The sequence below is a fragment of the Siphateles boraxobius genome, unplaced genomic scaffold (genome assembly GCF_051911475.1).
Source record: "Siphateles boraxobius isolate OS27281-9 unplaced genomic scaffold, OSU_SipBor_1 87, whole genome shotgun sequence".
Taxonomy (NCBI): Eukaryota; Metazoa; Chordata; class Actinopteri; order Cypriniformes; family Leuciscidae; genus Siphateles; species Siphateles boraxobius.
In genome coordinates, this window is record NW_027509216.1 from 1440962 (window position 1) to 1980000 (window position 539039).

General features: G+C 38.9%; 237 non-coding genes across 237 annotated transcripts; 39 read left to right on the forward strand and 198 right to left on the reverse strand.

Annotated features, from left to right (window-relative positions):
* Positions 1–197808: 197808 nt before the first annotated feature.
* On the reverse strand, positions 197809–197881 carry trnar-acg (transfer RNA arginine (anticodon ACG)). The gene has a single exon. It is a non-coding gene; the product is annotated as a tRNA-Arg (tRNA).
* Positions 197882–200934: 3053 nt separating this feature from the next.
* trnae-cuc (transfer RNA glutamic acid (anticodon CUC)) lies at positions 200935–201006 on the forward strand. The gene has a single exon. It is a non-coding gene; the product is annotated as a tRNA-Glu (tRNA).
* Positions 201007–201471: 465 nt separating this feature from the next.
* Positions 201472–201543, reverse strand: trnae-uuc (transfer RNA glutamic acid (anticodon UUC)). Its single transcript has one exon. It is a non-coding gene; the product is annotated as a tRNA-Glu (tRNA).
* A 789-nt stretch (positions 201544–202332) lies between these two features.
* On the forward strand, positions 202333–202404 carry trnae-cuc (transfer RNA glutamic acid (anticodon CUC)). The gene has a single exon. It is a non-coding gene; the product is annotated as a tRNA-Glu (tRNA).
* Positions 202405–202869: 465 nt separating this feature from the next.
* On the reverse strand, positions 202870–202941 carry trnae-uuc (transfer RNA glutamic acid (anticodon UUC)). Its single transcript has one exon. It is a non-coding gene; the product is annotated as a tRNA-Glu (tRNA).
* A 401-nt stretch (positions 202942–203342) lies between these two features.
* On the reverse strand, positions 203343–203415 carry trnar-acg (transfer RNA arginine (anticodon ACG)). The gene has a single exon. It is a non-coding gene; the product is annotated as a tRNA-Arg (tRNA).
* Positions 203416–206243: 2828 nt separating this feature from the next.
* trnae-cuc (transfer RNA glutamic acid (anticodon CUC)) lies at positions 206244–206315 on the forward strand. Its single transcript has one exon. It is a non-coding gene; the product is annotated as a tRNA-Glu (tRNA).
* Positions 206316–206430: 115 nt separating this feature from the next.
* On the reverse strand, positions 206431–206517 carry trnay-gua (transfer RNA tyrosine (anticodon GUA)). The gene is given in 2 exon segments: positions 206431–206466; positions 206481–206517. It is a non-coding gene; the product is annotated as a tRNA-Tyr (tRNA).
* Positions 206518–206636: 119 nt separating this feature from the next.
* Positions 206637–206708, reverse strand: trnae-uuc (transfer RNA glutamic acid (anticodon UUC)). The gene has a single exon. It is a non-coding gene; the product is annotated as a tRNA-Glu (tRNA).
* A 401-nt stretch (positions 206709–207109) lies between these two features.
* trnar-acg (transfer RNA arginine (anticodon ACG)) lies at positions 207110–207182 on the reverse strand. The gene has a single exon. It is a non-coding gene; the product is annotated as a tRNA-Arg (tRNA).
* A 16500-nt stretch (positions 207183–223682) lies between these two features.
* trnae-cuc (transfer RNA glutamic acid (anticodon CUC)) lies at positions 223683–223754 on the forward strand. Its single transcript has one exon. It is a non-coding gene; the product is annotated as a tRNA-Glu (tRNA).
* A 6209-nt stretch (positions 223755–229963) lies between these two features.
* On the forward strand, positions 229964–230035 carry trnae-cuc (transfer RNA glutamic acid (anticodon CUC)). Its single transcript has one exon. It is a non-coding gene; the product is annotated as a tRNA-Glu (tRNA).
* A 465-nt stretch (positions 230036–230500) lies between these two features.
* On the reverse strand, positions 230501–230572 carry trnae-uuc (transfer RNA glutamic acid (anticodon UUC)). The gene has a single exon. It is a non-coding gene; the product is annotated as a tRNA-Glu (tRNA).
* Positions 230573–232067: 1495 nt separating this feature from the next.
* Positions 232068–232139, forward strand: trnae-cuc (transfer RNA glutamic acid (anticodon CUC)). The gene has a single exon. It is a non-coding gene; the product is annotated as a tRNA-Glu (tRNA).
* Positions 232140–232453: 314 nt separating this feature from the next.
* trnae-uuc (transfer RNA glutamic acid (anticodon UUC)) lies at positions 232454–232525 on the reverse strand. The gene has a single exon. It is a non-coding gene; the product is annotated as a tRNA-Glu (tRNA).
* Positions 232526–232929: 404 nt separating this feature from the next.
* On the reverse strand, positions 232930–233002 carry trnar-acg (transfer RNA arginine (anticodon ACG)). The gene has a single exon. It is a non-coding gene; the product is annotated as a tRNA-Arg (tRNA).
* Positions 233003–235830: 2828 nt separating this feature from the next.
* trnae-cuc (transfer RNA glutamic acid (anticodon CUC)) lies at positions 235831–235902 on the forward strand. Its single transcript has one exon. It is a non-coding gene; the product is annotated as a tRNA-Glu (tRNA).
* A 115-nt stretch (positions 235903–236017) lies between these two features.
* On the reverse strand, positions 236018–236104 carry trnay-gua (transfer RNA tyrosine (anticodon GUA)). Its single transcript is given in 2 exon segments — positions 236018–236053; positions 236068–236104. It is a non-coding gene; the product is annotated as a tRNA-Tyr (tRNA).
* A 119-nt stretch (positions 236105–236223) lies between these two features.
* trnae-uuc (transfer RNA glutamic acid (anticodon UUC)) lies at positions 236224–236295 on the reverse strand. The gene has a single exon. It is a non-coding gene; the product is annotated as a tRNA-Glu (tRNA).
* A 375-nt stretch (positions 236296–236670) lies between these two features.
* trnae-cuc (transfer RNA glutamic acid (anticodon CUC)) lies at positions 236671–236742 on the forward strand. Its single transcript has one exon. It is a non-coding gene; the product is annotated as a tRNA-Glu (tRNA).
* A 115-nt stretch (positions 236743–236857) lies between these two features.
* Positions 236858–236944, reverse strand: trnay-gua (transfer RNA tyrosine (anticodon GUA)). Its single transcript is given in 2 exon segments — positions 236858–236893; positions 236908–236944. It is a non-coding gene; the product is annotated as a tRNA-Tyr (tRNA).
* A 7706-nt stretch (positions 236945–244650) lies between these two features.
* Positions 244651–244722, forward strand: trnae-cuc (transfer RNA glutamic acid (anticodon CUC)). Its single transcript has one exon. It is a non-coding gene; the product is annotated as a tRNA-Glu (tRNA).
* A 115-nt stretch (positions 244723–244837) lies between these two features.
* Positions 244838–244924, reverse strand: trnay-gua (transfer RNA tyrosine (anticodon GUA)). Its single transcript is given in 2 exon segments — positions 244838–244873; positions 244888–244924. It is a non-coding gene; the product is annotated as a tRNA-Tyr (tRNA).
* Positions 244925–245043: 119 nt separating this feature from the next.
* On the reverse strand, positions 245044–245115 carry trnae-uuc (transfer RNA glutamic acid (anticodon UUC)). Its single transcript has one exon. It is a non-coding gene; the product is annotated as a tRNA-Glu (tRNA).
* Positions 245116–245509: 394 nt separating this feature from the next.
* Positions 245510–245582, reverse strand: trnar-acg (transfer RNA arginine (anticodon ACG)). The gene has a single exon. It is a non-coding gene; the product is annotated as a tRNA-Arg (tRNA).
* Positions 245583–260798: 15216 nt separating this feature from the next.
* On the forward strand, positions 260799–260870 carry trnae-cuc (transfer RNA glutamic acid (anticodon CUC)). Its single transcript has one exon. It is a non-coding gene; the product is annotated as a tRNA-Glu (tRNA).
* Positions 260871–263201: 2331 nt separating this feature from the next.
* trnae-cuc (transfer RNA glutamic acid (anticodon CUC)) lies at positions 263202–263273 on the forward strand. Its single transcript has one exon. It is a non-coding gene; the product is annotated as a tRNA-Glu (tRNA).
* Positions 263274–263388: 115 nt separating this feature from the next.
* trnay-gua (transfer RNA tyrosine (anticodon GUA)) lies at positions 263389–263475 on the reverse strand. The gene is given in 2 exon segments: positions 263389–263424; positions 263439–263475. It is a non-coding gene; the product is annotated as a tRNA-Tyr (tRNA).
* A 119-nt stretch (positions 263476–263594) lies between these two features.
* Positions 263595–263666, reverse strand: trnae-uuc (transfer RNA glutamic acid (anticodon UUC)). The gene has a single exon. It is a non-coding gene; the product is annotated as a tRNA-Glu (tRNA).
* Positions 263667–264067: 401 nt separating this feature from the next.
* trnar-acg (transfer RNA arginine (anticodon ACG)) lies at positions 264068–264140 on the reverse strand. The gene has a single exon. It is a non-coding gene; the product is annotated as a tRNA-Arg (tRNA).
* Positions 264141–266616: 2476 nt separating this feature from the next.
* On the forward strand, positions 266617–266688 carry trnae-cuc (transfer RNA glutamic acid (anticodon CUC)). Its single transcript has one exon. It is a non-coding gene; the product is annotated as a tRNA-Glu (tRNA).
* Positions 266689–266803: 115 nt separating this feature from the next.
* On the reverse strand, positions 266804–266890 carry trnay-gua (transfer RNA tyrosine (anticodon GUA)). The gene is given in 2 exon segments: positions 266804–266839; positions 266854–266890. It is a non-coding gene; the product is annotated as a tRNA-Tyr (tRNA).
* Positions 266891–267009: 119 nt separating this feature from the next.
* trnae-uuc (transfer RNA glutamic acid (anticodon UUC)) lies at positions 267010–267081 on the reverse strand. The gene has a single exon. It is a non-coding gene; the product is annotated as a tRNA-Glu (tRNA).
* Positions 267082–267482: 401 nt separating this feature from the next.
* Positions 267483–267555, reverse strand: trnac-aca (transfer RNA cysteine (anticodon ACA)). The gene has a single exon. It is a non-coding gene; the product is annotated as a tRNA-Cys (tRNA).
* Positions 267556–270374: 2819 nt separating this feature from the next.
* Positions 270375–270446, forward strand: trnae-cuc (transfer RNA glutamic acid (anticodon CUC)). The gene has a single exon. It is a non-coding gene; the product is annotated as a tRNA-Glu (tRNA).
* A 115-nt stretch (positions 270447–270561) lies between these two features.
* Positions 270562–270648, reverse strand: trnay-gua (transfer RNA tyrosine (anticodon GUA)). Its single transcript is given in 2 exon segments — positions 270562–270597; positions 270612–270648. It is a non-coding gene; the product is annotated as a tRNA-Tyr (tRNA).
* A 119-nt stretch (positions 270649–270767) lies between these two features.
* Positions 270768–270839, reverse strand: trnae-uuc (transfer RNA glutamic acid (anticodon UUC)). Its single transcript has one exon. It is a non-coding gene; the product is annotated as a tRNA-Glu (tRNA).
* A 401-nt stretch (positions 270840–271240) lies between these two features.
* On the reverse strand, positions 271241–271313 carry trnar-acg (transfer RNA arginine (anticodon ACG)). Its single transcript has one exon. It is a non-coding gene; the product is annotated as a tRNA-Arg (tRNA).
* Positions 271314–273103: 1790 nt separating this feature from the next.
* Positions 273104–273176, reverse strand: trnar-acg (transfer RNA arginine (anticodon ACG)). The gene has a single exon. It is a non-coding gene; the product is annotated as a tRNA-Arg (tRNA).
* A 1201-nt stretch (positions 273177–274377) lies between these two features.
* Positions 274378–274464, reverse strand: trnay-gua (transfer RNA tyrosine (anticodon GUA)). The gene is given in 2 exon segments: positions 274378–274413; positions 274428–274464. It is a non-coding gene; the product is annotated as a tRNA-Tyr (tRNA).
* Positions 274465–274583: 119 nt separating this feature from the next.
* trnae-uuc (transfer RNA glutamic acid (anticodon UUC)) lies at positions 274584–274655 on the reverse strand. The gene has a single exon. It is a non-coding gene; the product is annotated as a tRNA-Glu (tRNA).
* Positions 274656–275056: 401 nt separating this feature from the next.
* trnar-acg (transfer RNA arginine (anticodon ACG)) lies at positions 275057–275129 on the reverse strand. Its single transcript has one exon. It is a non-coding gene; the product is annotated as a tRNA-Arg (tRNA).
* Positions 275130–276920: 1791 nt separating this feature from the next.
* Positions 276921–276993, reverse strand: trnar-acg (transfer RNA arginine (anticodon ACG)). The gene has a single exon. It is a non-coding gene; the product is annotated as a tRNA-Arg (tRNA).
* A 1201-nt stretch (positions 276994–278194) lies between these two features.
* trnay-gua (transfer RNA tyrosine (anticodon GUA)) lies at positions 278195–278281 on the reverse strand. The gene is given in 2 exon segments: positions 278195–278230; positions 278245–278281. It is a non-coding gene; the product is annotated as a tRNA-Tyr (tRNA).
* A 119-nt stretch (positions 278282–278400) lies between these two features.
* On the reverse strand, positions 278401–278472 carry trnae-uuc (transfer RNA glutamic acid (anticodon UUC)). Its single transcript has one exon. It is a non-coding gene; the product is annotated as a tRNA-Glu (tRNA).
* Positions 278473–278873: 401 nt separating this feature from the next.
* trnar-acg (transfer RNA arginine (anticodon ACG)) lies at positions 278874–278946 on the reverse strand. The gene has a single exon. It is a non-coding gene; the product is annotated as a tRNA-Arg (tRNA).
* A 1790-nt stretch (positions 278947–280736) lies between these two features.
* trnar-acg (transfer RNA arginine (anticodon ACG)) lies at positions 280737–280809 on the reverse strand. Its single transcript has one exon. It is a non-coding gene; the product is annotated as a tRNA-Arg (tRNA).
* A 2819-nt stretch (positions 280810–283628) lies between these two features.
* Positions 283629–283700, forward strand: trnae-cuc (transfer RNA glutamic acid (anticodon CUC)). The gene has a single exon. It is a non-coding gene; the product is annotated as a tRNA-Glu (tRNA).
* Positions 283701–283815: 115 nt separating this feature from the next.
* trnay-gua (transfer RNA tyrosine (anticodon GUA)) lies at positions 283816–283902 on the reverse strand. The gene is given in 2 exon segments: positions 283816–283851; positions 283866–283902. It is a non-coding gene; the product is annotated as a tRNA-Tyr (tRNA).
* A 119-nt stretch (positions 283903–284021) lies between these two features.
* trnae-uuc (transfer RNA glutamic acid (anticodon UUC)) lies at positions 284022–284093 on the reverse strand. Its single transcript has one exon. It is a non-coding gene; the product is annotated as a tRNA-Glu (tRNA).
* A 400-nt stretch (positions 284094–284493) lies between these two features.
* Positions 284494–284566, reverse strand: trnar-acg (transfer RNA arginine (anticodon ACG)). Its single transcript has one exon. It is a non-coding gene; the product is annotated as a tRNA-Arg (tRNA).
* Positions 284567–287119: 2553 nt separating this feature from the next.
* trnae-cuc (transfer RNA glutamic acid (anticodon CUC)) lies at positions 287120–287191 on the forward strand. Its single transcript has one exon. It is a non-coding gene; the product is annotated as a tRNA-Glu (tRNA).
* A 115-nt stretch (positions 287192–287306) lies between these two features.
* trnay-gua (transfer RNA tyrosine (anticodon GUA)) lies at positions 287307–287393 on the reverse strand. The gene is given in 2 exon segments: positions 287307–287342; positions 287357–287393. It is a non-coding gene; the product is annotated as a tRNA-Tyr (tRNA).
* A 119-nt stretch (positions 287394–287512) lies between these two features.
* trnae-uuc (transfer RNA glutamic acid (anticodon UUC)) lies at positions 287513–287584 on the reverse strand. Its single transcript has one exon. It is a non-coding gene; the product is annotated as a tRNA-Glu (tRNA).
* Positions 287585–290582: 2998 nt separating this feature from the next.
* Positions 290583–290654, forward strand: trnae-cuc (transfer RNA glutamic acid (anticodon CUC)). The gene has a single exon. It is a non-coding gene; the product is annotated as a tRNA-Glu (tRNA).
* Positions 290655–290769: 115 nt separating this feature from the next.
* trnay-gua (transfer RNA tyrosine (anticodon GUA)) lies at positions 290770–290856 on the reverse strand. The gene is given in 2 exon segments: positions 290770–290805; positions 290820–290856. It is a non-coding gene; the product is annotated as a tRNA-Tyr (tRNA).
* Positions 290857–290975: 119 nt separating this feature from the next.
* Positions 290976–291047, reverse strand: trnae-uuc (transfer RNA glutamic acid (anticodon UUC)). The gene has a single exon. It is a non-coding gene; the product is annotated as a tRNA-Glu (tRNA).
* Positions 291048–294044: 2997 nt separating this feature from the next.
* On the forward strand, positions 294045–294116 carry trnae-cuc (transfer RNA glutamic acid (anticodon CUC)). Its single transcript has one exon. It is a non-coding gene; the product is annotated as a tRNA-Glu (tRNA).
* Positions 294117–294231: 115 nt separating this feature from the next.
* trnay-gua (transfer RNA tyrosine (anticodon GUA)) lies at positions 294232–294318 on the reverse strand. The gene is given in 2 exon segments: positions 294232–294267; positions 294282–294318. It is a non-coding gene; the product is annotated as a tRNA-Tyr (tRNA).
* Positions 294319–294437: 119 nt separating this feature from the next.
* On the reverse strand, positions 294438–294509 carry trnae-uuc (transfer RNA glutamic acid (anticodon UUC)). The gene has a single exon. It is a non-coding gene; the product is annotated as a tRNA-Glu (tRNA).
* Positions 294510–304207: 9698 nt separating this feature from the next.
* trnae-uuc (transfer RNA glutamic acid (anticodon UUC)) lies at positions 304208–304279 on the reverse strand. Its single transcript has one exon. It is a non-coding gene; the product is annotated as a tRNA-Glu (tRNA).
* A 3294-nt stretch (positions 304280–307573) lies between these two features.
* trnak-cuu (transfer RNA lysine (anticodon CUU)) lies at positions 307574–307645 on the forward strand. Its single transcript has one exon. It is a non-coding gene; the product is annotated as a tRNA-Lys (tRNA).
* Positions 307646–307767: 122 nt separating this feature from the next.
* trnay-gua (transfer RNA tyrosine (anticodon GUA)) lies at positions 307768–307854 on the reverse strand. Its single transcript is given in 2 exon segments — positions 307768–307803; positions 307818–307854. It is a non-coding gene; the product is annotated as a tRNA-Tyr (tRNA).
* A 119-nt stretch (positions 307855–307973) lies between these two features.
* Positions 307974–308045, reverse strand: trnae-uuc (transfer RNA glutamic acid (anticodon UUC)). Its single transcript has one exon. It is a non-coding gene; the product is annotated as a tRNA-Glu (tRNA).
* Positions 308046–308974: 929 nt separating this feature from the next.
* Positions 308975–309061, reverse strand: trnay-gua (transfer RNA tyrosine (anticodon GUA)). The gene is given in 2 exon segments: positions 308975–309010; positions 309025–309061. It is a non-coding gene; the product is annotated as a tRNA-Tyr (tRNA).
* Positions 309062–309180: 119 nt separating this feature from the next.
* Positions 309181–309252, reverse strand: trnae-uuc (transfer RNA glutamic acid (anticodon UUC)). Its single transcript has one exon. It is a non-coding gene; the product is annotated as a tRNA-Glu (tRNA).
* Positions 309253–309653: 401 nt separating this feature from the next.
* On the reverse strand, positions 309654–309726 carry trnar-acg (transfer RNA arginine (anticodon ACG)). The gene has a single exon. It is a non-coding gene; the product is annotated as a tRNA-Arg (tRNA).
* A 1548-nt stretch (positions 309727–311274) lies between these two features.
* On the reverse strand, positions 311275–311361 carry trnay-gua (transfer RNA tyrosine (anticodon GUA)). The gene is given in 2 exon segments: positions 311275–311310; positions 311325–311361. It is a non-coding gene; the product is annotated as a tRNA-Tyr (tRNA).
* A 119-nt stretch (positions 311362–311480) lies between these two features.
* trnae-uuc (transfer RNA glutamic acid (anticodon UUC)) lies at positions 311481–311552 on the reverse strand. The gene has a single exon. It is a non-coding gene; the product is annotated as a tRNA-Glu (tRNA).
* A 402-nt stretch (positions 311553–311954) lies between these two features.
* Positions 311955–312027, reverse strand: trnar-acg (transfer RNA arginine (anticodon ACG)). The gene has a single exon. It is a non-coding gene; the product is annotated as a tRNA-Arg (tRNA).
* Positions 312028–317585: 5558 nt separating this feature from the next.
* On the forward strand, positions 317586–317657 carry trnak-cuu (transfer RNA lysine (anticodon CUU)). Its single transcript has one exon. It is a non-coding gene; the product is annotated as a tRNA-Lys (tRNA).
* Positions 317658–317779: 122 nt separating this feature from the next.
* trnay-gua (transfer RNA tyrosine (anticodon GUA)) lies at positions 317780–317866 on the reverse strand. The gene is given in 2 exon segments: positions 317780–317815; positions 317830–317866. It is a non-coding gene; the product is annotated as a tRNA-Tyr (tRNA).
* A 119-nt stretch (positions 317867–317985) lies between these two features.
* trnae-uuc (transfer RNA glutamic acid (anticodon UUC)) lies at positions 317986–318057 on the reverse strand. Its single transcript has one exon. It is a non-coding gene; the product is annotated as a tRNA-Glu (tRNA).
* A 364-nt stretch (positions 318058–318421) lies between these two features.
* Positions 318422–318494, reverse strand: trnar-acg (transfer RNA arginine (anticodon ACG)). The gene has a single exon. It is a non-coding gene; the product is annotated as a tRNA-Arg (tRNA).
* Positions 318495–321323: 2829 nt separating this feature from the next.
* Positions 321324–321395, forward strand: trnae-cuc (transfer RNA glutamic acid (anticodon CUC)). Its single transcript has one exon. It is a non-coding gene; the product is annotated as a tRNA-Glu (tRNA).
* A 115-nt stretch (positions 321396–321510) lies between these two features.
* trnay-gua (transfer RNA tyrosine (anticodon GUA)) lies at positions 321511–321597 on the reverse strand. The gene is given in 2 exon segments: positions 321511–321546; positions 321561–321597. It is a non-coding gene; the product is annotated as a tRNA-Tyr (tRNA).
* Positions 321598–321701: 104 nt separating this feature from the next.
* Positions 321702–321773, reverse strand: trnae-uuc (transfer RNA glutamic acid (anticodon UUC)). Its single transcript has one exon. It is a non-coding gene; the product is annotated as a tRNA-Glu (tRNA).
* Positions 321774–327805: 6032 nt separating this feature from the next.
* On the forward strand, positions 327806–327877 carry trnae-cuc (transfer RNA glutamic acid (anticodon CUC)). Its single transcript has one exon. It is a non-coding gene; the product is annotated as a tRNA-Glu (tRNA).
* A 122-nt stretch (positions 327878–327999) lies between these two features.
* On the reverse strand, positions 328000–328086 carry trnay-gua (transfer RNA tyrosine (anticodon GUA)). Its single transcript is given in 2 exon segments — positions 328000–328035; positions 328050–328086. It is a non-coding gene; the product is annotated as a tRNA-Tyr (tRNA).
* A 119-nt stretch (positions 328087–328205) lies between these two features.
* On the reverse strand, positions 328206–328277 carry trnae-uuc (transfer RNA glutamic acid (anticodon UUC)). The gene has a single exon. It is a non-coding gene; the product is annotated as a tRNA-Glu (tRNA).
* A 364-nt stretch (positions 328278–328641) lies between these two features.
* On the reverse strand, positions 328642–328714 carry trnar-acg (transfer RNA arginine (anticodon ACG)). Its single transcript has one exon. It is a non-coding gene; the product is annotated as a tRNA-Arg (tRNA).
* A 2829-nt stretch (positions 328715–331543) lies between these two features.
* trnae-cuc (transfer RNA glutamic acid (anticodon CUC)) lies at positions 331544–331615 on the forward strand. Its single transcript has one exon. It is a non-coding gene; the product is annotated as a tRNA-Glu (tRNA).
* A 115-nt stretch (positions 331616–331730) lies between these two features.
* trnay-gua (transfer RNA tyrosine (anticodon GUA)) lies at positions 331731–331817 on the reverse strand. The gene is given in 2 exon segments: positions 331731–331766; positions 331781–331817. It is a non-coding gene; the product is annotated as a tRNA-Tyr (tRNA).
* A 104-nt stretch (positions 331818–331921) lies between these two features.
* trnae-uuc (transfer RNA glutamic acid (anticodon UUC)) lies at positions 331922–331993 on the reverse strand. Its single transcript has one exon. It is a non-coding gene; the product is annotated as a tRNA-Glu (tRNA).
* A 3293-nt stretch (positions 331994–335286) lies between these two features.
* Positions 335287–335358, forward strand: trnae-cuc (transfer RNA glutamic acid (anticodon CUC)). The gene has a single exon. It is a non-coding gene; the product is annotated as a tRNA-Glu (tRNA).
* A 115-nt stretch (positions 335359–335473) lies between these two features.
* Positions 335474–335560, reverse strand: trnay-gua (transfer RNA tyrosine (anticodon GUA)). The gene is given in 2 exon segments: positions 335474–335509; positions 335524–335560. It is a non-coding gene; the product is annotated as a tRNA-Tyr (tRNA).
* Positions 335561–335664: 104 nt separating this feature from the next.
* trnae-uuc (transfer RNA glutamic acid (anticodon UUC)) lies at positions 335665–335736 on the reverse strand. The gene has a single exon. It is a non-coding gene; the product is annotated as a tRNA-Glu (tRNA).
* Positions 335737–336137: 401 nt separating this feature from the next.
* On the reverse strand, positions 336138–336210 carry trnar-acg (transfer RNA arginine (anticodon ACG)). The gene has a single exon. It is a non-coding gene; the product is annotated as a tRNA-Arg (tRNA).
* Positions 336211–339029: 2819 nt separating this feature from the next.
* On the forward strand, positions 339030–339101 carry trnae-cuc (transfer RNA glutamic acid (anticodon CUC)). The gene has a single exon. It is a non-coding gene; the product is annotated as a tRNA-Glu (tRNA).
* A 115-nt stretch (positions 339102–339216) lies between these two features.
* trnay-gua (transfer RNA tyrosine (anticodon GUA)) lies at positions 339217–339303 on the reverse strand. Its single transcript is given in 2 exon segments — positions 339217–339252; positions 339267–339303. It is a non-coding gene; the product is annotated as a tRNA-Tyr (tRNA).
* Positions 339304–339407: 104 nt separating this feature from the next.
* trnae-uuc (transfer RNA glutamic acid (anticodon UUC)) lies at positions 339408–339479 on the reverse strand. The gene has a single exon. It is a non-coding gene; the product is annotated as a tRNA-Glu (tRNA).
* A 401-nt stretch (positions 339480–339880) lies between these two features.
* On the reverse strand, positions 339881–339953 carry trnar-acg (transfer RNA arginine (anticodon ACG)). The gene has a single exon. It is a non-coding gene; the product is annotated as a tRNA-Arg (tRNA).
* A 1071-nt stretch (positions 339954–341024) lies between these two features.
* On the forward strand, positions 341025–341096 carry trnae-cuc (transfer RNA glutamic acid (anticodon CUC)). The gene has a single exon. It is a non-coding gene; the product is annotated as a tRNA-Glu (tRNA).
* A 115-nt stretch (positions 341097–341211) lies between these two features.
* Positions 341212–341298, reverse strand: trnay-gua (transfer RNA tyrosine (anticodon GUA)). Its single transcript is given in 2 exon segments — positions 341212–341247; positions 341262–341298. It is a non-coding gene; the product is annotated as a tRNA-Tyr (tRNA).
* Positions 341299–341830: 532 nt separating this feature from the next.
* Positions 341831–341902, forward strand: trnae-cuc (transfer RNA glutamic acid (anticodon CUC)). The gene has a single exon. It is a non-coding gene; the product is annotated as a tRNA-Glu (tRNA).
* Positions 341903–342364: 462 nt separating this feature from the next.
* Positions 342365–342436, reverse strand: trnae-uuc (transfer RNA glutamic acid (anticodon UUC)). The gene has a single exon. It is a non-coding gene; the product is annotated as a tRNA-Glu (tRNA).
* Positions 342437–342840: 404 nt separating this feature from the next.
* Positions 342841–342913, reverse strand: trnar-acg (transfer RNA arginine (anticodon ACG)). The gene has a single exon. It is a non-coding gene; the product is annotated as a tRNA-Arg (tRNA).
* Positions 342914–358923: 16010 nt separating this feature from the next.
* trnae-cuc (transfer RNA glutamic acid (anticodon CUC)) lies at positions 358924–358995 on the forward strand. Its single transcript has one exon. It is a non-coding gene; the product is annotated as a tRNA-Glu (tRNA).
* A 115-nt stretch (positions 358996–359110) lies between these two features.
* Positions 359111–359197, reverse strand: trnay-gua (transfer RNA tyrosine (anticodon GUA)). Its single transcript is given in 2 exon segments — positions 359111–359146; positions 359161–359197. It is a non-coding gene; the product is annotated as a tRNA-Tyr (tRNA).
* A 119-nt stretch (positions 359198–359316) lies between these two features.
* Positions 359317–359388, reverse strand: trnae-uuc (transfer RNA glutamic acid (anticodon UUC)). The gene has a single exon. It is a non-coding gene; the product is annotated as a tRNA-Glu (tRNA).
* A 401-nt stretch (positions 359389–359789) lies between these two features.
* On the reverse strand, positions 359790–359862 carry trnar-acg (transfer RNA arginine (anticodon ACG)). The gene has a single exon. It is a non-coding gene; the product is annotated as a tRNA-Arg (tRNA).
* Positions 359863–361066: 1204 nt separating this feature from the next.
* trnay-gua (transfer RNA tyrosine (anticodon GUA)) lies at positions 361067–361153 on the reverse strand. The gene is given in 2 exon segments: positions 361067–361102; positions 361117–361153. It is a non-coding gene; the product is annotated as a tRNA-Tyr (tRNA).
* A 119-nt stretch (positions 361154–361272) lies between these two features.
* Positions 361273–361344, reverse strand: trnae-uuc (transfer RNA glutamic acid (anticodon UUC)). The gene has a single exon. It is a non-coding gene; the product is annotated as a tRNA-Glu (tRNA).
* A 376-nt stretch (positions 361345–361720) lies between these two features.
* trnar-acg (transfer RNA arginine (anticodon ACG)) lies at positions 361721–361793 on the reverse strand. The gene has a single exon. It is a non-coding gene; the product is annotated as a tRNA-Arg (tRNA).
* Positions 361794–364612: 2819 nt separating this feature from the next.
* Positions 364613–364684, forward strand: trnae-cuc (transfer RNA glutamic acid (anticodon CUC)). Its single transcript has one exon. It is a non-coding gene; the product is annotated as a tRNA-Glu (tRNA).
* Positions 364685–364799: 115 nt separating this feature from the next.
* On the reverse strand, positions 364800–364886 carry trnay-gua (transfer RNA tyrosine (anticodon GUA)). The gene is given in 2 exon segments: positions 364800–364835; positions 364850–364886. It is a non-coding gene; the product is annotated as a tRNA-Tyr (tRNA).
* A 119-nt stretch (positions 364887–365005) lies between these two features.
* On the reverse strand, positions 365006–365077 carry trnae-uuc (transfer RNA glutamic acid (anticodon UUC)). The gene has a single exon. It is a non-coding gene; the product is annotated as a tRNA-Glu (tRNA).
* Positions 365078–365478: 401 nt separating this feature from the next.
* trnar-acg (transfer RNA arginine (anticodon ACG)) lies at positions 365479–365551 on the reverse strand. Its single transcript has one exon. It is a non-coding gene; the product is annotated as a tRNA-Arg (tRNA).
* Positions 365552–372046: 6495 nt separating this feature from the next.
* trnae-cuc (transfer RNA glutamic acid (anticodon CUC)) lies at positions 372047–372118 on the forward strand. The gene has a single exon. It is a non-coding gene; the product is annotated as a tRNA-Glu (tRNA).
* A 115-nt stretch (positions 372119–372233) lies between these two features.
* trnay-gua (transfer RNA tyrosine (anticodon GUA)) lies at positions 372234–372320 on the reverse strand. Its single transcript is given in 2 exon segments — positions 372234–372269; positions 372284–372320. It is a non-coding gene; the product is annotated as a tRNA-Tyr (tRNA).
* Positions 372321–372439: 119 nt separating this feature from the next.
* Positions 372440–372511, reverse strand: trnae-uuc (transfer RNA glutamic acid (anticodon UUC)). The gene has a single exon. It is a non-coding gene; the product is annotated as a tRNA-Glu (tRNA).
* Positions 372512–372912: 401 nt separating this feature from the next.
* Positions 372913–372985, reverse strand: trnar-acg (transfer RNA arginine (anticodon ACG)). The gene has a single exon. It is a non-coding gene; the product is annotated as a tRNA-Arg (tRNA).
* Positions 372986–398219: 25234 nt separating this feature from the next.
* Positions 398220–398291, forward strand: trnae-cuc (transfer RNA glutamic acid (anticodon CUC)). The gene has a single exon. It is a non-coding gene; the product is annotated as a tRNA-Glu (tRNA).
* Positions 398292–398406: 115 nt separating this feature from the next.
* trnay-gua (transfer RNA tyrosine (anticodon GUA)) lies at positions 398407–398493 on the reverse strand. Its single transcript is given in 2 exon segments — positions 398407–398442; positions 398457–398493. It is a non-coding gene; the product is annotated as a tRNA-Tyr (tRNA).
* Positions 398494–398612: 119 nt separating this feature from the next.
* Positions 398613–398684, reverse strand: trnae-uuc (transfer RNA glutamic acid (anticodon UUC)). Its single transcript has one exon. It is a non-coding gene; the product is annotated as a tRNA-Glu (tRNA).
* Positions 398685–399085: 401 nt separating this feature from the next.
* trnar-acg (transfer RNA arginine (anticodon ACG)) lies at positions 399086–399158 on the reverse strand. Its single transcript has one exon. It is a non-coding gene; the product is annotated as a tRNA-Arg (tRNA).
* Positions 399159–400948: 1790 nt separating this feature from the next.
* trnar-acg (transfer RNA arginine (anticodon ACG)) lies at positions 400949–401021 on the reverse strand. Its single transcript has one exon. It is a non-coding gene; the product is annotated as a tRNA-Arg (tRNA).
* A 2820-nt stretch (positions 401022–403841) lies between these two features.
* On the forward strand, positions 403842–403913 carry trnae-cuc (transfer RNA glutamic acid (anticodon CUC)). Its single transcript has one exon. It is a non-coding gene; the product is annotated as a tRNA-Glu (tRNA).
* A 115-nt stretch (positions 403914–404028) lies between these two features.
* trnay-gua (transfer RNA tyrosine (anticodon GUA)) lies at positions 404029–404115 on the reverse strand. Its single transcript is given in 2 exon segments — positions 404029–404064; positions 404079–404115. It is a non-coding gene; the product is annotated as a tRNA-Tyr (tRNA).
* Positions 404116–406008: 1893 nt separating this feature from the next.
* On the forward strand, positions 406009–406080 carry trnae-cuc (transfer RNA glutamic acid (anticodon CUC)). Its single transcript has one exon. It is a non-coding gene; the product is annotated as a tRNA-Glu (tRNA).
* A 212-nt stretch (positions 406081–406292) lies between these two features.
* trnae-uuc (transfer RNA glutamic acid (anticodon UUC)) lies at positions 406293–406364 on the reverse strand. The gene has a single exon. It is a non-coding gene; the product is annotated as a tRNA-Glu (tRNA).
* Positions 406365–409659: 3295 nt separating this feature from the next.
* On the forward strand, positions 409660–409731 carry trnae-cuc (transfer RNA glutamic acid (anticodon CUC)). Its single transcript has one exon. It is a non-coding gene; the product is annotated as a tRNA-Glu (tRNA).
* A 116-nt stretch (positions 409732–409847) lies between these two features.
* On the reverse strand, positions 409848–409934 carry trnay-gua (transfer RNA tyrosine (anticodon GUA)). The gene is given in 2 exon segments: positions 409848–409883; positions 409898–409934. It is a non-coding gene; the product is annotated as a tRNA-Tyr (tRNA).
* Positions 409935–410038: 104 nt separating this feature from the next.
* On the reverse strand, positions 410039–410110 carry trnae-uuc (transfer RNA glutamic acid (anticodon UUC)). The gene has a single exon. It is a non-coding gene; the product is annotated as a tRNA-Glu (tRNA).
* Positions 410111–410511: 401 nt separating this feature from the next.
* Positions 410512–410584, reverse strand: trnar-acg (transfer RNA arginine (anticodon ACG)). Its single transcript has one exon. It is a non-coding gene; the product is annotated as a tRNA-Arg (tRNA).
* A 2477-nt stretch (positions 410585–413061) lies between these two features.
* Positions 413062–413133, forward strand: trnae-cuc (transfer RNA glutamic acid (anticodon CUC)). Its single transcript has one exon. It is a non-coding gene; the product is annotated as a tRNA-Glu (tRNA).
* A 115-nt stretch (positions 413134–413248) lies between these two features.
* trnay-gua (transfer RNA tyrosine (anticodon GUA)) lies at positions 413249–413335 on the reverse strand. Its single transcript is given in 2 exon segments — positions 413249–413284; positions 413299–413335. It is a non-coding gene; the product is annotated as a tRNA-Tyr (tRNA).
* A 119-nt stretch (positions 413336–413454) lies between these two features.
* Positions 413455–413526, reverse strand: trnae-uuc (transfer RNA glutamic acid (anticodon UUC)). The gene has a single exon. It is a non-coding gene; the product is annotated as a tRNA-Glu (tRNA).
* A 3344-nt stretch (positions 413527–416870) lies between these two features.
* trnay-gua (transfer RNA tyrosine (anticodon GUA)) lies at positions 416871–416957 on the reverse strand. The gene is given in 2 exon segments: positions 416871–416906; positions 416921–416957. It is a non-coding gene; the product is annotated as a tRNA-Tyr (tRNA).
* A 104-nt stretch (positions 416958–417061) lies between these two features.
* On the reverse strand, positions 417062–417133 carry trnae-uuc (transfer RNA glutamic acid (anticodon UUC)). Its single transcript has one exon. It is a non-coding gene; the product is annotated as a tRNA-Glu (tRNA).
* Positions 417134–417534: 401 nt separating this feature from the next.
* Positions 417535–417607, reverse strand: trnar-acg (transfer RNA arginine (anticodon ACG)). Its single transcript has one exon. It is a non-coding gene; the product is annotated as a tRNA-Arg (tRNA).
* A 1473-nt stretch (positions 417608–419080) lies between these two features.
* On the reverse strand, positions 419081–419167 carry trnay-gua (transfer RNA tyrosine (anticodon GUA)). The gene is given in 2 exon segments: positions 419081–419116; positions 419131–419167. It is a non-coding gene; the product is annotated as a tRNA-Tyr (tRNA).
* A 104-nt stretch (positions 419168–419271) lies between these two features.
* trnae-uuc (transfer RNA glutamic acid (anticodon UUC)) lies at positions 419272–419343 on the reverse strand. Its single transcript has one exon. It is a non-coding gene; the product is annotated as a tRNA-Glu (tRNA).
* A 401-nt stretch (positions 419344–419744) lies between these two features.
* Positions 419745–419817, reverse strand: trnar-acg (transfer RNA arginine (anticodon ACG)). Its single transcript has one exon. It is a non-coding gene; the product is annotated as a tRNA-Arg (tRNA).
* A 1392-nt stretch (positions 419818–421209) lies between these two features.
* trnae-cuc (transfer RNA glutamic acid (anticodon CUC)) lies at positions 421210–421281 on the forward strand. Its single transcript has one exon. It is a non-coding gene; the product is annotated as a tRNA-Glu (tRNA).
* Positions 421282–421396: 115 nt separating this feature from the next.
* Positions 421397–421483, reverse strand: trnay-gua (transfer RNA tyrosine (anticodon GUA)). Its single transcript is given in 2 exon segments — positions 421397–421432; positions 421447–421483. It is a non-coding gene; the product is annotated as a tRNA-Tyr (tRNA).
* A 104-nt stretch (positions 421484–421587) lies between these two features.
* On the reverse strand, positions 421588–421659 carry trnae-uuc (transfer RNA glutamic acid (anticodon UUC)). Its single transcript has one exon. It is a non-coding gene; the product is annotated as a tRNA-Glu (tRNA).
* Positions 421660–422060: 401 nt separating this feature from the next.
* On the reverse strand, positions 422061–422133 carry trnar-acg (transfer RNA arginine (anticodon ACG)). The gene has a single exon. It is a non-coding gene; the product is annotated as a tRNA-Arg (tRNA).
* A 2665-nt stretch (positions 422134–424798) lies between these two features.
* On the reverse strand, positions 424799–424885 carry trnay-gua (transfer RNA tyrosine (anticodon GUA)). Its single transcript is given in 2 exon segments — positions 424799–424834; positions 424849–424885. It is a non-coding gene; the product is annotated as a tRNA-Tyr (tRNA).
* A 104-nt stretch (positions 424886–424989) lies between these two features.
* Positions 424990–425061, reverse strand: trnae-uuc (transfer RNA glutamic acid (anticodon UUC)). Its single transcript has one exon. It is a non-coding gene; the product is annotated as a tRNA-Glu (tRNA).
* Positions 425062–425462: 401 nt separating this feature from the next.
* On the reverse strand, positions 425463–425535 carry trnar-acg (transfer RNA arginine (anticodon ACG)). The gene has a single exon. It is a non-coding gene; the product is annotated as a tRNA-Arg (tRNA).
* Positions 425536–428354: 2819 nt separating this feature from the next.
* trnae-cuc (transfer RNA glutamic acid (anticodon CUC)) lies at positions 428355–428426 on the forward strand. Its single transcript has one exon. It is a non-coding gene; the product is annotated as a tRNA-Glu (tRNA).
* Positions 428427–428541: 115 nt separating this feature from the next.
* On the reverse strand, positions 428542–428628 carry trnay-gua (transfer RNA tyrosine (anticodon GUA)). Its single transcript is given in 2 exon segments — positions 428542–428577; positions 428592–428628. It is a non-coding gene; the product is annotated as a tRNA-Tyr (tRNA).
* Positions 428629–428747: 119 nt separating this feature from the next.
* On the reverse strand, positions 428748–428819 carry trnae-uuc (transfer RNA glutamic acid (anticodon UUC)). Its single transcript has one exon. It is a non-coding gene; the product is annotated as a tRNA-Glu (tRNA).
* A 401-nt stretch (positions 428820–429220) lies between these two features.
* Positions 429221–429293, reverse strand: trnar-acg (transfer RNA arginine (anticodon ACG)). Its single transcript has one exon. It is a non-coding gene; the product is annotated as a tRNA-Arg (tRNA).
* A 6495-nt stretch (positions 429294–435788) lies between these two features.
* trnae-cuc (transfer RNA glutamic acid (anticodon CUC)) lies at positions 435789–435860 on the forward strand. The gene has a single exon. It is a non-coding gene; the product is annotated as a tRNA-Glu (tRNA).
* A 115-nt stretch (positions 435861–435975) lies between these two features.
* On the reverse strand, positions 435976–436062 carry trnay-gua (transfer RNA tyrosine (anticodon GUA)). Its single transcript is given in 2 exon segments — positions 435976–436011; positions 436026–436062. It is a non-coding gene; the product is annotated as a tRNA-Tyr (tRNA).
* A 119-nt stretch (positions 436063–436181) lies between these two features.
* On the reverse strand, positions 436182–436253 carry trnae-uuc (transfer RNA glutamic acid (anticodon UUC)). Its single transcript has one exon. It is a non-coding gene; the product is annotated as a tRNA-Glu (tRNA).
* Positions 436254–436654: 401 nt separating this feature from the next.
* On the reverse strand, positions 436655–436727 carry trnar-acg (transfer RNA arginine (anticodon ACG)). The gene has a single exon. It is a non-coding gene; the product is annotated as a tRNA-Arg (tRNA).
* An 18434-nt stretch (positions 436728–455161) lies between these two features.
* Positions 455162–455233, forward strand: trnae-cuc (transfer RNA glutamic acid (anticodon CUC)). Its single transcript has one exon. It is a non-coding gene; the product is annotated as a tRNA-Glu (tRNA).
* A 259-nt stretch (positions 455234–455492) lies between these two features.
* Positions 455493–455579, reverse strand: trnay-gua (transfer RNA tyrosine (anticodon GUA)). Its single transcript is given in 2 exon segments — positions 455493–455528; positions 455543–455579. It is a non-coding gene; the product is annotated as a tRNA-Tyr (tRNA).
* Positions 455580–455698: 119 nt separating this feature from the next.
* trnae-uuc (transfer RNA glutamic acid (anticodon UUC)) lies at positions 455699–455770 on the reverse strand. Its single transcript has one exon. It is a non-coding gene; the product is annotated as a tRNA-Glu (tRNA).
* Positions 455771–459640: 3870 nt separating this feature from the next.
* trnar-acg (transfer RNA arginine (anticodon ACG)) lies at positions 459641–459713 on the reverse strand. Its single transcript has one exon. It is a non-coding gene; the product is annotated as a tRNA-Arg (tRNA).
* Positions 459714–461246: 1533 nt separating this feature from the next.
* trnar-acg (transfer RNA arginine (anticodon ACG)) lies at positions 461247–461319 on the reverse strand. Its single transcript has one exon. It is a non-coding gene; the product is annotated as a tRNA-Arg (tRNA).
* Positions 461320–464125: 2806 nt separating this feature from the next.
* Positions 464126–464197, forward strand: trnae-cuc (transfer RNA glutamic acid (anticodon CUC)). Its single transcript has one exon. It is a non-coding gene; the product is annotated as a tRNA-Glu (tRNA).
* A 20546-nt stretch (positions 464198–484743) lies between these two features.
* On the reverse strand, positions 484744–484862 carry LOC143731721 (5S ribosomal RNA). The gene has a single exon (XR_013200989.1). It is a non-coding gene; the product is annotated as a 5S ribosomal RNA (ribosomal RNA).
* Positions 484863–485222: 360 nt separating this feature from the next.
* On the reverse strand, positions 485223–485341 carry LOC143731515 (5S ribosomal RNA). Its single transcript, XR_013200790.1, has one exon. It is a non-coding gene; the product is annotated as a 5S ribosomal RNA (ribosomal RNA).
* A 4527-nt stretch (positions 485342–489868) lies between these two features.
* On the reverse strand, positions 489869–489987 carry LOC143731709 (5S ribosomal RNA). The gene has a single exon (XR_013200978.1). It is a non-coding gene; the product is annotated as a 5S ribosomal RNA (ribosomal RNA).
* Positions 489988–490160: 173 nt separating this feature from the next.
* Positions 490161–490279, reverse strand: LOC143731526 (5S ribosomal RNA). Its single transcript, XR_013200801.1, has one exon. It is a non-coding gene; the product is annotated as a 5S ribosomal RNA (ribosomal RNA).
* Positions 490280–490650: 371 nt separating this feature from the next.
* Positions 490651–490769, reverse strand: LOC143731669 (5S ribosomal RNA). The gene has a single exon (XR_013200940.1). It is a non-coding gene; the product is annotated as a 5S ribosomal RNA (ribosomal RNA).
* Positions 490770–491140: 371 nt separating this feature from the next.
* LOC143731670 (5S ribosomal RNA) lies at positions 491141–491259 on the reverse strand. Its single transcript, XR_013200941.1, has one exon. It is a non-coding gene; the product is annotated as a 5S ribosomal RNA (ribosomal RNA).
* Positions 491260–497592: 6333 nt separating this feature from the next.
* Positions 497593–497711, reverse strand: LOC143731656 (5S ribosomal RNA). Its single transcript, XR_013200928.1, has one exon. It is a non-coding gene; the product is annotated as a 5S ribosomal RNA (ribosomal RNA).
* A 564-nt stretch (positions 497712–498275) lies between these two features.
* On the reverse strand, positions 498276–498394 carry LOC143731538 (5S ribosomal RNA). Its single transcript, XR_013200812.1, has one exon. It is a non-coding gene; the product is annotated as a 5S ribosomal RNA (ribosomal RNA).
* A 371-nt stretch (positions 498395–498765) lies between these two features.
* Positions 498766–498884, reverse strand: LOC143731549 (5S ribosomal RNA). The gene has a single exon (XR_013200823.1). It is a non-coding gene; the product is annotated as a 5S ribosomal RNA (ribosomal RNA).
* Positions 498885–499046: 162 nt separating this feature from the next.
* On the reverse strand, positions 499047–499165 carry LOC143731657 (5S ribosomal RNA). Its single transcript, XR_013200929.1, has one exon. It is a non-coding gene; the product is annotated as a 5S ribosomal RNA (ribosomal RNA).
* A 6261-nt stretch (positions 499166–505426) lies between these two features.
* Positions 505427–505545, reverse strand: LOC143731658 (5S ribosomal RNA). The gene has a single exon (XR_013200930.1). It is a non-coding gene; the product is annotated as a 5S ribosomal RNA (ribosomal RNA).
* A 364-nt stretch (positions 505546–505909) lies between these two features.
* Positions 505910–506028, reverse strand: LOC143731560 (5S ribosomal RNA). The gene has a single exon (XR_013200834.1). It is a non-coding gene; the product is annotated as a 5S ribosomal RNA (ribosomal RNA).
* A 162-nt stretch (positions 506029–506190) lies between these two features.
* Positions 506191–506309, reverse strand: LOC143731659 (5S ribosomal RNA). Its single transcript, XR_013200931.1, has one exon. It is a non-coding gene; the product is annotated as a 5S ribosomal RNA (ribosomal RNA).
* Positions 506310–506678: 369 nt separating this feature from the next.
* Positions 506679–506797, reverse strand: LOC143731654 (5S ribosomal RNA). The gene has a single exon (XR_013200926.1). It is a non-coding gene; the product is annotated as a 5S ribosomal RNA (ribosomal RNA).
* Positions 506798–507168: 371 nt separating this feature from the next.
* On the reverse strand, positions 507169–507287 carry LOC143731660 (5S ribosomal RNA). Its single transcript, XR_013200932.1, has one exon. It is a non-coding gene; the product is annotated as a 5S ribosomal RNA (ribosomal RNA).
* A 174-nt stretch (positions 507288–507461) lies between these two features.
* LOC143731667 (5S ribosomal RNA) lies at positions 507462–507580 on the reverse strand. Its single transcript, XR_013200938.1, has one exon. It is a non-coding gene; the product is annotated as a 5S ribosomal RNA (ribosomal RNA).
* Positions 507581–507753: 173 nt separating this feature from the next.
* Positions 507754–507872, reverse strand: LOC143731571 (5S ribosomal RNA). The gene has a single exon (XR_013200845.1). It is a non-coding gene; the product is annotated as a 5S ribosomal RNA (ribosomal RNA).
* Positions 507873–508046: 174 nt separating this feature from the next.
* LOC143731668 (5S ribosomal RNA) lies at positions 508047–508165 on the reverse strand. The gene has a single exon (XR_013200939.1). It is a non-coding gene; the product is annotated as a 5S ribosomal RNA (ribosomal RNA).
* A 173-nt stretch (positions 508166–508338) lies between these two features.
* On the reverse strand, positions 508339–508457 carry LOC143731582 (5S ribosomal RNA). Its single transcript, XR_013200856.1, has one exon. It is a non-coding gene; the product is annotated as a 5S ribosomal RNA (ribosomal RNA).
* A 173-nt stretch (positions 508458–508630) lies between these two features.
* LOC143731671 (5S ribosomal RNA) lies at positions 508631–508749 on the reverse strand. Its single transcript, XR_013200942.1, has one exon. It is a non-coding gene; the product is annotated as a 5S ribosomal RNA (ribosomal RNA).
* Positions 508750–509118: 369 nt separating this feature from the next.
* LOC143731655 (5S ribosomal RNA) lies at positions 509119–509237 on the reverse strand. Its single transcript, XR_013200927.1, has one exon. It is a non-coding gene; the product is annotated as a 5S ribosomal RNA (ribosomal RNA).
* A 1752-nt stretch (positions 509238–510989) lies between these two features.
* On the reverse strand, positions 510990–511108 carry LOC143731593 (5S ribosomal RNA). The gene has a single exon (XR_013200867.1). It is a non-coding gene; the product is annotated as a 5S ribosomal RNA (ribosomal RNA).
* A 363-nt stretch (positions 511109–511471) lies between these two features.
* On the reverse strand, positions 511472–511590 carry LOC143731604 (5S ribosomal RNA). The gene has a single exon (XR_013200878.1). It is a non-coding gene; the product is annotated as a 5S ribosomal RNA (ribosomal RNA).
* A 162-nt stretch (positions 511591–511752) lies between these two features.
* LOC143731615 (5S ribosomal RNA) lies at positions 511753–511871 on the reverse strand. Its single transcript, XR_013200889.1, has one exon. It is a non-coding gene; the product is annotated as a 5S ribosomal RNA (ribosomal RNA).
* A 373-nt stretch (positions 511872–512244) lies between these two features.
* Positions 512245–512363, reverse strand: LOC143731628 (5S ribosomal RNA). Its single transcript, XR_013200901.1, has one exon. It is a non-coding gene; the product is annotated as a 5S ribosomal RNA (ribosomal RNA).
* A 163-nt stretch (positions 512364–512526) lies between these two features.
* Positions 512527–512645, reverse strand: LOC143731640 (5S ribosomal RNA). The gene has a single exon (XR_013200912.1). It is a non-coding gene; the product is annotated as a 5S ribosomal RNA (ribosomal RNA).
* Positions 512646–513017: 372 nt separating this feature from the next.
* Positions 513018–513136, reverse strand: LOC143731651 (5S ribosomal RNA). The gene has a single exon (XR_013200923.1). It is a non-coding gene; the product is annotated as a 5S ribosomal RNA (ribosomal RNA).
* A 372-nt stretch (positions 513137–513508) lies between these two features.
* LOC143731663 (5S ribosomal RNA) lies at positions 513509–513627 on the reverse strand. Its single transcript, XR_013200934.1, has one exon. It is a non-coding gene; the product is annotated as a 5S ribosomal RNA (ribosomal RNA).
* A 162-nt stretch (positions 513628–513789) lies between these two features.
* On the reverse strand, positions 513790–513908 carry LOC143731674 (5S ribosomal RNA). Its single transcript, XR_013200945.1, has one exon. It is a non-coding gene; the product is annotated as a 5S ribosomal RNA (ribosomal RNA).
* A 162-nt stretch (positions 513909–514070) lies between these two features.
* LOC143731686 (5S ribosomal RNA) lies at positions 514071–514189 on the reverse strand. The gene has a single exon (XR_013200956.1). It is a non-coding gene; the product is annotated as a 5S ribosomal RNA (ribosomal RNA).
* Positions 514190–514351: 162 nt separating this feature from the next.
* Positions 514352–514470, reverse strand: LOC143731694 (5S ribosomal RNA). The gene has a single exon (XR_013200963.1). It is a non-coding gene; the product is annotated as a 5S ribosomal RNA (ribosomal RNA).
* Positions 514471–514642: 172 nt separating this feature from the next.
* LOC143731695 (5S ribosomal RNA) lies at positions 514643–514761 on the reverse strand. The gene has a single exon (XR_013200964.1). It is a non-coding gene; the product is annotated as a 5S ribosomal RNA (ribosomal RNA).
* Positions 514762–514923: 162 nt separating this feature from the next.
* On the reverse strand, positions 514924–515042 carry LOC143731696 (5S ribosomal RNA). Its single transcript, XR_013200965.1, has one exon. It is a non-coding gene; the product is annotated as a 5S ribosomal RNA (ribosomal RNA).
* Positions 515043–515414: 372 nt separating this feature from the next.
* LOC143731697 (5S ribosomal RNA) lies at positions 515415–515533 on the reverse strand. Its single transcript, XR_013200966.1, has one exon. It is a non-coding gene; the product is annotated as a 5S ribosomal RNA (ribosomal RNA).
* Positions 515534–515905: 372 nt separating this feature from the next.
* On the reverse strand, positions 515906–516024 carry LOC143731699 (5S ribosomal RNA). Its single transcript, XR_013200968.1, has one exon. It is a non-coding gene; the product is annotated as a 5S ribosomal RNA (ribosomal RNA).
* A 162-nt stretch (positions 516025–516186) lies between these two features.
* Positions 516187–516305, reverse strand: LOC143731700 (5S ribosomal RNA). Its single transcript, XR_013200969.1, has one exon. It is a non-coding gene; the product is annotated as a 5S ribosomal RNA (ribosomal RNA).
* A 172-nt stretch (positions 516306–516477) lies between these two features.
* On the reverse strand, positions 516478–516596 carry LOC143731701 (5S ribosomal RNA). The gene has a single exon (XR_013200970.1). It is a non-coding gene; the product is annotated as a 5S ribosomal RNA (ribosomal RNA).
* Positions 516597–516758: 162 nt separating this feature from the next.
* On the reverse strand, positions 516759–516877 carry LOC143731702 (5S ribosomal RNA). The gene has a single exon (XR_013200971.1). It is a non-coding gene; the product is annotated as a 5S ribosomal RNA (ribosomal RNA).
* A 372-nt stretch (positions 516878–517249) lies between these two features.
* On the reverse strand, positions 517250–517368 carry LOC143731703 (5S ribosomal RNA). The gene has a single exon (XR_013200972.1). It is a non-coding gene; the product is annotated as a 5S ribosomal RNA (ribosomal RNA).
* A 363-nt stretch (positions 517369–517731) lies between these two features.
* LOC143731704 (5S ribosomal RNA) lies at positions 517732–517850 on the reverse strand. The gene has a single exon (XR_013200973.1). It is a non-coding gene; the product is annotated as a 5S ribosomal RNA (ribosomal RNA).
* A 162-nt stretch (positions 517851–518012) lies between these two features.
* Positions 518013–518131, reverse strand: LOC143731705 (5S ribosomal RNA). Its single transcript, XR_013200974.1, has one exon. It is a non-coding gene; the product is annotated as a 5S ribosomal RNA (ribosomal RNA).
* Positions 518132–518293: 162 nt separating this feature from the next.
* On the reverse strand, positions 518294–518412 carry LOC143731672 (5S ribosomal RNA). Its single transcript, XR_013200943.1, has one exon. It is a non-coding gene; the product is annotated as a 5S ribosomal RNA (ribosomal RNA).
* Positions 518413–518574: 162 nt separating this feature from the next.
* Positions 518575–518693, reverse strand: LOC143731706 (5S ribosomal RNA). The gene has a single exon (XR_013200975.1). It is a non-coding gene; the product is annotated as a 5S ribosomal RNA (ribosomal RNA).
* Positions 518694–519065: 372 nt separating this feature from the next.
* Positions 519066–519184, reverse strand: LOC143731707 (5S ribosomal RNA). The gene has a single exon (XR_013200976.1). It is a non-coding gene; the product is annotated as a 5S ribosomal RNA (ribosomal RNA).
* Positions 519185–519547: 363 nt separating this feature from the next.
* On the reverse strand, positions 519548–519666 carry LOC143731708 (5S ribosomal RNA). The gene has a single exon (XR_013200977.1). It is a non-coding gene; the product is annotated as a 5S ribosomal RNA (ribosomal RNA).
* A 6381-nt stretch (positions 519667–526047) lies between these two features.
* LOC143731710 (5S ribosomal RNA) lies at positions 526048–526166 on the reverse strand. The gene has a single exon (XR_013200979.1). It is a non-coding gene; the product is annotated as a 5S ribosomal RNA (ribosomal RNA).
* A 162-nt stretch (positions 526167–526328) lies between these two features.
* LOC143731711 (5S ribosomal RNA) lies at positions 526329–526447 on the reverse strand. The gene has a single exon (XR_013200980.1). It is a non-coding gene; the product is annotated as a 5S ribosomal RNA (ribosomal RNA).
* Positions 526448–526609: 162 nt separating this feature from the next.
* Positions 526610–526728, reverse strand: LOC143731712 (5S ribosomal RNA). Its single transcript, XR_013200981.1, has one exon. It is a non-coding gene; the product is annotated as a 5S ribosomal RNA (ribosomal RNA).
* Positions 526729–526890: 162 nt separating this feature from the next.
* Positions 526891–527009, reverse strand: LOC143731713 (5S ribosomal RNA). The gene has a single exon (XR_013200982.1). It is a non-coding gene; the product is annotated as a 5S ribosomal RNA (ribosomal RNA).
* A 162-nt stretch (positions 527010–527171) lies between these two features.
* LOC143731673 (5S ribosomal RNA) lies at positions 527172–527290 on the reverse strand. Its single transcript, XR_013200944.1, has one exon. It is a non-coding gene; the product is annotated as a 5S ribosomal RNA (ribosomal RNA).
* Positions 527291–527452: 162 nt separating this feature from the next.
* On the reverse strand, positions 527453–527571 carry LOC143731714 (5S ribosomal RNA). Its single transcript, XR_013200983.1, has one exon. It is a non-coding gene; the product is annotated as a 5S ribosomal RNA (ribosomal RNA).
* Positions 527572–527934: 363 nt separating this feature from the next.
* On the reverse strand, positions 527935–528053 carry LOC143731715 (5S ribosomal RNA). The gene has a single exon (XR_013200984.1). It is a non-coding gene; the product is annotated as a 5S ribosomal RNA (ribosomal RNA).
* A 364-nt stretch (positions 528054–528417) lies between these two features.
* On the reverse strand, positions 528418–528536 carry LOC143731716 (5S ribosomal RNA). The gene has a single exon (XR_013200985.1). It is a non-coding gene; the product is annotated as a 5S ribosomal RNA (ribosomal RNA).
* A 162-nt stretch (positions 528537–528698) lies between these two features.
* Positions 528699–528817, reverse strand: LOC143731717 (5S ribosomal RNA). Its single transcript, XR_013200986.1, has one exon. It is a non-coding gene; the product is annotated as a 5S ribosomal RNA (ribosomal RNA).
* A 162-nt stretch (positions 528818–528979) lies between these two features.
* LOC143731675 (5S ribosomal RNA) lies at positions 528980–529098 on the reverse strand. Its single transcript, XR_013200946.1, has one exon. It is a non-coding gene; the product is annotated as a 5S ribosomal RNA (ribosomal RNA).
* Positions 529099–529260: 162 nt separating this feature from the next.
* Positions 529261–529379, reverse strand: LOC143731718 (5S ribosomal RNA). The gene has a single exon (XR_013200987.1). It is a non-coding gene; the product is annotated as a 5S ribosomal RNA (ribosomal RNA).
* A 363-nt stretch (positions 529380–529742) lies between these two features.
* LOC143731720 (5S ribosomal RNA) lies at positions 529743–529861 on the reverse strand. Its single transcript, XR_013200988.1, has one exon. It is a non-coding gene; the product is annotated as a 5S ribosomal RNA (ribosomal RNA).
* A 363-nt stretch (positions 529862–530224) lies between these two features.
* LOC143731722 (5S ribosomal RNA) lies at positions 530225–530343 on the reverse strand. The gene has a single exon (XR_013200990.1). It is a non-coding gene; the product is annotated as a 5S ribosomal RNA (ribosomal RNA).
* Positions 530344–530715: 372 nt separating this feature from the next.
* LOC143731723 (5S ribosomal RNA) lies at positions 530716–530834 on the reverse strand. Its single transcript, XR_013200991.1, has one exon. It is a non-coding gene; the product is annotated as a 5S ribosomal RNA (ribosomal RNA).
* Positions 530835–530996: 162 nt separating this feature from the next.
* Positions 530997–531115, reverse strand: LOC143731724 (5S ribosomal RNA). Its single transcript, XR_013200992.1, has one exon. It is a non-coding gene; the product is annotated as a 5S ribosomal RNA (ribosomal RNA).
* A 162-nt stretch (positions 531116–531277) lies between these two features.
* Positions 531278–531396, reverse strand: LOC143731725 (5S ribosomal RNA). The gene has a single exon (XR_013200993.1). It is a non-coding gene; the product is annotated as a 5S ribosomal RNA (ribosomal RNA).
* A 162-nt stretch (positions 531397–531558) lies between these two features.
* LOC143731726 (5S ribosomal RNA) lies at positions 531559–531677 on the reverse strand. Its single transcript, XR_013200994.1, has one exon. It is a non-coding gene; the product is annotated as a 5S ribosomal RNA (ribosomal RNA).
* A 162-nt stretch (positions 531678–531839) lies between these two features.
* Positions 531840–531958, reverse strand: LOC143731510 (5S ribosomal RNA). The gene has a single exon (XR_013200785.1). It is a non-coding gene; the product is annotated as a 5S ribosomal RNA (ribosomal RNA).
* Positions 531959–532120: 162 nt separating this feature from the next.
* LOC143731676 (5S ribosomal RNA) lies at positions 532121–532239 on the reverse strand. Its single transcript, XR_013200947.1, has one exon. It is a non-coding gene; the product is annotated as a 5S ribosomal RNA (ribosomal RNA).
* A 162-nt stretch (positions 532240–532401) lies between these two features.
* LOC143731511 (5S ribosomal RNA) lies at positions 532402–532520 on the reverse strand. Its single transcript, XR_013200786.1, has one exon. It is a non-coding gene; the product is annotated as a 5S ribosomal RNA (ribosomal RNA).
* Positions 532521–532883: 363 nt separating this feature from the next.
* Positions 532884–533002, reverse strand: LOC143731512 (5S ribosomal RNA). The gene has a single exon (XR_013200787.1). It is a non-coding gene; the product is annotated as a 5S ribosomal RNA (ribosomal RNA).
* Positions 533003–533366: 364 nt separating this feature from the next.
* LOC143731513 (5S ribosomal RNA) lies at positions 533367–533485 on the reverse strand. The gene has a single exon (XR_013200788.1). It is a non-coding gene; the product is annotated as a 5S ribosomal RNA (ribosomal RNA).
* Positions 533486–533647: 162 nt separating this feature from the next.
* LOC143731514 (5S ribosomal RNA) lies at positions 533648–533766 on the reverse strand. Its single transcript, XR_013200789.1, has one exon. It is a non-coding gene; the product is annotated as a 5S ribosomal RNA (ribosomal RNA).
* A 162-nt stretch (positions 533767–533928) lies between these two features.
* Positions 533929–534047, reverse strand: LOC143731678 (5S ribosomal RNA). The gene has a single exon (XR_013200948.1). It is a non-coding gene; the product is annotated as a 5S ribosomal RNA (ribosomal RNA).
* A 162-nt stretch (positions 534048–534209) lies between these two features.
* Positions 534210–534328, reverse strand: LOC143731516 (5S ribosomal RNA). Its single transcript, XR_013200791.1, has one exon. It is a non-coding gene; the product is annotated as a 5S ribosomal RNA (ribosomal RNA).
* Positions 534329–534691: 363 nt separating this feature from the next.
* Positions 534692–534810, reverse strand: LOC143731517 (5S ribosomal RNA). Its single transcript, XR_013200792.1, has one exon. It is a non-coding gene; the product is annotated as a 5S ribosomal RNA (ribosomal RNA).
* Positions 534811–535173: 363 nt separating this feature from the next.
* On the reverse strand, positions 535174–535292 carry LOC143731518 (5S ribosomal RNA). Its single transcript, XR_013200793.1, has one exon. It is a non-coding gene; the product is annotated as a 5S ribosomal RNA (ribosomal RNA).
* Positions 535293–535664: 372 nt separating this feature from the next.
* On the reverse strand, positions 535665–535783 carry LOC143731519 (5S ribosomal RNA). The gene has a single exon (XR_013200794.1). It is a non-coding gene; the product is annotated as a 5S ribosomal RNA (ribosomal RNA).
* A 162-nt stretch (positions 535784–535945) lies between these two features.
* LOC143731520 (5S ribosomal RNA) lies at positions 535946–536064 on the reverse strand. Its single transcript, XR_013200795.1, has one exon. It is a non-coding gene; the product is annotated as a 5S ribosomal RNA (ribosomal RNA).
* Positions 536065–536234: 170 nt separating this feature from the next.
* Positions 536235–536353, reverse strand: LOC143731521 (5S ribosomal RNA). Its single transcript, XR_013200796.1, has one exon. It is a non-coding gene; the product is annotated as a 5S ribosomal RNA (ribosomal RNA).
* A 371-nt stretch (positions 536354–536724) lies between these two features.
* LOC143731522 (5S ribosomal RNA) lies at positions 536725–536843 on the reverse strand. The gene has a single exon (XR_013200797.1). It is a non-coding gene; the product is annotated as a 5S ribosomal RNA (ribosomal RNA).
* Positions 536844–537216: 373 nt separating this feature from the next.
* On the reverse strand, positions 537217–537335 carry LOC143731523 (5S ribosomal RNA). Its single transcript, XR_013200798.1, has one exon. It is a non-coding gene; the product is annotated as a 5S ribosomal RNA (ribosomal RNA).
* A 162-nt stretch (positions 537336–537497) lies between these two features.
* Positions 537498–537616, reverse strand: LOC143731524 (5S ribosomal RNA). The gene has a single exon (XR_013200799.1). It is a non-coding gene; the product is annotated as a 5S ribosomal RNA (ribosomal RNA).
* A 162-nt stretch (positions 537617–537778) lies between these two features.
* Positions 537779–537897, reverse strand: LOC143731662 (5S ribosomal RNA). Its single transcript, XR_013200933.1, has one exon. It is a non-coding gene; the product is annotated as a 5S ribosomal RNA (ribosomal RNA).
* A 170-nt stretch (positions 537898–538067) lies between these two features.
* LOC143731525 (5S ribosomal RNA) lies at positions 538068–538186 on the reverse strand. The gene has a single exon (XR_013200800.1). It is a non-coding gene; the product is annotated as a 5S ribosomal RNA (ribosomal RNA).
* A 162-nt stretch (positions 538187–538348) lies between these two features.
* Positions 538349–538467, reverse strand: LOC143731527 (5S ribosomal RNA). The gene has a single exon (XR_013200802.1). It is a non-coding gene; the product is annotated as a 5S ribosomal RNA (ribosomal RNA).
* A 372-nt stretch (positions 538468–538839) lies between these two features.
* LOC143731528 (5S ribosomal RNA) lies at positions 538840–538958 on the reverse strand. The gene has a single exon (XR_013200803.1). It is a non-coding gene; the product is annotated as a 5S ribosomal RNA (ribosomal RNA).
* Positions 538959–539039: the final 81 nt, after the last annotated feature.

A 539039-nucleotide genomic window follows, 5' to 3' on the forward strand; every position in this document is an offset into this window, starting at 1 on the left:
AGTGCATATTTTTCGGCAACACTTGATTGATTAATTCTAATGCTTTCTCTTCTTTTCTTTATGTATTTATACAAATATATACACTTCGTCCTATTGTTAGTTTAACTGCTTATATTGCTCTTTTGATTTGCAAGTCGCTAATGATTAAATGTGACTCTTAAATTGGCTCAGTTGTAATCAGATGACTCTGAAATTCAGTTGTTCGAAACAAAATAACCCTTTATTTAAACTGACTCATTTGAACCAAATTACCAGTACATTGACTCGCTTGTAACCAAAAGACTCAAATATCCTTGTATGTAATCAAATGACTGTTAAATTGACTCGTTCGAAACAATATAACTGATCAAATGACTCGAAAGTGACTCGCTTTTAACCAAAAGACTCAAATGTCCTTGTTTGGAATCAAATGACTGCGTGCTGCATAGAGCATCACAGTCCCGCCCACAGCCGGTGCCGGAAGTAAGAATTCAATACAATTTCTCCATTGACAGTTGGGGGGTATAAGCCATAAAAACGTATATACACGGTAGACTGAAAACCAGCCACGGCTGTACTAGGCGATTGTATATGCTCATATAAACGCCAACAGTTGATGGGGCACTGCTCGTGTTTTGAGATAAATGCCTTTTATGCGCGATGTCTTGGATAAGTACTTCATTACCCACAATCCTGAACAATCCCATAGTGATGCATCTGATTGGTGGAAGTCGTGTAGCTGTCTGGTTAACGGATTTGCAGCTGCGTCAATTGAACATTCCAATGGCGCGGGCGCCTCTGACGTGCGACCAGTGAGCTAGCCCCACGTCAATGGGGCGTGGCTTTGGCGCACCGAAAGTGTTTGTGGGTTTTATAGCGTAATCAGCGACCACCACGAAGCAAGAAGAGACCATCATGGCGAGTCCAGCTAAAAAGGTGAAAACGAACGATGAAACTTGTGTCGAGGGGTACATTCATAATGTGAGTGTGGTAAAGGTAGGCGTGCGCAATGGCGGGAAGTATTTTAACGCCTTGCTGCAAGTTAGTAGAGAAGAATTTAGACATGTCGTCGTGTTCGCTGTGGAGAAGCGGACCATTTTCACTCTGGCAGAAAAAAATAAGAGTCCCGTGAAGCTCATGAAAATCAAGAAACGCGTCAGTAAGTATCCATTGCTGTGTACGTAAATAAGTAAATAGTTGTTGAGTTTGTGTACATATTAACTAAGTTTACGTTGTTAAGGTTATGATGGAGGAAAGTTCGATGTCCAGTGCGGCAAGGCAACGGAGCTAACGGTGGTGTCTGACGTCGGTTTCGGCTTCAGAGAGTCTCCACAGAGTGTCAAGAAAACAGTGGCTGAGGCTAAAGCCATGGCAGCACGACAGCAGGTAATTATAAAAGGGATATAAATGTATATAGTCGATTTAAATGCAAAAACTATTTGAAGCTTCGTCGTATGACGAATAAACGGCGGGGCGGGGCGTGCGATTCATTTTTGTTCAGTTTAAAGCATTAAAATATTAGTGCAATAAAGTTTTCTGTTATCTTTTAATTACATAATAATCACGCTGTTATTGACGTGAATGCTTTTAAAGTATTGAAGTGCGGCAAGATTACCGAGGACGCGCTGTTTGTGAATGCCGTGTCATGTTACACACGCAAGATGCGTCCAGTTCTCTTTTAAACCTGAACGAACCAACAGACTCCAATTGTTATGCTTGCTTCGCGAGTATGATAATTTTGGCAGTGTTAAATGAGTTGTGTTGATTCGTAATGTGTTAGCTGTTAGATAATGAGATGGAAGTGAGAGTGCGTCAGAGTCGCGGCAGAATTTAAAGAGACAGTAGTTGAATAAACTAGTCTCCGTGACGCTTGCCTTTAATGTAAATGAAAGAACGAAGGCAATGTGTGAAATTGCTGGTTTAATAAGGATCAGTCTATATGAAGTTTAACATTTTATGCTGTAAAGACTGCAAAGTGTTTGATAAGTTTATTGAATGTCAAAAAGTTTGATAAAGCAGTGGATAAATGTATGACTTCGTAATCTAAGGATTGTCATAAGTTCAGTTAAATGAACAGAAATTTTTTAAAGTTGAAATTGACATATCTTTCAATTATGTTGAATATCTATTTATAAATGGTCGTAAATTAATATTTTGTTCTGTTGTTAAATTGCATTGTTAGTAATATAAATAAAAGCGTAGTCTGGCTGTTCTGGGTAAGATGGCTTGAAAAATACAGAGAACCTATCAAAATGAAAATAATGGAAAGTATGTTTTTTTTTTTAGTCCAAGTTTATTTGTTTTGTTTGTTTTTTCAGCAAAAGCAGATAACACCAACAGTTGTGTTCGGCTAAAGCACACAAGTGCAAATCTCGGAATGAAATGCATTCTAGTAATTGCTGCAACAGCATTCAAAACAAAGTCAAATACGACGCGTGCACTCTGTAACAGATGGGTGCACACACCAGGTTTGCGTGGGTTTAAACTGTGTTGCACGGTTTGATTGGTGGCCGACCTCAAGCAATGCACGCCTCTTAGAAATATTGTTTGTCTTGAGACAGTCCCGACTTTACATGCTTGAGACGTATGCTTTCAAAGTAGTGTGAGGGCAATCAGAGAGCACTCGGCTGGGTCATTTTGTGCAGGTTCCCTGGAACGGCTGCGTGAGTTTTCACGGCGACACAGTTGTTGCATGATTGTTTAGGTTGAGTGCACGACAACGATGTCATGGGTGTGGGTATTTATTCTAGATACAGGACTGGTTTATTGAAGTGCTTTAGGTTCAGTGGCAGCAACAAACGTACACTTTTATTTTTATAGTAATAAAGGCTGTTTCATGTAACTGCGATTATTATACTATCACGTGTATCAGGATAGATCTGATGGGGAAAAAATATCGATCCCAGTTCAAGGGTATTGGCGTGAAGCCTGGATATATGCTTAGGATTAATGTGTGCGTGTGCTTTTCTTTTTTTTTATGTCGTGCGGTTTTCATGTAATATGATGTTTTAACTGTTTCTGTGTTTTTCTGTTAGGTTGGGAAAATGGAGGTGAAAGTTTGCCACGTTGATGTGGCTACAGAGATGGTGCAGATAATGAACGCAAATGTGGAAACTCAGGTTTGTTACGTCCAAGACTCATCCGGCCACATGAAACTCCAGTTGTGGGCTGGACAGATAGGGCTGGTGGCGAGGGGCCATTCCTATCTGATGCGCAATCTTAGCACGCGTTCATATCTGGGGTCCGTGTTCCTGACCACAACTCGGAATACGGAGATTGTTGAGATTCCGGAAGTGGCTGGCGCCAGTTCCTTTGCTCGGTTTGAAGGTGAGGAGGAGGAGGTGGTGACCACCGTGATGGGAAGCATAATTCGTGGTGAAATAGCGGTTTCTATGAAGTGCTCCAAATGCCAGGCCTGGCAGCCCGATTTCAACGCGGCGTTAAAGTTTCATCGATGCCAGCGATGCAAACTTCTCCAGAAAGCTGAATTGTACCAGTGTACTGCCAGTGGACGGGTCGCACTCTTGCAAGAGGGTAGGGAAATGGACCTGAGTGTGACCAACTCTGTCATCAAACGGTACCTGGAGAAGGAAGGCATCACGCATTTGCTGATTGAAGGCCAGAATGTGGAAGAGCATCTCCTGAGTGGCGATGCATGGCAAGTTGAAATCCAGCATGACGTTGTCGTTAGACTTGACAAAGTGGTGGAAACTGCTGAAAGTGGCGAGACGGAAGATGAAGAGCTTGCGGGAGCAATGGCCGCTTTGGAAGGGGAAACCGGTTTAATGGTGGTTCCAGAGCCAGTTGTGCCAGAAGGATTGTGAGGTTGTGATGCGTTCGCTCATCATATACGCGCTGTAGACGAAGTTTGTTTTTAATTTCTGCTGAGCAACAGATGCACACTAAGGGATGTTTATTCAAATGGCACTTGTTGTTTTATGGTATTTGTTTAAAAAAAAAAAAATGTATATATATCTTTTTTTTTGGTTGAACGTGCCAACATGTTAAACAGCCTTAAGGGCTGAGATTTTATTTTATGGTATTTTAATTTATTTATGTTTGGCGGAATTTTCTAGATCTGAAAGTGCAGACCGTTCAATTTTGGTGTCATATTTTTTCGATGGTGCATTTTGTTGTCTATATTGTCTTTATAATATTTTGTTTTTATTTTAATTATTTTATTTACCAGATGTGTCTATGCAAATATTGTTTTGTCATGTTGTATTTATCAGGTGTGGTGTAAATAAAGTGTGTTATAGTCATTTAAGACTCAAATGTATTTATTAATCTGGAAATGTTTGATGGCGTGATACCGCTATTTCTCAAAAAAACGTATTTAGTTTCCTACTCGAATAAGTGTATAATCAGTATTTACTGAAAGTTATCAATCTTTTATTGTTATGCTACTTGGGCTTTTGTTGAGCTTTGAGTTCAGCTGGGAATTTTAATACAGTTGTCATTGTGTACTTACAGCAGTGCATTATGTCTGTAGGCCAATTCATTTATTCAGTGGAGTTTGATTTTGGTTGAACATGCGCAGTTGTGTTACGTCAAATGCAACTGAATTACTCATTCAAATTAATGAATACATTTGTAACATTATATGACTCTTAAATTGACTGGTTTGAAACCGAATAAATCTTTTGTTGTATGTAATCAAATAGTGCATATTTTTCGGCAACACTTGATTGATTAATTCTAATGCTTTCTCTTCTTTTCTTTATGTATTTGGGTCATTCTACGGAAATGTCCATTTTTCTGTCCCTAGCCTTTACAGAAATATTACAGTTAAAAAAACACTTTAGAATTACAATTCCTTTACATTTTAAAATAAAACAATATGTTATTTGAACAATTACACCTTCTTGAGCCATCAAGTGGCAATATTTTATTTTTTATTAATTATATAGAATTCCAAACACCACAGAAGTGCTCGTCCCCACAGTCATGTACAGAGGGAAACTGCTTTATTTTGAGGTCAATAACAGGTTTTTACACCATTTAAAATACAATAATGTATACATAACTATCTAATATATTATGTAAATGACATAAAAAAACCAAATGCAGAATAAATATTTTAAAATTTATAATGAAAGTAGTGGTCCCTTGGAATTGCGTCACTGGTGTTACCATTAAACAAAAATCTCTTATTTTGAAATAAAAATCACACTGATGACATCACTTGACTTCCATCTTCCAATTTCCTGAATTTCTAAGAAGAAAAGCCCATAATAAATCCTCTGTCTCTTTTCAGTTATCAGAAATAATCTCATTTATCTCATGATTTTATATGAAGCTTTTAGTTGAAGTCACTGGTATGACCTAATTTATTGTTAGGTAATTGTAAAAAATGAGAATACAAATGGATTAAACTACTTAATTAAGTTAGTATACCATGATTGACAACATGTGGTTTGATACCTTGCATCAGCCATTTTGTAAAAATGAATTTTTCATGAAAATTGTCACTGGTGTTACTGTCACTGGTGTCACCTTTCTTATGGGTAACACCAGTGACTCCCATTTATAGATAAACTGTACTCAAAGCTATTCATTTAGATTATATGCCAAATGTAACAATTTAGTCTCATCTACTTAATTATAGTTGAAGAATAATGATATTTGGTCTTATGCATGTCATTGGTGATCCATTGTGTCACTGGTGTTACCGTCTTTTTTTCTGTCACATTAAATACAATGCCATATGTGACATGATAATAATTTTACATCCATTTAATTCTGCTACACTCAAAAGTTAAGATTTAAAGGATTGCATCATTGCTTGATTTTAACTGGTTTTCAAATATTTTCGTTGTTATAGCAAATACAAGGTTGCGCAAATGAACTAACCTCATTCAAGCACACATTTAACAAACCTGATTAAAATAAATAAAACATAATCTCCTTATTTGTTGCATTATTATTATTTTTTGGTAACTCTGACTACATGTGCTGAAAAAAATTGAAATAATATTTCATAAAACATTTAATATTGCCAAAGAAGTAAGGTAACACCAGTGACAAAATTTTTTTACATGCGATCTTTAAATAAATGCACAAAAAATATAAAAAATCATTAAGCTGTCATTTATGCATATTCATAAAGTCAAAGGGTAATCTAATAATGTGGTGTAAGTTTAAATGTTAGAAAAAGAAATACATTTTAAGACATCTTGCCATACCAAAAGTGGACGTTTCTGTAGAATGACCCATTTATACAAATATATACACTTCGACTTATTGTTAGTTTAACTGCTTCTATTGCTCTTTTGATGTGTAAGTCGCTTAATGATTAAATGTGACTCTTAAATTGGCTCAGTTGTAATCAGATGACTCTGAAATTCAGTTGTTCGAAACAAAATAACCCTTTATTTAAACTGACTCATTTGAACCAAATTACCAGTACATTGACCCGCTTGTAACCAAAAGACTCAAATATCCTTGTATGTAATCAAATGACTGTTAAATTGACTCGTTCGAAACAATATAACTGAGTGACTCGCTTTTAACCAAATGTCCTTGTTTGGAATCAAATGACTGCGTGGTATTGTCTTTCCGTTTTGACCGGAAGAGAAGACATTTTGTCTACTTTCTGCCAAGGTAAGACACGGTTGTGATGCTCTGTATGTAATCTCAATCATCTCTACCATATTTAGCCCTGTTTAAGTTGTTTTTTGTCTGTTTGAATTTTTTGTGGTTGTATTATGTGATTAATTGTATAAATGCACCGTTTAGTCACAGTACTAACGGATGCAGTGTGAAAACAGTGTGTCAGGCTACACAAATATTGATGTTGACATTGTTAGCCTCTTGTGTTTTTTATATGTTGTACACTGTACATTTAACATACATTTATTATAACTTAATTCCCAATTGGCGCGTTTTAACATCAGTGTGCAATGCGCGTGACGTTTACGTTCGTTAATAAATAAACTGCAAGTGTCTTGCGGAAGAACATTGTAGCCGGAGCTACTTCTCTCCGTTAATGTCTATGGCGAGTCACGCAGGCACTGGGCAACTCCGCAGCCGAGTCGAGCCCACGATAAAATAGTCAGAATATAAACACTTATTATAGGCGTACTGTAGTGATTCAGGATAAGTCAAAAACACGGTTTGAAAATGGATTCTTGATGTACATTTTGAACATACGGACTGCAGCAGCTGCTGATATAACGGCGTTCTGTTGCGCATGTGTGAATTTAACTGAGTAACGTTACATGACAATGCACTCGCACAAATGTGACCACATACAATTTTAACTCGCACATTCTCAAAAAATGGTCGCAGTCTGGAATCTTGAATATACTATTAGTGTACTGTAAACTAAAATTACTCGTATTGTGACATTTATTTTGGTAGTATTGAGTAGTGTTACTGTGGAGACAAATTAAGATATATAATTCAAATAGTGAACTACACTGTACACTGTGTGTGTGTGTGTGTGTGTGTGTGTGTGTGTGTGTGTGTGTGTGTGTGTGTGTGTGTGTGTGTGTGTGTTTTGTTTGAGCACCCATTGACTGAAGATGCATACATGTACATTATAGTTTAAAATAGCTTGAATTTGTTAATTGACGTGATATAAAACGGTGTGCTCTAAACTCTTTTTATTTGCATTGTGCAGCCTGCATGAGTGTGAAGTCTATATTTGAAATTTTTCTTAAATGTAATTGCTTTTGTTTTATAAAATGTTTTTTTACTCTTATGTTGCAGAAGACTCTGTTATCTGTTTTGAGGTAAGATGCTACTTTTTAATAATATATTGTGATGATATAGACAATAGTGTGTAATAAAACTGTATAATAAAACATTTGAGAAAGTTGTGAATGTGAGAGAATGTATTAAAAGGATAGTACACTTTAAAATGAAAATGTTGTCATATATTCACCCAAAAGGTGTTTCAAACCTATATGCATTTTTTTCATGCTGAACACAATGTAAGATATTTTGAAGAATGTCATTTTACTGTCTTTTGTGTTCAGCAGAAGAAATAAATGCATAGAGGTTTGAAACAACTTGAAGGTGAGTATATGAAGAGTTTAGTTGCAAAAGGAAATATATCCATTTTGAGAAATGTTGGTTATTTGACATTATTATTTAAGACATCAACAGTCAAGTTCATTCACAATTTTTTATACATTAACATGCTTCTGATGCACAGACGCCAATGACATGTCACTATGCTTATTGGCACATCCAGTCTTCATTGGCATATGCCAGTGGATAATGACATGTCACTAGGGGTGTAACGATATTTGAACCGAACCGAAAAACCGCGATACACCACCCACGATACGTATTGCGATATTCTCATGGCGTACTGAACACGCCCCGCGCCCTCCTGCCCCGCCCAGCCCTGGCTCATTGGACCTCATGTCTTATGTGTACACAACGAATACAGCTTTGTTGCCTAACTACATATAATCGCAATAAGCTCAGTGTTTTGTTAGTTTTTATAATAAGCGAGGTGTAATCATTCAAATTCTGTCTATTTGATCACGAAATTCGAACAATAAATGCCGTTTTGGTGCTCTTAGATGTGGTGTGACAGATCACCAGAGGTGGGAGTAAGTCACTAATGCAGGTCTCAAGTCAAGTCCAAGTCTTAACATTGCAAGTCAAAGTCAAGTCAAGTCAAGTCATTCTGTTGTAAGGGTCAAGTCAAGTCATACTCTTTGTCAAGTCGCAACTTAGTCATCAAGTCATACCAAGTCGCACACAGGCTAGTTTTACAATTTTTTTAACTGTGGAACTTTTATTACTCAGAGGGCTGATGGGTTACAAAAACAAATAAATTATAAATAAAATATCGTTAAGAAGCACTTTAAATGCTCTAAAATAAATTAAATGAACACAAGTAAACAAGAATTAAACAAGACTTTTCCCATCTTGTGCTAGCCCTACATATAATTATTTTGCTGTGATGTCCATTTAGTTTGTCATATTTTAGTCATCTGAATTGTTTTAGTTTTAATCTAGTTGTAGTCGACGAAATACAATAACATTTTAGTTGACTAAATCTACAGTAGATTTAGTCGACTAAAATCAAATGGGTTCAGTTAAATTGTAATGCGTTAATTTAGAATTTCTCTAAAATGTCCAAGCCCATTATATATTACCCTAAAAACATATATTAGCCTGTAAATATGAATAGAATATGAATGACATAAAGGAATATATCTTAAAATTAAATAAAAACACTTATCCTAAAGTAGAACAGTCTTTTTTTCTTCAATGGATGATTATGATTATTATAAGTCTTTAACTTATACATCATTCTTTATTCTTTCAAGCAGACATATTTATTTGTATAAATTAAATATTATTAAATCTATTAAAGAGCAGTGAATGCTTTTCACTTTTTATTTTGTTGTTTGATTAATATTAAGTGTACAGACGGCATTAGGTTTATTACGCACTGTCACTTTAAGACTGAGTGTGCAGATCCAATTGCACTGATGCACATCCCATATTCTCACAACTGTACGTTCTGTAAAAACATAACCGACTGTGTTTACGTGAATACTCTCCAAAGCGGACATTTAGACATGATGTTGTGTGTATTTGTCCATTCAGACTCGAAATAGAGCTCAATTCAGTCCTCGCGCGCTGTAATAGCTGTCTATAGGGCTGCACGCCTCGGGTCGAGTGTGTGTGTGTTTGCACAGAAAAACATACTGAATAAAGCTCTCTTTTGCGTCGTCACTCTTATTCAGATCTATCCATATGTCTGCTCTTCTTTTTCTCCCAGACGTTTACATTTTTTTTAACGATTTATGAGACATGCATCAAGCTCATGCCAACTCATGTCCTGCCGGTTGATCAGCACGTTTTTCAAAGCGGCTTCCTGATAGCGTCTAGCGGTTTACGCATCAGCATATAAAGAAGAGTAGCTTGGTTCGCCGCCTTATTGGAAAATATACAGTTCATTCTTAAATATATATGAAAAAATCACAATAATTGAAAAAAAAATCTTTTCCATAAGTCATTTCAAGTAAATAGGCACAAGTCTGAGTCAAGTCTAAAGTCAGAAGGAGCAAGTCTAAAGTCAAGTCGAGTCTTTTCAGAGATCTAGTCAAGTAAGTCTCAAGTCCAGAAAATCGAGTCATATGACTCGAGTCTCCGACCTCTGCAGATCACTGTACTAGGCTCCTCATTTAAAGCAGCAACGCGGAGCGCGAGTAAACGCGATCATCTCTTCTTTAGTTACAGAATAAACATGAATGGACACCCGAAGGTATGTTGAAAGATACAGTATACTTACTGAAAGGCATCATAACTCGTGTAATCACTCAATCAGCGTTTCAACAGCGGAAATGTGTCAGTAAAACGCTTAGTTTTTCACATAGCTTTATATCTACCTCAGGCACAGACTGATCTCATGAAATGGCGTATGTATGACACGCCAATTCGTATTTCCATTTTTGGCGTGCTATCAACACCATAATCGCTTTTCAGAGTGTTTATCAACGCGGTTGACTTAACGTTACATTACTGTATATATAAATATATGACCTACCCCAAACCCGTCCCTAAACCTACCCGTCACTGGGGTTAATACCATTTATGAGTCTTCTCCTACCATGCTAGGAAAAAAAAAATATTGCTCCACAGATGTAAATATACATTTTGCTTCGTTTCGCTGGGACATTTAACGGCGTACACATACACGCGGAATCACTCGGACATTTAACAGCGTAGACATAGACACAAAAGATGACGGTTCGTATCGGCGTGGACATACACGCGGATAGCTTAAAATGCGTATAGATAACACGCCACGCGTGTATGTTTACGCAAAGTCATCATGATGTCATGTTGTCAGGCAAGTCATTCAGTGTCCGCAGCTTGTTGGTTCGCTAACTCTTTCACTAAATAAATGCACTATATTAGCCTATATATTATATTTTACTTAAACTGTTAATGATATATTGATTATTTAATGTATGTTTAAAATATCTGTCATGAAAATAACAGCAACTGTGTAAATTATTATATTTAAATAACAAAATAGAATAAAAACCTTATGTGCAGTTTACATGTTTTCATACAATTTGTTATTTGAGTGTTGATTTTTTTTATATCTAAAAATAAATATCAACTGAATTTAGGCTAAAACTCTAGGCTCTGTTGTTAAGCTTTAATGTTAGTAATGTGCAAGTAAGGGCTCCTATATAATTTACAGAATTAGCAGATAATTTTTTTATCCTTGTGAAACGTTTACTTGTAATTGAATTAATTTAAAGACAAGGACACAATTTGTTCATTAAAGCACTGTTTAATAAAAAAATTTTTTGCTTTCTAAACCCCCCCCACCGCATTGAAATGAACCGACCCAAGACGTCAAAACCGTGGGATGTACCGAACCGTCAGGTTTGTGTATAGTTGCACCCCTACATGCCACTGACATTATCGCAGAACATTTCACTGGATGTTTGTGATATTTCCCGTCGCTATCCTCGGGCCGGGCCCTTGTTCTAGAGATGTGCACTTAAGACCCAACACAATAAAGATGCAGCACGGGACTAGATTTGATGGTGATAGCGTGGGTGGTAATGAAGTCATTCTGTGTGTGCGGGTTGAGGGAGAATAAAACAATTTGCTGGACTCCCGCAAAATAGTAATATCTATGAATAAAACATAAAAACAAATATATTGTTATTCATCTGTTGCAGAAAAATAACAAGAACCGTTAGAACAAAATAGAAATAGAGGCAAGAGTTTCTCAACATGTTTGCAGCGTTGAGATATGTCAGCAATCACAGACATGTGTTGATTTTTTTGATCACAATGGCCAAGCAGAAGCATTTAAGATAGACTCTCCTCACCGCTGAAAACAGACTTTTGTTCAGAAATGAATTATGCATGCTGGCAAATTATGCATGTTGGCAAATCCTCTGATTATAACAAACAACAGGTAGATATTATGAAAGATTCATTAAGCAGTCAGTCAGCTTATTTGACAGAGATGTGTGAGATTGATTAATTACATGTTATAGCCTATAGCTCAACAAGATGAAATGTTAGAATATGATATGCATGTTATTTTTTAATGTTGATCTAGCTTACTGGTAGTCTCATACAGACAAACTACAGCTTAGATCAGGCCCAAGAAATGAAGCCCAACCTTACCCAAGACCGTTGTGTCCGAGCCCAGCCCATCACATTGTAATTACGGCCTCAAATGTAATTATGAGCCTCATTTAAACTCAACCATTTTTTAATACGTGGGTCCTTATAACTGACGTTGTCATTTACTTTCTATGTTACTTTCTCCTGTCGCAAATACATTTTTTTGTGTGTGTCGTGTCACCACCATAGCCTATACATCAGCATAAATGCTCCAAATAAATAATTTGTTATTAAAGCATTAACATTCACAAACCAATGTTAATTTAACATAAAAGCAAGCAGGCTGCATGTATGGTTTGCCATGACTGAATGTGCGCAAAGTGCGCTCCCTTATAATTCCTAATTATTAAACTAACATCAGTTTTATGTACATTTTCTCACCTGTCTAATAAAGTACATTCAAGGCTGTGTATCCTTTCAAGTTGTAACTCATGAAGCTTTGTCAAGCATAATTATCTAAATATTAAATTTTCCCCAAATCATGCAGCCCTAGTGCAAATTATTCAAACTGTCAAATGCGAGTCGGCAATGAAATTTTGTTCTACTGATAACTTTTTTTATGAATAGTAGTGAGAATTAAGAAATTATCATAAAATTCATAACAGGTCTTAAGTAATTATATAAATATAGGCTATAGTCTGACGCGTTGCATTTTTGCTGTAACAAACTGTACTATATTTTCAATTTCTTGTAAATGCTAGTCTTGTTTGAGTTGCAAGTCTATTTGGGAATGCAACATTCGTTAATAGAATGTTTTATAAAACTGGTGTTTACAAAGAGGTGTTTCAGTGTCTTATGATTGTTTAGAAATCACTCTAAAATGGTGATATACTAGTTAAAAACATTTACGGTTTATCATTATCAATGTTAAAAAAATTGGAAACAATGATACCACTTAAAGGAGCACTTCACCCATTTCAACATTAATCTTTATTGAAAGTGGGTCATATATGTAGTCAAAATGTAAAAGAAATTTTGAATTTGGTGCCCTCTTGACCGAGAAATGACAGAAAATAACTTTAGGGCGCATTTGTGTGTAAGACCACAACTCCCAGAATGCACCACGTTGCACAGCTCCGCAAGCCACTCCCACTAATCCAGAACAGCGCAAAGTCGCAAACATCAGAGAAATCACTCTTCCGTCTACTCTACAGGGCTAACGTTAGCTGCCAACAGAGTTATAAATTCATTTCACACAAAATGTATAGTTAGTTGGCTGTGGCGAGCAGGACGAGGGACGTGAGAGCGGCGTGAGGCCGGTGGTGTGAGTGATAATGAACGACACCTGTGAGACGCACCGGTCTCTCTTGCGTCTCTCACCGAGGAGCGGACGCATAAAACGAGGAGCGACAGGGCAGATCGAGAGAGGAACAGGCCTGATTTTATGGTGTGTTTTGTTTCTGTTGTGTGTGGCCAGCAGTGAGGGGCTGCTGGCTTATACTTTTGTTTTGTATTTGTTTATTTTACTATTAAAATGTTTAAATGTTCGCCGATTCCCGTCTCATTCTTCCCACAACAACGAACCCCGTTACATTGGCAAACTCATTAGCGAATTAGCAGCTACTCCTCGTTTGTATTTCTTTCTATATGGTGAATTAATGCATGATACCTGGATGATAGTCAGAACATATGCGGTGCGACACTAGGATGGTTCACATCACAAACGTCCGTGTGCTCGTCTGATCTAGAGATTTCGTCCAGGAGAAATTGCGATTGTTGAAATTCTCTGCAGCAGACGGAGTCTGTGTCCGTAGTGCACAGCGAGAGCACACGCACCAGCAGTATGCCTCAGCGCGAGCCAGTCCGGGCTCCTCGTCCGTTCCAGTCCGCCTCAGCTCGAGCCAGTCCGGGCTCCTCGTCCGCCGCCTGCTCCTCCAGCCTCAGCTGCTCTTCACTATACTGCGGCTCGTAAAGATAGCCACGAACACCAAATTCGAGCAGCAGAATTTCAAAATCATCTTCCATATCATGTTTAGTTTCTCCCGTCATTGTTGTAACTTCCTATCTCCACAGCACTTGTTAGCTTAGCTTCCAAACAAGATGGCGGATATTGCTTTCAGTATCTGCAAGTGAAGTCCCACCCACTGATCTTTAATAGGTCTAGCGTGAGTGGGTCCCACACCCTGAATAAATGATGAGCTTGTGTTTGTAGTCTATACGCTTTTCAATGAAATGTGACTTCCTGCTTATTGTGACGCAAAATGACGATTTTTACGTCATAATAAGCAGGAAGTAAAACACTTAAATCCTTATTTCTCCCATCTCAGGGAAAAATAAAGGAAAAATCCACGATCATTATAATATATGACTGGGTTTCTAACAATACAAAGCTTAATGCAAATGGGTGAAGTGTCCCTTTAAACATCTGTGGTAATATTTTAAAAAATAGATCATATATATTTCTATTCATCATTCCTAAAGGGTAACTAAACCCTAAATCAACATTTGTTTAGTTAATGCTCTAAGACTGGGGCTTTATTAATGCTGATCAGTGATTCAAGTAATTTTTTTTACCTTTGGGTAAAAAGTGTTGTAATTCTACAATATATGGTGAAAAAACGTCTGAGTGCTGCCCTCTTCAGGTTGAACGGTGGCTACTGCAGTTGAATTTTCTTATTGGAAGTTTTGGTACCCTCTGACATCAGAGGGTACCAGCTAACCACAGCCTTGCCTACAGAGAGACATGTCTCAGATGCACGCCCCCTCCCCCTGCCCTCCCTCCACTGGGATCTGCCCACTTTTCCAATATTTTTCAAATATTTCCAGTGGGTGGAGTCAGGCTCTGAGTTACTTTTAAAGAAAATGGAGAGTGAAGAATATTAGAAAACTATATTGTATATTTATTGTTAAATAATTACTATGTACGTTAATGCTATAGTATTAATATTGTTTTGTTCGGGTATTATAATAAGTTAATTTGTTTTATGTAATTAGTTGACAGTAATTATTTTGTTATGTAATTTAAACACAAAAAACATTCAATAATACAATGCACGTAATGTTTGTATTTATTTAATCTGCCTATTTAAATATTGCAAGACACTGCAAAAGTCTTTATTAAATGAAAATTAACACTAAATTCTGTTTTTTCTTTTTGCTATATTGTGTTTGTTAATTACGATGCAGTAATGCGTCATTTAATTTGTCTCTTTGTTTTTTTATGTGTGTGTGTGTGTGTGTGTAGATGCCTCGTACAAAGCAGTTTCGGCGTTCCCAGGCAGCGAAGAAGAGGATGGCAGATCGGATGGATGCTGATCCTGAAGAGGCTCTGCCACCTCTTAAAAAATTGGCAGAATTAACTGAACGTTGTGTACATCACAACGGGTCTAAAAATGAGTCTGAACAAAAGTCTGAACAAAAGTCTGAACAAAAGTCTGAACAAAAGTCTGAACAAAAGTCTGAACAAAAGTCTGAACACAACTCTCTCAACTTCTCTCAAAGCAAGACTTCATTGTCTGAAATTCAACCTGAATCTCCCTCTACATCTTTACTTTCTACAAAAAATACTAACATGACCATGAAAGCTGTTTCGGATTTGTGTCCACAGAAATCGTACATCAGAGGCTCTTTCCATCAGGCAGCGATGTGTTTTGGCGTCAATAGTGGCAGGCAATGTGCAGCAAACAGTTTAACTGCAATCTTGATGTGTAAGGTTAAAAGTGTGTTGAGATGGACCCCGAGTCACCTGAATGATGTTCTGATGCTTGGAGATAAGCTGTACAGTACCATGAGAGATGCTGGGAAAATCCACGATCATAAGTACGGCTTCATACAAGTTGCTGAGCTGCCTGACACACACACACTGAATAATTGTTGTTTTTCAATAAACTATTCTTTGCCATTTACTGGGTTGTTTGGAATTAATCATTATGATGCTGCTCTGCAAGGTGTTGCCATGTCACTTGATGAAGCATTAAATCAAGCATTCCAGAGGTATGATGCGTGTTTGGTAAACATCAGTCAGACCATGTGTGCAGCTGTCCGACAAGGTTCGTGGTATGCAGTGATTGATCCACATGCACGACTCAGTGATGGAACAGTTTCCGGTCGTGGTAAGAGTGTAGTGGTTTACCATCCCAGCATAGACTCTTTGGTCATTCATTTCAGGAGACTGGGTGCGTCCTTGCAAGCATATAATTGTCCATTTGAGGTAACTGGGGTCCAGGCAAATATGATTGACAAACACATTCAGCATGATCGATTGGTGTGCCATCCAGTGAGACAGAATACTGATGTAGAAAGAGTGAATAAAGGTGTCAATTTAGAAATGGAAAGTTGTAGTCACTCTTTCACTGATTTCATAAGCACAGATCAAATATTTGTTAATGAACCATGTATACAAGAGAAAAATGGAAAGTCTTTTGAATGCCCAAGCAATGCAAATGCAGCTGATGTTGAATTTATTTCCCAAACTGACAGTGTTTCTTTGAATGACTTCATAAGCACAGATCAAATAAAGAAAACAGGACTGTTTTCTACCTGCCCTAATGAAAATGAAGTTGAGGTTGAATTTGTTTCTCAAACTGACAGTGTTTCTTTGAATGATTTCATAAGCACAGATCAAATGTATGTGAATGAAATATGTACACAAAACAAAACAGGAATGTCTTCTGTCTGCCCAAGAAATGAAGATGCAGCTGATATTGAATTTATTTCACAAACTGACAGTGTTTCTTTTCAGTTTAATCCATTGACAGTACAGCAACAAAAAAGTATTTGCTTGAAGCTGAACATTGTACACGTTGTAAAAGAACAGAATAATCCAAATGAGATTATTGAAATGGCTGAACCTTGTGAAACCAAAGATATAGTAGGTGATGGTAACTGCTTTTTCAGATCAATAGCTTATTCTGTAAGTGGAAGTGAACAAGAACACAGAAAACTGAGACGTGCTGTTGTAACACACATACTGCACAATGAAGGAAGGTACAATCAGTATCTCAGACAAGGACACACTTCTGTTGCAAACTACATTGACAGTTCAAGAATGAAGTATGTCGGAACTTGGGCAACAGAGATGGAAATTCAAGCAGTCAGTGATTTAATTGGTGTGGACATATTTACATTCAGTGAAGACAAATGGCTTAAATATTCAGCCTTAACTGTCTCATCAAATAGACATAGCTCTCAATTCAATGGGATTTACTTGAAACATGTAAATAGCTGTCACTATGAAGTTGTTGTATGTGTAAAAAGTACAGATGGTAGCTGTGTTTCCATTTGTAAATCATCATTTGCAGATTCAATGTTTCATGAATCGTTAAATGATAACTCAGACCCACGTACACTCTATAGAAAGAGACTGCTACACAGCAGTAATCACGACTTACAACAGAGGGAAAAAAGCAAGGTAAAAGAAAGATATCTTGATGATAAAGCTTACAAAGAGAAACTAATGACATTCAGCACTGAAAAGTACAAAAAAAACGAACAGCATCAACTAAAAGTAAAAAAATACAGTGTTGACAAGTACACTGACAATGCCTCCCACAGACAGGCTGTAAAAAAGTACAGTGTTGACAAGTACACTGACAATGCCTCCCACAGACAGGCTGTAAAAAAGTACAGTGTTGACAAGTAATGCAATGCAAACATGGACATACAGTTTGTTGTTGATGTTTACTCGTGTATAGTATATATCATTTCGTATATTTCCAAAGCTGAAAGAGAAATGGGATTGCTGCTGGCTAACGCTCAAAAAGAAGCACACAATCAGGGTAATATGGATGCAAAACAGGCTTTAACCTGTTAACCTTCAAGGCCACTTTTGAAAAATCCCCAGAAATGGCATACCCAAACTTAAACAGATACAGTTCATGAACCCTTTGCACTAAAAGCACAAGTATGATCTCATTTGAAAGCTGACACCTAGTAGTTTATTGTAAATGTAGAAATAATTATTGTCATAATGAAAAAAAAATGTTTAAATAGCTTCAAAGTTTTGTAAAGTTATTAGAAATTTACTTTTATGAAACATCTTCATAAAAATAAAATTGAAGTTGGCCCTGGAGGAATCTAGAAATGCACTGCAGCTAAAGCCATATGTGTGACCATTTTATATTTAAAATCTGAAAATGATAAGTCTAAAACTCTGTATTTAGTTAAATGTTTTTCAAGATCATGTCAAATTACTTTATTTTGATTAGACTCTAAAATGCAAACTGATGTTTAGTCATCTTCTGAGTCATCTAATCAGTCTATTGTCTCTATTATTTTGTGGTGCAAACGAGCCCCATTCAGTGTGAGTCTCTCCCTGCACACATTTACACCTCTCCAGACTGGTTATGCCTCTAAATATGCATTTCTTTTGTCTGCATAATAGCTACTAACGACTGGCTATTCACAGGCAATTCATAGGGTTTCAAACCCTAATTTCTTTTATCAAAGTTCTCACTAAATATTTGAAACTGGTATCAAATGCACTGAAACATTTCAGTAAGCATTCCTATTTAGAAAAAAATCATAAAACAATAACTGCTGGTGGCAGGTGCACCTGGGCTAGTGTAGAAGATTTTATTATTTAGAAAACAAGTAATTTTGCTATATATTTGGACACAATTATTTCTTCTGTCTGTGACTTTGGATTTCCTCTGTGTATGTGAAAGACCTTGAATGGAATGTTGTTTGCTGCAGAAAATTCTATTCTGAGAAGTCACATGGTAAAAGACCTTTACCCAAAACTATCTATAGGGTGTGTTACCTTCTTTGGAAGAAGAAGTATGTATATAACTCTGAACCAAAATGTACTCGGGAGCGCGCACTGGAAGGCCAGAGGGCCAGAGAGCGTTAGAGCGCCGTTCTATGGAACGGGACGGCGTTCGAAAATAAAGTCTAATTATTTCTGGCATCAAAGATCTCTGCGAAGTTATTTTTCAGAAAGATTGAAAACCACAACATTTGGCACCCCAGATGGGACATCCGTAGGGGCTGGTGACGAACCGTGGTGGGCTTTGCTGGACGAGCGACACAAACAAAAAGTGGCCACAAGGTAAGCAATTTTTGCTTATAGTTTGTGTGGTTCGCCCGGATATTTGCCCTTTACGGTGAGACACTTAAAAAAAAAGCTTCTCCAAAATTAAAGAACTACATATTTTAAACAGAGGTCTCTGATTTCGAAATAATTGCATGCAGTGTGATGTCCAATAAGAAGGCCTTGGGGATATAAGATAAATTGTAAAAACGGAACTCTCGTTTGCCAGTGTTTATATAATCTGATGCAGGTTGTATGAATATTGGTATCAATTTGGCGCTAAAGGTTTTATTATACGTACGTAAAAGATTAAGTATACTGGTAAAGGTTATCAGGTTTTTGTAAATTTGAATTAATGATAAGGGCTATCATTAGGTATACTGGTAAAGGTTATCAGGTTTTTGTACATTTGAATTAATGATAAGGGCTATCATTAAGAATACTGGTAAAGGTTACCATAGCTCTGTGTTACTTATTAAGAGGGCCTTGAGGATAATAAGTTAATTGCATGTGCACAGATTAAGTTTGGATTATTGTTACCGCCTTGTTATAGGTTAACAAGGGACTGGGTAAGTTTTATGTGGATTTCGCCAAGAGGGCCTGGAAGGATGGCGAATATTGCACAGATAAGTTTAGCTTTTGGTTACCGCCTTGTTATAGGTTAACAAGGGACTATACGGAAAAGCTATGTAGTATATGACTCTGTTGTGTCGGAGGAAGTGAATCGCAGAGGTCTGTGATAGTTTAAAGTTATTCAGTGAAGTATTGTTTGTAAAAACAGTGAGAAACACTGTGAGTATAATTTAGCTCTGTGTATTTGTATGTAGGATCCTGTCCTGTGTGTCTGCTTGATTGTGACTGTGGTTAAAAATAGGGGACAAGGAATGTGTGAATGTGCTTGAGGGACAAGTACTGTATAAATGAGTATTAAAAGTAAAGGAAATAGTAAAAGAAAACAATTGTTTCAAGATATTAGTCTTGCAGATTATTGTAGTATAAATAAGTTAAAGTATAAAATATATATTAATAAATGGACTGATATATATTAATGGATAAATAAATAAAAATGCACGTGCTTAATATATTATATCTTATATCTGAAGACGTCTAAAATTTGTATCTCATTATCCCTGAAGACAAAGTGAGAGAAAAATGATTCTATTGTAGAAAATTAAGTTTGTGCTAAGGAAAAAATAACTTTTGCAGTGTGCTAAAAGTGAACAAGATTGAGTGACAAAGTTTCAACAGTCATAAATAATTTACAGCAATCTTAGAATTGTAGTAAATGTGAATTGTTGGAAATGGGTGAGGAAAAGTTGATTCACCATGTTAGATTATTTTGAGCACAGCATGCAAATATAGGAGAAAGATTGAAGGCTGATTTTATGATAGGGAAATTATTTAATTGTATTATACTCAGAAAATCAAAAGTTAGATTATTGCTCATATTGCAATGAAGAAATAGCTTGCTTTTTCCATGCAACGAAGAACTTGCTTTACTAAAAACAGAATGGGAGAACTGCTGTTGTCAACCAGTGATTATTATATAGTATAAAAGAACTAGAAAAAGATGGTTAAAATTGGAATTTAGATAAAGAGCTAATATCTCAGGAACAAATATTTATAAAGACTAATTTGATCTATGCAGCTCTCTGAGTGTTCAAGTTTCAGATGGCTTCAGTGTCGAATGGAAGAGGTGAAAGGTCAAAGGCGACTGCAGAGAGAAGAAGAAGAGAGGGTGAGGGGCTTTCAGCTCCCCTTCTGAAGATGACCACTTTCTGGCATGGAGAAAGACTGATTTAATGCTGGAAAAGGTGAAACTTTCACTATTTCACTGGAGACTTTTTCCTGAGGACAAGAGGAAAATCCTGAGATGCAAAGCTGTGGCAAAATCTATCAAAGCCCAAACTGAGAAGGGGCAGAGAAACAACAGAGCCTATATTCCTGTTTACACCAAGCATTGAGTGACAGCTAGGCTGACGACACATGCAGAGCGACAGCCATGAAGCTTTAACAGACTGATAATCTAAAAACAGAAGAACCGACCGAAACCCTTCCCTTACGGGCAACACAGGTGTGGCAACTTCAATGATCACTCTAGAGACTGCTTCAAATTTAATTATTATATTAACTTAATTCATTCTGATTATTCACTGGTCTCATAAGCAATTCTTTATATTCTCTGCTAAACTAACCCTCTCTGCTTTTCCAGTAGGTCCAAGTCCAGCCATATAAAAAAGAAAGAGAATACACTGAAAGAGAGAAGTGGGTGCTCAACTCACCAAATAGTTCAACCTGAGGTTGGATTTGGTATAGTGAGGGCTATTATATGAAACAACTATAGGGCTAAAAGCATGAGAAAAATTTATCTGTAGAAAAGTAAAAGATAGACACAAAATGTCAAAGAATTATTATTATTGTTTGTAAAACAATGATACTGGTCACTCCATTTTGTTTTGGTAAGTTTTTAGAGATATAGATTGGAGAAAAAATTACTCCAAAGGTCCAAAATTATGAAATCGCAAAAAATGCTGTCAAAACTGGGATAATGAGATGGAAATGTTGTTGGCCATGGATCCAAGATTATGCAGAGATCTCCAATTTATTTCATAAAGCAGCTCATGAGCAAAAAACAAAAAAGAATAGGAAAAATCAGAAAAACAAATGACAAAATGCATTTGAAAAATTACAATTGGCAGGCTTATTATTCTAAAATAATTAGTCTATTAGAATTTGTAAAAAGAAAAAAAGGATTATAACAACGGTGTTAAACTAAACCTTATGATCATTGACACTTCTCAGTAGTGTTTCACATAGCTGTGTTGACCTGATCAACCCTTGGCTAAAATTATAGGATGCCACATTTAGAGCACAACCTGCAAGAATGTATGCTGGCCAGTGTGTGGGAGAGAGACACTGAGTGTGAATGAGTGAGAGATGATGTTTGAAGAAACACTAAGGCAAATCAATTATTTTGCCAATACAGCTGTATTTAAAATTTAACATGTGGGCCCACAGGGCAAATTCTGCCCAGTAAAATAATGACCATGGATGGATTTGGTTAAATTTCCTGGTCAGGAACTGAAGTAACAATATGAAAAATCAAAGAATGAAAAGAGAAAACTAAAAAAAGAAAAAACAGTGCCACATTTGCGCAGCGCATAACATATCTGACTTTCTTTGCAGCATAACACGTCTGCCTTTCTTTTCAGCATATCATGATGGAGCTGATCTTTGTCAAAAGTATGAAATATTGTCTTGTAACTTTTGTCAAAGTGGGTTGAGTATTGTCCAAGATGCCTAATAAATAGTGGGTTGATAGTGGAACTCAAGACAAAGAGATAACTGAGTTGAATTGACTAATTATAAGAGTACATTGAAATTTATTGTAAGAAAAATGCAAAAAGTTGCAAATAATGATGAAAAGTCAAATTTATGAAAAACAAATAGGAATATATGGATTAAAGTCCTGCTGTTAATGAAAGCAGAAAGAACACCACTCAGCCCACATGACCTTTCTACAGGTAACAGCGAGAAGTACAATGGGACAGATGAGCAGATGATTGAAATCACATGTTGTTTTCACTAACAAAAATAATTAAGCTTTAATTTACAGATAGCAGCAGCTCAATTCCAGGAAGGATTCTGGGACAAGTCTAACAAAAAGAACCAGTAACTATGCTTTGTAATTTCAGAAGAAGTGATCAACAGTGTGACATTTGAGTCCATGCCTCTCAACTTAAAATAAACCAACTGACTTCAGCAACCCTCCACAACTGAACTGAGGGATCAAGGACATGCTGACAATGAGAGAAAGAGTCCATTGCAACGGACGACTCACTGGAGACACCCTGGTGAAAGATTTAATGATTGATGACAAGGTTAACAGAATGATCAAATCATGAATGGAAGAAAAGACAAACTTGACCAGAAACACAGTAATGAGAGGAACTGTGCAAAGAAAAGAGAATCAACAGAGATGAGTACAAGCTCAAACAATACTCAACATCAACCAACTTTCCTATGATTGGATGTTCAGCCCTTGAATAGATTCAGTAGCAACTTAATAATAACCCCATCAAAACAAAAATGATTGAAAGTAAAAATATATTACGCAACATAGAAAACAATGATAATGACTAATTAAGAAAAGAAACTAAAATAATGTTAACAATTAATATAGCATAATGGGAATTAAGACAATTCATGAAGGAAAAAATTAGAACTAAAAATAACTTTAAAATACATTTTAAGGGGTACTCAGATGTAACTTGTCAATACAAGGGTATACTTAATTAGTTTAAGGCTACAGTTGAAATTAAAGCAAGTATTAACACTGGGTATTAACAAATATTCAATGTCAAAATTGAATTTATAAGATTTGATTCAATATGCAATTGACTAATATTAAGTAGTACTTATAGAAAGTTTATAGACTTACAAGAAGTTATTGAAATTCAGTAACAAACAGGCCCTTGTGAACAATCTAGTGGCACCAGAGGGGGGTCAAAAATAGATATTTAGCATTCACATGAAGGACAGATTGTTGAACCAATGAATACTTTTGAATATTCTCAGTCCAGATGCGCAATGGTTTTAAACCAGTGCGCAAAGGGGGGAGTAAGGAAAGGAATTAAAAATTAAAATGAAGTTAAAATTAAATGCATTTTTGCAAAGTTTTGTGAAATTTGTGCAAAAACAAAGTTAAGAAAAGAACAGCTACAAAAATAGGCCATATGTCAGTATACCAGAAGAACTATTAAAACACTTGGTAATGGATTATGTGGACATGATATAGATGGGTAAAAGCAAAGAAATCAGCAGAGGAGGGCAGGAACAGAAATTAAATCTCTGACAGAGAAGTAATCCTTAGATTGGAAGTCTATCAGAAATAAGATCAGATTATATGTCAACTAAACAGAAGTATTGAAGATTAAAAATAAATTGCATACGAATACAAGGAAGTTTTAATAATAATTAAGTTATAATGCTAATGGTTTAAAAGGTTGATAGAAAAACTTTTAGATTGTTAGATATAAAGAAAAAGAAATGTACATTTAAGGAATATGTAAGAGTGCAAAAAGTTATTTGCTAGAGTTATTTTTCTAATTGTCTAATGAGTTTATTGAATGACTTTTATGAGATAAATGTAACATTGCTCTGAAGCTTTCTTAGTTAGAGTGATTACATGAGACATAATTAGTTTATTCATGATAGTTTATTTAGAAATTAGTAGAAATGAAAAAAAAAAATGTATTCAGTTTAGTCTTGAACTGAGGAGCTACAATGAGAATGAGAAGCAACACGCGAGATTAAAAAGGTCAAAATGGAATTTATTGTTTAAATTTGGTAATAAAATAGAAAGTAAGCGAAATGTATTGCAATTTATTAGATAGGTGTAAAGTGTTCTGTTCACTAAAATTGACTGACTAAAAGATGGATTCTTCGAATTTAACAATTGATATTCTTTCATAAAAAGCGATAGAAATGATAGTTATGTTTACCCAGCCATATTTTGAATTAATAGTCATATGGAACAAGTAGAACAAAAATGCATAATAAATTAATTAAACTACTATAATAAGCAGAAGATTTATTATAATGCTTTGTCTGCATTAGGAGAAAAACAATTATATGAAAAAAGTAGAATGACTTATGTTTGGTGATCAGTGTTGCACTTTTACTAAATAATATTGTGCAGGGAGGAAAATTTAGCGATTGAGTCAAGAAAAACTTAAGAGCAGAAGTTAAGGAAAACTTAATGAAAAGTTTGGAAAATTAAGGTTTTCTCAATTAGAGATATTTTTGGAGATGCAATATTAAAAGTGGGTTATTATTCTGTTGTATACTTTGTATATTAAGATCACTAGTTGGAAAACCACGATTAAACGAATGGAAATGCGGAAAAAAGATAATGAAAACTAATTTGAGAGGGCAACCAAATTGATATTTACAAACCCTGGATGTTGATCCCATTAAATGAGGAATTGAGGATGAAGAAGATGATTGATGAGCCAGACCCTAGAGGATATCTACACCGCAAGAAAACTTTCAATACTATAAGAGACTTTTATGTTTGATATACTCTACATAACTGTGTCAATAACAGGCAATGCTGAACCAAATGTATACACACACTTATAACACTGTCTTATTCTTTGGTTTAATTTTGATTAGGGAGAATTCGAGTTTTTTACTTTTTCCATTAAACAAAAAAGAAAGAACAACTAAAAGAAATAAAATGTATGGAAGAAGATGTTTGGCTCGAGTGCTCCTCCGGAGTGTGGTGGCTTAATCTAGTAATTGGTAAGGAGAATGGGTGACTCAGTTGGGTCACTAGGTAGCATAACTGAGGGAGCTGGATTTTGAAACTACACTCTGGAAAAAAGATAGTGAATGTGAGGCTTAATAAGCCTCAGAGGAGGGAATGTAGAAGATTTTATTATTTAGAAAACAAGTAATTTTGCTATATATTTGGACACAATTATTTCTTCTGTCTGTGACTTTGGATTTCCTCTGTGTATGTGAAAGACCTTGAATGGAATGTTGTTTGCTGCAGAAAATTCTATTCTGAGAAGTCACATGGTAAAAGACCTTTACCCAAAACTATCTATAGGGTGTGTTACCTTCTTTGGAAGAAGAAGTATGTATATAACTCTGAACCAAAATGTACTCGGGAGCGCGCACTGGAAGGCCAGAGGGCCAGAGAGCGTTAGAGCGCCGTTCTATGGAACGGGACGGCGTTCGAAAATAAAGTCTAATTATTTCTGGCATCAAAGATCTCTGCGAAGTTATTTTTCAGAAAGATTGAAAACCACAACACTAGCTAGCATGTTAGCTTAGCACACCATCAATACACGACCATTTATGAGATTAAAACCATGTTTGTGCTCCAAACTTACTTTATAACGCAAGTCGAGTGTTTTAAATAATCTTCTGTGATCTAATTTGGCTTCAGATAAAAAAAAATCCGACAGAAAATGTATTATTTATAGTGTTCTGCACGATGATGAAATCTATATCGATTAGCATTACATTATAAATATAATCTATTATTATGAAATACCTGGCATGGCTTGAAGAACACAGGTAACTCAAATATCATTGCAATCATGTTTATTGTCTTCAAAACATCTTTATCTGCATGTTACAGCGATCTCTGTCAGCTACTTTCTGTATCAGTGACGTCCTGGAATGTCACATGACTATGGGTCTTCTTCGTGATCCATATATGGACTGTTATTGTGCATATAGCGCCCTCAGGCTATTGGTATGAATTGAAAACACAGCACATCTCAGTAAGAAGCGATCATAATGATTACATCGACGCATTTGGGTATAAATTCAACAAATATTATTCCTGTCTATAGAAATATGATGTGAATCTATGAGAATATATCAATATTTCTCCAAGTCTGCACATTTTTGAGCTAAAGCCCTGAGGGACGATGTTTTGCGAATCGCTGTCATGACGACAGCTTGGAGTGTTTTTTATGAATGGACCAGCTGACGCTCATAATTCATATTAAAGGTATCGACTCATTTTTCCATTTCATAACTCCTGACACAAATTAAGACATAACTGTCACTATAAGTTTCTCAGAATACAATAGTGGTCAAATACTGAATCTTGAGTATTATATCTTTTTAATGATGTATAGTTTGTCAAGGTATAACATTAAATCTGATAGTAAATTTGAACTAAATAAAAAAAAACCGCTTCAGTGCGCCGACGCTCTGGAAACGGTTAACAGGTTAAGAAAACTAGGAAGTGTGTTTTTACATAATCGAGAGGTCTCCGCTCAAGAGAGTGTGTATCGACTGACTAACATGAAACTAAAAGAAGGATCAAGGAAAGTGGTGTTTATTCCAACTACTAATCAAATAAGAATGAGTTTACCTTTAAACACCATTCATAAAAACGCTGCATGTGGAGAAGATGACAGTGATGGCATATGGATGAAAAGCATCTCAGACAGATACAGAGCCCGTCCACATACAACAGAATTCAGTAGAATGTGTTTAGCAACCTTTGCATCAGACTACAGAGTTTTGGGTGCTTCTGAAAAATGTTCAGACAAAGTAAGACTGGAAAATGACATGGGGTTTGTGAGAAAAAGAACTCGTACAGACTCTGCCATTGTGCGATATGCTCGTTTTTCACCCACTAAAAATTCAGAAAATTATCATCAAAGTATTTTAGAATTATTTTTGCCTCATTTTGTGCGAGATCAATTGAAACCAACAAATTTCACTACACATAAGGATTTTTATGACACTGGATTTGTAACAATTTTAAATGATGAGCTTGAGTCAGTGAAAATGATAGTGGACAATAACATGAGAAAATTTGAGAAAGAAGCAGACACAATACAAAGAGCTCAAGATGATTTAGAACAACATGGACCAATGGAAGATGCTTGGGCCCAAATCTGTCCAGAAGCAGAACTTGAACGTCTCGAATGTCTGGAGAGTAGGAAAGACCAAATACAAACAGAAGAAGGTGATGATATCATACCTGACCTATTACCAAATGTGGGTACTTCCAAGATAGAAAACAATCCATCTGCTATGAAAAAGCAAGATGCCATGGATTTACTGCGTTCTTTGAATGAAAAGCAGGCACAAATCTTTTACAAAGTGCGTCAATGGTGTTTAGCAAAAGTGCAAGGTGAAAACCCAGATCCATTTCATGTGTTCATATCTGGTCCAGGAGGTGTTGGAAAGTCAGTACTGATTAAAGCCATCTATTATGAAGCCTCTCGCATACTTTCAAAGTTAACAGAAAACCCAGATGAGACACATGTGCTGTTAAGTGCTCCCACGGGAGTCTCTGCCTACCTGATAAACGGGTCTACACTACATTCCAGTCTGTGCATCGGAATAAATGCTTCACTGCCATATCAGCCACTTGGAGATGAAAAAATTAATTCCTTAAGAGCCAAATTTGGAAAACTGCAAATATTAATAATTGATGAAATTTCAATGGTTGATCATAAACTTTTAGCATATGTTCATGGAAGATTGAGACAAATCAAACAAACAGGTGATTACTCTGCATTTGGAAAAGTCTCTGTCATAGCAGTTGGAGATTTTTATCAGCTTCCTCCTGTGAAAGGAAAACCACTTTACACCGAACCAGTGAACAGTGTGAATCTTTGGGAAACTAACTTCAGTTTTGTTGAACTTACAGAGATTATGCGCCAGAAGGACAAACAGTTTGCAGAATTATTAAATCGTTTAAGGCAACGTAAGAAAGATGAAGTAATGCTTGAAGAAGATATTGCTATGCTTAAAACATGTGAAACAGGTGATGGTGATGACAGTACAGATATACATATTTATGCAACTAATAGAGAGGTTGATGAACATAACCTAAAAATGGTGCACAAAATATGCTCTGACACGGTTACTGTGAACGCCCAAGATTTTGAGAGAAATGCTAAAACTGGCCGAATGGAAAAAAAGGATGGGTTTCATCTCAGAGTTCACAACAGTTCTTTGGAAAAATCCCTTGAATTAGCGATCGACGCTCGAGTAATGCTACTGAAAAATATCAATTTATCGGATGGTCTAGTGAACGGAATGTTTGGAACACTTAAACATTTCTGTTATGAAAATGATGAAATATTTCCATCCAAAATATACATTGAATTTGATGATGACCGAGCTGGTAAAGAAGCTAGAGGTAAAAATCCATGTTTAAAACCTGGATTGGAGAAAAGTACACCAATCGAGCCTGAAGAAGAGAAAGTGACCAGCTGTGGTGGTGTTAGAAGACAGTTTCCTTTGAAGCTAGCATGGGCTTCCACAGTTCACAAAGTACAAGGTCTGACAGTGAACAAAGCTGTTGTTTCATTGAAAAAGATATTTGCTCCAGGACAAGCATATGTAGCATTAAGTCGAGTGACGTCTCTTGATGGACTCATAATAGAAGATTTCAAAGAAAAAGCTATTTTTGCAAAAGACAACATTGAGGAAGCTCTACAGAGAATGCCCCCATTCATTGATCCATGTGAAACCATACATAATGTAAAATTTCAAATGATGCTACACAATGTCCAAGGGCTCATTCCACATATTTTAGATATTCGGAAAGATAACAGATATTATCAAGCAGATATGATTTGTGTAACAGAGACGTGGCTAAAACCAAACTATTTGGAGAACGATATCAGTCTTTCTGGTTACCATTTCCATGACAAACCACGAAGTGTTGCATATGACACAAGTGAAGAAGTTTTTGCTACACTTAAAGAAGAAATTCATGGTGGTGTTGGCATATATAACAGAGAGGAAGTAAAAGCTTCTTTAGTTCATTTACCATGCATTAACATTGAATGTATAATGTGCAATATACAAGACTTAAACACAACTGTGGCAGTTGTGTACAGACCATCATCATATAACATGCCGTTATTTAGAGAGAACTTGATTACCTTAATTCATCAAATTAACTGCTTATCAGGTGGCAAAATAATTCTAGGAGATTTCAATGAAAACATTTTCAATAAATCAACTATTCATGATGTCATGCAGTATTTTGGCTTCACACAAATAGTTGAAAATGCAACAACTGAAAATGGTACATTAATTGACCATGTATATATTAAAGATATTGACTTGGATAAAATAAAGATTGACATAATGCCCACGTACTTCAGCTACCATGACTGTGTTGTACTGAAGTGGCTGTTATAATGAAACGTCCATCTAGAAGGGGGGAGGGGGAGGGGGGTACAGAGGTGGATGCTTAACACTGGACGGCCTCTGTGGGATTTAATGCTGCCTTCACGTGCTATCGGAATTATTGTAAATCATTGTTTTTACTTGGAAATTTAACAATATTTACTAAAAATCTTCAACAACAGAATGTTGATCAATAAGATTTATGCAAGAATCACTATAGATGCTATCAAAAATAACAATTTTCTGTACAACAAAACACATGAACATGTGAAACCCATAATCATGGCAAAAGATGTCAGAAATAGGACATTTCCGATAGCACGTGAAGGCAGCATTAGTCATTGGGATTGTTAGTGAGTGTTAAGGCCACCTACAAATACATTTCCCAAATTTCTGTTGAATTATCATAATGAACTGTTAATATTTTATTATTTAAATATACATGTCAAAATATATATATTTTAAAATTCAATGGCCTTAACACCCACACAAACATTTAATTATTTTTATTTATTATTATTATTAATTTTTTTCATTCATTCATTCATTCATTTTATTTATTTATTTGATGCATTTTATTGATCCAAATTTCTGTGTAATGTCATTTTTCAATGAATTTATATGGAGACTTCAAAAAGTGGTGTACAAAAATTTATTTGCAGCAAAACAATAAATGGTAAGATATATAAAAACGAAAGAAAAGACAAACATGGACTTTAAGAAATATTACACTATCTTCGCTGTTTCATTGTCATCATATTCCAACACTTCAAGTATTGATAAACAGGTAAGACTATTTTTATCTTGTTGTAAAGTGTAAAAAAAAAATCCTACTCATTGTCTATAGGTACATCAAATTTCTTACGCTTTTTCTTCTTACATCATCCTCATTATTAGGACAATATTCAACTCCAGCTGAAATTACATTCTGCAAATCAAAGAAGCAGTTTGACTGCAGACAACAATGTCCAGATCATCACACCACCATCACCATTATGGACTGTTGACTAAAGGCAAGTCATGGATTCCAGCTCTCAGTATCAAATACGGATCCTACATCTGTGTGGATCAGTTCAGCATTCAGATTCATCACATCACCATCACCATTGTGGACTACATCTGTGTGGCTCAGTTCAGCATTCAAATCATCACACCATCATCACCATTGTGGACGGTTGACTCAATGCAAGTCATAGATTCCCTCCTGCTCTCACTATCAAATACGGACCCTACATCTGTGACGCTCAGTTCAGCAGTAATTCAGATTCATCACAGTATGAGGTAAATTTTTCTATTGTTGTCTATTTATTTTTGTGACTTTGAGTTCATTGCAGCTTTAACTTTCGGTTCTTGGCGCTCAAAAAAGGAAATCAATATAATCTAGTCATTTTACATTGCCATGTATTGAATTTTCAGAAATGCTTATCTCCAGTTTTTTCCTTTGACAGAAGCCAATCTTGTCTGTGATTGAAGGAATTATAGTGGTGTTTTCCTGCGAAGACTGAAGTCCCCTGTTGACTCAATGCAAGTCATGGATTCCCTCCTGCTCTCACTATGAAATACGGACCCTACATCTGTGACGCTCAGTTCAGCAGTAATCCAAATTCATCACAGTACGAGGTACATTTTTGTATTGTTGTCTGTTCATTTTTGTGACTTTGAGCTCATTGCAGCTTTAGCTTTCGGTCCTTGGCTCTCAAAAAAGGAAATCAACATAATCTAGTCATTTTACATTGCCATGTATTGAACTTTCTGAAATGCTTATCTCCATGTTTTTGTGTTTGACAGAAGCCAATGTTGTCTGTGATTGATGGAATTGTAGTGCTGTGGTCCTGCATTGACTGAAGCCCCGCCCACACTGTCATCACTGAGGATTGTCCTGAGCTGAGCGCCCACTGAATTATTTTCATGGGATGAAATGGATTATGTCACGTTAAAAGATCTTCAGTTTCCACTGTTTCAGCCAATTTACTAAGTGTCTTCATCTCTGCTGGTTCAGCCCAGTCATTAGATGTCTTTGTTGCCACTGCTTCAGTCCAGTTCCATGCCATCTTCATCACCACTGGTCCTACCCAGCTCCAAGTGTGTTTTGCTGCAGCTGATCACAGCTTTAAGTCTCCTTCATCACCATCTCTGCCTGGATCTACACTGTTCACAACTAGACCTATGTCAGTCTGGCTCCTGGTTCCACCCTGCCTCTTACCTCCATCATCTCCTCTAAGTCATCATTTGCCTCCTCCCTCCATCATCTCCATTACGTTGTTTCATTTAGCCTGATCATGGGTCTCAGTATTCTGTTTACTTTCATTATCATATTCAGTTTCAGTTTCCCTGTCACCAATTGCTCAAATTCTTGTTTGTTGTTATGTTTTTTATTACTTTCATTATTATATTCAGTTTCACTTTCCCTGTCACCACTTGCCCAAAATCTTGTTTATGTTCTTTTATTGTTATTAATATAGGCCTACACTACTTAACAACTATACTTTTTTATTGAATGTTATTTTTGCTTTTAAAATTTAGTTTTTCTTCTATGCATTCAAAATGAATAAATACTTTATTTATTGTTGTTGAGTTTTTTTTGTGTAATTTAATATTGTATGTGGACTTCTTTTTTTTACTATTTATTGCCTCTTCAATGTACTATTTAACTTTTAATTGAATGTTATTTTTGCTTTCAACATGTTTCCAATTCATTTAAAAGGAATGAATGAATGCTTTATTATTATTGTTGATATATTTAGTTTAATTTCTATATTTTATAATTTCACATATTACTTATAATTATTCTTATTTAATATGCAATATAGTTTTGAACATATATGTTAGAAATATCTTTCTCCTTCAGCATACAAAACAATAGTCTATGTATGATTTTTATACTAGGCAGCAAAACTGCCACGTCTGTACATTTTTCCTTTTGTGTTTAAGCTAAACATCTGGTATCCATTAAGAGAGGACTACTCAGCCCCTCCTTTCTCAATGTTCGTTCCTTTCTATACATTGTGTGTTTGAAAAGCTCCTAGGATCCTAAGGATCCTGTGGAAATCTAACAGGATACTGCCCATATTAAGAAGCTGTTATATAACGTCTATATGATATCTATGATGTAATGTTTGATTTTATTGGTTAGACTTGTATTCTTTTGTTTAAGACTTTCACTATATAAACCCTAGACAAAGGATATTGGGTTGAGCTTCTACTCCAACCAGCGCTGGTTTATTGTATTATCTGTTCATAATAAAGGACCAAGATTTGGGGCACTTTTCGTTTGGACCATTTCATTTCCATTTCTAAAAATTTGGGTTGCTCGTCCGGGATTTCTCCAGACAGGTAAGAATTACATTTTTTTTTACAAAAGAAAAGGTTGATTCTTCCTGTCTGCTGAGAAAATTTTACCTATAGTGCCGTGATTTTCACCATATTTGGTGAAATTTGTTTGTTTGTCCGTCGTATATGCGGGACGATTTGTCCGTCGTATATGCGGGACGTTTGTCCGTCGCATAAATAAATGCGGGACGTTTGTCCGTCGTATAAAAAATACGGGACGTTATATCCTCGTGTTTGTGATCGAACGCGGGAAGATCGGAAGGAAAACTGATCACTTTCCTCCGTTTGGAAATATAGATTTGACAAGAGATTTTCGCTTTTTCTCTTGCAAATTATATTTCGATTTACCTTTGGTCTTGGTTATGGATAGATAATACATACTTTAATTTTTAATTTTTTCTCTTTTTATTTTTATTTTTCTTTTTTCTTCTTTTCGTTTTTTTTTATATATATATTTCTTTTTCTCTTTATTGGCCAATTTACTAACACAATTAATTTTAAACTGCATGTTTTTCTTTGTTTTCTATTTGGCCATACTCTTATTTGTTTAAGTTGCATTACGGAGAAATTTTTGTGTTGATAATGGGGAATAAAATTAGTCCACCGTTAAAAGATGAATCTCCGAAAGACTTTATGATTAGAAATAATCAAGCATTTTTTACGGAGCGATATTTGTCAAATTTAGCTGGCTGGTCAACTGGCAAAACACAATTAGATCCGTTTCCCCGTGACGGCTCATTCAAAGACGCGGATTTACGCGCAGCAAAAGATATGATTTTTGGAAATTGGGGCGACCCCGATTGGGATTATTCTTACATGAAACAATCTTATAAAATCTGGAAGGACATGCAAAGTTATTGGAATAAGGGTCCGGAAAGAGTTGTGAACATTGGCAATAATTTGATTTCAAAATATGAAGAGGCTGGGAGAGAGACTGCAGTTTCTGCTGTCCTTTCTTCTCCGGCTGACAGAGACAGAAATTCTCTGCTAGGGGAGGGGCTCTCGCAGCCTATGGAGGAGAAAAAAAGGCTCTCACAGTCTGTGGAACAGCAAGTTGTCCCGCAGCCTGTTGTAGCAAAAACCCCCCTACCTCCAAAATACGAGTGTATTCCGACTCTTTCTGAACCAACAAAAAATAGATTGTACCCCGATCTGACGACTGCGACTTTGTGTCCTTTTGTTGAAACTTCAGAAGGATTCAAAGTTCATCCGTTGCAAATTTCTGAAGTGATGGCAATTTCTAAGGAATTGCCAGACCCAGCACGGTCGCCACATCAATTTGTTTCGATGCTTAAACGCTTAACGGCGTACAGCCAACTTACTGGTCGTGACTATCGTTTTATTTTGACTAAAACATTGCCTGCCGACATTACAGAGGAAGAATTAATTGCTGAGGTTGATTTGTTAGACCCAGTGAACGACTCACCACCCGTCCGGAGTATTGTGTTTAAAGATTCGGATCCTGTTGATTTGTCCGACCCCACAAGCGCATTTAGGATCGCTGATTACGGGGACTATAATCCCGACTGGATTTGGGCCAGTCCTGGTAAACTGAAACTATTTTTCAAACAACTGACTGCCTTTTTAGTGAAGTTGTCTTCTGCTAAACAGGACATTTCTCACGCAGCGAACACAAAGCAAAAGGTGGGAGAAAGTCCACTTGCATTTTTTAATCGATTTCGAAATGCTTGGATTCACGAATCTGCGATTCCTATTGATGAGGATAATTGTTTGTTGTTTGTGAACACGTTTTTGAATAACATGCACAACGAGACTGCACAAATGATTCGAATCACTACCACCAACATTAGTAACATTTCTGTTGATGAATTGGGAAGACGCTTGCGTGAACTTTCGTCTGCTGGGGCATTTGACCACTCCAGAAGAAAAGTTCCCGCAATGTTTCAAGTTAGTTCCGCTGTCCAAAATCGCCCGCCACCCAATGACAGAAGGGACATAAAGTGTTTTTTCTGTGGGTGTCGCGGACACACGCAACGCTTTTGTAAGAAAAGAGCTGAGAGATTTCAGCGAAATAATGATAAACAGATGTTCAGGCGCTCTGATGGCCCGATGCCAAAACCCCCTCCCTTCATTCCTCCCTCTGAAAGACAGAGACCTGTTTATCCAAACGCATGGCAAAAGCAATGACTGTGCCAAGAAAAGGTGCTGCATTTTTCTGATAACTTTTCACAGATTTCAATGAGTTATGCAAACAAGTCAAATGTTTTGCCCTTTATTGAATTGAATGTTGACCACAAGCCATATGTTTTTTTAATTGACAGCGGCGTCTCCATCTCATCGCTGTCTTCTACTGTGTATGAGGGACCAATTACAGGAAAAAAACTAAATTCTATAGGAATACACAATGTTCCTGTGGTTTGTAATTTGACACCAACTTTACCAGTTACCTCTAATGATGTACCATCATTATTCAAAATGCATGAGTTTGCAATAATTCCCGATTCTCCATTCTGCTTGTTAGGAAGAGATTTAATGCACAAGATGGGTGTTAAATTGGAATTTGACTCTGACTCTTTGCAACTCATGTTTCCAGCAGCCTTTTCTCTTACGACCGACACAGGAAGTGCTCCCTTCGAGGATGTGTCTGCAACTGAGCTCGGACAGGAAGTTGCTGGGGTAAACCCGAAACTGTGGGCGGCGCATAAGGATGACGTAGGCCTACTCGACATTCAACCTGATGTGGCCAATTTGACAACGAATAGGCCTGTGTTTCAAAAACAATACCCGCTTTCAAAGGAAAAAGAGGAGGGAATTCGACTTCTCATTGATCAGTTTCTGGCTCAAGGCATTCTGGTCCCCACTCATTCACCTTACAACACACCAATTAATCCAATCAGGAAAGCAAATGGTTCTTGGCGCTTAACGCAAGATTTGAGAAAAATTAATGAATTGATAAAACCACTTGCTCCTATTGTGCCAGATGTACAGACTATTATTAATTCTATTCCTTTGGAACATACATTTTTTTCTGTTATTGATTTATGCTCCGCCTTTTTCAGCATTTCTGTTGACCAACGAACACAGCCACTTTTTGCTTTCTGTTTTCAGAATTGCCAATACAGCTGGACTAGATTACCCCAGGGATTTAAGGACTCCCCGGCCGTTTTCTCCGCTGTAGTGCACGCAACGCTGAAGGATGTCAGACTCCCTCCTGACACCTGTCTGCTCCAATACGCTGATGACATTCTCGTCACTGGTGCTTCTGCGGACCTGTGTGCTGCTGCCACTACTATTGTCTGCAACGTTTTAGCAGAGGCTGGTTTCAAGGCATCTAAAGAGAAACTTCAGTGGGTGCAGAGGAAAGTCACTTACCTCGGCCATGAACTGTCACAAGGCCAAGTTCGCCTGTCGGCGGACAGAGTCAAAGCTATCGCTTCGTTCAAGCACCCATCAACACGAAAGCAAATGCAAAGCTTTCTGGGACTGGTCAATTACTGTCGATCATGGGTGCGGAACTGTTCCATGTATGACAAAATCCTGCGAGATGCTACGCTGGATGACAAAGAGGACATTACATGGACAAGTGAAATGGACCAAGCGTTCAGACATTTAAAGTCCTCCCTGTTAAGGCCTCCTGCCCTCGGCCTTCCGTCCTATACCGACGATTTTCACCTGTACGTGCACGAAGGTGGGGGCACGGCCGCGGAAATCCTGGCCCAAGAGCATGGGGGTACCTTTCGTCCAGTAGCTTATTTGTCTAAAACTCTTGATCCAGTGGCTCGGGGACTCCCGGCCTGTTTACGTGCAGTGGCTGCTGCAGCGATCATGGTACAGGATGCTGAAAGGGTTGTTTTATCACATCCACTCACAGTTCACACATCACACCAAGTGGGAACAATTATGCGAAATATTTCTACTCAACACATGTCTGCTCAACGCCGTTCTGGCTATGAGGCTATATTATTAGCAACTGATAATTTAACATTGAAAGTAACTTCTGTTATTCATGGCCCTACTGTACATCTGCACAGGTTGTTGACGGATGGTGAATTTGAGAGTGATGACCACGACTGCCTGACCAGACTCCAAACTTAGACTGCCTGCAGGCCAGATGTGTCTACATCTGTCCTGGAGGAGGGAGATAATTGGTATATAGACGGATCCTGTTTCAAGCCAAATGACAATTTATACTTGTGTGGATATGCTATTGTTGAATTACCTGATCGTGTAATTGAGGCATATTCGTTGCCATATAAATCAGCGCAAGTAGCAGAATTAATTGCTCTAACGAGAGCTTGTAAATTGGCAAAAGGTCAGTGCATCAATATATACACTGACTCCAAATATGCGTACGGCGTTGTCCATGATTTTGCTAAATTGTGGGAAGAAAGAAATTTCAAAACCTCCGACGGAAAACCAATTTCCCATCATAACATCGTGGCCGAGCTCATCAGTGCAGCACAGCAACCATCGAAACTTGCTGTTATTAAAGTACCTGGTCATAAAACAGGTGACTCAGATGAGGCTAAGGGAAACAGGTTTGCAGATGAAGTCGCGAAATGGGCTGCTAAAGAAGTAATACTTAGTCCATATGTAAATGAACAGAGCACCGAGGTGCCTATGATGAATTCGTCGCTAATCAATGATTTGGACATTAAAGTACTACAAGCTAACCCTACGCAGGCCGACCTGATTCATTGGGCCGCGAACGAAGTAAAACCAGATCAAGCTGGTATTTTAAGAGACAAGCAGGGTAGAATCGCTCTACCAGCATCCACCGTTGTAATGCTGTGCAGGCATTATCACGGGGTATCACACGTGTCAAAAGAAAAAGTGATCCAAAATTTGAATCAATCATACTGCATAGCAAATGTTCGAAAGAATACTTTGTTGATATTGGATGCTTGCTTGGTGTGTGCACAAACAAACAGACACAAGGCAAATCGCCATGACGCTTTACCGCATCCTGAGCTTCCTTTTCAATATTTACAGATCGATTTTACACATATGCCTCCATGTGGAAATAACAAATATTTGCTCGTGATTGTTGATCGATTTTCGAAGTGGCCAGAAGCTTTTCCGTGTGGTAAAGAAAACGCGCAGACGGTAGTAAAGGTTCTTGCAAAAGAAATTATACCGCGTTTCGGTATTCCAACCGTTATAGCAAGTGATAATGGAACTCCGTTTGCTTCAAAAGTCACACAATTATTAGCCAAAGAACTTAATATTAATTGGCACTTCCATATTCCCTATTCTCCGCAATCCTCAGGGAATGTGGAACGGACCAATAAGACGATAAAAGAACGTCTGAATAAGGCGTGTCTAGATACAGGCAGAAATTGGGTTGATTTGCTGCCTGCCGTATTGACGGAAATGAGAATGTCTCCATCGGCAACCACAAAAATGTCTCCATTTGAAATTCTAATGGGTAGACCTTTCCCGACCCCTTGGGTCAGAGGTCGCGCTGGCAATCTCTCCACAGGTGACACGGAGGTGATCATTGCAGATTACGTGGATTCCCTAGTTAGAACGTTGAATGGCATAAATGGTGATGTCTCTCTCTCTCTCCCTCTTCCTTCAGAAAAGCCGACTCACCCTTTTGTTCCAGGCCAGCAGGTGCTCATAAGGTGTTTGAAGCCCACGAAACTCGGTGAGCCGAACTACTTAGGACCATCCACTGTTATCGCTGTGACGAGGACAGGTGTTCTGACTGATCTCCAGCCCCAGTGGATCCATGCTAGCCGAGTGAAAGCAGCTCCATCCCAGGGGAACGCATGAGCCTATGCGGAAGTGGTGATCGAAAGGAGAACGAGGAAGAGAAGCAGACGAGTAACGAGATTGCTGATTGAAATTAGCAATAATTATCATTGAATCCATTAACTTGATAACCCGCACCGGCCCGTGGACGGGCCGTCGAGGGCGTGGCTATACTTTTATTACCCTTTTTAAGCTTTGTTTTATAACAAATATTCATCTGACTATCATAAACTATACATCATTTGAAAGCTAAAACACTCAAGAATCATGTTCTAAACTTGTTTTTGCAATCAATACACCAGAGAGGAAAGGGTTAAATTAAATGCAAAAGGACTGCTCATTTGAAAATGAGCAAAATGAACCGCTATACTCATCTTTCATCTCGTATGGTTCAGATCAGTTCGGAAGAATCCAAGAAACAACAGCATACATTTCAATGTAAGGGTCCACTCTTCAAAATGCATCCCACTTTTTAATCCAAAACAACGAAAAATAGGGAAAAAAATGAAATATCCTCCTTTGTTTACATGCGCGTTTTCGAGAAAGAGTTCGCATCATGTTCATTTTCAAAGAAATATCGATTCTAATCCATATTCCAACACTCAAAAGCCATCTCACCCCTGTAGTTTAGACTCTTCCGGATGAAATGAGTCATCCCCCTTCTCTCTCCTTCAATCACAGTCTCTGTAATCGATCAAAATGCCAAGGGACCGCCTGACAGGCTTAGAAACCTGTCAATCTTGCATCTCGGTTTTTGACTGGATAAAGTCTGGATATAGCCAGCCAATGTGTAATCGGCAATGTTTTGATGGATGTGAGTATTAACCAATTAAAACACGATTGCAGTGATTGACAGTTCTCAAGCAGATTTGTCAAATACAAGTGCGCAATGTTGTCGTTCGCTCGTCCGCTTCTGACATTTTACGCACAGAGCGCATAGGCTAGGTATTGGTTTGCAACACGGAGCTCGTATCAACTCATAGATTTACTCCAAAGTAATATTTGACAATCTCCATCATGGATCGTCCTCTACAGAAGGGTTTTTGTGGTGTTGAGAGTATTTTTGGAGGAAGTGATGAGAAGCAGCGACGAAGAGCAGCAGAAAGACGCAGAGAGATGCATCTCAGACAGAGAGAGCAGGGTGTCGAGCGTCGTCGATTCGGCAGAAGAGGAGATGTTTGTTCATGGACTCGATCCCGTTTTAGATCGGTAAGTTTCAACACATTTTCATTAATTGTTATGTTTATTATTGGCAGTTTTTCTGTTCATGTAATGTTTTTGATTATAAAATGACGATGGACATTAGCTACTAGCAAAGACAGAGGCTACACGAGCAGGTGATAGAGATGTATATTATAACGTTACATAAAGAGAAAATATTTATATCCCACACATTATATTTATGATGCATTAAATATAACAATAATGGAAGGAAAGGATTATAAGAAGTCAGGAGAAGATGTGTTGATTATAAAATAACAGTGGAGATGACTAGCAAGATATGAGATTACAGTGATACGTTTATATGAATGAATGGTGCATTGAATATAAATATAATGGAAGGAAAGGAGTACAAGATGTCAGGTGAAGATACAATAAATATATATATATATATATATATATATATAGAAAAAAAATAATAATTACTAAGCATTTTTAATATTGAGCATTATAATGATGATAAGGTATGTGACATTTGATATTGTAATAAGATGGAATATTGATGCTGCTAATAGATGAATGTGACTCAAACTGAAATCCTCTTTTGTGTGTTTGTGAGTGTGTTTTCCTGTGCTGTAAAATAGGCCTTCAACTGAATCAGATGAGGAATGGAATCCGGAGTCCAGTCATGAGCGACAAAGGAGACGCCGGCAGTCATCGTCATCTTCTGCATCTCCATCTGAATCTGCTTCAGCTACCAGAGGCAGAGGTACAGGTACAGGTACAGGTAAAGGTAAGGGGGAGGCACAGGTAAAGGTAAGGGGGAGGCACAGGTACAGGTAAAGGTAAGGGGAGAGGAAGAGGAAGCGGTTGCTTTTTGTTTTAGTAATTGGATATTCATTGTAATTGTTTATTGTAATTTATTTGAGTAAAAAACACTGTTGCAATTACAAATGTAATTTTTTTTTCTTTTTATATATTTTATTCATTAGTAAAACAATCACTTTTGGAATGTATAAATGAAGTGAGGTTTTTTTCCCCACTATTTTTGCTATTATAAATGTTCAAAATAAAGAGTATTTTGTTAAAATGTTAAAATGTTGTGCTGAAATCATTTTTTCTTGTGTAGTTTGATGGGCAGAATAGTTCTGAATGGATAAACATGTATGTATTATGTAGTGTTTACTCCTTGTGTCATTTGGTAACCAGGTGTCCATTTGGAGTCTCCAAGTGGCCTTTTGGATAGGACGCCTAGACTTTTCTTGAATAAAAGCTTACAGGAACTAAATTTTTGGGAGTATCATCCTCAAATTTGAATCAAAACATGGTCAGACATTCAGTTTTATATTTATGGTGTTTTCAGGCCCTTAACATAAAATTCTGATACATTTTCCCCTAAATGAAGTTTATTCAAAGAAATCGTGAGTCAATTTCATGTATATTTTACCTTGTTTTACTCTGTTCCTATGCTACTTTGAGTTATAATGACTCTTGGGTAACAAAGTTTCAAGTGTCTAGTTTAAAAAAATATCAGAGTTATGAAGGTGGACCATAGGGTTCAAGAGCTACAGAGATTTGTATTTGGGTATGTCGTTTTCAGAAAATTCTCAAAAATAGGGGCGCTGGTTAAGAGGTTAAGCCATGTCTGCAAAGTTGATAATATGCCTGATCGTGCTGACAAGCATGCTCATATATACACAAGCACTTATTGGCAGTGGCAATGAAACTTGGTTGAAACATGAAGACGAACCACATGCGTTTGCTTCCAATATGTGGTGGAGGTTAGCCAACTTCACTGCTAAGTCTACAGGAAAACAGGGTGACTGTTATGTTTGTACAAAAATGCCACAAAGTGCTTCTGGACCTCATGTAACTGTTCAATCGCCAACGACAGAAGAAGAACTGTTCTGTCCCTTATATCTTAGTAATATTGGTGCACTTGCTCCCCAAAATTCAACAGGAAATTGGACTTGTCCTGGTAATCGGGTACTGACAGTTGCAGTACAAGTACATGTTAAAGTGGCAACTGTAGGTCCTATTCCAGATTCGTTGTTCTGTATGGAAAGAAAAATAGGAGCCGCAACATTGGGTTCAATTCCTGAGAATAAATGTAATCAAATATATCGCCGTTGTGAAGTACGAAATATGCCCTGTTATTTGAGCTGTTTGACGGGAAAAGGAACATTTGACGTGGAAGAATGCTCAAAAAGATCTTCACTCCCTCTAACTACTCTGCATGCTTATGCAGGGGCAACTCCCGAAGAACAAGAATTATGTGATGAGTATTGTGGACTTTATTCGGGTAAAAATTGTAATAGGTATGTGCCATCTGTAAAAGGAACAAGAGCTTTGAAAGATTGGTTTTGGTTATGCGGGCACATGGTTTATACCTCGTTACCTTTTAACTGGAGTGGACGATGTGCCCTAGTAACTTTGGAAGAATATTCTATGGTTATTAGACAACAAAGAAATTATAGAGTAAACAATCAAAGGAACACACGTGCTCTCTCTGACCGCAGTTCAGTTAGTAGTTTGGGTAGAGATAATCCAGTACCAAAAGAACACCGATTATGGACTGGTACAGAAAAATTCTTTGAAGGTATTTTTCCAATGATAGGTGTAACCAGTCTGCAAATTGAAGTAGAAGTTACCAGATATGAATTGATTTCCTTTATTAAAACTACAAGGAACACTTTAGCTGGTGTAAAAGAAGAGCTTCGAGCACTTCGCTTAACTGCCTTACAGAATCGTTTAGTCTTGGACCAACTTACCGCTTCTAGAGGAGGAGTATGCGTGATTGTTGGAATTTCGTGTTGTACGTACATCCCTGACAATGATGCAGATGGTCACATTATAGCTGATGGAATAGATAATATGACAAGAATTGCTGACGAGCTACAGAGAAGAGAAGTGAGCGATAGAAGTGGTTTTCTAGATTGGATCACAAATTGGAAACAAATGCTTATATCTGCTTTAATCCCAATAGGAGTTATACTTTTAATCCTTGCATTTATTGTTTGTTGTATTATTCCATTTATTAGGATGTTGATTCATCTTGCGATGAATACGTTTGTATCCTCCCAATATGCTTTGATGAATAGAACTGTTAAGTATTAGTGATTTTGAAGGAAATGTTTGATTGAAGAATATCTCATGTATTATTGTACTAGAATGAGTATGCTGAAAAGTATGTGATACGATAATTCTATTATAATCATCTTATCAAAGTGGCCATTGTTAGAAATATCTTTCTCCTTCAGCATACAAAACAATAGTCTATGTATGATTTTTATACTAGGCAGCAAAACTGCCACGTCTGTACATTTTTCCTTTTGTGTTTAAGCTAAACATCTGGTATCCATTAAGAGAGGACTACTCAGCCCCTCCTTTCTCAATGTTCGTTCCTTTCTATACATTGTGTGTTTGAAAAGCTCCTAGGATCCTAAGGATCCTGTGGAAATCTAACAGGATACTGCCCATATTAAGAAGCTGTTATATAACGTCTATATGATATCTATGATGTAATGTTTGATTTTATTGGTTAGACTTGTATTCTTTTGTTTAAGACTTTCACTATATAAACCCTAGACAAAGGATATTGGGTTGAGCTTCTACTCCAACCAGCGCTGGTTTATTGTATTATCTGTTCATAATAAAGGACCAAGATTTGGGGCACTTTTCGTTTGGACCATTTCATTTCCATTTCTAACAATATATTAACACAAATACTTTTCTACTTTCATACATGCAAACAATTGAAATGAATGAAAGAATGAATATTATTTACAACTCTTACGTTTGGTTTAAAAAAATATTATTATTTAATTTATGCCTTTTTGGGTTACTATTTAACTTTTTCTTTATTTTGATATGTAGTATTTTAAATTTTACCACAGAGATATTCTTCAATATGCAAAAAAAAAATTTGAATGAATGCTTTATTTTTATTGTTGATATTTTTATTAAATTTTTACATTCTGTAATTTAACATATTACTTAAAAATTATTCTTATTTAATATGCAATATAGTTTTGAACATATATTAATGCAAATACTTTTCTTCTTTGATATGTGCAAAAAATTAAAATGAATGAAATGATACCACATAGACATTCTTCAATATCCAAACAATTGAACTTGAATAAATTAATTGATTGATTTTCTCTTACTATTTCATGTTACTTATTTTCATATCCATTGTTTTAAAAAAACATTGTATTATTCCGGCAATAAAATACAGTTTTATTTTCTATGACTTGGTTTGATTCCATGTATTTTTTAATGGCACATTTTTCATATTAACTCTAATAAAAATGCTTAAACACATTTTGTTATATTTATAGATATTTGAAATAAATGGTTGGTAAAAAAAAACTGCTTAAACACATTTTGTTATAGCTATAGATATTTGAAATAAATGGTAGGTAAAAAAAATGCTTATTACAGGTTGCCCATTTAAAACGCAATTTTTAGTTTTCATTTTAATCATATAATTTTATTGAAAAAAATGTCTCAAATTTTCATGTTTAGTCAATAATGCATGCTTACACACACACACACACACACACACACACACACACACACACACACACACACACACACACACACACATACACACACACACACACACACACACACACTTTTGGGATGTTATTGTGAAAATCTAATTTAGTTTACCATAAAACTTCAAATAATAGCCGAGTCGCAAATAGACGCCTGTCTCTTTTACACGCCTGGTGTGGCTGCAGGTTTGGGTAAATAAAGGCCGGTCTCAAATAGAAACTTTTAGTTTGTTTTTTAGTTTCGGGTTGTATTTAATCTTCTAAAACCCGTCAGATCGTCCACTTTTTGGCGGCCGCCAAAGCAAATTTGTGTCACGCCAAAGCCTTTTTTGATCGGTGAGTGATGTAGAATAGAATGACTGCTGCGCTTGACAGGGCGCATAACGAGCAGAGAGAGAGAGAGAGAGAGAGCACCCTGGCCACGTGCGCGCATCACGTCTTCAAACAACACGAATGCTGTCTTGCTCTCTCTCCCTCACGCATATTAATCAAAATCAATTGACACGATAGTAAAAGGTCGGAAGACCACAGTTTCACATGGAGCATTTGGAGATTTTTAGAGATTAGAGACTCTAGGAACAACATCTCAATGAACAACATCTCAACACTAAATTATAAAGGCCTGTCTCATATAGACGCCTGTCTCAAATACAAGCCGGTGCAGTTCGACGATTTGGGAAAATAAAAGCCCGGGCTATTATTTGAAGTTTTACGGTAATATAGTTGATAAAATCTAATTTGGTTTAGTTGAATATTTAGGTAATATAGTTTAATAATATTAAACTATATTACCAGTCCATCATAATAAAAAAAAATAGCTTTAAGAAGTAAAATGGCCAGCAGAGGGCAGTAGAAGACCACTTATTGGCTCACTTTCATTTTAAACTACTTGGTTTCACCAGTATTCTGCACTAAAGCAACCCATTTTTTTCATGTTAACTCCATAATGCATGCTTACACACACACACACACACACACACACACACACACACACACACACACACACACACACACACACACACACACACGGGATATGTTATTGTGAAAATCTCTTTTAATGGTGTAAGCATGCATTTCACATATTTCTTTGTGATGTAATCAGAGGTAGGTAGTAACGAAGTACATTTACTTCGTTACATTTACTTGAGTATTTTTTCGGAATTTTTTTACTTTTAAGAGTAGATTTAATTGTGGGTACTTTTACTTTAACTCGAGTACATTTCTAATGAAAAAACTGTACTTTCACTTTGTTACGTTGGGCGACGTACGTTCCTCTCGTTACTTTATTTTAATGCAATATGTTGTTAAAAGCGTAGTTTATTCTAAGTGCACGCTCTCTCTTTTTTTTTTTGGGCATGAGCGATGCTCAATTCACAAATGAATCACTCTTTTGAGTCGATTCTGTTCAAAGACTTCATCAAACATATTGGGCAGATCTGTCTAAATCGATTCGCGAATCAGTTTGAATGATCTGTTCAATTTCCTGCACGCACTGAATCGTCTCGGAGTCGTAACAGGAAGATTTAAGAACATTGAGAGCATTGTATGAAGTGGCGGTCCACAGTCTACAGTACAGTCTAGAAAGTAAATCTGCAAATGCATCATATTTTTTGCCAGCGATGAAGATCTTTATTAGTTGAACATCTTCGTATGTTACTTCGTAAGCTGTCTGTGAATGAATTATTCCACACGACGATACATTCGATTTCATTTCATTCAGGTAATACATTTTACAACCAAACAGATTATTACGCCATATATCACTACTACAAAGTATGGCATTACCCTTTTTTGGACATATACATTACTTTATACATTAAATAAGCTATCATCGTCCAGTTTATGAATGTGTGTACACACACAATGTGTGTGTATTGCGCAGTGGCGTGCGAACTCGACTTGAAAACGAATGCCTTTGCCTGCCTTATTAGACTCAGTTAAAAGATGCTTTCATAAATATAGCCTTCATTTAAATACATTTTGGAGAACAGACAGAAGAAGATCCGTGTATTTGATCGTTGTTTGTGTTGGTCATGACATGACTGCGAGCACATGTGAAGAGTTTTAACACTTTCTAATCTGTGTCAATGGTTCCCATCCCTTTACATATGAATGCAAAAGTCCATAGAGTCACTTTATTCCGCCATTGTCTAATAATCCAAATGTAGTTGTATAAGTTACTATACTATTATACAAACCAAAGGACAGGCAATGGTTTTCGGGCTACAGATATAATAAACAGATATACAGAAATAATGTTTGTCTCTTCTGTTTTTGTTGCAAAGGTAGCTTATCTAATTATGATGATAATAGTCATTTAAATGAAAAAAAATATCTAAATAATATCATGATATATATATATATATATATATATATATATATATATATAGGCCTATGTGATCCAAAGTAACTAGTAACTAACTACTTGAGTAGTTTTTTCATTGGATACTTTTTTACTCTTACTCAAGTAACTTTTAAGATTATTACTTTTACTTTTACTTTGAGTAAATATTTCTATAAGTACTTGTACTTTTACTTGAGTACAGTTTTTGGATACTCTACCCACCTCTGGATGTAATAATATAAAACTATATTAAACTAATAAAAAAGAGCCCCGCGATGATAGATTTGGATCAAGAACCCAGAGAGAACCTTACCATCAAAATTTGAGCGTGCAGCGACTTTCTGTTTTCGAGTTATGAGTGAATTTGTCCTTGGGGGGCGTGGCCCAACGTTATACTTTCGTTTTCAGCCTTCCCGTGACTCAATTGTAAATAGTAATAAATAAAATAAATAAATGCAGTCCCTAATACTTCAATAGATGAATTTGGACAAAATGTGATTGTAAATGTTGAAATAATGATTTTATAAATTCTAAATATGAATTATAAAACAATATTAGGGAGTAGTATGATGAAATGACAGCAGGGGGCAGTAAAATACCACTTATTGGCTGTTATAGCCATCCAAAATGTTACAGCCATCCAATTTACACTATTATAGCCATTCAAATGAAGAAATTATACCTTTTCTGATAATTATTGATCTAGAGAGTCCAGATAATTGTACTGCACTGGTTTTAAACATTAAGATTTCCATCATAGATGGAAAATACCATTTACAGCCAATACAGGCAATTTACCATAGGAAATGCATGGTTTTAAAGCTTTTCAACAGTTATAGCGCCACCTATTGTCCGATCTCCATGACACTTTGCATGCATCTTCACCATGGTATGTCACATATGCTCATCAATTTTTGTCAAGTTCTGAGTTTTTATTTATGATTTATAGGCTTTTGAGTGTATTTTGACACGCCCCTTTTCTAAATTACCCTATGATAGCCATACGAAAAATGCAAAAGTTCAACTTTTTTTCGATAATTATTGATCTAGAGAGTCCAGAGAATTGACCTAGACTGGTTTGGTTCCGATCGGGCGAAAAACCAGGGACTAGTTCGTAAAAGTAGGTTTTTAACATATTCGTGAATATTTAATGAACGATATGATTGACAGCAATGGTTCTAGAGGCAAAGTTGTTTAGCATGAGGAGATCTATCAAATGATATACATATTGTGGGGATGTGTGCAACACCACGTGATTACAGAGCCGTAAAACTTGTTAGCGCCAACTAGTGGCCGATTTCTTTCAAAACTCTTACAGACCTCTTGGGCCATGAGTCGAACATGCCCATCGAGTTTCGTTCCGATCGGCTTTCGTTAACCTCGTCTAATAGGTGCTCAAATTCATTGGCCAATGGCGGCCATGTTTTTTGAGTTACGACAATTTCCTCATACACATACATGGGGCCTTGGACCAAGACACTGCTTACCAATTTTCAAGTCAATCGGACTAACGGTCAGGTGGTCATAGCCCTTTTTTAGTTTTTTTAATGTTATAGCGCCACCTATTGTTAGATCGACGTGTTTTTTTACTGTGACCTCAGACTGTCCTCATACACATGTCCCTTGAGTTTGGTGAAAATATCTCATTTACTTTTCGAGTTATAGCCATTTTAGTAAAATAGGCTCCTCCCACAACAATCATTTTACTCCCCCTAGCGATCGTCAATAGAAAATTCAACTTTTTTTCAATAATTATTGATATTAAGACTCCAGAGAACATGTGTGCATTTGTTTGGTTTTGATCGGGCGAAAAACCAGGGACTAGTTCGCAAAATTAGGTTTTTGACAAAATTCAAAATGGCGGAAAAATTTGCATACCGGAAATGAAATCGGAGATATACGTTTTTTACTTCAGGCCTCCAGCTTTCCAAAAGCATCAAAAGACATTAAGTTTTATTTAGCATTAATTTAACCACTGACATAATAGATGGAAAAGACCATTTACAGCCAATACAGGCAATTTACCATAGGAAATATATGGTTTTAAAGCTTTTTAACAGTTATAGCGCCACCTATTGTCCGATGTCCATAAAATTTTGCATGCTTGTTAATGATGTTATGTCATATATGCTCATCAATTTTTGTGAAGTTCTGAGTTTTTATTTATGATTTATAGGCTTTTGAGTTAATTTTGCCACGCCCCTTTTCTAAATGACCCTGTTACAGCCACACAATTGCAAAATTTCAACTTTTTTTCGATAATTACTGATCTAGACAGTCCAGAGAATTGTCCTAGACTGGTCTGGTTCCGATCGGGCGAAAAACCAGGGACTAGTTCGCAAAAGTAGGTCTTTAACATATTCGTGAATATTTAATGAACGATTTGATTGACAGCAATGGTTCAAGAGGCAAAGTTGTTCAGCATGAGGAGGTCTATCTAATGATTTGCTTTTGTGGGGATGTGTGCTACACCACGTGATTACAGAGCCGTAAAACTCGTTAGCGCCAACTAGTGGCCGATTTCTTTCAAAACTCTTACAGACCTCTTGGGCCATGAGTTGAACATGCCCATCAAGTTTCGTTCTGATTGGCCTCCGTTAACCTTGTCTAATAGGTGCTCAAAGTCATTGGCCAATGGCGGCCATGTTTTTTGAGATACACCAATGTCCTCATAGACATACATGGCACCTTGGACCAGGACACTGCATACCAATTTTCAAGTCAATCGGACTAACGGTCAGGTGGCCACACCCCTTTTTATGTTTTTTTAATGTTATAGCGCCACCTAGTGTTAGATCGACGCGATTTTTTTACTGTAACCTCAGAATGAACTCATCCACATGTGTACCGAGTTTGGTGAAGCTATCTCATTTACTTCTGGAGTTATAGCCATTTTAGTAAAATAGGCTCCGCCCACAACATTCATTTTGCACCCCCTAGCGATCCTGAATCAAAAATTCAACTTTTTTTCGATAATTATTGATATTCAGACTCCAGAGAACATTTCTGCACTGGTTTGGTTCCGATCGGGCGAAAAAACCAGGGACTAGTTCACAAAAGTAGTTTTTTGACAAAATTCAAAATGGCGGAAAATCTATCATGGCGGAAATGAAATCGGAGATATACGTTTTGTTCGTCAGGCGTCCAGCTTTGATATAAGACACTTGAGTCTACGACATACGGTCTAGGAGTTATGAGCAGTTTCGCGCTTTTGGTTGCTATAGCGCCACCTATGGGCCAATCGGGCTCATAATTTGATTACCTCTCCTCGATTTTTGTACTACCATCTGACAAAGTTTCAACTCTCCAGCACTTACGGTTTGGGCTGCACGATGCGTTTTACAGGAGAATAATAGTAATAACAAGCAGCATTTAGCGGTGTTCAAGCAGTTAAGGCAGTTAAGCTCAAAAGCATCAAAAGACATTAAGTTTCATGTAGCAAGCATTTAACCACTGACATCATAGATGGAATGACCTTGTTTTAGCATGATTTACCATGATATACCAAATTTTTGTGTGATTTTTCATGATTTACCATGTTCCAGTATGATTTACCATGAATCTAGCATGATTTACCATAGTTTACCATGATATACCAAGTTCTAGTATGATTCACCATGATTTACCCTTCTCTAGCATGGTTTACCAGAATTGAACACATTCTAGTATGATTTAATATGATTCTAGCATGATTTATCATAGTTAACCATGATTTACCATGTTATAGAATGATTTACCATGATTTACCATGTTATAGAATGATTTACCATAATATACCACATTCTAGAATGATTTACCAGGATTGTAGCATGATTTACCATGATTCATCACATTGCTAGCATGATTTGCCATGATACTCCAAGTAATAGTATTATTTACTATGTTTTACCATGTTTCTATCGTGATTTACCATGATTTACCACATTGCTAGCATTGATGTGAAGTGTCAATAGCCATGAAGTGATAAACTGACAAAAAAATGATTGTCTTATAATAGTTAACATGGAAAAACAGGTTTGCTTTAGTGTAGAATAGTTTTTTTAAATGTCACATATGCTCACCAATTTTTGTGAAGTTCTGAGTTTTCGTATAGGATTTATAGGCTTTTGACTATATTTTGCCACGCCCATTTTATAAATGACCCTGTTATAGCCAACCAAATGCCAAATTTCAACTTTTTTTTGATAATTATTAATCTAGAGAGTCCAGAGAATTGTCCTAGACTGGTCTGGTTCCGATCGGGCGAAAAACCAGGGACTAGTTCGCAAAAGTAGGTTTTTAACATATTCGTGAATATTTAATGAACGGTTTGATTGACAGCAATGGTTCTAGAGGCAAAGTTGTTCATCATGAGGAGATCTATCAAATGATATGCATTTTGTGGGGATGTGTGCAACACCACGTGATTACAGAGCCGTAAAAGTCGTTAGCGCCAACTAGTGGCCGATTTCTTTCAAAACTCTTACAGACCTCTTGGGCCATGAGTCGAACATGCCCATTGAGTTTCGTTCCGATTGGCCTCCGTTAACCTCGTCTCACAGGTGCTCAAATTTATTGGCCGATGGCGGCCATGTTTTTTGAGATACGCCAATATCCTTTTACACATACATGGGGCCTTGGACCAAGACACTGCATACCAATTTTCAGGTCAATCGGACTAACGGTCAGGTGGCCACACCCCCTTTTATGTTTTTTTAATGTTATAGCGCCACCTAGTGTTAGATCGACGCGTTTTTTTTACTGTGACCTCAAAATCAACTCATTCACATGTGTACCGAGTTTGGTGAAGCTATCTTATTTACTTCTTGAGTTATAGCCATTTTAGTAAAATAGGCTCCGCCCACAACGTTCATTTTGTGCCCCCTAGCGAACGTGAATCAAAATTTCAACTTTTTTTTGATAATTATTGATATTCAGACTCCAGAGAACATTTTGGCACTGGTTTGGTTCCGATCGGGCGAAAAACCAGGGACTAGTTCGCAAAAGTAGTTTTTCGACAAAATTCAAAATGGCGGAAAATCTATCATGGCGGAAATGAAATCGGAGATATACGTTTTTTAAGTCAGGAGTCCAGCTTTCCAATGATATAAGACACTTGAGTCTACGACATACGGTCTAGGAGTTATGAGCAGTTTCGCGCAATTGATCGCTGTAGCGCCACCTATTGGCCAATCGGGGTCATAATCTCTGAACCTCTCCTCGATTTTTGTACTACCATCTGACAAAGTTTCAGAGCTCCAGCACTTACGGTTTGGTCTGCACGATGCGTTTTACGGCAGAAGAAAAATAATAATAATAATAATTAAAGCTGCAAGCAGCATTTAGCGGTGTTCAAGCAGTTAAGGCCTTTAAGGCCGTTAAGCACAAAAGCATCAAAAGACATTAAGTTTTATGTAGCAAGCATGATTTACCATGATATACTACATTTCAGTGTGATTTTTCATGATTTACCATGTTCCAGTATGATTTACCATGAATCTTACATGATTTTCCATAGTTTACCTTGATATACCATGTTATATGATGATTTACCATGATATAGCACATTCTAGAATAATTTACCAGGATTCTAGCATGACTTACCTTTTTTACTATGATTTACCATGTTTCTGGCATTATTTACCATGATTTACCACGTTGATAGCAATTATATGAAGCATAAGAACAATTGAAGTGATAAACTCTGACAAAATATGAATGTGTTATAATAGTAATTGTTATTTAAGTGATTTTATAGTGTCTATATACAAAAAAAAGACTATTAATAAGAAGAGTGGCCAGCAGAGGGCAGTAGAAGACCACTTATTGGCTCACTTTCATTTTCAACTACTTTGTTTCTCCAGTATTCTCCAGTGAAGCAAACCATTTTTTTCATGTTAACTCCATAATGCATGCTTACACACACACACACACACACACACACACACACACACACACACACACACACACATTTGGGATATGTTATTGTGAAAATCTGTTTTAATGGTATATGAGCATTTCACATATTTCTTTGCAATGTAATAATATAAAACTAATTAAAGAAAATGCTTTAAGCATTTGTTTCTTAGCCAATGCTGAAAGCTGATAAAAAAAGATTAAAAATGTCTAATGCTGCTACTCCATCTAGTGGACAACAGTGCTATTACAGCCTACTTATACAATAGGCCATGTTTTTCATATAATTTAATCTACACACGCTCATTCTGATGTAGATAGAGACATTTGGAACTTCAGGAGCCAATGTGACTCAATTGTCACTTCAATAGACGATTTTTGACTAAATGTTATTGTAAATGTTAAAATAGTGAATTTATAAAGTCTAAATATTAATTATAGTTGAGTAGTGTGACAAAATGACTTTTTTTAAACAGCAGGGGGCAGTAAAATACCACTTATTGGCTGTTAGCCTTTTTTCAAGCCGTTTTATCTGTTCTTGACCTTTTTTTAAGAAGCTATGAGCATTTATTGAAAAGATATTGGCTTTCGGTCAAGGCTACATAGTGAAGTGACCCTATTATAGTCATCCAAATGAAGAAGTTATACATTTTCCTTTAATTATTGTTGTAGAGAGTACAGAGCAATAGATGCATTTTGACAAAATGTGATTGTAAATGTTAAAATAATGATTTAATAAAGTCTAAATATCAATTATATATAAAAATATTAGAGAGTAGTATGATGAAATGACAGCAGGGGGCAGTAAAATACCACTTATTGGCTGTTATAGCCATCCAAGCTGTTATAGCTGTTATAGCCATCCGATTTACACTCTATTATAGCCATCCAAATGAAGTAATTATACCTTTTCTGATAATTATTGATCTAGAGAGTCCAGATAATTGTACTGCACTGGTTTTAAACATTAAGATATGAAAATTATACGATCATAGATGGAAAAGACCATTTACAGCCAATACAGGCAATTTACCATAGGAAATACATGGGTTTAAGGCTTTTCAACAGTTATAGCGCCACCTATTGTCCGATCTCCATGAAACGTTGCATGCTTCTTCACCATGGTATGACACATATGCTCATCAATTTTTGTGAAGTTCTGAGTTTTTATTTATGATTTATAGGCTTTTGGGTGCATTTTGTCACGCCCCTTTTCTAAATAACCCTTTAATACCATAAGAAAAATAAAAAAGTTCAACTTTTTTTCGATAATTATTGATCTAGAGAGTCCAGAGAATTGTCCTAGACTGGTCTGATTCCGATCGGGCAAAAAACCAGGGACTAGTTCGCAAAAGTAGGTTTTTAACATATTCGTGAATATTTAAAGAACGGTTTGATTGACAGCAATGGTTCTAGAGGCAAAGTTGTTCAGCATGAGGAGATCTATCAAATGATGTGCATATTGTGGGGATGTGTGCAACACCACGTGATTACAGAGCCGTAAAACTCGTTAGCGCCAACTAGTGGCCGATTTCTTTCAAAACTCTTACAGACCTCTTGGGCCATGAGTCGAACATGCCCATAGAGTTTCGTTCCGATTGGCCTCCGTTAACCTCGTCTCACAGGTGCTCAAATTTAATTGGCCGATGGCGGCCATGTTTTTTTAGATACGCCAATATCCTTTTACACATACATGGCACCTTGGACCAAGACACTGCATACCAATTTTCAAGTCAATCGGACTAACGGTCAGGTGGCCACACCCCCTTTTATGTTTTTTTAATGTTATAGCGCCACCTAGTGTTAGATCGACGCGGTTTTTTTACTGTGACCCCAGACTGTCCTCATACACATGTGTACCGAGTTTGGTGAAGCTATCTCATTTACTTCTCGAGTTATAGCCATTTTAGTAAAATAGGCTCCTCCCACAACGTCCATTTTGCGCCCCCTAGCAACCGGAAATCGAAAATTCAACTTTTTTTTGATAATTATTGATATTCAGACTCCAGAGAACATTTTGGCACTGGTTTGGTTCCGATCGGGCGAAAAACCAGGGACTAGTTCGCAAAAGTAGTTTTTCGACAAAATTCAAAATGGCGGAAAATCTATCATGGCGGAAATGAAATCGGAGATATACGTTTTGTTCGTCAGGAGTCCAGCTTTCCAATGATATAAGACACTTGAGTCTACGACATACGGTCTAGGAGTTATGAGCAGTTTCGCGCAATTGATTGCTGTAGCGCCACCTATAGGCCAATCGGGGTCATAATCTCTGAACCTCTCCTCGATTTTTGTACTACCATCTGACAAAGTTTCAGAGCTCCAGCACTTACGGTTTGGGCTGCACGATGCGTTTTACGGCAGAAGAAAAATAATAATAATAATAATAATAATAATTAAAGCTGCAAGCAGCATTTAGCGGTGTTCAAGCAGTTAAGGCATTTAAGATTTTTAACCACACAAGCATCAAAAGACATTAAGTTTTATGCAGCAAGCATTTAACCACTGACATAATAGATGGAATAGACCATGTTTTAGCATGATTTACCATGATATACCACATTTTAGTGTGGTTTTTCATGATTTACCATTTTCTAGTATGATTTACCATGAATATAGCATGATTTACCATAGTTTACCATGATATACCAAGTTCTAGTATGATTCACTATGATTTACCCTCTTCTAGCATGGTTTACCACAATATAACACATTGTTCTGCACTAAAGCAAACCAGTTTTTCCATTTTAACTCCTTTATGCAAGCTTACACACACACACACACACACACACACACACACAATCATAATGAAAATATATTTGAATGGTATTTCATACATGTCTTTGCAAACTATTAATCAGATTATTCAGAATTTATTCAGAAACATAGGACTACACACACATTCTGTTGTAGATACAGAGATTTGAACTATGTCTCATTCAGGATTCACATTTGTCAATGTGACAGAATTGTCAATAGTGATACTTCAATAGATGAAATTTGACTTAATGTGATTGTAAATGTTAATAGTAATTTTATAAAGTCTAAATAGTAATTTTGTCACACTAATCAAGTATAATTCATATTTTAAACAGCAGGGGGCAGTGAAATACTACTTATTGGCTTAATATGCCATTATTTTCATTTAATTTTCTCATTTTTAACTGTTATAGAGGCAAATTTAGTCCGATCTGTCTGAAATTTGTCATGATTGTTTGGAGTCATATGGCACATGTTCTGACTTGTTTTTAAGAAGATCTGAGCATTCATTGAAGAGATATAAGCTTTTGGGGACACTAGGTCATGGCTACATTGTGAAGTGACCCTATTATAGCCATCCAAATGAAGTTGTTCAACTTTTTCTGATAATTATTGATCTAGAGAGTCCAGAGAATTGTACTGCACTGGTTTTGAACATTATGATATGAACATTACATGATAATAAATGCAAAACACCATTTACAGCAAATACAGGCAATTTGCCATAGGAAATACATTGTTTCAAAGCTTTTTAACAGTTATAGCGCCACCTATGGTCCGATCTCCATAAAATTTGGCATGCTTTTTAAGGATGTTATGTCACATATGCTCACCAATTTTTGTGAAGTTCTGAGTTTTCGTATAGGATTTATAGGCTTTTGACTATATTTTGCCACGCCCATTTTATAAATGACCCTGTTATAGCCAACCAAATGCCAAATTTCAACTTTTTTTTGATAATTATTGATCTAGAGAGTCCAGAGAATTGTCCTAGACTGGTCTGGTTCCGATCGGGCAAAAAACCAGGGACTAGTTCGCAAAAGTAGGTTTTTAACATATTCGTGAATATTTAATGAACGGTTTGATTGACAGCAATGGTTCTAGAGGCAAAGTTGTTCATCATGAGGAGATCTATCAAATGATATGCATTTAGTGGGGATGTGTGCAACACCACGTGATTACAGAGCCGTAAAACTCGTTAGCGCCAACTAGTGGCCGATTTCTTTCAAAACTCTTACAGACCTCTTGGGCCATGAGTCGAACATGCCCATTGAGTTTCGTTCCGATTGGCCTCCGTTAACCTCGTCTCACAGGTGCTCAAACTTTATTGGCCGATGGCGGCCATGTTTTTTGAGATACGCCAATATCCTTTTACACATACATGGGGCCTTGGACCAAGACACTGCATACCAATTTTCAGGTCAATCGGACTAACGGTCAGGTGGCCACACCCCCTTTTATGTTTTTTTAATGTTATAGCGCCACCTAGTGTTAGATCGACGCGGTTTTTTTACTATGACCTCAAAATCAACTCATTCACATGTGTACCGAGTTTGGTGAAGCTATCTCATTTACTTCTTGAGTTATAGCCATTTTAGTAAAATAGGCTCCGCCCACAACATTCATTTTGCGCCCTCTAGCGACAGTTAATCAAAATTTCAAATTTTTTTTGATAATTATTGATATTCAGACTCCAGAGAACATTTTGGCACTGGTTTGGTTCCGATCGGGCAAAAAACCAGGGACTAGTTTGCAAAAGTAGTTTTTCGACAAAATTCAAAATGGCGGAAAATCTATCATGGCGGAAATGAAATCGGAGATATACGTTTTTTAAGTTAAGAGTCCAGCTTTCCAATGATATAAGACACTTGAGTCTACGCCTTACGGTTTAGGAGTTATGAGCAGTTACGCGCAATTGATTGCTGTAGCGCCACCTATAGGCCAATCGGGGTCATACTCTCTGAACCTCTCCTCGATTTTTGTACTACCATCTGACAAAGTTTCAGAGCTCCAGCACTTACGGTTTGGTCTGCACGATGCGTTTTAACGGAGAATAATAATAATAATAATAATAATAATAATAATAATAATAAAAATCAGTACAAATACAATAGGTTTTCAGCACTTCGTGCTTGAACACCTAATAATTAAAGCTGCAAGCAGCATTTAGCGGTGTTCAAGCAGTTAAGGCCTTTCAGGCCGTTAAGCACAAAAGCATCAAAAGACATTAAGTTTTATGTAGCAAGCATGATTTACCATGATATACTACATTTCAGTGTGATTTTTCATGATTTACCATGTTCCAGTATGATTTACCATGAATCTTACATGATTTTCCATAGTTTACCTTGATATACAATGTTATATGATGATTTACCATGATATAGCACATTCCAGAATAATTTACCAGGATTCTAGCATGATTTACCTTTTTTACTATGATTTACCATGTTTCTGGCGTTATTTACCATGATTTACCACGTTGATAGCAATTATATGAAGCATAAGAACAATTGAAGTGATAAACTCTGACAAAATATGAATGTGTTATAATAGTAATTGTTATTTAAGTGATTTTATAGTGTCTATATACAAAAAAAGACTATTAATAAGAAGAGTGGCCAGCAGAGGGCAGTAGAAGACCACTTATTGGCTCACTTTCATTTTCAACTACTTTGTTTCTCCAGTATTCTCCAGTGAAGCAAACCATTTTTTTCATGTTAACTCCATAATGCATGCTTACACACACACACACACACACACACACACACACACACACACACACACACACACACACACACATTTTTGGGATATGTTATTGTGAAAATCTGTTTTAATGGTATATGAGCATTTCACATATAACTTTGCAATGTAATAATATAAAACTAATTAAAGAAAATGCTTTAAGCATTTGTTTGTTAGCCAATGCTGAAAGCTGATAAAAAAAGATTAAAAATATCTAATGCTGCTGCTCCATCTAGTGGACAACAGTGCTATTACAGCCTACTTATACAATAGGCCATGTTTTTCATATCATTTAATCTACACACGCTCATTCTGATGTAGATAGAGACATTTGGAACTTCAGGAGCCAATGTGACTCAATTGTCACTTCAATAGACGATTTTTGACTAAATGTTATTGTAAATGTTAAAATAGTGAATTTATAAAGTCTAAATATTAATTATAGTTGAGTAGTGTGACAAAATGACTTTTTTTAAACAGCAGGGGGCAGTAAAATACCACTTATTGGCTGTTAGCCTTTTTCAAGCTGTTATAGCTTTTCTTGACCTTTTTTTAAGAAGCTATGAGCATTTATTGAAAAGATATTGGCTTTCGGTCAAGGCTACATATTGAATTGACCCTATTATAGTCATCCAAATGAAGAAGTTATACATTTTCCTATAATTATTGTTGTAGAGAGTACAGAGCAATAGATGCATTTTGACAAAATGTGATTGTAAATGTTAAAATAATGATTTAATAAAGTCTAAATATCAATTATATATAAAAATATTAGAGAGTAGTATGATGAAATGACAGCAGGGGGCAGTAAAATACCACTTATTGGCTGTTATAGCCATCCAAGCTGTTATAGCTGTTATAGCCATCCGATTTACACTCTATTGCACTGGTTTTAAACATTAAGATATGAAAATTATACGATCATAGATGGAAAAGACCATTTACAGCCAATACAGGCAATTTACCATAGGAAATGTATGGTTTTAAAGCTTTTCAACAGTTATAGCGCCACCTATTGTCCGATCTCCATGAAACTTTGCATGCTTCTTCAGCCTGTTATGACACATATGCTCATCCATTTTTGTGAAGTTCTGAGTTTTCCTTTAGGATTTATAGGCTTTTGGGTGCATTTTGTCACGCCCCTTTTCTAAATAACCCTTTAATACCATGCAAAAAATAAAAAAGTTCAACTTTTTTTCAATGATTATTGATCTAGAGAGTCCAGAGAATTGTCCTAGACTGGTCTGGTTCCGATCGGGCGAAAAACTAGGGACTAGTTCGCAAAAGTAGGTTTTTAACATATTCGTGAATATTTAATGAACGGTTTGATTGACAGCAATGGTTCTAGAGGCAAAGTTGTTCATCATGAGGAGATCTATCAAATGATATGCATTTTGTGGGGATGTGTGCAACACCACGTGATTACAGAGCCGTAAAACTCGTTAGCGCCAACAAGTGGCCGATTTCTTTCAAAACTCTTACAGACCTCTTGGGCCATGAGTCGAACATGCCCATTGAGTTTCGTTCCGATTGGCCTCCGTTAACCTCGTCTCACAGGTGCTCAAACTTTATTGGCCGATGGCGGCCATGTTTTTTTAGATACGCCAATATCCTTTTACACATACATGGGGCCTTGGACCAAGACACTGCATACCAATTTTCAGGTCAATCGGACTAACGGTCAGGTGGCCACACCCCCTTTTATGTTTTTTTAATGTTCTAGCGCCACCTAGTGTTAGATCGACGCGGTTTTTTTACTGTGACCCCAGACTGTCCTCATACACATGTGTGTCAAGTTTGGTGAAGATATCTCATTTACTTCTCGAGTTATAGCCATTATAGTAAAATAGGCTCCTCCCACAACGTTCATTTTGCGTCCCCTAGCAACCGGAAATCGAAAATTCAACTTTTTTTCAATGATTATTTATATTCAGACTCCAGAGAACATTTCTACACTGGTTTGGTTCCGATCGGGCAAAAAACCAGGGACTAGTTTGCAAAAGTCGTTTTTTAACAAAATTCAAAATGGCGGAAAATCTATCATGGCGGAAATGAAATCGGAGATATACGTTTTTTAAGTTAAGAGTCCAGCTTTCCAATGATATAAGACACTTGAGTCTACGCCTTACGGTTTAGGAGTTATGAGCAGTTACGCGCAATTGATTGCTGTAGCGCCACCTATAGGCCAATCGGGGTCATACTCTCTGAACCTCTCCTCGATTTTTGTACTACCATCTGACAAAGTTTCAGAGCTCCAGCACTTACGGTTTGGTCTGCACGATGCGTTTTAGGGGAAAATAATAATAATAATAATAATAATAATAATAATTAAAGCTGCAAGCAGCATTTAGCGGTGTTCAAGCAGTTAAGGCAGTTAAGGCAATTAAGCTCAAAAGCATCAAAAGACATTAAGTTTCATGTAGCAAGCATGAAACACTGACATCATAGATGGAATAGACCTTGTTTTAGCATGATTTACCATGATATACCAAATTTTAGCGTAATTTTTCATGATTTACCATGTTCCAGTATGATTTACCATGAATCTAGCATGATTTACCATAGTTTACCATGATATACCAAGTTCTAGTATGATTCACCATGATTTACCCTGCTCTAGCATGGTTTACCACAATTGAACACATTCTAGTAGGATTTAATATGATTCTAGCATGATTTATCATAGTTAACCATGATTTACCATGTTATAGAATGATTTACCATGATTTACCATGTTATAGAATGATTTACCATAATATACCACATTCTAGAATGATTTACCAGGATTGTAGCATGATTTACCATGATTCATCACATTGCTAGCATGATTTGCCATGATACTCCATGTAATAGTATTATTTACTATGATTTACCATGTTTCTATCGTGATTTACCATGATTTACCACATTGCTAGCATTGATGTGAAGTGTCAATAGCCATGAAGTGATAAACTGACAAAAAAATGATTGTCTTATAATAGTTAACATGGAAAAACAGGTTTGCTTTAGTGTAGAATAGTGATGAAAATCAAGTCTGTCAAAATGAAACTGAGCCAATAAGTGGTATTCTACTGCCCTCTGCTGGCCATTATACTTATTAATAAAGTGTTTTCACAGGTATCTTATTTAGACATATGCTTACACACATACACACACACACACACACACACACAAACACACACACACACACACACACACACACACACACACACACACACACACACACACACACACACACACACACACACACAAACACACAAAGACAAATGTTGTTGTTGATTTTTTCAATGCTATTGGGATGTGTCATTATGAAAATATACTTTAATGGTCTATAAGCATTTCACATAATGTCTTTGTAATCTATTAATCCGATTATTCAGCATTTATTCAGAAATATAGGACTACACACACACATTCTGTTGTAGATACAGACATTTGAACTATGTGATGGAAAAAAATGTTTACTGCAAGTCTCCTTCAGGATTCACATTTCTCAATGTGCCACAATAGTCAGTAGCAATACTTCAATAGATGAATTTTGACTAAATGTGAGTGTAAATGTTAAAATAGTGATTTTATAAAGTCTAAATAACAATTATAGAATTATATTAGTTAGTAGCATGACAAAATGACTATTTTAAACAGCAGGGGGCAGTAGAATACCACTTATTGGCTTAATATGCCATTATGTTATAACTTTAACGTTTTTAACTGTTATAGATGCATTATTTCTTATCTTATTTAGAGACACATGTTCTGACTTGTTTTTAAGAAGATCTGAGCATTCATTGAAGATATATAGGCTTTCCTGGTAAAGGCTTCATATTGAAGTGACCCTATTATAGCCATCCAAATGAAGAAGTTATAACTTTTCTGATAATTATTGATCTAGAGAGTCCAGAGAATTGTACTGCACTGGTTTTGAACATTATGATATGAACATTACATGATAATAAATGCAAAACACCATTTACAGCAAATACAGGCAATTTGCCATAGGAAATACATTGTTTCAAAGCTTTTTAACAGTTATAGCGCCACCTATGGTCCGATCTCCATAAAATTTGGCATGCTTTTTAAGGATGTTATGTCACATATGCTCACCAATTTTTGTGAAGTTCTGAGTTTTCGTATAGGATTTATAGGCTTTTGACTATATTTTGCCACGCCCATTTTATAAATGACCCTGTTATAGCCAACCAAATGCCAAATTTCAACTTTTTTTTGATAATTATTGATCTAGAGAGTCCAGAGAATTGTCCTAGACTGGTCTGGTTCCGATCGGGCGAAAAACCAGGGACTAGTTCGCAAAAGTAGGTTTTTAACATATTCGTGAATATTTAATAAACGGTTTGATTGACAGCAATGGTTCTAGAGGCAAAGTTGTTCATCATGAGGAGATCTATCAAATGATATGCATTTTGTGGGGATGTGTGCAACACCACGTGATTACAGAGCCGTAAAACTCGTTAGCGCCAACTAGTGGCCGATTTCTTTCAAAACTCTTACAGACCTCTTGGGCCATGAATCGAACATGCCCATTGAGTTTCGTTCCGATTGGCCTCCGTTAACCTCGTCTCACAGGTGCTCAAACTTCATTGGCCGATGGCGGCCATGTTTTTTGAGATATGCCAATATCCTTTTACACATACATGGGGCCTTGGACCAAGACACTGCATACCAATTTTCAGGTCAATCGGACTAACGGTCAGGTGGCCACACCCCCTTTTATGTTTTTTTAATGTTATAGCGCCACCTAGTGTTAGATCGACGCGGTTTTTTTACTGTGACCCCAGACTGTCCTCATACACATGTGTACCGAGTTTGGTGAAGCTATCTCATTTACTTCTCGAGTTATAGCCATTTTAGTAAAATAGGCTCCTCCCACAACGTCCATTTTGCGCCCCCTAGCAACCGGAAATCGAAAATTCAACTTTTTTTTAATAATTATTGATATTCAGACTCCAGAGAACATTTTGGCACTGGTTTGGTTCCGATCGGGCGAAAAACCAGGGACTAGTTTGCAAAAGTAGTTTTTCAACAAAATTCAAAATGGCGGAAAATCTATCATGGCGGAAATGAAATCGGAGATATACGTTTTGTTCGTCAGGAGTCCATCTTACCAATGATATAAGACACTTGAGTCTACGATATACGGTCTAGGAGTTATGAGCAGTTTCGCGCAATTGATTGCTGTAGCGCCACCTATAGGCCAATCGGGGTCATAATCTCTGAACCTCTCCTCGATTTTTGTACTACCATCTGACAAAGTTTCAGAGCTCCAGCACTTACGGTTTGGGCTGCACGATGCGTTTTACGGCAGAAGAAAAATAATAATAATAATAATAATAATAAAAATCAGTACAAATACAATATGTTTTCAGCACTTCGTGCTTGAACACCTAATAATAAAAATCAGTACAAATACAATAGGTTTTCAGCACTTCGTGCTTGAACACCTAATAATAAAAATCAGTACAATTACAATAGGTTTTCAGCACTTCGTGCTTGAACACCTAAAAATCAGTACAATTACAATAGGTTTTCAGCACTTCGTGCTTGAACACCTAAAAATCCTTACAATTACAATAGGTTTTCAGCACTTCGTGCTTGAACACCTAAAAATCAGTACAAATACAATAGGTTTTCAGCACTTCGTGCTTGAACACCTAATAATAATTAAAGCTGCAAGCAGCATTTAGCGGTGTTCAAGCAGTTAAGGCCTTTCAGGCCGTTAAGCACAAAAGCATCAAAAGACATTAAGTTTTATGTAGCAAGCATGATTTACCATGATATACTACATTTCAGTGTGATTTTTCATGATTTACCATGTTCCAGTATGATTTACCATGAATCTTACATGATTTTCCATAGTTTACCTTGATATACCATGTTATATGATGATTTACCATGATATAGCACATTCTAGAATAATTTACCAGGATTCTAGCATGATTTACCTTTTTTACTATGATTTACCATGTTTCTGCCGTTATTTACCATGATTTACCACGTTGATAGCAATTATATGAAGCATAAGAACAATTGAAGTGATAAACTCTGACAAAATATGAATGTGTTATAATAGTAATTGTTATTTAAGTGATTTTATAGTGTCTATATACAAAAAAAGACAATTAATACGAAGAGTGGCCAGCAGAGGGCAGTAGAAGACCACTTATTGGCTCACTTTCATTTTCAACTACTTTGTTTCTCCAGTATTCTCCAGTGAAGCAAACCATTTTTTTCATGTTAACTCCATAATGCATGCTTACACACACACACACACACACACACACACACACACACACACACACACACACACACACACACACACACACACACACACACACACACACACACACACACACACACACACGGGATATGTTATTGTGAAAATCTGTTTTAATGGTATATGAGCATTTCACATATTTCTTTGCAATGTAATAATATAAAACTAATTAAAGAAAATGCTTTAAGCATTTGTTTGTTAGCCAATGCTGAAAGCTGATAAAAAAAGATTAAAAATATCTAATGCTGCTGCTCCATCTAGTGGACAACAGTGCTATTACAGCCTACTTATACAATAGGCCATGTTTTTCATATCATTTAATCTACACACGCTCATTCTGATGTAGATAGAGACATTTGGAACTTCAGGAGCCAGTGTGACTCAATTGTCACTTCAATAGACGATTTTTGACTAAATGTTATTGTAAATGTTAAAATAGTGAGTTTATAAAGTCTAAATATTAATTATAGTTGAGTAGTGTGACAAAATGACTTTTTTTAAACAGCAGGGGGAAGTAAAATACTACTTATTGGCTTAATGTGCCATTATATTCATTTAAGTTTCTCATTTTTAACTGTTATAGAGACAAATTTTGTCCGATCTGTCTGAAATTTGTCATGATTGTTTGGAGTCATATGGCACATGTTCTGACTTGTTTTTAAGAAGATCTGAGCATTCATTGAAGAGATATAAGCTTTTGGGGACACTAGGTCATGGCTACATTGTGAAGTGACCCTATTATAGCCATCCAAATGAAGTTGTTCAACTTTTTCTGATAATTATTGATCTAGAGAGTCCAGAGAATTGTACTGCACTGGTTTTGAACATTATGATATGAACATTACATGATAATAAATGCAAAACACCATTTACAGCAAATACAGGCAATTTGCCATAGGAAATACATTGTTTCAAAGCTTTTTAACAGTTATAGCGCCACCTATGGTCCGATCTCCATAAAATTTGGCATGCTTTTTAAGGATGTTATGTCACATATGCTCACCAATTTTTGTGAAGTTCTGAGTTTTCGTATAGGATTTATAGGCTTTTGACTATATTTTGCCACGCCCATTTTATAAATGACCCTGTTATAGCCAACCAAATGCCAAATTTCAACTTTTTTTTGATAATTATTGATCTAGAGAGTCCAGAGAATTGTCCTAGACTGGTCTGGTTCCGATCGGGCGAAAAACCAGGGACTAGTTCGCAAAAGTAGGTTTTTAACATATTCGTGAATATTTAATGAACGGTTTGATTGACAGCAATGGTTCTAGAGGCAAAGTTGTTCATCATGAGGAGATCTATCAAATGATATGCATTTTGTGGGGATGTGTGCAACACCACGTGATTACAGAGCCGTAAAACTCGTTAGCGCCAACTAGTGGCCGATTTCTTTCAAAACTCTTACAGACCTCTTGGGCCATGAGTCGAACATGCCCATTGAGTTTCGTTCCGATTGGCCTCCGTTAACCTCGTCTCACAGGTGCTCAAACTTTATTGGCCGATGGCGGCCATGTTTTTTGAGATACCCCAATATCCTTTTACACATACATGGGGCCTTGGACCAAGACACTGCATACCAATTTTCAGGTCAATCGGACTAACGGTCAGGTGGCCACACCCCCTTTTATGTTTTTTTAATGTTATAGCGCCACCTAGTGTTAGATCGACGCAATTTTTTTACTGTGACCTCAAAATCAACTCATTCACATGTGTACCGAGTTTGGTGAAGCTATCTCATTTACTTCTTGAGTTATAGCCATTTTAGTAAAATAGGCTCCGCCCACAACATTCATTTTGGGCCCTCTAGCGACAGTTAATCAAAATTTCAACTTTTTTTTGATAATTATTGATATTCAGACTCCAGAGAACATTTTGGCACTGGTTTGGTTCCGATCGGGCAAAAAACCAGGGACTAGTTCGCAAAAGTAGTTTTTCGACAAAATTCAAAATGGCGGAAAATCTATCATAGCGGAAATGAAATCGGAGATATACGTTTTTTAAGTTAAGAGTCCAGCTTTCCAATGATATAAGACACTTGAGTCTACGCCTTACGGTTTAGGAGTTATGAGCAGTTACGCGCAATTGATTGCTGTAGCGCCACCTATAGGCCAATCGGGGTCATACTCTCTGAACCTCTCCTCGATTTTTGTACTACCATCTGACAAAGTTTCAGAGCTCCAGCACTTACGGTTTGGTCTGCACGATGCGTTTTAACGGAGAATAATAATAATAATTAAAGCTGCAAGCAGCATTTAGCGGTGTTCAAGCAGTTAAGGCCTTTCAGGCCGTTAAGCACAAAAGCATCAAAAGACATTAAGTTTTATGTAGCAAGCATGATTTACCATGATATACTACATTTCAGTGTGATTTTTCATGATTTACCATGTTCCAGTATGATTTACCATGAATCTTACATGATTTTCCATAGTTTACCTTGATATACCATGTTATATGATGATTTACCATGATATAGCACATTCTAGAATAATTTACCAGGATTCTAGCATGATTTACCTTTTTTACTATGATTTACCATGTTTCTGGCGTTATTTACCATGATTTACCATGTTGATAGCAATTATATGAAGCATAAGAACAATTGAAGTGATAAACTCTGACAAAATATGAATGTGTTATAATAGTAATTGTTATTTAAGTGATTTTATAGTGTCTATATACAAAAAAAGACAATTAATAAGAAGAGTGGCCAGCAGAGGGCAGTAGAAGACCACTTATTGGCTCACTTTCATTTTCAACTACTTTGTTTCTCCAGTATTCTCCAGTGAAGCAAACCATTTTTTTCATGTTAACTCCATAATGCATGCTTACACACACACACACACACACACACACACACACACACACACACACACACACACACACACACACACACACACACACACACACACACACACACACACGTGTGGGATATGTTATTTTTGAAATCTCTTTTAATGGTCTATAAGCATTTCACATATTTCTTTGTGATGTAATAATATACAACTAATTTAAAAAAATAGCTTTAAGCATTTGTTTGTAAGTAAATGCTGAAAGCTGATAAAAAGATTAAACATGTCTAATACAGCTGCTCCCTCTAGTGGACAACAGTGGTATTACAGCCTATATAGAGTTGAAATGAATTAATGGAAATTTGGTTTTTCACTTATATCTCGGGAACGAGAAAGTGAAAAAATCTGAAACTCAGAACTTAGATAGTGTCCGAGGAGTACTGTTGAACGAGACCATCCCGGTGTTGGTGGCCGATCGGAGCCGGGAGTTTTGCCCGTTCAAAGGCATATCTTTTGGGGCTTATATCTCGGAAATGCCCAGGCCAAATCGCACCAAACTCGAATCGAAGCTAGGTGAGGACGAGCCCTTTTCAACGAGCTATACCACAAGAATTTAGGTGGTCTAGGTCGGGAGTTACAGCCGTTCAAATTCGGGGGTCTCTCGAATTAGCGATCCGCGGGGGGGCGCTCCCGAGGCCCGCGACGATAGATTTCGATCAAGGCCCAATAGAGGACTTTACCATCCAAATTTGAGCGCGCAGGGAGTTTCCGTTTTCGAGTTATGAGTGAATTTGTACTGGGAGGGCGTGGCCTAACGTTATACTTTCGTTTTCAGCCTTCCTGTGACACAATTGTGAATAATACATGAATTTTAACAAAATGTGATTGTAAATGTTAAAATAATGATTTTATAAAGTCTAAATATGAATTATATATAACAATATTAGAGAGTAGTATGATGAAATGACAGCAGGGGGCAGTAAAATACCATTAATTAGCTGTTATAGTCATCAAAGCTGTTATAGCTGTTATAACCCTCCAACTTACACCCTATTTACATCCTATTATATAGCCATCCAAATGAAGAAGTTATACCTTTTCTGACAATTATTCATCTAGAGAGTCCAGAGAATTGTACTGCACTGGTTTTAAACAGGCAATTTACCATAGGAAATACATGGTTTTAAAGCTTTTTAACAGTTATAGCGCCACCTATGATCCGATCTCCATGAAACTTTGCATGCTTCTTCACCATGTTATGACACATATGCTCATCAATTTTTGTGAAGTTCTGATTTTTTATTTATGATTTATTGGCTTTTGAGTGTATTTTGACACGCCCCTTTTATAAATGACCCTGTTATAGTGAAACAAAGGGCAAAGTTCAACTTTTTTTTGATAATTATTGATCTAGAGAGTCCACAGATTTGTCCTAGACTGGTCTGGTTCCGATCGGGTGAAAAACCTAGGACTAGTTCGCAAAAGTAGGTTTTTAACATATTCGTGAATATTTAATGAACGATTTGATTGACAGCAATGGTTCAAGAGGCAAAGTTGTTCAGCATGAGGAGATCTATCAAATGATATGCATATTGTGGGGATGTGCGCAATACCACGTGATTACAGAGCCGTAAAACTCGTTAGCGCCAACTAGTGGCCGATTTCTTTCAAAACTCTTACAGACCTCTTGAGCCATGAGTTGAACATGCCCAACGAGTTTCATGCTGATCGACCTCCGTTAACCTTGTCTAATAGGTGCGCAAATTCATTGGCCGATGGCGGCCATGTTTTTTGAGATACGCCAATGTCCTTATATACATACATGGGGCTTTGGACCAAGACACTGCATACCAATTTTCAAGTCAATCGGACTAACGGTCAGGTGGACAGAGCTCTTTTTATGTTTTTTTCACATTATAGCGCCACCTAGTGTTTGATCGTCGCGATTTTTTTACTGTGACCTCAGAATCAACTCATTCACATGTGTACCGAGTTTGGTGAAGCTATCTCATTTACTTCTTGAGTTATAGCCATTTTAGTAAAATAGGCTCCGCCCACAACGTTCATTTTAGGCCCCCTAGCGACCGTGAATCAAAATTTCAACTTTTTTTTGATAATTATTGATATTCAGACTCCAGAGAACATTTTGGCACTGGTTTGGTTCCGATCGGGCGAAAAACCAGGGACTAGTTCGCAAAAGTAGTTTTTCGACAAAATTCAAAATGGCGGAAAATCTATCATGGCGGAAATGAAATCGGAGATATACATTTTGTTTGTCAGGAGTCCAGCTTTCCAATGATATAAGACACTTGAGTGTACGACATACGGTCTAGGAGTTATGAGCAGTTTCACGCAATTGATCGCTGTAGCGCCACCTATTGGCCAATCGGGGTCATATTCTCTGAACCTCTCCTCGATTTTTGTACTACCATCTGACAAAGTTTCAGCTCTCTAGCCCTTACAGTTTGGGCTGCACGATGCGTTTTACGGCAGAAGAATAATAATAATAATAATAATAATAATAATTAAAGCTGCAAGCAGCATTTAGCGGTGTTCAAGCAGTTAAGGCCTTTCAGGCCGTTAAGCACAAAAGCATCAAAAGACATTAAGTTTTATGTAGCAAGCATGATTTACCATGATATACTACATTTCAGTGTGATTTTTCATGATTTACCATGTTCCAGTATGATTTACCATGAATCTTACATGATTTTCCATAGTTTACCTTGATATACCATGTTATATGATGATTTACCATGATATAGCACATTCTAGAATAATTTACCAGGATTCTAGCATGATTTACCTTTTTTACTATGATTTACCATGTTTCTGGCGTTATTTACCATGATTTACCATGTTGATAGCAATTATATGAAGCATAAGAACAATTGAAGTGATAAACTCTGACAAAATATGAATGTGTTATAATAGTAATTGTTATTTAAGTGATTTTATAGTGTCTATATACAAAAAAAGACAATTAATAAGAAGAGTGGCCAGCAGAGGGCAGTAGAAGACCACTTATTGGCTCACTTTCATTTTCAACTACTTTTTGTTTCTCCAGTATTCTCCAGTGAAGCAAACCATTTTTTTCATGTTAACTCCATAATGCATGCTTACACACACACACACACACACACACACACACACACACACACACACACACACACACACACACACACACACACACACACACACACGTGTGGGATATGTTATTTTTGAAATCTCTTTTAATGGTCTATAAGCATTTCACATATTTCTTTGTGATGTAATAATATACAACTAATTTAAAAAAATAGCTTTAAGCATTTGTTTGTAAGTAAATGCTGAAAGCTGATAAAAAGATTAAACATGTCTAATACTGCTGCTCCCTCTAGTGGACAACAGTGGTATTACAGCCTATATAGAGTTGAAATGAATTAATGGAAATTTGGTTTTTCACTTATATCTCGGGAACGAGAAAGTGAAAAAATCTGAAACTCAGAACTTAGATAGTGTCCGAGGAGTACTGTTGAACGAGACCATCCCGGTGTTGGTGGCCGATCGGAGCCGGGAGTTTTGCCCGTTCAAAGGCATATCTTTTGGGGCTTATATCTCGGAAATGCCCAGGCCAAATCGCACCAAACTCGAATCGAAGCTAGGTGAGGACGAGCCCTTTTCAACGAGCTATACCACAAGAATTTAGGTGGTCTAGGTCGGGAGTTACAGCCGTTCAAATTCGGGGGTCTCTCGAATTAGCGATCCGCGGGGGGGCGCTCCCGAGGCCCGCGACGATAGATTTCGATCAAGGCCCAATAGAGGACTTTACCATCCAAATTTGAGCGCGCAGGGAGTTTCCGTTTTCGAGTTATGAGTGAATTTGTACTGGGAGGGCGTGGCCTAACGTTATACTTTCGTTTTCAGCCTTCCTGTGACACAATTGTGAATAATACATGAATTTTAACAAAATGTGATTGTAAATGTTAAAATAATGATTTTATAAAGTCTAAATATGAATTATATATAACAATATTAGAGAGTAGTATGATGAAATGACAGCAGGGGGCAGTAAAATACCATTAATTGGCTGTTATAGTCATCAAAGCTGTTATAGCTGTTATAACCATCCAACTTACACCCTATTTACATCCTATTATATAGCCATCCAAATGAAGAAGTTATACCTTTTCTGACAATTATTCATCTAGAGAGTCCAGAGAATTGTACTGCACTGGTTTTAAACAGGCAATTTACCATAGGAAATACATGGTTTTAAAGCTTTTTAACAGTTATAGCAACACCTATGATCCGATCTCCATGAAACTTTGCATGCTTCTTCACCATGTTATGACACATATGCTCATCAATTTTTGTGAAGTTCTGATTTTTTATTTATGATTTATAGGCTTTTGAGTGTATTTTGACACGCCCCTTTTATAAATGACCCTGTTATAGTGAAACAAAGGGCAAAGTTCAACTTTTTTTTGATAATTATTGATCTAGAGAGTCCACAGATTTGTCCTAGACTGGTCTGGTTCCGATCGGGTGAAAAACCTAGGACTAGTTCGCAAAAGTAGGTTTTTAACATATTCGTGAATATTTAATGAACGATTTGATTGACAGCAATGGTTCAAGAGGCAAAGTTGTTCAGCATGAGGAGATCTATCAAATGATATGCATATTGTGGGGATGTGCGCAATACCACGTGATTACAGAGCCGTAAAACTCGTTAGCGCCAACTAGTGGCCGATTTCTTTCAAAACTCTTACAGACCTCTTGAGCCATGAGTTGAACATGCCCAACGAGTTTCATGCTGATCGACCTCCGTTAACCTTGTCTAATAGGTGCGCAAATTCATTGGCCGATGGCGGCCATGTTTTTTGAGATACGCCAATGTCCTTATATACATACATGGGGCTTTGGACCAAGACACTGCATACCAATTTTCAAGTCAATCGGACTAACGGTCAGGTGGACAGAGCTCTTTTTATGTTTTTTTCACATTATAGCGCCACCTAGTGTTTGATCGTCGCGATTTTTTTACTGTGACCTCAGAATCAACTCATTCACATGTGTACCGAGTTTGGTGAAGCTATCTCATTTACTTCTTGAGTTATAGCCATTTTAGTAAAATAGGCTCCGCCCACAACGTTCATTTTGCGCCCCCTAGCGACCGTGAATCAAAATTTCAACTTTTTTTTGATAATTATTGATATTCAGACTCCAGAGAACATTTTGGCACTGGTTTGGTTCCGATCGGGCGAAAAACCAGGGACTAGTTCGCAAAAGTAGTTTTTCGACAAAATTCAAAATGGCGGAAAATCTATCATGGCGGAAATGAAATCGGAGATATACATTTTGTTTGTCAGGAGTCCAGCTTTCCAATGATATAAGACACTTGAGTGTACGACATACGGTCTAGGAGTTATGAGCAGTTTCACGCAATTGATCGCTGTAGCGCCACCTATTGGCCAATCGGGGTCATATTCTCTGAACCTCTCCTCGATTTTTGTACTACCATCTGACAAAGTTTCAGCTCTCTAGCCCTTACAGTTTGGGCTGCACGATGCGTTTTACGGCAGAAGAATAATAATAATAATAATAATAATAATAATAATAAAAATCAGTACAATTACAATAGGTTTTCAGCACTTCGTGCTTGAACACCTAATAATAAAAATCAGTACAATTACAATAGGTTTTCAGCACTTCGTGCTTGAACACCTAATAATAACAAGCAGCATTTAGCGGTGTTCAAGCAGTTAAGGCCTTTCAGGCCGTTAAGCACAAAAGCATCAAAAGACATTAAGTTTTATGTAGCAAGCATGATTTACCATGATATACTACATTTCAGTGTGATTTTTCATGATTTACCATGTTCCAGTATGATTTACCATGAATCTTACATGATTTTCCATAGTTTACCTTGATATACCATGTTATATGATGATTTACCATGATATAGCACATTCTAGAATAATTTACCAGGATTCTAGCATGATTTACCTTTTTTACTATGATTTACCATGTTTCTGGCGTTATTTACCATGATTTACCATGTTGATAGCAATTATATGAAGCATAAGAACAATTGAAGTGATAAACTCTGACAAAATATGAATGTGTTATAATAGTAATTGTTATTTAAGTGATTTTATAGTGTCTATATACAAAAAAAGACAATTAATAAGAAGAGTGGCCAGCAGAGGGCAGTAGAAGACCACTTATTGGCTCACTTTCATTTTCAACTACTTTGTTTCTCCAGTATTCTCCAGTGAAGCAAACCATTTTTTTCATGTTAACTCCATAATGCATGCTTACACACACACACACACACACACACACACACACACACACACACACACACACACACACACACACACACACACGTGTGGGATATGTTATTTTTGAAATCTCTTTTAATGGTCTATAAGCATTTCACATATTTCTTTGTGATGTAATAATATACAACTAATTTAAAAAAATAGCTTTAAGCATTTGTTTGTAAGTAAATGCTGAAAGCTGATAAAAAGATTAAACATGTCTAATACAGCTGCTCCCTCTAGTGGACAACAGTGGTATTACAGCCTATATAGAGTTGAAATGAATTAATGGAAATTTGGTTTTTCACTTATATCTCGGGAACGAGAAAGTGAAAAAATCTGAAACTCAGAACTTAGATAGTGTCCGAGGAGTACTGTTGAACGAGACCATCCTGGTGTTGGTGGCCGATCGGAGCCGGGAGTTTTGCCCGTTCAAAGGCATATCTTTTGGGGCTTATATCTCGGAAATGCCCAGGCCAAATCGCACCAAACTCGAATCGAAGCTAGGTGAGGACGAGCCCTTTTCAACGAGCTATACCACAAGAATTTAGGTGGTCTAGGTCGGGAGTTACAGCCGTTCAAATTCGGGGGTCTCTCGAATTAGCGATCCGCGGGGGGGCGCTCCCGAGGCCCGCGACGATAGATTTCGATCAAGGCCCAATAGAGGACTTTACCATCCAAATTTGAGCGCGCAGGGAGTTTCCGTTTTCGAGTTATGAGTGAATTTGTACTGGGAGGGCGTGGCCTAACGTTATACTTTCGTTTTCAGCCTTCCTGTGACACAATTGTGAATAATACATGAATTTTAACAAAATGTGATTGTAAATGTTAAAATAATGATTTTATAAAGTCTAAATATGAATTATATATAACAATATTAGAGAGTAGTATGATGAAATGACAGCAGGGGGCAGTAAAATACCATTAATTGGCTGTTATAGTCATCAAAGCTGTTATAGCTGTTATAACCATCCAACTTACACCCTATTTACATCCTATTATATAGCCATCCAAATGAAGAAGTTATACCTTTTCTGACAATTATTCATCTAGAGAGTCCAGAGAATTGTACTGCACTGGTTTTAAACAGGCAATTTACCATAGGAAATACATGGTTTTAAAGCTTTTTAACAGTTATAGCGCCACCTATGATCCGATCTCCATGAAACTTTGCATGCTTCTTCACCATGTTATGACACATATGCTCATCAATTTTTGTGAAGTTCTGATTTTTTATTTATGATTTATAGGCTTTTGAGTGTATTTTGACACGCCCCTTTTATAAATGACCCTGTTATAGTGAAACAAAGGGCAAAGTTCAACTTTTTTTTGATAATTATTGATCTAGAGAGTCCACAGATTTGTCCTAGACTGGTCTGGTTCCGATCGGGTGAAAAACCTAGGACTAGTTCGCAAAAGTAGGTTTTTAACATATTCGTGAATATTTAATGAACGATTTGATTGACAGCAATGGTTCAAGAGGCAAAGTTGTTCAGCATGAGGAGATCTATCAAATGATATGCATATTGTGGGGATGTGCGCAATACCACGTGATTACAGAGCCGTAAAACTCGTTAGCGCCAACTAGTGGCCGATTTCTTTCAAAACTCTTACAGACCTCTTGAGCCATGAGTTGAACATGCCCAACGAGTTTCATGCTGATCGACCTCCGTTAACCTTGTCTAATAGGTGCGCAAATTCATTGGCCGATGGCGGCCATGTTTTTTGAGATACGCCAATGTCCTTATATACATACATGGGGCTTTGGACCAAGACACTGCATACCAATTTTCAAGTCAATCGGACTAACGGTCAGGTGGACAGAGCTCTTTTTATGTTTTTTTCACATTATAGCGCCACCTAGTGTTTGATCGTCGCGATTTTTTTACTGTGACCTCAGAATCAACTCATTCACATGTGTACCGAGTTTGGTGAAGCTATCTCATTTACTTCTTGAGTTATAGCCATTTTAGTAAAATAGGCTCCGCCCACAACGTTCATTTTGCGCCCCCTAGCGACCGTGAATCAAAATTTCAACTTTTTTTTGATAATTATTGATATTCAGACTCCAGAGAACATTTTGGCACTGGTTTGGTTCCGATCGGGCGAAAAACCAGGGACTAGTTCGCAAAAGTAGTTTTTCGACAAAATTCAAAATGGCGGAAAATCTATCATGGCGGAAATGAAATCGGAGATATACATTTTGTTTGTCAGGAGTCCAGCTTTCCAATGATATAAGACACTTGAGTGTACGACATACGGTCTAGGAGTTATGAGCAGTTTCACGCAATTGATCGCTGTAGCGCCACCTATTGGCCAATCGGGGTCATATTCTCTGAACCTCTCCTCGATTTTTGTACTACCATCTGACAAAGTTTCAGCTCTCTAGCCCTTACAGTTTGGGCTGCACGATGCGTTTTACGGCAGAAGAATAATAATAATAATAATAATAATAATAATTAAAGCTGCAAGCAGCATTTAGCGGTGTTCAAGCAGTTAAGGCCTTTAAGGCCGTTAAGCACAAAAGCATCAAAAGACATTAAGTTTTATTTAGCATTAATTTAACCACTGACATAATAGATGGAAAAGACCATTTACAGCCAATACAGGCAATTTACCATAGGAAATATATGGTTTTAAAGCTTTTTAACAGTTATAGCGCCACCTATTGTCCGATCTCCATAACATTTTGCATGCTTGTTAATGATGTTATGTCACATATGCTCACCAATTTTTGTGAAGTTCTGAGTTTTTATTTATGATTTATAGGCTTTTGAGTGTATTTTGTCACGCCCATTTTCTAAATGACCCTGTTATAGCAAACCAAAGGACAAAGTTCAACTTTTTTTCAATGATTATTGATCTAGAGAGTCCAGAGAATTGTCCTAGACTGGTCTGGTTCCGATCGGGCGAAAAACCTAGGACTAGTTCGCAAAAGTAGGTTTTTAACAAAATTCAAAATGGCGGAAAATCTATCATGGCGGAAATGAAATCGGAGATATACGTTTTGTTCGTCAGGAGTCCAGCTTTCCAATGATATAAGACACTTGAGTCTACGACATAGGGTCTAGGAGTTATGATCACTTTCGCGTTTTTGTTACTATAGCGCCACCTATGGGCCAATCGGGCTCATACTCTCTCAACCTCTCCTCGATTTCTGTGCTACCTTAATCCCAAATATGAAGTCTCTAGCACTTACGGTTTGGTCTGCACGACGCGTTTTACGGCAGAATAATAATAATAACAAGCAGCATTTAGCGGTGTTCAAGCAGTTAAGGCATTTAAGGCCGTTAAGCACAAAAGCATCAAAAGACATTAAGTTTTATGTAGCAAGCATTTAACCACTGACATCATAGATGGAATAGACCATGTTTTAATATGATTTACCATGATATACCACATTTCAGTATGATTTTTCTTGATTTACCATGTTCCAGTATGATTTACCATGTTCCAGTATGATTTACCATAGTTTACCATGATATACCAAGTTCTAGTATGATTGACCATGATTTACCCTGTTCTAACATGGTTTACCAGAATTGAACACATTCTAGTATGATTTAATATGATTCTAACATGGTTTACCATAGTTTACCATGATTTATCTTAGTTTACCTTGATTTACCATGTTATAGGATGATTTACCATGATATAGCACATTCTAGAATGATTTACCAGGATTCTAGCATGATTTACCTTATTTACTATGATTTACCATGTTTCTGGCGTTATTTACCATGATTTACTACGTTGATAAACATTATGTGAAGCATCAGAACAATTGAAGTGATAAACTCTGACAAAATATTATTGTGTTATAATAGTAATTGTTATATAAGTGATTTATTATTGTCTATATATATATGAATGCAAAAGCACATGTGAAAAGACTATTAATAAGTAGAGAGGGCAGTAGAAGACCACTTACTGACTCACTTTCATTTTGAACACACTTGGTTTCACCAGTATTCTGCACTAAAACAAACCAGTTGTTAACTATATTATGCATGCTTACACACACACACACACACACGGGATATGTTATTGTGAAAATCTCTTTTAATGGTATATAAGCATTTTGACAGTTATAGCGCCACCTAACTTGATTCGTTTGACTTGATTCCAAGTCAAACGGTCTAGGAGTTATGAGCAATTTAGTACTTTTGGTTGCTGTAGCGCCACCTATGGGCCAATCGGGGTCATACTCTGATAGGTTCTCCCCAAACTGAGGCCCTACCATCTGGCCGAGTTTCAAGTCTCTAGGCCTTACGGTTTGGGCTGCACGATGCGTTTTAGGTTTTTTTTTTTTTTCAAATAGCAATTACAATAGGTTTTCAGCACTTCGTGCTTGAACACCTAATAATAGGGGACCTTTTTGCCCGTTATAGCGCCACCTATGGTCCGATCTCCATGAAACTTTGCATGCTTCTTCACCATGTTAGGACACATGTGCTCATCAATTTTTGTGAAGTTCTGAGTTTTTATTTATGATTTATAGGCTTTTGAGTGTATTTTGACACGCCCCCTTTTCTAAATGACCCTGTTACAGTGAACCAAAGGGCAAAGTTCAACTTTTTTTTGATAATTATTGATCTAGAGAGTCCAGAGAATTGTCCTAGACTGGTCTGGTTCCGATCAGGCAAAAAACCAGGGACTAGTTCGCAAAAGTAGGTTTTGGACAAAATTGGCCATAACAAATTTTTCTTCGCTCAAATCGACAATCCGAGATATACATCTTGTCCGTCTTGAGCCAAGGAACACAGTGGTGTGAAAACCTTGATTCTAGGTCAAACGGTCGAGGAGTTATGGGCAATTTAGTACTTTTGGTTGCTGTAGCGCCACCTATGGGCCAATCGGGGTCATACTCTGATAGGTTCTCCCCAAACTGAGGCCCTACCATCTGGCCGAGTTTCAAGTCTCTAGGCCTTACGGTTTGGGCTGCACGATGCGTTTTAGGTTTTTTTTTTTTTTCAAATAGCAATTACAATAGGTTTTCAGCACTTCGTGCTTGAACACCTAATAATAAAAATCAGTACAATTACAATAGGTTTTCAGCACTTCGTGCTTGAACACCTAATAATTAAAGCTGCAAGCAGCATTTAGCGGTGTTCAAGCAGTTAAGGCATTTAAGATTTTTAACCACACAAGCATCAAAAGACATTCAGTTTTAAGTAGCAAGCATTTAACCACTGACATCATAGATGGAATAGACCATGTTTTAGCATGATTTACCATGATATAGCACATTTTAGTGTGGATTTTCATGATTTACCATGTTCCAGTATGATTTACCATGAATATAGCATGATTTACCATAGTTTACCATGATATACCAAGTTCTAGTATGATTCACTATGATTTACCCTCTTCTAGCATGGTTTACCAAAATATAACACATTATTCTGCACTAAAGCAAACCAGTTTTTCCATTTTAACTCCTTTATGCAAGCTTACACACACACACACACACACACACACACACACACACACACACACACACACACACACTGATAAAATCATTATGAAAATATATTTGAATGTTATTTCATACATGTCTTTGCAAACTATTAATCAGATTATTCAGAATTTATTCAGAAACATAGGACTACACACACATTCTGTTGTAGATACAGAGATTTGAACTATGTCTCATTCAGGATTCACATTTGTCAATGTGACAGAATTGTCAATAGTGATACTTCAATAGATGAAATTTGACTTAATGTGATTGTAAATGTTAATAGTAATTTTATAAAGTCTAAATAGTAATTTTGTCACACTACTCAAGTATAATTCATATTTTAAACAGCAGGGGGCAGTAAAATACTACTTATTGGCTTAATATGCCATTATTTTCATTTAATTTTCTCATTTTTAACTGTTATAGAGGCAAATTTTGTCCGATCTGTCTGAAATTTGTCATGATTGTTTGGAGTCATATGGCACATGTTCTGACTTGTTTTTAAGAAGATCTGAGCATTCATTGAAGAGATATAAGCTTTTGGGGACACTAGGTCATGGCTACATTGTGAAGTGACCCTATTATAGCCATCCAAATGAAGTTGTTCAACTTTTTCTGATAATTATTGATCTAGAGAGTCCAGAGAATTGTACTGCACTGGTTTTGAACATTATGATATGAACATTACATGATAATAAATGCAAAACACCATTTACAGCAAATACAGGCAATTTGCCATAGGAAATACATTGTTTCAAAGCTTTTTAACAGTTATAGCGCCACCTATGGTCCGATCTCCATAAAATTTGGCATGCTTTTTCAGGATGTTATGTCACATATGCTCACCAATTTTTGTGAAGTTCTGAGTTTTCGTATAGGATTGATAGGCTTTTGACTATATTTTGCCACGCCCATTTTATAAATGACCCTGTTATAGCCAACCAAATGCCAAATTTCAACTTTTTTTTGATAATTATTGATCTAGAGAGTCCAGAGAATTGTCCTAGACTGGTCTGGTTCCGATCGGGCGAAAAACCAGGGACTAGTTCGCAAAAGTAGGTTTTTAACATATTCGTGAATATTTAATGAACGGTTTGATTGACAGCAATGGTTCTAGAGGCAAAGTTGTTCATCATGAGGAGATCTATCAAATGATATGCATTTTGTGGGGATGTGTGCAACACCACGTGATTACAGAGCCGTAAAACTCGTTAGCGCCAACTAGTGGCCGATTTCTTTCAAAACTCTTACAGACCTCTTGGGCCATGAGTCGAACATGCCCATTGAGTTTCGTTCCGATTGGCCTCCGTTAACCTCGTCTCACAGGTGCTCAAACTTTATTGGCCGATGGCGGCCATGTTTTTTGAGATACGCCAATATCCTTTTACACATACATGGGGCCTTGGACCAAGACACTGCATACCAATTTTCAGGTCAATCGGACTAACGGTCAGGTGGCCACACCCCCTTTTATGTTTTTTTAATGTTATAGCGCCACCTAGTGTTAGATCGACGCGGTTTTTTTACTGTGACCCCAGACTGTCCTCATACACAAGTGTGTCAAGTTTGGTGAAGCTATCTCATTTACTTCTTGAGTTATAGCCATTTTAGTAAAATAGGCTCCTCCCACAACGTTCATTTTGCGCCCCCTAGCAACCGGAAATCGAAAATTCGACTTTTTTTTGATAATTATTGATATTCAGACTCCAGAGAACATTTCTGCACTGGTTTGGTTCCGATCGGGCGAAAAACCAGGGACTAGTTCGCAAAAGTAGTTTTTTGACAAAATTCAAAATGGCGGAAAAATTTGCATACCGGAAATGAAATCGGAGATATACGTTTTTTAAGTCAAGAGTCCAGCTTTCCAATGATATAAGACACTTGAGTCTACGACATAGGGTCTAGGAGTTATGATCACTTTCGCGTTTTTGTTACTATAGCGCCACCTATGGGCCAATCGGGCTCATACTCTCTCAACCTCTCCTCGATTTCTGTGCTACCTTAATCCCAAATATGAAGTCTGTAGCACTTACGGTTTGGTCTGCACGACGCGTTTTACGGCAGAATAATAATAATAATAATAATAATTAAAGCTGCAAGCAGCATTTAGCGGTGTTCAAGCAGTTAAGGCCTTTAAGGCCGTTAAGCACAAAAGCATCAAAAGACATTAAGTTTTATGTAGCAAGCATGATTTACCATGATATACTACATTTCAGTGTGATTTTTCATGATTTACCATGTTCCAGTATGATTTACCATGAATCTTACATGATTTTCCATAGTTTACCTTGATAATACCATGTTATATGATGATTTACCATGATATAGCACATTCTAGAATAATTTACAAGGATTCTAGCATGATTTACCTTTTTTACTATGATTTACCATGTTTCTGGCGTTATTTACCATGATTTACCACGTTGATAGCAATTATATGAAGCATAAGAACAATTGAAGTGATAAACTCTGACAAAATATGAATGTGTTATAATAGTAATTGTTATTTAAGTGATTTTATAGTGTCTATATACAAAAAAAAGACTATTAATAAGAAGAGTGGCCAGCAGAGGGCAGTAGAAGACCACTTATTGGCTCACTTTCATTTTCAACTACTTTGTTTCTCCAGTATTCTCCAGTGAAGCAAACCATTTTTTTCATGTTAACTCCATAATGCATGCTTACACACACACACACACACACACACACACACACACACACACACACACACACACACACACACACACACACACACACACACACACACACACATTTTTGGGATATGTTATTGTGAAAATCTGTTTTAATGGTATATGAGCATTTCACATATTTCTTTGCAATGTAATAATATAAAACTAATTAAAGAAAATGCTTTAAGCATTTGTTTGTTAGCCAATGCTGAAAGCTGATAAAAAAAGATTAAAAATGTCTAATGCTGCTGCTCCATCTAGTGGACAACAGTGCTATTACAGCCTACTTATACAATAGGCCATGTTTTTCATATCATTTAATCTACACACGCTCATTCTGATGTAGATAGAGACATTTTGAACTTCAGGAGCCAGTGTGACTCAATTGTCACTTCAATAGACGATTTTTGACTAAATGTTATTGTAAATGTTAAAATAGTTAATTTATAAAGTCTAAATATTAATTATAGTTGAGTAGTGTGACAAAATGACTTTTTTTAAACCGCAGGGGGCAGTAAAATACCACTTATTGGCTGTTAGCCTTTTTCAAGCTGTTATAGCTGTTCTCGACCTTTTTTTAAGAAGCTATGAGCATTTATTGAAAAGATATTGGCTTTCGGGCAAGGCTACATATTGAAGTGACCCTATTATAGTCATCCAAATGAAGAAGTTATACATTTTCCTATAATTATTGTTGTAGAGAGTACAGAGCAATAGATGCATTTTGACAAAATGGGATTGTAAATGTTAAAATAATGATTTAATAAAGTCTAAATATCAATTATATATAAAAATATTAGAGAGTAGTATGATGAAATGACAGCAGGGGGCAGTAAAATACCACTTATTGGCTGTTATAGCCATCCAAGCTGTTATAGCCATCTGATTTACACTCTATTATAGCCATCCAAATGAAGTAATTATACCTTTTCTGATAATTATTGATCTAGAGAGTCCAGATAATTGTACTGCACTGGTTTTAAACATTAGGATATGAAAATTATACGATCATAGATGGAAAAGACCATTTACAGCCAATACAGGCAATTTACCATAGGAAATACATGGGTTTAAAGCTTTTCAACAGTTATAGCGCCACCTATTGTCCGATCTCCATGAAACGTTTCATGCTTCTTCACCATGGTATGACACATATGCTCATCAATTTTTGTGAAGTTCTGAGTTTTTATTTATGATTTATAGGCTTTTGGGTGCATTTTGTCACGCCCCTTTTCTAAATAACCCTTTAATACCATAAGAAAAATAAAAAAGTTCAACTTTTTTTCAATAATTATTGATCTAGAGAGTCCAGAGAATTGTCCTAGACTGGTCTGATTCCGATCGGGCAAAAAACCAGGGACTAGTTCGCAAAAGTAGGTTTTTAACATATCCGTGAATATTTATTGAACGGTTTGATTGACAGCAATGGTTCTAGAGGCAAAGTTGTTCAGCATAAGGAGATCTATCAAATGATGTGCATATTGTGGGGATGTGTGCAACACCACGTGATTACAGAGCCGTAAAACTCGTTAGCGCCAACTAGTGGCCGATTTCTTTCAAAACTCTTACAGACCTCTTGGGCCATGAGTCGAACATGCCCATAGAGTTTCGTTCCGATTGGCCTCCGTTAACCTCGTCTCACAGGTGCTCAAATTTAATTGGCCGATGGCGGCCATGTTTTTTTAGATACGCCAATATCCTTTTACACATACATGGCACCTTGGACCAAGACACTGCATACCAATTTTCAAGTCAATCGGACTAACGGTCAGGTGGCCACACCCCCTTTTATGTTTTTTCAATGTTATAGCGCCACCTAGGGTTAGATCGACGCGGTTTTTTTACTGTGACCTCAAATTGAACTCATTAATATGTGGACCAAGTTTGGTGAAGATATCTCATTTCCTTCTTGAGTTATAGCCATTTTAGTAAAATAGGCTCCTCCCACAACGTTCATTTTGCGCCCCCTAGCAACCGGAAATCGAAAATTCGACTTTTTTTTGATAATTATTGATAGTCAGACTCCAGAGAACATTTCTGCACTGGTTTGGTTCCGATCGGGCGAAAAACCAGGGACTAGTTCGCAAAAGTAGTTTTTTGACAAAATTCAAAATGGCGGAAAAATTTGCATACCGGAAATGAAATCGGAGATATACGTTTTTTAAGTCAAGAGTCCAGCTTTCCAATGATATAAGACACTTGAGTCTACGACATAGGGTCTAGGAGTTATGATCACTTTCGCGTTTTTGTTACTATAGCGCCACCTATGGGCCAATCGGGCTCATACTCTCTCAACCTCTCCTCGATTTCTGTGCTACCTTAATCCCAAATATGAAGTCTGTAGCACTTACGGTTTGGTCTGCACGACGCGTTTTACGGCAGAATAATAATAATAATAATAATAATAAAAATCAGTACAAATACAATAGGTTTTCAGCACTTCGTGCTTGAACACCTAAAAATCAGTACAAATACAATAGGTTTTCAGCACTTCGTGCTTGAACACCTAATTAAAGCTGCAAGCAGCATTTAGCGGTGTTCAAGCAGTTAAGGCATTTAAGATTTTTAACCACACAAGCATCAAAAGACATTAAGTTTTATGTAGCAAGCATTTAACCACTGACATCATAGATGGAATAGACCATGTTTTATCATGATTTACCATGACATACCACATTTCAGTGTGATTTTTCATGATTTACCATGTTCCAGTATGATTTACCATGAATCTAGCATGATTTACGATGATTTACCACGTTCTAGTATGATTTACTACGTTCTAGGATGATTTACCATAGAGCAGTGGTTCCCAAACCTGTCCTGAAGGACCCGGTTTCTCTGTCTCTCTAATCAATCACACCTGATTCAACTCATCAGCTCATTAACATATGTGATTATGAGCTGATGAGTTGAATCAGGTGTGTTTGATTAGGGTTCCCAACACTGCCATAGAGTACCGTGATTCTAGCATGATTTACCATAGTTTATCATGATTTACCACATTGCTAGCATTGATGTGAAGTGTCAGTACAAATGAAGTGATAAACTCTGACAAAATATGATTGTGTTATAATAGTAATTGTTATACAAGTGATTTTATAGTGTCTAAATATGAATGCACCTGTTAAAAGACTTCATTAATAAGTAGAATGAGCCAATAAGTGGTCTTCTACTGCCCTCTGCTGGCCACTTTCATTTTGACAGTTTTTCCATTTTAACTCCTTTATGCAAGCTTACACACACACACACACACACACACACACACACACTGACAAAATCATTATGAAAATATATTTGAATGTTATTTCATACATGTCTTTGCAAACTATTAATCAGATTATTCAGAATTTATTCAGAAACATAGGACTACACACACATTCTGTAGTAGATACAGAGATTTGAACTATGTCTCATTCAGGATTCACATTTGTCAATGTGACAGAATTGTCAATAGTGATACTTCAATAGATTAAATTTGACTTAATGTGATTGTAAATGTTAAAATAGTAATTTTATAAAGTCTAAATAGTAATTTTGTCACACTACTCAAGTATAATTCATATTTTAAACAGCAGGGGGCAGTAAAATACTACTTATTGGCTTAATGTGCCATTATATTCATTTAATTTTCTAATTTTTAACTGTTATAGAGGCAAATTTTGTCCGATCTGTCTGAAATTTGTCATGATTGTTTGGAGTCATATGGCACATGTTCTGACTTGTTTTTAAGAAGATCTGAGCATTCATTGAAGAGATATAAGCTTTTGGGGACACTAAGTCATGGCTACATTGTGAAGTGACCCTATTATAGCCATCCAAATGAAGTTGTTCAACTTTTTCTGATAATTATTGATCTAGAGAGTCCAGAGAATTGTACTGCAATGGTTTTGAACATTATGATATGAACATTACATGATAATAAATGCAAAACACCATTCACAGCAAATACAGGCAATTTGCCATAGGAAATACATTGTTTAAAAGCTTTTTAACAGTTATAGCGCCACCTATGGTCCGACCTCCATAAAATTTGGCATGGTTTTTAAGGATGTTATGTCACATATGCTCACCAATTTTTGTGAAGTTCTGAGTTTTCATATAGGATTTATAGGCTTTTGACTATATTTTGCCACGCCCATTTTATAAATGACCCTGTTATAGCCAACCAAATGCCAAATTTCAACTTTTTTTTGATATTTATTAATCTAGAGAGTCCAGAGAATTGTCCAAGACTGGTCTGGTTCCGATCGGGCGAAAAACCAGGGACTAGTTCGCAAAAGTAGGTTTTTAACATATTCGTGAATATTTAATGAACGGTTTGATTGACAGCAATGGTTCTAGAGGCAAAGTTGTTCATCATGAGGAGATCTATCAAATGATATGCATTTTAAGGGGATGTGTGCAACACCACGGGATTACAGAGCGGTAAAACTCGTTAGCGCCAACTAGTGGCTGATTTCTTTCAAAACTCTTGCAGACCTCTTGGGCCATGAGTCGAACATGCCCATTGAGTTTCGTTCCGATTGGCCTCCGTTAACCTCGTCTCACAGGTGCTCAAATTTATTGGCCGATGGCGGCCATGTTTTTTGAGATACGCCAATATCCTTTTACACATACATGGGGCCTTGGACCAAGACACTGCATACCAATTTTCAGGTCAATCGGACTAACGGTCAGGTGGCCACACCCCCTTTTATGTTTTTTTAATGTTATAGCGCCACCTAGTGTTAGATCGACGCGGTTTTTTTACTGTGACCTCATAATCAACTCATTCACATGTGTACCGAGTTTGGTGAAGCTATCTCATTTACTTCTTGAGTTATAGCCATTTTAGTAAAATAGGCTCCGCCCACAACGTTCATTTTGCGCCCTCTAGCGACAGTTAATCAAAATTTCAACTTTTTTTTGATAATTATTGATATTCAGACTCCAGAAAACATTTTGGCACTGGTTTGGTTCCGATCGGGCGAAAAACCAGGGACTAGTTCGCAAAATTAGTTTTTCGACAAAATTCAAAATGGCGGAAAATCTATCATGGCGGAAATGAAATCGGAGATATACGTTTTGTTCGTCAGGAGTCCAGCTTTCCAATGATATAAGACACTTGAGTCTACGACATACGGTCTAGGAGTTATGAGCAGTTTCGCGCAATTGATCGCTGTAGCGCCACCTATTGGCCAATCGGGGTCATAATCTCTGAACCTCTCCTCGATTTTTGTACTACCATCTGACAAAGTTTCAGCTCTCTAGCCCTTACGGTTTGGGCTGCACAATGCGTTTTACGGCAGAAGAAAAATAATAATAATAATAATTAAAGCTGCAAGCAGCATTTAGCGGTGTTCAAGCAGTTAAGGCAGTTAAGGCAGTTAAGCTCAAAAGCATCAAAAGACATTAAGTTTCATGTAGCAAGCATGAAACACTGACATCATAGATGGAATAGACCTTGCTTTAGCATGATTTACCATGATATACCAAATTTTAGCGTGATTTTTCATGATTTACCATGTTCCAGTATGATTTACCATGAATCTAGCATGATTTACCATAGTTTACCATGATATACCAAGTTCTAGTATGATTCACCATGATTTACCCTGCTCTAGCATGGTTTACCACAATTGAACACATTCTAGTAGGATTTAATATGATTCTAGCATGATTTATCATAGTTAACCATGATTTACCATGTTATAGAATGATTTACCATGATTTACCATGTTATAGAATGATTTACCATAATATACCACATTCTAGAATGATTTACCAGGATTGTAGCAAGATTTACCATGATTCATCACATTGCTAGCATGATTTGCCATGATACTCCATGTAATAGTATTATTTACTATGATTTACCATGTTTCTATCGTGATTTACCATGATTTACCACATTGCTAGCATTGATGTGAAGTGTCAATAGCCATGAAGTGATAGACTGACAAAAAAATGATTGTCTTATAATAGTTAACATGAAAAAACAGGTTTGCTTTAGTGTAGAATAGTGATGAAAATCAAGTCTGTCAAAATGAAACTGAGCCAATAAGTGGTCTTCTACTGCCCTCTGCTGGCCATTATACTTATTAATAAAGTGTTTTCACAGGTATCTTATTTAGACATATGCTTACACACACACACACACACACACACACACACACACACACACACACACACACACACACACACACACACACACAAACACACAGACAAATGTTGTTGTTGATTTTTTCAATGCTATTGGGATGTGTCATTATGAAAATATACTTTAATGGTCTATAAGCATTTCACATAATGTCTTTGTAATCTATTAATCCGATTATTCAGCATTTATTCAGAAATATAGGACTACACACACACATTCTGTTGTAGATACAGACATTTGAACTATGTGATGGAAAAAAATGTTTACTGCAAGTCTCCTTCAGGATTCACATTTCTCAATGTGCCACAATAGTCAGTAGCAATACTTCAATAGATGAATTTTGACTAAATGTGAGTGTAAATGTTAAAATAGTGATTTTATAAACTCTAAATAAGAATTATAGAATATTAGTAGTTAGTAGCTTGACAAAATGACTATTTTAAACAGCAGGGGGCAGTAGAATACCACTTATTGGCTTAATATGCCATTATGTTATAACTTTAACCTTTTTAACTGTTATAGATGCATTATTTCTTATCTTATTTAGAGTCACATGTTCTGACTTGTTTTTAAGAAGATCTGAGCATTCATTGAAGAGATATAGGCTTTCTTGGTAAAGGCTTCATATTGAAGTGACCCTATTATAGCCATCCAAATGAAGAAGTTATAACTTTTCTGATGATTATTTATCTAGAGAGTCCAGAGAATTGTACTGAACTGATTTTGAACATTGTGATATAAGTATTATATGATCATAGATGGAACACACCGTTTACAGCCAATACAGGCAATTTACCATAGGAAATACATGGTTTTAAACCTTTTCAACTGTTATAGCGCCACCTATTGTCCGATCTCCATAAAACTTTGCTTGCTTGTTAATGATGTTATGTCACATATGCTCACCAATTTTTGTGAAGTTCTGAGTTTTCGTATAGGATTTATAGGCTTTTGAGTGTGTTTTGACACGCCCCTTCTTCTAAATGACCCTGTTACAGTGAATCAAAGGGCAAAGTTCAACTTTTTTTCAATAATTATTGATCTACAGAGTCCAGAGAATTGTCCTAGACTAGTCTGGTTCCGATCGGGCGAAAAACCAGGGACTAGTTCGCAAAAGTAGGTTTTTAACATATTCGTGAATATTTAATGAACGGTTTGATTGACAACAATGGTTCTAGAGGCAAAGTTGTTCATCATGAGGAGATCTATCAAACGATATGCATTTTGTGGGGATATGTGCAACACCACGTGATTACAGAGCCATAAAACTCGTTAGCGCCAACTAGTGGCCGATTTCTTTCAAAACTCTTACAGACCTCTTGGGCCATGAGTCGAACATGCCCATTGAGTTTCGTTCCGATTGGCCTCCGTTAACCTCGTCTCACAGGTGCTCAAACTTTATTGGCCGATGGCGGCCATGTTTTTTGAGATACGCCAATATCCTTTTACACATACATGGGGCCTTGGACCAAGACACTGCATACCAATTTTCAGGTCAATCGGACTAACGGTCAGGTGGCCACACCCCCTTTTATGTTTTTTTAATGTTATAGCGCCACCTAGTGTTAGATCGACGCGGTTTTTTTACTGTGTCCCCAGACTGTCCTCATACACATGTGTGTCAAGTTTGGTGAAGATATCTCATTTACTTCTCGAGTTATAGCCATTTTAGTAAAATAGGCTCCTCCCACAACGTTCATTTTGCGCCCCCTAGCAACCGGAAATCGAAAATTCAACTTTTTTTCAATGATTATTGATATTCAGACTCCAGAGAACATTTCTACACTGGTTTGGTTCCGATCGGGTAAAAAACCAGGGACTAGTTCGCAAAAGTCATTTTTTAACAAAATTCAAAATGGCGGAAAATCTATCATGGCGGAAATGAAATCGGAGATATACGTTTTTTAAGTTAAAAGTCCAGCTTTCCAATGATATAAAACACTTGAGTCTACGCCTTACGGTTTAGGAGTTATGAGCAGTTACGCGCAATTGATTGCTGTAGCCCCACCTATAGGCCAATCGGGGTCATACTCTCTGAACCTCTCCTCGATTTTTGTACTACCATCTGACAAAGTTTCAGAGCTCCAGCACTTACGGTTTGGGCTGCACGATGCGTTTTAGGGGAAAATAATAATAATAATAATAATAATAATAATAATAATAATAAAAATCAGTACAATTACAATAGGTTTTCAGCACTTCGTGCTTGAACACCTAATAATTAAAGCTGCAAGCAGCATTTAGCGGTGTTCAAGCAGTTAAGGCAGTTAAGGCAGTTAAGCTCAAAAGCATCAAAAGACATTAAGTTTCATGTAGCAAGCATGAAACACTGACATCATAGATGGAATAGACCTTGTTTTAGCATGATTTACCATGATATACCAAATTTTAGCGTAATTTTTCATGATTTACCATGTTCCAGTATGATTTACCATGAATCTAGCATGATTTACCATAGTTTACCATGATATACCAAGTTCTAGTATGATTCACCATGATTTACCCTGCTCTAGCATGGTTTACCACAATTGAACACATTCTAGTAGGATTTAATATGATTCTAGCATGATTTATCATAGTTAACCATGATTTACCATGTTAGAGAATGATTTACCATGATTTACCATGTTATAGAATGATTTACCATGATATAGCACATTCTAGAATAATTTACAAGGATTCTAGCATGATTTACCTTTTTTACTATGATTTACCATGTTTCTGGCGTTATTTACCATGATTTACCATGTTGATAGCAATTATATGAAGCATAAGAACAATTGAAGTGATAAACTCTGACAAAATATGAATGTGTTATAATAGTAATTGTTATTTAAGTGATTTTATAGTGTCTATATACAAAAAAAGACAATTAATAAGAAGAGTGGCCAGCAGAGGGCAGCAGAAGACCACTTATTGGCTCACTTTCATTTTCAACTACTTTGTTTCTCCAGTATTCTCCAGTGAAGCAAACCATTTTTTTCATGTTAACTCCATAATGCATGCTTACACACACACACACACACACACACACACACACACACACACACACACACACACACACACACACACACACACACACACACACACACACACACACACACGTGTGGGATATGTTATTTTTGAAATCTCTTTTAATGGTCTATAAGCATTTCACATATTTCTTTGTGATGTAATAATATACAACTAATTTAAAAAAATAGCTTTAAGCATTTGTTTGTAAGTAAATGCTGAAAGCTGATAAAAAGATTAAACATGTCTAATACAGCTGCTCCCTCTAGTGGACAACAGTGGTATTACACACTATATAGAGTTGAAATGAATTAATGGAAATTTGGTTTTTCACTTATATCTCGGGAACGAGAAAGTGAAAAAATCTGAAACTCAGAACTTAGATAGTGTCCGAGGAGTACTGTTGAACGAGACCATCCCGGTGTTGGTGGCCGATCGGAGCCGGGAGTTTTGCCCGTTCAAAGGCATATCTTTTGGGGCTTATATCTCGGAAATGCCCAGGCCAAATCGCACCAAACTCGAATCGAAGCTAGGTGAGGACGAGCCCTTTTCAACGAGCTATACCACAAGAATTTAGGTGGTCTAGGTCGGGAGTTACAGCCGTTCAAATTCGGGGGTCTCTCGAATTAGCGATCCGCGGGGGGGCGCTCCCGAGGCCCGCGACGATAGATTTCGATCAAGGCCCAATAGAGGACTTTACCATCCAAATTTGAGCGCGCAGGGAGTTTCCGTTTTCGAGTTATGAGTGAATTTGTACTGGGAGGGCGTGGCCTAACGTTATACTTTCGTTTTCAGCCTTCCTGTGACACAATTGTGAATAATACATGAATTTTAACAAAATGTGATTGTAAATGTTAAAATAATGATTTTATAAAGTCTAAATATGAATTATATATAACAATATTAGAGAGTAGTATGATGAAATGACAGCAGGGGGCAGTAAAATACCATTAATTAGCTGTTATAGTCATCAAAGCTGTTATAGCTGTTATAACCATCCAACTTACACCCTATTTACATCCTATTATATAGCCATCCAAATGAAGAAGTTATACCTTTTCTGACAATTATTCATCTAGAGAGTCCAGAGAATTGTACTGCACTGGTTTTAAACAGGCAATTTACCATAGGAAATACATGGTTTTAAAGCTTTTTAACAGTTATAGCGCCACCTATGATCCGATCTCCATGAAACTTTGCATGCTTCTTCACCATGTTATGACACATATGCTCATCAATTTTTGTGAAGTTCTGATTTTTTATTTATGATTTATAGGCTTTTGAGTGTATTTTGACACGCCCCTTTTATAAATGACCCTGTTATAGTGAAACAAAGGGCAAAGTTCAACTTTTTTTTGATAATTATTGATCTAGAGAGTCCACAGATTTGTCCTAGACTGGTCTGGTTCCGATCGGGTGAAAAACCTAGGACTAGTTCGCAAAAGTAGGTTTTTAACATATTCGTGAATATTTAATGAACGATTTGATTGACAGCAATGGTTCAAGAGGCAAAGTTGTTCAGCATGAGGAGATCTATCAAATGATATGCATATTGTGGGGATGTGCGCAATACCACGTGATTACAGAGCCGTAAAACTCGTTAGCGCCAACTAGTGGCCGATTTCTTTCAAAACTCTTACAGACCTCTTGAGCCATGAGTTGAACATGCCCAACGAGTTTCATGCTGATCGACCTCCGTTAACCTTGTCTAATAGGTGCGCAAATTCATTGGCCGATGGCGGCCATGTTTTTTGAGATACGCCAATGTCCTTATATACATACATGGGGCTTTGGACCAAGACACTGCATACCAATTTTCAAGTCAATCGGACTAACGGTCAGGTGGACAGAGCTCTTTTTATGTTTTTTTCACATTATAGCGCCACCTAGTGTTTGATCGTCGCGATTTTTTTACTGTGACCTCAGAATCAACTCATTCACATGTGTACCGAGTTTGGTGAAGCTATCTCATTTACTTCTTGAGTTATAGCCATTTTAGTAAAATAGGCTCCGCCCACAACGTTCATTTTGCGCCCCCTAGCGACCGTGAATCAAAATTTCAACTTTTTTTTGATAATTATTGATATTCAGACTCCAGAGAACATTTTGGCACTGGTTTGGTTCCGATCGGGCGAAAAACCAGGGACTAGTTCGCAAAAGTAGTTTTTCGACAAAATTCAAAATGGCGGAAAATCTATCATGGCGGAAATGAAATCGGAGATATACATTTTGTTTGTCAGGAGTCCAGCTTTCCAATGATATAAGACACTTGAGTGTACGACATACGGTCTAGGAGTTATGAGCAGTTTCACGCAATTGATCGCTGTAGCGCCACCTATTGGCCAATCGGGGTCATATTCTCTGAACCTCTCCTCGATTTTTGTACTACCATCTGACAAAGTTTCAGCTCTCTAGCCCTTACAGTTTGGGCTGCACGATGCGTTTTACGGCAGAAGAATAATAATAATAATAATAATAATAATAATAATAATAACAAGCAGCATTTAGCGGTGTTCAAGCAGTTAAGGCCTTTAAGGCCGTTAAGCACAAAAGCATCAAAAGACATTAAGTTTTATTTAGCATTAATTTAACCACTGACATAATAGATGGAAAAGACCATTTACAGCCAATACAGGCAATTTACCATAGGAAATATATGGTTTTAAAGCTTTTTAACAGTTATAGCGCCACCTATTGTCCGATCTCCATAACATTTTGCATGCTTGTTAATGATGTTATGTCACATATGCTCACCAATTTTTGTGAAGTTCTGAGTTTTTATTTATGATTTATAGGCTTTTGAGTGTATTTTGTCACGCCCATTTTCTAAATGACCCTGTTATAGCAAACCAAAGGACAAAGTTCAACTTTTTTTCAATGATTATTGATCTAGAGAGTCCAGAGAATTGTCCTAGACTGGTCTGGTTCCGATCGGGCGAAAAACCTAGGACTAGTTCGCAAAAGTAGGTTTTTAACATATTCGTGAATATTTAATGAACGGTTAGATTGACAGCAATGGTTCTAGAGGCAAAGTTGTTCATCATGAGGAGATCTATCAAATGATATGCATTTTGTGGGGATGTGTGCAACACCGCGTGATTACAGAGCCGTAAAACTCATTAGCGCCAACAAGTGGCCGATTTCTTTCAAAACTCTTACAGACCTCTTGGGCCATGAGTCGAACATGCCCATTGAGTTTCGTTCCGATTGGCCTCCGTTAACCTCGTCTCACAGGTGCTCAAACTTCATTGGCCGATGGCGGCCATGTTTTTTGAGATACGCCAATATCCTTTTACACATACATGGGGCCTTGGACCAAGACACTGCATACCAATTTTCAGGTCAATCGGACTAACGGTCAGGTGGCCACACCCCCTTTTATGTTTTTTTAATGTTATAGCGCCACCTAGTGTTAGATCGACGCGGCTTTTTTACTGTCACCCCAGACTGTCCTCATACACATGTGTGTCAAGTTTGGTGAAGATATCTCATTTACTTCTCGAGTTATAGCCATTATAGTAAAATAGGCTCCTCCCACAACGTTCATTTTGCGCCCCCTAGCAACCGGAAATCGAAAATTCAACTTTTTTTCAATGATTATTGATATTCAGACTCCAGAGAACATTTCTACACTGGTTTGGTTCCGATCGGGCAAAAAACCAGGGACTAGTTCGCAAAAGTCGTTTTTTAACAAAATTCAAAATGGCGGAAAATCTATCATGGCGGAAATGAAATCGGAGATATACGTTTTTTAAGTTAAGAGTCCAGCTTTCCAATGATATAAGACACTTGAGTCTACGCCTTACGGTTTAGGAGTTATGAGCAGTTATGCGCAATTGATTGCTGTAGCGCCACCTATAGGCCAATCGGGGTCATACTCTCTGAACCTCTCCTCGATTTTTGTACTACCATCTGACAAAGTTTCAGAGCTCCAGCACTTACGGTTTGGGCTGCACGATGCGTTTTAGGGGAAAATAATAATAATAATAATAATAAAAATCAGTACAATTACAATAGGTTTTCAGCACTTCGTGCTTGAACACCTAATAATAATAATAAAAATCAGTACAATTACAATAGGTTTTCAGCACTTCGTGCTTGAACACCTAATTAAAGCTGCAAGCAGCATTTAGCGGTGTTCAAGCAGTTAAGGCCTTTAAGGCCGTTAAGCATAAAAGCATCAAAAGACATTAAGTTTTATTTAGCATTAATTTAACCACTGACATAATAGATGGAAAAGACCATTTACAGCCAATACAGGCAATTTACCATAGGACATATATGGTTTTAAAGCTTTTTAACAGTTATAGCGCCACCTATTGTCCGATCTCCATAACATTTTGCATGCTTGTTAATGATGTTATGTCACATATGCTCACCAATTTTTGTGAAGTTCTGAGTTTTTATTTATGATTTATAGGCTTTTGAGTGTATTTTGTCACGCCCATTTTCTAAATGACCCTGTTATAGCAAACCAAAGGACAAAGTTCAACTTTTTTTCAATGATTATTGATCTAGAGAGTCCAGAGAATTGTCCTAGACTGGTCTGGTTCCGATCGGGCGAAAAACCTAGGACTAGTTCGCAAAAGTAGGTTTTTAACATATTCGTGAATATTTAATAAACGGTTTGATTGACAGCAATGGTTCTAGAGGCAAAGTTGTTCATCATGAGGAGATCTATCAAATGATATGCATTTTGTGGGGATGTGTGCAACACCACGTGATTACAGAGCCGTAAAACTCGTTAGCGCCAACTAGTGGCCGATTTCTTTCAAAACTCTTACAGACCTCTTGGGCCATGAGTCGAACATGCCCATTGAGTTTCGTTCCGATTGGCCTCCGTTAACCTCGTCTCACAGGTGCTCAAACTTCATTGGCCGATGGCGGCCATGTTTTTTGAGATACGCCAATATCCTTTTACACATACATGGGGCCTTGGACCAAGACACAGCATACCAATTTTCAGGTCAATCGGACTAACGGTCAGGTGGCCACACCCCCTTTTATGTTTTTTTAATGTTATAGCGCCACCTAGTGTTAGATCGACGCGGTTTTTTTACTGTGACCCCAGACTGTCCTCATACACATGTGTGTCAAGTTTGGTGAATATATCTCATTTACTTCTCGAGTTATAGCCATTATAGTAAAATAGGCTCCTCCCATAACGTTCATTTTGCGCCCCCTAGCAACCGGAAATCGAAAATTCAACTTTTTTTCAATGATTATTGATATTCAGACTCCAGAGAACATTTCTACACTGGTTTGGTTCCGATCGGGCAAAAAACCAGGGACTAGTTCGCAAAAGTCGTTTTTTAACAAAATTCAAAATGGCGGAAAATCTATCATGGCGGAAATGAAATCGGAGATATACGTTTTTTAAGTTAAGAGTCCAGCTTTCCAATGATATAAGACACTTGAGTCTACGCCTTACGGTTTAGGAGTTATGAGCAGTTACGCGCAATTGATTGCTGTAGCGCCACCTATAGGCCAATCGGGGTCATACTCTCTGAACCTCTCCTCGATTTTTGTACTACCATCTAACAAAGTTTCAGAGCTCCAGCACTTACGGTTTGGTCTGCACGATGCGTTTTAGGGGAAAATAATAATAATAATAATAATTAAAGCTGCAAGCAGCATTTAGCGGTGTTCAAGCAGTTAAGGCCTTTCAGGCCGTTAAGCACAAAAGCATCAAAAGACATTAAGTTTTATGTAGCAAGCATGATTTACCATGATATACTACATTTCAGTGTGATTTTTCATGATTTACCATGTTCCAGTATGATTTACCATGAATCTTACATGATTTTCCATAGTTTACCTTGATATACCATGTTATATGATGATTTACCATGATATAGCACATTCTAGAATAATTTACCAGGATTCTAGCATGACTTACCTTTTTTACTATGATTTACCATGTTTCTGGCGTTATTTACCATGATTTACCACGTTGATAGCAATTATATGAAGCATAAGAACAATTGAAGTGATAAACTCTGACAAAATATGAATGTGTTATAATAGTAATTGTTATTTAAGTGATTTTATAGTGTCTATATACAAAAAAAGACAATTAATAAGAAGAGTGGCCAGCAGAGGGCAGTAGAAGACCACTTATTGGCTCACTTTCATTTTCAACTACTTTGTTTCTCCAGTATTCTCCAGTGAAGCAAACCATTTTTTTCAAGTTAACTCCATAATGCATGCTTACACACACACACACACACACACACACACACACACACACACACACACACACACACACACACACACACACACACACACACACACACACACACACACACACATTTTTGGGATATGTTATTGTGAAAATCTGTTTTAATGGTATATGAGCATTTCACATATTTCTTTGCAATGTAATAATATAAAACTAATTAAAGAAAATGCTTTAAGCATTTGTTTGTTAGCCAATGCTGAAAGCTGATAAAAAAAGATTAAAAATGTCTAATGCTGCTGCTCCATCTAGTGGACAACAGTGCTATTACAGCCTACTTATACAATTGGCCATGTTTTTCATATAATTTAATTTACACACGCTCATTCTGATGTAGATAGAGACATTTGGAACTTCAGGAGCCAATGTGACTCAATTGTCACTTCAATAGACGATTTTTGACTAAATGTTATTGTAAATGTTAAAATAGTGAATTTATAAAGTCTAAATATTAATTATAGTTGAGTAGTGTGACAAAATGACTTTTTTTAAACAGCAGGGGGCAGTAAAATACCACTTATTGGCTGTTAGCCTTTTTCAAGCTGTTATAGCTGTTCTTGACCTTTTTTTAAGAAGCTATGAGCATTTATTGAAAAGATATTGGCTTTCGGTCAAGGCTACATATTGAAGTGACCCTATTATAGTCATCCAAATGAAGAAGTTAGACATTTTCCTATAATTATTGTTGTAGAGAGTACAGAGCAATAGATGCATTTTGACAAAATGTGATTGTAAATGTTAAAATAATGATTTAATAAAGTCTAAATATCAATTATATATAAAAATATTAGAGAGTAGTATGATGAAATGACAGCAGGGGGCAGTAAAATACCACTTATTGGCTGTTATAGCCATCCAAGCTGTTATAGCCATCCGATTTACACTCTATTATAGCCATCCAACTGAAGTAATTATACCTTTTCTGATAATTATTGATCTAGAGAGTCCAGATAATTGTACTGCACTGGTTTTAAACATTAAGATATGAAAATTATACGATCATAGATGGAAAAGACCATTTACAGCCAATACAGGCAATTTACCATAGGAAATGTATGGTTTTAAAGCTTTTCAACAGTTATAGCGCCACCTATTGTCCGATCTCCATGAAACTTTGCATGCTTCTTCAGCCTGTTATGACACATATGCTCATCCATTTTTGTGAAGTTCTGAGTTTTCCTTTAGGATTTATAGGCTTTTGGGTGCATTTTGTCACGCCCCTTTTCTAAATAACCCTTTAATACCATGCAAAAAATAAAAAAGTTCAACTTTTTTTCAATAATTATTGATCTAGAGAGTCCAGAGAATTGTCCTAGACTGGTCTGGTTCCGATCGGGCGAAAAACCAGGGACTAGTTCGCAAAAGTAGGTTTTTAACATATTCGTGAATATTTAATGAACGATTTGATTGACAGCAATGGTTCTAGAGGCAAAGTTGTTCATCATGAGGAGATCTATCAAATGATATGCATTTTGTGGGGATATGTGCAACACCACGTGATTACAGAGCTGTAAAACTCGTTAGCGCCAACTAGTGGCCGATTTCTTTCAAAACTCTTACAGACCTCTTGGGCCATGAGTCGAACATGCCCATTGAGTTTCGTTCCGATTGTCCTCCGTTAACCTCGTCTCACAGGTGCTCAAATTTTATTGGCCGATGGCGGCCATGTTTTTTTAGATACGCCAATATCCTTTTACACATACATGGGGCCTTGGACCAAGACACTGCATACCAATTTTCAGGTCAATCGGACTAACGGTCAGGTGGCCACACCCCCTTTTATGTTTTTTTAATGTTATAGCGCCACCTAGTGTTAGATCGACGCGGTTTTTTTACTGTGACCCTGGACTGTCCTCATACACATGTGTGTCAAGTTTGGTGAAGATATCTCATTTACTTCTCGAGTTATAGCCATTTTAGTAAAATAGGCTCCTCCCACAACGTTCATTTTGCGCCCCCTAGCAACCGAAAATCGAAAATTCAACTTTTTTTCAATGATTATTGATATTCAGACTCCAGAGAACATTTCTACACTGGTTTGGTTCCGATCGGGCAAAAAACCAGGGACTAGTTCGCAAAAGTCGTTTTTTAACAAAATTCAAAATGGCGGAAAATCTATCATGGCGGAAATGAAATCGGAGATATACGTTTTTTAAGTTAAGAGTCCAGCTTTCTAATGATATAAGACACTTGAGTCTACGCCTTACGGTTTAGGAGTTATGAGCAGTTACGCGCAATTGATTGCTGTAGCGCCACCTATAGGCCAATCGGGGTCATACTCTCTGAACCTCTCCTCGATTTTTGTACTACCATCTGACAAAGTTTCAGAGCTCCAGCACTTACGGTTTGGGCTGCACGATGCGTTTTAGGGGAAAATAATAATAATAATAATAATAATTAAAGCTGCAAGCAGCATTTAGCGGTGTTCAAGCAGTTAAGGCAGTTAAGGCAGTTAAGCTCAAAAGCATCAAAAGACATTAAGTTTCATGTAGCAAGCATGAAACACTGACATAATAGATGGAATAGACCTTGTTTTAGCATGATTTACCATGATATACCAAATTTTAGTGTGATTTTTCATGATTTGCCATGTTCCAGTATGATTTACCATGAATCTAGCATTATTTACCATAGTTTACCATGATATACCAAGTTCTAGAATGATTCACCATGATTTACCCTGCTCTAGCATGGTTTACCACAATTGAACACATTCTAGTATGATTTAATATGATTCTAGCATGATTTATCATAGTTTACCATGATTTACCATGTTATAGAATGATTTACCATGATTTACCATGTTATAGAATGATTTACCATAATATACCACATTCTAGAATGATTTACCAGGATTGTAGCATGATTTACCATGATTCATCACATTGCTAGCATGATTTGCCATGATACTCCATGTAATAGTATTATTTAGTATGATTTACCATGTTTCTATCGTGATTTACCATGATTTACCACATTGCTTGGATTGATGTGAAGTGTCAATAGCCATGAAGTGATAAACTGACAAAAAAATGATTGTCTTATAATAGTTAACATGGAAAAACAGGTTTGCTTTAGTGTAGAATAGTGATGAAAATCAAGTCTGTCAAAATGAAACTGAGCCAATAAGTGGTCTTCTACTGCCCTCTGCTGGCCATTATACTTATTAATAAAGTGTTTTCACAGGTATCTTATTTAGACATATGCTTACACACACACACACACACACACACACACACACACACACACACACACACACACACACACACACACACACACACACACAAACACACAAAGACAAATGTTGTTGTTGATTTTTTCAATGCTATTCGGATGTGTCATTATGAAAATATACTTTAATGGTCTATAAGCATTTCACATAATGTCTTTGTAATCTATTAATCCGATTATTCAGCATTTATTCAGAAATATAGGACTACACACACACATTCTGTTGTAGATACAGACATTTGAACTATGTGATGGAAAAACAAACTGTTTACTGCAAGTCTCCTTCAGGATTCACATTTCTCAATGTGCTACAATAGTCAGCAGCAATACTTCAATAGATGAATTTTGACTAAATGTGAGTGTAAATGTTAAAATAGTGATTTTATAAAGTCTAAATAACAATTATAGAATATTAGTAGTTAGTAGCTTGACAAAATGACTATTTTAAACAGCAGGGGGCAGTAGAATACCACTTATTGGCTTAATATGCCATTATGTTATAACTTTAACCTTTTTAACTGTTATAGATGCATTATTTCTTATCTTATTTAGAGTCACATGTTCTGACTTGTTTTTAAGAAGATCTGAGCATTCATTGAAGAGATATAGGCTTTCTTGGTAAAGGCTTCATATTGAAGTGACCCTATTATAGCCATCCAAATGAAGAAGTTATAACTTTTCTGATGATTATTTATCTAGAGAGTCCAGAGAATTGTACTGAACATATTTTGAACATTGTGATATAAATATTATATGATCATAGATGGAACACACCATTTACAGCCAATACAGGCAATTTACCATAGGAAATACATGGTTTTAAACCTTTTCAACTGTTATAGCGCCACCTATTGTCCGATCACCATAAAACTTTGCATGCTTGTTAATGATGTTATGTCACATATGCTCACCAATTTTTGTGAAGTTCTGAGTTTTAATTTAGGATTTATAGGCTTTTGAGTGTGTTTTGACACACCCCTTCTTCTAAATGACCCTGTTACAGTGAATCAAAGGGCAAAGTTCAACTTTTTTTCAATAATTATTGATCTAGAGAGTCCAGAGAATTGTCCTAGACTGGTCTGGTTCCGATCGGGCGAAAAACCAGGGACTAGTTCGCAAAAGTAGGTTTTTAACATATTCGTGAATATTTAATGAACGGTTTGATTGACAGCAATGGTTCTAGAGGCAAAGTTGTTCATCATGAGGAGATCTATCAAATGATATGCATTTTGTGGGGATATGTGCAACACCACGTGATTACAGAGCCATAAAGCTCGTTAGCGCCAACTAGTGGCCGATTTCTTTCAAAACTCTTTTCAGACCTCTTGGGCCATGAGTCGAACATGCCCATTGAGTTTCGTTCCGATTGGCCTCCGTTAACCTCGTCTCACAGGTGCTCAAACTTTATTGGCCGATGACGGCCATGTTTTTTGAGATACGCCAATATCCTTTTACACATACATGGGGCCTTAGACCAAGACACTGCATACCAATTTTCAGGTCAATCGGACTAACGGTCAGGTGGCCACACCCCCTTTTATGTTTTTTTAATGTTATAGCGCCACCTAGTGTTAGATCGACGCGGTTTTTTTACTGTGTCCCCAGACTGTCCTCATACACATGTGTGTCAAGTTTGGTGAAGATATCTCATTTACTTCTCGAGTTATAGCCATTTTAGTAAAATAGGCTCCTCCCACAACGTTCATTTTGCGCCCCCTAGAAACCGGAAATCGAAAATTCAACTTTTTTTCAATGATTATTGATATTCAGACTCCAGAGAACATTTCTACACTGGTTTGGTTCCGATCGGGCAAAAAACCAGGGACTAGTTCGCAAAAGTCGTTTTTTAACAAAATTCAAAATGGCGGAAAATCTATCATGGCGGAAATGAAATCGGAGATATACGTTTTTTAAGTTAAGAGTCCAGCTTTGCAATGATATAAGACACTTGACTCTACGCCTTACAGTTTAGGAGTTATGAGCAGTTACGCGCAATTGATTGCTGTAGCGCCACCTATAGGCCAATCGGGGTCATACTCTCTGAACCTCTCCTCGATTTTTGTACTACCATCTGACAAAGTTTCAGAGCTCCAGCACTTATGGTTTGGGCTGCACGATGCGTTTTAGGGGAAAATAATAATAATAATAATAATAATAATAATTAAAGCTGCAAGCAGCATTTAGCGGTGTTCAAGCAGTTAAGGCCTTTCAGGCCGTTAAGCACAAAAGCATCAAAAGACATTAAGTTTTATGTAGCAAGCATGATTTACCATGATATACTACATTTCAGTGTGATTTTTCATGATTTACCATGTTCCAGTATGATTTACCATGAATCTTACATGATTTTCCATAGTTTACCTTGATATACCATGTTATATGATGATTTACCATGATATAGCACATTCTAGAATAATTTACCAGGATTCTAGCATGATTTACCTTTTTTACTATGATTTACCATGTTTCTGGCGTTATTTACCATGATTTACCACGTTGATAGCAATTATATGAAGCATAAGAACAATTGAAGTGATAAACTCTGACAAAATATGAATTTGTTATAATAGTAATTGTTATTTAAGTGATTTTATAGTGTCTATATACAAAAAAAGACAATTAATAAGAAGAGTGGCCAGCAGAGGGCAGTAGAAGACCACTTATTGGCTCACTTTCATTTTCAACTACTTTGTTTCTCCAGTATTCTCCAGTGAAGCAAACCATTTTTTTCATGTTAACTCCATAATGCATGCTTACACACACACACACACACACACACACACACACACACACACACACACACACACACACACACACACACACACACACACACACACACACACACACACACTTTTGGGATATGTTATTGTGAAAATCTGTTTTAATGGTATATGAGCATTTCACATTTTTCTTTGCAATGTAATAATATAAAACTAATTAAAGAAAATGCTTTAAGCATTTGTTTGTTAGCCAATGCTGAAAGCTGATAAAAAAAGATAAAAAAAAATGTCTAATGCTGCTGCTCCATCTAGTGGACAACAGTGCTATTACAGCCTACTTATACAATAGGCCATGTTTTTCATATCATTTAATCTACACACGCTCATTCTGATGTAGATAGAGACATTTGGAACTTCAGGAGCCAATGTGACTCAATTGTCACTTCAATAGACGATTTTTGACTAAATGTTATTGTAAATGTTAAAATAGTGAATTTATAAAGTCTAAATATTAATTATAGTTGAGTAGTGTGACAAAATGACTTTTTTTAAACAGCAGGGGCAGTGAAATACCACTTATTGGCTGTTAGCCTTTTTCAAGCTGTTATAGCTTTTCTTGACCTTTTTTTAAGAAGCTATGAGCATTTATTGAAAAGATATTGGCTTTCGGTCAAGGCTACATATTGAAGTGACCCTATTATAGTCATCCAAATGAAGAAGTTATACATTTTCCTATAATTATTCTTCTAGAGAGTACAAAGCAATAGATGAATTTTGACAAAATGTGATTGTAAATGTTAAAATAATGATTTAATAAAGTCTAAATATCAATTTTATATAAAAATATTAGAGAGTAGTATGATGAAATGACAGCAGGGGGCAGTAAAATACGACTTATTGGCTGTTATAGCCATCCAAGCTATTATAGCTGTTATAGCCATCCGATTTACACTCTATTATAGCCATCCAACTGAAGCAATTATACCTTTTCTGATAATTATTGATCTAGAGAGTCCAGATAATTGTACTGCACTGGTTTTAAACATTAAGATATGAAAATTATACGATCATAGATGGAAAAGACCATTTACAGCCAATACAGGCAATTTACCATAGGAAATGTATGGTTTTAAAGCTTTTCAACAGTTATAGCGCCAACTATTGTCCGATCTCCATGAAACTTTGCATGCTTCTTTACCATGGTATGACACATATTCTCATCGATTTTTGTGCAGTTCTGAGTTTTCGTATAGGATTTATAGGCTTTTGACTATATTTTGCCACGCCCATTTTATAAATGACCCTGTTATAGCCAACCAAATGCCAAATTTCAACTTTTTTTCAATAATTATTGTTCTAGAGAGTCCAGAGAATTGTCCTAGACTGGTCTGGTTCCGATCGGGCGAAAAACCAGGGACTAGTTTGCAAAAGTAGGTTTTTAACATATTCGTGAATATTTAATGAACGGATTGATTGACAGCAATGGTTCTAGAGGCAAAGTTGTTCATCATGAGGAGATCTATCAAATGATATGCATTTTGTGGGGATGTGTGCAACACCACGTGATTACAGAGCTGTAAAACTCGTTAGCGCCAACTAGTGGCCGATTTCTTTCAAAACTCTTACAGACCTCTTGGGCCATGAGTCGAACATGCCCATTGAGTTTCGTTCCGATTGGCCTCCGTTAACCTCGTCTCACAGGTGCTCAAACTTCATTGGCCGATGGCGGCCATGTTTTTTGAGATACGCCAATATCCTTTTACACATACATGGGGCCTTGGACCAAGACACTGCATACCAATTTTCAGGTCAATCGGACTAACGGTCAGGTGGCCACACCCCCTTTTATGTTTTTTTAATGTTATAGCGCCACCTAGTGTTAGATCGACGCGGTTTTTTTACTGTGACCTCGAATTGAGCTCATAAATATGTGGACCAAGTTTGGTGAAGATATCTCATTTACTTCTCGAGTTATATCCATTTTAGTAAAATAGGCTCCTCCCACAACGTTCATTTTGCGCCCCCTAGCAACCGAAAATCGAAAATTCAACTTTTTTTCAATGATTATTGATATTCAGACTCCAGAGAACATTTCTACACTGGTTTGGTTCCGATCGGGCAAAAAACCAGGGACTAGTTCGCAAAAGTCGTTTTTTAACAAAATTCAAAATGGCGGAAAATCTATCATGGCGGAAATGAAATCGGAGATATACGTTTTTTAAGTTAAGAGTCCAGCTTTCCAATGATATAAGACACTTGAGTCTACGCCTTACGGTTTAGGAGTTATGAGCAGTTACCCGCAATTGATTGCTGTAGCGCCACCTATAGGCCAATCGGGGTCATACTCTCTGAACCTCTCCTCGATTTTTGTACTACCATCTGACAAAGTTTCAGAGCTCCAGCACTTACGGTTTGGGCTGCACGATGCGTTTTAGGGGAAAATAATAATAATAATAATAATTAAAGCTGCAAGCAGCATTTAGCGGTGTTCAAGCAGTTAAGGCCTTTCAGGCCGTTAAGCACAAAAGCATCAAAAGACATTAAGTTTTATGTAGCAAGCATGATTTACCATGATATACTACATTTCAGTGTGATTTTTCATGATTTACCATGTTCCAGTATGATTTACCATGAATCTTACATGATTTTCCATAGTTTACCTTGATATACCATGTTATATGATGATTTACCATGATATAGCACATTCTAGAATAATTTACCAGGATTCTAGCTTGATTTACCTTTTTTACTATGATTTACCATGTTTCTGGCGTTATTTACCATGATTTACCACGTTGATAGCAATTATATGAAGCATAAGAACAATTGAAGTGATAAACTCTGACAAAATATGAATGTGTTATAATAGTAATTGTTATTTAAGTGATTTTATAGTGTCTATATACAAAAAAAGACTATTAATAAGAAGAGTGGCCAGCAGAGGGCAGTAGAAGACCACTTATTGGCTCACTTTCATTTTCAACTACTTTGTTTCTCCAGTATTCTCCACTGAAGAAAACCATTTTTTTCATGTTAACTCCATAATGCATGCTTACACACACACACACACACACACACACACACACACACACACACACACACACACACACACACACACACACACACACACACACACACACACACAATTTTGGGATATGTTATTGTGAAAATCTGTTTTAATGGTATATGAGCATTTCACATATTTCTTTGCAATGTAATAATATAAAACTAATTAAAGAAAATGCTTTAAGCATTTGTTTGTTAGCCAATGCTGAAAGCTGATAAAAAAAGATAAAAAATGTCTAATGCTGCTGCTCCATCTAGTGGACAACAGTGCTATTACAGCCTACTTATACAATAGGCCATGTTTTTCATATAATTTAATTTACACACGCTCATTCTGATGTAGATAGAGACATTTGGAACTTCAGGAGCCAATGTGACTCAATTGTCACTTCAATAGACGATTTTTGACTAAATGTTATTGTAAATGTTAAAATAGTGAATTTATAAAGTCTAAATATTAATTATAGTTGAGTAGTGTGACAAAATGACTTTTTTTAAACAGCAGGGGCAGTAAAATACCACTTATTGGCTGTTAGCCTTTTTCAAGCTGTTATAGCTGTTCTTGACCTTTTTTTAAGAAGCTATGAGCATTTATTGAAAAGATATTGGCTTTCGGTCAAGGCTACATATTGAAGTGACCCTATTATAGTCATCCAAATTAAGAAGTTATACATTTTCCTATAATTATTCTTCTAGAGAGTACAGAGCAATAGATGAATTTTGACAAAATGTGATTGTAAATGTTAAAATAATGATTTAATAAAGTCTAAATATCAATTATATATAAAAATATTAGAGAGTAGTATGATGAAATGACAGCAGGGGGCAGTAAAATACCACTTATTGGCTGTTATAGCCATCCAAGCTGTTATAGCTGTTATAGCCATCCGATTTACACTCTATTATAGCCATCCAAATGAAGTAATTATTCCTTTTCTGATAATTATTGATCTAGAGAGTCCAGATAATTGTACTGCACTGGTTTTAAACATTAAGATATGAAAATTATACGATCATAGATGGAAAAGACCATTTACAGCCAATACAGGCAATTTACCATAGGAAATACATGGGTTTAAAGCTTTTCAACAGTTATAGCGCCACCTATTGTCCGATCTCCATGAAACGTTGCATGCTTCTTCACCATGGTATGACACATAAGCTCATCAATTTTTGTGAAGTTCTGAGTTTTTATTTATGATTTATAGGCTTTTGGGTGCATTTTGTCACGCCCCTTTTCTAAATAACCCTTTAATACCATAAGAAAAATAAAAAAGTTCAACTTTTTTTCGATAATTATTGATCTAGAGAGTCCAGAGAATTGTCCTAGACTGGTCTGATTCCGATCGGGCAAAAAACCAGGGACTAGTTCGCAAAAGTAGGTTTTTAACATATTCGTGAATATTTAAAGAACGGTTTGATTGACAGCAATGGTTCTAGAGGCAAAGTTGTTCAGCATGAGGAGATCTATCAAATGATGTGCATATTGTGGGGATGTGTGCAACACCACGTGATTACAGAGCCGTAAAACTCGTTAGCGCCAACTAGTGGCCGATTTCTTTCAAAACTCTTACAGACCTCTTGGGCCATGAGTCGAACATGCCCATAGAGTTTCGTTCCGATTGGCCTCCGTTAACCTCGTCTCACAGGTGCTCAAATTTAATTGGCCGATGGCGGCCATGTTTTTTTAGATACGCCAATATCCTTTTACACATACATGGCACCTTGGACCAAGACACTGCATACCAATTTTCAAGTCAATCGGACTAACGGTCAGGTGGCCACACCCCCTTTTATGTTTTTTTAATGTTATAGCGCCACCTAGTGTTAGATCGACGCGGTTTTTTTACTGTGACCCCAGACTGTCCTCATACACATGTGTACCGAGTTTGGTGAAGCTATCTCATTTACTTCTCGAGTTATAGCCATTTTAGTAAAATAGGCTCCTCCCACAACGTCCATTTTGCGCCCCCTAGCAACCGGAAATCGAAAATTCAACTTTCTTTTGATAATTATTGATATTCAGACTCCAGAGAACATTTTGGCACTGGTTTGGTTCCGATCGGGCGAAAAACCAGGGACTAGTTTGCAAAAGTAGTTTTTCGACAAAATTCAAAATGGCGGAAAATCTATCATGGCGGAAATGAAATCGGAGATATACGTTTTGTTCGTCAGGAGTCCAGCTTTCCAATGATATAAGACACTTGAGTCTACGACATACGGTCTAGGAGTTATGAGCAGTTTCGCGCAATTGATTGCTGTAGCGCCACCTATAGGCCAATCGGGGTCATAATCTCTGAACCTCTCCTCGATTTTTGTACTACCATCTGACAAAGTTTCAGAGCTCCAGCACTTACGGTTTGGGCTGCACGATGCGTTTTACGGCAGAAGAAAAATAATAATAATAATAATAATAATAATTAAAGCTGCAAGCAGCATTTAGCGGTGTTCAAGCAGTTAAGGCAGTTAAGGCAATTAAGCTCAAAAGCATCAAAAGACATTAAGTTTCATGTAGCAAGCATGAAACACTGACATCATAGATGGAATAGACCTTGTTTTAGCATGATTTACCATGATATACCAAATTTTAGCGTAATTTTTCATGATTTACCATGTTCCAGTATGATTTACCATGAATCTAGCATGATTTACCATAGTTTACCATGATATACCAAGTTCTAGTATGATTCACCATGATTTACCCTGCTCTAGCATGGTTTACCACAATTGAACACATTCTAGTAGGATTTAATATGATTCTAGCATGATTTATCATAGTTAACCATGATTTACCATGTTATAGAATGATTTACCATGATTTACCATGTTATAGAATGATTTACCATAATATACCACATTCTAGAATGATTTACCAGGATTGTAGCATGATTTACCATGATTCATCACATTGCTAGCATGATTTGCCATGATACTCCATGTAATAGTATTATTTACTATGATTTACCATGTTTCTATCGTGATTTACCATGATTTACCACATTGCTAGCATTGATGTGAAGTGTCAATAGCCATGAAGTGATAAACTGACAAAAAAATGATTGTCTTATAATAGTTAACATGGAAAAACAGGTTTGCTTTAGTGTAGAATAGTGATGAAAATCAAGTCTGTCAAAATGAAACTGAGCCAATAAGTGGTCTTCTACTGCCCTCTGCTGGCCATTATACTTATTAATAAAGTGTTTTCACAGGTATCTTATTTAGACATATGCTTACACACACACACACACACACACACACACACACACACACAAACACACACACACAAACACAAACACACACACACACACACACACACACACACACACACACACACACACACACACACACACACAAACACACAAAGACAAATGTTGTTGTTGATTTTTTCAATGCTATTGGGATGTGTCATTATGAAAATATACTTTAATGGTCTATAAGCATTTCACATAATGTCTTTGTAATCTATTAATCCGATTATTCAGCATTTATTCAGAAATATAGGACTACACACACACATTCTGTTGTAGATACAGACATTTGAACTATGTGATGGAAAAAAATGTTTACTGCAAGTCTCCTTCAGGATTCACATTTCTCAATGTGCCACAATAGTCAGTAGCAATACTTCAATAGATGAATTTTGACTAAATGTGAGTGTAAATGTTAAAATAGTGATTTTATAAAGTCTAAATAACAATTATAGAATTATATTAGTTAGTAGCATGACAAAATGACTATTTTAAACAGCAGGGGGCAGTAGAATACCACTTATTGGCTTAATATGCCATTATGTTATAACTTTAACGTTTTTAACTGTTATAGATGCATTATTTCTTATCTTATTTAGAGTCACATGTTCTGACTTGTTTTTAAGAAGATCTGAGCATTCATTGAAGATATATAGGCTTTCTTGGTAAAGGCTTCATATTGAAGTGACCCTATTATAGCCATCCAAATGAAGAAGTTATAACTTTTCTGATAATTATTGATCTAGAGAGTCCAGAGAATTGTACTGCACTGGTTTTGAACATTATGACATGAACATTACATGATAATAAATGCAAAACACCATTTACAGCAAATACAGGCAATTTGCCATAGGAAATACATTGTTTCAAAGCTTTTTTACAGTTATAGCGCCACCTATGGTCCGATCTCCATAAAATTTGGCATGCTTTTTAAGGATATTATGTCACATATGCTCACCAATTTTTGTGAAGTTCTGAGTTTTCGTATAGGATTTATAGGCTTTTGACTATATTTTGCCACGCCCATTTTCTAAATGACCCTGTTATAGCCAACCAAATGCAAAATTTCAACTTTTTTTTTGATAATTCTTGATCTAGAGAGTCCAGAGAATTGTCCTAAACTTGTCTGGTTCCGATCGGGCGAAAAACCAGGGACTAGTTCGCAAAAGTAGGTTTTTAACATATTCGTGAATATTTAATGAACGGTTTGATTGACAGCAATGGTTCTAGAGGCAAAGTTGTTCAGCATGAGGAGATCTATCAAATGATATGCATTTTGTGGGGATATGTGCAACACCACGTGATTACAGAGCCGTAAAACTCGTTAGCGCCAACTAGTGGCCGATTTCTTTCAAAACTCTTACAGACCTCTTGGGCCATGAGTCAAACATGCCCATTGAGTTTCGTTCCGATTGGCCTCCGTTAACCTCGTCTCACAGGTGCTCAAATTTTATTGGCCGATGGCGGCCATGTTTTTTTAGATACGCCAATATCCTTTTACACATACATGGGGCCTTGGACCAAGACACTGCATACCAATTTTCAGGTCAATCGGACTAACGGTCAGGTGGCCACACCCCCTTTTATGTTTTTTTATTGTTATAGCGCCACCTAGTGTTAGATCGACGCGGTTTTTTTACTGTGACCCCAGACTTTCCTCGTACACATGTGTGTCAAGTTTGGTGAAGATATCTCATTTACTTCTCCAGTTATAGCCATTTTAGTAAAATAGGCTCCTCCCACAACGTTCATTTTGCGCCCCCTAGCAACCGGAAATCGAAAATTCAACTTTTTTTCGATAATTATTGATATTCAGACTCCAGAGAACATTTCTACACTGGTTTGGTTCCGATCGGGCAAAAAACCAGGGACTAGTTTGCAAAAGTCGTTTTTTAACAAAATTCAAAATGGCGGAAAATCTATCATGGCGGAAATGAAATCGGAGATATACGTTTTTTAAGTTAAGAGTCCAGCTTTCCAATGATATAAGACACTTGAGTCTACGCCTTACGGTTTAGGAGTTATGAGCAGTTACGCGCAATTGATTGCTATAGCGCCACCTATAGGCCAATCGGGGTCATACTCTCTGAACCTCTCCTCGATTTTTGTACTACCATCTGACAAAGTTTCAGAGCTCCAGCACTTACGGTTTGGGCTGCACGATGCGTTTTACGGCAGAAGAAAAATAATAATAATAATAATAATTAAAGCTGCAAGCAGCATTTAGCGGTGTTCAAGCAGTTAAGGCCTTTAAGGCCGTTAAGCACAAAAGCATCAAAAGACATTAAGTTTTATGTAGCAAGCATGATTTACCATGATATACTACATTTCAGTGTGATTTTTCATGATTTACCATGTTCCAGTATGATTTACCATGAATCTTACATGATTTTCCATAGTTTACCTTGATATACCATGTTATATGATGATTTACCATGATATAGCACATTCTAGAATAATTTACCAGGATTCTAGCATGATTTACCTTTTTTACTATGATTTACCATGTTTCTGGCGTTATTTACCATGATTTACCACGTTGATAGCAATTATATGAAGCATAAGAACAATTGAAGTGATAAACTCTGACAAAATATGAATGTGTTATAATAGTAATTGTTATTTAAGTGATTTTATAGTGTCTATATACAAAAAAAGACTATTAATAAGAAGAGTGGCCAGCAGAGGGCAGTAGAAGACCACTTATTGGCTCACTTTCATTTTCAACTACTTTGTTTCTCCAGTATTCTCCACTGAAGAAAACCATTTTTTTCATGTTAACTCCATAATGCATGCTTACACACACACACACACACACACACACACACACACACACACACACACACACACACACACACACACACACACACACACACACACACACACACACACACACACACACAATTTTGGGATATGTTATTGTGAAAATCTGTTTTAATGGTATTTGAGCATTTCACATATTTCTTTGCAATGTAATAATATAAAACTAATTAAAGAAAATGCTTTAAGCATTTGTTTGTTAGCCAATGCTGAAAGCTGATAAAAAAAGATTAAAAATGTCTAATGCTGCTACTCCATCTAGTGGACAACAGTGCTATTACAGCCTACTTATACAATAGGCCATGTTTTTCATATAATTTAATTTACACACGCTCATTCTGATGTAGATAGAGACATTTGGAACTTCAGGAGCCAATGTGACTCAATTGTCACTTCAATAGACGATTTTTGACTAAATGTTATTGTAAATGTTAAAATAGTGAATTTATAAAGTCTAAATATTAATTATAGTTGAGTAGTGTGACAAAATGACTGTTTTTAAACAGCAGGGGCAGTAAAATAGCACTTATTGGCTGTTAGCCTTTTTCAAGCTGTTATAGCTGTTCTTGACCTTTTTTTAAGAAGCTATGAGCATTTATTGAAAAGATATTGGCTTTCGGTCAAGGCAACATATTGAAGTGACCCTATTATAGTCATCCAAATTAAGAAGTTATACATTTTCCTATAATTATTCTTCTAGAGAGTACAGAGCAATAGATGAATTTTGACAAAATGTGATTGTAAATGTTAAAATAATGATTTAATAAAGTCTAAATATCAATTATATATAAAAATATTAGAGAGCAGTATGATGAAATGACAGCAGGGGGCAGTAAAATACCACTTATTGGCTGTTGTAGCCATCCAAGCTGTTATAGCTGTTATAGCCATCCAATTTACACTCTATTATAGCCATCCAAATTAAGTAATTATACCTTTTCTGATAATTATTGATCTAGAGAGTCCAGATAATTGTACTGCACTGGTTTTAAACATTAAGATTTGAAAATTATACGATCATAGATGGAAAAGACCATTTACAGCCAATACAGGCAATTTACCATAGGAAATGTATGGTTTTAAAGCTTTTCAACAGTTATAGCGCCACCTATTGTCTGATCTCCATGGAACTTTGCATGCTTCTTCACCATGGTATGACACATATGCTCATCAATTTTTGTGAAGTTCTGAGTTTTTGTATAGGATTTATAGGCTTTTGACTATATTTTGCCACGCCCATTTTATAAATGACCCTGTTATAGCCAACCAAATGCCAAATTTCAACTTTTTTTTGATAATTATTGATCTAGAGAGTCCAGAGAATTGTCCAAGACTGGTCTGGTTCCGATCGGGCGAAAAACCAGGGACTAGTTCGCAAAAGTAGGTTTTTAACATATTTGTGAATATTTAATGAACGGTTTGATTGACAGCAATGGTTCTAGAGGCAAAGTTGTTCATCATGAGGAGATCTATCAAATGATATGCATTTTGTGGGGATGTGTGCAACACCACGTGATTACAGAGCCGTAAAACTCGTTAGCGCCAACTAGTGGCCGATTTCTTTCAAAACTCTTACAGACCTCTTGGGCCATGGGTCGAACATGACCATTGAGTTTCGTACCGATTGGCCTCCGTTAACCTCGTCTCACAGGTGCTCAAACTTTATTGGCCGATGGCGGCCATGTTTTTTGAGATACGCCAATATCCTTTTACACATACATGGGGCCTTGGACCAAGACACTGCATACCAATTTTCAGGTCAATCGGACTAACGGTCAGGTGGCCACACCCCCTTTTATGTTTTTTTAATGTTATAGCGCCACCTAGTGTTAGATCGACGCGGTTTTTTTACTGTGACCTCAAAATCAACTCATTCACATGTGTACCGAGTTTGGTGAAGCTATCTCATTTACTTCTTGAGTTATAGCCATTTTAGTAAAATAGGCTCCGCCCACAACATTCATTTTGCGCCCTCTAGCGACAGTTAATCAAAATTTCGACTTTTTTTTGATAATTATTGATATTCAGACTCCAGAGAACATTTTGGCACTGGTTTGGTTCCGATCGGGCAAAAAACCAGGGACTAGTTCGCAAAAGTAGTTTTTCGACAAAATTCAAAATGGCGGAAAATCTATCATGGCGGAAATGAAATCGGAGATATACATTTTTTACTTCAGGTTTCCAGCTTTCCAGTGATATAAGACACTTGAGTCTACGACATACGGTCTAGGAGTTATGAGCAGTTTCGCGCAATTGGTTGCTATAGCGCCACCTATAGGCCAATCGGACTCATAATTTGATAACCTCTCCTCGATTTTTGTACTACCATCTGACAAAGTTTCAAGTCTCTAGCACTTACGGTTTGGTCTGCACGATGCGTTTTAGCGGAGAATAATAATAATAATAATAATAAAAATCCTTACAAATACAATAGGTTTTCAGCACTTCGTGCTTGAACACCTAATAATAATAAAAATCAGTACAAATACAATAGGTTTTCAGCACTTCGTGCTTGAACACCTAAAAATCAGTACAAATACAATAGGTTTTCAGCACTTCGTGCTTGAACACCTAATAACAAGCAGCATTTAGCGGTGTTCAAGCAGTTAAGGCCTTTAAGGCCGTAAAGCACAAAAGCACCAAAAGACATTAAGTTTTATTTAGCATACATTTAAACACTGACATAATAGATGGAAAATACCATTTACAGCCAATACAGGCAATTTTAGCATGATTTACCATGATATACCCCATTTCAGTGTGATTTTCATGATTTACCATGAATCTAGCATGATTTACCATAGTTTACCATGGTATACCAAGTTCTAGAATGATTCACCATGATTTACCCTGTTCTAGCATGATTTACCACAACTGAACACATTCTAGTATGATTTAATATGTTTATAGCATGATTTATCTTAGTTTACCTTGATTTACCATGTTATACATTTATAACATTTACCATGTTATAGGATGATTGACCATGATATACCACATTCTAGAATGATTTATCAGGATTGTAGCATGATTTACTATGATTCGTCACATTGCTAGCATGATTTACCATGATATACTGGTGAAAATCAAGTCTTTCAAAATGAGAGTGAGCCAATAAGTGGTCTTCTACTGCCCTTTGCTGGCCATTATACTTATTAATAAAGTGTTTTCACAGGTGCTTTTGTGACTCATATCTAGACACACACACAAGTCATTATGAAAATATATGAAATGCTTATAGACCATTAAAATATGTCTTTGCAAGCTATTAATCAGATTATTCAGGATTTATTCAGAAACATGGGACTACACACACACATTCTGTTGTAGATAAAGTGATCTGAACTGTGTCTCATTCAGGATTAACATTTGTCCGTGACACAGTGGTCAATAGTAATACTTCAATAGATGAATTTTGACAAAATGTGAGTGTAAATGTTAAAATAGTGATTTTATAAACTCTAAATAAGAATTATAGAATATTAGTAGTTAGTAGCTTGACAAAATGACTATTTTAAACAGCAGGGGGCAGTAGAATACCACTTATTGGCTTAATATGCCATTATGTTATAACTTTAACCTTTTTAACTGTTATAGATGCATTATTTCTTATCTTATTTAGAGTCACATGTTCTGACTTGTTTTTAAGAAGATCTGAGCATTCATTGAAGAGATATAGGCTTTCTTGGTAAAGGCTTCATATTGAAGTGACCCTATTATAGCCATCCAAATGAAGAAGTTATAACTTTTCTGATGATTATTTATCTAGAGAGTCCAGAGAATTGTACTGAACTAATTTTGAACATTGTGATATAAATATTATATGATCATAGATGGAACACACCATTTACAGCCAATACAGGCAATTTACCATAGGAAATACATGGTTTTAAACCTTTTCAACTGTTATAGTGCCATCTATTGTCCGATCTCCATAAAACTTTGCATGCTTGTTAATGATGTTATGTCACATATGCTCATTAATTTTTGTGAAGTTCTGAGTTTTTATTTAGGATTTATAGGCTTTTGAGTGTGTTTTGACACGCCCCTTCTTCTAAATGACCCTGTTACAGTGAATCAAAGGGCAAAGTTCAACTTTTTTTCAATGATTATTGATCTAGAGAGTCCAGAGAATTGTCCTAGACTGGTCTGGTTCCGATCGGGCGAAAAAACAGGGACTAGTTCGCAAAAGTAGGTTTTTAACATATTCGTGAATATTTAATGAACGATTTGATTGACAGCAATGGTTCTAGAGGCAAAGTTGTTCATCATGAGGAGATCTATCAAATGATATGCATTTTGTGGGGATGTGTGCAACACCACGTGATTACAGAGCCATAAAACTCGTTAGCGCCAACTAGTGGCCGATTTCTTTCAAAACTCTTACAGACCTCTTGGGCCATGAGTCGAACATGCCCATTGAGTTTCGTTCCGATTGGCCTCCGTTAACCTCGTCTCACAGGTGCTCAAACTTCATTGGCCGATGGCGGCCATATTTTTTTAGATACGCCAATATCCTTTTACACATACATGGGGCCTTGGACCAAGACACTGCATACCAATTTTCAGGTCAATCGGACTAACGGTCAGGTGGCCACATCCCCTTTTATGTTTTTTTAATGTTATAGCGCCACCTAGTGTTAGATCGACGCGGTTTTTTTACTGTGACCTCAAATTGAACTCCTAAATATGTGGACCAAGTTTGGTGAAGATATCTCGTTTACTTCTCGAGTTATATCCATTTTAGTAAAATAGGCTCCTCCCACAACGTTCATTTTGCGCCCCCTAGCAACCGAAAATCGAAAATTCAACTTTTTTTCAATGATTATTGATATTCAGACTCCAGAGAACATTTCTACACTGGTTTGGTTCCGATCGGGCAAAAAACCAGGGACTAGTTCGCAAAAGTCGTTTTTTAACAAAATTCAAAATGGCGGAAAATCTATCATGGCGGAAATGAAATCGGAGATATACGTTTTTTAAGTTAAGAGTCCAGCTTTCCAATGATATAAGACACTTGAGTCTACGCCTTACGGTTTAGGAGTTATGAGCAGTTACGCGCAATTGATTGCTGTAGCGCCACCTATAGGCCAATCGGGGTCATACTCTCTGAACCTCTCCTCGATTTTTGTACTACCATCTGACAAAGTTTCAGAGCTCCAGCACTTACGGTTTGGGCTGCACGATGCGTTTTAGGGGAAAATAATAATAATAATAATAATAATAATAATTAAAGCTGCAAGCAGCATTTAGCGGTGTTCAAGCAGTTAAGGCCTTTAAGGCCCCTAAGCACAAAAGCATCAAAAGACATTAAGTTTTATGTAGCAAGCATGATTTACCATGATATACTACATTTCAGTGTGATTTTTCATGATTTACCATGTTCCAGTATGATTTACCATGAATCTAACATGATTTTCCATAGTTTACCTTGATATACCATGTTATATGATGATTTACCATGATATAGCACATTCTAGAATAATTTACCAGGATTCTAGCATGACTTACCTTTTTTACTATGATTTACCATGTTTCTGGCATTATTTACCATGATTTACCACGTTGATAGCAATTATATGAAGCATAAGAACAATTGAAGTGATAAACTCTGACAAAATATGAATGTGTTATAATAGTAATTGTTATTTAAGTGATTTTATAGTGTCTATATACAAAAAAAAGACTATTAATAAGAAGAGTGGCCAGCAGAGGGCAGTAGAAGACCACTTATTGGCTCACTTTCATTTTCAACTACTTTGTTTCTCCAGTATTCTCCAGTGAAGCAAACCATTTTTTTCATGTTAACTCCATAATGCATGCTTACACACACACACACACACACACACACACACACACACACACACACACACACACACACACACACACACACACACACACATTTGGGATATGTTATTGTGAAAATCTGTTTTAATGGTATATGAGCATTTCACATATTTCTTTGCAATGTAATAATATAAAACTAATTAAAGAAAATGCTTTAAGCATTTGTTTGTTAGCCAATGCTGAAAGCTGATAAAAAAAGATTAAAAATGTCTAATGCTGCTACTCCATCTAGTGGACAACAGTGCTATTACAGCCTACTTATACAATAGGCCATGTTTTTCATATAATTTAATCTACACACGCTCATTCTGATGTAGATAGAGACATTTGGAACTTCAGGAGCCAATGTGACTCAATTGTCACTTCAATAGACGATTTTTGACTAAATGTTATTGTAAATGTTAAAATAGTGAATTTATAAAGTCTAAATATTAATTATAGTTGAGTAGTGTGACAAAATGACTTTTTTTAAACAGCAGGGGGCAGTAAAATACCACTTATTGGCTGTTAGCCTTTTTTCAAGCCGTTTTATCTGTTCTTGACCTTTTTTTAAGAAGCTATGAGCATTTATTGAAAAGATATTGGCTTTCGGTCAAGGCTACATAGTGAAGTGACCCTATTATAGTCATCCAAATGAAGAAGTTATACATTTTCCTATAATTATTGTTGTAGAGAGTACAGAGCAATAGATGCATTTTGACAAAATGTGATTGTAAATGTTAAAATAATGATTTAATAAAGTCTAAATATCAATTATATATAAAAATATTAGAGAGTAGTATGATGAAATGACAGCAGGGGGCAGTAAAATACCACTTATTGGCTGTTATAGCCATCCAAGCTGTTATAGCTGTTATAGCCATCCGATTTACACTCTATTATAGCCATCCAAATGAAGTAATTATACCTTTTCTGATAATTATTGATCTAGAGAGTCCAGATAATTGTACTGCACTGGTTTTAAACATTAAGATATGAAAATTATACGATCATAGATGGAAAAGACCATTTACAGCCAATACAGGCAATTTACCATAGGAAATACATGGGTTTAAAGCTTTTCAACAGTTATAGCGCCACCTATTGTCCGATCTCCATGAAACGTTGCATGCTTCTTCACCATGGTATGACACATATGCTCATCAGTTTTTGTGAAGTTCTGAGTTTTTATTTATGATTTATAGGCTTTTGGGTGCATTTTGTCACGCCCCTTTTCTAAATAACCCTTTAATACCATAAGAAAAATAAAAAAGTTCAACTTTTTTTGATAATTATTGATCTAGAGAGTCCAGAGAATTGTCCTACACTGGTCTGATTCCGATCGGGCAAAAAACCAGGGACTAGTTCGCAAAAGTAGGTTTTTAACATATTCGTGAATATTTAAAGAACGGTTTGATTGACAGCAATGGTTCTAGAGGCAAAGTTGTTCAGCATGAGGAGATCTATCAAATGATGTGCATTTTGTGGGGATATGTGCAACACCACGTGATTACAGAGCCGTAAAACTCGTTAGCGCCAACTAGTGGCCGATTTCTTTCAAAACTCTTACAGACCTCTTGGGCCATGAGTCGAACATGCCCATAGAGTTTCGTTCCGATTGGCCTCCGTTAACCTCGTCTCACAGGTGCTCAAATTTAATTGGCCGATGGCGGCCATGTTTTTTTAGATACGCCAATATCCTTTTACACATACATGGCACCTTGGACCAAGACACTGCATACCAATTTTCAAGTCAATCGGACTAACGGTCAGGTGGCCACACCCCCTTTTATGTTTTTATAATGTTATAGCGCCACCTAGTGTTAGATCGACGCGGTTTTTTTACTGTGACCCCAGACTGTCCTCATACACATGTGTACCGAGTTTGGTGAAGCTATCTCATATACTTCTCGAGTTATAGCCATTTTAGTAAAATAGGCTCCTCCCACAACGTCCATTTTGCGCCCCCTAGCAACCGGAAATCGAAAATTCAACTTTTTTTTGATAATTATTGATATTCAGACTCCAGAGAACATTTTGGCACTGGTTTGGTTCCGATCGGGCGAAAAACCAGGGACTAGTTCGCAAAAGTAGTTTTTCAACAAAATTCAAAATGGCGGAAAATCTATCATGGCGGAAATGAAATCGGAGATATACGTTTTGTTCGTCAGGAGTCCAGCTTTCCAATGATATAAGACACTTGAGTCTACGACATACGGTCTAGGAGTTATGAGCAGTTTCGCGCAATTGATTGCTGTAGCGCCACCTATAGGCCAATCGGGGTCATAATCTCTGAACCTCTCCTCGATTTTTGTACTACCATCTGACAAAGTTTCAGAGCTCCAGCACTTACGGTTTGGGCTGCACGATGCGTTTTACGGCAGAAGAAAAATAATAATAATAATAATAATTAAAGCTGCAAGCAGCATTTAGCGGTGTTCAAGCAGTTAAGGCAGTTAAGGCAGTTAAGCTCAAAAGCATCAAAAGACATTAAGTTTTATGTAGCAAGCATGAAACACTGACATCATAGATGGAATAGACCTTGTTTTAGCATGATTTACCATGATATACCAAATTTTAGCGTGATTTTTCATGATTTACCATGTTCCAGTATGATTTACCATGAATCTAGCATGATTTACCATAGTTTACCATCATATACCAAGTTCTAGTATGATTCACCATGATTTACCCTGCTCTAGCATGGTTTACCACAATTGAACACATTCTAGTATGATTTAATATGATTCTAGCATGATTTATCATAGTTAACCATGATTTACCATGTTATAGAATGATTTACCATGATTTACCATGTTATAGAATGATTTACCATAATATACCACATTCTAGAATGATTTACCAGGATTGTAGCATGATTTACCATGATTCATCACATTGCTAGCATGATTTGCCATGATACTCCATGTAATAGTATTATTTACTATGATTTACCATGTTTCTATCGTGATTTACCATGATTCACCACATTGCTAGCATTGATGTGAAGTGTCAATAGCCATGAAGTGATAAACTGACAAAAAAATGATTGTCTTATAATAGTTAACATGGAAAAACAGGTTTGCTTTAGTGTAGAATAGTGATGAAAATCAAGTCTGTCAAAATGAAACTGAGCCAATAAGTGGTCTTCTACTGCCCTCTGCTGGCCATTATACTTATTAATAAAGTGTTTTCACAGGTATCTTATTTAGACATATGCTTACACACACACACACACACACACACACACACACACACACACACACACACACACACACACACACACACACACACACACACACACTTTTGGGATATGTTATTGTGAAAATCTGTTTTAATGGTATATGAGCATTTCACATATTTCTTTGCAATGTAATAATATAAAACTAATTAAAGAAAATGCTTTAAGCATTTGTTTGTTAGCCAATGCTGAAAGCTGATAAAAAAAGATTAAAAATGTCTAATGCTGCTGCTCCATCTAGTGGACAACAGTGCTATTACAGCCTACTTATACAATAGGCCATGTTTTTCATATAATTTAATTTACACACGCTCATTCTGATGTAGATAGAGACATTTGGAACTTCAGGAGCCAATGTGACTCAATTGTCACTTCAATAGACGATTTTTGACTAAATGTTATTGTAAATGTTAAAATAGTGAATTTATAAAGTCTAAATATTAATTATAGTTGAGTAGTGTGACAAAATGACTTTTTTTAAACAGCAGGGGGCAGTAAAATACCACTTATTGGCTGTTAGCCTTTTTTCAAGCCGTTTTATCTGTTCTTGACCTTTTTTTAAAAAGCTATAAGCATTTATTGAAAAGATATTGGCTTTCAGTCAAGGCTACATATTGAAGTGACCCTATTATAGTCATCCAAATGAAGAAGTTATACATTTTCCTATAATTATTGTTGTAGAGAGTACAGAGCAATATATGCATTTTGACAAAATGTGATTGTAAATGTTAAAATAATGATTTAATAAAGTCTAAATATCAATTATATATAAAAATATTAGAGAGTAGTATGATGAAATGACAGCAGGGGGCAGTAAAATACCACTTATTGGCTGTTATAGCCATCCAAGCTGTTATAGCTGTTATAGCCATCCGATTTACACTCTATTATAGCCATCCAACTGAAGTAATTATACCTTTTCTGATAATTATTGATCTAGAGAGTCCAGATAATTGTACTGCACTGGTTTTAAACATTAAGATATGAAAATTATACGATCATAGATGGAAAAGACCATTTACAGCCAATACAGGCAATTTACCATAGGAAATGTATGGTTTTAAAGCTTTTCAACAGTTATAGCGCCACCTATTGTCCGATCTCCATGAAACTTTGCATGCTTCTTCAGTCTGTTATGACACATATGCTCATCCATTTTTGTGAAGTTCTGAGTTTTCCTTTAGGATTTATAGGCTTTTGGGTGCATTTTGTCACGCCCTTTTTCTAAATAACCCTTTAATACCATGCAAAAAATAAAAAAGTTCAACTTTTTTTCAATAATTATTGATCTAGAGAGTCCAGAGAATTGTCCTAGACTGGTCTGATTCCGATCGGGCAAAAAACCAGGGACTAGTTCGCAAAAGTAGGTTTTTAACATATCCGTGAATATTTAATGAACGGTTTGATTGACAGCAATGGTTCTAGAGGCAAAGTTGTTCAGCATAAGGAGATCTATCAAATGATGTGCATATTGTGGGGATGTGTGCAACACCACGTGATTACAGAGCCGTAAAACTCGTTAGCGCCAACTAGTGGCCGATTTCTTTCAAAACTCTTACAGACCTCTTGGGCCATGAGTCGAACATGCCCATAGAGTTTCGTTCCGATTGGCCTCCGTTAACCTTGTCTCACAGGTGCTCAAATTTAATTGGCCGATGGCGGCCATGTTTTTTTAGATACGCCAATATCCTTTTACACATACATGGCACCTTGGACCAAGACACTGCATACCAATTTTCAAGTCAATCGGACTAACGGTCAGGTGGCCACACCCCCTTTTATGTTTTTTCAATGTTATAGCGCCACCTAGTGTTAGATCGACGCGGTTTTTTTTACTGTGACCTCAAATTGAACTCATTAATATGTGGACCAAGTTTGGTGAAGATATCTCATTTCCTTCTTGAGTTATAGCTATTTTAGTAAAATAGGCTCCTCCCACAACGTTCATTTTGCGCCCCCTAGCAACCGGAAATCGAAAATTCGACTTTTTTTTGATAATTATTGATATTCAGACTCCAGAGAACATTTCTGCACTGGTTTGGTTCCGATCGGGCGAAAAACCAGGGACTAGTTCGCAAAAGTAGTTTTTTGACAAAATTCAAAATGGCGGAAAAATTTGCATACCGGAAATGAAATCGGAGATATACGTTTTTTAAGTCAAGAGTCCAGCTTTCCAATGATATAAGACACTTGAGTCTACGACATAGGGTCTAGGAGTTATGATCACTTTCGCGTTTTTGTTACTATAGCGCCACCTATGGGCCAATCGGGCTCATACTCTCTCAACCTCTCCTCGATTTCTGTGCTACCTTAATCCCAAATATGAAGTCTCTAGCACTTACGGTTTGGTCTGCACGACGCGTTTTACGGCAGAATAATAATAATAATAATAATAATAATAATAAAAATCAGTACAAATACAATAGGTTTTCAGCACTTCGTGCTTGAACACCTAATAATAATAATAAAAATCAGTACAAATACAATAGGTTTTCAGCACTTCGTGCTTGAACACCTAATAATAATAATAAAAATCAGTACAATTACAATAGGTTTTCAGCACTTCGTGCTTGAACACCTAATTAAAGCTGCAAGCAGCATTTAGCGGTGTTCAAGCAGTTAAGGCAGTTAAGGTAGTTAAGCTCAAAAGCATCAAAAGACATTAAGTTTCATGTAGCAAGCATGAAACACTGACATCATAGATGGAATAGACCTTGTTTTAGCATGATTTACCATGATATACCAAATTTTAGCGTGATTGTTCATGATTTACCATGTTCCAGTATGATTTACCATGAATCTAGCATGATTTACCATAGTTTACCATGATATACCAAGTTCTAGTATGATTCACCATGATTTACCCTGCTCTAGCATGGTTTACCACAATTGAACACATTCTAGTAGGATTTAATATGATTCTAGCATGATTTATCATAGTTAACCATGATTTACCATGTTATAGAATGATTTACCATGATTTACCATGTTATAGAATGATTTACCATAATATACCACATTCTAGAATGATTTACCAGGATTGTAGCATGATTTACCATGATTCATCACATTGCTAGCATGATTTGCCATGATACTCCATGTAATAGTATTATTTACTATGATTTACCATGTTTCTATCGTGATTTACCATGATTTACCACATTGCTAGCATTGATGTGAAGTGTCAATAGCCATGAAGTGATAAACTGACAAAAAAAATGATTGTCTTATAATAGTTAACATGGAAAAACAGGTTTGCTTTAGTGTAGAATAGTGATGAAAATCAAGTCTGTCAAAATGAAACTGAGCCAATAAGTGGTCTTCTACTGCCCTCTGCTGGCCATTATACTTATTAATAAAGTGTTTTCACAGGTATCTTATTTAGACATATGCTTACACACACACACACACACACACACACACTCACACACACTCACACACACACACACACACACACACACAAACACACAAAGACAAATGTTGTTGTTGATTTTTTCAATGCTATTGGGATGTGTCATTATGAAAATATACTTTAATGGTCTATAAGCATTTCACATAATGTCTTTGTAATCTATTAATCCGATTATTCAGCATTTATTCAGAAATATAGGACTACACACACACATTCTGTTGTAGATACAGACATTTGAACTATGTGATGGAAAAAAATGTTTACTGCAAGTCTCCTTCAGGATTCACATTTCTCAATGTGCCACAATAGTCAGTAGAAATACTTCAATAGATGAATTTTGACTAAATGTGAGTGTAAATGTTAAAATAGTGATTTTATAAAGTCTAAATAACAATTATAGAATTATATTAGTTAGTAGCATGACAAAATGACTATTTTAAACAGCAGGGGGCAGTAGAATACCACTTATTGGCTTAATATGCCATTATGTTATAACTTTAACATTTTTAACTGTTATAGATGCATTATTTCTTATCTTATTTAGAGTCACATGTTCTGACTTGTTTTTAAGAAGATCTGAGCATTCATTGAAGATATATAGGCTTTCTTGGTAAAGGCTTCATATTGAAGTGACCCTATTATAGGCATCCAAATGAAGAAGTTATAACTTTTCTGATAATTATTGATCTAGAGAGTCCAGAGAATTGTACTGCACTGGTTTTGAACATTATGATATGAACATTACATAATAATAAATGCAAAACACCATTTACAGCAAATACAGGCAATTTGCCATAGGAAATACATTGTTTCAAAGCTTTTTAACAGTTATAGCGCCACCTATGGTCCGATCTCCATAAAATTTGGCATGGTTTTTAAGGATGTTATGTCACATATGCTCACCAATTTTTGTGAAGTTCTGAGTTTTCATATAGGATTTATAGGCTTTTGACTATATTTTGCCACGCCCATTTTATAAATGACCCTGTTATAGCCAACCAAATGCCAAATTTCAACTTTTTTTTGATAATTATTAATCTAGAGAGTCCAGAGAATTGTCCAAGACTGGTCTGGTTCCGATCGGGCGAAAAACCAGGGACTAGTTCGCAAAAGTAGGTTTTTAACATATTCGTGAATATTTAATGAACGGTTTAATTGACAGCAATGGTTCTAGAGGCAAAGTTGTTCATCATGAGGAGATCTATCAAATGATATGCATTTTGTGGGGATGTGTGCAACACCACGTGATTACAGAGCCGTAAAACTCGTTAGCGCCAACTAGTGGCCGATTTCTTTCAAAACTCTTACAGATCTCTTGGGCCATGAGTCGAACATGCCCATTGAGTTTCGTATCGATTGGCCTCCGTTAACCTCGTCTCACAGGTGCTCAAACTTTATTGGCCGATGGCGGCCATGTTTTTTGAGATACGCCAATATCCTTTTACACATACATGGGGCCTTGGACCAAGACACTGCATACCAATTTTCAGGTCAATCGGACTAACGGTCAGGTGGCCACACCCCCTTTTATGTTTTTTTAATGTTATAGCGCCACCTAGTGTTAGATCGACGCGGTTTTTTTACTGTGACCTCAAAATCAACTCATTCACATGTGTACCGAGTTTGGTGAAGCTATCTCATTTACTTCTTGAGTTATACCCATTTTAGTAAAATAGGCTCCGCCCACAACATTCATTTTGCGCCCTCTAGCGACAGTTAATCAAAATTTCAACTTTTTTTTGATAATTATTGATATTCAGACTCCAGAGAACATTTCTGCACTGGTTTGGTTCCGATCGGGCGAAAAACCAGGGACTAGTTCGCAAAAGTAGTTTTTCGACAAAATTCAAAATGGCGGAAAATCTATCATAGCGGAAATGAAATCGGAGATATACATTTTTTACTTCAGGTTTCCAGCTTTCCAGTGATATAAGACACTTGAGTCTACGACATACGGTCTAGGAGTTATGAGCAGTTTCGCGCAATTGGTTGCTATAGCGCCACCTATAGGCCAATCGGGCTCATAATTTGATAACCTCTCCTCGATTTTTGTACTACCATCTGACAAAGTTTCAGCTCTCCAGCACTTACGGTTTGGGCTGCACGATGCGTTTTAGCGGTAAAGCTGCAAGCAGCATTTAGCGGTGTTCAAGCAGTTAAGGCCTTTAAGGCCGTTAAGCACAAAAGCATCAAAAGACATTAAATTTTATGTAGCAAGCATGATTTACCATGATATACTACATTTCAGTGTGATTTTTCATGATTTACCATGTTCCAGTATGATTTACCATGAATCTTACATGATTTTCCATAGTTTACCTTGATATACCATGTTATATGATGATTTACCATGATATAGCACATTCTAGAATAATTTACCAGGATTCTAGCGTGATTTACCTTTTTTACTATGATTTACCATGTTTCTGGCGTTATTTACCATGATTTACCACGTTGATAGCAATTATATGAAGCATAAGATCAATTGAAGTGATAAACTCTGACAAAATATGAATGTGTTATAATAGTAATTGTTATTTAAGTGATTTTATAGTGTCTATATACAAAAAAAGACTATTAATAAGAAGAGTGGCCAGCAGAGGGCAGCAGAAGACCACTTATTGGCTCACTTTCATTTTCAACTACTTTGTTTCTCCAGTATTCTCCACTGAAGCAAACCATTTTTTTCATGTTAACTCCATAATGCATGCTTACACACACACACACACACACACACACACACACACACACACACACACACACACACACACACACACACACACACACACACACACACACACACATTTTTGGGATATGTTATTGTGAAAATCTGTTTTAATGGTATATGAGCATTTCACATATTTCTTTGCAATGTAATAATATAAAACTAATTAAAGAAAATGCTTTAAGCATTTGTTTGTTAGCCAATGCTGAAAGCTGATAAAAAAAGATTAAAAATGTCTAATGCTGCTGCTCCATCTAGTGGACAACAGTGCTATTACAGCCTACTTATACAATAGGCCATGTTTTTCATATAATTTAATTTACACACGCTCATTCTGATGTAGATAGAGACATTTGGAACTTCAGGAGCCAATGTGACTCAATTGTCACTTCAATAGACGATTTTTGACTAAATGTTATTGTAAATGTTAAAATAGTGAATTTATAAAGTCTAAATATTAATTATAGTTGAGTAGTGTGACAAAATGACTTTTTTTAAACAGCAGGGGGCAGTAAAATACCACTTATTGGCTGTTAGCCTTTTTCAAGCTGTTATAGCTGTTCTTGACCTTTTTTTAAGAAGCTATGAGCATTTATTGAAAAGATATTGGCTTTCGGTCAAGGCTACATATTGAAGTGACCCTATTATAGTCATCCAAATGAAGAAGTTATACATTTTCCTATAATTATTGTTCTAGAGAGTACAGAGCAATAGATGGATTTTGACAAAATGTGATTGTAAATGTTAAAATAATGATTTAATAAAGTCTAAATATCAATTATATATAAAAAATATTAGAGAGTAGTATGATGAAATGACAGCAGGGGGCAGTAAAATACCACTTATTGGCTGTTATAGCCATCCAAGCTGTTATAGCTGTTATAGCCATCCGATTTACACTCTATTATAGCCATCCAACTGAAGTAATTATACCTTTTCTGATAATTATTGATCTAGAGAGTCCAGATAATTGTACTGCACTGGTTTTAAACATTAAGATATGAAAATTATACGATCATAGATGGAAAAGACCATTTACAGCCAATACAGGCAATTTACCATAGGAAATGTATGGTTTTAAAGCTTTTCAACAGTTATAGCGCCACCTATTGTCCGATCTCCATGAAACTTTGCATGCTTCTTCAGCCTGTTATGACACATATGCTCATCCATTTTTGTGAAGTTCTGAGTTTTCCTTTAGGATTTATAGGCTTTTGGGTGCATTTTGTCACGCCCCTTTTCTAAATAACCCTTTAATACCATGCAAAAAATAAAAAAGTTCAACTTTTTTTCAATAATTATTGATCTAGAGAGTCCAGAGAATTGTCCTAGACTAGTCTGGTTCCGATCGGGCGAAAAACCAGGGACTAGTTCGCAAAAGTAGGTTTTTAACATATTCGTGAATATTTAATGAACGGTTTGATTGACAGCAATGGTTCTAGAGGCAAAGTTGTTCATCATGAGGAGATCTATCAAATGATAGGCATTTTGTGGGGATGTGTGCAACACCACGTGATTACAGAGCCGTAAAACTCGTTAGCGCCAACTAGTGGCCGATTTCTTTCAAAACTCTTACAGACCTTTTGGGCCATGAGTCGAACATGCCCATTGAGTTTCGTTCCGATTGGCCTCCGTTAACCTCGTCTCACAGGTGCTCAAATTTATTGGCCGATGGCGGCCATGTTTTTTGAGATACGCCAATATCCTTTTACACATACATGGGGCCTTGGACCAAGACACTGCATACCAATTTTCAGGTCAATCGGACTAACGGTCAGGTGGCCACATCCCCTTTTATGTTTTTTTAATGTTATAGCGCCACCTAGTGTTAGATCGACGCGGTTTTTTTACTGTGACCTCAAAATCAACTCATTCACATGTGTACCGAGTTTGGTGAAGCTATCTCATTTACTTCTTGAGTTATAGCCATTTTAGTAAAATAGGCTCCGCCCACAACATTCATTTTGCGCCCTCTAGCGACAGTTAATCAAAATTTCAACTTTTTTTTGATAATTATTGATATTCAGACTCCAGAGAACATTTTGGCACTGGTTTGGTTCCGATCGGGCGAAAAACCAGGGACTAGTTTGCAAAAGTAGTTTTTCGACAAAATTCAAAATGGCGGAAAATCTATCATGGCGGAAATGAAATCGGAGATATACGTTTTCTTCGTCAGGAGTCCAGCTTTCCAATGATATAAGACACTTGAGTCTACGACATACGGTCTAGGAGTTATGAGCAGTTTCGCGCAATTGATCGCTGTAGCGCCACCTATTGGCCAATCGGGGTCATAATCTCTGAACCTCTCCTCGATTTTTGTACTACCATCTGACAAAGTTTCAGCTCTCTAGCCCTTACGGTTTGGGCTGCACAATGCGTTTTACGGCAGAAGAAAAATAATAATAATAATAATAATAATAATAATAAAAATCAGTACAAATACAATAGGTTTTCAGCACTTCGTGCTTGAACACCTAATTAAAGCTGCAAGCAGCATTTAGCGGTGTTCAAGCAGTTAAGGCCTTTAAGGCCCTTAAGCACAAAAGCATCAAAAGACATTAAGTTTTATGTAGCAAGCATTTAACCACTGACATCATAGATGGAAAAGACCATTTACAGCCAATACAGGCAATTTACCATAGGAAATATATGGTTTTAAAGCTTTTTAACAGTTATAGCGCCACCTATTGTCCGATCTCCATAACATTTTGCATGCTTGTTAATGATGTTATGTCACATATGCTCACCAATTTTTGTGAAGTTCTGAGTTTTTATTTATGATTTATAGGCTTTTGAGTGTATTTTGTCACGCCCATTTTCTAAATGACCCTGTTATAGCAAAACAAAGGACAAAGTTCAACTTTTTTTCAATGATTATTGATCTAGAGAGTCCAGAGAATTGTCCTAGACTGGTCTGGTTCCGATCGGGCGAAAAACCTAGGACTAGTTCGCAAAAGTAGGTTTTTAACATATTCGTGAATATTTCATGAACGGTTTGATTGACAGCAATGGTTCTAGAGGCAAAGTTGTTCATCATGAGGAGATCTATCAAATGATATGCATTTTGTGGGGATGTGTGCAACACCACGTGATTACAGAGCCGTAAAACTCGTTAGCGCCAACAAGTGGCCGATTTCTTTCAAAACTCTTACAGACCTCTTGGGCCATGAGTCGAACATGCCCATTGAGTTTCATTCCGATTGGCCTCCGTTAACCTCGTCTCACAGGTGCTCAAACTTCATTGGCCGATGGCGGCCATGTTTTTTGAGATACGCCAATATCCTTTTACACATACATGGGGCCTTGGACCAAGACACTGCATACCAATTTTCAGGTCAATCGGACTAACGGTCAGGTGGCCACACCCCCTTTTATGTTTTTTTAATGTTCTAGCGCCACCTAGTGTTAGATCGACGCGGTTTTTTTACTGTGACCCCAGACTGTCCTCATACACATGTGTGTCAAGTTTGGTGAAGATATCTCATTTACTTCTCGAGTTATAGCCATTATAGTAAAATAGGCTCCTCCCACAACGTTCATTTTGCGCCCCCTAGCAACCGGAAATCGAAAATTCAACTTTTTTTCAATGATTATTGATATTCAGACTCCAGAGAACATTTCTACACTGGTTTGGTTCCGATCGGGCAAAAAACCAGGGACTAGTTTGCAAAAGTCGTTTTTTAACAAAATTCAAAATGGCGGAAAATCTATCATGGCGGAAATGAAATCGGAGATATACGTTTTTTAAGTTAAGAGTCCAGCTTTCCAATGATATAAGACACTTGAGTCTACGCCTTACGGTTTAGGAGTTATGAGCAGTTACGCGCAATTGATTGCTGTAGCGCCACCTATAGGCCAATCGGGGTCATACTCTCTGAACCTCTCCTCGATTTTTGTACTACCATCTGACAAAGTTTCAGAGCTCCAGCACTTACGGTTTGGTCTGCACGATGCGTTTTAGGGGAAAATAATAATAATAATAATAATAATTAAAGCTGCAAGCAGCATTTAGCGGTGTTCAAGCAGTTAAGGCAGTTAAGGCAGTTAAGCTCAAAAGCATCAAAAGACATTAAGTTTCATGTAGCAAGCATGAAACACTGACATCATAGATGGAATAGACCTTGATTTAGCATGATTTACCATGATATACCAAATTTTAGCGTGATTTTTCATGATTTACCATGTTCCAGTATGATTTACCATGAATCTAGCATGATTTACCATAGTTTACCATGATATACCAAGTTCTAGTATGATTCACCATGATTTACCCTGCTCTAGCATGGTTTACCACAATTGAACACATTCTAGTATGATTTAATATGATTCTAGCATGATTTATCATAGTTAACCATGATTTACCATGTTATAGAATGATTTACCATGATTTACCATGTTATAGAATGATTTACCATAATATACCACATTCTAGAATGATTTACCAGGATTGTAGCATGATTTACCATGATTCATCACATTGCTAGCATGATTTGCCATGATACTCCATGTAATAGTATTATTTACTATGATTTACCATCTTTCTATCGTGATTTACCATGATTTACCACATTGCTAGCATTGATGTGAAGTGTCAATAGCCATGAAGTGATAAACTGACAAAAAAATGATTGTCTTATAATAGTTAACATGGAAAAACAGGTTTGCTTTAGTGTAGAATAGTGATGAAAATCAAGTCTGTCAAAATGAAACTGAGCCAATAAGTGGTCTTCTACTGCCCTCTGCTGGCCATTATACTTATTAATAAAGTGTTTTCACAGGTATGTTATTTAGATATATGCTTACACACACACACACACACACACACACACACACACACACACACACACACACACACACACACACACACACACACACACACAAACACACAGACAAATGTTGTTGTTGATTTTTTCAATGCTATTGGGATGTGTCATTATGAAAATATACTTTAATGGTCTATAAGCATTTCACATAATGTCTTTGTAATCTATTAATCCGATTATTCAGCATTTATTCAGAAATATAGGACTACACACACACATTCTGTTGTAGATACAGACATTTGAACTATGTGATGGAAAAAAATGTTTACTGCAAGTCTCCTTCAGGATTCACATTTCTCAATGTGCCACAATAGTCAGTAGCAATACTTCAATAGATGAATTTTGACTAAATGTGAGTGTAAATGTTAAAATAGTGATTTTATAAAGTCTAAATAACAATTATAGAATTATATTAGTTAGTAGCATGACAAAATGACTATTTTAAACAGCAGGGGGCAGTAGAATACCACTTATTGGCTTAATATGCCATTATGTTATAACTTTAACGTTTTTAACTTTTATAGATGCATTATTTCTTATCTTATTTAGAGTCACATGTTCTGACTTGTTTTTAAGAAGATCTGAGCATTCATTGAAGATATATAGGCTTTCTTGGTAAAGGCTTCATATTGAAGTGACCCTATTATAGCCATCCAAATGAAGAAGTTATAACTTTTCTGATAATTATTGATCTAGAGAGTCCAGAGAATTGTACTGCACTGGTTTTGAACATTATGATATGAACATTACATGATAATAAATGCAAAACACCATTTACAGCAAATACAGGCAATTTGCCATAGGAAATACATTGTTTCAAAGCTTTTTAACAGTTATAGCGCCACCTATGGTCCGATCTCCATAAAATTTGGCATGCTTTTTAAGGATGTTATGTCACATATGCTCACCAATTTTTGTGAAGTTCTGAGTTTTCGTATAGGATTTATAGGCTTTTGACTATATTTTGCCACGCCCATTTTATAAATGACCCTGTTACAGTGAATCAAAGGGCAAAGTTCAACTTTTTTTTGATAATTATTAATCTAGAGAGTCCAGAGAATTGTCCTAGACTGGTCTGGTTCCGATCGGGCGAAAAACCAGGGACTAGTTCGCAAAAGTAGGTTTTTAACATATTCGTGAAAATTTAATGAACGGTTTGATTGACAGCAATGGTTCTAGAGGCAAAGTTGTTCATCATGAGGAGATCTATCAAATGATATGCATTTTGTGGGGATGTGTGCAACACCACGTGATTACAGAGCCGTAAAACTCGTTAGCGCCAACTAGTAGCCGATTTCTTTCAAAACTCTTACAGACCTCTTGGGCCATGAGTCGAACATGCCCATTGAGTTTCGTTCCGATTGGCCTCCGTTAACCTCGTCTCACAGGTGCTCAAATTTATTGGCCGATGGCGGCCATGTTTTTTGAGATACGCCAATATCCTTTTACACATACATGGGGCCTTGGACCAAGACACTGCATACCAATTTTCAGGTCAATCGGACTAACGGTCAGGTGGCCACACCCCCTTTTATGTTTTTTTAATGTTATAGCGCCACCTAGTGTTAGATCGACGCAATTTTTTTACTGTGACCTCAAAATCAACTCATTCACATGTGTACCGAGTTTGGTGAAGCTATCTCATTTACTTCTTGAGTTATAGCCATTTTAGTAAAATAGGCTCCGCCCACAACATTCATTTTGGGCCCTCTAGCGACAGTTAATCAAAATTTCAACTTTTTTTTGATAATTATTGATATTCAGACTCCAGAGAACATTTTGGCACTGGTTTGGTTCCGATCGGGCAAAAAACCAGGGACTAGTTCGCAAAAGTAGTTTTTCGACAAAATTCAAAATGGCGGAAAATCTATCATGGCGGAAATGAAATCGGAGATATACGTTTTTTAAGTTAAGAGTCCAGCTTTCCAATGATATAAGACACTTGAGTCTACGCCTTACGGTTTAGGAGTTATGAGCAGTTACGCGCAATTGATTGCTGTAGCGCCACCTATAGGCCAATCGGGGTCATACTCTCTGAACCTCTCCTCGATTTTTGTACTACCATCTGACAAAGTTTCAGAGCTCCAGCACTTACGGTTTGGTCTGCACGATGCGTTTTAACGGAGAATAATAATAATAATAAAAATCAGTACAGAAACAATAGGTTTTCAGCACTTCGTGCTTGAACACCTAATAATAATAATAAAAATCAGTACAATTACAATAGGTTTTCAGCACTTCGTGCTTGAACACCTAAAAATCCTTACAATTACAATAGGTTTTCAGCACTTCGTGCTTGAACACCTAATTAAAGCTGCAAGCAGCATTTAGCGGTGTTCAAGCAGTTAAGGCCTTTAAGCCCGTAAAGCACAAAAGCACCAAAAGACATTAAGTTTTATTTAGCATACATTTAAACACTGACATAATAGATGGAAAATACCATTTACAGCCAATACAGGCAATTTTAGCATGATTTACCATGATATACCCCATTTCAGTGTGATTTTCATGATTTACCATGAATCTAGCATGATTTACCATAGTTTACCATGGTATACCAAGTTCTAGTATGATTCACCATGATTTACCCTGTTCTAGCATGATTTACCACAACTGAACACATTCTAGTATGATTTAATATGTTTATAGCATGATTTATCTTAGTTTACCTTGATTTACCATGTTATAGGATGATTGACCATGATATACCACATTCTAGAATGATTTATCAGGATTGTAGCATGATTTACTATGATTCGTCACATTGCTAGCATGATTTACCATGATATACTGGTGAAAATCAAGTCTGTCAAAATGAGAGTGAGCCAATAAGTGGTCTTCTACTGCCCTTTGCTGGCCATTATACTTATTAATAAAGTGTTTTCACAGGTGCTTTGTTACTCATATCTAGACACACACACAAGTCATTATGAAAATATATGAAATGCTTATAGACCATTAAAATATGTCTTTGCAAGCTATTAATCAGATTATTCAGGATTTATTCAGAAACATGGGACTACACACACACATTCTGTTGTAGATAAAGTGATCTGAACTGTGTCTCATTCAGGATTAACATTTGTCCGTGACACAATGGTCAATAGTAATACTTCAATAGATGAATTTTGACAAAATGTGAGTGTAAATGTTAAAATAGTGATTTTATAAACTCTAAATAAGAATTATAGAATATTAGTAGTTAGTAGCTTGACAAAATGACTATTTTAAACAGCAGGGGGCAGTAGAATACCACTTATTGGCTTAATATGCCATTATGTTATAACTTTAACCTTTTTAACTGTTATAGATGCATTATTTCTTATCTTATTTAGAGTCACATGTTCTGACTTGTTTTTAAGAAGATCTGAGCATTCATTAAAGAGATATAGGCTTTCTTGGTAAAGGCTTCATATTGAAGTGACCCTATTATAGCCATCCAAATGAAGAAGTTATAACTTTTCTGATGATTATTTATCTAGAGAGTCCAGAGAATTGTACTGAACTGATTTTGAACATTGTGATATAAATATTATATGATCATAGATGGAACACACCATTTACAGCCAATACAGGCAATTTACCATAGGAAATATATGGTTTTAAAGCTTTTTAACAGTTATAGCGCCACCTATTGTCCGATCTCCATAAAGTTTGCATGCTTGTTAATGATGTTATGTCATATATGCTCACCAATTTTTGTGAAGTTCTGAGTTTTTATTTATGATTTATAGGCTTTTGAGTGAATTTTGCCACGCCCCTTTTCTAAATGACCCTGTTACAGCCACACAATTGCAAAATTTCAACTTTTTTTCCAATAATTATTGATCTAGAGAGTCCAGAGAATTGTCCTAGACTAGTCTGGTTCCGATCGGGCGAAAAACCAGGGACTAGTTCGCAAAAGTAGGTTTTTAACATATTCGTGAATATTTAATGAACGATTTGATTGACAGCAATGGTTCAAGAGGCAAAGTTGTTCAGCATGAGGAGGTCTATCTAATGATTTGCATTTTGTGGGGATGTGTGCTACACCACGCGATTACAGAGCCATAAAACTCGTTAGCGCCAACTAGTGGCCGATTTCTTTCAAAACTCTTACAGACCTCTTGGGCCATGAGTTGAACATGCCCATCAAGTTTCGTTCTGATTGGCCTCCGTTAACCTTGTCTAATAGGTGCTCAAAGTCATTGGCCAATGGCGGCCATGTTTTTTGAGATACACCAATGTCCTCATAGACATACATGGCACCTTGGACCAGGACACTGCATACCAATTTTCAAGTCAATCGGACTAACGGTCAGGTGGCCACACCCCTTTTTATGTTTTTTTAATGTTATAGCGCCACCTAGTGTTAGATCGACGCGAACCAAAGGGTAAAGTTCAACTTTTTTTTTGATAATTATTGATCTAGAGAGTCCAGAGAATTGTCCTAGACTGATCTGGTTCCGATCGGGCAAAAAACCAGGGACTAGTTTGCAAAAGTAGGTTTTGGACAAAATTGGCCATAAATTTTTTTTTGCTCAAATCGGGAATCCGAGATATACATCTAGTCCGTCTTGGGTTGATTTACCATGAATCTAGCATGATTTACCATAGTTTTACCATGATTTACCATGTTCTAGTATGATTTACCACAAATCTAGCATGATTCACCATAGTTTTACCATAATTTACCATGTTCTAGTATGATTTACCATGAATCTAGCATGATTCACAATGTTCTAGTATGCTTTACATGATTTACCCTGTTGTAGCATAATTTACCATCGTTTAACATGATTTACCACGCTCTGGTATGATTTACCATGAATCTAGCATGATTTACCATAGTTTTACCATGATTTACCATGTTCTAATATGATTTACCATGAATCTAGCATGATTCACCATAGTTTTACCATGATTTACCATGTTCTAGAGTGTTACACTCTGACAAAATATGATTGTGTTATAATAGTAATTGTTATATGATGGATTTTATAGTAAGCATGGATAATGCAGTTAACATGGAAAAACTGGTTTGCTTTAGTTCAGAATTTTGTTGAAACTCAAGGCTGTTAAAATGAAAGTGAGCCAATAAGTGGTCTTCTACTGCCCTCTGCTGGCCACTCTACTTATTAATAAAGTCTTTTTGCATTCATATCTAGACACACACACACACACACACAAGTCATTATGAAAATATATGAAATGCTTATAGACCATTAAAATATATGTCTTTGCAAGCTATTAATCAGATTATTCAGGATTTATTCAGAAACATGGGACTACACACACACATTCTGTTGTAGATAAAGTGATCTGAACTGTGTCTCATTCAGGATTAACATTTGTCTGTGACACAATGCTTCAATAGATGAATTTTGACAAAATGTGAGTGTAAATGTTAAAATAGTGATTTTATAAACTCTAAATAAGAATAATAGAATATTAGTAGTTAGTAGCATGACAAAATGACTATTTTAAACAGCAGGGGGCAGTAGAATACAACTTATTGGCTTAATATGCCATTATGTTATAACTTTAACCTTTTTAACTGTTATAGATGCATTATTTCTTATCTTATTTAGAGTCACGTGTTCTGACTTGTTTTTAAGAAGATCTGAGCATTCATTGAAGAGATATAGGCTTTCTTGGTCAAGGCTACATATTGAAGTGACCCTATTATAGCCATCCAAATGAAGAAGTTATAACTTTTCTGATAATTATTTATCTAGAGAGTCCAGAAAATTGTACTGCCCTGATTTTGAACATTATGATATAAATATTGTATGATCATAGATGGAACACACCATTTACAGCCAATACAGGCAATTTACCATAGGAAATACATGGTTTTAAAGCTTTTCAACAGTTATAGCGCCACCTATTGTCCGATCTCCATAAAACTTTGCATGCCTGTTCATGATGTTATGGCACATATGCTCACCAATTTTTGTGAAGTTCTGACTTTTTATTTTTGATTTATAGACTTTTGAGTGTGTTTTGACACGCCCCTTTTTATAAATGAACCTGTTATAATGAACCAAATGGCAAAGTTCAACTTTTTTTTGATAATTATTGATCTAGAGAGTCCAGAGAATTGTACTGCACTGATTTTGAACATTATGATATGAAAATTATACGACCATAGATGGAAAAGACCATTTACAGCCAATGCAAGCAATTTACCATAGGAAACACATGGTTTTAAACCTTTTCAACTGTTATAGCGCCACCTATTGTCCGATCTCCATAAAACTTTTCATGCTTGTTCATGATGTTATGTCACATATGCTCACCAATTTTTGTGAAGATCTGAGTTTTTTTTAATGATTTATAGGCTTTTGAGTGTGTTTTGACAAGCCCCTTTTTATAAATGATCATGTTATAGCAAACCAAAGGGCAAAGTTCAACTTTTTTTTGATAATTATTGATCTAGAGAGTCCAGAGAATTGACCTAGACTGGTCTGGTTCTGATCGGGCGAAAAACCAGGGACTAGTTCGCAAAAGTAGGTTTTTAACATATTCATGAATATTTAATGAACGATTTGATTGACAGCAATGTTTCTAGAGGCAAAGTTGTTCAGCATGAGGAGATCTATCATATGATATGCATGTTGTGGCAATATGTGCAACACCACGTGATTACAGAGCCGTAAAACTCGTTAGCGCCAACTAGTGGCCGATTTCTTTCAAAACTCTTACAGACCTCTTGGGCCATGAGTCGAACATGCCCATCGAGTTTCGTTCTGATTGGCCTTCGTTAACCTTGAATTATACTTAATTGGCCAATGGCGGCCATGTTTTTTGAGATACGCCAATGTCCTCATACACATACATGGGGCCTTGGACCAAGACACTGCATACCAATTTTCAAGTCAATCGGACTAACCACTAGGTGGCCATATGTTTTTTTCATGTTATAGCGCCACCTAGAGCTCAATCGACGCGATTTTTTTACTATGACCTCGGATTGAGCTCATACATATGTGTAGTGAGATTGGTAAAATATCTCATTTTGTTCACGAGTTATAGCCATTTTAGTAAAATAGGCTCCTCCCACAACGTTTATTTTGCACCCCCTAGCGACCGGAAATCAAAATTTCGACTTTTCTTCAATAATTATTGATAGTCAGACTCCAGAGAACATTTCTGCACTGGTTTGGTTCCGATCAAGCGAAAAACCAGGGACTAGTTTGCAAAAGTAGGTTTTGGACAAAACCGGAAATAGCGGAAAAATTTCCATACCGGAAATGAAATCGGAGATATACGTTTTTTAAGTCAAGAGTCCAGCTTTCCAATGATATAAGACACTTGACTCTACGACTTACGGTCTAGGAGTTATGACCAGTTTCGCGCTTTTGGTTGCTATAGCGCCACCTATGGGCCAATTGGGCTTATAATTTGATAAGCTCTCCTCGATTTTTGTACTACCATCTGACAAAGTTTCAAGTCTCTAGCACTTACGGTTTGGGCTGCACGATGCGTTTTACGGCGGAAGAATAATAATAATAATTAAAGCTGCAAGCAGCATTTAGCGGTGTTCAAGCAGTTAAGGCAGTTAAGGTAGTTAAGCTCAAAAGCATCAAAAGACATTAAGTTTCATGTAGCAAGCATGAAACACTGACATCATAGATGGAATAGACCTTGTTTTAGCATGATTTACCATGATATACCAGATTTTAGCGTGATTTTTCATGATTTACCATGTTCCAGTATGATTTACCATGAATCTAGCATGATTTACCATAGTTTACCATGATATACCAAGTTCTAGTATGATTCACCATGATTTACCCTGCTCTAGCATGGTTCACCACAATTGAACACATTCTAGTATGATTTAATATGATTCTAGCATGATTTATCATAGTTAACCATGATTTACCATGTTATACAATGATTTACCATGATTTACCATGTTATAGAATGATTTACCATAATATACCACATTCTAGAATGATTTACCAGGATTGTAGCATGATTTACCATGATTCATCACATTGCTAGCATGATTTGCCATGATACTCCATGTAATAGTATTATTTACTATGATTTACCATGTTTCTATCGTGATTTACCATGATTTACCACATTGCTAGCATTGATGTGAAGTGTCAATAGCCATGAAGTGATAAACTGACAAAAAAAATGATTGTCTTATAATAGTTAACATGGAAGACAGGTTTGCTTTAGTGTAGAATAGTGATGAAAATCAAGTCTGTCAAAATGAAACTGAGCCAATAAGTGGTCTTCTACTGCCCTCTGCTGGCCATTATACTTATTAATAAAGTGTTTTCACAGGTATCTTATTTAGACATATGCTTACACACACACACACACACACACACACACACACACACACACACACACACACACACACACACACACACACACACAAACACACAAAGACAAATGTTGTTGTTGATTTTTTCAATGCTATTGGGATGTGTCATTATGAAAATATACTTTAATGGTCTATAAGCATTTCACATAATGTCTTTGTAATCTATTAATCCGATTATTCAGCATTTATTCAGAAATATAGGACTACACACACACATTCTGTTGTAGATACAGACATTTGAACTATGTGATGGAAGAAAAAATTTCACTGCAAGTCTCCTTCAGGATTCACATTTCTCAATGTGCCACAATAGTCAGTAGCAATACTTCAATAGATGAATTTTGACTAAATGTGAGTGTAAATGTTAAAATAGTGATTTTATAAAGTCTAAATAACAATTATAGAATTATATTAGTTAGTAGCATGACAAAATGACTATTTTAAACAGCAGGGGGCAGTAGAACACCACTTATTGGCTTAATATGCCATTATGTTATAACTTTAACGTTTTTAACTGTTATAGATGCATTATTTCTTATCTTATTTAGAGTCACATGTTCTGACTTGTTTTTAAGAAGATCTGAGCATTCATTGAAGATATATAGGCTTTCTTGGTAAAGGCTTCATATTGATGTGACCCTATTATAGCCATCCAAATGAAGTTGTTCTACTTTTTCTGATAATTATTGATCTAGAGTGTCCAGAGAATTGTACTGAACTGATTTTGAACATTGTGATATAAATATTATATGATCATAGATGGAACACACCATTTACAGCAAATACAGGCAATTTACCATAGGAAATACATGGTTTTAAACCTTTTCAACTGTTATAGCGCCACCTATTGTCCGATCTCCATAAAACTTTGCATGCTTGTTAATGATGTTATGTCACATATGCTCACTAATTTTTGTGAAGTTCTGAATTTTAATTTAGGATTTATAGGCTTTTGAGTGTGTTTTGACACGCCCCTTCTTCTAAATGACCCTGTTACAGTGAATCAAAGGGCAAAGTTAAACTTTTTTTCAATAATTATTGATCTACAGAGTCCAGAGAATTGTCCTAGACTGGTCTGGTTCCGATCGGGCGAAAAACCAGGGACTAGTTCGCAAAAGTAGGTTTTTAACATATTCGTGAATATTTAATGAACGATTTGATTGACAGCAATAGTTCTAGAGGCAAAGTTGTTCATCATGAGGAGATCTATCAAATGATATGCATTTTGTGGGGTTATGTGCAACACCACGTGATTACAGAGCCATAAAACTCGTTAGCGCCAACTAGTGGCCGATTTCTTTCAAAACTCTTACAGACCTTTTGGGCCATGAGTCGAACATGCCCATTGAGTTTCGTTCCGATTGGCCTCCGTTAACCTCGTCTCACAGGTGCTCAAACTTCATTGGCCGATGGCGGCCATGTTTTTTGAGATACGCCAATATCCTTTTACACATACATGGGGCCTTGGACCAAGACACGGCATACCAATTTTCAGGTCAATCGGACTAACGGTCAGGTGGCCACACCCCCTTTTATGTTTTTTTAATGTTATAGCGCCACCTAGTGGTAAATCGACGCGGTTTTTTTACTGTGACCCCAAACTGTCCTCATACACATGTGTGTCAAGTTTGGTGAAGATATCTCATTTACTTCTCGAGTTATAGCCATTTTAGTAAAATAGGCTCCTCCCACAACGTTCATTTCGCGCCCCCTAGCAACCGGAAATCGAAAATTCAACTTTTTTTCGATAATTATTGATATTCAGACTCCAGAGAACATTTCTACACTGGTTTGGTTCCGATCGGGCAAAAAACCAGGGACTAGTTTGCAAAAGTCGTTTTTTAACAAAATTCAAAATGGCGGAAAATCTATCATGGCGGAAATGAAATCGGAGATATACGTTTTTTAAGTTAAGAGTCCAGCTTTCCAATGATATAAGACACTTGAGTCTACGCCTTACGGTTTAGGAGTTATGAGCAGTTACGCGCAATTGATTGCTGTAGCGCCACCTATAGGCCAATCGGGGTCATACTCTCTGAACCTCTCCTCGATTTTTGTACTACCATCTGACAAAGTTTCAGAGCTCCAGCACTTACGGTTTGGGCTGCACGATGCGTTTTAGCGGAGAAGAAAAATAATAATAATAATAAAAATCCTTACAAATACAATAGGTTTTCAGCACTTCGTGCTTGAACACCTAATAATAAAAATCCTTACAATTACAATAGGTTTTCAGCACTTCGTGCTTGAACACCTAATAAAAATCAGTACAGAAACAATAGGTTTTCAGCACTTCGTGCTTGAACACCTAATAAAAATCAGTACAAATACAATAGGTTTTCAGCACTTCGTGCTTGAACACCTAAAAATCCTTACAATTACAATAGGTTTTCAGCACTTCGTGCTTGAACACCTAATAATAACAAGCAGCATTTAGCGGTGTTCAAGCAGTTAAGGCAGTTAAGGCAGTTAAGCTCAAAAGCATCAAAAGACATTAAGTTTCATGTAGCAAGCATGAAACACTGACATCATAGATGGAATAGACCTTGCTTTAGCATGATTTACCATGATATACCACATTTTAGCGTGATTTTTCATGATTTACCATGTTCCAGTATGATTTACCATGAATCTAGCATGATTTACCATAGTTTACCATGATATACCAAGTTCTAGTATGATTCACCATGATTTACCCTGCTCTAGCATGGTTTACCACAATTGAACACATTCTAGTAGGATTTAATATGATTCTAGCATGATTTATCATAGTTAACCATGATTTACCATGTTATAGAATGATTTACCATGATTTACCATGTTATAGAATGATTTACCATAATATACCACATTCTAGAATGATTTACCAGGATTGTAGCAAGATTTACCATGATTCATCACATTGCTAGCATGATTTGCCATGATACTCCATGTAATAGTATTATTTACTATGATTTACCATGTTTCTATCGTGATTTACCATGATTTACCACATTGCTAGCATTGATGTGAAGTGTCAATAGCCATGAAGTGATAAACTGACAAAAAAATGATTGTCTTATAATAGTTAACATGAAAAAACAGGTTTGCTTTAGTGTAGAATAGTGATGAAAATCAAGTCTGTCAAAATGAAACTGAGCCAATAAGTGGTCTTCTACTGCCCTCTGCTGGCCATTATACTTATTAATAAAGTGTTTTCACAGGTATCTTATTTAGACATATGCTTACACACACACACACACACACACACACACACACACACACACACACACACACACACACACACACACACACACACACACACACACACACAACACACAAAGACAAATGTTGTTGTTGATTTTTTCAATGCTATTGGGATGTGTCATTATGAAAATATACTTTAATGGTCTATAAGCATTTCACATAATGTCTTTGTAATCTATTAATCCGATTATTCAGCATTTATTCAGAAATATAGGACTACACACACACATTCTGTTGTAGATACAGACATTTGAACTATGTGATGGAAAAAAATGTTTACTGCAAGTCTCCTTCAGGATTCACATTTCTCAATGTGCCACAATAGTCAGTAGCAATACTTCAATAGATGAATTTTGACTAAATGTGAGTGTAAATGTTAAAATAGTGATTTTATAAACTCTAAATAAGAATTATAGAATATTAGTAGTTAGTAGCTTGACAAAATGACTATTTTAAACAGCAGGGGGCAGTAGAATACCACTTATTGGCTTAATATGCCATTATGTTATAACTTTAACCTTTTTAACTGTTATAGATGCATTATTTCTTATCTTATTTAGAGTCACATGTTCTGACTTGTTTTTAAGAAGATCTGAGCATTCATTGAAGAGATATAGGCTTTCTTGGTAAAGGCTTCATATTGAAGTGACCCTATTATAGCCATCCAAATGAAGAAGTTATAACTTTTCTGATGATTATTTATCTAGAGAGTCCAGAGAATTGTACTGAACTGATTTTGAACATTGTGATATAAGTATTATATGATCATAGATGGAACACACCGTTTACAGCCAATACAGGCAATTTACCATAGGAAATACATGGTTTTAAACCTTTTCAACTGTTATAGCGCCACCTATTGTCCGATCTCCATAAAACTTTGCTTGCTTGTTAATGATGTTATGTCACATATGCTCACCAATTTTTGTGAAGTTCTGAGTTTTCGTATAGGATTTATAGGCTTTTGAGTGTGTTTTGACACGCCCCTTCTTCTAAATGACCCTGTTACAGTGAATCAAAGGGCAAAGTTCAACTTTTTTTCAATAATTATTGATCTACAGAGTCCAGAGAATTGTCCTAGACTAGTCTGGTTCCGATCGGGCAAAAAACCAGGGACTAGTTTGCAAAAGTAGGTTTTGGACAAAATTGGCCATAACAAATTTTTTTTTGCTCAAATCGGGAATCCGAGATATACATCTAGTCCGTCTTGGGTTGATTTACCATGAATCTAGCATGATTTACCATAGTTTTTCCATGATTTACCATGTTCTAGTATGATTTACCACAAATCTAGCATGATTCACCATAGTTTTACCATAATTTACCATGTTCTAGTATGATTTACCATGAATCTAGCATGATTCACAATGTTCTAGTATGCTTTACATGATTTACCCTGTTGTAGCATAATTTACCATCGTTTAACATGATTTACCACGCTCTGGTATGATTTACCATGAATCTAGCATGATTTACCATAGTTTTACCATGATTTACCATGTTCTAATATGATTTACCATGAATCTAGCATGATTCACCATAGTTTTACCATGATTTACCATGTTCTAGAGTGTTACACTCTGACAAAATATGATTGTCTTATAATAGTAATTGTTATATAATGGATTTTATAGTAAGCATGGATAATGCAGTTAACATGGAAAAACTGGTTTGCTTTAGTTCAGAATTTTGTTGAAACTCAAGGCTGTTAAAATGAAAGTGAGCCAATAAGTGGTCTTCTACTGCCCTCTGCTGGCCACTCTACTTATTAATAAAGTCTTTTTGCATTCATATCTAGACACACACACACACAAGTCATTATGAAAATATATGAAATGCTTATAGACCATTAAAATATATGTCTTTGCAAGCTATTAATCAGATTATTCAGGATTTATTCAGAAACATGGGACTACACACACACATTCTGTTGTAGATTGATCTGAACTGTGTCTCATTCAGGATTAACATTTGTCTGTGACACAATGCTTCAATAGATGAATTTTGACAAAATGTGAGTGTAAATGTTAAAATAGTGATTTTATAAACTCTAAATAAGAATAATAGAATATTAGTAGTTAGTAGCATGACAAAATGACTATTTTAAACAGCAGGGGGCAGTAGAATACAACTTATTGGCTTAATATTCCATTATGTTATAACTTTAACCTTTTTAACTGTTATAGATGCATTATTTCTTATCTTATTTAGAGTCACGTGTTCTGACTTGTTTTTAAGAAGATCTGAGCATTCATTGAAGAGATATAGGCTTTCTTGGTCAAGGCTACATATTGAAGTGACCCTATTATAGCCATCCAAATGAAGAAGTTATAACTTTTCTGATAATTATTTATCTAGAGAGTCCAGAAAATTGTACTGCCCTGATTTTGAACATTATGATATAAATATTGTATGATCATAGATGGAACACACCATTTACAGCCAATACAGGCAATTTACCATAGGAAATACATGGTTTTAAAGCTTTTCAACAGTTATAGCGCCACCTATTGTCCGATCTCCATAAAACTTTGAATGCGTGTTCATGATGTTATGGCACATATGCTCACCAATTTTTGTGAAGTTCTGACTTTTTATTAATGATTTATAGACTTTTGAGTGTGTTTTGACACGCCCCTTTTTATAAATGAACCTGTTATAATGAACCAAATGGCAAAGTTCAACTTTTTTTTGATAATTATTGATCTAGAGAGTCCAGAGAATTGTACTGCACTGATTTTGAACATTATGATATGAAAATTATACGACCATAGATGGAAAAGACCATTTACAGCCAATACAAGCAATTTACCATAGGAAATACATGGTTTTAAACCTTTTCAACAGTTATAGCGCCACCTATTGTCCGATCTCCATAAAACTTTTCATGCTTGTTCATGATGTTAAGTCACATATGCTCACCAATTTTTGTGAAGATCTGAGTTTTTTTTAATGATTTATAGGCTTTTGAGTGTGTTTTGACAAGCCCCTTTTTATAAATGATCATGTTATAGCAAACCAAAGGGCAAAGTTCAACTTTTTTTCAATAATTATTGATCTAGAGAGTCCAGAGAATTGACCTAGACTGGTCTGGTTCTGATCGGGCGAAAAACCAGGGACTAGTTTGCAAAAGTAGGTTTTTAACATATTCATGAATATTTAATGAACGATTTGATTGACAGCAATGTTTCTAGAGGCAAAGTTGTTCAGCATGAGGAGATCTATCATATGATATGCATGTTGCGGCAATATGTGCAACACCACGTGATTACAGAGCCGTAAATCTCGTTAGCGCCAACTAGTGGCCGATTTCTTTCAAAACTCTTACAGACCTCTTGGGCCATGAGTCGAACATGCCCATCGAGTTTCGTTCTGATTGGCCTTCGTTAACCTTGTCTTATACTTAATTGGCCAATGGCGGCCATGTTTTTTGAGATACGCCAATGTCCTCATACACATACATGGGGCCTTGGACCAAGACACTGCATACCAATTTTCAAGTCAATCGGACTAACCACTAGGTGGCCATATGTTTTTTACATGTTATAGCGCCACCTAGAGCTCAATCGACGCGATTTTTTTACTATGACCTCGGATTGAGCTCATACATATGTGTAGTGAGATTGGTAAAAATATCTCATTTTGTTCACGAGTTATAGCCATTTTAGTAAAATAGGCTCCTCCCACAACGTTTATTTTGCACCCCCTAGCGACCGGAAATCAAAATTTCGACTTTTCTTCAATAATTATGGATAGTCAGACTCCAGAGAACATTTCTGCACTGGTTTGGTTCCGATCAAGCGAAAAACCAGGGACTAGTTTGCAAAAGTAGGTTTTGGACAAAACCGGAAATAGCGGAAAAATTTCCATACCGGAAATGAAATCGGAGATATACGTTTTTTAAGTCAAGAGTCCAGCTTTCCAATGATATAAGACACTTGACTCTACGACTTACGGTCTAGGAGTTATGACCAGTTTCGCGCTTTTGGTTGCTATAGCGCCACCTATGGGCCAATTGGGCTTATAATTTGATAAGCTCTCCTCGATTTTTGTACTACCATCTGACAAAGTTTCAAGTCTCTAGCACTTACGGTTTGGGCTGCACGATGCGTTTTACGGCGGAAGAATAATAATAATAATAAAAATCCTTACAATTACAATAGGTTTTCAGCACTTCGTGCTTGAACACCTAATAATAAAAATCAGTACAAATACAATAGGTTTTCAGCACTTCGTGCTTGAACACCTAAAAATCAGTACAATTACAATAGGTTTTCAGCACTTCGTGCTTGAACACCTAATAATAATAATAAAAATCAGTACAATTACAATAGGTTTTCAGCACTTCGTGCTTGAACACCTAATAATAATAATAATAAAAATCAGTACAATTACAATAGGTTTTCAGCACTTCGTGCTTGAACACCTAATAAAAATCAGTACAAAAACAATAGGTTTTCAGCACTTCGTGCTTGAACACCTAATTAAAGCTGCAAGCAGCATTTAGCGGTGTTCAAGCAGTTAAGGCCTTTAAGGCCGTAAAGCACAAAAGCACCAAAAGACATTAAGTTTTATTTAGCATACATTTAAACACTGACATAATAGATGGAAAATACCATTTACAGCCAATACAGGCAATTTTAGCATGATTTACCATGATATACCCCATTTCAGTGTGATTTTCATGATTTACCATGAATCTAGCATGATTTACCATAGTTTACCATGGTATACCAAGTTCTAGTATGATTCACCATGATTTACCCTGTTCTAGCATGATTTACCACAACTGAACACATTCTAGTAGGATTTAATATGTTTATAGCATGATTTATCTTAGTTTACCTTGATTTACCATGTTATAGGATGATTGACCATGATATACCACATTCTAGAATGATTTATCAGGATTGTAGCATGATTTACTATGATTCGTCACATTGCTAGCATGATTTACCATGATATACTGGTGAAAATCAAGTCTGTCAAAATGAGAGTGAGCCAATAAGTGGTCTTCTACTGCCCTTTGCTGGCCATTATTCTTATTAATAAAGTGTTTTCACAGGTGCTTTTGTGACTCATATCTAGACACACACACAAGTCATTATGAAAATATATGAAATGCTTATAGACCATTAAAATATGTCTTTGCAAGCTATTAATCAGATTATTCAGGATTTATTCAGAAACATGGGACTACACACACACATTCTGTTGTAGATAAAGTGATCTGAACTGTGTCTCATTCAGGATTAACATTTGTCCGTGACACAATGGTCAATAGTAATACTTCAATAGATGAATTTTGACAAAATGTGAGTGTAAATGTTAAAATAGTGATTTTATAAACTCTAAATAAGAATTATAGAATATTAGTAGTTAGTAGCTTGACAAAATGACTATTTTAAACAGCAGGGGGCAGTAGAATACCACTTATTGGCTTAATATGCCATTATGTTATAACTTTAACCTTTTTAACTGTTATAGATGCATTATTTCTTATCTTATTTAGAGTCACATGTTCTGACTTGTTTTTAAGAAGATCTGAGCATTCATTGAAGAGATATAGGCTTTCTTGGTAAAGGCTTCATATTGAAGTGACCCTATTATAGCCATCCAAATGAAGAAGTTATAACTTTTCTGATGATTATTTATCTAGAGAGTCCAGAGAATTGTACTGAACTGATTTTGAACATTGTGATATAAATATTATATGATCATAGATGGAACACACCATTTACAGCCAATACAGGCAATTTACCATAGGAAATACATGGTTTTAAACCTTTTCAACTGTTATAGCGCCACCTATTGTCCGATCTCCATAAAACTTTGCATGCTTGTTAATGATGTTATGTCACATATGCTCATTAATTTTTGTGAAGTTCTGAGTTTTTATTTAGGATTTATAGGCTTTTGAATGTGTTTTGACACGCCCCTTCTTCTAAATGACCCTGTTACAGTGAACCAAAGGGCAAAGTTCAACTTTTTTTCAATGATTATTGATCTAGAGAGTCCAGAGAATTGTCCTAGACTGGTCTGGTTCCGATCGGGCGAAAAACCAGGGACTAGTTCGCAAAAGTAGGTTTTTAACATATTCGTGAATATTTAATGAACGATTTGATTGACAGCAATGGTTCTAGAGGCAAAGTTGTTCATCATGAGGAGATCTATCAAATGATATGCATTTTGTGGGGATATGTGCAACACCACGTGATTACAGAGCCGTAAAACTCGTTAGCGCCAACTAGTGGCCGATTTCTTTCAAAACTCTTACAGACCTCTTGGGCCATGAGTCGAACATGCCCATTGAGTTTCGTTCCGATTGGCCTCCGTTAACCTCGTCTCACAGGTGCTCAAACTTTATTGGCCGATGGCGGCCATGTTTTTTTAGATACGCCAATATCCTTTTACACATACATGGGGCCTTGGACCAAGACACTGCATACCAATTTTCAGGTCAATCGGACTAACGGTCAGGTGGCCACACCCCCTTTTATGTTTTTTTAATGTTATAGCGCCACCTAGTGTTAGATCGACGCGGTTTTTTTTACTGTGACCTCAAATTGAACTCATAAATATGTGGACCAATTTTGGTGAAGATATCTCATTTATTTCTCGAGTTATATCCATTTTAGTAAAATAGGCTCCTCCCACAACGTTCATTTTGCGCCCCCTAGCAACCGAAAATCGAAAATTCAACTTTTTTTCAATGATTATTGATATTCAGACTCCAGAGAACATTTCTACACTGGTTTGGTTCCGATCGGGCAAAAAACCAGGGACTAGTTCGCAAAAGTCGTTTTTTAACAAAATTCAAAATGGCGGAAAATCTATCATGGCGGAAATGAAATCGGAGATATACGTTTTTTAAGTTAAGAGTCCAGCTTTCCAATGATATAAGACACTTGAGTCTACGCCTTACGGTTTAGGAGTTATGAGCAGTTACGCGCAATTGATTGCTGTAGCGCCACCTATAGGCCAATCGGGGTCATACTCTCTGAACCTCTCCTCGATTTTTGTACTACCATCTGACAAAGTTTCAGAGCTCCAGCACTTACGGTTTGGGCTGCACGATGCGTTTTAGGGGAAAATAATAATAATAATAATAATAATTAAAGCTGCAAGCAGCATTTAGCGGTGTTCAAGCAGTTAAGGCCTTTAAGGCCGTTAAGCACAAAAGCATCAAAAGACATTAAGTTTTATTTAGCATACATTTAACCACTGACGTAATAAATGTAAAGCACCATTTACAGCCAATACAGGCAATTTACCATAGGAAATACATGGTTTTAAAGATTTTCAACAGTTATAGCGCCACCTATGGTCCGATCTCCATGAAACTTTGCATGCTTCTTCACCATGTTCTGACACATGTGCTCATCAATTTTTGTGAAGTTCTGAGTTTTTATTTATGATTTATAGGCTTTTGAGTGTTTGAGTGATTTTGCCCCGCCCCTTTTTCTAAATGACCCTGTTACAGCCACCCAATTGCAAAATTTCAACTTTTTTTCGATACTTATTGATCTAGAGAGTCCAGAGAATTGTCCTAGACTGGTCTGGTTCCGATCGGGCGAAAAACCAGGGACTAGTTCGCAAAAGTAGGTTTTGGACAAAATTGGACGTAACATTTTTTTTTTAGGCCCAAATTGAAATCTGAGACATACATCTTGTTCGTCTTGAGCCAAGGATCACAGTGGTGTAGAAAGCTTGAGGCTAGGACCACGGTCTAGGAGTTATGAGCAATTTAGTACTTTTGGTTGCTGTAGCGCCACCTATGGGCCAATCGGGGTCATACTCTGATAGTTTCTCCCCAAAAGTGTGGCCTACCATCTGGCCGAGTTTCAAGTCTCTAGGCCTTACGGTTTGGGCTGCACGATGCGTTTTAGGGCAATTTTTTTTTTCCAAATAGCAAATACAATAGGTTTTCAGCACTAAAGTGCTTGAACACCTAATAATAATAATTAAAGCTGCAAGCAGCATTTAGCGGTGTTCAAGCAGTTAAGGCCTTTAAGGCCGTAAAGCACAAAAGCACCAAAAGACATTAAGTTTTATTTAGCATACATTTAAACACTGACATAATAGATGGAAAATACCATTTACAGCCAATACAGGCAATTTTAGCATGATTTACCATGATATACCCCATTTCAGTGTGATTTTCATGATTTACCATGAATCTAGCATGATTTACCATAGTTTACCATGGTATACCAAGTTCTAGTATGATTCACCATGATTTACCACAACTGAACACATTCTAGTATGATTTAATATGTTTATAGCATGATTTATCTTAGTTTACCTTGATTTACCATGTTATAGGATGATTGACCATGATATACCACATTCTAGAATGATTTATCAGGATTGTAGCATGATTTACTATGATTCGTCACATTGCTAGCATGATTTACCATGATATACTGGTGAAAATCAAGTCTGTCAAAATGAGAGTGAGCCAATAAGTGGTCTTCTACTGCCCTTTGCTGGCCATTATACTTATTAATAAAGTGTTTTCACAGGTGCTTTTGTGACTCATATCTAGACACACACACAAGTCATTATGAAAATATATGAAATGCTTATAGACCATTAAAATATGTCTTTGCAAGCTATTAATCAGATTATTCAGGATTTATTCAGAAACATGGGACTACACACACACATTCTGTTGTAGATAAAGTGATCTGAACTGTGTCTCATTCAGGATTAACATTTGTCCGTGACACAATGGTCAATGGTAATACTTCAATAGATGAATTTTGACAAAATGTGAGTGTAAATGTTAAAATAGTGACTTTATAAACTCTAAATAAGAATTATAGAATATTAGTAGTTAGTAGCTTGACAAAATGACTATTTTAAACAGCAGGGGGCAGTAGAATACCACTTATTGGCTTAATATGCCATTATGTTATAACTTTAACCTTTTTAACTGTTATAGATGCATTATTTCTTATCTTATTTAGAGTCACATGTTCTGACTTGTTTTTAAGAAGATCTGAGCATTCATTGAAGAGATATAGGCTTTCTTGGTAAAGGCTTCATATTGAAGTGACCCTATTATAGCCATCCAAATGAAGAAGTTATAACTTTTCTGATGATTATTTATCTAGAGAGTCCAGAGAATTGTACTGAACTGATTTTGAACATTGTGATATAAATATTATATGATCATAGATGGAACACACCATTTACAGCCAATACAGGCAATTTACCATAGGAAATACATGGTTTTAAACCTTTTCAACTGTTATAGCGCCACCTATTGTCCGATCTCCATAAAACTTTGCATGCTTGTTAATGATGTTATGTCACATATGCTCATTAATTTTTGTGAAGTTCTGAGTTTTTATTTAGGATTTATAGGCTTTTGAGTGTGTTTTGACACACCCCTTCTTCTAAATGACCCTGTTACAGTGAACCAAAGGGCAAAGTTCAACTTTTTTTCAATGATTATTGATCTAGAGAGTCCAGAGAATTGTCCTAGACTGGTCTGGTTCCGATCGGGCGAAAAACCAGGGACTAGTTCGCAAAAGTAGGTTTTTAACATATTCGTGAATATTTAATGAACGATTTGATTGACAGCAATGGTTCTAGAGGCAAAGTTGTTCATCATGAGGAGATCTATCAAATGATATGCATTTTGTGGGGATATGTGCAACACCACGTGATTACAGAGCCGTAAAACTCGTTAGCGCCAACTAGTGGCCGATTTCTTTCAAAACTCTTACAGACCTTTTGGGCCATGAGTCGAACATGCCCATTGAGTTTCGTTCCGATTGGCCTCCGTTAACCTCGTCTCACAGGTGCTCAAACTTTATTGGCCGATGGCGGCCATGTTTTTTTAGATACGCCAATATCCTTTTACACATACATGGGGCCTTGGACCAAGACACTGCATACCAATTTTCAGGTCAAACGGACTAACGGTCAGGTGGCCACACCCCATTTTATGTTTTTTTAATGTTATAGCGCCACCTAGTGTTAGATCGACGCGGTTTTTTTACTGTGACCTCAAATTGAACTCATAAATATGTCGACCAATTTTGGTGAAGATATCTCATTTATTTCTCGAGTTATATCCATTTTAGTAAAATAGGCTCCTCCCACAACGTTCATTTTGCGCCCCCTAGCAACCGAAAATCGAAAATTCAACTTTTTTTCAATGATTATTGATATTCAGACTCCAGAGAACATTTCTACACTGGTTTGGTTCCGATCGGGCAAAAAACCAGGGACTAGTTCGCAAAAGTCGTTTTTCGACAAAATTCAAAATGGCGGAAAATCTATCATGGCGGAAATGAAATCGGAGATATACGTTTTTTAAGTTAAGAGTCCAGCTTTCCAATGATATAAGACACTTGAGTCTACGCCTTACGGTTTAGGAGTTATGAGCAGTTACGCGCAATTGATTGCTGTAGCGCCACCTATAGGCCAATCGGGGTCATACTCTCTGAACCTCTCCTCGATTTTTGTACTACCATCTGACAAAGTTTCAGAGCTCCAGCACTTACGGTTTGGGCTGCACGATGCGTTTTAGGGGAAAATAATAATAATAATAATAATAATAATAATAATAATAAAAATCAGTACAATTACAATAGGTTTTCAGCACTTCGTGCTTGAACACCTAATAAAAATCAGTACAATTACAATAGGTTTTCAGCACTTCGTGCTTGAACACCTAATTAAAGCTGCAAGCAGCATTTAGCGGTGTTCAAGCAGTTAAGGCCTTTAAGGCCGTAAAGCACAAAAGCACCAAAAGACATTAAGTTTTATTTAGCATACATTTAAACACTGACATAATAGATGGAAAATACCATTTACAGCCAATACAGACAATTTTAGCATGATTTACCATGATATACCCCATTTCAGTGTGATTTTCATGATTTACCATGAATGTAGCATGATTTACCATAGTTTACCATGGTATACCAAGTTCTAGTATGATTCACCATGATTTACCCTGTTCTAGCATGATTTACCACAACTGAACACATTCTAGTATGATTTAATATGTTTATAGCATGATTTATCTTAGTTTACCTTGATTTACCATGTTATAGGATGATTGACCATGATATACCACATTCTAGAATGATTTATCAGGATTGTAGCATGATTTACTATGATTCATCACATTGCTAGCATGATTTACCATGATATACTGGTGAAAATCAAGTCTGTCAAAATGAGAGTGAGCCAATAAGTGGTCTTCTACTGCCCTTTGCTGGCCATTATACTTATTAATAAAGTGTTTTCACAGGTGCTTTTGTGACTCATATCTAGACACACACACAAGTCATTATGAAAATATATGAAATGCTTATAGACCATTAAAATATGTCTTTGCAAGCTATTAATCAGATTATTCAGGATTTATTCAGAAACTTGGGACTACACACACACATTCTGTTGTAGATAAAGTGATCTGAACTGTGTCTCATTCAGGATTAACATTTGTCCGTGACACAATGGTCAATAGTAATACTTCAATAGATGCATTTTGACAAAATGTGAGTGTAAATGTTAAAATAGTGATTTTATAAACTCTAAATAAGAATTATAGAATATTAGTAGTTAGTAGCTTGACAAAATGACTATTTTAAACAGCAGGGGGCAGTAGAATACCACTTATTGGCTTAATATGCCATTATGTTATAACTTTAACCTTTTTAACTGTTATAGATGCATTATTTCTTATCTTATTTAGAGTCACATGTTCTGACTTGTTTTTAAGAAGATCTGAGCATTCATTGAAGAGATATAGGCTTTCTTGGTAAAGGCTTCATATTGAAGTGACCCTATTATAGCCATCCAAATGAAGAAGTTATAACTTTTCTGATAATTATTTATCTAGAGAGTCCAGAGAATTGTACTGAACTGATTTTGAACATTATGATATAAATATTATATGATCATAGATGGAACACACCATTTACAGCCAATACAGGCAATTTACCATAGGAAATACATGGTTTTAAACCTTTTCAACTGTTATAGCGCCACCTATTGTCCGATCTCCATAAAACTTTGCATGCTTGTTAATGATGTTATGTCACATATGCTCACCAATTTTTGTGAAGTTCTGAGTTTTTATTTAGGATTTATAGGCTTTTGAGTGTGTTTTGACACGCCCCTTCTTCTAAATGACCCTGTTACAGTGAATCAAAGGGCAAAGTTCAACTTTTTTTCAATAATTATTGATCTAGAGAGTCCAGAGAATTGTCCTAGACTGGTCTGGTTCCGATCGGGCAAAAAACCAGGGACTAGTTCGCAAAAGCAGGTTTTTAACATATTCGTGAATATTTAATGAACGATTTGTTTGACAGCAATGGTTCTAGAGGCAAAGTTGTTCATCATGAGGAGATCTATCAAATGATATGCATTTTGTGGGGATATGTGCAACACCACGTGATTACAGAGCCGTAAAACTCGTTAGCGCCAACTAGTGGCCGATTTCTTTCAAAACTCTTACAGACCTCTTGGGCCATGAGTCGAACATGCCCATTGAGTTTCATTCCGATTGGCCTCCGTTAACCTCGTCTCACAGGTGCTCAAACTTTATTGGCCGATGGCGGCCATGTTTTTTGAGATACGCCAATATCCTTTTACACATACATGGGGCCTTGGACCAAGACACTGCATACCAATTTTCAGGTCAATCGGACTAACGGTCAGGTGGCCACACCCCCTTTTATGTTTTTTTAATGTTCTAGCGCCACCTAGTGTTAGATCGACGCGGTTTTTTTACTGTGACCCTGGACTGTCCTCATACACATGTGTGTCAAGTTTGGTGAAGATATCTCATTTACTTCTCGAGTTATAGCCATTTTAGTAAAATAGGCTCCTCCCACAACGTTCATTTTGCGCCCCCTAGCAACCGAAAATCGAAAATTCAACTTTTTTTCAATGATTATTGATATTCAGACTCCAGAGAACATTTCTACACTGGTTTGGTTCCGATCGGACAAAAAACCAGGGACTAGTTCGCAAAAGTCGTTTTTTAACAAAATTCAAAATGGCGGAAAATCTATCATGGCGGAAATGAAATCGGAGATATACGTTTTTTAAGTTAAGAGTCCAGCTTTCCAATGATATAAGACACTTGAGTCTACGCCTTACGGTTTAGGAGTTATGAGCAGTTACGCGCAATTGATTGCTGTAGCGCCACCTATAGGCCAATCGGGGTCATACTCTCTGAACCTCTCCTCGATTTTTGTACTACCATCTGACAAAGTTTCAGAGCTCCAGCACTTACGGTTTGGGCTGCACGATGCGTTTTAGGGGAAAATAATAATAATAATAATAATAATTAAAGCTGCAAGCAGCATTTAGCGGTGTTCAAGCAGTTAAGGCCTTTAAGGCCGTTAAGCACAAAAGCACCAAAAGACATTAAGTTTTATTTAGCATACATTTAAACACTGACATAATAGATGGAAAATACCATTTACAGCCAATACAGGCAATTTTAGCATGATTTACCATGATATACCCCATTTCAGTGTGATTTTCATGATTTACCATGAATCTAGCATGATTTAGCATAGTTTACCATGGTATACCAAGTTCTAGTATGATTCACCATGATTTACCCTGTTCTAGCATGATTTACCACAACTGAACACATTCTAGTATGATTTAATATGTTTATAGCATGATTTATCTTAGTTTACCTTGATTTACCATGTTATAGGATGATTGACCATGATATACCACATTCTAGAATGATTTATCAGGATTGTAGCATGATTTACTATGATTCGTCACATTGCTAGCATGATTTACCATGATATACTGGTGAAAATCAAGTCTGTCAAAATGAGAGTGAGCCAATAAGTGGTCTTCTACTGCCCTTTGCTGGCCATTATACTTATTAATAAAGTGTTTTCACAGGTGCTTTTGTGACTCATATCTAGACACACACACAAGTCATTATGAAAATATATGAAATGCTTATAGACCATTAAAATATGTCTTTGCAAGCTATTAATCAGATTATTCAGGATTTATTCAGAAACATGGGACTACACACACATATTCTGTTGTAGATAAAGTGATCTGAACTGTGTCTCATTCAGGATTAACATTTGTCCGTGACACAATGGTCAATAGTAATACTTCAATAGATGAATTTTGACAAAATGTGAGTGTAAATGTTAAAATAGTGATTTTATAAACTCTAAATAAGAATTATAGAATATTAGTAGTTATTAGCTTGACAAAATGACTATTTTAAACAGCAGGGGGCAGTAGAATACCACTTATTGGCTTAATATGCCATTATGTTATAACTTTAACCTTTTTAACTGTTATAGATGCATTATTTCTTATCTTACTTAGAGTCACATGTTCTGACTTGTTTTTAAGAAGATCTGAGCATTCATTGAAGAGATATAGGCCTTCTTGGTAAAGGCTTCATATTGAAGTGACCCTATTATAGCCATCCAAATGAAGTTATAACTTTTCTGATGATTATTTATCTAGAGAGTCCAGAGAATTGTACTGAACTGATTTTGAACATTGTGATATAAATATTATATGATCATAGATGGAACACACCATTTACAGCCAATACAGGCAATTTACCATAGGAAATACATGGTTTTAAACCTTTTCAACTGTTATAGCGCCACCTATTGTCCGATCTCCATAAAACTCTGCATGCTTGTTAATGATGTTATGTCACATATGCTCATTAATTTTTGTGAAGTTCTGAGTTTTTATTTAGGATTTATAGGCTTTTGAGTGTGTTTTGACACGCCCCTTCTTCTAAATGACCCTGTTACAGTGAACCAAAGGGCAAAGTTCAACTTTTTTTCAATGATTATTGATCTAGAGAGTCCAGAGAATTGTCCTAGACTGGTCTGGTTCCGATCGAGCGAAAAACCAGGGACTAGTTCGCAAAAGTAGGTTTTTAACATATTCGTGAATATTTAATGAACGATTTGATTGACAGCAATGGTTCTAGAGGCAAAGTTGTTCATCATGAGGAGATCTATCACATGATATGCATTTTGTGGGGATATGTGCAACACCACGTGATTACAGAGCCGTAAAACTCGTTAGCGCCAACTAGTGGCCGATTTCTTTCAAAACTCTTACAGACCTCTTGGGCCATGAGTCGAACATGCCCATTGAGTTTCGTTCCGATTGGCCTCCGTTAACCTCGTCTCACAGGTGCTCAAACTTTATTGGCCGATGGCGGCCATGTTTTTTTAGATACGCCAATATCCTTTTACACATACATGGGGCCTTGGACCAAGACACTGCATACCAATTTTCAGGTCAATCGGACTAACAGTCAGGTGGCCACACCCCCTTTTATGTTTTTTTAATGTTATAGCGCCACCTAGTGTTAGATCGACGCGGTTTTTTTACTGTGACCCCAGACTGTCCTCATACACATGTGTGTCAAGTTTGGTGAATATATCTCATTTACTTCTCGAGTTATAGCCATTATAGTAAAATAGGCTCCTCCCATAACGTTCATTTTGCGCCTCCTAGCAACCGGAAATCGAAAATTCAACTTTTTTTCAATGATTATTGATTTTCAGACTCCAGAGAACATTTCTACACTGGTTTGGTTCCGATCGGGCAAAAAACCAGGGACTAGTTCGCAAAAGTCGTTTTTTAACAAAATTCAAAATGGCGGAAAATCTATCATGGCGGAAATGAAATCGGAGATATACGTTTTTTAAGTTAAGAGTCCAGCTTTCCAATGATATAAGACACTTGAGTCTACGCCTTACGGTTTAGGAGTTATGAGCAGTTACGCGCAATTGATTGCTGTAGCGCCACCTATAGGCCAATCGGGGTCATACTCTCTGAACCTCTCCTCGATTTTTGTACTACCATCTGACAAAGTTTCAGAGCTCCAGCACTTACGGTTTGGTCTGCACGATGCGTTTTAGGGGAAAATAATAATAATAATAATAATAATAATAATAATAATAAAAATCAGTACAATTACAATAGGTTTTCAGCACTTCGTGCTTGAACACCTAATTAAAGCTGCAAGCAGCATTTAGCGGTGTTCAAGCAGTTAAGGCCTTTAAGGCCGTAAAGCACAAAAGCACCAAAAGACATTAAGTTTTATTTAGCATACATTTAAACACTGACATAATAGATGGAAAATACCATTTACAGCCAATACAGGCAATTTTAGCATGATTTACCATGATATACCCCATTTCAGTGTGATTTTCATGATTTACCATGAATCTAGCATGATTTACCATAGTTTACCATGGTATACCAAGTTCTAGTATGATTCACCATGATTTACCCTGTTCTAGCATGATTTACCACAACTGAACACATTCTAGTATGATTTAATATGTTTATAGCATGATTTATCTTAGTTTACCTTGATTTACCATGTTATAGGATGATTGACCATGATATACCACATTCTAGAATGATTTATCAGGATTGTAGCATGATTTACTATGATTCGTCACATTGCTAGCATGATTTACCATGATATACTGGTGAAAATCAAGTCTGTCAAAATGAGAGTGAGCCAATAAGTGGTCTTCTACTGCCCTTTGCTGGCCATTATACTTATTAATAAAGTGTTTTCACAGGTGCTTTGTGACTCATATCTAGACACACACAAGTCATTATGAAAATATATGAAATGCTTATAGACCATTAAAATATGTCTTTGCAAGCTATTAATCAGATTATTCAGGATTTATTCAGAAACATGGGACTACACACACACATTCTGTTGTAGATAAAGTGATCTGAACTGTGTCTCATTCAGGATTAACATTTGTCCGTGACACAATGGTCAATAGTAATACTTCAATAGATGAATTTTGACAAAATGTGAGTGTAAATGTTAAAATAGTGATTTTATAAACTCTAAATAAGAATTATAGAATATTAGTAGTTAGTAGCTTGACAAAATGACTATTTTAAACAGCAGGGGGCAGTAGAATACCACTTATTGGCTTAATATGCCATTATGTTATAACTTTAACCTTTTTAACTGTTATAGATGCATTATTTCTTATCTTATTTAGAGTCACGTGTTCTGACTTGTTTTTAAGAAGATCTGAGCATTCATTAAAGAGATATAGGCTTTCTTGGTAAAGGCTTCATATTGAAGTGCCAAATGAAGCCATCCAAATGAAGAAGTTATAACTTTTCTGATGATTATTTATCTAGAGAGTCCAGAGAATTGTACTGAACTGATTTTGAACATTGTGATATAAATATTATATGATCATAGATGGAACACACCATTTACAGCCAATACAGGCAATTTACCATAGGAAATATATGGTTTTAAAGCTTTTTAACAGTTATAGCGCCACCTATTGTCCGATCTCCATAAAGTTTGCATGCTTGTTAATGATGTTATGTCATATATGCTCACCAATTTTTGTGAAGTTCTGAGTTTTTATTTATGATTTATAGGCTTTTGAGTGAATTTTGCCACGCCCCTTTTCTAAATGACCCTGTTACAGCCACACAATTGCAAAATTTCAACTTTTTTTCCGATAATTATTGATCTAGAGAGTCCAGAGAATTGTCCTAGACTAGTCTGGTTCCGATCGGGCGAAAAACCAGGGACTAGTTCGCAAAAGTAGGTTTTTAACATATTCGTGAATATTTAATGAACGATTTGATTGACAGCAATGGTTCAAGAGGCAAAGTTGTTCAGCATGAGGAGGTCTATCTAATGATTTGCATTTTGTGGGGATGTGTGCTACACCACGCGATTACAGAGCCATAAAACTCGTTAGCGCCAACTAGTGGCCGATTTCTTTCAAAACTCTTACAGACCTCTTGGGCCATGAGTTGAACATGCCCATCAAGTTTCGTTCTGATTGGCCTCCGTTAACCTTGTCTAATAGGTGCTCAAAGTCATTGGCCAATGGCGGCCATGTTTTTTGAGATACACCAATGTCCTCATAGACATACATGGCACCTTGGACCAGGACACTGCATACCAATTTTCAAGTCAATCGGACTAACGGTCAGGTGGCCACACCCCTTTTTATGTTTTTTTAATGTTATAGCGCCACCTAGTGTTAGATCGACGCGAACCAAAGGGTAAAGTTCAACTTTTTTTTTGATAATTATTGATCTAGAGAGTCCAGAGAATTGTCCTAGACTGATCTGGTTCCGATCGGGCAAAAAACCAGGGACTAGTTTGCAAAAGTAGGTTTTGGACAAAATTGGCCATAACAAATTTTTTTTTGCTCAAATCGGGAATCTGAGATATACATCTAGTCCGTCTTGGGTTGATTTACCATGAATCTAGCATGATTTACCATAGTTTTACCATGATTTACCATGTTCTAGTATGATTTACCACAAATCTAGCATGTTGAAACTCAAGGCTGTTAAAATGAAAGTGAGCCAATAAGTGGTCTTCTACTGCCCTCTGCTGGCCACTCTACTTATTAATAAAGTCTTTTTGCATTCATATCTAGACACACACACACACACAAGTCATTATGAAAATATATGAAATGCTTATAGACCATTAAAATATATGTCTTTGCAAGCTATTAATCAGATTATTCAGGATTTATTCAGAAACATGGGACTACACACACACATTCTGTTGTAGATAAAGGGATCTGAACTGTGTCTCATTCAGGATTAACATTTGTCTGTGACACAATGCTTCAATAGATGAATTTTGACAAAATGTGAGTGTAAATGTTAAAATAGTGATTTTATAAACTCTAAATAAGAATAATAGAATATTAGTAGTTAGTAGCATGACAAAATGACTATTTTAAACAGCAGGGGGCAGTAGAATACAACTTATTGGCTTAATATGCCATTATGTTATAACTTTAACCTTTTTAACTGTTATAGATGCATTATTTCTTATCTTATTTAGAGTCACGTGTTCTGACTTGTTTTTAAGAAGATCTGAGCATTCATTGAAGAGATATAGGCTTTCTTGGTCAAGGCTACATATTGAAGTGACCCTATTATAGCCATCCAAATGAAGAAGTTATAACTTTTCTGATAATTATTTATCTAGAGAGTCCAGAAAATTGTACTGCCCTGATTTTGAACATTATGATATAAATATTGTATGATCATAGATGGAACACACCATTTACAGCCAATACAGGCAATTTACCATAGGAAATACATGGTTTTAAAGCTTTTCAACAGTTATAGCGCCACCTATTGTCCGATCTCCATAAAACTTTGCATGCCTGTTCATGATGTTATGGCACATATGCTCACCAATTTTTGTGAAGTTCTGACTTTTTATTTTTGATTTATAGACTTTTGAGTGTGTTTTGACACGCCCCTTTTTATAAATGAACCTGTTATAATGAACCAAATGGCAAAGTTCAACTTTTTTTTGATAATTATTGATCTAGAGAGTCCAGAGAATTGTACTGCACTGATTTTGAACATTATGATATGAAAATTATACGACCATAGATGGAAAAGACCATTTACAGCCAATGCAAGCAATTTACCATAGGAAACACATGGTTTTAAACCTTTTCAACTGTTATAGCGCCACCTATTGTCCGATCTCCATAAAACTTTTCATGCTTGTTCATGATGTTATGTCACATATGCTCACCAATTTTTGTGAAGATCTGAGTTTTTTTTAATGATTTATAGGCTTTTGAGTGTGTTTTGACAAGCCCCTTTTTATAAATGATCATGTTATAGCAAACCAAAGGGCAAAGTTCAACTTTTTTTTGATAATTATTGATCTAGAGAGTCCAGAGAATTGACCTAGACTGGTCTGGTTCTGATCGGGCGAAAAACCAGGGACTAGTTCGCAAAAGTAGGTTTTTAACATATTCATGAATATTTAATGAACGATTTGATTGACAGCAATGTTTCTAGAGGCAAAGTTGTTCAGCATGAGGAGATCTATCATATGATATGCATGTTGTGGCAATATGTGCAACACCACGTGATTACAGAGCCGTAAAACTCGTTAGCGCCAACTAGTGGCCGATTTCTTTCAAAACTCTTACAGACCTCTTGGGCCATGAGTCGAACATGCCCATCGAGTTTCGTTCTGATTGGCCTTCGTTAACCTTGTCTTATACTTAATTGGCCAATGGCGGCCATGTTTTTTGAGATACGCCAATGTCCTCATACACATACATGGGGCCTTGGACCAAGACACTGCATACCAATTTTCAAGTCAATCGGACTAACCACTAGGTGGCCATATGTTTTTTTCATGTTATAGCGCCACCTAGAGCTCAATCGACGCGATTTTTTTACTATGACCTCGGATTGAGCTCATACATATGTGTAGTGAGATTGGTAAAAATATCTCATTTTGTTCACGAGTTATAGCCATTTTAGTAAAATAGGCTCCTCCCACAACGTTTATTTTGCACCCCCTAGCAACCGGAAATCAAAATTTCGACTTTTCTTCAATAATTATTGATAGTCAGACTCCAGAGAACATTTCTGCACTGGTTTGGTTCCGATCAAGCGAAAAACCAGGGACTAGTTTGCAAAAGTAGGTTTTGGACAAAACCGGAAATAGCGGAAAAATTTCCATACCGGAAATGAAATCGGAGATATACGTTTTTTAAGTCAAGAGTCCAGCTTTCCAATGATATAAGACACTTGACTCTACGACTTACGGTCTAGGAGTTATGACCAGTTTCGCGCTTTTGGTTGCTATAGCGCCACCTATGGGCCAATTGGGCTTATAATTTGATAAGCTCTCCTCGATTTTTGTACTACCATCTGCCAAAGTTTCAAGTCTCTAGCACTTACGGTTTGGGCTGCACGATGCGTTTTACGGCGGAAGAATAATAATAATAATAATAAAAATCCTTACAATTACAATAGGTTTTCAGCACTTCGTGCTTGAACACCTAATTAAAGCTGCAAGCAGCATTTAGCGGTGTTCAAGCAGTTAAGGCCTTTAAGGCCGTAAAGCACAAAAGCACCAAAAGACATTAAGTTTTATTTAGCATACATTTAAACACTGACATAATAGATGGAAAATACCATTTACAGCCAATACAGGCAATTTTAGCATGATTTACCATGATTAACCCCATTTCAGTGTGATTTTCATGATTTACCATGAATCTAGCATGATTTACCATAGTTTACCATGGTATACCAAGTTCTAGTATGATTCACCATGATTTACCCTGTTCTAGCATGATTTACCACAACTGAACACATTCTAGTATGATTTAATATGTTTATAGCATGATTTATCTTAGTTTACCTTGATTTACCATGTTATAGGATGATTGACCATGATATACCACATTCTAGAATGATTTATCAGGATTGTAGCATGATTTACTATGATTCGTCACATTGCTAGCATGATTTACCATGATATACTGGTGAAAATCAAGTCTGTCAAAATGAGAGTGAGCCAATAAGTGGTCTTCTACTGCCCTTTGCTGGCCATTATACTTATTAATAAAGTGTTTTCACAGGTGCTTTTGTGACTCATATCTAGACACACACACAAGTCATTATGAAAATATATGAAATGCTTATAGACCATTAAAATATGTCTTTGCAAGCTATTAATCAGATTATTCAGGATTTATTCAGAAACATGGGACTACACACACACATTCTGTTGTAGATAAAGTGATCTGAACTGTGTCTCATTCAGGATTAACATTTGTCCGTGACACAGTGGTCAATAGTAATACTTCAATAGATGAATTTTGACAAAATGTGAGTGTAAATGTTAAAATAGTGATTTTATAAACTCTAAATAAGAATTATAGAATATTAGTAGTTAGTAGCTTGACAAAATGACTATTTTAAACAGCAGGGGGCAGTAGAATACCACTTATTGGCTTAATATGCCATTATGTTATAACTTTAACCTTTTTAACTGTTATAGATGCATTATTTCTTATCTTATTTAGAGTCACATGTTCTGACTTGTTTTTAAGAAGATCTGAGCATTCATTGAAGAGATATAGGCTTTCTTGGTAAAGGCTTCATATTGAAGTGACCCTATTATAGCCATCCAAATGAAGAAGTTATAACTTTTCTGATGATTATTTATCTAGAGAGTCCAGAGAATTGTACTGAACTGATTTTGAACATTGTGATATAAATATTATATGATCATAGATGGAACACACCATTTACAGCCAATACAGGCAATTTACCATAGGAAATACATGGTTTTAAACCTTTTCAACTGTTATAGCGCCATCTATTGTCCGATCTCCATAAAACTTTGCATGCTTGTTAATGATGTCATGTCACATATGCTCATTAATTTTTGTGAAGTTCTGAGTTTTTATTTAGGATTTATAGGCTTTTGAGTGTGTTTTGACACGCCCCTTCTTCTAAATGACCCTGTTACAGTGAATCAAAGGGCAAAGTTCAACTTTTTTTCAATGATTATTGATCTAGAGAGTCCAGAGAATTGTCCTAGACTGGTCTGGTTCCGATCGGGCGAAAAACCAGGGACTAGTTCGCAAAAGTAGGTTTTTAACATATTCGTGAATATTTAATGAACGATTTGATTGACAGCAATGGTTCTAGAGGCAAAGTTGTTCATCATGAGGAGATCTATCAAATGATATGCATTTTGTGGGGATATGTGCAACACCACGTGATTACAGAGCCGTAAAACTCGTTAGCGCCAACTAGTGGCCGATTTCTTTCAAAACTCTTACAGACCTCTTGGGCCATGAGTCGAACATGCCCATTGAGTTTCGTTCCGATTGGCCTCCGTTAACCTCGTCTCACAGGTGCTCAAACTTCATTGGCCGATGGCGGCCATGTTTTTTGAGATACGCCAATATCCTTTTACACATACATGGGGCCTTGGACCAAGACACTGCATACCAATTTTCAGGTCAATCGGACTAACGGTCAGGTGGCCACACCCCCTTTTATGTTTTTTTAATGTTCTAGCGCCACCTAGTGTTAGATCGACGCGGTTTTTTTACTGTGACCCCAGACTGTCCTCATACACATGTGTGTCAAGTTTGGTGAAGATATCTCATTTACTTCTCGAGTTATAGCCATTATAGTAAAATAGGCTCCTCCCACAACGTTCATTTTGCGCCCCCTAGCAACCGGAAATCGAAAATTCAACTTTTTTTCAATGATTATTGATATTCAGACTCCAGAGAACATTTCTACACTGGTTTGGTTCCGATCGGGCAAAAAACCAGGGACTAGTTTGCAAAAGTCGTTTTTTAACAAAATTCAAAATGGCGGAAAATCTATCATGGCGGAAATGAAATCGGAGATATACGTTTTTTAAGTTAAGAGTCCAGCTTTCCAATGATATAAGACACTTGAGTCTACGCCTTACGGTTTAGGAGTTATGAGCAGTTACGCGCAATTGATTGCTGTAGCGCCACCTATAGGCCAATCGGGGTCATACTCTCTGAACCTCTCCTCGATTTTTGTACTACCATCTGACAAAGTTTCAGAGCTCCAGCACTTACGGTTTGGTCTGCACGATGCGTTTTAGGGGAAAATAATAATAATAATAATAATAATAATAATAATAATAAAAATCAGTACAATTACAATAGGTTTTCAGCACTTCGTGCTTGAACACCTAATAATAAAAATCAGTACAAAAACAATAGGTTTTCAGCACTTCGTGCTTGAACACCTAATAAAGCTGCAAGCAGCATTTAGCGGTGTTCAAGCAGTTAAGGCCTTTCAGGCCGTTAAGCACAAAAGCATCAAAAGACATTAAGTTTTATGTAGCAAGCATGATTTACCATGATATACTACATTTCAGTGTGATTTTTCATGATTTACCATGTTCCAGTATGATTTACCATGAATCTTACATGATTTTCCATAGTTTACCTTGATATACCATGTTATATGATGATTTACCATGATATAGCACATTCTAGAATAATTTACCAGGATTCTAGCATGATTTACCTTTTTTACTATGATTTACCATGTTTCTGGCGTTATTTACCATGATTTACCACGTTGATAGCAATTATATGAAGCATAAGAACAATTGAAGTGATAAACTCTGACAAAATATGAATGTGTTATAATAGTAATTGTTATTTAAGTGATTTTATAGTGTCTATATACAAAAAAAGACTATTAATAAGAAGAGTGGCCAGCAGAGGGCAGTAGAAGACCACTTATTGGCTCACTTTTTATTTTCAACTACTTTGTTTCTCAAGTATTCTCCAGTGAAGCAAACCATTTTTTTCATGTTAACTCCATAATGCATGCTTGCACACACACACACACACACACACACACACACACACACACACACACACACACACACACACACACACTTTTGGGATATGTTATTGTGAAAATCTGTTTTAATGGTATATGAGCATTTCACATATTTCTTTGCAATGTAATAATATAAAACTAATTAAAGAAAATGCTTTAAGCATTTGTTTGTTAGCCAATGCTGAAAGCTGATAAAAAAAGATTAAAAATGTCTAATGCTGCTGCTCCATCTAGTGGACAACAGTGCTATTACAGCCTACTTATACAATAGGCCATGTTTTTCATATCATTTAATCTACACTTGCTCATTCTGATGTAGATAGAGACATTTGGAACTTCAGGAGCCAATGTGACTCAATTGTCACTTCAATAGACGATTTTTGACTAAATGTTATTGTAAATGTTAAAATAGTGAATTTATAAAGTCTAAATATTAATTATAGTTGAGTAGTGTGACAAAATGACTTTTTTTTAAACAGCAGGGGCAGTAAAATACCACTTATTGGCTGTTAGCCTTTTTTCAAGCCGTTTTATCTGTTCTGGACCTTTTTTTAAGAAGCTATAAGCATTTATTGAAAAGATATTGGCTTTCAGTCAAGGCTACATATTGAAGTGACCCTATTATAGTCATCCAAATGAAGAAGTTATACATTTTCCTATAATTATTTTTGTAGAGAGTACAGAGCAATAGATGCATTTTGACAAAATGTGATTGTAAATGTTAAAATAATGATTTAATAAAGTCTAAATATCAATTATATATAAAAATATTAGAGAGTAGTATGATGAAATGACAGCAGGGGGCAGTAAAATACCACTTATTGGCTGTTATAGCCATCCAAGCTGTTATAGCCATCCGATTTACACTCTATTATAGCCATCCAACTGAAGTAATTATACCTTTTCTGATAATTATTGATCTAGAGAGTCCAGATAATTGTACTGCACTGGTTTTAAACATTAAGATATGAAAATTATACGATCATAGATGGAAAAGACCATTTACAGCCAATACAGGCAATTTACCATAGGAAATGTATGGCTTTAAAGCTTTTCAACAGTTATAGCGCCACCTATTGTCCGATCTCCATGAAACTTTGCATGCTTCTTCAGCCTGTTATGACACATATGCTCATCCATTTTTGTGAAGTTCTGAGTTTTCCTTTAGGATTTATAGGCTTTTGGGTGCATTTTGTCACGCCCCTTTTCTAAATAACCCTTTAATACCATGCAAAAAATAAAAAAGTTCAACTTTTTTTCAATAATTATTGATCTAGAGAGTACAGAGAATTGTCCTAGACTGGTCAGGTTCCGATCGGGTGAAAAACCAGGGACTAGTTCGCAAAAGTAGGTTTTTAACATATTCGTGAATATTTAATGAACGGTTTGATTGACAGCAATGGTTCTAGAGGCAAAGTTGTTCATCATGAGGAGATCTATCAAATGATATGCATTTTGTGGGGATGTGTGCAACACCACGTGATTACAGAGCCGTAAAACTCGTTAGCGCCAACTAGTGGCCGATTTCTTTCAAAACTCTTACAGACCTTTTGGGCCATGAGTCGAACATGCCCATTGAGTTTCGTTCCGATTGGCCTCCGTTAACCTCGTCTCACAGGTGCTCAAATTTATTGGCCGATGGCGGCCATGTTTTTTGAGATACGCCAATATCCTTTTACACATACATGGGGCCTTGGACCAAGACACTGCATACCAATTTTCAGGTCAATCGGACTAACGGTCAGGTGGCCACACCCCCTTTTATGTTTTTTTAATGTTATAGCGCCACCTAGTGTTAGATCGACGCGGTTTTTTTACTGTGACCTCAAAATCAACTCATTCACATGTGTACCGAGTTTGGTGAAACTATCTCATTTACTTCTTGAGTTATAGCCATTTTAGTAAAATAAGCTCCGCCCACAACATTCATTTTGCGCCCTCTAGCGACAGTTAATCAAAAATTCAACTTTTTTTTGATAATTATTGATATTCAGACTCCAGAGAACATTTTGGCACTGGTTTGGTTCCGATCGGGCGAAAAACCAGGGACTAGTTCGCAAAAGTAGTTTTTCGACAAAATTCAAAATGGCGGAAAATCTATCATGGCGGAAATGAAATCGGAGATATACGTTTTCTTCGTCAGGAGTCCAGCTTTCCAATGATATAAGACACTTGAGTCTACGACATACGGTCTAGGAGTTATGAGCAGTTTCGCGCAATTGATCGCTGTAGCGCCACCTATTGGCCAATCGGGGTCATAATCTCTGAACCTCTCCTCGATTTTTGTACTACCATCTGACAAAGTTTCAGCTCTCTAGCCCTTACGGTTTGGGCTGCACAATGCGTTTTACGGCAGAAGAAAAATAATAATAATTAAAGCTGCAAGCAGCATTTAGCGGTGTTCAAGCAGTTAAGGCATTTAAGATTTTTAACCACACAAGCATCAAAAGACATTAAGTTTTATGTAGCAAGCATTTAACCACTGACATCATAGATGGAATAGACCATGTTTTATCATGATTTACCATGACATACCACATTTCAGTGTGATTTTTCATGATTTACCATGAATCTAGCATGATTTACGATGATTTACCACGTTCTAGTATGATTTACTACGTTCTAGGATGATTTACCATAGAGCAGTGGTTCCCAAACCTGTCCTGAAGGACCCGTTTTCTCTGTCTCTCTAATCAATCACACCTGATTCAACTCATCAGCTCATTAACATATGTGATTATGAGCTGATGAGTTGAATCAGGTGTGTTTGATTAGGGTTCCCAACACTGCCATAGAGTACCGTGATTCTAGCATGATTTACCATAGTTTATCATGATTTACCACATTGCTAGCATTGATGTGAAGTGTCAGTACAAATGAAGTGATAAACTCTGACAAAATATGATTGTGTTATAATAGTAATTGTTATACAAGTGATTTTATAGTGTCTAAATATGAATGCACCTGTTAAAAGACTTCATTAATAAGTAGAATGAGCCAATAAGTGGTCTTCTACTGCCCTCTGCTGGCCACTTTCATTTTGACAGTTTTTCCATTTTAACTCCTTTATGCAAGCTTACACACACACACACACACACACACACACACACACACACACACACACACACACACACACACACTGACAAAATCATTATGAAAATATATTTGAATGTTATTTCATACATGTCTTTGCAAACTATTAATCAGATTATTCAGAATTTATTCAGAAACATAGGACTACACACACATTCTGTAGTAGATACAGAGATTTGAACTATGTCTCATTCAGGATTCACATTTGTCAATGTGACAGAATTGTCAATAGTGATACTTCAATAGATGAAATTTGACTTAATGTGATTGTAAATGTTAAAATAGTAATTTTATAAAGTCTAAATAGTAATTTTGTCACACTACTCAAGTATAATTCATATTTTAAACAGCAGGGGGCAGTAAAATACTACTTATTGGCTTAATGTGCCATTATATTCATTTAATTTTCTAATTTTTAACTGTTATAGAGGCAAATTTTGTCCGATCTGTCTGAAATTTGTCATGATTGTTTGGAGTCATATGGCACATGTTCTGACTTGTTTTTAAGAAGATCTGAGCATTCATTGAAGAGATATAAGCTTTTGGGGACACTAAGTCATGGCTACATTGTGAAGTGACCCTATTATAGCCATACAAATGAAGTTGTTCAACTTTTTCTGATAATTATTGATCTAGAGAGTCCAGAGAATTGTACTGCAATGGTTTTGAACATTATGATATGAACATAACATGATAATAAATGCAAAACACCATTCACAGCAAATACAGGCAATTTGCCATAGGAAATACATTGTTTAAAAGCTTTTTAACAGTTATAGCGCCACCTATGGTCCGATCTCCATAAAATTTGGCATGGTTTTTAAGGATGTTATGTCACATATGCTCACCAATTTTTGTGAAGTTCTGAGTTTTCATATAGGATTTATAGGCTTTTGACTATATTTTGCCACGCCCATTTTATAAATGACCCTGTTATAGCCAACCAAATGCCAAATTTCAACTTTTTTTTGATAATTATTAATCTAGAGAGTCCAGAGAATTGTCCAAGACTGGTCTGGTTCCGATCGGGCGAAAAACCAGGGACTAGTTCGCAAAAGTAGGTTTTTAACATATTCGTGAATATTTAATGAACGGTTTGATTGACAGCAATGGTTCTAGAGGCAAAGTTGTTCATCATGAGGAGATCTATCAAATGATATGCATTTTGTGGGGATGTGTGCAACACCACGTGATTACAGAGCCGTAAAACTCGTTAGCGCCAACTAGTGGCCGATTTCTTTCAAAACTCTTACAGACCTCTTGGGCCATGAGTCGAACATGCCCATTGAGTTTCGTATCGATTGGCCTCCGTTAACCTCGTCTCACAGGTGCTCAAACTTTATTGGCCGATGGCGGCCATGTTTTTTGAGATACGCCAATATCCTTTTACACATACATGGGGCCTTGGACCAAGACACTGCATACCAATTTTCAGGTCAATCGGACTAACGGTCAGGTGGCCACACCCCCTTTTATGTTTTTTTAATGTTATAGCGCCACCTAGTGTTAGATCGACGCGGTTTTTTTACTGTGACCTCAAAATCAACTCATTCACATGTGTACCGAGTTTGGTGAAGCTATCTCATTTACTTCTTGAGTTATAGCCATTTTAGTAAAATAGGCTCCGCCCACAACATTCATTTTGCGCCCTCTAGCGACAGTTAATCAAAATTTCAACTTTTTTTTTGATAATTATTGATATTCAGACTCCAGAGAACATTTTGGCACTGGATTGGTTCCGATCGGGCGAAAAACCAGGGACTAGTTCGCAAAAGTAGTTTTTCGACAAAATTCAAAATGGCGGAAAATCTATCATGGCGGAAATGAAATCGGAGATATACATTTTTTACTTCAGGTTTCCAGCTTTCCAGTGATATAAGACACTTGAGTCTACGACATACGGTCTAGGAGTTATGAGCAGTTTCGCGCAATTGGTTGCTATAGCGCCACCTATAGGCCAATCGGGCTCATAATTTGATAACCTCTCCTCGATTTTTGTACTACCATCTGACAAAGTTTCAGCTCTCCAGCACTTACGGTTTGGGCTGCACGATGCGTTTTAGCGGAGAATAAAAATAATAATAATAATAATTAAAGCTGCAAGCAGCATTTAGCGGTGTTCAAGCAGTTAAGGCCTTTCAGGCCGTTAAGCACAAAAGCATCAAAAGACATTAAGTTTTATGTAGCAAGCATGATTTACCATGATATACTACATTTCAGTGTGATTTTTCATGATTTACCATGTTCCAGTATGATTTACCATGAATCTTACATGATTTTCCATAGTTTACCTTGATATACCATGTTATATGATGATTTACCATGATATAGCACATTCTAGAATAATTTACAAGGATTCTAGCATGATTTACCTTTTTTACTATGATTTACCATGTTTCTGGCGTTATTTACCATGATTTACCACATTGATAGCAATTATATGAAATATAAGAACAATTGAAGTGATAAACTCTGACAAAATATGAATGTGTTATAATAGTAATTGTTATTTAAGTGATTTTATAGTGTCTATATACAAAAAAAGACAATTAATAAGAAGAGTGACCAGCAGAGGGCAGTAGAAGACCACTTATTGGCTCACTTTCATTTTCAACTACTTTGTTTCTCCAGTATTCTCCAGTGAAGCAAACCATTTTTTTCATGTTAACTCCATAATGCATGCTTACACACACACACACACACACACACACACACACACACACACACACACACACACACACACACACACACACACACACACACACACACACACATTTTTGGGATATGTTATTGTGAAAATCTGTTTTAATGGTATATGAGCATTTCACATATAACTTTGCAATGTAATAATATAAAACTAATTAAAGAAAATGCTTTAAGCATTTGTTTGTTAGCCAATGCTGAAAGCTGATAAAAAAAGATTAAAAATATCTAATGCTGCTGCTCCATCTAGTGGACAACAGTGCTATTACAGCCTACTTATACAATAGGCCATGTTTTTCATATCATTTAATGTACACACGCTCATTCTGATGTAGATAGAGACATTTGGAACTTCAGGAGCCAGTGTGACTCAATTGTCACTTCAATAGACGATTTTTGACTAAATGTTATTGTAAATGTTAAAATAGTGAATTTATAAAGTCTAAATATTAATTATAGTTGAGTAGTGTGACAAAATGACTTTTTTTAAACAGCAGGGGGCAGTAAAATACCACTTATTGGCTGTTAGCCTTTTTCAAGCTGTTATAGCTGTTCTCGACCTTTTTTTAAGAAGCTATGAGCATTTATTGAAAAGATATTGGCTTTCGGTCAAGGCTACATATTGAAGTGACCCTATTATAGTCATCCAAATGAAGAAGTTATACATTTTCCTATAATTATTGTTGTAGAGAGTACAGAGCAATAGATGCATTTTGACAAAATGTGATTGTAAATGTTAAAATAATGATTTAATAAAGTCTAAATATCAATTTTATATAAAAATATTAGAGAGTAGTATGATGAAATGACAGCAGGGGGCAGTAAAATACCACTTATTGGCTGTTATAGCCATCCAATCTGTTATAGCTGTTATAGCCATCCGATTTACACTCTATTATAGCCATCCAAATGAAGTAATTATACCTTTTCTGATAATTATTGATCTAGAGAGTCCAGATAATTGTACTGCACTGGTTTTAAACATTAAGATATGAAAATTATACGATCATAGATGGAAAAGACCATTTACAGCCAATACAGGCAATTTACCATAGGAAATACATGGGTTTAAAGCTTTTCAACAGTTATAGCGCCACCTATTGTCCGATCTCCATGAAACGTTTCATGCTTCTTCACCATGGTATGACACATATGCTCATCAATTTTTGTGAAGTTCTGAGTTTTTATTTATGATTTATAGGCTTTTGGGTGCATTTTGTCACGCCCCTTTTCTAATTAACCCTTTAATACCATAAGAAAAATAAAAAAGTTCAACTTTTTTTCAATAATTATTGATCTAGAGAGTCCAGAGAATTGTCCTAGACTGGTCTGATTCCGATCGGGCAAAAAACCAGGGACTAGTTTGCAAAAGTAGGTTGTTAACATATCCGTGAATATTTAATGAACGGTTTGATTGACAGCAATGGTTCTAGAGGCAAAGTTGTTCATCATGAGGAGATCTATCAAATGATATGCCTTTTGTGGGGATGTGTGCAACACCACGTGATTACAGAGCCGTAAAACTCGTTAGCGCCAACTAGTGGCCGATTTCTTTCAAAACTCTTACAGACCTCTTGGGCCATGAGTCGAACATGCCCATAGAGTTTCGTTCCGATTGGCCTCCGTTAACCTTGTCTCACAGGTGCTCAAATTTAATTGGCCGATGGCGGCCATGTTTTTTTAGATACGCCAATATCCTTTTACACATACATGGCACCTTGGACCAAGACACTGCATACCAATTTTCAGGTCAATCGGACTAACGGTCAGGTGGCCACACCCCCTTTTATGTTTTTTCAATGTTATAGCGCCACCTAGTGCTAGATCGACGCGTTTTTTTTACTGTGACCTCAAATTGAACTCATTAATATGTGGACCAAGTTTGGTGAAGATATCTCATTTCCTTCTTGAGTTATAGCCATTTTAGTAAAATAGGCTCCTCCCACAACGTTCATTTTGCGCCCCCTAGCAACCGGAAATCGAAAATTCGACTTTTTTTTGATAATTATTGATATTCAGACTCCAGAGAACATTTCTGCACTGGTTTGGTTCCGATCGGGCGAAAAACCAGGGACTAGTTCGCAAAAGTAGTTTTTTGACAAAATTCAAAATGGCGGAAAAATTTGCATACCGGAAATGAAATCGGAGATATACGTTTTTTAAGTCAAGAGTCCAGCTTTCCAATGATATAAGACACTTGAGTCTACGACATAGGGTCTAGGAGTTATGATCACTTTCACGTTTTTGTTACTATAGCGCCACCTATGGGCCAATCGGGCTCATACTCTCTCAACCTCTCCTCGATTTCTGTGCTACCTTAATCCCAAATATGAAGTCTCTAGCACTTACGGTTTGGTCTGCACGACGCGTTTTACGGCAGAATAATAATAATAATAATAATAATAATAATAAAAATCAGTACAAATACAATAGGTTTTCAGCACTTCGTGCTTGAACACCTAACAAGCAGCATTTAGCGGTGTTCAAGCAGTTAAGGCCTTTAAGGCCGTTAAGCACAAAAGCATCAAAAGACATTAAGTTTTATGTAGCAAGCATGAAACACTGACATCATAGATGGAATAGACCTTGTTTTAGCATGATTTACCATGATATACCAAATTTTAGCGTGATTTTTCATGATTTACCATGTTCCAGTATGATTTACCATGAATCTAGCATGATTTACCATAGTTTACCATGATATACCAAGTTCTAGTATGATTCACCAAGATTTACCCTGCTCTAGCATGGTTTACCACAATTGAACACATTCTAGTATGATTTAATATGATTCTAGCATGATTTATCATAGTTAACCATGATTTACCATGTTATAGAATGATTTACCATGATTTACCATGTTATAGAATGATTTACCATAATATACCACATTCTAGAATGATTTACCAGGATTGTAGCATGATTTACCATGATTCATCACATTGCTAGCATGATTTGCCATGATACTCCATGTAATAGTATTATTTACTATGATTTACCATGTTTCTATCGTGATTTACCATGATTTACCACATTGCTAGCATTGATGTGAAGTGTCAATAGCCATGAAGTGATAAACTGACAAAAAATGATTGCCTTATAATAGTTAACATGGAAAAACAGGTTTGCTTTAGTGTAGAATAGTGATGAAAATCAAGTCTGTCAAAATGAAACTGAGCCAATAAGTGGTCTTCTACTGCCCTCTGCTGGCCATTATACTTATTAATAAAGTGTTTTCACAGGTATCTTATTTAGACATATGCTTACACACACACACACACACACACACACACACACACACACACACACACACACACACACACTTTTGGGATATGTTATTGTGAAAATCTGTTTTAATGGTATATGAGCATTTCACATATTTCTTTGCAATGTAATAATATAAAACTAATTAAAGAAAATGCTTTAAGCATTTGTTTGTTAGCCAATGCTGAAAGCTGATAAAAAAAGATTAAAAATGTCTAATGCTGCTGCTCCATCTAGTGGACAACAGTGCTATTACAGCCTACTTATACAATAGGCCATGTTTTTCATATCATTTAATCTACACACGCTCATTCTGATGTAGATGGAGACATTTGGAACTTCAGGAGCCAATGTGACTCAATTGTCACTTCAATAGACGATTTTTGACTAAATGTTATTGTAAATGTTAAAATAGTGAATTTATAAAAGTCTAAATATTAATTATAGTTGAGTAGTGTGACAAAATGACTTTTTTTAAACAGCAGGGGGCAGTAAAATACCACTTATTGGCTGTTAGCCTTTTTTCAAGCCGTTTTATCTGTTCTTGACCTTTTTTTAAGAAGCTATAAGCATTTATTGAAAAGATATTGGCTTTCGGTCAAGGCTACATATTGAAGTGACCCTATTATAGTCATCCAAATGAAGAAGTTATACATTTTCCTATAATTATTGTTGTAGAGAGTACAGAGCAATAGATGCATTTTGACAAAATGTGATTGTAAATGTTAAAATAATGATTTAATAAAGTCTAAATATCAATTATATATAAAAATATTAGAGAGTAGTATGATGAAATGACAGCAGGGGGCAGTAAAATACCACTTATTGGCTGTTATAGCCATCCAAGCTGTTATAGCCATCCGATTTACACTCTATTATAGCCATCCAACTGAAGTAATTATACCTTTTCTGATAATTATTGATCTAGAGAGTCCAGATAATTGTACTGCACTGGTTTTAAACATTAAGATATGAAAATTATACGATCATAGATGGAAAAGACCATTTACAGCCAATACAGGCAATTTACCATAGGAAATGTATGGTTTTAAAGCTTTTCAACAGTTATAGCGCCACCTATTGTCCGATCTCCATGAAACTTTGCATGCTTCTTCAACCTGTTATGACACATATGCTCATCCATTTTTGTGAAGTTCTGAGTTTTCCTTTAGGATTTATAGGCTTTTGGGTGCATTTTGTCACGCCCCTTTTCTAAATAACCCTTTAATACCATGCAAAAAATAAAAAAGTTCAACTTTTTTTCAATAATTATTGATCTAGAGAGTCCAGAGAATTGTCCTAGACTGGTCTGGTTCCGATCGGGCGAAAAACCAGGGACTAGTTCGCAAAAGTAGGTTTTTAACATATTCGTGAATATTTAATGAACGGTTTGATTGACAGCAATGGTTCTAGAGGCAAAGTTGTTCATCATGAGGAGATCTATCAAATGATATGCATTTTGTGGGGATGTGTACAACACCACGTGATTACAGAGCCGTAAAACTCGTTAGCGCCAACTAGTGGCCGATTTCTTTCAAAACTCTTACAGACCTCTTGGGCCATGAATCGAACATGCCCATTGAGTTTCGTTCCGATTGGCCTCCGTTAACCTCGTCTCACAGGTGCTCAAACTTCATTGGCCGATGGCGGCCATGTTTTTTGAGATACGCCAATATCCTTTTACACATACATGGGGCCTTGGACCAAGACACTGCATACCAATTTTCAGGTCAATCGGACTAACGGTCAGGTGGCCACACCCCCTTTTATGTTTTTTTAATGTTATAGCGCCACCTAGTGTTAGATCGACGCGGTTTTTTTACTGTGACCCCAGACTGTCCTCATACACATATGTACCGAGTTTGGTGAAGCTATCTCATTTACTTCTCGAGTTATAGCCATTTTAGTAAAATAGGCTCCTCCCACAACGTCCATTTTGCGCCCCCTAGCAACCGGAAGTCGAAAATTCAACTTTTTTTTGATAATTATTGATAGTCAGACTCCAGAGAACATTTTGGCACTGGTTTGGTTCCGATCGGGCGAAAAACCAGGGACTAGTTCGCAAAAGTCGTTTTTCGACAAAATTCAAAATGGCGGAAAATCTATCATGGCGGAAATGAAATCGGAGATATACGTTTTGTTCGTCAGGAGTCCAGCTTTCCAATGATATAAGACACTTGAGTCTACGACATACGGTCTAGGAGTTATGAGCAGTTTCGCGCAATTGATTGCTGTAGCGCCACCTATAGGCCAATCGGGGTCATAATCTCTGAACCTCTCCTCGATTTTTGTACTACCATCTGACAAAGTTTCAGAGCTCCAGCACTTACGGTTTGGGCTGCACGATGCGTTTTACGGCAGAAGAAAAATAATAATAATAATTAAAGCTGCAAGCAGCATTTAGCGGTGTTCAAGCAGTTAAGGCCTTTAAGGCCGTTAAGCACAAAAGCATCAAAAGACATTAAGTTTTATTTAGCATTAATTTAACCACTGACATAATAGATGGAAAAGACCATTTACAGCCAATACAGGCAATTTACCATAGGAAATATATGGTTTTAAAGCTTTTTAACAGTTATAGCGCCACCTATTGTCCGATCTCCATAACATTTTGCATGCTTGTTAATGATGTTATGTCACATATGCTCACCAATTTTTGTGAAGTTCTGAGTTTTTATTTATGATTTATAGGCTTTTGAGTGTATTTTGTCACGCCCATTTTCTAAATGACCCTGTTATAGCAAACCAAAGGACAAAGTTCAACTTTTTTTCAATGATTATTGATCTAGAGAGTCCAGAGAATTGTCCTAGACTGGTCTGGTTCCGATCGGGCGAAAAACCTAGGACTAGTTTGCAAAAGTAGGTTTTTAACATATTCGTGAATATTTAATGAACGGTTAGATTGACAGCAATGGTTCTAGAGGCAAAGTTGTTCATCATGAGGAGATCTATCAAATGATATGCATTTTGTGGGGATGTGTGCAACACCGCGTGATTACAGAGCCGTAAAACTCGTTAGCGCCAACAAGTGGCCGATTTCTTTCAAAACTCTTACAGACCTCTTGGGCCATGAGTCGAACATGCCCATTGAGTTTCGTTCCGATTGGCCTCCGTTAACCTCGTCTCACAGGTGCTCAAACTTCATTGGCCGATGGCGGCCATGTTTTTTGAGATACGCCAATATCCTTTTACACATACATGGGGCCTTGGACCAAGACACTGCATACCAATTTTCAGGTCAATCGGACTAACGGTCAGGTGGCCACACCCCCTTTTATGTTTTTTTAATGTTATAGCGCCACCTAGTGTTAGATCGACGCGGTTTTTTTACTGTGACCCCAGACTGTCCTCATACACATGTGTACCGAGTTTGGTGAAGCTATCTCATTTACTTCTCGAGTTATAGCCATTTTAGTAAAATAGGCTCCTCCCACAACGTCCATTTTGCGCCCCCTAGCAACCGGAAATCGAAAATTCAACTTTTTTTTGATAATTATTGATATTCAGACTCCAGAGAACATTTTGGCACTGGTTTGGTTCCGATCGGGCGAAAAACCAGGGACTAGTTCGCAAAAGTAGTTTTTCAACAAAATTCAAAATGGCGGAAAATCTATCATGGCGGAAATGAAATCGGAGATATACGTTTTGTTCGTCAGGAGTCCAGCTTTCCAATGATATAAGACACTTGAGTCTACGATATACGGTCTAGGAGTTATGAGCAGTTTCGCGCAATTGATTGCTGTAGCGCCACCTATAGGCCAATCGGGGTCATAATCTCTGAACCTCTCCTCGATTTTTGTACTACCATCTGACAAAGTTTCAGAGCTCCAGCACTTACGGTTTGGGCTGCACGATGCGTTTTACGGCAGAAGAAAAATAATAATAATAATAATAATAATAAAAATCAGTACAAATACAATAGGTTTTCAGCACTTCGTGCTTGAACACCTAATAATAATAATTAAAGCTGCAAGCAGCATTTAGCGGTGTTCAAGCAGTTAAGGCCTTTCAGGCCGTTAAGCACAAAAGCATCAAAAGACATTAAGTTTTATGTAGCAAGCATGATTTACCATGATATACTACATTTCAGTGTGATTTTTCATGATTTACCATGTTCCAGTATGATTTACCATGAATCTTACATGATTTTCCATAGTTTACCTTGATATACCATGTTATATGATGATTTACCATGATATAGCACATTCTAGAATAATTTACAAGGATTCTAGCATGATTTACCTTTTTTTACTATGATTTACCATGTTTCTGGCGTTATTTACCATGATTTACCACGTTGATAGCAATTATATGAAGCATAAGAACAATTGAAGTGATAAACTCTGACAAAATATGAATGTGTTATAATAGTAATTGTTATTTAAGTGATTTTATAGTGTCTATATACAAAAAAAGACAATTAATAAGAAGAGTGGCCAGCAGAGGGCAGTAGAAGACCACTTATTGGCTCACTTTCATTTTCAACTACTTTGTTTCTCCAGTATTCTCCAGTGAAGCAAACCATTTTTTTCATGTTAACTCCATAATGCATGCTTACACACACACACACACACACACACACACACACACACACACACACACACACACACACACACACACACACACACACATTTTTGGGATATGTTATTGTGAAAATCTGTTTTAATGGTATATGAGCATTTCACATATAACTTTGCAATGTAATAATATAAAACTAATTAAAGAAAATGCTTTAAGCATTTGTTTGTTAGCCAATGCTGAAAGCTGATAAAAAAAGATTAAAAATATCTAATGCTGCTGCTCCATCTAGTGGACAACAGTGCTATTACAGCCTACTTATACAATAGGCCATGTTTTTCATATCATTTAATCTACACACGCTCATTCTGATGTAGATAGAGACATTTGGAACTTCAGGAGCCAGTGTGACTCAATTGTCACTTCAATAGACGATTTTTGACTAAATGTTATTGTAAATGTTAAAATAGTGAATTTATAAAGTCTAAATATTAATTATAGTTGAGTAGTGTGACAAAATGACTTTTTTTAAACAGCAGGGGGCAGTAAAATACCACTTATTGGCTGTTAGCCTTTTTCAAGCTGTTATAGCTGTTCTCGACCTTTTTTTAAGAAGCTATGAGCATTTATTGAAAAGATATTGGCTTTCGGTCAAGGCTACATATTGAAGTGACCCTATTATAGTCATCCAAATGAAGAAGTTATACATTTTCCTATAATTATTGTTGTAGAGAGTACAGAGCAATAGATGCATTTTGACAAAATGTGATTGTAAATGTTAAAATAATGATTTAATAAAGTCTAAATATCAATTATATATAAAAATATTAGAGAGTAGTATGATGAAATGACAGCAGGGGGCAGTAAAATACCACTTATTGGCTGTTATAGCCATCCAAGCTGTTATAGCTGTTATAGCCATCCGATTTACACTCTATTATAGCCATCCAAATGAAGTAATTATACCTTTTCTGATAATTATTGATCTAGAGAGTCCAGATAATTGTACTGCACTGATTTTAAACATTAAGATATGAAAATTATACGATCATAGATGGAAAAGACCATTTACAGCCAATACAGGCAATTTACCATAGGAAATACATGGGTTTAAAGCTTTTCAACAGTTATAGCGCCACCTATTGTCCGATCTCCATGAAACGTTTCATGCTTCTTCACCATGGTATGACACATATGCTCATCAATTTTTGTGAAGTTCTGAGTTTTTATTTATGATTTATAGGCTTTTGGGTGCATTTTGTCACGCCCCTTTTCTAAATAACCCTTTAATACCATAAGAAAAATAAAAAAGTTCAACTTTTTTTCAATAATTATTGATCTAGAGAGTCCAGAGAATTGTCCTAGACTGGTCTGATTCCGATCGGGCAAAAAAACAGGGACTAGTTCGCAAAAGTAGGTTTTTAACATATCCGTGAATATTTAATGAACGGTTTGATTGACAGCAATGGTTCTAGAGGCAAAGTTGTTCAGCATAAGGAGATCTATCAAATGATGTGCATATTGTGGGGATGTGTGCAACACCACGTGATTACAGAGCCGTAAAACTCGTTAGCGCCAACTAGTGGCCGATTTCTTTCAAAACTCTTACAGACCTCTTGGGCCATGAGTCGAACATGCCCATAGAGTTTCGTTCCGATTGGCCTCCGTTAACCTTGTCTCACAGGTGCTCAAATTTAATTGGCCGATGGCGGCCATGTTTTTTTAGATACACCAATTTCTTTTTACACATACATGGCACCTTGGACCAAGACACTGCATACCAATTTTCAGGTCAATCGGACTAACGGTCAGGTGGCAACACCCCCTTTTATGTTTTTTCAATGTTATAGCGCCACCTAGTGCTAGATCGACGCGGTTTTTTTACTGTGACCTCAAATTGAACTCATTAATATGTGGACCAAGTTTGGTGAAGATATCTCATTTCCTTCTTGAGTTATAGCCATTTTAGTAAAATAGGCTCCTCCCACAACGTTCATTTTGCGCCCCCTAGCAACCGGAAATCGAAAATTCGACTTTTTTTTAATAATTATTGATATTCAGACTCCAGAGAACATTTCTGCACTGGTTTGGTTCCGATCGGGCGAAAAACCAGGGACTAGTTTGCAAAAGTAGTTTTTTGACAAAATTCAAAATGGCGGAAAAATTTGCATACCGGAAATGAAATCGGAGATATACGTTTTTTAAGTCAAGAGTCCAGCTTTCCAATGATATAAGACACTTGAGTCTACGACATAGGGTTTAGGAGTTATGATCACTTTCGCGTTTTTGTTACTATAGCGCCACCTATGGGCCAATCGGGCTCATACTCTCTCAACCTCTCCTCGATTTCTGTGCTACCTTAATCCCAAATATGAAGTCTCTAGCACTTACGGTTTGGTCTGCACGACGCGTTTTACGGCAGAATAATAATAATAATAATAATAATTAAAGCTGCAAGCAGCATTTAGCGGTGTTCAAGCAGTTAAGGCCTTTCAGGCCGTTAAGCACAAAAGCATCAAAAGACATTAAGTTTTATGTAGCAAGCATGATTTACCATGATATACTACATTTCAGTGTGATTTTTCATGATTTACCATGATATACTACATTTCAGTGTGATTTTTCATGATTTACCATGTTCCAGTATGATTTACCATGAATCTTACATGATTTTCCATAGTTTACCTTGATATACCATGTTATATGATGATTTACCATGATATAGCACATTCTAGAATAATTTACCAGGATTCTAGCATGACTTACCTTTTTTACTATGATTTACCATGTTTCTGGCGTTATTTACCATGATTTACCACGTTGATAGCAATTATATGAAGCATAAGAACAATTGAAGTGATAAACTCTGACAAAATATGAATGTGTTATAATAGTAATTGTTATTTAAGTGATTTTATAGTGTCTATATACAAAAAAAGACTATTAATAAGAAGAGTGGCCAGCAGAGGGCAGTAGAAGACCACTTATTGGCTCACTTTCATTTTCAACTACTTTGTTTCTCCAGTATTCTCCAGTGAAGCAAACCATTTTTTTCATGTTAACTCCATAATGCATGCTTACACACACACACACACACACACACACACACACACACACACACACACACACACACACACACACACACACACACACACACACACACTTTTGGGATATGTTATTGTGAAAATCTGTTTTAATGGTATATGAGCATTTCACATATTTCTTTGCAATGTAATAATATAAAACTAATTAAAGAAAATGCTTTAAGCATTTGTTTGTTAGCCAATGCTGAAAGCTGATAAAAAAAGATTAAAAATATCTAATGCTGCTGCTCCATCTAGTGGACAACAGTGCTATTACAGCCTACTTATACAATAGGCCATGTTTTTCATATCATTTAATCTACACACGCTCATTCTGATGTAGATAGAGACATTTGGAACTTCAGGAGCCAGTGTGACTCAATTGTCACTTCAATAGACGATTTTTGACTAAATGTTATTGTAAATGTTAAAATAGTGAATTTATAAAGTCTAAATATTAATTATAGTTGAGTAGTGTGACAAAATGACTTTTTTTAAACAGCAGGGGGCAGTAAAATACCACTTATTGGCTGTTAGCCTTTTTCAAGCTGTTATAGCTGTTCTCGACCTTTTTTTAAGAAGCTATGAGCATTTATTGAAAAGATATTGGCTTTCGGTCAAGGCTACATATTGAAGTGACCCTATTATAGTCATCCAAATGAAGAAGTTATACATTTTCCTATAATTATTGTTGTAGAGAGTACAGAGCAATAGATGCATTTTGACAAAATGTGATTGTAAATGTTAAAATAATGATTTAATAAAGTCTAAATATCAATTATATATAAAAATATTAGAGAGTAGTATGATGAAATGACAGCAGGGGGCAGTAAAATACCACTTATTGGCTGTTATAGCCATTCAAGCTGTTATAGCTGTTATAGCCATCCGATTTACACTCTATTATAGCCATCCAAATGAAGTAATTATACCTTTTCTGATAATTATTGATCTAGAGAGTCCAGATAATTGTACTGCACTGGTTTTAAACATTAAGATATGAATATTATACGATCATAGATGGAAAAGACCATTTACAGCCAATACAGGCAATTTACCATAGGAAATACATGGGTTTAAAGCTTTTCAACAGTTATAGCGCCACCTATTGTCCGATCTCCATGAAACGTTTCATGCTTCTTCACCATGGTATGACACATATGCTCATCAATTTTTGTGAAGTTCTGAGTTTTTATTTATGATTTATAGGCTTTTGGGTGCATTTTGTCACGCCCCTTTTCTAAATAACCCTTTAATACCATAAGAAAAATAAAAAAGTTCAACTTTTTTTCAATAATTATTGATCTAGAGAGTCCAGAGAATTGTCCTAGACTGGTCTGATTCCGGTCGGGCAAAAAACCAGGGACTAGTTCGCAAAAGTAGGTTTTTAACATATTCGTGAATATTTAATGAACAGTTTGATTGACAGCAATGGTTCTAGAGGCAAAGTTGTTCATCATGAGGAGATCTATCAAATGATGTGCATATTGTGGGGATGTGTGCAACACCACGTGATTACAGAGCCGTAAAACTCGTTAGCGCCAACTAGTGGCCGATTTCTTTCAAAACTCTTACAGACCTCTTGGGCCATGAGTCGAACATGCCCATAGAGTTTCGTTCCGATTGGCCTCCGTTAACCTTGTCTCACAGGTGCTCAAATTTAATTGGCCGATGGCGGCCATGTTTTTTTAGATACGCCAATATCCTTTTACACATACATGGCACCTTGGACCAAGACACTGCATACCAATTTTCAGGTCAATCGGACTAACGGTCAGGTGGCCACACCCCCTTTTATGTTTTTTCAATGTTATAGCGCCACCTAGTGCTAGATCGACGCGGTTTTTTTACTGTGACCTCAAATTGAACTCATTAATATGTGGACCAAGTTTGGTGAAGATATCTCATTTCCTTCTTGAGTTATAGCCATTTTAGTAAAATAGGCTCCTCCCACAACGTTCATTTTGCGCCCCCTAGCAACCGGAAATCGAAAATTCGACTTTTTTTTGATAATTATTGATATTCAGACTCCAGAGAACATTTCTGCACTGGTTTGGTTCCGATCGGGCGAAAAACCAGGGACTAGTTCGCAAAAGTAGTTTTTTGACAAAATTCAAAATGGCGGAAAAATTTGCATACCGGAAATGAAATCGGAGATATACGTTTTTTAAGTCAAGAGTCCAGCTTTCCAATGATATAAGACACTTGAGTCTACGACATAGGGTTTAGGAGTTATGATCACTTTCGCGTTTTTGTTACTATAGCGCCACCTATGGGCCAATCGGGCTCATACTCTCTCAACCTCTCCTCGATTTCTGTGCTACCTTAATCCCAAATATGAAGTCTCTAGCACTTATGGTTTGGTCTGCACGACGCGTTTTACGGCAGAATAATAATAATAATAATAATAATAATAATTAAAGCTGCAAGCAGCATTTAGCGGTGTTCAAGCAGTTAAGGCCTTTAAGGCCGTTAAGCACAAAAGCATCAAAAGACATTAAGTTTTATTTAGCATTAATTTAACCACTGACACAATAGATGGAAAATACCATTTACAGCCAATACAGGCAATTTACCATAGGAAATATATGGTTTTAAAGCTTTTTAACAGTTATAGCGCCACCTATTGTCCGATCTCCATAACATTTTGCATGCTTGTTCATGATGTTATGTCACATATGCTCACCAATTTTTGTGAAGTTCTGAGTTTTCGTATAGGATTTATAGGCTTTTGACTATATTTTGCCACGCCCATTTTATAAATGACCCTGTTATAGCCAACCAAATGCCAAATTTCAACTTTTTTTTGATAATTATTGATCTAGAGAGTCCAGAGAATTGTCCAAGACTGGTCTGGTTCCAATCGGGCGAAAAACCAGGGACTAGTTCGCAAAAGTACGTTTTTAACATATTCGTGAATATTTAATGAACGGTTTGATTGACAGCAATGGTTCTAGAGGCAAAGTTGTTCATCATGAGGAGATCTATCAAATGATATGCCTTTTGTGGGGATGTGTGCAACACCACGTGATTACAGAGCCGTAAAACTCGTTAGCGCCAACTAGTGGCCGATTTCTTTCAAAACTCTTACAGACCTCTTGGGCCATGAGTCGAACATGCCCATTGAGTTTCGTACCGATTGGCCTCCGTTAACCTCGTCTCACAGGTGCTCAAACTTTATTGGCCGATGGCGGCCATGTTTTTTGAGATACGCCAATATCCTTTTACACATACATGGGGCCTTGGACCAAGACACTGCATACCAATTTTCAGGTCAATCGGACTAACGGTCAGGTGGCCACACCCCCTTTTATGTTTTTTTAATGTTATAGCGCCACCTAGTGTTAGATCGACGCAATTTTTTTACTGTGACCTCAAAATCAACTCATTCACATGTGTACCAAGTTTGGTGAAGCTATCTCATTTACTTCTTGAGTTATAGCCATTTTAGTAAAATAGGCTCCGCCCACAACATTCATTTTGCGCCCTCTAGCGACAGTTAATCAAAATTTCAACTTTTTTTTGATAATTATTGATATTCAGACTCCAGAGAGCATTTTGGCACTGGTTTGGTTCCGATCGGGCGAAAAACCAGGGACTAGTTCGCAAAAGTAGTTTTTCGACAAAATTCAAAATGGCGGAAAATCTGTCATGGCGGAAATGAAATCGGAGATATACGTTTTTTACTTCAGGTTTCCAGCTTTCCAATGATATAAGACACTTGAGTCTACGACATAGGGTCTAGGAGTTATGATCACTTTCGCGTTTTTATTACTATAGCGCCACCTATGGGCCAATCGGGCTCATACTCTCTCAACCTCTCCTCGATTTCTGTGCTACCTTAATCCCAAATATGAAGTCTGTAGCACTTACGGTTTGGTCTGCACGACGCGTTTTACGGCAGAATAATAATAATAATAATAATAATAAAAATCAGTACAAATACAATAGGTTTTCAGCACTTCGTGCTTGAACACCTAATAAAGCTGCAAGCAGCATTTAGCGGTGTTCAAGCAGTTAAGGCCTTTAAGGCCGTTAAGCACAAAAGCATCAAAAGACATTAAGTTTTATTTAGCATTAATTTAACCACTGACATAATAGATGGAAAAGACCATTTACAGCCAATACAGGCAATTTACCATAGGAAATATATGGTTTTAAAGCTTTTTAACAGTTATAGCGCCACCTATTGTCCGATCTCCATAACATTTTGCAAGCTTGTTAATGATGTTATGTCACATATGCTCACCAATTTTTGTGAAGTTCTGAGTTTTTATTTATGATTTATAGGCTTTTGAGTGTATTTTGTCACGCCCATTTTCTAAATGACCCTGTTATAGCAAACCAAAGGACAAAGTTCAACTTTTTTTCAATGATTATTGATCTAGAGAGTCCAGAGAATTGTCCTAGACTGGTCTGGTTCCGATCGGGCGAAAAACCTAGGACTAGTTCGCAAAAGTAGGTTTTTAACATATTCGTGAATATTTAATGAACGGTTTGATTGACAGCAATGGTTCTAGAGGCAAAGTTGTTCATCATGAGGAGATCTATCAAATGATATGCATTTTGTGGGGATGTGTGCAACACCACGTGATTACAGAGCCGTAAAACTCGTTAGCGCCAACTAGTGGCCGATTTCTTTCAAAACTCTTACAGACCTCTTGGGCCATGAGTCGAACATGCCCATTGAGTTTCGTTCCGATTGGCCTCCGTTAACCTCATCTCACAGGTGCTCAAACTTCATTGGCCGATGGCGGCCATGTTTTTTGAGATACGCCAATATCCTTTTACACATACATGGGGCCTTGGACCAAGACACTGCATACCAATTTTCAGGTCAATCGGACTAACGGTCAGGTGGCCACACCCCCTTTTATGTTTTTTTAATGTTATAGCGCCACCTAGTGTTAGATCGACGCGGTTTTTTTACTGTGACCTCAAATTGAACTCATAAATATGTGGACCAAGTTTGGTGAAGATATCTCATTTACTTCTCAAGTTATATCCATTTTAGTAAAATAGGCTCCTCCCACAACGTTCATTTTGCGCCCCCTAGCAACCGAAAATCGAAAATTCAACTTTTTTTCAATGATTATTGATATTCAGACTCCAGAGAACATTTCTACACTGGTTTGGTTCCGATCGGGCAAAAAACCAGGGACTAGTTCGCAAAAGTCGTTTTTTAACAAAATTCAAAATGGCGGAAAATCTATCATGGCGGAAATGAAATCGGAGATATACGTTTTTTAAGTTAAGAGTCCAGCTTTCCAATGATATAAGACACTTGAGTCTACGCCTTACGGTTTAGGAGTTATGAGCAGTTACGCGCAATTGATTGCTGTAGCGCCACCTATAGGCCAATCGGGGTCATACTCTCTGAACCTCTCCTCGATTTTTGTACTACCATCTGACAAAGTTTCAGAGCTCCAGCACTTACGGTTTGGGCTGCACGATGCGTTTTAGGGGAAAATAATAATAATAATAATAATAATAATAAAAATCAGTACAATTACAATAGGTTTTCAGCACTTCGTGCTTGAACACCTAATAATAATTAAAGCTGCAAGCAGCATTTAGCGGTGTTCAAGCAGTTAAGGCCTTTAAGGCCGTTAAGCACAAAAGCATCAAAAGACATTAAGTTTTATGTAGCAAGCATGATTTACCATGATATACTACATTTCAGTGTGATTTTTCATGATTTACCATGTTCCAGTATGATTTACCATGAATCTTACATGATTTTCCATAGTTTACCTTGATATACCATGTTATATGATGATTTACCATGATATAGCACATTCTAGAATAATTTACCAGGATTCTAGCATGATTTACCTTTTTTACTATGATTTACCATGTTTCTGGCATTATTTACCATGATTTACCACGTTGATAGCAATTATATGAAGCATAAGAACAATTGAAGTGATAAACTCTGACAAAATATGAATGTGTTATAATAGTAATTGTTATTTAAGTGATTTTATAGTGTCTATATACAAAAAAAGACTATTAATAAGAAGAGTGGCCAGCAGAGGGCAGCAGAAGACCACTTATTGGCTCACTTTCATTTTCAACTACTTTGTTTCTCCAGTATTCTCCAGTGAAGCAAACCATTTTTTTCATGTTAACTCCATAATGCATGCTTACACACACATACACACACACACACACACACACACACACACACACACACACACACACACACACACACACACATTTTTGGGATATGTTATTGTGAAAATCTGTTTTAATGGTATATGAGCATTTCACATATTTCTTTGCAATGTAATAATATAAAACTAATTAAAGAAAATGCTTTAAGCATTTGTTTGTTAGCCAATGCTGAAAGCTGATAAAAAAAGATTAAAAATATCTAATGCTGCTGCTCCATCTAGTGGACAACAGTGCTATTACAGCCTACTTATACAATAGGCCATGTTTTTCATATCATTTAATCTACACACGCTCATTCTGATGTAGATAGAGACATTTGGAACTTCAGGAGCCAGTGTGACTCAATTGTCACTTCAATAGACGATTTTTGACTAAATGTTATTGTAAATGTTAAAATAGTGAGTTTATAAAGTCTAAATATTAATTATAGTTGAGTAGTGTGACAAAATGACTTTTTTTAAACAGCAGGGGGAAGTAAAATACTACTTATTGGCTTAATGTGCCATTATATTCATTTAATTTTCTCATTTTTAACTGTTATAGAGACAAATTTTGTCCGATCTGTCTGAAATTTGTCATGATTGTTTGGAGACATATGGCACATGTTCTGACTTGTTTTTAAGAAGATCTGAGCATTCATTGAAGAGATATAAGCTTTTGGGGACACTAGGTCATGGCTCCATTGTGAAGTGACCCTATTATAGCCATCCAAATGAAGTTGTTCAACTTTTTCTGATAATTATTGATCTAGAGAGTCCAGAGAATTGTACAGCACTGGTTTTGAACATTATGATATGAACATTACATAATAAATGCAAAACACCATTTACAGCAAATACAGGCAATTTGCCATAGGAAATACATTGTTTCAAAGCTTTTTAACAGTTATAGCGCCACCTATGGTCCGATCTCCATAAAATTTGGCATGCTTTTTAAGGATGTTATGTCACATATGCTCACCAATCTTTGGGAAGTTCTGAGTTTTCGTATAGGATTTATAGGCTTTTGACTATATTTTGCCACGCCCATTTTATAAATGACCCTGTTATAGCCAACCAAATGCCAAATTTCAACTTTTTTTTGATAATTATTGATCTAGAGAGTCCAGAGAATTGTCCAAGACTGGTCTGGTTCCAATCGGGCGAAAAACCAGGGACTAGTTCGCAAAAGTAGGTTTTTAACATATTCGTGAATATTTAATGAACGGTTTGATTGACAGCAATGGTTCTAGAGGCAAAGTTGTTCATCATGAGGAGATCTATCAAATGATATGCATTTTGTGGGGATGTGTGCAACACCACGTGATTACAGAGCCGTAAAACTCGTTAGCGCCAACTAGTGGCCGATTTCTTTCAAAACTCTTACAGACCTCTTGGGCCATGAGTCGAACATGCCCATTGAGTTTCGTTCCGATTGGCCTCCGTTAACCTCGTCTCACAGGTGCTCAAACTTTATTGGCCGATGGCGGCCATGTTTTTTGAGATACGCCAATATCCTTTTACACATACATGGGGCCTTGGACCAAGACACTGCATACCAATTTTCAGGTCAATCGGACTAACAGTCAGGTGGCCACACCCCCTTTTATGTTTTTTTAATGTTATAGCGCCACCTAGTGTTAGATCGACGCAATTTTTTTACTGTGACCTCAAAATCAACTCATTCACATGTGTACCGAGTTTGGTGAAGCTATCTCATTTACTTCTTGAGTTATAGCCATTTTAGTAAAATAGGCTCCGCCCACAACATTCATTTTGGGCCCTCTAGCGACAGTTAATCAAAATTTCAACTTTTTTTTGATAATTATTGATATTCAGACTCCAGAGAACATTTTGGCACTGGTTTGGTTCCGATCGGGCAAAAAACCAGGGACTAGTTTGCAAAAGTAGTTTTTCGACAAAATTCAAAATGGCGGAAAATCTATCATGGCGGAAATGAAATCGGAGATATACGTTTTTTAAGTTAAGAGTCCAGCTTTCCAATGATATAAGACACTTGAGTCTACGCCTTACGGTTTAGGAGTTATGAGCAGTTACGCGCAATTGATTGCTGTAGCGCCACCTATAGGCCAATCGGGGTCATACTCTCTGAACCTCTCCTCGATTTTTGTACTACCATCTGACAAAGTTTCAGAGCTCCAGCACTTACGGTTTGGTCTGCACGATGCGTTTTAACGGAGAATAATAATAATAATAAAAATCAGTACAGAAACAATAGGTTTTCAGCACTTCGTGCTTGAACACCTAATAATTAAAGCTGCAAGCAGCATTTAGCGGTGTTCAAGCAGTTAAGGCCTTTAAGGCCGTTAAGCACAAAAGCATCAAAAGACATTAAGTTTTATTTAGCATTAATTTAACCACTGACATAATAGATGGAAAAGACCATTTACAGCCAATACAGGCAATTTACCATAGGAAATATATGGTTTTAAAGCTTTTTAACAGTTATAGCGCCAACTATTGTCCGATCTCCATAACATTTTGCATGCTTGTTAATGATGTTATGTCACATATGCTCACCAATTTTTGTGAAGTTCTGAGTTTTGATTTATGATTTATAGGCTTTTGAGTGTATTTTGTCACGCCCATTTTCTAAATGACCCTGTTATAGCAAACCAAAGGACAAAGTTCAACTTTTTTTCAATGATTATTGATCTAGAGAGTCCAGAGAATTGTCCTAGACTGGTCTGGTTCCGATCGGGCAAAAAACCTAGGACTAGTTCGCAAAAGTAGGTTTTTAACATATTCGTGAATATTTGATGAACGATTTGATTGACAGCAATGGTTCTAGAGGCAAAGTTGTTCATCATGAGGAGATCTATCAAATGATATGCATTTTGTGGGGATGTGTGCAACACCACGTGATTACAGAGCCGTAAAACTCGTTAGCGCCAACTAGTGGCCGATTTCTTTCAAAACTCTTACAGACCTCTTGGGGCATGAGTCGAACATGCCCATTGAGTTTCGTTCCGTTTGGCCTCCGTTAACCTCGTCTCACAGGTGCTCAAACTTCATTGGCCGATGGCGGCCATGTTTTTTGAGATACGCCAATATCCTTTTACACATACATGGGGCCTTGGACCAAGACACTGCATACCAATTTTCAGGTCAATCGGACTAACGGTCAGGTGGCCACACCCCCTTTTATGTTTTTTTAATGTTATAGCGCCACCTAGTGTTAGATCGACGCGGTTTTTTTACTGTGACCCCAGACTGTCCTCATACACATGTGTGTCAAGTTTGGTGAAGATATCTCATTTACTTCTCGAGTTATAGCCATTATAGTAAAATAGGCTCCTCCCACAACGTTCATTTTGCGCCCCCTAGCAACCGGAAATCGAAAATTCAACTTTTTTTCGATAATTATTGATATTCAGACTCCAGAGAACATTTCTACACTGGTTTGGTTCCGATCGGGCAAAAAACCAGGGACTAGTTCGCAAAAGTCGTTTTTTGACAAAATTCAAAATGGCGGAAAATCTATCATGGCGGAAATGAAATCGGAGATATACGTTTTTTAAGTTAAGAGTCCAGCTTTCCAATGATATAAGACACTTGAGTCTACGCCTTACGGTTTAGGAGTTATGAGCAGTTACGCGCAATTGATTGCTATAGCGCCACCTATGGGCCAATCGGGGTCATACTCTCTGAACCTCTCCTCGATTTTTGTACTACCATCTGACAAAGTTTCAGAGCTCCAGCACTTACGGTTTGGGCTGCACGATGCGTTTTAGGGGAAAATAATAATAATAATAATAATAAAAATCAGTACAATTACAATAGGTTTTCAGCACTTCGTGCTTGAACACCTAATAATAAAAATCAGTACAAATACAATAGGTTTTCAGCACTTCGTGCTTGAACACCTAATAAAAATCAGTACAAATACAATAGGTTTTCAGCACTTCGTGCTTGAACACCTAATAAAAATCAGTACAAATACAATAGGTTTTCAGCACTTCGTGCTTGAACACCTAAAAATCAGTACAATTACAATAGGTTTTCAGCACTTCGTGCTTGAACACCTAAAAATCCTTACAATTACAATAGGTTTTCAGCACTTTGTGCTTGAACACCTAATAAAAATCCTTACAAATACAATAGGTTTTCAGCACTTCGTGCTTGAACACCTAATAATAAAAATCAGTACAAATACAATAGGTTTTCAGCATTTCGTGCTTGAACACCTAATAATAAAAATCAGTACAAATACAATAGGTTTTCAGCACTTCGTGCTTGAACACCTAATAATAAAAATCAGTACAAATACAATAGGTTTTCAGCACTTCGTGCTTGAACACCTAATAATAAAAATCAGTACAGAAACAATAGGTTTTCAGCACTTCGTGCTTGAACACCTAATAATAAAAATCTTTACAAATACAATAGGTTTTCAGCACTTCGTGCTTGAACACCTAAAAATCAGTACAGAAACAATAGGTTTTCAGCACTTCGTGCTTGAACACCTAATAATAATAAAAATCCTTACAAATACAATAGGTTTTCAGCACTTCGTGCTTGAACACCTAATAATAAAAATCAGTACAAATACAATAGGTTTTCAGCACTTCGTGCTTGAACACCTAATAATAATAAAAATCCTTACAAATACAATAGGTTTTCAGCACTTCGTGCTTGAACACCTAAAAATCCTTACAAATACAATAGGTTTTCAGCACTTCGTGCTTGAAAACCTAAAAATCAGTACAAATACAATAGGTTTTCAGCACTTCGTGCTTGAACACCTAATAATAACAAAAACTATGGGTTAATAAAACGGCTAAGGGCTGACAGCATAGTAAAAGAGGCAGAGCGAGCCAGCCAGGAGTCGAACCTAGAATCTTCTGATCCGTAGTCAGACCCGTTATCCATTGCACCACTGGCCCACTGATCTGGTCTCCATGAGCTTACACGGCACCTGTTGGTTTTCGACTGGGCAGAGGCCTGTGATGACATCTACTTTTTCTCATGCTATTACTGTAACAGACCTGGAGCCAACATCAGGAAGGGGTCAGATGAGGGGCCTGCTACAAAAACCTTCAAGATGGAGGCCTCACATGTTGGGGATCTCAATTCTCAATTCAAATCTTAAACGTCAATTTAAAATTTTTTATGTACAGGCTTTTTTGCATGATGTATATAATAGTGATTTACAGTTGGTTTCAATTATACCTGATGTGGTTGATGCTTGGGATTATTTCAAATCTATCTTTCTAGAAATTTGTGATAAACATGCTCCTTTACGTAGATTTCGGGTGAGAGGTAGAAATAATATTTGGTTCAATCAATCCGTCTCTAATCTTATTAAGCAAAGAAACGTGGCTTGGTCTAAAGCAAAGAAAACAAATGGTGAGGAGGACTGGTCTCAATATAGATTATTACGAAATAAGTGTACAAAATTAATATAAAGTTCGAAGAGTCAGTATTATTTAAACCTGATTAATGATAACATGAATTGTCCTTCTAAATTTTGGAAATTAACGAAATCTTTTATAGGATCAAATACATCCACTAATCTTCCAAAAGTTTTAAAATTGAATCAAAGATTGATTACAGACAAGGCTGATATTGTTAATACGTTTAATAGTCATTTTATTTCAGCTGGTTTGATAACAGACAATTCGTTGGTCCTTGATGAACAGAGAACTGATGAGTTGACTAATAGTGCATCAGATTTATTTTCTTTTGCCCCTGTATTGCCCTCCCAAGTTCATAAACTACTCCGAAATTTAGACTAAGAAATCAGGTGGGTCTGACCAAATTGAACCAATTTTTTAAAAAATTGTCAGCAGATATTATTGCCGAACCTATTGCATCGATTTTTAATTTGAGTCTATCCACTAATGTAATTCCGCCATCTTGGAAATCGGCTATGGTTATGCCTTTATTAAAAGGAGGCGATCCTTCCGATTTGAATAATTATCGTCCGATTTCTAAATTACCGGTTTTAGCAAAAGTTTTTGAATCTATTATAAATGATCAAATGAAAGAATATCTACTTAGTCATGATATTTACAACGCATTTCAGTCAGGATTTAGAGCGGGCCATAGTACGATAACAGCTACTACATTAGTCACTAATGATTTAATTACTGCTCTCGATAATAGACAACATTGTGCGGCCTTATTTTTTGATTTTACAAAAGCATTTGACTTAGTGGATCATGTTTCACGGTTACGGAGGCTTAAAAGTGTTGGCCTCGATAATTCGGCTGTGAGTTGGTTTAAAAATTATTCATCGGATAGAACTCAATGTGTTGATGTAGATAATTACACCTCATCCATGGTAATAGTCAGGCAGGGTGTCCCGCAAGGTTCTTTATTGGCACCACTTCTTTTTTCTATTTTTATTAATGAATTGGGGCAGGGAATACAATCGGCAAAGCTACATTTTTATGCTGACGATACAATTATTTACTCCACTGCATCCTCTGTGTCTCAGGATCTTCCTTCTGCCTGGAGCAGACCCTTTTAATTTTAGTGTGTGACCGACCCCTTTAAAAACATGGGACTGATCCGAAGGGATTGTTTACTGAATTCAATTTCATCAGGCTCAACAGAGGGAGCTCTCATTTGCCTCATGAGGGGCTCAGTTTCCTCCCATTCTTGCGATGGTATAATAGACACTACAAACTGGTCGTAAAGCAATGTCCTTGTGACAGTACTCATGCAATACATTTTAAAAGACGCATGGTATTGTATGGTAACCGTTATCCTACTGACAAAGCAGCCTATTGTTGAACTGTCACTTTTTAATATTTCTCAACCAATCCAATAATAATAATAACAAAAACTATGGGTTAATAAAACGGCTAAGGGCTGACAGCATAGTAAAAGAGGCAGAGCGAGCCAGCCAGGAGTCGAACCTAGAATCTTCTGATCCGTAGTCAGACGCGTTATCCATTGCACCACTGGCCCACTGATCAGGTGTCCGTGAGCTTACACGGCACCTGTTAGTTTTCGACTGGGCAGAGGCCTGTGATGACATCTACTTTTTCTCATGCTATTAACAGACCTGGAGCCAACATCAGGAAGGGGTCAGATGAGGGGCCTGCTACAAAAACCTTCAAGATGGAGGCCTCACATGTTGGGGATCTCAATTCTCAATTCAAATCTTAAACGTCAATTTAAAAATTTTAATGTACAGGCTTTTTTGCATGATGTATATAATAGTGATTTACAGTTGGTTTCAATTATACCTGATGTGGTTGATGCTTGGGATTATTTCAAATCTATCTTTCTAGAAATTTGTGATAAACATGCTCCTTTACGTAGATTTCGGGTGAGAGGTATAAATAATATTTGGTTCAATCAATCCGTCTCTAATCTTATTAAGCAAAGAAACGTGGCTTGGTCTAAAGCAAAGAAAACAAATGGTGAGGAGGACTGGTCTCAATATAGATTATTACGAAATAAGTGTACAAAATTAATATAAAGTTCGAAGAGTCAGTATTATTTAAACCTGATTAATGATAACATGAATTGTCCTTCTAAATTTTGGAAATTAACAAAATCTTTTATAGGATCAAATACATCCACTAATCTTCCAAAAGTTTTAAAATTGAATCAAAGATTGATTACAGACAAGGCTGATATTGTTAATACGTTTAATAGTCATTTTATTTCAGCTGGTTTGATAACAGACAATTCCTTGGTCCTTGATGAACAGAGAACTGATGAGTTGACTAATAGTGAATCAGATTTATTTTCTTTTGCCCCTGTATTGCCGTCCCAAGTCAGCAGATATTATTGCCGAACCTATTGCATCGATTTTTAATTTGAGTCTATCCACTAATGTAATTCCGCCATCTTGGAAATCGGCTATGGTTATGCCTTTATTAAAAGGAGGCGATCCTTCCGATTCTAATAATTATCGTCCGATTTCTAAATTACCGGTTTTAGCAAAAGTTTTTGAATCTATTATAAATGATCAAATGAAAGAATATCTACTTAGTCATGATATTTACAACGCATTTCAGTCAGGATTTAGAGCGGGCCATAGTACGATAACAGCTACTACATGATTTAATTACTGCTCTCGATAAAAGACAACATTGTGCGGCCTTATTTTTTTATTTGACAAAAGCGTTTGACTTAGTGGATCATGTTTTACTGTTCGGCTGTGAGTTGGTTTAAAAATTATTTATCGGATAGAACTCAATGTGTTGCTGTAGATAATTACACCTCATCCATGGTAATAGTCAGGAAGGGTGTCCCGCAAGGTTCTTTATTGGCAGCACTTCTTTTTTCTATTTTTATTAATGAATTGGGGCAGGGAATACAATCCGCAAAGCTACATTTTTATGCTGACGATACAATTATTTACTCCACTGCATCCTCTGTGTCTCAGGCTATTGAAATTCTTAAGGATTCTTTTTATACTTTTCAGCTTAGTTTGTTGAAACTAAAATTAGTTTTAAATGTAAATAAAACTAAGTATATTCTTTTTACACGTAGCCGTTCTATGTCTACTGTTATGCCTATTCTGACTATTGAGGGTTTACATATAGAAAGAGTACCAACTTATAAATATTTAGGAATATGGCTCGATGAGAAGTTAGCCTTTGATGTTCACATTAATTACTTGGTGAAAAGGCTTAAACCAAGACTGGGTTTTCTTTTTCGGGGAAAAAAAATGTTTTTCCTTTATAGCTAGAAAGAGAATAATACAGAGTACTATTTTACCTATTTTAGACTATGGTGATGTTGTTTACATGCATGCGTCTACATATTTATTGAAAAGGCTGGATGGCGTTTATCATGCTGCACTGCGTTTTATAACAAATTCTTGTTCACGTACTCATCATTGTTTGCTGCACAACTATTTGGGTTGGTCCTCTTTATATCAAAGAAGGAAATCCCATATGTTAGAATTTATTGTAAAGACATTGATGGGTAGACTTCCAAATTACATTACTAGTCTTCTATGTTTACGTAGAAATAACTATAGCACTAGATCATCTAATGGGATTAAATTAGTAGTACCTAGGGTACATTCAGAGCATGGTAAATCATCTTTCTCCTACTATGCTCCATGGCTGTGGAATGAATTTCAAGCTACTGTCCCTCCTGAAACAATTCCTCCTTTGAATGTATTTAAAAGTTTACTGCAGTATACAATGATTGAATCATGCTGTTGTTTTACTTGATTTATGATGAATGTTGTGCCCTGACTTTCTGGAATGTTTTATATGTGTTGTGTGTTTGTGTGTGATTTGTAGTGTGGCCATCTTGGCCAGGACTCCCTGGAGGAAGAGATTTATTTTAATCTCAATGGGACCTTCCTGGAAAAATAAAGGAAATAAAATAAAATAAATGTTAAGTTGTGGTGTTGTTAGGATATTACTACAGAGCCTGTGACAGTTTCTCAGTGGAAGAACTGGGATCCAGGCCCACAGACGTCTGCAAAAAACTGCTTTAAAAACCTTTGAGATGCAGGCCTCACATGTTGGGGATCTTATTGTTTTTGTTTTCATGGCAAGTTGTGGTGTTGTAAGGATATTCCTCCAGAGCCTGTGACAGTTTCTCAGCGGACAAACTGGGAACTGGGATCCAGGGCCAGAGACGTCTGCAAAAAACTGCTAGAAAAAACCTTAGAGATGGAGGTCTCACATGTTGGGGATCTCAAATTTTTTGCTTTTATGGCAAGTTGTGGTGTTATTAGGATATTCCTACAGAGTCTGTGACAGTTTCTCAGCGGAAGAACCGGGATCCAGGGTAAGAGACGTCTGCAAATAACTGCGTTAAAATCCTTCGAGATGGAGGCCTCACATGTTGGAGATCTAATTGTTTTTGTTTTCATGGCAAGTTGTGGTGTTGTTAGGATATTCCTACAGAGTCTGTGACAGTTTGTCAGTTTGCCAGGGTCAGTGACGTCTCCTCTCCTGGAGTAAAATACAAGTATTAGTGGTCTTGCTGCAAAATCTGGTAGAGGCCACAGCCAGGCTTGAGTGCAAGTCATCAGCAGATCTTCCCTAGTGGTCTAGTGGTTAGGATTCGGTGCTCTCACCGCCGCGGCCCGGGTTCGATTCCCGGTCAGGGAATGAGCTTTTGCCCACCACCGGCGGTCGTGATTGTAAAATGGCGAACTACGAACTCAAGCGCTGACGCCCTCGTCGAGAAGCAGGGCCAAGGAAATGTTTATGTGTGAAAAAGAACTCCTTCGAGCCGGAGTTGAACCAGCGACCTAATTTTTTGCCCACCACCGGCGGTCGTGATTGTAAAATGGCGAACTACGAACTCAAGCGCTGACGCCCTCGTCGAGAAGCAGGGCCAAGGAAATGTTTATGTTTGAAAAAGAACTCCTTCCAGCCGGAGTAGAACCAGCGAACTAAGGATTGCCAACTAGCCACCTACAGTCCTCCGCTCTTCCAGCTCAGCTATTGAAGGCACACTGATTGTGGACAGAACCTCAACATATCAGGTTGCTGAATCTCCCCCACTGGCTAAAACTGCTACAGACATACATGCTGGTTGTTTCGAGTAAGTGATGCAAAGACAAACCGATCTTCCCATCCCGGGAGTCGAACCCGGGCCGCCTGGGTGAAAACCAGGAATCCTGACCGCTAGACCATATGGGATCTTCCATCTGCCTGGAGCAGACCCTTTTACTTTTAGTGTGTGACCGTCCCCTTTAAGAACATGGGAATGATCCGAAGGGATTGTTTACTGAATTCAATTTCATCAGGCTCAACAGAGGGAGCTATCATTTGCCTCACGAGGGGTTCAGTTTCCTCCCATTCTTGCGATGGTATAACAGACACTACAAACTGGTCGTAAAGCAAGGTCCTTGTGACAGTACTCATGCAATGCATTTTAAAAGACGCATAGTATTGTATGGTAACCGTTATCCTACTTATTGTTTTTGTTTTCATGGCAAGTTGTGGTGTTTTTAGGATATTCCTCCAGAGCCTGTGACAGTTTCTCAGCGGAAAAACTGGGAACTGGGATCCAAGGCCAGAGACGTCTGCAAAAAACTGCTAGAAAAAACCTTAGAGATGGAGGTCTCACATGTTGGGGATCTCAAATTTTTTGTTTTTATGGCAAGTTGTGGTGTTAATAGGATATTCCTACAGAGTCTGTGACAGTTTCTCAGCAGAAGAACCGGGATCCAGGGTAAGAGACGTCTGCAAATAACTGCGTTAAAATCCTTCGAGATGGAGGCCTCACATGTTGGGGATCTCGGTTGCTTTGTTTTCATGGCAAGTTGTGGTGTGGTTAGGATATTCCTACAGAGTCTGTGACAGTTTGTCAGTTTGCCAGGGTCAGTGACGTCTCCTCTCCTGGAGGAAAATACAAGTATTAGTGGTCTTGTTGCAAAATCTGGTAGAGGCGACAGTCAGGCTTGAGGGCAAGTCATCAGCAGACCTTCCCTGGTGGTCTAGTGGTTAGGATTCGGCGCTCTCACCGCCGCGGCCCGGGTTCGATTCCCGGTCAGGGAATAAGCTTTTGCCCACCACCGGCTGTCGTGATTGTAAAATGGCGAACTACGAACTCAAGCGCTGACACCCTCGTCGAGAAGCAGGGCCAAGGAAATGTTTATGTGTGAAAAAGAACTCCTTCGAGCCGGAGTTGAACCAGCGACCTAATTTTTTGACCACCACCGGCGGTCGTAATTGTAAAATGGCGAACTACGAACTCAAGCGCTGACGCCCTCGTCGAGAAGCAGGGCCAAGGAAATGTTTATGTTTGAAAAAGAACTCCTTCGAGCCGGAGTAGAACCAGCGACCTAAGGATTGCCAACTTGCCACCTACAGTCTTCCGCTCTTCCAGCTCAGCTATCGAAGGCACACTGATTGGGGACAGAACCTCAACATATCAGGTTGGTGAATCTCCGCCACTGGCTAAAACTGCTACAGACATACATGCTGGTTGTTTCGATTAAGTGATGCAAAGACAACCCGATCTTCCCATACCGGGAGTCGAACCCGGGCCGCCTGGGTGAAAACCAGGAATCCTGACCGCTAGACCATATGGGATCTTCCTTCTGCCTGGAGCAGACCCTTTTAATTTTAGTGTGTGACCGACCCCTTTATGAACATGGGAATGATCCGTAGGGATTGTTTACTGAATTCAATTTCATCAGGCTCAACAGAGGGAGCTCTCATTTGCCTCACGAAGGGTTCAGTTTCCTCCCATTCTTGCGATGGTATAATAGACACTACAAACTGGTCGTAAAGCAAGGTCCTTGTGACAGTACTCATGCAATGCATTTTAAAAGACGCATAGTATTGTATGGTAACCGTTATCCTACTGACAAAGCAGCCTATTGTTGGACTGTCAATTTTTAATATTTCTCAACCAATCCAATAATAATAATAACAAAAACTATGGGATAAGAAAACGGCTAAGGGCTGACAGCATAGTATAAGAGGCTGAGCGAGCCAGCCAGGAGTCGAACCTAGAATCTTCTGATCCGTAGTCAGACGCGTTATCTATTGCGCCACTGGCCCACTGATCAGGTGTCCGTGAGCTTACACGGCACGTGTTGGTGTGCGACTGGGCAGAGGCCTGTGATGACATCTACTTTTTCTCATGCTATTAACAGACCTGGACCCAACATCAGGAAGGGGTCAGATGAGGGGCCTGCTACAAAAACCTTCAAGATGGAGGCCTCACATGTTGGGGATCTCAATTCTCAATTCAAATCTTAAACGTCAATTTAAAAATTTTAATGTACAGGCTTTTTTGCATGATGTATATAATAGTGATTTACAGTTGGTTTCAATTATACCTGATGTGGTTGATGCTTGGGATTATTTCAAATCTATCTTTCTAGAAATTTGTGATAAACATGCTCCTTTACGTAGATTTCGGGTGAGAGGTAGAAATAATATTTGGTTCAATCAATCCGTCTTTAATCTTATTAAGCAAAGAAACGTGGCTTGGTCTAAAGCAAAGAAAACAAATGGTGAGGAGGACTGGTCTCAATATAGATTATTACGAAATAAGTGTACAAAATTAATATAAAGTTCGAAGAGTCAGTATTATTTAAACCTGATTAATGATAACATGAATTGTCCTTCTAAATTTTGGAAATTAACGAAATCTTTTATAGGATCAAATACATCCACTAATCTTCCAAAAGTTTTAAAATTGAATCAAAGATTGATTAGAGACAAGGCTGATATTGTTAATACGTTTAATAGTAATTTTATTTCAGCTGGTTTGATAACAGACAATTCCTTGGTCCTTGATGAACAGAGAACTGATGAGTTGACTAATAGTGAATCAGATTTATTTTCTTTTGCCCCTGTATTGCCGTCCCAAGTTCGTAAACTACTCCGAAATTTAGACTGTAAGAAATCAGGTGGGTCTGACCAAATTGAACCAATTTTTTAAAAATTGTCAGCAGATATTATTGCCGAACCTATTGCATCGATTTTTAATTTGAGTCTATCCACTAATGTAATTCCGCCATCTTGGAAATCAGCTATGGTTATGCCTTTATTAAAAGGAGGCGATCCTTCCGATTTGAATAATTATCATCCGATTTCTAAATTACCGGTTTTAGCAAAAGTTTTTGAATCTATTATAAATGATCAAATGAAAGAATATCTACTTAGTCATGATATGTACAACGCATTTCAGTCAGGATTTAGAGCGGGCCATAGTACGATAACAGCTACTACATGATTTAATTACTGCTCTCGATAATAGACAACATTGTGCGGCCTTATTTTTTTATTTGACAAAAGCGTTTGACTTAGTGGATCATGTTTTACTGTTACGGAGGCTTAAAAGTGTTGGCCTCGATAATTCGGCTGTGAGTTGGTTTAAAAATTATTTATCGGATAGAACTCAATGTGTTGCTGTAGATAATTACACCTCATCCATGGTAATAGTCAGGAAGGGTGTCCCGCAAGGTTCTTTATTGGCACCATTTCTTTTTTCTATTTTTATTAATGAATTGGGGCAGAGAATACAATCCGCAAAGCTACATTTTCATGCTGACGATACAATTATTTACTCCACTGCATCCTCTGTGTCTCAGGCTATTGAAATTCTTAAGGATTCTTTTTATACTTTTCAGCTTACTTTGTTGAAACTAAAATTAGTTTTAAATGTAAATAAAACGAAGTATATTCTTTTTACACGTAGCCGTTCTATGTCTACTGTTATGCCTATTCTGACTATTGAGGGTTTACATATAGAAAGAGTACCAACTTATAAATATTTAGGAATATGGCTCGATGAGAAGTTAGCCTTTGATGTTCACATTAATTACTTGGTGAAAAGGCTTAAACCAAGACTGGGTTTTCTTTTTCGGGAAAAAAAATGTTTTTCCTTTATAGCTAGAAAGAGAATAATACAGAGTACTATTTTACCTATTTTAGACTATGGTGATGTTGTTTACATGCATGCGTCTACATATTTATTGAAAAGGCTGGATGGCGTTTATCATGCTGCACTGCGTTTTATAACAAATTCTTGTTCACGTACTCATCATTGTTTGCTGCACAACTATTTGGGTTGGTCCTCTTTATATCAAAGAAGGAAATCCCATATGTTAGAATTTATTGTAAAGACATTGATGGGTAGACTTCCAAATTACATTACTAGTCTTCTATGTTTATGTAGAAAGAACTATAGCACTAGATCATCTAATGGGATTAAATTAGTAGTACCTAGGGTACATTCAGAGCATGGTAAATCATCTTTCTCCTACTATGCTCCATGGCTGTGGAATGAATTTCAAGCTACTGTCCCTCCTGAAACAATTCCTCCTTTGAATGTATTAAAAAATGTACTGCAGCATACAATGATTGAATCATGCTGTTGTTTTACTTGATTTATGATGAATGTTGTGCCCTGACTTTCTGGAATGTTTTATATGTGTTTGTGTGTGATTTGTAGTGTGGCCATCTTGGCCAGGACTCCCTGGAGGAAGAGATTTCTTTTAATCTCAATGGGACCTTCCTGGAAAAATAAAGGAAATAAAAGAAAATAAATGTTAAGTTGTGGTGTTGTTAGGATATTACTACAGAGCCTGTGACAGTTTCTCAGTGGAAGAACTGGGATCCAGGGCCACAGACGTCTGCAAAAAACTGCTTTAAAAACCTTCGAGATGCAGGCCTCACATGTTGGAGATCTTATTGTTTTTGTTTTCATGGCAAGTTGTGGTGTTGTTAGGATATTCCTACAGAGTCTGTGACAGTTTGTCAGTTTGCCAGGGTCGGTGACGTCTCCTCTCCTGGAGTAAAATACAAGTATTAGTGGTCTTGCTGCAAAATCTGGTAAAGGCCACAGCCAGGCTTGAGGGCAAGTTGTCAGCAGACTTTCCCTGGTGGTCTAGTGGTTAGGATTCGGCGCTCTCACCGCCGCGGCCAGGGTTCGATTCCCGGTCAGGGAATGAGTTTTTGCCCACCACCGGCGGCCGTGATTGTAAAATGGCGAACTACTAACTCAAGCGCTGACGCCCACGTCGAGAAGCAGGGCCAAGGAAAAGTTTATGTGTGAAAAAGAACTCCTTCGAGCCGGAGTTGAACCAGCGACCTAAGGATTGCCAACTTGCCACCTACAGTCCTCCGCTCTTCCAGCTGAGCTATCGAAGGCACACTGATTGGGGACAGAACCTCAACATATCAGGTGGCTGAATCTCCGCCACTGGCTAAAACTGCTACAGACATACATGCTGGTTGTTTCGATTAAGTGATGCAAAGACAACCCGATCTTCCCATACCGGGAGTCGAACCCGGGCCGCCTGGGTGAAAACCAGGAATCCTGACCGCTAGACCATATGGGATCTTCCTTCTGCCTGGAGCAGACCCTTTTAATTTTAGTGTGTGACCGACCCCTTTAAGAACATGGGAATGATCCGAAGGGATTGTTTACTGAATTCAATTTCATCAGGCTCAACAGAGGGAGCTCTCATTTGCCTCACGAGGGGTTCAGTTTCCTCCCATTCTTGCGATGGTATAATAGACACTACAAACTGGTCGTAAAGCAAGGTCCTTGTGACAGTACTCATGCAATGCATTTTAAAAGACGCATAGTATTGTATGGTAACCGTTATCCTACTGACAAAGCAGCCTATTGTTGGACTGTCAATTTTTAATATTTCTCAACCAATCCAATAATAATAATAACAAAAACTATGGGATAAGAAAACGGCTAAGGGCTGACAGCATAGAATAAGAGGCTGAGCGAGCCAGCCAGGAGTCGAACCTAGAATCTTCTGATCCGTAGTCAGACGCGTTATCCATTGCGCCACTGGCCCACTGATCAGGTGTCCGTGAGCTTACACGGCACGTGTTGGTGTTCGACTGGGCAGAGGCCTGTGATGACATCTACTTTTTCTCATGCTATTAACAGACCTGGACCCAACATCAGGAAGGGGTCAGATGAGGGGCCTGCTACAAAAACCTTCAAGATGGAGGCCTCACATGTTGGGGATCTCAATTCTCAATTCAAATCTTAAACGTCAATTTAAAAATTTTAATGTACAGGCTTTTTTGCATGATGTATATAATAGTGATTTACAGTTGGTTTCAATTATACCTGATGTGGTTGATGGTTGGGATTATTTCAAATCTATCTTTCTAGAAATTTGTGATAAACATGCTCCTTTACGTAGATTTCGGGTGAGAGGTAGAAATAATATTTGGTTCAATCAATCCGTCTCTAATCTTATTAAGCAAAGAAACGTGGCTTGGTCTAAAGCAAAGAAAACAAATGGTGAGGAGGACTGGTCTCAATATAGATTATTACGAAATAAGTGTACAAAATTAATATAAAGTTCGAAGAGTCAGTATTATTTAAACCTGATTAATGATAACATGAATTGTCCTTCTAAATTTTGGAAATTAACGAAATCTTTTATAGGATCAAATACATCCACTAATCTTCCAAAAGTTTTAAAATTGAATCAAAGATTGATTACAGACAAGGCTGATATTGTTAATACGTTTAATAGTAATTTTATTTCAGCTGGTTTGATAACAGACAATTCCTTGGTCCTTGATGAACAGAGAACTGATGAGTTGACTAATAGTGCATCAGATTTATTTTCTTTTGCCCCTGTATTGCCGTCCCAAGTTCATAAACTACTCCGAAATTTAGACTGTAAGAAATCAGGTGGGTCTGACCAAATTGAACCAATTTTTTTAAAAATTGTCAGCAGATATTATTGCCGAACCTATTGCATCGATTTTTATTTGAGTCTATCCACTAATGTAATTCCGCTGTAACACTCAGCTTAATTAAGGCAGGATACACAAAAAAAAACTACGGTTTATACCCTCTATATGATTTTTTTTGAATAGAAATGTTCTATTTGTTCACAACATAAACACAACAAACAAGATGGAATAATACCTTAAAGTGTATTCAATAGAAGCACCAAAAATAAATATATACAGAATAGGCAATAAGTCCGGTGAGTGTGTGTGTATGTTCCAGTTCAGTGTAAGTGTGTGCGTTGAATCGGCCTCACCGGTAAGCCTTTCAAAGTCCGTGCACAGGAAGAGGAACAGCGCTGTCCTGTGAAGCGATCTCCAAGGTGAAATAATCCACTGGTGTATTTCCGCAAAGAGAGTCCAACAATCACAGTCAATGACGAGCAAAAACAAAAGGTGTGGTGCGATCGATCGCTAGTCCCAAACGAGCAATAGTAGCGTTGCTCTCGAACGCCGACTTTCCGGCTCTTTTAAACGGAAGTGAAAGTCATAACTCCAGCTGATCAGACTGACGTCACGGGGATTCCCTGAAGCTCCGCGAACAAACTCTCGCGTGAGAGAACAGGAACACAACCACATGGCCGGGCAATCAAACGAGGAAGAATAATTATAAAAGAACAGCTGTCTGGTAAGAATTATACAAATACTTCACAGCAATATAAAATATTCTTTCCTTATGTGGCCTAGCTACATATTCCCCCCCCCCCCCCCAGCCAGCGGCATCGGAGGAGAGCGTCCATAATAGCGCTTCAGGTTTACCACATTCAATATATCGACTCTAGGTGGGTTGCCCCAGCACACAGTGTAATTTATTGGCCCTGTTTTACTTTTAATTTCAGCTGGACCCTCCCACTTGGGCGCTAGCTTGGCAGAGAATTTGTTTGCTGAATTAGAGAGAGGATGGGTTTTAATCCAAACCAGGTCACCCGTATGAAACTGCGCATTTTTTCTACGGTAATTATAATACCTAGCTTGTTTGGCTTGGCTCATCCTCATTCTATTCCTCACTTCTTCCATCATGATGTTTTGTCGTTCTACCAGGGAATATGCAGCTTGATCAGGTGAAGGCGGTCGGTGGATAAGACGTTCCAGTGGTCCTAGAATTTGTCTACCCAGCATGAGCACAGTTGGTGTTTTTCCGGTGGTTTCTTGCTGGGCAGTGTTAATGGCATAGGGGAATTCTGGTAGCCACTGGTCCCAGGTCTGATGATGTTGACCCACGTATGCAGCAATCATAGTTTTTACTGTCCGGTTGATTCTTTCTGTTAGGTTTGACTGTGGGTGATAACTCGTTGTGAGTTTCTGAACACAACCCCATGTTTTGCACAGATCGCTCAGAAGACTGGACGTAAATTGGGGACCCCTATCGGACACCAGGTATTTGGGTACCCCCCATCGTGTAAAGATCTCCTCTCGTAGAATTTTCACTACTTTCTGGGTCTTGCTGTCTCTCAGAGGGAACATTTCCACCCACTTCGTGAAATAATCAACAATGACAAGGAGGTATGTGTTCTGTCGTTTACTGGCGGGGAAGGGTCCCATTAGATCCACCCCCAACGTGTGTCCAGGTTCAGTGATCTGTGTACTCTGCATCAATCCAGAAGGTTTTGTATTGCTAGGTTTGTATTTCTGACAGATCTCACAGCTTTTGACGTATTGGCACACGTCCTTCCTAACGGACGGCCACCATGCCACGTCTAAGATTTTCAGCAGAGACTTTAACTGTCCGAGATGACCTCCAAGCGGATTATCATGGTAGTAGTGCATGAAGTCAGCGGTTAATGATAGTGGTACTACCAACTGATACTTCTCTCCTTTATCCTTCATAGGAACTTTGCGGTACCACACCCCTTGGAGGTTTTCAAAGGTGATGGCTTGATCCTTGACTGATCGAGGGGGAATGTTAGATTGCAGGTCAGTGATGGTATTGTCCAATTGTTGAGCTTTAGTAATCTCCTCCAGAGAGTGCGGTAATGTAGACGCATGGTGTGATATGGATAGACAAGGGGCAACATCAGCATCAGGCGTACCCTGGACCCGGGATAAAGCGTCAGGTCCCATGTTGAGGCACCCTTTTCTGTGATGGACCTGGAAGTTGAACTGTTGCAGGCGGAGTGTCCAGCGAGTTAGGCGTGAGGAGGTTTTAGGGCAGTTGAATGCCCAGGCTAGGGCCGCATGGTCAGTGAAGACGTTGAAGGCTCTTCCCTCCAAGTAATGTCTCCACTTTTCAACAGCCCAAACCACTGCTAGACATTCCTTTTCTGAAGTGCTGTAATTCTTCTCTGCTCCAGTTAAGGTCCGTGATGCATATGCCACCACCTTTTCTCCCTCCTCTGACTGTTGAGTGAGGATGGCGCCCAGTCCTACCTCACTAGCATCCGTGTGAACTTGGAAGTCTTTGGAGGTGTCGGGTTGTATTAACACCGGTGAGTTTTGTAAAGCTAGCTTCAGTGCATCCATACTTGCTTGACATTCTGTGGTCCACTCCCACTTGACTCCTTTCTTTTTCAAGTTGTTCAATGGTGCAGAAATGTCCGCGAAGTGTGCTATAAATTTATGATACCACCCCGCCAATCCTAGAAATCTTTGCAAGGCTTTGAGATCATGCGGGATTGGGAACTCTGCAACAGCGCTGGTCTTCTCTCGGTCAATCTCCACTCCCCTCTCAGAGACTATATGGCCGAGGAATTTGAGCTGTCGCTTGAAGAAGTGGCTTTTCTTCATGTTCAACGTCAGGTTGGCTTGGGTAAGTCTATGTAGAACCATGTTGAGATGTTGAACGTGTTGATCTAGTGACTTTGAATAGATGATGATGTCGTCAATATAAACAAAACAAATCTTCCCCCTCAAATCAGACAAAACTCTCTCCATCAGACGCTGGAAGGTAGCAGCGGCATTTCTGAGCCCAAAAGGCATTGACTTGAATTGAAATAGCCCCTTGGTGGAGATAAAAGCAGTTTTTTCCTTACTCTGGTCCTCCATCTCCACCTGCCAGTATCCAGACTTCAGGTCCAAGGAACTAAACCAAGAGGCTCCTTCCAAGGATTCAAGGATGTCGTGAATTAACGGCATTGGATAAGCGTCAGCCACTGTCTTGCTGTTCAGCCTCCTATAATCCACGCAGAACCTGTGAGAGCCATCAGGTTTGGGGACAAGCACCACAGGTGAAGACCACGGCGAGAAAGAAGGTTCAATGATATTGTCTCGCAACATCTGATCTACTTGTTCCTCTATAATCTGCTTCTTAAGAGGAGAAACTCTGTATGCCCGGGATTTTAGGGGTATGTCATCAGATAATGTGATTTTGTGTCGTACTATTGAGGTTTTACCCAGGTTGTTGGAGGTGGTGCGTGGCCAGGCGGAGCTCAATTTCAACAACTCCTCCTGATTGTCAGAGTCCCACGTAGTGCTCTCGGGGAAAATGGACAAGAGTTCTGGAAGTCTACCAGTGGATGGTAGGGCATAGTATAAATTCAGCTTTGCAGCCCTATGAGGAAGATCTTGACCAGCCGGGATCACAGGACCTGTTGGAATCTGCGATGGCAAGAAAGGGTAATAGTTGTTTCCTTTTTCAGATCTTAACCCATATCGGCCTCTTCCCACTTCTAGGACCGCTCCAGTGTCCCTCAGGAAATCCAGACCAGCAATAAGAGGAAATGCGAGGTGAGTGTCTTTTAGGATATAAGTATCCAAACTGCAATCTTGGTCATGCCATTGAATCTTAATCCTTTGCAGATCTCTGGACTGGTGAATCGTGCCGTCCGCCATTATGAACCTCTGTGGACTGGAGGTAACAACTGAGGGAATCTCACCTTTCAACTGTTTCCACAGGCTTTCTTGCATTAAAGTGTAAGTGCTACCTGTGTCTAATACAGCCTTCACTTCTTTGCCATTCACCCTTACAGGCACCATCAGGAGAGAGGACATGGGATGGGGTTGTGCTAGTGTTACTCCAGCCAGGTTTTTTGGAAATGTACGTTCAGCAGATTTTTTGTTGGTCTTTTCTTTGCTGCTCTGAGTACTGACTTTTTGCCAGTAGTCTTTGGCTCCCATGTGATCCTTTTCCACCATAGATCCAACCTTCACCAGCTGCTCAACCGAGTTGACGGTTCCCCTCATACATCCCGCAACCCTGGGGTTGATGTTGTTAAGTATTCGATTTACTAAGTCCTCCTCAGATATCTCTGGCTTCCATTTCAGACATAGGGCCCGGTAGTCATATGCAAAGTCCCTCAGGCGCTGTTGTGGCTGCTGAACCATTGTCCTCAGCTTTTCCTCCACTTCTGAGAGGTAATCATCTGAAAGAAAAGCAGCCATAAATGCCTTTTTGAAGGATTTCCAATCCATTACCTTGACCTTCTCCGCTTTCCACCAGCTCAGAGCAGGTCCCTTCAGCACCGTGCTCAAGGTTCCTAGGAGTTCAGTACTGGGAAGGGGCCGGATCTCCAGGAAGTTCTCACATTGTTCGATAAAGTTGAGCACCTCCGCCGTATCACAGGAGTCACCAAAAGAGGGGAATTCGATGCGGATAGGAGGTCGGGCACAGAATGAGGATGAACCTGCCACTACTGAGGAGGTAAGCACATTAGAGTGTCTATCATACATCGGATGTTGAACGTCATAAGTATCATTGAGGGGTTTATGAGTGGTAATTTTCTCTCTAGATACTAGAGTTGGGGTAAGTGGTTGAGGGACAGTGGAAAATCGGGAGGAATCTGGAGAATAGGCCTGTAATCTGGTGAGTGTGGGGGTGCTAGTGAGCCTCATTTTTCTCATTTGACTTTCCCATTTCGCATCTCTCCTCAGAAAACAATTTGTCACAGCCTTTTCTAATTTTTCCAGTGCATCTGCAAAATAATCCTCCAACCTTGCCAAGCTAGTATCTACAGCCTGTCTGAAACTGGTTTCCCGATTCAATGTACTGTCCATTGACTGTTTGAAATCTTGTTCTAAAGTATGTACTTTGTTATCAAGGGCCAATAAATCAACTTTACATTGAGTCAGTTCTGATTGCAATGATTGTACCCTCTCAACATTTTGTGTACAACTCTCATCATCATCATCATCATCGGATTGTTCAGCATCAGAAATGTACAATGAACTAAGCATTGAAGTTATTTCAGCAGTAGGATTACGTCTAGTCACAAAAGACCTGGGAATCTCTTGAACATTTGTTAGTTCCATATCATTCTGGCCATCTTCAAAAGTAACTAGGTCATCAGCAGTATTAACAACTTCTGTCCCTGTATCAGTATTCCTTACATCCATCTTAAAAAAAAACACACAAAGAACAATAATAAAGGGTCCCCGTACGGGCCACCAATATGTAACACTCAGCTTAATTAAGGCAGGATACACAAAAAAAACTACGGTTTATACCCTCTATATGATTTTCTTTGAATAGAAATGTTCTATTTGTTCACAACATAAACACAACAAACAAGATGGAATAATACCTTAAAGTGTATTCAATAGAAGCACCAAAAATAAATATATACAGAATAGGCAATAAGTCCGGTGAGTGTGTGTGTATGTTCCAGTTCAGTGTAAGTGTGTGCGTTGAATCGGCCTCACCGGTAAGCCTTTCAAAGTCCGTGCACAGGAAGAGGAACAGCGCTGTCCTGTGAAGCGATCTCCAAGGTGAAATAATCCACTGGTGTATTTCCGCAAAGAGAGTCCAACAATCACAGTCAATGACGAGCAAAAACAAAAGGTGTGGTGCGATCGATCGCTAGTCCCAAACGAGCAATAGTAGCGTTGCTCTCGAACGCCGACTTTCCGTCTCTTTTAAACGGAAGTGAAAGTCATAACTCCAGCTGATCAGACTGACGTCACAGGGATTCCCTGAAGCTCCGCGAACAAACTCTCGCGTGAGAGAACAGGAACACAACCACATGGCCGGGCAATCAAACGAGGAAGAATAATTATAAAAGAACAGCTGTCTGGTAAGAATTATACAAATACTTCACAGCAATATAAAATATTCTTTCCTTATGTGGCCTAGCTACACCGCCATCTTGGAAATCGGCTATGGTTATGCCTTTATTAAAAGGAGGCGATCCTTCCGATTTGAATAATTATCGTCCGGTTTCTAAATTACGGGTTTAAGCAAAAGTTGTTGAATCTATTATAAATGATCAAATGAAAGAATATCTACTTAGCCATGATATTTACAACGCATTTCAGTCAGGATTTAGAGCGGGCCATAGTACGATAACAGCTACTACATTAGTCACTAATGATTTAATTACTGCTCTCGATTATAGACAATATTGTGCGGCCTTATTTTTTGATTTGACAAAAGCGTTTGACTTAGTGGATCATGTTTTACTGTGAAGGGGGTGGATTGGAATCCACTGCTGCTTCAATGTATATGTAATGATTGATTATAATTAAGGTATTAATCAATATTTTTCCTTCTAAATATCAAATGAGTTGAATGACTTCTCTGGAGATTTTGCTTTATTTATATAAGTTACCATTGTGATTACTGAAATGTTCTTTTCATGTATTCTTTAATGTCTGTATTTGATATCTGAATGCAGTGCTTGCTTATTTAACACAGCTTCCAGAAATGAAATAGGGACTTGTTTTGTGTTTGAGAAAGGTCTTCAATGTGTTAAAACATATAGGGGTCATTGAAGCCAATAGTTTAAGGGGCCATTTCTTCGTTAAAGCCTTTCTTTCCAGTTAGACTAAAGTTTAGCTATCCTTCAGAGAAAGAACGCATTATCTTTATGTTTTGAGAGGACTCTCCTATTTATAGTGAGAGCCTGGCCAAATTCAACCTTGGAAAAGCTGTGTGTCGGTGTGTGTGTTAGTCTTCTTGGTTACAGGTTAAGGAACCACTGGCATTATTGGAGATTGACTGAGTTGTTGTTCTGGACATACTGGCGCCCAGCAACCCAAATCTGCGACCTGGAAGGTCATGACGTGCCTTACTTCAGCTGCATAATCGATGGAGATATGCTTCAGTCTATCTGTATATGTGTGGAAAATTACTGTGTTTATCTATTTCATAGCCAATGAGAATCATTCATCCTGTAAGCAATGACGTAGCTTAGACCTTGGAAATCGTATAACTGCTGTGATCTTTGTAACTGTAAGCGGGGCGGCCTACGAACTCCTGTGCGAGTATTGAAGCTGACTTCTGCTGATGAAACTGCAAACTATCTTCAGTAAATATTTTCTTAAATTTTTTATAATTCTGACTCTGGGTCTTCATTCTTCATATCTGGTTCTGGGTCTTTAACTGTACACCCCTTACAGTTTGGTGGAGGATGCGGCGGGCAATCATTCCGTGGTGACATCTCTGGCAAATCAACACACAAGGTAGTAAGCTTTTATTAATTGTTAGGGCTGTCTGACTGGAAGAGATTTTGAAGGAGAGCGGGAGAGCCTTCACTCCGATGAGGCGAGTGAAGGAGTAAGTAGCCTTCACTCCGATGAGGCGAGTGAAGGAGTAAGTTGTAGGCCTACTGCTGAGAGGATAAGAAGTCGCTGAAAGCGTCGTTAAGGGTAACGGCAGCAGACAGCGCAAGCGAAGCGTGCTCTGTGGGGGCCCAGCTGGCAATAATGGTGTGGCACCACCCCAGCAGAGTACGTCCCTGGACGTGAGGTCCAGTGGCACCGTAAACCTGCTCAATCTCTTCCATCTCAGATAGGGGATCCCCGAATTTAGTGAATCAGGCAGTTAGGGATACTAACAAAAATAGGGTTGTTTGCCAGGGATGCATCAGGAACGATCCCGAGAGAAAAAAAAAGAAAAAAAAAGTTGTGACCCAAATTGGCATGGACCAGTATATATAACTGTGATTTTGGAGTATACTCTGCAGTTTCATCACGGAGAAGCCAAGCTGTGTTGTTCAAAGATCGCCGCCTCCATTTCTGCAATGACTTCAGGTGAGTTTGAACTGTTATTAAGATATGGCAGACAAACTGAGTAACTTGATCAGTAACCTGAACAGTCCTGAAACTAATAGTGAGACAAAAGAGCGAACGCTGTAAGCAGCTGTGCTCTGAAGCCCTCACTTCAGAGAAATTTGCAGAAATTATTAAGTAAATGGTTGTCTTGATAAGTTTTGCTTCTGTTTGGAAATTTAAACAACAACTTGACTGGCTACAAACAAACAAAGAAACTGAAAAATTAAAATGTTTAGCCTTGTATTGCTTACGATGATTACAAAAAGCAAGTATATTAAATTATGGGTCGAAGATCATTTCCTTGGACAAGTGTGACTAAAGTTAAACAGACACTTTGTGAAAACAACTTAGAATATTTTGCAGCTTATGAAAATTAATGTTCTGCCAATAATAATGATGAAGATTATGATTGGAATATTATGATTAAATCAGCCACTGGTGGACTGTAAAAGAATACAGAGAACTGCTTAATCAGTGGCTCTGTTTGCATTCCTGAATGGGACACACACTGATTCAAGGGTGTGCAGTAAGTTGGAGCCGAGAGTGTTTTAATGGTGGTCATCAGGACCATTTAATACGTAACTGTAAATGCCCACCGAGAAAGTGTTTAAAATGTGATAAAATGACAACACATTTTTGGTAATAATATTGGTTTGAAAGTAGATCAGTGTTTAAATGACGACAGTGACATTTTTCGTCTGAGAAATAAGAGATAAAAAGGTCAAAAGATTGAAGTCTTAAAGTGAATCCTTTTGAAGAAAATATCTATAATAGTAATTTCTATAATAGTAATTTTTATAAGTCAATTGATGAATACAGGTTGATGTAAAATTAATGACTCCAACAGATGTGAGTTGCAAAATTTATCAAAGTAACTAAAAGGATGATTATGTTGTAATTAAACATTTTAAAAAGGTTTTAGATGATATAGAGACTAATCTCACATATGATTTACAATAACTGCAAAAGTATCACAAGCAGAGAGTGCTTGCCTCGTCAAACTTATAGTGTGAATCCTAATTGGAGATTGATAAACTCCAAGAGAAAACTAAAGTCAAATATTAAACTATGGTTGAGAACTTGACAATTAAAATTGAGATTGAGAAATGTGAAACGTTATTGAGAACTAGAATAATTATTTTTATGTAAGAACAAATAAGCAGAAGCAGTACTGGATTAACAGTTGCTAAATGCTGATTAAACAAACAGCTTGAAAAGTTGACCATGAAAGAACTAGAAGCTGATGTTTTGCTTTCAAAAGATAAGGTTGTTATTGGCTGTAATGAAACAGTTTGCTTATCTGAATCTGATGTGTGCTCTGGCTGAAACTGCCAGTGCAACAGACTCAATCTGAGTGGAAATTTGTAATGCCTAAATTTCCTGAGGTGTGGGCAAAAGACAAATATTAATAATATGTTTATTTGAAACCGTATGTAATATCTGGCAAAGATGCCTTAAGCTGGGATAGAGTTAAAAGATGGTAGATAAAGTTAGACGTTCATGAGAGTGCAGTGTACCAGTCCCTCTCTCATTCAATGTCTCTCTCTCATTCAATGTCAGCTAAAAGCTGTTACCTGAGTCGGTGTCATAAGTGATAAGCTATTTGTAGTGACATCTTTGATTAGGTTATTTTAGGACCAGTAACTTCTTTGTCTGATCTTAGTCCCCACCATGAAACGGGGGCGGGGCCGACGGAAATGTACACTGAATGTACGGTTGTGATGTAAATCCACTGAGTAGCTAGGTTGCTGCTTTTAAGATAGTTAATGGATTTAAGTGATTAAATACTGTTGTTATTAACCTGTCTCCCTGTGAACACTATTAGGCAATCGGAATGGCTCTGGTGACTCTTGAACGTGCCTTTCCTAAGCTCCAGAAAACAGCTGAGTTCTGTTGAAGAAAACTGATTCTATTGGGAATGACTGGTCACCAGTGAGTAGGTGTGTACGAGTGGCTACTCAATGACGGGATGATCTTCCTGGCCAGGGGACAGCCCAACGCAGGGGGTCACGAACACTGGAAAACTCCGGATGGAGTTGTTATTTGTGAGAAAGGTATGACAGTTGAGCGCTGATTACTTGAGGCCACCGGGGTCAGCAGAGCATTGAGAGGTGAGATGCGCTGTGAGGTTAAAATTAACTTTACGGCAGTCTGACCCAGAAATGTGAGTTCCTCTATACCACTCACCAGAAACCGCATTGATTGTATGGCTTGTTTTTAATTGTGACAAGTGTCTGCAACTATGCCAGGGGACGACACCCTGAAGAGAATAAAATTAAAGATAAATGATTAGCGGGAGTGGCCAGCTGATTCCATGAAGTGATTCCCATTAGTTGTTGTGGAGACAGTAATAAAACTTTTTGATGTCGGTTGCCTTACGGGCAAGGAAAATCATAGTGTTGATTTTGAACTAATATGTCTATAACATAGTTTTAACTCTTGAAGGTCGTTAGACATGGTGGTGGCTAGAGATGAAGACAGCTTTTGATTTAAGAAAAGTCTGGATAACAAAGGTGAATGGTCAAAGATTATTGTAACAAATTTAATATTACATTTTATATAAGTTACAGTCTTAGAAATTTATTTATAGTGAGAGAGACTGCTTGAGCGGAGGAAGGGATGGTAACTGTGTCTGTCTTTCTGTCATCGGCCTGCTAGAGCAAGCTGAAGCAAAATAATGATAATGAAACAAAACAACCCAGCTGACCTCGTTAAATTCTAATGAATAATGAACAGGCATGCTTTGAAACTGGTTAAGAGACCATGTAAAATTAGGTAGAAGCTACAGGAAAATGGGAAGTTTAAAATCGTATTTAAAATTTAAATCTTTTAGCAATAATATAAAGAAAAATGAACATTGAAAATGAACAGTTAACATATGTGTGTCTAGTATGAGTGCGTGTGATGGTGACAGCACTTTATGTCTTGTATGCATTAGTTTGGGGTACTATTATTTCCTGATTTTGAGGATATTGTGTCATTAACCTCTGGAATTAGTGTTTTATCATTACAGATGGGTTAAGTGAAATGACCAACTTTAAAAAAGTTGATAATTCTAAGTCAATCTGATGAAAAGACAATGCAGAACATGGGACGAGCTTTAATTGGAGTGGTTCTCCAGCTCTGTCTGCTATTGGTAATTATGAATGCTTTTGTCATTTATGATATTGAACTGAATTACTCTCTGGATTAGTATTTTATATAAATTGGAATTGTAAAGAAGATTGCCATACATACTGGGGTAAAACTCTTGTCTAAATTCAACTGAGGGTCTAAATTTAAATAGACAACTAGGTGGGATCATAAGGATAAACGTAGGAAAAATATATATATATATATATGTATATATAGACTTGACGGCAGAGAGACAAAGTGACACATTGGCTAAGTCACTATCCAAATTATCCAGAGTGAGCTCCCTCATTTCTATTGAAAGGCCGGAGGGCGAACAAAGGAGGAGTGAATATAACTTCTAAAAAGAAAAGGTTTTGTTTCTCAATCCATTAAATGTATGTATGACATTAGATGTCTAAGAAAACTACAATTTAATAAAGGTAAAAAGAGAAAGCAGCTATATGGCTGTGGGCTGGGATCTGAGTAACATAATATTTTGGTTTCTGTAAAACTGTAAAGATAAGTGGGACTGAGACAATACTGATTATATTTTTTGGATCGTCAGACTAACCATTTGATAGAGCAATACTGTGAGAAGTAGTTAACGAGGGAACTTTAAGTGTCACTAGGCTGACAGTGGTGAGAGACTCAATGGAAGAGGAAAGTGATGCAGAAGGAACTGGCATGTAGGGAAATATGGAAATAGGAGAAGAAATATAGTAGATAAATGTATGTTATGAAAATAAAATTTCTGATAGAATTTATGGAACTATTTATTAACACCTGTTAAGTCAAATCAAGTTGAAATGGTATGAAAAATGATGTTTCAGATAAAAAAAATAATAATAATAAAGGCATTGAGTATGATTAACAGGGATTAACGTGATATAAAGATAAGGAATGCATTTAGCAGAATGGGGAACAATTCTATATTTTAGGGGTAAAATAATGATTGAAATGATGATTTGAATTTGTTTTATTTTATTTCTATTTTTGAAAAGAGTAAAAAAAAAAGTATAAGATGTTATATAATTAAGATGGTGATTGTAAACTGAAGGATGAATTCATGGAGAGACTTAAAGTGGATTATTATGGGTCTTATTTTTTTTTATGTTGTTTATTTGCAGTTTGACAACCTTTGTGTTTTCAACCAGTGTTTTGAACCTTTTGGGTCTATAAAGGGGAGTAGTGAAAAGAATGGATTAACTATTCTTCTTAGTTCATTATAAAATGAATTGGAAATTATAAAAACTAGTGCATATTGTCACGGATCACAGAGGAATCAGACAAGATGGTAAGTTATCAGTGTTTATTTTGCAGAAGGATTGCGGTCGGAGATAACAGGTGAGAAGAAGTAACATAGAAAGTTCAATGAAGCTTAGCTGTGGTTTTAAGTCTCTCTCTTTCTTTCCCTCTCTTGCAGGTGGCGTGGCGATGGCTGGTACGGATGGGTTGATCCAAGATGAGTGAAGCGACGGTAAGTAGAAGGTAAGTGATCGGGAAGTCTGTGAGCCATGGAATGACGAGACCAGACAAGTGACTGCAGTGAAGGTGAGTGTTTTATAGTCCATATGGTTGATGGGACACAGGTGACGGTGATTAGTACTCAGGGGATAATGAACGGGGAAAAGTCTGGTTGGGTGAAAGGGAACGAGTGGGCGGAGATGGTGATCTGGATGATGTAACCCTGACACATATATCCTGGTATTTATGATTAAATATGTACTTGTATTGTATCAGTTAATTTGATGATGAAACAAAATTAGCCAAGATGAATAATAGCTGTGTAAGACATGTAAAGACAGCTATGTCCAAAGGTTCTGGAGATCAATATTGTAGTATGTGGGATATGTTGTTGATATTAAGTCATTGAAGGAAAAAGATATTGTTTGTTTTATAAAAATTAACCTGACAGAGGAGCATGGGTCAGAAACCTAACATTTTGAAGCAGCCTCTTTATGGATAGACCAGATGTGGTGTTTAGGACTCCGCATTGGTCTAAAACGGGGGACTGAAGGGGGTGGATTGGAATCCACTGCTGCTTCAATGTATATGTAATGATTGATTATAATTAAGGTATTAATCAATATTTTTCCTTCTAAATATCAAATGAGTTGAATGACTTCTCTGGAGATTTTGCTTTATTTATATAAGTTACCATTGTGATTACTGAAATGTTCTTTTCATGTATTCTTTAATGTCTGTATTTGATATCTGAATGCAGTGCTTGCTTATTTAACACAGCTTCCAGAAATGAAATAGGGACTTGTTTTGTGTTTGAGAAAGGTCTTCAATGTGTTAAAACATATAGGGGTCATTGAAGCCAATAGTTTAAGGGGCCATTTCTTCGTTAAAGCCTTTCTTTCCAGTTAGACTAAAGTTTAGCTATCCTTCAGAGAAAGAACGCATTATCTTTATGTTTTGAGAGGACTCTCCTGTTTATAGTGAGAGCCTGGCCAAATCCAACCTTGGAAAAGCTGTGTGTCGGTGTGTGTTAGTCTTCTTGGTTACAGGTTAAGGAACCACTGGCATTATTGGAGATTGACTGAGTTGTTGTTCTGGACATACTGGCGCCCAGCAACCCAAATCTGCGACCTGGAAGGTCATGACGTGTCTTACTTCAGCTGCATAATCGATGGAGATATGCTTCAGTCTATCTGTATATGTGTGGAAAATTACTGTGTTTATCTATTTCATAGCCAATGAGAATCATTCATCCTGTAAGCAATGACGTAGCTTAGACCTTGGAAATCGTATAACTGCTGTGATCTTTGTAACTGTAAGCGGGGCGGCCTACGAACTCCTGTGCGAGTATTGAAGCTGACTTCTGCTGATGAAACTGCAAACTATCTTCAGTAAATATTTTCTTTAATTTTTTATAATTCTGACTCTGGGTCTTCATTCTTCATATCTGGTTCTGGGTCTTTAACTGTACACCCCTTACAACTGTTACGGAGGCTTAAAAGTGTTGGCCTCGATAATTCCGCTGTGAGTTGGTTTAAAAATTATTCATCGGATAGAACTCAATGTGTTGATGTAGATAATTACACCTCATCCATGGTAATAGTCAGGAAGGGTGTCCCGCAAGGTTCTTTATTGGCACCACTTCTTTTTTCTATTTTTATTAATGAATTGGGGCAGGGAATACAATCCGCAAAGCTACATTTTTATGCTGACGATACAATTATTTACTCCACTGCATCCTGTGTGTCTCAGGCTATTGAAATTCTTAAGGATTCTTTTTATACTTTTCAGCTTACTTTGTTGAAACTAAAATTAGTTTTAAATGTAAATAAAACGAAGTATATTCTTTTTACACGTAGCCGTTCTATGTCTACTGTTATGCCTATTCTGACTATTGAGGGTTTACATATAGAAAGAGTACCAACTTATAAATATTTAGGAATATGGCTCGATGAGAAGTTAGCCTTTGATGTTCACATTAATTACTTGGTGAAAAGGCTTAAACCAAGACTGGGTTTTCTTTTTCGGGAAAAAAAAATGTTTTTCCTTTATAGCTAGAAAGAGAATAATACAGAGTACTATTTTACCTATTTTAGACTATGGTGATGTTGTTTACATGCATGCGTCTACATATTTATTGAAAAGGCTGGATGGTGTTTATCATGCTGCACTGCGTTTTATAACAAATTCTTGTTCACGTACTCATCATTGTTTGCTGCACAACTATTTAGGTTGGTCCTCTTTATATCAAAGAAGGAAATCCCATATGTTAGAATTTATTGTAAAGACATTGATGGGTAGACTTCTAAATTACATTACTAGTCTTCTATGTTTATGTAGAAAGAACTATAGCACTAGATCATCTAATGGGATTAAATTAGTAGTACCTAGGGTACATTCAGAGCATGGTAAATCATCTTTCTCCTACTATGCTCCATGGCTGTGGAATGAATTTCAAGCTACTGTCCCTCCTGAAACAATTCCTCCTTTGAATGTATTTAAAAGTTTAATGCAGTATACAATGATTGAATCATGCTGTTGTTTTACTTGATTTATGATGAATGTTGTGCTCTGACTTTCTGGAATGTTTTATATGTGTTGTGTGTTTGTGTGTGATTTGTAGTGTGGCCATCTTGGCCAGGACTCCCTGGAGGAAGAGATTTCTTTTAATCTCAATGGGACCTTCCTTGAAAAAAAATAAAGTAAATAAAATAAAATAAATGTTAAGTTGTGGTGTTGTTAGGATATTACTACAGAGCCTGTGACAGTTTCTCAGTGGAAGAACTGGGATCCAGGGCCACAGACGTCTGCAAAAAACTGCTTTAAAAACCTTCGAGATGCAGGTTGGCGATCTTATTGTTTTTGTTTTCATGGCAAGTTGTGGTGTTGTTAGGATATTCCTACAGAGTCTGTGACAGTTTGTCAGTTTGCCAGGGTCGGTGACGTCTCCTCTCCTGGAGTAAAATACAAGTATTAGTGGTCTTGCTGCAAAATCGGGTAAAGGCCACAGGCAGGCTTGAGGGCAAGTCATCAGCAGACTTTCCCTGGTGGTCTAGTGGTTAGGATTCGGCGCTCTCACCGCCGCGGCCCGGGTTCGATTCCCGGTCAGGGAATGAGTTTTTGCCCACCACCGGCGGCCGTGATTGTAAAATGGCGAAATACGAACTCAAGCGCTAACACCCTCGTCGAGAAGCAGGGCCAAGGAAAAGTTTATGTGTGAAAAAGAACTCCTTCGAGCCGGAGTTGAACCAGCGACCTAAGGATTGCCAACTTGCCACCTACAGTCCTAAGCTCTTCCATCGAAGGCACACTGATTGGGGACAGAACCTCAACATATCAGGTTGCTGAATCTCCGCCACTGGCTAAAACTGCAACAGACATACATGCTGGTTGTTTCGATTAAGTGATGCAAAGACAACCCGATCTTCCCATACCGGGAGTCGAACCCGGGCCGCCTGGGTGAAAACCAGGAATCCTGACCGTTAGACCATATCAGCTGGTTTGATAAGAGACAATTCCTTGGTCCTTGATGAACAGAGAACTGATGAGTTGACTAATAGTGAATCAGATTTATTTTCTTTTGCCCCTGTATTGCCGTCCCAAGTTCGTAAACTACTCCGAAATTTAGACTGTAAGAAATCAGGTGAGTCTGACCAAATTGAACCATTTTTTAAAAAATTGTCAGCAGATATTATTGCCGAACCTATTGCATCGATTTTTAATTTGAGTCTATCCACTAATGTAATTCCGCCATCTTGGAAATCGGCTATGGGTATGCCTTTATTAAAAGGAGGCGATCCTTCCGATTTGAATAATTCGATACTACAATACTACATGATTTAACCCTCCAAACCCGATTGACGCTCTAGAGCGTCAAAGGACACACCCCTCAAATATCTATTTATAACTTCGGATCGGATCATGGTATTAACTTACTTTTTTTTTTATGAAAAAGCTGCCATTCCTCTGCATATACTGTGTTGACTTTCGCAAATTAAAAGCATTTTTTATTTTAGTGCAAATCTATTGCATTTTACTGCAAAACAAAGAAATATTTTATTCTGGTCTAATGATATGAAATGCTGTTGTGGTGTGTGAACCAATCACAGACATGTTTGTGAACCAATCACAGATCAAAAACAAAAGATGACGCTCTCAGACAAAGGGGAGGTGTTTACAATCACGCCAGGTGTGTGTGATAGCCATAACCGATGCAACGTGTTGTACACGGTCTTAGGACGCGCACAGTTGAAAGTTTTCAGATACAGCTCTTTTGTACTTCGCAAGATTCGTTTCGAAGAAAATATGGCACAACAGAGATTCTCTGCCGAGCAAGTCGCTGAAATGCTTTTTGCCGACAGTGAGGAAAATGAAATAGGATCCGATCCAGATCGGTTTGATTCAGAGGAAGAAGACCAAATATTCCACGGAATCGATCCATTTGAGGAGTAAGTGTGAATAATATATTACTGATAATATGTTTGTCTGATATATATTGTATCGTTTTTTAGTCAACTGATTTTATTATAGCTGTTCAGAAATAACGGAGCTGTAATCAAACAAGGTGTGCCGCGCGCGTATTCAAACAATGTGCGCCATGTGCGCCATGTGCGCCATGTGCGCAATCAAACAATTTGCGCGTTTTGGCCGCATGTAATCATCTTCATTTATAAGCTATTTCGTTTACTTTGTTTGTCTATTTTTATTGTAATATTTTTTTAGGAAAATGTTATTGTAGTTTTTCAGAAATAATGGTACAGGGCGTTATCTAAGGCCTGTACTGTTTGTCTATATGAGAGGGGGTTTGCTTTAGACATTGTATTTACTCTTTGCATTTTATTGTAATGTTTTTTAGGGAAACATTTTTGTAGCTTTTTAGAAATAATAGTGCAGTAAGCCTTATCTAAGGCCTGTACTATTTTGTCTACATGGGAGGGGGTTTTAGACATTGTATTTACTCATATACTATGATAAAGGCACCAGTAATAATTTTGTAGTTAGTCCTATGAGTTGAACATAAAATATGCACACATGATGATAAATAGCTAATCTTTATTAGTAAGGCTGTACAACTTTTGATATGTGGGAATCTAAACTAATGACAAAATCTGTGTGTTATAGTCTAAATCAGGAAACTGCAGAGCAGCCGAGTACATCTGCTGAACCCATGACCCCGACCGCTCGCCCATTTCCATCCAGCACCGCTTCTGCTCCTCCTGCAGCCCGCCGATCAAGGTCTCCTCCTGCAGCCCGCAGATCAAGGTCTCCTCCTGCAGCCCGCAGATCAAGGTCTCCTCCTGCAGCCCGCAGATCAAGGTCTCCTCCTGCAGCCCGCAGATCAAGGTCTCCTCCTGCAGCCCGCAGATCAAGGTCTACTGCAGCCCGCAGATCAAGGTCTACTGCAGCCCGCAGATCAAGGTCTCCTGCAGCCCGCAGATCAAGGTCTCCTGCAGCCCGCAGATCTATTTATCCTCCTCGGCCCGGCTCCTCCAGCACTGCCACAGAACCACCAACATCATCTGCGACCCCTGGCTTGAGGTCGCGTCCTAGGGGAAGGAGGCAGTCCCTTTCACCTGTCCGATGTCCAGCACCACCACCAGACCAGCTGGAACAAGGATGGAAGACTGAAAATGATCCTGATGTGGCCCCCATTCCACACAGGTTTTGCCCTAGACGTGAACCTGGAGTGCAATTGGACACCTCCGTAGAGCAAAGCCCCCTTGGCCTTTTCAAGCACTTTTTTAGTGCTGATTCAGTCAGGACATTGTGTGCCAACACAAACAAGCTGGCGGAGAGAAACATTGCTGCTGGGAAAAGGTACAAGTGGACCAACATCAACCCTGCGGAGATGTTCAAATTCATTGGCTTGGTTCTGTACATGGGTGTTCTAAAGCTCCCAGCAGTAAGTGACTATTGGAAGAGAAAAAACATTTTTTCTGTGAATTTTCCAAGCACTGTGATGTCAAGGGATAGGTTCTGTGCCATATCTTGGAATATCCATATGAGTGACCCAGAGGAAGATGTTGTGAATGACCAAAAGAAGCAGACAGCGCCAGATGAGTATGACACACTCTTTCGTCTGAAGCCATTGGTGACTGAGATAAAGGCCGCCTGTCAGTCTGCCTACCATCCCAGGAAGCAGCTTTCCATTGATGAGAGGATGGTGGCCACCAAGGCAAGAACTGGGATGACCCAGTACATGAAGGCGAAACCCACCAAATGGGGGATAAAGCTGTTTGTGCTCGCAGACTCCAGCAACGGTTATTCCTGTGACTTCAGCATTTACACAGGTAAAAGCAGGTTGGCCTCTGGGCAAGGGCTCTCATTTGACTCTGTGGTGGAATTGATGAGGCCATCTTTCCTAGGCAGTGGTTATCACCTCTACTGTGATAATTTTTACACCAGCCCAAAACTCTTCAGGCACCTGCTGTCCCTCAATTTCGGAGCCTGTGGAACCATACGTGAAGGGAGGAAGGATGCTCCAAAAACGAAACTAAACCAACTGCCCAAGAAATCCCCCAGAGGAACTCTCAGGTGGATAAGAGAAGATGGCCTTCTCTTCACTAAGTGGATGGACAACAGGGAGGTGGCAATGTGCAGCAGTGTCCATGTTGCTTATGATGGGGACACTGTCAAGAGGAAGCAGAAAAAGAGGGATGGATCCTGGGAGGAGATAAACATACCAGTACCAAAACCGATTGTTGATTACAACATCTACATGGGGGGTGTGGACTTATCAGACCAGCTGATCCAGTACTATTCAGTGCACCACACAACAAGAAGATGGTACAGAACCATGTTTTTTCATTTTATTGACATTGCTGTGACGAATGGCTTCATAATGTACAGAGAAATCCAAAAGCTGAGGAACACACCAGCCAACCAGCTCACCACCCACAGGGCCTACGTGGAGCAGCTCGTGGCTGAGCTGTGTGGTGTCACAGTCGGGGCTGTTCCAGTACAAAGGAGAACTGGGCATACACCTGTGCCAATCTCCACTCCAGTTACAAGGCTGAGGTGTGAGAAATGCAAGGCGGATGGGCTCCCAAGAAAAGACACCTCATGGAAGTGTAATGAGTGTGATGTGCCGCTCTGCCTGCAGCCAGAGCGCAACTGCTTTCAAATGTGGCACATGTAAGAAAAGCACATCAATATTGCAACTTTCCAATGCAGTGCGCAGTGCACAGTGCCATCTAGGGGTGGTTTTTGTATATTTTGTACATATAGACTGAGAATATTCCATTCTAATGACCATTGGGTTCCCTTCATATTCTTATTTCTGTTTTGTTCACAAAAAAGTATGGTGACTACAGTTACAGAAATGTAAATATTTCTTTTGTTTCTTTATGTTTTTTCACCCAATTTTTTTTGCAAGTGTTCTAAAGCCTTTGGGGAATTTTTTTTTGTTGTAAAATCCTTTGTTTATTTATGTTTCATATTTTTATATAATAAAAACAAAAAAAATAATTTCTGTTTTTGTATTTCTTGGTGATATATCACACAATAACTCATATAAATGTCTCAAAAAGTGTATTTTCAATGCATCCACATTGTAGGTGAGAATCTATAGAATCCAGAAATATGTCTCTCTTTACTCTGCTATGAAAATTGACCATTCCAGAAGCAAAAATATCAACATAGTGCCAGGTGGCCTTAAAACCCCTTAGGGTTTGAAGGGTTAATTACTGCTCTCGATAATAGACAACATTGTGCGGCCTTATTTTTTTATTTGACAAAAGCGTTTGACTTAGTGGATCATGTTTTACTGTTACGGAGGCTTAAAAGTGTTGGCCTCGATAATTCGGCTGTGAGTTGGTTTAAAAATTATTTATCGGATAGAACTCAATGTGTTGCTGTAGATAATTACACCTCATCCATGGTAATAGTCAGGAAGGGTGTCCCGCAAGGTTCTTTATTGGCACCACTTCTTTTTTCAATTTTTATTAATGAATTGGGGCAGGGAATACAATCCGCAAAGCTACATTTTTATGCTGACGATACAATTATTTACTCCACTGCATCCTCTGTGTCTCAGGCTATTGAAATTCTTAAGGATTCTTTTTATACTTTTTAGCTTACTTTTTTGAAACTAAAATTAGTTTTAAATGTAAATAAAACGAAGTATATTCTTTTTACACGTAGCCGTTCTATGTCTACTGTTATGCCTATTCTGACTAATGAGGGTTTACATATAGAAAGAGTACCAACTTATAAATATTTAGGAATATGGCTCGATGAGAAGTTAGCCTTTGATGTTCACATTAATTACTTGGTGAAAAGGCTTAAACCAAGACTGGGTTTTCTTTTTCGGGAAAACATTTTTTTTTCCTTTATAGCTAGATAGAGAATAATACAGAGTACTATTTTACCTATTTTTGACTATGGTGATGTTGTTTACATGCATGCGTCTACATATTTATTGAAAAGGCTGGATGGCGTTTATCATGCTGCACTGCGTTTTATAACAAATTCTTGTTCACGTACTCATCATTGTTTGCTGCACAACTATTTGGGTTGGTCCTCTTTATATCAAAGAAGGAAATCCCATATGTTAGAATTTATTGTAAAGACATTGATGGGTAGACTTCCAAATTACATTACTAGTCTTCTATGTTTATGTAGAAAGAACTATAGCACTAGATCATCTAATGGGATTAAATTAGTAGTACCTAGGGTACATTCAGAGCATGGTAAATCATCTTTCTCCTACTATGCTCCATGGCTGTGGAATGAATTTCAAGCTACTGTCCCTCCTGAAACAATTCCTCCTTTGAATGTATTAAAAAATTTACTGCAGCATACAATGATTGAATCATGCTGTTGTTTTACTTGATTTATGATGAATGTTGTGCCCTGACTTTCTGCAATGTTTTATATGTGTTTGTGTGTGATTTGTAGTGTGGCCATCTTGGCCAGGACTCCCTGGAGGAAGAGATTTCTTTTAATCTCAATGGGACCTTCCTGGAAAAATAAAGGAAATAAAATAAAATAAATGTTAAGTTGTGGTGTTGTTAGGATATTACTACAGAGCCTGTGACAGTTTCTAAGTGGAAGAACTGGGATCCAGGGCCACAGACGTCTGCAAAAAACTGCTTTAAAAACCTTCGAGATGCAGGCCTCACATGTTGGAGATCTTATTGTTTTTGTTTTCATGGCAAGTTGTGGTGTTGTTAGGATATTCCTACAGAGTCTGTGACAGTTTGTCAGTTTGCCAGGGTCGGTGACGTCTCCTCTCCTGGAGTAAAATACAAGTATTAGTGGTCTTGCTGCAAAATCTGGTAAAGGCCACAGCCAGGCTTGAGGGCAAGTCGTCAGCAGACTTTCCCTGGTGGTCTAGTGGTTAGGATTCGGCGCTCTCACCGCCGCGGCCCGGGTTCGATTCCCGGTCAGGGAATAAGCTTTTGCCCACCACCGGCTGTCGTGATTGTAAAATGGCGAACTACGAACTCAAGCGCTGACACCCTCGTCGAGAAGCAGGGCCAAGGAAATGTTTATGTGTGAAAAAGAACTCCTTCGAGCCGGAGTTGAACCAGCGACCTAATTTTTTGACCACCACCGGCGGTCGTAATTGTAAAATGGCGAACTACGAACTCAAGCGCTGACGCCCTCGTCGAGAAGCAGGGCCAAGGAAATGTTTATGTTTGAAAAAGAACTCCTTCGAGCCGGAGTAGAACCAGCGACCTAAGGATTGCCAACTTGCCACCTACAGTCTTCCGCTCTTCCAGCTCAGCTATCGAAGGCACACTGATTGGGGACAGAACCTCAACATATCAGGTGGCTGAATCTCCGCCACTGGCTAAAACTGCTACAGACATACATGCTGGTTGTTTCGATTAAGTGATGCAAAGACAACCCGATCTTCCCATACCGGGAGTCGAACCCGGGCCGCCTGGGTGAAAACCAGGAATCCTGACCGCTAGACCATATGGGATCTTCCTTCTGCATGGAGCAGACCCTTTTACTTTTAGTGTGTGACCGTCCCCTTTAAGAACATGGGAATGATCCGAAGGGATTGTTTACTGAATTCAATTTCATCAGGCTCAACAGAGGGAGCTCTCATTTGCCTCACGAGGGGTTCAGTTTCCTCCCATTCTTGCGATGGTATAATAGACACTACAAACTGGTCGTAAAGCAAGGTCCTTGTGACAGTACTCATGCAATGCATTTTAAAAGACGCATAGTATTGTATGGTAACCGTTATCCTACTGACAAAGCAGCCTATTGTTGGACTGTCAATTTTTAATATTTCTCAACCAATCAGTTATTTTCTCAATTTCTCAGCCTGCTACAAAAACCTTCAAGATGGAGGCCTCACATGTTGGGGATCTCAATTCTCAATTCAAATCTTAAACGTCAATTTAAAATTTTTAATGTACAGGCTTTTTTGCATGATGTATATAATAGTGATTTACAGTTGGTTTCAATTATACCTGATGTGGTTGATGCTTGGGATTATTTCAAATCTATCTTTCTAGAAATTTGTGATAAACATGCTCCTTTACGTAGATTTCGGGTGAGAGGTAGAAATAATCCTTGGTTCAATGAATCCGTCTCTAATCTTATTAAGCAAAGAAACGTGGCTTGGTCTAAAGCAAAGAAAACAAATGGTGAGGAGGACTGGTCTCAATATAGATTATTACTAAATAAGTGTACAAAATTAATATAAAGTTCGAAGAGTCAGTATTATTTAAACCTGATTAATGATAACATGAATTGTCCTTCTAAATTTTGGAAATTAACGAAATCTTTTATAGGATCAAATACATCCACTAATCTTCCAAAAGTTTTAAAATTGAATCAAAGATTGATTACAGACAAGGCTGATATTGTTAATACGTTTAATAGTAATTTTATTGCAGCTGGTTTGATAACAGACAATTCCTTGGTCCTTGATGAACAGAGAACTGATGAGTTGACTAATAGTGAATCAGATTTATTTTCTTTTGCCCCTGTATTGCCGTCCCAAGTTCATAAACTACTCCGAAATTTAGACTGTAAGAAATCAGGTGGGTCTGACAAATTGAACCAATTTTTTAAAAATTGTCAGCAGATATTATTGCCGAACCTATTGCATCGATTTTTAATTTGAGTCTATCCACTAATGTAATTCCACCATCTTGGAAATCGGCTATGGTTATGCCTTTATTAAAAGGAGGCGATCCTTCCGATTTGAATAATTATCGTCCGATTTCTAAATTACCGGTTTTAGCAAAAGTTTTTGAATCTATTATAAATGATCAAATGAAAGAATATCTACTTAGTCATGATATTTACAACGCATTTCAGTCAGGATTTAGAGCGGGCCATAGTACGATAACAGCTACTACATGATTTAATTACTGCTCTCGATAATAGACAACATTGTGCGGCCTTATTTTTTTATTTGACAAAAGCGTTTGACTTAGTGGATCATGTTTTAATGTTTTTCCCTAGTGGTCTAGTGGTTAGGATTCGGTGCTCTCACCGCCGCGGCCCGGGTTCGATTCCCGGTCAGGGAATGAGTTTTTGCCCACCACCGTGATTGTAAAATGGCGAACTACTAACTCAAGCGCTGACGCCCTCATCGAGAAGCAGGGCCAAGGAAAAGTTTATGTGTGAAAAAGAACTCCTTCGAGCCCAAGTTGAACCAGCGACCTAAGGATTGCCAACTTGCCACCTACAGTCCTCCGCTCTTCAAGCTGAGCTATCGAAGGCACACTGATTGGGGACAGAACCTCAACATATCAGGTGGCTGAATCTCCGCCACTGGCTAAAACTGCTACAGACATACATGCTGGTTGTTTCGATTAAGTGATGCAAAGACAACCCGATCTTCCCATACCGGGAGTCGAACCCGGGCCACCTGGGTGAAAACCAGGAATCCTGACCGCTAGACCATATGGGATCTTCCTTCTGCCTGGAGCAGACCCTTTTAATTTTAGTGTGTGACCGACCCCTTTAAGAACATGGGAATGATCCGAAGGGATTGTTTACTGAATTCAATTTCATCAGGCTCAACAGAGGGAGCTCTCATTTGCCTCACGAGGGGTTCAGTTTCCTCCCATTCTTGCGATGGTATAATAGACACTACAAACTGGTCGTAAAGCAAGGTCCTTGTGACAGTACTCATGCAATGCATTTTAAAAGACGCATAGTATTGTATGGTAACCGTTATCCTACTGACAAAGCAGCCTATTGTTGGACTGTCAATTTTTAATATTTCTCAACCAATCCAATAATAATAATAATAACAAAAACTATGGGATAAGAAAACGGCTAAGGGCTGACAGCATAGTATAAGAGGCAGAGCGAGCCAGCCAGGAGTCGAACCTAGAATCTTCTGATCCGTAGTCAGACGCGTTATCCATTGCGCCACTGGCCCACTGATCAGGTGTCCGTGAGCTTACACGGCACGTGTTGGTGTTCGACTGGGCAGAGGCCTGTGATGACATCTACTTTTTCTCATGCTATTAACAGACCTGGACCCAATATCAGGAAGGGGTCAGATGAGGGGCCTCCTACAAAAACCTTCAAGATGGAGGCCTCACATGTTGGGGATCTCAATTCTCAATTCAAATCTTAAACGTCAATTTAAAAATTTTAATGTACAGGCTTTTTTGCATGATGTATATAATAGTGATTTACAGTTGGTTTCAATTATACCTGATGTGGTTGATGCTTGGGATTATTTCAAATCTATCTTTCTAGAAATTTGTGATAAACATGCTACTTTACGTAGATTTCGGGTGAGAGGTAGAAATAATATTTGGTTCAATCAATCCGTCTCTAATCTTATTAAGCAAAGAAACGTGGCTTGGTCTAAAGCAAAGAAAACAAATGGTGAGGAGGACTGGTCTCAATATAGATTATTACGAAATAAGTGTACAAAATTAATATAAAGTTCGAAGAGTCAGTATTATTTAAACCTGATTAATGATAACATGAATTGTCCTTCTAAATTTTGGAAATTAACGAAATCTTTTATAGGATCAAATACATCCACTAATCTTCCAAAAGTTTTAAAATTGAATCAAAGATTGATTACAGACAAGGCTGATATCGTTAATACGTTTAATAGTCATTTTATTTCAGCTGGTTTGATAACAGACAATTCCTTGGTCCTTGATGAACAGAGAACTGATGAGTTGACTAATAGTGAATCAGATTTATTTTCTTTTGCCCCTGTATTGCCTTCCCAAGTTCGTAAACTACTCCGAAATTTAGACTGTAAGAAATCAGGTGGGTCTGACCAAATTGAACCAATTTTTTAAAAATTGTCAGCAGATATTATTGCCGAACCTATTGCATCGATTTTTAATTTGAGTCTATCCACTAATGTAATTCCGCCATCTTGGAAATCGGCTATGGTTATGCCTTTATTAAAAGGAGGCGATCCTTCCGATTTGAATAATTATCGTCCGATTTCTAAATTACCGGTTTTAGCAAAAGTTTTTGAATCTATTATAAATGATCAAATGAAAGAATATCTACTTAGTCATGATATGTACAACGCATTTCAGTCAGGATTTAGAGCGGGCCATAGTACGATAACAGCTACTACATGATTTAATTACTGCTCTCGATAATAGACAACATTGTGCGGCCTTATTTTTTTATTTGACAAAAGCGTTTGACTTAGTGGATCATGTTTTACTGTTACGGAGGCTTAAAAGTGTTGGCCTCGATAATTCGGCTGTGAGTTGGTTTAAAAATTATTTATCGGATAGAACTCAATGTGTTGCTGTAGATAATTACACCTCATCCATGGTAATAGTTAGGAAGGGTGTCCCGCAAGGTTCTTTATTGGCACCACTTCTTTTTTCAATTTTTATTAATGAATTGGGGCAGGGAATACAATCCGCAAAGCTACATTTTTATGCTGACGATACAATTATTTACTCCACTGCATCCTCTGTGTCTCAGGCTATTGAAATTCTTAAGGATTCTTTTTATACTTTTCAGCTTACTTTGTTGAAACTAAAATTAGTTTTAAATGTGAATAAAACGAAGTATATTCTTTTTACACGTAGCCGTTCTATGTCAACTGTTATGCCTATTCTGACTATTGAGGGTTTACATATAGAAAGAGTACCAACTTATAAATATTTAGGAATATGGCTCGATGAGAAGTTAGCCTTTGATGTTCACATTAATTACTTGGTGAAAAGGCTTAAACCAAGACTGGGTTTTCTTTTTCGGGAAAAAAAATGTTTTTCCTTTATAGCTAGAAAGAGAATAATACAGAGTACTATTTTACCTATTTTAGACTATGGTGATGTTGTTTACATGCATGCGTCTACATATTTATTGAAAAGGCTGGATGGCGTTTATCATGCTGCACTGCGTTTTATAACAAATTCTTGTTCACGTACTCATCATTGTTTGCTGCACAACTATTTGGGTTGGTCCTCTTTATATCAAAGAAGGAAATCCCATATGTTAGAATTTATTGTAAAGACATTGATGGGTAGACTTCCAAATTACATTACTAGTCTTCTATGTTTATGTAGAAAGAACTATAGCACTAGATCATCTAATGGGATTAAATTAGTAGTACCTAGGGTACATTCAGAGCATGGTAAATCATCTTTCTCCTACTATGCTCCATGGCTGTGGAATGAATTTCAAGCTACTGTCCCTCCTGAAACAATTCCTCCTTTGAATGCATTAAAAAATTTACTGCAGCATACAATGATTGAATCATGCTGTTGTTTTACTTGATTTATGATGAATGTTGTGCCCTGACTTTCTGGAATGTTTTATATGTGTTTGTGTGTGATTTGTAGTGTGGCCATCTTGGCCAGGACTCCCTGGAGGAAGAGATTTCTTTTAATCTCAATGGGACCTTCCTGGAAAAATAAAGGAAATAAAAGAAAATAAATGTTAAGTTGTGGTGTTGTTAGGATATTACTACAGAGCCTGTGACAGTTTCTCAGTGGAAGAACTGGGATCCAGGGCCACAGACGTCTGCAAAAAACTGCTTTAAAAACCTTCGAGATGCAGGCCTCACATGTTGGAGATCTTATTGTTTTTGTTTTCATGGCAAGTTGTGGTGTTGTTAGGATATTCCTACAGAGTCTGTGACAGTTTGTCAGTTTGCCAGGGTCGGTGACGTCTCCTCTCCTGGAGTAAAATACAAGTATTAGTGGTCTTGCTGCAAAATCTGGTAAAGGCCACAGCCAGGCTTGAGGGCAAGTCGTCAGCAGACTTTCCCTGGTGGTCTAGTGGTTAGGATTCGGCGCTCTCACCGCCGCGGCCCGGATTCGATTCCCGGTCAGGGAATGAGTTTTTGCCCACCACCGGCGGCCGTGATTGTAAAATGGCGAACTACTAACTCAAGCGCTGACGCCCTCGTCGAGAAGCAGGGCCAAGGAAAAGTTTATGTGTGAAAAAGAACTCCTTCGAGCCGGAGTTGAACCAGCGACCTAAGGATTGCCAACTTGCCACCTACAGTCCTCCGCTCTTCCAGCTGAGCTATCGAAGGCACACTGATTGGGGACAGAACCTCAACATATCAGGTGGCTGAATCTCCGCCACTGGCTAAAACTGCTACAGACATACATGCTGGTTGTTTCGATTAAGTGATGCAAAGACAACCCGATCTTCCCATACCGGGAGTCGAACCCGGGCCACCTGGGTGAAAACCAGGAATCCTGACCGCTAGACCATATGGGATCTTCCTTCTGCCTGGAGCAGACCCTTTTAATTTTAGTGTGTGACCGACCCCTTTAAGAACATGGGAATGATCCGTAGGGATTGTTTACTGAATTCAATTTCATCAGGCTCAACAGAGGGAGCTCTCATTTGCCTCACGAGGGGTTCAGTTTCCTCCCATTCTTGCGATGGTATAATAGACACTACAAACTGGTCGTAAAGCAAGGTCCTTGTGACAGTACTCATGCAATGCATTTTAAAAGACGCATAGTATTGTATGGTAACCGTTATCCTACTGACAAAGCAGCCTATTGTTGGACTGTCAATTTTTAATATTTCTCAACCAATCCAATAATAATAATAACAAAAACTATGGGATAAGTCGTCAGCAGACTTTCCCTGGTGGTCTAGTGGTTAGGATTCGGCGCTCTCACCGCCGCGGCCCGGGTTCGATTCCCGGTCAGGGAATGAGTTTTTGCCCACCACCGGCGGCCGTGATTGTAAAATGGCGAACTACTAACTCAAGCGCTGACGCCCTCGTCGAGAAGCAGGGCCAAGGAAAAGTTGATGTGTGAAAAAGAACTCCTTCGAGCCCGAGTTGAACCAGCGACCTAAGGATTGCCAACTTGCCACCTACAGTCCTCCGCTCTTCCAGCTGAGCTATCGAAGGCACACTGATTGGGGACAGAACCTCAACATATCAGGTGGCTGAATCTCCGCCACTGGCTAAAACTGCTACAGACATACATGCTGGTTGTTTCGATTAAGTGATGCAAAGACAACCCGATCTTCCCATACCGGGAGTCGAACCCGGGCCACCTGGGTGAAAACCAGGAATTCAATTCAATTCAATTCAAATTTATTTGTATAGCGCTTTTCACAATACACATTGTCTCAAAGCAGCTTTACAGAAATTGCATTTCGGAAATGTACATAGAAAAATACAGTTAGTTAATCAAGTATTAATTTATGGCATAACATATCGCCGGCTTTGAGTCGTCTCTTCACAGGCGTCGAGTCGTCTCTTCACAGGCGTTGGGGCATCTGAAGTCTCCGTGAGAGGCTGGATACAAACTGGAGCTGACGAACGCCATTTACCTCGGGACTAGCGTCCCGAGATAACAGCAGAAAGGCAGATGGGAAATAATTAGCATAGCTGATGTTCATAATGTTAATGCATTCGAACTGATTCAGCAGTATCAAAGGTTAAGCATTAAGTGAATGCTTGGTTAAAGAGATGCGTCTTTAATCTAGTTTTAAACTGGGACAGCGAGTCTGAGTCTCGTACAATATCAGGAAGGCTATTCCAGAGTTTAGGAGCTAAATGCGAGAACGCCCTCCCTCCTTTAGTGGACTTAGATATCCTAGGAATGACCAGAAGCCTCGAATTTAGTGATCTTAAAGAGCGCGATGGATTGTATGGCGATAGAAGGTCTGTTAAATACACAGGAGCTAAACCATTTAGGGCTTTATAGGTCAGTAGGAATACTTTGTAATTGATACGTAACTTAATAGGTAACCAGTGTAGAGATGATAAAATAGGTGTTATATGATCATATTTTCTTGATCTAGTAAGAACTCTAGCAGCTGCATTTTGCACTAACTGTAGCTTGTTGATTGAGGATGTAGGACAGCCAGCTAATAAAGCATTACAGTAATCTAGTCTCGAGGTCATGAATGCATGAACTAACTTTTCTGCATCAGAAACAGATAGCATGTTGCGTAGCTTAGCAATGTTTCTAAGGTGGAAAAAGGCTGTTCTTGTAATATATGAAATATGATTTTCGAAAGTCAAGTTGCGGTCTAGTATAACACCCAGGTCTTTTACTGTAGTGGATAAAGTAACAGGACATCCTTCTAAATTAAAGTTGTATTGTAAGGGATTTTGTGGGTAGTTTTTTGGACCAATAAGTAATACCTCCGTTTTATCTGAATTTAATAGCAGGAAATTACACGTCATCCAGCATTTTATATCATTTAGACACTCTGTCAATTTAGATAAGTTAGTGTTTTCATCTGGTCGTGATGAGATATATAATTGAGTGTCATCAGCATAACAGTGGAAATTAATTCCATGTTTTCTTATAATATTACCAAGTGGCAGCATATATATTGAGAATAGCAGAGGGCCTAACACCGATCCTTGCGGTACTCCATAGTCTACTGACGTTATCTTTGATTTTTCCCCATTTAGACAGACAAAATGGTAACGGTCTGATAAGTAAGATCTAAACCAGCTTAATGCCTGTCCCTGAACACCAGTGTAGTTTTGTAGTCGATCCAGGAGTATTTTATGATCGATAGTGTCGAACGCAGCGCTTAGATCGAGTAGAACTAGTATTGAGATACAGCCTTGGTCAGAAGCTAAAAGTAAATCATTTGTAATTTTAACTAGCGCAGTTTCTGTGCTATGATGCGGTCTGAATCCCGACTGGAATTTTTCATAGATATCATTTTCTTGTAAGAAAGAGCACAATTGAGCGGACACAATTTTTTCTAGTATTTTAGACATAAATGGAAGATTTGAGATGGGTCTGTAATTTGCTAAGTTATTTGGATCTAATTGCGGTTTCTTAATGAGAGGTTTTATTACTGCCAGCTTGAATATTTTTGGAACATGACCTAAAAATAAAGACGAGTTAATAATATTAAGAAGAGGCTCTTCGACTACAGGTAACACTTCTTTCAGTAGTTTAGTGGGTATTGGATCTAATAAACATGTTGTTGGTTTCGATGCAATGATAAGTTTATTTAGCTCTTCCTGTCCTATAGTTGTAAAGCGGTGTAGTTGTTCTAGAGGGGCCATAATTGAGGCTGAATCATAAGACATCATAGAGGATTGTATATTTACAATTGTGTTTCGGATGCTTTCTATTTTCTCATTGAAGTAATTCATAAAATCATTACTACTATATTGTAATGGAATATTTTGCTCTGGTGATGTTTGTTTATTTGTTAGTCTAGCCACGGTGTTGAATAAAAACCTTGGATTATTTTGGTTATTTTCTATTAGTTTGCGTAGATGCTCAGCTCTTGCTGCTTTTAGAGCCTTTTTATAACGTGACATACTGTCTTTCCACGCGATTCTAAAGACCTCTAAATTAGTTTGTTTCCATTTACGCTCTAAGTTACGAGTTTCTCTCTTGATTGCATGCGTAGCACTGTTGTACCATGGTGCTTTAGTTTTCTCTCTTACCTTTTTTAATCTAATTGGTGCAACAATATCTAGTGTACTAGAGAACATGGTGCTCAAACTGCTAGTCATTTCCTCTAGTTCATCTGTTTGTTTGGGTGCACTGCGCAGCTGAGATAGATCAGGTAAGCTATTTGAGAATCTATCTATAGTGGTTGGAAGGATTGTTCTGCCTAGTCGATAACGTTGCGCAACGTGACAAATTTCAGCAGTACGTATTATACAAGTTACCATGTAATGATCAGTGAGATCATCACTTTGCGGTATAATATTTATATCAGTTGGATTGGTTCCATATGATATAATTAAATCTAGTGTATGATTTAGACGATGAGTGGGACCACTGACGTTTTGCGTGACCCCAAAGGAGTTTAATAGATCTGTAAACGCAGTCCCTAACGCATCATTTGTATTATCTACGTGTATGTTAAAGTCTCCAACAATTATTGCTTTATCGACATTGACCAATAGATCTGAGAGAAAGTATGCAAACTCTTTTAGGAAATCAGCATAGGGCCCTGGAGGTCTATATAGGGTAGCCAAGGCTAGAGATAATATGGATTTGTTTCTTGCATCTAAGAGCGTAACATTTAGCTCAAGTACTTCAAACGAATTAAACCTGTGACCTGTTTTCTGAGTAACATTAAGAATATCTCTATAGATTGTTGCAACACCGCCGCCACGACCGATCAGACGGGGCTCATGCTTATAACAGTATCCTGGTGGAGTGGACTCATTTAGACCGAAATAATCATTTGGTTTAAGCCAGGTTTCAGTAAGGCAAAGTACATCGAAACTATTATCTGTGACCATTTCATTTACAATAACCGCCTTAGGTGTGAGCGATCTAATGTTTAGAAGACCTAGCTTTAGAAATTGTTTTTGTTCACTGATATTTAGATTTTCTGGTTTAATTACAATAAGATTTTTGCTAGATCCTACACTAGATTTATTGTTTGGCCTCACTAAGCGAGGAATAGACACAGTTTCTATATAATGTTCTACACTACTTATATCAATTAAGTTGGGACAGCAAAGACTGTGATTTGGACTTTGACTTACTAGTCATATGGTGTGTAACGTCTTGGAGATGTTGTCCGACAGAACAGCCGCTCCGATTCTGCTGGGGTGCAGGCCATCAGCACGGTAGAGCCTAGGTCGCTCCCAGAACAGATTCCAATTATTTACAAAGAGCAGTTTCTGTTCATTACACCATGACATTAACCATTCATTTAGAGCAAATAATCTACTGAACCTTTCTTGTCCTAGTCGGTACGTGGGAAGCGGTCCAGACACGATGATCGTTGCTTCAGGCGATGTGCTGCGAACCGTCTCGATCAGGCTTCTGTAGTCCTTCTTCAGAACCTCCGTCTGCCGCAGCCTGATGTCGTTCGTCCCGGCGTGTAGGACCACAGCTCCGACGCGCTCGTCACCGTTCAGGATCTCGGGAATCTGTGCAGCGACATCAAGAACACGAGCACCAGGAAAGCAGTGAGTGCGCACCTTACGCTTACCTGAGGTAGCACGGACATGACGGACCATGGAAGTGCCGATGATCACGGCGGCGTCACGTTCCGGCTCGCGAAGAGGGGAGAAGCGGTTCCGGGTGGAGATCTCGAAGACCGGGAGGGGGGGGGAAGTCCTTGGTCTGGTCCTGGTTCGTGTCTTCCGCTGTGGGATCACCCAGGGTCCGTGGTGTTGCCTCGGTGCCGGAGTGAATGAAGGCAGAGATGATCGCGTCCTCCTGGGCAGAGAAACGCACGGAGTAGACGAAGTCGGAGTCAAAAAGTTACTAACCACTGACTTGTGAGCATCGGCGCGTGATGTTTCAAGCGTTGATCGCCGATCTCGCAGCTCGGCTTGCTTCACCAGCAGAACGCGGATCTGTTTCTCCACCGACTCCAGCTCCAATCGTACCGAAACCAGCTCGAATGTGTCCTCACCTGCACTCAGAGGTAACGTTAGACACACATCCGATATGTTCGCCATTATAACAGATGAACAGTAAATTAGTAGTGATACTACCAATATCACTACTAATTTAGGACTGAAATGATGGATATAACACGTATCCTTTCAGTCAAACGGGTGTAAAATGAGAGGGTCGATAGGCGCGAGGCCACGCGTGAAATGCTAGCGGGCTAAAGGCTAGTAGCCGAGATTCGGAAAGTTGGATCTAAGTAGCGATATCAAAGCAATCTGATTGTTTTTTATAAGGAATAGTGTCGAGGATAAGTTCACATGATATAAAAATAGAAAGTGCTTGTTTATAAATGAGTGGTAAAGAAGAAAATCAGCGATTAATGAATCAATTCGACGGAGCTCCAAACACAAACACAGATCGCACGCGCATGCGCATCACCTATCATGATACGCTTACACGGCACGTGTTGGTGTTCGACTGGGCAGAGGCCTGTGATGACATCTACTTTTTCTCATGCTATTAACAGACCTGGACCCAACATCAGGAAGGGGTCAGATGAGGGGCCTGCTACAAAAACCTTCAAGATGGAGGCCTCACATGTTGGGGATCTCAATTCTCAATTCAAATCTTAAACGCCAATTTAAAAATTTTAATGTACAGGCTTTTTTGCATGATGTATATAATAGTGATTTACAGTTGGTTTCAATTATACCTGATGTGGTTGATGCTTGGGATTATTTCAAATCTATCTTTCTAGAAATTTGTGATAAACATGCTCCTTTACGTAGATTTCGGGTGAGAGGTAGAAATAATATTTGGTTCAATCAATCCGTCTTTAATCTTATTAAGCAAAGAAACGTGGCTTGGTCTAAAGCAAAGAAAACAAATGGTGAGGAGGACTGGTCTCAATATAGATTATTACGAAATAAGTGTACAAAATTAATATAAAGTTCGAAGAGTCAGTATTATTTAAACCTGATTAATGATAACATGAATTGTCCTTCTAAATTTTGGAAATTAACGAAATCTTTTATAGGATCAAATACATCCACTAATCTTCCAAAAGTTTTAAAATTGAATCAAAGATTGATTACAGACAAGGCTGATATCGTTAATACGTTTAATAGTAATTTTATTTCAGCTGGTTTGATAACAGACAATTCCTTGGTCCTTGATGAACAGAGAACTGATGAGTTGACTAATAGTGAATCAGATTTATTTTCTTTTGCCCCTGTATTGCCGTCCCAAGTTCGTAAACTACTCCGAAATTTAGACTGTAAGAAATCAGGTGGGTCTGACCAAATTGAACCAATTTTTTAAAAATTGTCAGCAGATATTATTGCCGAACCTATTGCATCGATTTTTAATTTGAGTCTATCCACTAATGTAATTCCGCCATCTTGGAAATCGGCTATGGTTATGCCTTTATTAAAAGGAGGCGATCCTTCCGATTTGAATAATTATCATCCGATTTCTAAATTACCGGTTTTAGCAAAAGTTTTTGAATCTATTATAAATGATCAAATGAAAGAATATCTACTTAGTCATGATATGTACAACGCATTTCAGTCAGGATTTAGAGCGGGCCATAGTACGATAACAGCTACTACATGATTTAATTACTGCTCTCGATAATAGACAACATTGTGCGGCCTTATTTTTTTATTTGACAAAAGCGTTTGACTTAGTGGATCATGTTTTACTGTTACGGAGGCTTAAAAGTGTTGGCCTCGATAATTCGGCTGTGAGTTGGTTTAAAAATTATTTATCGGATAGAACTCAATGTGTTGCTGTAGATAATTACACCTCATCCATGGTAATAGTCAGGAAGGGTGTCCCGCAAGGTTCTTTATTGGCACCATTTCTTTTTTCTATTTTTATTAATGAATTGGGGCAGAGAATACAATCCGCAAAGCTACATTTTTATGCTGACGATACAATTATTTACTCCACTGCATCCTCTGTGTCTCAGGCTATTGAAATTCTTAAGGATTCTTTTTATACTTTTCAGCTTACTTTGTTGAAACTAAAATTAGTTTTAAATGTAAATAAAACGAAGTATATTCTTTTTACACGTAGCCGTTCTATGTCTACTGTTATGCCTATTCTGACTATTGAGGGTTTACATATAGAAAGAGTACCAACTTATAAATATTTAGGAATATGGCTCGATGAGAAGTTAGCCTTTGATGTTCACATTAATTACTTGGTGAAAAGGCTTAAACCAAGACTGGGTTTTCTTTTTCGGGAAAAAAAATGTTTTTCCTTTATAGCTAGAAAGAGAATAATACAGAGTACTATTTTACCTATTTTAGACTATGGTGATGTTGTTTACATGCATGCGTCTACATATTTATTGAAAAGGCTGGATGGCGTTTATCATGCTGCACTGCGTTTTATAACAAATTCTTGTTCACATACTCATCATTGTTTGCTGCACAACTATTTGGGTTGGTCCTCTTTATATCAAAGAAGGAAATCCCATATGTTAGAATTTATTGTAAAGACATTGATGGGTAGACTTCCAAATTACATTACTAGTCTTCTATGTTTATGTAGAAAGAACTATAGCACTAGATCATCTAATGGGATTAAATTAGTAGTACCTAGGGTACATTCAGAGCATGGTAAATCATCTTTCTCCTACTATGCTCCATGGCTGTGGAATGAATTTCAAGCTACTGTCCCTCCTGAAACAATTCCTCCTTTGAATGTATTAAAAAATTTACTGCAGCATACAATGATTGAATCATGCTGTTGTTTTACTTGATCTATGATGAATGTTGTGCCCTGACTTTCTGGAATGTTTTATATGTGTTTGTGTGTGATTTGTAGTGTGGCCATCTTGGCCAGGACTCCCTGGAGGAAGAGATTTCTTTTAATCTCAATGGGACCTTCCTGGAAAAATAAAGGAAATAAAAGAAAATAAATGTTAAGTTGTGGTGTTGTTAGGATATTACTACAGAGCCTGTGACAGTTTCTCAGTGGAAGAACTGGGATCCAGGGCCACAGACGTCTGCAAAAAACTGCTTTAAAAACCTTCGAGATGCAGGCCTCACATGTTGGAGATCTTATTGTTTTTGTTTTCATGGCAAGTTGTGGTGTTGTTAGGATATTCCTACAGAGTCTGTGACAGTTTGTCAGTTTGCCAGGGTCGGTGACGTCTCCTCTCCTGGAGTAAAATACAAGTATTAGTGGTCTTGCTGCAAAATCTGGTAAAGGCCACAGCCAGGCTTGAGGGCAAGTCGTCAGCAGACTTTCCCTGGTGGGCTAGTGGTTAGGATTCGGCGCTCTCACCGCCGCGGCCCGGGTTCGATTCCCGGTCAGGGAATGAGTTTTTGCCCACCACCGGCGGCCGTGATTGTAAAATGGCGAACTACTAACTCAAGCGCTGACGCCCTCGTCGAGAAGCAGGGCCAAGGAAAAGTTGATGTGTGAAAAAGAACTCCTTCGAGCCCGAGTTGAACCAGCGACCTAAGGATTGCCAACTTGCCACCTACAGTCCTCCGCTCTTCCAGCTGAGCTATCGAAGGCACACTGATTGGGGACAGAACCTCAACATATCAGGTGGCTGAATCTCCGCCACTGGCTAAAACTGCTACAGACATACATGCTGGTTGTTTCGATTAAGTGATGCAAAGACAACCCGATCTTCCCATACCGGGAGTCGAACCCGGGCCACCTGGGTGAAAACCAGGAATCCTGACCGCTAGACCATATGGGATCTTCCTTCTGCCTGGAGCAGACCCTTTTAATTTTAGTGTGTGACCGACCCCTTTAAGAACATGGGAATGATCCGTAGGGATTGTTTACTGAATTCAATTTCATCAGGCTCAACAGAGGGAGCTCTCATTTGCCTCACGAGGGGTTCAGTTTCCTCCCATTCTTGCGATGGTATAATAGACACTACAAACTGGTCGTAAAGCAAGGTCCTTGTGACAGTACTCATGCAATGCATTTTAAAAGACGCATAGTATTGTATGGTAACCGTTATCCTACTGACAAAGCAGCCTATTGTTGGACTGTCAATTTTTAATATTTCTCAACCAATCCAATAATAATAATAACAAAAACTATGGGATAAGAAAACGGCTGACAGCATAGTATAAGAGGCTGAGCGAGCCAGCCAGGAGTCGAACCTAGAATCTTCTGATCCGTAGTCAGACGCATTATCCATTGCGCCACTGGCCCACTGATCAGGTGTCCGTGAGCTTACACGCCACGTGTTGGTGTTCGACTGGGCAGAGGCCTGTGATGACATCTACTTTTTCTCATGCTATTAACAGACCTGGACCCAACATCAGGAAGGGGTCAGATGAGGGGCCTGCTACAAAAACCTTCAAGATGGAGGCCTCACATGTTGGGGATCTCAATTCTCAATTCAAATCTTAAACGTCAATTTAAAAATTTTAATGTACAGGCTTTTTTGCATGATGTATATAATAGCGATTTACAGTTGGTTTCAATTATACCTGATGTGGTTGATGCTTGGGATTATTTCAAATCTATCTTTCTAGAAATTTGTGATAAACATGCTCCTTTACGTAGATTTCGGGTGAGAGGTAGAAATAATATTTGGTTCAATCAATCCGTCTCTAATCTTATTAAGCAAAGAAACGTGGCTTGGTCTAAAGCAAAGAAAACAAATGGTGAGGAGGACTGGTCTCAATATAGATTATTACGAAATAAGTGTACAAAATTAATATAAAGTTCGAAGAGTCAGTATTATTTAAACCTGATTAATGATAACATGAATTGTCCTTCTAAATTTTGGAAATTAACGAAATCTTTTATAGGATCAAATACATCCACTAATCTTCCAAAAGTTTTAAAATTGAATCAAAGATTGATTACAGACAAGGCTGATATTGTTAATACGTTTAATAGTAATTTTATTTCAGCTGGTTTGATAACAGACAATTCCTTGGTCCTTGATGAACAGAGAACTGATGAGTTGACTAATAGTGCATCAGATTTATTATCTTTTGCCCCTGTATTGCCGTCCCAAGTTCATAAACTACTCCGAAATTTAGACTGTAAGAAATCAGGTGGGTCTGACCAAATTGAACCAATTTTTTTAAAAATTGTCAGCAGATATTATTGCCGAACCTATTGCATCGATTTTTATTTGAGTCTATCCACTAATGTAATTCCGCCATCTTGGAAATCGGCTATGGTTATGCCTTTATTAAAAGGAGGCGATCCTTCCGATTTGAATAATTATCGTCCGGTTTCTAAATTACGGGTTTAAGCAAAAGTTGTTGAATCTATTATAAATGATCAAATGAAAGAATATCTACTTAGCCATGATATTTACAACGCATTTCAGTCAGGATTTAGAGCGGGCCATAGTACGATAACAGCTACTACATTAGTCACTAATGATTTAATTACTGCTCTCGATTATAGACAATATTGTGCGGCCTTATTTTTTGATTTGACAAAAGCGTTTGACTTAGTGGATCATGTTTTACTGTGAAGGGGGTGGATTGGAATCCACTGCTGCTTCAATGTATATGTAATGATTGATTATAATTAAGGTATTAATCAATATTTTTCCTTCTAAATATCAAATGAGTTGAATGACTTCTCTGGAGATTTTGCTTTATTTATATAAGTTACCATTGTGATTACTGAAATGTTCTTTTCATGTATTCTTTAATGTCTGTATTTGATATCTGAATGCAGTGCTTGCTTATTTAACACAGCTTCCAGAAATGAAATAGGGACTTGTTTTGTGTTTGAGAAAGGTCTTCAATGTGTTAAAACATATAGGGGTCATTGAAGCCAATAGTTTAAGGGGCCATTTCTTCGTTAAAGCCTTTCTTTCCAGTTAGACTAAAGTTTAGCTATCCTTCAGAGAAAGAACGCATTATCTTTATGTTTTGAGAGGACTCTCCTATTTATAGTGAGAGCCTGGCCAAATTCAACCTTGGAAAAGCTGTGTGTCGGTGTGTGTGTTAGTCTTCTTGGTTACAGGTTAAGGAACCACTGGCATTATTGGAGATTGACTGAGTTGTTGTTCTGGACATACTGGCGCCCAGCAACCCAAATCTGCGACCTGGAAGGTCATGACGTGCCTTACTTCAGCTGCATAATCGATGGAGATATGCTTCAGTCTATCTGTATATGTGTGGAAAATTACTGTGTTTATCTATTTCATAGCCAATGAGAATCATTCATCCTGTAAGCAATGACGTAGCTTAGACCTTGGAAATCGTATAACTGCTGTGATCTTTGTAACTGTAAGCGGGGCGGCCTACGAACTCCTGTGCGAGTATTGAAGCTGACTTCTGCTGATGAAACTGCAAACTATCTTCAGTAAATATTTTCTTAAATTTTTTATAATTCTGACTCTGGGTCTTCATTCTTCATATCTGGTTCTGGGTCTTTAACTGTACACCCCTTACAGTTTGGTGGAGGATGCGGCGGGCAATCATTCCGTGGTGACATCTCTGGCAAATCAACACACAAGGTAGTAAGCTTTTATTAATTGTTAGGGCTGTCTGACTGGAAGAGATTTTGAAGGAGAGCGGGAGAGCCTTCACTCCGATGAGGCGAGTGAAGGAGTAAGTAGCCTTCACTCCGATGAGGCGAGTGAAGGAGTAAGTTGTAGGCCTACTGCTGAGAGGATAAGAAGTCGCTGAAAGCGTCGTTAAGGGTAACGGCAGCAGACAGCGCAAGCGAAGCGTGCTCTGTGGGGGCCCAGCTGGCAATAATGGTGTAGCACCACCCCAGCAGAGTACGTCCCTGGACGGGAGGTCCAGTGGCACCGTAAACCTGCTCAATCTCTTCCATCTCAGATAGGGGATCCCCGAATTTAGTGAATCAGGCAGTTAGGGATACTAACAAAAATAGGGTTGTTTGCCAGGGATGCATCAGGAACGATCCCGAGAGAAAAAAAAAGAAAACAAAAGTTGTGACCCAAATTGGCATGGACCAGTATATATAACTGTGATTTTGGAGTATACTCTGCAGTTTCATCACGGAGAAGCCAAGCTGTGTTGTTCAAAGATCGCCGCCTCCATTTCTGCAATGACTTCAGGTGAGTTTGAACTGTTATTAAGATATGGCAGACAAACTGAGTAACTTGATCAGTAACCTGAACAGTCCTGAAACTAATAGTGAGACAAAAGAGCGAACGCTGTAAGCAGCTGTGCTCTGAAGCCCTCACTTCAGAGAAATTTGCAGAAATTATTAAGTAAATGGTTGTCTTGATAAGTTTTGCTTCTGTTTGGAAATTTAAACAACAACTTGACTGGCTACAAACAAACAAAGAAACTGAAAAATTAAAATGTTTAGCCTTGTATTGCTTACGATGATTACAAAAAGCAAGTATATTAAATTATGGGTCGAAGATCATTTCCTTGGACAAGTGTGACTAAAGTTAAACAGACACTTTGTGAAAACAACTTAGAATATTTTGCAGCTTATGAAAATTAATGTTCTGCCAATAATAATGATGAAGATTATGATTGGAATATTATGATTAAATCAGCCACTGGTGGACTGTAAAAGAATACAGAGAACTGCTTAATCAGTGGCTCTGTTTGCATTCCTGAATGGGACACACACTGATTCAAGGGTGTGCAGTAAGTTGGAGCCGAGAGTGTTTTAATGGTGGTCATCAGGACCATTTAATACGTAACTGTAAATGCCCACCGAGAAAGTGTTTAAAATGTGATAAAATGACAACACATTTTTGGTAATAATATTGGTTTGAAAGTAGATCAGTGTTTAAATGACGACAGTGACATTTTTCGTCTGAGAAATAAGAGATAAAAAGGTCAAAAGATTGAAGTCTTAAAGTGAATCCTTTTGAAGAAAATATCTATAATAGTAATTTCTATAATAGTAATTTTTATAAGTCAATTGATGAATACAGGTTGATGTAAAATTAATGACTCCAACAGATGTGAGTTGCAAAATTTATCAAAGTAACTAAAAGGATGATTATGTTGTAATTAAACATTTTAAAAAGGTTTTAGATGATATAGAGACTAATCTCACATATGATTTACAATAACTGCAAAAGTATCACAAGCAGAGAGTGCTTGCCTCGTCAAACTTATAGTGTGAATCCTAATTGGAGATTGATAAACTCCAAGAGAAAACTAAAGTCAAATATTAAACTATGGTTGAGAACTTGACAATTAAAATTGAGATTGAGAAATGTGAAACGTTATTGAGAACTAGAATAATTATTTTTATGTAAGAACAAATAAGCAGAAGCAGTACTGGATTAACAGTTGCTAAATGCTGATTAAACAAACAGCTTGAAAAGTTGACCATGAAAGAACTAGAAGCTGATGTTTTGCTTTCAAAAGATAAGGTTGTTATTGGCTGTAATGAAACAGTTTGCTTATCTGAATCTGATGTGTGCTCTGGCTGAAACTGCCAGTGCAACAGACTCAATCTGAGTGGAAATTTGTAATGCCTAAATTTCCTGAGGTGTGGGCAAAAGACAAATATTAATAATATGTTTATTTGAAACCGTATGTAATATCTGGCAAAGATGCCTTAAGCTGGGATAGAGTTAAAAGATGGTAGATAAAGTTAGACGTTCATGAGAGTGCAGTGTACCAGTCCCTCTCTCATTCAATGTCTCTCTCTCATTCAATGTCAGCTAAAAGCTGTTACCTGAGTCGGTGTCATAAGTGATAAGCTATTTGTAGTGACATCTTTGATTAGGTTATTTTAGGACCAGTAACTTCTTTGTCTGATCTTAGTCCCCACCATGAAACGGGGGCGGGGCCGACGGAAATGTACACTGAATGTACGGTTGTGATGTAAATCCACTGAGTAGCTAGGTTGCTGCTTTTAAGATAGTTAATGGATTTAAGTGATTAAATACTGTTGTTATTAACCTGTCTCCCTGTGAACACTATTAGGCAATCGGAATGGCTCTGGTGACTCTTGAACGTGCCTTTCCTAAGCTCCAGAAAACAGCTGAGTTCTGTTGAAGAAAACTGATTCTATTGGGAATGACTGGTCACCAGTGAGTAGGTGTGTACGAGTGGCTACTCAATGACGGGATGATCTTCCTGGCCAGGGGACAGCCCAACGCAGGGGGTCACGAACACTGGAAAACTCCGGATGGAGTTGTTATTTGTGAGAAAGGTATGACAGTTGAGCGCTGATTACTTGAGGCCACCGGGGTCAGCAGAGCATTGAGAGGTGAGATGCGCTGTGAGGTTAAAATTAACTTTACGGCAGTCTGACCCAGAAATGTGAGTTCCTCTATACCACTCACCAGAAACCGCATTGATTGTATGGCTTGTTTTTCATTGTGACAAGTGTCTGCAACTATGCCAGGGGACGACACCCTGAAGAGAATAAAATTAAAGATAAATGATTAGCGGGAGTGGCCAGCTGATTCCATGAAGTGATTCCCATTAGTTGTTGTGGAGACAGTAATAAAACTTTTTGATGTCGGTTGCCTTACGGGCAAGGAAAATCATAGTGTTGATTTTGAACTAATATGTCTATAACATAGTTTTAACTCTTGAAGGTCGTTAGACATGGTGGTGGCTAAAGATGAAGACAGCTTTTGATTTAAGAAAAGTCTGGATAACAAAGGTGAATGGTCAAAGATTATTGTAACAAATTTAATATTACATTTTATATAAGTTACAGTCTTAGAAATTTATTTATAGTGAGAGAGACTGCTTGAGCGGAGGAAGGGATGGTAACTGTGTCTGTCTTTCTGTCATCGGCCTGCTAGAGCAAGCTGAAGCAAAATAATGATAATGAAACAAAACAACCCAGCTGACCTCGTTAAATTCTAATGAATAATGAACAGGCATGCTTTGAAACTGGTTAAGAGACCATGTAAAATTAGGTAGAAGCTACAGGAAAATGGGAAGTTTAAAATCGTATTTAAAATTTAAATCTTTTAGCAATAATATAAAGAAAAATGAACATTGAAAATGAACAGTTAACATATGTGTGTCTAGTATGAGTGCGTGTGATGGTGACAGCACTTTATGTCTTGTATGCATTAGTTTGGGGTACTATTATTTCCTGATTTTGAGGATATTGTGTCATTAACCTCTGGAATTAGTGTTTTATCATTACAGATGGGTTAAGTGAAATGACCAAGTTTAAAAAAGTTGATAATTCTAAGTCAATCTGATGAAAAGACAATGCAGAACATGGGACGAGCTTTAATTGGAGTGGTTCTCCAGCTCTGTCTGCTATTGGTAATTATGAATGCTTTTGTCATTTATGATATTGAACTGAATTACTCTCTGGATTAGTATTTTATATAAATTGGAATTGTAAAGAAGATTGCCATACATACTGGGGTATAACTCTTGTCTAAATTCAACTGAGGGTCTAAATTTAAATAGACAACTAGGTGGGATCATAAGGATAAACGTAGGAAAAATATATATATATATATATATATATGTATATATAGACTTGACGGCAGAGAGACAAAGTGACACATTGGCTAAGTCACTATCCAAATTATCCAGAGTGAGCTCCCTCATTTCTATTGAAAGGCCGGAGGGCGAACAAAGGAGGAGTGAATATAACTTCTAAAAAGAAAAGGTTTTGTTTCTCAATCCATTAAATGTATGTATGACATTAGATGTCTAAGAAAACTACAATTTAATAAAGGTAAAAAGAGAAAGCAGCTATATGGCTGTGGGCTGGGATCTGAGTAACATAATATTTTGGTTTCTGTAAAACTGTAAAGATAAGTGGGACTGAGACAATACTGATTATATTTTTTGGATCGTCAGACTAACCATTTGATAGAGCAATACTGTGAGAAGTAGTTAACGAGGGAACTTTAAGTGTCACTAGGCTGACAGTGGTGAGAGACTCAATGGAAGAGGAAAGTGATGCAGAAGGAACTGGCATGTAGGGAAATATGGAAATAGGAGAAGAAATATAGTAGATAAATGTATGTTATGAAAATAAAATTTCTGATAGAATTTATGGAACTATTTATTAACACCTGTTAAGTCAAATCAAGTTGAAATGGTATGAAAAATGATGTTTCAGATAAAAATAAAATAAAATAATAAAGGCATTGAGTATGATTAACAGGGATTAACGTGATATAAAGATAAGGAATGCATTTAGCAGAATGGGGAACAATTCTATATTTTAGGGGTAAAATAATGATTGAAATGATGATTTGAATTTGTTTTATTTTATTTCTATTTTTGAAAAGAGTAAAAAAAAAAGTATAAGATGTTATATAATTAAGATGGTGATTGTAAACTGAAGGATGAATTCATGGAGAGACTTAAAGTGGATTATTATGGGTCTTATTATTTTTTTTTATGTTGTTTATTTGCAGTTTGACAACCTTTGTGTTTTCAACCAGTGTTTTGAACCTTTTGGGTCTATAAAGGGGAGTAGTGAAAAGAATGGATTAACTATTCTTCTTAGTTCATTATAAAATGAATTGGAAATTATAAAAACTAGTGCATATTGTCACGGATCACAGAGGAATCAGACAAGATGGTAAGTTATCAGTGTTTATTTTGCAGAAGGATTGCGGTCGGAGATAACAGGTGAGAAGAAGTAACATAGAAAGTTCAATGAAGCTTAGCTGTGGTTTTAAGTCTCTCTCTTTCTTTCCCTCTCTTGCAGGTGGCGTGGCGATGGCTGGTACGGATGGGTTGATCCAAGATGAGTGAAGCGACGGTAAGTAGAAGGTAAGTGATCGGGAAGTCTGTGAGCCATGGAATGACGAGACCAGACAAGTGACTGCAGTGAAGGTGAGTGTTTTATAGTCCATATGGTTGATGGGACACAGGTGACGGTGATTAGTACTCAGGGGATAATGAACGGGGAAAAGTCTGGTTGGGTGAAAGGGAACGAGTGGGCGGAGATGGTGATCTGGATGATGTAACCCTGACAGTACCCCCCCCTCCCGAGGCGGCTCTTGACGCCTGAGACGGGCGCTGCCGGCGGCGAGGTCGACCACGACCCCTGGGAGCCGGACGATCCGGATGATCACTGTGGAACTGGGTGAGTAGCGTTGGATCCAAGATGTCATCTCGCAAGACCCAGGAACGTTCCTCTGGTCCGTAGTCCTCCCAGTCCACCAGGTACTCCAGCCGAGGACCTCGCCGCCGAGAATCCATGATAGAGCGGACTCGATAAATGGGCTCCTCTTCAACGGGAACGGGAGGAGGTACGTCAGTGGGAAGGTTATCTGAGGGAACAGGGCTGACAGGGTCAGTGAAGGGTTTAAGTAAGGAAACATGGAATGAAGGAGCAATCCTGAAATGAGGGGGAAGATTGAGCCTGTAGGTCACTTCGTTCAACTGCCTCTGGATGGTGAATGGTCCGATGAATCGAGGACTCAGCTTACGGCAAGGTAGACGGAGACGGATGTCTCGAGTCGACAACCACACCTTTTGACCTGGCTGATACTGAGGGGTGTCGAGTCGGTGACGGTCCGCTTGTTCCTTGTGTCTCCGTACTGCCTGCTGTAGATGCACATGAGCTGAGTCCCATACCCCCTCGCTCTGATGGAACCAGAAGTCGACAGCTGGAACCTCCGAGGGCTCACCCGACCAAGGAAAGAGTGGAGGCTGGTAACCAAGGATACACTGGAAGGGGGTGAGCCCGGTGGTGTTCTGCCGCAGAGAGTTTTGGGCATACTCAGCCCATGGGAGGTAACGGTTCCAGCTGTCCTGGTACTGATGGCAGTACGTCCGCAGGTAACGTCCAATCTCCTGAATCTTCCGCTCAGTCTGGCCGTTAGTCTGCGGATGGTAGCCTGAGGAAAGGCTGATGGTGACCCCGAGGAGTTTGAAGAAGGCTTGCCATACTCTTGAGATGAACTGAGGTCCCCGATCCGAGACGATATCCTCTGGGAGGCCGAAGTTCCTAAAGACGTTGTGGAATAGAGCTTCAGCTGCTTGTAACGCAGTGGGAAGACCAGGTAAGGGAATCAGCTTACAACCTTTAGAGAACCTGTCCACAACAACGAATACGCAGGTAAAGCCTTCTGAATTGGGTAGATCAGTCATGAAATCGACACCAATGTGTGACCATGGTCGCCTGGGAAGAGGTAACGGCACGAGCTTGCCTTCTGGGACTCTCCTCGGGGTGTTGGTGATGGCACAGACTGAACAACCGCGGATGAACCTGGAGACATCTCTGGAGATGGACGGCCACCAGTACCGTTGACTGAGGAGCGAGAGGGTACGCTTGCTACCCGGATGTCCAGAGCCCGGAAGGGAGTGAGCGGAGTCCAGAAGGGGAGTACGTAGATGTGGAGGTACGAAAATACGCCCTTCTGGACCTCCCGGCGGAGCGGGTTGACGTGTCAGTTCCTGGGCGATCTGTTGGTCAACCTCCCAGACGATTGGACTGAGGATTACGGCTGGAGGGAGGATAGGTTCGGGATGAAGATCTTCAACAGAGGTGTGATGGAGTCATGAAAGTGCATCAGCCTTGCAATTCTTACTCCCGGGACGATATGACACCACAAAGTTGAAGCGTGTGAAGAATAGAGCCCAGCGGGCTTGTCTAGGGTTCAGTCTTTTAGCCTCCCTTAAGTACTCCAAGTTGCGATGATCGGTGATTACTGTGAATTGATGGTTAGCTCCCTCCAGCCAGTGCCCCCACTCCTCAAGGGCCAGTTTGATGGCCAGCAGCTCTCGGTTACCGACGTCATAGTTCCGCTCCGCCGGGGCTAATTTCTTGGAGAAGAAGGCGCATGGAAGGAGTTTGGGTGGCTCACCCTGCCGCTGAGAGAGAACTGCTCCTACTCCAGTAGATGAGGCATCTACCTCTACCACAAACGGAAGGTCCGGGTTTGGATGAATGAGGATGGGAGCAGTGATGAAAGTTTCCTTTAAACGCTGGAAGGCCTGTACTGCGGAGGGAGATAGGGACAGAGACTTGGGCCGTCCCTTGAGGGAAGAAGTGAGGGGAGCACTGATATGACTGTAGTTCCGGATGAATCGTCTATAGAAGTTCGCGAACCCCAGGAATCGTTGCAGTTCCTTTACGGAGGAGGGTTGTGGCCAGTTCTGGATAGTTTCCGCCTTCCTCTGGTCCATTTGGATGCCCTGTTGGTTGATGACATAACCCAGGAAGTGAACGGTAGAGGTGTGAAATTCGCACTTCTCCAGCTTCAGATATAACCTGTGTGCTCTCAGCTTCTCGAGGACCTGGATGACATGTTGATGGTGCTCAGACATAGAAGAAGAGTATATGAGTATATCATCAATGTAGACGATTACAAAACGGTTGAGGAACTCTCGAAGGACTTCATTCATATGACCTTGGAAGACGGCAGGAGCGTTGGACAGTCCGAAAGGCATGACCTGATACTCGTAGTGGCCCGAGGGGGTCACAAAGGCAGTTTTCCACTCATCTCCATGCCGGATTCGGATCAGATTATACGCACTTCTAAGGTCCAGTTTGGAGAAAATGCGTGCACCACGCAGCTGTTCCAGGGCGGCAGGTACCAGAGGAAGGGGATAGCTGAATTTGACAGTCTGAGAGTTAAGATGACGGTAATCGATACAGGGCCGCAAGCCTCCGTCCTTTTTGGCCACAAAGAAGAAGCTCGAAGCGGCAGGGGAGGTAGATGGTCGAATAAACTGCTGATGTAAAGCTTCCTTCACATACTCCTCCATGGCCTTCTGTTCCGGGATGGACAGAGGATATATACGACCTTTGCGAAGGGTGGCTCCGGGTAGCAAGTCGATGGCGCAGTCCCATGGCCGGTGTGGAGGTAGTTTGGTTGCCAGTTCCTTACTGAATACGTCCTGGAACGCCTGGTACTCCACTGGGATTTCGCCTTGAACTTGGACTTCAGGGCTTTCCACCGAAGTAGAACAGACAGGAACTCTAGTTTCCCCCGCGGGTGACTTGGAACGGGACGAAGAATGAACCTTCTGGATGGAACTGAGGCAGGATCTATGGCAATCTTCACCCCAACGGAGTACCTCTCCAGTTCCCCAGTGGAGTACCGGCTGATGTTGTACTAACCAGGGACGTCCCAGGATGATATCCGCGGTGGACTCCTCCAGCACCATAAGAGAAATTTCCTCAGAGTGTAAACAGCCGATACGAAGAGTTAGAGTGGGTGTATAATGGCGAATTCGACCACGACCTAATGGCTTGCCTTGTATGGTTTGGACGGGAAGATCTCGGCACAGACGGCGTCGCCGAATATTCAACTTTTGGAGAAACTGGGTGGATATGAAGTTCCCCGCAGACCCGGAGTCAATGAGGGCTTGCGCTGGGAGACAAACACAGGAGGTTAATACATGTACTCTGGTACGTGTGAGAGGCTCAATCTTCGGGGAGAGTTGAATGGCACTTACCGCCTGTCGCGGAGGTCGTACAGGGCAAGAACTGAGGAGATGCTTGTCGGAAGCACAGTATAGACAGAGGGAATGTTGAAATCTGCGCTGGCGCTCAGCTGTAGAAAGGTGGGTGGAGTCTACTTCCATTGGAACTGGTGCTGGAGGAGTGACTGAAGGCGCCGGAGGCGGAGAACTTACAGTGGGTACAAACCTATCACAAGCGGTGAGACGCTGGGCTGTACGGATTGTCTGCTGGATCAGATTCTCTAACCCCATGCTGTCCTCATACACCACCAACAGCTGGCGGACGTTGGAATTCAAACCATGACGAAAGGCGGTGATCAGGGCGGTTTCATTCCAGCCGCTAGCTGCGGCTAGTGTGCGGAACTGAAGCGTATACGAACTCACTGAAGAATTTCCTTGACGGAGGTTATAGAGTTGGTCGTGAATGGACAGTTCTGATATTGTTTGCCCAAAAACCTCTTTAAAGTGCTGTTTAAAACTTGAGAAGGATTTGACCACCGGGGCATCTGAATCCCACAATGACTGTGCCCATCGAAGTGCTTGACCAGATAACAGTGAGATAATGAAAGCCACCCGGGCGGTATCACTACGGAACTGATGCTCATTCATGGAGATATACAAGGATACCTGGAGAAGAAACCCACTGCAGTTCTCCGCCTCACCAGAGTAGGGCGCTGGCCGGGCCATGGGACTCGCAGAGGCAGTGAACGAAGCAGCGGGAGGTTGCGGAAGTGGAGGTGGTGGAAAGAGTGCCGCGGCGACCGGAGGATTAGCCGCTGAGGAATCCTCTTCTAAATCCGACTGATTCTGCATAATTACTCCTTTCTGTGGTCTGGTCTTCTGTCACGGATCACAGAGGAATCAGACAAGATGGTAAGTTATCAGTGTTTATTTTGCAGAAGGATTGCGGTCGGAGATAACAGGTGAGAAGAAGTAACATAGAAAGTTCAATGAAGCTTAGCTGTGGTTTTAAGTCTCTCTCTTTCTTTCCCTCTCTTGCAGGTGGCGTGGCGATGGCTGGTACGGATGGGTTGATCCAAGATGAGTGAAGCGACGGTAAGTAGAAGGTAAGTGATCGGGAAGTCTGTGAGCCATGGAATGACGAGACCAGACAAGTGACTGCAGTGAAGGTGAGTGTTTTATAGTCCATATGGTTGATGGGACACAGGTGACGGTGATTAGTACTCAGGGGATAATGAACGGGGAAAAGTCTGGTTGGGTGAAAGGGAACGAGTGGGCGGAGATGGTGATCTGGATGATGTAACCCTGACACATATATCCTGGTACTTATGATTAAATATGTACTTGTATTGTATCAGTTAATTTGATGATGAAACAAAATTAGCCAAGATGAATAATAGCTGTGTAAGACATGTAAAGACAGCTATGTCCAAAGGTTCTGGAGATCAATATTGTAGTATGTGGGATATGTTGTTGATATTAAGTCATTGAAGGAAAAAGATATTGTTTGTTTTATAAAAATTAACCTGACAGAGGAGCATGGGTCAGAAACCTAACATTTTGAAGCAGCCTCTTTATGGATAGACCAGATGTGGTGTTTAGGACTCCGCATTGGTCTAAAACGGGGGACTGAAGGGGGTGGATTGGAATCCACTGCTGCTTCAATGTATATGTAATGATTGATTATAATTAAGGTATTAATCAATATTTTTCCTTCTAAGTATCAAATGAGTTGAATGACTTCTCTGGAGATTTTGCTTTATTTATATAAGTTACCATTGTGATTACTGAAATGTTCTTTTCATGTATTCTTTAATGTCTGTATTTGATATCTGAATGCAGTGCTTGCTTATTTAACACAGCTTCCAGAAATGAAATAGGGACTTGTTTTGTGTTTGAGAAAGGTCTTCAATGTGTTAAAACATATAGGGGTCATTGAAGCCAATAGTTTAAGGGGCCATTTCTTCGTTAAAGCCTTTCTTTCCAGTTAGACTAAAGTTTAGCTATCCTTCAGAGAAAGAACGCATTATCTTTATGTTTTGAGAGGACTCTCCTGTTTATAGTGAGAGCCTGGCCAAATCCAACCTTGGAAAAGCTGTGTGTCGGTGTGTGTTAGTCTTCTTGGTTACAGGTTAAGGAACCACTGGCATTATTGGAGATTGACTGAGTTGTTGTTCTGGACATACTGGCGCCCAGCAACCCAAATCTGCGACCTGGAAGGTCATGACGTGCCTTACTTCAGCTGCATAATCGATGGAGATATGCTTCAGTCTATCTGTATATGTGTGGAAAATTACTGTGTTTATCTATTTCATAGCCAATGAGAATCATTCATCCTGTAAGCAATGACGTAGCTTAGACCTTGGAAATCGTATAACTGCTGTGATCTTTGTAACTGTAAGCGGGGCGGCCTACGAACTCCTGTGCGAGTATTGAAGCTGACTTCTGCTGATGAAACTGCAAACTATCTTCAGTAAATATTTTCTTTAATTTTTTATAATTCTGACTCTGGGTCTTCATTCTTCATATCTGGTTCTGGGTCTTTAACTGTACACCCCTTACAACTGTTACGGAGGCTTAAAAGTGTTGGCCTCGATAATTCCGCTGTGAGTTGGTTTAAAAATTATTCATCGGATAGAACTCAATGTGTTGATGTAGATAATTACACCTCATCCATGGTAATAGTCAGGAAGGGTGTCCCGCAAGGTTCTTTATTGGCACCACTTCTTTTTTCTATTTTTATTAATGAATTGGGGCAGGGAATACAATCCGCAAAGCTACATTTTTATGCTGACGATACAATTATTTACTCCACTGCATCCTGTGTGTCTCAGGCTATTGAAATTCTTAAGGATTCTTTTTATACTTTTCAGCTTACTTTGTTGAAACTAAAATTAGTTTTAAATGTAAATAAAACGAAGTATATTCTTTTTACACGTAGCCGTTCTATGTCTACTGTTATGCCTATTCTGACTATTGAGGGTTTACATATAGAAAGAGTACCAACTTATAAATATTTAGGAATATGGCTCGATGAGAAGTTAGCCTTTGATGTTCACATTAATTACTTGGTGAAAAGGCTTAAACCAAGACTGGGTTTTCTTTTTCGGGAAAAAAAAATGTTTTTCCTTTATAGCTAGAAAGAGAATAATACAGAGTACTATTTTACCTATTTTAGACTATGGTGATGTTGTTTACATGCATGCGTCTACATATTTATTGAAAAGGCTGGATGGTGTTTATCATGCTGCACTGCGTTTTATAACAAATTCTTGTTCACGTACTCATCATTGTTTGCTGCACAACTATTTAGGTTGGTCCTCTTTATATCAAAGAAGGAAATCCCATATGTTAGAATTTATTGTAAAGACATTGATGGGTAGACTTCCAAATTACATTACTAGTCTTCTATGTTTATGTAGAAAGAACTATAGCACTAGATCATCTAATGGGATTAAATTAGTAGTACCTAGGGTACATTCAGAGCATGGTAAATCATCTTTCTCCTACTATGCTCCATGGCTGTGGAATGAATTTCAAGCTACTGTCCCTCCTGAAACAATTCCTCCTTTGAATGTATTTAAAAGTTTAATGCAGTATACAATGATTGAATCATGCTGTTGTTTTACTTGATTTATGATGAATGTTGTGCTCTGACTTTCTGGAATGTTTTATATGTGTTGTGTGTTTGTGTGTGATTTGTAGTGTGGCCATCTTGGCCAGGACTCACTGGAGGAAGAGATTTCTTTTAATCTCAATGGGACCTTCCTTGAAAAAAAATAAAGTAAATAAAATAAAATAAATGTTAAGTTGTGGTGTTGTTAGGATATTACTACAGAGCCTGTGACAGTTTCTCAGTGGAAGAACTGGGATCCAGGGCCACAGACGTCTGCAAAAAACTGCTTTAAAAACCTTCGAGATGCAGGTTGGCGATCTTATTGTTTTTGTTTTCATGGCAAGTTGTGGTGTTGTTAGGATATTCCTACAGAGTCTGTGACAGTTTGTCAGTTTGCCAGGGTCGGTGACGTCTCCTCTCCTGGAGTAAAATACAAGTATTAGTGGTCTTGCTGCAAAATCTGGTAAAGGCCACAGCCAGGCTTGAGGGCAAGTCATCAGCAGACTTTCCCTGGTGGTCTAGTGGTTAGGATTCGGCGCTCTCACCGCCGCGGCCCGGGTTCGATTCCCGGTCAGGGAATGAGTTTTTGCCCACCACCGGCGGCCGTGATTGTAAAATGGCGAAATACGAACTCAAGCGCTAACACCCTCGTCGAGAAGCAGGGCCAAGGAAAAGTTTATGTGTGAAAAAGAACTCCTTCGAGCCGGAGTTGAACCAGCGACCTAAGGATTGCCAACTTGCCACCTACAGTCCTAAGCTCTTCCATCGAAGGCACACTGATTGGGGACAGAACCTCAACATATCAGGTTGCTGAATCTCCGCCACTGGCTAAAACTGCTACAGACATACATGCTGGTTGTTTCGATTAAGTGATGCAAAGACAACCCGATCTTCCCATACCGGGAGTCGAACCCGGGCCGCCTGGGTGAAAACCAGGAATCCTGACCGTTAGACCATATCAGCTGGTTTGATAAGAGACAATTCCTTGTTCCTTGATGAACAGAGAACTGATGAGTTGACTAATAGTGAATCAGATTTATTTTCTTTTGCCCCTGTATTGCCGTCCAAAGTTCGTAAACTACTCCGAAATTTAGACTGTAAGAAATCAGGTGAGTCTGACCAAATTGAACCATTTTTTTAAAAATTGTCAGCAGATATTATTGCCGAACCTATTGCATCGATTTTTAATTTGAGTCTATCCACTAATGTAATTCCGCCATCTTGGAAATCGGCTATGGGTATGCCTTTATTAAAAGGAGGCGATCCTTCCGATTTGAATAATTCGATACTACAATACTACATGATTTAATTACTGCTCTCGATAATAGACAACATTGTGCGGCCTTATTTTTTTATTTGACAAAAGCGTTTGACTTAGTGGATCATGTTTTACTGTTACGGAGGCTTAAAAGTGTTGGCCTCGATAATTCGGCTGTGAGTTGGTTTAAAAATTATTTATCGGATAGAACTCAATGTGTTGCTGTAGATAATTACACCTCATCCATGGTAATAGTCAGGAAGGGTGTCCCGCAAGGTTCTTTATTGGCACCACTTCTTTTTTCAATTTTTATTAATGAATTGGGGCAGGGAATACAATCCGCAAAGCTACATTTTTATGCTGACGATACAATTATTTACTCCACTGCATCCTCTGTGTCTCAGGCTATTGAAATTCTTAAGGATTCTTTTTATACTTTTCAGCTTACTTTGTTGAAACTAAAATTAGTTTTAAATGTAAATAAAACGAAGTATATTCTTTTTACACGTAGCCGTTCTATGTCTACTGTTATGCCTATTCTGACTATTGAGGGTTTACATATAGAAAGAGTACCAACTTATAAATATTTAGGAATATGGCTCGATGAGAAGTTAGCCTTTGATGTTCACATTAATTACTTGGTGAAAAGGCTTAAACCAAGACTGGGTTTTCTTTTTCGGGAAAAAAAATGTTTTTCCTTTATAGCTAGAAAGAGAATAATACAGAGTACTATTTTACCTATTTTAGACTATGGTGATGTTGTTTACATGCATGCGTCTACATATTTATTGAAAAGGCTGGATGGCGTTTATCATGCTGCACTGCGTTTTATAACAAATTCTTGTTCACGTACTCATCATTGTTTGCTGCACAACTATTTGGGTTGGTCCTCTTTATATCAAAGAAGGAAATCCCATATGTTAGAATTTATTGTAAAGACATTGATGGGTAGACTTCCAAATTACATTACTAGTCTTCTATGCTTCTATGGGATTAAATTAGTAGTACCTAGGGTACATTCAGAGCATGGTAAATCATCTTTCTCCTACTATGCTCCATGGCTGTGGAATGAATTTCAAGCTACTGTCCCTCCTGAAACAATTCCTCCTTTGAATGTATTAAAAAATTTACTGCAGCATACAATGATTGAATCATGCTGTTGTTTTACTTGATTTATGATGAATGTTGTGCCCTGACTTTCTGGAATGTTTTATATGTGTTTGTGTGTGATTTGTAGTGTGGCCATCTTGGCCAGGACTCCCTGGAGGAAGGGATTTCTTTTAATCTCAATGGGACCTTCCTGGAAAAATAAAGGAAATAAAATAAAATAAATGTTAAGTTGTGGTGTTGTTAGGATATTACTACAGAGCCTGTGACAGTTTCTCGGTGGAAGAACTGGGATCCAGGGCCACAGACGTCTGCAAAAAACTGCTTTAAAAACCTTCGAGATGCAGGTTGGCGATCTTATTGTTTTTGTTTTCATGGCAAGTTGTGGTGTTGTTAGGATATTCCTACAGAGTCTGTGACAGTTTGTCAGTTTGCCAGGGTCGGTGACGTCTCCTCTCCTGGAGTAAAATACAAGTATTAGTGGTCTTGCTGCAAAATCTGGTAAAGGCCACAGCGAGGCTTGAGGGCAAGTCGTCAGCAGACTTTCCCTGGTGGTCTAGTGGTTAGGATTCGGCGCTCTCACCGCCGCGGCCCGGGTTCGATTCCCGGTCAAGGAAAGAGTTTTTGCCCACCACCGGCGGCCGTGATTGTAAAATGGCGAACTACTAACTCAAGCGCTGACGCCCTCGTCGAGAAGCAGGGCCAAGGAAAAGTTTATGTGTGAAAAAGAACTCCTTCGAGCCGGAGTTGAACCAGCGACCTAAGGATTGCCAACTTGCCACCTACAGTCCTCCGCTCTTCCAGCTGAGCTATCGAAGGCACACTGATTGGGGACAGAACCTCAACATATCAGGTGGCTGAATCTCCGCCACTGGCTAAAACTGCTACAGACATACATGCTGGTTGTTTCGATTAAGTGATGCAAAGACAACCCGATCTTCCCATACCGGGATTCGAACTCGGGCCACCTGGGTGAAAACCAGGAATCCTGACCGCTAGACCATATGGGATCTTCCTTCTGCCTGGAGCAGACCCTTTTAATTTTAGTGTGTGACCGACCCCTGTAAGAACATGGGAATGATCCGAAGGGATTGTTTACTGAATTCAATTTCATCAGGCTCAACAGAGGGAGCTCTCATTTGCCTCACGAGGGGTTCAGTTTCCTCCCATTCTTGCGATGGTATAATAGACACTACAAACTGGTCGTAAAGCAAGGTCCTTGTGACAGTACTCATGCAATGCATTTTAAAAGACGCATAGTATTGTATGGTAACCGTTATCCTACTGACAAAGCAGCCTATTGTTGGACTGTCAATTTTTAATATTTCTCAACCAATCCAATAATAATAATAACAAAAACTATGGGATAAGAAAACGGCTAAGGGCTGACAGCATAGTATAAGAGGCAGAGCGAGCCAGCCAGGAGTCGAACCTAGAATCTTCTGATCCGTAGTCAGACGCGTTATCCATTGCGCCACTGGCCCACTGATCAGGTGTCCGTGAGCTTACACGAAACGTGTTGGTGTTCGACTGGGCAGAGGCCTGTGATGACATCTACTTTTTCTCATGCTATTAACAGACCTGGACCCAACATCAGGAAGGGGTCAGATGAGGGGCCTGCTACAAAAACCTTCAAGATGGAGGCCTCACATTTGGGGATCTCAATTCTCAATTCAAATCTTAAACGTCAATTTAAAAATTTTAATGTACAGGCTTTTTTGCATGATGTATATAATAGGGATTTACAGTTGGTTTCAATTATACCTGATGTGGTTGATGCTTGGGATTATTTCAAATCTATCTTTCTAGAAATTTGTGATAAACATGCTCCTTTACGTAGATTTCGGGTGAGAGGTAGAAATAATATTTGGTTCAATCAATCCGTCTCTAATCTTATTAAGCAAAGAAACGTGGCTTGGTCTAAAGCAAAGAAAACAAATGGTGAGGAGGACTGGTCTCAATATAGATTATTACGAAATAAGTGTACAAAATTAATATAAAGTTCGAAGAGTCAGTATTATTTAAACCTGATTAATGATAACATGAATTGTCCTTCTAAATTTTGGAAATTAACGAAATCTTTTATAGGATCAAATACATCCACTAATCTTCCAAAAGTTTTAAAATTGAATCAAAGATTGATTACAGACAAGGCTGATATTGTTAATACGTTTAATAGTAATTTTATTTCAGCTGGTTTGATAACAGACAATTCCTTGGTCCTTGATGAACAGAGAACTGATGAGTTGACTAATAGTGAATCAGATTTATTTTCTTTTGCCCCTGTATTGCCGTCCCAAGTTCGTAAACTACAAAGCTACAATTTAATTACTGCTCTCGATAATAGACAACATTGTGCGGCCTTATTTTTTTATTTGACAAAAGCGTTTGACTTAGTGGATCATGTTTTACTGTTACGGAGGCTTAAAAGTGTTGGCCTCGATAATTCGGCTGTGAGTTGGTTTAAAAATTATTTATCGGATAGAACTCAATGTGTTGCTGTAGATAATTACACCTCATCCATGGTAATAGTCAGGAAGGGTGTCCCGCAAGGTTCTTTATTGGCACCACTTCTTTTTTCAATTTTTATTAATGAATTGGGGCAGGGAATACAATCCGCAAAGCTACATTTTTATGCTGACGATACAATTATTTACTCCACTGCATCCTCTGTGTCTCAGGCTATTGAAATTCTTAAGGATTCTTTTTATACTTTTCAGCTTACTTTGTTGAAACTAAAATTAGTTTTAAATGTAAATAAAACGAAGTATATTCTTTTTACACGTAGCCGTTCTATGTCTACTGTTATGCCTATTCTGACTATTGAGGGTTTACATATAGAAAGAGTACCAACTTATAAATATTTAGGAATATGGCTCGATGAGAAGTTAGCCTTTGATGTTCACATTAATTACTTGGTGAAAAGGCTTAAACCAAGACTGGGTTTTCTTTTTCGGGAAAAAAAAATGTTTTTCCTTTATAGCTAGAAAAAGAATAATACAGAGTACTATTTTACCTATTTTAGACTATGGGGATGTTGTTTACATGCATGCGTCTACATATTTATTGAAAAGGCTGGATGGCGTTTATCATGCTGCACTGCGTTTTATAACAAATTCTTGTTCACGTACTCATCATTGTTTGCTGCACAACTATTTGGGTTGGTCCTCTTTATATCAAAGAAGGAAATCCCATATGTTAGAATTTATTGTAAAGACATTGATGGGTAGACTTCCAAATTACATTACTAGTCTTCTATGTTTATGTAGAAAGAACTATAGCACTAGATCATCTAATGGGATTAAATTAGTAGTACCTAGGGTACATTCAGAGCATGGTAAATCATCTTTCTCCTACTATGCTCCATGGCTGTGGAATGAATTTCAAGCTACTGTCCCTCCTGAAACAATTCCTCCTTTGAATGTATTAAAAAATTTACTGCAGCATACAATGATTGAATCATGCTGTTGTTTTACTTGATTTATGATGAATGTTGTGCCCTGACTTTCTGGAATGTTTTATATGTGTTTGTGTGTGATTTGTAGTGTGGCCATCTTGGCCAGGACTCCCTGGAGGAAGGGATTTATTTTAATCTCAATGGGACCTTCCTGAAAAAATAAAGGAAATAAAATAAAATAAATGTTAAGTTGTGGTGTTGTTAGGATATTACTACAGAGCCTGTGACAGTTTCTCGGTGGAAGAACTGGGATCCAGGGCCACAGACGTCTGCAAAAAACTGCTTTAAAAACCTTCGAGATGCAGGTTGGCGATCTTATTGTTTTTGTTTTCATGGCAAGTTGTGGTGTTGTTAGGATATTCCTACAGAGTCTGTGACAGTTTGTCAGTTTGCCAGGGTCGGTGACGTCTCCTCTCCTGGAGTAAAATACAAGTATTAGTGGTCTTGCTGCAAAATCGGGTAAAGGCTACAGCCAGGCTTGAGGGCAAGTCGTCAGCAGACTTTCCCTGGTGGTCTAGTGGTTAGGATTCGGCGGTCTCACCGCCGCGGCCCGGTTTCGATTCCCGGTCAGGGAATGAGTTTTTTCCCACCACCGGCGGCCGTGATTGTAAAATGGCGAACTACGAACTCAAGCGCTGACGCCCTCGTCGAGAAGCAGGGCCAAGGAAAAGTTTATGTGTGAAAAAGAACTCCTTCAAGCGGGAGTTGAACCAGCGACCTAAGGATTGCCAACTTGCCAACTACAGTCCTCCGCTCTTCCAGCTGAGCTATCGAAGGCACACTGATTGGGGACAGAACCTCAAAATATCAGGTTGCTGAATCTCCGCCACTGGCTAAAACTGCTACAGACATACATGCTGGTTGTTTCGATTAAGTGATGCAAATACAACCCGATCTTCCCATACCGGGAGTCGAACCCTGGCCGCCTGGGTGAAAACCAGGAATCCTGACCGCTAGACCATATGGGATCTTCCTTCTGCCTGGAGCAGACCCTTTTACTTTTAGTGTGTGACCGTCCCCTTTAAGGACATGGGAATGATCCGAAGGGATTGTTTACTGAATTCAATTTCATCAGGCTCAACAGAGGGAGCTCTCATTTGCCTCATGAGGGGCTCAGTTTCCTCCCATTCTTGCGATGGTATAATAGACACTACAAACTGGTCGTAAAGCAATGTCCTTGTGACAGTACTCATGCAATGCATTTTAAAAGACGCATAGTATTGTATGGTAACCGTTATCCTACTGACAAAGCAGCCTATTGTTGGACTGTCAATTTTTAATATTTCTCAACCAATCCAATAATAATAATAACAAAAACTATGGGTTAATAAAACGGCTAAGGGCTGACAGCATACTAAAAGATGCAGAGCGAGCCAGCCAGGAGTCGAACCTAGAATCTTCTGATCTGTAGTCAGACGCGTTATCCATTTCACCACTGGCCCACTGATCAGGTGTCCGTGAGCTTACACGGCACGTGTTGGTTTTCGACTGGGCAGAGGCCTGTGATGACATCAACTTTTTCTCATGCTATTAACAGACCTGGAGCCAACATCAGGAAGGGGTCAGATGAGGGGCCTGCTACAAAAACCTTCAAGATGGAGGCCTCACATGTTGGGGATCTCAATTCTCAATTCAAATCTTAAACGTCAATTTAAAAATTTTAATGTACAGGCTTTTTTGCATGATGTATATAATAGTGATTTACAGTTGGTTTCAATTATACCTGATGTGGTTGATGCTTGGGATTATTTCAAATCTATCTTTCTAGAAATTTGTGATAAACATGCTCCTTTACGTAGATTTCGGGTGAGAGGTAAAAATAATATTTGGTTCAATCAATCCGTCTCTAATCTTATTAAGCAAAGAAACGTGGCTTGGTCTAAAGCAAAGAAAACAAATGGTGAGGAGGACTGGTCTCAATATAGATTATTACGAAATAAGTGTACAAAATTAATATAAAGTTTGAAGAGTCAGTATTATTTAAACCTGATTAATGATAACATGAATTGTCCTTCTAAATTTTGGAAATTAACGAAATCTTTTATAGGATCAAATACATCCACTAATCTTCCAAAAGTTTTAAAATGTAATAAAAGATTGATTACAGACAAGGCTGATATTGTTAATACGTTTAATAGTCATTTTATTTCAGCTAGTTTGATAACAGACAATTCCTTGGTCCTTGATGAACAGAGAACTGATGAGTTGACTAATAGTGAATCAGATTTATTTTCTTTTGCCCCTGTATTGCCGTCCCAAGTTCGTAAACTACTCCGAAATTTAGACTGTAAGAAATCAGGTGGGTCTGACAAAATTGAACCAATTTTTTAAAAAATTGTCAGCAGATATTATTGCCGAACCTATTGCATCGATTTTTAATTTGAGTCTATCCACTAATGTAATTCCGCCATCTTGGAAATCGGCTATGGTTATGCCTTTATTAAAAGGAGGCGATCCTTCCGATTTGAATAATTATCGTCCGATTTCTAAATTACCGGTTTTAGCAAAAGTTTTTGAATCTATTATAAATGATCAAATGAAAGAATATCTACTTAGTCATGATATTTACAACGCATTTCAGTCAGGATTTAGAGCGGACCATAGTACGATAACAGCTACTACATGATTTAATTACTGCTCTCGATAATAGACAACATTGTGCGGCCTTATTTTTTTATTTGACAAAAGCGTTTGACTTAGTGGATCATGTTTTACTGTTACGGAGGCTTAAAAGTGTTGGCCTCGATAATTCGGCTGTGAGTTGGTTTAAAAATTATTTATCGGATAGAACTCAATGTGTTGCTGTAGATAATTACACCTCATCCATGGTAATAGTCAGGAAGGGTGTCCCGCAAGGTTCTTTATTGGCACCACTTCTTTTTTCTATTTTTATTAATGAATTGGGGCAGGGAATGCAATCCGCAAAGCTACATTTTTATGCTGACGATACAATTATTTACTCCACTGCATCCTCTGTGTCTCAGGCTATTGAAATTCTTAAGGATTCTTTTTATACTTTTCAGCTTACTTTGTTGAAACTAAAATTAGTTTTAAATGTAAATAAAACGAAGTATATTCTTTTTACACGTAGCCGTTCTATGTCTACTGTTATGCCTATTCTGACTATTGAGGGTTTACATATAGAAAGAGTACCAACTTATAAATATTTAGGAATATGGCTCGATGAGAAGTTAGCCTTTGATGTTCACATTAATTACTTGGTGAAAAGGCTTAAACCAAGACTGGGTTTTCTTTTTCGGGAAAAAAATGTTTTTCCTTTATAGCTAGAAAGAGAATAATACAGAGTACTATTTTACCTATTTTAGACTATGGTGATGTTGTTTACATGCATGCGTCTACATATTTATTGAAAAGGCTGGATGGCGTTTATCATGCTGCACTGCGTTTTATAACAAATTCTTGTTCACGTACTCATCATTGTTTGCTGCACAACTATTTGGGTTGGTCCTCTTTATATCAAAGAAGGAAATCCCATATGTTAGAATTTATTGTAAAGACATTGATGGGTAGACTTCCAAATTACATTACTAGTCTTCTATGTTTATGTAGAAAGAACTATAGCACTAGATCATCTAATGGGATTAAATTAGTAGTACCTAGGGTACATTCAGAGCATGGTAAATCATCTTTCTCCTACTATCCTACATGGCTGTGGAATGAATTTCAAGCTACTGTCCCTCCTGAAACAATTCCTCCTTTGAATGTATTAAAAAATTTACTGCAGCATACAATGATTGAATCATGCTGTTGTTTTACTTGATTTATGATGAATGTTGTGCCCTGACTTTCTGGAATGTTTTATATGTGTTTGTGTGTGATTTGTAGTGTGGCCATCTTGGCCAGGACTCCCTGGAGGAAGAGATTTCTTTTAATCTCAATGGGACCTTCCTGGAAAAATAAAGGAAATAAAATAAAATAAATGTTAAGTTGTGGTGTTGTTAGGATATTACTACAGAGCCTGTGACAGTTTCTCAGTGGAAGAACTGGGATCCAGGGCCACAGACGTCTGCAAAAAACTGCTTTAAAAACCTTCGAGATGCAGGTTGGCGATCTTATTGTTTTTGTTTTCATGGCAAGTTGTGGTGTTATTAGGATATTCCTACAGAGTCTGTGACAGTTTGTCTGTTTGCCAGGGTCGGTGACGTCTCCTCTCCTGGAGTAAAATACAAGTATTAGTGGTCTTGCTGCAAAATCTGGTAAAGGCCACAGCCAGGCTTGAGGGCAAGTCGTCAGCAGACCTTCCCTGGTGGTCTAGTGGTTAGGATTCGGCGCTCTCACCGCCGCGGCCCGGGTTCGATTCCCGGTCAGGGAATGAGTTTTTGCCCACCACCGGCGGCCGTGATTGTAAAATGGCGAACTACGAACTCAAGCGCTGACGCCCTCGTCGAGAAGCAGGGCCAAGGAAAAGTTTATGTGTGAAAAAGAACTCCTTCGAGCCGGAGTTGAACCAGCGACCTAAGGATTGCCAACTTGCCACCTACAGTCCTCCGCTCTTCCAGCTGAGCTATCGAAGGCACACTGATTGGGGACAGAACCTCAACATATCAGGTGGCTGAATCTCCGCCACTGGCTAAAACTGCTACAGACATACATGCTGGTTGTTTCGATTAAGTGATGCAAAGACAATCCGATCTTCCCATACCGGGAGTCGAACCCGGGCCGCCTGGGTGAAAACAAGGAATCCTGACCGCTAGACCATATGGGATCTTCCTTCGGCCTGGAGCAGACCCTTTTAATTTTAGTGTGTGACCGACCCCTTTAAGAACATGGGAATGATCCGAAGGGATTGTTTACTGAATTCAATTTCATCAGGCTCAACAGAGGGAGCTCTCATTTGCCTCACGAGGGGTTCAGTTTCCTCCCATTCTTGCGATGGTATAATAGACACTACAAACTGGTCGTAAAGCAAGGTCCTTGTGACAGTACTCATGCAATGCATTTTAAAAGACGCATAGTATTGTATGGTAACCGTTATCCTACTGACAAAGCAGCCTATTGTTGGACTGTCAATTTGTAATATTTCTCAACCAATCCAATAATAATAATAACAAAAACTATGGGATAAGAAAACGGCTAAGGGCTTACAGCATAGTATAAGAGGCAGAGCGAGCCAGCCAGGAGTCGAACCTAGAATCTTCTGATCCGTAGTCAGACGCGTTATCCATTGCGCCACTGGCCCACTGATCAGGTGTCCGTGAGCTTACACGGCACGTGTTGGTGTTCGACTGGGCAGAGGCCTGTGATGACATCTACTTTTTCTCATGCTATTAACAGACCTGGACCCAACATCAGGAAGGGGTCAGATGAGGGGCCTGCTACAAAAACCTTCAAGATGGAGGCCTCACATGTTGGGGATCTCAATTCTCAATTCAAATCTTAAACGTCAATTTAAAAATTTTAATGTACAGGCTTTTTTGCATGATGTATATAATAGTGATTTACAGTTGGTTTCAATTATACCTGATGTGGATGATGCTTGGGATTATTTCAAATCTATCTTTCTAGAAATTTGTGATAAACATGCTCCTTTACGTAGATTTCGGGTGAGAGGTAGAAATAATATTTGGTTCAATCAATCCGTCTCTAATCTTATTAAGCAAAGAAACGTGGCTTGGTCTAAAGCAAAGAAAACAAATGGTGAGGAGGACTGGTCTCAATATAGATTTTACGAAATAAGTGTACAAAATTAATATAAAGTTCGAAGAGTCAGTATTATTTAAACCTGATTAATGATAACATGAATTGTCCTTCTAAATTTTGGAAATTAACGAAATCTTTTATAGGATCAAATACATCCACTAATCTTCCAAAAGTTTTAAAATTGAATCAAAGATTGATTACAGACAAGGCTGATATTGTTAATACGTTTAATAGTAATTTTATTTCAGCTGGTTTGATAACAGACAATTCCTTGGTCCTTGATGAACAGAGAACTGATGAGTTGACTAATAGTGAATCAGATTTATTTTCTTTTGCCCCTGTATTGCCGTCCCAAGTTCGTAAACTACTCCGAAATTTAGACTGTAAGAAATCAGGTGAGTCTGACCAAATTGAACCATTTTTTTAAAAAATTGTCAGCAGATATTATTGCCGAACCTATTGCATCGATTTTTAATTTGAGTCTATCCACTAATGTAATTCCGCCATCTTGGAAATCGGCTATGGTTATGCCTTTATTAAAAGGAGGCGATCCTTCCGATTTGAATAATTATCGTCCGATTTCTAAATTACAGGTTTTAGCAAAAGTTTTTAAATCTATTATAAATGATCAAATGAAAGAATATCTACTTAGTCATGATATTTACAACGCATTTCAGTCAGGATTTAGAGCGGGCCATAGTACGATAACAGCTACTACATGATTTAATTACTGCTCTCGATAATAGACAACATTGTGCGGCCTTATTTTTTGATTTGACAAAAGCGTTTGACTTAGTGGATCATGTTTTACTGTTACGGAGGCTTAAAAGTGTTGGCCTCGATAATTCGGCTGTGAGTTGGTTTAAAAATTATTTATCGGATAGAACTCAATGTGTTGCTGTAGATAATTACACCTCATCCATGGTAATAGTCAGGAAGGGTGTCCCGCAAGGTTCTTTATTGGCACCACTTCTTTTTTCTATTTTTATTAATGAATTGGGGCAGGGAATGCAATCCGCAAAGCTACATTTTTATGCTGACGATACAATTATTTACTCCACTGCATCCTATTTCCTAATTCCTCCCATTCTTGCGATGGTATAATAGACACTACAAACTGGTCGTAAAGCAAGGTCCTTGTGACAGTACTCATGCAATGCATTTTAAAAGACGCATAGTATTGTATGGTAACCGTTATCCTACTGACAAAGCAGCCTATTGTTGGACTGTCAATTTTTAATATTTCTCAACCAATCCAATAATAATAATAACAAAAACTATGGGATAAGAAAACGGCTAAGGGCTGACAGCATAGTATAAGAGGCAGAGCGAGCCAGCCAGGAGTCGAACCTAGAATCTTCTGATCCGTAGTCAGACGCGTTATCCATTGCGCCACTGGCCCACTGATCAGGTGTCCGTGAGCTTACACGACACGTGTTGGTGTTCGACTGGGCAGAGGCCTGTGATGACATCTACTTTTTCTCATGCTATTAACAGACCTGGACCCAACATCAGGAAGGGGTCAGATGAGGGGCCTGCTACAAAAACCTTCAAGATGGAGGCCTCACATGTTGGGGATCTCAATTCTCAATTCAAATCTTAAACGTCAATTTAAAAATTTTAATGTACAGGCTTTTTTGCATGATGTATATAATAGTGCTTTACAGTTGGTTTCAATTATACCTGATGTGGTTGATGCCTGGGATTATTTCAAATCTATTTTTCTAGAAATTTGTGATAAACATGCTCCTTTACGTAGATTTCGGGTGAGAGGTAGAAATAATATTTGGTTCAATCAATCCGTCTCTAATCTTATTAAGCAAAGAAACGTGGCTTGGTCTAAAGCAAAGAAAACAAATGGTGAGGAGGACTGGTTTCAATATAGATTATTACGAAATAAGTGTACAAAATTAATATAAAGTTCGAAGAGTCAGTATTATTTAAACCTGATTAATGATAACATGAATTGTCCTTCTAAATTTTGGAAATTAACGAAATCTTTTATAGGATCAAATACATCCACTAATCTTCCAAAAGTTTTAAAATTGAATCAAAGATTGATTACAGACAAGGCTGATATTGTTAATACGTTTAATAGTAATTTTATTTCAGCTGGTTTGATAACAGACAATTCCTTGGTCCTTGATGAACAGAGAACTGATGAGTTGACTAATAGTGAATCAGATTTATTTTCTTTTGCCCTTGTATTGCCGTCCCAAGTTCGTAAACTACTCCGAAATTTAGACTGTAAGAAATCAGGTGAGTCTGACCAAATTGAACCATTTTTTTTAAAAATTGTCAGCAGATATTATTGCCGAACCTATTGCATCGATTTTTAATTTGAGTCTATCCACTAATGTAATTCCGCCATCTTGGAAATCGGCTATGGTTATGCCTTTATTAAAAGGAGGCGATCCTTCCGATTTGAATAATTATCGTCCGATTTCTAAATAAAACGAAGTATATTCTTTTTACACGTAGCCGTTCTATGTCTACTGTTATGCCTATTCTGACTATTGAGGGTTTACTAACTCAACTAACTCAAGCGCTGACGCCCTCGTCGAGAAGCAGGGCCAAGGAAAAGTTTATGTGTGAAAAAGAACTCCTTCGAGCCGGAGTTGAACCAGCGACCTAAGGATTGCCAACTTGCCACCTACAGTCCTCCGCTCTTCCAGCTGAGCTATCGAAGGCACACTGATTGGGGACAGAACCTCAACATATCAGGTGGCTGAATCTCCGCCACTGGCTAAAACTGCTACAGACATACATGCTGGTTGTTTCGATTAAGTGATGCAAAGACAATCCGATCTTCCCATACCGGGAGTCGAACCCGGGCCGCCTGGGTGAAAACAAGGAATCCTGACCGCTAGACCATATGGGATCTTCCTTCGGCCTGGAGCAGACCCTTTTAATTTTAGTGTGTGACCGACCCCTTTAAGAACATGGGAATGATCCGAAGGGATTGTTTACTGAATTCAATTTCATCAGGCTCAACAGAGGGAGCTCTCATTTGCCTCACGAGGGGTTCAGTTTCCTCCCATTCTTGCGATGGTATAATAGACACTACAAACTGGTCGTAAAGCAAGGTCCTTGTGACAGTACTCATGCAATGCATTTTAAAAGACGCATAGTATTGTATGGTAACCGTTATCCTACTGACAAAGCAGCCTATTGTTGGACTGTCAATTTGTAATATTTCTCAACCAATCCAATAATAATAATAACAAAAACTATGGGATAAGAAAACGGCTAAGGGCTTACAGCATAGTATAAGAGGCAGAGCGAGCCAGCCAGGAGTCGAACCTAGAATCTTCTGATCCGTAGTCAGACGCGTTATCCATTGCGCCACTGGCCCACTGATCAGGTGTCCGTGAGCTTACACGGCACGTGTTGGTGTTCGACTGGGCAGAGGCCTGTGATGACATCTACTTTTTCTCATGCTATTAACAGACCTGGACCCAACATCAGGAAGGGGTCAGATGAGGGGCCTGCTACAAAAACCTTCAAGATGGAGGCCTCACATGTTGGGGATCTCAATTCTCAATTCAAATCTTAAACGTCAATTTAAAAATTTTAATGTACAGGCTTTTTTGCATGATGTATATAATAGTGATTTACAGTTGGTTTCAATTATACCTGATGTGGATGATGCTTGGGATTATTTCAAATCTATCTTTCTAGAAATTTGTGATAAACATGCTCCTTTACGTAGATTTCGGGTGAGAGGTAGAAATAATATTTGGTTCAATCAATCCGTCTCTAATCTTATTAAGCAAAGAAACGTGGCTTGGTCTAAAGCAAAGAAAACAAATGGTGAGGAGGACTGGTCTCAATATAGATTTTACGAAATAAGTGTACAAAATTAATATAAAGTTCGAAGAGTCAGTATTATTTAAACCTGATTAATGATAACATGAATTGTCCTTCTAAATTTTGGAAATTAACGAAATCTTTTATAGGATCAAATACATCCACTAATCTTCCAAAAGTTTTAAAATTGAATCAAAGATTGATTACAGACAAGGCTGATATTGTTAATACGTTTAATAGTAATTTTATTTCAGCTGGTTTGATAACAGACAATTCCTTGGTCCTTGATGAACAGAGAACTGATGAGTTGACTAATAGTGAATCAGATTTATTTTCTTTTGCCCCTGTATTGCCGTCCCAAGTTCGTAAACTACTCCGAAATTTAGACTGTAAGAAATCAGGTGAGTCTGACCAAATTGAACCATTTTTTTTAAAAATTGTCAGCAGATATTATTGCCGAACCTATTGCATCGATTTTTAATTTGAGTCTATCCACTAATGTAATTCCGCCATCTTGGAAATCGGCTATGGTTATGCCTTTATTAAAAGGAGGCGATCCTTCCGATTTGAATAATTATCGTCCGATTTCTAAATTACAGGTTTTAGCAAAAGTTTTTAAATCTATTATAAATGATCAAATGAAAGAATATCTACTTAGTCATGATATTTACAACGCATTTCAGTCAGGATTTAGAGCGGGCCATAGTACGATAACAGCTACTACATGATTTAATTACTGCTCTCGATAATAGACAACATTGTGCGGCCTTATTTTTTGATTTGACAAAAGCGTTTGACTTAGTGGATCATGTTTTACTGTTACGGAGGCTTAAAAGTGTTGGCCTCGATAATTCGGCTGTGAGTTGGTTTAAAAATTATTTATCGGATAGAACTCAATGTGTTGCTGTAGATAATTACACCTCATCCATGGTAATAGTCAGGAAGGGTGTCCCGCAAGGTTCTTTATTGGCACCACTTCTTTTTTTCTATTTTTATTAATGAATTGGGGCAGGGAATGCAATCCGCAAAGCTACATTTTTATGCTGACGATACAATTATTTACTCCACTGCATCCTATTTCCTAATTCCTCCCATTCTTGCGATGGTATAATAGACACTACAAACTGGTCGTAAAGCAAGGTCCTTGTGACAGTACTCATGCAATGCATTTTAAAAGACGCATAGTATTGTATGGTAACCGTTATCCTACTGACAAAGCAGCCTATTGTTGGACTGTCAATTTTTAATATTTCTCAACCAATCCAATAATAATAATAACAAAAACTATGGGATAAGAAAACGGCTAAGGGCTGACAGCATAGTATAAGAGGCAGAGCGAGCCAGCCAGGAGTCGAACCTAGAATCTTCTGATCCGTAGTCAGACGCGTTATCCATTGCGCCACTGGCCCACTGATCAGGTGTCCGTGAGCTTACACGACACGTGTTGGTGTTCGACTGGGCAGAGGCCTGTGATGACATCTACTTTTTCTCATGCTATTAACAGACCTGGACCCAACATCAGGAAGGGGTCAGATGAGGGGCCTGCTACAAAAACCTTCAAGATGGAGGCCTCACATGTTGGGGATCTCAATTCTCAATTCAAATCTTAAACGTCAATTTAAAAATTTTAATGTACAGGCTTTTTTGCATGATGTATATAATAGTGCTTTACAGTTGGTTTCAATTATACCTGATGTGGTTGATGCCTGGGATTATTTCAAATCTATTTTTCTAGAAATTTGTGATAAACATGCTCCTTTACGTAGATTTCGGGTGAGAGGTAGAAATAATATTTGGTTCAATCAATCCGTCTCTAATCTTATTAAGCAAAGAAACGTGGCTTGGTCTAAAGCAAAGAAAACAAATGGTGAGGAGGACTGGTTTCAATATAGATTATTACGAAATAAGTGTACAAAATTAATATAAAGTTCGAAGAGTCAGTATTATTTAAACCTGATTAATGATAACATGAATTGTCCTTCTAAATTTTGGAAATTAACGAAATCTTTTATAGGATCAAATACATCCACTAATCTTCCAAAAGTTTTAAAATTGAATCAAAGATTGATTACAGACAAGGCTGATATTGTTAATACGTTTAATAGTAATTTTATTTCAGCTGGTTTGATAACAGACAATTCCTTGGTCCTTGATGAACAGAGAACTGATGAGTTGACTAATAGTGAATCAGATTTATTTTCTTTTGCCCTTGTATTGCCGTCCCAAGTTCGTAAACTACTCCGAAATTTAGACTGTAAGAAATCAGGTGAGTCTGACCAAATTGAACCATTTTTTTTAAAAATTGTCAGCAGATATTATTGCCGAACCTATTGCATCGATTTTTAATTTGAGTCTATCCACTAATGTAATTCCGCCATCTTGGAAATCGGCTATGGTTATGCCTTTATTAAAAGGAGGCGATCCTTCCGATTTGAATAATTATCGTCCGATTTCTAAATAAAACGAAGTATATTCTTTTTACACGTAGCCGTTCTATGTCTACTGTTATGCCTATTCTGACTATTGAGGGTTTACTAACTCAACTAACTCAAGCGCTGACGCCCTCGTCGAGAAGCAGGGCCAAGGAAAAGTTTATGTGTGAAAAAGAACTCCTTCGAGCCGGAGTTGAACCAGCGACCTAAGGATTGCCAACTTGCCACCTACAGTCCTCCGCTCTTCCAGCTGAGCTATCGAAGGCACACTGATTGGGGACAGAACCTCAACATATCAGGTGGCTGAATCTCCGCCACTGGCTAAAACTGCTACAGACATACATGCTGGTTGTTTCGATTAAGTGATGCAAAGACAATCCGATCTTTCCATACCGGGAGTCGAACCCGGGCCGCCTGGGTGAAAACAAGGAATCCTGACCGCTAGACCATATGGGATCTTCCTTCGGCCTGGAGCAGACCCTTTTAATTTTAGTGTGTGACCGACCCCTTTAAGAACATGGGAATGATCCGAAGGGATTGTTTACTGAATTCAATTTCATCAGGCTCAACAGAGGGAGCTCTCATTTGCCTCACGAGGGGTTCAGTTTCCTCCCATTCTTGCGATGGTATAATAGACACTACAAACTGGTCGTAAAGCAAGGTCCTTGTGACAGTACTCATGCAATGCATTTTAAAAGACGCATAGTATTGTATGGTAACCGTTATCCTACTGACAAAGCAGCCTATTGTTGGACTGTCAATTTGTAATATTTCTCAACCAATCCAATAATAATAATAACAAAAACTATGGGATAAGAAAACGGCTAAGGGCTTACAGCATAGTATAAGAGGCAGAGCGAGCCAGCCAGGAGTCGAACCTAGAATCTTCTGATCCGTAGTCAGACGCGTTATCCATTGCGCCACTGGCCCACTGATCAGGTGTCCGTGAGCTTACACGGCACGTGTTGGTGTTCGACTGGGCAGAGGCCTGTGATGACATCTACTTTTTCTCATGCTATTAACAGACCTGGACCCAACATCAGGAAGGGGTCAGATGAGGGGCCTGCTACAAAAACCTTCAAGATGGAGGCCTCACATGTTGGGGATCTCAATTCTCAATTCAAATCTTAAACGTCAATTTAAAAATTTTAATGTACAGGCTTTTTTGCATGATGTATATAATAGTGATTTACAGTTGGTTTCAATTATACCTGATGTGGATGATGCTTGGGATTATTTCAAATCTATCTTTCTAGAAATTTGTGATATACATGCTCCTTTACGTAGATTTCGGGTGAGAGGTAGAAATAATATTTGGTTCAATCAATCCGTCTCTAATCTTATTAAGCAAAGAAACGTGGCTTGGTCTAAAGCAAAGAAAACAAATGGTGAGGAGGACTGGTCTCAATATAGATTTTACGAAATAAGTGTACAAAATTAATATAAAGTTCGAAGAGTCAGTATTATTTAAACCTGATTAATGATAACATGAATTGTCCTTCTAAATTTTGGAAATTAACGAAATCTTTTATAGGATCAAATACATCCACTAATCTTCCAAAAGTTTTAAAATTGAATCAAAGATTGATTACAGACAAGGCTGATATTGTTAATACGTTTAATAGTAATTTTATTTCAGCTGGTTTGATAACAGACAATTCCTTGGTCCTTGATGAACAGAGAACTGATGAGTTGACTAATAGTGAATCAGATTTATTTTCTTTTGCCCCTGTATTGCCGTCCCAAGTTCGTAAACTACTCCGAAATTTAGACTGTAAGAAATCAGGTGAGTCTGACCAAATTGAACCATTTTTTTTAAAAATTGTCAGCAGATATTATTGCCGAACCTATTGCATCGATTTTTAATTTGAGTCTATCCACTAATGTAATTCCGCCATCTTGGAAATCGGCTATGGTTATGCCTTTATTAAAAGGAGGCGATCCTTCCGATTTGAATAATTATCGTCCGATTTCTAAATTACAGGTTTTAGCAAAAGTTTTTAAATCTATTATAAATGATCAAATGAAAGAATATCTACTTAGTCATGATATTTACAACGCATTTCAGTCAGGATTTAGAGCGGGCCATAGTACGATAACAGCTACTACATGATTTAATTACTGCTCTCGATAATAGACAACATTGTGCGGCCTTATTTTTTGATTTGACAAAAGCGTTTGACTTAGTGGATCATGTTTTACTGTTACGGAGGCTTAAAAGTGTTGGCCTCGATAATTCGGCTGTGAGTTGGTTTAAAAATTATTTATCGGATAGAACTCAATGTGTTGCTGTAGATAATTACACCTCATCCATGGTAATAGTCAGGAAGGGTGTCCCGCAAGGTTCTTTATTGGCACCACTTCTTTTTTCTATTTTTATTAATGAATTGGGGCAGGGAATGCAATCCGCAAAGCTACATTTTTATGCTGACGATACAATTATTTACTCCACTGCATCCTATTTCCTAATTCCTCCCATTCTTGCGATGGTGTAATAGACACTACAAACTGGTCGTAAAGCAAGGTCCTTGTGACAGTACTCATGCAATGCATTTTAAAAGACGCATAGTATTGTATGGTAACCGTTATCCTACTGACAAAGCAGCCTATTGTTGGACTGTCAATTTTTAATATTTCTCAACCAATCCAATAATAATAATAACAAAAACTATGGGATAAGAAAACGGCTAAGGGCTGACAGCATAGTATAAGAGGCAGAGCGAGCCAGCCAGGAGTCGAACCTATAATCTTCTGATCCGTAGTCAGACGCGTTATCCATTGCGCCACTGGCCCACTGATCAGGTGTCCGTGAGCTTACACGGCACGTGATTGTGTTCGACTGGGCAGAGGCCTGTGATGACATCTACTTTTTCTCATGCTATTAACAGACCTGGAGCCAACATCAGGAAGGGGTCAGATGAGGGGCCTGCTACAAAAACCTTCAAGATGGAGGCCTCACATGTTGGGGATCTCAATTCTCAATTCAAATCTTAAACGTCAATTTAAAAATTTTAATGTACAGGCTTTTTTGCATGATCTATATAATAGTGATTTACAGTTGGTTTCAATTATACCTGATGTGGTTGATGCTTGGGATTATTTCAAATCTATCTTTCTAGAAATTTGTGATAAACATGCTCCTTTACGTAGATTTCGGGTGAGAGGTAGAAATAATATTTGGTTCAATCAATCCGTCTCTAATCTTATTAAGCAAAGAAACGTGGCTTGGTCTAAAGCAAAGAAAACAAATGGTGAGGAGGACTGGTCTCAATATAGATTATTACGAAATAAGTGCACAAAATTAATATAAAGTTCGAAGAGTCAGTATTATTTAAACCTGATTAATGATAACATGAATTGTCCTTCTAAATTTTGGTAATTAACGAAATCTTTTATAGGATCAAATACATCCACTAATCTTCCAAAAGTTTTAGAATTGAATCAAAGATTGATTACAGACAAGGCTGATATTGTTAATACGTTTAATAGTAATTTTATTTCAGCTGGTTTGATAACAGACAATTCCTTGGTCCTTGATGAACAGAGAACTGATGAGTTGACTAATAGTGAATCAGATTTATTTTCTTTTGCCCCTGTATTGCCGTCCCAAGTTCGTAAACTACTCCGAAATTTAGACTGTAAGAAATCAGGTGAGTCTGACCAAATTGAACCATTTTATTAAAAATTGTCAGCAGATATTATTGCCGAACCTATTGCATCGATTTTTAATTTGAGTCTATCCACTAATGTAATTCCGCCATCTTGGAAATCGGCTATGGTTATGCCTTTATTAAAAGGAGGCGATCCTTCCGATTTGAATAATTATCGTCCGATTTCTAAATTACCGGTTTTAGCAAAAGTTTTTGAATCTATTATAAATGATCAAATGAAAGAATATCTACTTAGTCATGATATGTACAACGCATTTCAGTCAGGATTTAGAGCGGGCCATAGTACGATAACAGCTACTACATGATTTAATTACTGCTCTCGATAATAGACAACATTGTGCGGCCTTATTTTTTTATTTGACAAAAGCGTTTGACTTAGTGGATCATGTTTTACTGTTACGGAGGCTTAAAAGTGTTGGCCTCGATAATTCGGCTGTGAGTTGGTTTAAAAATTATTTATCGGATAGAACTCAATGTGTTGCTGTAGATAATTACACCTCATCCATGGTAATAGTCAGGAAGGGTGTCCCGCAAGGTTCTTTATTGGCACCACTTCTTTTTTCAATTTTTATTAATGAATTGGGGCAGGGAATACAATCCGCAAAGCTACATTTTTATGCTGACGATACAATTATTTACTCCACTGCATCCTCTGTGTCTCAGGCTATTGAAATTCTTAAGGATTCTTTTTATACTTTTCAGCTTACTTTGTTGAAACTAAAATTAGTTTTAAATGTAAATAAAACGAAGTATATTCTTTTTACACGTAGCCGTTCTATGTCTACTGTTATGCCTATTCTGACTATTGAGGGTTTACATATAGAAAGAGTACCAACTTATAAATATGTAGGAATATGGCTCGATGAGAAGTTAGCCTTTGATGTTCACATTAATTACTTGGTGAAAAGGCTTAAACCAAGACTGGGTTTTCTTTTTCGGGAAAAAAAATGTTTTTCCTTTATAGCTAGAAAGAGAATAATACAGAGTACTATTTTACCTATTTTAGACTATGGGGATGTTGTTTACATGCATGCGTCTACATATTTATTGAAAAGGCTGGATGGCGTTTATCATGCTGCACTGCGTTTTATAACAAATTCTTGTTCACGTACTCATCATTGTTTGCTGCACAACTATTTGGGTTGGTCCTCTTTATATCAAAGAAGGAAATCCCATATGTTAGAATTTATTGTAAAGACATTGATGGGTAGACTTCCAAATTACATTACTAGTCTTCTATGTTTATGTAGAAAGAACTATAGCACTAGATCATCTAATGGGATTAAATTAGTAGTACCTAGGGTACATTCAGAGCATGGTAAATCATCTTTCTCCTACTATCCTCCATGGCTGTGGAATGAATTTCAAGCTACTGTCCCTCCTGAAACAATTCCTCCTTTGAATGTATTAAAACATTTACTGCAGCATACAATGATTGAATCATGCTGTTGTTTTACTTGATTTATGATGAATGTTGTGCCCTGACTTTCTGGAATGTTTTATATGTGTTTGTGTGTGATTTGTAGTGTGGCCATCTTGGCCAGGACTCCCTGGAGGAAGGGATTTCTTTTAATCTCAATGGGACCTTCCTGGAAAAATAAAGGAAATAAAATAAAATAAATGTTAAGTTGTGGTGTTGTTAGGATATTACTACAGAGCCTGTGACAGTTTCTCAGTGGAAGAACTGGGATCCAGGGCCACAGACGTCTGCAAAAAACTGCTTTAAAAACCTTCGAGATGCAGGTTGGCGATCTTATTGTTTTTGTTTTCATGGCAAGTTGTGGTGTTGTTAGGATATTCCTACAGAGTCTGTGACAGTTTGTCAGTTTGCCAGGGTCGGTGACGTCTCCTCTCCTGGAGTAAAATACAAGTATTAGTGGTCTTGCTGCAAAATCGGGTAAAGGCCACAGCCAGGCTTGAGGGCAAGCCGTCAGCAGACTTTCCCTGGTGGTCTAGTGGTTAGGATTCGGCGCTCTCACCGCCGCGGCCCGGGTTCGATTCCCGGTCAGGGAATGAGTTTTTGCCCACCACCGGCGGCCGTGATTGTAAAATGGCGAACTACGAACTCAAGCGCTGACACCCTCGTCGAGAAGCAGGGCCAAGGAAAAGTTTATGTGTGAAAAAGAACTCCTTCGAGCCGGAGTTGAACCAGCGACCTAAGGATTGCCAACTTGCCACCTACAGTCCTCCGCTCTTCCAGCTGAGCTATCGAAGGCACACTGATTGGGGACAGAACCTCAACATATCAGGTGGCTGAATCTCCGCCACTGGCTAAAACTGCTACAGACATACATGCTGGTTGTTTCGATTAAGTGATGCAAAGACAACCCGATCTTCCCATATCGGGAGTCGAACCCGGGCCGCCTGGGTGAAAACCAGGAATCCTGACCGCTAGACCATATGGGATCTTCCTTATGCCTGGAGCAGACCCTTTTAATTTTAGTGTGTGACGACCCCTTTAAGAACATGGGAATGATCCGAAGGGATTGTTTACTGAATTCAATTTCATCAGGCTCAACAGAGGGAGCTCTCATTTGCCTCACGAGGGGTTCAGTTTCCTCCCATTCTTGCGATGGTATAATAGACACTACAAACTGGTCGTAAAGCAAGGTCCTTGTGACAGTACTCATGCAATGCATTTTAAAAGACACATAGTATTGTATGGTAACCGTTATCCTACTGACAAAGCAGCCTATTGTTGGACTGTCAATTTTTAATATTTCTCAACCAATCCAATAATAATAATAACAAAAACTATGGGATAAGAAAACGGCTAAGGGGTGACAGCATAGTATAAGAGGCAGAGCGAGCCAGCCAGGAGTCGAACCTATAATCTTCTGATCCGTAGTCAGACGCGTTATCCATTGCGCCACTGGCCCACTGATCAGGTGTCCGTGAGCTTACACGGCACGTGTTGGTGTTCGACTGGGCAGAGGCCTGTGATGACATCTACTTTTTCTCATGCTATTAACAGACCTGGACCCAACATCAGGAAGGGGTCAGATGAGGGGCCTGCTACAAAAACCTTCAAGATGGAGGCCTCACATGTTGGGGATCTCAATTCTCAATTCAAATCTTAAACGTCAATTTAAAAATTTTAATGTACAGGCTTTTTTGCATGATCTATATAATAGTGATTTACAGTTGGTTTCAATTATACCTGATGTGGTTGATGCTTGGGATTATTTCAAATCTATCTTTCTAGAAATTTGTGATAAACATGCTCCTTTACGTAGATTTCGGGTGAGAGGTAGAAATAATATTTGGTTCAATCAATCCGTCTCTAATCTTATTAAGCAAAGAAACGTGGCTTGGTCTAAAGCAAAGAAAACAAATGGTGAGGAGGACTGGTCTCAATATAGATTATTACGAAATAAGTGCACAAAATTAATATAAAGTTCGAAGAGTCAGTATTATTTAAACCTGATTAATGATAACATGAATTGTCCTTCTAAATTTTGGAAATTAACGAAATCTTTTATAGGATCAAATACATCCACTAATCTTCCAAAAGTTTTAAAATTGAATCAAAGATTGATTACAGACAAGGCTGATATTGTTAATACGTTTAATAGTAATTTTATTTCAGCTGGTTTGATAACAGACAATTCCTTGGTCCTTGATGAACAGAGAACTGATGAGTTGACTAATAGTGAATCAGATTTATTTTCTTTTGCCCCTGTATTGCCGTCCCAAGTTCGTAAACTACTCCGAAATTTAGACTGTAAGAAATCAGGTGAGTCTGACCAAATTGAACCATTTTATTAAAAATTGTCAGCAGATATTATTGCCGAACCTATTGCATCGATTTTTAATTTGAGTCTATCCACTAATGTAATTCCGCCATCTTGGAAATCGGCTATGGTTATGCCTTTATTAAAAGGAGGCGATCCTTCCGATTTGAATAATTATCGTCCGATTTCTAAATTACCGGTTATTTATCGGATAGAACTCAATGTGTTGCTGTAGATAATTACACCTCATCCATGGTAATAATCAGGAAGGGTGTCCCGCAAGGTTCTTTATTGGCACCACTTCTTTTTTCTATTTTTATTAATGAATTGGGGCAGGGAATGCAATCCGCAAAGCTACATTTTTATGCTGACGATACAATTATTTACTCCACTGCATCCTCTGTGTCTCAGGCTATTGAAATTCTTAAGGATTCTTTTTATACTTTTCAGCTTACTTTGTAGAAACTAAAATTAGTTTTAAATGTAAATAAAACGAAGTATATTCTTTTTACACGTAGCCGTTCTATGTCTACTGTTATGCCTATTCTGACTATTGAGGGTTTACATATAGAAAGAGTACCAACTTATAAATATTTAGGAATATGGCTCGATGAGAAGTTAGCCTTTGATGTTCACATTAATTACTTGGTGAAAAGGCTTAAACCAAGACTGGGTTTTCTTTTTCGGGAAAAAAAATGTTTTTCCTTTATAGCTAGAAAGAGAATAATACAGAGTACTATTTTACCTATTTTAGACTATGGTGATGTTGTTTACATGCATGCGTCTACATATTTATTGAAAAGGCTGGATGGCGTTTATCATGCTGCACTGCGTTTTATAACAAATTCTTGTTCACGTACTCATCATTGTTTGCTGCACAACTATTTGGGTTGGTCCTCTTTATATCAAAGAAGGAAATCCCATATGTTAGAATTTATTGTAAAGACATTGATGGGTAGACTTCCAAATTACATTACTAGTCTTCTATGTTTATGTAGAAAGAACTATAGCACTAGAACATCTAATGGGATTAAATTAGTAGTACCTAGGGTACATTCAGAGCATGGTAAATCATCTTTCTCCTACTATCCTACATGGCTGTGGAATGAATTTCAAGCTACTGTCCCTCCTGAAACAATTCCTCCTTTGAATGTATTAAAAAATTTACTGCAGCATACAATGATTGAATCATGCTGTTGTTTTACTTGATTTATGATGAATGTTGTGCCCTGACTTTCTGGAATGTTTTATATGTGTTTGTGTGTGATTTGTAGTGTGGCCATCTTGGCCAGGACTCCCTGGAGGAAGAGATTTCTTTTAATCTCAATGGGACCTTCCTGGAAAAATAAAGGAAATAAAATAAAATAAATGTTAAGTTGTGGTGTTGTTAGGATATTACTACAGAGCCTGTGACAGTTTCTCAGTGGAAGAACTGGGATCCAGGGCCACAGACGTCTGCAAAAAACTGCTTTAAAAACCTTCGAGATGCAGGCCTCACATGTTGGAGATCTTATTGTTTTTGTTTTCATGGCAAGTTGTGGTGTTGTTAGGATATTCCTACAGAGTCTGTGACAGTTTGTCAGTTTGCCAGGGTCGGTGACGTCTCCTCTCCTTGAGTAAAATACAAGTATTAGTGGTCTTGCTGCAAAATCTGGTAAAGGCCACAGCGAGGCTTGAGGGCAAGTCGTCAGCAGACTTTCCCTGGTGGTCTAGTGGTTAGGATTCGGCGCTCTCACCGCCGCGGCCCGGGTTCGATTCCCGGTCAGGGAAAGAGTTTTTGCCCACCACCGGCGGCCGTGATTGTAAAATGGCGAACTACTAACTCAAGCGCTGACGCCCTCGTCGAGAAGCAGGGCCAAGGAAAAGTTTATGTGTGAAAAAGAACTCCTTCGAGCCGGAGTTGAACCAGCGACCTAAGGATTGCCAACTTGCCACCTACAGTCCTCCGCTCTTCCAGCTGAGCTATCGAAGGCACACTGATTGGGGACAGAACCTCAACATATCAGGTGGCTGAATCTCCGCCACTGGCTAAAACTGCTACAGACATACATGCTGGTTGTTTCGATTAAGTGATGCAAAGACAACCCGATCTTCCCATACCGGGAGTCGAACCCGGGCCGCCTGGGTGAAAACCAGGAATCCTGACCGCTAGACCATATGGGATCTTCCTTCTGCCTGGAGCAGACCCTTTTAATTTTAGTGTGTGACCGACCCCTTTAAGAACATGGGAATGATCCGAAGGGATTGTTTACTGAATTCAATTTCATCAGGCTCAACAGAGGGAGCTCTCATTTGCCTCACGAGGGGTTCAGTTTCCTCCCATTCTTGCGATGGTATAATAGACACTACAAACTGGTCGTAAAGCAAGGTCCTTGTGACAGTACTCATGCAATGCATTTTAAAAGACGCATAGTATTGTATGGTAACCGTTATCCTACTGACAAAGCAGCCTATTGTTGGACTGTCAATTTTTAATATTTCTCAACCAATCCAATAATAATAATAACAAAAACTATGGGATAAGAAAACGGCTAAGGGCTGACAGCATAGTATAAGAGGCAGAGCGAGCCAGCCAGGAGTCGAACCTATAATCTTCTGATCCGTAGTGAGACGCGTTATCCATTGCGCCACTGGCCCACTGATCAGGTGTCCGTGAGCTTACACGGCACGTGTTGGTGTTCGACTGGGCAGAGGCCTGTGATGACATCTACTTTTTCTCATGCTATTAACAGACCTGGACCCAACATCAGGAAGGGGTCAGATGAGGGGCCTGCTACAAAAACCTTCAAGATGGAGGCCTCACATTTGGGGATCTCAATTCTCAATTCAAATCTTAAACGTCAATTAAAAAATTTTAATGTACAGGCTTTTTTGCATGATGTATATAATAGGGATTTACAGTTGGTTTCAATTATACCTGATGTGGTTGATGCTTGGGATTATTTCAAATCTATCTTTCTAGAAATTTGTGATAAACATGCTCCTTTACGTAGATTTCGGGTGAGAGGTAGAAATAATATTTGGTTCAATCAATCCGTCTCTAATCTTATTAAGCAAAGAAACGTGGCTTGGTCGGACTGGTCTCAATATAGATTATTACGAAATAAGTGTACAAAATTAATATAAAGTTCGAAGAGTCAGTATTATTTAAACCTGATTAATGATAACATGAATTGTCCTTCTAAATTTTGGAAATTAACGAAATCTTTTATAGGATCAAATACATCCACTAATCTTCCAAAAGTTTTAAAATTGAATCAAAGATTGATTACAGACAAGGCTGATATTGTTAATACGTTTAATAGTAATTTTATTTCAGCTGGTTTGATAACAGACAATTCCTTGGTCCTTGATGAACAGAGAACTGATGAGTTGACTAATAGTGAATCAGATTTATTTTCTTTTGCCCCTGTATTGCCGTCCCAAGTTCGTAAACTACTCCGAAATTTAGACTGTAAGAAATCAGGTGGGTCTGACCAAATTGAACCAATTTTTTAAAAATTGTCAGCAGATATTATTGCCGAACCTATTGCATCGATTTTTAATTTGAGTCTATCCACTAATGTAATTCCGCCATCTTGGAAATCGGCTATGGTTATGCCTTTATTAAAAGGAGGCGATCCTTCCGATTTGAATAATTATCGTCCGATTTCTAAATTACCGGTTATTTATCGGATAGAACTCAATGTGTTGCTGTAGATAATTACACCTCATCCATGGTAATAGTCAGGAAGGGTGTCCCGCAAGGTTCTTTATTGGCACCACTTCTTTTTTCTATTTTTATTAATGAATTGGGGCAGGGAATGCAATCCGCAAAGCTACATTTTTATGCTGACGATACAATTATTTACTCCACTGCATCCTCTGTGTCTCAGGCTATTGAAATTCTTAAGGATTCTTTTTATACTTTTCAGCTTACTTTGTAGAAACTAAAATTAGTTTTAAATGTAAATAAAACGAAGTATATTCTTTTTACACGTAGCCGTTCTATGTCTACTGTTATGCCTATTCTGACTATTGAGGGTTTACATATAGAAAGAGTACCAACTTATAAATATTTAGGAATATGGCTCGATGAGAAGTTAGCCTTTGATGTTCACATTAATTACTTGGTGAAAAGGCTTAAACCAAGACTGGGTTTTCTTTTTCGGGAAAAAAATGTTTTTCCTTTATAGCTAGAAAGAGAATAATACAGAGTACTATTTTACCTATTTTAGACTATGGTGATGTTGTTTACATGCATGCGTCTACATATTTATTGAAAAGGCTGGATGGCGTTTATCATGCTGCACTGCGTTTTATAACAAATTCTTGTTCACGTACTCATCATTGTTTGCTGCACAACTATTTGGGTTGGTCCTCTTTATATCAAAGAAGGAAATCCCATATGTTAGAATTTATTGTAAAGACATTGATGGGTAGACTTCCAAATTACATTACTAGTCTTCTATGTTTATGTAGAAAGAACTATAGCACTAGATCATCTAATGGGATTAAATTAGTAGTACCTAGGGTACATTCAGAGCATGGTAAATCATCTTTCTCCTACTATCCTACATGGCTGTGGAATGAATTTCAAGCTACTGTCCCTCCTGAAACAATTCCTCCTTTGAATGTATTAAAAAATTTACTGCAGCATACAATGATTGAATCATGCTGTTGTTTTACTTGATTTATGATGAATGTTGTGCCCTGACTTTCTGGAATGTTTTATATGTGTTTGTGTGTGATTTGTAGTGTGGCCATCTTGGCCAGGACTCCCTGGAGGAAGAGATTTCTTTTAATCTCAATGGGACCTTCCTGGAAAAATAAAGGAAATAAAATAAAATAAATGTTAAGTTGTGGTGTTGTTAGGATATTACTACAGAGCCTGTGACAGTTTCTCAGTGGAAGAACTGGGATCCAGGGCCACAGACGTCTGCAAAAAACTGCTTTAAAAACCTTCGAGATGCAGGCCTCACATGTTGGAGATCTTATTGTTTTTGTTTTCATGGCAAGTTGTGGTGTTGTTAGGATATTCCTACAGAGTCTGTGACAGTTTGTCAGTTTGCCAGGGTCGGTGACGTCTCCTTTCCTGGAGTAAAATACAAGTATTAGTGGTCTTGCTGCAAAATCTGGTAAAGGCCACAGCGAGGCTTGAGGGCAAGTCGTCAGCAGACTTTCCCTGGTGGTCTAGTGGTTAGGATTCGGCGCTCTCACCGCCGCGGCCCGGGTTCGATTCCCGGTCAGGGAAAGAGTTTTTGCCCACCACCGGCGGCCGTGATTGTAAAATGGCGAACTACTAACTCAAGCGCTGACGCCCTCGTCGAGAAGCAGGGCCAAGGAAAAGTTTATGTGTGAAAAAGAACTCCTTCGAGCCGGAGTTGAACCAGCGACCTAAGGATTGCCAACTTGCCACCTACAGTCCTCCGCTCTTCCAGCTGAGCTATCGAAGGCACACTGATTGGGGACAGAACCTCAACATATCAGGTGGCTGAATCTCCGCCACTGGCTAAAACTGCTACAGACATACATGCTGGTTGTTTCGATTAAGTGATGCAAAGACAACCCGATCTTCCCATACCGGGAGTCGAACCCGGGCCGCCTGGGTGAAAACCAGGAATCCTGACCGCTAGACCATATGGGATCTTCCTTCTGCCTGGAGCAGACCCTTTTAATTTTAGTGTGTGACCGACCCCTTTAAGAACATGGGAATGATCCGAAGGGATTGTTTACTGAATTCAATTTCATCAGGCTCAACAGAGGGAGCTCTCATTTGCCTCACGAGGGGTTCAGTTTCCTCCCATTCTTGCGATGGTATAATAGACACTACAAACTGGTCGTAAAGCAAGGTCCTTGTGACAGTACTCATGCAATGCATTTTAAAAGACGCATAGTATTGTATGGTAACCGTTATCCTACTGACAAAGCAGCCTATTGTTGGACTGTCAATTTTTAATATTTCTCAACCAATCCAATAATAATAATAACAAAAACTATGGGATAAGAAAACGGCTAAGGGCTGACAGCATAGTATAAGAGGCAGAGCGAGCCAGCCAGGAGTCGAACCTATAATCTTCTGATCCGTAGTGAGACGCGTTATCCATTGCGCCACTGGCCCACTGATCAGGTGTCCGTGAGCTTACACGGCACGTGTTGGTGTTCGACTGGGCAGAGGCCTGTGATGACATCTACTTTTTCTCATGCTATTAACAGACCTGACCCAACATCAGGAAGGGGTCAGATGAGGGGCCTGCTACAAAAACCTTCAAGATGGAGGCCTCACATTTGGGGATCTCAATTCTCAATTCAAATCTTAAACGTCAATTAAAAAATTTTAATGTACAGGCTTTTTTGCATGATGTATATAATAGGGATTTACAGTTGGTTTCAATTATACCTGATGTGGTTGATGCTTGGGATTATTTCAAATCTATCTTTCTAGAAATTTGTGATAAACATGCTCCTTTACGTAGATTTCGGGTGAGAGGTAGAAATAATATTTGGTTCAATCAATCCGTCTCTAATCTTATTAAGCAAAGAAACGTGGCTTGGTCGGACTGGTCTCAATATAGATTATTACGAAATAAGTGTACAAAATTAATATAAAGTTCGAAGAGTCAGTATTATTTAAACCTGATTAATGATAACATGAATTGTCCTTCTAAATTTTGGAAATTAACGAAATCTTTTATAGGATCAAATACATCCACTAATCTTCCAAAAGTTTTAAAATTGAATCAAAGATTGATTACAGACAAGGCTGATATTGTTAATACGTTTAATAGTAATTTTATTTCAGCTGGTTTGATAACAGACAATTCCTTGGTCCTTGATGAACAGAGAACTGATGAGTTGACTAATAGTGAATCAGATTTATTTTCTTTTGCCCCTGTATTGCCGTCCCAAGTTCGTAAACTACTCCGAAATTTAGACTGTAAGAAATCAGGTGGGTCTGACCAAATTGAACCAATTTTTTAAAAATTGTCAGCAGATATTATTGCCGAACCTATTGCATCGATTTTTAATTTGAGTCTATCCACTAATGTAATTCCGCCATCTTGGAAATCGGCTATGGTTATGCCTTTATTAAAAGGAGGCGATCCTTCCGATTTGAATAATTATCGTCCGATTTCTAAATTACCGGTTATTTATCGGATAGAACTCAATGTGTTGCTGTAGATAATTACACCTCATCCATGGTAATAGTCAGGAAGGGTGTCCCGCAAGGTTCTTTATTGGCACCACTTCTTTTTTCTATTTTTATTAATGAATTGGGGCAGGGAATGCAATCCGCAAAGCTACATTTTTATGCTGACGATACAATTATTTACTCCACTGCATCCTCTGTGTCTCAGGCTATTGAAATTCTTAAGGATTCTTTTTATACTTTTCAGCTTACTTTGTAGAAACTAAAATTAGTTTTAAATGTAAATAAAACGAAGTATATTCTTTTTACACGTAGCCGTTCTATGTCTACTGTTATGCCTATTCTGACTATTGAGGGTTTACATATAGAAAGAGTACCAACTTATAAATATTTAGGAATATGGCTCGATGAGAAGTTAGCCTTTGATGTTCACATTAATTACTTGGTGAAAAGGCTTAAACCAAGACTGGGTTTTCTTTTTCGGGAAAATTTTTTTTTTTCCTTTATAGCTAGATAGAGAATAATACAGAGTACTATTTTACCTATTTTTGACTATGGTGATGTTGTTTACATGCATGCGTCTACATATTTATTGAAAAGGCTGGATGGCGTTTATCATGCTGCACTGCGTTTTATAACAAATTCTTGTTCACGTACTCATCATTGTTTGCTGCACAACTATTTGGGTTGGTCCTCTTTATATCAAAGAAGGAAATCCCATATGTTAGAATTTATTGTAAAGACATTGATGGGTAGACTTCCAAATTACATTACTAGTCTTCTATGTTTATGTAGAAAGAACTATAGCACTAGATCATCTAATGGGATTAAATTAGTAGTACCTAGGGTACATTCAGAGCATGGTAAATCATCTTTCTCCTACTATCCTACATGGCTGTGGAATGAATTTCAAGCTACTGTCCCTCCTGAAACAATTCCTCCTTTGAATGTATTAAAAAATTTACTGCAGCATACAATGATTGAATCATGCTGTTGTTTTACTTGATTTATGATGAATGTTGTGCCCTGACTTTCTGGAATGTTTTATATGTGTTTGTGTGTGATTTGTAGTGTGGCCATCTTGGCCAGGACTCCCTGGAGGAAGAGATTTCTTTTAATCTCAATGGGACCTTCCTGGAAAAATAAAGGAAATAAAATAAAATAAATGTTAAGTTGTGGTGTTGTTAGGATATTACTACAGAGCCTGTGACAGTTTCTCAGTGGAAGAACTGGGATCCAGGGCCACAGACGTCTGCAAAAAACTGCTTTAAAAACCTTCGAGATGCAGGCCTCACATGTTGGAGATCTTATTGTTTTTGTTTTCATGGCAAGTTGTGGTGTTGTTAGGATATTCCTACAGAGTCTGTGACAGTTTGTCAGTTTGCCAGGGTCGGTGACGTCTCCTCTCCTTGAGTAAAATACAAGTATAGTGGTCTTGCTGCAAAATCTGGTAAAGGCCACAGCGAGGCTTGAGGGCAAGTCGTCAGCAGACTTTCCCTGGTGGTCTAGTGGTTAGGATTCGGCGCTCTCACCGCCGCGGCCCGGGTTCGATTCCCGGTCAGGGAAAGAGTTTTTGCCCACCACCGGCGGCCGTGATTGTAAAATGGCGAACTACTAACTCAAGCGCTGACGCCCTCGTCGAGAAGCAGGGCCAAGGAAAAGTTTATGTGTGAAAAAGAACTCCTTCGAGCCGGAGTTGAACCAGCGACCTAAGGATTGCCAACTTGCCACCTACAGTCCTCCGCTCTTCCAGCTGAGCTATCGAAGGCACACTGATTGGGGACAGAACCTCAACATATCAGGTGGCAGAATCTCCGCCACTGGCTAAAACTGCTACAGACATACATGCTGGTTGTTTCGATTAAGTGATGCAAAGACAACCCGATCTTCCCATACCGGGAGTCGAACCCGGGCCACCTGGGTGAAAACCAGGAATCCTGACCGCTAGACCATATGGGATCTTCCTTCTGCCTTGAGCAGACCCTTTTAATTTTAGTGTGTGACCGACCCCTTTAAGAACATGGGAATGATCCGAAGGGATTGTTTACTGAATTCAATTTCATCAGGCTCAACAGAGGGAGCTCTCATTTGCCTCACGAGGGGTTCAGTTTCCTCCCATTCTTGCGATGGTATAATAGACACTACAAACTGGTCGTAAAGCAAGGTCCTTGTGACAGTACTCATGCAATGCATTTTAAAAGACGCATAGTATTGTATGGTAACCGTTATCCTACTGACAAAGCAGCCTATTGTTGGACTGTCAATTTTTAATATTTCTCAACCAATCCAATAATAATAATAACAAAAACTATGGGATAAGAAAACGGCTAAGGGCTGACAGCATAGTATAAGAGGCAGAGCGAGCCAGCCAGGAGTCGAACCTATAATCTTCTGATCCGTAGTGAGACGCGTTATCCATTGCGCCACTGGCCCACTGATCAGGTGTCCGTGAGCTTACACGGCACGTGTTGGTGTTCGACTGGGCAGAGGCCTGTGATGACATCTACTTTTTCTCATGCTATTAACAGACCTGGACCCAACATCAGGAAGGGGTCAGATGAGGGGCCTGCTACAAAAACCTTCAAGATGGAGGCCTCACATTTGGGGATCTCAATTCTCAATTCAAATCTTAAACGTCAATTAAAAAATTTTAATGTACAGGCTTTTTTGCATGATGTATATAATAGGGATTTACAGTTGGTTTCAATTATACCTGATGTGGTTGATGCTTGGGATTATTTCAAATCTATCTTTCTAGAAATTTGTGATAAACATGCTCCTTTACGTAGATTTCGGGTGAGAGGTAGAAATAATATTTGGTTCAATCAATCCGTCTCTAATCTTATTAAGCAAAGAAACGTGGCTTGGTCGGACTGGTCTCAATATAGATTATTACGAAATAAGTGTACAAAATTAATATAAAGTTCGAAGAGTCAGTATTATTTAAACCTGATTAATGATAACATGAATTGTCCTTCTAAATTTTGGAAATTAACGAAATCTTTTATAGGATCAAATACATCCACTAATCTTCCAAAAGTTTTAAAATTGAATCAAAGATTGATTACAGACAAGGCTGATATTGTTAATACGTTTAATAGTAATTTTATTTCAGCTGGTTTGATAACAGACAATTCCTTGGTCCTTGATGAACAGAGAACTGATGAGTTGACTAATAGTGAATCAGATTTATTTTCTTTTGCCCCTGTATTGCCGTCCCAAGTTCGTAAACTACTCCGAAATTTAGACTGTAAGAAATCAGGTGGGTCTGACCAAATTGAACCAATTTTTTAAAAATTGTCAGCAGATATTATTGCCGAACCTATTGCATCGATTTTTAATTTGAGTCTATCCACTAATGTAATTCCGCCATCTTGGAAATCGGCTATGGTTATGCCTTTATTAAAAGGAGGCGATCCTTCCGATTTGAATAATTATCGTCCGATTTCTAAATTACCGGTTATTTATCGGATAGAACTCAATGTGTTGCTGTAGATAATTACACCTCATCCATGGTAATAGTCAGGAAGGGTGTCCCGCAAGGTTCTTTATTGGCACCACTTCTTTTTTCTATTTTTATTAATGAATTGGGGCAGGGAATGCAATCCGCAAAGCTACATTTTTATGCTGACGATACAATTATTTACTCCACTGCATCCTCTGTGTCTCAGGCTATTGAAATTCTTAAGGATTCTTTTTATACTTTTCAGCTTACTTTGTTGAAACTAAAATTAGTTTTAAATGTAAATAAAACGAAGTATATTCTTTTTACACGTAGCCGTTCTATGTCTACTGTTATGCCTATTCTGACTATTGAGTGTTACGATCCCTGGTCTAGGTCAGGGTGTAACATAAACAACAAAACCAATTCCTTTAGTTAGCTTGAGTTTATTGCTATTTTCTTGCCCTCTGAGTTCTTTTCAGGGCTGCATTGTATTGACATTCATAAAACAATATCTTGAAAATACAGAATTAAACAATCAAACAAGCAGGGGAAAAGATTGGAAGCAAGATCTTCAGGGGTGAGCTAATGCCAAAACAATAAACCAAACAGAACTAACTTTCCCACGAAAACTACCTTCCCTGTGAATCAAGAAAAAGAAACAAAACATACAATGAAATACCCTATCTCCTTAACTAGCACAATAACCAGGAGAAAAATAACGGCCTTTCGGCCTACAAAGAAAACAAGGCACTCACCCCCTACGGCTTCTCAAATTAATTATAAACATACAGATACGATCACGGGCACTGATGTGCTGGGTACAGATCACACAGTATCAAAGTAGTTACACAATACTCTGCTAACACAAGCTAAGAGCATATAATCACACAATCGGGCTACATTTTCACCGGCTGACAAACACACAGTACAACACCGGGGCAATCAAAGTGGCAGAGAGCACCCTCTACAGGAATTCCAGGGAATTTATAGTCCAAGCCTCTTCTCTGATCCAACCACCCATAGCGTTGCATTAGATCCAGGACCAATCCTAAAGGAGAAGGAGACAGCAGCAACAACAGCAGAAACAACATAGCTGCATTACGTCACAACCGTAACACCCCCACCCTTAAAATTACAAATTATTATTTGTAACCACCAAAACAATTCTTAATCCACAAATTAACATGGCGCACGTGACAAGGCATCAGCAAGTATATTTTCACACCCCTTCTTGTGCCGAATTTCCAAGTTAAAACCTTGTATCAACAAAGACCAGCGCATCAGTCTTTGATTCGAATTTGACATTCGAAAAAGGAAAACCAGGGGATTATGATCAGTATACACCAGGATAGGGACATTACAAGCATCAAGATAAATTTCGAAATGCTGAAGTGCAAGTAACAGCGCAAGAGCCTCTTTCTCGATTGTGCTATAATGTTGCTGCGATTTCGTAAATTTCCTTGAAAAATAACATACCGGGTGATCAATTCCCACAGCATCCTCCTGAATAAGGACTGCCCCTGCTCCCACCTCACTCGCATCCACTTCCAATTTAAATGGTTGTGAAAAATTCGGAGCTGATAGAACTGGGGCACTACACAGCAGCGTTTTAACCGCATCAAAAGCTGACTGACACTCTGAAGTCCACTCAAACACTCTAGATTGACTCAGTAAGTTGGTAAGGGGTGATGCAACTTCAGCAAAGTTCTTGCAAAAAGCACGGTAATACCCGGTCATTCCCAAGAAGCTGCGCAACTCTCGTTTCGTTTTAGGAGCGGGAAAATCAATAATACACTCAACTTTTGTATTAACAGGACGCACTTGCCCTTGACCCACACATTTCCCAAGGTATGTCACAACAGCTTTACCAAACTCACATTTAGCAAGATTTAATGTAAGCGATGCATCACTTAATCGATGAAAAACTGAATACAGATTTGTTAGATGCTGCTCCCAGTCAGATGAACAAACGACAATGTCATCCAGGTATGCCTCACAGTTTCCTAACCCAGCCAGCACTATCCTCATCAGGCGTTGGAAAGTGGCGGGTGCATTTCGCATCCCGAAAGCCATCCTCTTGTATTCTAGGAAGTGATCAGGTGTAACAAAGGCAGAGATTTCTGAAGCCCTGGCGGTCAAAGGTACCTGCCAGTAACCTTTTAACAGGTCGAGCTTAGTCACAAACTTTGCAGCGCCAACCCTATCAATGCAATCATCCATCCTTGGTAAAGGATAGGAATCGGGTTTCGTTATGGAATTTACCTTGCGGTAATCGGTACAGAATCGAAATTTGCCATCTGATTTAGGCACCAACAGACAGGGTGAGCTCCATGAACTGGAACTTGGCACAGCAAAGCCATGTTCTAACAAATATGCAGTCTCTTCTTGCATTATTTCTCTCTTGATGGGGTTTACACGATAGGAATTCTGCTTGATAGAAGAGCAATCACCCACATCAATATCATGCTCCAACACTGTAGTTTGACTTGGCACATCAGAAAAAAGAGCAGGGAATTTTTTAATGAGCGCAATAACATCACTTTGACAAGATTCACTCAAGTAACACAGATGGGACTTTAAATCCACTAAAAGCTTTGAATTGTCCAACCGAGCACACGATACATCTCGCATTCGCAGCCCATCATCCTCAGGACAGTATACGGCGGCCATAGCAGGAGAGATGGAATCAGTGTTTTTTTGCATATTCTGAACGTCATCCTTTTGAACTACATCCCTCATTACATAGGCTTTTAGCATATTAATGTGACACACTCGGGTCTTTCGTTTTCTGTCAGGAGTATTAATGACATAATCAGTGTCACTTAATTTCTGCTTGATGGTGTAGGGACCTGAGAACTTTGCCTGCAATGGCGACCCTGGAAGAGGAAGAAAGACAAGCACCAAATCATCTTCCTGAAAACTTCGAAAGACACTCTTTTTATCGAAGCGGGTCTTCATTTTAACCTGAGTGCGGCCTAACTCCGAAAGTGCCACTTCACGAGCTCGGTGTAGGCGTTCTCTGAACGAATTCACATACTCAAGTACGCTAGTTTGGGGGGTTGTCTCTGCCAGCAACTGTTCACGAAACAGTTTTAACGGGCCCCGCACAGTGTGCCCAAACACTAATTCGGCAGGACTAAAACCTAAGGATTCCTGAACGGTCTCTCGTACCGCAAACATGACCAAGGGAATGCCCTCATCCCAATCTTTCCCAGTTTCAAAACAGTACGTACGCAACATACTTTTCAGGGTCTGATGAAAGCGTTCCAGTGCTCCCTGTGACTCTGGATGGTAAGCACTAGAAAGTTTATGCTTTACTGACAAACAGTCCAGAACCTGAGAAAACAGCTTGGAGGTGAAATTTGTACCTTGATCCGACTGTATCACTTTAGGAATACCAAATGTAGAGAAAAATTTGACTAGCTCTTTAGTCACATTCTTAGCCCTAATGGTACGCATAGGAATCGCCTCAGGATACCGCGTTGCAGCACACATTAGAGTCAGCAAATACTGATATCCAGACTTGGTCTTGGGTAATGGACCGACGCAATCAATAATAATTCTCTCAAATGGCTCCGACACAATTGGAATAGGATGGAGAGGAGCACTAGGAATTCCCTGATTAGGTTTACCAGTTAGCTGGCACACATGACAAGAACGGCAGTACTCTGAAACCGTTTTTTTCAAGCCAGGCCAGTAAAAATAGTGAAGGATGCGACTAAAAGTCTTGTTTACTCCCAGGTGGCCAGAGAGAGCATGATCATGGGCTAAATACAAAATCTGTTCACGATAATTATGAGGAACCACTACCTGAAAAACAGTCTTCCAGCTCAGATCCTTCTCTGATGGAGACCACTTACGCATAAGCACTCCATCCTCCCAAACATAAGCCACATCCTTATCTGCTACTTTATCTTTTTGTACAGCCTCAGTGAGACATTTGACCAGAGACGGGTCAGCTTTCTGCGCAGCCGCCAGCTGTTCTTTGCCGGTTCCACACATAGACTCAAACTGGACTGCAACATCCTGGTCGAAATCACACCCCTTAGGAGAAACATCCTGCACACATTCCTCTCTGTCAACTTTATCAGTCATAAATGTTTCAGACACATCTAAAACATCATCAAACTTCCTAGCCTGAGCACGGGTTACCGCACAAGCAGTAAAAACAGAAGGAAACTGTTGGCCCACATCAACCCGCTCACAAAACCCAGACACCTCTGGCTTGTCCACAACAATGGGCTGAGGAAACACCTTACCACCAGCAATATCGTTGCCTAATATCAAACCTACTCCTTCTATCGGAAGCTGAGCACGTACTCCCAAACATACAACTCCAGTGAACAAATCAGATTGGAGATAAACAGAGTGCAAGGGAACTTTAACACAACCGAGTTCAATGCCACGGATTAGCACGCTAGATCCGCAGTATGACCGTTCTGAGAAATCGAGTGCGCTCTCCACAATAAAAGATTGAACCGAACCAGTATCTCGCAAGATCGTAATCGGCTTCAAGTGTCCCTGTTCACCTGAGAGAGATACTGAACCGTTCATAATAAATGGGCAGTATAAGTTTGTATGCGGATTAATAGTGTTCCACGCAGAGGGCGCAATATGAACTAGAGCAACTCCCTTTGGTTTCTCAGATGGTTTATTCTGATTCCAGCGCTTACAATCTGCAATCAAATGACCCGGCTCACGACAGAAAAAACACACGCGCCTCTCTCCCTCACGAGCCACATTTGTATTACGAAACACACTCGAGGCTGCCCCTCTGTTCTCTCGTTTTCCCTTACCCTTAAAAAAACCCTTGAATCGTTTCTTACAGGAAATTCAACAGATGAATCATGTTTCTCTCTACACACAGACGGAGTAAAAACAGTTTTGCGCGTGAGCACAAATTCATCTGCCAAAACAGCGCCATTAGTCACGGATAAGACCTTCTGCTCATTCAGATACACAACAATGTCCTCTGAAACACAACTTTTAAAGTCCTCTAGCAACAAAAGTTCACGTAATTGCTCAAATGTTGTAACTCTGCTTGCAGCACACCATTTGTCAAACAACACAGTTTTCTCGCGAGCAAACTCGCCAAATGTTTGACTGGAAATTTTCTGATGGTTTCTGAATTTCTGACGATAAGCTTCAGGTACTAATTCGTATGCTCTCAAAACAGCAGCTTTCACAGTATCGTAATTCAAACTTTGTTCAATAGGTAAAGATGTGCACACTTCCTGAGCTTTACCCACTAATTTACATTGCAATAACAGCGACCACAACTCTTTTGGCCAATGTAATGTAGCTGCTATGCGCTCAAAAGCGACAAAATACGAGTCTACCTCCGTCTCCCTGAAAGGAGGAACAAGTGTAACGTATTTACTCACATCAAAGCTGGTCACAGACGCACCAACAGAGGAGGTAATGGGTAGACTTTGATTCGGTGCAGGTGAAACTGGCAAACGAGGAGATGGTGGTCTAGATCTGGGCACAGGCACAGGCACATTAGGTGGCAATTTGGCTTGTAGTTCCAACCTGCGTAAATTAAATTTGCTATCAGCCTCTAACTCCCGAGTCCGAAAGTGAAGAAGCTGTGCATCATAATCCTGTTTTTTTAACTGCAAGTCCAACTCTTTCAATTTAATAGCTAGCATAGGATCAAATCGGGAATGACTAGGATCTATGCTAGGAAAAGAAAAGGTATCTCCATCAACTGCTGCCTCAGCACCCGTCCCAGTTACTCCTTCCACAGATTCATCAGGCAAAATTCTAGCCTCCACCAATTTGCTATACAACTTCTCTTTAACAACTTGTTTTCGCCCCTCCCTAGGAACAACAATATTAAAGAAATCTGCAATTTGTAACAAATCAGCTTTACGACATTTATTAAATTCCTCCGTGGTAGGAGACAACGTAAATGACGTTAAATCAAATTCCATGCTTACACTCCTTAAATTCGTCCCGCACCCAAGGAAAATTACCAGGCAACAAATGCATGTGAAACTAATATCAATTACCTTCAATGATATGCAACGGACGAGCCCCCAATTTATGTTACGATCCCTGGTCTAGGTCAGGGTGTAACATAAACAACAAAACCAATTCCTTTAGTTAGCTTGAGTTTATTGCTATTTTCTTGCCCTCTGAGTTCTTTTCAGGGCTGCATTGTATTGACATTCATAAAACAATATCTTGAAAATACAGAATTAAACAATCAAACAAGCAGGGGAAAAGATTGGAAGCAAGATCTTCAGGGGTGAGCTAATGCCAAAACAATAAACCAAACAGAACTAACTTTCCCACGAAAACTACCTTCCCTGTGAATCAAGAAAAAGAAACAAAACATACAATGAAATACCCTATCTCCTTAACTAGCACAATAACCAGGAGAAAAATAACGGCCTTTCGGCCTACAAAGAAAACAAGGCACTCACCCCCTACGGCTTCTCAAATTAATTATAAACATACAGATACGATCACGGGCACTGATGTGCTGGGTACAGATCACACAGTATCAAAGTAGTTACACAATACTCTGCTAACACAAGCTAAGAGCATATAATCACACAATCGGGCTACATTTTCACCGGCTGACAAACACACAGTACAACACCGGGGCAATCAAAGTGGCAGAGAGCACCCTCTACAGGAATTCCAGGGAATTTATAGTCCAAGCCTCTTCTCTGATCCAACCACCCATAGCGTTGCATTAGATCCAGGACCAATCCTAAAGGAGAAGGAGACAGCAGCAACAACAGCAGAAACAACATAGCTGCATTACGTCACAACCGTAACATGAGGGTTTACATATAGAAAGAGTACCAACTTATAAATATTTAGGAATATGGCTCGATGAGAAGTTAGCCTTTGATGTTCACATTAATTACTTGGTGAAAAGGCTTAAACCAAGACTGGGTTTTCTTTTTCGGGAAAAAAAAATGTTTTTCCTTTATAGCTAGAAAGAGAATAATACCGAGTACTATTTTACCTATTTTAGACTATGGGGATGTTGTTTACATGCATGCGTCTACATATTTATTGAAAAGGCTGGATGGCGTTTATCATGCTGCACTGCGTTTTATAACAAATTCTTGTTCACGTACTCATCATTGTTTGCTGCACAACTATTTGGGTTGGTCCTCTTTATATCAAAGAAGGAAATCCCATATGTTAGAATTTATTGTAAAGACATTGATGGGTAGACTTCCAAATTACATTACTAGTCTTCTATGTTTATGTAGAAAGAACTATAGCACTAGATCATCTAATGGGATTAAATTAGTAGTACCTAGGGTACATTCAGAGCATGGTAAATCATCTTTCTCCTACTATGCTCCATGGCTGTGGAATGAATTTCAAGCTACTGTCCCTCCTGAAACAATTCCTCCTTTGAATGTATTAAAAAATTTACTGCAGCATACAATGATTGAATCATGCTGTTGTTTTACTTGATTTATGATGAATGTTGTGCCCTGACTTTCTGGAATGTTTTATATGTGTTTGTGTGTGATTTGTAGTGTGGCCATCTTGTCCAGGACTCCCTGGAGGAAGGGATTTCTTTTAATCTCAATGGGACCTTCCTGGAAAAATAAAGGAAATAAAATAAAATAAATGTTAAGTTGTGGTGTTGTTAGGATATTACTACAGAGCCTGTGACAGTTTCTCGGTGGAAGAACTGGGATCCAGGGCCACAGACGTCTGCAAAAAACTGCTTTAAAAACCTTCGAGATGCAGGTTGGCGATCTTATTGTTTTTGTTTTCATGGCAAGTTGTGGTGTTGTTAGGATATTCCTACAGAGTCTGTGACAGTTTGTCAGTTTGCCAGGGTCAGTGACGTCTCCTCTCCTGGAGTAAAATACAAGTATTAGTGGTCTTGCTGCAAAATCGGGTAAAGGCCACAGCCAGGCTTGAGGGCAAGCCGTCAGCAGACTTTCCCTGGTGGTCTAGTGGTTAGGATTCGGCGCTCTCACCGCCGCGGCCCGGGTCTATTCCCGGTCAGGGAATGAGTTTTTGCCCACCACCGGCGGCCGTGATTGTAAAATGGCGAACTACGAACTCAAGCCCTGACACCCTCGTCGAGAAGCAGGGCCAAGGAAAAGTTTATGTGTGAAAAAGAACTCCTTCGAGCCGGAGTTGAACCAGCGACCTAAGGTTTGCCAACTTGCAACTTTACATGCTGGTTGTTTCGATTAAGTGATGCAAAGACAACCCGATCTTCCCATACCGGGAGTCGAACCCGGACCGCCTGGGTGAAAACCAGGAATCCTGACCGCTAGACCATATGGGATCTTCCTTCTGCCTGGAGCAGACCCTTTTACTTTTAGTGTGTGACCGTCCCCTTTAAGAACATGGGAATGATCCGAAGGGATTGTTTACTGAATTCAATTTCATCAGGCTCAACAGAGGGAGCTCTCATTTGCCTCATGAGGGGCTCAGTTTCCTCCCATTCTTGCGATGGTATAATAGACAGTACAAACTGGTCGTAAAGCAAGGTCCTTGTGACAGTACTCATGCAATGCATTTTAAAAGACGCATAGTATTGTATGGTAACCGTTATCCTACTGACAAAGCAGCCTATTGTTGGACTGTCAATTTTTAATATTTCTCAACCAATCCAATAATAATAATAACAAAAACTATGGGTTAATAAAACGGCTAAGGGCTGACAGCATAGTAAACGAGGCAGAGCGAGCCAGCCAGGAGTCGAACCTAGAATCTTCTGATCCGTAGTCAGACGCTTTATCCATTGCACCACTGGCCCCCTGATCAGGTGTCCGTGAGCTTACACGGCACCTGTTGGTTTTCGACTGGGCAGAGGCCTGTGATGACATCTACTTTTTCTCATGCTATTAACAGACCTGGACCCAACATCAGGAAGGGGTCAGATGAGGGGCCTGCTACAAAAACCTTCAAGATGGAGGCCTCACATGTTGGGGATCTCAATTCTCAATTCAAATCTTAAACGTCAATTTAAAAATTTTAATGCACAGGCTTTTTTGCATGATCTATATAATAGTGATTTACAGTTGGTTTCAATTATACCTGATGTGGTTGATGCTTGGGATTATTTCAAATCTATCTTTCTAGAAATTTGTGATAAACATGCTCCTTTACGTAGATTTCGGGTGAGAGGTAGAAATAATATTTGGTTCAATCAATCCGTCTCTAATCTTATTAAGCAAAGAAACGTGGCTTGGTCTAAAGCAAAGAAAACAAATGGTGAGGAGGACTGGTCTCAATATAGATTATTACGAAATAAGTGTACAAAATTAATATAAAGTTCGAAGAGTCAGTATTATTTAAACCTGATTAATGATAACATGAATTGTCCTTCTAAATTTTGGAAATTAACGAAATCTTTTATAGGATCAAATACATCCACTAATCTTCCAAAAGTTTTAAAATTGAATCAAAGATTGATTACAGACAAGGCTGATATTGTTAATACGTTTAACAGTAATTTTGTTTCAGCTGGTTTGATAACAGACAATTCCTTGGTCCTTGATGAACAGAGAACTGATGAGTTGACTAATAGTGAATCAGATTTATTTTCTTTTGCCCCTGTATTGCCGTCCCAAGTTCGTAAACTACTCCGAAATTTAGACTGTAAGAAATCAGGTGGGTCTGACCAAATTGAACCAATTTTTTAAAAATTGTCAGCAGATATTATTGCCGAACCTATTGCATCGATTTTTAATTTGAGTCTATCCACTAATATAATTCCACCATCTTGGAAATCGGCTATGGTTATGCCTTTATTAAAAGGAGGCGATCCTTCCGATTTGAATAATTATCGTCCGATTTCTAAATTACCGGTTTTAGCAAAAGTTTTTGAATCTATTATAAATGATCAAATGAAAGAATATCTACTTAGTCATGATATGTACAACGCATTTCAGTCAGGATTTAGAGCGGGCCATAGTACGATAACAGCTACTACATGATTTAATTACTGCTCTCGATATTAGACAACATTGTGCGGCCTTATTTTTTTATTTGACAAAAGCGTTTGACTTAGTGGATCATGTTTTACTGTTACGGAGGCTTAAAAGTGTTGGCCTCGATAATTCGGCTGTGAGTTGGTTTAAAAATTATTTATCGGATAGAACTCAATGTGTTGTTGTAGATAATTACACCTCATCCATGGTAATAGTCAGGAAGGGTGTCCCGCAAGGTTCTTTATTGGCACCACTTCTTTTTTCTATTTTTATTAATGAATTGGGGCAGGGAATACAATCCGCATAGCTACATTTTTATGCTGACGATACAATTATTTACTCCACTGCATCCTCTGTGTCTCAGGCTATTGAAATTCTTAAGGATTCTTTTTATACTTTTCAGCTTACTTTGTTGAAACTAAAATTAGTTTTAAATGTAAATAAAACGAAGTATATTCTTTTTACACGTAGCCGTTCTATGTCTACTGTTATGCCTATTCTGACTATTGAGGGTTTACATATAGAAAGAGTACCAACTTATAAATATTTAGGAATATGGCTCGATGAGAAGTTAGCCTTTGATGTTCACATTAATTACTTGGTGAAAAGGCTTAAACCAAGACTGGGTTTTCTTTTTCGGGAAAAAAAAATGTTTTTCCTTTATAGCTAGAAAGAGAATAATACAGAGTACTATTTTACCTATTTTAGACTATGGTGATGTTGTTTACATGCATGCGTCTACATATTTATTGAAAAGGCTGGATGGCGTTTATCATGCTGCACTGCGTTTTATAACAAATTCTTGTTCACGTACTCATCATTGTTTGCTGCACAACTATTTGGGTTGGTCCTCTTTATATCAAAGAAGGAAATCCCATATGTTAGAATTTATTGTAAAGACATTGATGGGTAGACTTCCAAATTACATTACTAGTCTTCTATGTTTATGTAGAAAGAACTATAGCACTAGATCATCTAATGGGATTAAATTAGTAGTACCTAGGGTACATTCAGAGCATGGTAAATCATCTTGTTCCTACTATGCTCCATGGCTGTGGAATGAATTTCAAGCTACTGTCCCTCCTGAAACAATTCCTCCTTTGAATGTATTAAAAAATTTACTGCAGCATACAATGATTGAATCATGCTGTTGTTTTACTTGATTTATGATGAATGTTGTGCCCTGACTTTCTGGAATGTTTTATATGTGTTTGTGTGTGATTTGTAGTGTGGCCATCTTGGCCAGGACTCCCTGGAGGAAGGGATTTCTTTTAATCTCAATGGGACCTTCCTGGAAAAATAAAGGAAATAAAATAAAATAAATGTTAAGTTGGGGTGTTGTTAGGATATTACTACAGAGCCTGTGACAGTTTCTCAGTGGAAGAACTGGGATCCAGGGCCACAGACGTCTGCAAAAAACTGCTTTAAAAACCTTCGAGATGCAGGTTGGCGATCTTATTGTTTTTGTTTTCATGGCAAGTTGTGGTGTTGTTAGGATATTCCTACAGAGTCTGTGACAGTTTGTCAGTTTGCCAGGGTCGGTGACGTCTCCTCTCCTGGAGTAAAATACAAGTATTAGTGGTCTTGCTGCAAAATCGGGTAAAGGCCACAGCCAGGCTTGAGGGCAAGTCGTCAGCAGACTTTCCCTGGTGGTCTAGTGGTTAGGATTCGGCGCTCTTACCGCCGCGGCCCGGGTTCGATTCCCGGTCAGGGAATGACTTTTTGCCCACCACCGGCGGCCGTGATTGTAAAATGGCGAACTACTAACTCAAGCGCTGAGCGCTGACGCCCTCGTCGAGAAGCAGGGCCAAGGAAAAGTTTATGTGTGAAAAAGAACTCCTTCGAGCCGGAGTTGAACCAGCGACCTAAGGATTGCCAACTTGCCACCTACAGTCCTCCGCTCTTCCAGCTGAGTTATCGAAGGCACACTGATTGGGGACAGAACCTCAACATATCAGGTGGCTGAATCTCCGCCACTGGCTAAAACTGCTTCAGACATACATGCTGGTTGTTTCGATTAAGTGATGCAAAGACAACCCGATCTTCCCATACCGGGAGTCGAACCCGGGCCGCCTGGGTGAAAACCAGGAATCCTGACCGCTAGACCATATGGGATCTTCCTTCAACCCCTTTAAGAACATGGGAATGATCCGAAGGGATTGTTTACTGAATTCAATTTCATCAGGCTCAACAGAGGGAGCTCTCATTTGCCTCACGAGGGGTTCAGTTTCCTCCCATTCTTGCGATGGTATAATAGACACTACAAGCTGGTCGTAAAGCAAGGTCCTTGTGACAGTACTCATGCAATGCATTTTAAAAGACGCATAGTATTGTATGGTAACCGTTATCCTACTGACAAAGCAGCCTATTGTTGGACTGTCAATTTTTAATATTTCTCAACCAGTGTGCCGGGTTCGATTCCCGGTCAGGGAATGAGTTTTTGCCCACCACCAGCGGCCTACGAACTACGAACTCAAGCGCTATGCGGTTTTGCAAAAATAAGGCCGCACAATGTTGTCTAATATCGAGAGCAGTAATTAAATCATGTAGTAGCTGTTATCGTACTATGGCCCGCTCTAAATCCTGACTGAAATGCGTTGTACATATCATGACTAAGTAGATATTCTTTCATTTGATCATTTATAATAGATTCAAAAACTTTTGCTAAAACCGGTAATTTAGAAATCGGACGATAATTATTCAAATCGGAAGGATCGCCTCCTTTTAATAAAGGCATAACCAAGACGCATAGCGCTTAAAAGACGCATAGCGCTTGAGACGCATTTATGCGTTTATGCGTTTTATGCAAAGCGCATAGCGCTTTAAAAGACGCATAGTATTGTATGGTAACCGTTATCCTACTGACAAAGCAGCCTATTGTTGGACTGTCAATTTTTAATATTTCTCAACCAGTGTGCCGGGTTCGATTCCCGGTCAGGGAATGAGTTTTTGCCCACCACCGGCGGCCTACGAACTACGAACTCAAGCGCTGATGCCCTCGTCGAGAAGCAGGGCCAAGGAAAACTTTATGTGTGAAAAAGAACTCCTTCGAGCCGGAGTTGAACCAGCGACCTAAGGATTGCCAACTTGCCACCTACAGTCCTCCGCTCTTCCAGCTGAGCTATCGAAGGCACACTGATTGGGGACAGAACCTCAACATATCAGGTGGCTGAATCTCCGCCACTGGCTAAAACTGCTACAGACATACATGCTGGTTGTTTCGATTAAGTGATGCAAAGACAATCCGATCTTCCCATACCGGGAGTCGAACCCGGGCCGCCTGGGTGAAAACAAGGAATCCTGACCGCTAGACCATATGGGATCTTCCTTCTGCCTGGAGCAGACCCTTTTAATTTTAGTGTGTGACCGACCCCTTTAAGAACATGGGAATGATCCGAAGGGATTGTTTACTGAATTCAATTTCATCAGGCTCAACAGAGGGAGCTCTCATTTGCCTCACGAGGGGTTCAGTTTCCTCCCATTCTTGCGATGGTATAATAGACACTACAAACTGGTCGTAAAGCAAGGTCCTTGTGACAGTACTCATGCAATGCATTTTAAAAGATGCATAGTATTGTATGGTAACCGTTATCCTACTGACAAAGCAGCCTATTGTTGGACTGTCAATTTTTAATATTTCTCAACCAATCCAATAATAATAATAACAAAAACTATGGGATAAGAAAACGGCTAAGGGCTGACAGCATAGTATAAGAGGCAGAGCGAGCCAGCCAGGAGTCGAACCTAGAATCTTCTGATCCGTGGTCAGACGCGTTATCCATTGCGCCACTGGCCCACTGATCAGGTGTCCGTGAGCTTACACGGCACGTGTTGGTGTTCGACTGGGCAGAGGCCTGTGATGACATCTACTTTTTCTCATGCTATTAACAGACCTGGACCCAACATCAGGAAGGGGTCAGATGAGGGGCCTGCTACAAAAACCTTCAAGATGGAGGCCTCACATGTTGGGGATCTCAATTCTCAATTCAAATCTTAAACGTCAATTTAAAAATTTTAATGTACAGGCTTTTTTGCATGATGTATATAATAGGGATTTACAGTTGGTTTCAATTATACCTGATGTGGTTGATGCTTGGGATTATTTCAAATCTATCTTTCTAGAAATTTGTGATAAACATGCTCCTTTACGTAGATTTCGGGTGAGAGGTAGAAATAATATTTGGTTCAATCAATCCGTCTCTAATCTTATTAAGCAAAGAAACATGGCTTGGTCTAAAGCAAAGAAAACAAATGGTGAGGAGGACTGGTCTCAATATAGATTATTACGAAATAAGTGTACAAAATTAATATAAAGTTCGAAGAGTCAGTATTATTTAAACCTGATTAATGATAACATGAATTGTCCTTCTAAATTTTGGAAATTAACGAAATCTTTTATAGGATCAAATACATCCACTAATCTTCCAAAAGTTTTAAAATTGAATCAAAGATTGATTACAGACAAGGCTGATATTGTTAATACGTTTAATAGTAATTTTATTTCAGCTGGTTTGATAACAGACAATTCCTTGGTCCTTGATGAACAGAGAACTGATGAGTTGACTAATAGTGAATCAGATTTATTTTCTTTTGCCCCTGTATTGCCGTCCCAAGTTCGTAAACTACTCCGAAATTTAGACTGTAAGAAATCAGGTGGGTCTGACCAAATTGAACCAATTTTTTAAAAATTGTCAGCAGATATTATTGCCGAACCTATTGCATCGATTTTTAATTTGAGTCTATCCACTAATGTAATTCCGCCATCTTGGAAATCGGCTATGGTTATGCCTTTATTAAAAGGAGGCGATCCTTGCGATTTGAATAATTGTCGTCCGATTTCTAAATTACCGGTTTTAGCAAAAGTTTTTGAATCTATTATAAATGATCAAATGAAAGAATATCTACTTAGTCATGATATGTACAACGCATTTCAGTCAGGATTTAGAGCGGGCCATAGTACGATAACAGCTACTACATGATTTAATTACTGCTCTCGATAATAGACAACATTGTGCGGCCTTATTTTTTTATTTGACAAAAGCGTTTGACTTAGTGGATCATGTTTTACTGTTACGGAGGCAGAGTTACGGAGTATTGCAGATTGACATCCCACCTGTCAATCCACCAGAATACCAAATGGAGGTCTGTGCACCTAAGTGGAAAGAGATAGAGCAGGTTGTGAGAAAGGCAAGGGCTTCATCATCTCCAGGGCCTAATGGAGTCAGGGAATGAGTTTTTTCCCACCACCGGCGGCCGTGATTGTAAAATGGCGAACTACGAACTCAAGCGCTGACACCCTCGTCGAGAAGCAGGGCCAAGGAAAAGTTTATGTGTGAAAAAGAACTCCTTCGAGCCGGAGTTGAACCAGCGACCTAAGGATTGCCAACTTGCCACCTACAGTCCTCCGCTCTTCCAGCTGAGCTATCGAAGGCACACTGATTGTGGACAGAACCTCAACATATCAGGTTGCTGAATCTCCGCTACTGGCTAAAACTGCTACAGACATACATGCTGGTTGTTTCGATTAAGTGATGCAAAGACAACCCGATCTTCCCATAACGGGAGTCGAACCCGGGCCGCCTGGGTGAAAACCAGGAATCCTGACCGCTAGACCATATGGGATCTTCCTTCTGCCTGGAGCAGACACTTTTACTTTTAGTGTGTGACCGTCCCCTTTGAGGACATGGGAATGATCCGAAGGGATTGTTTACTGAATTCAATTTCATCAGGCTCAACAGAGGGAGCTCTCATTTGCCTCATGAGGGGCTCAGTTTCCTCCCATTCTTGCGATGGTATAATAGACACTACAAACTGGTCGTAAAGCAATGTCCTTGTGACAGTACTCATGCAATGCATTTTAAAAGACGCATAGTATTGTATGGTAACCGTTATCCTACTGACAAAGCAGCCTATTGTTGGACTGTCAATTTTTTAATATTTCTCAACCAATCCAATAATAATAATAACAAAAACTATGGGATAAGAAAACGGCTAAGGGCTGACAGCATAGTAAAAGAGGCAGAGCGAGCCAGCCAGGAGTCGAACCTAGAATCTTCTGATCCGTAGTCAGACGCGTTATCCATTGCACCACTGGCCCACTGATCAGGTGTCCGTGAGCTTACACGCCAGCTGTTGGTTTTCGACTGGGCAGAGGCCTGTGATGACATCTACTTTTTCTCATGCTATTAACAGACCTGGACCCAACATCAGGAAGGGGTCAGATGAGGGGCCTGCTACAAAAACCTTCAAGATGGAGGCCTCACATGTTGGGGATCTCAATTCTCAATTCAAATCTTAAACGTCAATTTAAAAATTTTAATGCACAGGCTTTTTTGCATGATCTATATAATAGTGATTTACAGTTGGTTTCAATTATACCTGATGTGGTTGATGCTTGGGATTATTTCAAATCTATCTTTCTAGAAATTTGTGATAAACATGCTCCTTTACGTAGATTTCAGGTGAGACGTAGAAATAATATTTGGTTCAATCAATCCGTCTCTAATCTTATTAAGCAAAGAAACGTGGCTTGGTCTAAAGCAAAGAAAACAAATGGTGAGGAGGACTGGTCTCAATATAGATTATTACAAAATAAGTGTACAAAATTAATATAAAGTTCGAAGAGTCAGTATTATTTAAACCTGATTAATGATAACATGAATTGTCCTTCTAAATTTTGGAAATTAACGAAATCTTTTATAGGATCAAATACATCCACTAATCTTCCAAAAGTTTTAAAATTGAATCAAAGATTGATTACAGACAAGGCTGATATTGTTAATACGTTTAATAGTCATTTTATTTCAGCTGGTTTGATAACAGACAATTCCTTGGTCCTTGATGAACAGAGAACTGATGAGTTGACTAATAGTGAATCAGATTTATTTTCTTTTGCCCCTGTATTGCCGTCCCAAGTTCGTAAACTACTCCGAAATTTAGACTGTAAGAAATCAGGTGGGTCTGACCAAATTGAACCAATTTTTTAAAAATTGTCAGCAGATATTATTGCCGAACCTATTGCATCGATTTTTAATTTGAGTCTATCCACTAATGTAATTCCACCATCTTGGAAATCGGCTATGGTTATGCCTTTATTAAAAGGAGGCGATCCTTCCGATTTGAATAATTATCGTCCGATTTCTAAATTACCGGTTTTAGCAAAAGTTTTTGAATCTATTATAAATGATCAAATGAAAGAATATCTACTTAGTCATGATATTTACAACGCATTTCAGTCAGGATTTAGAGCGGGCCATAGTACGATAACAGCTACTACATGATTTAATTACTGCTCTCGATAATAGACAACATTGTGCGGCCTAATTTTTTTATTTGACAAAAGCGTTTGACTTAGTGGATCATGTTTTACTGTTACGGAGGCTTAAAAGTGTTGGCCTCGATAATTCGGCTGTGAGTTGGTTTAAAAATTATTTATCGGATAGAACTCAATGTGTTGCTGTAGATAATTACACCTCATCCATGGTAATAGTCAGGAAGGGTGTCCCGCAAGGTTCTTTATTGGCACCATTTCTTTTTTCTATTTTTATTAATGAATTGGGGCAGAGAATACAATCCGCAAAGCTACATTTTTATGCTGACGATACAATTATTTACTCCACTGTATCCTCTGTGTCTCAGGCTATTGAAATTCTTAAGGATTCTTTTTATACTTTTCAGCTTACTTTGTTGAAACTAAAATTAGTTTTAAATGTAAATAAAACGAAGTATATTCTTTTTACACGTAGCCGTTCTATGTCTACTGTTATGCCTATTCTGACTATTGAGGGTTTACATATAGAAAGAGTACCAACTTATAAATATGTAGGAATATGGCTCGATGAGAAGTTAGCCTTTGATGTTCACATTAATTACTTGGTGAAAAGGCTTAAACCAAGACTGGGTTTTCTTTTTCGGGAAAAAAAATGTTTTTCCTTTATAGCTAGAAAGAGAATAATACAGAGTACTATTTTACCTATTTTAGACTATGGTGATGTTGTTTACATGCATGCGTCTACATATTTATTGAAAAGGCTGGATGGCGTTTATCATGCTGCACTGCGTTTTATAACAAATTCTTGTTCACGTACTCATCATTGTTTGCTGCACAACTATTTGGGTTGGTCCTCTTTATATCAAAGAAGGAAATCCCATATGTTAGAATTTATTGTAAAGACATTGATGGGTAGACTTCCAAATTACATTACTAGTCTTCTATGTTTATGTAGAAAGAACTATAGCACTAGATCATCTAATGGGATTAAATTAGTAGTACCTAGGGTACATTCCGAGCATGGTAAATCATCTTTCTCCTACTATGCTCCATGGCTGTGGAATGAATTTCAAGCTACTGTCCCTCCTGAAACAATTCCTCCTTTGAATGTATTAAAAAATTTACTGCAGCATACAATGATTGAATCATGCTGTTGTTTTACTTGATTTATGATGAATGTTGTGCCCTGACTTTCTGGAATGTTTTATATGTGTTTGTGTGTGATTTGTAGTGTGGCCATCTTGGCCAGGACTCCCTGGAGGAAGGGATTTCTTTTAATCTCAATGGGACCTTCCTGGAAAAATAAAGGAAATAAAATAAAATAAATGTTAAGTTGTGGTGTTGTTAGGACATTACTACAGAGCCTGTGACAGTTTCTCGGTGGAAGAACTGGGATCCAGGGCCACAGACGTCTGCAAAAAACTGCTTTAAAAACCTTCGAGATGCAGGTTGGCGATCTTATTGTTTTTGTTTTCATGGCAAGTTGTGGTGTTGTTAGGATATTCCTACAGAGTCTGTGACAGTTTGTCAGTTTGCCAGGGTCGGTGATGTCTCCTCTCCTGGAGTAAAATACAAGTATTAGTGGTCTTGCTGCAAAATCGGGTAAAGGCCACAGTCAGAGGCCTGTGATGACATCTACTTTTTCTCATGCTATTAACAGACCTGGACCCAACATCAGGAAGGGGTCAGATGAGGGGCCTGCTACAAAAACCTTCAAGATGGAGGCCTCACATGTTGGGGATCTCAATTCTCAATTCAAATCTTAAACGTCAATTTAAAAATTTTAATGTACAGGCTTTTTTGCATGATGTATATAATAGTGATTTACAGTTGGTTTCAATTATACCTGATGTGGTTGATGCTTGGGATTATTTCAAATCTATCTTTCTAGAAATTTGTGATAAACATGCTCCTTTACGTAGATTTCGGGTGAGAGGTAGAAATAATATTTGGTTCAATCAATCCGTCTCTAATCTTATTAAGCAAAGAAACGTGGCTTGGTCTAAAGCAAAGAAAACAAATGGTGAGGAGGACTGGTCTCAATATAGATTATTACGAAATAAGTGTACAAAATTAATATAAAGTTCGAAGAGTCAGTATTATTTAAACCTGATTAATGATAACATGAATTGTCCTTCTAAATTTTGGAAATTAACGAAATCTTTTATAGGATCAAATACATCCACTAATCTTCCAAAAGTTTTAAAATTGAATCAAAGATTGATTACAGACAAGGCTGATATTGTTAATACGTTTAACAGTAATTTTATTTCAGCTGGTTTGATAACAGACAATTCCTTGGTCCTTGATGAACAGAGAACTGATGAGTTGACTAATAGTGAATCAGATTTATTTTCTTTTGCCCCTGTATTGCCGTCCCAAGTTCGTAAACTACTCCGAAATTTAGACTGTAAGAAATCAGGTGGGTCTGACCAAATTGAACCAATTTTTTAAAAATTGTCAGCAGATATTATTGCCGAACCTATTGCATCGATTTTTAATTTGAGTCTATCCACTAATATAATTCCACCATCTTGGAAATCGGCTATGGTTATGCCTTTATTAAAAGGAGGCGATCCTTCCGATTTGAATAATTATCGTCCGATTTCTAAATTACCGGTTTTAGCAAAAGTTTTTGAATCTATTATAAATGATCAAATGAAAGAATATCTACTTAGTCATGATATGTACAACGCATTTCAGTCAGGATTTAGAGCGGGCCATAGTACGATAACAGCTACTACATGATTTAATTACTGCTCTCGATATTAGACAACATTGTGCGGCCTTAATTTTTCATTTGACAAAAGCGTTTGACTTAGTGGATCATGTTTTACTGTTACGGAGGCTTAAAAGTGTTGGCCTCGATAATTCGGCTGTGAGTTGGTTTAAAAATTATTTATCGGATAGAACTCAATGTGTTGTTGTAGATAATTACACCTCATCCATGGTAATAGTCAGGAAGGGTGTCCCGCAAGGTTCTTTATTGGCACCACTTCTTTTTTCTATTTTTATTAATGAATTGGGGCAGGGAATACAATCCGCATAGCTACATTTTTATGCTGACGATACAATTATTTACTCCACTGCATCCTCTGTGTCTCAGGCTATTGAAATTCTTAAGGATTCTTTTTATACTTTTCAGCTTACTTTGTTGAAACTAAAATTAGTTTTAAATGTAAATAAAACGAAGTATATTCTTTTTACACGTAGCCGTTCTATGTCTACTGTTATGCCTATTCTGACTATTGAGGGTTTACATATAGAAAGAGTACCAACTTATAAATATTTCGGAATATGGCTCGATGAGAAGTTAGCCTTTGATGTTCACATTAATTACTTGGTGAAAAGGCTTAAACCAAGACTGGGTTTTCTTTTTCGGGAAAAAAAAATGTTTTTCCTTTATAGCTAGAAAGAGAATAATACAGAGTACTATTTTACCTATTTTAGACTATGGTGATGTTGTTTACATGCATGCGTCTACATATTTATTGAAAAGGCTGGATGGCGTTTATCATGCTGCACTGCGTTTTATAACAAATTCTTGTTCACGTACTCATCATTGTTTGCTGCACAACTATTTGGGTTGGTCCTCTTTATATCAAAGAAGGAAATCCCATATGTTAGAATTTATTGTAAAGACATTGATGGGTAGACTTCCAAATTACATTACTAGTCTTCTATGTTTATGTAGAAAGAACTATAGCACTAGATCATCTAATGGGATTAAATTAGTAGTACCTAGGGTACATTCAGAGCATGGTAAATCATCTTGTTCCTACTATGCTCCATGGCTGTGGAATGAATTTCAAGCTACTGTCCCTCCTGAAACAATTCCTCCTTTGAATGTATTAAAAAATTTACTGCAGCATACAATGATTGAATCATGCTGTTGTTTTACTTGATTTATGATGAATGTTGTGCCCTGACTTTCTGGAATGTTTTATATGTGTTTGTGTGTGATTTGTAGTGTGGCCATCTTGGCCAGGACTCCCTGGAGGAAGGGATTTCTTTTAATCTCAATGGGACCTTCCTGGAAAAATAAAGGAAATAAAATAAAATAAATGTTAAGTTGGGGTGTTGTTAGGATATTACTACAGAGCCTGTGACAGTTTCTCAGTGGAAGAACTGGGATCCAGGGCCACAGACGTCTGCAAAAAACTGCTTTAAAAACCTTCGAGATGCAGGTTGGCGATCTTATTGTTTTTGTTTTCATGGCAAGTTGTGGTGTTGTTAGGATATTCCTACAGAGTCTGTGACAGTTTGTCAGTTTGCCAGGGTCGGTGACGTCTCCTCTCCTGGAGTAAAATACAAGTATTAGTGGTCTTGCTGCAAAATCGGGTAAAGGCCACAGCCAGGCTTGAGGGCAAGTCGTCAGCAGACTTTCCCTGGTGGTCTAGTGGTTAGGATTCGGCGCTCTTACCGCCGCGGCCCGGGTTCGATTCCCGGTCAGGGAATGACTTTTTGCCCACCACCGGCGGCCGTGATTGTAAAATGGCGAACTACTAACTCAAGCGCTGAGCGCTGACGCCCTCGTCGAGAAGCAGGGCCAAGGAAAAGTTTATGTGTGAAAAAGAACTCCTTCGAGCCGGAGTTGAACCAGCGACCTAAGGATTGCCAACTTGCCACCTACAGTCCTCCGCTCTTCCAGCTGAGTTATCGAAGGCACACTGATTGGGGACAGAACCTCAACATATCAGGTGGCTGAATCTCCGCCACTGGCTAAAACTGCTTCAGACATACATGCTGGTTGTTTCGATTAAGTGATGCAAAGACAACCCGATCTTCCCATACCGGGAGTCGAACCCGGGCCGCCTGGGTGAAAACCAGGAATCCTGACCGCTAGACCATATGGGATCTTCCTTCAACCCCTTTAAGAACATGGGAATGATCCGAAGGGATTGTTTACTAAATTCAATTTCATCAGGCTCAACAGAGGGAGCTCTCATTTGCCTCACGAGGGGTTCAGTTTCCTCCCATTCTTGCGATGGTATAATAGACACTACAAGCTGGTCGTAAAGCAAGGTCCTTGTGACAGTACTCATGCAATGCATTTTAAAAGACGCATAGTATTGTATGGTAACCGTTATCCTACTGACAAAGCAGCCTATTGTTGGACTGTCAATTTTTAATATTTCTCAACCAATCCAATAATAATAATAACAAAAACTATGGGATAAGAAAACGGCTAAGGGCTGACAGCATAGTATAAGAGGCAGAGCGAGCCAGCCAGGAGTCGAACCTAGAATCTTCTGATCCGTAGTCAGACGTGTTATCCATTGCGCCACTGGCCCACTGATCAGGTGTCCGTGAGCTTACACGTCACGTGTTGGTGTTCGACTGGGCAGAGGCCTGTGATGACATCTACTTTTTCTCATGCTATTAACAGACCTGGACCCAACATCAGGAAGGGGTCAGATGAGGGGCCTGCTACAAAAACCTTCAAGATGGAGGCCTCACATGTTGGGGATCTCAATTCTCAATTCAAATCTTAAACGTCAATTTAAAAATTTTAATGTACAGGCTTTTTTGCATGATGTATATAATAGTGATTTACAGTTGGTTTCAATTATACCTGATGTGGTTGATGCTTGGGATTATTTCAAATCTATTTTTCTAGAAATTTGTGATAAACATGCTCCTTTACGTAGATTTCGGGTGAGAGGTAGAAATAATATTTGGTTCAATCAATCCGTCTCTAATCTTATTAAGCAAAGAAACGTGGCTTGGTCTAAAGCAAAGAAAACAAATGGTGAGGAGGACTGGTCTCAATATAGATTATTACGAAATAAGTGTACAAAATTAATATAAAGTTCGAAGAGTCAGTATTATTTAAACCTGATTAATGATAACATGAATTGTCCTTCTAAATTTTGGAAATTAACGAAATCTTTTATAGGATCAAATACATCCACTAATCTTCCAAAAGTTTTAAAATTGAATCAAAGATTGATTACAGACAAGGCTGATATTGTTAATACGTTTAATAGTAATTTTATTTCAACTGGTTTGATAACAGACAATTCCTTGGTCCTTGATGAACAGAGAACTGATGAGTTGACTAATAGTGAATCAGATTTATTTTCTTTTGCCCCTGTATTGCCGTCCAAAGTTCGTAAACTACTCCGAAATTTAGACTGTAAGAAATCAGGTGAGTCTGACCAAATTGAACCATTTTTTTAAAAAATTGTCAGCAGATATTATTGCCGAACCTATTGCATCGATTTTTAATTTGAGTCTATCCACTAATGTAATTCCGCCATCTTGGAAATCGGCTATGGTTATGCCTTTATTAAAAGGAGACGATCCTTCCGATTTGAATAATTATCGTCCGATTTCTAAATTACCGGTTTTAGCAAAAGTTTTTGAATCTATTATAAATGATCAAATGAAAGAATATCTACTTAGTCATGATATTTACAACGCATTTCAGTCAGGATTTAGAGCGGGCCATAGTACGATAACAGCTACTACATGATTTAATTACTGCTCTCGATAATAGACAACATTGTGCGGCCTTATTTTTTGATTTGACAAAAGCGTTTGACTTAGTGGATCATGTTTTACTGTTACGGAGGCTTGAAAGTGTTGGCCTCGATAATTCGGCTGTGAGTTGGTTTAAAAATTATTTATCGGATAGAACTCAATGTGTTGCTGTAGATAATTACACCTCATCCATGGTAATAGTCAGGAAGGGTGTCCCGCAAGGTTTTTTATTGGCACCACTTCTTTTTTCTATTTTTATTAATGAATTGGGGCAGGGAATGCAATCCGCAAAGCTACATTTTTATGCTGACGATACAATTATTTACTCCACTGCATCCTCTGTGTCTCAGGCTATTGAAATTCTTAATGATTCTTTTTATACTTTTCAGCTTACTTTGTTGAAACTAAAATTAGTTTTAAATGTAAATAAAACGAAGTATATTCTTTTTACACGTAGCCGTTCTATGTCTACTGTTATGCCTATTCTGACTATTGAGGGTTTACATATAGAAAGAGTACCAACTTATAAATATTTAGGAATATGGCTCGATGAGAAGTTAGCCTTTGATGTTCACATTAATTACTTGGTGAAAAGGCTTAAACCAAGACTGGGTTTTCTTTTTCGGGAAAAAAAATGTTTTTCCTTTATAGCTAGAAAGAGAATAATACAGAGTACTATTTTACCTATTTTAGACTATGGTGATGTTGTTTACATGCATGCGTCTACATATTTATTGAAAAGGCTGGATGGCGTTTATCATGCTGCACTGCGTTTTATAACAAATTCTTGTTCATGTACTCATCATTGTTTGCTGCACAACTATTTGGGTTGGTCCTCTTTATATCAAAGAAGGAAATCCCATATGTTAGAATTTATTGTAAAGACATTGATGGGTAGACTTCCAAATTACATTACTAGTCTTCTATGTTTATGTAGAAAGAACTATAGCACTAGATCATCTAATGGGATTAAATTAGTAGTACCTAGGGTACATTCAGAGCATGGTAAATCATCTTTCTCCTACTATGCTCCATGGCTGTGGAATGAATTTCAAGCTACTGTCACTCCTGAAACAATTCCTCCTTTGAATGTATTAAAAAATTTACTGCAGCATACAATGATTGAATCATGCTGTTGTTTTACTTGATTTATGATGAATGTTGTGCCCTGACTTTCTGGAATGTTTTATATGTGTTTGTGTGTGATTTGTAGTGTGGCCATCTTGGCCAGGACTCCCTGGAGGAAGAGATTTCTTTTAATCTCAATGGGACCTTCCTGGAAAAATAAAGGAAATAAAATAAAATAAATGTTAAGTTGTGGTGTTGTTAGGATATTACTACAGAGCCTTTGACAGTTTCTCAGTGGAAGAACTGGGATCCAGGGCCACAGACGTCTGCAAAAAACTGCTTTAAAAACCTTCGAGATGCAGGCCTCACATGTTGGCGATCTTATTGTTTTTGTTTTCATGGCGAGTTGTGGTGTTGTTAGGATATTCCTACAGAGTCTGTGACAGTTTGTCTGTTTGCCAGGGTCGGTGACGTCTCCTCTCCTGGAGTAAAATACAAGTATTAGTGGTCTTGCTGCAAAATCTGGTAAAGGCCACAGCACGGCTTGAGGGCAAGTCGTCAGCAGACTTTCCCTGGTGGTCTAGTGGTTAGGATTCGGCGCTCTCACCGCTGCGGCCCGGGTTCGATTCCCGGTCAGGGAATGAGTTTTTGCCCACCACCGGCGGCCGTGATTGTAAAATGGCGAACTACGAACTCAAGCGCTGATGCCCTCGTCGAGAAGCAGGGCCAAGGAAAACTTTATGTGTGAAAAAGAACTCCTTCGAGCCGGAGTTGAACCAGCGACCTAAGGATTGCCAACTTGCCACCTACAGTCCTCCGCTCTTCCAGCTGAGCTATCGAAGGCACACTGATTGGGGACAGAACCTCAACATATCAGGTGGCTGAATCTCCGCCACTGGCTAAAACTGCTGGTTGTTTCGATTAAGTGATGCAAAGACAACCCGATCTTCCCATACCGGGAGTCGAACCCGGGCCGCCTGGGTGAAAACCAGGAATCCTGACCGCTAGACCATATGGGATCTTCCTTCTGCCTGGAGCAGACCCTTTTAATTTTAGTGTGTGACCGACCCCTTTAAGAACATGGGAATGATCCGAAGGGATTGTTTACTGAATTCAATTTCATCAGGCTCAACAGAGGGAGCTCTCATTTGCCTCACGAGTGGTTCAGTTTCCTCCCATTCTTGCGATGGTATAATAGACACTACAAACTGGTCGTAAAGCAAGGTCCTTGTGACAGTACTCATGCAATGCATTTTAAAAGACACATAGTATTGTATGGTAACCGTTATCCTACTGACAAAGCAGCCTATTGTTGGACTGTCAATTTTTAATATTTCTCAACCAATCCAATAATAATAATAACAAAAACTATGGGATAAGAAAACGGCTAAGGGCTGACAGCATAGTATAAGAGGCAGAGCGAGCCAGCCAGGAGTCGAACCTAGAATCTTCTGATCCGTAGTCAGACTCGTTATCCATTGCGCCACTGGCCCACTGATCAGGTGTCCGTGAGCTTACACGGCACGTGTTGGTGTTCGACTGGGCAGAGGCCTGTGATGACATCTACTTTTTCTCATGCTATTAACAGACCTGGACCCAACATCAGGAAGGGGTCAGATGAGGGGCCTGCTACAAAAACCTTCAAGATGGAGGCCTCACATGTTGGGGATCTCAATTCTCAATTCAAATCTTAAACGTCAATTTAAAAATTTTAATGTACAGGCTTTTTTGCATGATGTATATAATAGGGATTTACAGTTGGTTTCAATTATACCTGATGTGGTTGATGCTTGGGATTATTTCAAATCTATCTTTCTAGAAATTTGTGATAAACATGCTCCTTTACGTAGATTTCGGGTGAGAGGTAGAAATAATATTTGGTTCAATCAATCCGTCTCTAATCTTATTAAGCAAAGAAACGTGGCTTGGTCTAAAGCAAAGAAAACAAATGGTGAGGAGGACTGGTCTCAATATAGATTATTACAAAATAAGTGTACAAAATTAATATAAAGTTCGAAGAGTCAGTATTATTTAAACCTGATTAATGATAACATGAATTGTCCTTCTAAATTTTGGAAATTAACGAAATCTTTTATAGGATCAAATACATCCACTAATCTTCCAAAAGTTTTAAAATTGAATCAAAGATTGATTACAGACAAGGCTGATATTGTTAATACGTTTAATAGTCATTTTATTTCAGCTGGTTTGATAACAGACAATTCCTTGGTCCTTGATGAACAGAGAACTGATGAGTTGACTAATAGTGAATCAGATTTATTTTCTTTTGCCCCTGTATTGCCGTCCCAAGTTCGTAAACTACTCCGAAATTTAGACTGTAAGAAATCAGGTGGGTCTGACCAAATTGAACCAATTTTTTAAAAATTGTCAGCAGATATTATTGCCGAACCTATTGCATCGATTTTTAATTTGAGTCTATCCACTAATGTAATTCCACCATCTTGGAAATCGGCTATGGTTATGCCTTTATTAAAAGGAGGCGATCCTTCCGATTTGAATAATTATCGTCCGATTTCTAAATTACCGGTTTTAGCAAAAGTTTTTGAATCTATTATAAATGATCAAATGAAAGAATATCTACTTAGTCATGATATTTACAACGCATTTCACTCAGGATTTAGAGCGGGCCATAGTACGATAACAGCTACTACATGATTTAATTACTGCTCTCGATAATAGACAACATTGTGCGGCCTAATTTTTTTATTTGACAAAAGCGTTTGACTTAGTGGATCATGTTTTACTGTTACGGAGGCTTAAAAGTGTTGGCCTCGATAATTCGGCTGTGAGTTGGTTTAAAAATTATTTATCGGATAGAACTCAATGTGTTGCTGTAGATAATTACACCTCATCCATGGTAATAGTCAGGAAGGGTGTCCCGCAAGGTTCTTTATTGGCACCATTTCTTTTTTCTATTTTTATTAATGAATTGGGGCAGAGAATACAATCCGCAAAGCTACATTTTTATGCTGACGATACAATTATTTACTCCACTGTATCCTCTGTGTCTCAGGCTATTGAAATTCTTAAGGATTCTTTTTATACTTTTCAGCTTACTTTGTTGAAACTAAAATTAGTTTTAAATGTAAATAAAACGAAGTATATTCTTTTTACACGTAGCCGTTCTATGTCTACTGTTATGCCTATTCTGACTATTGAGGGTTTACATATAGAAAGAGTACCAACTTATAAATATGTAGGAATATGGCTCGATGAGAAGTTAGCCTTTGATGTTCACATTAATTACTTGGTGAAAAGGCTTAAACCAAGACTGGGTTTTCTTTTTCGGGAAAAAAAATGTTTTTCCTTTATAGCTAGAAAGAGAATAATACAGAGTACTATTTTACCTATTTTAGACTATGGTGATGTTGTTTACATGCATGCGTCTACATATTTATTGAAAAGGCTGGATGGCGTTTATCATGCTGCACTGCGTTTTATAACAAATTCTTGTTCACGTACTCATCATTGTTTGCTGCACAACTATTTGGGTTGGTCCTCTTTATATCAAAGAAGGAAATCCCATATGTTAGAATTTATTGTAAAGACATTGATGGGTAGACTTCCAAATTACATTACTAGTCTTCTATGTTTATGTAGAAAGAACTATAGCACTAGATCATCTAATGGGATTAAATTAGTAGTACCTAGGGTACATTCCGAGCATGGTAAATCATCTTTCTCCTACTATGCTCCATGGCTGTGGAATGAATTTCAAGCTACTGTCCCTCCTGAAACAATTCCTCCTTTGAATGTATTAAAAAATTTACTGCAGCATACAATGATTGAATCATGCTGTTGTTTTACTTGATTTATGATGAATGTTGTGCCCTGACTTTCTGGAATGTTTTATATGTGTTTGTGTGTGATTTGTAGTGTGGCCATCTTGGCCAGGACTCCCTGGAGGAAGGGATTTCTTTTAATCTCAATGGGACCTTCCTGGAAAAATAAAGGAAATAAAATAAAATAAATGTTAAGTTGTGGTGTTGTTAGGACATTACTACAGAGCCTGTGACAGTTTCTCGGTGGAAGAACTGGGATCCAGGGCCACAGACGTCTGCAAAAAACTGCTTTAAAAACCTTCAAGATGCAGGTTGGCGATCTTATTGTTTTTGTTTTCATGGCAAGTTGTGGTGTTGTTAGGATATTCCTACAGAGTCTGTGACAGTTTGTCAGTTTGCCAGGGTCGGTGATGTCTCCTCTCCTGGAGTAAAATACAAGTATTAGTGGTCTTGCTGCAAAATCGGGTAAAGGCCACAGTCAGAGGCCTGTGATGACATCTACTTTTTCTCATGCTATTAACAGACCTGGACCCAACATCAGGAAGGGGTCAGATGAGGGGCCTGCTACAAAAACCTTCAAGATGGAGGCCTCACATGTTGGGGATCTCAATTCTCAATTCAAATCTTAAACGTCAATTTAAAAATTTTAATGTACAGGCTTTTTTGCATGATGTATATAATAGTGATTTACAGTTGGTTTCAATTATACCTGATGTGGTTGATGCTTGGGATTATTTCAAATCTATCTTTCTAGAAATTTGTGATAAACATGCTCCTTTACGTAGATTTCGGGTGAGAGGTAGAAATAATATTTGGTTCAATCAATCCGTCTCTAATCTTATTAAGCAAAGAAACGTGGCTTGGTCTAAAGCAAAGAAAACAAATGGTGAGGAGGACTGGTCTCAATATAGATTATTACGAAATAAGTGTACAAAATTAATATAAAGTTCGAAGAGTCAGTATTATTTAAACCTGATTAATGATAACATGAATTGTCCTTCTAAATTTTGGAAATTAACGAAATCTTTTATAGGATCAAATACATCCACTAATCTTCCAAAAGTTTTAAAATTGAATCAAAGATTGATTACAGACAAGGCTGATATTGTTAATACGTTTAACAGTAATTTTATTTCAGCTGGTTTGATAACAGACAATTCCTTGGTCCTTGATGAACAGAGAACTGATGAGTTGACTAATAGTGAATCAGATTTATTTTCTTTTGCCCCTGTATTGCCGTCCCAAGTTCGTAAACTACTCCGAAATTTAGACTGTAAGAAATCAGGTGGGTCTGACCAAATTGAACCAATTTTTTAAAAATTGTCAGCAGATATTATTGCCGAACCTATTGCATCGATTTTTAATTTGAGTCTATCCACTAATATAATTCAACCATCTTGGAAATCGGCTATGGTTATGCCTTTATTAAAAGGAGGCGATCCTTCCGATTTGAATAATTATCGTCCGATTTCTAAATTACCGGTTTTAGCAAAAGTTTTTGAATCTATTATAAATGATCAAATGAAAGAATATCTACTTAGTCATGATATGTACAACGCATTTCAGTCAGGATTTAGAGCGGGCCATAGTACGATAACAGCTACTACATGATTTAATTACTGCTCTCGATATTAGACAACATTGTGCGGCCTTATTTTTTCATTTGACAAAAGCGTTTGACTTAGTGGATCATGTTTTACTGTTACGGAGGCTTAAAAGTGTTGGCCTCGATAATTCGGCTGTGAGTTGGTTTAAAAATTATTTATCGGATAGAACTCAATGTGTTGTTGTAGATAATTACACCTCATCCATGGTAATAGTCAGGAAGGGTGTCCCGCAAGGTTCTTTATTGGCACCACTTCTTTTTTCTTTTTTTATTAATGAATTGGGGCAGGGAATACAATCCGCATAGCTACATTTTTATGCTGACGATACAATTATTTACTCCACTGCATCCTCTGTGTCTCAGGCTATTGAAATTCTTAAGGATTCTTTTTATACTTTTCAGCTTACTTTGTTGAAACTAAAATTAGTTTTAAATGTAAATAAAACGAAGTATATTCTTTTTACACGTAGCCGTTCTATGTCTACTGTTATGCCTATTCTGACTATTGAGGGTTTACATATAGAAAGAGTACCAACTTATAAATATTTCGGAATATGGCTCGATGAGAAGTTAGCCTTTGATGTTCACATTAATTACTTGGTGAAAAGGCTTAAACCAAGACTGGGTTTTCTTTTTCGGGAAAAAAAAATGTTTTTCCTTTATAGCTAGAAAGAGAATAATACAGAGTACTATTTTACCTATTTTAGACTATGGTGATGTTGTTTACATGCATGCGTCTACATATTTATTGAAAAGGCTGGATGGCGTTTATCATGCTGCACTGCGTTTTATAACAAATTCTTGTTCACGTACTCATCATTGTTTGCTGCACAACTATTTGGGTTGGTCCTCTTTATATCAAAGAAGGAAATCCCATATGTTAGAATTTATTGTAAAGACATTGATGGGTAGACTTCCAAATTACATTACTAGTCTTCTATGTTTATGTAGAAAGAACTATAGCACTAGATCATCTAATGGGATTAAATTAGTAGTACCTAGGGTACATTCAGAGCATGGTAAATCATCTTGTTCCTACTATGCTCCATGGCTGTGGAATGAATTTCAAGCTACTGTCCCTCCTGAAACAATTCCTCCTTTGAATGTATTAAAAAATTTACTGCAGCATACAATGATTGAATCATGCTGTTGTTTTACTTGATTTATGATGAATGTTGTGCCCTGACTTTCTGGAATGTTTTATATGTGTTTGTGTGTGATTTGTAGTGTGGCCATCTTGGCCAGGACTCCCTGGAGGAAGGGATTTCTTTTAATCTCAATGGGACCTTCCTGGAAAAATAAAGGAAATAAAATAAAATAAATGTTAAGTTGGGGTGTTGTTAGGATATTACTACAGAGCCTGTGACAGTTTCTCAGTGGAAGAACTGGGATCCAGGGCCACAGACGTCTGCAAAAAACTGCTTTAAAAACCTTCGAGATGCAGGTTGGCGATCTTATTGTTTTTGTTTTCATGGCAAGTTGTGGTGTTGTTAGGATATTCCTACAGAGTCTGTGACAGTTTGTCAGTTTGCCAGGGTCGGTGACGTCTCCTCTCCTGGAGTAAAATACAAGTATTAGTGGTCTTGCTGCAAAATCGGGTAAAGGCCACAGCCAGGCTTGAGGGCAAGTCGTCAGCAGACTTTCCCTGGTGGTCTAGTGGTTAGGATTCGGCGCTCTCACCGCTGCGGCCCGGTTTCGATTCCCGGTCAGGGAATGACTTTTTGCCCACCACCGGCGGCCGTGATTGTAAAATGGCGAACTACTAACTCAAGCGCTGAGCGCTGACGCCCTCGTCGAGAAGCAGGGCCAAGGAAAAGTTTATGTGTGAAAAAGAACTCCTTCGAGCCGGAGTTGAACCAGCGACCTAAGGATTGCCAACTTGCCACCTACAGTCCTCCGCTCTTCCAGCTGAGTTATCGAAGGCACACTGATTGGGGACAGAACCTCAACATATCAGGTGGCTGAATCTCCGCCACTGGCTAAAACTGCTTCAGACATACATGCTGGTTGTTTCGATTAAGTGATGCAAAGACAACCCGATCTTCCCATACCGGGAGTCGAACCCGGGCCGCCTGGGTGAAAACCAGGAATCCTGACCGCTAGACCATATGGGATCTTCCTTCAAGCCCTTTAAGAACATGGGAATGATCCGAAGGGATTGTTTACTAAATTCAATTTCATCAGGCTCAACAGAGGGAGCTCTCATTTGCCTCACGAGGGGTTCAGTTTCCTCCCATTCTTGCGATGGTATAATAGACACTACAAGCTGGTCGTAAAGCAAGGTCCTTGTGACAGTACTCATGCAATGCATTTTAAAAGACGCATAGTATTGTATGGTAACCGTTATCCTACTGACAAAGCAGCCTATTGTTGGACTGTCAATTTTTAATATTTCTCAACCAATCCAATAATAATAATAACAAAAACTATGGGATAAGAAAACGGCTAAGGGCTGACAGCATAGTATAAGAGGCAGAGCGAGCCAGCCAGGAGTCGAACCTAGAATCTTCTGATCCGTAGTCAGACGTGTTATCCATTGCGCCACTGGCCCACTGATCAGGTGTCCGTGAGCTTACACGGCACGTGTTGGTGTTCGACTGGGCAGAGGCCTGTGATGACATCTACTTTTTCTCATGCTATTAACAGACCTGGACCCAACATCAGGAAGGGGTCAGATGAGGGGCCTGCTACAAAAACCTTCAAGATGGAGGCCTCACATGTTGGGGATCTCAATTCTCAATTCAAATCTTAAACGTCAATTTAAAAATTTTAATGTACAGGCTTTTTTGCATGATGTATATAATAGTGATTTACAGTTGGTTTCAATTATACCTGATGTGGTTGATGCTTGGGATTATTTCAAATCTATTTTTCTAGAAATTTGTGATAAACATGCTCCTTTACGTAGATTTCGGGTGAGAGGTAGAAATAATATTTGGTTCAATCAATCCGTCTCTAATCTTATTAAGCAAAGAAACGTGGCTTGGTCTAAAGCAAAGAAAACAAATGGTGAGGAGGACTGGTCTCAATATAGATTATTACGAAATAAGTGTACAAAATTAATATAAAGTTCGAAGAGTCAGTATTATTTAAACCTGATTAATGATAACATGAATTGTCCTTCTAAATTTTGGAAATTAACGAAATCTTTTATAGGATCAAATACATCCACTAATCTTCCAAAAGTTTTAAAATTGAATCAAAGATTGATTACAGACAAGGCTGATATTGTTAATACGTTTAATAGTAATTTTATTTCAACTGGTTTGATAACAGACAATTCCTTGGTCCTTGATGAACAGAGAACTGATGAGTTGACTAATAGTGAATCAGATTTATTTTCTTTTGCCCCTGTATTGCCGTCCAAAGTTCGTAAACTACTCCGAAATTTAGACTGTAAGAAATCAGGTGAGTCTGACCAAATTGAACCATTTTTTTAAAAAATTGTCAGCAGATATTATTGCCGAACCTATTGCATCGATTTTTAATTTGAGTCTATCCACTAATGTAATTCCGCCATCTTGGAAATCGGCTATGGTTATGCCTTTATTAAAAGGAGACGATCCTTCCGATTTGAATAATTATCGTCCGATTTCTAAATTACCGGTTTTAGCAAAAGTTTTTGAATCTATTATAAATGATCAAATGAAAGAATATCTACTTAGTCATGATATTTACAACGCATTTCAGTCAGGATTTAGAGCGGGCCATAGTACGATAACAGCTACTACATGATTTAATTACTGCTCTCGATAATAGACAACATTGTGCGGCCTTATTTTTTGATTTGACAAAAGCGTTTGACTTAGTGGATCATGTTTTACTGTTACGGAGGCTTGAAAGTGTTGGCCTCGATAATTCGGCTGTGAGTTGGTTTAAAAATTATTTATCGGATAGAACTCAATGTGTTGCTGTAGATAATTACACCTCATCCATGGTAATAGTCAGGAAGGGTGTCCCGCAAGGTTTTTTATTGGCACCACTTCTTTTTTCTATTTTTATTAATGAATTGGGGCAGGGAATGCAATCCGCAAAGCTACATTTTTATGCTGACGATACAATTATTTACTCCACTGCATCCTCTGTGTCTCAGGCTATTGAAATTCTTAATGATTCTTTTTATACTTTTCAGCTTACTTTGTTGAAACTAAAATTAGTTTTAAATGTAAATAAAACGAAGTATATTCTTTTTACACGTAGCCGTTCTATGTCTACTGTTATGCCTATTCTGACTATTGAGGGTTTACATATAGAAAGAGTACCAACTTATAAATATTTAGGAATATGGCTCGATGAGAAGTTAGCCTTTGATGTTCACATTAATTACTTGGTGAAAAGGCTTAAACCAAGACTGGGTTTTCTTTTTCGGGAAAAAAAATGTTTTTCCTTTATAGCTAGAAAGAGAATAATACAGAGTACTATTTTACCTATTTTAGACTATGGTGATGTTGTTTACATGCATGCGTCTACATATTTATTGAAAAGGCTGGATGGCGTTTATCATGCTGCACTGCGTTTTATAACAAATTCTTGTTCACGTACTCATCATTGTTTGCTGCACAACTATTTGGGTTGGTCCTCTTTATATCAAAGAAGGAAATCCCATATGTTAGAATTTATTGTAAAGACATTGATGGGTAGACTTCCAAATTACATTACTAGTCTTCTATGTTTATGTAGAAAGAACTATAGCACTAGATCATCTAATGGGATTAAATTAGTAGTACCTAGGGTACATTCAGAGCATGGTAAATCATCTTTCTCCTACTATGCTCCATGGCTGTGGAATGAATTTCAAGCTACTGTCACTCCTGAAACAATTCCTCCTTTGAATGTATTAAAAAATTTACTGCAGCATACAATGATTGAATCATGCTGTTGTTTTACTTGATTTATGATGAATGTTGTGCCCTGACTTTCTGGAATGTTTTATATGTGTTTGTGTGTGATTTGTAGTGTGGCCATCTTGGCCAGGACTCCCTGGAGGAAGAGATTTCTTTTAATCTCAATGGGACCTTCCTGGAAAAATAAAGGAAATAAAATAAAATAAATGTTAAGTTGTGGTGTTGTTAGGATATTACTACAGAGCCTGTGACAGTTTCTCAGTGGAAGAACTGGGATCCAGGGCCACAGACGTCTGCAAAAAACTGCTTTAAAAACCTTCGAGATGCAGGCCTCACATGTTGGCGATCTTATTGTTTTTGTTTTCATGGCGAGTTGTGGTGTTGTTAGGATATTCCTACAGAGTCTGTGACAGTTTGTCTGTTTGCCAGGGTCGGTGACGTCTCCTCTCCTGGAGTAAAATACAAGTATTAGTGGTCTTGCTGCAAAATCTGGTAAAGGCCACAGCACGGCTTGAGGGCAAGTCGTCAGCAGACTTTCCCTGGTGGTCTAGTGGTTAGGAATCGGCGCTCTCACCGCTGCGGCCCGGGTTCGATTCCCGGTCAGGGAATGAGTTTTTGCCCACCACCGGCGGCCGTGATTGTAAAATGGCGAACTACTAACTCAAGCGCTGATGCCCTCGTCGAGAAGCAGGGCCAAGGAAAACTTTATGTGTGAAAAAGAACTCCTTCGAGCCGGAGTTGAACCAGCGACCTAAGGATTGCCAACTTGCCACCTACAGTCCTCCGCTCTTCCAGCTGAGCTATCGAAGGCACACTGATTGGGGACAGAACCTCAACATATCAGGTGGCTGAATCTCCGCCACTGGCTAAAACTGCTGGTTGTTTCGATTAAGTGATGCAAAGACAACCCGATCTTCCCATACCGGGAGTCGAACCCGGGCCGCCTGGGTGAAAACCAGGAATCCTGACCGCTAGACCATATGGGATCTTCCTTCTGCCTGGAGCAGACCCTTTTAATTTTAGTGTGTGACCGACCCCTTTAAGAACATGGGAATGATCCGAAGGGATTGTTTACTGAATTCAATTTCATCAGGCTCAACAGAGGGAGCTCTCATTTGCCTCACGAGTGGTTCAGTTTCCTCCCATTCTTGCGATGGTATAATAGACACTACAAACTGGTCGTAAAGCAAGGTCCTTGTGACAGTACTCATGCAATGCATTTTAAAAGACACATAGTATTGTATGGTAACCGTTATCCTACTGACAAAGCAGCCTATTGTTGGACTGTCAATTTTTAATATTTCTCAACCAATCCAATAATAATAATAACAAAAACTATGGGATAAGAAAACGGCTAAGGGCTGACAGCATAGTATAAGAGGCAGAGCGAGCCAGCCAGGAGTCGAACCTAGAATCTTCTGATCCGTAGTCAGACTCGTTATCCATTGCGCCACTGGCCCACTGATCAGGTGTCCGTGAGCTTACACGGCACGTGTTGGTGTTCGACTGGGCAGAGGCCTGTGATGACATCTACTTTTTCTCATGCTATTAACAGACCTGGACCCAACATCAGGAAGGGGTCAGATGAGGGGCCTGCTACAAAAACCTTCAAGATGGAGGCCTCACATGTTGGGGATCTCAATTCTCAATTCAAATCTTAAACGTCAATTTAAAAATTTTAATGTACAGGCTTTTTTGCATGATGTATATAATAGGGATTTACAGTTGGTTTCAATTATACCTGATGTGGTTGATGCTTGGGATTATTTCAAATCTATCTTTCTAGAAATTTGTGATAAACATGCTCCTTTACGTAGATTTCGGGTGAGAGGTAGAAATAATATTTGGTTCAATCAATCCGTCTCTAATCTTATTAAGCAAAGAAACGTGGCTTGGTCTAAAGCAAAGAAAACAAATGGTGAGGAGGACTGGTCTCAATATAGATTATTACAAAATAAGTGTACAAAATTAATATAAAGTTCGAAGAGTCAGTATTATTTAAACCTGATTAATGATAACATGAATTGTCCTTCTAAATTTTGGAAATTAACGAAATCTTTTATAGGATCAAATACATCCACTAATCTTCCAAAAGTTTTAAAATTGAATCAAAGATTGATTACAGACAAGGCTGATATTGTTAATACGTTTAATAGTAATTTTATTTCAGCTGGTTTGATAACAGACAATTCCTTGGTCCTTGATGAACAGAGAACTGATGAGTTGACTAATAGTGAATCAGATTTATTTTCTTTTGCCCCTGTATTGCCGTCCCAAGTTCGTAAACTACTCCGAAATTTAGACTGTAAGAAATCAGGTGGGTCTGACCAAATTGAACCAATTTTTTAAAAATTGTCAGCAGATATTATTGCCGAACCTATTGCATCGATTTTTAATTTGAGTCTATCCACTAATGTAATTCCACCATCTTGGAAATCGGCTATGGTTATGCCTTTATTAAAAGGAGGCGATCCTTCCGATTTGAATAATTATCGTCCGATTTCTAAATTACCGGTTTTAGCAAAAGTTTTTGAATCTATTATAAATGATCAAATGAAAGAATATCTACTTAGTCATGATATTTACAACGCATTTCAGTCAGGATTTAGAGCGGGCCATAGTACGATAACAGCTACTACATGATTTAATTACTGCTCTCGATAATAGACAACATTGTGCGGCCTTATTTTTTTATTTGACAAAAGCGTTTGACTTAGTGGATCATGTTTTACTGTTACGGAGGCTTAAAAGTGTTGGCCTCGATAATTCGGCTGTGAGTTGGTTTAAAAATTATTTATCGGATAGAACTCAATGTGTTGCTGTAGATAATTACACCTCATCCATGGTAATAGTCAGGAAGGGTGTCCCGCAAGGTTCTTTATTGGCACCATTTCTTTTTTCTATTTTTATTAATGAATTGGGGCAGAGAATACAATCCGCAAAGCTACATTTTTATGCTGACGATACAATTATTTACTCCACTGTATCCTCTGTGTCTCAGGCTATTGAAATTCTTAAGGATTCTTTTTATACTTTTCAGCTTACTTTGTTGAAACTAAAATTAGTTTTAAATGTAAATAAAACGAAGTATATTCTTTTTACACGTAGCCGTTCTATGTCTACTGTTATGCCTATTCTGACTATTGAGGGTTTACATATAGAAAGAGTACCAACTTATAAATATGTAGGAATATGGCTCGATGAGAAGTTAGCCTTTGATGTTCACATTAATTACTTGGTGAAAAGGCTTAAACCAAGACTGGGTTTTCTTTTTCGGGAAAAAAAATGTTTTTCCTTTATAGCTAGAAAGAGAATAATACAGAGTACTATTTTACCTATTTTAGACTATGGTGATGTTGTTTACATGCATGCGTCTACATATTTATTGAAAAGGCTGGATGGCGTTTATCATGCTGCACTGCGTTTTATAACAAATTCTTGTTCACGTACTCATCATTGTTTGCTGCACAACTATTTGGGTTGGTCCTCTTTATATCAAAGAAGGAAATCCCATATGTTAGAATTTATTGTAAAGACATTGATGGGTAGACTTCCAAATTACATTACTAGTCTTCTATGTTTATGTAGAAAGAACTATAGCACTAGATCATCTAATGGGATTAAATTAGTAGTACCTAGGGTACATTCCGAGCATGGTAAATCATCTTTCTCCTACTATGCTCCATGGCTGTGGAATGAATTTCAAGCTACTGTCCCTCCTGAAACAATTCCTCCTTTGAATGTATTAAAAAATTTACTGCAGCATACAATGATTGAATCATGCTGTTGTTTTACTTGATTTATGATGAATGTTGTGCCCTGACTTTCTGGAATGTTTTATATGTGTTTGTGTGTGATTTGTAGTGTGGCCATCTTGGCCAGGACTCCCTGGAGGAAGGGATTTCTTTTAATCTCAATGGGACCTTCCTGGAAAAATAAAGGAAATAAAATAAAATAAATGTTAAGTTGTGGTGTTGTTAGGACATTACTACAGAGCCTGTGACAGTTTCTCGGTGGAAGAACTGGGATCCAGGGCCACAGACGTCTGCAAAAAACTGCTTTAAAAACCTTCGAGATGCAGGTTGGCGATCTTATTGTTTTTGTTTTCATGGCAAGTTGTGGTGTTGTTAGGATATTCCTACAGAGTCTGTGACAGTTTGTCAGTTTGCCAGGGTCGGTGATGTCTCCTCTCCTGGAGTAAAATACAAGTATTAGTGGTCTTGCTGCAAAATCGGGTAAAGGCCACAGTCAGGCTTGAGGGCAAGTCGTCAACAGACTTTCCCTGGTGGTCTAGTGGTTAGGATTCGGCGCTCTCACCGCCGCGGCCCGGGTTCGATTCCCGGTCAGGGAATGAGTTTTTGCCCACCACCGGCGGCCGTGATTGTAAAATGGCGAACTACGAACTCAAGCGCTGACACCCTCGTCGAGAAGCAGGGCCAAGGAAAAGTTTATGTGTGAAAAAGAACTCCTTCGAGCCGGAGTTGAGCCAGCGACCTAAGGATTGCCAACTTGCCACCTACAGTCCTCTGCTCTTCCAGCTGAGCTATCGAAGGCACACTGATTGGAGACAGAACCTCAACATATCAGGTTGCTGAATCTCCGCCACTGGCTAAAACTGCTGGTTGTTTCGATTAAGTGATGCAAAGACAACCCGATCTTCCCATACCGGGAGTCGAACCCGGGCCGCCTGGGTGAAAACCAGGAATCCTGACCGCTAGACCATATGGGATCTTCCTTCTGCCTGGAGCAGACCCTTTTAATTTTAGTGTGTGACCGACCCCTTTAAGAACATGGGAATGATCCGAAGGGATTGTTTACTGAATTCAATTTCATCAGGCTCAACAGAGGGAGCTCTCATTTGCCTCACGAGTGGTTCAGTTTCCTCCCATTCTTGCGATGGTATAATAGACACTACAAACTGGTCGTAAAGCAAGGTCCTTGTGACAGTACTCATGCAATGCATTTTAAAAGACACATAGTATTGTATGGTAACCGTTATCCTACTGACAAAGCAGCCTATTGTTGGACTGTCAATTTTTAATATTTCTCAACCAATCCAATAATAATAATAACAAAAACTATGGGATAAGAAAACGGCTAAGTGCTGACAGCATAGTATAAGAGGCAGAGCGAGCCAGCCAGGAGTCGAACCTAGAATCTTCTGATCCGTAGTCAGACGCGTTATCCATTGCGCCACTGGCCCACTGATCAGGTGTCCGTGAGCTTACACGGCACGTGTTGGTGTTCGACTGGGCAGAGGCCTGTGATGACATCTACTTTTTCTCATGCTATTAACAGACCTGGACCCAACATCAGGAAGGGGTCAGATGAGGGGCCTGCTACAAAAACCTTCAAGATGGAGGCCTCACATGTTGGGGATCTCAATTCTCAATTCAAATCTTAAACGTCAATTTAAAAATTTTAATGTACAGGCTTTTTTGCATGATGTATATAATAGGGATTTACAGTTGGTTTCAATTATACCTGATGTGGTTGATGCTTGGGATTATTTCAAATCTATCTTTCTAGAAATTTGTGATAAACATGCTCCTTTACGTAGATTTCGGGTGAGAGGTAGAAATAATATTTGGTTCAATCAATCCGTCTCTAATCTTATTAAGCAAAGAAACGTGGCTTGGTCTAAAGCAAAGAAAACAAATGGTGAGGAGGACTGGTCTCAATATAGATTATTACAAAATAAGTGTACAAAATTAATATAAAGTTCGAAGAGTCAGTATTATTTAAACCTGATTAATGATAACATGAATTGTCCTTCTAAATTTTGGAAATTAACGAAATCTTTTATAGGATCAAATACATCCACTAATCTTCCAAAAGTTTTAAAATTGAATCAAAGATTGATTACAGACAAGGCTGATATTGTTAATACGTTTAATAGTAATTTTATTTCAGCTGGTTTGATAACAGACAATTCCTTGGTCCTTGATGAACAGAGAACTGATGAGTTGACTAATAGTGAATCAGATTTATTTTCTTTTGCCCCTGTATTGCCGTCCCAAGTTCGTAAACTACTCCGAAATTTAGACTGTAAGAAATCAGGTGGGTCTGACCAAATTGAACCAATTTTTTAAAAATTGTCAGCAGATATTATTGCCGAACCTATTGCATCGATTTTTAATTTGAGTCTATCCACTAATGTAATTCCGCCATCTTGGAAATCGGCTATGGTTATGCCTTTATTAAAAGGAGGCGATCCTTCCGATTTGAATAATTATCGTCCGATTTCTAAATTACCGGTTTTAGCAAAAGTTTTTGAATCTATTATAAATGATCAAATGAAAGAATATCTACTTAGTCATGATATTTACAACGCATTTCAGTCAGGATTTAGAGCGGGCCATAGTACGATAACAGCTACTACATGATTTAATTACTGCTCTCGATAATAGACAACATTGTGCGGCCTTATTTTTTTATTTGACAAAAGCGTTTGACTTAGTGGATCATGTTTTACTGTTACGGAGGCTTAAAAGTGTTGGCCTCGATAATTCGGCTGTGAGTTGGTTTAAAAATTATTTATCGGATAGAACTCAATGTGTTGCTGTAGATAATTACACCTCATCCATGGTAATAGTCAGGAAGGGTGTCCCGCAAGGTTCTTTATTGGCACCATTTCTTTTTTCTATTTTTATTAATGAATTGGGGCAGAGAATACAATCCGCAAAGCTACATTTTTATGCTGACGATACAATTATTTACTCCACTGTATCCTCTGTGTCTCAGGCTATTGAAATTCTTAAGGATTCTTTTTATACTTTTCAGCTTACTTTGTTGAAACTAAAATTAGTTTTAAATGTAAATAAAACGAAGTATATTCTTTTTACACGTAGCCGTTCTATGTCTACTGTTATGCCTATTCTGACTATTGAGGGTTTACATATAGAAAGAGTACCAACTTATAAATATGTAGGAATATGGCTCGATGAGAAGTTAGCCTTTGATGTTCACATTAATTACTTGGTGAAAAGGCTTAAACCAAGACTGGGTTTTCTTTTTCGGGAAAAAAAATGTTTTTCCTTTATAGCTAGAAAGAGAATAATACAGAGTACTATTTTACCTATTTTAGACTATGGTGATGTTGTTTACATGCATGCGTCTACATATTTATTGAAAAGGCTGGATGGCGTTTATCATGCTGCACTGCGTTTTATAACAAATTCTTGTTCACGTACTCATCATTGTTTGCTGCACAACTATTTGGGTTGGTCCTCTTTATATCAAAGAAGGAAATCCCATATGTTAGAATTTATTGTAAAGACATTGATGGGTAGACTTCCAAATTACATTACTAGTCTTCTATGTTTATGTAGAAAGAACTATAGCACTAGATCATCTAATGGGATTAAATTAGTAGTACCTAGGGTACATTCCGAGCATGGTAAATCATCTTTCTCCTACTATGCTCCATGGCTGTGGAATGAATTTCAAGCTACTGTCCCTCCTGAAACAATTCCTCCTTTGAATGTATTAAAAAATTTACTGCAGCATACAATGATTGAATCATGCTGTTGTTTTACTTGATTTATGATGAATGTTGTGCCCTGACTTTCTGGAATGTTTTATATGTGTTTGTGTGTGATTTGTAGTGTGGCCATCTTGGCCAGGACTCCCTGGAGGAAGGGATTTCTTTTAATCTCAATGGGACCTTCCTGGAAAAATAAAGGAAATAAAATAAAATAAATGTTAAGTTGTGGTGTTGTTAGGACATTACTACAGAGCCTGTGACAGTTTCTCGGTGGAAGAACTGGGATCCAGGGCCACAGACGTCTGCAAAAAACTGCTTTAAAAACCTTCGAGATGCAGGTTGGCGATCTTATTGTTTTTGTTTTCATGGCAAGTTGTGGTGTTGTTAGGATATTCCTACAGAGTCTGTGACAGTTTGTCAGTTTGCCAGGGTCGGTGATGTCTCCTCTCCTGGAGTAAAATACAAGTATTAGTGGTCTTGCTGCAAAATCGGGTAAAGGCCACAGTCAGGCTTGAGGGCAAGTCGTCAACAGACTTTCCCTGGTGGTCTAGTGGTTAGGATTCGGCGCTCTCACCGCCGCGGCCCGGGTTCGATTCCCGGTCAGGGAATGAGTTTTTGCCCACCACCGGCGGCCGTGATTGTAAAATGGCGAACTACAAACTCAAGCGCTGACACCCTCGTCGAGAAGCAGGGCCAAGGAAAAGTTTATGTGTGAAAAAGAACTCCTTCGAGCCGGAGTTGAACCAGCGACCTAAGGATTGCCAACTTGCCACCTACAGTCCTCCGCTCTTCCAGATGAGCTATCGAAGGCACACTGATTGGAGACAGAACCTCAACATATCAGGTTGCTGAATCTCCGCCACTGGCTAAAACTGCTGGTTGTTTCGATTAAGTGATGCAAAGACAACCCGATCTTCCCATACCGGGAGTCGAACCCGGGCCGCCTGGGTGAAAACCAGGAATCCTGACCGCTAGACCATATGGGATCTTCCTTCTGCCTGGAGCAGACCCTTTTAATTTTAGTGTGTGACCGACCCCTTTAAGAACATGGGAATGATCCGAAGGGATTGTTTACTGAATTCAATTTCATCAGGCTCAACAGAGGGAGCTCTCATTTGCCTCACGAGTGGTTCAGTTTCCTCCCATTCTTGCGATGGTATAATAGACACTACAAACTGGTCGTAAAGCAAGGTCCTTGTGACAGTACTCATGCAATGCATTTTAAAAGACACATAGTATTGTATGGTAACCGTTATCCTACTGACAAAGCAGCCTATTGTTGGACTGTCAATTTTTAATATTTCTCAACCAATCCAATAATAATAATAACAAAAACTATGGGATAAGAAAACGGCTAAGGGCTGACAGCATAGTATAAGAGGCAGAGCGAGCCAGCCAGGAGTCGAACCTAGAATCTTCTGATCCGTAGTCAGACGCGTTATCCATTGCGCCACTGGCCCACTGATCAGGTGTAAGTGAGCTTACACAGCACGTGTTGGTGTTCGACTGGGCAGAGGCCTGTGATGACATCTACTTTTTCTCATGCTATTAACAGACCTGGACCCAACATCAGGAAGGGGTCAGATGAGGGGCCTGCTACAAAAACCTTCAAGATGGAGGCCTCACATGTTGGGGATCTCAATTCTCAATTCAAATCTTAAACGTCAATTTAAAAATTTTAATGTACAGGCTTTTTTGCATGATGTATATAATAGGGATTTACAGTTGGTTTCAATTATACCTGATGTGGTTGATGCTTGGGATTATTTCAAATCTATCTTTCTAGAAATTTGTGATAAACATGCTCCTTTACGTAGATTTCGGGTGAGAGGTAGAAATAATATTTGGTTCAATCAATCCGTCTCTAATCTTATTAAGCAAAGAAACGTGGCTTGGTCTAAAGCAAAGAAAACAAATGGTGAGGAGGACTGGTCTCAATATAGATTATTACAAAATAAGTGTACAAAATTAATATAAAGTTCGAAGAGTCAGTATTATTTAAACCTGATTAATGATAACATGAATTGTCATTGTTTGCTGCACAACTATTTGGGTTGGTCCTCTTTATATCAAAGAAGGAAATCCCATATGTTAGAATTTATTGTAAAGACATTGATGGGTAGACTTCCAAATTACATTACTAGTCTTCTATGTTTATGTAGAAAGAACTATAGCACTAGATCATCTAATGGGATTAAATTAGTAGTACCTAGGGTACATTCCGAGCATGGTAAATCATCTTTCTCCTACTATGCTCCATGGCTGTGGAATGAATTTCAAGCTACTGTCCCTCCTGAAACAATTCCTCCTTTGAATGTAGCGCTGAGATGCAGGTTGGCGATCTTATTGTTTTTGTTTTCATGGCAAGTTGTGGTGTTGTTAGGATATTCCTACAGAGTCTGTGACAGTTTGTCAGTTTGCCAGGGTCGGTGATGTCTCCTCTCCTGGAGTAAAATACAAGTATTAGTGGTCTTGCTGCAAAATCGGGTAAAGGCCACAGTCAGGCTTGAGGGCAAGTCGTCAACAGACTTTCCCTGGTGGTCTAGTGGTTAGGATTCGGCGCTCTCACCGCCGCGGCCCGGGTTCGATTCCCGGTCAGGGAATGAGTTTTTGCCCACCACCGGCGGCCGTGATTGTAAAATGGCGAACTACGAACTCAAGCGCTGACACCCTCGTCGAGAAGCAGGGCCAAGGAAAAGTTTATGTGTGAAAAAGAACTCCTTCGAGCCGGAGTTGAACCAGCAACCTAAGGATTGCCAACTTGCCACCTACAGTCCTCCGCTCTTCCAGCTGAGCTATCGAAGGCACACTGATTGTAGACAGAACCTCAACATATCAGGTTGCTGAATCTCCGCCACTGGCTAAAACTGCTACAGACATACATGCTGGTTGTTTCGATTAAGTGATGCAAAGACAACCCGATCTTCCCATACCGGGAGTCGAACCCGGGCCGCCTGGGTGAAAACTGACCGCTAGACCATATGGGATCTTCCTTCTGCCTGTTTTTATGGCAAGTTGGAGTGTTATTAGGATATTCCTACAGAGTCTGTGACAGTTTCTCAGCGGAAGAACCGGGATCCAGGGTAAGAGACGTCTGCAAAAAACTGCGTTAAAATCCTTCGAGATGGAGGACTCACATGTTGGGGATCTCGGTTGCTTTGTTTTCATGGCAAGTTGTGGTGTGGTTAGGATATTCCTACAGAGTCTGTGACAGTTTGTCAGTTTGCCAGGGTCAGTGACGTCTCCTCTCCTGGAGGAAAATACAAGTATTAGTGGTCTTGTTGCAAAATCTGGTAGAGGCGATCGTCAGGCTTGAGGGCAAGTCGTCAGCAGACTTTCCCTGGTGGTCTAGTGGTTAGGATTCGGCGCTCTCACCGCCGCGGCCTGGGTTCGATTCCCGGTCAGGGAATGAGCTTTTGCCCACCACTGGCGGTCGTGATTGTAAAATGGCGAACTACGAACTCAAGCGCTGACGCCCTCGTCGAGAAGCAGGGCCAAGGAAATGTTTATGTGTGAAAAATAACTCCTTCGAGCCGGAGTTGAACCAGCGACCTAATTTTTTGCCCACCACCGGCGGTCGTGATTGTAAAATGGCGAACTACGAACTCAAGCGCTGACGCCCTCGTCGAGAAGCAGGGCCAAGGAAATGTTTATGTTTGAAAAAGAACTCCTTCGAGCCGGAGTAGAACCAGCGACCTAAGTATTGCCAACTTGCCCACAGTCCTCCGCTCTTCCAGCTCAGCTATCAAAGGCACACTGATTGGGGACAGAACCTCAACATATCAGGTTGCTGAATCTCCGCCACTGGCTAAAACTGCTACAGACATACATGCTGGTTGTTTCGATTAAGTGATGCAAAGACAACCCGATCTTCCCATACCGGGAGTCGAACCCGGGCCGCCTGGGTGAAAACCAGGAATCCTGACCGCTAGACCATATGGGATCTTCCTTATGCCTGGAGCAGACCCTTTTACTTTTAGTGTGTGACCGTCCCCTTTAAGAACATGGGAATGATCCGAAGGGATTGTTTACTGAATTCAATTTCATCAGGCTCAACAGAGGGAGCTCTCATTTGCCTCACGAGGGGTTCAGTTTCCTCCCATTCTTGCGATGGTATAATAGACACTACAAACTGGTCGTAAAGGGCAATGGTCCTTCTGACAGTACTCATGCAATGCATTTTAAAAGACGCATAGTATTGTATTGTAACCGTTATCCTACTGACAAAGCAGCCTATTGTTGGACTGTCAATTTTTAATATTTCTCAACCAATCCATTAATTATAATAACAAAAACTATGGGATAAGAAAACAGCTAAGGGCTGACAGCATAGTATAAGAGGCAGAGCGAGCCAGCCAGGAGTCGAACCTAGAATCTTCTGATCCGTAGTCAGACGCGTTATCCATTGCGCCACTGGCCCACTGATCAGGTGTCCTTGAGCTTACACGCCACGTGTTGGTGTTCGACTGGGCAGAGGCCTGTGATGACATCTACTTTTTCTCATGCTATTAACAGACCTGGAGCCAACATCAGGAAGGGGTCAGATGAGGGGCCTGCAAAAAAAACCTTCAAGATGGAGGCCTCACATGTTGGGGATCTCAATTCTCAATTCAAATCTTAAACGTTAATTTAAAATTTTTAATGTACAGGCTTTTTTGCATGATGTATATAATAGTGATTTACAGTTGGTTTCAATTATACCTGATGTGGTTGATGCTTGGGATTATTTCAAATCTATCTTTCTAGAAATTTGTGATAAACATGCTCCTTTACGTAGATTTCGGGTGAGAGGTAGAAATAATCCTTGTTTCAATGAATCCGTCTCTAATCTTATTAAGCAAAGAAACGTGGCTTGGTCTAAAGCAAAGAAAAGAAATGGTGAGGAGGACTGGTCTCAATATAGATTATTACGAAATAAGTGTACAAAATTAATATAAAGTTCGAAGAGTCAGTATTATTTAAACCTGATTAATGATAACATGAATTGTCCTTCTAAATTTTGGAAATTAACGAAATCTTTTATAGGATCAAATACATCCTCTAATCTTCCAAAAGTTTTAAAATTGAATCAAAGATTGATTACAGACAAGGCTGATATTGTTAATACGTTTAATAGTCATTTTATTTCAGCTGGTTTGATAACAGACAATTCGTTGGTCCTTGATGAACAGAGAACTGATGAGTTGACTAATAGTGCATCAGATTTATTTTCTTTTGCCCCTGTATTGCCGTCCCAAGTTCATAAACTACGCCGAAATTTAGACTAAGAAATCAGGTGGGTCTGACCAAATTGAACCAATTTTTTTAAAAATTGTCAGCAGATATTATTGCCGAACCTATTGCATCGATTTTTAATTTGAGTCTATCCACTAATGTAATTCCGCCATCTTGGAAATCGGCTATGGTTATGCCTTTATTAAAAGGAGGCGATCCTTCCGATTTGAATAATTATCGTCCGGTTTCTAAATTACGGGTTTAAGCAAAAGTTGTTGAATCTATTATAAATGATCAAATGAAAGAATATCTACTTAGCCATGATATTTACAACGCATTTCAGTCAGGATTTAGAGCGGGCCATAGTACGATAACAGCTACTACATTAGTCACTAATGATTTAATTACTGCTCTCGATTATAGACAATATTGTGCGGCCTTATTTTTTGATTTGACAAAAGCGTTTGACTTAGTGGATCATGTTTTACTGTGAAGGGGGTGGATTGGAATCCACTGCTGCTTCAATGTATATGTAATGATTGATTATAATTAAGGTATTAATCAATATTTTTCCTTCTAAATATCAAATGAGTTGAATGACTTCTCTGGAGATTTTGCTTTATTCATATAAGTTACCATTGTGATTACTGAAATGTTCTTTTCATGTATTCTTTAATGTCTGTATTTGATATCTGAATGCAGTGCTTGCTTATTTAACACAGCTTCCAGAAATGAAATAGGGACTTGTTTTGTGTTTGAGAAAGGTCTTCAATGTGTTAAAACATATAGGGGTCATTGAAGCCAATAGTTTAAGGGGCCATTTCTTCGTTAAAGCCTTTCTTTCCAGTTAGACTAAAGTTAAGCTATCCTTCAGAGAAAGAACGCATTATCTTTATGTTTTGAGAGGACTCTCCTATTTATAGTGAGAGCCTGGCCAAATTCAACCTTGGAAAAGCTGTGTGTCGGTGTGTGTGTTAGTCTTCTTGGTTACAGGTTAAGGAACCACTGGCATTATTGGAGATTGACTGAGTTGTTGTTCTGGACATACTGGCGCCCAGCAACCCAAATCTGCGACCTGGAAGGTCATGACGTGCCTTACTTCAGCTGCATAATCGATGGAGATATGCTTCAGTCTATCTGTATATGTGTGGAAAATTACTGTGTTTATCTATTTCATAGCCAATGAGAATCATTCATCCTGTAAGCAATGACGTAGCTTAGACCTTGGAAATCGTATAACTGCTGTGATCTTTGTAACTGTAAGCGGGGCGGCCTACGAACTCCTGTGCGAGTATTGAAGCTGACTTCTGCTGATGAAACTGCAAACTATCTTCAGTAAATATTTTCTTTAATTTTTTATAATTCTGACTCTGGGTCTTCATTCTTCATATCTGGTTCTGGGTCTTTAACTGTACACCCCTTACAGTTTGGTGGAGGATGCGGCGGGCAATCATTCCGTGGTGACATCTCTGGCAAATCAACACACAAGGTAGTAAGCTTTTATTAATTGTTAGGGCTGTCTGACTGGAAGAGATTTTGAAGGAGAGCGGGAGAGCCTTCACTCCGATGAGGCGAGTGAAGGAGTAAGTAGCCTTCACTCCGATGAGGCGAGTGAAGGAGTAAGTTGTAGGCCTACTGCTGAGAGGATAAGAAGTCGCTGAAAGCGTCGTTAAGGGTAACGGCAGCAGACAGCGCAAGCGAAGCGTGCTCTGTGGGGGCCCAGCTGGCAATAATGGTGTAGCACCACCCCAGCAGAGTACGTCCCTGGACGGGAGGTCCAGTGGCACCGTAAACCTGCTCAATCTCTTCCATCTCAGATAGGGGATCCCCGAATTTAGTGAATCAGGCAGTTAGGGATACTAACAAAAATAGGGTTGTTTGCCAGGGATGCATCAGGAACGATCCCGAGAGAAAAAAAAAGAAAAAAAAAGTTGTGACCCAAATTGGCATGGACCAGTATATGTAACTGTGATTTTGGAGTATACTCTGCAGTTTCATCACGGAGAAGCCTCGCCGCCTCCATTTCTGCAATGACTTCAGGTGAGTTTGAACTGTTATTAAGATATGGCAGACAAACTGAGTAACTTGATCAGTAACCTGAACAGTCCTGAAACTAATAGTGAGACAAAAGAGCGAACGCTGTAAGCAGCTGTGCTCTGAAGCCCTCACTTCAGAGAAATTTGCAGAAATTATTAAGTAAATGGTTGTCTTGATAAGTTTTGCTTCTGTTTGGAAATTTAAAAAGCAACTTGACTGGCTACAAACAAACAAAGAAACTGAAAAATTAAAATGTTTAGCCTTGTATTGCTTACGATGATTACAAAAAGCAAGTATATTAAATTATGGGTCGAAGATCATTTCCTTGGACAAGTGTGACTAAAGTTAAACAGACACTTTGTGAAAACAACTTAGAATATTTTGCAGCTTATGAAAATTAATGTTCTGCCAATAATAATGATGAAGATTATGATTGGAATATTATGATTAAATCAGCCACTGGTGGACTGTAAAAGAATACAGAGAACTGCTTAATCAGTGGCTCTGTTTGCATTCCTGAATGGGACACACACTGATTCAAGGGTGTGCAGTAAGTTGGAGCCGAGAGTGTTTTAATGGTGGTCATCAGGACCATTTAATACGTAACTGTAAATGCCCACCGAGAAAGTGTTTAAAATGTGATAAAATGACAACACATTTTTGGTAATAATATTGGTTTGAAAGTAGATCAGTGTTTAAATGACGACAGTGACATTTTTCGTCTGAGAAATAAGAGATAAAAAGGTCAAAAGATTGAAGTCTTAAAGTGAATCCTTTTGAAGAAAATATCTATAATAGTAATTCTATAATAGTAATTTTTATAAGTGAATTGATGAATACAGGTTGATGTAAAATTAATGACTCCAACAGATGTGAGTTGCAAAATTTATCAAAGTAACTAAAAGGATGATTATGTTGTAATTAAACATTTTAAAAAGGTTTTAGATGATATAGAGACTAATCTCACATATGATTTACAATAACTGCAAAAGTATCACAAGCAGAGAGTGCTTGCCTCGTCAAACTTATAGTGTGAATCCTAATTGGAGATTGATAAACTCCAAGAGAAAACTAAAGTCAAATATTAAACTATGGTTGAGAACTTGACAATTAAAATTGAGATTGAGAAATGTGAAACGTTATTGAGAACTAGAATAATTATTTTTATGTAAGAACAAATAAGCAGAAGCAGTACTGGATTAACAGTTGCTAAATGCTGATTAAACAAACAGCTTGAAAAGTTGACCATGAAAGAACTAGAAGCTGATGTTTTGCTTTCAAAAGATAAGGTTGTTATTGGCTGTAATGAAACAGTTTGCTTATCTGAATCTGATGTGTGCTCTGGCTGAAACTGCCAGTGCAACAGACTCAATCTGAGTGGAAATTTGTAATGCCTAAATTTCCTGAGGTGTGGGCAAAAGACAAATATTAATAATATGTTTATTTGAAACCGTATGTAATATCTGGCAAAGATGCCTTAAGCTTGGATAGAGTTAAAAGATGGTAGATAAAGTTAGACGTTCATGAGAGTGCAGTGTACCAGTCCCTCTCTCATTCAATGTCTCTCTCTCATTCAATGTCAGCTAAAAGCTGTTACCTGAGTCGGTGTCATAAGTGATAAGCTATTTGTAGTGACATCTTTGATTAGGTTATTTTAGGACCAGTAACTTCTTTGTCTGATCTTAGTCCCCACCATGAAACGGGGGCGGGGCCGACGGAAATGTACACTGAATGTACGGTTGTGATGTAAATCCACTGAGTAGCTAGGTTGCTGCTTTTAAGATAGTTAATGGATTTAAGTGATTAAATACTGTTGTTATTAACCTGTCTCCCTGTGAACACTATTAGGCAATCGGAATGGCTCTGGTGACTCTTGAACGTGCCTTTCCTAAGCTCCAGAAAACAGCTGAGTTCTGTTGAAGAAAACTGATTCTATTGGGAATGACTGGTCACCAGTGAGTACGTGTGTACGAGTGGCTACTCAATGACGGGATGATCTTCCTGGCCAGGGGACAGCCCAACGCAGGGGGTCACGAACACTGGAAAACTCCGGATGGAGTTGTTATTTGTGAGAAAGGTATGACAGTTGAGCGCTGATTACTTGAGGCCACCGGGGTCAGCAGAGCATTGAGAGGTGAGATGCGCTGTGAGGTTAAAATTAACTTTACGGCAGTCTGACCCAGAAATGTTAGTTCCTCTATACCACTCACCAGAAACCGCATTGATTGTATGGCTTGTTTTTCATTGTGACAAGTGTCTGCAACTATGCCAGGGGACGACACCCTGAAGAGAATAAAATTAAAGATAAATGATTAGCGGGAGTGGCCAGCTGATTCCATGAAGTGATTCCCATTAGTTGTTGTGGAGACAGTAATAAAACTTTTTGATGTCGGTTGCCTTACGGGCAAGGAAAATCATAGTGTTGATTTTGAACTAATATGTCTATAACATAGTTTTAACTCTTGAAGGTCGTTAGACATGGTGGTGGCTAAAGATGAAGACAGCTTTTGATTTAAGAAAAGTCTGGATAACAAAGGTGAATGGTCAAAGATTATTGTAACAAATTTAATATTACATTTTATATAAGTTACAGTCTTAGAAATTTATTTATAGTGAGGGAGACTGCTTGAGCGGAGGAAGGGATGGTAACTGTGTCTGTCTTTCTGTCATCGGCCTGCTAGAGCAAGCTGAAGCAAAATAATGATAATGAAACAAAACAACCCAGCTGACCTCGTTAAATTCTAATGAATAATGAACAGGCATGCTTTGAAACTGGTTAAGAGACCATGTAAAATTAGGTAGAAGCTACAGGAAAATGGGAAGTTTAAAATCGTATTTAAAATTTAAATCTTTTAGCAATAATATAAAGAAAAATGAACATTGAAAATGAACAGTTAACATATGTGTGTCTAGTATGAGTGCGTGTGATGGTGACAGCACTTTATGTCTTGTATGCATTAGTTTGGGGTACTATTATTTCCTGATTTTGAGGATATTGTGTCATTAACCTCTGGAATTAGTGTTTTATCATTACAGATGGGTTAAGTGAAATGACCAACTTTAAAAAAGTTGATAATTCTAAGTCAATCTGATGAAAATACAATGCAGAACATGGGACGAGCTTTAATTGGAGTGGTTCTCCAGCTCTGTCTGCTATTGGTAATTATGAATGCTTTTGTCATTTATGATATTGAACTGAATTACTCTCTGGATTAGTATTTTATATAAATTGGAATTGTAAAGAAGATTGCCATACATACTGGGGTAAAACTCTTGTCTAAATTCAACTGAGGGTCTAAATTTAAATAGACAACTAGGTGGGATCATAAGGATAAACGTAGGAAAAAAAAATATATATATATATGTATATATAGACTTGACGGCAGAGAGACAAAGTGACACATTGGCTAAGTCACTATCCAAATTATCCAGAGTGAGCTCCCTCATTTCTATTGAAAGGCCGGAGGGCGAACAAAGGAGGAGTGAATATAACTTCTAAAAAGAAAAGGTTTTGTTTCTCAATCCATTAAATGTATGTATGACATTAGATGTCTAAGAAAACTACAATTTAATAAAGGTAAAAAGAGAAAGCAGCTATATGGCTGTGGGCTGGGATCTGAGTAACATAATATTTTGGTTTCTGTAAAACTGTAAAGATAAGTGGGACTGAGACAATACTGATTATATTTTTTGGATCGTCAGACTAACCATTTGATAGAGCAATACTGTGAGAAGTAGTTAACGAGGGAACTTTAAGTGTCACTAGGCTGACAGTGGTGAGAGACTCAATGGAAGAGGAAAGTGATGCAGAAGGAACTGGCATGTAGGGAAATATGGAAATAGGAGAAGAAATATAGTAGATAAATGTATGTTATGAAAATAAAATTTCTGATAGAATTTATGGAACTATTTATTAACACCTGTTAAGTCAAATCAAGTTGAAATGGTATGAAAAATGATGTTTCAGATAAAAAAAATTAAATAATAATAAAGGCATTGAGTATGATTAACAGGGATTAACGTGATATAAAGATAAGGAATGCATTTAGCAGAATGGGGAACAATTCTATATTTTAGGGGTAAAATAATGATTGAAATGATGATTTGAATTTGTTTTATTTTATTTCTATTTTTGAAAAGAGTAAAAAAAAAAGTATAAGATGTTATATAATTAAGATGGTGATTGTAAACTGAAGGATGAATTCATGGAGAGACTTAAAGTGGATTATTATGGGTCTTATTATTTTTTTTTATGTTGTTTATTTGCAGTTTGACAACCTTTGTGTTTTCAACCAGTGTTTTGAACCTTTTGGGTCTATAAAGGGGAGTAGTGAAAAGAATGGATTAACTATTCTTCTTAGTACATTATAAAATGAATTGGAAATTATAAAAACTAGTGCATATTGTCACGGATCACAGAGGAATCAGACAAGATGGTAAGTTATCAGTGTTTATTTTGCAGAAGGATTGCGGTCGGAGATAACAGGTGAGAAGAAGTAACATAGAAAGTTCAATGAAGCTTAGCTGTGGTTTTAAGTCTCTCTCTTTCTTTCCCTCTCTTGCAGGTGGCGTGGCGATGGCTGGTACGGATGGGTTGATCCAAGATGAGTGAAGCGACGGTAAGTAGAAGGTAAGTGATCGGGAAGTCTGTGAGCCATGGAATGACGAGACCAGACAAGTGACTGCAGTGAAGGTGAGTGTTTTATAGTCCATATGGTTGATGGGACACAGGTGACGGTGATTAGTACTCAGGGGATAATGAACGGGGAAAAGTCTGGTTGGGTGAAAGGGAACGAGTGGGCGGAGATGGTGATCTGGATGATGTAACCCTGACAGTACCCCCCCCTCCCGAGGCGGCTCTTGACGCCTGAGACGGGCGCTGCCGGCGGCGAGGTCGACCACGACCCCTGGGAGCCGGACGATCCGGATGATCACTGTGGAACTGGGTGAGTAGCGTTGGATCCAAGATGTCATCTCGCAGGACCCAGGAACGTTCCTCTGGTCCGTAGTCCTCCCAGTCCACCAGGTACTCCAGCCGAGGACCTCGCCGCCGAGAATCCATGATAGAGCGGACTCGATAAATGGGCTCCTCTTCAACGGGAACGGGAGGAGGTACGTCAGTGGGAAGGTTATCTGAGGGAACAGGGCTGACAGGGTCAGTGAAGGGTTTAAGTAAGGAAACATGGAATGAAGGAGCAATCCTGAAATGAGGGGGAAGATTGAGCCTGTAGGTCACTTCGTTCAACTGCCTCTGGATGGTGAATGGTCCGATGAATCGAGGACTCAGCTTACGGCAAGGTAGACGGAGACGGATGTCTCGAGTCGACAACCACACCTTTTGACCTGGCTGATACTGAGGGGTGTCGAGTCGGTGACGGTCCGCTTGTTCCTTGTGTCTCCGTACTGCCTGCTGTAGATGCACATGAGCTGAGTCCCATACCCCCTCGCTCTGATGGAACCAGAAGTCGACAGCTGGAACCTCCGAGGGCTCACCCGACCAAGGAAAGAGTGGAGGCTGGTAACCAAGGATACACTGGAAGGGGGTGAGCCCGGTGGTGTTCTGCCGCAGAGAGTTTTGGGCATACTCAGCCCATGGGAGGTAACGGTTCCAGCTGTCCTGGTACTGATGGCAGTACGTCCGCAGGTAACGTCCAATCTCCTGAATCTTCCGCTCAGTCTGGCCGTTAGTCTGCGGATGGTAGCCTGAGGAAAGGCTGATGGTGACCCCGAGGAGTTTGAAGAAGGCTTGCCATACTCTTGAGATGAACTGAGGTCCCCGATCCGAGACGATATCCTCTGGGAGGCCGAAGTTCCTAAAGACGTTGTGGAATAGAGCTTCAGCTGCTTGTAACGCAGTGGGAAGACCAGGTAAGGGAATCAGCTTACAACCTTTAGAGAACCTGTCCACAACAACGAATACGCAGGTAAAGCCTTCTGAATTGGGTAGATCAGTCATGAAATCGACACCAATGTGTGACCATGGTCGCCTGGGAAGAGGTAACGGCACGAGCTTGCCTTCTGGGACTCTCCTCGGGGTATTGGTGATGGCACAGACTGAACAACCGCGGATGAACCTGGAGACATCTCTGGAGATGGACGGCCACCAGTACCGTTGACTGAGGAGCGAGAGGGTACGCTTGCTACCCGGATGTCCAGAGCCCGGAAGGGAGTGAGCGGAGTCCAGAAGGGGAGTACGTAGATGTGGAGGTACGAAAATACGCCCTTCTGGACCTCCCGGCGGAGCGGGTTGACGTGTCAGTTCCTGGGCGATCTGTTGGTCAACCTCCCAGACGATTGGACTGAGGATTACGGCTGGAGGGAGGATAGGTTCGGGATGAAGATCTTCAAGGTGTGATGGAGTCATGAAAGTGCATCAGCCTTGCAATTCTTACTCCCGGGACGATATGACACCACAAAGTTGAAGCGTGTGAAGAATAGAGCCCAGCGGGCTTGTCTAGGGTTCAGTCTTTTAGCCTCCCTTAAGTACTCCAAGTTGCGATGATCGGTGATTACTGTGAATTGATGGTTAGCTCCCTCCAGCCAGTGCCTCCACTCCTCAAGGGCCAGTTTGATGGCCAGCAGCTCTCGGTTACCGACGTCATAGTTCCGCTCCGCCGGGGCTAATTTCTTGGAGAAGAAGGCGCATGGAAGGAGTTTGGGTGGCTCACCCTGCCGCTGAGAGAGAACTGCTCCTACTCCAGTAGATGAGGCATCTACCTCTACCACAAACGGAAGGTCCGGGTTTGGATGAATGAGGATGGGAGCAGTGATGAAAGTTTCCTTTAAACGCTGGAAGGCCTGTACTGCGGAGGGAGATAGGGACAGAGACTTGGGCCGTCCCTTGAGGGAAGAAGTGAGGGGAGCACTGATATGACTGTAGTTCCGGATGAATCGTCTATAGAAGTTCGCGAACCCCAGGAATCGTTGCAGTTCCTTTACGGAGGAGGGTTGTGGCCAGTTCTGGATAGTTTCCACCTTCCTCTGCTCCATTTGGATGCCCTGTTGGTTGATGACATAACCCAGGAAGTGAACGGTAGAGGTGTGAAATTCGCACTTCTCCAGCTTCAGATATAACCTGTGTGCTCTCAGCTTCTCGAGGACCTGGATGACATGTTGATGGTGCTCAGACATAGAAGAAGAGTATATGAGTATATCATCAATGTAGACGATTACAAAACGGTTGAGGAACTCTCGAAGGACTTCATTCATATGACCTTGGAAGACGGCAGGAGCGTTGGACAGTCCGAAAGGCATGACCTGATACTCGTAGTGGCCCGAGGGGGTCACAAAGGCAGTTTTCCACTCATCTCCATGCCGGATTCGGATCAGATTATACGCACTTCTAAGGTCCAGTTTGGAGAAAATGCGTGCACCACGCAGCTGTTCCAGGGCGGCAGGTACCAGAGGAAGGGGATAGCTGAATTTGACAGTCTGAGAGTTAAGATGACGGTAATCGATACAGGGCCGCAAGCCTCCGTCCTTTTTGGCCACAAAGAAGAAGCTCGAAGCGGCAGGGGAGGTAGATGGTCGAATAAACTGCTGATGTAAAGCTTCCTTCACATACTCCTCCATGGCCTTCTGTTCCGGGATGGACAGAGGATATATACGACCTTTGCGAAGGGTGGCTCCGGGTAGCAAGTCGATGGCGCAGTCCCATGGCCGGTGTGGAGGTAGTTTGGTTGCCAGTTCCTTACTGAATACGTCCTGGAACGCCTGGTACTCCACTGGGATTTCGCCTTGAACTTGGACTTCAGGGCTTTCCACCGAAGTAGAACAGACAGGAACTCTAGTTTCCCCCGCGGGTGACTTGGAACGGGACGAAGAATGAACCTTCTGGATGGAACTGAGGCAGGATCTATGGCAATCTTCACCCCAACGGAGTACCTCTCCAGTTCCCCAGTGGAGTACCGGCTGATGTTGTACTAACCAGGGACGTCCCAGGATGATATCCGCTGTGGACTCCTCCAGCACCATAAGAGAAATTTCCTCAGAGTGTAAACAGCCGATACGAAGAGTTAGAGTGGGTGTATAATGGCGAATTCGACCACGACCTAATGGCTTGCCTTGTATGGTTTGGACGGGAAGATCTCGGCACAGGCGGCGTCGCCGAATATTCAACTTTTGGAGAAACTGGGTGGATATGAAGTTCCCCGCAGACCCGGAGTCAATGAGGGCTTGCGCTGGGAGACAAACACAGGAGGTTAATACATGTACTCTGGTACGTGTGAGAGGCTCAATCTTCGGGGAGAGTTGAATGGCACTTACCGCCTGTCGCGGAGGTCGTACAGGGCAAGAACTGAGGAGATGCTTGTCGGAAGCACAGTATAGACAGAGGGAATGTTGAAATCTGCGCTGGCGTTCAGCTGTAGAAAGGTGGGTGGAGTCTACTTCCATTGGAACTGGTGCTGGAGGAGTGACTGAAGGCGCCGAAGGCGGAGAACTTACAGTGGGTACAAACCTATCACAAGCGGTGAGACGCTGGGCTGTACGGATTGTCTGCTGGATCAGATTCTCTAACCCCATGCTGTCCTCATACACCACCAACAGCTGGCGGACGTTGGAATTCAAACCATGACGAAAGGCGGTGATCAGGGCGGTTTCATTCCAGCCGCTAGCTGCGGCTAGTGTGCGGAACTGAAGCGTATACGAACTCACTGAAGAATTTCCTTGACGGAGGTTATAGAGTTGGTCGTGAATGGACAGTTCTGATATTGTTTGCCCAAAAACCTCTTTAAAGTGCTGTTTAAAACTTGAGAAGGATTTGACCACCGGGGCATCTGAATCCCACAATGACTGTGCCCATCGAAGTGCTTGACCAGATAACAGTGAGATAATGAAAGCCACCCGGGCGGTATCACTACGGAACTGATGCTCATTCATGGAGATATACAAGGATACCTGGAGAAGAAACCCACTGCAGTTCTCCGCCTCACCAGAGTAGGGCGCTGGCCGGGCCATGGGACTCGCAGAGGCAGTGAACGAAGCAGCGGGAGGTTGCGGAAGTGGAGGTGGTGGAAAGAGTGCCGCGGCGACCGGAGGATTAGCCGCTGAGGAATCCTCTTCTAAATCCGACTGATTCTGCATAATTACTCCTTTCTGTGGTCTGGTCTTCTGTCACGGATCACAGAGGAATCAGACAAGATGGTAAGTTATCAGTGTTTATTTTGCAGAAGGATTGCGGTCGGAGATAACAGGTGAGAAGAAGTAACATAGAAAGTTCAATGAAGCTTAGCTGTGGTTTTAAGTCTCTCTCTTTCTTTCCCTCTCTTGCAGGTGGCGTGGCGATGGCTGGTACGGATGGGTTGATCCAAGATGAGTGTAGCGACGGTAAGTAGAAGGTAAGTGATCGGGAAGTCTGTGAGCCATGGAATGACGAGACCAGACAAGTGACTGCAGTGAAGGTGAGTGTTTTATAGTCCATATGGTTGATGGGACACAGGTGACGGTGATTAGTACTCAGGGGATAATGAACGGGGAAAAGTCTGGTTGGGTGAAAGGGAACGAGTGGGCGGAGATGGTGATCTGGATGATGTAACCCTGACACATATATCCTGGTATTTATGATTAAATATGTACTTGTATTGTATCAGTTAATTTGATGATGAAACAAAATTAGCCAAGATGAATAATAGCTGTGTAAGACATGTAAAGACAGCTATGTCCAAAGGTTCTGGAGATCAATATTGTAGTATGTGGGATATGTTGTTGATATTAAGTCATTGAAGGAAAAAGATATTGTTTGTTTTATAAAAATTAACCTGACAGAGGAGCATGGGTCAGAAACCTAACATTTTGAAGCAGCCTCTTTATGGATAGACCAGATGTGGTGTTTAGGACTCCGCATTGGTCTAAAACGGGGGACTGAAGGGGGTGGATTGGAATCCACTGCTGCTTCAATGTATATGTAATGATTGATTATAATTAAGGTATTAATCAATATTTTTCCTTCTAAATATCAAATGAGTTGAATGACTTCTCTGGAGATTTTGCTTTATTTATATAAGTTACCATTGTGATTACTGAAATGTTCTTTTCATGTATTCTTTAATGTCTGTATTTGATATCTGAATGCAGTGCTTGCTTATTTAACACAGCTTCCAGAAATGAAATAGGGACTTGTTTTGTGTTTGAGAAAGGTCTTCAATGTGTTAAAACATATAGGGGTCATTGAAGCCAATAGTTTAAGGGGCCATTTCTTCGTTAAAGCCTTTCTTTCCAGTTAGACTAAAGTTTAGCTATCCTTCAGAGAAAGAACGCATTATCTTTATGTTTTGAGAGGACTCTCCTGTTTATAGTGAGAGCCTGGCCAAATCCAACCTTGGAAAAGCTGTGTGTAGGTGTGTGTGTTAGTCTTCTTGGTTACAGGTTAAGGAACCACTGGCATTATTGGAGATTGACTGAGTTGTTGTTCTGGACATACTGGCGCCCAGCAACCCAAATCTGCGACCTGGAAGGTCATGACGTGCCTTACTTCAGCTGCATAATCGATGGAGATATGCTTCAGTCTATCTGTATATGTGTGGAAAATTACTGTGTTTATCTATTTCATAGCCAATGAGAATCATTCATCCTGTAAGCAATGACTTAGCTTAGACCTTGGAAATCGTATAACTGCTGTGATCTTTGTAACTGTAAGCGGGGCGGCCTACGAACTCCTGTGCGAGTATTGAAGCTGACTTCTGCTGATGAAACTGCAAACTATCTTCAGTAAATATTTTCTTTAATTTTTTATAATTCTGACTCTGGGTCTTCATTCTTCATATCTGGTTCTGGGTCTTTAACTGTACACCCCTTACAACTGTTACGGAGGCTTAAAAGTGTTGGCCTCGATAATTCCGCTGTGAGTTGGTTTAAAAATTATTCATCGGATAGAACTCAATATGTTGATGTAGATAATTACACCTCATCCATGGTAATAGTCAGGAAGGGTGTCCCACAAGGTTCTTTATTGGCACCACTTCTTTTTTCTATTTTTATTAATGAATTGGGGCAGGGAATACAATCCGCAAAGCTACATTTTTATGCTGACGATACAATTATTTACTCCACTGCATCCTGTGTGTCTCAGGCTATTGAAATTCTTAAGGTTTCTTTTTATACTTTTCAGCTTACTTTGTTGAAACTAAAATTAGTTTTAAATGTAAATAAAACGAAGTATATTCTTTTTACACGTAGCCGTTCTATGTCTACTGTTATGCCTATTCTGACTATTGAGGGTTTACATATAGAAAGAGTACCAACTTATAAATATTTAGGAATATGGCTCGATGAGAAGTTAGCCTTTGATGTGCACATTAATTACTTGGTGAAAAGGCTTAAACCAAGACTGGGTTTTCTTTTTCGGGAAAAAAAAATGTTTTTCCTTTATAGCTAGAAAGAGAATAATACAGAGTACTATTTTACCTATTTTAGACTATGGTGATGTTGTTTACATGCATGCGTCTACATATTTATTGAAAAGGCTGGATGGTGTTTATCATGCTGCACTGCGTTTTATAACAAATTCTTGTTCACGTACTCATCATTGTTTGCTGCACAACTATTTAGGTTGGTCCTCTTTATATCAAAGAAGGAAATCCCATATGTTAGAATTTATTGTAAAGACATTGATGGGTAGACTTCCAAATTACATTACTAGTCTTCTATTGGCGCTTTTCCATTACCAGTACCAGCTCGACTCGACTCGACTCGCCTTGGCTCGCCTCGACTCGGCTCGCTTTTCGTTCCGTTTTCCATTGCAGAAAGTATCGCCACAAATAGTACCCGGTCGTCATAGCGACGCCTTTCGTTCCTCGTTGCCCCATCAAGCTCTCGCTGGATCCTCTCTTCGGCAACCAAACAAAGGAATGTCTGCACCTCCTCGTTTGACCACGGCGTATTCTTCCGAGTTGCCATAATAATAGTAGTAAGTTTAGTAACTATCTCTGGCTAAACTATTTAAAAAAGGCGGGGTTATTCTGGATACTCCATCTGGCGCGTGCAATGATGACGCAGTGAATAGTGACGATTCTCTCTGACCAAACAGCAGTCGGCATTGTTTGCACGTCACAAGCTCTCGCTGGATCCTCTCTTCGGCAACCAAACAAAGGAATGTCTGCACCTCCTCGTTTGACCACGGTTGTATTCTTCCGAGTTGCCATAATAATAGTAGTAAGTTTAGTAACTATCTCTGGCTAAACTATTTAAAAAAGGCGGGGTTATTCTGGATACTCCATCTGGTGCGTGCAATGATGACGCAGTGAATAGTGACGATTCTCTCTGACCAATCAGCAGTCGGCATTGTTTTCACGTCACATTTTAGTATCGCCTTAGCTCGCTTAGAACCTCGCCGGAGGTGGTACGAAAAAAAGTACCCGAAAGCAGGTACAGGTACAACTTTTACACAGTGGAAAACCAAACAAAGGCGAGTCGAGTCGAGCCGAGCCGAGCCAAGGCGAGCTGGTACTGTGTAGTGGAAAAGCGCCATATGTTTATGTAGAAAGAACTATAGCACTAGATCATCTAATGGGATTAAATTAGTAGTACCTAGGGTACATTCAGAGCATGGTAAATCATCTTTCTCCTACTATACTCCATGGCTGTGGAATGAATTTCAAGCTACTGTCCCTCCTGAAACAATTCCTCCTTTGAATGTATTTAAAAGTTTAATGCAGTATACAATGATTGAATCATGCTGTTGTTTTACTTGATTTATGATGAATGTTGTGCTCTGACTTTCTGGAATGTTTTATATGTGTTGTGTGTTTGTGTGTGATATGTAGTGTGGCCATCTTGGCCAGGACTCCCTGGAGGAAGAGATTTCTTTTAATCTCAATGGGACCTTCCTTGAAAAAAAATAAAGTAAATAAAATAAAATAAATGTTAAGTTTTGGTGTTGTTAGGATATTACTACAGAGCCTGTGACAGTTTCTCAGTGGAAGAACTGGGATCCAGGGCCACAGACGTCTGCAAAAAACTGCTTTAAAAACCTTCGAGATGCAGGTTGGCGATCTTATTGTTTTTGTTTTCATGGCAAGTTGTGGTGTTGTTAGGATATTCCTACAGAGTCTGTGACAGTTTGTCAGTTTGCCAGGGTCGGTGACGTCTCCTCTCCTGGAGTAAAATACAAGTATTAGTGGTCTTGCTGCAAAATCGGGTAAAGGCCACAGCCAGGCTTGAGGGCAAGTCGTCAGCAGACTTTCCCTGGTGGTCTAGTGGTTAGGATTTGGCACTCTCACCGCCGCGGCCCGGGTTCGATTCCCGGTCAGGGAATGAGTTTTTGCCCACCACCGGCGGCCGTGATTGTAAAATGGCGAAATACGAACTCAAGCGCTAACACCCTCGTCGAGAAGCAGGGCCAAGGAAAAGTTTATGTGTGAAAAAAAACTCCTTCGAGCCGGAGTTGAACCAGCGACCTAAGGATTGCCAACTTGCCACCTACAGTCCTCCGCTCTTCCAGCTGAGCTATCGAAGGCACACTGATTGGGGACAGAACCTCAACATATCAGGTTGCTGAATCTCCGCCACTGGCTAAAACTGCTACAGACATACATGCTGGTTGTTTCGATTAAGTGATGCAAAGACAACCCGATCTTCCCATACCGGGAGTCGAACCCGGGCCGCCTGGGTGAAAACCAGGAATCCTGACCGCTAGACCATATGGGATCTTCCTTATGCCTGGAGCAGACCCTTTTAATTTTAGTGTGTGACCGACCCCTTTAAGAACATGGGAATGATCCGAAGGGATTGTTTACTGAATTCAATTTCATCAGGCTCAACAGAGGGAGCTCTCATTTGCCTCACGAGGGGTTCAGTTTCCTCCCATTCTTGCGATGGTATAATAGACACTACAAACTGGTCGTAAAGCAAGGTCCTTGTGACAGTACTCATGCAATGCATTTTAAAAGACGCATAGTATTGTATGGTAACCGTTATCCTACTGACAAAGCAGCCTATTGTTGGACTGTCAATTTTTAATATTTCTCAACCAATCCAATAATAATAATAACAAAAACTATGGGATAAGAAAACGGCTAAGGGCTGACAGCATAGTATAAGAGGCAGAGCGAGCCAGCCAGGAGTCGAACCTAGAATCTTCTGATCCGTAGTCAGACGCGTTATCCATTGCGCCACTGGCCCACTGATCAGGTCTCCGTGAGCTTACACGGCACGTGTTGGTGTTCGACTGGGCAGAGGCCTGTGATGACATCTACTTTTTCTCATGCTATTAACAGACCTGGACCCAACATCAGGAAGGGGTCAGATGAGGGGCCTGCTACAAAAACCTTCAAGATGGAGGCCTCACATGTTGGGGATCTCAATTCTCAATTCAAATCTTAAACGTCAATTTAAAAATTTTAATGTACAGGCTTTTTTGCATGATGTATATAATAGTGATTTACAGTTGGTTTCAATTATACCTGATGTGGTTGATGCTTGGGATTATTTCAAATCTATCTTTCTAGAAATTTGTGATAAACATGCTCCTTTACGTAGATTTCGGGTGAGAGGTAGAAATAATATTTGGTTCAATCAATCCGTCTCTAATCTTATTAAGCAAAGAAACGTGGCTTGGTCTAAAGCAAAGAAAACAAATGGTGAGGAGGACTGGTCTCAATATAGATTATTACGAAATAAGTGTACAAAATTAATATAAAGTTTGAAGAGTCAGTATTATTTAAACCTGATTAATGATAACATGAATTGTCCTTCTAAATTTTGGAAATTAACGAAATCTTTTATAGGATCAAATACATCCACTAATCTTCCAAAAGTTTTAAAATTGAATCAAAGATTGATTACAGACAAGGCTGATATTGTTAATACGTTTAATAGTAATTTTATTTCAGCTGGTTTGATAACAGACAATTCCTTGGTCCTTGATGAACAGAGAACTGATGAGTTGACTAATAGTGAATCAGATTTATTTTCTTTTGCCCCTGTATTGCCGTCCCAAGTTCGTAAACTACTCCGAAATTTAGACTGTAAGAAATCAGGTGGGTCTGACCAAATTGAACCAATTTTTTAAAAATTGTCAGCAGATATTATTGCCGAACCTATTGCATCGATTTTTAATTTGAGTCTATCCACTAATGTAATTCCGCCATCTTGGAAATCGGCTATGGTTATGCCTTTATTAAAAGGAGGCGATCCTTCCGATTTGAATAATTATCGTCCGATTTCTAAATTACCGGTTATTTATCTTTTTTTTTGTATTTAGTTATTTATTTAGTTTTTGCCCACCACCGGCGGCCGTGATTGTAAAATGGCGAACTACTAACTCAAGCGCTGACGCCCTCGTCGAGAAGCAGGGCCAAGGAAAAGTTTATGTGTGAAAAAGAACTCCTTCGAGCCGGAGTTGAACCAGCGACCTAAGGATTGCCAACTTGCCACCTACAGTCCTCCGCTCTTCCAGCTGAGCTATCGAAGGCACACTGATTGGGGACAGAACCTCAACATATCAGGTGGCTGAATCTCCGCCACTGGCTAAAACTGCTACAGACATACATGCTGGTTGTTTCGATTAAGTGATGCAAAGACAACCCGATCTTCCCATACCGGGAGTCGAACCCGGGCCGCCTGGGTGAAAACCAGGAATCCTGACCGCTAGACCATATGGGATCTTCCTTCATATGGGATGACCGACCCCTTTAAGAACATGGGAATGATCCGAAGGGATTGTTTACTGAATTCAATTTCATCAGGCTCAACAGAGGGAGCTCTCATTTGCCTCACGAGGGGTTCAGTTTCCTCCCATTCTTGCGATGGTATAATAGACACTACAAACTGGTCGTAAAGCAAGGTCCTTGTGACAGTACTCATGCAATGCATTTTAAAAGACGCATAGTATTGTATGGTAACCGTTATCCTACTGACAAAGCAGCCTATTGTTGGACTGTCAATTTTTAATATTTCTCAACCAATCCATAATAATAATAACAAAAACTATGGGATAAGAAAACGGCTAAGGGCTGACAGCATAGTATAAGAGGCAGAGCGAGCCAGCCAGGAGTCGAACCTAGAATCTTCTGATCCGTAGTCAGACGCGTTATCCATTGCGCCACTGGCCCACTGATCAGGTGTCCGTGAGCTTACACGGCACGTGTTGGTGTTCGACTGGGCAGAGGCCTGTGATGACATCTACTTTTTCTCATGCTATTAACAGACCTGGACCCAACATCAGGAAGGGGTCAGATGAGGGGCCTGCTACAAAAACCTTCAAGATGGAGGCCTCACATTTGGGGATCTCAATTCTCAATTCAAATCTTAAACGTCAATTTAAAAATTTTAATGTACAGGCTTTTTTGCATGATGTATATAATAGGGATTTACAGTTGGTTTCAATTATACCTGATGTGGTTGATGCTTGGGATTATTTCAAATCTATCTTTCTAGAAATTTGTGATAAACATGCTCCTTTACGTAGATTTCGGGTGAGAGGTAGAAATAATATTTGGTTCAATCAATCCGTCTCTAATCTTATTAAGCAAAGAAACGTGGCTTGGTCTAAAGCAAAGAAAACAAATGGTGAGGAGGACTGGTCTCAATATAGATTATTACGAAATAAGTGTACAAAATTAATATAAAGTTCGAAGAGTCAGAATTATTTAAACCTGATTAATGATAACATGAATTGTCCTTCTAAATTTTGGAAATTAACGAAATCTTTTATAGGATCAAATACATCCACTAATCTTCCAAAAGTTTTAAAATTGAATCAAAGATTGATTACAGACAAGGCTGATATTGTTAATACGTTTAATAGTAATTTTATTTCAGCTGGTTTGATAACAGACAATTCCTTGGTCCTTGATGAACAGAGAACTGATGAGTTGACTAATAGTGAATCAGATTTATTTTCTTTTGCCCCTGTATTGCCGTCCCAAGTTCGTAAACTACTCCGAAATTTAGACTGTAAGAAATCAGGTGGGTCTGACCAAATTGAACCAATTTTTTAAAAATTGTCAGCAGATATTATTGCTGAACCTATTGCATCGATTTTTAATTTGAGTCTATCCACTAATGTAATTCCACCATCTTGGAAATCGGCTATGGTTATGCCTTTATTAAAAGGAGGCGATCCTTCCGATTTGAATAATTATCGTCCGATTTCTAAATTACCGGTTTTAGCAAAAGTTTTTGAATCTATTATAAATGATCAAATGAAAGAATATCTACTTAGTCATGATATTTACAACGCATTTCAGTCAAGATTTAGAGCGGGCCATAGTACGATAACAGCTACTACATGATTTAATTACTGCTCTCGATAATAGACAACATTGTGCGGCCTTATTTTTTTATTTGACAAAAGCGTTTGACTTAGTGGATCATGTTTTACTGTTACGGAGGCTTAAAAGGGTTGGCCTCGATAATTCGGCTGTGAGTTGGTTTAAAAATTATTTATCGGATAGAACTCAATGTGTTGCTGTAGATAATTACACCTCATCCATGGTAATAGTCAGGAAGGGTGTCCCGCAAGGTTCTTTATTGGCACCATTTCTTTTTTCTATTTTTATTAATGAATTGGGGCAGAGAATACAATCCGCAAAGCTACATTTTTATGCTGACGATACAATTATTTACTCCACTGCATCCTCTGTGTCTCAGGCTATTGAAATTCTTAAGGATTCTTTTTATACTTTTCAGCTTACTTTGTTGAAACTAAAATTAGTTTTAAATGTAAATAAAACGAAGTATATTCTTTTTACACGTAGCCGTTCTATGTCTACTGTTATGCCTATTCTGACTATTGAGGGTTTACATATAGAAAGAGTACCAACTTATAAATATGTAGGATTATGGCTCGATGAGAAGTTAGCCTTTGATGTTCACATTAATTACTTGGTGAAAAGGCTTAAACCAAGACTGGGTTTTCTTTTTCGGGAAAAAAAAATGTTTTTCCTTTATAGCTAGAAAGAGAATAATACAGAGTACTATTTTACCTATTTTTGACTATGGTGATGTTGTTTACATGCATGCGTCTACATATTTATTGAAAAGGCTGGATGGCGTTTATCATGCTGCACTGCGTTTTATAACAAATTCTTGTTCACGTACTCATCATTGTTTGCTGCACAACTATTTGGGTTGGTCCTCTTTATATCAAAGAAGGAAATCCCATATGTTAGAATTTATTGTAAAGACATTGATGGGTAGACTTCCAAATTACATTACTAGTCTTCTATGTTTATGTAGAAAGAACTATAGCACTAGATCATCTAATGGGATTAAATTAGTAGTACCTAGGGTACATTCAGAGCATGGTAAATCATCTTTCTCCTACTATGCTCCATGGCTGTGGAATGAATTTCAAGCTACTGTCCCTCCTGAAACAATTCCTCCTTTGAATGTATTAAAAAATTTACTGCAGCATACAATGATTGAATCATGCTGTTGTTTTACTTGATTTATGATGAATGTTGTGCCCTGACTTTCTGGAATGTTTTATATGTGTTTGTGTGTGATTTGTAGTGTGGCCATCTTGGCCAGGACTCCCTGGAGGAAGGGATTTCTTTTAATCTCAATGGGACCTTCCTGGAAAAATAAAGGAAATAAAATAAAATAAATGTTAAGTTGTGGTGTTGTTAGGACATTACTACAGAGCCTGTGACAGTTTCTCGGTGGAAGAACTGGGATCCAGGGCCACAGACGTCTGCAAAAAACTGCTTTAAAAACCTTCGAGATGCAGGTTGGCGATCTTATTGTTTTTGTTTTCATGGCAAGTTGTGGTGTTGTTAGGATATTCCTACAGAGTCTGTGACAGTTTGTCAGTTTGCCAGGGTCGGTGATGTCTCCTCTCCTGGAGTAAAATACAAGTATTAGTGGTCTTGCTGCAAAATCGGGTAAAGGCCACAGTCAGGCTTGAGGGCAAGTCGTCAACAGACTTTCCCTGGTGGTCTAGTGGTTAGGATTCGGCGCTCTCACCGCCGCGGCCCGGGTTCGATTCCCGGTCAGGGAATGAGTTTTTGCCCACCACCGGCGGCCGTGATTGTAAAATGGCGAACTACGAACTCAAGCGCTGACACCCTCGTCGAGAAGCAGGGCCAAGGAAAAGTTTATGTGTGAAAAAGAACTCCTTCGAGCCAGAGTTGAACCAGCGACCTAAGGATTGCCAACTTGCCACCTACAGTCCTCCGCTCTTCCAGCTGAGCTATCGAAGGCACACTGATTGGAGACAGAACCTCAACATATCAGGTTGCTGAATCTCCGCCACTGGCTAAAACTGCTACAGACATACATGCTGGTTGTTTCGATTAAGTGATGCAAAGACAACCCGATCTTCCCATACCGGGAGTCGAACCCGGGCCGCCTGGGTGAAAACCAGGAATCCTGACCGCTAGACCATATGGGATCTTCCTTCTGCCTGGAGCAGACCCTTTTAATTTTAGTGTGTGACCGACCCCTTTAAGAACATGGGAATGATCCGAAGGGATTGTTTACTGAATTCAATTTCATCAGGCTCAACAGAGGGAGCTCTCATTTGCCTCACGAGGGGTTCAGTTTCCTCCCATTCTTGCGATGGTATAATAGACACTACAAACTGGTCGTAAAGCAAGGTCCTTGTGACAGTACTCATGCAATGCATTTTAAAAGACACATAGTATTGTATGGTAACCGTTATCCTACTGACAAAGCAGCCTATTGTTGGACTGTCAATTTTTAATATTTCTCAACCAATCCAATAATAATAATAACAAAAACTATGGGATAAGAAAACGGCTAAGTGCTGACAGCATAGTATAAGAGGCAGAGCGAGCCAGCCAGGAGTCGAACCTAGAATCTTCTGATCCGTAGTCAGACGCGTTATCCATTGCGCCACTGGCCCACTGATCAGGTGTCCGTGAGCTTACACGCCACCTGTTGGTGTTCGACTGGGCAGAGGCCTGTGATGACATCTACTTTTTCTCATGCTATTAACAAACCTGGACCCAACATCAGGAAGGGGTCAGATGAGGGGCCTGCTACAAAAACCTTCAAGATGGAGGCCTCACATGTTGGGGATCTCAATTCTCAATTCAAATCTTAAACGTCAATTTAAAAATTTTAATGTACAGCCTTTTTTGCATGATGTATATAATAGGGATTTACAGTTGGTTTCAATTATACCTGATGTGGTTGATGCTTGGGATTATTTCAAATCTATCTTTCTAGAAATTTGTGATAAACATGCTCCTTTACGTAGATTTCGGGTGAGAGGTAGAAATAATATTTGGTTCAATCAATCCGTCTCTAATCTTATTAAGCAAAGAAACGTGGCTTGGTCTAAAGCAAAGAAAACAAATGGTGAGGAGGACTGGTCTCAATATAGATTATTACAAAATAAGTGTACAAAATTAATATAAAGTTCGAAGAGTCAGTATTATTTAAACCTGATTAATGATAACATGAATTGTCCTTCTAAATTTTGGAAATTAACGAAATCTTTTATAGGATCAAATACATCCACTAATCTTCCAAAAGTTTTAAAATTGAATCAAAGATTGATTACAGACAAGGCTGATATTGTTAATACGTTTAATAGTCATTTTATTTCAGCTGGTTTGATAACAGACAATTCCTTGGTCCTTGATGAACAGAGAACTGATGAGTTGACTAATAGTGAATCAGATTTATTTTCTTTTGCCCCTGTATTGCCGTCCCAAGTTCGTAAACTACTCCGAAATTTAGACTGTAAGAAATCAGGTGGGTCTGACCAAATTGAACCAATTTTTTAAAAATTGTCAGCAGATATTATTGCCGAACCTATTGCATCGATTTTTAATTTGAGTCTATCCACTAATGTAATTCCGCCATCTTGGAAATCGGCTATGGTTATGCCTTTATTAAAAGGAGGCGATCCTTCCGATTTGAATAATTATCGTCCGATTTCTAAATTACCGGTTTTAGCAAAAGTTTTTGAATCTATTATAAATGATCAAATGAAAGAATATCTACTTAGTCATGATATGTACAACGCATTTCAGTCAGGATTTAGAGCGGGCCATAGTACGATAACAGCTACTACATGATTTAATTACTGCTCTCGATAATAGACAACATTGTGCCGCCTTATTTTTTGATTTGACAAAAGCGTTTGACTTAGTGGATCATGTTTTACTGTTACGGAGGCTTAAAAGTGTTGGCCTCGATAATTCGGCTGTGAGTTGGTTTAAAAATTATTTATCGGATAGAACTCAATGTGTTGCTGTAGATAATTACACCTCATCCATGGTAATAGTCAGGAAGGGTGTCCCGCAAGGTTCTTTATTGGCACCACTTCTTTTTTCTATTTTTATTAATGAATTGGGGCAGGGAATACAATCCGCAAAGCTACATTTTTATGCTGACGATACAATTATTTACTCCACTGCATCCTCTGTGTCTCAGGCTATTGAAATTCTTAAGGATTCTTTTTATACTTTTCAGCTTACTTTGTTGAAACTAAAATTAGTTTTAAATGTAAATAAAACGAAGTATATTCTTTTTACACGTAGCCGTTCTATGTCTACTGTTATGCCTATTCTGACTATTGAGGGTTTACATATAGAAAGAGTACCAACTTATAAATGTTTAGGAATATGGCTCGATGAGAAGTTAGCCTTTGATGTTCACATTAATTACTTGGTGAAAATGCTTAAACCAAGACTGGGTTTTCTTTTTCGGGAAAAAAAAATGTTTTTCCTTTATAGCTAGAAAGAGAATAATACAGAGTACTATTTTACCTATTTTAGACTATGGTGATGTTGTTTACATGCATGCGTCTACATATTTATTGAAAAGGCTGGATGGCGTTTATCATGCTGCACTGCGTTTTATAACAAATTCTTGTTCACGTACTCATCATTGTTTGCTGCACAACTATTGCAGATTGACATCCCACCTGTCAATCCACCAGAATACCAAATGGAGGTCTGTGCACCTAAGTGGAAAGAGATAGAGCAGGTTGTGAGAAAGGCAAGGGCTTCATCATCTCCAGGGCCTAATGGAGTTCCGTACAGAGTGTACAAGAGTGCTTCAGGAGTTCTACGAATTCTGTGGAAATTGATAAAAGTGGCTTGGTAAAAGCAGGTTGTACCTAGAGCATGGCGCAGAGCAGGGGGAGTCTTTATACCCAAAGAAAAAGATGCTACAAGCATCAGTCAGTTTCGCCCTATTTCACTATTAAACGTCGAAGGAAAGATTTTCTTCAGCATTATTGCTCAGAGATTGTCAACCTACCTATTAAAGAATGGCTTCATTGACACTTCAGTTCAAAAAGCGGGCATTCCAGGATTCTCAGGATGCTTAGAACACATCAGTGTTATCTGGCAACGAATTCAATCAGCTAAAAAGGAGAGGAAGGAGCTCCACGTGACATTCCTGGATTTGGCTAATGCATATGGTTCAGTGCCACATGAGCTTCTTTGGGCATCATTTGATTTTTTCAGGGTACCGATGTCGATAACAAATTTAGTGAAAGCCTATTTTGGAGATTTGCAATTTAGTTTCTCAACTCCAGAATTCAGCACTACATGGCAATGCTTAGAGGTTGGAATAATGGCAGGATGCACCATTTCTCCACTGGCTTTTACCATGGCAATGGAAGTAATCATTAGGGCATCAAAATGGGTAGTAGGAGGAGAGCGCTTGGCTTCTGGGATGCGACTACCACCAATCAGAGCATACATGGATGACATGACAACCATGACTACAACGGTAGCCTGCACTAATCGGTTATTGGGGAAGTTAACAGATAATATTGAATGGGCACGAATGCAATTTAAGCCCTCTAAATCAAGGAGCATCTCCATAATTAAAGGCAAGGTAGTAGATAAAACATTCTTCATTAATGGTGAGGCAATACCAACAGTTTCTCAGAAGCCAGTGAAGAGTCTAGGGAGATGGTACGATGGGGATCTAAAGGACACAGTTCGAGTGGGAGAAGTTAGACGACAAGCAGTGGAAGGGTTGAAGAGCATAGACAGCTGTGCTCTACCAGGCAAACTGAAACTCTGGTGCTTTCAGTTTGGTCTACTGCCAAGGTTGCTGTGGCCACTGACTGTGTATGAGGTTTCTTTGACAACAGTGGATAAGCTGGAAGCGTTAATAAGTTCATACATCAGGAAATGGTTGGGAGTTCCACGCTGCCTCAGCAGAGTGGGACTTTATAGTAAAGGAGTATTGCAGCTGCCAGTCTCTGCTTTAACCGAGGAGTTTAAGTGTGCCAAGGTCAGACTGGAAATGACTTTAGCAGAGTCACGTGACAAATGTGTAAGGGAGACAGCCCCTGTGGTAAAAACTGGTAGAAAGTGGTCAGCAAAGAAATCTGTAGTAGAGGCAAAGGCTGACCTTCAAATTGGGGATATCGTGGGACAGGTGCAGCATGGAAGAGGGGATTTTGGGCTCAGTTTAGCTCCTCCTAAATGGCACAAGGCAGGCCCAGCCCAAAGGAGGAAGCTGGTAGTCAACGAGGTGCGAAAGCAGGAGGAGAGGATGAGATGTATAAAGGCCATTTCCCAGGCCAAGCAGGGAGAGTGGATGAGATGGGAGAGTGTGGAACAACGCAAAATGGGCTGGCAAGACCTTTGGTCAATGGAAGAGAGTAGGATCAGTTTCCTTATTAGGTCAACATATGATGTTCTCCCATCACCGCAGAACCTAAACCTCTGGGTAGGAGAGGATCCATCTTGTCCTTTGTGTTCATCACCTGCCACATTAAGGCACATTTTGACAGGATGTAAGGTGGCTCTTAGCCAGGGTCGGTTTACTTGGCGCCATGACCAAGTATTGCGATGTTTGGCTTTAGCATTGGAAGGCAAGCGTAGTATGACCAATAAATTGCCGCCTGTTCTAGCAAAACATTACACGCAGAAGACAATATTCCTCCGCCCAGGCGAGCAACCACCAAGAAAAGGTGCTAACACCAATTCTCGCCCAGGACAACTGGAAGCTGCTAGGGACTGGAAGATGCTGGTTGATCTTGATCAACGGCTTATTTTTCCACCTGAGATTGCCACCACTAACCTACGGCCAGATATTGTTTTGTGGTCTGGATCAGCACGCATTGTTCAACTGATAGAGTTAACAGTGCCATGGGAGGATGCGGTAGATGAGGCATATGAGAGGAAGAAACTGCGGTATGCTCATCTGGCCACTGAAGCAGAACAGCGAGGATGGAGAGTCCAGGTTTATCCAGTGGAAGTGGGTTGTCGTGGTTTTGTGGCACACTCTACAACCCGGTTCCTCAGAGACGTCGGATTCAGTGGCCAAGAGTTGCGTCGTACAGTAAAGAACTTATCTGAAGCAGCAGAAAGGAGCAGCAACTGGCTGTGGTTGAGACGGAAAGATTCTAGCTGGCTGTGTACAGGCCGCCATGCTACGGTTTCGTAGAATTCTTGAAAACTTGAAAGGTCTGTTGGTTTATTTGTATAGGTTGTATAGTATTTACAGTCATTACGTTCCTGTGTATATTGCGTGAATGACGGGTGGTTGGGTAGATATTGTGTTTTGCGGTACGTGGTATGCCATACGGAACCGTTGCCACTGAAACTGCATATTAACGCACCAGTGGGGCTCGACAGCCTTAGTCAAACGGGTTGGCGCGTATGGTTGGGTTGCGGAGAGATTGTGAGATTGTGGTTAGGTCTCAGCAGCAACTGTTGGTTTATTTGTATAGGTTGTATAGTATTTACAGTCATTACGTTCCTGTATATATTGCGTGAATGACGGGTGGTTGGGCAGATATTGTGTTTTGTGGTAGGTGGTATGCCATACGGAACCGTTGCCACTGAAACTGCATATTAACGCACCAGTGGGGCTCGACAGCCTTAGTCAAACGGGTTGGCGCGTATGGTTGGGTTGCGGTGAGATTGTGGTTAGGTCTCAGCAGCAACTGTTGGTTTATTTGTATAGGTTGTATAGTATTTACAGTCATTACGTTCCTGTGTATATTGCGTGAATGACGGGTGGTTGGGCAGATATTGTGTTTTGTGGTAGGTGGTATGCCATACGGAACCGTTGCCACTGAAACTGCATATTAACGCACCAGTGGGGCTCGACAGCCTTAGTCAAACGGGTTGGCGCGTATGGTTGGGTTGCGGAGAGATTGTGAGATTGTGGTTAGGTCTCAGCAGCAAGAGGGAAGTAGAGGTCAGTAAGCTGGGCTGAGTTGAGTGGGGGACGGAGGGGGGTGACTCTGGGACGCCAGAGTCACTGTCGAGCCCTCTTGAGGTGTCGTGGGCTAGTCGACGAAACACTGAGGACGGAAGGTGCCCACTTGAAGACCCTAGAGATGTTCCCTACTCCGCTCAATCCAGAGGGTTGTTATGGGGGACCGCACTGTGGTTGCAGCCGTTGTGTGTGCTGACGCGCAATACACTGTATTAACACCAGACAGAAGATTCACGTCACTAGATGGAAAGAAGCGTAAATGGATGGAGAAGCATAGGTTACTGTAAAGCTACGTCTTAGTTGGTGATTATCTTGGCGAAAGCCGAGTACAAATCAGCATGAAGTTTTAACATCTACTCTCGTGTAATGGAAATCGTTTTTGGGTTGGTCCTCTTTATATCAAAGAAGGAAATCCCATATGTTAGAATTTATTGTAAAGACATTGATGGGTAGACTTCCAAATTACATTACTAGTCTTCTATGTTTATATAGAAAGAACTATAGCACTAGATCATCTAATGGGATTAAATTAGTAGTACCTAGGGTACATTCAGAGCATGGTAAATCATCTTTCTCCTACTATGCTCCATGGCTGTGGAATGAATTTCAAGCTACTGTCCCTCCTGAAACAATTCCTCCTTTGAATGTATTAAAAAATTTACTGCAGCATACAATGATTGAATCATGCTGTTGTTTTACTTGATTTATGATGAATGTTGTGCCCTGACTTTCTGGAATGTTTTATATGTGTTTTTGTGTGATTTGTAGTGTGGCCATCTTGGCCAGGACTCCCTGGAGGAAGAGATTTCTTTTAATCTCAATGGGACCTTCATGGAAAAATAAAGGAAATAAAATAAAATAAATGTTAAGTTGTGGTGTTGTTAGGATATCACTACAGAGCCTGTGACAGTTTCTCAGTGGAAGAACTGGGATCCAGGGCCACAGACGTCTGCAAAAAACTGCTTTAAAAACCTTCGAGATGCAGGCCTCACATGTTGGCGATCTTATTGTTTTTGTTTTCATGGCAAGTTGTGGTGTTGTTAGGATATTCCTACAGAGTCTGTGACAGTTTGTCAGTTTGCCAGGGTCGGTGACGTCTCCTCTCCTGGAGTAAAATACAAGTATTAGTGGTCTTGCTGCAAAATCTGGTAAAGGCCACAGCCAGGCTTGAGGGCAAGTCGTCAGCAGACTTTCCCTGGTGGTCTATTGGTTAGGATTCGGCGCTCTCACCGCTGCGGCCTGGGTTCGATTCCCGGTCAGGGAATGAGTTTTTTCCCACCACCGGCGGCCGTGATTGTAAAATGGCGAACTACGAACTCAAGCGCTGACGCCCTCGTCGAGAAGCAGGGCCAAGGAAAAGTTTATGTGTGAAAAAGAACTCCTTCGAGCCGGAGTTGAACCAGCGACCTAAGGTTTGCCAACTTGCCACCTACAGTCCTCCGCTCTTCCAGCTGAGCTATCGAAGGCACACTGATTGGGGACAGAACCTCAACATATCAGGTTGCTGAATCTCCGCCACTGGCTAAAACTGCTACAGACATACATGCTGGTTGTTTCGATTAAGTGATGCAAAGACAACACGATCTTCCCATACCGGGAGTCGAACCCGGGCCGCCTGGGTGAAAACCAGGAATCCTGACCGCTAGACCATATGGGATCTTCCTTCTGCCTGGAGCAGACCCTTTTACTTTTAGTGTGTGACCGTCCCCTTTAAGGACATGGGAATGATCCGAAGGGATTGTTTACTGAATTCAATTTCATCAGGCTCAACAGAGGGAGCTCTCATTTGCCTCATGAGGGGCTCAGTTTCCTCCCATTCTTGCGATGGTATAATAGACACTACAAACTGGTCGTAAAGCAATGTCCTTGTGACAGTACTCATGCAATGCATTTTAAAAGACGCATAGTATTGTATGGTAACCGTTATCCTACTGACAAAGCAGCCTATTGTTGGACTGTCAATTTTTAATATTTCTCAACCAATCCAATAATAATAATAACAAAAACTATGGGTTAATAAAACGGCTAACGGCTGACAGCATAGTAAACGAGGCAGAGCGAGCCAGCCAGGAGTCGAACCTAGAATCTTCTGATCCGTAGTCAGACGCGTTATCCATTGCACCACTGGCCCACTGATCAGGTGTCCGTGAGCTTACACGGCACCTTTTGGTTTTCAACTGGGCAGAGGCCTGTGATGACATCTACTTTTTCTCATGCTATTAACAGACCTGGAGCCAACATCAGGAAGGGGTCAGATGAGGGGCCTGCTACAAAAACCTTCAAGATGGAGGCCTCACATGTTGGGGATCTCAATTCTCAATTCAAATCTTAAACGTCAATTTAAAAATTTTAATGTTCAGGCTTTTTTGCATGATGTATATAATAGGGATTTACAGTTGGTTTCAATTATACCTGATGTGGTTGATGCTTGGGATTATTTCAAATCTATCTTTCTAGAAATTTGTGATAAACATGCTCCTTTACGTAGATTTCGGGTGAGAGGTAGAAATAATATTTGGTTCAATCAATCCGTCTCTAATCTTATTAAGCAAAGAAACGTGGCTTGGTCTAAAGCAAAGAAAACAAATGGTGAGGAGGACTGGTCTCAATATAGATTATTACGAAATAAGTGTACAAAATTAATATAAAGTTCGAAGAGTCAGTATTATTTAAACCTGATTAATGATAACATGAATTGTCCTTCTAAATTTTTGAAATTAACGAAATCTTTTATAGGATCAAATACATCCACTAATCTTCCAAAAGTTTTAAAATTGAATCAAAGATTGATTACAGACAAGGCTGATATTGTTAATACGTTTAATAGTAATTTTATTTCAGCTGGTTTGATAAATCAGACAATTCCTTGGTCCTTGATGAACAGAGAACTGATGAGTTGACTAATAGTGAATCAGATTTATTTTCTTTTGCCCCTGTATTGCCGTCCCAAGTTCGTAAACTACTCCGAAATTTAGACTGTAAGAAATCAGGTGGGTCTGACCAAATTGAACCAATTTTTTTTAAAAATTGTCAGCAGATATTATTGCCGAACCTATTGCATCGATTTTTAATTTGAGTCTATCCACTAATGTAATTCCGCCATCTTGGAAATCGGCTATGGTTATGCCTTTATTAAAAGGAGGCGATCCTTCCGATTTGAATAATTATCGTCCGGTTTCTAAATTACGGGTTTAAGCAAAAGTTTTTGAATCTATTATAAATGATCAAATGAAAGAATATCTACTTAGCCATGATATTTACAACGCATTTCAGTCAGGATTTAGAGCGGGCCATAGTACGATAACAGCTACTACATTAGTCACTAATGATTTAATTACTGCTCTCGATAATAGACAATATTGTGCGGCCTTATTTTTTGATTTGACAAAAGCGTTTGACTTAGTGGATCATGTTTTACTGTGAAGGGGGTGGATTGGAATCCACTGCTGCTTCAATGTATATGTAATGATTGATTATAATTAAGGTATTAATCAATATGTTTCCTTCTAAATATCAAATGAGTTGAATGACTTCTCTGGAGATTTTGCTTTATTTATATAAGTTACCATTGTGATTACTGAAATGTTCTTTTCATGTATTCTTTAATGTCTGTATTTGATATCTGAATGCAGTGCTTGCTTATTTAACACAGCTTCCAGAAATGAAATAGGGACTTGTTTTGTGTTTGAGAAAGGTCTTCAATGTGTTAAAACATATAGGGGTCATTGAAGCCAATAGTTTAAGGGGCCATTTCTTCGTTAAAGCCTTTCTTTCCAGTTAGACTAAAGTTAAGCTATCCTTCAGAGAAAGAACGCATTATCTTTATGTTTTGAGAGGACTCTCCTATTTATAGTGAGAGCCTGGCCAAATTCAACCTTGGAAAAGCTGTGTGTCGGTGTGTGTGTTAGTCTTCTTGGTTACAGGTTAAGGAACCACTGGCATTATTGGAGATTGACTGAGTTGTTGTTCTGGACATACTGGCGCCCAGCAACCCAAATCTGCGACCTGGAAGGTCATGACGTGCCTTACTTCAGCTGCATAATCGATGGAGATATGCTTCAGTCTATCTGTATATGTGTGGAAAATTACTGTGTTTATCTATTTCATAGCCAATGAGAATCATTCATCCTGTAAGCAATGACGTAGCTTAGACCTTGGAAATCGTATAACTGCTGTGATCTTTGTAACTGTAAGCGGGGCGGCCTACGAACTCCTGTGCGAGTATTGAAGCTGACTTCTGCTGATGAAACTGCAAACTATCTTCAGTAAATATTTTCTTTAATTTTTTATAATTCTGACTCTGGGTCTTCATTCTTCATATCTGGTTCTGGGTCTTTAACTGTACACCCCTTACAGTTTGGTGGAGGATGCGGCGGGCAATCATTCCGTGGTGACATCTCTGGCAAATCAACACACAAGGTAGTAAGCTTTTATTAATTGTTAGGGCTGTCTGACTGGAAGAGATTTTGAAGGAGAGCGGGAGAGCCTTCACTCCGATGAGGCGAGTGAAGGAGTAAGTAGCCTTCACTCCGATGAGGCGAGTGAAGGAGTAAGTTGTAGGCCTACTGCTGAGAGGATAAGAAGTCGCTGAAAGCGTCGTTAAGGGTAACGGCAGCAGACAGCGCAAGCGAAGCGTGCTCTGTGGGGGCCCAGCTGGCAATAATGGTGTAGCACCACCCCAGCAGAGTACGTCCCTGGACGGGAGGTCCAGTGGCACCGTAAACCTGCTCAATCTCTTCCATCTCAGATAGGGGATCCCCGAATTTAGTGAATCAGGCAGTTAGGGATACTAACAAAAATAGGGTTGTTTGCCAGGGATGCATCAGGAACGATCCCGAGAGAAAAAAAAAGAAAAAAAAAGTTGTGACCCAAATTGGCATGGACCAGTATATGTAACTGTGATTTTGGAGTATACTCTGCAGTTTCATCACGGAGAAGCCAAGCTGTGTTGTTCAAAGATCGCCGCCTCCATTTCTGCAATGACTTCAGGTGAGTTTGAACTGTTATTAAGATATGGTAGACAAACTGAGTAACTTGAACAGTCCTGAAACTAATAGTGAGACAAAAGAGCGAACGCTGTAAGCAGCTGTGCTCTGAAGCCCTCACTTCAGAGAAATTTGCAGAAATTATTAAGTAAATGGTTGTCTTGATAAGTTTTGCTTCTGTTTGTAAATTTAAACAACAACTTGACTGGCTACAAACAAACAAAGAAACTGAAAAATTAAAATGTTTAGCCTTGTATTGCTTACGATGATTACAAAAAGCAAGTATATTAAATTATGGGTCGAAGATCATTTCCTTGGACAAGTGTGACTAAAGTTAAACAGACACTTTGTGAAAACAACTTAGAATATTTTGCAGCTTATGAAAATTAATGTTCTGCCAATAATAATGATGAAGATTATGATTGGAATATTATGATTAAATCAGCCACTGGTGGACTGTAAAAGAATACAGAGAACTGCTTAATCAGTGGCTCTGTTTGCATTCCTTAATGGGACACACACTGATTCAAGGGTGTGCAGTAAGTTGGAGCCGAGAGTGTTTTAATGGTGGTCATCAGGACCATTTAATACGTAACTGTAAATGCCCACCGAGAAAGTGTTTAAAATGTGGTAAAATGACAACACATTTTTGGTAATAATATTGGTTTGAAAGTAGATCAGTGTTTAAATGACGACAGTGACATTTTTCGTCTGAGAAATAAGAGATAAAAAGGTCAAAAGATTGAAGTCTTAAAGTGAATCCTTTTGAAGAAAATATCTATAATAGTAATTTCTATAATAGTAATTTTTATAAGTGAATTGATGAATACAAGTTGATGTAAAATTAATGACTCCAACAGATGTGAGTTGCAAAATTTATCAAAGTAACTAAAAGGATGATTATGTTGTAATTAAACATTTTAAAAAGGTTTTAGATGATATAGAGACTAATCTCACATATGATTTACAATAACTGCAAAAGTATCACAAGCAGAGAGTGCTTGCCTCGTCAAACTTATAGTGTGAATCCTAATTGGAGATTGATAAACTCCAAGAGAAAACTAAAGTCAAATATTAAACTATGGTTGAGAACTTGACAATTAAAATTGAGATTGAGAAATGTGAAACGTTATTGTGTCACAGTGTCTGGTTTGTGTTCCCTGGGTTGCCACTAGAGGTCCTCGTTCTCACGGTGTCTTTCACGTTTGACTTCATTTCCCAGCATTCTGTCTGTCACTCATCAGTTCATTGCACTCAGCTGTTTCCCATCACCTTGTTAGTTTGAGTGTATATATACCCTGTCTGTTTTAGTGTTTGTCACGGAGTCGTTGTTATTCGTCACACCACTTTGGAGGTCTGTGTTCTTGCCTTTTATTGTTTTGATTCTTGTTTATGGATTGCCTTTTGGTTTTGACCCCTGCCTGGACTGGTTTTATGATTTTGGATTACCCGAATAAACTGCTATTGGATCTACCCCTGTTTCCTGTGTGTGGTATCGTGACAGAACGACTCCGTCACGATGAATAGATCCAGCAGTTCGGGATTCCATAACCCTTCTCCTGTGTATGGGGAAGGAAGGGGACCACAGAGAGGAGGTTCGCAGGTCGGGGAGGAAGCGCCTCGACTAAACATTTTTCAATGTTTTGGCTTATGGGCCCAGCAGACTGAGGAAGCAGCGGCGGCTAAGGCTTCAGCGAACTCGTCCATCAGAGATGGTGAGTCGTTTCTGGGGACTCGTCTGGCAAAGTTCTCCGGAACTCGGGGAGGTTGCAGGGGAGGAGGTGGTCGACAAATTCCACGACACCATCCTCCGCCTTTCCATTCTTCTGATCCGGAGCCGCCGGACTGGTCCAGTACAAGATTCTCACCGCTGGTTCCACCCCGCACAAAGTCATCATCGTGGGGCTCATCTACCACAAGGTCCTCACCACTGGTCCCGTCCAACTCAAGATCCTCGCCGCTGGTTCCGCCCAGCACAAGATCTTCGCCGCTGGTCCCGTCCATCTTAAAGCCCTCGCCACTGGTTTCGTCCAGCCCAAGGTCCTCCTCACCACTGGTCCTGTCCAGTCCAAAGTCCTCGCCCCTGGTCCCGTCTAGTACTGAGGCTGCAGCTCGCCATCAAGGACGGAGGAGGAGGAGAAGGGCCTCGTATCTCCCCAACAACCCGGTGGTCCCGAGTCCGGTGGTCTCAGTTCCGGTGGTCCCAGTGCCGGTGGTCCCGAGTCCAGTGGTCCCGAGTCAAGTGTCTGCTGTTCCTGAGCCTGAGCCAGTGTCTGCTGTTCCAGAGCCGGAGCCAGTGTCTGCTGTTCCAGAGCCAGAGCCAGTGCCTGTTCCAGAGCCGGAGCCTGTGTCTGCTGTACCTGAGCCGGAGCCAGAGCCAATGCCTGTTCCAGAGCCGGAGCCTGTGTCTGCTGTACCGGAGCCAGAGCCAGCGCCTGTTCCTGAACCAGTGTTTGTTTCTGTGTTTGTGTCTGTTCTTGTGGCTGTTACAGTTTTGGTGTCTGTTCCTGAGCCGGAGCCAGTGTGTGTTCCTGAGCCGGAGCCAGTGTGTGTTCCTGAGCCGGAGCCAGTGTCTGTTCCTGAGCCGGAGCCAGTGTCTGTTCCTGAGCCGGAGCCAGTGTCTGTTCCTGAGCCGGAGCCAGTGTCTGTTCCTGAGCCGGAGCCAGTGTCTGTTCCTGAGCCGGAGCCAGTGTCTGTTCCTGAGCCGGAGCCAGTGTCTGTTCCTGAGCCGGAGCCAGTGTCTGTTCCTGAGCCGGAGCCAGTGTCTGTTCCTGAGCCGGAGCCAGTGTCTGTTCCTGAGCCGGAGCCAGTGTCTGTTCCTGAGCCGGAGCCAGTGTCTGTTCCTGAGCCGGAGCCAGTGTCTGTTCCTGAGCCGGAGCCAGTGTCTGCTCCTGAGCCGGAGCCAGTGTCTGTTCCTGAGCCGGAGCCAGTGTCTGCTCCTGAGCCGGAGCCGCCCGAGGGGTCTTCACCGCCCTGGCCGCCCGAGGGGTCTTCACCGCCCTGGCCGCCCGAGGGGTCTTCACCGCCCTGGCCGCCCGAGGGGTCTTCACCGCCCTGGCCGCCCGAGGGGTCTTCACCGCCCTGGCCGCCCGAGGGGTCTTCACCGCCCTGGCCGCCCGAGGGGTCTTCACCGCCCTGGCCGCCCGAGGGGTCTTCACCGCCCTGGCCGCCCGAGGGGTCTTCACCGCCCTGGCCGCCCGAGGGGTCTTCACCGCCCTGGCCGCCCGAGGGGTCTTCACCGCCCTGGTCGCCCGAGGGGTCTTCACCGCCCTGGTCGCCCGAGGGGTCTTCACCGCCCTGGTCGCCCGAGGGGTCGTCTGCTTCGCCCTGGCCGCCCGATGGACTGTCTGCTTCGCCCTGGCCGCCCGATGGACTGTCAGCTTCGCCCTGGCCGCCCGATGGACTGTCACCTTCGCCCTGGCCGCCCGATGGACTGTCAGCTTCGCCCTGGCCGCCCGATGGACTGTCAGCTTCGCCCTGGCCGCCCGATGAACTGTCTGCTTCGCCCTGGCCGCCCGATGGACTGTCTGCTTCGCCCTGGCCACCCGATGGACTGTCTGCTTCGACCTGGCCGCCCGATGGACTGTCTGCTTTGACCTGGCCGCCCGATGGACTGTCTGCTTCGCCCTGGCCGCCCGATGGACCGTCTGCTTCGCCCTGGCCGCCGGCTAAACCATCACCCCCTGTTTCTGTTCCCTTCCATGGACCTGGCCCCCCATCCCTCCCCCTGATCCTCCACCGTTCCACCTCCCTCCTGGTCTCTTGTTTTGTTTGTTTTTTGTGGGTCTTGGAGCGTCTGGTAGCCGCTCCGTAGAGGGGGGGTTATGTCACAGTGTCTGGTTTGTGTTCCCTGGGTTGCCACTAGAGGTCCTCGTTCTCACGGTGTCTTTCACGTTTGACTTCATTTCCCAGCATTCTGTCTGTCACTCATCAGTTCATTGCACTCAGCTGTTTCCCATCACCTTGTTAGTTTGAGTGTATATATACCCTGTCTGTTTTAGTGTTTGTCACGGAGTCGTTGTTATTCGTCACACCACTTTGGAGGTCTGTGTTCTTGCCTTTTATTGTTTTGATTCTTGTTTATGGATTGCCTTTTGGTTTTGACCCCTGCCTGGACTGGTTTTATGATTTTGGATTACCCGAATAAACTGCTATTGGATCTACCCCTGTTTCCTGTGTGTGGTATCGTGACATATTGAGAACTAGAATAATTATTTTTATGTAAGAACAAATAAGCAGAAGCAGTACTAGATTAACAGTTGCTAAATGCTGATTAAACAAACAGCTTGAAAAGTTGACCATGAAAGAACTAGAAGCTGATGTTTTGCTTTCAAAAGATAAGGTTGTTATTGGCTGTAATGAAACAGTTTGCTTATCTGAATCTGATGTGTGCTCTGGCTGAAACTGCCAGTGCAACAGACTCAATCTGAGTGGAAATTTGTAATGCCTAAATTTCCTGAGGTGTGGGCAAAAGACAAATATTAATAATATGTTTATTTGAAACCGTATGTAATATCTGGCAAAGATGCCTTAAGCTGGGATAGAGTTAAAAGATGGTAGATAAAGTTAGACGTTCATGAGAGTGCAGTGTACCAGTCCCTCTCTCATTCAATGTCTCTCTCTCATTCAATGTCAGCTAAAAGCTGTTACCTGAGTCGGTGTCATAAGTGATAAGCTATTTGTAGTGACATCTTTGATTAGGTTATTTTAGGACCAGTAACTTCTTTGTCTGATCTTAGTCCCCACCATGAAACGGGGGCGGGGCCGACGGAAATGTACACTGAATGTACGGTTGTGATGTAAATCCACTGAGTAGCTAGGTTGCTGCTTTTAAGATAGTTAATGGATTTAAGTGATTAAATACTGTTGTTATTAACCTGTCTCCCTGTGAACACTATTAGGCAATCGGAATGGCTCTGGTGACTCTTGAACGTGCCTTTCCTAAGCTCCAGAAAACAGTTGAGTTCTGTTGAAGAAAACTGATTCTATTGGGAATGACTGGTCACCAGTGAGTACGTGTGTACGAGTGGCTACTCAATGACGGGATGATCTTCCTGGCCAGGGGACAGCCCAACGCAGGGGGTCACGAACACTGGAAAACTCCGGATGGAGTTGTTATTTGTGAGAAAGGTATGACAGTTGAGCGCTGATTACTTGAGGCCACCGGGGTCAGCAGAGCATTGAGAGGTGAGATGCGCTGTGAGGTTAAAATTAACTTTACGGCAGTCTGACCCAGAAATGTGAGTTCCTCTATACCACTCACCAGAAACCGCATTGATTGTATGGCTTGTTTTTCATTGTGACAAGTGTCTGCAACTATGCCAGGGGACGACACCCTGAAGAGAATAAAATTAAAGATAAATGATTAGTGGGAGTGGCCAGCTGATTCCATGAAGTGATTCCCATTAGTTGTTGTGGAGACAGTAATAAAACTTTTTGATGTCGGTTGCCTTACGGGCAAGGAAAATCATAGTGTTGATTTTGAACTAATATGTCTATAACATAGTTTTAACTCTTGAAGGTCGTTAGACATGGTGGTGGCTAAAGATGAAGACAGCTTTTGATTTAAGAAAAGTATGGATAACAAAGGTGAATGGTCAAAGATTATTGTAACAAATTTAATATGCTTTGAAACTGGTTAAGAGACCATGTAAAATTAGGTAGAAGCTACAGGAAAATGGGAAGTTTAAAATCGTATTTAAAATTTAAATCTTTTAGCAATAATATAAAGAAAAATGAACATTGAAAATGAACAGTTAACATATGTGTGTCTAGTATGAGTGCGTGTGATGGTGACAGCACTTTATGTCTTGTATGCATTAGTTTGGGGTACTATTATTTCCTGATTTTGAGGATATTGTGTCATTAACCTCTGGAATTAGTGTTTTATCATTACAGATGGGTTAAGTGAAATGACCAACTTTAAAAAAGTTGATAATTCTAAGTCAATCTGATGAAAAGACAATGCAGAACATGGGACGAGCTTTAATTGGAATGGTTCTCCAGCTCTGTCTGCTATTGGTAATTATGAATGCTTTTGTCATTTATGATATTGAACTGAATTACTCTCTGGATTAGTATTTTATATAAATTGGAATTGTAAAGAAGATTGCCATACATTCTGGGGTAAAACTCTTGTCTAAATTCAACTGAGGGTCTAAATTTAAATAGACAACTAGGTGGGATCATAAGGATAAACGTAGGAAAAAAAAATATATATATATATATATATGTATATATAGACTTGACGGCAGAGAGACAAAGTGACACATTGGCTAAGTCACTATCCAAATTATCCAGAGTGAGCTCCCTCATTTCTATTGAAAGGCCGGAGGGCGAACAAAGGAGGAGTGAATATAACTTCTAAAAAGAAAAGGTTTTGTTTCTCAATCCATTAAATGTATGTATGACATTAGATGTCTAAGAAAACTACAATTTAATAAAGGTAAAAAGAGAAAGCAGCTATATGGCTGTGGGCTGGGATTTGAGTAACCTAATATTTTGGTTTCTGTAAAACTGTAAAGATAAGTGGGACTGAGACAATGCTGATTATATTTTTTGGATCGTCAGACTAACCATTTGATAGAGCAATACTGTGAGAAGTAGTTAACGAGGGAACTTTAAGTGTCACTAGGCTGACAGTGGTGAGAGACTCAATGGAAGAGGAAAGTGATGCAGAAGGAACTGGCATGTAGGGAAATATGGAAATAGGAGAAGAAATATAGTAGATAAATGTATGTTATGAAAATAAAATTTCTGATAGAATTTATGGAACTATTTATTAACACCTGTTAAGTCAAATCAAGTTGAAATGGTATGAAAAATGATGTTTCAGATAAAAAAAAATAATAATAATAAAGGCATTGAGTATGATTAACAGGGATTAACGTGATATAAAGATAAGGAATGCACTTAGCAGAATGGGGAACAATTCTATATTTTAGGGGTAAAATAATGATTGAAATGATGATTTGAATTTGTTTTATTTTATTTCTATTTTTGAAAAGAGTAAAAAAAAAGTATAAGATGTTATATAATTAAGATGGTGATTGTAAACTGAAGGATGAATTCATGGAGAGACTTAAAGTGGATTATTATGGGTCTTATTATTTTTTTTTATGTTGTTTATTTGCAGTTTGACAACCTTTGTGTTTTCAACCAGTGTTTTGAACCTTTTGGGTCTATAAAGGGGAGTAGTGAAAAGAATGGATTAACTATTCTTCTTAGTTCATTATAAAATGAATTGGAAATTATAAAAACTAGTGCATATTGTCACGGATCACAGAGGAATCAGACAAGATGGTAAGTTATCAGTGTTTATTTTGCAGAAGGATTGCGGTCGGAGATAACAGGTGAGAAGAAGTAACATAGAAAGTTCAATGAAGCTTAGCTGTGGTTTTAAGTCTCTCTCTTTCTTTCCCTCTCTTGCAGGTGGCGTGGCGATGGCTGGTACGGATGGGTTGATCCAAGATGAGTGAAGCGACGGTAAGTAGAAGGTAAGTGACCGGGAAGTCTGTGAGCCATGGAATGACGAGACCAGACAAGTGACTGCAGTGAAGGTGAGTGTTTTATAGTCCATATGGTTGATGGGACACAGGTGACGTTGATTAGTACTCAGGGGATAATGAACGGGGAAAAGTCTGGTTGGGTGAAAGGGAACGAGTGGGCGGAGATGGTGATCTGGATGATGTAACCCTGACAGTACCCCCCCCCCTCCCGAGGCGGCTCTTGACGCCTGAGACGGGCGCTGCCGGCGGCGGGGTCGACCACGACCCCTGGGAGCCGGACGATCCGGATGATCACTGTGGAACTGGGTGAGTAGCGTTGGATCCAAGATGTCATCTCGCAGGACCCAGGAACGTTCCTCTGGTCCGTAGTCCTCCCAGTCCACCAGGTACTCCAGCCGAGGACCTCGCCGCCGAGAATCCATGATAGAGCGGACTCGATAAATGGGCTCCTCTTCAACGGGAACGGGAGGAGGTACGTCAGTGGGAAGGTTATCTGAGGGAACAGGGGTGACAGGGTCAGTGAAGGGTTTAAGTAAGGAAACATGGAATGAAGGAGCAATCCTGAAATGAGGGGGAAGATTGAGCCTGTAGGTCACTTCGTTCAACTGCCTCTGGATGGTGAATGGTCCGATGAATCGAGGACTCAGCTTACGGCAAGGTAGACGGAGACGGATGTCTCGAGTCGACAACCACACCTTTTGACCTGGCTGATACTGAGGGGTGTCGAGTCGGTGACGGTCCGCTTGTTCCTTGTGTCTCCGTACTGCCTGCTGTAGATGCACATGAGCTGAGTCCCATACCCCCTCGCTCTGATGGAACCAGAAGTCGACAGCTGGAACCTCCGAGGGCTCACCCGACCAAGGAAAGAGTGGAGGCTGGTAACCAAGGATACACTGGAAGGGGGTGAGCCCGGTGGTGTTCTGCCGCAGAGAGTTTTGGGCATACTCAGCCCATGGGAGGTAACGGTTCCAGCTGTCCTGGTACTGATGGCAGTACGTCCGCAGGTAACGTCCAATCTCCTGAATCTTCCGCTCAGTCTGGCCGTTAGTCTGCGGATGGTAGCCTGAGGAAAGGCTGATGGTGACCCCGAGGAGTTTGAAGAAGGCTTGCCATACTCTTGAGATGAACTGAGGTCCCCGATCCGAGACGATATCCTCTGGGAGGCCGAAGTTCCTAAAGACGTTGTGGAATAGAGCTTCAGCTGCTTGTAACGCAGTGGGAAGACCAGGTAAGGGAATCAGCTTACAACCTTTAGAGAACCTGTCCACAACAACGAATACGCAGGTAAAGCCTTCTGAATTGGGTAGATCAGTCATGAAATCGACACCAATGTGTGACCATGGTCGCCTGGGAAGAGGTAACGGCACGAGCTTGCCTTCTGGGACTCTCCTCGGGGTGTTGGTGATGGCACAGACTGAACAACCGCGGATGAACCTGGAGACATCTCTGGAGATGGACGGCCACCAGTACCGTTGACTGAGGAGCGAGAGGGTACGCTTGCTACCCGGATGTCCAGAGCCCGGAAGGGAGTGAGCGGAGTCCAGAAGGGGAGTACGTAGATGTGGAGGTACGAAAATACGCCCTTCTGGACCTCCCGGCGGAGCGGGTTGACGTGTCAGTTCCTGGGCGATCTGTTGGTCAACCTCCCAGACGATTGGACTGAGGATTACGGCTGGAGGGAGGATAGGTTCGGGATGAAGATCTTCAACAGAGGTGTGATGGAGTCGTGAAAGTGCATCAGCCTTGCAATTCTTACTCCCGGGACGATATGACACCACAAAGTTGAAGCGTGTGAAGAATAGAGCCCAGCGGGCTTGTCTAGGGTTCAGTCTTTTAGCCTCCCTTAAGTACTCCAAGTTGCGATGATCGGTGATTACTGTGAATTGATGGTTAGCTCCCTCCAGCCAGTGCCTCCACTCCTCAAGGGCCAGTTTGATGGCCAGCAGCTCTCGGTTACCGACGTCATAGTTCCGCTCCGCCGGGGCTAATTTCTTGGAGAAGAAGGCGCATGGAAGGAGTTTGGGTGGCTCACCCTGCCGCTGAGAGAGAACTGCTCCTACTCCAGTAGATGAGGCATCTACCTCTACCACAAACGGAAGGTCCGGGTTTGGATGAATGAGGATGGGAGCAGTGATGAAAGTTTCCTTTAAACGCTGGAAGGCCTGTACTGCGGAGGGAGATAGGGACAGAGACTTGGGCCGTCCCTTGAGGGAAGAAGTGAGGGGAGCACTGATATGACTGTAGTTCCGGATGAATCGTCTATAGAAGTTCGCGAACCCCAGGAATCGTTGCAGTTCCTTTACGGAGGAGGGTTGTGGCCAGTTCTGGATAGTTTCCACCTTCCTCTGGTCCATTTGGATGCCCTGTTGGTTGATGACATAACCCAGGAAGTGAACGGTAGAGGTGTGAAATTCGCACTTCTCCAGCTTCAGATATAACCTGTGTGCTCTCAGCTTCTCGAGGACCTGGATGACATGTTGATGGTGCTCAGACATAGAAGAAGAGTATATGAGTATATCATCAATGTAGACGATTACAAAACGGTTGAGGAACTCTCGAAGGACTTCATTCATATGACCTTGGAAGACGGCAGGAGCGTTGGACAGTCCGAAAGGCATGACCTGATACTCGTAGTGGCCCGAGGGGGTCACAAAGGCAGTTTTCCACTCATCTCCATGCCGGATTCGGATCAGATTATACGCACTTCTAAGGTCCAGTTTGGAGAAAATGCGTGCACCACGCAGCTGTTCCAGGGCGGCAGGTACCAGAGGAAGGGGATAGCTGAATTTGACAGTCTGAGAGTTAAGATGACGGTAATCGATACAGGGCCGCAAGCCTCCGTCCTTTTTGGCCACAAAGAAGAAGCTCGAAGCGGCAGGGGAGGTAGATGGTCGAATAAACTGCTGATGTAAAGCTTCCTTCACATACTCCTCCATGGCCTTCTGTTCCGGGATGGACAGAGGATATATACGACCTTTGCGAAGGGTGGCTCCGGGTAGCAAGTCGATGGCGCAGTCCCATGGCCGGTGTGGAGGTAGTTTGGTTGCCAGTTCCTTACTGAATACGTCCTGGAACGCCTGGTACTCCACTGGGATTTCGCCTTGAACTTGGACTTCAGTGCTTTCCACCGAAGTAGAACAGACAGGAACTCTAGTTTCCCCCGCGGGTGACTTGGAACGGGACGAAGAATGAACCTTCTGGATGGAACTGAGGCAGGATCTATGGCAATCTTCACCCCAACGGAGTACCTCTCCAGTTCCCCAGTGGAGTACCGGCTGATGTTGTACTAACCAGGGACGTCCCAGGATGATATCCGCGGTGGACTCCTCCAGCACCATAAGAGAAATTTCCTCAGAGTGTAAACAGCCGATACGAAGAGTTAGAGTGGGTGTATAATGGCGAATTCGACCACGACCTAATGGCTTGCCTTGTATGGTTTGGACGGGAAGATCTCGGCACAGACGGCGTCGCCGAATATTCAACTTTTGGAGAAACTGGGTGGATATGAAGTTCCCCGCAGACCCGGAGTCAATGAGGGCTTGCGCTGGGAGACAAACACAGGAGGTTAATACATGTACTCTGGTACGTGTGAGAGGCTCAATCTTCGGGGAGAGTTGAATGGCACTTACCGCCTGTCGCGGAGGTTGTACAGGGCAAGAACTGAGGAGATGCTTGTCGGAAGCACAGTATAGACAGAGGGAATGTTGAAATCTGCGCTGGCGTTCAGCTGTAGAAAGGTGGGTGGAGTCTACTTCCATTGGAACTGGTGCTGGAGGAGTGACTGAAGGCGCCGGAGGCGGAGAACTTACAGTGGGTACAAACCTATCACAAGCGGTGAGACGCTGGGCTGTACGGATTGTCTGCTGGATCAGATTCTCTAACCCCATGCTGTCCTCATACACCACCAACAGCTGGCGGACGTTGGAATTCAAACCATGACGAAATGCGGTGATCAGGGCGGTTTCATTCCAGCCGCTAGCTGCGGCTAGTGTGCGGAACTGAAGCGTATACGAACTCACTGAAGAATTTCCTTGACGGAGGTTATAGAGTTGGTCGTGAATGGACAGTTCTGATATTGTTTGCCCAAAAACCTCTTTAAAGTGCTGTTTAAAACTTGAGAAGGATTTGACCACCGGGGCATCTGAATCCCACAATGACTGTGCCCATCGAAGTGCTTGACCAGATAACAGTGAGATAATGAAAGCCACCCGGGCGGTATCACTACGGAACTGATGCTCATTCATGGAGATATACAAGGATACCTGGAGAAGAAACCCACTGCAGTTCTCCGCCTCACCAGAGTAGGGCGCTGGCCGGGCCATGGGACTCGCAGAGGCAGTGAACGAAGCAGCGGGAGGTTGCGGAAGTGGAGGTGGTGGAAAGAGTGCCGCGGCGACCGGAGGATTAGCCGCTGAGGAATCCTCTTCTAAATCCGACTGATTCTGCATAATTACTCCTTTCTGTGGTCTGGTCTTCTGTCACGGATCACAGAGGAATCAGACAAGATGGTAAGTTATCAGTGTTTATTTTGCAGAAGGATTGCGGTCGGAGATAACAGGTGAGAAGAAGTAACATAGAAAGTTTAATGAAGCTTAGCTGTGGTTTTAAGTCTCTCTCTTTCTTTCCCTCTCTTGCAGGTGGCGTGGCGATGGCTGGTACGGATGGGTTGATCCAAGATGAGTGAAGCGACGGTAAGTAGAAGGTAAGTGATCGGGAAGTCTGTGAGCCATGGAATGACGAGACCAGACAAGTGACTGCAGTGAAGGTGAGTGTTTTATAGTCCATATGGTTGATGGGACACAGGTGACGGTGATTAGTACTCAGGGGATAATGAACGGGGAAAAGTCTGGTTGGGTGAAAGGGAACGAGTGGGCGGAGATGGTGATCTGGATGATGTAACCCTGACACATATATCCTGGTATTTATGATTAAATATGTACTTGTATTGTATCAGTTAATTTGATGATGAAACAAAATTAGCCAAGATGAATAATAGCTGTGTAAGACATGTAAAGACAGCTATGTCCAAAGGTTCTGGAGATCATTATTGTAGTATGTGGGATATGTTGTTGATATTAAGTCATTGAAGGAAAAAGATATTGTTTGTTTTATAAAAATTAACCTGACAGAGGAGCATGGGTCAGAAACCTAACATTTTGAAGCAGCCTCTTTATGGATAGACCAGATGTGGTGTTTAGGACTCCGCATTGGTCTAAAACGGGGGACTGAAGGGGGTGGATTGGAATCCACTGCTGCTTCAATGTATATGTAATGATTGATTATAATTAAGGTATTAATCAATATTTTTCCTTCTAAATATCAAATGAGTTGAATGACTTCTCTGGAGATTTTGCTTTATTTATATAAGTTACCATTGTGATTACTGAAATGTTCTTTTCATGTATTCTTTAATGTCTGTATTTGATATCTGAATGCAGTGCTTGCTTATTTAACACAGCTTCCAGAAATGAAATAGGGACTTGTTTTGTGTTTGAGAAAGGTCTTCAATGTGTTAAAACATATAGGGGTCATTGAAGCCAATAGTTTAAGGGGCCATTTCTTCGTTAAAGCCTTTCTTTCCAGTTAGACTAAAGTTTAGCTATCCTTCAGAGAAAGAACGCATTATCTTTATGTTTTGAGAGGACTCTCCTGTTTATAGTGAGAGCCTGGCCAAATCCAACCTTGGAAAAGCTGTGTGTCGGTGTGTGTGTTAGTCTTCTTGGTTACAGGTTAAGGAACCACTGGTATTATTGGAGATTGACTGAGTTGTTGTTCTGGACATACTGGTGCCCTGCAACCCAAATCTGCGACCTGGAAGGTCATGACGTGCCTTACTTCAGCTGCATAATCGATGGAGATATGCTTCAGTCTATCTGTATATGTGTGGAAAATTACTGTGTTTATCTATTTCATAGCCAATGAGAATCATTCATCCTGTAAGCAATGACTTAGCTTAGACCTTGGAAATCGTATAACTGCTGTGATCTTTGTAACTGTAAGCGGGGCGGCCTACGAACTCCTGTGCGAGTATTGAAGCTGACTTCTGCTGATGAAACTGCAAACTATCTTCAGTAAATATTTTCTTTAATTTTTTATAATTCTGACTCTGGGTCTTCATTCTTCATATCTGGTTCTGGGTCTTTAACTGTACACCCCTTACAACTGTTACGGAGGCTTAAAAGTGTTGGCCTCGATAATTCGGCTGTGAGTTGGTTTAAAAATTATTCATCGGATAGAACTCAATGTGTAGATGTAGATAATTACACCTCATCCATGGTAATAGTCAGGAAGGGTGTCCCGCAAGGTTCTTTATTGGCACCACTTCTTTTTTCTATTTTTATTAATGAATTGGGGCAGGGAATACAATCGGCAAAGCTACATTTTTATGCTGACGATACAATTATTTACTCCACTGCATCCTGTGTGTCTCAGGCTATTGAAATTCTTAAGGATTCTTTTTATACTTTTCAGCTTACTTTGTTGAAACTAAAATTAGTTTTAAATGTAAATAAAACGAAGTATATTCTTTTTACACGTAGCCGTTCTATGTCTACTGTTATGCCTATTCTGACTATTGAGGGTTTACATATAGAAAGAGTACCAACTTATAAATATTTAGGAATATGGCTCGATGAGAAGTTAGCCTTTGATGTTCACATTAATTACTTGGTGAAAAGGCTTAAACTGTCACGGTATACTAATTCATTGCTTCCTTCTCGTCTCGTGTTGTTGTTGTTGCATGAAAGCACGTGTGTTGTGGGCGTGATTGAGTGTCATTCCTTGACTCGCTCCAGCTGATCATCATATCATCACCAGCTGCAGCCTATCTCATTTCACTATATATGCTCACAGTTTTCTCATCTCCATTGTCAGATCGTTCGTTGGATGTTCGATGTTCCAGTCTTGTGTTCCTGAGTCTCTCGTCGTGTGTTCCTGTGAAGTTCGTCTTGATTGTGGATTATCATCGGTTGTGGATTATCCCCGTTTGTGGATTGTTCTTCGTCTGTCTTCACCGCACCACTTGGGATTCACCTCGCTGACCATCGACGTCCCTGGGTCACCAGTTCCACGCCCGTGTCTTTCTGTTTGCACTTCCTCATTCCCTTAATAAAGAGTTATTTACCTGCTATTGCTTCCTGTTATCCATTGAGTCATGACAGAACGATCTGACCAAACCATGGAAGCAGCGGGTACTTCATCGACCAGTTTGGAGGACTTTGTTCATCACAGTATGAGAAGAATGGACTCGCAGGAGAGGAATTTGAATGACACGGGCCGTGCGGTACAAGCTTTGGTGACGCAGGTGTCCGAGCTGACCCAGCAGATTCTACTTCTTCGAGTTCCCGCTGCGCCACCCACACCAGCCGTTCCCCTCATTCCACCGGAGAATCCGACGCACGCCGAACCACGCCTACCGGTTCCAGAGAGCTACGCGGGTGAGTCTGCATACTGTAGAGCATTCCTGACCAGATGTGCCATGCATTTTGCTCTACAGCCCAGAACATTTCAAAATGAGCAAACTAAAGTGGCGTTTGTGTTGACTTTACTAACCGGCAAAGCAGCGCTTTGGGGGACGGCGGTGTGGGAGAATCAAGATCCCTGCTGTGCCTCGTTCCTGACACTCTCCGCGGAGATGAAACGCGTATTCGATCGTGCCGTCGCGGGGAGAGAGGCCGCTAGGGTGCTGGCCGACCTCCGTCAAGGTGAGAGGTCGGTCTCGGATTTTTCGATCGAGTTCCGAACCCTGGCGGCCGAATGTCAGTGGAACGAGGAGGCGCAGTGGGACATGTTCCTGCATGGGTTGGCTGACCGCGTCCAGAGGGAGATCTACGCCCTGGACCTCCCAACGACTCTCAATGGCCTCATCGACCTGGCTCTACGGGTGGACGCGCGGCTGGCAAGGGTCGGGAGTAGAGCTTTGTCCACCCGTCCTACAGGAGGAGTCGAGGTACAACGGTCCAGCGGCAGGGACGCGGTCAGCCCAGTCTTCGATCACGAACCCATGCAGGTGGGTCGAGCTCGGCTTTCCCGGGAGGAGAAGGAGAGGCGGAGATCCCAGGGCCTTTGCCTATACTGTGGAGGCTCGGGACACTACGCTTACAACTGCCCGGTAAAAGGCCAAGCCCGATAGTAAGCATGAGGCTACTATCGGGTGGGATCTCCGCCCAGAAGACCTCATCCACATCTACTCTCCTTCCGGTAAGACTGAGATGGTCAGCTCACCAGCACGACGGTCGAGCACTTTTGGATTCCGGGGCTGAAGGTAACTTTATGGACAGCACTTTCGCACACAAATTTCAGATTCCCCTCAGACCACTCACACAAAGGATTTCAGTTCATGCACTTAACGGTCAAGAACTCCCCACCATTTCATTTACCACGGAAGACATCACCCTCATCACTTCAGGCAATCACTCCGAGACAATTTGTTTTTACATTCTGGATTCACCCCTGGCACCCATTGTTCTTGGACATCCCTGGCTCACCCGTCACAACCCCCGTGTGGACTGGCAACATAAAGCTATACTGGAGTGGAGCAAGGAATGTCATAAGTCTTGTCTCGTGTCTGCTTGTCCGTCTGTGCCTGTTTGTGTGTTTCAGGAGGAAGTAGGGGATTTGTCTAACGTGCCCGAGGAGTACCATGATCTGAAGGAAGTGTTCAGTAAGTCTCGTGCTGCTTCTCTTCCTCCTCATCGTCCCTATGACTGTGCCATAGATTTAATGCCAGGTAAGTCTCCGCCTAAAGGCAAGTTATACTCACTTTCTGTTCCTGAAAGGGAGGCTATGGAGAAATATATTTCTGATTCTCTGGCAACCAAGCTCATCCGCCCTTCCTCTTCTCCAGCGGGGGCGGGGTTCTTTTTCGTGGGGAAGAAGGACGGGTCTCTGCGACCTTGTATTGATTACCGGGGGTTGAATAACATCACGGTAAAGAATACTTATCCTTTGCCGTTGATGTCTTCAGCTTTCGAGAGGTTGCAGGGAGCGTCCATCTTCACGAAATTGGACTTGCGTAACGCTTATCATTTGGTTCGTATCAGGGAGGGGGATGAGTGGAAGACTGCTTTTAACACCCCCAGGGGGCACTTTGAATATTTGGTCATGCCTTTCGGGCTGTCCAACTCCCCAGCAGTCTTCCAGGCACTGGTCAATGACGTGTTGCGAGACATGATTGACCAGTTCATATATGTTTACCTGGATGACATATTGATATTTTCCTCGTCTCTCCAGGAACATGTGCAACACGTCCGACGAGTGCTTCAGAGGTTGTTAGAGAATGGGCTTTTTGTCAAGGCGGAGAAATGCGATTTTCATGCACAGTCTGTTCCTTTCCTAGGATACATCATCTCGTCTGAGGGAATGCGTGTGGACCCTGAGAAGGTTAAGGCTGTGGTAGAATGGCCAAGTCCAGATTCCCGTAAGGCCCTACAGAGGTTTCTGGGGTTCGCCAATTTCTATCGACGTTTTATTCGTAATTTCAGCCAACTAGCCGCGCCTCTGACTGCCTTGACCTCCCCCAGTACTCCGTTCAGGTGGTCAGATACAGCCGAGGCTGTATTTGCCAAACTCAAGAGCCGCTTTGTTTCAGCTCCCATCCTCGTTGCCCCTGATTATTCACGGCAGTTCGTGGTGGAGGTCGATGCGTCAGAGGTGGGGGTAGGAGCAGTCCTGTCCCAGCGTTCTCCCACAGACGACAGGATGCATCCTTGCGCGTTTTTTTCTCATCGCTTGTCCTCAGCCGAACGCAATTACGACATTGGTAACAGGGAGTTGTTGGCAGTCAAGTTAGCCTTGGAGGAATGGCGTCATTGGTTAGAGGGCTCGGGGGTACCCTTTATAGTCTGGACTGATCATAAGAATTTAGAGTACATCAGAACTGCCAAAAGATTGAACTCCAGGCAGGCTCGGTGGGCACTTTTTTTCGGTCGTTTTGATTTTTCTCTCTCGTACCGCCCGGGGTCCAAAAACATCAAACCCGACTCTTTATCTCGCATTTTTGATCCTTCCGAACGCCCGTCTACTCCCGAGTGCATTTTACCGGAGAGTCTATTTGTCTCCACACTCGTATGGGAGGTCGAATCGAAGGTCAAGACGGCCTTAGAAGGGGTAACGCCTCCGCCCGGGTGCCCACCGAATTGCTTATTCGTGCCGGAGGGATTAAGGTCTGACGTCATTCAGTGGGGTCATTGCTCCAACGTGGCTTGTCATCCAGGAGTTTATCGTACTAAATTTCTAGTCAAGCAACGATTCTGGTGGCCACTTATGGCTCGTGACATTCACAGTTTTGTTTTGGCTTGCTCGGTTTGTGCCACTGGTAAAACTTCCAATCGACCCCCAGATGGGCTCCTTCAACCGCTGCCAGTTCCTTCGAGACCCTGGTCCCATATCGCTCTCGATTTCATTACCGCCCTCCCACCCTCCCAGGGTAACACAGTCGTTTTGACCGTGGTGGACCGGTTCTCGAAGGCAGCTCATTTTATTCCCTTACCCAAATTACCCTCAGCTAAGGAGACAGCGTTGACAGTCATTGACCACGTCTTTCGTTTACATGGCCTCCCGATGGACGTGGTCTCTGACAGAGGACCCCAGTTTGTGTCCAAATTTTGGCAAGAATTTTGTAAATTACTGGGAGCGACGGTTAGTTTATCCTCAGGGTTTCATCCCCAGAGCAATGGACAAACCGAGAGAGCCAACCAAGATCTGGAAAGGGTGTTGCGATGTTTAGTCTCCAAGAATCCTTCCTCATGGAGCCAACAACTTTCCATGGTGGAGTACGCCCACAACACGTTACCAGTGTCGGCTACGGGCCTATCTCCGTTTGAATGTAGTTTAGGTTACCAGCCACCTATCTTTCCCAGTCTGGAATCCGAGGTTGCGGTTCCCTCCGCCCACGCTTTAATCCAGAGGTGTCACCGCACTTGGACTAGAGCCCGCAAGACTTTACTCCAAGTGGGGGCGCGCACCAAGGCTAAGGCCGATCGCCACCGGTCAAAGCCTCCCATATACGTCGTCGGTCAAAAAGTGTGGCTTTCTACTAAGAACATTCCTCTCCGTTCCGTCTCTAATAAGCTTGCTCCCAAATTTATTGGCCCGTTCTCTGTCACCAAGATCATTAGTCCAGTGGCAGTCCGCCTTAGTTTACCTCCAGCGTACAGGAGAATACATTCCGTTTTTCACGTTTCCAAAATTAAACCCGTGTTTCATGCTCACATTAATCCGCCAGTCCCGGTTCCCCCCCCGCCGCGTCTCGTAAATGGGGACACCACCTATTCGGTTAATCGTATTCTGGATTCAAGGCGGAGGGGACGTGGATTTCAGTACTTGGTGGACTGGGAAGGTTACGGTCCGGAGGAGAGAGGTTGGGTACCTGCTAGAGACATTCTGGATCACTCTCTGATCGATGATTACAATCGACAGGTAAGGGAGTCTGAGAACGCCAGGAGGCGTCCTTAGGAGAAGGGGTACTGTCACGGTATACTAATTCATTGCTTCCTTCTCGTCTCGTGTTGTTGTTGTTGCATGAAAGCACGTGTGTTGTGGGCGTGATTGAGTGTCATTCCTTGACTCGCTCCAGCTGATCATCATATCATCACCAGCTGCAGCCTATCTCATTTCACTATATATGCTCACAGTTTTCTCATCTCCATTGTCAGATCGTTCGTTGGATGTTCGATGTTCCAGTCTTGTGTTCCTGAGTCTCTCGTCGTGTGTTCCTGTGAAGTTCGTCTTGATTGTGGATTATCATCGGTTGTGGATTATCCCCGTTTGTGGATTGTTCTTCGTCTGTCTTCACCGCACCACTTGGGATTCACCTCGCTGACCATCGACGTCCCTGGGTCACCAGTTCCACGCCCGTGTCTTTCTGTTTGCACTTCCTCATTCCCTTAATAAAGAGTTATTTACCTGCTATTGCTTCCTGTTATCCATTGAGTCATGACATAAACCAAGACTGGGTTTTCTTTTTCGGGAAAAAAATTTTTTTTCCTTTATAGCTAGATAGAGAATAATACAGAGTACTATTTTACCTATTTTTGACTATGGTGATGTTGTTTACATGCATGCGTCTACATATTTATTGAAAAGGCTGGATGGCGTTTATCATGCTGCACTGCGTTTTATAACAAATTCTTGTTCACGTACTCATCATTGTTTGCTGCACAACTATTTGGGTTGGTCCTCTTTATATCAAAGAAGGAAATCCCATATGTTAGAATTTATTGTAAAGACATTGATGGGTAGACTTCCAAATTACATTACTAGTCTTCTATGTTTATGTAGAAAGAACTATAGCACTAGATCATCTAATGGGATTAAATTAGTAGTACCTAGGGTACATTCAGAGCATGGTAAATCATCTTTCTCCTACTATGCTCCATGGCTGTGGAATGAATTTCAAGCTACTGTCCCTCCTGAAACAATTCCTCCTTTGAATGTATTAAAAAATTTACTGCAGCATACAATGATTGAATCATGCTGTTGTTTTACTTGATTTATGATGAATGTTGTGCCCTGACTTTCTGCAATGTTTTATATGTGTTTGTGTGTGATTTGTAGTGTGGCCATCTTGGCCAGGACTCCCTGGAGGAAGAGATTTCTTTTAATCTCAATGGGACCTTCCTGGAAAAATAAAGGAAATAAAATAAAATAAATGTTAAGTTGTGGTGTTGTTAGGATATTACTACAGAGCCTGTGACAGTTTCTCAGTGGAAGAACTGGGATCCAGGGCCACAGACGTCTGCAAAAAACTGCTTTAAAAACCTTCGAGATGCAGGCCTCACATGTTGGCGATCTTATTGTTTTTGTTTTCATGGCAAGTTGTGGTGTTGTTAGGATATTCCTACAGAGTCTGTGACAGTTTATTATTTAAACCTGATTAATGATAACATGAATAGTCCTTCTAAATTTTGGAAATTAACGAAATCTTTTATAGGATCAAATACATCCACTAATCTTCCAAAAGTTTTAAAATTGAATCAAAGATTGATTACAGACAAGGCTGATATTGTTAATACGTTTAATAGTAATTTTATTTCAGCTGGTTTGATAACAGACAATTCCTTGGTCCTTGATGAACAGAGAACTGATGAGTTGACTAATAGTGAATCAGATTTATTTTCTTTTGCCCCTGTATTGCCGTCCCAAGTTCGTAAACTACTCCGAAATTTAGACTGTAAGAAATCAGGTGGGTCTGACCAAATTGAACCAATTTTTTAAAAATTGTCAGCAGATATTATTGCCGAACCTATTGCATCGATTTTTAATTTGAGTCTATCCACTAATGTAATTCCGCCATCTTGGAAATCGGCTATGGTTATGCCTTTATTAAAAGGAGGCGATCCTTCCGATTTGAATAATTATCGTCCGATTTCTAAATTACCGGTTATTTATCGGATAGAACTCAATGTGTTGCTGTAGATAATTACACCTCATCCATGGTAATAGTCAGGAAGGGTGTCCCGCAAGGTTCTTTATTGGCACCACTTCTTTTTTCTATTTTTATTAATGAATTGGGGCAGGGAATGCAATCCGCAAAGCTACATTTTTATGCTGACGATACAATTATTTACTCCACTGCATCCTCTGTGTCTCAGGCTATTGAAATTCTTAAGGATTCTTTTTATACTTTTCAGCTTACTTTGTTGAAACTAAAATTAGTTTTAAATGTAAATAAAACGAAGTATATTCTTTTTACACGTAGCCGTTCTATGTCTACTGTTATGCCTATTCTGACTATTGAGGGTTTACATATAGAAAGAGTACCAACTTATAAATATTTAGGAATATGGCTCGATGAGAAGTTAGCCTTTGATGTTCACATTAATTACTTGGTGAAAAGGCTTAAACCAAGACTGGGTTTTCTTTTTCGGGAAAAAAAATGTTTTTCCTTTATAGCTAGAAAGAGAATAATACAGAGTACTATTTTACCTATTTTAGACTATGGTGATGTTGTTTACATGCATGCGTCTACATATTTATTGAAAAGGCTGGATGGCGTTTATCATGCTGCACTGCGTTTTATAACAAATTCTTGTTCACGTACTCATCATTGTTTGCTGCACAACTATTTGGGTTGGTCCTCTTTATATCAAAGAAGGAAATCCCATATGTTAGAATTTATTGTAAAGACATTGATGGGTAGACTTCCAAATTACATTACTAGTCTTCTATGTTTATGTAGAAAGAACTATAGCACTAGTCATCATCTAATGGGATTAAATTAGTAGTACCTAGGGTACATTCAGAGCATGGTAAATCATCTTTCTCCTACTATCCTACATGGCTGTGGAATGAATTTCAAGCTACTGTCCCTCCTGAAACAATTCCTCCTTTGAATGTATTAAAAAATTTACTGCAGCATACAATGATTGAATCATACTGTTGTTTTACTTGATTTATGATGAATGTTGTGCCCTGACTTTCTGGAATGTTTTATATGTGTTTGTGTGTGATTTGTAGTGTGGCCATCTTGGCCAGGACTCCCTGGAGGAAGAGATTTCTTTTAATCTCAATGGGACCTTCCTGGAAAAATAAAGGAAATAAAATAAAATAAATGTTAAGTTGTGGTGTTGTTAGGATATTACTACAGAGCCTGTGACAGTTTCTCAGTGGAAGAACTGGGATCCAGGGCCACAGACGTCTGCAAAAAACTGCTTTAAAAACCTTCGAGATGCAGGTTGGCGATCTTATTGTTTTTGTTTTCATGGCAAGTTGTGGTGTTGTTAGGATATTCCTACAGAGTCTGTGACAGTTTGTCTGTTTGCCAGGGTCGGTGACGTCTCCTCTCCTGGAGTAAAATACAAGTATTAGTGGTCTTGCTGCAAAATCTGGTAAAGGCCACAGCCAGGCTTGAGGGCAAGTCGTCAGCAGACTTTCCCTGATGGTCTAGTGGTTAGGATTCGGCGCTCTCACCGCCGCGGTCCGGGTTCGATTCCCGGTCAGGGAATGAGTTTTTGCCCACCACCGGCGGCCGTGATTGTAAAATGGCGAACTACGAACTCAAGCGCTGACGCCCTCGTCGAGAAGCAGGGCCAAGGAAAAGTTTATGTGTGAAAAAGAACTCCTTCGAGCCGGAGTTGAACCAGCGACCTAAGGATTGCCAACTTGCCACCTACAGTCCTCCGCTCTTCCAGCTGAGCTATCGAAGGCACACTGATTGGGGACAGAACCTCAACATATCAGGTGGCTGAATCTCCGCCACTGGCTAAAACTGCTACAGACATACATGCTGGTTGTTTCGATTAAGTGATGCAAAGACAATCCGATCTTCCCATACCGGGAGTCGAACCCGGGCCGCCTGGGTGAAAACAAGGAATCCTGACCGCTAGACCATATGGGATCTTCCTTCGGCCTGGAGCAGACCCTTTTAATTTTAGTGTGTGACCGACCCCTTTAAGAACATGGGAATGATCCGAAGGGATTGTTTACTGAATTCAATTTCATCAGGCTCAACAGAGGGAGCTCTCATTTGCCTCACGAGGGGTTCAGTTTCCTCCCATTCTTGCGATGGTATAATAGACACTACAAACTGGTCGTAAAGCAAGGTCCTTGTGACAGTACTCATGCAATGCATTTTAAAAGACGCATAGTATTGTATGGTAACCGTTATCCTACTGACAAAGCAGCCTATTGTTGGACTGTCAATTTTTAATATTTCTCAACCAATCCAATAATAATAATAACAAAAACTATGGGATAAGAAAACGGCTAAGGGCTTACAGCATAGTATAAGAGGCAGAGCGAGCCAGCCAGGAGTCGAACCTAGAATCTTCTGATCCGTAGTCAGACGCGTTATCCATTGCGCCACTGGCCCACTGATCAGGTGTCCGTGAGCTTACACGGCACGTGTTGGTGTTCGACTGGGCAGAGGCCTGTGATGACATCTACTTTTTCTCATGCTATTAACAGACCTGGACCCAACATCAGGAAGGGGTCAGATGAGGGGCCTGCTACAAAAACCTTCAAGATGGAGGCCTCACATGTTGGGGATCTCAATTCTCAATTCAAATCTTAAACGTCAATTTAAAAATTTTAATGTACAGGCTTTTTTGCATGATGTATATAATAGTGATTTACAGTTGGTTTCAATTATACCTGATGTGGTTGATGCTTGGGATTATTTCAAATCTATCTTTCTAGAAATTTGTGATAAACATGCTCCTTTACGTAGATTTCGGGTGAGAGGTAGAAATAATATTTGGTTCAATCAATCCGTCTCTAATCTTATTAAGCAAAGAAACGTGGCTTGGTCTAAAGCAAAGAAAACAAATGGTGAGGAGGACTGGTCTCAATATAGATTTTACGAAATAAGTGTACAAAATTAATATAAAGTTCGAAGAGTCAGTATTATTTAAACCTGATTAATGATAACATGAATTGTCCTTCTAAATTTTGGAAATTAACGAAATCTTTTATAGGATCAAATACATCCACTAATCTTCCAAAAGTTTTAAAATTGAATCAAAGATTGATTACAGACAAGGCTGATATTGTTAATACGTTTAATAGTAATTTTATTTCAGCTGGTTTGATAACAGACAATTCCTTGGTCCTTGATGAACAGAGAACTGATGAGTTGACTAATAGTGAATCAGATTTATTTTCTTTTGCCCCTGTATTGCCGTCCCAAGTTCGTAAACTACTCCGAAATTTAGACTGTAAGAAATCAGGTGAGTCTGACCAAATTGAACCATTTTTTTAAAAAATTGTCAGCAGATATTATTGCCGAACCTATTGCATCGATTTTTAATTTGAGTCTATCCACTAATGTAATTCCGCCATCTTGGAAATCGGCTATGGTTATGCCTTTATTAAAAGGAGGCGATCCTTCCGATTTGAATAATTATCGTCCGATTTCTAAATTACCGGTTTTAGCAAAAGTTTTTGAATCTATTATAAATGATCAAATGAAAGAATATCTACTTAGTCATGATATTTACAACGCATTTCAGTCAGGATTTAGAGCGGGCCATAGTACGATAACAGCTACTACATGATTTAATTACTGCTCTCGATAATAGACAACATTGTGCGGCCTTATTTTTTGATTTGACAAAAGCGTTTGACTTAGTGGATCATGTTTTACTGTTACGGAGGCTTAAAAGTGTTGGCCTCGATAATTCGGCTGTGAGTTGGTTTAAAAATTATTTATCGGATAGAACTCAATGTGTTGCTGTAGATAATTACACCTCATCCATGGTAATAGTCAGGAAGGGTGTCCCGCAAGGTTCTTTATTGGCACCACTTCTTTTTTCTATTTTTATTAATGAATTGGGGCAGGGAATGCAATCCGCAAAGCTACATTTTTATGCTGACGATACAATTATTTACTCCACTGCATCCTATTTCCTAATTCCTCCCATTCTTGCGATGGTATAATAGACACTACAAACTGGTCGTAAAGCAAGGTCCTTGTGACAGTACTCATGCAATGCATTTTAAAAGACGCATAGTATTGTATGGTAACCGTTATCCTACTGACAAAGCAGCCTATTGTTGGACTGTCAATTTTTAATATTTCTCAACCAATCCAATAATAATAATAACAAAAACTATGGGATAAGAAAACGGCTAAGGGCTGACAGCATAGTATAAGAGGCAGAGCGAGCCAGCCAGGAGTCGAACCTAGAATCTTCTGATCCGTAGTCAGACGCGTTATCCATTGCGCCACTGGCCCACTGATCAGGTGTCCGTGAGCTTACACGACACGTGTTGGTGTTCGACTGGGCAGAGGCCTGTGATGACATCTACTTTTTCTCATGCTATTAACAGACCTGGACCCAACATCAGGAAGGGGTCAGATGAGGGGCCTGCTACAAAAACCTTCAAGATGGAGGCCTCACATGTTGGGGATCTCAATTCTCAATTCAAATCTTAAACGTCAATTTAAAAATTTTAATGTACAGGCTTTTTTGCATGATGTATATAATAGTGCTTTACAGTTGGTTTCAATTATACCTGATGTGGTTGATGCCTGGGATTATTTCAAATCTATTTTTCTAGAAATTTGTGATAAACATGCTCCTTTACGTAGATTTCGGGTGAGAGGTAGAAATAATATTTGGTTCAATCAATCCGTCTCTAATCTTATTAAGCAAAGAAACGTGGCTTGGTCTAAAGCAAAGAAAACAAATGGTGAGGAGGACTGGTCTCAATATAGATTATTACGAAATAAGTGTACAAAATTAATATAAAGTTCAAAGAGTCAGTATTATTTAAACCTGATTAATGATAACATGAATTGTCCTTCTAAATTTTGGAAATTAACGAAATCTTTTATAGGATCAAATACATCCACTAATCTTCCAAAAGTTTTAAAATTGAATCAAAGATTGATTACAGACAATGCTGATATTGTTAATACGTTTAATAGTAATTTTATTTCAGCTGGTTTGATAACAGACAATTCCTTGGTCCTTGATGAACAGAGAACTGATGAGTTGACTAATAGTGAATAAGATTTATTTTCTTTTGCCCCTGTATTGCCGTCCCAAGTTCGTAAACTACTCCGAAATTTAGACTGTAAGAAATCAGGTGGGTCTGACCAAATTGAACCAATTTTTTAAAAATTGTCAGCAGATATTATTGCCGAACCTATTGCATCGATTTTTAATTTGAGTCTATCCACTAATGTAATTCCACCATCTTGGAAATCGGCTATGGTTATGCCTTTATTAAAAGGAGGCGATCCTTCCGATTTGAATAATTATCGTCCGATTTCTAAATTACCGGTTTTAGCAAAAGTTTTTGAATCTATTATAAATGATCAAATGAAAGAATATCTACTTAGTCATGATATTTACAACGCATTTCAGTCAGGATTTAGAGCGGGCCATAGTACGATAACAGCTACTACATGATTTAATTACTGCTCTCGATAATAGACAACATTGTGCGGCCTTATTTTTTTATTTGACAAAAGCGTTTGACTTAGTGGATCATGTTTTACTGTTACGGAGGCTTAAAAGTGTTGGCCTCGATAATTCGGCTGTGAGTTGGTTTAAAAATTATTTATCGGATAGAACTCAATGTGTTGTTGTAGATAATTACACCTCATCCATGGTAATAGTCAGGAAGGGTGTCCCGCAAGGTTCTTTATTGGCACCACTTCTTTTTTCTATTTTTATTAATGAATTGGGGCAGGGAATACAATCCGCAAAGCTACATTTTTATGCTGACGATACAATTATTTACTCCACTGCATCCTCTGTGTCTCAGGCTATTGAAATTGTTAAGGATTCTTTTTATACTTCTCAGCTTACTTTGTTGAAACTAAAATTAGTTTTAAATGTAAATAAAACGAAGTATATTCTTTTTACACGTAGCCGTTCTATGTCTACTGTTATGCCTATTCTGACTATTGAGGGTTTACATATAGAAAGAGTACCAACTTATAAATATTTAGGAATATGGCTCGATGAGAAGTTAGCCTTTGATGTTCACATTAATTACTTGGTGAAAAGGCTTAAACCAAGACTGGGTTTTCTTTTTCGGGAAAAAAAAATGTTTTTCCTTTATAGCTAGAAAGAGAATAATACAGAGTACTATTTTACCTATTTTAGACTATGGTGATGTTGTTTACATGCATGCGTATACATATTTATTGAAAAGGCTGGATGGCGTTTATCATGCTGCACTGCGTTTTATAACAAATTCTTGTTCACATACTCATCATTGTTTGCTGCACAACTATTTGGGTTGGTCCTCTTTATATCAAAGAAGGAAATCCCATATGTTAGAATTTATTGTAAAGACATTGATGGGTAGACTTCCAAATTACATTACTAGTCTTCTATGTTTATGTAGAAAGAACTATAGCACTAGATCATCTAATGGGATTAAATTAGTAGTACCTAGGGTACATTCAGAGCATGGTAAATCATCTTTCTCCTACTATGCTCCATGGCTGTGGAATGAATTTCAAGCTACTGTCCCTCCTGAAACAATTCCTCCTTTGAATGTATTAAAAAATTTACTGCAGCATACAATGATTGAATCATGCTGTTGTTTTACTTGATTTATGATGAATGTTGTGCCCTGACTTTCTGGAATGTTTTATATGTGTTTGTGTGTGATTTGTAGTGTGGCCATCTTGGCCAGGACTCCCTGGAGGAAGGGATTTCTTTTAATCTCAATGGGACCTTCCTGGAAAAATAAAGGAAATAAAATAAAATAAATGTTAAATTGGGGTGTTGTTAGGATATTACTACAGAGCCTGTGACAGTTTCTCAGTGGAAGAACTGGGATCCAGGGCCACAGACGTCTGCAAAAAACTGCTTTAAAAACCTTCGAGATGCAGGTTGGCGATCTTATTGTTTTTGTTTTCATGGCAAGTTGTGGTGTTGTTAGGATATTCCTACAGAGTCTGTGACAGTTTGTCAGTTTGCCAGGGTCGGTGACGTCTCCTCTCCTGGAGTAAAATACAAGTATTAGTGGTCTTGCTGCAAAATCGGGTAAAGGCCACAGCCAGGCTTGAGGGCAAGTCGTCAGCAGACTTTCCCTGGTGGTCTAGTGGTTAGGATTCGGCGCTCTCACCGCTGCGGCCCGGGTTCGATTCCCGGTCAGGGAATGAGTTTTTGCCCACCACCGGCGGCCGTGATTGTAAAATGGCGAAATACGAACTCAAGCGCTAACACCCTCGTCGAGAAGCAGGGCCAAGGAAAAGTTTATGTGTGAAAAAGAACTCCTTCGAGCCGGAGTTGAACCAGCGCCCTAAGGATTGCCAACTTGCCACCTACAGTCCTCCGCTCTTCCAGCTGAGCTATCGAAGGCACACTGATTGGGGACAGAACCTCAACATATCAGGTTGCTGAATCTCCGCCACTGGCTAAAACTGCTACAGACATACATGCTGGTTGTTTCGATTAAGTGATGCAAAGACAACCCGATCTTCCCATACCGGGAGTCGAACCCGGGCCGCCTGGGTGAAAACCAGGAATCCTGACCGCTAGACCATATCAGCTGGTTTGATAACAGACAATTCCTTGGTCCTTGATGAACAGAGAACTGATGAGTTGACTAATAGTGAATCAGATTTATTTTCTTTTGCCCCTGTATTGCCGTCCCAAGTTCGTAAACTACTCCGAAATTTAGACTGTAAGAAATCAGGTGGGTCTGACCAAATTGAACCAATTTTTTAAAAATTGTCAGCAGATATTATTGCCGAACCTATTGCATCGATTTTTAATTTGAGTCTATCCACTAATGTAATTCCGCCATCTTGGAAATCGGCTATGGTTATGCCTTTATTAAAAGGAGGCGATCCTTCCGATTTGAATAATTATCGTCCGATTTCTAAATTACCGGTTATTTATCGGATAGAACTCAATGTGTTGCTGTAGATAATTACACCTCATCCATGGTAATAGTCAGGAAGGGTGTCCCGCAAGGTTCTTTATTGGCACCATTTCTTTTTTCTATTTTTATTAATGAATTGGGGCAGAGAATACAATCCGCAAAGCTACATTTTTATGCTGACGATACAATTATTTACTCCACTGCATCCTCTGTGTCTCAGGCTATTGAAATTCTTAAGGATTCTTTTTATACTTTTCAGCTTACTTTGTTGAAACTAAAATTAGTTTTAAATGTAAATAAAACGAAGTATATTCTTTTTACACGTAGCCGTTCTATGTCTACTGTTATGCCTATTCTGACTATTGAGGGTTTACATATAGAAAGAGTACCAACTTATAAATATGTAGGAATATGGCTCGATGAGAAGTTAGCCTTTGATGTTCACATTAATTACTTGGTGAAAAGGCTTAAACCAAGACTGGGTTTTCTTTTTCGGGAAAAAAAATTTTTTTCCTTTATAGCTAGAAAGAGAATAATACAGAGTACTATTTTACCTATTTTAGACTATGGTGATGTTGTTTACATGCATGCGTCTACATATTTATTGAAAAGGCTGGATGGCGTTTATCATGCTGCACTGCGTTTTATAACAAATTCTTGTTCACGTACTCATCATTGTTTGCTGCACAACTATTTGGGTTGGTCCTCTTTATATCAAAGAAGGAAATCCCATATGTTAGAATTTATTGTAAAGACATTGATGGGTAGACTTCCAAATTACATTACTAGTCTTCTATGTTTATGTAGAAAGAACTATAGCACTAGATCATCTAATGGGATTAAATTAGTAGTACCTAGGGTACATTCAGAGCATGGTAAATCATCTTTCTCCTACTATGCTCCATGGCTGTGGAATGAATTTCAAGCTACTGTCCCTCCTGAAACAATTCCTCCTTTGAATGTATTAAAAAATTTACTGCAGCATACAATGATTGAATCATGCTGTTGTTTTACTTGATTTATGATGAATGTTGTGCCCTGACTTTCTGGAATGTTTTATATGTGTTTGTGTGTGATTTGTAGTGTGGCCATCTTGTCCAGGACTCCCTGGAGGAAGGGATTTCTTTTAATCTCAATGGGACCTTCCTGGAAAAATAAAGGAAATAAAATAAAATAAATGTTAAGTTGTGGTGTTGTTAGGATATTACTACAGAGCCTGTGACAGTTTCTCGGTGGAAGAACTGGGATCCAGGGCCACAGACGTCTGCAAAAAACTGCTTTAAAAACCTTCGAGATGCAGGTTGGCGATCTTATTGTTTTTGTTTTCATGGCAAGTTGTGGTGTTGTTGCAAGCCGTCAGCAGACTTTCCCTGGTGGTCTAGTGGTTAGGATTCGGCGCTCTCACCGCCACGGCCAGGGTTCGATTCCCGGTCAGGGAATGAGTTTTTGCCCACCACCGGCGGCCGTGATTGTAAAATGGCGAACTACGAACTCAAGCGCTGACACCCTCGTCGAGAAGCAGGGCCAAGGAAAAGTTTATGTGTGAAAAAGAACTCCTTCGAGCCGGAGTTGAACCAGCGACCTAAGGTTTGCCAACTTGCAACTTTACATGCTGGTTGTTTCGATTAAGTGATGCAAAGACAACCCGATCTTCCCATACCGGGAGTCGAACCCGGACCGCCTGGGTGAAAACCAGGAATCCTGACCGCTAGACCATATGGGATCTTCCTTCTGCCTGGAGCAGACCCTTTTACTTTTAGTGTGTGACCGTCCCCTTTAAGAACATGGGAATGATCCGAAGGGATTGTTTACTGAATTCAATTTCATCAGGCTCAACAGAGGGAGCTCTCATTTGCCTCATGAGGGGCTCAGTTTCCTCCCATTCTTGCGATGGTATAATAGACAGTACAAACTGGTCGTAAAGCAATGTCCTTGTGACAGTACTCATGCAATGCATTTTAAAAGACGCATAGTATTGTATGGTAACCGTTATCCTACTGACAAAGCAGCCTATTGTTGGACTGTCAATTTTTAATATTTCTCAACCAATCCAATAATAATAATAACAAAAACTATGGGTTAATAAAACGGCTAAGGGCTGACAGCATAGTAAACGAGGCAGAGCGAGCCAGCCAGGAGTCGAACCTAGAATCTTCTGATCCGTAGTCAGACGCTTTATCCATTGCACCACTGGCCCCCTGATCAGGTGTCCGTGAGCTTACACGGCACCTGTTGGTTTTCGACTGGGCAGAGGCCTGTGATGACATCTACTTTTTCTCATGCTATTAACAGACCTGGACCCAACATCAGGAAGGGGTCAGATGAGGGGCCTGCTACAAAAACCTTCAAGATGGAGGCCTCACATGTTGGGGATCTCAATTCTCAATTCAAATCTTAAACGTCAATTTAAAAATTTTAATGCACAGGCTTTTTTGCATGATCTATATAATAGTGATTTACAGTTGGTTTCAATTATACCTGATGTGGTTGATGCTTTGGATTATTTCAAATCTATCTTTCTAGAAATTTGTGATAAACATGCTCCTTTACGTAGATTTCGGGTGAGAGGTAGAAATAATATTTGGTTCAATCAATCCGTCTCTAATCTTATTAAGCAAAGAAACGTGGCTTGGTCTAAAGCAAAGAAAACAAATGGTGAGGAGGACTGGTCTCAATATAGATTATTACGAAATAAGTGTACAAAATTAATATAAAGTTCGAAGAGTCAGTATTATTTAAACCTGATTAATGATAACATGAATTGTCCTTCTAAATTTTGGAAATTAACGAAATCTTTTATAGGATCAAATACATCCACTAATCTTCCAAAAGTTTTAAAATTGAATCAAAGATTGATTACAGACAAGGCTGATATTGTTAATACGTTTAATAGTAATTTTATTTCAGCTGGTTTGATAACAGACAATTCCTTGGTCCTTGATGAACAGAGAACTGATGAGTTGACTAATAATGAATCAGATTTATTTTCTTTTGCCCCTGTATTGCCGTCCCAAGTTCGTAAACTACTCCGAAATTTAGACTGTAAGAAATCAGGTGGGTCTGACCAAATTGAACCAATTTTTTTAAAAATTGTCAGCAGATATTATTGCCGAACCTATTGCATCGATTTTTAATTTGAGTCTATCCACTAATGTAATTCCACCATCTTGGAAATCGGCTATGGTTATGCCTTTATTAAAAGGAGGCGATCCTTCCGATTTGAATAATTATCGTCCGATTTCTAAATTACCGGTTTTAGCAAAAGTTTTTGAATCTATTATAAATGATCAAATGAAAGAATATCTACTTAGTCATGATATTTACAACGCATTTCAGTCAGGATTTAGAGCGGGCCATAGTACGATAACAGCTACTACATGATTTAATTACTGCTCTCGATAATAGACAACATTGTGCGGCCTTATTTTTTTATTTGACAAAAGCGTTTGACTCAGTGGATCATGTTTTACTGTTACGGAGGCTTAAAAGTGTTGGCCTCGATAATTCGGCTGTGAGTTGGTTTAAAAATTATTTATCGGATAGAACTCAATGTGTTGCTGTAGATAATTACACCTCATCCATGGTAATAGTCAGGAAGGGTGTCCCGCAAGGTTCTTTATTGGCACCATTTCTTTTTTCTATTTTTATTAATGAATTGGGGCAGAGAATACAATCCGCAAAGCTACATTTTTATGCTGACGATACAATTATTTACTCCACTGCATCCTCTGTGTCTCAGGCTATTGAAATTCTTAAGGATTCTTTTTATACTTTTCAGCTTACTTTGTTGAAACTAAAATTAGTTTTAAATGTAAATAAAACGAAGTATATTCTTTTTACACGTAGCCGTTCTATGTCTACTGTTATGCCTATTCTGACTATTGAGGGTTTACATATAGAAAGAGTACCAACTTATAAATATTTAGGAATATGGCTCGATGAGAAGTTAGCCTTTGATGTTCACATTAATTACTTGGTGAAAAGGCTTAAACCAAGACTGGGTTTTCTTTTTCGGGAAAAAAAAATGTTTTTCCTTTATAGCTAGAAAGAGAATAATACAGAGTACTATTTTACCTATTTTAGACTATGGGGATGTTGTTTACATGCATGCGTCTACATATTTATTGAAAAGGCTGGATGGTGTTTATCATGCTGCACTGCGTTTTATAACAAATTCTTGTTCACGTACTCATCATTGTTTGCTGCACAACTATTTGGGTTGGTCCTCTTTATATCAAAGAAGGAAATCCCATATGTTAGAATTTATTGTAAAGACATTGATGGGTAGACTTCCAAATTACATTACTAGTCTTCTATGTTTATGTAGAAAGAACTATAGCACTAGATCATCTAATGGGATTAAATTAGTAGTACCTAGGGTACATTCAGAGCATGGTAAATCATCTTTCTCCTACTATGCTCCATGGCTGATGAATGAATTTCAAGCTACTGTCCCTCCTGAAACAATTCCTCCTTTGAATGTATTAAAAAATTTACTGCAGCATACAATGATTGAATCATGCTGTTGTTTTACTTGATTTATGATGAATGTTGTGCCCTGACTTTCTGGAATGTTTTATATGTGTTTGTGTGTGATTTGTAGTGTGGCCATCTTGTCCAGGACTCCCTGGAGGAAGGGATTTCTTTTAATCTCAATGGGACCTTCCTGGAAAAATAAAGGAAATAAAATAAAATAAATGTTAAGTTGTGGTGTTGTTAGGATATTACTACAGAGCCTGTGACAGTTTCTCGGTGGAAGAACTGGGATCCAGGGCCACAGACGTCTGCAAAAAACTGCTTTAAAAACCTTCGAGATGCAGGTTGGCGATCTTATTGTTTTTGTTTTCATGGCAAGTTGTGGTGTTGTTAGGATATTCCTACAGAGTCTGTGACAGTTTGTCAGTTTGCCAGGGTCGGTGATGTCTCCTCTCCTGGAGTAAAATACAAGTATTAGTGGTCTTGCTGCACAATCGGGTAAAGGCCACAGTCAGGCTTGAGGGCAAGTCGTCAACAGACTTTCCCTGGTGGTCTAGTGGTTAGGATTCGGCGCTCTCACCGCCGCGGCCCGGGTTCGATTCCCGGTCAGGGAATGAGTTTTTGCCCACCACCGGCGGCCGTGATTGTAAAATGGCGAACTACGAACTCTATGCGCTGACACCCTCGTCGAGAAGCAGGGCCAAGGAAAAGTTTATGTGTGAAAAAGAACTCCTTCGAGCCGGAGTTGAACCAGCGACCTAAGGATTGCCAACTTGCCACCTACAGTCCTCCGCTCTTCCAGCTGAGCTATCGAAGGCACACTGATTGGAGACAGAACCTCAACATATCAGGTTGCTGAATCTCCGCCACTGGCTAAAACTGCTGGTTGTTTCGATTAAGTGATGCAAAGCCAACCCGATCTTCCCATACCGGGAGTCGAACCCGGGCCGCCTGGGTGAAAACCAGGAATCCTGACCGCTAGACCATATGGGATCTTCCTTCTGCCTGGAGCAGACCCTTTTAATTTTAGTGTGTGACCGACCCCTTTAAGAACATGGGAATGATCCGAAGGGATTGTTTACTGAATTCAATTTCATCAGGCTCAACAGAGGGAGCTCTCATTTGCCTCACGAGTGGTTCAGTTTCCTCCCATTTTTGCGATGGTATAATAGACACTACAAACTGGTCGTAAAGCAAGGTCCTTGTGACAGTACTCATGCAATGCATTTTAAAAGACACATAGTATTGTATGGTAACCGTTATCCTACTGACAAAGCAGCCTATTGTTGGACTGTCAATTTTTAATATTTCTCAACCAATCCAATAATAATAATAACAAAAACTATGGGATAAGAAAACGGCTAAGGGCTGACAGCATAGTATAAGAGGCAGAGCGAGCCAGCCAGGAGTCGAACCTATAATCTTCTGATCCGTAGTCAGACGCGTTATCCATTGCGCCACTGGCCCACTGATCAGGTGTAAGTGAGCTTACACGGCACGTGTTGGTGTTCGACTGGGCAGAGGCCTGTGATGACATCTACTTTTTCTCATGCTATTAACAGACCTGGACCCAACATCAGGAAGGGGTCAGATGAGGGGCCTGCTACAAAAACCTTCAAGATGGAGGCCTCACATGTTGGGGATCTCAATTCTCAATTCAAATCTTAAACGTCAATTTAAAAATTTTAATGTACAGGCTTTTTTGCATGATGTATATAATAGGGATTTACAGTTGGTTTCAATTATACCTGATGTGGTTGATGCTTGGGATTATTTCAAATCTATCTTTCTAGAAATTTGTGATAAACATGCTCCTTTACGTAGATTTCGGGTGAGAGGTAGAAATAATATTTGGTTCAATCAATCCGTCTCTAATCTTATTAAGCAAAGAAACGTGGCTTGGTCTAAAGCAAAGAAAACAAATGGTGAGGAGGACTGGTCTCAATATAGATTATTACAAAATAAGTGTACAAAATTAATATAAAGTTCGAAGAGTCAGTATTATTTAAACCTGATTAATGATAACATGAATTGTCCTTCTAAATTTTGGAAATTAACGAAATCTTTTATAGGATCAAATACATCCACTAATCTTCCAAAAGTTTTAAAATTGAATCAAAGATTGATTACAGACAAGGCTGATATTGTTAATACGTTTAATAGTAATTTTATTTCAGCTGGTTTGATAACAGACAATTCCTTGGTCCTTGATGAACAGAGAACTGATGAGTTGACTAATAGTGAATCAGATTTATTTTCTTTTGCCCCTGTATTGCCGTCCCAAGTTCGTAAACTACAAAGCTACAATTTAATTACTGCTCTCGATAATAGACAACATTGTGCGGCCTTATTTTTTTATTTGACAAAAGCGTTTGACTTAGTGGATCATGTTTTACTGTTACGGAGGCTTAAAAGTGTTGGCCTCGATAATTCGGCTGTGAGTTGGTTTAAAAATTATTTATCGGATAGAACTCAATGTGTTGCTGTAGATAATTACACCTCATCCATGGTAATAGTCAGGAAGGGTGTCCCGCAAGGTTCTTTATTGGCACCACTTCTTTTTTCAATTTTTATTAATGAATTGGGGCAGGGAATACAATCCGCAAAGCTACATTTTTATGCTGACGATACAATTATTTACTCCACTGCATCCTCTGTGTCTCAGGCTATTGAAATTCTTAAGGATTCTTTTTATACTTTTCAGCTTACTTTGTTGAAACTAAAATTAGTTTTAAATGTAAATAAAACGAAGTATATTCTTTTTACACGTAGCCGTTCTATGTCTACTGTTATGCCTATTCTGACTATTGAGGGTTTACATATAGAAAGAGTACCAACTTATAAATATTTAGGAATATGGCTCGATGAGAAGTTAGCCTTTGATGTTCACATTAATTACTTGGTGAAAAGGCTTAAACCAACACTGGGTTTTCTTTTTCGGGGAAAAAAAATGTTTTTCCTTTATAGCTAGAAAGAGAATAATACAGAGTACTATTTTACCTATTTTAGACTATGGGGATGTTGTTTACATGCATGCGTCTACATATTTATTGAAAAGGCTGGATGGCGTTTATCATGCTGCACTGCGTTTTATAACAAATTCTTGTTCACGTACTCATCATTGTTTGCTGCACAACTATTTGGGTTGGTCCTCTTTATATCAAAGAAGGAAATCCCATATGTTAGAATTTATTGTAAAGACATTGATGGGTAGACTTCCAAATTACATTACTAGTCTTCTATGTTTATGTAGAAAGAACTATAGCACTAGATCATCTAATGGGATTAAATTAGTAGTACCTAGGGTACATTCAGAGCATGGTAAATCATCTTTCTCCTACTATGCTCCATGGCTGTGGAATGAATTTCAAGCTACTGTCCCTCCTGAAACAATTCCTCCTTTGAATGTATTAAAAAATTTACTGCAGCATACAATGATTGAATCATGCTGTTGTTTTACTTGATTTATGATGAATGTTGTGCCCTGACTTTCTGGAATGTTTTATATGTGTTTGTGTGTGATTTGTAGTGTGGCCATCTTGTCCAGGACTCCCTGGAGGAAGGGATTTCTTTTAATCTCAATGGGACCTTCCTGGAAAAATAAAGGAAATAAAATAAAATAAATGTTAAGTTGTGGTGTTGTTAGGATATTACTACAGAGCCTGTGACAGTTTCTCGGTGGAAGAACTGGGATCCAGGGCCACAGACGTCTGCAAAAAACTGCTTTAAAAACCTTCGAGATGCAGGTTGGCGATCTTATTGTTTTTGTTTTCATGGCAAGTTGTGGTGTTGTTAGGATATTCCTACAGAGTCTGTGACAGTTTGTCAGTTTGCCAGGGTCGGTGATGTCTCCTCTCCTGGAGTAAAATACAAGTATTAGTGGTCTTGCTGCAAAATCGGGTAAAGGCTACAGCCAGGCTTGAGGGCAAGTCGTCAGCAGACTTTCCCTGGTGGTCTAGTGGTTAGGATTCGGCGGTCTCACCGCCGCGGCCCGGGTTCGATTCCCGGTCAGGGAATGAGTTTTTTCCCACCACCGGCGGCCGTGATTGTAAAATGGCGAACTACGAACTCAAGCGCTGATGCCCTCGTCGAGAAGCAGGGCCAAGGAAAAGTTTATGTGTGAAAAAGAACTCCTTCAAGCGGGAGTTGAACCAGCGACCTAAGGATTGCCAACTTGCCAACTACAGTCCTCCGCTCTTCCAGCTGAGCTATCGAAGGCACACTGATTGGGGACAGAACCTCAAAATGTCAGGTTGCTGAATCTCCGCCACTGGCTAAAACTGCTACAGACATACATGCTGGTTGTTTCGATTAAGTGATGCAAATACAACCCGATCTTCCCATACCGGGAGTCGAACCCGGGCCGCCTGGGTGAAAACCAGGAATCCTGACCGCTAGACCATATGGGATCTTCCTTCATATGGGATGACCGACCCCTTTAAGAACATGGGAATGATCCGAAGGGATTGTTTACTGAATTCAATTTCATCAGGCTCAACAGAGGGAGCTCTCATTTGCCTCACGAGGGGTTCAGTTTCCTCCCATTCTTGCGATGGTATAATAGACACTACAAACTGGTCGTAAAGCAAGGTCCTTGTGACAGTACTCATGCAATGCATTTTAAAAGACGCATAGTATTGTATGGTAACCGTTATCCTACTGACAAAGCAGCCTATTGTTGGACTGTCAATTTTTAATATTTCTCAACCAATCCATAATAATAATAACAAAAACTATGGGATAAGAAAACGGCTAAGGGCTGACAGCATAGTATAAGAGGCAGAGCGAGCCAGCCAGGAGTCGAACCTATAATCTTCTGATCCGTAGTCAGACGCCTTATCCATTGCGCCACTGGCCCACTGATCAGGTGTCCGTGAGCTTACACGGCACGTGTTGGTGTTCGACTGGGCAGAGGCCTGTGATGACATCTACTTTTTCTCATGCTATTAACAGACCTGGACCCAACATCAGGAAGGGGTCAGATGAGGGGCCTGCTACAAAAACCTTCAAGATGGAGGCCTCACATTTGGGGATCTCAATTCTCAATTCAAATCTTAAACGTCAATTTAAACATTTTAATGTACAGGCTTTTTTGCATGATGTATATAATAGGGATTTACAGTTGGTTTCAATTATACCTGATGTGGTTGATGCTTGGGATTATTTCAAATCTATCTTTCTAGAAATTTGTGATAAACATGCTCCTTTACGTAGATTTCGGGTGAGAGGTAGAAATAATATTTGGTTCAATCAATCCGTCTCTAATCTTATTAAGCAAAGAAACGTGGCTTGGTCTAAAGCAAAGAAAACAAATGGTGAGGAGGACTGGTCTCAATATAGATTATTACGAAATAAGTGTACAAAATTAATATAAAGTTCGAAGAGTCAGTATTATTTAAACCTGATTAATGATAACATGAATTGTCCTTCTAAATTTTGGAAATTAACGAAATCTTTTATAGGATCAAATACATCCACTAATCTTCCAAAAGTTTTAAAATTGAATCAAAGATTGATTACAGACAAGGCTGATATTGTTAATACGTTTAATAGTAATTTTATTTCAGCTGGTTTGATAACAGACAATTCCTTGGTCCTTGATGAACAGAGAACTGATGAGTTGACTAATAGTGAATCAGATTTATTTTCTTTTGCCCCTGTATTGCCGTCCCAAGTTCGTAAACTACTCCGAAATTTAGACTGTAAGAAATCAGGTGGGTCTGACCAAATTGAACCAATTTTTTAAAAATTGTCAGCAGATATTATTGCTGAACCTATTGCATCGATTTTTAATTTGAGTCTATCCACTAATGTAATTCCACCATCTTGGAAATCGGCTATGGTTATGCCTTTATTAAAAGGAGGCGATCCTTCCGATTTGAATAATTATCGTCCGATTTCTAAATTACCGGTTTTAGCAAAAGTTTTTGAATCTATTATAAATGATCAAATGAAAGAATATCTACTTAGTCATGATATTTACAACGCATTTCAGTCAAGATTTAGAGCGGGCCATAGTACGATAACAGCTACTACATGATTTAATTACTGCTCTCGATAATAGACAACATTGTGCGGCCTTATTTTTTTATTTGACAAAAGCGTTTGACCTAGTGGATCATGTTTTACTGTTACGGAGGCTTAAAAGGGTTGGCCTCGATAATTCGGCTGTGAGTTGGTTTAAAAATTATTTATCGGATAGAACTCAATGTGTTGCTGTAGATAATTACACCTCATCCATGGTAATAGTCAGGAAGGGTGTCCCGCAAGGTTTATTGGCACCATTTCTTTTTTCTATTTTTATTAATGAATTGGGGCAGAGAATACAATCCGCAAAGCTACATTTTTATGCTGACGATACAATTATTTACTCCACTGCATCCTCTGTGTCTCAGGCTATTGAAATTCTTAAGGATTCTTTTTATACTTTTCAGCTTACTTTGTTGAAACTAAAATTAGTTTTAAATGTAAATAAAACGAAGTATATTCTTTTTACACGTAGCCGTTCTATGTCTACTGTTATGCCTATTCTGACTATTGAGGGTTTACATATAGAAAGAGTACCAACTTATAAATATGTAGGATTATGGCTCGATGAGAAGTTAGCCTTTGATGTTCACATTAATTACTTGGTGAAAAGGCTTAAACCAAGACTGGGTTTTCTTTTTCGGGAAAAAAAATGTTTTTCCTTTATAGCTAGAAAGAGAATAATACAGAGTAGTATTTTACCTATTTTAGACTATGGTGATGTTGTTTACATGCATGCGTCTACATATTAATTGAAAAGGCTGGATGGCGTTTATCATGCTGCACTGCGTTTTATAACAAATTCTTGTTCACGTACTCATCATTGTTTGCTGCACAACTATTTGGGTTGGTCCTCTTTATATCAAAGAAGGAAATCCCATATGTTAGAATTTATTGTAAAGACATTGATGGGTAGACTTCCAAATTACATTACTAGTCTTCTATGTTTATGTAGAAAGAACTATAGCACTAGATCATCTAATGGGATTAAATTAGTAGTACCTAGGGTACATTCCGAGCATGGTAAATCATCTTTCTCCTACTATGCTCCATGGCTGTGGAATGAATTTCAAGCTACTGTCCCTCCTGAAACAATTCCTCCTTTGAATGTATTAAAAAATTTACTGCAGCATACAATGATTGAATCATGCTGTTGTTTTACTTGATTTATGATGAATGTTGTGCCCTGACTTTCTGGAATGTTTTATATGTGTTTGTGTGTGATTTGTAGTGTGGCCATCTTGGCCAGGACTCCCTGGAGGAAGGGATTTCTTTTAATCTCAATGGGACCTTCCTGGAAAAATAAAGGAAATAAAATAAAATAAATGTTAAGTTGTGGTGTTGTTAGGACATTACTACAGAGCCTGTGACAGTTTCTCGGTGGAAGAACTGGGATCCAGGGCCACAGACGTCTGCAAAAAACTGCTTTAAAAACCTTCGAGATGCAGGTTGGCGATCTTATTGTTTTTGTTTTCATGGCAAGTTGTGGTGTTGTTAGGATATTCCTACAGAGTCTGTGACAGTTTGTCAGTTTGCCAGGGTCGGTGATGTCTCCTCTCCTGGAGTAAAATACAAGTATTAGTGGTCTTGCTGCAAAATCGGGTAAAGGAATGAGTTTTTGCCCACCACCGGCGGCCGTGATTGTAAAATGGCGAACTACGAACTCAAGCGCTGACACCCTCGTCGAGAAGCAGGGCCAAGGAAAAGTTTATGTGTGAAAAAGAACTCCTTCGAGCCGTAGTTGAACCAGCGACCTAAGGATTGCCAACTTGCCACCTACAGTCCTCCGCTCTTCCAGCTGAGCTATCGAAGGCACACTGATTGGAGACAGAACCTCAACATATCAGGTTGCTGAATCTCCGCCACTGGCTAAAACTGCTGGTTGTTTCGATTAAGTGATGCAAAGACAACCCGATCTTCCCATACCGGGAGTCGAACCCGGGCCGCCTGGGTGAAAACCAGGAATCCTGACCGCTAGACCATATGGGATCTTCCTTCTGCCTGGAGCAGACCCTTTTAATTTTAGTGTGTGACCGACCCCTTTAAGAACATGGGAATGATCCGAAGGGATTGTTTACTGAATTCAATTTCATCAGGCTCAACAGAGGGAGCTCTCATTTGCCTCACGAGTGGTTCAGTTTCCTCCCATTCTTGCGATGGTATAATAGACACTACAAACTGGTCGTAAAGCAAGGTCCTTGTGACAGTACTCATGCAATGCATTTTAAAAGACACATAGTATTGTATGGTAACCGTTATCCTACTGACAAAGCAGCCTATTGTTGGACTGTCAATTTTTAATATTTCTCAACCAATCCAATAATAATAATAACAAAAACTATGGGATAAGAAAACGGCTAAGGGCTGACAGCATAGTATAAGAGGCAGAGCGAGCCAGCCAGGAGTCGAACCTAGAATCTTCTGATCCGTAGTCAGACGCGTTATCCATTGCGCCACTGGCCCACTGATCAGGTGTCCGTGAGCTTACACGGCACGTGTTGGTGTTCGACTGGGCAGAGGCCTGTGATGACATCTACTTTTTCTCATGCTATTAACAGACCTGGACCCAACATCAGGAAGGGGTCAGATGAGGGGCCTGCTACAAAAACCTTCAAGATGGAGGCCTCACATGTTGGGGATCTCAATTCTCAATTCAAATCTTAAACGTCAATTTAAAAATTTTAATGTACAGGCTTTTTTGCATGATGTATATAATAGGGATTTACAGTTGGTTTCAATTATACCTGATGTGGTTGATGCTTGGGATTATTTCAAATCTATCTTTCTAGAAATTTGTGATAAACATGCTCCTTTACGTAGATTTCGGGTGAGAGGTAGAAATAATATTTGGTTCAATCAATCCGTCTCTAATCTTATTAAGCAAAGAAACGTGGCTTGGTCTAAAGCAAAGAAAACAAATGGTGAGGAGGACTGGTCTCAATATAGATTATTACAAAATAAGTGTACAAAATTAATATAAAGTTCGAAGAGTCAGTATTATTTAAACCTGATTAATGATAACATGAATTGTCATTGTTTGCTGCACAACTATTTGGGTTGGTCCTCTTTATATCAAAGAAGGAAATCCCATATGTTAGAATTTATTGTAAAGACATTGATGGGTAGACTTCCAAATTACATTACTAGTCTTCTATGTTTATGTAGAAAGAACTATAGCACTAGATCATCTAATGGGATTAAATTAGTAGTACCTAGGGTACATTCTGAGCATGGTAAATCATCTTTCTCCTACTATTCTCCATGGCTGTGGAATGAATTTCAAGCTACTGTCCCTCCTGAAACAATTCCTCCTTTGAATGTATTAAAAAATTTACTGCAGCATACAATGATTGAATCATGCTGTTGTTTTACTTGATTTATGATGAATGTTGTGCCCTGACTTTCTGGAATGTTTTATATGTGTTTGTGTGTGATTTGTAGTGTGGCCATCTTGGCCAGGACTCCCTGGAGGAAGGGATTTCTTTTAATCTCAATGGGACCTTCCTGGAAAAATAAAGGAAATAAAATAAAATAAATGTTAAGTTGTGGTGTTGTTAGGATATTACTACAGAGCCTGTGACAGTTTCTCGGTGGAAGAACTGGGATCCAGGGCCACAGACGTCTGCAAAAAACTGCTTTAAAAACCTTCGAGATGCAGGTTGGCGATCTTATTGTTTTTGTTTTCATGGCAAGTTGTGGTGTTGTTAGGATATTCCTACAGAGTCTGTGACAGTTTGTCAGTTTGCCAGGGTCGGTGATGTCTCCTCTCCTGGAGTAAAATACAAGTATTAGTGGTCTTGCTGCAAAATCGGGTAAAGGAATGAGTTTTTGCCCACCACCGGCGGCCGTGATTGTAAAATGGCGAACTACGAACTCAAGCGCTGACACCCTCGTCGAGAAGCAGGGCCAAGGAAAAGTTTATGTGTGAAAAAGAACTCCTTCGAGCCGGAGTTGAACCAGCGACCTAAGGATTGCCAACTTGCCACCTACAGTCCTCCGCTCTTCCAGCTGAGCTATCGAAGGCACACTGATTGGAGACAGAACCTCAACATATCAGGTTGCTGAATCTCCGCCACTGGCTAAAACTGCTGGTTGTTTCGATTAAGTGATGCAAAGACAACCCGATCTTCCCATACCGGGAGTCGAACCCGGGCCGCCTGGGTGAAAACCAGGAATCCTGACCGCTAGACCATATGGGATCTTCCTTCTGCCTGGAGCAGACCCTTTTAATTTTAGTGTGTGACCGACCCCTTTAAGAACATGGGAATGATCCGAAGGGATTGTTTACTGAATTCAATTTCATCAGGCTCAACAGAGGGAGCTCTCATTTGCCTCACGAGTGGTTCAGTTTCCTCCCATTCTTGCGATGGTATAATAGACACTACAAACTGGTCGTAAAGCAAGGTCCTTGTGACAGTACTCATGCAATGCATTTTAAAAGACACATAGTATTGTATGGTAACCGTTATCCTACTGACAAAGCAGCCTATTGTTGGACTGTCAATTTTTAATATTTCTCAACCAATCCAATAATAATAATAACAAAAACTATGGGATAAGAAAACGGCTAAGGGCTGACAGCATAGTATAAGAGGCAGAGCGAGCCAGCCAGGAGTCGAACCTAGAATCTTCTGATCCGTAGTCAGACGCGTTATCCATTGCGCCACTGGCCCACTGATCAGGTGTCCGTGAGCTTACACGGCACGTGTTGGTGTTCGACTGGGCAGAGGCCTGTGATGACATCTACTTTTTCTCATGCTATTAACAGACCTGGACCCAACATCAGGAAGGGGTCAGATGAGGGCCCTGCTACAAAAACCTTCAAGATGGAGGCCTCACATGTTGGGGATCTCAATTCTCAATTCAAATCTTAAACGTCAATTTAAAAATTTTAATGTACAGGCTTTTTTGCATGATGTATATAATAGGGATTTACAGTTGGTTTCAATTATACCTGATGTGGTTGATGCTTGGGATTATTTCAAATCTATCTTTCTAGAAATTTGTGATAAACATGCTCCTTTACGTAGATTTCGGGTGAGAGGTAGAAATAATATTTGGTTCAATCAATCCGTCTCTAATCTTATTAAGCAAAGAAACGTGGCTTGGTCTAAAGCAAAGAAAACAAATGGTGAGGAGGACTGGTCTCAATATAGATTATTACAAAATAAGTGTACAAAATTAATATAAAGTTCGAAGAGTCAGTATTATTTAAACCTGATTAATGATAACATGAATTGTCATTGTTTACTGCACAACTATTTGGGTTGGTCCTCTTTATATCAAAGAAGGAAATCCCATATGTTAGAATTTATTGTAAAGACATTGATGGGTAGACTTCCAAATTACATTACTAGTCTTCTATGTTTATGTAGAAAGAACTATAGCACTAGATCATCTAATGGGATTAAATTAGTAGTACCTAGGGTACATTCCGAGCATGGTAAATCATCTTTCTCCTACTATGCTCCATGGCTGTGGAATGAATTTCAAGCTACTGTCCCTCCTGAAACAATTCCTCCTTTGAATGTATTAAAAAATTTACTGCAGCATACAATGATTGAATCATGCTGTTGTTTTACTTGATTTATGATGAATGTTGTGCCCTGACTTTCTGGAATGTTTTATATGTGTTTGTGTGTGATTTGTAGTGTGGCCATCTTGGCCAGGACTCCCTGGAGGAAGGGATTTCTTTTAATCTCAATGGGACCTTCCTGGAAAAATAAAGGAAATAAAATAAAATAAATGTTAAGTTGTGGTGTTGTTAGGATATTACTACAGAGCCTGTGACAGTTTCTCGGTGGAAGAACTGGGATCCAGGGCCACAGACGTCTGCAAAAAACTGCTTTAAAAACCTTCGAGATGCAGGTTGGCGATCTTATTGTTTTTGTTTTCATGGCAAGTTGTGGTGTTGTTAGGATATTCCTACAGAGTCTGTGACAGTTTGTCAGTTTGCCAGGGTCGTGATGTCTCCTCTCCTGGAGTAAAATACAAGTATTAGTGGTCTTGCTGCACAATCGGGTAAAGGCCACAGTCAGGCTTGAGGGCAAGTCGTCAACAGACTTTCCCTGGTGGTCTAGTGGTTAGGATTCGGCGCTCTCACCGCCGCGGCCCGGGTTCGATTCCCGGTCAGGGAATGAGTTTTTGCCCACCACCGGCGGCCGTGATTGTAAAATGGCGAACTACGAACTCAAGCGCTGACACCCTCGTCGAGAAGCAGGGCTAAGGAAAAGTTTATGTGTGAAAAAGAACTCCTTCGAGCCGGAGTTGAACCAGCGACCTAAGGATTGCCAACTTGCCACCTACAGTCCTCCGCTCTTCCAGCTGAGCTATCGAAGGCACACTGATTGGAGACAGAACCTCAACATATCAGGTTGCTGAATCTCCGCCACTGGCTAAAACTGCTGGTTGTTTCGATTAAGTGATGCAAAGACAACCAGATCTTCCCATACCGGGAGTCGAACCCGGGCCGCCTGGGTGAAAACCAGGAATCCTGACCGCTAGACCATATGGGATCTTCCTTCTGCCTGGAGCAGACCCTTTTAATTTTAGTGTGTGACCGACCCCTTTAAGAACATGGGAATGATCCGAAGGGATTGTTTACTGAATTCAATTTCATCAGGCTCAACAGAGGGAGCTCTCATTTGCCTCACGAGTGGTTCAGTTTCCTCCCATTCTTGCGATGGTATAATAGACACTACAAACTGGTCGTAAAGCAAGGTCCTTGTGACAGTACTCATGCAATGCATTTTAAAAGACACATAGTATTGTATGGTAACCGTTATCCTACTGACAAAGCAGCCTATTGTTGGACTGTCAATTTTTAATATTTCTCAACCAATCCAATAATAATAATAACAAAAACTATGGGATAAGAAAACGGCTAAGGGCTGACAGCATAGTATAAGAGGCAGAGCGAGCCAGCCAGGAGTCGAACCTAGAATCTTCTGATCCGTAGTCAGACGCGTTATCCATTGCGCCACTGGCCCACTGATCAGGTGTCCGTGAGCTTACACGGCACGTGTTGGTGTTCGACTGGGCAGAGGCCTGTGATGACATCTACTTTTTCTCATGCTATTAACAGACCTGGACCCAACATCAGGAAGGGGTCAGATGAGGGGCCTGCTACAAAAACCTTCAAGATGGAGGCCTCACATGTTGGGGATCTCAATTCTCAATTCAAATCTTAAACGTCAATTTAAAAATTTTAATGTACAGGCTTTTTTGCATGATGTATATAATAGGGATTTACAGTTGGTTTCAATTATACCTGATGTGGTTGATGCTTGGGATTATTTCAAATCTATCTTTCTAGAAATTTGTGATAAACATGCTCCTTTACGTAGATTTCGGGTGAGAGGTAGAAATAATATTTGGTTCAATCAATCCGTCTCTAATCTTATTAAGCAAAGAAACGTGGCTTGGTCTAAAGCAAAGAAAACAAATGGTGAGGAGGACTGGTCTCAATATAGATTATTACAAAATAAGTGTACAAAATTAATATAAAGTTCGAAGAGTCAGTATTATTTAAACCTGATTAATGATAACATGAATTGTCATTGTTTGCTGCACAACTATTTGGGTTGGTCCTCTTTATATCAAAGAAGGAAATCCCATATGTTAGAATTTATTGTAAAGACATTGATGGGTAGACTTCCAAATTACATTACTAGTCTTCTATGTTTATGTAGAAAGAACTATAGCACTAGATCATCTAATGGGATTAAATTAGTAGTACCTAGGGTACATTCCGAGCATGGTAAATCATCTTTCTCCTACTATGCTCCATAGTAGATTTCTAAATTACCGGTTTTAGCAAAAGTTTTTGAATCTATTATAAATGATCAAATGAAAGAATATCTACTTAGTCATGATATTTACAACGCATTTCAGTCAGGATTTAGAGCGGGCCATAGTACGATAACAGCTACTACATGATTTAATTACTGCTCTCGATAATAGACAACATTGTGCGGCCTTATTTTTTTATTTGACAAAAGCGTTTGACTTAGTGGATCATGTTTTACTGTTACGGAGGCTTAAAAGTGTTGGCCACGATAATTCGGCTGTGAGTTGGTTTAAAAATTATTTATCGGATAGAACTCAATGTGTTGCTGTAGATAATTACACCTCATCCATGGTAATAGTCAGGAAGGGTGTCCCGCAAGGTTCTTTATTGGCACCATTTCTTTTTTCTATTTTTATTAATGAATTGGGGCAGAGAATACAATCCGCAAAGCTACATTTTTATGCTGACGATACAATTATTTACTCCACTGTATCCTCTGTGTCTCAGGCTATTGAAATTCTTAAGGATTCTTTTTATACTTTTCAGCTTACTTTGTTGAAACTAAAATTAGTTTTAAATGTAAATAAAACGAAGTATATTCTTTTTACACGTAGCCGTTCTATGTCTACTGTTATGCCTATTCTGACTATTGAGGGTTTACATATAGAAAGAGTACCAACTTATAAATATGTAGGAATATGGCTCGATGAGAAGTTAGCCTTTGATGTTCACATTAATTACTTGGTGAAAAGGCTTAAACCAAGACTGGGTTTTCTTTTTCGGGAAAAAAAATGTTTTTCCTTTATAGCTAGAAAGAGAATAATACAGAGTACTATTTTACCTATTTTAGACTATGGTGATGTTGTTTACATGCATGCGTCTACATATTTATTGAAAAGGCTGGATGGCGTTTATCATGCTGCACTGCGTTTTATAACAAATTCTTGTTCACGTACTCATCATTGTTTGCTGCACAACTATTTGGGTTGGTCCTCTTTATATCAAAGAAGGAAATCCCATATGTTAGAATTTATTGTAAAGACATTGATGGGTAGACTTCCAAATTACATTACTAGTCTTCTATGTTTATGTAGAAAGAACTATAGCACTAGATCATCTAATGGGATTAAATTAGTAGTACCTAGGGTACATTCCGAGCATGGTAAATCATCTTTCTCCTACTATGCTCCATGGCTGTGGAATGAATTTCAAGCTACTGTCCCTCCTGAAACAATTCCTCCTTTGAATGTATTAAAAAATTTACTGCAGCATACAATGATTGAATCATGCTGTTGTTTTACTTGATTTATGATGAATGTTGTGCCCTGACTTTCTGGAATGTTTTATATGTGTTTGTGTGTGATTTGTAGTGTGGCCATCTTGGCCAGGACTCCCTGGAGGAAGGGATTTCTTTTAATCTCAATGGGACCTTCCTGGAAAAATAAAGGAAATAAAATAAAATAAATGTTAAGTTGTGGTGTTGTTAGGACATTACTACAGAGCCTGTGACAGTTTCTCGGTGGAAGAACTGGGATCCAGGGCCACAGACGTCTGCAAAAAACTGCTTTAAAAACCTTCGAGATGCAGGTTGGCGATCTTATTGTTTTTGTTTTCATGGCAAGTTGTGGTGTTGTTAGGATATTCCTACAGAGTCTGTGACAGTTTGTCAGTTTGCCAGGGTCGGTGATGTCTCCTCTCCTGGAGTAAAATACAAGTATTAGTGGTCTTGCTGCAAAATCGGGTAAAGGAATGAGTTTTTGCCCACCACCGGCGGCCGTGATTGTAAAACTGCGAACTACGAACTCAAGCGCTGACACCCTCGTCGAGAAGCAGGGCCAAGGGAAAGTTTATGTGTGAAAAAGAACTCCTTCGAGCCGGAGTTGAACCAGCGACCTAAGGATTGCCAACTTGCCACCTACAGTCCTCCGCTCTTCCAGCTGAGCTATCGAAGGCACACTGATTGGAGACAGAACCTCAACATATCAGGTTGCTGAATCTCCGCCACTGGCTAAAACTGCTGGTTGTTTCGATTAAGTGATGCAAAGACAACCCGATCTTCCCATACCGGGAGTCGAACCCGGGCCGCCTGGGTGAAAACCAGGAATCCTGACCGCTAGACCATATGGGATCTTCCTTCTGCCTGGAGCAGACCCTTTTAATTTTAGTGTGTGACCGACCCCTTTAAGAACATGGGAATGATCCGAAGGGATTGTTTACTGAATTCAATTTCATCAGGCTCAACAGAGGGAGCTCTCATTTGCCTCACGAGTGGTTCAGTTTCCTCCCATTCTTGCGATGGTATAATAGACACTACAAACTGGTCGTAAAGCAAGGTCCTTGTGACAGTACTCATGCAATGCATTTTAAAAGACACATAGTATTGTATGGTAACCGTTATCCTACTGACAAAGCAGCCTATTGTTGGACTGTCAATTTTTAATATTTCTCAACCAATCCAATAATAATAATAACAAAAACTATGGGATAAGAAAACGGCTAAGGGCTGACAGCATAGTATAAGAGGCAGAGCGAGCCAGCCAGGAGTCGAACCTAGAATCTTCTGATCCGTAGTCAGACGCGTTATCCATTGCGCCACTGGCCCACTGATCAGGTGTCCGTGAGCTTACACGGCACGTGTTGGTGTTCGACTGGGCAGAGGCCTGTGATGACATCTACTTTTTCTCATGCTATTAACAGACCTGGACCCAACATCAGGAAGGGGTCAGATGAGGGGCCTGCTACAAAAACCTTCAAGATGGAGGCCTCACATGTTGGGGATCTCAATTCTCAATTCAAATCTTAAACGTCAATTTAAAAATTTTAATGTACAGGCTTTTTTGCATGATGTATATAATAGGGATTTACAGTTGGTTTCAATTATACCTGATGTGGTTGATGCTTGGGATTATTTCAAATCTATCTTTCTAGAAATTTGTGATAAACATGCTCCTTTACGTAGATTTCGGGTGAGAGGTAGAAATAATATTTGGTTCAATCAATCCGTCTCTAATCTTATTAAGCAAAGAAACGTGGCTTGGTCTAAAGCAAAGAAAACAAATGGTGAGGAGGACTGGTCTCAATATAGATTATTACAAAATAAGTGTACAAAATTAATATAAAGTTCGAAGAGTCAGTATTATTTAAACCTGATTAATGATAACATGAATTGTCCTTCTAAATTTTGGAAATTAACGAAATCTTTTATAGGATCAAATACATCCACTAATCTTCCAAAAGTTTTAAAATTGAATCAAAGATTGATTACAGACAAGGCTGATATTGTTAATACTTTTAATAGTAATTTTATTTCAGCTGGTTTGATAACAGACAATTCCTTGGTCCTTGATGAACAGAGAACTGATGAGTTGACTAATAGTGAATCAGATTTATTTTCTTTTGCCCCTGTATTGCCGTCCCAAGTTCGTAAACTACTCCGAAATTTAGACTGTAAGAAATCAGGTGGGTCTGACCAAATTGAACCAATTTTTTAAAAATTGTCAGCAGATATTATTGCCGAACCTATTGCATCGATTTTTAATTTGAGTCTATCCACTAATGTAATTCCACCATCTTGGAAATCGGCTATGGTTATGCCTTTATTAAAAGGAGGCGATCCTTCCGATTTGAATAATTATCGTCCGATTTCTAAATTACCGGTTTTAGCAAAAGTTTTTGAATCTATTATAAATGATCAAATGAAAGAATATCTACTTAGTCATGATATTTACAACGCATTTCAGTCAGGATTTAGAGCGGGCCATAGTACGATAACAGCTACTACATGATTTAATTACTGCTCTCGATAATAGACAACATTGTGCGGCCTTATTTTTTTATTTGACAAAAGCGTTTGACTTAGTGGATCATGTTTTACTGTTACGGAGGCTTAAAAGTGTTGGCCTCGATAATTCGGCTGTGAGTTGGTTTAAAAATTATTTATCGGATAGAACTCAATGTGTTGCTGTAGATAATTACACCTCATCCATGGTAATAGTCAGGAAGGGTGTCCCGCAAGGTTCTTTATTGGCACCATTTCTTTTTTCTATTTTTATTAATGAATTGGGGCAGAGAATACAATCCGCAAAGCTACATTTTTATGCTGACGATACAATTATTTACTCCACTGTATCCTCTGTGTCTCAGGCTATTGAACTTCTTAAGGATTCTTTTTATACTTTTCAGCTTACTTTGTTGAAACTAAAATTAGTTTTAAATGTAAATAAAACGAAGTATATTCTTTTTACACGTAGCCGTTCTATGTCTACTGTTATGCCTATTCTTACTATTGAGGGTTTACATATAGAAAGAGTACCAACTTATAAATGTGTAGGAATATGGCTCGATGAGAAGTTAGCCTTTGATGTTCACATTAATTACTTGGTGAAAAGGCTTAAACCAAGACTGGGTTTTCTTTTTCGGGAAAAAAAATGTTTTTCCTTTATAGCTAGAAAGAGAATAATACAGAGTACTATTTTACCTATTTTAGACTATGGTGATGTTGTTTACATGCATGCGTCTACATATTTATTGAAAAGGCTGGATGGCGTTTATCATGCTGCACTGCGTTTTATAACAAATTCTTGTTCACGTACTCATCATTGTTTGCTGCACAACTATTTGGGTTGGTCCTCTTTATATCAAAGAAGGAAATCCCATATGTTAGAATTTATTGTAAAGACATTGATGGGTAGACTTCCAAATTACATTACTAGTCTTCTATGTTTATGTAGAAAGAACTATAGCACTAGATCATCTAATGGGATTAAATTAGTAGTACCTAGGGTACATTCCGAGCATGGTAAATCATCTTTCTCCTACTATGCTCCATGGCTGTGGAATGAATTTCAAGCTACTGTCCCTCCTGAAACAATTCCTCCTTTGAATGTATTAAAAAATTTACTGCAGCATACAATGATTGAATCATGCTGTTGTTTTACTTGATTTATGATGAATGTTGTGCCCTGACTTTCTGGAATGTTTTATATGTGTTTGTGTGTGATTTGTAGTGTGGCCATCTTGGCCAGGACTCCCTGGAGGAAGGGATTTCTTTTCATCTCAATGGGACCTTCCTGGAAAAATAAAGGAAATAAAATAAAATAAATGTTAAGTTGTGGTGTTGTTAGGATATTACTACAGAGCCTGTGACAGTTTCTCGGTGGAAGAACTGGGATCCAGGGCCACAGACGTCTGCAAAAAACTGCTTTAAAAACCTTCGAGATGCAGGTTGGCGATCTTATTGTTTTTGTTTTCATGGCAAGTTGTGGTGTTGTTAGGATATTCCTACAGAGTCTGTGACAGTTTGTCAGTTTGCCAGGGTCGGTGATGTCTCCTCTCCTGGAGTAAAATACAAGTATTAGTGGTCTTGCTGCAAAATCGGGTAAAGGCCACAGTCAGGCTTGAGGGCAAGTCGTCAACAGACTTTCCCTGGTGGTCTAGTGGTTAGGATTCGGCGCTCTCACCGCCGCGGCCCGGGTTCGATTCCCGGTCAGGGAATGAGTTTTTGCCCACCACCGGCGGCCGTGATTGTAAAATGGCGAACTACGAACTCAAGCGCTGACACCCTCGTCGAGAAGCAGGGCCAAGGAAAAGTTTATGTGTGAAAAAGAACTCCTTCGAGCCAGAGTTGAACCAGCGACCTAAGGATTGCCAACTTGCCACCTACAGTCCTCCGCTCTTCCAGCTGAGCTATCGAAGGCACACTGATTGGAGACAGAACCTCAATATATCAGGTTGCTGAATCTCCGCCACTGGCTAAAACTGCTACAGACATACATGCTGGTTGTTTCGATTAAGTGATGCAAAGACAACCCGATCTTCCCATACCGGGAGTCGAACCCGGGCCGCCTGGGTGAAAACCAGGAATCCTGACCGCTAGACCATATGGGATCTTCCTTCTGCCTGGAGCAGACCCTTTTAATTTTAGTGTGTGACCGACCCCTTTAAGAACATGGGAATGATCCGAAGGGATTGTTTACTGAATTCAATTTCATCAGGCTCAACAGAGGGAGCTCTCATTTGCCTCACGAGGGGTTCAGTTTCCTCCCATTCTTGCGATGGTATAATAGACACTACAAACTGGTCGTAAAGCAAGGTCCTTGTGACAGTACTCATGCAATGCATTTTAAAAGACACATAGTATTGTATGGTAACCGTTATCCTACTGACAAAGCAGCCTATTGTTGGACTGTCAATTTTTAATATTTCTCAACCAATCCAATAATAATAATAACAAAAACTATGGGATAAGAAAACGGCTAAGTGCTGACAGCATAGTATAAGAGGCAGAGCGAGCCAGCCAGGAGTCGAACCTAGAATCTTCTGATCCGTAGTCAGACGCGTTATCCATTGCGCCACTGGCCCACTGATCAGGTGTCCGTGAGCTTACACGCCACGTGTTGGTGTTCGACTGGGCAGAGGCCTGTGATGACATCTACTTTTTCTCATGCTATTAACAAACCTGGACCCAACATCAGGAAGGGGTCAGATGAGGGGCCTGCTACAAAAACCTTCAAGATGGAGGCCTCACATGTTGGGGATCTCAATTCTCAATTCAAATCTTAAACGTCAATTTAAAAATTTTAATGTACAGCCTTTTTTGCATGATGTATATAATAGGGATTTACAGTTGGTTTCAATTATACCTGATGTGGTTGATGCTTGGGATTATTTCAAATCTATCTTTCTAGAAATTTGTGATAAACATGCTCCTTTACGTAGATTTCGGGTGAGAGGTAGAAATAATATTTGGTTCAATCAATCCGTCTCTAATCTTATTAAGCAAAGAAACGTGGCTTGGTCTAAAGCAAAGAAAACAAATGGTGAGGAGGACTGGTCTCAATATAGATTATTACAAAATAAGTGTACAAAATTAATATAAAGTTCGAAGAGTCAGTATTATTTAAACCTGATTAATGATAACATGAATTGTCCTTCTAAATTTTGGAAATTAACGAAATCTTTTATAGGATCAAATACATCCACTAATCTTCCAAAAGTTTTAAAATTGAATCAAAGATTGATTACAGACAAGGCTGATATTGTTAATACGTTTAATAGTCATTTTATTTCAGCTGGTTTGATAACAGACAATTCCTTGGTCCTTGATGAACAGAGAACTGATGAGTTGACTAATAGTGAATCAGATTTATTTTCTTTTGCCCCTGTATTGCCGTCCCAAGTTCGTAAACTACTCCGAAATTTAGACTGTAAGAAATCAGGTGGGTCTGACCAAATTGAACCAATTTTTTAAAAATTGTCAGCAGATATTATTGCCGAACCTATTGCATCGATTTTTAATTTGAGTCTATCCACTAATGTAATTCCGCCATCTTGGAAATCGGCTATGGTTATGCCTTTATTAAAAGGAGGCGATCCTTCCGATTTGAATAATTATCGTCCGATTTCTAAATTACCGGTTTTAGCAAAAGTTTTTGAATCTATTATAAATGATCAAATGAAAGAATATCTACTTAGTCATGATATGTACAACGCATTTCAGTCAGGATTTAGAGCGGGCCATAGTACGATAACAGCTACTACATGATTTAATTACTGCTCTCGATAATAGACAACATTGTGCCGCCTTATTTTTTGATTTGACAAAAGCGTTTGACTTAGTGGATCATGTTTTACTGTTACGGAGGCTTAAAAGTGTTGGCCTCGATAATTCGGCTGTGAGTTGGTTTAAAAATTATTTATCGGATAGAACTCAATGTGTTGCTGTAGATAATTACACCTCATCCATGGTAATAGTCAGGAAGGGTGTCCCGCAAGGTTCTTTATTGGCACCACTTCTTTTTTCTATTTTTATTAATGAATTGGGGCAGGGAATACAATCCGCAAAGCTACATTTTTATGCTGACGATACAATTATTTACTCCACTGCATCCTCTGTGTCTCAGGCTATTGAAATTCTTAAGGATTCTTTTTATACTTTTCAGCTTACTTTGTTGAAACTAAAATTAGTTTTAAATGTAAATAAAACGAAGTATATTCTTTTTACACGTAGCCGTTCTATGTCTACTGTTATGCCTATTCTGACTATTGAGGGTTTACATATAGAAAGAGTACCAACTTATAAATGTTTAGGAATATGGCTCGATGAGAAGTTAGCCTTTGATGTTCACATTAATTACTTGGTGAAAATGCTTAAACCAAGACTGGGTTTTCTTTTTCGGGAAAAAAAAATGTTTTTCCTTTATAGCTAGAAAGAGAATAATACAGAGTACTATTTTACCTATTTTAGACTATGGTGATGTTGTTTACATGCATGCGTCTACATATTTATTGAAAAGGCTGGATGGCGTTTATCATGCTGCACTGCGTTTTATAACAAATTCTTGTTCACGTACTCATCATTGTTTGCTGCACAACTATTGCAGATTGACATCCCACCTGTCAATCCACCAGAATACCAAATGGAGGTCTGTGCACCTAAGTGGAAAGAGATAGAGCAGGTTGTGAGAAAGGCAAGGGCTTCATCATCTCCAGGGCCTAATGGAGTTCCGTACAGAGTGTACAAGAGTGCTTCAGGAGTTCTACGAATTCTGTGGAAATTGATAAAAGTGGCTTGGTAAAAGCAGGTTGTACCTAGAGCATGGCGCAGAGCAGGGGGAGTCTTTATACCCAAAGAAAAAGATGCTACAAGCATCAGTCAGTTTCGCCCTATTTCACTATTAAACGTCGAAGGAAAGATTTTCTTCAGCATTATTGCTCAGAGATTGTCAACCTACCTATTAAAGAATGGCTTCATTGACACTTCAGTTCAAAAAGCGGGCATTCCAGGATTCTCAGGATGCTTAGAACACATCAGTGTTATCTGGCAACGAATTCAATCAGCTAAAAAGGAGAGGAAGGAGCTCCACGTGACATTCCTGGATTTGGCTAATGCATATGGTTCAGTGCCACATGAGCTTCTTTGGGCATCATTTGATTTTTTCAGGGTACCGATGTCGATAACAAATTTAGTGAAAGCCTATTTTGGAGATTTGCAATTTAGTTTCTCAACTCCAGAATTCAGCACTACATGGCAATGCTTAGAGGTTGGAATAATGGCAGGATGCACCATTTCTCCACTGGCTTTTACCATGGCAATGGAAGTAATCATTAGGGCATCAAAATGGGTAGTAGGAGGAGAGCGCTTGGCTTCTGGGATGCGACTACCACCAATCAGAGCATACATGGATGACATGACAACCATGACTACAACGGTAGCCTGCACTAATCGGTTATTGGGGAAGTTAACAGATAATATTGAATGGGCACGAATGCAATTTAAGCCCTCTAAATCAAGGAGCATTTCCATAATTAAAGGCAAGGTAGTAGATAAAACATTCTTCATTAATGGTGAGGCAATACCAACAGTTTCTCAGAAGCCAGTGAAGAGTCTAGGGAGATGGTACGATGGGGATCTAAAGGACACAGTTCGAGTGGGAGAAGTTAGACGACAAGCAGTGGAAGGGTTGAAGAGCATAGACAGCTGTGCTCTACCAGGCAAACTGAAACTCTGGTGCTTTCAGTTTGGTCTACTGCCAAGGTTGCTGTGGCCACTGACTGTGTATGAGGTTTCTTTGACAACAGTGGATAAGCTGGAAGCGTTAATAAGTTCATACATCAGGAAATGGTTGGGAGTTCCACGCTGCCTCAGCAGAGTGGGACTTTATAGTAAAGGAGTATTGCAGCTGCCAGTCTCTGCTTTAACCGAGGAGTTTAAGTGTGCCAAGGTCAGACTGGAAATGACTTTAGCAGAGTCACGTGACAAATGTGTAAGGGAGACAGCCCCTGTGGTAAAAACTGGTAGAAAGTGGTCAGCAAAGAAATCTGTAGTAGAGGCAAAGGCTGACCTTCAAATTGGGGATATCGTGGGACAGGTGCAGCATGGAAGAGGGGATTTTGGGCTCAGTTTAGCTCCTCCTAAATGGCACAAGGCAGGCCCAGCCCAAAGGAGGAAGCTGGTAGTCAACGAGGTGCGAAAGCAGGAGGAGAGGATGAGATGTATAAAGGCCATTTCCCAGGCCAAGCAGGGAGAGTGGATGAGATGGGAGAGTGTGGAACAACGCAAAATGGGCTGGCAAGACCTTTGGTCAATGGAAGAGAGTAGGATCAGTTTCCTTATTAGGTCAACATATGATGTTCTCCCATCACCGCAGAACCTAAACCTCTGGGTAGGAGAGGATCCATCTTGTCCTTTGTGTTCATCACCTGCCACATTAAGGCACATTTTGACAGGATGTAAGGTGGCTCTTAGCCAGGGTCGGTTTACTTGGCGCCATGACCAAGTATTGCGATGTTTGGCTTTAGCATTGGAAGGCAAGCGTAGTATGACCAATAAATTGCCGCCTGTTCTAGCAAAACATTACACGCAGAAGACAATATTCCTCCGCCCAGGCGAGCAACCACCAAGAAAAGGTGCTAACACCAATTCTCGCCCAGGACAACTGGAAGCTGCTAGGGACTGGAAGATGCTGGTTGATCTTGATCAACGGCTTATTTTTCCACCTGAGATTGCCACCACTAACCTACGGCCAGATATTGTTTTGTGGTCTGGATCAGCACGCATTGTTCAACTGATAGAGTTAACAGTGCCATGGGAGGATGCGGTAGATGAGGCATATGAGAGGAAGAAACTGCGGTATGCTCATCTGGCCACTGAAGCAGAACAGCGAGGATGGAGAGTCCAGGTTTATCCAGTGGAAGTGGGTTGTCGTGGTTTTGTGGCACACTCTACAACCCGGTTCCTCAGAGACGTCGGATTCAGTGGCCAAGAGTTGCGTCGTACAGTAAAGAACTTATCTGAAGCAGCAGAAAGGAGCAGCAACTGGCTGTGGTTGAGACGGAAAGATTCTAGCTGGCTGTGTACAGGCCGCCATGCTACGGTTTCGTAGAATTCTTGAAAACTTGAAAGGTCTGTTGGTTTATTTGTATAGGTTGTATAGTATTTACAGTCATTACGTTCCTGTGTATATTGCGTGAATGACGGGTGGTTGGGTAGATATTGTGTTTTGCGGTACGTGGTATGCCATACGGAACCATTGCCACTGAAACTGCATATTAACGCACCAGTGGGGCTCGACAGCCTTAGTCAAACGGGTTGGCGCGTATGGTTGGGTTGCGGAGAGATTGTGAGATTGTGGTTAGGTCTCAGCAGCAACTGTTGGTTTATTTGTATAGGTTGTATAGTATTTACAGTCATTACGTTCCTGTATATATTGCGTGAATGACGGGTGGTTGGGCAGATATTGTGTTTTGTGGTAGGTGGTATGCCATACGGAACCGTTGCCACTGAAACTGCATATTAACGCACCAGTGGGGCTCGACAGCCTTAGTCAAACGGGTTGGCGCGTATGGTTGGGTTGCGGTGAGATTGTGGTTAGGTCTCAGCAGCAACTGTTGGTTTATTTGTATAGGTTGTATAGTATTTACAGTCATTACGTTCCTGTGTATATTGCGTGAATGACGGGTGGTTGGGCAGATATTGTGTTTTGTGGTAGGTGGTATGCCATACGGAACCGTTGCCACTGAAACTGCATATTAACGCACCAGTGGGGCTCGACAGCCTTAGTCAAACGGGTTGGCGCGTATGGTTGGGTTGCGGAGAGATTGTGAGATTGTGGTTAGGTCTCAGCAGCAAGAGGGAAGTAGAGGTCAGTAAGCTGGGCTGAGTTGAGTGGGGGACGGAGGGGGGTGACTCTGGGACGCCAGAGTCACTGTCGAGCCCTCTTGAGGTGTCGTGGGCTAGTCGAAGAAACACTGAGGACGGAAGGTGCCCACTTGAAGACCCTAGAGATGTTCCCTACTCCGCTCAATCCAGAGGGTTGTTATGGGGGACCGCACTGTGGTTGCAGCCGTTGTGTGTGCTGACGCGCAATACACTGTATTAACACCAGACAGAAGATTCACGTCACTAGATGGAAAGAAGCGTAAATGGATGGAGAAGCATAGGTTACTGTAAAGCTACGTCTTAGTTGGTGATTATCTTGGCGAAAGCCGAGTACAAATCAGCATGAAGTTTTAACATCTACTCTCGTTTAATGGAAATCGTTTTTGGGTTGGTCCTCTTTATATCAAAGAAGGAAATCCCATATGTTAGAATTTATTGTAAAGACATTGATGGGTAGACTTCCAAATTACATTACTAGTCTTCTATGTTTATATAGAAAGAACTATAGCACTAGATCATCTAATGGGATTAAATTAGTAGTACCTAGGGTACATTCAGAGCATGGTAAATCATCTTTCTCCTACTATGCTCCATGGCTGTGGAATGAATTTCAAGCTACTGTCCCTCCTGAAACAATTCCTCCTTTGAATGTATTAAAAAATTTACTGCAGCATACAATGATTGAATCATGCTGTTGTTTTACTTGATTTATGATGAATGTTGTGCCCTGACTTTCTGGAATGTTTTATATGTGTTTTTGTGTGATTTGTAGTGTGGCCATCTTGGCCAGGACTCCCTGGAGGAAGAGATTTCTTTTAATCTCAATGGGACCTTCATGGAAAAATAAAGGAAATAAAATAAAATAAATGTTAAGTTGTGGTGTTGTTAGGATATCACTACAGAGCCTGTGACAGTTTCTCAGTGGAAGAACTGGGATCCAGGGCCACAGACGTCTGCAAAAAACTGCTTTAAAAACCTTCGAGATGCAGGCCTCACATGTTGGCGATCTTATTGTTTTTGTTTTCATGGCAAGTTGTGGTGTTGTTAGGATATTCCTACAGAGTCTGTGACAGTTTGTCAGTTTGCCAGGGTCGGTGACGTCTCCTCTCCTGGAGTAAAATACAAGTATTAGTGGTCTTGCTGCAAAATCTGGTAAAGGCCACAGCCAGGCTTGAGGGCAAGTCGTCAGCAGACTTTCCCTGGTGGTCTATTGGTTAGGATTCGGCGCTCTCACCGCTGCGGCCTGGGTTCGATTCCCGGTCAGGGAATGAGTTTTTTCCCACCACCGGCGGCCGTGATTGTAAAATGGCGAACTACGAACTCAAGCGCTGACGCCCTCGTCGAGAAGCAGGGCCAAGGAAAAGTTTATGTGTGAAAAAGAACTCCTTCGAGCCGGAGTTGAACCAGCGACCTAAGGTTTGCCAACTTGCCACCTACAGTCCTCCGCTCTTCCAGCTGAGCTATCGAAGGCACACTGATTGGGGACAGAACCTCAACATATCAGGTTGCTGAATCTCCGCCACTGGCTGAAACTGCTACAGACATACATGCTGGTTGTTTCGATTAAGTGATGCAAAGACAACACAATCTTCCCATACCGGGAGTCGAACCCGGGCCGCCTGGGTGAAAACCAGGAATCCTGACCGCTAGACCATATGGGATCTTCCTTCTGCCTGGAGCAGACCCTTTTACTTTTAGTGTGTGACCGTCCCCTTTAAGGACATGGGAATGATCCGAAGGGATTGTTTACTGAATTCAATTTCATCAGGCTCAACAGAGGGAGCTCTCATTTGCCTCATGAGGGGCTCAGTTTCCTCCCATTCTTGCGATGGTATAATAGACACTACAAACTGGTCGTAAAGCAATGTCCTTGTGACAGTACTCATGCAATGCATTTTAAAAGACGCATAGTATTGTATGGTAACCGTTATCCTACTGACAAAGCAGCCTATTGTTGGACTGTCAATTTTTAATATTTCTCAACCAATCCAATAATAATAATAACAAAAACTATGGGTTAATAAAACGGCTAAGGGCTGACAGCATAGTAAACGAGGCAGAGCGAGCCAGCCAGGAGTCGAACCTAGAATCTTCTGATCCGTAGTCAGACGCGTTATCCATTGCACCACTGGCCCACTGATCAGGTGTCCGTGAGCTTACACGGCACCTTTTGGTTTTCGACTGGGCAGAGGCCTGTGATGACATCTACTTTTTCTCATGCTATTAACAGACCTGGAGCCAACATCAGGAAGGGGTCAGATGAGGGGCCTGCTACAAAAACCTTCAAGATGGAGGCCTCACATGTTGGGGATCTCAATTCTCAATTCAAATCTTAAACGTCAATTTAAAAATTTTAATGTTCAGGCTTTTTTGCATGATGTATATAATAGGGATTTACAGTTGGTTTCAATTATACCTGATGTGGTTGATGCTTGGGATTATTTCAAATCTATCTTTCTAGAAATTTGTGATAAACATGCTCCTTTACGTAGATTTCGGGTGAGAGGTAGATTTGGTTCAATCAATCCGTCTCTAATCTTATTAAGCAAAGAAACGTGGCTTGGTCTAAAGCAAAGAAAACAAATGGTGAGGAGGACTGGTCTCAATATAGATTATTACGAAATAAGTGTACAAAATTAATATAAAGTTCGAAGAGTCAGTATTATTTAAACCTGATTAATGATAACATGAATTGTCCTTCTAAATTTTTGAAATTAACGAAATCTTTTATAGGATCAAATACATCCACTAATCTTCCAAAAGTTTTAAAATTGAATCAAAGATTGATTACAGACAAGGCTGATATTGTTAATACGTTTAATAGTAATTTTATTTCAGCTGGTTTGATAAATCAGACAATTCCTTGGTCCTTGATGAACAGAGAACTGATGAGTTGACTAATAGTGAATCAGATTTATTTTCTTTTGCCCCTGTATTGCCGTACCAAGTTCGTAAACTACTCCGAAATTTAGACTGTAAGAAATCAGGTGGGTCTGACCAAATTGAACCAATTTTTTTTAAAAATTGTCAGCAGATATTATTGCCGAACCTATTGCATCGATTTTTAATTTGAGTCTATCCACTAATGTAATTCCGCCATCTTGGAAATCGGCTATGGTTATGCCTTTATTAAAAGGAGGCGATCCTTCCGATTTGAATAATTATCGTCCGGTTTCTAAATTACGGGTTTAAGCAAAAGTTTTTGAATCTATTATAAATGATCAAATGAAAGAATATCTACTTAGCCATGATATTTACAACGCATTTCAGTCAGGATTTAGAGCGGGCCATAGTACGATAACAGCTACTACATTAGTCACTAATGATTTAATTACTGCTCTCGATAATAGACAATATTGTGCGGCCTTATTTTTTGATTTGACAAAAGCGTTTGACTTAGTGGATCATGTTTTACTGTGAAGGGGGTGGATTGGAATCCACTGCTGCTTCAATGTATATGTAATGATTGATTATAATTAAGGTATTAATCAATATGTTTCCTTCTAAATATCAAATGAGTTGAATGACTTCTCTGGAGATTTTGCTTTATTTATATAAGTTACCATTGTGATTACTGAAATGTTCTTTTCATGTATTCTTTAATGTCTGTATTTGATATCTGAATGCAGTGCTTGCTTATTTAACACAGCTTCCAGAAATGAAATAGGGACTTGTTTTGTGTTTGAGAAAGGTCTTCAATGTGTTAAAACATATAGGGGTCATTGAAGCCAATAGTTTAAGGGGCCATTTCTTCGTTAAAGCCTTTCTTTCCAGTTAGACTAAAGTTAAGCTATCCTTCAGAGAAAGAACGCATTATCTTTATGTTTTGAGAGGACTCTCCTATTTATAGTGAGAGCCTGGCCAAATTCAACCTTGGAAAAGCTGTGTGTCGGTGTGTGTGTGTTAGTCTTCTTGGTTACAGGTTAAGGAACCACTGGCATTATTGGAGATTGACTGAGTTGTTGTTCTGGACATACTGGCGCCCAGCAACCCAAATCTGCGACCTGGAAGGTCATGACGTGCCTTACTTCAGCTGCATAATCGATGGAGATATGCTTCAGTCTATCTGTATATGTGTGGAAAATTACTGTGTTTATCTATTTCATAGCCAATGAGAATCATTCATCCTGTAAGCAATGACGTAGCTTAGACCTTGGAAATCGTATAACTGCTGTGATCTTTGTAACTGTAAGCGGGGCGGCCTACGAACTCCTGTGCGAGTATTGAAGCTGACTTCTGCTGATGAAACTGCAAACTATCTTCAGTAAATATTTTCTTTAATTTTTTATAATTCTGACTCTGGGTCTTCATTCTTCATATCTGGTTCTGGGTCTTTAACTGTACACCCCTTACAGTTTGGTGGAGGATGCGGCGGGCAATCATTCCGTGGTGACATCTCTGGCAAATCAACACACAAGGTAGTAAGCTTTTATTAATTGTTAGGGCTGTCTGACTGGAAGAGATTTTGAAGGAGAGCGGGAGAGCCTTCACTCCGATGAGGCGAGTGAAGGAGTAAGTAGCCTTCACTCCGATGAGGCGAGTGAAGGAGTAAGTTGTAGGCCTACTGCTGAGAGGATAAGAAGTCGCTGAAAGCGTCGTTAAGGGTAACGGCAGCAGACAGCGCAAGCGAAGCGTGCTCTGTGGGGGCCCAGCTGGCAATAATGGTGTAGCACCACCCCAGCAGAGTACGTCCCTGGACGGGAGGTCCAGTGGCACCGTAAACCTGCTCAATCTCTTCCATCTCAGATAGGGGATCCCCGAATTTAGTGAATCAGGCAGTTAGGGATACTAACAAAAATAGGGTTGTTTGCCAGGGATGCATCAGGAACGATCCCGAGAGAAAAAAAAAGAAAAAAAAAGTTGTGACCCAAATTGGCATGGACCAGTATATGTAACTGTGATTTTGGAGTATACTCTGCAGTTTCATCACGGAGAAGCCAAGCTGTGTTGTTCAAAGATCGCCGCCTCCATTTCTGCAATGACTTCAGGTGAGTTTGAACTGTTATTAAGATATGGTAGACAAACTGAGTAACTTGAACAGTCCTGAAACTAATAGTGAGACAAAAGAGCGAACGCTGTAAGCAGCTGTGCTCTGAAGCCCTCACTTCAGAGAAATTTGCAGAAATTATTAAGTAAATGGTTGTCTTGATAAGTTTTGCTTCTGTTTGTAAATTTAAACAACAACTTGACTGGCTACAAACAAACAAAGAAACTGAAAAATTAAAATGTTTAGCCTTGTATTGCTTACGATGATTACAAAAAGCAAGTATATTAAATTATGGGTCGAAGATCATTTCCTTGGACAAGTGTGACTAAAGTTAAACAGACACTTTGTGAAAACAACTTAGAATATTTTGCAGCTTATGAAAATTAATGTTCTGCCAATAATAATGATGAAGATTATGATTGGAATATTATGATTAAATCAGCCACTGGTGGACTGTAAAAGAATACAGAGAACTGCTTAATCAGTGGCTCTGTTTGCATTCCTTAATGGGACACACACTGATTCAAGGGTGTGCAGTAAGTTGGAGCCGAGAGTGTTTTAATGGTGGTCATCAGGACCATTTAATACGTAACTGTAAATGCCCACCGAGAAAGTGTTTAAAATGTGGTAAAATGACAACACATTTTTGGTAATAATATTGGTTTGAAAGTAGATCAGTGTTTAAATGACGACAGTGACATTTTTCGTCTGAGAAATAAGAGATAAAAAGGTCAAAAGATTGAAGTCTTAAAGTGAATCCTTTTGAAGAAAATATCTATAATAGTAATTTCTATAATAGTAATTTTTATAAGTGAATTGATGAATACAAGTTGATGTAAAATTAATGACTCCAACAGATGTGAGTTGCAAAATTTATCAAAGTAACTAAAAGGATGATTATGTTGTAATTAAACATTTTAAAAAGGTTTTAGATGATATAGAGACTAATCTCACATATGATTTACAATAACTGCAAAAGTATCACAAGCAGAGAGTGCTTGCCTCGTCAAACTTATAGTGTGAATCCTAATTGGAGATTGATAAACTCCAAGAGAAAACTAAAGTCAAATATTAAACTATGGTTGAGAACTTGACAATTAAAATTGAGATTGAGAAATGTGAAACGTTATTGTGTCACAGTGTCTGGTTTGTGTTCCCTGGGTTGCCACTAGAGGTCCTCGTTCTCACGGTGTCTTTCACGTTTGACTTCATTTCCCAGCATTCTGTCTGTCACTCATCAGTTCATTGCACTCAGCTGTTTCCCATCACCTTGTTAGTTTGAGTGTATATATACCCTGTCTGTTTTAGTGTTTGTCACGGAGTCGTTGTTATTCGTCACACCACTTTGGAGGTCTGTGTTCTTGCCTTTTATTGTTTTGATTCTTGTTTATGGATTGCCTTTTGGTTTTGACCCCTGCCTGGACTGGTTTTATGATTTTGGATTACCCGAATAAACTGCTATTGGATCTACCCCTGTTTCCTGTGTGTGGTATCGTGACAGAACGACTCCGTCACGATGAATAGATCCAGCAGTTCGGGATTCCATAACCCTTCTCCTGTGTATGGGGAAGGAAGGGGACCACAGAGAGGAGGTTCGCAGGTCGGGGAGGAAGCGCCTCGACTAAACATTTTTCAATGTTTTGGCTTATGGGCCCAGCAGACTGAGGAAGCAGCGGCGGCTAAGGCTTCAGCGAACTCGTCCATCAGAGATGGTGAGTCGTTTCTGGGGACTCGTCTGGCAAAGTTCTCCGGAACTCGGGGAGGTTGCAGGGGAGGAGGTGGTCGACAAATTCCACGACACCATCCTCCGCCTTTCCATTCTTCTGATCCGGAGCCGCCGGACTGGTCCAGTACAAGATTCTCACCGCTGGTTCCACCCCGCACAAAGTCATCATCGTGGGGCTCATCTACCACAAGGTCCTCACCACTGGTCCCGTCCAACTCAAGATCCTCGCCGCTGGTTCCGCCCAGCACAAGATCTTCGCCGCTGGTCCCGTCCATCTTAAAGCCCTCGCCACTGGTTTCGTCCAGCCCAAGGTCCTCCTCACCACTGGTCCTGTCCAGTCCAAAGTCCTCGCCCCTGGTCCCGTCTAGTACTGAGGCTGCAGCTCGCCATCAAGGACGGAGGAGGAGGAGAAGGGCCTCGTATCTCCCCAACAACCCGGTGGTCCCGAGTCCGGTGGTCTCAGTTCCGGTGGTCCCAGTGCCGGTGGTCCCGAGTCCAGTGGTCCCGAGTCAAGTGTCTGCTGTTCCTGAGCCTGAGCCAGTGTCTGCTGTTCCAGAGCCGGAGCCAGTGTCTGCTGTTCCAGAGCCAGAGCCAGTGCCTGTTCCAGAGCCGGAGCCTGTGTCTGCTGTACCTGAGCCGGAGCCAGAGCCAATGCCTGTTCCAGAGCCGGAGCCTGTGTCTGCTGTACCGGAGCCAGAGCCAGCGCCTGTTCCTGAACCAGTGTTTGTTTCTGTGTTTGTGTCTGTTCTTGTGGCTGTTACAGTTTTGGTGTCTGTTCCTGAGCCGGAGCCAGTGTGTGTTCCTGAGCCGGAGCCAGTGTGTGTTCCTGAGCCGGAGCCAGTGTCTGTTCCTGAGCCGGAGCCAGTGTCTGTTCCTGAGCCGGAGCCAGTGTCTGTTCCTGAGCCGGAGCCAGTGTCTGTTCCTGAGCCGGAGCCAGTGTCTGTTCCTGAGCCGGAGCCAGTGTCTGTTCCTGAGCCGGAGCCAGTGTCTGTTCCTGAGCCGGAGCCAGTGTCTGTTCCTGAGCCGGAGCCAGTGTCTGTTCCTGAGCCGGAGCCAGTGTCTGTTCCTGAGCCGGAGCCAGTGTCTGTTCCTGAGCCGGAGCCAGTGTCTGTTCCTGAGCCGGAGCCAGTGTCTGTTCCTGAGCCGGAGCCAGTGTCTGTTCCTGAGCCGGAGCCAGTGTCTGTTCCTGAGCCGGAGCCAGTGTCTGCTCCTGAGCCGGAGCCAGTGTCTGTTCCTGAGCCGGAGCCAGTGTCTGCTCCTGAGCCGGAGCCGCCCGAGGGGTCTTCACCGCCCTGGCCGCCCGAGGGGTCTTCACCGCCCTGGCCGCCCGAGGGGTCTTCACCGCCCTGGCCGCCCGAGGGGTCTTCACCGCCCTGGCCGCCCGAGGGGTCTTCACCGCCCTGGCCGCCCGAGGGGTCTTCACCGCCCTGGCCGCCCGAGGGGTCTTCACCGCCCTGGCCGCCCGAGGGGTCTTCACCGCCCTGGCCGCCCGAGGGGTCTTCACCGCCCTGGCCGCCCGAGGGGTCTTCACCGCCCTGGTCGCCCGAGGGGTCTTCACCGCCCTGGTCGCCCGAGGGGTCTTCACCGCCCTGGTCGCCCGAGGGGTCGTCTGCTTCGCCCTGGCCGCCCGATGGACTGTCTGCTTCGCCCTGGCCGCCCGATGGACTGTCAGCTTCGCCCTGGCCGCCCGATGGACTGTCACCTTCGCCCTGGCCGCCCGATGGACTGTCAGCTTCGCCCTGGCCGCCCGATGGACTGTCAGCTTCGCCCTGGCCGCCCGATGAACTGTCTGCTTCGCCCTGGCCGCCCGATGGACTGTCTGCTTCGCCCTGGCCACCCGATGGACTGTCTGCTTCGACCTGGCCGCCCGATGGACTGTCTGCTTTGACCTGGCCGCCCGATGGACTGTCTGCTTCGCCCTGGCCGCCCGATGGACCGTCTGCTTCGCCCTGGCCGCCGGCTAAACCATCACCCCCTGTTTCTGTTCCCTTCCATGGACCTGGCCCCCCATCCCTCCCCCTGATCCTCCACCGTTCCACCTCCCTCCTGGTCTCTTGTTTTGTTTGTTTTTTGTGGGTCTTGGAGCGTCTGGTAGCCGCTCCGTAGAGGGGGGGTTATGTCACAGTGTCTGGTTTGTGTTCCCTGGGTTGCCACTAGAGGTCCTCGTTCTCACGGTGTCTTTCACGTTTGACTTCATTTCCCAGCATTCTGTCTGTCACTCATCAGTTCATTGCACTCAGCTGTTTCCCATCACCTTGTTAGTTTGAGTGTATATATACCCTGTCTGTTTTAGTGTTTGTCACGGAGTCGTTGTTATTCGTCACACCACTTTGGAGGTCTGTGTTCTTGCCTTTTATTGTTTTGATTCTTGTTTATGGATTGCCTTTTGGTTTTGACCCCTGCCTGGACTGGTTTTATGATTTTGGATTACCCGAATAAACTGCTATTGGATCTACCCCTGTTTCCTGTGTGTGGTATCGTGACATATTGAGAACTAGAATAATTATTTTTATGTAAGAACAAATAAGCAGAAGCAGTACTAGATTAACAGTTGCTAAATGCTGATTAAACAAACAGCTTGAAAAGTTGACCATGAAAGAACTAGAAGCTGATGTTTTGCTTTCAAAAGATAAGGTTGTTATTGGCTGTAATGAAACAGTTTGCTTATCTGAATCTGATGTGTGCTCTGGCTGAAACTGCCAGTGCAACAGACTCAATCTGAGTGGAAATTTGTAATGCCTAAATTTCCTGAGGTGTGGGCAAAAGACAAATATTAATAATATGTTTATTTGAAACCGTATGTAATATCTGGCAAAGATGCCTTAAGCTGGGATAGAGTTAAAAGATGGTAGATAAAGTTAGACGTTCATGAGAGTGCAGTGTACCAGTCCCTCTCTCATTCAATGTCTCTCTCTCATTCAATGTCAGCTAAAAGCTGTTACCTGAGTCGGTGTCATAAGTGATAAGCTATTTGTAGTGACATCTTTGATTAGGTTATTTTAGGACCAGTAACTTCTTTGTCTGATCTTAGTCCCCACCATGAAACGGGGGCGGGGCCGACGGAAATGTACACTGAATGTACGGTTGTGATGTAAATCCACTGAGTAGCTAGGTTGCTGCTTTTAAGATAGTTAATGGATTTAAGTGATTAAATACTGTTGTTATTAACCTGTCTCCCTGTGAACACTATTAGGCAATCGGAATGGCTCTGGTGACTCTTGAACGTGCCTTTCCTAAGCTCCAGAAAACAGTTGAGTTCTGTTGAAGAAAACTGATTCTATTGGGAATGACTGGTCACCAGTGAGTACGTGTGTACGAGTGGCTACTCAATGACGGGATGATCTTCCTGGCCAGGGGACAGCCCAACACAGGGGGTCACGAACACTGGAAAACTCCGGATGGAGTTGTTATTTGTGAGAAAGGTATGACAGTTGAGCGCTGATTACTTGAGGCCACCGGGGTCAGCAGAGCATTGAGAGGTGAGATGCGCTGTGAGGTTAAAATTAACTTTACGGCAGTCTGACCCAGAAATGTGAGTTCCTCTATACCACTCACCAGAAACCGCATTGATTGTATGGCTTGTTTTTCATTGTGACAAGTGTCTGCAACTATGCCAGGGGACGACACCCTGAAGAGAAGAAAATTAAAGATAAATGATTAGCGGGAGTGGCCAGCTGATTCCATGAAGTGATTCCCATTAGTTGTTGTGGAGACAGTAATAAAACTTTTTGATGTCGGTTGCCTTACGGGCAAGGAAAATCATAGTGTTGATTTTGAACTAATATGTCTATAACATAGTTTTAACTCTTGAAGGTCGTTAGACATGGTGGTGGCTAAAGATGAAGACAGCTTTTGATTTAAGAAAAGTATGGATAACAAAGGTGAATGGTCAAAGATTATTGTAACAAATTTAATATGCTTTGAAACTGGTTAAGAGACCATGTAAAATTAGGTAGAAGCTACAGGAAAATGGGAAGTTTAAAATCGTATTTAAAATTTAAATCTTTTAGCAATAATATAAAGAAAAATGAACATTGAAAATGAACAGTTAACATATGTGTGTCTAGTATGAGTGCGTGTGATGGTGACAGCACTTTATGTCTTGTATGCATTAGTTTGGGGTACTATTATTTCCTGATTTTGAGGATATTGTGTCATTAACCTCTGGAATTAGTGTTTTATCATTACAGATGGGTTAAGTGAAATGACCAACTTTAAAAAAGTTGATAATTCTAAGTCAATCTGATGAAAAGACAATGCAGAACATGGGACGAGCTTTAATTGGAATGGTTCTCCAGCTCTGTCTGCTATTGGTAATTATGAATGCTTTTGTCATTTATGATATTGAACTGAATTACTCTCTGGATTAGTATTTTATATAAATTGGAATTGTAAAGAAGATTGCCATACATTCTGGGGTAAACCTCTTGTCTAAATTCAACTGAGGGTCTAAATTTAAATAGACAACTAGGTGGGATCATAAGGATAAACGTAGGAAAAAAAAAATATATATATATATATATGTATATATAGACTTGACGGCAGAGAGACAAAGTGACACATTGGCTAAGTCACTATCCAAATTATCCAGAGTGAGCTCCCTCATTTCTATTGAAAGGCCGGAGGGCGAACAAAGGAGGAGTGAATATAACTTCTAAAAAGAAAAGGTTTTGTTTCTCAATCCATTAAATGTATGTATGACATTAGATGTCTAAGAAAACTACAATTTAATAAAGGTAAAAAGAGAAAGCAGCTATATGGCTGTGGGCTGGGATTTGAGTAACATAATATTTTGGTTTCTGTAAAACTGTAAAGATAAGTGGGACTGAGACAATACTGATTATATTTTTTGGATCGTCAGACTAACCATTTGATAGAGCAATACTGTGAGAAGTAGTTAACGAGGGAACTTTAAGTGTCACTAGGCTGACAGTGGTGAGAGACTCAATGGAAGAGGAAAGTGATGCAGAAGGAACTGGCATGTAGGGAAATATGGAAATAGGAGAAGAAATATAGTAGATAAATGTATGTTATGAAAATAAAATTTCTGATAGAATCTATGGAACTATTTATTAACACCTGTTAAGTCAAATCAAGTTGAAATGGTATGAAAAATGATGTTTCAGATAAAAAAAAATAATAATAATAAAGGCATTGAGTATGATTAACAGGGATTAACGTGATATAAAGATAAGGAATGCATTTAGCAGAATGGGGAACAATTCTATATTTTAGGGGTAAAATAATGATTGAAATGATGATTTGAATTTGTTTTATTTTATTTCTATTTTTGAAAAGAGTAAAAAAAAAGTATAAGATGTTATATAATTAAGATGGTGATTGTAAACTGAAGGATGAATTCATGGAGAGACTTAAAGTGGATTATTATGGGTCTTATTTTTTTTTTTTATGTTGTTTATTTGCAGTTTGACAACCTTTGTGTTTTCAACCAGTGTTTTGAACCTTTTGGGTCTATAAAGGGGAGTAGTGAAAAGAATGGATTAACTATTCTTCTTAGTTCATTATAAAATGAATTGGAAATTATAAAAACTAGTGCATATTGTCACGGATCACAGAGGAATCAGACAAGATGGTAAGTTATCAGTGTTTATTTTGCAGAAGGATTGCGGTCGGAGATAACAGGTGAGAAGAAGTAACATAGAAAGTTCAATGAAGCTTAGCTGTGGTTTTAAGTCTCTCTCTTTCTTTCCCTCTCTTGCAGGTGGCGTGGCGATGGCTGGTACGGATGGGTTGATCCAAGATGAGTGAAGCGACGGTAAGTAGAAGGTAAGTGACCGGGAAGTCTGTGAGCCATGGAATGACGAGACCAGACAAGTGACTGCAGTGAAGGTGAGTGTTTTATAGTCCATATGGTTGATGGGACACAGGTGACGTTGATTAGTACTCAGGGGATAATGAACGGGGAAAAGTCTGGTTGGGTGAAAGGGAACGAGTGGGCGGAGATGGTGATCTGGATGATGTAACCCTGACAGTACCCCCCCCCCCCTCCCGAGGCGGCTCTTGACGCCTGAGACGGGCGCTGCCGGCGGCGGGGTCGACCACGACCCCTGGGAGCCAGACGATCCGGATGATCACTGTGGAACTGGGTGAGTAGCGTTGGATCCAAGATGTCATCTCGCAGGACCCAGGAACGTTCCTCTGGTCCGTAGTCCTCCCAGTCCACCAGGTACTCCAGCCGAGGACCTCGCCGCCGAGAATCCATGATAGAGCGGACTCGATAAATGGGCTCCTCTTCAACGGGAACGGGAGGAGGTACGTCAGTGGGAAGGTTATCTGAGGGAACAGGGGTGACAGGGTCAGTGAAGGGTTTAAGTAAGGAAACATGGAATGAAGGAGCAATCCTGAAATGAGGGGGAAGATTGAGCCTGTAGGTCACTTCGTTCAACTGCCTCTGGATGGTGAATGGTCCGATGAATCGAGGACTCAGCTTACGGCAAGGTAGACGGAGACGGATGTCTCGAGTCGACAACCACACCTTTTGACCTGGCTGATACTGAGGGGTGTCGAGTCGGTGACGGTCCGCTTGTTCCTTGTGTCTCCGTACTGCCTGCTGTAGATGCACATGAGCTGAGTCCCATACCCCCTCGCTCTGATGGAACCAGAAGTCGACAGCTGGAACCTCCGAGGGCTCACCCGACCAAGGAAAGAGTGGAGGCTGGTAACCAAGGATACACTGGAAGGGGGTGAGCCCGGTGGTGTTCTGCCGCAGAGAGTTTTGGGCATACTCAGCCCATGGGAGGTAACGGTTCCAGCTGTCCTGGTACTGATGGCAGTACGTCCGCAGGTAACGTCCAATCTCCTGAATCTTCCGCTCAGTCTGGCCGTTAGTCTGCGGATGGTAGCCTGAGGAAAGGCTGATGGTGACCCCGAGGAGTTTGAAGAAGGCTTGCCATACTCTTGAGATGAACTGAGGTCCCCGATCCGAGACGATATCCTCTGGGAGGCCGAAGTTCCTAAAGACGTTGTGGAATAGAGCTTCAGCTGCTTGTAACGCAGTGGGAAGACCAGGTAAGGGAATCAGCTTACAACCTTTAGAGAACCTGTCCACAACAACGAATACGCAGGTAAAGCCTTCTGAATTGGGTAGATCAGTCATGAAATCGACACCAATGTGTGACCATGGTCGCCTGGGAAGAGGTAACGGCACGAGCTTGCCTTCTGGGACTCTCCTCGGGGTGTTGGTGATGGCACAGACTGAACAACCGCGGATGAACCTGGAGACATCTCTGGAGATGGACGGCCACCAGTACCGTTGACTGAGGAGCGAGAGGGTACGCTTGCTACCCGGATGTCCAGAGCCCGGAAGGGAGTGAGCGGAGTCCAGAAGGGGAGTACGTAGATGTGGAGGTACGAAAATACGCCCTTCTGGACCTCCCGGCGGAGCGGGTTGACGTGTCAGTTCCTGGGCGATCTGTTGGTCAACCTCCCAGACGATTGGACTGAGGATTACGGCTGGAGGGAGGATAGGTTCGGGTTGAAGATCTTCAACAGAGGTGTGATGGAGTCGTGAAAGTGCATCAGCCTTGCAATTCTTACTCCCGGGACGATATGACACCACAAAGTTGAAGCGTGTGAAGAATAGAGCCCAGCGGGCTTGTCTAGGGTTCAGTCTTTTAGCCTCCCTTAAGTACTCCAAGTTGCGATGATCGGTGATTACTGTGAATTGATGGTTAGCTCCCTCCAGCCAGTGCCTCCACTCCTCAAGGGCCAGTTTGATGGCCAGCAGCTCTCGGTTACCGACGTCATAGTTCCGCTCCGCCGGGGCTAATTTCTTGGAGAAGAAGGCGCATGGAAGGAGTTTGGGTGGCTCACCCTGCCGCTGAGAGAGAACTGCTCCTACTCCAGTAGATGAGGCATCTACCTCTACCACAAACGGAAGGTCCGGGTTTGGATGAATGAGGATGGGAGCAGTGATGAAAGTTTCCTTTAAACGCTGGAAGGCCTGTACTGCGGAGGGAGATAGGGACAGAGACTTGGGCCGTCCCTTGAGGGAAGAAGTGAGGGGAGCACTGATATGACTGTAGTTCCGGATGAATCGTCTATAGAAGTTCGCGAACCCCAGGAATCGTTGCAGTTCCTTTACGGAGGAGGGTTGTGGCCAGTTCTGGATAGTTTCCACCTTCCTCTGGTCCATTTGGATGCCCTGTTGGTTGATGACATAACCCAGGAAGTGAACGGTAGAGGTGTGAAATTCGCACTTCTCCAGCTTCAGATATAACCTGTGTGCTCTCAGCTTCTCGAGGACCTGGATGACATGTTGATGGTGCTCAGACATAGAAGAAGAGTATATGAGTATATCATCAATGTAGACGATTACAAAACGGTTGAGGAACTCTCGAAGGACTTCATTCATATGACCTTGGAAGACGGCAGGAGCGTTGGACAGTCCGAAAGGCATGACCTGATACTCGTAGTGGCCCGAGGGGGTCACAAAGGCAGTTTTCCACTCATCTCCATGCCGGATTCGGATCAGATTATACGCACTTCTAAGGTCCAGTTTGGAGAAAATGCGTGCACCACGCAGCTGTTCCAGGGCGGCAGGTACCAGAGGAAGGGGATAGCTGAATTTGACAGTCTGAGAGTTAAGATGACGGTAATCGATACAGGGCCGCAAGCCTCCGTCCTTTTTGGCCACAAAGAAGAAGCTCGAAGCGGCAGGGGAGGTAGATGGTCGAATAAACTGCTGATGTAAAGCTTCCTTCACATACTCCTCCATGGCCTTCTGTTCCGGGATGGACAGAGGATATATACGACCTTTGCGAAGGGTGGCTCCGGGTAGCAAGTCGATGGCGCAGTCCCATGGCCGGTGTGGAGGTAGTTTGGTTGCCAGTTCCTTACTGAATACGTCCTGGAACGCCTGGTACTCCACTGGGATTTCGCCTTGAACTTGGACTTCAGTGCTTTCCACCGAAGTAGAACAGACAGGAACTCTAGTTTCCCCCGCGGGTGACTTGGAACGGGACGAAGAATGAACCTTCTGGATGGAACTGAGGCAGGATCTATGGCAATCTTCACCCCAACGGAGTACCTCTCCAGTTCCCCAGTGGAGTACTGGCTGATGTTGTACTAACCAGGGACGTCCCAGGATGATATCCGCGGTGGACTCCTCCAGCACCATAAGAGAAATTTCCTCAGAGTGTAAACAGCCGATACGAAGAGTTAGAGTGGGTGTATAATGGCGAATTCGACCACGACCTAATGGCTTGCCTTGTATGGTTTGGACGGGAAGATCTCGGCACAGACGGCGTCGCCGAATATTCAACTTTTGGAGAAACTGGGTGGATATGAAGTTCCCCGCAGACCCGGAGTCAATGAGGGCTTGCGCTGGGAGACAAACACAGGAGGTTAATACATGTACTCTGGTACGTGTGAGAGGCTCAATCTTCGGGGAGAGTTGAATGGCACTTACCGCCTGTCGCGGAGGTCGTACAGGGCAAGAACTGAGGAGATGCTTGTCGGAAGCACAGTATAGACAGAGGGAATGTTGAAATCTGCGCTGGCGTTCAGCTGTAGAAAGGTGGGTGGAGTCTACTTCCATTGGAACTGGTGCTGGAGGAGTGACTGAAGGCGCCGGAGGCGGAGAACTTACAGTGGGTACAAACCTATCACAAGCGGTGAGACGCTGGGCTGTACGGATTGTCTGCTGGATCAGATTCTCTAACCCCATGCTGTCCTCATACACCACCAACAGCTGGCGGACGTTGGAATTCAAACCATGACGAAATGCGGTGATCAGGGCGGTTTCATTCCAGCCGCTAGCTGCGGCTAGTGTGCGGAACTGAAGCGTATACGAACTCACTGAAGAATTTCCTTGACGGAGGTTATAGAGTTGGTCGTGAATGGACAGTTCAGATATTGTTTGCCCAAAACCTCTTTAAAGTGCTGTTTAAAACTTGAGAAGGATTTGACCACCGGGGCATCTGAATCCCACAATGACTGTGCCCATCGAAGTGCTTGACCAGATAACAGTGAGATAATGAAAGCCACCCGGGCGGTATCACTACGGAACTGATGCTCATTCATGGAGATATACAAGGATACCTGGAGAAGAAACCCACTGCAGTTCTCCGCCTCACCAGAGTAGGGCGCTGGCCGGGCCATGGGACTCGCAGAGGCAGTGAACGAAGCAGCGGGAGGTTGCGGAAGTGGAGGTGGTGGAAAGAGTGCCGCGGCGACCGGAGGATTAGCCGCTGAGGAATCCTCTTCTAAATCCGACTGATTCTGCATAATTACTCCTTTCTGTGGTCTGGTCTTCTGTCACGGATCACAGAGGAATCAGACAAGATGGTAAGTTATCAGTGTTTATTTTGCAGAAGGATTGCGGTCGGAGATAACAGGTGAGAAGAAGTAACATAGAAAGTTCAATGAAGCTTAGCTGTGGTTTTAAGTCTCTCTCTTTCTTTCCCTCTCTTGCAGGTGGCGTGGCGATGGCTGGTACGGATGGGTTGATCCAAGATGAGTGAAGCGACGGTAAGTAGAAGGTAAGTGATCGGGAAGTCTGTGAGCCATGGAATGACGAGACCAGACAAGTGACTGCAGTGAAGGTGAGTGTTTTATAGTCCATATGGTTGATGGGACACAGGTGACGGTGATTAGTACTCAGGGGATAATGAACGGGGAAAAGTCTGGTTGGGTGAAAGGGAACGAGTGGGCGGAGATGGTGATCTGGATGATGTAACCCTGACACATATATCCTGGTATTTATGATTAAATATGTACTTGTATTGTATCAGTTAATTTGATGATGAAACAAAATTAGCCAAGATGAATAATAGCTGTGTAAGACATGTAAAGACAGCTATGTCCAAAGGTTCTGGAGATCAATATTGTAGTATGTGGGATATGTTGTTGATATTAAGTCATTGAAGGAAAAAGATATTGTTTGTTTTATAAAAATTAACCTGACAGAGGAGCATGGGTCAGAAACCTAACATTTTGAAGCAGCCTCTTTATGGATAGACCAGATGTGGTGTTTAGGACTCCGCATTGGTCTAAAACGGGGGACTGAAGGGGGTGGATTGGAATCCACTGCTGCTTCAATGTATATGTAATGATTGATTATAATTAAGGTATTAATCAATATTTTTCCTTCTAAATATCAAATGAGTTGAATGACTTCTCTGGAGATTTTGCTTTATTTATATAAGTTACCATTGTGATTACTGAAATGTTCTTTTCATGTATTCTTTAATGTCTGTATTTGATATCTGAATGCAGTGCTTGCTTATTTAACACAGCTTCCAGAAATGAAATAGGGACTTGTTTTGTGTTTGAGAAAGGTCTTCAATGTGTTAAAACATATAGGGGTCATTGAAGCCAATAGTTTAAGGGGCCATTTCTTCGTTAAAGCCTTTCTTTCCAGTTAGACTAAAGTTTAGCTATCCTTCAGAGAAAGAACGCATTATCTTTATGTTTTGAGAGGACTCTCCTGTTTATAGTGAGAGCCTGGCCAAATCCAACCTTGGAAAAGCTGTGTGTCGGTGTGTGTGTTAGTCTTCTTGGTTACAGGTTAAGGAACCACTGGTATTATTGGAGATTGACTGAGTTGTTGTTCTGGACATACTGGTGCCCTGCAACCCAAATCTGCGACCTGGAAGGTCATGACGTGCCTTACTTCAGCTGCATAATCGATGGAGATATGCTTCACTCTATCTGTATATGTGTGGAAAATTACTGTGTTTATCTATTTCATAGCCAATGAGAATCATTCATCCTGTAAGCAATGACTTAGCTTAGACCTTGGAAATCGTATAACTGCTGTGATCTTTGTAACTGTAAGCGGGGCGGCCTACGAACTCCTGTGCGAGTATTGAAGCTGACTTCTGCTGATGAAACTGCAAACTATCTTCAGTAAATATTTTCTTTAATTTTTTATAATTCTGACTCTGGGTCTTCATTCTTCATATCTGGTTCTGGGTCTTTAACTGTACACCCCTTACAACTGTTACGGAGGCTTAAAAGTGTTGGCCTCGATAATTCGGCTGTGAGTTGGTTTAAAAATTATTCATCGGATAGAACTCAATGTGTAGATGTAGATAATTACACCTCATCCATGGTAATAGTCAGGAAGGGTGTCCCGCAAGGTTCTTTATTGGCACCACTTCTTTTTTCTATTTTTATTAATGAATTGGGGCAGGGAATACAATCGGCAAAGCTACATTTTTATGCTGACGATACAATTATTTACTCCACTGCATCCTGTGTGTCTCAGGCTATTGAAATTCTTAAGGATTCTTTTTATACTTTTCAGCTTACTTTGTTGAAACTAAAATTAGTTTTAAATGTAAATAAAACGAAGTATATTCTTTTTACACGTAGCCGTTCTATGTCTACTGTTATGCCTATTCTGACTATTGAGGGTTTACATATAGAAAGAGTACCAACTTATAAATATTTAGGAATATGGCTCGATGAGAAGTTAGCCTTTGATGTTCACATTAATTACTTGGTGAAAAGGCTTAAACCAAGACTGGGTTTTCTTTTTCGGGAAAAAAAAATGTTTTTCCTTTATAGCTAGAAAGAGAATAATACAGAGTACTATTTTACCTATTTTAGACTATGGTGATGTTGTTTACATGCATGCGTCTACATATTTATTGAAAAGGCTGGATGGTGTTTATCATGCTGCACTGCGTTTTATAACAAATTCTTGTTCACGTACTCATCATTGTTTGCTGCACAACTATTTGGGTTGGTCCTCTTTATATCAAAGAAGGAAATCCCATATGTTAGAATTTATTGTAAAGACATTGATGGGTAGACTTCCAAATTACATTACTAGTCTTCTATGTTTATGTAGAAAGAACTATAGCACTAGATCATCTAATGGGATTAAATTAGTAGTACCTAGGGTACATTCAGAGCATGGTAAATCGTCTTTCTCCTACTATGCTCCATGGCTGTGGAATGAATTTCAAGCTACTGTCCCTCCTGAAACAATTCCTCCTTTGAATGTATTTAAAAGTTTAATGCAGTATACAATGATTGAATCATGCTGTTGTTTTACTTGATTTATGATGAATGTTGTGCTCTGACTTTCTGGAATGTTTTATATGTGTTGTGTGTTTGTGTGTGATTTGTAGTGTGGCCATCTTGGCCAGGACTCCCTGGAGGAAGAGATATCTTTTAATCTCAATGGGACCTTCCTTGAAAAAAAATAAAGTAAATAAAATAAAATAAATGTTAAGTTGTGGTGTTGTTAGGATATTACTACAGAGCCTGTGACAGTTTCTCAGTGGAAGAACTGGGATCCAGGCCCACAGACGTCTGCAAAAAACTGCTTTAAAAACCTTTGAGATGCAGGCCTCACATGTTGGGGATCTTATTGTTTTTGTTTTCATGGCAAGTTGTGGTGTTGTTAGGATATTCCTCCAGAGCCTGTGACAGTTTCTCAGCGGAAAAACTGGGAACTGGGATCCAGGGCCAGAGACGTCTGCAAAAAACTGCTAGAAAAAACCTTAGAGATGGAGGTCTCACATGTTGGGGATCTCAAATTTTTAGTTTTTATGGCAAGTTGTGTTGTTATTTGGATATTCCTACAGAGTCTGTGACAGTTTCTCAGCGGAAGAACCGGGATCCAGGGTAAGAGACGTCTGCAAAAAACTGCGTTAAAATCCTTCGAGATGGAGGCCTCACATGTTGGGGATCTCGGTTGCTTTGTTTTCATGGCAAGTTGTGGTGTGGCTAGGATATTCCTACAGAGTCTGTGACAGTTTGTCAGTTTGCCAGGGTAAGTGACGTCTCCTCTCCTGGAGGAAAATACAAGTATTAGTGGTCTTGCTGTAAAATCTGGTAGAGGCGACAGCCAGGCTTGAGGGCAAGTCATCAGCAGACCTTCCCTGGTGGTCTAGTGGTTAGGATTCGGCGCTCTCACCGGCGCGGCCCGGGTTCGATTCCCGGTCAGGGAATGAGATTTAGCCCATCACCGGCGGTCGTGATTGTAAAATGGCGAACTACGAACTCAAGCGCTGACGCCCTCGTCGAGAAGCAGGGTCAAGGAAATGTTTATGTGTGAAAAAGAACTCCTTCGAGCCGTAGTTGAACCAGCGACCTAATTTTTTGCCCACCACCGGCGGCCGTGATTGTAAAATGGCGAACTACGAACTCAAGCGCTGACGCCCTCATCGAGAAGCAGGGCCAAGGAAAAGTTTATGTGTGAAAAAGAACTCCTTCGAGCCGGAGTTGAACCAGCGACCTAAGGATTGCCAACTTGCCACCTACAGTCCTCCGCTCTTCCAGCTGAGCTATCGAAGGCACACTGATTGGGGACAGAACCTCAACATATCAGGTGGCTGAATCTCCGCCACTGGCTAAAACTGCTACAGACATACATGCTGGTTGTTTCGATTAAGTGATGCAAAGACAACCCGATCTTCCCATACCGGGAGTCGAACCCGGGCCGCCTGGGTGAAAACCAGGAATCCTGACCGCTAGACCATATGGGATCTTCCTTCTGCCTGGAGCAGACCCTTTTAATTTTAGTGTGTGACCGACCCCTTTAAGAACATGGGAATGATCCGAAGGGATTGTTTACTGAATTCAATTTCATCAGGCTCAACAGAGGGAGCTCTCATTTGCCTCACGAGGGGTTCAGTTTCCTCCCATTCTGAGTAGCCTCTCGCTGCATCCTGCGGGTGACATCCAACCGGCCACATCCGACTGTTACGTCAGAAGCCACCACGCCCATGCCCAAATTGGAAACATTCTCATTAACGTTAACATTTAAAAACAGGAAGAAGCATCGAGAAGAGAAGAGTAGAAGACGAAGGTAACTGGTAAACAAAATGCACAAAACACACTTGCGGTTTTAGTATAAACACTCTTCAACATAATACGAATGAGTTGTATGAGAATGAGATGTTACCTGTTGAAAGCAGCTCTTATCACTTTAACAATAGTTTGTAATGAGGTCAGTGCGGTGCGGCTGATCACTTGACTTGCATGCCTGCTCCGCAATCAGCTCGAAAGCCCGCGATATGTAATAAATTGTCAAAATATTGATGTAATTCGAATCAATAAGGTTTGATGATGTTGTTTTAGAGCTATGAATTATCTTCAACTTACATATTTGGTCATTTAACTCCCCTGTGATGTCTCTTAACTGAGTTGTCTGTTACATTTGGCTGAGTAAATTTCGTATCAGTAACTTGTTTTGTATACTATTACTATTATACTATACTAACTGCATTATTATATCACCAATTTCATGTTGTTATTTGGATTATAATAAGGGTAAATATGAAAAATATATTATTTCAGTACTTATATGTGACGTTACATCCTGTAAATCTTATTCTGCTTGTAAAGAATATGAGTGATATTATTGTATATTTATATTCACTATGATGATATTTTGATATGTTAAACTCCTAAAACCTGTACAGCGAGAAGCGAGAGATTAACTGTTTTTTATGTATTAGAATATTGTGCAAAAGTTCATTTTTTTCAGTAATTCAACATAGCTGTAAGCCATAATCATCAAATTTATAACGCATAAAGGCTTGAAATATCTCACTTTGCATGTAATGAGTCTATATTATATATTAGTGTCAGCTTTTAGTTGAATTACTGAAAAAATTAACTTTTGCACGATATTCTAATTTTTCGAGTTTCACCATATTGGTTCTTTAATTTAAGGTTTACATGAATTCCATTCTGCTGTTCTATTATTTGATTTCAAAGTAATTTGCTATAACAGGCATTAACTAATAAGTGAATTCTTAATTTGGTTGTAAAAATGCAATATTTCTATAACCACATAGAAAGAAATGTAAAAAAAAGTTTATATTTATTTTTTTTATTTAGAAGGGATAACTATAAGTGCAGTTTGGATCCCATATAATTAAGAAAGTGACAAAAACTCGTTTTAGTTTAACCTGTTAACCTTCAAGGCCACTTTTGCAAAATCCCCAGAAATGGCATACCCAAACTTAAACAGATACAGTTCATGAACCCTTTGCACTAAAAGCACAAGTATGATCTCATCTGAAAGCTGACACCTAGTAGTTTATTGTAAATGTAGAAATAAGTATTGTCATAATGAAAAAAAAATGTTTAAATAGCTTCAAAGTTTTGTAAAGTTATTAGAAATTTACTTTTATGAAACATCTTCATAAAAATAAAATTGAAGTTGGCCCTGGAGCAATCTAGAAATGCACTGCAGCTAAAGCCATATGTGTGACCATTTTATATTTAAAATCTGAAAATGATAAGTCTAAAACTCTGTATTTAGTTAAATGTTTTTCAAGATCATGTCAAATTACTTTATTTTGATTAGACTCTAAAATGCAAACTGATGTTTAGTCATCTTCTGAGTCATCTAATCAGTCTATTGTCTCTATTATTTTGTGGTGCAAACGAGCCCCATTCAGAGTCAGTCTCCCCTGCACACATTTACACCTCTCCAGACTGGTTATGGCTCTGAATATGCATTTCTTTTGTCTGCATTATAGCTACTAACGACTGGCTATTCACAGGCTATTCATAGGGTTTCAAACCCTAATTTCTTTTATCAAAGTTCTCACTAAATATTTGAAACTGGTATCAAATATACTGAAACATTTCAGTAAGCATTCCTATTTAGAAAAAAATCATAAAACAATAACTGCTGGTGGCAGGTGCACCTGGGCTAGCTAGCATGTTAGCTTAGCACACCATCAATACACGACCATTTATGAGATTGAAACCATGTTTGTGCTCCAAACTTACTTTATAACGCAAGTCGAGTGTTTTAAATAATCTTCTGTGATCTAATTTGGCTTCAGATAAAAAAAAATCCGACAGAAAATTTATTATTTATAGTGTTCTGCACGATGATGAAATCTATATCGATTAGCATTGCATTATAAATATAATCTATTATTATGAAATACCTGTCATGGCTTGAAGAACACAGGTAACTCAAATATCATTGCAATCATGTTTATTGTCTTCAAAACATCTTTATCTGCATGTTACAGCGATCTCTGTCAGCTACTTTCTGTATCAGTGACGTCCTGGAATGTCACATGACTATGGGTCTTCTTCGTGATCCATATATGGACTGTTATTGTGCATATAGCGCCCTCAGGCTATTGGTATGAATTGAAAACACAGCACATCTCAGTAAGAAGCGATCATAATGATTACATCGACGCATTTGGGTATAAATTCAACAAATATTATTCCTGTCTATAGAAATATGATGTGAATCTATGAGAATATATCAATATTTCTCCAAGTCTGCACATTTTTGAGCTAAAGCCCTGAGGGACGATGTTTTGCGAATCGCTGTCATGACGACAGCTTGGAGTGTTTTTTATGAATGGACCAGCTGACGCTCATAATTCATATTAAAGGTATCGACTCATTTTTCCATTTCATAACTCCTGACACAAATTAAGACTTAACTGTCACTATAAGTTTCTCAGAATACAATAGTGGTCAAATACTGAATCTTGAGTATTATATCTTTTTAATGATGTATAGTTTGTCAAGGTATAACATTAAATCTGATAGTAAATTTGAACTAAATAAAAAAAACCCGCTTCAGTGCGCCGACGCTCTGGAAACGGTTAACAGGTTAAGTATAGATGCTCCCTTATACGTTTATTACAGCAAAACCATAATTATTGATTACCATTTGTAACAGAAATACAAGAAAAATACAAAAATATCGTTTTAAGGGACATTGTTTACTTGTACTACCATGTCATTAACTTACAAAACCAGTGAGCAATGCAGAGGTAACGTATTGTCTAATACAGCTGATAAGGGAGTGATTGTGATTTAGACCATTCCAAGCCTGCCAAAGCGTCACAATGTAACTGCACCAATAATCTGTAGCGTCACACCTCTACACAAATAACCTAATCTTTATTATAAAACAATAACTATGATAACAACCGTAAACATATTTCCGAAAGGAAGCAGCGCCATTTTGCGCATGTGTACAACAAATCGAGTCACGTGCCGTAATTGGACATGGGCGAGGCTTCCGACGTCACACTTGGATGGGTGTGGCTTCTGACGTCACACTTGGATGTGGGCCGGGTTGGATATCCACCGCAGGATGCAGCGAGCTGTACTTGCCCATTCTTGCGATGGTATAATAGACACTACAAACTGGTCGTAAAGCAATGTCCTTGTGACAGTACTCATGCAATGCATTTTAAAAGACGCATAGTATTGTATGGTAACCGTTATCCTACTGACAAAGCAGCCTATTGTTGGACTGTCAATTTTTAATATTTCTCAACCAATCCAATAATAATAATAACAAAAACTATGGGTTAATAAAACGGCTAAGGGCTGACAGCATAGTAAAAGAGGCAGAGCGAGCCAGCCAGGAGTCGAACCTAGAATCTCCTGATCCGTAGTCAGACGCGTTATCCATTGCACCACTGGCCCACTGATCAGGTGTCCGTGAGCTTACACGGCACCTGTTGGTTTTCGACTGGGCAGAGGCCTGTGATGACATCTACTTTTTCTCATGCTATTAACAGACCTGGACCCAACATCAGGAAGGGGTCAGATGAGGGGCCTGCTACAAAAACCTTCAAGATGGAGGCCTCACATGTTGGGGATCTCAATTCTCAATTCAAATCTTAAACGTCAATTTAAAATTTTTAATGTACAGGCTTTTTTGCATGATGTATATAATAGTGATTTACAGTTGGTTTCAATTATACCTGATGTGGTTGATGCTTGGGATTATTTCAAATCTATCTTTCTAGAAATTTGTGATAAACATGCTCCTTTACGTAGATTTCGGGTGAGAGGTAGAAATAATATTTGGTTCAATCAATCCGTCTCTAATCTTATTAAGCAAAGAAACGTGGCTTGGTCTAAAGCAAAGAAAACAAATGGTGAGGAGGACTGGTCTCAATATAGATTATTACGAAATAAGTATACAAAATTAATATAAAGTTCGAAGAGTCAGTATTATTTAAACCTGATTAATGATAACATGAATTGTCCTTCTAAATTTTGGAAATTAACGAAATCTTTTATAGGATCAAATACATCCACTAATCTTCCAAAAGTTTTAAAATTGAATCAAAGATTGATTACAGACAAGGCTGAAATTGTTAATACGTTTAATAGTAATTTTATTTCAGCTGGTTTGATAACAGACAATTCCTTGGTCCTTGATGAACAGAGAACTGATGAGTTGACTAATAGTGAATCAGATTTATTTTCTTTTGCCCCTGTATTGCCGTCCCAAGTTCGTAAACTACTCTGAAATTTAGACTGTAAGAAATCAGGTGGGTCTGACCAAATTAAACCAATTTTTTAAAAATTGTCAGCAGATATTATTGCCGAACCTATTGCATCGATTTTTAATTTGAGTCTATCCACTAATGTAATTCCGCCATCTTGGAAATCGGCTATGGTTATGCCTTTATTAAAAGGAGGCGATCCTTCCGATTTGAATAATTATCGTCCGATTTCTAAATTACCGGTTTTAGCAAAAGTTTTTGAATCTATTATAAATGATCAAATGAAAGAATATCTACTTAGTCATGATATTTACAACGCATTTCAGTCAGGATTTAGAGCGGGCCATAGTACGATAACAGCTACTACATGATTTAATTACTGCTCTCGATAATAGACAACATTGTGCGGCCTTATTTTTTTATTTGACAAAAGCGTTTGACTTAGTGGATCATGTTTTACTGTTACGGAGGCTTAAAAGTGTTGGCCTCGATAATTCGGCTGTGAGTTGGTTTAAAAATTATTTATCGGATAGAACTCAATGTGTTGCTGTAGATAATTACACCTCATCCATGGTAATAGTCAGGAAGGGTGTACCGCAAGGTTCTTTATTGGCACCACTTCTTTTTTCTATTTTTATTAATGAATTGGGGCAGGGAATACAATCCGCAAAATCTACATTTTTATGCTGACGATACAATTATTTACCGGTTTTAGGCAGAGCGAGCCAGCCAGGAGTCGAACCTAGAATCTTCTGATCCGTAGTCAGACGCGTTATCCATTGCACCACTGGCCCACTGATCAGGTGTCCGTGAGCTTACATGGCACCTGTTGGTTTTCGACTGGGCAGAGGCCTGTGATGACATCTACCTTTTCTCATGCTATTAACAGACCTGGAGCCAACATCAGGAAGGGGTCAGATGAGGGGCCTGCTACAAAAACCTTCAAGATGGAGGCCTCACATGTTGGGGATCTCAATTCTCAATTCAAATCTTAAACGTCAATTTAAAAATTTTAATGTACAGGCTTTTTTGCATGATGTTTATAATAGTGATTTACAGTTGGTTTCAATTATACCTGATGTGGTTGATGCTTGGGATTATTTCAAATCTATCTTTCTAGAAATTTGTGATAAACATGCTCCTTTACGTAGATTTCGGGTGAGAGGTAGAAATAATATTTGGTTCAATCAATCCGTCTCTAATCTTATTAAGCAAAGAAACGTGGCTTGGTCTAAAGCAAAGAAAACAAATGGTGAGGAGGACTGGTCTCAATATAGATTATTACGAAATAAGTGTACAAAATTAATATAAAGTTCGAAGAGTCAGTATTATTTAAACCTGATTAATGATAACATGAATTGTCCTTCTAAATTTTGGAAATTAACTAAATCTTTTATAGGATCAAATACATCCACTAATCTTCCAAAAGTTTTAAAATTGAATCAAAGATTGATTACAGACAAGGCTGATATTGTTAATACGTTTAATAGTCATTTTATTTCAGCTGGTTTGATAACAGACAATTCCTTGGTCCTTGATGAACAGAGAACTGATGAGTTGACTAATAGTGAATCAGATTTATTTTCTTTTGCCCCTGTATTGCCGTCCCAAGTTCGTAAACTACTCCGAAATTTAGACTGTAAGAAATCAGGTGGGTCTGACCAAATTGAACCAATTTTTTAAAAATTGTCAGCAGATATTATTGCCGAACCTATTGCATCGATTTTTAATTTGAGTCTATCCACTAATGTAATTCCGCCATCTTGGAAATCGGCTATGGTTATGCCTTTATTAAAAGGAGGCGATCCTTCCGATTTGAATAATTAACGTCCGATTTCTAAATTACCGGTTTTAGCAAAAGTTTTTGAATCTATTATAAATGATCAAATGAAAGAATATCTACTTAGTCATGATATTTACAACGCATTTCAGTCAGGATTTAGAGCGGGCCATAGTACGATAACAGCTACTACATGATTTAATTACTGCTCTCGATAATAGACAACATTGTGCGGCCTTATTTTTTTATTTGACAAAAGCGTTTGACTTAGTGGATCATGTTTTACTGTTACGGAGGCTTAAAAGTGTTGGCCTCGATAATTCGGCTGTGAGTTGGTTTAAAAATTATTTATCGGATAGAACTCAATGTGTTGCTGTAGATAATTACACCTCATCCATGGTAATAGTCAGGAAGGGTGTCCCGCAAGGTTCTTTATTGGCACCACTTCTTTTTTCTATTTTTATTAATGAATTGGGGCAGGGAATACAATCCGCAAAGCTACATTTTTATGCTGACGATACAATTATTTACTCCACTGCATCCTCTGTGTCTCAGGCTATTGAAATTCTTAAGGATTCTTTTTATACTTTTCAGCTTACTTTGTTGAAACTAAAATTAGTTTTAAATGTAAATAAAACGAAGTATATTCTTTTTACACGTAGCCGTTCTATGTCTACTGTTATGCCTATTCTGACTATTGAGGGTTTACATATAGAAAGAGTACCAACTTATAAATATTTAGGAATATGGCTCGATGAGAAGTTAGCCTTTGATGTTCACATTAATTACTTGGTGAAAAGGCTTAAACCAAGACTGGGTTTTCTTTTTCGGGAAAAAAAATGCTTTTCCTTTATAGCTAGAAAGAGAATAATACAGAGTACTATTTTACCTATTTTAGACTATGGTGATGTTGTTTACATGCATGCGTCTACATATTTATTGAAAAGGCTGGATGGCGTTTATCATGCTGCACTGCGTTTTATAACAAATTCTTGTTCACGTACTCATCATTGTTTGCTGCACAACTATTTGGGTTGGTCCTCTTTATATCAAAGAAGGAAATCCCATATGTTAGAATTTATTGTAAAGACATTGATGGGTAGACTTCCAAATTACATTACTAGTCTTCTATGTTTATGTAGAAAGAACTATAGCACTAGATCATCTAATGGGATTAAATTAGTAGTACCTAGGGTACATTCCGAGCATGGTAAATCATCTTTCTCCTACTATGCTCCATGGCTGTGGAATGAATTTCAAGCTACTGTCCCTCCTGAAACAATTCCTCCTTTGAATGTATTAAAAAATTTACTGCAGCATACAATGATTGAATCATGCTGTTGTTTTACTTGATTTATGATGAATGTTGTGCCCTGACTTTCTGAAATGTTTTATATGTGTTTGTGTGTGATTTGTAGTGTGGCCATCTTGGCCATGACTCCCTGGAGGAAGAGATTTCTTTTAATCTCAATGGGACCTTCCTGGAAAAATAAAGGAAATAAAATAAAATAAATGTTAAGTTGTGGTGTTGTTAGGATATCACTACAGAGCCTGTGACAGTTTCTCAGTGGAAGAACTGGGATCCAGGGCCACAGACGTCTGCAAAAAACTGCTTTAAAAATTATATTAATCTTATTGTTTTTGTTTTCATGGCAAGTTGTGGTGTTGTTAGGATATTCCTACAGAGTCTGTGACAGTTTGTCAGTTTGCCAGGGTCGGTGACGTCTCCTCTCCTGGAGTAAAATACAAGTATTAGTGGTCTTGCTGCAAAATCGGGTAAAGGCTACAGCCAGGCTTGAGGGCAAGTCGTCAGCAGACTTTCCCTGGTGGTCTAGTGGTTAGGATTCGGCGCTCTCACCGCCGCGGCCCGGGTTCGATTCCCGGTCAGGGAATGAGTTTTTTCCCACCACCGGCGGCCGTGATTGTAAAATGGCGAACTACGAACTCAAGCGCTGACGCCCTCGTCGAGAAGCAGGGCCAAGGAAAAGTTTATGTGTGAAAAAGAACTCCTTCGAGCCGGAGTTGAACCAGCGACCTAAGGATTGCCATCTTGCCACCTACAGTCCTCCGCTCTTTTTTTTTTTTTTTTTTTTTATTATCAAAAAGTACAAAAATAATATTTACAAAACAACAATACCTCAAAATCAAACCTTCATACCTATAACATTTTCAATCAGGCATCAAACACATACGTCTTTAGAAACAAACTACAAGCCTTTCAAAAAAAAAAAAAAACTAAAACAAAGTATAACATCAACATTTTACCCAACCAATCATAATTCATATTAATCAAACTTCGTACATAACCCTTTTCTCTCTTCTATACTAACCAGCTCATTCCCTTCCACAAACGCCATTTCAAATTCCTCTTTTGGTAAATATTTCCACATCAAATACACATTTTCCCTTAAAATTGATTTGAACATTGTCATTACATCCACTTTTTTCTTTTCATAATATGCCATATTCCTCCTCACCCATATCGCATATCTTGCATTACTTAATACTATGTTCCATAAATTCACCTTCCTATCCTTTTTATTCACATTTATCCCAAACAGGAACAACTTTCTCCATTCATCCCCTGTCTCATCTTTTCCCAATCCTTTTTTCACCAACGCTTTAATTTTTGTATGAAATGCTTCCAGTTCTTTACAGTCAAAAAAAATGTGCATCAATGTTTCTGGCTCTATCCCACATACATCATATTCTCTTTTTACATTTCTGTTCATTTGGTGAATCACCACCTTTGTATAGACTCTGTTATGTCTTAATTTAAAGTCCAGGTTTTCACAGTTCAGTCCATTATATTTCACATTTAAATTAGTCCAGATCACCTTTACATTCATTCCAGGGAATACCCTTGGGCACACTACCTCCGATGCAGGCGTCTTGATTTCCTTTTTCACCAACATCTTATAGACTGTTTTCACATTTAACTGACACAGAAACCTTTTTTCTTTTTTATCCATAACATACATTTCAGGGAACCCCCAATCTCCTACTTTCACAGTCTCTCTCTCAATCCTTTGCACCCACCTTTCCGGAATGCTTGTTTTAATGTTTTCACATTCACAGTCCACTTTAGATTTCTCAATTTCATCATCCCATCCCACCACACAATCATATACAGCCCTATGTGGCAAAAAACCTGTAACATACTCATATGCCATGTCTTTCACCTTTCTCACTCCCGCTCTCATAAACAATTTATTATACAGCGTTTTCCCTCCCCTCTTAATTTTTGTGTTCAGAAATAACGGCTGGTTAAGCACCTGATTTATGTAATCACATTCATAATCCACTTTATCCAAAAATTCAGCCCAGGCACTAAAAACCTCTTGATAAAACAATGGCATTTTTGCAGTCATAGGTTTTTTAAAGGCCATAAACAATCCTTCTTCACCACATCCTCCACCCTCATTTAAAAAACTCCTCATATACCCCTTCCACCCATACTCTACTTTGTCACACACATACTTTTTTATTGTTTTAACTCTTATTGCCTTCCTCTTTACCTCTAAGTCTACCATCCTCAGACCTCCCTCCTTATAATCAGCAATCAATGTTTTTGTTGATATCTTAATACCTTTACCTCCCCAGACAAAAGCAATCACAGCCTCCTTTATCTCATTCAAGACCCAGTCCGGCAAATCAATTGCTCCCATCACATAATTACACTTCGTAAATATTAATGAATTTGCCACAACCACTTTTCCTCTTAATCTCAGATCTCTTAACCTCCAAAAATTTAGCACTTGTTTAATTTTGTTTAAAACTCCTGTCCATGTAGCATCTCTAGCCTCTTTCGCATTCCCTCCTACACACACTCCTAAAATCTTTAAATAATCTTTTGTTATTTTAAAAGGAACATCTAACCCTTCTAAATCTACCCCTCCTCCTAAACTCATTATTTCTGACTTGTCAACATTTATCTTAGCACCTGAGGCTTTTCCATACATTTCCATCTGCATTTTTATTCTCCTCACACTCTCCATATCCCTGACTGTAAAGGTTGTATCATCCGCATACTGGTGAATTACACTTACTCCCCCGTATGGTATTTGAATACCTCTTATGCCTTTATCCCTTTTAATCAGAGAAGCCAGTGGCTCCGCTATTATTGAATATAACAAAGCTGATAATGGGCACCCTTGTCTAACTGACCTTTCTAAAGGAAAGGAATCAGTTAAAACCCCATTAATTTTAACACAGCTTCTAGCATTTTCATATATTAACTTTATCCACTTTCTTATTTTATCCCCGAAACCATATTTTGCCAATGTCTGTTCAATAAAACTATGCTCTACCCTATCAAATGCTTTGTTTAAATCCACTGATAAAACCAACCCCCCCTTCCCATCTTTCCCCATGCTATCTACTACATCTCTTATTGTACATATAGTATCCACAATATCTCTCCCCTTTATACTATATGCCTGACTTGGTGCCACAATACTCCCTACCACCTGCTTCATTCTATTCGCTATAACTTTTGTTAAAATTTTATAATCAGAATTCAATAAACTCAAAGGCCTATAATTTTCCAGCTTCATCGGGCTCCCTTTATTCTTATATAAGATTGTTATCATTCCTAAACACATAGATTTCGGCATTTCCGACCTCTCTTCCATATCTTTATACACCTTTAGCAGCAATGGTGCTAAGGTGTCTATAAAAGTTTTGTAAAACTCATGAGTTAAACCATCCGAACCCGGGCTTTTATTCTTTTTTGTCTGATTTATAGCACATTTTATTTCTTCAATCCCTATATCCCCCTCACACATACTCTTCTCATCCTCACCTAACTTCACATTTACAGCACTCAAAACTTCATCCACACACTCTTGCTTTACACCCTCTTTCTTAAATAATTCCCTATAAAAACCCTCCACTTCTTCTAATATCCCCACAAAATCATTAACTTTATCACCATTCTTATTTTCCAACTCTACTATCTGCTTTCTACTCTGCTTTTTATTTTCTAAATTGAGGAAGAATTTTGTACTCCTTTCTCCCTCCAAAGCATATTGAGCTCTACTCCTTATTATTACTCCTTTACTTTTCTCTTTCTCATACTCTTCTAATTCTGTTTTTAACTTCAAATAGCTTTCCTCACCATACCCTGGACTGTTTTCAATTTTTTCCGCTTCCAAATTTAATGCATTTTCTAATGCTTCTGCTTTACTTCTCCTCATAAAATTCCTTTGTTTTGAATACCTAATACTTCTTTTTTTATTTTCTCTTTCATTCCCTCCCACCACTCACATACATTTTCCTCAAACAACGGGTTCTGCACCTCATAATTTATACATTTAAGAATATTTTCTTTATACGCTTCTTCCTTTAACAAATTAGCATTTAAACACCACACTCCACCTCCCTTCTCCTCCCCAATTACACCCACCTTAACTGTCATCACAGCATGATCACTTAAGCTAACAAACTTATACTTCACATTTTTAACATATTTTAACATTTCTCTTTTTGTCAAACACAAATCTATACGACTCTGTTTTAAGCTCCCCAGCACCATTTGTCTTCTCGAAAATTCTCTCCTATATGGATTATCTTCCCTCCACACATCCACTATATCCTCATTCCGCATCCACTCCATTAAAATTTTTCTTGACCCATCAGATTTAAAATTGGCAGTGCTACAAGCATCCAGCCTCATGCACCACACATTGAAATCACCAACCACTATACACCTCCCTTTATATATTTTCTTCATTTCATTAAATACTTCTTTTCTGTCCACCTCTATATTTGGTGCATACATGTTTATAATCCTAAACAGTTCATTGCAAAACATAAACTCAAGTCCTAATAATCTCCCACTTCCATCCTTATATATCTGTTTCACATTTTGTACTCTGTCTTTTTTTATCAGCATAGCCACTCCACAGGCTTTTATATTTCCATTACTCACATAAATTTCTCCCTCCCATCTCTTTTTTATATTATCCATTAAGTCCCCTGTCCAGTGTGTCTCTTGTAAGCATATCACATCTGCTTTTAATAGTCTCTTTACCTTCTCGAACTTGTTGAGGTCTCTTAACCCATTACAGTTCAGACACACTATGTGCATAATACCCCACATAGTAATAATCAAAAGTTTTAAAAGATTTATACCCATTCAAATTAAACTGTGCTCTTACTTTCTGCCTCATGCGTTTCTGCTATTTTCTTCTTTCTTTTCTTTGTCATACTCTTCTCCACACTCAGGTCCATATCCTCCTCCACGCTTGACACAGGATTCTCTGGCATTTCTTTCTCCTTTCTTCCCCCCTTGTTCTTCTTCACTCTTTTTTCCTCACAATGCTTTCCTCCTTGACTTTTGGCATCGTCTCCTTCTTCACTACCACTTTCTTCCATCTTTCCTTCTCCATCTTCACACTCCAGACCTCGAGGAACCATCTTTTTACTTATTGCGTCCCCTCTCTTCACTCCATCTCTCATCCTCCGTCCCGAGCGCCTCTCCTCTTGGCTGCTCCTACTCTCCATGTCCTCCGTTCTTTCCGCTCCCTCTTCCTCTGCCCCAGAGCTTTGACCGACGTCTCCTTCTGCGCTTCCATCCTCACCTCCTTCTCTTTCCTCCACCTCATACCGATCTGATATATTCTCCTCATTGCACTCCTCTTCCATCACTGTCAGCGTTTCACACATGCATCGTCCTGGCCGCATTCCACACTCGCCACAATTCTCTTCTTTGCACTCTCTTGCATAATGTCCTTTTGTGCCACATCTGAAACACCTAAAATTCGGGCAGTCTCTAACAACATGCCCCGGTTGTATGCAGAGACGGCAAACCTTCACTTGTCTATCATGTATAACTCTAAAATGTTCTGTGCCGCCAAGAGTCTCAAATTTTGTCGAATAAGGCAACGATTTGACTTCATTATTGAACTTCACTTTCAAAAACCTTGTCCCATCCGCAATGTCCGTTCCCGGCCACACTCTCCTCTTGATTTTAGATGCCGCTGTTACTCCCCATTCATTTAGCTTGTTCAGAATTTCTTCATCTAAAATGTACATGGGCAGTCCTAAAAAAGAAACAACCACCTCCATGCAATCCACCTCTTTTACCATCACCCGGCTGTTTCTGATCTTCAAGCCATCTAGAATTTTTTCCTTTGCCTTCGCATCCTCCATCGTCAACTCGTACTCCTTTGGAGTTTTATATCTGCATCCAATAACTCCTCCGCATTCTTCCTTCACTCTCTTCAAAAGTTCCATCATTGTGATTCTTTCTTCACCCTCTATCTCCACCAGCACCGTCAGCTCCTTGCCATAGTTGCGCTCTTCACTTCTCATGCTCCACATGCTTCGACCTCTTCCCGTCTCCTTTTGTCCATCCATTTCTCCTTTTCTGCTTCTGGAAGTATCTATCCCCAAACAGCAAAAAGCTGTTTGAGGATTAAATTACTCCAAAATGCACGCTCTCCTTTCAAACAGTTGATCTTAATAGTTTGAAAAAAAAGAAATCCTTCGTCCGTCCCAAACAAACACACTCACTTCTCACTACTTCACTCGCAATACCACTTCCTGTCTCCACCAGAGGGCGTGCCCAAGGTGGTATGGCCGTAAGCGAAAACTGCTGCCAAAATTGGGCTATTTAAAAGGTTAGACCATTAGTGAAGAAAACTAAGAACAACTTTTGAAAAAACTCAAACTCTTTCATGCTTTCTGTAGAATCTCAGAGACTTTTTAAGGCTTTTTGAAGAAGCTCAGGGACTCTTTTTTTTTCTTCTTAAAAAAGCTTACAACACCTAGTATTCCCATGCGGCCTCCCATCCAAGTACTAACCAGGCCTTATTTAAAAGCTTAGACCATTAGTGAAGAAGACTAAGAAGAACTTTTGAAAAAACTCAAACTCTTTCATGCTTTCTGAAGAATCTCAGAGACTTTTTAAGGCTCAGGCACTCTTTTTTTTTTTTTTTTAAAGCTTACAGCACCTGGTATTCCCAGGCGGTCTCCCATCCAAGTACTAACCAGGCCCGACCCTGCTTAGCTTCCGAGATCAGACGAGATCGGGCGTGCCTTTTTTTTTTTTTTTTATTATCAAAAAGTACAAAATTAATATTTACATAACTCATATTTCATACCTAATATTCTCAAACTTATTTCATATTAGATCCTTTTAGCATTTACAGCATATACTTTGAATTTAAGCCATATTACATCACTCCAAAAAAAAACACCAAAGATAAAAAAAATAAAATAAATAAATAAATAAAAAAATAAAAAAATTTAATTAATTAACCCACTTAGCCACATTTCTTCTCAGAATTTTAAACTTAACCCTTCTTTTGTACTTATAAATCCACTTTCTTCTACAAATGCTCTTTCAAATTCATCATTGCTTAGATATTTCCACATTGTAAACACATTCTTTCTAACAACACTCTTGAAAACATCAATCACATCCACTTTCTTTCTTTCAAAGTATGCCATATTCCTCCTCAGCCATATTGCATACCTTGCATTACTCAAAATTAAATTCCATAAATTCACCTTCTTATCCTTATAATTTGTATTTTCACCAAATAAAAACAGTTTTTTCCACTCATCCCCTTCTACCTCTTTTCCCATTCCATCTTTTATCAGTTTTTTCATTTTTGCATGGAACTCCTCAAGCTCCTTGCACTCAAAGAAAATATGCATCAGAGTTTCTGGCTCTGTCTCGCACATGTCACACTCTCTACTCACATTTTTGTTTATTTGATGAATAACCACCTTTGTGTATATTCTATTGTGTCTCAGTTTGAAGTCCAAGTTCTCACAGTCCAATCCGTTATATTTTACATTTAAGTTTCTCCATATTGTCTTTTCTTTCAAGCCAGGAAAAACTCTAGGCCATACCGCCTCTGATGCAGGCATTTTGATTTCCTTTTTCACCATTATTTTGTATATCGTTTTCACATTTATTTCCCGCAAAAACTTTTTTTCCTCATTTTCCACAATATACATTTCAGGCATTCCCCAATATCCCACTTTGGCAGTTTCTCTTTCAATCCCTTCTACCCACTTTTCAGGCAGGCTTTTTTTAATGTTTTCACATTCACCATCCACTTTTGCTTTCTCAATTTCATCATCCCACCCCACCACACAATCATGTATTGCCCTATTCGGTAAGAAACCTTTCACATATTCGTATGCCAAGTCTTTTACTTTCCTTACCCCCGCTCTCATGAATAGCCTGTTGTAGAGCATTTTCCCTCCTCTCCTTATTCTTGGGTTCAGGAATATTGGCTGATTGTGTACTTGGTTTATGTTTTCACATTCATAGTTTACATTCACCACAAACTCAGCCCATGCAATAAACACTTCTTGATAAAATAAAGGCAGCTTTTCTATCATTGGCTTTTTTAACACCATGAACAACCCTTCTTCACCACAACCTCCACCTTCATTTAAATATTTTCTCATATACCCCTTCCATCCATATTCTATTTTGCCACATAAATACTTTTAATTGTTTTAACTCTTATTGCGTTCCTTTTAACATTTAAATCTATCAACCTCAAACCCCCCTCGCTGTAATCTGCAATTAATGTTTTTGATGATATTTTCACTCCTTTCCCACCCCACACAAAAGTATTCACAGCCTCTTTTTTTCCATTTAACGCCCAGTCAGGTAAATCAATTGCTCCCATCACATAATTACATTTAGTTAACAATAAAGAATTAACCACTACCACCTTGCCTCTTAGCCTTAATTCTCTTAGTCTCCAAAACTGTAATACTTGTTTGATTTTATTTATCACTCCCGACCATGTTGCATCTCTTGCCTCTTTTACATCCTCTCCTATATTTACCCCTAAAATTTTTATAAAGTCTTTCGTTATTTTAAATGGAACATCTGCTCCTTCAACCATCACTCCTCCTATACTCATTATCTCAGATTTTTCCACATTTATTTTTGCACCTGACGCTTTCCCATATTTTTCTATCTGTTTCCTTATTTTGTTTATGCTCTCTATGTCCCTAACCGTAAACGTAGTGTCATCTGCATATTGATGTATTACACTCAATCCCCCATTTGGTATTTGGATACCTTTTATCTCTTCATCTTTTTTGATAAGTATCGCCAGCGGCTCGGCTGTTATTGAGTACAATAATGCTGACAGCGGACAGCCTTGCCTAACTGACCTCTCTAACGGAAAGGGGTCAGTTAATATCCCATTAACTTTTACACAACTTTTAGCATTCTCATATATTAATTTTATCCACTTTTGCATCCTATCCCCAAACCCAAATTTCCCCATTGTCTGTTCTATAAAGCTATGTTCCACCCTGTCAAAAGCTTTATTTAAGTCTATCGATAAAATCAATCCCCCTTTTCGATCTTTCCCCATCCCTTCTACTACATCCCTAATTGTGCAAATTGTGTCTGTGATGTCTCTTCCCTTTATACTATAAGCTTGGCTTGGTGATACTAATGTCCCAACAACCTCTTTTATCCTATTTGTCAATACTTTTGTCAGAATTTTATAATCAGTATTTAAGAGAGTTAACGGTCTATAATTTTCTAGCTTCATTGGACTCCCTTTATTTTTATATAATATTGTGATTACTCCTAGCCCCATAGACTCCGGCATTTGCCTTCCCTCTTCCATACTTCTATAAACCTTCCACAGTATTGGAGCTACATTCTCTATAAAGGCCTTATAAAATTCATGCGTTAATCCATCCGAGCCTGGGCTTTTATTTTTTTTTGTCTGTTTTATAGCTTCTTTTATTTCTTCGATGCCTATATCTCTTTCACATTCATTTTTTTCCCCTTCACTTAGCCTCACACTCACAGTATTTAAAACTTCCTCTACACATTCCTGTTTTACCCCTTGTTTCTTAAATAGTCCCCTGTAAAACTGTTCTACTTCACTTATTATCTCCACATAATCAGTAATCTTGTCACCTTTTTCGTTTTCCAGTTCTGTTATATGCTTTTTCCTCTGTTTTTTCTTTTCTAAGTTCAAAAAGAACTTTGTGCTTCTTTCTCCCTCTAACGCATACTGCGCTCTACTCCTTATCATTGCACCCTTACTTTTCTCATTTTCATATTCTTCTATCTCTGCTTTTATCTGCACAAACCTCTCTTTATCTTGCTCTGGATTTCTTTCTATTTTTTCTGCTTCCCTCTCCAGTTCATTTTTCATTGCCTCAACTTTACTCCTTCTCATAAAATCCCTTTGTTTTGCATATCTAATACTCCTTTTTTTTATTTTCTCTTTCATTTTTTCCCACCACTCACATATGTCTTCTTCAAATAATGAGTTTTGCATTTCATAATTTATGCATTTTCGAATGTTTTCTTTATACGCCTCTTCTTTTAGCAAGTCAGCATTCAAACACCAGATTCCCCCTCCCCTCTCTTCCCTGATTACACCCATCTTTACCATCATCATAGCATGGTCACTCAACCCTACAAATTTATATTTAACATTTTTAACATATTTTAACATTTCCCTTTTGGTTAAACAAAAATCTATACGGCTTTGCTTCAAAACCCCCATCACCATTTGTCTTCTGGAGAATTCTTTTTTGTAGGGATTCTCTTCCCTCCAAACATCAACCATGTCCTCATTATTCATCCACTCCGTTAAAAATTTTCTGGAAACATCAGACTTAAAGTTTGCGCTGCATGAAGCGTCCAGTCTTGTGCACCATACATTAAAGTCCCCAACAACTATACAATTTCCTTTGCACAACGGCTTAATTTCTTTGAATAGTTCTTTTCTTTCATTTTCTGTATTTGGCGCATATATATTTATCAGCCTGAAGAGCTCATTTTGAAACACAAATTCAGTCACTAAAATTCTCCCATTACCATCCTTATATACTCCCTTCGCACTATTAACCCTCCCTTCTTTTATCAGGGTTGCCACACCACGTGCTTTTGCATTACCATGATTGACAAAAACATCACCTTGCCATCTCTTTTTTATCTTTTCCATTATGTCATCAGACCAGTGTGTCTCTTGTAGACAGAGTATATCACCTTTAAGTACTCTCTTCACACTCTCCAACTTATTTCCATCTCGTAGTCCATTGCTGTTCAGACAAGCAATGTTCATAATTCCCCACATAGCAAAAAATATGGCTTTTAAAACATTAACACTCATTTTGATCCATCCAAGCACTTACTTTCTGCATTTTGCTCCACCCTTTCTTTCTTCTTTCTTTTCTTCTGCACTCTTTGCCCTTCACTTGTGTCCATTTCCTCCTCATCGGCTTTAGCAAGACTCTCTGGCACCTCATTCTTTCCTCCACCTCCTTCCGTCCGCGGTTTTTCTCCTTGCCTTTTCGTTTTATCACCCTCCTGGCTCTCGCCTTCGCCTTTTGCTGTCTCCCCTTCTCCATCTTCACACTCCACGTCATTCGTTGCCATCTCCTTACCAGGTACCTCTTCCCTCTCTTTCTTTTTTCTCTCTCTCTCTCTCCGCCTCTGCCCTGGAGCCTCCTCCTCTTGACTGCTCACGCTCTCGGTCGCTCTCCACTCCCCAATTTTCCCTTTTCCACTCCATGAGCCTGTTCTCTCTTCTTCTCCAATCGCTGCACCTTCCTCTCCTTCGCTCTCCACCTCCTCGTCCACCTCGTACAGATCTGACTCCTCATCCATCTCCGCCGGCGTTTCACACACACACAGCCCAGGTCGCATATTACACATACTGCAATTCACCTCCTTGCACTCTCTTGCGTAATGTCCCTGCTTGTCGCATTTGTAACATCTGAAGCCAGGGCAGTCTCTGACAATATGCCCTGGCTGAATACACAAACGGCAGACTTTAACCTGCCTGTCGTGTATTACCCTAAAATGCTCCACCCCTCCTAATGTCTCAAACTTTGTGGAATACGGCAGTGACTTTACCTCCTCATTGAACTTTACTTTTAAAAACCTTGTCCCGTCGGCGATTTCAGTTCCCGGCCACATTCTCCTCTTCACTCTTGAGACTGCTTTGACTCCCCATTCCGAAAGCTTGCTCAGAATCTCCTCATCCTGAATGTATGTTGGCAGACCCAGGAACGAGACCACCATCTCCAAACAGTCCACCTCTTTCGCCATCACTCTACTTTTCTTTATCCTCAATCCGTCAAGTAACTTTTCCTTTCCTTTTTCCTCTTCCATTGTCAACTCGTATTCTTTTGGTGTTTTGTATCTACACCCAATCACCACTCCGCATTCTTCTCTCACTTTCTTCAACAACTCCATCATTGTTATTCTTTCTTCTCCTTCTATTTCCACTAGCACTGTGAGCTTCTTTTCATAATTCCTTCCTCTTTGATCCAGTTCTTCATTTTTTTCTCTCAAGCTCTTTCTTTGCAGGCCTCTTCCCACCTCCATTTTGTCATCCAGCGCTGTCACCATCTCCGTACTTAAAGTATTTATCCCCAAACAGCAAGCGCTGTTTGGGGAGTAAATAGCTCCACTGCACACAAGTTCCCCTTTTTTGAAAAGGTTATAATCAAATCACGGCTTCAGTTTATAGTTCTCAAACTGACAGTTCTCTTTGTTTGCTCTCACTCTGCTAACTGTACCACTTCCTGCTTCCACTAGGGCGCCCTCAAGGTGGTATGGCCGTAAGCGAAATCTGCTGCCAAAATTGGGCTATTTAACCCTCTGGGGTCCTATGTGTTTTGGGGTCCTGGAGGTGTTCTGACATGCTCTAACATTTGTGCTTTTTTCAGTTATTTATAAACATGTTAATGGCAAAGGTGTAAATTCACTCTATATAGCACAAACAGGGCTACCATAATATGTTAGCAAGATGTATGTACATGTTTGTATTTTTGAGAGAATATTGTTTATGCATGGTTATTGAAAAAACTAAAACTTAAAGTCTCTGAAATAAGGCCACAAAACACATACTAAATATGTGTCCACAAGACTTTTGACTAATGGATGTTCTCGCCTAGGATTTTTGCTTCAAAATGATCTGAAAATCATCCTTCCAAATCATTCACATAAAACAATACATTGATTTAAATTTAGTAAAACACTTTTTGTTTGGAAAGGCAATATGCGAAATGGGCGTGACTCATGTATAATGGTCTGATTCACACCTGTGAAGACAAAAGACCTGCTTAATGAGCCTGCATAATGAGCTTTTCACAGGTGTGTCACTGAGCCACAAGAAAGAATACAAGGACACAAGAAAAGAAATGTGTATATATACTACAAAATTGGTTCACAGTTGGAAACATCTATAAAAAAAAGTATTTTTCCACTTGTATTTTTGCTTGCAAATTGTATAATATCCAAGGTGAACATTTCTAGTAATTGTGTAGTTAATTCTCATACTGTATTTTCAGAAAGTTTTGGATATGTATCCTCTCCCCAAATTTGTCACTAATAAAACACAATACAAATAATTTGAAGAGAAGGCTTATATTGACCTTTTAAGATTTTGTTTACATCTACCTTGTAAATATATTATTTGCTATTTTATTAAAAAGGTTACAATTACAGCAACAATTAAAATAACAATATTTCAAGTGTAATATTTCTTTGTAAAAACTAAAGTATACATTTTATCATACATATTTCAAAGTTAAGGATTCATTAGTTTGAATAAAGCCTACATTGGAACAAACACTATAATAGCATCCTAGTTGATGACTTTATTTTTGACAAAACAAACATAGCCTAATATATTTAACATTTGAGCAGAAATTGGTGAACAAAAGCTTATTCAATGTGGCAGTAGTCTATAGTTTAGGCTACAGTAAACAGTTAATAATCTATCCAAAAACTAGTCAACGAAATGTTGTCTTTCATATTTCTTCTGTAACATAGGCATATGATTTGTTGTTTTTATGATAGCCTATATTAGGGCATATAAATATTAATTTGCAGTTTAATACGTTGCTAATACAAATACATTTTAACGTTATTTCAACATATTTCAGTCGATTTTCACTCATCTCAGTATAGCAATAGGGTTTGGTAAAAACTGTTCAGTTCATTCATTCACACACAGACGCGATTCATATTTAAACAGTCTTTTTGCGGTTTACATACACTATGATATCGCAATTAGAACACTAATAAAAAAACTTACTTCTCAGATGGATATTTCATATTTCTTTGTAAAAACTAAAGTATACATTTTATCATACATATTTCAAAATTAAGGATTCATTAGTTTGAATAAAGCCTACATTGGAACAAAGACTATAATAGCATCCTAGTTGATGACTTTATTTTTGACAAAACAAACATAGCCTAATATATAACATTTGAGCAGAAATTGGTGAACAAAAGCTTATTCAATGTGGCAGTAGTCTAGTTTACAGTAAACAGTTAATAATCTATCCAAAACTAGTCGACAAAATGTTGTCTTTCATATTTCGTCTGTAATAGGCATATCGTTTTTTGTTTTTATGAGCCTATATTAGGGCATATAAATATTAATTTGCAGTTTAATACGTTGCTAATACAAAGACATTTTAACGTTATTTCAACATATTTCAGTCGATTTTCACTCATCTCAGTATAGTAATAGGGTTTGGTAAAAACTGTTCAGTTCATTCATTCACACACAGACGCGATTCATATTTAAACAGTCTTTTTGCGGTTTACATACACTATGATATCGAGATTAGAACAATAATAAAAAAAAAACTTACTTATCAGATGGATCCGTTGCTCCTCGAAATGAAAAAAACCAGCTCATGTTCTGAGGTAAATGTCCCAGGATTACTCCTCACACAGCCTCGCAAGAAGAAATAGTAGGCTACATTAATCTGATGATTACATTTGTTGTGTTATCGCGTTTATGAGGGGCGTTGACACTTTGCATGTGTTGCTTCAGATAATTTGCGTTTGAATACCGCGCACTCTCCGTGGGCGTGTCAGATTAGCAGAATAATGAGCTAAGAGAACAATAATGAGATCGGCTGACACCTCTCTCTTTTTTAATAGATTACATAAACAGAGAATATTTATTTTAGTTTTGAATTACATATTTTAAAAGTACAAACTTAAATGATAATAAAGATATATTGCTCGTGCTTGTGTGAATAGTATTCGCTGAGCTTTGTTTAAGTTTAGAGACGTGCACTAGAAAAAAATTTAACGGAGACAGAGAGGCAGAAAGCACACCCTGTTTATTTTCTTCATTTTACAAAAGCACACGGTTTTGATGTTAATGTGAGTGTACACAAAAAAAAGAAGACCCTCTATAGTTTATAATCATGTGTTGATTTTATTTATATGACCAAAAATGACGGAGTATTTTAAGTCTATGTTGCTGCTATGTGGAAAAAAAACAGCAAAACGCGCCGGCGCGTTTCTCGACCCCAGAGAGTTAAAAGGTTAGACCATTAGTGAAGAAAACTAAGAACAACTTTTGAAAAAACTCAAACTCTTTCATGCTTTCTGAAGAATCTCAGAGACTTTTTAAGGCTTTTTGAAGAAGCTCAGGGACTCTTTTTTTTTTTTCTTAAAAAAGCTTACAACACCCAGTATTCCCATGCGGCCTCCCATCCAAGTACTAACCAGGCCTTATTTAAAAGGTTAGACCATTAGTGAAGAAGACTAAGAAGAACTTTTGAAAAAACTCAAACTCTATCATGCTTTCTGAAGAATCTCAGAGACTTTTTAAGGCTTTTTGAAGCTCAGGCACTCTTTTTTTTTTTTTCAAAGCTTACAGCACCTGGTATTCCCAGGCGGTCTCCCATCCAAGTACTAACCAGGCCCGACCCTGCTTAGCTTCCGAGATCAGACGAGATCGGGCGTGCCTTTTTTTTATTTTTATTTTTTATTTTTATTAAATTTTTTATCATTGCTTTACATAAAACACATCATTATATATTTATACATTTCCATCTTGTTCAATACTTTGGCAAGTAAAAGTGTTTTTGTTTAAAAACACACATGACATCCTTGTTAAAAATTCCATAAAATTCCCCCATTTTGCTCTCCATTTTAAAATAATTGTACAATATTTCCACATAATCATCTACCATCGGTTTAAAAAGCCCCCATAGATCTAAAACAACATCTCTGTTTTTTGCTATGTTCCTTCTTTTCCATATTGCTTTCTTCGCCAGTAGTAAGCACAAATTCACAAGCTTCTTATTTACATTTTTTTCTGCCATTCCCAACATAAAACATGTATCCCATTCAGCAACCACTTCTTTTCCTCTTAATTCTTTTATAAAATCTTTCAGTTCATTAAAAAAAAAATTAAGCTTTTCACAATATAAAAACAAGTGTAAAATCCCTTCATCTTCCTTCTTACATACTTTACATTGTGCATTACTTTCTTTTTTCATTATACACAATCTCATTTCAGTATATATCACATTTTGTCTAATAAAATAATCCAAACATTCCAAACCTACATCTAACCAACTCCATGCTCTGTTTTTCCAGACATCTTTTTCTTCAATTCCATTCAAATTCCTTAACCAAACCTCATTAGCCCCTGGTTTTTTAAAAACTCTGTTTCTAAAAAACTCATAAAACATTTTCACAGTTCCCATATTAAAATCCACCTTCTTGTCTTTACATTTTAGATACACCGTCATTTTGTTTTCTTTTCCATCATTATTGTTGACCTCCTCTAACCATTGACCTGGGATTGCTTTTTTAACATCTTCATATTGTTTTTTTAAACTGATCACATTATAGTCTTCCTTTTCCTCCTCCATCGCATCCTTTATCACTTGTAGTGGTAAAAATCCCTCCTTCCACTCCCATAAAATATCCCTCACTTTTACAATGCCTGCTTGCATCCATTTCTTAAAATAGATATCACGCTCATTTATCTTTATTTTGTCATTTAAAAACAAAGGTTGATTTAAAATCATTTCCCTCCCTTCTGGATTAAAATCCACCTCTGTCAAAAAAAGCCTCCAAGCATTTAAAACCTCTTTATAAAATTGTGGAATTCCCTCCATCATCCCAGCTTTTATCTTCATCCATAAAGTGTTTTCCCCCAGGTTAAAATTCCCACATTTATTTAAATAAAATACCATCAATTCCTTCCAGTCAGCTCTATTATTATCATCCAAGTACTTCTTTACCACTTTTACCCTCATGCTTTTCATTTTCAGTTCCACATCCACCAGTCCCATCCCTCCCTCCTCCGGTTTTCCTATGAGCGTATAATACGCTACCCTTGAAGGCTTTTTATCCCATAAATATTCTAAAACAATCGTTTTTATTCTCTTAAAAGCCCAGTTTGGTAATGACATTACTTGCAATTTATACCACATCTTTGATAACATTAAACTGTTTACAGTTAAAATTTTCCCTTTCAAACTTAAAAATCTATTTCTCCAAAAAATCAATCTTCTTTCCATTTCTCCCAATGTCTCTTCCCACATATTATCAATAGCTTCCTTCTCATTTTTTGCTACAATTGCCCCTAAAATCTTCATCTCTTGTACTTCCTTAAATTTAAAAACATCTGTTAAACTCTCTGTCCTTCCAAACTTCATTTATATTGTTTTTTCCTCATTTATTTTTGCCCCTGAGCCTTCGCAATAACATTTTATTTTTCTCATCACTTCTTTTATGCTTTCCCTATTTTCCACCACAACTGTCGTATCATCTGCATATTGAAAAATTGGAGTTAATTCTTTTCTTCCTTCAAATTGTATCCCTTTTATCTCTTTGTCTCTATTTATTAAAAGCCCTAAAGGTTCTGCCACCAAAGAATATAACTGTGCGGACAGTGGACATCCTTGTCTGATTGATCTTAAAACTTTAAAAGGTTGCGTTAAAAAACCATTACATTTTACTTTTGTTAAAATATCACTGTATAAAACTGAAATCCATTTGATAAAATTCTCTCCAAACCCAAATTGTTTTAAAATCCCCATTAAAAACCCTCGTTCCACTCTGTCAAAAGCCTTCTCAAAGTCCATACTTATTACATATGCGCTCTTTCCTTTTTCTTTTATATATCCCACTATATCTCTTATACTGCTTGTGATATCCGCAATGTCCCTCGCCTTAACTCCGTAAGCCTATTTAGTTTCAATTATATCCGGCATTATCTCTTTTAATCTGTTTGCTAAAACTTTGGCTAAAATTTTTAAATCTGTGTTTAACATTGTGATAGGCCTATAATTCTTCAATTCCGTTTTGTCTCCTTTTCTCTTATAAATGATTTTCATTAATCCCAGTCCCATTCTTGGGTGTACTCTTTCTTTTTTTAAAATTTCTCCATAGATTTCTTTTAAAATTATGCTCATTTTTTCCTTAAAAATCTTATAAAACTCATTTCCAATTCCATCTATTCCTGGGCTTTTCTTTACTCCTAACTGATTTATGGCCTGTATAATTTCTTCTGTTGTTATTTCTCTTTCACAAACCCCCTTATCTGTCTCACTGACTTTTTTTGTTATCTGTTTAATTAAAAAATTCCTTTTTTCTTCATCTCCTCCTTCTGATTTAAAAAGTTCTTCATAAAACTGGCTTATTTCTTTTAAAATCCCTTATGTGTTTAAAACCGCTTGTCCTTCTTTATTCTTAATTTCCTTAATTATTTCTGCCCTCCCCTTGCTTTTCTCAAGATTAAAAAAGAATTTGTTACATTTCTCCCCTTGCACCGTACATTTTGCTTTACTTCTTAACATCGCCCCCTTGTATTTCTTCTCTTCTATTTTCTTCAATTTGTCCTCCACTTCAAGTACTCTTTGCACGTTTACCTCATTTTTGTTTAACTCTTTTCTTAGCGTTTCTCTTATTTCTTCCTCCTCTGTTCTTTTCACCTTTTGTAACAACTTACAGTAGTTTATTGTGTATTTCTTAATTTCATGTTTTCCCACCATTGTCTTTTATCTTCTATGTACATCAAGTCTTTTTTTCCTCCATCTAAAATGTTTTCTATCCCTTTTTTAAAATGCTCTTCCTTTAAGACATCAGTGTTTAAAATCCAAACCCCTGGTCCCTTCCTTTCTCTTTTAAAATCTAGTCTCATTAATACCATTTTGTGATCACTTAAAGTGGTTTCTTTATAAAAAATCCCATCAATAAAATGTTCTAAATTCCTGGTGTTTAAAAAGTAATCTATTCTGGTTTGACACATAAAATTCCCCACCAGCTGCCTTCTTGTAAATTCCTTCTTTTTTTCATTCCTCTCCCTCCACACGTCCATCATATTTTTTCCTCCCATCAATAACTTTAACTCTTTTCTACCCACATCCGACTTAAAAATCATTCCATTCACCATGTCCATTTTACTAAAAACAGTGTTAAAATCTCCCCCAATTATTACCTTCTTCCATTCTTTCATTACTCTAGATATATCATTAAAATACATTTTCTTTTCCATTTGGTCATTTGGAGCATGTACGTTTATCAAAATAAAATCTTCTTCTTCTATCTTAATTTCTACAGCCATGCATGCTTTTATGTCCTTATATATCAATTTTGCCTTAATACCTCTGTCTTTTCTTATTAACACTGCCACTCCACCTCCTTTCCCTTCTTTATTATTAAAAAATAATTCCCCTTCCCATTTTCTTTTAAAATCCTCCATTGCATTATCTTTCCAGTTTGTCTCTTGCAATAAAATTATATCCTCTTCTTTGCACATTTCCTTCACTTTTTCAAATTTCACACAGTTCATTAAACCTCTTGCATTTAAAGTCACAATACTCAGCACAATAAAATAAAAGATAAAAAAATTAAAAATCCCCATTCTTTCAGTTCATTTCCTCTCCTTCCTTTACATTTTCTCCACAGTCCTGTTTCTCATCACTTTTTTCAAAAGAAACATTTTTCCTTGCTTTATCTAAATTTGGAATTACCTTACTTGTCCTTCTTCTTTTACTTGTTATTCCCTTTGTACCACCGTCGTCCATGTTTTCACTTCCTTTGTCCCTTTTTTCTTTCTCCGTGACTTGATCTTGCTCCTCTATCTTTTCCAGTTCAGTTTGCAAAGTCCCAGTTACTTCCATTCGTTCCTCCGTTTCCTCATTGTCTATCGTTAGTCCACTCCGTTCCGTTATGCCCTCAACATCCGCGCTTACAATCTCCTCTCTTGGCGTTCCTTCCATGCCCTCGCGTTGCTTCTCTTCTCTGTCTGCCTCATGCATCTGCCCGCTCATCAGTTCTTCCTCCTGTTGTTGGTCTCCGTCGTCGCACTCACACCTGCTCAACACAAGCTTGCAGCCCAGGCACCTCTCCGCTTTGCAGTCCCTCGCGAAGTGGCCCTTTTCCTCGCATTTAAAGCATTTGAATTCCGGACAGTCCTTCATCATATGTTCAGTGCTCATACACAACCTGCAGGTTCTCATCTGCTGGCTATGTATCACTCTGAAATACTGAGGACCCTCTTCCGTTTCCACTTTCATGCTGTAGGGCAAAGAATGCACTTCTTTCGGGAAGCGTACTCTCATGTACCTGGTTCCATCCTCTATACTGGTGCCTGTGTACAATCTTCTTTTAATCTGTGAAATGGGAGTTACCCCCCCTCCTTCCAGCTTTTGCAGGATTACGTCATCCTCCAGATAAGCAGGCAGATGCATGAAAGAGACAACCAAGTCCTTATTATTCAATTTTTTAATTTCACACATCTTTCCTTTTATTATCAGTCCATCATCCAGCTTCTCAATATCTTCCTCTTTCTCAAATGTAATTTCATATTCCTTCATCATTTTTGGTCTTATCGCTAGTATATTCGTCACATCCACCTTCTCCGTCAATGCTTTTATAATATCCTCCGCCCTCCCGTCCTGTACCTCCATCAAATCAATCACAATCGTTGCGTCCTTCGTGTAGTTTCTTCTGTTTCTCTTTTCAGGGTAATCCTTTTCTCGTTGTCCTTTGTCCAGTCCATTTTCCTTTCTCCGACGTGTTTCTCGTGCCAAGTCCTTATCCATAGCCGTTTGTCCGTCCATTTCTCCCAAAAAAAACTCAATCCCTCCCAATCAGCTAAGCTGTTGGGAGGACAAATACAAAAACTAATACGAAAAACTTAAACAAAAATACTTATTTAACATACACAAAACCGCAAAACAAAACACAAAACTTTTGGGTGAACCTCTTCCACCCCACTGAGACCAAACACTTCCTGGAACGTACCAATCGGGCGTGCCCAAGGTGGTATGGCCGTAAGCGAAAACTGCTGCCAAAATTGGGCTATTTAAAAGGTTAGACCATTAGTGAAGAAAACTAAGAACAACTTTTGAAAAAACTCAAACTCTTTCATGCTTTCTGAAGAATCTCAGAGACTTTTTAAGGCTTTTTGAAGAAGCTCAGGGACTCTTTTTTTTTTTTTTCTTAAAAAAGCTTACAACACCCAGTATTCCCATGCGGCCTCCCATCCAAGTACTAACCAGGCCTTATTTAAAAGCTTAGACCATTAGTGAAGAAGACTAAGAAGAACTTTTGAAAAAACTCAAACTCTTTCATGCTTTCTGAAGAATCTCAGAGACTTTTTAAGGCTCAGGCACTCTTTTTGTTTTTTTTCAAAGCTTACAGCACCTGGTATTCCCAGGCGGTCTCCCATCCAAGTACTAACCAGGCCCGACCCTGCTTAGCTTCCGAGATCAGACGAGATCGGGCGTGCCCAAGGTGGTATGGCCGTAAGCAAAAACTGCTGCCAAAATTGGGCTATTTAAAAGGTTAGACCATTAGTGAAGAAAACTAAGAACAACTTTTGAAAAAACTCAAACTCTTTCATGCTTTCTGAAGAATCTCAGAGACTTTTTAAGGCTTTTTGAAGAAGCTCAGGGACTCTTTTTTTTTTCTTAAAAAAGCTTACAACACCCAGTATTCCCATGCGGCCTCCCATCCAAGTACTAACCAGGCCTTATTTAAAAGGTTAGACCATTAGTGAAGAAGACTAAGAAGAACTTTTGAAAAAACTCAAACTCTATCATGCTTTCTGAAGAATCTCAGAGACTTTTTAAGGCTTTTTGAAGCTCAGGCACTCTTTTTTTTTTTTTCAAAGCTTACAGCACCTGGTATTCCCAGGCGGTCTCCCATCCAAGTACTAACCAGGCCCGACCCTGCTTAGCTTCCGAGATCAGACGAGATCGGGCGTGCCCAAGGTGGTATGGCCGTAAGCAAAAACTGCTGCCAAAATTGGGCTATTTAAAAGGTTAGACCATTAGTGAAGAAAACTAAGAACAACTTTTGAAAAAACTCAAACTCTTTCATGCTTTCTGAAGAATCTCAGAGACTTTTTAAGGCTTTTTGAAGAAGCTCAGGGACTCTTTTTTTTTTTCTTAAAAAAGCTTACAACACCCAGTATTCCCATGCGGCCTCCCATCCAAGTACTAACCAGGCCTTATTTAAAAGGTTAGACCATTAGTGAAGAAGACTAAGAAGAACTTTTGAAAAAACTCAAACTCTATCATGCTTTCTGAAGAATCTCAGAGACTTTTTAAGGCTTTTTGAAGCTCAGGCACTCTTTTTTTTTTTTTCAAAGCTTACAGCACCTGGTATTCCCAGGCGGTCTCCCATCCAAGTACTAACCAGGCCCGACCCTGCTTAGCTTCCGAGATCAGACGAGATCGGGCGTGCCTTTTTTTTTTTTTTTTTTTTTTTTTTATTAATTTTTTTATCATTGCTTTACATAAAACACATCATTATATATTTATACATTTCCATCTTGTTCAATACTTTGGCAAGTAAAAGTGTTTTTGTTTAAAAACACACATGACATCCTTGTTAAAAATTCCATAAAATTCCCCCATTTTGCTCTCCATTTTAAAATAATTGTACAATATTTCCACATAATCATCTACCATCGGTTTAAAAAGCCCCCATAGATCTAAAACAACATCTCTGTTTTTTGCTACGTTCCTTCTTTTCCATATTGCTTTCTTCGCCAGTAGTAAGCACAAATTCACAAGCTTCTTATTTACATTTTTTTCTGCCATTCCCAACATAAAACATGTATCCCATTCAGCAACCACTTCTTTTCCTCTTAATTCTTTTATAAAATCTTTCAGTTCATTAAAAAAAAAATTAAGCTTTTCACAATATAAAAACAAGTGTAAAATCCCTTCATCTTCCTTCTTACATACTTTACATTGTGCATTACTTTCTTTTTTCATTATACACAATCTCATTTCAGTATATATCACATTTTGTCTAATAAAATAATCCAAACATTCCAAACCTACATCTAACCAACTCCATGCTCTGTTTTTCCAGACATCTTTTTCTTCAATTCCATTCAAATTCCTTAACCAAACCTCATTAGCCCCTGGTTTTTTAAAAACTCTGTTTCTAAAAAACTCATAAAACATTTTCACAGTTCCCATATTAAAATCCACCTTCTTGTCTTTACATTTTAGATACACCGTCATTTTGTTTTCTTTTCCATCATTATTGTTGACCTCCTCTAACCATTGACCTGGGATTGCTTTTTTAACATCTTCATATTGTTTTTTTAAACTGATCACATTATAGTCTTCCTTTTCCTCCTCCATCGCATCCTTTATCACTTGTAGTGGTAAAAATCCCTCCTTCCACTCCCATAAAATATCCCTCACTTTTACAATGCCTGCTTGCATCCATTTCTTAAAATAGATATCACGCTCATTTATCTTTATTTTGTCATTTAAAAACAAAGGTTGATTTAAAATCATTTCCCTCCCTTCTGGATTAAAATCCACCTCTGTCAAAAAAAGCCTCCAAGCATTTAAAACCTCTTTATAAAATTGTGGAATTCCCTCCATCATCCCAGCTTTTATCTTCATCCATAAAGTGTTTTCCCCCAGGTTAAAATTCCCACATTTATTTAAATAAAATACCATCAATTCCTTCCAGTCAGCTCTATTATTATCATCCAAGTACTTCTTTACCACTTTTACCCTCATGCTTTTCATTTTCAGTTCCACATCCACCAGTCCCATCCCTCCCTCCTCCGGTTTTCCTATGAGCGTATAATACGCTACCCTTGAAGGCTTTTTATCCCATAAATATTCTAAAACAATCGTTTTTATTCTCTTAAAAGCCCAGTTTGGTAATGACATTACTTGCAATTTATACCACATCTTTGATAACATTAAACTGTTTACAGTTAAAATTTTCCCTTTCAAACTTAAAAATCTATTTCTCCAAAAAATCAATCTTCTTTCCATTTCTCCCAATGTCTCTTCCCACATATTATCAATAGCTTCCTTCTCATTTTTTGCTACAATTGCCCCTAAAATCTTCATCTCTTGTACTTCCTTAAATTTAAAAACATCTGTTAAACTCTCTGTCCTTCCAAACTTCATTTATATTGTTTTTTCCTCATTTATTTTTGCCCCTGAGCCTTCGCAATAACATTTTATTTTTCTCATCACTTCTTTTATGCTTTCCCTATTTTCCACCACAACTGTCGTATCATCTGCATATTGAAAAATTGGAGTTAATTCTTTTCTTCCTTCAAATTGTATCCCTTTTATCTCTTTGTCTCTATTTATTAAAAGCCCTAAAGGTTCTGCCACCAAAGAATATAACTGTGCGGACAGTGGACATCCTTGTCTGATTGATCTTAAAACTTTAAAAGGTTGCGTTAAAAAACCATTACATTTTACTTTTGTTAAAATATCACTGTATAAAACTGAAATCCATTTGATAAAATTCTCTCCAAACCCAAATTGTTTTAAAATCCCCATTAAAAACCCTCGTTCCACTCTGTCAAAAGCCTTCTCAAAGTCCATACTTATTACATATGCGCTCTTTCCTTTTTCTTTTATATATCCCACTATATCTCTTATACTGCTTGTGATATCCGCAATGTCCCTCGCCTTAACTCCGTAAGCCTGGTTAGTTTCAATTATATCCGGCATTATCTCTTTTAATCTGTTTGCTAAAACTTTGGCTAAAATTTTTAAATCTGTGTTTAACATTGTGATAGGCCTATAATTCTTCAATTCCGTTTTGTCTCCTTTTCTCTTATAAATGATTTTCATTAATCCCAGTCCCATTCTTGGGTGTACTCTTTCTTTTTTTAAAATTTCTCCATAGATTTCTTTTAAAATTATGCTCATTTTTTCCTTAAAAATCTTATAAAACTCATTTCCAATTCCATCTATTCCTGGGCTTTTCTTTACTCCTAACTGATTTATGGCCTGTTTAATTTCTTCTGTTGTTATTTCTCTTTCACAAACCCCCTTATCTGTCTCACTGACTTTTTTTGTTATCTGGTTAATTAAAAAATTCCTTTTTTCTTCATCTCCTCCTTCTGATTTAAAAAGTTCTTCATAAAACTGGCTTATTTCTTTTAAAATCCCTTATGTGTTTAAAACCGCTTGTCCTTCTTTATTCTTAATTTCCTTAATTATTTCTGCCCTCCCCTTGCTTTTTTCAAGATTAAAAAAGAATTTGTTACATTTCTCCCCTTGCACCGTACATTTTGCTTTACTTCTTAACATCGCCCCCTTGTATTTCTTCTCTTCTATTTTCTTCAATTTGTCCTCCACTTCAAGTACTCTTTGCACGTTTACCTCATTTTTGTTTAACTCTTTTCTTAGCGTTTCTCTTATTTCTTCCTCCTCTGTTCTTTTCACCTTTTGTAACAACTTACAGTAGTTTATTGTGTATTTCTTAATTTCATATTTCATGTTTTCCCACCATTGTCTTTTATCTTCTATGTACATCAAGTCTTTTTTTCCTTCATCTAAAATGTTTTCTATCCCTTTTTTAAAACGCTCTTCCTTTAAGACATCAGTGTTTAAAATCCAAACCCCTGGTCCCTTCCTTTCTCTTTTAAAATCTAGTCTCATTAATACCATTTTGTGATCACTTAAAGTGGTTTCTTTATAAAAAATCCCATCAATAAAATGTTCTAAATTCCTGGTGTTTAAAAAGTAATCTATTCTGGTTTGACACATAAAATTCCCCACCAGCTGCCTTCTTGTAAATTCCTTCTTTTTTTCATTCCTCTCCCTCCACACGTCCATCATATTTTTTCCTCCCATCAATAACTTTAACTCTTTTCTACCCACATCCGACTTAAAAATCATTCCATTCACCATGTCCATTTTACTAAAAACAGTGTTAAAATCTCCCCCAATTATTACCTTCTTCCATTCTTTCATTACTCTAGATATATCATTAAAATACATTTTCTTTTCCATTTGGTCATTTGGAGCATGTACGTTTATCAAAATAAAATCTTCTTCTTCTATCTTAATTTCTACAGCCATGCATGCTTTTATGTCCTTATATATCAATTTTGCCTTAATACCTCTGTCTTTTCTTATTAACACTGCCACTCCACCTCCTTTCCCTTCTTTATTATTAAAAAATAATTCCATTTCCCATTTTCTTTTAAAATCCTCCATTGCATTATCTTTCCAGTTTGTCTCTTGCAATAAAACTCTTTCATGCTTTCTGAAGAATCTCAGAGACTTTTTAAGGCTTTTTGAAGAAGCTCAGGGACTCTTTTTTTTTTTTTTCTTAAAAAAGCTTACAACACCCAGTATTCCCATGCGGCCTCCCATCCAAGTACTAACCAGGCCTTATTTAAAAGCTTAGACCATTAGTGAAGAAGACTAAGAAGAACTTTTGAAAAAACTCAAACTCTTTCATGCTTTCTGAAGAATCTCAGAGACTTTTTAAGGCTCAGGCACTCTTTTTGTTTTTTTTTCAAAGCTTACAGCACCTGGTATTCCCAGGCGGTCTCCCATCCAAGTACTAACCAGGCCCGACCCTGCTTAGCTTCCGAGATCAGACGAGATCGGGCGTGCTCAAGGTGGTATGGCCGTAAGCGAAAACTGCTGCCAAAATTGGGCTATTTAAAAGGTTAGACCATTAGTGAAGAAAACTAAGAACAACTTTTGAAAAAACTCAAACTCTTTCATGCTTTCTGAAGAATCTCAGAGACTTTTTAAGGCTTTTTTAAGAAGCTCAGGCACTCTTTTTTTTTTTTTTTTTTTTTTAAAAGCTTACAGCACCTGGTATTCCCAGGCGGTCTCCCATCCAAGTACTAACCAGGCCCGACCCTGCTTAGCTTCCGAGATCAGACGAGATCGGGCGTGCCCAAGGTGGTATGGCCGTAAGCGAAAACTGCTGCCAAAATTGGGCTATTTAAAAGGTTAGACCATTAGTGAAGAAAACTAAGAACAACTTTTGAAAAAACTCAAACTCTTTCATGCTTTCTGAAGAATCTCAGAGACTTTTTAAGGCTTTTTGAAGAAGCTCAGGGACTCTTTTTTTTTTTTCTTAAAAAAGCTTACAACACCCAGTATTCCCATGCGGCCTCCCATCCAAGTACTAACCAGGCCTTATTTAAAAGCTTAGACCATTAGTGAAGAAGACTAAGAAGAACTTTTGAAAAAACTCAAACTCTTTCATGCTTTCTGAAGAATCTCAGAGACTTTTTAAGGCTTTTTGAAGCTCAGGCACTCTTTTTTTTTTTTTTTTTTTTTTTAAAGCTTACAGCACCTGGTATTCCCAGGCGGTCTCCCATCCAAGTACTAACCAGGCCCTACCCTGCTTAGCTTCTGAGATCAGACGAGATCGGGCGTGCCCAAGGTGGTATGGCCGTAAGCGAAAACTGCTGCCAAAATTGGGCTATTTAAAAGGTTAGACCATTAGTGAAGAAAACTAAGAACAACTTTTGAAAAAACTCAAACTCTTTCATGCTTTCTGAAGAATCTCAGAGACTTTTTAAGGCTTTTTGAAGAAGCTCAGGGACTCTTTTTTTTTTTTCTTAAAAAAGCTTACAACACCCAGTATTCCCATGCGGCCTCCCATCCAAGTACTAACCAGGCCTTATTTAAAAGCTTAGACCATTAGTGAAGAAGACTAAGAAGAACTTTTGAAAAAACTCAAACTCTTTCATGCTTTCTGAAGAATCTCAGAGACTTTTTAAGGCTTTTTGAAGCTCAGGCACTCTTTTTTTTTTTTTTTTTTTTTTTAAAGCTTACAGCACCTGGTATTCCCAGGCGGTCTCCCATCCAAGTACTAACCAGGCCCTACCCTGCTTAGCTTCTGAGATCAGACGAGATCGGGCGTGCCCAAGGTGGTATGGCCGTAAGCGAAAACTGCTGCCAAAATTGGGCTATTTAAAAGGTTAGACCATTAGTGAAGAAAACTAAGAACAACTTTTGAAAAAACTCAAACTCTTTCATGCTTTCTGAAGAATCTCAGAGACTTTTTAAGGCTTTTTTAAGAAGCTCAGGGACTCTTTTTTTTTTCTTAAAAAAGCTTACAACACCCAGTATTCCCATGCGGCCTCCCATCCAAGTACTAACCAGGCCTTATTTAAAAGCTTAGACCATTAGTGAAGAAGACTAAGAAGAACTTTTGAAAAAACTCAAACTCTTTCATGCTTTCTGAAGAATCTCAGAGACTTTTTAAGGCTTTTTGAAGCTCAGGCACTCTTTTTTTTTTTTTTCAAAACTTACAGCACCTGGTATTCCCAGGCGGTCTCCCATCCAAGTACTAACCAGGCCCGACCCTGCTTAGCTTCCGAGATCAGACGAGATCGGGCGTGCCTTTTTTTTTTTTTTTTTTTTTTTTTTTTTTTTATTATCAAAAAGTACAAAAATAATATTTACATAACTCATATTTCATACCTAACATTCTCAAACTCATTGCATATTCGGTCCATTTTGTATATACATCATAAACTTTGAATTTACATCATATTACATCATTCAAACAAAACCAAAAAAAACTTTTTACCCAACTAAAATAATCATTTTTTCAAAATTTTAAACTTAAGCCTTCTTTTATACTTATAAATCCACTTTCTTCTACAAATGCTCTTTCAAATTTATCTTTGCTTAGGTATTTCCACGTTGTAAACACATTCTTTCTAACAATACTCTTGAAAACATCACTCACATCTACTTTCTTTCTATCAAAGTATGCCATATTCCTCCTCAGCCATATTGCATACCTTGCATTACTCAAAATTAAATTCCATAAATTCACCATCTTATCCTTATAATTTGTACTTTCACCAAATAAAAACAGTTTTTTCCACTCATCCCCTGCTACATCTTTTCCCGTTCCATCTTTTATCAGTCTTTTAATTTTTACATGGAACTCCTCAAGCTCCTTGCACTCAAAGAAAATATGCATCAGAGTTTCTGGCTCTGTCTCACACATGTCACATTCTCTACTCACAGTTTTGTTTATTTGATGAATAACCACTTTCGTGTATATTCTGTTGTGTCTCAGTTTGAAGTCAAAATTCTCACAGTCTAATCCGTTATATTTTACATTTAAGTTTCTCCATATTGTCTTTTCTTTCAGGCCAGGAAAAACTCTAGGCCATACCGCCTCTGATGCAGGCATTTTTATTTCCTTTTTCACCATTATTTTGTATATCGTTTTCAAATTTACCTCCCACAAAAACTTTTTTCTCTCGTTTTCCACAATATACATTTCAGGCATTCCCCAATCTCCCACTTTGGTAATTTCTCTTTCAATCCCTTCTACCCACTTTTCCGGCAAGCTTTTTTTAATGTTTTCACATTCACCATCCACTTTTGCTTTCTCAATTTCATCATCCCACCCCACCACACAATCATATATTGCCCTATTCGGTAAGAAACCTTTCACATATTCGTATGCCAAGTCTTTTACTTTCCTTACCCCCGCTCTCATGAATAGTCTGTTGTAGAGCATTTTCCCTCCTCTCCTTATTCTTGGGTTCAGGAATATCGGCTGATTGTGTACTTGGTTTATGTTTTCACATTCATATTGTACATTCACCACAAACTCAGCCCATGCAGTAAACACTTCTTGATAAAATAAAGGCAACTTTTCCATCATTGGCTTTTTTAACACCATGAACACACCTTCTTCACCACAACCTCCACCTTCATTTAGATATTTTCTCATATACCCCTTCCATCCATATTCTATTTTGCCACATAAATACTTTTTTATTGTTTTAACTCTTACTGCGTTCCTTTTAACATTTAAATCTATCAACTTCAAACCCCCCTCACTGTAATCTGCTATTAATGTTTTTGCTGATATTTTCACTCCTTTCCCACCCCACACAAAAATATTCACCGCCTCTTTTATTCTATTTAACACCCAGTCCGGTAAGTCAATTGCTTCCATCACATAATTACATTTAGTTAACAATAAAGAATTAACCACCACCACCTTGCCTCTTAGCCATAATTCTCTTAGTCTCCAAAACTGTAACACTTGCTTGATTTTGTTTAGCACTCCCGTCCATGTTGCATCTCTTGCCTCTTTTGCATTCTCTCCTATATTTACCCCTAGAATTTTTATAAAGTCTTTCGTTATTTTAAATGGAACATCTGCCCCTTCAACCATCACTCCTCCTATACTCATTATTTCAGATTTTTCCACATTTATTTTTGCACCTGACGCTTTCCCATATTTTTCTATCTGTTTCCTAATTTTATTTATGCTCTCTATGTCCCTAACCGTAAACGTAGTGTCATCTGCATATTGGTGTATTACACTCAATCCCCCATTTGGTATTTGGATACCTTTTATCTCTTCATCTTTTTTGATGAGTGTCGCCAGCGGCTCGGCTGTTATTGAGTACAATAATGCTGACAGCGGACAACCTTGCCTAACTGACCTCTCTAACGGGAAGGGGTCAGTTAATATCCCATTAACTTTAACACAACTTTTAGCATTCTCATATATTAATTTTATCCACTTTTGCATCCTATCCCCAAACCCAAATTTCCCCATTGTCTGTTCTATAAAGCTATGTTCCACCCTGTCAAACGCTTTATTTAAGTCTATAGATAAAATGAATCCCCCTTTTCCATCTTTCCCCATCCCTTCTACTACGTCCCTTATTGTGCAAATTGTATCTGTGATGTCTCTTCCCTTTATACTATAAGCTTGGCTTGGCGAAACTATTGTCCCAACAACCTCTTTTATCCTATTTGCCAATAATTTTGTCAGTATTTTATAATCAGTATTTAAAAGAGTTAATGGTCTATAGTTTTCTAGCTTCATTGGACTTCCTTTATTTTTATATAGTATTGTGATTACTCCTAGCCCCATAGACTCAGGCATTTTCCCTCCCTCTTCCATACTTCTATAAACCTTCCACAATATTGGTGCTACAGTCTCTATTAAGGCCTTATAAAATTCGTGTGTTAATCCGTCTGAGCCTGGGCTTTTATTTTTCTTTGTCTGTTTTATTGCTTCTTTTATTTCTTCGATACCTATGTCTCTATCACATTCGTTTTTCTCCACTTCACTTAGCCTTGCACTCACAGTATTTAAAACTCCCTCTACACATTCCTGTTTTACCCCTTCTTTCTTAAATAGTCCCTTATAAAACGTTTCTACTTCACTTATTATCTCCACATAATCAGTAATCTTATCACCTTTTTCGTTTTCCAATTCTGTTATATGCTTTTTCCTCTGTTTTTTCTTTTCTAAGTTTAAAAAGAACTTTTTGCTTCTTTCTCCCTCTAACGCATACTGCGCTCTACTCCGTATCATTGCACCCTTACTTTTCTCATTCTCATACTCTTCTATTTCTGCTTTTAACTGCATAAAACGCTCTGTATCTTGCTCTGGATTTCTTTCTATTTTTTCTGCTTCCCTCTTCAATTCATTTTCCATTGCCTCAACTTTACTCCTTCTCATAAAATTCCTTTGCTTTGCATATCTAATACTCCTTTTTTTGATTTTCTCTTTCATTTTCTCCCACCACTCACATACATCTTCATCAAATAATGAGTTTTGCATTTCATAATTTATGCATTTTCTGATATTTTCTTTGTATGCCTCTTCTTTTAGCAAGTCAGCATTCAAACACCAGATTCCTCCTCCCCTCTCTTCCCTGATTACATCCATCTTTACCATCATTATAGCATGATCACTTACACCTACAAACTTATATTTTACATTTTTAACATATTTTAACATTTCCCTTTTGGTTAAACATAAATCTATACGGCTTTGTTTCAAAACTCCCATCACCATTTGTCTTCTAGAGAATTCTTTTTTGTAGGGATTTTCTTCCCTCCATACATCAACCACGTCCTCATTTTGCATCCACTCAATTAAATATTTTCTTGAAACATCAGACTTAATGTTTGCGCTGCATGAAGCGTCCAGTCTCGTGCACCATACATTAAAGTCCCCCACCACTATATAGTTGCCTTTGCACAGCGGCTTCATTTCTTTGAATAGTTCTTTTCTTTCATTTTCTATATTTGGTGCATAAACATTTATCAGCCTGAAAAGTTCATTATGAAACACAAATTCAGTCACTAACACTCTCCCATTACCATCCTTGTATACTTCATTCGCACTATTAACTCTACCTTCTTTTATCAGGGTTGCCACGCCACGGGATTTTGCATTCCCATGATTGACAAAAATATCACCTTGCCATCTCTTTTTTATATTGACCATTGTGTCATCAGACCAGTGCGTCTCTTGTAGACAGAGTATATCGCCTTTCAGTAATCTCTTCACACTCTCCAACTTATTTTCGTCTCTTAGTCCATTGCTGTTCAAACAGGCAATGTTCATAATCCCCCACATAGCAAATAATATAGTTTTGAAAACATTAACAATCATTTTGATACTTCCAAGCACTTACTTTCTGCATTGTGCTCTTCCCTTTCTTTCTTCTTTCTCTTCTTCTGCACTCTTTTCCCATCACTTGTGTCCATTTCCTCATCATCAACTTTGTCATGACTCTCTGGCACCTCTTTCTTTCCTCCACCTCCTTCCATCTGCGGCTTTTCACCTCGCCTTTTCGCGTTGTCACCCTCCTGACTCTCGCCTCCGCCTTTCGTTGTCTCCCCTTCTCCGTCTTCACACTCCACGTCCTTCGATGCCATCTCCTTACCAGGTTCCGCTTCCCTCTCTTTCTTTTTTTTCTGTCTCTCTCTCCGCAACCGTCCTGGAGCCTCCTCCTCTTGACTGCTCACGCTCTCAGTCACTCTCCAATCCCCAATTCTTTCTTCTCCACTCCATGTGCCCCTTCTCTCTTCTTCTCCAGTCGCCGCACCTTCCTCTACTTCGCTCTCCACCTCCTCGCCCACCTCGTACAGATCCGACTCCTTCCCATCGCTGTTTTCCTCATCCATCTCCGCTGGTGTTTCACACACACACAGTCCAGGTCGCATATTGCACACACTGCAGTTCGCCTCCTTGCATTCTCTTGCGTAATGCCCCTGCTTGTCACATTTATAGCATCTGAAGCTCGGGCAGTCTCTAACAATGTGCCCTGGCTGAATGCACAAACGACAGACTTTCACTTGCCTGTCGTGAATGACCCTGAAGTGCTCCGTCCCTCCTAATGTCTCAAATTTTGTAGAATACGGTAGCGATTTTACCTCTTTGTTGAATTTTACTTTTAAAAACCTTGTCCCGTCGGCGATATCTGTCCCCGGCCACATTCTCCTTTTCACCCTTGAGACTGCTTTAACTCCCCAATCCGAGAGCTTTCTCAATATCTCCTCATCCTGTATGTATGTTGGCAGGCCGAGGAACGAGACCACCATCTCCATACAGTCCACCTCTTTTGCCATCACTCGACTTTTCTTTATCCTTAGTCCGTCCAGTAACTTATCCTTTGCTTTTTCTTCTTCCAATGTCAATTCATATTCTTTTGGTGTTTTGTACCTGCACCCGATCACCACTCCGCATTCTTCTCTCACTTTCTTCAACAACTCCATCATTGTTACTCTCTCTTCTCCTTCTATTTCCACCAGCACAGTGAGCTTCTTTTCATAATTCCTTTCTCTTTGATCCAGTTCTCCATTCTTTTCTCTCATGCTCCTTTTCTCCAGGCCACTTCCCACCTCCATTTTGTCACCCAGCGCTGTAGCCATCCCAGCACGTAAAGTATTTATCCCGGGAGTAAATAACTCCACTGCACACAAGTTCCCCCTTTTTTAAAAGGTTATATTGAGATAAAGGCTTCTGTTTACAGTTCTCAAACTCACAAAACACTTTGTTTGCTCTCTCTCTGATATCTGAGCTACTTCCTGCTTCCACAAGGGCGTGACCAAGGTGGCATGGACGTAAGCGAAAACTGCTGCCAAAATTGGGCTATTTAAAAGGTTAGACCATTAGTGAAGAAAACTAAGAACAACTTTTGAAAAAACTCAAACTCTTTCATGCTTTCTGAAGAATCTCAGAGACTTTTTAAGGCTTTTTTAAGAAGCTCAGGGACTCTTTTTTTTTTTCTTAAAAAAGCTTACAACACCCAGTATTCCCATGCGGCCTCCCATCCAAGTACTAACCAGGCCTTATTTAAAAGCTTAGACCATTAGTGAAGAAGACTAAGAAGAACTTTTGAAAAAACTCAAACTCTTTCATGCTTTCTGAAGAATCTCAGAGACTTTTTAAGGCTTTTTGAAGCTCAGGCACTCTTTTTTTTTTTTTCAAAACTTACAGCACCTGGTATTCCCAGGCGGTCTCCCATCCAAGTACTAACCAGGCCCGACCCTGCTTAGCTTCCGAGATCAGACGAGATCGGGCGTGCCCAAGGTGGTATGGCCGTAAGCGAAAACTGCTGCCAAAATTGGGCTATTTAAAAGGTTAGACCATTAGTGAAGAAAACTAAGAACAACTTTTGAAAAAACTCAAACTCTTTCATGCTTTCTGAAGAATCTCAGAGACTTTTTAAGGCTTTTTTAAGAAGCTCAGGGACTCTTTTTTTTTTTTCTTAAAAAAGCTTACAACACCCAGTATTCCCATGCGGCCTCCCATCCAAGTACTAACCAGGCCTTATTTAAAAGCTTAGACCATTAGTGAAGAAGACTAAGAAGAACTTTTGAAAAAACTCAAACTCTTTCATGCTTTCTGAAGAATCTCAGAGACTTTTTAAGGCTTTTTGAAGAAGCTCAGGGACTCTTTTTTTTTTTTTCTTAAAAAAGCTTACAACACCCAGTATTCCCATGCGGCCTCCGATCCAAGTACTAACCAGGCCTTATTTAAAAGCTTAGACCATTAGTGAAGAAGACTAAGAAGAACTTTTGAAAAAACTCAAACTCTTTCATGCTTTCTGAAGAATCTCAGAGACTTTTTAAGGCTTTTTGAAGCTCAGGCAATCTTTTTTTTTTTTTAAAAGCTTACAGCACCTGGTATTCCCAGGCGGTCTCCCATCCAAGTACTAACCAGGCCCGACCCTGCTTAGCTTCCGAGATCAGACGAGATCGGGCGTGCCCAAGGTGGTATGGCCGTAAGCGAAAACTGCTGCCAAAATTGGGCTATTTAAAAGGTTAGACCATTAGTGAAGAAAACTAAGAACAACTTTTGAAAAAACTCAAACTCTTTCATGCTTTCTGAAGAATCTCAGAGACTTTTTAAGGCTTTTTTAAGAAGCTCAGGGACTCTTTTTTTTTTCTTAAAAAAGCTTACAACACCCAGTATTCCCATGCGGCCTCCCATCCAAGTACTAACCAGGCCTTATTTAAAAGCTTAGACCATTAGTGAAGAAGACTAAGAAGAACTTTTGAAAAAACTCAAACTCTTTCATGCTTTCTGAAGAATCTCAGAGACTTTTTAAGGCTTTTTGAAGCTCAGGCACTCTTTTTTTTTTATTTTATTTTTTTTTAAAGCTTACAGCACCTGGTATTCCCAGGCGGTCTCCCATCCAAGTACTAACCAGGCCCGACCCTGCTTAGCTTCCGAGATCAGACGAGATCGGGCGTGCCCAAGGTGGTATGGCCGTAAGCAAAAACTGCTGCCAAAATTGGGCTATTTAAAAGGTTAGACCATTAGTGAAGAAAACTAAGAACAACTTTTGAAAAAACTCAAACTCTTTCATGCTTTCTGAAGAATCTCAGAGACTTTTTAAGGCTTTTTGAAGCTCAGGCACTCTTTATTTTTTTTTTCAAAACTTACAGCACCTGGTATTCCCAGGCGGTCTCCCATCCAAGTACTAACCAGGCCCGACCCTGCTTAGCTTCCGAGATCAGACGAGATCGGGCGTGCCCAAGGTGGTATGGCCGTAAGCGAAAACTGCTGCCAAAATTGGGCTATTTAAAAGGTTAGACCATTAGTGAAGAAAACTAAGAACAACTTTTGAAAAAACTCAAACTCTTTCATGCTTTCTGAAGAATCTCAGAGACTTTTTAAGGCTTTTTGAAGAAGCTCAGGGACTCTTTTTTTTTTTTCTTAAAAAAGCTTACAACACCCAGTATTCCCATGCGGCCTCCCATCCAAGTACTAACCAGGCCTTATTTAAAAGCTTAGACCATTAGTGAAGAAGACTAAGAAGAACTTTTGAAAAAACTCAAACTCTTTCATGCTTTCTGAAGAATCTCAGAGACTTTTTAAGGCTCAGGCACTCTTTTTTTTTTTTTTTTAAACTTACAGCACCTGGTATTCCCAGGCGGTCTCCCATCCAAGTACTAACCAGGCCCGACCCTGCTTAACTTCCGAGATCAGACGAGATCGGGCGTGCCTTTTTTTTTTTTTTTTTTTTTTTTTTTTTTTTATTATTTCACAACAACATAATTCACATTACATTTGAACATATTCAAGATCATAATTCACAAAACCTTTTTAAAATACATCTTCTGTCAGAAAAAACAGTTCGTGTTTCTTTAAAATTTTCCTTACTTCACTATTAAAAATCTTGAAAAACAAATCCACATTATTTTCCATTTTAAAATAATTGTACAAAATATGCAAATAATCTTCAACCAATCCTTTGAAAAACAAACACAAGTCCATTACAAAATTCCTATTTTTTGCCACATTCCTTCTTTTCCAGATTGCACTTTTTGCTATGACTAACAACAAATTAATCACTTTTTTATTTCCGTTTTCCTCATTTAGTCCCAACATAAAAATCCTATTCCAACTTAAATCTTCCTCTTTACCTCTTAAATTATTCACTATCTCCTTCATGGCAATGAAAAATTGATTCAGTTTTTCACAGTATAAAAACAAGTGTAAAATACCTTCATCTTCTTTGTTGCAAACTTTACATTTCGCATCTTGTTCTCTCCCAATTTTGCATAAGCGCATTCTCGTGAAAATCACGTTATGTCTTATAAAAAAGTCCAAACATTCTAAATCAGTGTCCATAAATATCCATTTCATGTTTTTCCATATTTCCTTTTCTTCAATCTCTTTAAAATGCCTCAGCCAGAGTTGATTTGCTAATGGCTTTTTAAAAACTGAATTTCTAAAATAATGATAAAACCTTTTAACATTACATGACTTAAAATCTACAAACTTTTCTTGCAATTTTAAGAACACCTCTATTTTATTCTCGCTTTTCTCATCCCTTTGAATAACATTCAACCAATCTTCGGGTATTGCATTTTTTACTTCTTCGTATTGTTTCTTTATAGTGTTTACATTATATTCCTCTTTCGCTTCCTCCAACGCATCAACAATCACTTGCATGGGTAAAAATCCCTCCTTGAATTCATATAGAATATCTCTTATTTTTACAATTCCCACCTCCACCCATTTCTTAAAATAAATTTCCTTTTCTTGTATTACAATGTTTTTGTTTAAAAACAGTGGTTGATTTAAAATGCTATCTCTTCCATATGGTTTAAAATTCACATCTGTTAGAAAAAGTCCCCAAGCACTTAAAACTTCTTTATAAAAATCTGGTATCCCCTGTATCATCCACTTTTTTAACTTCATCCATAAAATGTTATCCCCCAAATTCAAATTCCCACATTTGTTTAAATAAAATTCCATTATAGTTTTCCAATCCCCTTTATTTTCCTCATCCAAATACTTCTTTACCACTTTAACTCTCATACTGTTCATTTTTTGTTCTAAATCTACTAAACCCATCCCTCCTTCTTCTGCCGGTCCAATCAAAGTATTATAAGCTATTCTTGGGGGTTTTTTCTCCCATAAAAATTCTAAAATACATGTTTTCAATCTTTGTCTTACCCATAAAGGCATTGAATTCACATATAAAACATACCACATCTTAGACAGCATCAACACATTTACAATTAAAATCTTTCCCTTTAAATTTAAAAATCTGTTTTTCCAGAATATTAACCTCCTCTCCATTCCTTCTACTACCTCTTCCCACATAATATCTCGTATGCTTTTTTCATTTTTCCCTAAAACCACTCCTAAAATCCTAATTTCTTGTACTTGGGTAAAGTTAAAACACCCTGTTAAAACCGGTACCTTCCCAAATCTCATGTAAACTGTTTTTTCCTCATTTATTTTTGCTCCAGAACCTTGGCAGTACCATTCAACTTTTTCCATGACATGTTTAACACTTAGTTCATTTTTAACTACTATTGTTGTATCATCTGCATATTGATATATATTTTGTATTTCTTTCCCTTCATTCATCTCTATTCCTTTTATTTTATTTTCCTTTTTGATTATCAACCCTAAAGGTTCCGCTACCAGCGAATATAATTGAGCTGATAATGGGCACCCTTGTCTTATTGACCTTGAAATAGCAAACGGTTCTGTTAAAAATCCATTGCATTTCACTTTTGTTATTGTATCCCTATATAAAATTCTTATCCATTTAATAAAATGTTCCCCAAACCCAAATTTCTCTAAAACTGAAAATAAAAAAACATGTTCTACTCTGTCAAAGGCTTTTTCGAAGTCTAAGCTAATGACATAACCATCCTTTTTTTCTCCATTCATGTAACTTATTATATCTCTTATACTGCTTGTTGTTTCTGCTATGTCTCGTCCCTTTACTCCATATGCCTGATTTGTTTCTATTATGCTAGGTAGTACATTCTTTAATCTATTTGCTAAAACCTTTGCTAAAATCTTAAAATCCGTGTTTAACATGGTTATAGGTCTAAAATTTTTTAAAAGTGCTTTATCTCCCTTTCTTTTGTATATTAGCTTCATCAGCCCTAAACTCATCTTCTGATTTAGACCTTCCTTCTTAAAAATCTCCTCATATACATCCATTAAAATCAGACTAATTTCCTCCTTAAAAACCTTATAAAACTCATTTCCTATCCCATCTATACCTGGGCTTTTCTTTGTTTTCAAAAGATCTATTGCCTGTATTATTTCTTCCTGTCCTATTCCTTTATCACATTCTGCTTTGTCCTTAATTTCTACTCTCGTTGATATTTGCTGTAACAGTATATTTTTCTTCTCTTCATCTAACCCCTTCGTTTTAAAAAGTTCTTCATAATAATTTTTTACTTCCTTCAAAATTCCTTTCGTTTCTTGTACTAGTTCTCCATCTTTGCCCTTTATTTCTTTTATCATTTCTGCTCTTCCTTTACTTTTTTCTAAGTTAAAGAAAAATCTTGTACATTTCTCCCCTTCAACCATGTATTTTGCTTTACTTCTCAAACTTGCTCCTTTACATTTACTCTCCTCTATTTTCTTTAGATTTTCTTCCATAACTATTACGTTTTGTATATTTACTTCTCTCTTGTTTAACTCTTCTTTTAATGTTTTCCTTATATCTTTTTCTTTAGCTTTTTTAACTCTCTGAACCAATTTGCTGTATTTTATTGAGTATTTCTTTATTTCGTATTTTACATTTTCCCACCATATTCTTTTATCTTCTAGGTACATCCCATCATTTCTTTCTTCTTCTATTAATTTTTCGATCCCTAATTTATAACTTTCACTCTTTAAAATCTCTGTATTTAAAATCCAAACTCCAGGCCCTTTATCCTCTTTTTTAAAATCCATCTTCATTAAAATCATCTTATGATCACTTAAAGAGTTTTCTTTATACAAAATATCCTCAATAAAATATTCTAAACTTCTTGTGCTTAAAACATGATCAATTCTTGTTTGACATAAGAAATTGCTAACTAGTTGTTTTCTAGAAAATTCTCTTTTTCTTTCATGTCTCTCTCTCCACACATCAATTAAGTTTTTTTCTTCCATCAGCATTTTAAGTTCTTTTCTCCCCATATCTGTTTTAAAAACCATTCCATCTGCCATATCTCTTTTATTGAAAACTGTATTAAAATCTCCCACCATCATTACGGTCTCCCAACTTTCCATTAAGTCTCTTAAAGCACTAAAATAGTTCTTCTTTTCTTTTTCTTCATTAGGTGCATGAACATTAATCAAAATAAATTCTCTATCTTCATATCTTATTTCAACGGCAATACATTTTCCTTTTCCATCATCATATATTTCTTTAACCTCAATATCCTTTTCTTTTCTTACTAAAATAGCAACTCCTCTCCCCATTCTTCCATCCCCATTATTAAAATATATTTCACCACCCCACCTCTTTTTTAAATCTTCCATAATTTCATCTTTCCAATTAGTTTCCTGTAATACAATAACATCTTCTTTACATAACTCTTTTACTCTTTCAAATTTTTCCCTATTTAGTAGACCTCTTGCATTTAAAATCACCATATTCAAAACCATAAATAAAATTACTAAGAGTTTAAAAGACATCATTTTACATATTTTCTTCTTCTGCTTCTTCTTCTTCTTCGATACATTTTAAAACCTCAAACCTGTTCATACATTTGATTGTTTCTTTTCTTATAAATCTTTTGGCATTTTCTAGATTAGGTGTTACCTTTTGCATTCTTCTTCTTGCCACTCCACCTAATTCCTTGTCCTTTCTTTTGCCCTCTTGTCCGTTTTCTTTTTCTTTTTCTCTTTCTTTTTTCAACCTTTTACTCCTTTCATATCCCCTTCTGTTCCACTGTTCCGTTGTCTTTATTGATGTGTCCATTTGTGTCCGTCTCTCGTGTTCCATCTCCTCCTCCTCTTCTTCTTCCTCCTCCTCCTCCTCCTCACCTCCAATCTCCTGTTCACTGACCCCTTCAGTTTCTTCCTCGATCTCTTCTCCTTCCACTTCTTCATTCTGCTGTTCTTCTGACTCACTTGATTCAATCTCATTAGTTTCATTCTGCATCTGCCTCGCCTCCTCTTGTTCCTGTTGTGTCTCCTCTTCTCCTCCTTCCATCCAGCATTCACACTTATTTAAAACTTTAAAACATTCCGGGCACTTGACAGCTTTGCAATCCCTCGCGAAATGGCCCTGTTCTTCGCATTTGAAACACGTAAAGTTTGGACAGTCTTTGATGATGTGCTCCGGACTCAAACACAGCCGACAGGTTTTAACCTGCCTGCTGTGAATAATCCTGAAGTACTGCGTTCCTTCCGCTGTCTCAAACCGTGCACTATAAGGTAGCGAGGCCACTTCTTTAGGAAATTTTACTTTTACGAAGCGTGTTCCATCTTCGATTTCTGTGCCCGGGTAGACTCTCCTTCTGATTTGCGAGATGGGGATTACTCCCCATCCTTCCAGCTTTTCCACAATAATGGTGTCATCTAGGTAGGCCGGCAGATGCATTATTGAAACCACAAAAACTCTGTCTTTTAGTTTCTTGACTTCACAAATCTTTCCTTTAATTTCCAATCCATTTAATAGTTCATCACATGTTTCTTCTGTAGCTAAAGTCACTTCATATTCTTTATTCTTTTTGGGGCGTACTGCCAATATTTGATCAAGTCCCACCTGCTCCGTTAAAACTTTAATAATATCCTCTGCTTTTCCATCCGGCACCTCTGCTAAATCCACCGTTATAGTTGCTTCCTTTGTATAAATCCTCATCCTTTCTGTTCTGTCTTTGTCTTTTCTTTCTCGTAATCCTTTGTCCATGCTAGGGTCTCCAATCCGTCTTGATCCTCCTGCCATATCCATGTCTTTATCGTGTAATCCATCCATTTTGTAAATAAATAAATAAAAAAACCAAACAAACTCCCCAGACAGCCTAGGCTGCTGGGAAGTGTAGAAATGAAAAAAAAAAGGACTCGAATAACAAACAAAAACTGTATTTAACAAAACAAAATAACAAGAGCAAAATGGTGAGCCTCCCTCACCCACTGCAGCCAATTCACTTCCTGGATCGTACCAATATTGGGCGTGCCCAAGGTGGTATGGCCGTAAGCGAAAACTGCTGCCAAAATTTGGCTATTTAAAAGGTTAGACCATTAGTGAAGAAAACTAAGAACAACTTTTGAAAAAACTCAAACTCTTTCATGCTTTCTGAAGAATCTCAGAGACTTTTTAAGGCTTTTTTAAGAAGCTCAGGGACTCTTTTTTTTTTTCTTAAAAAAGCTTACAACACCCAGTATTCCCATGCGGCCTCCCATCCAAGTACTAACCAGGCCTTATTTAAAAGCTTAGACCATTAGTGAAGAAGACTAAGAAGAACTTTTGAAAAAACTCAAACTCTTTCATGCTTTCTGAAGAATCTCAGAGACTTTTTAAGGCTTTTTGAAGCTCAGGCACTCTTTTTTTTTTTTTCAAAACTTACAGCACCTGGTATTCCCAGGCGGTCTCCCATCCAAGTACTAACCAGGCCCGACCCTGCTTAGCTTCCGAGATCAGACGAGATCGGGCGTGCCCAAGGTGGTATGGCCGTAAGCGAAAACTGCTGCCAAAATTGGGCTATTTAAAAGGTTAGACCATTAGTGAAGAAAACTAAGAACAACTTTTGAAAAAACTCAAACTCTTTCATGCTTTCTGAAGAATCTCAGAGACTTTTTAAGGCTTTTTTAAGAAGCTCAGGGACTCTTTTTTTTTTTTTCTTAAAAAAGCTTACAACACCCAGTATTCCCATGCGGCCTCCCATCCAAGTACTAACCAGGCCTTATTTAAAAGCTTAGACCATTAGTGAAGAAGACTAAGAAGAACTTTTGAAAAAACTCAAACTCTTTCATGCTTTCAGAAGAATCTCAGAGACTTTTTAAGGCTTTTTGAAGCTCAGGCACTCTTTTTGTTTTTTTTCAAAGCTTACAGCACCTGGTATTCCCAGGCGGTCTCCCATCCAAGTACTAACCAGGCCCGACCCTGCTTAGCTTCCGAGATCAGACGAGATCGGGCGTGCCCAAGGTGGTATGGCCGTAAGCGAAAACTGCTGCCAAAATTGGGCTATTTAAAAGGTTAGACCATTAGTGAAGAAAACTAAGAACAACTTTTGAAAAAACTCAAACTCTTTCATGCTTTCTGAAGAATCTCAGAGACTTTTTAAGGCTTTTTGAAGCTCAGGCACTCTTTATTTTTTTTTTCAAAACTTACAGCACCTGGTATTCCCAGGCGGTCTCCCATCCAAGTACTAACCAGGCCCGACCCTGCTTAGCTTCCGAGATCAGACGAGATCGGGCGTGCCCAAGGTGGTATGGCCGTAAGCGAAAACTGCTGCCAAAATTGGGCTATTTAAAAGGTTAGACCATTAGTGAAGAAAACTAAGAACAACTTTTGAAAAAACTCAAACTCTTTCATGCTTTCTGAAGAATCTCAGAGACTTTTTAAGGCTTTTTGAAGAAGCTCAGGGACTCTTTTTTTTTTTTCTTAAAAAAGCTTACAACACCCAGTATTCCCATGCGGCCTCCCATCCAAGTACTAACCAGGCCTTATTTAAAAGCTTAGACCATTAGTGAAGAAGACTAAGAAGAACTTTTGAAAAAACTCAAACTCTTTCATGCTTTCTGAAGAATCTCAGAGACTTTTTAAGGCTTTTTGAAGCTCAGGCACTCTTTTTTTTAATTTTTTTTTTAAAAGCTTACAGCACCTGGTATTCCCATGCGGTCTCCCATCCAAGTACTAACCAGGCCCGACCCTGCTTAGCTTCCGAGATCAGACGAGATCGGGCGTGCCCAAGGTGGTATGGCCGTAAGCGAAAACTGCTGCCAAAATTGGGCTATTTAAAAGGTTAGACCATTAGTGAATAAAACTAAGAACAACTTTTGAAAAAACTCAAACTCTTTCATGCTTTCTGAAGAATCTCAGAGACTTTTTAAGGCTTTTTGAAGAAGCTCAGGGACTCTTTTTTTTTTTTTCTTAAAAAAGCTTACAACACCTAGTATTCCCATGCGGCCTCCCATCCAAGTACTAACCAGGCCTTATTTAAAAGCTTAGACCATTAGTGAAGAAGACTAAGAAGAACTTTTGAAAAAACTCAAACTCTTTCATGCTTTCTGAAGAATCTCAGAGACTTTTTAAGGCTTTTTGAAGCTCAGGGACTCTTTTTTTCTATTTTTTTTTTTTAAAGCTTACAGCACCTGGTATTCCCAGGCGGTCTCCCATCCAAGTACTAACCAGGCCCGACCCTGCTTAGCTTCCGAGATCAGACGAGATCGGGCGTGCCCAAGGTGGTATGGCCGTAAGAGAAAACTGCTGCCAAAATTGGGCTATTTAAAAGGTTAGACCATTAGTGAAGAAAACTAAGAACAACTTTTGAAAAAACTCAAACTCTTTCATGCTTTCTGAAGAATCTCAGAGACTTTTTAAGGCCTTTTGAAGCTCAGGGACTCTTTTTTTATTTTATTTAAAAAAAAAAAAAAGCTTACAGCACCTGGTATTCCCAGGCGGTCTCCCATCCAAGTACTAACCAGGCCCTACCCTGCTTAGCTTCCGAGATCAGACGAGATCGGTCGTGCCCAAGGTGGTATGGCCGTAAGCGAAAACTGCTGCCAAAATTGGGCTATTTAAAAGGTTAGACCATTAGTGAAGAAAACTAAGAACAACTTTTGAAAAAACTCAAACTCTTTCATGCTTTCTGAAGAATCTCAGAGACTTTTTAAGACCTTTTGAAGCTCAGGGACTCTTTTTTATTTTATTTAAAAAAAAAAAAAAGCTTACAGCACCTGGTATTCCCAGGCGGTCTCCCATCCAAGTACTAACCAGGCCCGACCCTGCTTAGCTTCCGAGATCAGACGAGATCGGGCGTGCCCAAGGTGGTATGGCCGTAAGCGAAAACTGCTGCCAAAATTGGGCTATTTAAAAGGTTAGACCATTAGTGAAGAAAACTAAGAACAACTTTTGAAAAAACTCAAACTCTTTCATGCTTTCTGAAGAATCTCAGAGACTTTTTAAGACCTTTTGAAGCTCAGGGACTCTTTTTTTATTTTATTTAAAAAAAAAAAAAAGCTTACAGCACCTGGTATTCCCAGGCGGTCTCCCATCCAAGTACTAACCAGGCCCTACCCTGCTTAGCTTCCGAGATCAGACGAGATCGGTCGTGCCCAAGGTGGTATGGCCGTAAGCGAAAACTGCTGCCAAAATTGGGCTATTTAAAAGGTTAGACCATTAGTGAAGAAAACTAAGAACAACTTTTGAAAAAACTCAAACTCTTTCATGCTTTCTGAAGAATCTCAGAGACTTTTTAAGACCTTTTGAAGCTCAGGGACTCTTTTTTATTTTATTTAAAAAAAAAAAAAAGCTTACAGCACCTGGTATTCCCAGGCGGTCTCCCATCCAAGTACTAACCAGGCCCGACCCTGCTTAGCTTCCGAGATCAGACGAGATCGGGCGTGCCCAAGGTGGTATGGCCGTAAGCGAAAACTGCTGCCAAAATTGGGCTATTTAAAAGGTTAGACCATTAGTGAAGAAAACTAAGAACAACTTTTGAAAAAACTCAAACTCTTTCATGCTTTCTGAAGAATCTCAGAGACTTTTTAAGACCTTTTGAAGCTCAGGGACTCTTTTTTATTTTATTTAAAAAAAAAAAAAAGCTTACAGCACCTGGTATTCCCAGGCGGTCTCCCATCCAAGTACTAACCAGGCCCGACCCTGCTTAGCTTCCGAGATCAGACGAGATTGGGCGTGCCCAAGGTGGTATGGCCGTAAGCGAAAACTGCTGCCAAAATTGGGCTATTTAAAAGGTTAGACCATTAGTGAAGAAAACTAAGAACAACTTTTGAAAAAACTCAAACTCTTTCATGCTTTCTGAAGAATCTCAGAGACTTTTTAAGGCTTTTTGAAGAAGCTCAGGGACTCTTTTTTTTTTTCTTAAAAAAGCTTACAACACCCAGTATTCCCATGCGGCCTCCCATCCAAGTACTAACCAGGCCTTATTTAAAAGCTTAGACCATTAGTGAAGAAGATTAAGAAGAACTTTTGAAAAAACTCAAACTCTTTCATGCTTTCTGAAGAATCTCAGAGACTTTTTAAGGCTTTTTGAAGCTCAGGCACTCTTTTTTTTAAATTTTTTTTTTAAAAGCTTACAGCACCTGGTATTCCCATGCGGTCTCCCATCCAAGTACTAACCAGGCCCGACCCTGCTTAGCTTCCGAGATCAGACGAGATCGGGCGTGCCCAAGGTGGTATGGCCGTAAGCGAAAACTGCTGCCAAAATTGGGCTATTTAAAAGGTTAGACCATTAGTGAAGAAAACTAAGAACAACTTTTGAAAAAACTCAAACTCTTTCATGCTTTCTGAAGAATCTCAGAGACTTTTTAAGGCTTTTTGAAGAAGCTCAGGGACTCTTTTTTTTTTTTTCTTAAAAAAGCTTACAACACCTAGTATTCCCATGCGGCCTCCCATCCAAGTACTAACCAGGCCTTATTTAAAAGCTTAGACCATTAGTGAAGAAGACTAAGAAGAACTTTTGAAAAAACTCAAACTCTTTCATGCTTTCTGAAGAATCTCAGAGACTTTTTAACTCTTCGGGGTCGCCGATCACGCCGGCGTGATCAAGTTACATGACCAGTTTAAGACGTCGAAGCATAAAAACAAAGTCACGTTGAGCGTTGCCGTCCACTTCTGTCGAAAGTGCTGGCTTGAAATTCTATTTTACTTTTTGTTTTGTGTTGATAGACCAAGTAAAAACGGAGATATGATCATTTAAACTTTATATAAAAAAATACTGACGCGTTCGTAAAAGAACGCAAGATGGGATGCGACAGGCGTTGCATTTATTCTAATAACTTCGTCGGTTTTTGTCATAAAACAAAACGGAGAAAAATGTGTGAATCTGCTGACTCTGCTCTTCAGGCTGCACATTTTAGGGAATGGAGGATGAGCCAACTGAGCTAAGACGCAAAATTGAAAGGCAGAGGATTTACGGAGTTGATAAAGATAGACATAGTATATACGTTATATATAGAGAGAGAGATTATTGCTAGTTTTTGGAAGAGTTTGAGTAGATTTTGAGAGTAGTTTAGGAGTAGTGTAGATAGTTTAGGTAGTTTAGGAGTAGTTTAGGTAGTTTAGGAGTAGATTTAGCTAAACTGTTTTGAGGAGAGGCACAGATAAAAAATAAAAATAAAAAACACCTGATATTTGCTGTAAATAGTTGTATGTATAATTTGATTTTGTGTTCATTTTACCTATTGTATGGTATATTTGCACTATTGATGAACCCCTCTTACTCAAGGAATGAAATCCCTGTAATGTAGATATCTGTGTAATTGTACATGAATTGTTTTGTAGAGTTTCTAAGCAAAAAAGAAAAGAAAAAACGCCTATTGCCACACCTGCTTTTTGCTGCATATAGTTTAATTTTATCTCAATTTTACATTTTTTATGTTGTATTTGCACTATTTGGGAACCCTCATACTCTGGGAATGTAAGGCCTTAAATATAGCTATCTGAATAATTGTGTGCACAACATTTTTTAAAAAGTGGCTGAGCTAAAAAGAAAGAAAAAAAGCCTATGGCTACACACGCTTTTTTTTGTAAATCATATTTTTTTTGTATATAGGTTGATTATATCTGAATTGTACCTGTATATGTTGACATTTACAACTTGTGTTTACATTTTAAACCTTTTAAAATGCTTCATTGAGCATGTTTGTGTTTTTTGTAGTAGAAAAGCTATAATTTTTCTATTCGGATTTTGTGATTTTTGTGTGATTTTGGGTCCAGTATGTTGATAGAGTACATCAAAGTGAAAAACTAATTGTCTGATCATATAGGTGATGTTGTGCTGAAAAAAATTATACCAAACATTGGTATGGTAAACATTTTTTTATGTTACAAAATTTAAAAAAAATAAAAGTACTCAAAAACGGCCAAAATAGCCCAAGACTCCGAAGGGTTAAGGCTTTTTGAAGCTCAGGCACTCTTTTTTTTAAATTTTTTTTTTAAAAGCTTACAGCACCTGGTATTCCCAGGCGGTCTCCCATCCAAGTACTAACCAGGCCCGACCCTGCTTAGCTTCCGAGATCAGACGAGATCGGGCGTGCCCAAGGTGGTATGGCCGTAAGCGAAAACTGCTGCCAAAATTGGGCTATTTAAAAGGTTAGACCATTAGTGAAGAAAACTAAGAACAACTTTTGAAAAAACTCAAACTCTTTCATGCTTTCTGAAGAATCTCAGAGACTTTTTAAGGCTTTTTGAAGAAGCTCAGGGACTCTTTTTTTTTTTTCTTAAAAAAGCTTACAACACCTAGTATTCCCATGCGGCCTCCCATCCAAGTACTAACCAGGCCTTATTTAAAAGCTTAGACCATTAGTGAAGAAGACTAAGAAGAACTTTTGAAAAAACTCAAACTCTTTCATGCTTTCTGAAGAATCTCAGAGACTTTTTAAGGCTTTTTGAAGCTCAGGCACTCTTTTTTTTTTTTTTAAAAGCTTACAGCACCTGGTATTCCCAGGCGGTCTCCCATCCAAGTACTAACCAGGCCCGACCCTGCTTAGCTTCCGAGATCAGACGAGATCGGGCGTGCCCAAGGTGGTATGGCCGTAAGCGAATACTGCTGCCAAAATTGGGCTATTTAAAAGGTTAGACCATTAGTGAAGAAAACTAAGAACAACTTTTGAAAAAACTCAAACTCTTTCATGCTTTCTGAAGAATCTCAGAGACTTTTTAAGGCTTTTTGAAGCTCAGGCACTCTTTTTTTTTTTTTTAAAAGCTTACAGCACCTGGTATTCCCAGGCGGTCTCCCATCCAAGTACTAACCAGGCCCGACCCTGCTTAGCTTCCGAGATCAGACGAGATCGGGCGTGCCCAAGGTGGTATGGCCGTAAGCGAAAACTGCTGCCAAAATTGGGCTATTTAAAAGGTTAGACCATTAGTGAAGAAAACTAAGAACAACTTTTGAAAAAACTCAAACTCTTTCATGCTTTCTGAAGAATCTCAGAGACTTTTTAAGGGTTTTTGAAGAAGCTCAGGGACTCTTTTTTTTTTTTCTTAAAAAAGCTTACAACACCTAGTATTCCCATGCGGCCTCCCATCCAAGTACTAACCAGGCCTTATTTAAAAGCTTAGACCATTAGTGAAGAAGACTAAGAAGAACTTTTGAAAAAACTCAAACTCTTTCATGCTTTCTGAAGAATCTCAGAGACTTTTTAAGGCTTTTTGAAGCTCAGGCACTCTTTTTTTTTTTTTTTTTTTTTTTTAAAAGCTTACAGCACCTGGTATTCCCAGGCGGTCTCCCATCCAAGTACTAACCAGGCCCGACCCTGCTTAGCTTCCGAGATCAGACGAGATCGGGCGTGCCCAAGGTGGTATGGCCGTAAGCGAATACTGCTGCCAAAATTGGGCTATTTAAAAGGTTAGACCATTAGTGAAGAAAACTAAGAACAACTTTTGAAAAAACTCAAACTCTTTCATGCTTTCTGAAGAATCTCAGAGACTTTTTAAGGCTTTTTGAAGCTCAGGCACTCTTTTTTTTTTTTTTTAAAAGCTTACAGCACCTGGTATTCCCAGGCGGTCTCCCATCCAAGTACTAACCAGGCCCGACCCTGCTTAGCTTCCGAGATCAGACGAGATCGGGCGTGCCCAAGGTGGTATGGCCGTAAGCGAAAACTGCTGCCAAAATTGGGCTATTTAAAAGGTTAGACCATTAGTGAAGAAAACTAAGAACAACTTTTGAAAAAACTCAAGCTCTTTCATGCTTTCTGAAGAATCTCAGAGACTTTTTAAGGCTTTTTGAAGAAGCTCAGGGACTCTTTTTTTTTTTTCTTAAAAAAGCTTACAACACCTAGTATTCCCATGCGGCCTCCCATCCAAGTACTAACCAGGCCTTATTTAAAAGCTTAGACCATTAGTGAAGAAGACTAAGAAGAACTTTTGAAAAAACTCAAACTCTTTCATGCTTTCTGAAGAATCTCAGAGACTTTTTAAGGCTTTTTGAAGCTCAGGCACTCTTTTTTTTTTTTTTTTTTTTTTTAAAAGCTTACAGCACCTGGTATTCCCAGGCGGTCTCCCATCCAAGTACTAACCAGGCCCGACCCTGCTTAGCTTCCGAGATCAGACGAGATCGGGCGTGCCCAAGGTGGTATGGCCGTAAGCTAAAACTGCTGCCAAAATTGGGCTATTTAAAAGGTTAGACCATTAGTGAAGAAAACTAAGAACAACTTTTGAAAAAACTCAAGCTCTTTCATGCTTTCTGAAGAATCTCAGAGACTTTTTAAGGCTTTTTGAAGAAGCTCAGGGACTCTTTTTTTTTTTTCTTAAAAAAGCTTACAACACCTAGTATTCCCATGCGGCCTCCCATCCAAGTACTAACCAGGCCTTATTTAAAAGCTTAGACCATTAGTGAAGAAGACTAAGAAGAACTTTTGAAAAAACTCAAACTCTTTCATGCTTTCTGAAGAATCTCAGAGACTTTTTAAGGCTTTTTGAAGCTCAGGCACTCTTTTTTTTTTTTTTTTTTTTTTTAAAAGCTTACAGCACCTGGTATTCCCAGGCGGTCTCCCATCCAAGTACTAACCAGGCCCGACCCTGCTTAGCTTCCGAGATCAGACGAGATCGGGCGTGCCCAAGGTGGTATGGCCGTAAGCGAATACTGCTGCCAAAATTGGGCTATTTAAAAGGTTAGACCATTAGTGAAGAAAACTAAGAACAACTTTTGAAAAAACTCAAACTCTTTCATGCTTTCTGAAGAATCTCAGAGACTTTTTAAGGCTTTTTGAAGCTCAGGCACTCTTTTTTTTTTTTTTAAAAGCTTACAGCACCTGGTATTCCCAGGCGGTCTCCCATCCAAGTACTAACCAGGCCCGACCCTGCTTAGCTTCCGAGATCAGACGAGATCGGGCGTGCCCAAGGTGGTATGGCCGTAAGCGAATACTGCTGCCAAAATTGGGCTATTTAAAAGGTTAGACCATTAGTGAAGAAAACTAAGAACAACTTTTGAAAAAACTCAAACTCTTTCATGCTTTCTGAAGAATCTCAGAGACTTTTTAAGGCTTTTTGAAGCTCAGGCACTCTTTTTTTTTTTTTTAAAAGCTTACAGCACCTGGTATTCCCAGGCGGTCTCCCATCCAAGTACTAACCAGGCCCGACCCTGCTTAGCTTCCGAGATCAGACGAGATCGGGCGTGCCCAAGGTGGTATGGCCGTAAGCGAATACTGCTGCCAAAATTGGGCTATTTAAAAGGTTAGACCATTAGTGAAGAAAACTAAGAACAACTTTTGAAAAAACTCAAACTCTTTCATGCTTTCTGAAGAATCTCAGAGACTTTTTAAGGCTTTTTGAAGCTCAGGCACTCTTTTTTTTTTTTTTAAAAGCTTACAGCACCTGGTATTCCCAGGCGGTCTCCCATCCAAGTACTAACCAGGCCCGACCCTGCTTAGCTTCCGAGATCAGACGAGATCGGGCGTGCCCAAGGTGGTATGGCCGTAAGCGAATACTGCTGCCAAAATTGGGCTATTTAAAAGGTTAGACCATTAGTGAAGAAAACTAAGAACAACTTTTGAAAAAACTCAAACTCTTTCATGCTTTCTGAAGAATCTCAGAGACTTTTTAAGGCTTTTTGAAGCTCAGGCACTCTTTTTTTTTTTTTTTTTTTTTTTTAAAAGCTTACAGCACCTGGTATTCCCAGGCGGTCTCCCATCCAAGTACTAACCAGGCCCGACCCTGCTTAGCTTCCGAGATCAGACGAGATCGGGCGTGCCCAAGGTGGTATGGCCGTAAGCGAATACTGCTGCCAAAATTGGGCTATTTAAAAGGTTAGACCATTAGTGAAGAAAACTAAGAACAACTTTTGAAAAAACTCAAACTCTTTCATGCTTTCTGAAGAATCTCAGAGACTTTTTAAGGCTTTTTGAAGCTCAGGCACTCTTTTTTTTTTTTTTAAAAGCTTACAGCACCTGGTATTCCCAGGCGGTCTCCCATCCAAGTACTAACCAGGCCCGACCCTGCTTAGCTTCCGAGATCAGACGAGATCGGGCGTGCCCAAGGTGGTATGGCCGTAAGCTAAAACTGCTGCCAAAATTGGGCTATTTAAAAGGTTAGACCATTAGTGAAGAAAACTAAGAACAACTTTTGAAAAAACTCAAGCTCTTTCATGCTTTCTGAAGAATCTCAGAGACTTTTTAAGGCTTTTTGAAGAAGCTCAGGGACTCTTTTTTTTTTTTCTTAAAAAAGCTTACAACACCTAGTATTCCCATGCGGCCTCCCATCCAAGTACTAACCAGGCCTTATTTAAAAGCTTAGACCATTAGTGAAGAAGACTAAGAAGAACTTTTGAAAAAACTCAAACTCTTTCATGCTTTCTGAAGAATCTCAGAGACTTTTTAAGGCTTTTTGAAGCTCAGGCACTCTTTTTTTTTTTTTTTTTTTTTTTAAAAGCTTACAGCACCTGGTATTCCCAGGCGGTCTCCCATCCAAGTACTAACCAGGCCCGACCCTGCTTAGCTTCCGAGATCAGACGAGATCGGGCGTGCCCAAGGTGGTATGGCCGTAAGCTAAAACTGCTGCCAAAATTGGGCTATTTAAAAGGTTAGACCATTAGTGAAGAAAACTAAGAACAACTTTTGAAAAAACTCAAGCTCTTTCATGCTTTCTGAAGAATCTCAGAGACTTTTTAAGGCTTTTTGAAGAAGCTCAGGGACTCTTTTTTTTTTTTCTTAAAAAAGCTTACAACACCTAGTATTCCCATGCGGCCTCCCATCCAAGTACTAACCAGGCCTTATTTAAAAGCTTAGACCATTAGTGAAGAAGACTAAGAAGAACTTTTGAAAAAACTCAAACTCTTTCATGCTTTCTGAAGAATCTCAGAGACTTTTTAAGGCTTTTTGAAGCTCAGGCACTCTTTTTTTTTTTTTTTTTTTTTTTAAAAGCTTACAGCACCTGGTATTCCCAGGCGGTCTCCCATCCAAGTACTAACCAGGCCCGACCCTGCTTAGCTTCCGAGATCAGACGAGATCGGGCGTGCCCAAGGTGGTATGGCCGTAAGCGAATACTGCTGCCAAAATTGGGCTATTTAAAAGGTTAGACCATTAGTGAAGAAAACTAAGAACAACTTTTGAAAAAACTCAAACTCTTTCATGCTTTCTGAAGAATCTCAGAGACTTTTTAAGGCTTTTTGAAGCTCAGGCACTCTTTTTTTTTTTTTTAAAAGCTTACAGCACCTGGTATTCCCAGGCGGTCTCCCATCCAAGTACTAACCAGGCCCGACCCTGCTTAGCTTCCGAGATCAGACGAGATCGGGCGTGCCCAAGGTGGTATGGCCGTAAGCGAATACTGCTGCCAAAATTGGGCTATTTAAAAGGTTAGACCATTAGTGAAGAAAACTAAGAACAACTTTTGAAAAAACTCAAACTCTTTCATGCTTTCTGAAGAATCTCAGAGACTTTTTAAGGCTTTTTGAAGCTCAGGCACTCTTTTTTTTTTTTTTTTTTTTTTTTAAAAGCTTACAGCACCTGGTATTCCCAGGCGGTCTCCCATCCAAGTACTAACCAGGCCCGACCCTGCTTAGCTTCCGAGATCAGACGAGATCGGGCGTGCCCAAGGTGGTATGGCCGTAAGCGAATACTGCTGCCAAAATTGGGCTATTTAAAAGGTTAGACCATTAGTGAAGAAAACTAAGAACAACTTTTGAAAAAACTCAAACTCTTTCATGCTTTCTGAAGAATCTCAGAGACTTTTTAAGGCTTTTTGAAGCTCAGGCACTCTTTTTTTTTTTTTTAAAAGCTTACAGCACCTGGTATTCCCAGGCGGTCTCCCATCCAAGTACTAACCAGGCCCGACCCTGCTTAGCTTCCGAGATCAGACGAGATCGGGCGTGCCCAAGGTGGTATGGCCGTAAGCTAAAACTGCTGCCAAAATTGGGCTATTTAAAAGGTTAGACCATTAGTGAAGAAAACTAAGAACAACTTTTGAAAAAACTCAAGCTCTTTCATGCTTTCTGAAGAATCTCAGAGACTTTTTAAGGCTTTTTGAAGAAGCTCAGGGACTCTTTTTTTTTTTTCTTAAAAAAGCTTACAACACCTAGTATTCCCATGCGGCCTCCCATCCAAGTACTAACCAGGCCTTATTTAAAAGCTTAGACCATTAGTGAAGAAGACTAAGAAGAACTTTTGAAAAAACTCAAACTCTTTCATGCTTTCTGAAGAATCTCAGAGACTTTTTAAGGCTTTTTGAAGCTCAGGCACTCTTTTTTTTTTTTTTTTTTTTTTTAAAAGCTTACAGCACCTGGTATTCCCAGGCGGTCTCCCATCCAAGTACTAACCAGGCCCGACCCTGCTTAGCTTCCGAGATCAGACGAGATCGGGCGTGCCCAAGGTGGTATGGCCGTAAGCTAAAACTGCTGCCAAAATTGGGCTATTTAAAAGGTTAGACCATTAGTGAAGAAAACTAAGAACAACTTTTGAAAAAACTCAAGCTCTTTCATGCTTTCTGAAGAATCTCAGAGACTTTTTAAGGCTTTTTGAAGAAGCTCAGGGACTCTTTTTTTTTTTTCTTAAAAAAGCTTACAACACCTAGTATTCCCATGCGGCCTCCCATCCAAGTACTAACCAGGCCTTATTTAAAAGCTTAGACCATTAGTGAAGAAGACTAAGAAGAACTTTTGAAAAAACTCAAACTCTTTCATGCTTTCTGAAGAATCTCAGAGACTTTTTAAGGCTTTTTGAAGCTCAGGCACTCTTTTTTTTTTTTTTAAAAGCTTACAGCACCTGGTATTCCCAGGCGGTCTCCCATCCAAGTACTAACCAGGCCCGACCCTGCTTAGCTTCCGAGATCAGACGAGATCGGGCGTGCCCAAGGTGGTATGGCCGTAAGCGAATACTGCTGCCAAAATTGGGCTATTTAAAAGGTTAGACCATTAGTGAAGAAAACTAAGAACAACTTTTGAAAAAACTCAAACTCTTTCATGCTTTCTGAAGAATCTCAGAGACTTTTTAAGGCTTTTTGAAGCTCAGGCACTCTTTTTTTTTTTTTTAAAAGCTTACAGCACCTGGTATTCCCAGGCGGTCTCCCATCCAAGTACTAACCAGGCCCGACCCTGCTTAGCTTCCGAGATCAGACGAGATCGGGCGTGCCCAAGGTGGTATGGCCGTAAGCGAATACTGCTGCCAAAATTGGGCTATTTAAAAGGTTAGACCATTAGTGAAGAAAACTAAGAACAACTTTTGAAAAAACTGAAACTCTTTCATGCTTTCTGAAGAATCTCAGAGACTTTTTAAGGCTTTTTGAAGCTCAGGCACTCTTTTTTTTTTTTTAAAAAGCTTACAGCACCTGGTATTCCCAGGCGGTCTCCCATCCAAGTACTAACCAGGCCCGACCCTGCTTAGCTTCCGAGATCAGACGAGATGGGGCGTGCCCAAGGTGGTATGGCCGTAAGCGAATACTGCTGCCAAAATTGGGCTATTTAAAAGGTTAGACCATTAGTGAAGAAAACTAAGAACAACTTTTGAAAAAACTCAAACTCTTTCATGCTTTCTGAAGAATCTCAGAGACTTTTTAAGGCTTTTTGAAGCTCAGGCACTCTTTTTTTTTTTTTTAAAAGCTTACAGCACCTGGTATTCCCAGGCGGTCTCCCATCCAAGTACTAACCAGGCCCGACCCTGCTTAGCTTCCGAGATCAGACGAGATCGGGCGTGCCCAAGGTGGTATGGCCGTAAGCTAAAACTGCTGCCAAAATTGGGCTATTTAAAAGGTTAGACCATTAGTGAAGAAAACTAAGAACAACTTTTGAAAAAACTCAAGCTCTTTCATGCTTTCTGAAGAATCTCAGAGACTTTTTAAGGCTTTTTGAAGAAGCTCAGGGACTCTTTTTTTTTTTTCTTAAAAAAGCTTACAACACCTAGTATTCCCATGCGGCCTCCCATCCAAGTACTAACCAGGCCTTATTTAAAAGCTTAGACCATTAGTGAAGAAGACTAAGAAGAACTTTTGAAAAAACTCAAACTCTTTCATGCTTTCTGAAGAATCTCAGAGACTTTTTAAGGCTTTTTGAAGCTCAGGCACTCTTTTTTTTTTTTTTTTTTTTTTTAAAAGCTTACAGCACCTGGTATTCCCAGGCGGTCTCCCATCCAAGTACTAACCAGGCCCGACCCTGCTTAGCTTCCGAGATCAGACGAGATCGGGCGTGCCCAAGGTGGTATGGCCGTAAGCTAAAACTGCTGCCAAAATTGGGCTATTTAAAAGGTTAGACCATTAGTGAAGAAAACTAAGAACAACTTTTGAAAAAACTCAAGCTCTTTCATGCTTTCTGAAGAATCTCAGAGACTTTTTAAGGCTTTTTGAAGAAGCTCAGGGACTCTTTTTTTTTTTTCTTAAAAAAGCTTACAACACCTAGTATTCCCATGCGGCCTCCCATCCAAGTACTAACCAGGCCTTATTTAAAAGCTTAGACCATTAGTGAAGAAGACTAAGAAGAACTTTTGAAAAAACTCAAACTCTTTCATGCTTTCTGAAGAATCTCAGAGACTTTTTAAGGCTTTTTGAAGCTCAGGCACTCTTTTTTTTTTTTTTAAAAGCTTACAGCACCTGGTATTCCCAGGCGGTCTCCCATCCAAGTACTAACCAGGCCCGACCCTGCTTAGCTTCCGAGATCAGACGAGATCGGGCGTGCCCAAGGTGGTATGGCCGTAAGCTAAAACTGCTGCCAAAATTGGGCTATTTAAAAGGTTAGACCATTAGTGAAGAAAACTAAGAACAACTTTTGAAAAAACTCAAGCTCTTTCATGCTTTCTGAAGAATCTCAGAGACTTTTTAAGGCTTTTTGAAGAAGCTCAGGGACTCTTTTTTTTTTTTCTTAAAAAAGCTTACAACACCTAGTATTCCCATGCGGCCTCCCATCCAAGTACTAACCAGGCCTTATTTAAAAGCTTAGACCATTAGTGAAGAAGACTAAGAAGAACTTTTGAAAAAACTCAAACTCTTTCATGCTTTCTGAAGAATCTCAGAGACTTTTTAAGGCTTTTTGAAGCTCAGGCACTCTTTTTTTTTTTTTTTTTTTTTTAAAAGCTTACAGCACCTGGTATTCCCAGGCGGTCTCCCATCCAAGTACTAACCAGGCCCGACCCTGCTTAGCTTCCGAGATCAGACGAGATCGGGCGTGCCTTTTTTTTTTTTTTTTTTTTTTTATTAAGAAATTTCAATCAATAAAATACAATAAAAATAAATACAATAAAAAATACATATTTTCTTCTACATACATCTCTACATCACATATATTTCATTTACATACATTATTTAAAAAACTCCATCACTTCCCGGCAGCTTCCACATTTGGTCTTTAAGGACACAACAAACTTTTGGGGTAAAAATATCATAAAAAGCATCCAACATATTTTCACATTTAAAATAAACATACAATCTTTCAATATACAATTCAGTTTTCCTTTTAAACATAGTCCAAACATCCAACACAATTTTTTCCTTTTTAGCCACAGTTCTTCTCTCCCATATTGCACTTTTCATCAACATTACACACAGATTTATAAAACTTTTGTTTTGACACTTCTTTTCCCAACCAAACATCACAACTCTGTTCCATTCCATTACACTTTCATCCCACTCCTCAGTCAACTCTTTAATTAAGCATTTACATTTCCTTAAAAATTCCTCCAGTTCTTTACAGTATAAAAATATATGTAAAATCCACTCTTCCTTTTCCTGGCACACTTTACACAGAGCGTTTTGCTCAATTCCTATTTTATTTAAAATTGCCTCAGTAAAAATCACTTTATGTCTTATAAAATATTCTAAACATCCCAATTTTGTTTCCACACACTTCCCCCTCATGTTTCTCCATATACACTCTTTTTTTAAATCTTTGAATTTCTGCACCCAGTATTCATTTGCAATTGGCTCTTTAAAAACATCATCTCTAAAAGAACAATAAATCATTTTCACAGTACATTCCTTAAAATCATTCACTTTCCCCCCCAATTTCACATAAATACATTTCTCTTTTGGCTCTCCTTCCATACATTCTATTCTTTTAATCCACTCTTTGGGTATTGCACTTTTAATGATTTCATACTTATTTAAAATTTCTTGTTCACTGTAATCCTCTTTTGCCTCCTCCATTGCATCCACAATAAATTGTGTTGGTAAAAACCCTTCTTTGAATTCATATAAAACGTCTCTCACTCTTGTTATCCCCACTTCCATCCATTTCTTTAAAAACATTTCTTTGTCTTGTTTTAAAATGTTTTTGTTTAAGAACAGAGGTTGATTTAAAATGTTTTCTCTCCCATGTGGATCATACTCGACTTTGGCTAAAAATTTTCCCCAGGCACTCAAAATTTCTCTATAAAACTCTGGTAGTCTTTCCATCATCCAAATTTTCGTTTTCATCCATAAAATTCCATCCCCCATATTAAAATTCCCACATTTGTTTAAAAAATATTTCATGGTCTTTTTCCACTCTGCTTTGCCCTCATCTTGTATGTATTTCTTCACTATTTTAACTCTCAAACTATTTTTTCTCTGTTCCACATCTATTAATCCTAAACCCCCCTTGTCTACTGCCCCTAAAAGTGTGTTAAAAGCTATTCTTGCTGGTTTCCCCTCCCATAAAAAGTCAAGAAAACATTTCTTCAGCCTCTTTTCTGTCCACAATGGCATCTCCGACACATATAAAACATACCATAGCTTAGAAACCATTAAAACATTCAATATTAAAACCTTCCCTTTCAAGTTTAATGTTCTCAATTTCCAAAAATTTAACCTTCTCTCTATTTCTGTTACTAGTTGCTCCCACATTTCATCTCTTACTTTCCTCTCATTTTTCCCCATTAAAATTCCTAAAATCCTTATTTCTTCCACTTCCTTGAAATTAAAACAATCCCTTAAAATCATAGCTTTACCAAATCTCATATACACCGTCTTATCTTCATTTACTTTACTCCCAGATCCTTTACAATATTCTTCTACAACCTTCATAACTTCTTTAACGCTCTCCTTTCCTTTTACTATTATCGTTGTGTCATCGGCATATTGAAAAACCTTCCCTTCAGACTTGTTTTCCTCAATTTCAATTCCAGTTATTTCTTCTTTTTGTTTTATAGCCAATCCCAACGGTTCCGATACAAGTGAATATAATAACGCTGAAAGTGGACACCCCTGTCTTATTGATCTTGTGATTTTAAAACATTCTGTTAAAAACCCATTACATTTTATTCTTGTTAAAGCACCCTTATATAAAATCTCAATCCATTTAATAAAATCTCCCCCAAAACCAAATTTCTTTAAAACATCAAATAAATACCCGTGTTCAACCCTATCAAAAGCTTTTTCAAAATCTAAACTAATTACGTATCCTTCTTCTTTCTCTTCTTTCAAGTACCATATTGTGTCTCTTATGCTCATTGTCGTGTCCGCTATATCTCTTCCTTTTACTCCGTACGCTTGATTTGTTTTGATTATACTTGGCATTACTTCCTTTAACCTGTTTGCTAAAACTTTCGCTAAAATCTTAAGATCTGTGTTTAGCATTGTGATTGGCCTGTAGTTTTTTAAATCTACTTTTTCTCCTTTCCTTTTATATATCAGTTTTGTTATGCCCATCCCCATTCTTTCATTAACTTCTTCTTTTCCAAAAATTTCTCTAAAAACTTCCTTTAAAATCTTTGTTAAAATCTCTTTAAAACATATATAAAATTCACTTCCTAAACCATCTATTCCTGGACTTTTCTTTTTATTCAGCTGCTGTATTGCTCTTTCTATCTCCTCTTCTCTGACTTCTTGATCACATTCTTTTTTATCTTCCTCGCTAATTTTTGCTTTTATCTGATTCAACAATTCCATTTTTTCGTTTTCTTTTACACCTCTTGTACTAAAAAGCTCTTCATAAAAATTCCTTATTTCTTCTAAAATTTTGTCATTCCCTTCTACAATTTCCCCATTTTTTCCTCTTATCTCTTTAATCGTTTCAGCTTTCCCTTTCTTTTTTTCCAAATCAAAAAAAAACTTGGTGCATTTTTCTCCCTCCACTGTATATTTAGCTTTGCTTCTTAACCTCGCCCCCTCATATTCTTTTTCCTCTATTTCTTTCAGTTTTCCCTCCATTTCCTTTATCTTTTGTATATCTTTATTTTCTTTATTCAATTCCACTTCCAAACTTTCCTTTATTTCTTTTTCTTTGTATCTTTTGCATTTGTGTATTATACTACAATACTTAATCGAGAATTTTTTAATTAAAAACTTTACGTTCTCCCACCATATTCTCTTATCTTCTTCATACATTTCATTTTCCTTTTCTTTTTCTATAATTTCTTTAACCTTTAAAACATAGTCTTCATTTTCTAACATTTTAGTATTTAAAACCCATATCCCTGGCCCTCTTTGCACTTTATTCCAGTCCATTTTAAAAAATAAAAACTTGTGATCGCTCAAACTTGTGTCTTCATACTTAATATTTTCGATAAAATTCTCCACATTCCTCGTACATAAAATAAAGTCAATTCTTGTTTTGCACACAAAGCTCCCTACTATTTGTATCCTTGAAAATTCTTTTTTCCTTTCATTTCTTTCTCTCCACACATCTATCATATTATTTTCTGCCATTAATGCTTTTAATTCTTTTCTCCCTGTATCAGTTTTAAAAACCATTCCTTCTGCCATGTCATGTTTATTAAAAACCGTGTTAAAATCCCCCATCATTATTATTTCCTTATACTTCTTTACAATACTTCTTAAAACATTAAAAAACTCTTTCTTTTCTTTCTCTTCCGTTGGTGCATGTACATTTACTAAAATCAATTCTCTTCCTTCATGTATTGTCTCAACCACCATACATTTTCCCATCGTATCTTTGTATAGAATTTTACTTGCTTTAAAAACATCATCCTTCATTAAAAAAGCCACTCCTCTTCCAAACCTCCCATCTCCATTATTGTATAAAATCCCTCCTTCCCATCTCTTTTTAAAATCATTCATCACATTTTCTCTCCAGTTTGTTTCTTGTAGCACAATAATGTCTTCTGTTTTACATTTTTCTTTTACATTTTCAAATTTCCTTAAGTTCAAAAGTCCTCTCGCATTAAAAGTCACACAACTTAGTACCATTAAAAATAAAAAGAATAAATATCTAAAAACCATTATTCTTAGTCTTTCTCCTCCAGTTCCTTTAACACCTCAAACCTGTTTAAACACTCGATTAGTCCTTTTTTCAACACTTTTTTCCTTGCAGTTTCTATATTTGGCTTTACCTTTAGCAATCTTCTTCGTCCTTGTCCCCTCTCCACTTTTTTCTTCTCGTCCTCCTCCATCCTTATTTCTCCTTCGCTGTCTGTTTCTTTGTCTTGTTCTTTTCCTTTTTGTCCATGATTTGAAGATATGTCCATTGGTGTCAACAGCGTGTCCTCTTCACTTATCTGTTCATCATCCTTTTCATTTCCTCCTTCTCCTTCTTGTCTGTTGTTTGTTCCTTCCTCTGCTTCCTTTGGTTGTGATTCGTCCTCTTCTTGTCTTTCCTCGTTGTTTCCTTCATGCACCTGTCTGTCTACCTGTACTTCCCTTCCTCCTACCTCTCCCTCCATCCAGCATTCACATTTATTTAAAATTTCTTGGCAATCCGGGCACCTGACGGCGTTGCAATCTCGTGCAAAATGGCCCCTTTCCTCACACTTATAGCACTTGAAATCTGGGCAATCTTTCAGTAGATGTCCTGGGCTCATGCACAGCCGACAGGTCTTTACCTGGTGGCTGTGCATCACCCTAAAGTACTGTGGCCCTTCCGCTGTTTCCAGCTTTGTGCTATAAGGGAGTGATGCCACTTCTTTGGGGAACCTCACCTTCACAAACCTGGTGCCGTCTTCTACGTCAGTGCCCGGATAGCACCTTCTTTTGATTTTAGATATGGGGGAAACCCCCCATCCTTCCAATTTGTCCAAAATTTCATTATCCTCCAGGTAGACAGGCAGGTGCATGAATGAAACAACGTAATCTTTATTTTGCAGCTTCTTTACTTCACAGTCCACTCCCTTTATTGTCAATCCATCGATTAAAACGTCGCACATTTCTTCCTGTTCTAGTGTCAGTTCATATTCTTTGCCTTGCCTGGGTCTTACAGCCAACACCTTTCCACTTCCAATTTGTTCCGAAATCGCTTTAATTATATCCTCCGCTCTCACTCCACTCACGTTCTCTGTACTTACGATCACTGTTGCCTCTTTTAAATATTTTCTTTCACCAAATCTTTTCCTTGCTTCTTGATCCTTTCCATTCCCAGTTCTTTGTCGATTCTCTAGTCCAGTGTCGTTTGCCATTCGTGTTCCTCCCGCCAGTCCAGTGTCTTTTGCCATTCGTGTTCCTCCCGCCAGTCCAGTGTCGTTTGCCATTCGTGTTCCTCCTGCCAGTCCATTGTCAATTACCGTGCGTGTTCCTCCAACCAGTCCAGTGTCGTTCGCCGTTAATCCGTCCATAATTGCAAAAATAAAATTAAAAACCACCCTCCAGCCAGCAAAAGCTGCTGTTAGGTGGTTTGAAAAGCAAAATAAAGCGAAAAAAACTAACTTAAAGTAACAAACTCGAAAAACAAAACACAAATAGAAAAACAAAAATGGGGGAGAGCCTTCCTCTCCAACTGCAGCCAACTCACTTCCTGGATCGTACCAACTAGATCGGGCGTGACCAAGGTGGTATGGCCGTAAGCGAAAACTGCTGCCAAAATTGGGCTATTTAAAAGGTTAGACCATTAGTGAAGAAAACTAAGAACAACTTTTGAAAAAACTCAAACTCTTTCATGCTTTCTGAAGAATCTCAGAGACTTTTTAAGGCTTTTTGAAGAAGCTCAGGGACTCTTTTTTTTTTTTCTTAAAAAAGCTTACAACACCTAGTATTCCCATGCGGCCTCCCATCCAAGTACTAACCAGGCCTTATTTAAAAGCTTAGACCATTAGTGAAGAAGACTAAGAAGAACTTTTGAAAAAACTCAAACTCTTTCATGCTTTCTGAAGAATCTCAGAGACTTTTTAAGGCTTTTTGAAGCTCAGGCACTCTTTTTTTTTTTTTTTTTTTTTAAAAGCTTACAGCACCTGGTATTCCCAGGCGGTCTCCCATCCAAGTACTAACCAGGCCCGACCCTGCTTAGCTTCCGAGATCAGACGAGATCGGGCGTGCCCAAGGTGGTATGGCCGTAAGCGAATACTGCTGCCAAAATTGGGCTATTTAAAAGGTTAGACCATTAGTGAAGAAAACTAAGAACAACTTTTGAAAAAACTCAAACTCTTTCATGCTTTCTGAAGAATCTCAGAGACTTTTTAAGGCTTTTTGAAGCTCAGGCACTCTTTTTTTTTTTTTTTAAAGCTTACAGCACCTGGTATTCCCAGGCGGTCTCCCATCCAAGTACTAACCAGGCCCGACCCTGCTTAGCTTCCGAGATCAGACGAGATCGGGCGTGCCCAAGGTGGTATGGCCGTAAGCGAAAACTGCTGCCAAAATTGGGCTATTTAAAAGGTTAGACCATTAGTGAAGAAAACTAAGAACAACTTTTGAAAAAACTCAAACTCTTTCATGCTTTCTGAAGAATCTCAGAGACTTTTTAAGGCTTTTTGAAGCTCAGGCACTCTTTTTTTTTTTTTTAAAAGCTTACAGCACCTGGTATTCCCAGGCGGTCTCCCATCCAAGTACTAACCAGGCCCGACCCTGCTTAGCTTCCGAGATCAGACGAGATCGGGCGTGCCCAAGGTGGTATGGCCGTAAGCGAATACTGCTGCCAAAATTGGGCTATTTAAAAGGTTAGACCATTAGTGAAGAAAACTAAGAACAACTTTTGAAAAAACTCAAACTCTTTCATGCTTTCTGAAGAATCTCAGAGACTTTTTAAGGCTTTTTGAAGCTCAGGCACTCTTTTTTTTTTTTTTAAAAGCTTACAGCACCTGGTATTCCCAGGCGGTCTCCCATCCAAGTACTAACCAGGCCCGACCCTGCTTAGCTTCCGAGATCAGACGAGATCGGGCGTGCCCAAGGTGGTATGGCCGTAAGCGAATACTGCTGCCAAAATTGGGCTATTTAAAAGGTTAGACCATTAGTGAAGAAAACTAAGAACAACTTTTGAAAAAACTCAAACTCTTTCATGCTTTCTGAAGAATCTCAGAGACTTTTTAAGGCTTTTTGAAGCTCAGGCACTCTTTTTTTTTTTTTAAAAAGCTTACAGCACCTGGTATTCCCAGGCGGTCTCCCATCCAAGTACTAACCAGGCCCGACCCTGCTTAGCTTCCGAGATCAGACGAGATGGGGCGTGCCCAAGGTGGTATGGCCGTAAGCGAATACTGCTGCCAAAATTGGGCTATTTAAAAGGTTAGACCATTAGTGAAGAAAACTAAGAACAACTTTTGAAAAAACTCAAACTCTTTCATGCTTTCTGAAGAATCTCAGAGACTTTTTAAGGCTTTTTGAAGCTCAGGCACTCTTTTTTTTTTTTTTAAAAGCTTACAGCACCTGGTATTCCCAGGCGGTCTCCCATCCAAGTACTAACCAGGCCCGACCCTGCTTAGCTTCCGAGATCAGACGAGATCGGGCGTGCCCAAGGTGGTATGGCCGTAAGCTAAAACTGCTGCCAAAATTGGGCTATTTAAAAGGTTAGACCATTAGTGAAGAAAACTAAGAACAACTTTTGAAAAAACTCAAGCTCTTTCATGCTTTCTGAAGAATCTCAGAGACTTTTTAAGGCTTTTTGAAGAAGCTCAGGGACTCTTTTTTTTTTTTCTTAAAAAAGCTTACAACACCTAGTATTCCCATGCGGCCTCCCATCCAAGTACTAACCAGGCCTTATTTAAAAGCTTAGACCATTAGTGAAGAAGACTAAGAAGAACTTTTGAAAAAACTCAAACTCTTTCATGCTTTCTGAAGAATCTCAGAGACTTTTTAAGGCTTTTTGAAGCTCAGGCACTCTTTTTTTTTTTTTTAAAAGCTTACAGCACCTGGTATTCCCAGGCGGTCTCCCATCCAAGTACTAACCAGGCCCGACCCTGCTTAGCTTCCGAGATCAGACGAGATCGGGCGTGCCCAAGGTGGTATGGCCGTAAGCTAAAACTGCTGCCAAAATTGGGCTATTTAAAAGGTTAGACCATTAGTGAAGAAAACTAAGAACAACTTTTGAAAAAACTCAAGCTCTTTCATGCTTTCTGAAGAATCTCAGAGACTTTTTAAGGCTTTTTGAAGAAGCTCAGGGACTCTTTTTTTTTTTTTCTTAAAAAAGCTTACAACACCTAGTATTCCCATGCGGCCTCCCATCCAAGTACTAACCAGGCCTTATTTAAAAGCTTAGACCATTAGTGAAGAAGACTAAGAAGAACTTTTGAAAAAACTCAAACTCTTTCATGCTTTCTGAAGAATCTCAGAGACTTTTTAAGGCTTTTTGAAGCTCAGGCACTCTTTTTTTTTTTTTTAAAAGCTTACAGCACCTGGTATTCCCAGGCGGTCTCCCATCCAAGTACTAACCAGGCCCGACCCTGCTTAGCTTCCGAGATCAGACGAGATCGGGCGTGCCCAAGGTGGTATGGCCGTAAGCGAATACTGCTGCCAAAATTGGGCTATTTAAAAGGTTAGACCATTAGTGAAGAAAACTAAGAACAACTTTTGAAAAAACTCAAACTCTTTCATGCTTTCTGAAGAATCTCAGAGACTTTTTAAGGCTTTTTGAAGCTCAGGCACTCTTTTTTTTTTTTTTAAAAGCTTACAGCACCTGGTATTCCCAGGCGGTCTCCCATCCAAGTACTAACCAGGCCCGACCCTGCTTAGCTTCCGAGATCAGACGAGATCGGGCGTGCCCAAGGTGGTATGGCCGTAAGCGAATACTGCTGCCAAAATTGGGCTATTTAAAAGGTTAGACCATTAGTGAAGAAAACTAAGAACAACTTTTGAAAAAACTCAAACTCTTTCATGCTTTCTGAAGAATCTCAGAGACTTTTTAAGGCTTTTTGAAGCTCAGGCACTCTTTTTTTTTTTTTAAAAAGCTTACAGCACCTGGTATTCCCAGGCGGTCTCCCATCCAAGTACTAACCAGGCCCGACCCTGCTTAGCTTCCGAGATCAGACGAGATGGGGCGTGCCCAAGGTGGTATGGCCGTAAGCGAATACTGCTGCCAAAATTGGGCTATTTAAAAGGTTAGACCATTAGTGAAGAAAACTAAGAACAACTTTTGAAAAAACTCAAACTCTTTCATGCTTTCTGAAGAATCTCAGAGACTTTTTAAGGCTTTTTGAAGCTCAGGCACTCTTTTTTTTTTTTTTAAAAGCTTACAGCACCTGGTATTCCCAGGCGGTCTCCCATCCAAGTACTAACCAGGCCCGACCCTGCTTAGCTTCCGAGATCAGACGAGATCGGGCGTGCCCAAGGTGGTATGGCCGTAAGCTAAAACTGCTGCCAAAATTGGGCTATTTAAAAGGTTAGACCATTAGTGAAGAAAACTAAGAACAACTTTTGAAAAAACTCAAGCTCTTTCATGCTTTCTGAAGAATCTCAGAGACTTTTTAAGGCTTTTTGAAGAAGCTCAGGGACTCTTTTTTTTTTTTCTTAAAAAAGCTTACAACACCTAGTATTCCCATGCGGCCTCCCATCCAAGTACTAACCAGGCCTTATTTAAAAGCTTAGACCATTAGTGAAGAAGACTAAGAAGAACTTTTGAAAAAACTCAAACTCTTTCATGCTTTCTGAAGAATCTCAGAGACTTTTTAAGGCTTTTTGAAGCTCAGGCACTCTTTTTTTTTTTTTTAAAAGCTTACAGCACCTGGTATTCCCAGGCGGTCTCCCATCCAAGTACTAACCAGGCCCGACCCTGCTTAGCTTCCGAGATCAGACGAGATCGGGCGTGCCCAAGGTGGTATGGCCGTAAGCTAAAACTGCTGCCAAAATTGGGCTATTTAAAAGGTTAGACCATTAGTGAAGAAAACTAAGAACAACTTTTGAAAAAACTCAAGCTCTTTCATGCTTTCTGAAGAATCTCAGAGACTTTTTAAGGCTTTTTGAAGAAGCTCAGGGACTCTTTTTTTTTTTTCTTAAAAAAGCTTACAACACCTAGTATTCCCATGCGGCCTCCCATCCAAGTACTAACCAGGCCTTATTTAAAAGCTTAGACCATTAGTGAAGAAGACTAAGAAGAACTTTTGAAAAAACTCAAACTCTTTCATGCTTTCTGAAGAATCTCAGAGACTTTTTAAGGCTTTTTGAAGCTCAGGCACTCTTTTTTTTTTTTTTAAAAGCTTACAGCACCTGGTATTCCCAGGCGGTCTCCCATCCAAGTACTAACCAGGCCCGACCCTGCTTAGCTTCCGAGATCAGACGAGATCGGGCGTGCCCAAGGTGGTATGGCCGTAAGCTAAAACTGCTGCCAAAATTGGGCTATTTAAAAGGTTAGACCATTAGTGAAGAAAACTAAGAACAACTTTTGAAAAAACTCAAGCTCTTTCATGCTTTCTGAAGAATCTCAGAGACTTTTTAAGGCTTTTTGAAGAAGCTCAGGGACTCTTTTTTTTTTTTCTTAAAAAAGCTTACAACACCTAGTATTCCCATGCGGCCTCCCATCCAAGTACTAACCAGGCCTTATTTAAAAGCTTAGACCATTAGTGAAGAAGACTAAGAAGAACTTTTGAAAAAACTCAAACTCTTTCATGCTTTCTGAAGAATCTCAGAGACTTTTTAAGGCTTTTTGAAGCTCAGGCACTCTTTTTTTTTTTTTTTTTTTTTTTAAAAGCTTACAGCACCTGGTATTCCCAGGCGGTCTCCCATCCAAGTACTAACCAGGCCCGACCCTGCTTAGCTTCCGAGATCAGACGAGATCGGGCGTGCCCAAGGTGGTATGGCCGTAAGCGAATACTGCTGCCAAAATTGGGCTATTTAAAAGGTTAGACCATTAGTGAAGAAAACTAAGAACAACTTTTGAAAAAACTCAAACTCTTTCATGCTTTCTGAAGAATCTCAGAGACTTTTTAAGGCTTTTTGAAGCTCAGGCACTCTTTTTTTTTTTTTTAAAAGCTTACAGCACCTGGTATTCCCAGGCGGTCTCCCATCCAAGTACTAACCAGGCCCGACCCTGCTTAGCTTCCGAGATCAGACGAGATCGGGCGTGCCCAAGGTGGTATGGCCGTAAGCGAATACTGCTGCCAAAATTGGGCTATTTAAAAGGTTAGACCATTAGTGAAGAAAACTAAGAACAACTTTTGAAAAAACTCAAACTCTTTCATGCTTTCTGAAGAATCTCAGAGACTTTTTAAGGCTTTTTGAAGCTCAGGCACTCTTTTTTTTTTTTTTTAAAGCTTACAGCACCTGGTATTCCCAGGCGGTCTCCCATCCAAGTACTAACCAGGCCCGACCCTGCTTAGCTTCCGAGATCAGACGAGATCGGGCGTGCCCAAGGTGGTATGGCCGTAAGCGAAAACTGCTGCCAAAATTGGGCTATTTAAAAGGTTAGACCATTAGTGAAGAAAACTAAGAACAACTTTTGAAAAAACTCAAACTCTTTCATGCTTTCTGAAGAATCTCAGAGACTTTTTAAGGCTTTTTGAAGCTCAGGCACTCTTTTTTTTTTTTTTAAAAGCTTACAGCACCTGGTATTCCCAGGCGGTCTCCCATCCAAGTACTAACCAGGCCCGACCCTGCTTAGCTTCCGAGATCAGACGAGATCGGGCGTGCCCAAGGTGGTATGGCCGTAAGCGAATACTGCTGCCAAAATTGGGCTATTTAAAAGGTTAGACCATTAGTGAAGAAAACTAAGAACAACTTTTGAAAAAACTCAAACTCTTTCATGCTTTCTGAAGAATCTCAGAGACTTTTTAAGGCTTTTTGAAGCTCAGGCACTCTTTTTTTTTTTTTTAAAAGCTTACAGCACCTGGTATTCCCAGGCGGTCTCCCATCCAAGTACTAACCAGGCCCGACCCTGCTTAGCTTCCGAGATCAGACGAGATCGGGCGTGCCCAAGGTGGTATGGCCGTAAGCGAATACTGCTGCCAAAATTGGGCTATTTAAAAGGTTAGACCATTAGTGAAGAAAACTAAGAACAACTTTTGAAAAAACTCAAACTCTTTCATGCTTTCTGAAGAATCTCAGAGACTTTTTAAGGCTTTTTGAAGCTCAGGCACTCTTTTTTTTTTTTTAAAAAGCTTACAGCACCTGGTATTCCCAGGCGGTCTCCCATCCAAGTACTAACCAGGCCCGACCCTGCTTAGCTTCCGAGATCAGACGAGATGGGGCGTGCCCAAGGTGGTATGGCCGTAAGCGAATACTGCTGCCAAAATTGGGCTATTTAAAAGGTTAGACCATTAGTGAAGAAAACTAAGAACAACTTTTGAAAAAACTCAAACTCTTTCATGCTTTCTGAAGAATCTCAGAGACTTTTTAAGGCTTTTTGAAGCTCAGGCACTCTTTTTTTTTTTTTTAAAAGCTTACAGCACCTGGTATTCCCAGGCGGTCTCCCATCCAAGTACTAACCAGGCCCGACCCTGCTTAGCTTCCGAGATCAGACGAGATCGGGCGTGCCCAAGGTGGTATGGCCGTAAGCTAAAACTGCTGCCAAAATTGGGCTATTTAAAAGGTTAGACCATTAGTGAAGAAAACTAAGAACAACTTTTGAAAAAACTCAAGCTCTTTCATGCTTTCTGAAGAATCTCAGAGACTTTTTAAGGCTTTTTGAAGAAGCTCAGGGACTCTTTTTTTTTTTTCTTAAAAAAGCTTACAACACCTAGTATTCCCATGCGGCCTCCCATCCAAGTACTAACCAGGCCTTATTTAAAAGCTTAGACCATTAGTGAAGAAGACTAAGAAGAACTTTTGAAAAAACTCAAACTCTTTCATGCTTTCTGAAGAATCTCAGAGACTTTTTAAGGCTTTTTGAAGCTCAGGCACTCTTTTTTTTTTTTTTAAAAGCTTACAGCACCTGGTATTCCCAGGCGGTCTCCCATCCAAGTACTAACCAGGCCCGACCCTGCTTAGCTTCCGAGATCAGACGAGATCGGGCGTGCCCAAGGTGGTATGGCCGTAAGCTAAAACTGCTGCCAAAATTGGGCTATTTAAAAGGTTAGACCATTAGTGAAGAAAACTAAGAACAACTTTTGAAAAAACTCAAGCTCTTTCATGCTTTCTGAAGAATCTCAGAGACTTTTTAAGGCTTTTTGAAGAAGCTCAGGGACTCTTTTTTTTTTTTTCTTAAAAAAGCTTACAACACCTAGTATTCCCATGCGGCCTCCCATCCAAGTACTAACCAGGCCTTATTTAAAAGCTTAGACCATTAGTGAAGAAGACTAAGAAGAACTTTTGAAAAAACTCAAACTCTTTCATGCTTTCTGAAGAATCTCAGAGACTTTTTAAGGCTTTTTGAAGCTCAGGCACTCTTTTTTTTTTTTTTAAAAGCTTACAGCACCTGGTATTCCCAGGCGGTCTCCCATCCAAGTACTAACCAGGCCCGACCCTGCTTAGCTTCCGAGATCAGACGAGATCGGGCGTGCCCAAGGTGGTATGGCCGTAAGCGAATACTGCTGCCAAAATTGGGCTATTTAAAAGGTTAGACCATTAGTGAAGAAAACTAAGAACAACTTTTGAAAAAACTCAAACTCTTTCATGCTTTCTGAAGAATCTCAGAGACTTTTTAAGGCTTTTTGAAGCTCAGGCACTCTTTTTTTTTTTTTTAAAAGCTTACAGCACCTGGTATTCCCAGGCGGTCTCCCATCCAAGTACTAACCAGGCCCGACCCTGCTTAGCTTCCGAGATCAGACGAGATCGGGCGTGCCCAAGGTGGTATGGCCGTAAGCGAATACTGCTGCCAAAATTGGGCTATTTAAAAGGTTAGACCATTAGTGAAGAAAACTAAGAACAACTTTTGAAAAAACTCAAACTCTTTCATGCTTTCTGAAGAATCTCAGAGACTTTTTAAGGCTTTTTGAAGCTCAGGCACTCTTTTTTTTTTTTTAAAAAGCTTACAGCACCTGGTATTCCCAGGCGGTCTCCCATCCAAGTACTAACCAGGCCCGACCCTGCTTAGCTTCCGAGATCAGACGAGATGGGGCGTGCCCAAGGTGGTATGGCCGTAAGCGAATACTGCTGCCAAAATTGGGCTATTTAAAAGGTTAGACCATTAGTGAAGAAAACTAAGAACAACTTTTGAAAAAACTCAAACTCTTTCATGCTTTCTGAAGAATCTCAGAGACTTTTTAAGGCTTTTTGAAGCTCAGGCACTCTTTTTTTTTTTTTTAAAAGCTTACAGCACCTGGTATTCCCAGGCGGTCTCCCATCCAAGTACTAACCAGGCCCGACCCTGCTTAGCTTCCGAGATCAGACGAGATCGGGCGTGCCCAAGGTGGTATGGCCGTAAGCTAAAACTGCTGCCAAAATTGGGCTATTTAAAAGGTTAGACCATTAGTGAAGAAAACTAAGAACAACTTTTGAAAAAACTCAAGCTCTTTCATGCTTTCTGAAGAATCTCAGAGACTTTTTAAGGCTTTTTGAAGAAGCTCAGGGACTCTTTTTTTTTTTTCTTAAAAAAGCTTACAACACCTAGTATTCCCATGCGGCCTCCCATCCAAGTACTAACCAGGCCTTATTTAAAAGCTTAGACCATTAGTGAAGAAGACTAAGAAGAACTTTTGAAAAAACTCAAACTCTTTCATGCTTTCTGAAGAATCTCAGAGACTTTTTAAGGCTTTTTGAAGCTCAGGCACTCTTTTTTTTTTTTTTAAAAGCTTACAGCACCTGGTATTCCCAGGCGGTCTCCCATCCAAGTACTAACCAGGCCCGACCCTGCTTAGCTTCCGAGATCAGACGAGATCGGGCGTGCCCAAGGTGGTATGGCCGTAAGCTAAAACTGCTGCCAAAATTGGGCTATTTAAAAGGTTAGACCATTAGTGAAGAAAACTAAGAACAACTTTTGAAAAAACTCAAGCTCTTTCATGCTTTCTGAAGAATCTCAGAGACTTTTTAAGGCTTTTTGAAGAAGCTCAGGGACTCTTTTTTTTTTTTCTTAAAAAAGCTTACAACACCTAGTATTCCCATGCGGCCTCCCATCCAAGTACTAACCAGGCCTTATTTAAAAGCTTAGACCATTAGTGAAGACTACTAAGAAGAACTTTTGAAAAAACTCAAACTCTTTCATGCTTTCTGAAGAATCTCAGAGACTTTTTAAGGCTTTTTGAAGCTCAGGCACTCTTTTTTTTTTTTTTAAAAGCTTACAGCACCTGGTATTCCCAGGCGGTCTCCCATCCAAGTACTAACCAGGCCCGACCCTGCTTAGCTTCCGAGATCAGACGAGATCGGGCGTGCCCAAGGTGGTATGGCCGTAAGCTAAAACTGCTGCCAAAATTGGGCTATTTAAAAGGTTAGACCATTAGTGAAGAAAACTAAGAACAACTTTTGAAAAAACTCAAGCTCTTTCATGCTTTCTGAAGAATCTCAGAGACTTTTTAAGGCTTTTTGAAGAAGCTCAGGGACTCTTTTTTTTTTTTCTTAAAAAAGCTTACAACACCTAGTATTCCCATGCGGCCTCCCATCCAAGTACTAACCAGGCCTTATTTAAAAGCTTAGACCATTAGTGAAGAAGACTAAGAAGAACTTTTGAAAAAACTCAAACTCTTTCATGCTTTCTGAAGAATCTCAGAGACTTTTTAAGGCTTTTTGAAGCTCAGGCACTCTTTTTTTTTTTTTTTTTTTTTTTAAAAGCTTACAGCACCTGGTATTCCCAGGCGGTCTCCCATCCAAGTACTAACCAGGCCCGACCCTGCTTAGCTTCCGAGATCAGACGAGATCGGGCGTGCCCAAGGTGGTATGGCCGTAAGCGAATACTGCTGCCAAAATTGGGCTATTTAAAAGGTTAGACCATTAGTGAAGAAAACTAAGAACAACTTTTGAAAAAACTCAAACTCTTTCATGCTTTCTGAAGAATCTCAGAGACTTTTTAAGGCTTTTTGAAGCTCAGGCACTCTTTTTTTTTTTTTTAAAAGCTTACAGCACCTGGTATTCCCAGGCGGTCTCCCATCCAAGTACTAACCAGGCCCGACCCTGCTTAGCTTCCGAGATCAGACGAGATCGGGCGTGCCCAAGGTGGTATGGCCGTAAGCGAATACTGCTGCCAAAATTGGGCTATTTAAAAGGTTAGACCATTAGTGAAGAAAACTAAGAACAACTTTTGAAAAAACTCAAACTCTTTCATGCTTTCTGAAGAATCTCAGAGACTTTTTAAGGCTTTTTGAAGCTCAGGCACTCTTTTTTTTTTTTTTTTTTTTTTAAAAGCTTACAGCACCTGGTATTCCCAGGCGGTCTCCCATCCAAGTACTAACCAGGCCCGACCCTGCTTAGCTTCCGAGATCAGACGAGATCGGGCGTGCCCAAGGTGGTATGGCCGTAAGCTAAAACTGCTGCCAAAATTGGGCTATTTAAAAGGTTAGACCATTAGTGAAGAAAACTAAGAACAACTTTTGAAAAAACTCAAGCTCTTTCATGCTTTCTGAAGAATCTCAGAGACTTTTTAAGGCTTTTTGAAGAAGCTCAGGGACTCTTTTTTTTTTTTCTTAAAAAAGCTTACAACACCTAGTATTCCCATGCGGCCTCCCATCCAAGTACTAACCAGGCCTTATTTAAAAGCTTAGACCATTAGTGAAGAAGACTAAGAAGAACTTTTGAAAAAACTCAAACTCTTTCATGCTTTCTGAAGAATCTCAGAGACTTTTTAAGGCTTTTTGAAGCTCAGGCACTCTTTTTTTTTTTTTTTTTTTTTTAAAAGCTTACAGCACCTGGTATTCCCAGGCGGTCTCCCATCCAAGTACTAACCAGGCCCGACCCTGCTTAGCTTCCGAGATCAGACGAGATCGGGCGTGCCCAAGGTGGTATGGCCGTAAGCTAAAACTGCTGCCAAAATTGGGCTATTTAAAAGGTTAGACCATTAGTGAAGAAAACTAAGAACAACTTTTGAAAAAACTCAAGCTCTTTCATGCTTTCTGAAGAATCTCAGAGACTTTTTAAGGCTTTTTGAAGAAGCTCAGGGACTCTTTTTTTTTTTTCTTAAAAAAGCTTACAACACCTAGTATTCCCATGCGGCCTCCCATCCAAGTACTAACCAGGCCTTATTTAAAAGCTTAGACCATTAGTGAAGAAGACTAAGAAGAACTTTTGAAAAAACTCAAACTCTTTCATGCTTTCTGAAGAATCTCAGAGACTTTTTAAGGCTTTTTGAAGCTCAGGCACTCTTTTTTTTTTTTTTTTTTTTTTTTAAAAGCTTACAGCACCTGGTATTCCCAGGCGGTCTCCCATCCAAGTACTAACCAGGCCCGACCCTGCTTAGCTTCCGAGATCAGACGAGATCGGGCGTGCCCAAGGTGGTATGGCCGTAAGCGAATACTGCTGCCAAAATTGGGCTATTTAAAAGGTTAGACCATTAGTGAAGAAAACTAAGAACAACTTTTGAAAAAACTCAAACTCTTTCATGCTTTCTGAAGAATCTCAGAGACTTTTTAAGGCTTTTTGAAGCTCAGGCACTCTTTTTTTTTTTTTTAAAAGCTTACAGCACCTGGTATTCCCAGGCGGTCTCCCATCCAAGTACTAACCAGGCCCGACCCTGCTTAGCTTCCGAGATCAGACGAGATCGGGCGTGCCCAAGGTGGTATGGCCGTAAGCGAATACTGCTGCCAAAATTGGGCTATTTAAAAGGTTAGACCATTAGTGAAGAAAACTAAGAACAACTTTTGAAAAAACTCAAACTCTTTCATGCTTTCTGAAGAATCTCAGAGACTTTTTAAGGCTTTTTGAAGCTCAGGCACTCTTTTTTTTTTTTTTAAAAGCTTACAGCACCTGGTATTCCCAGGCGGGCTCCCATCCAAGTACTAACCAGGCCCGACCCTGCTTAGCTTCCGAGATCAGACGAGATCGGGCGTGCCCAAGGTGGTATGGCCGTAAGCGAATACTGCTGCCAAAATTGGGCTATTTAAAAGGTTAGACCATTAGTGAAGAAAACTAAGAACAACTTTTGAAAAAACTCAAACTCTTTCATGCTTTCTGAAGAATCTCAGAGACTTTTTAAGGCTTTTTGAAGCTCAGGCACTCTTTTTTTTTTTTTTTTTTTTTTAAAAGCTTACAGCACCTGGTATTCCCAGGCGGTCTCCCATCCAAGTACTAACCAGGCCCGACCCTGCTTAGCTTCCGAGATCAGACGAGATCGGGCGTGCCCAAGGTGGTATGGCCGTAAGCGAATACTGCTGCCAAAATTGGGCTATTTAAAAGGTTAGACCATTAGTGAAGAAAACTAAGAACAACTTTTGAAAAAACTCAAACTCTTTCATGCTTTCTGAAGAATCTCAGAGACTTTTTAAGGCTTTTTGAAGCTCAGGCACTCTTTTTTTTTTTTTTAAAAGCTTACAGCACCTGGTATTCCCAGGCGGTCTCCCATCCAAGTACTAACCAGGCCCGACCCTGCTTAGCTTCCGAGATCAGACGAGATCGGGCGTGCCCAAGGTGGTATGGCCGTAAGCTAAAACTGCTGCCAAAATTGGGCTATTTAAAAGGTTAGACCATTAGTGAAGAAAACTAAGAACAACTTTTGAAAAAACTCAAGCTCTTTCATGCTTTCTGAAGAATCTCAGAGACTTTTTAAGGCTTTTTGAAGAAGCTCAGGGACTCTTTTTTTTTTTTCTTAAAAAAGCTTACAACACCTAGTATTCCCATGCGGCCTCCCATCCAAGTACTAACCAGGCCTTATTTAAAAGCTTAGACCATTAGTGAAGAAGACTAAGAAGAACTTTTGAAAAAACTCAAACTCTTTCATGCTTTCTGAAGAATCTCAGAGACTTTTTAAGGCTTTTTGAAGCTCAGGCACTCTTTTTTTTTTTTTTTTTTTTTTTAAAAGCTTACAGCACCTGGTATTCCCAGGCGGTCTCCCATCCAAGTACTAACCAGGCCCGACCCTGCTTAGCTTCCGAGATCAGACGAGATCGGGCGTGCCCAAGGTGGTATGGCCGTAAGCTAAAACTGCTGCCAAAATTGGGCTATTTAAAAGGTTAGACCATTAGTGAAGAAAACTAAGAACAACTTTTGAAAAAACTCA